We start from the raw sequence: 576716 nt of genomic DNA, 5'->3' as shown, positions 1-576716 counted from the left end.
GGCACTCCATGAAGTTAGCATGTGGCACATTTAAAAGAAATCAGAGAAAATTATTTTTCACTCAGGGCACAATTAAGCTCTGGAATTTGTTGCCAGAGGATGTGGTTAGTGCAGTCAGTGTAGCTGGGTTTAAAAAAGGTTTTGATAAGGTCCTGGAGAAGTCCATAAACTGCTGTTAATCAAGTTGATTTAGGGAATAGCCACTGCTATTTCTGGCATCAGTAGCATGGGATCTATTTAATGTTTGGGATCCTGCCAGGTACTTGTAACCTGGATTGGCCACTGCTGGAATCAGAATGCTGGGCTTGATGGACCCTCAGTCTGATTCAATACAGCAACTTCTTATGTTCTTATGTTCATATGAGTAATTGGTAAAGTGGTTAATTTCACTTACGTGCACATGTAAAATTACTGACTTGCACATTAATTGGGTTTTGTGTAAATCCTACTTTAATTTTACATGTATATTTTTAGAATAGGTAGGAAAAATAAGCAGATTGAATGCACTGAAATACTCTCAAAACATTGAATGTATTTGTGCATAAGCATACATACGCATGTACGTTGCAGGGTAGAGCTATGCATATTTTACAATACACACATAAAGGTTATATGCAGTTTTAAAATACTATTGTAGATCTACACACGGCCATATACACATGTATAGGCTGCTACACGGAGTTGTTTGAAAGTTATCTTTTAAGGTTTGGTTTTGGAAAACAAAAATATTCAATGCATGTGTATAAATCTGGAAGGATTCCTGTGGTTTGCAAGCCAAAGCAATAAGATCCCAGATTTTAAAGAAATGAACATTCCTAAGAAGTTCTATTTCTTGAAGGAAATGTTTATACATTTGAGAATGCAAAATACTTCCACACAACTAATGAACCCCACCTGCCTTCCACCACTATATGCCTGTAAAACATTCCTTCTTCCAGTCTATCCTCATTCTCTTGCCCCTAGATTTCTAGTCCTCTCCTATCTCACGCTTCTCGTCTTTGCCTGCATTGCACAGTTTAAGTCTTAAAATGAGCTAATTCCAGCTGCGTATTTTCTTCTGTAACTGTATTCATTGTTGCACTACTTGCCCCTCGTTAAGAGATCCCTATGATATCACTACTGTCATAAAGAGCTTTCCATATATATAGGAGATAAGACTGACACCGCAGCATGGGCGAGGTGCAGGTGTGGCTGGGGTGCTACCAAAGGAGAGCTGTACCTATGCTGGGTTTTCAGTCTGACTGATCCCAGGAGCCTGGAGTTCTGAGCCAGCGCTGAAAATTATGAAAGACCTTCAAGCATAGGCACAGCAATGGATGGAGGTTAGAGAAAGAAGACAGCCTGTCTGCCGGCCTTAAAGCAAACACCTTCCTTGTAAAAGGGCCAACAGCAGAATCCGTTCACAGGGCCTCCAGCATGGATGCTCTATAGTACTGAATGCAGTACTGGTGTGGACTCTGCTCCCTATTAGTTCAGGAGGATAGTTTTGACAGTAAACCCATGCACGGTGTTTTATCCTGCTAAGCAAAGAGACTGCCAGAAAAAGGCAGAGAATGATTTTTCGTATTATTAATAAAAAAAGTTGCACATACAGGCCAAGAAAGGGAGAATGAGAGAGTTAAAGATGCACGAGACCACTGGCGTCTCTTACAGGAGAAGAAAGGAAGAAAAAAAAAGGTGCAGATGGAGTACTGATGGCGCGGCAGCAAATTCTCCGCCATCCATGGCATCGAAAGCTATAGTTGAGCTCTGCAGAGTAACAGAAAAATACAAATTAGGTCTTAAAAAAGAAGGAAGCAGAACTAAAGAGTACTTCAAGCGGTCAAGATCAATGGCGCATGGAAGACAGAAAGAGTGACAATAAACTGGTAACCTCCAAAAAAAAAAAAAATAAAGGGACCCCGATGAATCTCGAAACCCCAAGCGAATTTTAGAACCCAAAACTTGGACCAGAGTTTTGCGCTGTGTGCAAAAAGTATATTTCTTCTCCTCCCCCCCAATATGACAACCAAAGGAACAGTTCCGCCATCTCTCTTCCTTTTTTTTTCTGGCTGCTGAATTGTAAAAAGTCTGCCAGTCTGTACTGAGCTCCCTCCACCTCCGACCTCCCCCCCCCCCCCCTCCATTAAACCTGCTTTCTCCAGTAGAAGAACAAAAAATATTCATTGCCACCTTATCAGACATGCATGCAAAAACTAATTAACATGGGGAGACACGCAAGCAGCCGTACAGCTCCCAGTGCCCCTGCACGCACACACACACACACACACACACACGCACACACACGCACACACACGCACACACACACACACACACACACAAGACAGCCCTTGTCAAGGGGTTACGTTCAATAGGGCTTTGTCGCTAATTTAGGCATCTGTCTGAGTCTGGCCTGGTCCTCCTGGCTGGGCCATTTTTTTTTCCCACCCCCTACGACAATGCTGGGAACATGCCCGGAGACACCCCCCCCCCCCCTTCAAATCACCCCTTAACAACGCTGTCATTGTGTGTGAGCACTGACAAAATGAACGAGGAAAAGGGGTGGGGAGAGGTGAATAAAAATGTAAACCCAAGAACGTGTTTACCAACAGACTCTCCCCCCCCCCCCCCCTGCAGCTGCCCCCATCTCTGGAAGCAGCAGGCAGAGGGAAGAAGGGGTGGGGGGCAGAAGGGGGCAGCCTGGTTAAGTGCCTGAGGGTGGAAAACCAACATTTACTTACACCTCGTCTTGTGGGCGAATGTCACCGCTTATAAAACGCACCATTGTTTCTTGTTACAGCGACTTTCCTGTGCGTGTTGTGTGACAGACAATAGCTCAAGAAGTGGACATTAAACTGCCCCCCTCCCCGTGTGTTTCCACTCACACAGCAGCATGGCTGCTCCGGGCCTTTTCCTTGCCTCTATGGGTGTTTTTTTTTTGGGAGGGGGGGGGTTCTCCTCTTGTTTTCTAACTACTGAATTACAGGCTGGGCAATTAGCAGAACGTTTTAAAAGATTTTCTGCCAGGAAAAAATGTAAACGGGCCTTCTAGCTGAGGCCGGGCTGCAGCCCTGGCCCGCGTGCGCCTGTCGGGAGCAGGGAGAAGAAAAGGACAAACCGTAACCAGTGCCCCGTCCTAAGTGCATTTATCTCTCCTAGGGTCCTTAGAGCACTATAGCAGAGGAGTTTGCTGACTGGAAGGGGAAACGCTATACCGAGCAGGTACCTCAGCTGAACCTGACTGGTGAGTTTCACATCCGTGAGCGAGTTTGGGCCTAGCGGGGGCCCCCAACTCCAGATCTGCGTGTCTGTCGGCCCGCGGGGACCCATGGAAACAGTTTGCTCGGGTTCTTTTTTCCCCCCCATTTCTTCTCCGTAAAGCCGAGATGCAGGTCGCATGCAGAGTTTGGTTTGGGGGCCTCGTTATTAAGGCGTTATCCACCCCCCACCCCCATTTTTCTGCCTATGGGAAAGAAGCTTGGTAACTTAGGCCCCCAGCTCGGTCCAGATTTATTGCCCACATGCAATGCGTGACAAGGGTTTAAAGGCAGCGGCTGTTCTGAAATTACACCACAAATGTTCATCTCATTTTATGAACCGTCTCTTAAAAAAAATAAAAAACTGGTAATATTGGGTTATTGTATTTGTTAATAGTTTTTAATGTGAGCGGCTACCATTAGCCCAGTTTAGAAACGATTTCTGTTCATTGGCAAAGTTCTACTCCTTTCTGCAATCGGGGGGAGGGAGCGGTCGCCAGTTCCTCACGCAGAATACTTAGAAGTCTGTATTTTAGGGTCTCAAAGAAGCTGAGAAGTGTCCTGGCGACGGTGCTGCCTGAGATTCACAGAACGAGGCCTTGCACTAGGTTCTGCAGCACACTTAATGGCCTGTGGTATCAATAACGGTTTTAGAAGGGGCTCAGCGAGGGATTTCTCTCATGTCACCCTTAATGTGCAATGAAAAACTTGCACCTAATCTAACCCTAAGCTAATTAGTCTCCTGCTTTAGATCTAGCAAGGATGGTAAAAGCAAGCAATGAGCTGCGCTGCATACATGTATACGGCAGAGCACCGTTTATCTGTCCGTATCGGGCAGGACCAAGGCCATTCTAGACGATGGATTTTTCCAGATAATGGAATTTCCCAATAAATGGCAGTTTTCTGATAACATTGTTTTTGAGAATGGGCGCTTTTCTGACCAACGGATCATATGAAGGCAACCACATTTTGGCTGCTAGAAGATTTTCCAGATAATGCAAATAAGGGAACAGATGAAGCCAAGCAGTTGTCAGATAATTAAAGTTTTTTTCTGGGTAACGGGAATGGCGTGGAGGCCATGAAGTCTGATATGCATAGTGAGAGTCTCCAATGAAACGTCATCTTCAGGTGCCTAAAATTGAACACCTAGCACCTACATCCAGGCCCAACACTGCCAGGAGCCAGAGGGCCGAAGTCAGAGCAGCTGTCACCGGGGCTCAGGAGGGAGAGCTGGCGGGGGGGGAGGGAGGCAGAAAAGGTGCCATCAGGGCCTTGAAGGCAGAGAAGCCAAAGAAGACCAGAAAAGGTGTTGTCTGGTCCCCTTGGAAGAGGAGATAAAACAGGCTAAAAGGAGCCAATGGGCGTCAGCAACTTCTGAGGGTTGGCAGGTGGGAAAGGAGCAGCCGCCACTGGAGTTGCATCATACTACTGGCCACCAAAGAAAACAAGCAAAAAAGAAAAACAAACTCAAAAAAATAAGCAAAAAAAACCCCAAAAAAATAAGCAAAAAAAAAAAAAAAAAAGGATAAAATACGCTACATTACAATAAATAGCCCTTGCTCCTAAAGCTTTTTCCAGACATTTTCCACTCCTGTATTACATATATATCCGTGTAGTGGGCACAGAATTTAGTGATGCAGATGTGTATATATTCAATTTTACTGATTAGACACAGTTTCTATTCTAAATGTGGGATTTTATATGGGGAGGACAATTCCCACCCAGATCTTGCTGCATGAAAATGGATTAACGTGGCTAGTTGGGGGCCAAAGTGGTGGTCCCTGGGGTGGGAAGAGGAAAGCATGCAATGGAGTTTTCACTCCGAATGCGCTTTAACCTGCACCTGCTCTAAAATCCAGGGTCAGAATAAAGCCTGCAGTCCCCACTGGCACCAACATTTCCTGGGAAAACTTGGCAGTGCATTTCCCTTTCGAAAATGAGCTGACGGCTCCTTGTGCACCTGCCAGCTGCTCGTGGGGTATGAAAATAAGGAAAATGCACAGACATATCCATATCTATCTATATCTATATATATATATATATAAACACAGCCAGGCAATAAATACAAACCCTTCCCGAAACCAGGGGCCTCATCCCGAGAAGTCAGAGTCATTCACAACTCATCCCAGACATTTGCGATTCATTTGAACTTATACTTGAAGGATTCAAGGATTAACTTTTTCAAATATTTCAAATACAAGTATCTTAAAACACTTCTAATGAAGCAGATTTGCAAATATTTGCCTAAGACTGAACCAAGCTGAGAAATTCCAGATTGAAAAAAAAAAATAATCATCATCATCATGCTTTGAACCACTGAAAAGTTAAAACTGACTATATGAGTGAATCTGAGTTAAATATTTGCAGAGCTGACCCTGGATTCAGAGAAAGTTGGAAGAAGTTCACCCATCACTAAAAATAAAACACACAGATAGATTGATAGATATAGATACGAATATAATAGGCAGTGATAAAGAAGCTGCATAATCAAATAATTGCAAAACGTTTAAGGGCAGGAAAGAACTGAAGGATTTAACAAAGCAGACAGATGAGCGGATAGCTTGACACAGAGCTACAGACAGATCCAGCACTGCATTCAAAGCAAACGCCGATTAAGATCAGTCTGACTAACCGCTGTGATTATTTTAGAACTGCAGCATATCAAGATGAATAAATAATAATAATAAGACGCTTCCTCTTTCTCCTGAACGAATGGCAGAATTTCCAGGAATCAGAAAAGCTGCAGGTCTCCTGCAGCCCCTTTCGTATCTTCAGATTCATGCCTTCAGATTCTTGTCATCAATCTGATTGAAAATCCAGTGCAAACCAATTAGATCCAGATCAGAAATACGTGTCACTTCACCGGCAAGATTCTGAGCAAGCCCGCTCCGAGGAGGCAATTTTGCTGCAAGCACGCATTACAGGATGTTCCAGGGTTTTTTTATTAACCACCTTCTAGCCAGACAGCTGCGCAGGCAGGCAGGCCCAGGCAGAGACAATGCACTGGGCAGGCTGGCATTAGCCTAATTGCACATGCTTTCTACAGGCAAAGCTGCACCATCTTTTCAGAGGGGAGGTCTTTGCAGGATGATTTAATTATTATTATTATTTCCAGTGTCGTCGGAAAGGAAAGAGGGTACATTTCCTGGCTACCGCTGCTACTTGATCAGCCTCAGATGACACATGGTTAAATTCATGTTTCCTTCAGTGTGTCACCGGCGTGCCTCAGATTAACAACAATTTGTAGGATCAAGAAGGTGGCATTAAAAAAAAAAAAAAAAAAGCTTTTGTTTTTGTTAGCGAGGAATGGCCAAAGCTGCTGACTTTCATATTTGGAAAATGTGTGAGGTCACAGGTCAGCTGGTGGAGAGCTGTTCCGGCTGGGTTCTTGCTTGGATAGAGGCTGGCTGACCTCTCTCTCCACCTGGCCCCCTCACCGGCCCTTTGCAACCTGGACACGGCTGGAAACACCTCCAGGCCAGGAGAAAGGCATTGTTGGCTTCTCCCCTATCCCCCATGGAGTAGTGGGGACATTGCTCATGATCCAATTGGCAATAACACTTCATGTAGCCTCCATGGTGTATGACCTGGCCGCACACCTCTGTATGTCAGCTTCCAAGGGGCGGGGGAACAATGGTTATTATCCTCATTACTGTTAAGTAAAGGACAGGAGAGCCTACGCTAGATTTTCAATACAGTGCCCAACTGCAAAGTTATTTTTCAGCCCCCACAAAATGAGCTATTTTCAAACCCAAGGCACCTGCTTAAACTGAATCTGAAAATCACCTTGTGATACGTTCAGGCAGTGCCAAATGAGTTGTAAAGTTGGGCGCTTTATTAGCAGCACGCTGACTCTGCAACTACCTTTGGAAAATGTAAAAAAAATGTAAAGTGAATCTAATGCACACCCCTAGTGCACTTCTTACCACTGCCAGGTCTGTGTGTGTGTTATGAATGTATGCTCATGCCTTTAGGACTCTGAAAATCCACTTACCTGTATAAGGTTGATTTATGCAAATGTATTCTAATTTACCTCCATAAAAGGCAACTAAGTCTTCCAAAACTTACCTTTAAACGTCCAGAGCTGGGATTTGAACTCACATCCCACAAGTTTTTCTCACATGTCATGGTAGGTTCTAATCACTAGACCACCACCCCCCTCCCTAGTACATAGAAAAGGCAATATGGAACAAACTGAGCTATAGGAAGTCTTATTCATGGTATATGCCATCATCTTCATACTCATAAAAATGAAATTTCCTATTTAGGTTGTTTCATTGTGTGTGTCTCTCTTTCAATTTAATTGGAAAATCTATACCTACTGCACCATAGCATTCATTTCAGTCAAATAAAAACTGATTTGTTAAAAATAGCTAGAGTCCTGGAATTTTCTCATTAAATGATTTTGTGAAATCTTAAACTGCATTTTTTCTTAAGCTTTTTTTTTTTTTTTTTTTTAACGCTACAAATTGTCATTCCAATAAAGTTTGCTGATTCTGAATCTGAGAGTGAGGGAGAAAGGAAGAGGCAGAGAGAGAGAGAAGGTAGGGAGATGCAGAGGAAGAAGGAGAGAGAGAGAGAAGGTAGGGAGACGCAGAGGAAGAAGGAGAGAGAGAGAGAGAGAGAGAGAGAAGGTAGGGAGATGCAGAGGCAGAGGAAGAAGGAGAGAGATGGCTTGTGGAAATCAAAAACTCGTGCCTCCTAGACAACTGAGCATTTCAGAGTCTTATATGCAGGTGCTCAGGAAGCAGAGGGAGCTTGGGGAATGAGTCTACGTCATGATCCCCTTCGGAATGGGATTTTTTTTTTTCCAAGGGGGGTGGGATGCGTGTGGCTGAGCATCAGAAAAGGGAAGAGGAGAAGAAATAAAATAAAATATTTCTATCTTAGTCCCCCCCCCCACACACACACACACTCCCCCTGCAAAAGAAGATACAACCACAAGAACCTAAGACTGAAGGACTGGGTCCAACAAGCCCAGTAATGGACGGTGGGTGCTTCCTAATGTGAAAATATGCCGTGTTCACATTTCTCAGCTCACAGAAGGATGGGGGCATTTTATCATCATAGTTCTGGTGTTTCATATTTGTGCCCAGCCTGGGGGAGGAAGGAGAATTTGTGAGCGAAGGCCAAAAATAGAACAGCAGCAGATGTGGGTTATTTTGTCCTGAAAACTGCCAGGCGCTTCCCTCTGAGCTCAGTAACGAGTGAGAAGCACGGAGGGGGGAATGAGAATAAAAAAAGACACAGAGACATAAAGGGAGAAAAGACATTTTGTAAGCAAAGAGAAGATCACTTGCTTTTGTTTGTTTGCTGATATCTGACCTATAATGTTTATATTTTCTTCCCTGATTTCTCTCTCTCTCTCTCTCTCTTTTTTATTTCTATGTTAATTTATAAGAGTTACCTACTGCATGTGTTTGCCCCATCTGTCCTTCAGACAAAACCATCTCCTCCCCTCTACAGGCCCAGCTATGCAAACATCCAGTTCCCATGCAACTGCAAAGTTCTGGGAGACAGACAGCCCAGCGCTGCCGCCCAGCCCCACAGCTCTAGAAAGAAGGGAGGGAGAGAAGCCCCCCTAGAGCTAGGGATGGAGTGGGGGGGGGGGAGAGGTAGAAAGCACAACTATCATTGCTTATCAATGACAGAAAAATATCGTGCTAGAAAGAGAGAATTTCCCGTCTCTCCAGAAGCTAACCAGGCCTTTTAATTAGCAAGGCGTCCCGAGTCGCACACAGATTCTAGGCCGGTTTAGTCTAAATAAGATCCAGAAAACTGAATTTTCAGTCATTAAAACAAGACATAACCTCCCCCCTCCCCCCAAAACTGCCCATCAATTCATGGGAAAGGGCCGGATCTGATTTTAAAACACAATGCATGTTTGCAGCTGAATTTTATTTCATGTGCACAGATCTCAAAAAACCCCCAAAAAGTTTTACAATCCAGATTTGCCCGGGTGACTTGGTCTGTCTGAAAGTTAACCCCCCCCCCCCCTGTCTGTGTGGGGTTCCACAGCGTGGGGAGAAGGTGTTTAGGTCAGGGGAATAAAACTGCATATTCATTTGCATTTTTTAAAAGTGCATGTGCTTTTTTAGCCCACCCCCACACCCCCACGACTGCTTTTAGAGCACATATTTTGTAACTTTTTATAAAGAAACTACCCATGCAGCTTCTTTTTTCAAATTAGCCACAAAGTGGAAATAGCAGAAGGACCTGCTTGCTTTGCCACTTTCAAGGTTTTTTTTTAAAAAATTGTTCCCTTTAATTACAGCTGAGGAGAGGGGGGGGAGGGGTGCTCAGGATGATTCAGCTGGACTTGGCCTCCCTCACCCAAAGATCAGGAGCAGGGCAGCCCAGAGCCCCCAAAAAACGTGGCCCCCAAAGCAAAACATGCCGATTCACCCCTCTCTAAGGGTAGCCCGGCCTATAACCCTTGAAGCCATGGGTTAGAGACGAAACAAGGAGCTGCTTCGTTCATCGTCTGCTCTCCCAATCTCCAGCATCTGCCCCTCTCTTTCCCAGTTCTCCATCCCATCACACCCAGCCAGGAGGAAAAGCAGCAAATGAACCCGTCTCCTTTGCACGCTCCTGGGAAGCCTGTGCGGATCTACTGCAGTATGACGGACGCTATAGTCCCTGAGCTAAAGACCAGGCAGAGGCTGCTAAATCTCACCGTTTGTTTACAGCATTTCAGTCCGAAGGGAGGGAAGCTGAACCAGAACACCGATGCCCCAATTCTTTCTACCTTTTGTTCTTTTATGGCAAATATTAAGAAAATGCATCACAGCAATGCTATCTCACTCTTACTATCAGGCCACCATTTGAATTTTACAAAAGAAAAGGCAGTCCCCTACCAGAGTGAAGCCAGAGGAAAAGAAATCCCAAACCTGAACATAAATTGGCCTGATTTTTATTTATTTATTTATTTATGATATTTCAAAATATAGCTACAGATAAATCTCAACATAGAAACATAGGCCCAAGATAAAAAAAAATATATATATAACAGCAAGGGGGAAAAAAACCCCCCAGTATTGAAGAAACATTTCACATGACCTTAAAGGCTTCCCTAGTCCTCATCCCATAGAGGGGGGGCCCTTAAATCAGAGATGATAGGTTACACTAACGCTACCTAAGCAAGATTGGGCCTGGATATAGACAAAGGACCAGTATACACCAGTAGCACATTTTGTATTTCCTTGAGGCCGGTTAGTTCTACTCCAATGGACCTGATTTACTAAGCTCCCATAAACAGACTAGGAAAAAGCCTTGGTAAATCAGTCCAATATGTGCTTTCCAATTTCCAAATTCCTATTGGCGCATCACATTGCTGAGGCTAACTTTGAGCTAACATTTATAATATTTGCAAAACTGTAAGGCATCTGTCTGTGGGGGTGGCAGAACAGGCCTAAGCAATGCTTAAGGCAGGGGCGGTCCTCTCGGCTAAAAATTAGTTGTCTTCGTACATAAGCCTGTCTCGTAACCATGGTTCCCAACCTTGCATCTTGAAGATCAGCTGACTGGTGTGTTCCACTAACCCTGAGAAATCCTTGCTTTATCATTCCTGAACAGAGGAGGTTCTGAAACCTGCAACCAACAGAAAGGGAAAAATAATAAAAAAAAAAAAAAGAGATCTGTACGTGCCAGGGCCCGCCTGCTCCGAGGGAAAATCTCCAAAAACTTCCGAGCTTTATCGGCTGCCTCGCTAGACCCCCCATTGTTGGTCTATCAGTTTACATGCCACCGATATAAATAAAGGAACTACGGAATCACACAGCTCTGCACAGACGCCAAAGGTGCCACAGAAATGACAGAAAGGAGGAGAGGAAAAAACAAAACATGGCCCTGCTCATACAAAAGGAGCATAAAAGCACAGCCAGGAAAGCAAACAAGCGAGAGGCGAGGGAGGGAGCGCCACAGGGCAAGGGAGAGCCATGCCAAGGGCCAGGTGCCAGCTTGCAAAACAGTCAGGAGAATTTGTACGCAGGGGTCCCGTGTGAAGGCTCCCATGCTGTGGAACAAGAAGCCTTCCCCTGGCGCTCTCAGACTGCCTGCTGGATCCAAGGGCATCGGCTTTTCTGCACGGCTCCTGTGAGCCAACTCGTTCTCGAGGGCAACACCCCAAAGCAGCAGAAGTGAGAGAGGCAGAAAAAAACGAGAGAGAAAAAAGGCAGTCCTCCCCGCATTTTATGCTTTTGGCATAAGGGACAAAGACCCTCGCCCTGCCTAACACAACAATATCTGCAGCTCCTCATTCCTGCTGACCAGTGCTCCAGGTGACCTTTAAATGTTTCAGTAGTGCGGTTTATGCCCGCTGCTTCAATGCCTAATCCTTGGCAGAGCACGGGGTATGTGTGGCACCGCTGTTCCCCTGACGTGTAAGGAGGATGCATGAGATGTTTTACCCTGCCCTGAGTGCAGAATATCCACTGCACCAAAGCTGCGAGTTATATTCTGATGTGCAAGGGATTTAAAACATGATAACAGTACCTGTGGACATCTGAAGGTCCATTTTAGTGAAAGAAGACAAACATTAGAATATCCTGAAATGTATTCTTCATTACATCCCTCTGGAGGAAACAGGCCAGGGATGGCCAACTCCGGTCCTCAAGAGCCACAGGCAGGCCTGCTTTTCAGGATATCCACAGTGAATAAGCATGAGACATATTTGCATACAATGAAGGCAGTGCATGCAAATCTGTCTCATACGTGTTCATTGTGGATATCCCGAAAAGCAGGCCTGTCTGTGGCTCTTGAGGACCGGAGTTGGCCAACCGTGAAACAGACGATGTCCCAGTATTCCTCCTTTCATCTTTTAATTCCATCTCAGCTGGACCCAGTGTTGGAACACTGGCACCCGGAGCCTTTATTGACAACTACTCTGAGATTCTTCCCCTGCGTTAATAGTTCCTATTCTAGTCATTGCAGGAACGGTCCTAAGGCTGGGAGCCATGCACCACCAGTTCTCCTTCCCAAGCCCTGCATCATGGGCTCTAAATTCGCCCACCAGGTGTCACCCTTGCTAATGAGCATGACTCCCACGAGGGGCTGTGAATCGTACTGTCTCTACAGCACCCTCCAGTCCCAGCCAATCCTGGATGCGGAAGACCCAATCTAGGAATCATACACCAGGGGGCTTCCGCATGGCAACGCACAATTCTTTGCCTTTTAGCCACCCGCTCAAATCCCCACCGACAATTTCTGATTACCGCAAAGCGGTGACACTTCTGGCCTCACTTTCTCTGTGTTTTTGGTGGAAGTACTAAGAATTTGCTTGGATTGAGGAACTTCTGCTGCCTCTGTTGCATCAGATGTCACACTTCCTCTTGGGCAACAGATTGAAAGGGCGAATTTCCAAGCCATTAAGGATTACAAGTGCCAGTTGACGGTCTGAAGATTTCCCTCCCTCCATCTTCCTAAAATCACTTGCGGGACTCCATAGCTCGTGTGCTGCTAGCTGCATTTTTGGGGAGGCATTCCCAGGGGCGTTGTTTTGGGAAGGACTGGTAAATACATGCACGCGGTTTGTTTTTCCAAATCTGTGCACGTTATTTTCCATGGAAAAATGCAGCTGCACAAAAAGCCAGTGAAAAAGTCTGCAGGTAAAAAGTGCCTTGGATTTTGCACATAAGTGCACAGTTTGGAACTTGGACCCCTGGAAAATTCAGTAGTGACCCAGTAATTCTTAATAGGGATTCACCTATTATAGCATCTTTTCCTCTACTGAGGTACTCAAAATGAAACTGAAGATCAGGAAATGTTAATCGGACTAGCAGATTTGCTTTAACAGGGGTAACATTTTAGGGCATACATTCCTGACCTATGAGGTAAGCTGAGAGCTTGAACGCGAGCATGCCACATAATTACACAGAGAATATTCACCATCATTTCTGAGCTAAGAATACATAAGGTGTGAATATGCAATTTTCAAATGCATACTGACACTCTGTGCATGTTACCATGGTGCAGAACGTGTCTAATTGATTCTCTGCCCCCATTTGTGACTGTGGGAAGGTGGAAGCCTGCTTCTGTGTTTTGCATCTCAGATTTTCCAACCAAACTGAAATGGTGAAAAAATGGCCTCCGTTCACAACTGAAACAATGAGTTGCAGAAAGCAAACTAAAGCTCGTTAGTTTTCTCTGCAACGCTTTGCAGGAGGAGGGTACGAATCCTTCCGTTTCTCTGCAAGTTGACAATGAGGCAACATAACTGCAGAATTTTCAATGTGAAATCAGTATCAGATTCCTGGGAGAGGGTTTGTTTTTGGGTTTTTTTTTGCAAGTCAGTAATAAATTAACAATAATTCCCCAACAACCCATCCCCCCATAAAATTTAAAAACACAATAAAATAAAGGACATTGCCTTTGATATAATACTCCTGAATTTCCAGCTTCCCTGCTGAAGTACCCAGAAAAACCTGACATGTGGGAGTGCGGTGGCCTCATAGTCTGAAGTAGGCATGAGATGGCACTAATGCATCTCACCATGCTGCTGTGTTGGATTCTCAATGGACTTCGCCTTTCTGAGCACCAGGTTCTAGAACTTGCTCCAATAAGCTCAGTTTTAGAGTAAATGAAAACATCTGGGTATTGTATTCAGTCGCCTTGTGTTTCTCCTTTGTACCCACTGAGAATATTTGAAGCTGAGACATTGTCCATCTTAAAATCTCTACAAGAAAGTCTTAATTGGATCTGATGGACTATTTCAGAACTGGGTCAGACCAAGGGTCCATCAAGCCCAGTATCCTGTCTCCAACTGGATCCCAAGGGTTAGAGAGATTCCAAGCTGCTTATCCCAAGAATAAGCAGTGGATTTCTGCAACTTCACCTTAATAATTGTTAATGGACCTTTTCCTCCATGAATTTGTCCAAACCTTTTTTAAATGCAGCTACACTAACAGCTTTCACCACATCCTCTGGCAACAAATTCCAGAGCTTAACTGTGCATTGAGTAAAAAAATATTTTCTTTTATTAGTTTTAAATGTATTACAATAATTTCATTGTGTGTTCTCTTGTCTTTGTACTTTTCGAAAGAGTAAACAATCTGATTATTATTTACTCGTTCCATTCCACTCATTATTTTATAGGCCTCTATCATATCTCCCCTCAGCTGTCTCTTCTCCAAGCTGAAGACTCCTAACTTCTTTAGCCTTTCTTCATAGGGAAATTGTTCCATCCCCTTTATTATCTGGGTCGTCCCTCTCTGTACCTTTTCTAATTCTGCTGTACCTTTCTTGAGATGAGGTGACCAGAACTGAACACAATACCCAAGATGAGATCGCACCATGGAGCGATATTTATTTATTTATTTAATAAACATTTTTATACCGATGTTTGGAACTGGTGCCAGCATTCCAGCCGTTTACAATAAAAACTGATAAATAGTATCTATAAACTAGGTGAACATAAAAATAGTAAATACAGAGACATTATGATATTCTCTGTTTTATTCTCCATCCCTTTCCTAATAATCCCTGGCTTTCTATTTGCTTTCTTGGCTGCTGCTGCCCACTGAGCAGAAGATTTCAACGAATTTTCAACGATGACACCTAGACCCTTTTCCTGAGTGGTAATTCTTAATGTGGAACCTTGCATTTTGTAGCTATATTTTGGGTTACTCTTCCCTAAGTGCATCACTTTGCAATTGTCTACATTAAATTTAATTTGCCATTTGTATGTCCAGTCTCTCAGTTTTGCAAGGTCTTCTTGCAATTTCTCACAATCCTCTTGTGATTTGACAACTTTGAATAATTTTGTGTCATCTGCAAATTTGATCACCTTACTTGTTGTTCCCATTTCCAGGTCATTTATAAATATATTAAAAAGCATCAGTCCCAGAACAGATTCCTGGGGCACTCCAGTATTCACCTTTTTCCATTGTGAAAATTTACCATTTAGCCCTACTCTTTGTTTTCTATCTTTTAATCAGTTGGCAATCCACAATAGGAGACAGCTCCCCATCCCATGACTTTTTAATTTCCTAAGAAGTCTCTCATGAGAGATTTTGTCAAATGCTTTCTGGAAATCCAGATACTCTATATCAACTGGCTCACCTTTATCCACATGTTTATTTACACCCTCAAAAAAATGTAGCAGATTGGTGAGGCAAGACTTCCCTTGGCTAAATCCCTGTTGGCTTTGCCCCATTAAACTATGCTTATCTATATGTTCAGCAAATTCATTCTTTATGATAGTTTCTACCATTTTGCCTGGGTAGAGATGTCAGACTCACTGGTCTGTAATTTCCTGGATCACTCCTTGATCCCTTTTTAAAAATTGGCTTTACATTGGCAACTCTCCAGTCTTCAGGTACCATAGATGATGTTATTGATAGTTTACAAATTTCCAGTAGCAGGTCCACAATTTTATTTCTTAGTTCTTTCAGCACTCTGGGATGTATACCATCTGGTCCAGGTGATTTGCTACTCTTTAGTTTTTCAATTTGCCCTAGTACATCTTCTGGGTTCACTGAAATTTGTTTCAGTTCCTCTGACTCATCACCTTTGAATATCATTTCTGGCATGGGTATCTCTCTTACATCTTCCTCAGTGAATACTGAAGCAAAGAATTAATTGAGTCTCTCTGCTATGCCTTTGTCATCCCTAAGTGCTCCTTTTACCCCTTGATCATTTAATGGTCCAACTGACTCCCTCTCAAGTTTTTTACCTTGAATGTACCTGAATAAGATTTTACTATGAGTTTTTGTTTCCAAGGCAAGCTTCTTTTCAAATTTTCTCTTTGCCGTCCTTATCTATGCTTTGCATCCGTGCTTATGCTGTTTCCTATTTTCTTCATTTGGATCCCTTTTCCATTTCTTGAAAGATGTTCTTTTAGATATTATAGCCTCTCTCATCTAATTTTTTAACCATGCCGGTAGTTGTTTAGCCTTCTTTCCACCTTTTCTAATGCGTGGAATACATCTGTTCTGGGCTTCCAAAGTGGTATTTTTAAACAACATCCATGTCTGAGCTAAACGCTTAACCTTTGCAGTTGCTTCTTTCAGTTTTTTCCTAACCATCTTCCTCATTTTATCATAGTGATCTTTCTGAAAGTTAAATGCTGTCAGAGTAGATTTCTTTTTTGTGCTTCCTCTAGTTATTAAGTCAAACTTTATAATGTTGTAATCACTATTGCCCAGTGGTTGCAGCACTGTTACCTCTCACACCATATCCTGTGTTCCACTAAGGACTGGGTCTAAAATAGTCTCCCCTCTTGTTGGTTCTTGTACCAGCTGCTCCATGAAGCAGTCACTTATTTCATCTAGGAACTTTACTTCTCCAGAATGTCCCGATATAACATTCACCCAGTCAATACTGGGGTATTTGAAATCACCCATTATTACTGAGCTGCTGATTTTGTTAGCTTCCCTAATTTCTTTTAGCATTTCATTGTCTGTTAGTTCATTCTGGCCAGGTGGATGGTAATACACCTCCATTGCTATTTTGTTCCCCCTTTTCACCTGGAATTTCTATCCATAAAGATTCGACATTGCATTTTGTTTCCTGCAGAACTTTTATCCTGTTTGACTCAATGCTCTCTTTAACATATAGTGCCACCGCTCCACCAATTTGATCCATCCTATCATTTTGACGTCATTGGTGGAAGGAGGATAACCAGTGTCCCATTGGTTATCCTCCTTCCACCAGGTCTCTGAGATGCCAGTTATATCTACCTCTTCATCCAGTGCTATACACCATAACTCTCCCATGTTAGTTTTTAGACTTCTAGCTTTCGTATATAGACATTTTAAAGTATGTTTCCTGTTTGTATTAACAACCTGCTCATCAGTTGACGGGGTAATTTGGAATCTTTCTGCACTTTACTTAGGCTCCTGGTCCCTTTGGCATTTATTGCAAGCTCTCTACTGGGATGCCTTATTATCCCTGTTCTCTTAGTGTCCTTCAAAGATACATCATTCCGAACCATGCGCTCCTGAGTGACGGCTTTCCCCATCATCTAGTTTAAAAGCTGTGCTATCTCCTTTTTAAAGGTTATTGCCAGCAGCCTGGTTCCACTCTGGTTACGGTGGAGCCCATCCTTTTGGAAAAGCCCCCCCTTCACCAAAATGAAGCCCTGTTCCTAACAAATCCAAAACCCTCTTCCCTGCACCATCCTCTCATCCACGCATTGAGATTTTGGAGCTCTGCCTGCCTCTGGGATGGGGAGCATTTCCTGCCTCTGCACGTGGAACGGGGAGCATTTCTGAGAATGCTACCTTGGAGGTTCTGCATTTCAGCTTTCTACCTCCTTCCAGAACCTCCCTCCTGCACTTTCCTATGTCATTGGTACTCAGATGTACCAAGACAGCTGGCTCCTCCCCAGCACTATCTAAAATCCTACCTATGTGATGTGTGAGGTCTGCCACCTTTGCACCAGGCAGGCAAGTGACCAAGCGATCCCCATGTCCATCAGCCACCCAGCTATCAACCTTCCTAATAATCAAATCACCAGCTATAACTGCTGTCCTAACCCTTCCCTCCTGGGCACGTGCCCCTGGAGACATATCCTCCATGCGAGAGGATACTACACCATCTTGAGTGCAGGTCCCGGCTACGGAACTGCTTCCTGCCTCATCAAGATGATGCTCTCCTTCCAGGTGACCTTTCTCCTCCAAAGCAGCACAGGGACTACCAGATTGAAAGTGAGACTTCTCTACTATGTCCCTGAATGTCTCCTCTATATATCTTTAGCTTCTCCGGGTCTGCCACTAGCCTCCAGAGATTGGACATTTAGCGCACACATATGACCTTATTGACTGGACTGTCAGGCTTTTCTTTGCATAGCTCTCCAGTCTTTACCCCTTGCTGTGGGGGTGGAGGTTCAGTGTGAGCTGGGAATTCTTACCTCTTTTTGGTTTGGGTACAGATTTAAAGGTTTAGGCTGGAGAGACAGTACAAATGGGGGTTTATTTTATTTTATTTCAAAATGAAGCATGTTGTCATTATTTTTATGTCTAATGTATGTTTGATGTGAGTAAGATGTAATATGAATATGGATATATATTGCAATGCACCCAGAACAGCAAACATTGAATGTTGTGGAATATAAAAGTTTGTTTGTTTTTTTAAATAGACCAATAAAATTTCATCTGAACATCCATAATACTCCCTATTTGGAAAATTGTGCAGAGCGCATAAATCACAAGGATGATTTAAATGTGGATAGTCACGTTTTCTCTTTTCATCCACGATCTGTCATCAAAGTTGGTGAGCATCTTAAGAAGTTTCATCTTTCATCTGAGAAAATGTAGGCTCCTGATCAAATTTTGGCTTCAGAATTTTTACCATTGGTTATAAACTTTGACTGTGACTCATAAGTCAAGCCTCAGCCACCTTGAGTGCTTCTTGTGTAAGCATGTCAGTAATATATCAGCTATGTTCCTCGGAATTCTTAATCTGACAAATCTGACAACCGAGGGTCAGTTCTGCTAAGTGAATGCCTTTCTTACAAATGTACTTTTTAATAGTAATTAGTGACATAGGAATGCACTAAAATGTTAGCAAACCTCTAAAAAAGACAAAATTATTGGTGCATTTGAAGTGATATGGTCATCTTGCCTTTGAATTTGAAAAGGATAAATAATGAAGGAACATATTATTATATTTAAAAAAAAAAATCTAAAAAGCTCTATGAGCATGAAGCAACTGACATAATTTAATGTGACTACCATAAAAAGAAATCCAAAAGGGAAGGACAGAAATATTCAATACTCAAGTCTCAATCTTTCCCAGCTCTAGCTTGTGTTTTCTTCAAAATCCTTTACTCCAGTTGCATAAGGTTAGTGAGGATCATCCAAATGGGCAAAGACTTCACCACTGCCTTCCGACCAGCCTTAGTTATAATCACCGGTCTAAGGGCTGCCTTATAGCACTTATATCAAACTGGGGCCATGTGATATTATTTTATGCTTTTTTTTACTTATGCAATTAAATTTATCATGATGGTACTTATCCCATTTAATTCTTGTCTCCTAGGACTTGTTTGAAGTCTACAGTAAAACCTATGCTGAATATGCCCATATATGATGGTCCTTACTAACATTACTAATATTAGGATAATTTTAGTAGGGTGTATGGATACGTGTGTGTACTAGATACCGCTTATACCTGTGTACATTTTTATGTTTTAGATTCCATATTGTAGTAAGCATTTGATTTAAACAATGTGGATTATTAATAAATAAAATCTAAATATTTTTACATATAATTGTGGCACCTTTTGTGATATTTTGATTAATGACATTGGTGCCGAATTCTGTTACCTTCGATGAAATACTACCTTACTAACTAACATTAGGCATCTGGAGTTAAAAGATTTGAAGAAACTACAAGTCAGAGTTTGGAAAGATTAGAATAGCTTAATGTGACATCTATGTTCCAAATCAAAGCAAAGGTGGCTGGTCCATGTAGCATTCAATCCAGTGTCCACGACTCTTTCAATAAACGGATGCTTCAAACACCACATGCCACGGCTTACACCAAGTTATACCACAAAATTAAAACAGCACCCTCTTTCTTCATCTGTCAGAGGCAGGCCCAAGCAGTTTTAGAGGAACTGGCTTCAAGCCTGATCCCGAGAGAATTGAATAGGGATTGCTGCTAGCAGCAGTAGTAAATATTTTGCATTTTCATGTGATAGCATAACATGATGCAGACTGTGAGGACATGTTTTGTTTTGTTTTTTTCATTTACTGTGGACATGGATTAAAATGTCACACTCGGCCCTGGACTTTGACTTGGGATGTTGCAATTCCACAGCAGTTTATCCATTTGCTACAGTTGTGCTCTTGCCATAACACAGCTCATACTAAAATCACAACCATTTTGCCAAACCCGCTGAATGTTTGGTGGACTGAGGTGGTCTTATGCGGATGAGTTTGATATTCTGAGTCAAATTGGAATGAATGTGAACAGATAAATATAACTGTAGCCATGTCACCCTGTTAAGGAGTCATACAGTTTACAAGGTGAAAGCATCTGGCACATGAATGTAGACAGCCAACCAACTCAAAGAGAATCCCAGATCCAGGAGCTCGTGAGCAGAGTTTCTTGGCAGATTTAGGAATGGCAACATTTATTTTGTGAAACAGATCCCTAATACCTCTCCCAGGATGTCACCTTCTTTGCAAACACTAGTAAACCCAGCTATCAGAATAGAAAGAGAGGGAATTCCTGGGGTTAGAAATGCTTCTTGCCAAGATTCGTTTCTTACATTTGACTATTTCTGTTGCAAGCCACCATTGAATTTCGGGTGGAGACTTTTTTTTTTTTTTCTTTCTGCTTGGTGTGCTGGCAAAGTTGCTAAAGCAAACACAGATGAAGACTTTCTGCTCTACCCTGTCACCAACAGAAATAATCAAAGCTAACCTGCTGTTGGTTCAAAGAAAGGCAGACATGAACACATCTGCACCCACCGGTACATGCCAGTGCATAACCGCAGAGCCAAATCATGTCACAGCTACCCCACCGCACACTGCAGATGTCCAAAAAACCAGCGCACTGAGACACACAAGCATGAACACAAACCCCCAAAAAAAAAAAAAACACAACCCAATGACCATGTTTTACGAGCACATGCAGATATCTTTAATCTATAGGAGACAGCCACAACATCGTCAGGGACCTGATTATCCCGAGACTTCAATTGCTAGAGCTGCCAGGAACGGTAAATTGGATGGCACGTTATTAAGGGGAAAGTTTAAGGCTTTATTTTTATCTTTATTCAATATAAAGAGACCGCAGCATCTCTTACAATGGCAGATGACTTCATTCATGGCAGACCTAAACTGCTTTAAATAAATGTAATTATTCAATGGCCTATCAGTCTGACTGAATTCATTAATAGTGGAGAACACAGCTGTATTCATGTTTATGAGCACAGAATACCTGGTAAACACATATTCACGGCATAAAATGCACTCTCTTTTCCAACAAGACGCTGAGTAGGTTTCCTATTAGGATTTCCATTTCAAAGGCTACGCTGTGTAATAAAAGAACATTTGAGACTGGTAAACAGAAAAGGCAGTATTTTAGCAGATTTTTGGTGAGGATTCAGGTTTATTAAACTATAGTCTATATTTTTTTATTAGCTCTTTATTTAAATGGACTGCCTCATATCTCTGCATATATTGTGGTTTGTTCCAGAAATACATTATTTTAATAGTTTGGTTTTTTTTTTTAATGGTATCCTTATAAGCAGATCTTTATATATCAAATGCACTGAATTTTCCTGGCTTGGCTTTGTTTTTTTAAATACTTCAGCTAAATTTTAAGCTCTTTCCTTCTCTCATGTGTACAGATGCCACTTTGTGAACACCTCACAGCCTGCCTCTTCTGACAACCAGACCCCCAACTGGAAGACCTTCTTAGCAGCAGAGTTGCCATCACACAACATTGCTCCCTTCCCTTTATTCATAAACAGTGCCTGCTTCCTCTTCTCTCCGAGCTGGAAGGCATGAGACTGGGGCACAACTGAGCATGCTCGGGGCATTCTATTCACGTCAGTAGCACAGAGAAAGCTAAGGAGGGTGAGAAAGGGGTCAAAAGCTGGATGATGAGCAAAAGCAAGCATGCACACGCACACACTCCAGTGATCACATCCAAGAGTTCTAAATCTCATGGCAAAGTCATCTTTATCCCTTTCTGTTCTTTAAAATATGGAATCTTTCTTTTCAGCAAAATCCTTGGTGTTAACCAATCTATCTTGAAAGTCTTTTCTATTATTACTTTTTCTATTATTATGTCAGTGTTTGAAACTTACCAGAGGGAAGACTTCATATGAATGACCTGTCTAATCATTAGCTTAAGCAGGCATGATCACTTTGGACTTGGTTCCACCCCACCGCTGTAAAGGAGTGTATAGAAGACAATCTCACAAAACCGTAAGGGACCAGCTCCAGGTGTCTGGCCTGGTCCACCTTAAGACATACCCCAGCAGAGAAACCTGGTCCCAGAGCATTTCCCTTAGAAGTGTGATAACTACCCAGACCCAGGAAGGAATCGAGTGCCCCAGGAGAGGAGACAGGATATGCTAAGACTACCTACCTCAGGATATGCCAAGACCACCTACCTCAGGATATACCAAGACTACCTACCTCAGGATATGCCAAGAGCACCTACCTCAGGATATGCCAAGACTACCAACGTCAGGATATGCTAAAACTACCTACCTCAGGATATGCCAAGAGCACCTACCTCAGGATATGCCAAGTCTACCTACCTCAGGATATGCCAAGAGCACCTACCTCAGGATATGCCAAGTCTACCTACCTCAGGATATGCCAAGAGCACCTACCTCAGGATATGCTAAGACCACCTACCTCAGGATATGCTAAGACTACCTACCTCAGGATATGCCGAGAGCACCTACCTCAGGATATACCAAGACTACCTACCTCAGGATATGCCAAGAGCACCTACCTCAGGATATGCCAAGACTACCTACGTCAGGATATGCTAAAACTACCTACCTCAGGATATGCCAAAAGCACCTACCTCAGGATATGCCAAGTCTACCTACCTCAGGATATGCCAAGAGCACCTACCTCAGGATATGCTAAGACCACCTACCTCAGGATATGCTAAGACTACCTACCTCAGGATATGCTAAGATTACCTAACCTCTGATTTTGCTGTTTGCTTTGACAGACTGCTGAGGTAAGCAAGCCTGTTTTGCTTGTTTTCCTTTGTGTATATAATAAAAATTTTGTGGAGGGACAGCCAGAATCCAGCCACTTTGTCCTCTAGCAAGTTACCAATCCATAGGGAGCACTCCCAAGGCATCACATCCCCATAGTCTGTCATTCACTCCAGAATATTTTTTTTCTCATACCCAGTATGTTCGGCAATCTCTGCCATATTTCCCCAGTCATGCTCAGATGGTCAGGAACTCTTACCACTCTCAGAACCAGAAGGTTGCCTCCTTCAAGGAACACCCTCAGTGCCACTGGTTGTTCAGTACAGGCCATTATTGTAGCAGTAGCCATCTTACCTCTCTCACTGGGCCCAAGCTTACCACTTCCTCAGCACCAGAAAATAATTTTATTGCCTTCCTAACTTATAAGTCATAAGATTTGCCATATTGGGTCAGACCAAGGGTCCATCAGTCCCAATATCCTGTTTGCAACAGTGGTCAATCCAGGTCACAAGTACCTGGCAGGATCTCAAAAGTAGATTCCATACTGCTTATGCCAGGGATATGCAGTGGATTTTCCCAAGTCCACCTTAATAATGGTTTATGGACATTTCTTCCAGGAACTTAGCCAAACCTTTTTTAAACCCAGCTACACTAACAGCTTTCGCCATAGCCTCTGGCAGTGAATTCCAAATTTTAATTATGTGCTGAACAAAAAAAAAATATTTTCTCCTATTTGTCTTAAATGTGTCACCTAGTAACTTCATTATATGTCCTGTAGTCTTTGTTCTTCTTGAAAGAGTAAACAACTGATTTGCGTTTACCTGTCCCAATCCACTCATTATTTTATAGACTTCTATCATATCTCCCTTCAGCTATCTCTTCTCCAAGCTGAAGAGATCTAACCACTTTAGCCTTTCCTCATAGGAGAATCATACCATCCCCTTCATCATCTTGGTTGCCCTTCTCTGTACCTTTTCTAATTCTGTTATATCTTTTTTGAGATGTGGTGACCAGAACTGCACACAATACTCATGATGAGGTCGCACCTTGGAGCAATACAGAGGCATTGTGATATTCTCTGTTTTATCCTCAACTCCTTTCCTAATAATCCCTAGCATTCTAGTTGCCTTCATGGCCACCACCACCACATAGAGAATTTCAACATATTATCCACTTCTTTGAATCCGATGACCCACATGGAACTCCCAAAAGTGGGGTGTCAGATAAAATCAATAATACTTGCAATGGACAGGCTCCTTGCTATGGGGAACTTTATTTTTTGGGGAGTGGCAGTGCGCGCCCCCCCCCCCCCCTGCTCCTTTGAGCTTCCAGTTCAGTTGGATCTGGTACTGTGAGCCTTCATTTGCAGCTCTCTGAGAATTTTTTCTTCTATCTTCTATCACCTTTCATTCAGCCCAATCATCACAGCGACAGACCTTGGCTAGAGGGCTCCTTACAGTACCCTGCAACCATGAGTCCTAAATCCAGGCACTAGGTGTCCCAGTTGCATAGTGATTGGGACTCCCCTCTCCGCCCCCCCCCCCCCTCCCCCATCACTACCACCACAGGAGCTACGAATGCTGTGTTCACAGTATCCCCAGCCCAGGGAGCTGAAGACCTGACCTGGGGACTGAACCAAGGTCTCCTTCACGGCAGTGAACAGCACGGGGTCCAAAAACGCTTAGTATAGTATTACTATCTTGAAGTCGGCGACGCATTAACATTGAGCTTCTTTATACTTTTAATTGATGCACGAATAATAAATAGATGGACCTCATGGAATTCTCTAAAAAGATAAGCGCTCCAGAAAGGAGGCTGATGGTGCAACCACTATCATGTAAATACTGAGCAAGTGCTGGAATTAGGGGCTTGATATGAAGCTGCAAGAGGGTAGACTAGAACCAAAGTCTGAAAATATTTTTTTTCGAAGAAAGGGTGATGGATACATCAGTTGCCCTCCCAGTGGAGGTGATGGAGAAAAAAAAAAAACCAGTACAGGAATGGGGCTGTGCGGAGCAGGGCAGACATGCCCCCACCTCCCTGGTCACTGCTTTTGATAATGGGACACACTCTTATCCACTGCATGGCAACCTTAATGTCCCATAGTTCTCCCTACCTACCATCGTGGACATCAAAACAAGGCATAGCAAGGTGAAAAATGAACGGGCAGACGAAGAGAAGTGCGAGAGACAAAAGAAGCAGCTACTGATGAGCAGAGAGAAAAGCCCGCACCTCTGAAAGCTGAAAACGGTGGGAAACCTCTTATTTTGTAAGCATAGTTGTTGGCTTTTCAGTTTATTCTGGTCCTATTGATACCCCAGGCCATGCTCCATCCATTCATCCTTTATTACAGTTGGAAAATCAAAATGAGAGAAAGAAGCAGAGTTATAGGACTTCACCAGGCCTGATAACTCTTGATCTCTGGGAGAACGTGGAAACTCTCTGAGAAAGAAATCAGGTTTGTTTTTTTTAATGTCTTTTTTTTTTTTTGGCCATTTTCAGATTTATGTTTAGAGGGCAGAATTTAAGAATGTACCACTGGATGGTGTATTTACATTTACAATATATTATACTGCACTAGAAATAAGAAGCAAAATCATTCCTTGTTGAGAAAAATTAAGACTTGTAAAAAGAACACGGAAACAGTCATGGATAAAAGTGAAGAAAAAAAATAGTTTGTTGACCGATACAAAGAGTAGTGTTATTTCTTCCCATGGGCCTGAGGTCCTAAGGCCTTTTCCCATTTGGTAAATCAGAATACATGGCTTGCATTTGTGTTTTTACAGGGGTGAGGATGTTAACATGTCGCATTTAACAGTGGTTTCAGGTTTGGCTGATATTACTTTTTGACTGAGAGTGGGAAAAGTAATTTAGTTAAAAGCATGTAACGCATCTCTTATCTTTCTGTACCTGGATCCAGTTTTAATAATATGTCTTTTAGATTTCCCCAAGCAAGTCTTTTGAAATCATTGAAATATTGTGTATTAAATGTCTTTTTTTCTGTCTGAAAAGCATGGTAAGATTTCTTTCTTTTTTTTTTCCACCAACGATAGCTTAATGGCCTCATAAAAAAAAAAAAAAAACCACCTTAATTTTGAAGGTTATAATTAAAAGAAGACCCATGTGATACTTGAACTCTCCTGGGTACCCAAAAAAATGCATTTTTACTTCTGATTAAAAAGGCACCAGAAAGAAAAGATTGAGCAAGGCAATATATCTTTAAATGTCTGAGGGTCTTATTGCCAAATCCCTCATGAATTGTATTTCTGTACTATGTCATTAAGGATTTTTGCATGCAGCAGAATTGGCAAAATGCAAATAAGCATTCCGCACAAGTTGAACGAGCGCAACGAAGGGAGCAAAAAAAAAAATACAACAGAAAAGGCGACTTCGAAAGTATGTTAATTCAATTAATATCAAGAGCAGATTTTCCACATGAGAAAGGAGGTGGCAGACATAACTGGGTCATGCCAGCTTCATTTATTGTTCTGCTTTCATTGCTAATTAGCAAGATAAGAAGATGAACGTGATGGTGTGTGTGGGGGGGGGGGGGGAGGGGAGGGCTGCGGTATGGCAAAGATTAGGCAGCACTACAACTTACCTCATGCCAATGCGGCCATCTTAAAAGCATCACTCGATTCTATCAAAATGGCTTCCCAGCACACAGCAGCCGACAACTGCAAAACGGAATCTGGCAGGGTGCAGGATGTGGCAGACTTTGTCTTCATTCACCGCATGGCTCTAGCTCGCGCTGGCTTTTTTTCTCCTGCCCCTCTTGTTCATTGGGAGCACCACATGGCATCAAGGATCATAGTGAAGAGGGGGTGGCATAGCTGGAGAGCAGCCCCTCTACTCTCGTCTTTGTGTTCTGCTTTTCTGGTATTCTCTGCAGAATGTCACACGCTCTGTGCAGGAGACAATCAGGCAGAGCCATTACTTGCTGTGTACTGTACACGAGCACAATGCCATGGTTACACAAAACAGATAATCTTGGTTAACTGATTCATTACTGCGTTACACTGGCAGCCAGTGCCATCAATTTTTTAGGTTCTCTAGAACAAAGAGAACTCTTTCTAAAGGAGGCATTTCTACAACGGAAACATTTGAAGCAAATTGTTTGAAACAAAGGTGCCTGGAATATTTCTGTCTCTGCTAAAGTGATAAATCAGAACTTGCAGAAACTATTAATTCCTATGTCTCTCTCTCTCTCTTGCGCACTATATCCTATTGAAAGCACTACTCTAAAAATATCTACACCTAGTTTTGTATTACAAGTAGGAAGGTTTAGGTTTAGGTTTAAATCTCAGCCTAAAGTAGGAGCAAAATAAATTGCCAGAGATTGCAGGTCAGTTTGCTTGATCACTTTTGAAGCAATATAATCCCTTGGCCAATGATTTAATCTCCTACGATTCTGCAAGGGGAAAACATTCCACAAAACATGGCACACAAGCAAAAACCATGTGCAAAGTGCACTGTGTATCTTTCCCTCAATTCAGCACTCTTAGGCAGAATTCCAGACTGCTTTCTTTGTAGAAGGTTTTGCAAAACAAAGAAGACATCCTGATTTTTGGGCTTTTTTTTTTTTGCACTTTTTTAAAATTCTGCTTTTGCTCACAATGTATAGCTTCCCGTTAGACCATACATTACATTCTGCTTAAAACTATAAACCAAATCTCAAGATCTATCTCCTGTGCAAAGAGAGAAATTGTAAATATTTACACATATATCCACAATGCAATTTAGCACAGTTAAAATAAGGATACAGCAAACAAGTCAAGGTCATAAAGAGATTTCTAACATCCCATTTGTACAAAAGGAGGGGTGCTATTTAAGGCTGCTTTGTTTCTAATGTTAATCAGAATATTTATATCTAGGTGTAATATAAATCTATATGCAGAAACATATATATCTGTTAAATTTAAATTTTAAAATTAACTAGGTTTAAGAAGGGTAGATGCCATAATAAAGAAAAGATGATTGACCTTGGAATCCCCCACTGCACTACTAGTCAGTAAATCATTGAAATATTGGCTTTTGCCAATGTGACAAGTTCCTCTCCTCAAATGTCTGCCACTATCCAGCATTTACCAAAAGCACTGTAAATATATTTTCTCTAAAAGGCAGGGATTTTCACAGTGTCTCTTCTCCAAAAAAAAAAGAAGCAAATAAAAGTTTACAAATATGTTTGGTGCAGGCAAGTGGGAAGAGCTGAGCAGGTAGAGAAAGCGAGATATGCACTCTATTTGTCTATCAGTCCGTGTAAGTCTTCCAAAAAAAGAACTAAACAAGAAAGAAGCACAGACATGGTACATCTGTTTTCTAATGCACATGATTAAAGCAGATTTTCACATTGACTCTTGCAAACAGAACATTTTGGGAAAGCCATCTGGCCCATGACAATGCCTTTCTCAGAAATGTACTTGAGATGATTTCCGAGAAAGGCACTGTTCTTGGTCTGGGCATAAAAAGAGCACAAAATGTTTGCGTGTTTGGGAAAAAGAAACATTTACTTGGAGTCTGTCTTGCAGAATAGCGTCATTTTAGCAGACATGATATGTAAGATAACATAATAAAGAGCTGACACCCAAGAAATCTGTCCTCATTGGCCTGTAAAGTCTTGACTAGCAGAATGAAGTAAAGGGACGCCAAGAATCAACAAGACAATACTGTTGAGACTCAAAGTAGATAATGTACTTATAATCACCCCATGTGATATACTTCTTATCCATTCCAACAATGTGTTTGATAATCAGATGCTTTTGTTTGCTAGATGAGCAGTGTTTGCAGTCAGCACTGTGCAGATCTGATAGCACTATAGGTATGATAAGTATCAACTGCTTCTTCTTTCTTTGGCCTTTCCAGAGTTCCCTGGACAGCAATTCACTTACAAGTACAATGAGCTCCTATCCCAGCAAACTTGCATTCCAGGTGGCAGATAAAGGGACTTGCCCAAAGTTATAGCAAGTGGCAGTAACAAAAGCAGGATTTGAACCCAGGCCTTCGGACTTCCAGTCCAATATTCTTAACCAGCTCTCCCCCAAATAATTTCTATATGGCTGAGTGGAAGAGAATCACTCAAGTCAAACTTAGGCCTGGATTCATCATTCATCGCAGAATGATGACTCCAGCAAAACCGGGGTAACGTTGGTAACGTTATCGCCGGCAGTGAAGACACCGCCGACTCCAATGTACATGCTATTGCACGCGAAAAGGGCCGTATCGGGTGCGATAAGCCTTTAGAAAATAAAATGTAATGCAAAGGCCTAACGGGGTTAACTAAAGCATTTGAGTGAAGATGAGAAACGCTTGAAACAAAGTTTCATACAAACACTTTTTTATCTGTTAAGAACAACAGATTTATATTGATATTTTCAATCATATAGTCATCTAAATATCTGACTATATCTATATCTATCACTAGAGAGATAGGCAGATGCAAATATATGCAAGAATGATTACTGATGAATTCACAAATAAACTTAGCATTTTCACAAACTAGCACTGAAGGAGGCTGACTAAAAGAGAAAGTATTTAGAGAAATTGATATTAATTTTATAAAGCACAGTTCATATTTATTCAAGCACCTTATGCCATTTTCACTCACTCATGATGTCATGAAAATGCTTCTATATGGCACAAGCAGAAAGATTTCATTTTTTTCGGTCATAGCACAGGGAAACCCTGCAGATCAACGTAGAGAGTCATTGTACATCAATAATTCTAAAAACATAATGGAATACAGGATGACTATCGTAACTGAGAAACAAAGCTTAATAAAATGCTGCAAGCCTATTGAAAGACAGATCTGCTACCTGTTCTTATCTAAATAAGAATTGTGTGAAACCTTTCCTTTTTACTGGCATCCCAGAAAAAGGTGCCTCTTCTCCTGGTGAAAATCTAAGTACCGGGTAATTCTGCCAACACTGTATGTTGTTTTCCATGTTTGGTTTATTGGCCATCTATCTATTTATCAATTTTTATTATTATTATTATTTCTTTATCTATTTAGGCCTACTGGGAAAAAACCTAGAGCAGATTAATCAAGATAAAAACACAGACCTAGACCCTAACCAGTTATGGTATCTGTCTGTCTGCGCATATCCATCTGAGTATTCAGATTAATGTTTGATTGTTATTATTAGTATTATTAATTATTAGCAGAATTAAATCATGCAAGGGAAACTATTTATGAATGCCCAATATTTATCAGTGAGTGTCAATATACTAAACAGTTTTCTTGCAAACAAACTGGGAGAAATCCTCAGCTGCCTTTAGGATTAATAAGAGATAACTGGTTACAATTCACAATCCATGCATAAATCTTTGTCACACAACATTTACTAGTTGTTATTTATTGTCACACAACATTTACTAGTTTGTTACTTTGTTGTTTTTTTCCCCTTGCTTAAGTTATCCAAGTTCATTTCCTCCTTGTTTCATTGTAAGACAATTATTTGTTACTGTCTATTTTTATGGTTGAAATGTAAACCATAGTGATAAGTAACTCTGTTATTTGAACTTCAGTATAGAAAAGTTATAAATAAATAAATAAATAACATACTACATAAAATGTGCTGCCCGAGTCTTCCTTCAGAATCAAGCCTCAGCCCCCTGGCCACTGGAGTACTGGGATGAGTTTGTTCAATTTGACTTTCCAGGGGCTTTTTACTGAGGGACCAGCTCAGACTGAAATCTCTGGCTATGTATTGGAGAGTGCGTCATAAAATTTTGGATGAGCAAAATTCTTTGGCTGGGTTCAAGGACTTTTACTCATGTGAAGCAGATCTGGGCAGACCACGATGTCTTCCTACCTGTCTCGAACCTGAAAGACTGTAGACACCAAACTGAACAAAGTTCCTGTTGGTCTAGTCTAGGTTTGGTTTAAGTTTTCTCAGTTGATGTTTTGTTTTTTTTTCCAAAGAAGCAGTGTAATTGCAAAGAAAGAAAAAGAGGGTGGCAGCAACGATTTTTGAGCTGTAGCTCACACACTGCCGCATGCCTGCTGTAAGGCTCCAGCCTCCACTTCAAGGTCATTCCACGGACTATTCAGTCTTTTTCCGTGCACTGTAAACAGGGCATTCTAACCCTTAAATGCTGAGCAGGTTCTTTTTTTTAATTTCATCCACGAATGCCATCTAGTTCTCATTGATAAGTTTCTATTCACTGGTTTATGCTTAACACCTGCCATCTCCAGAGAGTTAAAAAAAAATTGTATTAAAGAAATAGCCCATATCAATGGAAAGGTGAGCTGGGAGGTATGGTGAATACCTGTCCTATACTTTCTGCACATCACTGAAGGCTTCAGTTGAAAAAAGGCACAAAATTGCCATTGAAGAATACTTCACTAAGGATTTGCTAAATTAATAAAGCACTTTTCGTGTTTTGATTAGAATTGCATGACATGGAAAACTTTAATGGAGCAGATGTGATGGAAATTCCAACAGCAGTATACCAGGTGTTGTTCTCCAAGCCCTGCACCTGCACCTACAACCAACTCAACAGCAGTTACTACCCCCAGGGCTATCACTGATGGGGGAGGAGGTGCAAAATGAGGCGATTGCCCTTGGGGGCCGGTGCATTGGGGACCCCCGCACCACTGCAGTAGCTCAACCCCCAGTGCAACATCAATTCTCCTACCCCTTCTTTTTGCTGTGACCCCCATCCAAATTAAATGTTACCTCTGCTGTCCTTGCTCGCTCCCCTCTGAGGCAGCCCGGATAGGGCCAAAATACCTGATTGTCATTGCCCCCCCCCGGCCTCCTGAAAAATTGGAGAGACACAGCTAACCCTCCTTGGTGGCCCAATCATCTGGAGAGAGGGCTGACGATCCTGATCTTCCAACCCCCTCCACTTGTTGCTGGATCTTCTCCCTCCCATGCAGCTCGGTGATCTGACCTGCACCGGAAGGACAGGAGACCACGGCAGCAGGAGCAGAATAGAAACTCAGCCCTGGCCAGCCCTCTCTCCAGCTGACCAAGCTGCTGAGGAGGGTGGGAGAGAGAGATGACACCAGGAGGTTGGAGAAGCAGCCATCTAGCTGACAAATTAGGGACTGGGGGAAGGGAGATAGTGGGAACTGAGGTATGAGGTTGGGCCGTCAAAAGGTGGAGGCTGAAGGATGGTGGGAGAATGAAGACTGAGGGATGAGATTGTAGGAGAGAGCTGGGCTGGAGGGATGGGAATAATGGAGACAGGGATGAGGTTGTAGGAAAGAGAGATTGGGGACTTGGGAAAACAAGATTAAGGGATGGGGATAGTGGTGGAGAAGAGGAAGGCACAGATGGCGGTAGGTGAGATGGATGAAAAAAAAGACATGGTTGTCATTTAAAAAGGGTAATGTGGCCCTATGCTTGCTGATTTGCCTAGGTGTCTCATGCTTCTTGGGTCAGTCCTGACCACCCCTTGCCTCACCTCTTTATAATATCCCTGTGATTCTGCTCTACTATAGCACTAACAGGCCAGAATTTCCCAACTATGTCCTTGGGGCACTTCTAACCAGTTTGGTTTTCAGGATAGCCTCAATGTGCATTAGATAGATTTGTATACACTGGATATCCTATATATATATATATATATATATATATATATATATATAAAGTTATTAGCTATGTTTCCAGAACAGGGTTGGGAACCACTGCAGTAGGCCACATATCATACAGCAGGGATTTTTAGGGCACCCCTAATGAATATGTATGAGATATATTTATTATAACACTATATTTATTATATTATTTATTATATCACTGTTATTGTTCAAAATGTAAACCGAATTGATCAGTAATTCTGTTATTGGAAAGTCGGTATAGAAAAGTTCTAAATAAATAAATAAATAAATATTTGCATGCACACAGTCTCAGTTGGATGCAAATCTATTTGTGCTCATTCATTAGGATTAGTTGGAAAAACTGACTGGTCTGGGGCCCTTGATGAACTGAGTTGTCCACCCTGGTTGTACAGCATTATGGAACGTCTTGGGTTGCAGGTTGCTCTGTCCCCGTGCACCACCATTCAACAGCACCCCTATGTAACCCATGCAGAATTTGTATCCTATTTTGGGGATTCAATGCTTTCCTGTTTTTATCGTGCATTTTCTTTTCTACCATATACTTATAAGGTCTTCAAAAATCATTTCAAAGCTGAAATCTTCCAAAATGACTTGAAATGATTCAAAAATTCAGCAGTTAATGAAAGCAGTATTTCAGGTTCATCCCTAAACCCTCCCAAATTATTTTTGTGCGCATTTCTCTGGTATCCATTTCAAAATTAGCCATGCACAAAATCCTCAATTTGAATGCAGAAGAGTATTTAAAATTTCAAAAAGCTTTGTAAAACCAAAAGGCATGAAAGGGCTGAAAAGGTCTAATACATTTGTTCATACATGTGAGGATAAGTCATTCAAACTCATTCAAGGCTTTAGCTTTAGTGAGTTATGACTCTACCCTTCAATAGCAGAATAAATGCTAAATAGCACTACCTGACTGCAATCTTCTATGTTTTCCAGACAGATAGGTAGATAAATCTCCCATTGTTCTTAATAAATCCTTGTGTGTGAATAATGCACAGCATGGAACTTTTTTTTTTTTTTTGCAATAATTCAGAAATAATGAGGGGGTAATTAAAACATTAGCGAGAGAAGCTTGTGCAGAACAGTTGGTTGTGATGGACACGCGGCTCTGACTGTGTGGGCTAGTAAGGGCTCTTGCATCTTGTATCTGGTAAGCGGAACTTTTTTTTTCACGACTACATTTTTTTTTTTTAGTGGGGTTGATTCTCCTAAAGGATAACAAAAGAAAAAAACCCAAAAGAAAAGCACCTTAAAGACATGTGCAGGATGCTGAAGATGAGAGTAGCCGGATGAGGGCCAGTGCAAAAGCAACTGAGGTGAAATTCAGCCTTCTACCACAATACCCCCATAGACAATTAAATGAATGATCTAGGCCAACCCATCTGCCTCCAAACCATAAACCCACACACACACACTGAGATTTGTATAATTAAATTCAACAATCATGATGAAACCCCCCCAACCCTGCTCACAACAATCCTGCAAAAAGACATAACTGCAGTAAACGAAAAATGCAAACTTTTCTCAAAGTATGTTAATGGGTTAATACTTGCAGAATGCAAATTGGTTGCCTGTCACATTTTTTTACTCCCACTGTGAAAAATCTAAAAATGAAAGCGTTCTCGACAATAGAGAAGATTGGCGGTGGTTGTTGAAGACCATAGGTGATACCGGCTTGCTCATGCTTCATCTTATGAGTCTTTGTGAGAACATTGGTGCATTGATTTGTTTATACACTTGTCTCTGATTTGCTCAATAGACATAACTGGACAGAAGAAGATCAATTTTTAAAAGCCATTTGCATGGGTAAATGCCAAGTCACCCAGGTAAATGGTTTATGTTTGAAAACTGCCTGCCTTAAAAGTTCCTAAAAGTTCACAAGGTTTAAAGGGATAATATGCTCATAGTTTCTCTTTGAGAACTGGTACAAAGCCCAAAGATAAAAGTATCCATATACTGTGCACCAAAATTTACAGCTTTGAAAATGGCATCCACTCTTTTAAATATACAACTTTATAATTTGTTTCAGAAATTAGATTAGTGTCTGATGAGTGTGTCATATGTGATTTTGGGGGGGTAGACTGCAAAAGAAAAATGAGAAATACATACAATTTCTAAATTAAAAGAAATGCATGCTGCATTAGGTGAAGGTAGTCTCCGAAATGATTGTCTGTCCTGGTTAGCTGGCCTCAGCTAGGATGTTTCCTCTTCTTAATCTAAGACAAACTGTGGATTGCCTGTCATTGTCTATATGGCACACTTGTACAGTGGTATAAATCACAGTCAAAATCTTAGCCATTAGATCCGCTGCCAATTATAATCATAGTTCCCCTGCTACTCACCATACAAAAACATTTATAAGTCTCTTGTCAGCTCAGTAACAGTGAGACATATTTCCTTCATTACCAAGCATGATGTAAAGTAACAAAAATCCTTGCAAAAAAAGTCACTCAGAACCTATATTAGAAAATCTGACATACTAAAACAGCACTAACTCCCAGAACTTAAATAGCAACAACCCTACCTATGAAAAGGCAGGATTCAGATCCACTGTCTCAGGTACCCACTTTAAAGGTAGATTTTAAAAGGAGAGAGAGAGATTAAAAACACATGTTTATAAGACTCAGTCTGATACTCTACATATGGACCATTGTAAGGGGGCACTTTGATTCGGGGTGAGTTTTCGGGAGGTGGGTTGGGGTTAGGGGGGTGTTACAGACACATTCAGAGGTATCCATTGTAAAATGTACCTCATTAAAGAATTTTTTTACTTGATTTGTACAACTCCTTTTCATCACTTATAAGGTCAAAAATTCTTTAATGAGGTAAATTTTACAATGGATACCTCTGAATGTGTCTGTAACACCCCACTAACCCCAACCCATCTCCCGAAAACTCACCCCGAATCAAAGTGCCCCTTATGATGGTCCATATACAGAGTATCAGAGTAAGCCCTATTAATATATGTTCTCCCTCTCTCTCATGTGTGTACATGTATGTTTGGAGAATATTTAAAATAACTTGTATTTTGTTTATGGGCATGTGCACAGCCTTTTTAAAATCTATCTTTCTTATTGTACCTGAATTCTAAAAAAAAGCTATATGCTGCCTTAAGCATTGTTTGGAAAGGCAGGCTAAAAATTGAAATTTATTCTTGTTAGTACACCTCCTGTTGAGAAAAAGAAAAACCTGGACTATGCAGAACATAAACTTTAGCAGATTCTCTGCTGATTACACCCACATAGTGTACAAAAACATTTGAATTTGAATTTCTTAAAATTTATTGTCCGCACTCATCACAGGAAAGTGCAAGGCAGATTACAAAATGTAACATTCATAAAATAAATAAACATAGTTTGAACATAAGAAAATAGTAATACAAAAATTCACAAATACTAAAGGCCTGCAACAAATCCTCACTCCAGCCATAATCGGACAATGAATGAAGAGGCTTCACTCAGTCTTACCCACCAAAAACAGACCTTAAGTAGACATCTCCTAGTTGAATGCTTGCTTAAACAAGTTTCCAAAGCCTTTTTGAAGGAAGTGCAGCATCACTTGTTCAAATCTGGAGCAGTAAGGAGCTCCTAAGAAGTGGTCCCACAACAGAAAAGGCTCACTCTCTTGTGATGTCCAGATGTACAAGCTTCATGGAGGAGACTTCCAAAGGCTCTTCCACTCATATCTTAAAGAGAGTGAGAGTGTGTAAACACTCAAGAGGGTATTAATCCAACAATCGGAATCTCCACAGGTGATTCTGTGCAACAAGGACAATAATTTGTACTGAATTCTCCATTTAATGGGCAGCCAATGCAGCAAGCATAACACCGGAGACATATGATCTCCCATTGGAGTACCTGTTAAAATATGTGCCATGGGCTTCTGTATCAGTTGTAAAGAGCACAAGACGTTTTGCTGGAAGTCCGATGTAAAGTGTATTACGATAATCCAATCTTGGTAATATTAAAGCCCGTAAAACAGTTCCAAAACCATGTCGCTCCAGAAGTGGCTGCAGCCTCCTGAATACACACAGCTTAAAGAAGGCAGACCTAACAACAGCTTTGACAAGTTTGAGTCAATGGTGATGCTTAGATTTCATACTTGTTGGCTGCGGTTATTAAAATCAAGTGAAGACAGGATGTTAGCAGAAATTTACTGAGAACAATGATTTTGGTTTTGGCTATGTTCAACATTAATTTATTATGAACAAATTGTAGGCATAAAGCAACCAATTTGAAAGTCTCAGGCCGTGAGAATGAGTACTGGACAAAAAACTGTATACCATCGGCATAAACTCTATAGTTTATGATGAGGCAAGCAAAGATCTTACATATTGCAGCAAGGTAAATATTAAAAAGGGGTGCTGACAGGGCGAAGTTATGGCGCTCCACTGGCCACAGCATTCCAGTTAGACCTGAAATTCCCAAGTTTAATTTGTTGGGTACTGTTGGACAAAAAAGAGCTGAATTAATCAAAAATAGTACCAGATATACCTACCAAGTGTCAGAAGGATACCATGATCAAGAGCGTCGAAAGTAGAGGCAGTATCCAAAAGGGCCAAAACAAACTGGACACCACTGTCAAAACCTCCAATGCTGGTTTCAAAACTAAACAAAAGTAAGGTATCTGTGCTGTGTGGTTTTCTGAACCCTATCTGAAAATGATCGATAAAAGCATATTTTTCAATATAATCTGTTATTTGACTAACTCCCTGCTTCAGTTATTTTAGTTAGGCACAGAAGACTGGATATTGGCCTATAGTCAGATAACACCAAAGGATCAGCAATTGATTTTTTTAAGTAGAGGTTAGACAGAGGCTAGTTTAAGCGCATTAGGAAAAGTGCTAAATAATAAAGATAAATTCATGATGTCAGCGATCGATTCACTGATATCTTCTCTCAAAAACTTGATAAGTGCAGAGGGACATCAAGATAAGTTCATTTTAGCCAGAATATGGACGATTTCCATTTTAGATGTCAATTCAAACAAATCCCATACAAAATCAGATTGAATATAAGCTACAGAAGATGAAATATTACCTGCAGTGATCTGTTGATGAATTTCTGTGATTTTGATGTGAAAAAGACTGCAAATTCATTGCAGTGAGTAGGAGAAACTGTTGCATAGGAGGTAGATCCTTGGGCTTAGGTGGGGTTGACACAACCCATAGGCGAGGGCCTACGGGTCCCCACCATCAGCAGGCGGAGTGGGCTGAAGCTGGAGGCCACTGGAGCTTCACCTATACCAGCCCACGTTCTTCTTGGGTTGAGCCTTCAGGTGCCGGGGCTGGCAGGACTTAGGCGGGCCTCAAGGTTAAGTACAGGTAGTAGATGGTTCAGCCCAGAGACAGCAGCCAGCAGATGGGGTGATCCTATCCTGGACGGGATATGGAACAGGAACTCAAGCACCACGGAACAAGAAGGAACTAAAGGTGCCTGAGCAAAGGGAGGCCGAAGCCTTAATAGTCCGTGTCCAGAGGATAGGGACAGAGGCGTCACTGTCAAGCTTGAATGGAAGCTGGCGGCACTTGGAAGGTTTAGCAAGCAATGTGGAACTCTGGATTCAAGAGTGCATATGAATGTCAGTATATAAAAATCTAATAATAAAATAAGAAAGTCTGAGGCAAAGTCATTCGTAGCAATGGTCAAGGCACGGAGAAGGCCGGCATGGTCATACATAGCAGTGGTCAAGGCATGGAGAAGGCAAGCGTGGTCGGACGTAGTAATGGTCAGGCTCGGAGAAGGCAGGCAAGGTCAGGCATAGCGATGGTCAGAATCAGAAAGTAAATCAGCTCACAGACGAGACGAACACGGAACAGGAACCAGGAACTTGGAGAAACAGGAACATGAAGCAAGGCTCATGGAGAAGCAATGAGTACGAGGAAACCTGGAATAGGAGACCAAGGAGACCTGTTGCAAAAGCAACGCTTCAGTGCGAGGCCTGAGCATTTAAGCACTGAGGGAACTGACGTCAGCATCTGGGTCTGTGGCCAGGTTCCCACCGCAGGCCCTTTAAAGGTTTCACAGGTATGCGCGCTCGCCTAGGGAGGGGCGCGGTGCCGCCGGCGGCATCTCTCCGCGAACCCCGCGGAAAGGCCCGAAGATGGAGGCATCCTGGCTGGAGGTCCCGGGAAGTGGAGCAGGGCCGGAGGTGCTGGCGGAAGTCCGAGGTCGGGACTGGTGGCCCACCACTGCAAGCGATGAGGAGCTGGAGCCTGAACCTTGTGTAGAGAGATGAGAGGGCCGCACCGCGGGGCTGCCATGGGCGGCGAGCGTAACAGAAACATCACTGACAGAAGCTGAACTGATTTAGATGTCAGAGATTTTACCATTTGAAATAGCTCAGTTCAATTATTACCTACAGATTGAATTTTAAATGAATAATATTGCCTTTTGATCGAGCTAAGATAGTAATCTTAGCTCGATAAGATAGTAATCTTAGCTCGATAAGCTGCAACTTCCGATAATAAACCACTTTCTAAGATTCGATGGAGATCTCCTCCATTTTTGCTCACAGAGTTGCAGTTGTTGCTTCATAATTCTTAAAGCAGCTGTGAACCAAGGAGAAGATTTACGGCACCTAGGTTGAAGTCTTTCTAGGTGCAATGGTATCTAATATACCTAGAACAGTATAATTTCATGATTTGACTGTCTGTTGTGTTCGGCAGACCGCTGCCTTACCTCCCCAGCCAGGCCCTTCTCGCTGCCTCTAGATGCGATGAAATGCCACCAACACTCCATGTGGCAGGATGACACTTTCCAAAGCAACAACATGCTGCAGACTCACCATACAGCAGGACTCCACCGACTTCACCAGCCGCATTTCACCTTAGGCATGTGTATGCCCGACACCATGAGATTTAAAGTGCCTGCAGCGGGAAAAGCCCCGTGGCGCCTCCTGATGACCTCACATGCTCACATGCCCTATAAAAGGCCCTCTTTGTCTCTCCCTCTCTGCCTCAGCAACTTCCTAGTAATGCGTGGTGTTTCCCCGAGTTCCAGTCTTCAGTCTTCCTCCAGCTTGTCCTCAGTCCTCATCCAGTTTGTCTTCTGTCTTCATTCCAGCCTGTCCTATGCTCACTGCCCACTTGTTCTTGTCCTTGCCTCCTCGTCCTGCCTATCCATCCCTTTTCTCTTCCCTCGGGTGGATACCTAATTTCAACCTCAGCTTGGACCCCGGATATGCCTGACTGCTGCCTGCCTCTAACCATTGCCTGGACCATTGATATGCCAGTCTGCAGCCTGCCTCTGACCATTGCCTGGACCCCAGATACACCTGACCGCTAACTGCCTCTGACCATTGCTTGGAACACGTATAGCCTGACTGCTGCCTGCCTATGACCCTAGCTACTACAGACCTTCCACCATCAGCAGAGACCCCCACCTAAGTCCTGCCGGCCCGGCACTCAAAGGCTTAACCCAAGGGGAACATGGGCAGATATAAGTGAAGGCTCCGACTAGTCTCTCCTTTACCTGGGTTCACCTGCCACGTTTGGTGACTTGATGGAAGGATCATCTCCCTTTTTGCATCTTGGTTTGAACCAATAGAGCAAGTAATGTTAAGTAAAGAATGATCAGGCTGTTGTATCTCTGCACCCTTGGACCGGGTGAGATTGGCTCTACCTGCAGGGAGGAGCCCTGCAGGTTCTCACCACCAGCAGATGGACCCAGGCAAAGCAGAGACCAGACTGGAGCTTCACCTTTACCAGCCCACATTTTCCTTTGGTTGAGCCTTTGGGTGCCGGGTCCGGCAGGACTTAAGTGATGGTCTCCGTTGAAGACGGGGGATGTGGTCCAAGGCTTGGATAGGGTCGTAAGCAGACAACAGTCAGGTATCTCTAGACTCCAGGCAAAAGTCAAGGCAGGCAGCGATCAGGCATATGGAGGGTCCCGACAAGGGTCAAACCAGGTATCCGTCTGACAGAGAGAAAGAGGGATGCATAGGGCTGAGGCAGCCTGGGCAGATGAAGGTAGGAACAAGCTGGGCAGAAGCAACATGCACTACAATGTAGCTGGACCTGTTGTCAAGGCAGTGAGAGAGAGAGGAAGAGAGGGTCCTTTATAGGGCTAAGCTTGTGATGTCATCAGGAGGCACCACGGGGCTTTTCCAACCTTGGGCCCTTTAAGTCTGCCAGAGTTCAGCACACATGCACCTATGGAAACATCAGAGGGCTGGAGGAGTGGCAGGATCCAGCCGCGCATCAGCGACATCCTGACATTCTTCCAGGAGGCTGATATTGGGGTGAGTGAGCCAGCTCGCAGGGCCACTTGCAAGCCAGAAAATGTAACCAGATAAAGGAATATTCTGATATTTGATTTGATACAAGTCTTGGGGGGAAAAAAGCTAACACTCATGAAAGCCATATCAAGAGTGGGCCCAAACTTGTACATGAGACAATTGACTTGTTGTTCCAAAGCTAACCCAGCAAAGAAGATTCTGCTGCTGATGGCAATGGATCTTGGTTGACATGAATATTAAAATCACCTAAAACAATGCTATGAACCAAGATCACCTTTAGCGATAACAGTACTGGCCGGCTGTCGACTGGCGCGCGTAACTTCTTCAACAAAGGTAAGGGGGGTTCTAGGTAGGGCTGGAGGGGGCGGGTTAGGTAGGGGAAGGGAGGGGAAGGTGCGGGGAGGTGGAAAGAAAATTCCCTCGGAGGGAACAGAGGCAGGCTGCGCGGCTCGGCGCATGCACCCCCTTGCGCACGCCGACCCTGGATTTTATAACATGCGTGCAGCTGCGGGCGCATGTTATAAAATCGGGCGTAGATTTGTTCGCGCCGGGTTGCGTGAACAAATCTGCACCCGCGTGCAGGTTTTAAAATCTGCCCCAATGTCTGGCTCACAGGCAAGAGATCCGAGCAACAGCGGGCAGGTAGAAGTCCTCAGTGCAAGTGATATAAAGACAATGGATAAAGCAAAGCAGACCAGCTGGTAATGAATTCTCTGTGTCATCATGGACCACTAATGGCCCTGCCCTCATAATGTCACAAGGAGGGGGCCTCCGATCTCATGGCTGTGGGCTGGAAGTGGCTGGAGCACAGGGGAGAGATCCAAGCAGCAGCAGGCAGGTAGAAGTCCTCAGTGCAGGGCTTCTACCTGCCTTCTCTCTCCAAATGGATTATAAGTGACCACAATCATAAATAGAAATATGCAGGCAAAAACTGAATTCTTGTCCACTCCAAGGTCACCCCCTTCCATTCCTGTTCCCTGAAGAATAGGAAGGAATGGGGAAACAACAGGAAGGGATGGGCTGGAATAGGGAGTAGAGTGGCTCTTCTTTGCCTTGCTCTGTCTACTCTAGACTCCCCCCCCCCCCCTTCCCGTCCTGTTCTCTACACACTGCAAGGGAGGGGAGGGAGTAAAGCAGGAAACAAAGAGCTACTATTTGATGCCTGAGATTCAGGGCACTGGCCAATACAGTCACAGAGAGAGCTCACTATGCTTATGCATAGGGAAGACCCTGATGCATCCCAAAACTGCTGTGCTCTAGGGAATCATTTAGATCTGCGTAATGGTAAAGTCATTCCTGAGCCAGACTCAGGCTTATTTAGTTATGTGCAGTAAAGCTAGCCCTAAAGAATTGTATGTGTGAGCTAAAAATTTAGCATGCATGCTAAATTCCACTTAACAGCCTATGAACTAAAACTTTTGCTCATGCCCACAAAACTATTGTCTTCAACATGAACAATAAGTGTTCAAACTAACATATAAAGAGTAGCTTGCATGTGATGGATCACAAAATCTCCTGTGTCCTAAGTAAAAAGCTGGTCGGCATGGGGGGGGATTACCACTGAAAAAACAAGATCCTATACACCAACCTCAATGCCCCAAACCAACCTCCTCCCCAAGCGTGAAGGATCAAGGAACCCTCCCAAAATGAAGGACCCCACCTATGAAGGCAGGCCCCTTTCAAGAAGACCCAAGCCCCCATGAAGGCAAGAATCCCCAAGAAGCCCTGACCACTCCATAAAGGCAGCCTCCTCAATTAGAAGTTTTAACTCCCTAGCCTCCCTCCCACCCTGTGCTACTATTCAGGAGGATCCAGAATCCCAATCTTCATTGGCAGAAGAGATGTGAGAGCTCTCCTCCTGACACATCTACTGACGCCAAATGATACCATCTAATGGAAATTCACCATTACCCTATCCTAGTGATGAAGCACCACTAGGCAGCATCATTCAGAGGTCTAGAGTGGGTTCAGGAGGAGGGCTTTTATGTCTATCCTGCTGGTGAAGATCAAGACTCTGGACCTTCCAGAATATTCATTCCAGAGGGGTGGGACAGGAGTAGGTGCTTCTAATTAGGAGAGGGTCTGCCTTCAGGGAGACATCAGGACTTCTTTGTGAATCTTTGAAGGTGGTCTTTGATGTGAAAACTCAGGGTCTTGATGTGGATAGCAGTCGACCTCCAGAGGTGGAGGGCCAATGCTGATAGGTCAATTGGGTGGGATAAAATCCCCAATATTAACAGGCTGTTTCACGTCAGGCTGGTTAGCATAGGGAATTTCAATAAGCAGCATGCATGCAAAAAAATGCAATGTCTCTCTAAGACGGGTGTTAATTTTAGGCTTTATGGATACTCATGAAATAGTGTGTGGTGGACAGCATACCACACTATTTTGTGCATGCTTTCTAAAACCTAATTTGCATGTGATGCTGTTAAATTAACATGCAGTTACATGCTAATTTTATCATATGCTCACTAACATTTTGGAAGAGTGATTTAGTATGTGCGCTGAACTGTTTGGGTATAGCATGCTATTTTCTGTGCATGCTAAATGGCCTTAATGATCTCCCCCACTTCTTTCCTCTACCCTTCCCCCTGGCCTCTGCCACTCTCTCCTCCTTTTCTGCAGTCACAGTGGAGGAAAACATCCCATCTTCTCTCCTCCTCCAAACTCACTACTTGTTCCACTGACCCCATTCCCACCCAGTTCCTCAACTCTATCTCCACCGCAGTCATCCCTTCCATCTGTCATATTCTCGGTCCATCACATTAAACTATTACTGTTCCTGCTGCCTTAAAACATGCTGGGATCACACCACTCCTCAAAAGCTCCTCACTGGACCCTACCTGCCCTGCTGGCTGTTATCCTATTTCCCTCCTCCCTTTTGCTTCCAAACTGCTTGAACGTGCTGTTCACTGCTGCTGTCTTGACTTTATTTCATGTCAAGTCATTCTTGATCCATTCCAGTCTAGTTTTTGTCCTCTACGTTCCCTTGTCAAAATCTTCAGTGACCTTTCTATAGCTAAAATCAAAAGTCTTTGCTCAGTCCTTATCCTCCATGACCTTTCCGCTGCTTTTGGACACTGTTGATTGCCACCTACTTCTTGATTCTCTTTCCTCACTTGGATTTCATGACTCTGTCCTGTATTAGTTCTCGTCTTACCTATTCCATCACACTTATAGTGTTTCTTCTGATGGATAGTCATCTACTGCCATCCCTCTATCAATTGGTGTGCCTTGGGGTTCTGTCCTGGGCCCTCTTCTCTTCTCTCTGGATACTTTTCCTTGGTGCTCTGATATCCTCATGGCTTTCAAAACCATCTTTATGCTGATGATTCCCAGATTTACCAGAAACTTCATCAGGAATCCAGTCCCAGATCTCAATCTGTTTGTCTAACATTGCTGCCCGGACGTACCACCATCACCTTAAATTCAACATGGCCAAAACAGAGCTCCTTACTTTCCCCCCAAGCCCACCTCCCCTCTTCCTCCTTTCTCTATTTGTGTGGATAACACGGTCATCCTCCCAGTCCCCTCAGCCTATAACCTAGGAGTCACCTTTGACTCCTCTCTCTCCTTCTTTACACATATCCAAAACACTATTAAAATGTGCCTTTTCTTTCTCTATAACATCATCAAAATCTGTTCCTTTCTGCTGAACACACTACCAGAACCCTTATCACCTCCCGCTTAGACTACTACAGCCTGCTCCTCACAGATCTCACAGTGAACCATCTCTTTCCACTATAGTCTATCCAAACTTCAGCTGCGTGACTTATTTCACCAAAGCCACTGCACCCACATAACCCCTCTTCTCAAGTCACTACATTGGCTTCTTATCCATTCCTGCATACAGTTCAAGCACTTCTTACTCACCTACAAAAGCCTTCACTCTGCAGCACCTCACTTCCTCTCCTCTCTTATGTCTCTCTGCACCCCTCCTCATGCACTCCGCTCATCAGGCAAGTCACTCCTATCTGTGCCCTTCTCCTCTATCGCTAATTTCTGACTCCGAGCTCTCCACCTGGCTGCACTATATGCTTGGAATATACTTCCTGAGCTGGTGCATCATGCTCCCTCTATTTCCTTATCTAAATCACATCTAAAACCCCACCTTTTTCAGGCTGTTTTAAATCTTAACCCCCTGAATGTCACAGCCTCATTAATTTTTAACCATTTTCTTAAAATTCCCCAAGTCTCTTCTGCCCTGTATGGTTTGTCTTAATTAGATTGTAAGCTCTACTGATCAGGGACTGCCTCTTAAATGTTTTTGGTACAGCACTGTGTACATTGAGTAGCATTATAAAAGTGCTAAGTAGTGGTGGTTTCAGTAGTGCATGAGCCTCTAAATGTTTTAAGATGCATTTCTTATTATAATCGAAACTACAGTAACACTCATGTAACCCAAATTGAATGAATTAAAAAAAAATTCATGTAACCCAGGCTATGCTAAATATACATTAGTTGTCACATATACCTGGACACTTGGGTATAGCTAGTGCTAATAAGTCTCGGCTGCCAATATTCAATTGCACACAAGATTACAATGGCACACATTTGGACCCTGAATTCAGAAAAATTTCTCACATTCTCTTCCTGTAACCAAACTGTTTTGAAGACAGGGCTCTTTGTATTTTAGTGAAATACGAATAATGAGGATGGGGAAAGGCTGACAGTGTGGTAGATTGGTGGGAGCACAGAGCTGCAAGCCTGGTGTCCCCAGTTCCATTCTCAGTCACGTGACCTACATGTAAGAGCTCTGTTTTGGCCATGTTGAACTTAAGGTGATGGTGGGATATTCAGGCAGCAATGTCAACCTCCTGTACTCAAACTCTTGGGTGCTGAGACATTGGATTATGAAATATCTCAGATGGTACAAAAATCTACAGTATCCTCAAACAGTTCTTGACCTCACATCATGCGATCAACATTTTAAACTGTGATAATATAATGAGCTGTTTCCTTATAAATTTGATTTCAGATCCTTCAAAAAGTTAAGAAATAATATAATGGATTTTCTGTAATGACACATCTAAGATATCCTAAGTGACACAAACTAGATTAATAGTTTCTGGCCTTTTTTCGACAACTAATCCTTGGTATTTAATACAAACAGGTTATAGTGCCAAACTGGAAAAAAAACAAAAACAATGGTGAACTGTAGTACAAGCACAGAGAAATGAAAATCTAGCCTGCATTGAGTGTAACTGACTTACCTGTCCTTGGTGTGTCACCATCTCTTCCAGCTTTAGCCCATTCCCTTTCTGCCTTGCCTAACAAGAAAAAGAATGAATGGTCATTTATAAGTACGTGATCACATGCCCAATCATGATGGTACGTCCTCCCAGGCTCACTCATTAAAGTGAGATAACTGACTAAAATAGAAAATATTTCAGGTTTCTGACCAAACTGGATGCTGGGTGGACAAACCCAGAAAATACAACTCTCACTGGCATGGTATAAAAATGCTTTCAGAAAAAGTAAATGTAATGGTGTCTATGCCAATATATCCAGCATGCTGTATATATCATTTCCTTTATAGTAGGCAGATCATGCATCACTGTCTTGCACGCATGCTCTTTGTGCTACTTTCAAGAGCAATCAATGAATGAATGCTGTTATTCATATATTATGCCTAATGAAGGAGAAGAAGAGAAAACCGTAAAGGCAGACTCACAGTCGGAGCACTGTTTCTTTGATTTTTTTCTATGGTTAGCTCATCCTTGTGTGCTCCAGAATTGTTTTCCTTCTGGTTGCTTATTCCAGCCTAATGGGGAATGTGAAAAACCATCATTAGGGAGAAAAATAATTTAGGTGGTTAATCAGCATCCAATGGTGGGAAAGAAGAATGAATGCAGAGCTGTTAGTTGGAGTTTAGCGAACACAGCAACAAAGCCACTATTCATTATATCCAAGGCTGTGATTTTCATTGAATTAGACACAAAGAGCAGAGGAATTTCATTTTTCTATAAGAATTATTATATTTATCTAACACTAGATAACCTTTGACATGAATGAGAGGGTAGTGTATCTAGACAAATGAACCATGGCACAGAAAACTATAGTATGGTCAAGGACGGGATGTAAGATTGACTTGACAAGAGCTATGGGCTTTTAACAAGGGAGTCTTGGCAGTTTTGAAATAGAGTCAACATGAACCACTACCAAAGAACATGGGTCAAAAAAAAATCAATGACTTCAAACTGGATGCCAAAGACTCGGTAGTAGTATATCAGCCAATGCATTAATATTTAATTATGCACTCCAGGTTTTACACTTCCTTAGCATGGTTTAATATGTCTCCATCACTGTTTTAAGGGTTTCTGGTGACTGCATGGAGATCTCTTTCATAGCTGCTGGCTTTTACCAGGTGTCAGAGGGGCATGCACTTCACCAGTTATCAGACTGAATATATTTCAAAGGGCTTACACTGACTTCCACTGCTACCAGTGCTGCTTAATTATGAAAGTTCATATCTATAATCTGATATTGGACTATACATATTCTAGCTTAGGTTGTTCTACCTATTTGTTCATGAAACATTCCCTGACAATTACAGACCCAAAATAAAATAGCAAATACACCTAATGTTACCAAACCTCATAAAAGTGTATGGAAACTGTATTAACTTGTTTGTCCATTGAAAAAACTGGAATAAACTGACAAGCAAAGAGAAAAATATGAGTTGATGTAAATAAACTGAAGATAAGCAAAGAACATGAGAGTGGTGCATATAGTTAAATGAACATGTCCGAATGCAATATTATCTGGAGGATACCTGGGTAAAAGCAGGAAGCAAGCATTAATTATCACTGAGGGCACTGCTGTTCATTAATAGCTTGTCAATGTTTCAATGATGGTGCTGTTTAAAGTGAGAAATGAGTCAGCTTTGCTTATCCCTTAACTCATTAACAGAATGCAAGGTGTTAATACAGCAGCATAACTGGACTGCCCATGGATACTTTTTTGCTATTACTGTACATGCCAGGCTAATTTTTATAGGAGAAGGTAGGGTGCCATATTTCAAATGACAGCTCTTATGACCTGCAGGTACAAACCAATCAGAAACAGCCCCAGCAAACAGATATTTCACTTCCTTCAGTGTTAGAGATCTCGACTCTGTACTAGCTTCCTCCCATCAGTGTCATTGATTGTGGATTTTGTTGCTTGCAAAAAAAAAAAAGCAGGCAACATCATAATTTGGTGCACTGGCAATATTTAAAAACAAAAGTATGGGGTACATAAAAATGTGATGAAGAATAGCACGCTTTGCTTTGACCCTTGACAACCTTGCCTGCTAGCATCATAGGTCTCTTGCCATTGAGAACTATAGTGTAAGTGTACCATGGTATTGGTGATAGACTATAAAGGTCTGAAGAAATACAAGTATGTTATTGCATGTAAAACCCATAGCACATTCTTTCTGGGCCTGATTTAGTAAGGATTTTTTTTTTTCCCATTCTGTGTCTATAGGGCAGACAAACTTAGTAAATCAGGCCCATAGTACTCACTGAAATAGGTCCACATATATTGGCAATATGCAGAAATAGACACAAAAAGGAGTTAAAATAGTACAAGTTAGAAGCTTGTGAGCAGTAGCATCAAACATCAAGGCTGAAACTCGAACAAAACTACTTATCACTATACTGTAGATGTGTCAATAACTGCCAAAAGAAAACTGTCCTCTACTTCCAAACCAGATAATAGGCAAACATGCTAAAAACGTCAAGAAACCTTAATGTTTGGTGAAAATAAGTCCAAACGACTGAAACACATCTAAGAATAAATTATGTACCTTTAAGAAAAGAAAGTTGGCTAGAAGGACACAATTCATTAATTTCTGTAAAAAATATATTATTTTTTGTGCAGTCAATTTATAAAATGCAAAAAAAAAAAAAAAATAGAATGGCAGTATACCACAGACACACCTTTATATAAATTCTTATGTTTGACAGAATATTCTAAACAAGTGAAGGACAGACAAAAATAATAGAATAATTTACAATATGTGTTGTCAAACGTTTATCTAAAATACAGACAAGGGTTTAGCCAAAGTAAACTAAGCCTATAGAAAACTAATAGTAGAAAGTCATTAACTTCCCTTTCTCCCATATCTTACAGTTCATGTTAGAAAGAATTCACCCTTACATATGTTCATTCAGACCCTCAGTATGCTGAAACCTTTGCTGTGCATAGAAATCTCTCAGATGATTGCTCTGAGGGCTGAGGACTCTTAACCAATCTGTTCTAAATATTCAACCTCCTCTTCTACAGCTGAAAAAAATCAAACACTACTAATGCTCATTATAAAAAAAAAAAAAAGAGCATAGGGAACTTTGGGGGGAAAAAATATGAAGCTGGTAATATATACTGGTGTCAGGTCATTTATGTATATATCTGGGGATGCGCTTTATGGGCGTGCCTGGATGTCCCTTGGTCTGCAACCCTGAAGGAACATTGATATATACTCTACCTAAAAACAGGTGAACTTCCATTTCGGCCTGGGTTTCACCTTGCAAATCACCTTTTTGCATTGCTCTCTGGTTTGGTTTTTTTTCCAAGAGCTAGATCTGGCGTGGGAAAGTTTAATTTGGGCTTTTCACAAATCCAATATCCCCTTGAACCAAAACCAATTAGCCTGGACCAAGGTCCTGGCATTGAAGAACTATAGTCGTCTTTTCAAACCCGCAGACTGAATTGCTGTAAGAAGCCTGGAAGTGAATGGGCATATCCCACTTCAGGCTCTTCTTAAGTCAGGACAGGGCTGGGGGAGGAAAAAGGTCTCTGTAGGAACAGCAGCTTTTGAATCTAATAGACCGCTGACCCTAGACTTTGCTCAGTCTGTTTTGTTTTTTTTTGGTTGTGGCTAGGAAGAGACACCTAACAGTACCAGGGTCCACAAAATAGAACATAAATCGATATCATCTACAAATTTTTCTTTAAGGAATAATTGGGGTTTTTTTTTATGAGGTTGCATTTTTTAAATTAGATTTCTTTTATCATAAAGGACACTGGCACAGTGCAAAGTGGATCCATGTTTAGAAAAAATAAATCTTAATGAGAAGTAATATTATGAGGGGCTAAACCACTGGGAAGTATTCAGTTTGCTCCATATATTGTTTGCAGAAGCTCAGGGTGATGAAGGGAAACTACCTCATTCCTCACCCCCACTGATTCCCTTGGAACTCTTGCCACACACCAGTGGCCAGGATTCATGGGTGTGTATCTGACATAGGATTTGGGGGGGGGGGGGGGGGGGGTTGGTGGTTTTTAAAATTAAGCACGCGTTGATACAGCAGCAGGATCCCATTTCAGAAATGATGGAGAGTGAACTCGGAAAAAATGGACATCATTTCTTGAATGGGAGAGGAAGAACCTTGCTAAATTCCATTCCAGGCAATGCACCAATGATCTAGACTCTTTCTCCTTCTCTGCCTTTCTCTCCATTTTAAGGAAAGCCTAAGTGAGGCTCACGAGCGCTTGTTGTATGCCTTGAGCTGGGGGTGTTTGGGATATTTAATGAATCAGAGCCATCAGCATAGCTCCAAATTGGTAAGCTTCATTGAAAAACACTATACAGAAAACACCACTATGACAATATCCTGAAAGAAAAATAAATGCATGGCTTCCGCACTGGAATCTGGCATAACATTCAATAATGCATATTAATTATCTCTGAAGAAATGTTTATTAATTGCACATTTAAGCAGAGTTTAACAGTAAGAATGATTAATTCCTTAGTTTCTAAGAGTTTGTGCACAGTTGAGCACCCCTGGTGAGTACCGTTTCTGGAAAATCCATATTGTTAATTCCAGCACTGCGTGTGGGACCCACCAGCTCATGGGATTAGTGCTGCAATTTTGGATTAGTAATGCTTTCTAAATGGTAGTCTAATTCTACGCATTCATGCTCCTAAGCATTCTAGTTCACATGGGCTATACCTGGGAGCCTGCTCAGGGTATTAGAGTGTCTTCTTTAGTTTTTCCAATGACTTACAATTATGATCATTAAACATAGTTATGCCAAGGTTTTCTTTACACTGCATACTCACAGGCTGAGCCCTGACACTGTTACAGAGCTGACTTTTTAAGAATGTTATGTCCAGATGCCGTGTAAGAAATTAGTTCTGACCTAGCTAATAAGTATGAATAGCAAATTGCTGACCAGTTTGTAAGGCCCTGTGCAAAAGCTACAATAACTCCTAGCTATGCTGTTCTTTTGTCTAGTTAAGGTCCTCCCTTACATTTTCAATATGTTACTAAACTCACACCAACACCCTTCTTTCAGGGAATGTGGCAAACAAAGAGTACACACAGCACAAAAAAAATATCTAATTGCCTTCGGTTGGTTGGCTTAAATGAGCACTGCCTGGGAAAGAAAAAAGAGTAAGAACAGTGCTTGACTCAAGATTGAAATAATTAATATTCAAGACATGGATTTGAAGTTTAATAGAGGATTTCCAGTGTGGTCTGAGTTAGGAACAAGAGGATATGCTATGATTTACAGTAAATGTCCTCCCTGTGAACTGCCCAGGTAAATCCCAGTAGGGAGATCTCTATAGTCCCTGTGCATTGGATGGTGATGAAATAGATCAGAGGGAGGGGACAAAGACAGGTAGACAAAGGGAGAGAGAGACAAAAAAAAGAGAAATTACAAAGAGGTTTGTGAAAGGAAAGAAACCCTGAAATACTGATAATAATGGAAGGTTGATGGGTGCCAACCTCCCCCTACAAACACACACTCAGGTCAAGAAATACTGTTAACACTGTTACAACAAAATGCTAAAAAAAATATGCCAGAAAGAAAAAGGCCCATATCTACTGCAGTTGTCAGGCTAGTGATCCCACAAAAAAAAAAGTCACCTGGTAACACGCTTGCAATTCAATCAATCCTTCAAGGATGCAGAGAACAAAAGCATGGGCAATGAAAATCTTGGAATTGTAAGAACTAGTAGTTTTTTCAGCAATCATTTGAAAAAGATTAGAAAACAATCTCTCTCTTTCCATATATATGCCTGTAATGCACACAATTCCCATGACACATTACATCACAGAAGTTTGAAATGCATTCCATTTGTGTTTCAAACACATTTGAATAAATGCATTTTGAACTCAAAATGGAATGTATTTTAAATCAATTTCAATGAAAATGAAATAAACCATGTACTATGTACAATACCTAAGTAAAACCAAGTAGTAAATTTAGTACACAAACTTGGCATACTGAATATGTAAAACATATAAAAGGCTTCTCTATTGTAGAAAGTAGAAAATGATCAAAGTATGAAATTTAAACGGTTTCCTATAGGTTTTACTCAAAAATTACATAGAAATGTGGAAAATAGACTACTGGCTAAAAGCAGAAGAGCACACACTGGCAGGCCTATGTCTTACTGTTCATGGATGCATTGCATTTCCTGCTCCTAAGCTAAATTTGTGAAGTAGATGAGTGTACTTCGGTTAACCACCCTCTTCTGTCTGAAACCCTGTGTGATTTCTCTGAATTTTTCTCATAACGTCAGCAGTTATTTTTTTTTCCAGTTGCATATTAATCAAGCCAGCAAGCAAATCCATGCACATATGACATATTGAAAACACATTTGTATTTTGTAGCAATACCAATCTTGGGTATTCAATCTGATCAAAACGGAGAAAGGCCCCAAACACACAAATATGACTGAAGAGAAGGAGGCAGAGATTTCTAATGCAAATCCCAAGCAGCGAGGAACCCCTTCATCAAAGGCAGCTCACATAGGTACAGAAATCCTTTAACGGAAATCCCAAATTTCCCTTCCCATGAAGATAACGTCCCCGCAATAAACATCACTTCTTCAAGAAAATGCAAGGCAGCTGAACGACTGCCAAAAAAAAAATATATGACTGCCTTCTTCATTCATTTTTAATGTTGTTTTTGGTTTTTGTTTTTTTAATAAAGGATTTTATTTTATTCTACCTTTTTTGCATTCAAGCGAAAACGCGAGAAACTGTGGAGGCCATGCTTTTTAATTGCTTACAAATATTTGGGATTCTCGTCAGTCCAATCAGGCAAAGCACTCTCTTTGCTCTTAAATTGGTTGCTAAAATGTGCCAGAACAAAATAAGCAGAGTGCACGGTACTTTGTGTTGCCATGGGAACTGAATGCAGATTTTCCAATTGCTTTTTTTTTTTTTTTTTGCCAGACATTGTAATACATATTACTTCCCAACTTCTAGGATTTGCAGTAGTGGTAAAGAATCCTTTATGAATGTTAACCATTCAGGCAACTTTAGAGAGAGAGAGAGAGACAGGAAAAAAAAGTTCCAATAGTTAAAGAAAATACTTAGCATGCAGAAGGTTTCAATGTTGGGTTCTGCCCTATGGAATCCAGCCCCCACCCCCCCCAGCCCTATTGAGAAGACTCCCTTCATTTCTGCTCCATTTCCCTCTTCACAGAGTCACCCCCCCGCCCCCGTCTCAACCAAATACAATGGCAGCTGCCAAAGCCCATGAAAAGTGATCAAATTATCAAGAACTTGACCTCTCGGAGGGGCAAAGCATTGGGAGGCCTGAATCCAGCCAAACAGATATATATGTAAAAAAAAAAAAAAAAAAAATCCAAATGCTAATGTGTTTCAAGGTTTGGCTCACAGAATAATTCGATAAAGGTTGCATTGTTGAAATGAGTTTAGGCTGGGCCTCCGTTCCCCTTTTAGACTGTCGTACAGGGAACTGATTTACATCCTAAGAGTTAAGGAGAGAACTCAAAAGCTATCCGTAACAGATTGTTCCAAATAAACTGATTTATATGGCAGTAAAGCATCTCGTTCAAGCAGGTTTAGAAAGGTAGAAAGGAGGCGTTTCCAGGGGTGGTCGTGGGTAGATGGGGGTAACATTCTCTCAGTTGTCGACACCTTTATCTAGCGACCGTAATTTAGCTTTTTCTACTTAAAAGATGCAAAAATAAAACATTTACAACAACGTCTGACAGAAAAAAAAACAAACAAAAACCCAAGGAGCAACACTTTGAAAAGGAAGACTGTGCTCTTGGAAGACTGTTAAATATCTAAAAATTACCTTCAGCCGGAAGTCGACGCGCAGAGTCCCATCTTCCCGTCCTAATGCCTTCTTCTCCACGCTGCCAGTGCTTGCTCCTGGTCCACTCTCTCCTCCTTCCTCCGAAGTCCTGGAAGTCATTGCTACTTTCGGTTATCTAGCTTTATGATGGCTTATTTACACTCATACAGCTAGATAACCAAAGATAGAAACAGACTCCCTGTTTGGCCTCTCTCTTAACGACTGCAGGAGAGAGAGAGAGGGGGTGGGGTGGAGAGAAAGAGCCACAAGGGGGATTTTCCATCTGCCACCAAAAAAAAAAAAAATAGCAATAACAGCAACAGAAAAAAAAGATAAAAAAATAACTGAAATAAAAAGATATTCATTAAAAAGTAAAGCAGCCTGAGTTCCTGGGCAGGCCCATTACTGACACTCTTGTGTTTAATTGGGGATGAGACACCCTAGCTAGGAAGTTGTTGGTTTGCATGCAGGTCATGCACTGACTTCCTCAGATGCTGGGAAAGGAGCGAGCTCTGGCTCGCGGACCCAACTTCTCCTGCTTTCTAATGTTAATTAGGCCTCTGGGCTGTGACGTCGGCGGGAAACGATCCAATGGGAGCGCTGGCATTCAAAAACCACAGCTCTTTCCCGCTTTTTTTTTTTCTCTACCAGACTGTTTGAATTGTAGATATTTATTGAACTTTTATATAAAAGTTTAAAAAAAACCTAGAACTATAATAAGATGCAGCTTCTTAACATTTTATGACACAGGGGTGGCTTCGCAAAAAGAGAGCAATCTATTAGGACAAAGCAAGTACAATCTTGCATCAGCCTGAGAAGAAAGGGAGAGAAAGTTTTACATTCAGCGGACGCTTTCAGTGCTCTCTCAGTGCCGGGCTTTGTCACACTTGTACATTTTTCCTGTTCCTGCATACGTATTCTGTTATCACTAAAGTCATCAGACTAATAATAATGTACTTTCTTTAGAGCTGTAATAGACAATGGCTCGAAGTGCTAGGAAAAAAAAAAAAATATATATAAAATATGATCCTTCGCTTGCCTTCTTTTCCTTTTTCAAAAAAAAATTACAAGTACACATACTGCTCTCTATCAAAGTTGCAAAGGTTAAGAAATCAGGCACAATCTCCTTTCACCCAGCATTATCAGACTGGAAGGAAAAATAGAAGCAGATTTTTGTTCAAAAAGTGACAAGCCTTGCTCTGTCACATTCAGCTCAGCTTTAAACTAATTGCAGTTAATTGTGCTCCCACATATGGATTGTTAAACTCGATCGTCTTGAATATTGCAAAATGTAAGTAGCATTAAGAGCATGAGCTGAAAGACATTTGTTTTAAAAGTGAACACCTTTCTTTCCTCAGTTCGAATATTCCTGTGTGGATATTCCTATGTTTTATTGATGTATTTATTTTAAAACGTATAAACCTCTTACCGGGAAATACACTATTAAATATGTGCATTATAATACACACATTTTACAGACTTACACAATATTATGATTGCTTTGATATCGGTTATATTAAAAAAAAATCGATCAATCCTGCAGTGTTCAGGTAAATGCAGTCTTTGTATACAGCATTGCTACAGTGAATAGCTTTCCACCACAATAAAGGTAAAAGCATTGCTAAGCAAGTGACTGTCAGTTTCGGATTGGTATGCGATTTTCCTTCTAAATCTGCTCAATCAAGCTAAAGGATGAATTGTATCATCCCACATTCAGAAACAACCACTAGAGCGGTATATAAAAAGAATCCTTGTGGCAAGGGATGAAATAATCCAGTTTATTGTGAGCCCAGAAAACGCATGATTCCTCGCCCTAGCTTTTGCCCATCATAGGTATCATCCACTCCTATCCATCTGATTTTCATAGCAAATCTTTCTTTCTGAAAGATTCACAGAGAGCATACATTGTTAATGTTTATAATTCCGATAAGGAAAACTTGTCTGTAAATTGTGAAATGTCTGCTTAATTTTTTTTTTCTGTGTCTGATGTTTTGGCCGAAGACTGAACCGAAGTACACTAATGAAGGACTCAGACAGTTTTTCAAACAGGTTCTTCAGATATTCACTTGCCTTGTTTGAAAGCTGGTGGTAAATATTTTGAGATCAAGTGCTGAATGTTCAATTCGACACAGCCACGTCTAGAAGAACTTTCGCTATATGCGTGGTCATGTACACGTTTTAATTACCCCGTTTGAGAATTTGTCTACTCAGATCTAATCTCCAAGCAAGGGGTGATTTGTGAAATCATCACTAGATTTGTGGCTATTTAATGTGGTGCCTCTGAAATCAAAGAAGCAGTCGATTCTTATATTTACCCTGTCTAGTTTCCCTGCAAGCTAAAGGGAATCTTCTATTAATCTGAAATATACCATTCCCAAGTCATATATTTTTGGAAGGAATGGAAAATGCTGGTTCCAGTAATTTATAGAAAAGATAAAACTGCATGGACTTACCTTTCTACATTTTTATTACGTTTAGCATTACCAATATAAATAATATTAACCAAGAAGTGTGCTGTGTGCTGCTGCCAAATTGTTAAACTGTGTTTTTATCTTTTTTTTTTTTTCCTCTCTGTAAAATATTGAGGGCATTTCTTTTCTTCCAGCACATGTAGTTTTAGCCTTGTTTTATTAGTTCTTTAATCATTCTGACAGCAACCTTTCCTATCTTATTTCCAGATGAAAGACAAACTCTTATTCTTGAGTGCTAGAGCATGTATCTCAACTTACATTTGTGACTCAGTAATGATGCATGGTACATATACAACATGTTTGCAGAGAGAGTGGAGGGCAGAGGGAGGGAGGGAGTGAGAGTGACTGCATACCTGAGTGAGTGATATATCCATTGAGTTCAATTTAAGAAGCAGACACACAAAATGGCTTCTTCAGATATTATCCAATAAGAATAAAGAAACAAGCCCAGCCAATAAAAATGAGAAGGATTGCTTTAATGTCTCCTGGACATAACAAGCACTTATCTTACTTTTTACAGGTTTCAATTTTTCTTGAAATCTTAAAGCCATTAATCTGAGTTACTCTAGCTGAGAAAGCGACCAGCAACATGAATTGATTCTATACGACTGACTGTATATTTAAAAACCAGAAAACAAAATAGTCGTTTTAAAAGACGAAGAAATCCAGTAGATCCAAAGAATGATCCCAAGTAAGGTGCAACATGAAAAAGTGATGCTACTGTTTTTTCTCCCCTTATAATAGAAAAAAAAGCGTATTCGAATCTCAGTTTTTCTGTGTATCTATGTCTACACTTATTTATACAATTGACTGGTATTATATAATATATTTCTACGAGAACATTTATTATTTCATATGCTTAATATATTACCTCCTCTCTTTCCACACATACACACCTATGGATAATCTACTTATATATGAATACAGTCCTCTAATTGGTAAATAAATGCAGTGTGTGTGTGTGTGTGTGTGTGTGTGTGTTGTGTGTGTGTGTGTGTATGTGTTACTTGTCCATTGAACATACTATTATTATAATGCCATCTTATTTTGACATAAGATTTTTACAATACCAATATAAATGTCTCCCTAGTATTACCTAAACCTATCATCCAGACGTGGACTCAGATTATAGTTCCGAAATATAACAATGAAATAACATCTTGCCTAGCAAAGAAAAAACAACAAGTGACAGAGCCTCTCTCCGGGAAGCTCAAACTGTTAAAGACAACTCGGTTTCAACGTGAAATAATTTTTGGTATGGATGTTCCATCTTTAATCCACAAACCTGACTCATAGAAGGATATTATCTCTTCTTTCCTAGAGCCATTAAATTACAGAATTTACAAAGTTCATGAAAATGTTTTTTAAAAAAGTATCACATACTCTTTTGAAAATGCATTTCATCCTACGGCGACTCTTGGGCATAGATCAAACAAGGTGTTGGGCGTGCTCCCAATGGCACTGACCATGGTGCTGTAGGCTTGTGGCGCTGCTGCTTTCAGGGATTTCGGTACAGCAAGCTGCCAGTGAATAGTATATAATTAGATAGCTTTACTGAAAATAGTACAAGAGCCTAAAAATTCTATTTATCTCGCCAGAGATTTAATATTTAATTGCTCTCACTTTATTCTATTAATAGATCAAACACCCAAGATGTTATCGTTTGATTTCTCTTTACCGAATTTAAGGTTGCAAATGAAGGTAAATGCTCATCTTATTCTCTCACAAGATCCGAATGCTTTATTTCAATGTTCCTGACATGTAAATTGTTGTTGCCTGTTTATACTCATAGTTCCCTGACCCATCCTACCTATCGTCACCTTTCCCGCAGTAAATTATAACCTAAGATGCAACACGAGGATTAAACCTAAAACTAAGAATATATCTATTAGTTTCATTGATTCCAGTGGCTTAATTCAGTATTTGGCTTTGTAATGTGTAACCAAAATGCATATGACATTTGAATCCTGTGTCTAGTTGGAATTCAGTGAGTATAGATTAGATAGATATACCGATTAAACACCGCCTATTGGGATCTGAGCGTAGGTGTGGGTGGGTGTATACATACATCTATATCTATATATAGATATATATTTACATACATATACAGAGAGAGGGAACGCGAAAAAGAGAGTGAGAGAGATAGTGTACCTTAGTTCTATTTTTTTCTCCATCTCTTTAACTAAATCTGATATCAATAATAACCACAAAATAAACATGACTGATATTTGTGCAAGATCTAGAACACATAGCTGCGCATTGTATGTAGAAATGGAACTGAAAATTGTAAAGACTTGCACACTTAAAGGTATAGAATGACTACTATATATATTCTTCATGATATCTAAATATTTATAACCCCCCCCCCCCCCCAATTCATTTAAGTGAAAGGGCCTGTTTCATGCATAGTTTAATATCAGTCTGCTTAGGATAAAAATCCTTAGTATACTGGGCCCTGCATTGTATATATATATATAAACACACACATATTCACCTAAATAAATACAGAGTCTATTTAAAAAATATATTTTATATACTATATAATTATCATACACTAATAGCAATTAAATAAACCACAAACGTCAGCATCTTTATTGCACCCTACTTTGGAAAAAAAAATATTTCTTTTCCTCAGTCAGCAGCAGTAAATTCATTTGAAATGTCCAGTTCGCATGACCGTGTTCCAGTCAGTCAGAATACGGAATCTAAAGTTTACAGCCTTTAATTCCTAATATAATAATCAAGCTATTATTGAATTATTTAATTTGATCACCCTCTAAAGAGCCCCTGCCATTTCCCTTCTCTGCGTACTGGACGTCTGACGTCACTTCTTTAATTAGGAGAAGTTATTTTTAGTTAACCTGGAGTAACCCCACGCAGTCTGAAGTATAGCTCGTGTTAATTGCTTGCTCTCTCTCTCTCTCTCTCTCTCTCTCTCACTCTCACTCTCACTCTCTCTCTCTCTCTTTTTATCACCAATCCTATTTTTAACATTAAAGCTGCAGCTCCCAATAGGCATTTAGGAAAAAACATTTCATTGTTAGTAAATTACAGCTACATAATCCTAAAACAAATAGTTGAAAACCAAAAGCAATCATGAAAGCCGGACTGCAATTCTCACTGTCTGCGAGCAGGCCTGATAGAACCTTCCCAAATTCTGGTTTCCTCTTTTAGCAAAGCTTACCGATAGAATTAAAAAATAAAACATGGGCAGAACTATACATGATTTCAAATTAGCAATCTTAAACTTTGTTATTCAAGCCTCTGCTATAACACATCTTCGTCTATAACACCACCCCCCCCACACACACACACACACACCACACACTCACACTCACACACACACACACACATAATAAGACCCTGCAAACCTAGCAAGAGAAGAAGCACAGTTGCAAGCGCAGAAGATAACCAGTTCACCAAAGAAGCGACTGCATTCAACGAGTTCCCCACTTAACTAACTACCATCACTTGTGTTCAGTCCTCCAAATATGAGCCGTCCGAGATGTACCACCAAATATCAGGCTACTGACGACGCCAAAACGTACGGCACGCAAATATAATAGGTCTGCTCTGGGCCTTATTTCACAGGTTTACATTTTGCGTCTATAAAAATTCCCTGCAAACAGAACCTTGGTCGATGCTGTACTTAATATCTTGTTCCATCGTCTAGCACTCGCGTCAAAAAATCGCTGTCCTATTTTAGTTTTAAATAAGTATTAAAATTCAAAACCATCCATTATTATTTGTCGAAATTCTGGCCCTGCATCGAAACAATCACAGTTAAGCAGTGTGTTATCAAGGGAGATAACCCGTGTTTTTACTCTTAAACCCTCAAAAGTTATTTGGGAGGAAGGGTCCCAAATACGATGTAGTGGTGCAGAATGGAATCCAGTTGACATTTTCATGAGTTAAGGGTGATGGAATTACACTGAGTTGCAGACCAGGAATGAGTTTTGTAGCTATCTAAATTGCAAAGCACTATAAATATGTATCACCAGTAATTCGCATATATATTTTTAATGTAAATACCTTACTGCCAAAAGTCATCTTTTCTATGAACGCTATATTAAATTCTGCTCTTAATGAAAAACAATGAATATCAGTCTACTTTTTAAATCAAGGTACAGCTGGGTCCCTACAAGTCACATGATATAACCCATAAAGATGCTTTCTAATTCAGTGGTCACTACTAACTCCCTTAAGATTAGCTGAGGAGCAGTTTTGTCCTAGTGGCTCAAATATTAACACAGAACAATAGATATTTACGGTAACCTTTTTTTTTTTTTAATATAAACATCTTGAGACTATTAATCCGTTATAAGCCTATAACATAAACTGTTATCTGTTCTCTTACAATATTTAACTCACAGCGTCACAACAGACACGTTTTGTGTGTGTGTGAGTGAGTGTATGTATATATATATATATATATATCTATATATATATATATATATATATATAAATAATCATAGAGCTTACTATGTTTTTGAAATGCAAACACGACCTGTAAAATGCCTCTAGAGTAGCAGTAAATTTATTCCTGAGGCTATTCGGCCCTTGGCTCAACACATTGTCTTCACCCCCCTTAGCTCTCAGTTTTAGCCATGGAATTGAAGCTTGAACAGAGCTAAGGAAGAATAGAGCCATCATTGACCATGGCCTTGTCAAACTACAAGGGTCAACGGGTCAAAGCTTTAGACAGCACATTCTTCAGCCCCAAAATATATCTCCCCCCAAAGGGCTTCCTTGCAACCTTGATCAACCATGTAACAAAAAGTGCAAGCACAGGACGAGAAAAACCAAAACACTCACACAGCCGCCTTTCCAAGTTTGTCCATGGCCTAAATAAAACGTCACCAAAAAGGCAATCTCATTAGTCTTTGCCCTACTGTTTATTTTTAGATTCATCTCGCTCTCGCTCTCTCTCGCTCTCTCTGTTCTTCTCCTTTTATTTCTCTACATATCTCTTTCTTTCCCCCACACATGTGCATATAGATCCTTTCTTCTTCCAGGTCGTGTGAAGAACGGCACCGTTCATATCTGCTAAGGTCTGTGGCAGGAACTAAAAAGATGCAAGCCTTGGAAAGGAGTCAAGCACTTACAGTCAAAGGAAGCGTGAATTTCAACAGCAGCAGCAGCAGCCAGCGATGGATAAAAAGGAAACCAGAACGAGGAAGGCAGCACCGATTCCTTGGAAAATAAAATAAAATAAAATAAAGGGAGGGAGGGGGCGGTGGAAATCTCCAGCCATGCAATGGTCTTCCGCGCTTTCCCCCTCCCCCCCCTCCTCTGGAAAATCTCTGCTGATCTCTTCTCGCTGCGGGTTGGAGCGAGCTCCTCGCGTCCTCCCCAGCCTCCCCGGGCTGCAAGCTCTGCCTCCGAGCAGCCTTCCTCGGCCGGCAGCCCGAGCCCGCAGTGACGTCAGCGAGCGGCCGCCTACCCACGCCGAGCGCTGCAGCGGGGAGGGGGAGGGGGAGGAGGAGGAGGAGCGCCAGGGAGCTGGAGGGGGAGAGAGAGGCTCCACCAACAGCAAGCGCAGCCTCCAGATCCTTTAGTCTTTAATTAACACTCTGAAGGCATCTCAATTAAACCCTCGCGATTCTTAATCTGATAGGCTGTTAAAAATACCTTGAAAATTGTTCAGTGCTGCAGTGAGTTTACGCGGTGGTGGGGGGGGGGGGGGGCCCCACCACCGCCAGACTAAAAATGCTTTTTTTTTTTTTATTGTTACGATAAATGCTATTAACCCGTCGTTTTCTATTCTCGTTTCCCAATGTAAGCCTCAGATACACTAGCGAAAACCTGAAATCCCATTTCTACTGGCAATTGTGTGTTCACTTATAACCTTTTTGTTTCAGTCTGAATTAGCAATCAGTTACTTAAATGTGAATATGGAAGATAATTGTATTGTTTGGATATTGCATTCCACTTTAACACCACTACTGTTAATTTTGCTGGCTTACTACATCTATATGGTATGCTGACAAAGTATATCTCTATCTCTAGATAGATAGATAGATAGATAGATAGATAGATAGAGGGAAATATATATATATGTAGATTTAATTTTAAGAGAAAAGGGGATAGGGAAAGAATAGCTTTCTAAAATATTGTGCTGCCAGACACAATGAGTATCTATATCTTTGTTTATCTACAGACTGAAGCAAATTATAGCTCTCTGTTTTCAGTATGCATTTGATTCAAGAAATATGAAAAAGTATTCGGATCATAGCAGCTTCAGTGATATTTGCTAGTGATATTGTCCTTCAAAGCTTGTTCTCGTAGGATATTCATTGCAATGTTCATTTAGCGTACAGCATGATTTCACTGCATAAATCTGTTTCTTTCCTTGGAATCATTTTAAATACCCTGATCTCTTTCACCTTAGAAGCCGCTGTCCAAATGCTGAAAATTAACTCAGATTAACAAACTACAAAGACTTAATACTATCCTGTTAGCTAAGCAATGGCCCTATAGTACCTTGGAATTATCCTATTATATTATTATTCTATAGAATCTTTCCGAATAAAGGAAAGATCTGCGGGGGTTCAGGACTGTAGAATTCATAGTATTTGGAAACTTTCTTTGATTAAATTTTTTAAAAAATCCCTTTTTAAAGTGGGTAGAAAGATTGAACTGATGCTGGGTGTCAGGGCGGAGAGCCGAGGTTCTCAGCCGCCTTTCAGGCTCAGCAGCAGGGCTGGAGCAGCAGGGGAGGTACCCGCCGGTTGAACTTGTCAGCGGGGTCTATCATCTATCAAAATGCAGACGGACAGACAGCAGGCCAAGTTCATGAGCAATCCTATTAACCCCTTCAGTCCCCTTCCCTCGTGCAACGCCATAGCAGTCAGCTAATTAGAGAAAGCCAGGCTGCCACTAACATACATAGATTGAGCCTTAAAATAGTCAGATGTCCAGACTTTTTTTTTCTCTCTCGCTTTAATTTTTCCCATTTTCTCGCCTTTTTTGTCTTCCTTGGCGTTTTTACCCTTTCTTCTCTCTGCATTTTGTCTTGTCATTTTTTTTTCTTTTCTGTCCATTTTTCTTTAGGGTTTTTTTTTTTTTTTTACCTAGTCACTTAGTTTCCTCACTTATTCTAATTATGTCACAATTTTATTATTTATTTCAGTATTATTCATGTAATGGTTTTGTTTGATACATATTTCTATAAATTACTCCTGAAATAATTTTAAAAAATCTTTTAAATTCACTCAAACGTCTTTCTTGTTTCTCCATCTTTTCTTATTTTGAATTATATGTGTATTTGCATTTAAAAAGGGAAGGTAAACGCAGAAAAGCTATACATTAAATGATCCCTATAAGTTTCTTTTCCCACCAAGAGCTTCAGAATTATTTCAAAGGAAGTTTCATCAGTGAAATCGTCAAAATATGATAGTAAACACCATATGAGAAGGGTGGGAGCAAAGAAACAGCAGCCTTCCAACAATTTCAAAAAAACTTTCTTAAAATGACGACAATCCTTTGCTTATTCCACAATGAAATATCTAGGTTTCTGTGTTATTACATATTACACATAAATTGCAATACTTAAATTATGAGGTTCCCCCTTCAAAGTTTATTTGTCTTAATAATTAATTCACAAGAGCCTAACTTTGCTGTAAGCCTAGAGATCTTTTCATTATAAAATCCCCGCGTTTCCTATTGAATTATATCTGCTCCATTGCCGCTGAAATAAAGACGCCAGTCCAACTTTTAGCCTGAGCATTTTCTCACCAGCCCAAAGAAAAGTGCTCCCTTTTCTCTTCTGGTTTTTTTTTTTTTTTAATATAATTCAAGCACCCAGGCAGTGGACGTGTCCTGCAATTTAACTACTTCCAAATTCTTTGTTCGGTTCACACTAGGGCTCCATTGTCCTCCTATGGAGAGAGCTTATTGCCAATCCAAGCTTAAATGAACTGAGAGAAACCGCGCCAAGTCCCAGAGCTGAGCAAGATTTATTTCACAACCAAAGATAGTTTCAAGGAGGAAAAATGCAGAATACGGCATAAAAACCATCGTGTGCTCTGCTTACGTTTTTTCTTACAAAAAAAAGAAAAAAACATTTTCAGAGTACAATACAAAATATAATACAAGGAAAGAAGCTTCATGACATCACCACAGTCTTTCCAAAGGCTAGGATCTGCTTATGAATAACCTTAGCTCTATTTGCATGTTAAACACAGTTTTGTCCAAACAACAGTCCAAGACTGTTTTCCCTTTTTTTTTTTTTTTTTTTTTGTGGCCACACAACACCCTCGCATAATATAGACTGCGGCTACAAAAGAACAAATAGGAAATAGAATTAGTTCATGTTATGTGGGAGTGCACTATTTTTTTCACGACTTAACTAAGGATTTTTTTTTTTTTTTTTTTTGCCAGTCAAACAAGTGTACAGCCTCTCACACACACTGCACCAGAATTTCCAGGGGGAAAAAAAAAAAAAAGAAAGAATAATTAAAACAGCCCTCAAAGAAAAGGAACAGACCCTTTGTTTTTCTTCCCCAGGAAAATAATTTCTAAAGTGATGAAGACTTACCTTTGCCATACATAGATCTTGTCCAGCCTGGTTCCCAGATAACTAAGCCCCACAAGGGACGTCTGAATTTTTTTTTTCCTCTATTTCTATCCCCCATTTTGCCTGCCTCACTCTCTCTCTGATGGATGGAAGGCTTTTCTGAAGCTCTCGGGCTCTCTCCCGATCAGAAAAAGACTGCTTTTCAAAATGAAGAAAGATGCAAACTGCAAGGAGATGTCATTTCAGGAGGAGAAGCCTATAAGATGTGCCACTTGGGGCAAAGGCTGCCCACGTAGGATCATACGTCACCTATAAAAATCCTTTTACAGCCCTTCCAGTTTCTGCTCCTAAAAAAAATCTGGGCCAACTCTCTCCCCCTTCGGATCCTTATACACCCTGTCATAGGAAGCTGAAACTCAGAGGTGGGAAACAAAAAAAAAAAAACAAAAAACCAAAAAACAAAACAATAAACGTAATCCTTGAGGAAAAGAAAGCCCAGGCGTGTCCACCTGTGGTTAAAGTTGTATAGGAGCTCTCACACTCCAGAACCAGCGTTTGAAACGTATGTAAACTGTCTAGAGAAGAACTTTTCACTTCAGAAAAATAGCGAATACATTAGACGTTCTAGATGGCTTTTTTTTTGTTTGTTTGTTTGTTTGTTTTAATTATTATTATTTTTTTTTTCTTCGGCTTCTTCTCCATGGCTGGGTGTGGGTTTTGAGTTTTAAAGTTTTGTTTCTGAAATGTGTCATACTTGTTTAGAGCTCTATTGACTGAGGGGAGAGACTTATAAAAAAAAAAAAAAAATTCGAATTCTCCTGGAGCGGCCAAATTGATGTCCTAACTGAAATGATCTGATATAATTAGACATCTATCTGCAGGGAGTTGTCTTAGGATCTTGATCTCTGCAATGGAGAGGAACATTTCAGCATTATCAGTGTGACTATTGCCACTATGTTTGTTTGAATCATTTTGCGCTGTATATATGTGGCTGTTTCTACAGACAAGAGGCTTACAATGGCTCATGGAGGTACCGACTTTTAGAGACACTTTCCAACCTAGACTGTAGTCGTGTTTCCAAAAGCTTCCCGTCACGTAGAGGGAATTATGGACGAGAAAAAAAAAATCTCTTTTTAACTTCTAGAAATATTCGTTCCGTTGAATGTGTTTTGAAAATGTTAACTTCTAGGAATTGCACTTCGATCCAGAATTCCGAGAACGCACCTCGTATAAAACAGGTTACCAGCTCTAGGATGTTTCCCATTTTCTGCTTGTCTGGTTTGCTTTCGGCAAAGAGCTCTGCGCTTTCTCTGCGAGGCGAGCTCGCCCCCGGATTGCGCTTCGTTTTGCCGGATTTTGGAGACTGCTGCGCCGGGCTCGCTTCCCCGCCGTGGGAGAAGACGCTCCGAATTTCAGAGACTCAGGGCGAGTTCCGCTTCGTTTATTCTACTCCAAGAGAAACTCTGCTCTCTGCCTTCAGCTGCTTCCTCGGGTTAACTAGCTGAGCGAATTTAGAAAACTTCTCTCTCTTTTTTTTTTTTTTTTTTTTTTGTGCTGAGAGGTAATCTTTGCCCCAAGAAGACGTGGATTCCTGCCTTACGCGTCCCTGTTTAGAAAATATTCGCCTTTCTTTTTGTTCTTTTGTGATGTTTTTAAACATTATACACGGTAGAGAGAGATAATTCTTGCCCATTTGTTTTTAAGATTGCTGTAAAAAGAAAACCTGAGAGATTTCCAGAATTATTTGTGATGTCAACAGACACATTTTTTGTTAGCTGTTCCATCTCTCTGGCTTTCTCTCCGGAGATAAACAGACTGACAGATTATGTATAAGCAATCGATATATATGCATAATTTTATGCCTGTAAATACATTGCTCTATTCCTCATTTTGTATTGTGAGATGAGTATAAATAGGCCATGGTATCTAATACGACAGGACATATACTTCTAATTCTCATCCGTTCTTATCATAGCTAAATAGACTTTGTGGAAGACAATTTGGTCGCTTGCATTGTATGTTTCATTTTTAGTGGGTCATATTGTGACAAAGAGATCATTCTGGAAAAAAAATATATTCCAATGGAGTTTTAAAATCAAATTTTAAATAGCTTTCTTGCAGTAGTATTTCAGATTTAAAAAAATACGTTTCAGCGCAGAACTAAAACCCTTTTGGACTGCTCCACATATGTTTTATGAAGAGAAAATGGTGAAAAATCTTTTAGTGTTTAAAGAAATGAAGAAGGGGTTTAATTAAAAAAAAAAACTTAACGATTGAACAATTCATAATTTTGCATACCATGTAGAGCTAAACTCAATAGCTTTGGTCACATATATCTGTATATATTTATATGTATGTGTAGATAGATATATCTATCTACATATATATATGTAGATATTTATATACACACACATATAGTGATGTCTGTATTGATCTGAAGATACCACAGCGAAACAGATACCAGGAATTTTATACTGAGAAATAGCTCGATCTAGACATATCATTGTGCATTCTGACGTCCTTATGGATAGTGTAGGAATTCACAGGAGACCCCACAGGTCAGAGGGTGATCCTTTTATGATCCACCAAGTGCAAAGGGCAAAGAAATAAAAGGAGGCTGAATAGAGAAGTCCTTGACCCCTGACCTCAGGGCTTTGTTATTTCGCTCTGAAGAGGTGAGTTAACAGTGATGGTCCACTTTTTCCCAATAAACCAGGGCACGAAAGGTTAAGCAAAGCGCTTGTGCCCCATTGTCAGTGCTGTTTATTGCAATCATGTTAAAAGTAACATGCTTGTTTACTTCATCCAAAGGATTTTTTTGGAGGGGCCATGTTTTACATTTGCTTGACAGACTGTCTTGCTCCGAGCAGAACTGATTCACTCTCCATCAATCGTCTTCTTTCGATTTTTTTGGTTATTTTGAATGTATTTCATTTAGCTACATAATAATTCTTTCATTTCGTCCCAAAATAAGGTTATTCATAGGGATAACTTTCAATCCTTCTTCAATTCTGATGCAAGAATTTCTAGAGTGGCAATTACAATATTTTCATTTCTTTCTTTTTCTAAACTGTTCGTGCTCAATTTTGTTTGGTTTTTAGTACATAGAAATCAAAATTAGGGGTAAAGAAACTATTATCCTCGGACAAAATTTCAGCTAATCAATTATTCCAATCATTCTGCTATTGACAGGGTATAATGAGTGTAATCCTTATTAACTACAACTCTGCCATACAGATTTGTGCCACAGACTTTCAAATGCTGAATTTTAATTGCAAAATTATTTGGTTATAAACTGATTTATTTCTCTACCACAGCACTTATACAAATGAGGATGACTAAAACCTAAAGTTGAGGAAGGTAGTGCAAAGAAATTCTGCTTGTAATATTTCACAGTCCCCAAACATTTCTATACATGATTCAATGTTCTAGAAAATCCAGACCAAACAAAAAGAAAGCATTATTAAAAAGAAAACATAGGTCAACAATTTTAAGAGATTTTAAAACTACTGCAGAAAATCTGGATTTATAAAGTTAAGATTAGATTTGTGGTGTATCAATTAAAAATATAATTTTGATTTTTTTTCTTTAATATCTTTATCAAATATCTTTATACCTTTATTTTTTATAAATGCATGCTTAATATATCAATTTGGCATATATTTTATTTATTCACCGTTTTTTTTGTATTATTTTTCTTCCAAAGTATAATGCTCATGTTCTACTAGCATTTTTAAATTTTCTACTGTCTCTGATAAAATAATGATTATACAAATTTGTTATTCTGTTTGTCAAAGGTTCTCTACTTGCAATAGAAGTAAAGTAGATCTTAGAATAATTTGGGCAAAAAGAAAATAATTTTTGTGGGAAGATAATTGGAACCGTTTGCTGTGAGATTGGACAGTTAAATGTATTCTATCAAACAGCGACCCCTGGTGACCGATCTTCAACGCTAAATTACGCAGCAAAATGTCAAAACAGAATGAATGAATTTTAGTTCGTTTTATCTACATCGCTAGATATTTTCGTACATAAAAATCCTACATCATGATCTGGTGGACTATTAAAATCAAGGGATATGTTATCATATTCTAAAATTTGATATCAGTACTGTCACTATTTCAAAATTATTGCATTTGTATGATATTTGATGTGTGTTCTTTTCTGATTAGATTTTAAAACAACGTGAAATCAATTGTTTTCTTTCAAGTATCCCATGAAATAAGCTTAAAATTAAAAATTACCTTCCTAGTCTGACTCCTACCTTGCTGTAATCTGTTTATTTGGTGCCCAGTGAGCTGGATGGAGCTTTGGGGAATTTTTTTTTCAATATAAAAATGAAAGATCTTACTGCCAGTGCCACTGTATGTTCAAACTGCAAATTCTGTTGTTAATTTTTATTAAATTCATTTTGCCTTTCAAAGTAAAAATTTGACATAGGATGTAATGAATCCATTCTTAAACTAAAAAGTAAAATATCCCAATTAAAATAATGGACTAGGGGGACAGCATGCTTGAAAAAAAAATATTGTTTTAGATTGAAGGGAAACAAATATTGTGATGTAGGGAAAGATGGGCAGCCTAGATGGACCATTTGGGTCTTTATCTGCAGTCATTTACTATGTTATTATTTTCAAAATACAAGGTCAAATCTACAAAGAGCCATAAAGTACAGTGTAAAAATTATATATTTTGAAATCATGCAATTATTTCTAAGATTAAGTAAAATGCAACAAACTGTTATTGGACATATAACTTCATATATAAAGTACTTGCCAGTGTCAGTATGCTAATTACTTTTCAGTTTAGTCTACTGCATCTCAACAATCAGTGAATAAGTGTATTGTTTAATGGATAATTTATTGGAGATCTAGGTATACAATTCTAATTGCATACAAAACTGAAGGAATCTTGGTATATTCTGGCAAGAAAATGATAGATTGCCTGATATCTGATCTGAAGATATTCCTGGACTATATTTCAGAATACATTAGCTTTTTTCAGATATTTCATTGTAAGAAATAGTACACAGATAAAGTAAAAAAAAGAGCATGGTGTTTTAGAAACATACATTTTACACGCCATAAAAAGAGTGGTACAATAAAAATATATACCTTTCGGGTCAAATAAATAAGTACAAATGTGCAATAAATCCTATAAATGTCTTTTATATAATCCTGGATTTAAAAATAAAATTAACCTTTATTAAAATAAAATAAAAAGTTTCCCATTATTTCCTCAAAATGGAATAATGCTTAGTTTCTTGTAGTAAGGTAAGTAATAGAAATGATAACGTAAATAAGTTCTGTGTGACCTCAATTTACGTGTGTGTGTGTGTGTGTGTGCGTGTCTACACAATACCCACGACTTCAAGTGGTTTGACCACGAAGAAGCTTTCCCTTCTTATCATTTTCTTGTTAAAAGGAAAACTTACAGAATGTAAAATAAAGTTTAACCAAAAGTGGATTCAATGCAATAAAGGTACCAGCCCGTAGAAATGACTGGGAAAGAGCAGGGATCTCTGAGGATGTGGCATTTTACCAGAATATGTGCTCAAATCTGTCTCTTGAAGGTACAGATACAATAATGCCAATGATCATTCTTATACTCTTGCACGTATGAGAATGTTTAGTAGTGTACAATTAAATCGCTTATGAAATTATGCAAGGCAGACAGATCGATAGATAAAGAGAGAAACTGCACCATTATTTTCTTGTGATCTAGTTATGGGAAGGCTTAGCAGCACGATACCTATTGACCGTCCCTATTTTCCAGCTCTGTACTTTCCCCCAAATCAGGCAAGGCTTGTTTTCTTTTATGATAGAAGAAATGTGTATCACCAACTCCATTCAATCACAAGGCATTGCCAGGAAGTATTTTTTTCGGGCTCCAATAAAATAATTCTAACCCTTACGGTGGGTCTCGGTGGAGAGCAAGAAACAACTTTAGCTCTCCCAGGAACTGGATACATTAAAAGCTACTGATTATTTTGCATAGTGGCATCATTTTCTTTCTAACAATGAATTAGTGGAAATAACATTGGAAATGTATGTTTGTGGCTAGACAAGATGAATCATACCATGCGTGCATGCACGAATAAGAGTTGGAAAGGGGCAAGATTCCTAGAAAGATGTGGCTGACAATAAAACGAGATTGGGTAACGCCATCCAAATTCCTTGGAACAGTGAAAATGGCCACAGGGCACTTTGGCGCGTGCCATCTGGAACACTCTTTTTTTGCAAGAAGTGGTGCAGAGGTGGGAGGAGGGAGGGTGAGCGTTGTAAACCTGTCCCTTTAGCACTCCTCCACAAAAGGCATGCCCCAGGTACTAATACCACCATCCTCTGCAAGGAATGGAAAGAGAGAGAAAGAGAGAGAGAGAGAGAGAGTTTAGGGAGCAGTTTGCAGAATGAAGAACGCATTTGCTATGTTTAACTGATTTTTGGAACGAGGGCCTCTTTTTTTTTCTTCCTATAGGAGTGCCTATCTATACTTACAGTTTGCAACAAAAGGCAAGGCTTTTAAGCTTGTTCTCATTCATTGCACAAGCCGTGCTTATAAAAAAGGCATTTAGGTACACAAAAGACGTTGAATTTGGTGAATCCCATTCAGAATCCGTTTAGAGAGAGAGAGAAAAAAAAATCCCAAGGTTTAACAAAAGCAGCCTTCTGGAAGTTAAATGTGCTCATCTGGGAAGTTAAGTATACTCACATTACCCAGCTTATTGTCTTAGACTGGCATAATATGAAAGGTGGGAAACAAAACCATTTATTTATTCCAGCTCGCTCATTCTTTTGGGGAGACGGAGCACCTCTCTAGTCTTCCTGACTTACCTTAATAGGAGCTGTTCCAACGATACATACCATTAGATTATTTCGTCTTTTTTATTTTTTTTTACCTTTTTTGCAAACACCAAATAATTTCAGGCCCATTTAAAAAAAAATGTCAGCGATAAGAATGCTGCCTTTCATCATCCAGAGGCATCTAGAATGCATTGCACTTTGACGCACCTGTTAACAAGAAGTGACTGGAAGATCATTCGCACGTCTGTTCTTGCCGAATTGGGCATTAACAAAGTCACTTGTGAATTCTCACCCTATACATTAGTAATGACTGCAGAAGAAGTCAAGATGCTGCGTCTGTATCTGGTAAAAGAAAAACTGCTTGGAAGGACTGATCCAAGGAGCAATCTCTCCCCTCCCCTCTCCAAACCAAGTGACGTTTTGAGAATAAGGATGCTCTTAATCTAGTAGAAAGCCTAATTTTGACTTAAAAGTTCAAAAAGAAAATGATTGTAAGAGATTCATACAAATACCTGAAGTGGCTGAAAGGCAATATATATATATATATAAACAATTCTAAATAAATAAATAAATAAAAATGCTGGGAAATATTTGAAATAGTAAACATGCAAGATGGCCATGAAGATTTTAGTATCTGGAAGTCCATCGCTAAACGCTGACTGAAAAAAGGGAGAGGTACAGAAGTCAGATAAGAGCTAAGTAGTCACTTAGATGAACACAGATTGCAAGTATCTAACACATTTGCTGTGCCTCAGCGATTTATTATTATTATTATTTTTAAATTTGTGATATGATTGAGAAGCTGAGGTTCAGTTATGATTCCCGGCAATTTAATTTTTTTTCTTTAACATTGTCTCTTTTTTTAAATGGGAAATGAATAGAACCTGACTGTGTTGTGCTTCTTGAGACAATCCAGGGTAAGTAGTTTAGGGACTTCTAGGCTAGTCCTGCCGCCCGGAGTTGGCAATCACTAATCTGCCCGCTCTTTCTTTGGCAATACGTCTCGGTTGTTGAGGTTTTATGGATAAGGGCTATGATAAACGTCATTATTTAATCAGATGCAAACTTAAATGAAAGTGACAGTATACAGATAGATAGCTATAGATATTTAGATATAGACTGATACACGTGTCTGTGAGAGAGAGAGGCAGAAATGTATTATTGATGTTTCAATAAGTTCTATTTATTCTTGTATTTTTGCATCAGAATGCGTTACATAAGTTTTGCAACTGAAATATTTTAAACCTCCCAAGATGTCTTTGAAAGTAACCTTATTTTTCTGAACGTTGTTACCCGGTGAAATTTTGGAATTATAATGACTTTCATGCCTAAGGAAAAGAACATTAAAACAAAACAAAGCAATTATGTTGGACAAAAAAAAAAATGTTGGATAATTTCTTTCCTATTCAATTCTAGCAAAATTTATACCACGTCCACTATTACATCTGAAATGAACGCATGTACACAAAGAAACATAAGCATGACTGTAGTATATAATGCATTTTTTCAATATACATAGGTAGCTTTGAGCAAACTTAACTAAAAACAGCCTTGGTCTCCGAGGGCATTTGCTGCCTACCTCCCCCCGCGCAAAAACCAAAATGGAAATAGGAGACAGGGCGTGAAACTCACAGTGCAATGGAATCAAGCAGCCATCGTGGAAAGATTCGGGAGTCCGAAATAATCCCGGCTAGTGTCCTGCAACTTTGGCTTTATTTTCAGAAATAAGTAGGCACCAGCGAGAAAAGAGTTCAAGTTCTTAAAGGGCGTTAACCCCTGACTGGCAGGCGCCCACTTGAGAAGGTGCTTTCTGAACTCCAGCCTTTCCGAGTTCCTAGTCATTTGCAGTTTCCAGATTCGTTGCTGGATATTTTCTCTTTCTGATCAAACAACATTGCCAAGTTCATCGACTCGTCTTCCTTTCAAAGTCCTGCCGAGGTCTTCTTGACCGCGCGCAATTTTTCTAACATGATGACAAGATAGCGCTGACTTGTCTTCTTTATTTTCGGCAGTACCAAGCAACTGATTCGGTCTACAGGTCCCGCTCAAAAACTTATTTCTAACGTTTCAGCAGAATTATTCGTATTCCTCTTTTTTTGGCGGGAGGGCTTGGGGATATATCTGGTGGTTTGTTTTTTTTTAATCTTTTCCACCTTTCGGATTTCAGGGCAAATACATCATATTGAAACAGTCAATCAATAACAGGAAAGCGCAAACCATTTTAACAAGTTCATTTCAACTTTTTCTATGGATTTACTAGTATGTTAAATACAATGTGGCTTTATCATAACTTTAAAAAAAATCCTTATAAACACAACCGCAAACATTTATATGTTTGGTAGCCATTAAGCCATAACTTAATATTTATTTATTTTACAAACAATGATGCTACCCACAAATTTCAGAATGTACACATGGAATTTATATTGTATTTCTCCTTCTAAATTTTCATTGCTGATGACAATTTGCATTCCTAAGACATCATTTGCTGCAATTTTCAATAAATAGCGCTAGTCACACTAAGGCGACTAGTATTTGCCGCATATTTTTAGATAAAATGTGACCCAGATGCAATCTACAGTGGAGGAGCCGGTGAGACAGCATAAGTGTGTGAGGGATTGAGGGTTGGGGTGAGTGTTTGATGATCCTTTGAAAGACTAAAGTCACCCCAACACCTGATAGCTGAAACTACCCAATCTTAATGTACTTATCCCTCATCTTACTGATAAAATGTTCCAGGTCTTGATTTCGATATATTCTTTAGATAATGGCATATTTCTGATGGTGAAGTCACACACGGGAGGCGGATTTGGCTATTCCAAACGAATGAGAATTTTTAAGAAAAAAATGTGTTCTTTTTTCTCTCATTAAAAGGGCTATATGAAGGTTTTGCTAAGAAGTGGTCACCTTTGGCACCAGACAATTCTGGAGGAGAGCTGGAGTGCCTCTACTTGCACAGTCAGTTATGCAAACTTACAATGTCAAATAAGTCTTTTTTTTTATCTACAGCGTGTGAGAACAGCATTAAAGGATGAGGTAGGTTCTGCAGTATTAATAAATCGTTGTGTGTGATATTTCCATCGATAGAAACCAGTGTAGATGCATTGATCTGCACTTCCTAATTGAACCAGGACGTAATTGCTCATCTTCTTTGAGAATGGACGAGATTGCTGCTAAACAAGGCTTCTTGTTAGCTGTCTCTGTATCCTTGCAAGCCGGACCCTCCCAGGCAGTTCATAAACTTTCTCTCTTTAGTAAGATGCTTTATCATCATGTTTTATAGCTGTTTCTCTATGGAAAGGATCCCTGTTTTATTTTACACACACACACACACACACACACACACACACACACACACTCTAGATAGATAGATAGATAGATAGATAGATACGGAGAGGTCAGTATTCAGATGGATAACTCACAAGTTATCAATTTAACTCCAAGTTATCCTTTTAAATGTTTAATTTTGAATATTGATTTCATAGTAAAAAAAAAAATGGCAATAAAAATAAGGCACATTGATGTGTTCAATATCTAGAGTTTGAAGAGTATATATCTATTGCAGAAAGGTTTGGCACCTTAACCTTCATGCACCTCAGCAGGCTCCAGGCATCCTCACACATGCCAGCTTTTAAAGAGCTTCAGACCTGAGCCAGAAAGCTGGCACTTCGAAAATGCATGTGATCTAACATAAAATATCAATATGCAGAAAACTACAGGACTATATGCACTGAGCGACGTAAAGTGCATTATGACAATGCTATAACTAATATATGAAGGCTATTCAAATAGAAATTATATATCACAAATGACTTTCCTAGCCCTCTAGTTAATGTGTTTTAGATGTTGTGCTAACTTACAATATGAATGTTGCTTTTGTAAACCGTTGTGATCTTCTTTTGGAATGACGGTATATAAAATGCATAAATAATAAATAAATATTTCAACTGAAAACCTTGTTTTTATTATTATTATTATTGCTAGCATTTTGAAAACTGAAAACACCTCTACTGACTTCCTTTCAATAACCCCTTTCTCACACAAATCGCTTCCAATCCAGTATTACAGATTACCTCAGACCCACAATAAGCCAAAGAAAATTCACTTTAAAAAAAAACCTGCAGAAAAAAAAACAAAAAAACAATTTAACAATATCTCCAAGCACCTGACAAAACTTAGACTGGAAATTCTGGCCTATCAAAAATGTTTAAATGAATTTAATGGAATAATGTGATATTATGTGCTAATAACTCGGTCAATATGGTTGTAACACTATATATGAAATGTCTGTATTGATTAATCCAAACATTAAAAAAAAATGACTCTGGCTATGTTTATAAAATGCAGCTTTAAAATCTTCAAATCCCTGTATGGTTGTCCGGATGAAGTCGAGGTAAGCAGAGCTCTTGGGAACAGCCTTTGGTGTTATACATACATTCACACTCCAGAAGGAGAACCCCCATGGAATCATATACGCACGCCAGGGTTCCAAGAGGCTGAAGGTTCAGCTCCTCCTTCATTCTGAGAAACCCATACGTAACTCTAATGATACAAAATCTGACACATTCATTATTCCATTAATAAAACATAGAGTGAGAGAATTTGATTGCAGATAAGGATTGCAAGGAAGGATTACATTATTATTATAAAAAAAAACAACCCCAAACCCTCACATATATATAATTCAGCAGAGTCCTCTGTCAGTACTGTAACTGAAATGGTAGGGTCCACCGTCAGGTAATGTTAGATATCACTCAGGATGCCACAAGTTCTAAAGTGAAATCCTGGCTTACAGTTAATGTTGGGATGGGAGGTGAACTACAGCTGAGATCAGACTGGAGCTGAGTATTCCTTCGAGGGGTGTGCACAGGAAAAAAAATGTGTTTTCTGTCATTATGCCATTTCATTTCGGATTTATGTGGTACATATCATTTTATTTTCCCATCTACATCATTTTTTTCATTCATTTCATTATTAACACAAGTTATTATTATTTTTTTTACAATACATATGGTTTACTTGATTTTGCATATGGCATGTGCGGAAACACTTTAGCTCATGCTGAAATAACAAACAAAAAGAATATTTCACTAGATTTGGACAAGAAAGGACATGAAACAATATAACAAATATCACTGATGTTTTCATATAGTTTTCAAATAAAAGTACATTTAATTAATTAATTTATTTAAATTTCATAATATACTGCATTTAAAAGGATTTATCCAAGTTGAGTACAATAAAAATGAACATAATAAAAGTAAGATACACAGAAATTACATTTAAGAAATTACATTTAAAAAAAAACTAAACAACTAACAAACATAGGGGGTCATTTATCAAAATGCGATAAGGCATTTTTGCATGTGTTAAGGGCTTATCGCATACGAAAAGCCCCGTTAACGCATGCGATCGCACCATATCGTATGGTGCGATGCAAATCGTTATCATGGCCCATAGGTAGGTATTTGTATCCCTATGGTAGGCCCACCTAGTAACTCGAGGTGGGGATTAGATAAGAGTGTAGGGGGTTAGGGGCCACTTTGACATTCTACATGACACCTACGAACAGAACAGTGGTCTCTTGTGAAGATTTGATGGCCTTCGGAGTGAGGAAACTCACTCCAAGATGAGATTGGTGCAATGTTCTCTCCACCTAGCTTGATGGAATCTCTACCTGGGTAACAACAAGCTAGGTGGAGAGAACATTGCACCAATCTCATCTTGGAGTGAGTTTCCTCACTCTGTAGGTCATCAAATCTTCACAAGAGACCACTGTTCTGTTCGTACGTCTCACGTTGCCAGTCGGGTTTTCAGGATATCCACAATGAATATACATGAGAGAAAATTTGCATACACTGCCTCCATAACATGCAAATTTTCTCTCATGCATATTCATTGTGGATATCCTGAAAACCCGACTGGCTGGGGGGGTCCCCAGGACAGGGTTGAGAACCACTGCCCTACACTAATACTTAAACCTCACCTTGAGTTACTAGGTGAGCCTCCCATAACAGTGTGGCTGTTTCGTGGCACATGATAAATCCTCCCTACTTTACATTTACTCCACCCCCTGAATACGAAATTGCAAATCGCGTTAAGCGTGGTTTGCGGAATTATCACACATGGTAACTCCTTGGAAAATGAGGCCCATAGAGAGAAAGCTATGTCACTAAGCAAAATTGGAATATTGGACATTATAGGAGGTAAAGAATGTACCCACAAAGCTTCTGATTTGACTGGATTAACTCATAATTTATCAGCAGAAAACCAGCTGGCCACCTGATCTAAACAATTATTCATGTCAGCAAAATAATAACTCATTTTAGAGATTAAAAAGGCTGTAATCTGAATATCCTTAGCATAAACTGAAAGTCTAAATCCACAATTCTGGATTAAAGTGGCTAATGGAGACAGGAAGATATTAAAAAAAAAAAAAGAGGAGTCAAGATGGCGTCCTAGGCCACACTGGAAGAGAGGGATGTGGGTGCCAAGAGATGTATTTCCCATTCAATTTGAAAAAAAAATGGTCAGACAGATAAGAACTAAACCAACTCAGTGCTCTATCAGCAAACCCAGTCTCCTTGAGATGGTCAAGGAGCAGGTTATGATTGATAGTGTCAAAAGCTGCACTCATATCCAAGAAAATAATGAGCATTTCCTTCTTCCCAGCCGCATGAAGCCTGATATCATTTGTAAGAGCAAGCAAAGCTGATTCAGTACTGTGACCTTTTTGAAAACCTGACTGAGAAGGATGCAAATTGTAGTTTTGTTGACATAGTCACGCAGTTGGTCTGCTGCCACTTTTTCTATGACTATGGACAAGATAGGCAAATTTGAAATCGGTCTATAGTTGCCCAAAATTACAGGGTTCAAAGATTCTTTCTTCAGAAGTGAATGGACTCTAGCAATTTTAATTGCTTAGTGAAAATACCAGAAGACTGAGACGAGTCTATAATAATTGATATGGGCTTAGCCAAGCCAAAGGAAGAATTTTTCAGGAACCTTGAGAGCACAGGGTCTAGCTGAGATGTAATAAGGTGAAGCAATTTTAATAATAATTCAGAACCAGCTATAGAGATCAAGTTAAAAAGAAGTAAGTTTACTACCTATCTGGGTTCCCGACGCCTGGGCCTCAACCCAGATGCAGGCCCGATGCTGAGGCTTGAAGGCCTGGTCCCGATGCCTGGGTCTCGGCCTAGGCTGGAACCCATACCCAAGCCCGATGCTGTGGCCTGGCCCGGAGGCCAGGTCCCGATGCCATGGTCTCGACCCAGACCCAGGCCCAATGCTGCGGCTTAGCACAGAGGCCAGGACCTGACACCACAACCTTGACTCAGACCCAGGCTCGACATTGCGGCCCATCCCAGAGGCCAGGTTCCAATGCCTGGGCATTCACTCAGGCCCAGGCCCAGGTCCAGGCCCGACACTGTGACCAAGCCTGGAGGCCGGGTCTCGACACCTGGGCCTCAGCCTAGAGTCAGGCCCTGGCCTCAGAGCAGTTCCGATATGTGCGACGTCCTCTTCTTTTCTTCTTTAACTGATGTCAGATGCATTGGAGCTGCTCTGAGGCCTGGGCTCCAGGGAAAGCCCTGGCATCAGGCCTGTGTCTAGGCCCAGGCTCCAGAGTGGAGCCTGGGCCCGGAATCCAGCCTAGGCTGAGGCTTACACAAGGCTGAGGCTTTGGCCTTGCCAGCAGGTCCCCACTGGACTGGGTAAGTGGAGGCTGGGAGGGGATCCTGGCCCCGACATTTTTCCAGGTGGGTGAGAGCCTTGAGAGGCCCTGTTTTTGTTTTTTTTTTTACCTTTTGGGGTTTTTTTTTTTCCTTTTTAATGTTTGTTTCATTATTTTCACTTGAATGAAATGAATCAAACATTCCACGAACCAAAATTCATGGTAAAAAAAACCTCACGAAAATGAACCGCAAAACAAAAAACACATTTCCCCCCCCTGTATACCCCAAATCAACATGAACATTAAAACCACCCAGCATAATTAAGTTTTGATGTACAAAAATGTCTGCAATAAGTTCCATTGTTTCAGTTAAAGAAACAAAAGTAGGATCAGGAGGGTTGTAAATTAACAAGAATATCTGACCCCAAGATTAGTTTGAAACAGAAGGAAGTCAGTATATCTAGAAGAACTCATTTCTAATTCATAGGCCAATACAGTAAACCGCGCCGGAGAGCCGGCGAGCGCCCGCTCTCCCGATGCACGCCCAGGCCACTCTCCTGGGTGCGCAATTCACTAAGGAAAGGTATGCAAATTAGGGCCCGCGGTAAAAAGGAGGCGCTAGGGACACTCGCTCATCCCTAGTGCCTCTTTTTGGACAGAAGCGGCGGCTGTCAGAGGTTTTGACAGCCGACGCTTAATTTTACCGGCGTCGGTTGTCGAACCCGCTGACAGCCACGGGTTCGGAAAATGGACGCCGGCAAAATTGAGCGTCCATCTTCCAAGCTGCGGGCAGATTTATTTTTTTTTTTTTTAAGATTTTTAATTTTTTTTTATTTTTGGGGCCTCCGACTTAATATCGCTATGATATTAAGTAGGAGGGTGTACAGAAAAGCAGTTTTTTTCTGCTTTTCTGTACATTTTCCCAGTGCCGGCCGAAATTAACGCCTGCTATGGGCAGGCGTTAATTTCTGAGAGTAAAATGTGCGGCTTGGCTGCACATTTTACTTTCTGTATCGCGCGGGACTAACTAATAGGCTCATCAACAGGCATTTGCATGTTGCGGGCGCTATTAGTTTCGGGGGGGGGGGGGTGTTTGGCCACGCGTTTTCGACGCGGGCTAATGGTGCGCTCGGCCAAGGGCAACATACTGAATCGGCCCGTCAGTAATTTACAGCGCTTTTGAATAAATTACAGCTATCCCACCCCAGAAAGATTACTTCTACATTTATCTTGAGAAAAACAGAAAAGATCACCCTTCTTTAACCAGGTTTCAGTGAGAAACAATATCTGAAAATGAGGGGCAAAAATGAAATCTCTAATTAGTGCTACGAGATTGAACGTTAAGTAAACCACACCTGCTGGAGCGAGAAGGGGAGAATGAAGAGGATGAATAGGGTGGGCTGTTGACTAAAGAAATAGAAACGAGATTAGAGTAGCAAGATTGATGAGAGTGATGAAGGTATTCAGGTCACTATATCGGCCAAAGGAATTGACAGAGATACTACCAGTGAAGCAAAGCTGAAAAGTAAACCAACCAAAAAAAGCCACAAGGCAAGCCATAATCAGAAGACAAAGATCATAATCAGGCAATGAAACAAAGGAGCTGATCAAACCTTAAGCAAAGAAAAGGACTTCCAAAGGCGCGTGCTAAGGGGCAGCTCGAGCCTCTTATGCTCATGCTCCTTCGGCGTGCGATCCACCGCTGGCGACACAACGTCGGAGCAGTGCCCGAACTTAAAGGAAGATCCGGCCAGGAAGTGATATCAGGTCCAACAGGGGTTGGAAGTCTCATCCCCTACAAGAAAGAATGGCAGATCAAGCAGGCAAGTAGATAAGCTGTAAGGTAGCAGATGGGTGTGCTGGGAATAAAAATCAGATGCCACCAGGAGACGAAGGCTCTGCAGTCACCCTCTGGGTAACCTGAGAACCTAACTGGCTGCGCGGCCAAATCGATAGGTTTGGGAAATGCCGCTATGGAATGTAATTTATAAAAGATTTTCTCTCATTTTGAGCATTTCCCCCAATCGGCAGTTTCTACTCTGCTGTGCATCCCAAAACTTTAAATATGGAAATAAATGTATACAAAATACAGGGGTGGCCAACTCCGGGCCTCAAGAGCCAAAAGCACGCCAGGTTTTCAGGATATCCACAATAAATATGCATGGGATACATTTGCATACAATGGAGGCAGTGAATTTTATCCTAACTTAAAAGTTCTAAAAGAGCGAGGTGCCTGCTGATAAACCTCAAAATAAGACCCTTTCAGGCTTGTCCTGCCAGAGCAAACCCTGTGCTGCTGCTCAATTGGCATTCTCCCTGTCACCACTGAAGGTGGAGAAGGGGTCTGAGAGCCAGAAACTGAACTGGCTTGGATAACCCACCGGATCCCACTACTGAAACCCTCACCCAGGAGCTTTTCTAGACAGAAAATTATCGGCGCCTGAGATAAGGTTTTGAATCCGTGAATTCATTTCACATTACGTATTGTTTGTTTCTAGTTGACTTTTCTTTACCACCTTTAATGTGAATTTGAGTCAGAGGGACCCAGACTGCAGGTTAATTTAAAATAAACGTAAAAATCAATCAATTACATTTTTGAAAGGCATCAGGGATCCAAACCGCCTATGCCTAAGCACTACAATTACAGCGATGGCTTATCCTTGGGTTTATCACATCACCAGGAGGCTCATTTACAAATTCACCTGCAAAAGCAGCCCAGCAGATCACGACTTTGTGCTGGAGTGCACCTGAGCACTAGATTTAGCACCTGCCACATCCACCGGGGAGGCACTAGCTAATAATATGCGGCGTTATTGAGGCGCTAATTACGAAGCGCTGGGTTTCGATACCAATGAAGTTTTAATGCCGGCATCGGCCTTTGCCTGCCGATTAGAGATTGTCCCCTGAGTATGTAAAAAAACATAGAAATTCTACAGAACAATCCCAAGTAGTCACTTATATAAGGCAAACCTAAAGTCTTTGAAAGAAATATATATATATATATATTTTTTTTTTTAAGTGGAAGAAATTTTTCGAACCAATTTTGCCCCTGCTTTTCAGGAGCAGTAAATGTGGAATGCAAAGAGGGCTAGGCCCAGGTCATTTTGGAGACAAAATGGCTCCATGGGAGCCTACTTGCTAGGTCCACCTTGATGTTAATCTTAAAATCACAGTGCCCCAGTATACTGCGGTGCTCTTGCGAGCGGTCCGCTAAACCTGGCACCCTCAGTATTAGCAGCCAGTCCCTTAACAGTGGTGCCAACCCTGTTGTGAATGAGTCCAACATGTTCCTTATCACCGGAAAGCTACAGATCTCCTGTTTTCAGCGTTTCCACTTACCTGTTTCCCAGTGGCATTTGGTCAGCATAAGAAAAGTCTGCCCTCACTCATTAAACTCTCTCTCTCTACAGTCTGATTCAGTAAAGAAAGGTAAAGACATTTCTATAGTGCTACCTGTTATACGCAGCGCTGTAAGGTTACATACTGTACTGATCATCTGTTTTTATTGGTGTGATGTTGGCCTGTTCATGAGCCTTATACCTGCTGTTACAAGTCTTTGTCTTTAATAAAACATTTCATTTACAAAAGAGACAGTCCCTGCTCCCTGGAGTTCACAATCTACCTGAGACACACAGACGGGATATATAATTTTCTTTCAATCACGTCAGGAAAACACATTTAACATAAGAAGGATAATAAGATCAGGAAGAGTCAGAGGCTTTGGATTTACAAAGCCAGGTTTTAGTTGACGCTTGAATATGTCCAGGGAACGAGAAGAGCTACCGGTTTAGGGAAGGCTAGGCATGTAGCGCAAGACAGAACGTACGGAGTCTGGAAAGGGGCGGCCTGCCGGACTCCACCTGACGTCTGCACGCATAATCCGAGATTGCAAGGGGTAGGTGGGAATGAAGATCTCTGCTGAGGAGGAAAAAGAATACCTTGTCGTCCCCCCCAACAAAAATTGACTATGCCTACTTAATTTAATATCTCACCAGCCAATCCTGCTTGTTTCCTGAGAAATCACTGGGAAAAAAAAAAAAGGAAATTAGTCATAGGAGGCAGACTAGGCCAACAGATCTGAATCAGACCCTTAATGATTCACGTGCTATCTACAGATCAAACCACCATTGTTCCAAACTCTCTGCAGTTTTCTCATTACTAAGCCAGACTCGTCTTCCTCCACACCTGAAATTTGAGTCCACTTGAGAGCTGCCCCAAATCTAAGGGAGTGAATGGGAGTGAGAACAAATCTGAGCTGACGTGGGCCTTCACCCGTGACCAGCAAAGGTTTTGGCCTTCACCATCCTTGGGCAAGCATCAGAGTGATAGACCTCAGTAGGTGGTGCAGACTGTGGCTTCTTTGGAACCTTGTAATGGGTATCCACGTGCCCTAAATTCCACCTAATGGCGGTGCTTTTGCAAAATGGCTCCCTCCTTCTCCTAGGGGCTATCATCATTGTCTCCACAATACTCCCAGCCTCTGCTAGCCCAGGAATTAGGTGCTGGCTCTGGTATATAAACCTAGGTTTCCTGGCCAAGGGTTGGCCCCCAACGTTTCACTTTCTTTTTAAACATGGACGTTTTAGGGGATGAGGCAGGACCACAGGCATGTCCTGAGTCAGAAATGCAATATTTCCCCTCAGTTCAGTTTGTTCTTGACGCTCCCTTATTTGTGAAGAGGCCAACCCATGTACAGCGTCCAAGTAGACATCAAGCTTTGCATGGTTTACCTTCTGATTTATGAGGAATATATTCCTAAGACATCCTGTGAAAAGTAAAAACAAACCATTAAGAACAATATTCAAGTAAAGATTGTTTTTCATTGATGGCTGTGTTTCTTTAGAAAGAGGCTACAGGGAACATGCTGCAGCTGTTGCTTCTAGTAAATTCTCATTGTCATTCTACAGTGAAGCTAATACAACACAATACAATTTATATTTACAGTGCATACCACCCTCCTTCAAATAAGAACTCAGCATATAATCAAAATGCAACAAAATGATAAAATATCAAAATAGTACAAAATATCAAGGAATAATCAAGGAATACAACCCCTCCCCCCCCCCCCCGACACATCCACCAACCCCAATCCCCTCTCTCACTAAGGGCACTGGTAAAACAATAGAAATTACAGTCCCCCGATCACTCCCAAAGGGGCCACCAGCTTTGGTACGTCCCTTCGGGGGTGCCTGCGGAGGGCCACTACTTGCTGTCAGGTCCCGAGGGCTGCAGGTAAACACCGGGAGCAAGGCCTGCAGCGGCTGGAGCAAGAGCCAGCAACACTCTCAAGCAGCAGAGAGGGCTAGGGTGAATTTCTCCCCCTCCCACAGGTCCTGCGGACAACATCTCAGCAGTCTTCTCGCATGACATGTAAGTGAATGATGAGCATGGGAAAAACCTTCATCATCATCAACATCACCATTTATTTTGGTCATGCTCTTCCATCAAAGGAGCCCAAAGTCTGTTAGAGCAGATCAAACATACACTGAGATAAAGTACAATAAATAGGGCTTTTGGAAATTACTACAATATATGCCATTGAATTCTCCTTAGGATTTACTCACGTAAAATGGCTTTTGAAAATTGCTACGACATCATGTTATATTTATGCTCATAGCTCCTTTGAAAATTACCCCCTAAGATAACAAACAACAAAACATCTCATATAATACACCTCTGACAGCTGGTCCTAGCAAATAATCAGGACCACCCATCAGGCCACAAATAAGGAGTCGGGAAACAAAAAAACAGGTTCAAAGAGCCACATTTTTAAGACTCCTAGGGGTGGACAAATCCGTCACTGGACAAATGTTACGTGGAAGGGAGTCCCAAAGACTTGGAGGTCACCCCACAAAATATACTCTGCTCTGGCACTAACAATTCACATTTCCTTAGGTGATGGAACAGCCAAGCAGGCTTATAGCACTGAGTGCAAGGAACAGGGTGGCATGTGAGGCTTCAGGTTACCACTGAAAGGGGAGCATAGTGTGAGAGGTTTGAGGACCAAGGCAGCAAGGAGAAGATTTTAAATTTGCTCGATAACACACTGGGAGCTGGAGGAGATACTTTAAAATAGGTGTGATTCTGTCGAACTTTGTCAGGCCCATCAGCAATCTAGCCATGGCATTTGGTATAACTTGAAGATGCAGGGAGAGTTTTCCATGTATTCCAGAAACGTGACTCGTCCACGTATAAAATCAATGCACATTTTATATACTATATTGTGTCGTATTTCATTTGATCCCATATCCTTCTTATATGCACAGAATAGAGGACCGTATGCTGTTTAGATTATGGGATCATCGGTGCACCACAAACGTCTATGACACACTCAGCTACAATGAATGAAAAACCCCTCTGTAGGTAATTGGGCACTGTGCACATGAACAGCAGAGGATGTGTCAGCTGTGCAGTACTTGAACTCAGACAAGCAGTAAAATCCTGTCAAGTACTGCAGTTCGACTTCTGGTAGTTTTGCAAGAAATGATAAATCCTCCTCCAGAATGGCTACCTATGACCTTTACATTCATTCCAGGACTCACTTTAACTACCGCTGAAAGCGCTTGAAGATCAAGGCATAATGTGAGCTGTAACTCCCAGAGAATGGGGTATCAGATTTGTCATTCTGGAGAACGCTCATACACTGAAATTAAATTCTTGCTCTAGACTGTATCGTTCTCAATATTTTTTTTTATTGAGGCCATGAAGTCAGCCATCGAAGGCCTTCACGTATTTCAATATCAGCCCTCACTTTTCCAATATTTGTCTCTTTCTCCTTCTCTTCCACACCATTTCAGTCTTATCCGTCTCTCCCAGCTCATCTCTACCTCACTGGTCACCATCTCCGTTATCCTTTCCCCACTTTCACTATTATGGTTATGACAATTGAATCATCTTAAATATTTGGGTTTATAATTGAAAGCTTGTTCTCTGTCAATATCATCTGTTTTTCTAAACACATTAAAGCTGTATATATGAAGTTTTGTATAAATTACCATTTTCCTTTGTCTTATATTTTTTCTTAATACATAAGACCAGGATTTAAAAAGCTTCACTGAAAACCGATAAAACATTGCTGATTCCTATGGGCATTCACAGGATCCTACAGAAAACACCATGGCTGCACATGGTGCTGGCCATGACCGCCTGTGGACAGACCACCGTATATAGAAATCTGCAACTTTCAAATGTGTCCTACACAAATTAATATTATTTCAGGCATAGATTTAAAAGCACATGTGTGAATTTCACTGCTGGAGCCACAGCAATGTGTTTGAAATATGCAGACCTAAATCTATGCGGATATTCTTTAGCTCAGGAATCAAAATGGAATGGCTGAGTACTTGGAGGGATTCAGTAGCACTTTCTTTTATGTGCAAACCCGCAATACCACTTATGAATTGGAAGCAAAGAAATGCAGCCTCTGCCCAGTGACGGCACTTGGAAGTGGACTAAACTTACTTAGGTCAATGTCTTCAGTCGGTCCTGGCATGAGATTCTTTCCTTTAGCTCCCAGTTGGGATCAGGTGTCAGCTACCAGCACACACTCCACGTCCTGTTCTAGACCAGAATACTATTTGTTCTGGGGTGAGGAGGGGTGGGAGGAGGTAGGACGGCATTGGCTAAGCGGCTCTGCTTCTTTGGGCATCTAGCTCAGTTGGAAATGGCCTCTACTGGGGTTGCGAATCTTCATTCGCTAAGACATTTTCATCCAAACTGGTTGACTCATCCCTTGTTCAATATTCTTCATTTGTCATCAATGGGATACAGGCATTCTTCAACAGATGAGCTTGCAAACAAATATGAACAAAAATTAACCCAAGCTTTTTGCTGCCATAGGCAAACTTGAGCATAGTTTACCTCTTCTTCCATTTCTCCCTTTCCATGTCTGTTGCTTAATAAGAAAGGTCTAATTGCCTTCTTTGGGTCATTGTGATGCTACAAGTCGGGGGGGGGGGAGGGGGGGCAGGTAGTTTCCAAGAAACTTTAAAGACGTAAGGCTTTAAAAAGAAATGATCTTTTTCTTGAGATCCTGAACATTCTCCCTTCTAGGCCTTCCTCTTGCAGCCTGTGAAGATACTTCCAGAAGTTCTGTTTTTAGTGGCCCCACCTGCAGCCAGCCAGAAAAAGGACAGAGTTTCACCTTTCCTTCCTCTTCTCATGTGTAAGGTCAGTCTACCCTATCCCACTGACCCTATCCCCATCCCTGGGAACTTTTGAGTTGTCCCGCTGTGATTGCTGTTAATTAGCAAAAAGGGAAGGGGCAGTATAATGCATGATCAGCTTTCGCTCTTCCCCTCCTCCCCTGGCTAATTCACACTCTTTCTCTCCCCCCCCCCCCCCTTCCACTATTTTCCCTCTCTCCTGGGATGACCCCCAGCATTCTTCCCCTTCCTCTCTCCCTGGCCCTTGCACTCTCTTTATTCCCACCCCCTTATAAGTCACAGCTCTCTGACTTGTGCACTCTGACTCTAGCCTCACCTGAGTCCCAAGGGAATGGAACGGGTCTCCTACGAGAGGCTACACAGGCTAGGGCTTTTCACCTTGCAAAAGAGACAGATGAAAGGGGACATGATAGAAGTTTATAAAATCACGAGTGGAGTGAAATGGATAAATAAATGATGGTTTTTTATCCTTTCAAAACATACTAAGCCAAGAGGGCGCGCCATGAAACCAGCACCCGGTAGATTTACTCAGTGAACAATCAAACTGTGGAATCTGTTGCCAGAGGATGTGATCAAGGCGACTAGCATAGCGGGGTTTGAAAAGGGGTTTTGACAAGTTCCTAGAGGAAAAGTCCATAATGCATTATTAGCCAAGTAGACTAAGGAAAGCCATTGCTATCCCTGGAAGCGAGTGATAGGAGACTGATCTACTTTACGGGATCTGCTGGGTACTTGTGACCTAGACTGGCCACTATTGGAGACAGGACGCTGGTCTGACCCAGCATGGCATTTCTTATGGAATCACAGCTGCAGACTGACCCATGTCTGTTGCAGCCCCCTCTCGTTTCTCCCACGTGCTGCCTGCAGTGTGTGCTCCAGGCTCACACCTCTTCTCCTGTTCCTTGCAGGGGTTCTGAGGAAAGGGAAAGGGTAAGCTTGATGGAGAAACTGCAAAGCGGGAAAACAATTACTCTGCTCTCTTATCCAGCCCTCCTCCCCTCCTATCTCCCGCAGGCTTTGGTAAAATGCTGACCAGGGAGCACCTAAGGTCAGACAGAATGAGCCAGAATCCATGAACCCAATATGTGGAAATCTGAGTGGGCGAGGGGGGAGAACTGCAGCTGTGGGGAAAAAAGGAAGGATAGTGAAGCAATAAATTATGGAGCAAGAAGTTTCCCAAAAGCTGGCTTGTTTGTGAGCATGAGAAAAAGGACAGATGTTGGGTGGGGGGGAGGAGGAAGTATGTTTGCAAGCCTTTTCTGACTTGTCTGGAAAATTACAAGGGGACAGACATCGCTTGATGGAAGGGCCAAAAAAGGTCAGACAGTACTATATTGCTAGATGGAATTGTGTATTTAAGAAGGAGCTTGGCAAATGTTCTTTGAAAGAGTTTGGAGAGCAGTCAGACACTGCCCTCTGTGTGCTGCTCTCTTTCCTTCCACCAATACCTTGTAAACCAAAGATACATTTTCCTTGCAATAAAGATGTCATTCTTGGCCATATTTGGTTCTCCTGTGTATTGGTATTGGGGGCAAAACACACAGCTTCCTGAAGGGGAGGAGCTGGAGCAGTAAACAGAGACTCAGTTTTCTAGTCTTTTCCAGAGACCTGGCAATTGATATAAATTCCCAGAGTTTCTGGGTGAAATCCAAAACATTCCCAGGTACGTTCTCCCCCTTTTCTCAATGTCTTTCCTTTGTATTCCTTTCCATTTGTACTCTGCTGCATATTTTTCTGAATTTTGGACAGCTGGCCACTAGAGGGAGCTAGACAAAGCATTGGAAACCATAGAGGAATGATGTCACTCATGGGCAGAGCTTGCAAGAAGATGCACTTTTAAGGGAATCTAGCCTGGGATGCCAGGTGGCGGTAATTAGGCATTTGAAAGCAGAAAGGCAGACAGCTGACAGAGAAGGAGTCAGAGGGAAGATTATTACATTTGATGTTTTTAGCTCTCTAGACCTGGTTTGAGCATGAAAGACATGGAAAGGAAGACTAAAAGTTACACAAACAGGAAGAAATGGATTGGAATGCCATCAGGAAGGCAAATCTCAGGCTCTGGACCATTTAGTCCTAGAGCAAATAAATGTTGATTTAAGAAACCTGGGCAGTCAACTGAAGGATTTTAGCTGTTTGCTAGTCCATAGAAGCAAGGCTTTCTTTCTCATTGTATGGAGGTATGCTGGCTGGTGTTTAACCCCTCACGGGCATTCCTGGATTGCCTTGATGGTTTAGGCCACAGAACTGAGCTGCAACCTGTAAGTAGTGGACTGCTGAGAGAAAATAAAGAGAAAAACTGTGCCTTTGTTTCATGTTTCATCTCCGGAAAAGGGAGAAAAGTCAGATCCTCAACTCTGAAGAGCTTAGTAAGAGGAGTATTAGCTCACTCCCTTTTTCCCTCAGTTATACTTAAACAAACTTTAATAACAAAAATAAAATAATCAAAAAGGGGTATGCTGGATGTTAGCAATAGAAAGTGGAACTGAATGGAAATGTATGTTTCGGGTGAACACATTTTCGATGGCCGGGGAAGGCCACAGGGGCTGTTGACTGGAACCAGCTCGTTTTTCCCACCAGCAAGAGGAGACCATGCTCAAACATTCCATAACACTGGATGGTCACCTTCTCTGCCTGTACAGTAATGAAAGAACTGTAAGTCTGATGTACGGATTTAAAATATGTGTGCCACGAAGAAGCAGTGTCCAGTAATGAAGAAGCAGAAAGAGAAAACGAAGGCAATGGAAACAGACTTCCATCTGCCTTTCTTACCCCCATCTTTTCTATCGGATGGAAGGACCAACGGCCTTAAATGGGTTGGGTTTGCAGGATCTCCCTAGTGAATGTGCAGAAGATAGATTTGTATGCATACTATCTCAGCTGCATGCATATCGACTCATCTGTACTCATTAGGGATATCCTGAAATGCGGAGCCTCGAGGACCGTACCACTGACCTGATGGTGGTGCTGGGGGGTCTTCAAAGAGCCCATGGCCAGAACATGTTTATGCTGATCCAGTCTCACAATCTGCAGAGATTTCTCAGAGTCAGTCCAGTCACTAGAGATCTCTGGGCTGTACTTCCATCCTTCACGCCCGTTTACTGGTGCCACGCACCAAAGTGAAATACATTCTGTTCCACTCCAAAGCTAACTTCTCTTTACTGGTTGCTGCTTATAAAGTGCTTTTGAGATCCTCTCTGTAAAGAAATATTTCCTTAGATTTACTCCTCCATTTACCCTTTTTCACCCTTATCCCATGACTCCTCCTTCCAGTTGAAAGAGATCTGTCTCTTGTGCATTTAATCCTTGGAGATATTTAAATGTCTCTATCGTATCTCCCCTAGCCTTCCTTTTTTCCAGGGTATACAGTACATGTTTAGATCTTTAAGTCTGTCCCCATATGCTTTATGATGAAAGCCACTGACCATTTTAGTAGCCACCCTCTAAACCAATTCAATCTGGTTTATAATCTTTTTGAAGGTGTGGTCTCCAGAATTGCACACAGTAAGCCAAACAAGCTTTCACCAGAGAGCTTTGAAGTAACTGCTGGGGCAAGACTTCCACCTAGTGGATTCCGGGGGAATTAATTTTGACATGGATGACATTTATAACACGGATGAATATGACTGTGTGTATACTTCAGCCATCCTTGAAAGTGATCGTGATATGTCAGAACATTTGTAACCTCAGATCCGCTCAGTCTGAAAAAGTTATGTTTCGTTGCTCTGATGTCACACTGACGAACTGCTATTATTCTGTGACTTTTTGAAAGAGGATGGAGATGAGCGTAAAAGTCAATAAAGCAGGTTGAAAGAAAAAGAGCGGGATTTTTAAAGCCGGAAACACTTCATCTAGGAGCTGTCATTCGTGCTCAGCAAGAGACATGGCGGGGAAGGACATGCTGAAATCTGAGCTGCAAATAGACAGAGAACATCCCATTTTCAGGGTTCTGGTGGAATTTCAACCCACTCCGCCTTCAATTTTGTGAACAGCGATATATTTACCTGCATTTTCTTTCTGCATATGGACGGATAGATAAATCTAGCTGGGATTGAGGAGCAATGGAAGTCAGAGGAGAGATAGAAGACCAGATGAGCAGGATGTTGTTGTTAGGGAACGGGATAGGGGCTGGAGACCCTGGAATCCCCTAAGGCTTGGCTCTCAAGAGTGAGGTGGATTGGGTTGGGGGGGGGGGGTGGTAGCCTCTAGATTCCCTATTGCTTGAGTGCTGGGGTAAGTGGAGGGCTAGAGTCTCATCTTACTTTGGAGGCTGGTGGTGGGGGAGAGAATCTGGGAGACCTTTTAGGGGCAGATACCCCGAGGACAGGACCTTCCCCCCACTAATAAACATTGACAACATTTAATGCCACCTTGGAACAGGGGCTAGATTTAGCAGGCCTAGACAGTCTCAGTAAATGTAGTGAACCTTAGTGAATAGGGTGGTAATAGCAAATGAGCTCAATAGCCCCCTTGCCTTAAGGTCTGTTGAGAAGAAGCCGTTAAGTACGCCATCTATTAGAGAGGTTCATTTCCATACTACCTGGCAGGGGGCATTTTCTGTTATGGAGCTCCATTTCATTACAGACCTTGTTTTTGGAAGTAGCTCAATGCCTCTTCTTCTAATCATGTATTTTGTGATTAGTCATTTGGAGATCCATATTCAGACATAGAGCGGATAGCAAAGTTAGCCGGATAAACTTACCCGGCTAACTTTGAAGTATATTCATTAGTGCCGTCGCGCTATTGAATTTTGGCAACTATTTTAAAGTTTAAAGTGTGTGTGCGGCGCGTCTCTGAGAGAGCGCGAGAGTATGTCTCAAGGGTCTGAGAGTGTCTCAGAAAGTGTGTGCGAGACTAAGAGAATGCAAGTATGTGTGTGTGTGTGTGTGTGTGTGTGTGTGAGTTTCTAGAGAGCAAAAGAGTGAGTGTGAGCCTACCCCCTTCTTTCCTCAGCAATGTTAGGTTCACCAGATATGCTGATGCCACCGCACAACAACATGGTTTTAGCTATATTTTACCCAATCTGGAGACTTTTCACAGTGGATCTAGCGACTTTCTTCAAGTAGGAGTTGGAAGCACTGCATAGGCGTCAGAACGGGATGGGGCACCCAGGTCCTAGCCCGTCCAGCTTTATCTCAGGGGTAGGCCATCCCTGCCCGCAGGCAGAAAGAAGACCCTAGCAGTTTTCTGGCAGGTCTGGGAATGAATAATTGTAATCTATGGTTTATGCCGGCAGTGTAGGTAAGAAAGAACGACATTAACTGTAAAGGATATGCACTGCGTTAAGAAATTGGCAATGGGGGCGGCACTGGGGGCGCTCTGCTGTCCCTATTATTATGAATTACAAATTAATTTGAATTTGTATTGCCGGGGAGGGGCTGTATATCCTGGGTTAGACCGTGTCAGACTGTGCCGTCTCCCTGTCTCCTCTACCGTGCTATTTGTGTACAGGGCAAAAGCTGCATCCTAGCAACCAGAAATGGTTTGTACAGACAGCAGAAAAGCCACGCACACGCTACAAACTGCAGTCGCCCGGATCCGTAACTTGGTGTAAGTAGCATTAGTTTGCTCATTCTTTTCAGTATTGTGTTCATAGGGATTACAGAATGAATAGAAGCAAGCATTTTTTTCTAATGTTTCTGGTAAAGAGAATTAAGCATCGATACCCAAACACAGGGGCGAGAGAAGAGGGTGCCAGCACACGGCTTACTAGTGGGTAGGGGTTTTCTTCTTCTTGCACAACAGTATCTTCAAAACTGTTATGCCTTGGCACCGTATTTCCCACGTGTCCACCTGGTTCATCCAGATGTGTTCAGGTGTGGTCACTTATGTGCAGAAGAGGGAGAGGCTATGCGCCATGCACGACGAGGGGCTTCTGTCGAGTTTGCAGACGGTTGGTTTGGTTCACATACAGATATGCGTTGGGCTGAGTAATTTGAGCTTTGAGTATGGTTTTGACGGTTTGCATCTGCCTATTATGCATCTACTATTGTGGTAGAGTCACGGGTTTTGAACAGTTTCTGGGATCCACGTATGGGGTTGGTGTGTAATTTGGCTGGGTCATGGGTGGGTTTTACATATACGTGTTGTTCAGCGTTCTTTGGCAGATTCATAAGCAGCTTGAGTTGATGGTATTGATGGCTCGAGTCTATGTTTTGCTTCTTTAGCAGGTGACTTTTGCGCACATTACTAACTGTCTTCGTGGTTTTCAAACTGTCCTTGGCCCCCTTAAACCAGTCTGTTTTTTTAGGGTATTTCTAATAAATATGCCGGGTCTAATAACCAGGTTAATGTATACAGCTATGTATCTCATGCATATTTATTAGAAATATTATGACAAGCAGGCTTGCTTGTGGGAGGAGGAGAGATTTGAGAACTATCGGTCTAATGCAGTGCTTCCCAACCTGGTCCCCCAAAACCTGTCCAGCTAGTTGAGTTTTCGGGATAGCCACGATGAATATGCATGAGATATATCTGCATACAGTGGAGGCAGTGCACATCCTTGACGGACTCCCAAAGAATGGAATGATAATTACTGGTTTAAAAGCAGGCTAGGATTCAGGAGACATAGGTTTAAAACATGAGAAAGTCATTTTACAGCAATGTACTAAAGAGTTTGTACCATTCTCTGGAACAAATACTTAGTAAATCTGATCTTCTTTCTAGGACTAGCTTGCCAGGTATACATTTTTGTGTTAATCTGGATTTTTCAATGAACAAATAATAATAATCATAAAATGATGTGAAGAGGATTTTCATTTCAATTTTCTTATTTTTGTTTCAGGATTTTTTTTGGGGGGGGGGGATTTGATTCATTTAAGGTTTGATTCGTTTGCCAAACCAAAATAAGCAATGAATTAAAAATTAAAAAAAAACCTAACAGAACCCAGTGGCCACTCCCACCCACCCTTTTACCCCCTTCCATAATGGCTTAAAGAGGAGGAGTGATTCCCAGTCACTCCTGCCCTGCTGTGCCCTCACTAAAAGTGGTGCCAGCTTTATGACCTTTTCTAGAAAGGACCGGGCAGGGCGGGGGCCACGGAGGCTCATTTCAACCCTTTTCAGCCTCGATGCCCCTACTATAAAATAAATAAAGGGAGCAGGGCTGGCAGGGAAGCGACAGAGGGAGGCAGGGGTCACATTCTCAAAATATTTCTCAACAAATCGTGCCCGCCGTTCATGAGCTATTTGCCAAACCCAAAAAAAACCAAAACATTTTTCAGATTTGTCTGACAAGGTAGGACTTTGGTTTGCTTGAAACAAACCAAACAGCAAATGACTATTGTTGCTTCAGGTTTTCAATTTGCTTCAAACAAATGCCCATCCTTTCTGGTTTATCTGTGAAGTACTGGGCGGTCCAGGTCAGAGAGGTTTATGAGCATCAAGCATGTCAAGTATTGGGTCCTAGCTTAAAGTTTGCTTATTTTGACAGTGAAAGAGAATGCTGAAAGCGTCCCTGCAGCGTAAGCCTCCTGCTGTGTCTCTTCCACGCAGACCACCTACTGGCTACAGTCACCAGGATGAAGGTAATAAAGTAATCTCAACAAAGTCCAGAAACCAACTAGTGAGTGTGACCAGCTATTACTTTAAATTTTGCATGTGCCAACACTGGGAGCTGCAATGTCCTGTGCTAAAAGTGTGGCCAGTCTCCATGTGGCCAGGATGATGTGGCCAGTCTCCATGACTGACCACATCATCCTAGGCCTCGACAAAGGACAAGCCTTCCTTCTGATCCTACTGGACCTTTCGTCAGCTTTTGACACTGTTAATCACTCCTTTCTCATCAACCAACTAATAGCTATAGGTATCTCAGGCACTGCCCTCTCGTGGTTTAGAACCTTCCTCAGCAACAGAGGATACAAGGTTATGATTCATAACAAAGAATCCTCTCTGTACCCCGCGTCAGTAGGAGTCCCTCAGGGCTCATCCCTATCTCCTACCTTATTTAACATATACCTGTTACCCTTATGCCAACTTCTCACTGACCTCAATCTCAAACATTTTCTCTACGCTGATGATATCCAGGTCCTGCTCCCCATCAAGGAGTCCCTCGTGAAAACACTGTCTCATTGGGAAGCATGCCTCCAAAATATCAAACAGCTTCTCACAAGCCTCAACCTGGTACTAAATTCATCCAAAACGGAACTACTACTCATCACACCAGAGAACAGCTCCTTCACCCCCAATCAGCCAGACATACCAAAAACTACACAAGTGAGAGACCTAGGAGTTCTAATTGACAATCGCTTGAACCTGAAAGCTACAATCAACAAAACCACCAAAGATTGCTTTTATAAACTCCAAGTGCTGAAAAGAATAAGACCTCTGTTCCACACTCAGGACTTTAGAACGATTCTACAATCAATCATCTTCGCAAAGCTGGACTATTGTAACACCATCTTGCTTGGTCTCCCCTCTTCTCACACCAAACCACTACAAATGGTTCAAAATGCCTCTGCCCGTATACTCACTAACACCAGGAGAAGAGACCACATAACCCCTATCCTAATGGGCCTCCACTGGCTACCCATCCACTTCAGAATAATCTACAAGGCCATTCTCACCATATACAAAAACATCTATCAACTAGCCCCAATTGACCTTCATTTCCCCTTCCGATTACACACCTCAACAAGACCGACAAGAGATGCTTACAAAGGATCACTTCAAGTACCCCCAGCCAAAACTACCAGACACATTACGCTAAGAGATCGGGCCTTCTCCACAGCCAGTCCTACCTTATGGAACTCCATCCCCCCTGATCTTAGAATGGAACCTAGCCTCTCAACCTTCAAGAAAAGACTCAAGACCTGGCTGTTCATGCAGGCCTTTCCTAACTCCAATATTAATTAACTCCCAACAACCAACACACCTCACTTTGAATATCACTACTAGCCACCTCTTAAAATGTAATTATATGTAATTAGCTGGTTCTTCTTTTCCTTTTTTTTTTCCTTATTACTCCAAGTTCTATTTTCCTTGTTACATGTAACTGCTGCTTTTCCGCACTATTGTTCAAATTTAAGTTTATTTTGCACACCTGTTTTATGTGAACCAGCATGATGGGACTATTGTCTTGAATGTTGGTATATAAAAAACTTAAATAAATAAATAAAAAATAAATAAATATATATATATATATATATATTTATTGTCATGTGTGAATGGTAACTGGCAAAAGCCACCTGAGGGCAGATGAGAATATGGGTATCTAGCTCCAGGGACCAATAGAAACAGAATAGGGATGACGTGTGGCATCTCCTGACTTACATTAAAAAAAACTAGTATTTCACCTTCTCTGAATTTCTCTAATAATCTGCATGGGGATATATCCCTCAGCATTTCCCAGTCTTACATCAATTAGAGGAACCTTCTGTAGAGCTGGCTGGGCATTTCTGTCGGTTGAACAGCAGGACAATTCCAGCAATGGAATGTGCAAGAGGTGTTAGTGGCTTTTTAGATTGATAGGAGGTTCAGTCCCCCAAAGGGTGGGCCAGTGGTCTAGAGTTATAGACACCTAGAACCCCCGAGGGGGGGGGGGGAATCATTGACGAGGGAGCTGGAGAGAGGCAGCTTGCTCTTTGGGCTCCAGGGCCCCTGATAGAGCATCGTTTGCTTTCTCATCTGATTGGAGGAGAATTCCAAGAGGAGTTCAGCCAAAGGATCTCTGGAGGATTTATCTTCCTAAGTTCCATGGGAGAAAGAGACTAGTCTAGACGACTGAAGGAGGCCTAGCCAGTCAGAGCGTGGGCCGCATAACTGGGCAGGTGCCCTGGAGCCAGCTTTGAGAGGGGAGGGGGAGCAATAGAATAGTAAAGGCATTTCAGAGTTGCTTAAGAGAGAGGAAGGGCAACAGGATAACCAGTCAGGAAAGGTAGCAGCAGAGCGCCTAAGAGGAGTTTAAAAGGGAACGAGGGAGGGATGGGAGCCCAAAGAGTGAGCAAGCAACCCTCCCACTACTGCACAGCTCATTAGGGCCAATAAGGTTTGAAAGTAGAGGTTCAGGACGTTTGTCACAGGCCCTCACCAACATAAAAGGTAGATTCCACAGTACAGGTGGCTCTGGCGCCGGTGAAGAAGGGGCACCTGGTTCCAGTGGTGTCATTGGCCATTCTGAAATGGATACCATGCTGTACTGAGAAGAAATCTACTCTTGCTGCATAAACTGCTGACCGTTCCTACGGCTAGACACAGCCTTGCAAAATTCTGTGGCCTTGACAAACTTTTGGGTAGCCAGGTGGCCTCCAGCGCACATCATCGGCCATATGAAACCTGTGAGAACCCGCCAGCTAGGACCAGACAGCTTGTGAATCCCACGAGCTCGGTGCCCAACGGATTGTGGTATATCCAATCCAACTGTGGTATATCCAATCAAGATATCAATTTCTGCATCCTACGGGCTCGGTGCCCAACGGATTGTGGTATATCCAATCCAACTGTGGTATATCCAATCAAGATATCAATTTCTGCATCCTACGGCCTCGGTGCCCAACGGATTGTGGTATATCCAATCCAACTGTGGTATATCCAATCAAGATATCAATTTCTGCCTCCTATGCATTTGCATGAAGGACAGAGAAGCTCAGAAGGAAGGAAGCTGAAGAGAAAGAGCAAGGCTTTATCCCTTTTATGTCTCGCCGCATGCTGAATTATCCGTGCACTCTGCATGCGCCTCTGCAGGTGAAATTGAGGTACATTCCTGCCTCCGGTTTGCCACCGTTTACAGAGCCTTCTGTAAGTGCTCCAGGATTGCCACCTTGGGACAGTGGTAGTGTGACAACCCTGTCACTTGTTAGCCAGGGTAGAGTTGGCTGCCACTTCGTGCTGGATGGGACACAGACCAGACCCTTGAGAGGGATGAACGGGATTGCAGCAAAGAGTGAGGGAGCATGAGACTGTCCAGACATTTTCAGTACTCCTAATGTATATAAGTTTGGGTAATTGCTTCTTTTATGCTGGGTATTTAGCTTCCAAATATATTTGTGACCTGCAAGTTGAGATTAAGCAGACATAGAGGATTTCTAAGCATTCTAACAAAAGGGATTTACTATGCTAAACCACAAGATTGAAATAGTATCTACCATATCTAACCACTGAATGCCTTAGTTGCTAAAATAAATTCCTATGATGTAACTCAAAAGTGTAAAATTTCTGGACCCTCATTAACTGGACTCAAATCTTATCTGATATCTAAACACTCAGATTACTTACAGTGTTATATCACCTAAAGATCTCCTGGGATTTACAGATTATCCTGTAGATGGACATCTCCAGAGAGGAAAGGAAATGCAAAATAAGAATGGTGGTGGAATAAATGTGAGGAAAGTGTCCTCTTGCAAGTTGATGGTCAACCAAGAAAGCCCGGAAGAGAGTAGAACCTGACCCTTTCCTCGGGCACCCGTGATAAGGGGGCTCCCCCCTTCCCTTTCCCCCTGCACTTATCTCTAGTTCCTGCTGTGGGGCTGAGGTGACGGTGACGCTACCTGTTATGTCATCACCCAAAATAAGTGAGGAAGGGCAGAGGCATGATCAGGGCTGGATTTCCCATTAGGGGGCGTAGTTACCTGACCTGGGCCCACCTGCTGTCTGGAAGGCACTGTGTGCACGTTTTCTGGGGTGGGCACAAGGAGAGAGAGAGAGAGAGAGAGCTGCCATTGCTCACAGCATATGTTTGTAGGGCGTTCATGCACCTTCCAATGCAGCTTTGAAAGGGGATCTTCCCTTACCTGCGCCTGGACGTACGAGATATAAATCTGACCCTGGGTATGATAGCACGTGCTTATTCAGGTGCTAAGGACTACGCATGTTGGAAACAGATATAGAGAGCAGCAGTGGCGGATTAAAATCCTCTAGGGCCCCTAGGCACCAACATTTTTTTTGGGGGGGGGGGGGGGGGGCAAAATCTGTCCTCATAGTTTCCTTGCGGCGAAGCACAAAACCTCAATGTGGGGCCTCTGAGCCCTAGCATAATGACAGCACCTTGCACAGGCTTCCTAAGCGCTCAGGTGCTGCGCTCAGACTTAGAGGCACCGTGCTAAACCTATTGGTTTTACCTTCAGCAATACTGACAGTCAGCCTACAGGAATAGGGGACCCCTAACCTCGGGGGCCCCAAGGGACATGCCTACTGGGCCTATTGGGTAATCTGGCACCGGAGAGCAGGAGCAAACAGATATACCCTTAGCTGGCGTGCCCATGGCTGCCTCCTAACGACTTGGAGGGCGCCAGCATTTACGTTCTAGAGAAACGTTAATGCTCCACATTATTCTCGAAGCCTTGCACATCGTTTTGTAAGTGATGAACACCAAGAATGAGTCTTTAAATCTTATATACTTATATTATAGTCTTTAAATCTTATACTTATATCCCCTTGTTATAATGTATTTCCTTCGCTTTTGTTATTATGTGAACCGGCATGATGTGCCTTTCTAATGCCGGTATTTAAAAGTTACTAAATAAATACATAAATAAATTAAATGCACTGAATTTGGTGAAATGGAAGAAGGTCCGCAGCACGCCCGCCTCCTGTAGCCTATCCCTTTGGCATATTTTTCAATGCGTTTCTTTCTGTCTGCAGAACCCTTTCCCGCTTCAGAGGACTTGAGGAACCTGGGCGAGCTGAGGACTGAAATGGAGGTCTTAGAAAAGGAACTAGAGCAAGGTTACAGAGAGGAGGCCCTAACCCTCAACAGAGCGCTGGCAAACTTAACCAAGGAATATCTGATCAGGTAAACCTGCTGAAACCGCTTGTCAGACGATGCAGACGTGAACTAGGCCTAGGCCGAGCAGGGATCGTGCCAGAAGGACAGTTTTCTTGAAGAGAAACAATATTCAAGATTCACAGCAAGGACCTGGAGAGAAAAAAAAAATCCAGTCGCTACTGCCTTACACCTAAGGACAGAGCGTTGAATGTGTGCGATGGGCTATGTCGGCCTTTCCCCCCATCTTCACCCCACTGTACCCCACATGCTATTGCTGGCTTACTGTGAAAATCCTGCCCGTCCCCTTAGATAACCCGGGGAATATATAGGGGAATGTGGCGAAACCCGTCGGCTGCAGCCCTCTGGGGCTTTTACTATGCCGCCCCAATGGCAGAAGAAGGCCGAAAGCAGCCTTGTGCTTAAATCCTGGCGAGGCAGATATTCAGTTGCCCGAGTAACTTTGCCCAAATGCTCAATAGCACTGTCCAGATAGGTCGGCCTCTGATTGCCCCTGGCTAAAGTTGCCCTCATAAACCCATCCAGATAATTTTCTGACCGGACCCACCCTCACCCCCAGCTATCACTGAATTTCAGCGCTCCCTGGCTAACGTTTAGCCACGCCCCAGCCATGCTTCCATCACTGCCTTTTTTTTTTTTTTATCCACCTAAATTTTGTCCGGGTAATAAAGTTACTCTGAAAAAAAATCTAGCAGGGAAGCTGGGAGAAATTTTCAATTCTCCTTTTTTTTTTTTTTGAACGCCTGATGTAACTCCCAAAATGTATCCGGACAAAGCATCAACCTCCCGATTTATTGCAAGATGCGCCTTTCTCATCAGGGCTAGTAATCCCGTGCCCCGAGAGAGCCAAAATGCTGCAGCCCTGCTCGGCTGGGAATCCTTGTGCTGGTGGCCTCGCTCCTCTGGCTGTTCAGGAGGGCGCGGAGCAGATCAGGTCTTTAGGCAGGAGGCTGGATACTAGCTCGCCCTTTCAGGCTTTTTCAGCAAAAAGACCTCTTCTTATGCCTTCTCTAAATCAGATAAGGTCTCTCTGAAGCTATTCCAAATCTTCCTTTGTTTCTGAGAGTCCTCTCCAGAGAACATTATTTTGTCAATGTCACTTTTTCTGTTAACTGAGGGATTTACTTATTTAGCTTCTCTTGTATTCCGCAGTTTCTACAATGTATTCACTGCGGATAACAACAAACATTCAGAATCATAAATCTGTGAGCTATATACAGTAGATATGTGTGTATATACATTTCCGCAGTTTCTACAATGTATTCATTGTGGATAACAACAAACATTCAGAATCACAAATCTGTGAGCTATATACAGTAGATATGTGTGTATATACATTTCCGCAGTTTCTACAATGTATTCATTGTGGATAACAACAAACATTCAGAATCACAAATCTGTGAGCTATATACAGTAGATATAGCAGTAGATATAGTAGATATGTATATATATGTGCCTGTGTGTATGTACAATACTATAGCAGGCCTCTTGCCTCTTTCCTAGGCAGTCCCCTACTAATTTCTGCCTCCCCTGACTCCCTTAGGAAACGACTCCCATTCTGAGGAATGCGAGGGCCGTCCGAAGCGTTAGCCACTGCACTGCTATCAGCAAGGGGGTGACTGTTGGGAGATATCCTAAAGTCCCTCTCCTGCCAAACCCCTAGGGTGATGCTAGGGGTAAGAGGCACTGGAGTACATGTGGTCGGACTGAAAACCAGAACTGCCGTCGCCCGCTCTTGTATGCTCTCTGATGCCGTTTCGCTGCCCCGCAGGTCCCAAGGCATGGAGCATGAGCTGAGATGTGCCACCCGGGAGCTGGAGCTGGCAGAGCGGCAACACCGGGAAGCCTGCAAGGCCCGGGCCCGGCTCCTTCAGCAGAACTGGCAGCTCCTCAAAGCCCTGCAGCACCTCCGCCAGTCCCTGGCACGGCGGGACAGGTGTCAGCCCGACAGCACGAGGACGAGCCGCAGCAGGACTCCTCCGCAGATCACCAGCTGGAAGCTAGTGCACTTTCCACACTTCTAGCAGCGGAAGTTTTAATTGCCTCACATTTTAATCAGAGAGAAACTTCCGTACTATTCTAAGCTTCGTGGTGCATTTCAAGTGATTTCTCTATTATTCTGGGAATAGCACTTTTTTTTTTTTTGTGGCAGGAGGCGTGCCCTGATATAGGATACTCTTGGAATCATGCTGAATATTCAGCCTGGTGTTATTTTAAGGGCAGCACACGTAAGCAAATTTAACCGATTTAAAATGTCACATGAAGCGGCAGCATCCAGTTTTAGCATTTCATGGTGCCAACATCTAACGTTAAACTTCTGCCTCTCCCACCCAGCAAAGGACAAGCCAGTGAGGAGATGCAAGGCCCACACGGCTAACATTTTAGTTTGAAGTCGTGTTCTTTGTTCTCTTATTTAACTTTCATTAAAATCTGCCCACCGTGGCTGGCTGGAGAGGGACCTCTAGTCAGTACCTGAGCTGGACAAAAGCAAGAGCGGGTACTGACAGTTAGAGAGGGAATCCCTGCTGCCTCTAGGATTTCCAAAGAGCCTTTTTCCAGTCAGGCATGGGGGTGGGATTACAGTGAACAAAACTTGCCCTGGGCACATGAGGGCGGTATAGTGCTCGTTTCTGTTGCTTCCCATATCTCACCATTTTATGGAAGATTGTGAGGTTTACATACATACATGCAGGTTAGGGATTAGAGGATAAGAACGAAAAAAAACAAAACCCTCACATCCTATTTGGTCAGCATTTTATCTTTATTTGAAATGTTTGTACCATAGCCCATGGCCTTTGCACCCAGGATGAACAAATTCACATGTAAACTACTATATCCCCCCCAGCACCCAAATTTAAGTCCTGGGAATTATGTAACCACAGAGATAATGACCAATAAAGCGAGCTGGAGATTCTGGGCCGGATTTACTAAGGCTTTTCTCCCATTCTGTGCCTACAGGAAAAAAAAAGCTTAGTAAAACTGTGAGAAATGTCCTTAGCACCCATCCTGCTTCATGACTGCGGGGCCCCTTCGCTGATAATGCGCTGAAAGGCAATGCACCTCTGTGAACAGGGGAGTAGGTATTTAGTAATATACCGTAGGTCGGGAAATTCAGCATCATAGCACCGTCCTGCACGTTTGTAAAATATAAAGAGTCTTTCCCATTTAGAACGAGAACTCATTCAAAGATTCTAGAGATCCCCTTGTCTCACCTCCTGCAGACCTGCCCCACCTCTGCCTCATCCTACGCTCCTCCACCCATTCTCCCCCAAAGCTCTCTCACCTCTCCCCCAATTTTCCTTCCATTCCACGAAGCCCCTGCTTTTTTTTTTTTCATTTTTTGTCTCTTCCCCCTTCATTATTCCTTTTTTTTTTTTCCATGCCAGAAATGCCAAAAGGTGAAGCTCAGGTCCTCACTGGAGTGAGGGGGCTTGGGGAATGGGACATGAGTAGGGAAGGACATTCAGTCCACCTGGTTCCTCCCACCCCCATCCTATTCCCCCCGCACTCCCTGCCCCCCCCCCCCCCATTTCGTGCCTTGCCTCCATCATGGGAGAGCGCGCTGACAGACCCGCATGATGCCCTCCCTTCTGCTCTAGTTGCAACCCTTGGGGGGGGGGGGTCCTTCTTTGCCCTTCATTTTTTGACAAAGGATGCTCCAAAGCATCTCTCAGAGCTCTTTGGCGCATCCACTCCTTTACGAGCTCCGCGTTCTGTTGATTCACAGTTTTGGAGCAGCTCATTTGCAGGCAACCCGAAAGCGAGCCTCGTCAGTTGTTGGAGCTTCGTTGCGGAAGACCATTCCTGAGGAAGTAAAGCAATCGCAAGCTTTCAAAGCATTCAGGGAAAAGATAAAAAGCGTTTTTGTTCTGTGAGGCTTTTTTATGTAATGCAATGTATTGTTTTAACTTTATTTTACTTTTATGTTTTTTTTTTAACTTGAGTTGTAATTTGCCTGGCATAACATTGTTTAGGTGAAACATAAATATTTTAATAAACACAAGCCTCACTCCCTGGTCATGTCTTAATTTTAAGATACTCAGCTGTTCTCTGTCGGCCAATACTTTACTCTGGTGAATTTCAGCAGGACAATTAGAACAACTCCCAGGGCCGGCGTAAGCATTAGGCGGGGTAGGCGGTGGCCTAGGGCGCCAGAAGTGGGCAGGGCGGCACTTTTGGAAGGACGGTGACATGAGAAGTAGGTGCGGGTGGGATGCGTAGCTGGAGGGCATTTTCAGTTTTGGGGTAATATAGTTCTTTGAGGAGCTGGGGTCATTTGTGATGAGAGAGAGAGAGATCAGACGATAGGGTGGCTGAACACCACCAGCACTGACGCCTCCCCTATGCTTTCTTCAAACAGAGCCATTGAAAGTGCTCAGGGAATCCAACCTTTCTTTCCTGCAAACATTTCACGGACACCCATCACCTCTCTTTCACTTCTACCTATGGTTTAATGCCCTATGAAAAACGGATTCATGCAACATATAAAATGCACGCCAGAACCCTTTGTAATGTATAAAACTTAATATTAAATAAAGAATGGTTTCTGCTGTAAACTGTGCCCTTCTTTTCCCCATGACCCTTTGTGATAAATTGCAGGAAGACCTTGTGAGATTGGAAAATTGGGCATCCAAATGGCAGATGAAATTTAATGTGGATAAGTGCAAGGTGATGCATATAGGGAAAAATAACCCATGCTATAATTACACAATGTTGGGTTCCATATTAGGTGCTACAACCCAAGAAAGAGATCTAGGCGTCATAGGGATAACACATTGAAATCGTCGGTTCAGTGTGCTGCGGCAGTCAAAAAAGCAAACAGAATGTTGGGAATTATTAGAAAGGGAATGGTGAATAAAACGGAAAATGTCATAATGCCTCTGTATCGCTCCATGGTGAGACCGCACCTTGAATACTGTGTACAATTCTGGTCGCCGCATCTCAAAAAAGATATAATTGTGATGGAGAAGGTACAGAGAAGGGCTACCAAAATGATAAAGGGGATGAAACAACTCCCCTATGAGGAAAGACTAAAGAGGTTAGGACTTTTCAGCTTGGAGAAGAGACGACTGAGGGGGGATATGATAGAGGTGTTTAAAATCATGAGAGGTCTAGAACGGGTAGATGTGAATCAGTTATTTACTCTTTCGGATAGTAGAAAGACTAGGGGGCACTCCATGAAGTTAGCATGGGGCACATTTAAAACTAATCGGAGAAAGTTCTTTTTTACTCAACGCACAATTAAACTCTGGAATTTGTTGCCAGAGGATGTGGTTAGTGCAGTTAGTATAGCTGTGTTTAAAAAAGGATTGGATAAGTTCTTGGAGGAGAAGTCCATTACCTGCTATTAAGTTGACTTAGAGAATAGCCACTGCCATTAGCAATGGTAACATGGAATAGACTTAGTTTTTGGGTACTTGCCAGGTTCTTATGACCTGGATTGGCCACTGTTGGAAACAGGATGCTGGTCTGACCCAGTATGGCATTTTCTTATGTTCTTATGTGATGAGGGGGCAGATAGGGAAGGTGATGATGATTGCCAGCAGGGTGGGGATAGAAGGAAGAGAAGAGAGTGGTGAAATTTGGCAACCTTTACCAAAGACCTTAGGTTGAGAAAAGCAGTTTTAAAGATATATATTTTGCCTACATGTTCAGTAAATCATTTTAAAAAATCAGAAGTATAACAACATAATCACATTTATTTCTGTTGATTTTTAATCATTTTAAATGTCTTGAAGCCATAAGAAAAAAGCGCGACCGCGGCAGGACTCGAACCTGCAATCTTCTGATCCGAAGTCAGACGCCTTATCCATTAGGCCACGCGGCCAGTTAGAAAGTTTCGGGTGGGCATTCTCTTAAGTGCTGCAGGGCGACGAACGTCACTTGCTCCGAGGGAGTATCCGAGCACCGCACCGAAGCCCCCTGCGCGTGGCGAGGAGGCCCCCGTTTCGCGTGAGGGGCCCGGAGCGCTACCGCACGGTGCCCCGGGACTACGGCTCGCTTTTTTTTTTTTTTTTTCTCCCGGCGCTGGATGAGCTGCAGGAGCACGCGTGAAATGGGAGGAGAAGGAAATGGGCGGGGCTCCGGAGCTGCCGGTCGCCCCGCTCCGCCTTCGCGCTTAATTTAGGCCCCGGCTTTCCTAGGCCTCCACCGGGTCCTTAACCCCTGCGAGAAGCCGTTCTACGGGCGTCGTTTCCCAGCAATGTCAGCGAGGGGCGGGTAGAAACGGACGGGGGTCGTTTGGCCTCCCGCACCCTGGATTTCAATGACCAAGTGATTTTGTAATTATTTCTAGTTGTTGATGTTGTGCATCTCTGTTTTATAAGGTCATTTGTTGGGTGCTCCTGGGTGTAGGGACGGCTGCTCTCATCCTTTCTTGCCATGCGTTAGTAGCTCTGCTTGCTAGGGATCCTTTTCCCTTTTAGTTTGGAAGCACCAGCCAGGAATGGATTGATGATTGTCAAAGAAACTTGTAAAAGATGCTTTTAAGTACTTTGACCGACCCAAAAGAAATGTTTTTAGAAAGCCCTTTGGGAACGATCAAGATACACGGAAGGCTCAGTAGAACACAGGAAGTTTACGGACCTTTCACTGCTTGCTGTGGCCCACTTTCTCCATGCATTCATAAAGCTCCTCCAGGGGACACTAACTCGTAGCAGATTTAAAACAAATATAAGGAAGTTTGGGGTTTGTTTGTTTTTTTTTATTATTATTGCAAAATAAGCTGTGGAATTTGTTGCTGGAAGATGTGGTCAAGGCTAGTAGTATAGTTGGGTTTGGGCAAGTTTCTGGAGAACAGATGCATTAACACCTATTAGCTGGACAGCAGGGCCTTAAGGAGGGGTGATCAGGAGGAGCAGCTGTAGTCCCTTGAGGGGGTGGAAAAATGACTGAAATGCAAGCAGCAGATGAACAGTCAGGAAAGGACGGGTGCTGGCTCGCCTCTTATCGAGTTTGGATGGGAGAGAGAGGTGGGGATCAAGTTTGGCAAAAGAGGAGGCACAAATACATTTGCCAGCTGTGGGTTTTATAATTCTAGTTTTGGCTTTTGCCAAGTAGACCTGAGGATCACCACCTCTTCTGGGAGTGAGCCACGGATAATTTAGTTGTGTTAAAATTGATAATTCATATTATTTAGTTATGTTATATTTGCATTCTGACTCATACTTGTAAACATTTCTAATAAGTGCAATGTATTATATCTCAGGAATTGCTAAATAAATGAAGCTTGATGACTGCTTTTAATGCTGGTGGAATCTGTCCGAAATGAGCCGCCTGCTCTGGAAGAAGTCGCTGGCCCCTGTGCTACCAGCATGGAAACTGGGGGCACTGAGGAGTGCCATGGGGTCCTCTGTCAGCCAAACGCCAGAGGAAGAGGCAGAAGCTAGCAGCAGCCAACGGCGCGTGAACCCACTGAACATCCAGATGCTGTCCAGGGGGCTTCATGAGCAGATATTCCGGGGTGAACAGGTGCAGTATTTTGAAGAAAGCATTCAGAAGAGCATAGACCACCTGAAAAGACATGATCTGTGGGGCAAAGAAACCTCCACCGTCCCCGACGTCGAACTGCAGCTGCCAAAGATGTACGGGAGCAACATCGATGAGCACTTCCGGGTTCTGGCTCAGAAACAGAGCTTCCCTTACTTGAAGGCGGCCAATGAGCTGCTGCAGTGTGAACTGCCCCCCGTGCCCAAGGAATGGGCCATGGAAGCTGGATGGACCAAGTACGGGCCAGGTGAAGACAAGGAGGCTGTGAATTTCCCAGATGAACAGGCTTTGGTGTTTGATGTGGAAGTTTGTATGGCTGAAGGTCACTGTCCAACCCTGGCAGTGGCTGTTTCCCCAAATAACTGGTAAGGGCTTTTTTTTTTTTTTTTTAAATGTGATGTTGTGCATTTGGGGGTCCCAGTTGAGGTCAAACACATTCTTGCTGCTTCCCAGACCCCCAAGACATTTCCCACTGCTGCAGCCGGCTCTGCTGTGCTATTTCTGCTCAGCAGCAGGGGGTGGGAAAAAGAGCTGGTGTTTCCTGTGGTCTGCTGTGCCATTCTACTTCCTGATTTCAGGTGGTTTTTTTTTCCCCCATACTTATCTGTTTCATCAACCACCAAGTTCAGGGCTCTTGTTGGTAACTGTTTGATTCAAATTTCCTGCCATCCCCTGTCATTGATGTAGAGAGTAATGTTGGAGTTGCATCAAAGGTGAGCATAAGGCTTAATGGTTAAGGGTAGTAACCACCACATCAAGCAGGTTACCCCGGTGCTTGGTTACCCAGACTGCACAGATCAATGCCTTGTTGGATGTTGTCTGAATGTAAATCCTCTTTTCCACATTTCCCCCTGCCGTTGAAGCAGAGAGCAACGCTGTATATGCATTCAAAGTGATGTATCAAGCTTAATTGGTTTAAGGTAGTAAGCGCCTTAATAAGCAAGCTACCCTTGCACTTGTTTACCCAGATTGTGAAGTTCTGTCCTTGTTGGTTGTTGTGGAAAAGAGGATTTGCATTCAGACATTTCCCCCTGCCGTTGAAGCAGAGAGCAACGCTGTATATGCATTCAAAGTGATGTATCAGGCTTAATTGATTTAAGGTAGTAACTACCATAATTAGCAACCTACCCCCGTGCTTGTTTACTCAGATTGTGAAGTTCAGTCCTTGTTGGTTGTTATCTGAATACAAATCCTCTTTTCCACATTTCCCCTTGCCATTGAAGCATAGAGCAATGTTGGAGTTGCATTAACTGTTGCGAAGGCTTATTGAGTAAGAGTAGTATCATCAGGTACTAGTCTCCACTTCAGTAATCCACCCCCAGTGTTTATCCTATGCCCCTTTGAAATCCTTCACAGTTTTAGTCTTCACCACTTCCTCCGGAAGGGCATTCCAGACATCCACCACCCTTTCCGTGAAGAAATACTTCCTTACATTGGTTCTGAGTTGTTCCCTTACTGCCCGGCTCCGCTGGCTGCTTCCTCCCCTTAGCTGAGCAGGGGTTCTTCAGCCTCGATCCCTCCACTCTCCAGCTGTTAAAAATCAATTCACTGGTGGCAAGTGTATTCTCAGAAGCCTAAATATATTTACATTTTCCTTTTATTCATAGCTGTTGAGCACTGTATCTGGTTATTCCCAGATAAAATATGCATTGCTGCACTTCGTCGATTATTGAAGGCAATAGAGAATGAGATGTTGGTTGAAAATGAAATTACGTACAGTGAGGATTTTCCTTCAGGTATTCGTGGTGCAGTAAGCGGATGGTAGAGGATCGCTACACCTGGTCCAGCCAGCTGACCTTGTCTGACCTTATTCCCTTGGAAACCGCCACAACCTCCAGCTGCCTCAGCAAACGGAACTGGACAGAGAGGCTGGTAGTGGGGCACAATGTCAGCTTTGATAGGGCACACATTAAAGAGCAATATCTGATCACGGTAAGTCCTCCACGGGGGGAGAGAAGAATATCGGTGCTGCTGCTGATACAAGTATTAGTGATCTGGGCACCAGCCCCTGTTGTGCTATGCTTGTCACCTTATTCCAGTTTAGAGCTTTTGCTATTGTGTCTGACCCGCTGGTGTTCCTTCTCGTTCCTTACCTACTTACCATGGGGGGGGGTCTTGAAACCACATTTTCCTTGATAAGAAATTTAGCCTTTCGTGGGGGATTGTGAAAAGCATTAGCAGAGTCCGGGAGATACGTTTCCTTATTTGCATTTGAAATATAAATGCAGTCGTTCAAGCAAACAGTCCAGACCTTTGCTTGTTGTAGCCTTGACTCTCTCTCTGTGCATTGCAGGGCTCCCGGATGCGCTTCCTGGACACTATGAGTATGCACATGGCTATCTCTGGCCTGACTGGGTTTCAGCGCAGCCTCTGGATGGCCAGTAAACATGGAAAGAGGAAAGGGCTGCAGGAGGTGAAGGAGCATATCAAGAAAACCAGCAACAAGGCCAAAGGGCTACCAGTGAGTATTGAAGGCGAGGCTGTGGGTGCTGGTGTTTGAACAATGAAGCATGACTTGGAAGACACGATCATGGATTCTGGACCAGTTCATTGGTTTACAGTAGAGTCCTTATACCAGGCCTGTCATAGTAATATACAGTAATGGCAGAAAAGGTCAGATGGCCCATCCAGTCTGCCCAGCAAGCTTCTTATGGTAGTATCTGCCACTTTGTGCAGGATACCCCCAAGTTTTATGATAAAAATAGTAATATTTACAATCAGTCAAAACCAAGCAACTGTCAAACCCATAACAAATTACTGCTGGCAACATTTTTACTGTGTGAGGAGCCTTCTTGATGATTCAGACAATGTTGCTTGACGTTCTTTACTTTGGGACTTGGCCATAGAAGTAGTCCTGTTCTTTTTCTCTTATATCGGAGTGTTAGTATCCCAGACTGTAAAAGTCAGGACCCATGTTGGTTGTTGTCTGTATCCAGTTCCCCTCCCCCCCTGCCCCGCCATCAAAGCAGGGAGTGATGTTGTATTTGCATCAAAAGCATCAAGGCTATTGATTGAGGATGGTAATCCTCATGCACTCTGTTAAGAGTAGTAACTGCTGCTCTGTGCAGATTACTACCATGCACCTCTCGTTATCATTTCCAGCCTTTAGGGATCCGCAGTGTTTATTTCATGCCCCTTTGAATTCATTGATTGTTTTCTTTACCACCTCTTCCAGAAAGGCATTCCAAATGTCCACCATGCTCTCTGTGAAAAAATATTTCCTGGTTCTGAGTCATCTCCACTGGAGTCTCGTTTTGTGACTCCTAGTTCTATTGTTTATTTTCAGACGGAAAAGGTTTGAAGTTTGTGCATCATTAAAACCTTTCAGATTTCTGAAGGTCTGTTTCCCTGTACGTACCCGGATCAGTCCAGATTCCTGGGTTTTGCCTCCCCTCCAGCAGATGGAGACAGAGAAGTTTTAACGGACTCCGTCCTATACCCTTGAGGTGCCACCTAGAGCCTCTTTTAACCAGCAGGTGATCATAGCTCTAGCTGCCTTATGTCCTCTTTTAGGGCCACTCCACAATACAAAAAGATGATCCAACATCCGGAAACTGTTGGTAACCTCCAAATAGTGCAACAGAACCCGTCGAACATCAAGCTTTCTTAGGTCCCGAGATTGGGGATCAGACTGGTCTAAATTAGGGAAAGACGGAAGTTCAACCGATTGATTCAAATGAAAAGAGGATACCACCTTCGGAAGAAAGGAAGGCACCATCTGCAAGGAAACTCCCGTATCCATAATTCTCAAAAAAGGCTCCCTGCATGATAGCACCTGAAGCTCTGAAACTCTGCGCACCGAGGAAATAGCCACGAGGAAACCTACCTTCAACGTCAGATCTTTTAATGTCATTCTCTTCAGGGGTTCAAAAGGCACCGCACACAAATCTTTAAGCCACAGGTTTAAGTTCCATGAGGGACAAGGATCTCTGATCGGTGGACGTAAATGCTTTGCTCCCCAGAGAAAATGAGTAACATCCTGATGCACGGGCAAGGCTACCCCATGGACTTTACCATGGAAACAACTGAGAGCCGCTACTTGTACCCTGAGAGAGCTGCAGGATAAACCTTTTGGCTAATACCACCTGTAAGAATGATAAAATATCCGACACCAGGGCCCGAGTTGGTTCCTCCTTATTCGTGACGCACCATGATTCAAAGACTCCCCACACCTTGACGTAGGCTAGGGAGGTAGAGGTTTTCTGAGACCGCAAAAGGGTAGTCACCACTGCGTCTGAATAACATGAGACATTTTCTCTCAAAAGTCAGGTTGCTAGACAAAAGCGATCTGCCTCTTCCAAACAAACAGGACCCTGATGTAGAAGTCGTGGAAGCCCTTGAAATCTCAGGGGCCCATCCACCACTAGACTGACGAGATCCGCAAACCACGGACGTCTTGGCCATTCTGGAGCCATTAGGATTACCTCTGCCAGGTGCGACTATTCGGCGCAGCACCCTGCCGATGAGGGGCCAAGGTGAAAACACATACAGCAGTACCGTTGTCGGCCAGGGAAGAACCAGGGCGTCCACGCCTTCTGTTCCTGGTTCTCTGCGTTGACTGAAGAAGCAAGGCCTTGGCATTGCGAAAGGTCGCCATCAGGTCCATACTTGGCCAGGACCACTTGACGCATATGCGGTGAAAGGCTTCCATGGATAGCTCCCACTCCCCGGGATCTAGCCTGTGTCAACTGAGGAAATTGGCCTGAACATTGTCGACTCCCGCAATGTGAGAGGCAGCAATCCTGGCTAGATGCTGTGCCACCCAATGCATCAATTGTTGAGCCTTGAGTGCTACCGGTTCGCTCTTGGTTTCTCCCTGGCGATTGATATAAGCCACTGCTGTCACATTGCCAGACAGAACCCTGACCGACTTGCCCCGCAAGAGTGGTAAAAAAAAAAGCCTGCAATGCTAAGCGAACCGCCCTAGTCTCCAGACAGTTGATCGACCATTGGGATTCCTCCACTGACCACAGACTTTGCACTGATTTGTCCTGACAAACTGCTTCCCAGCCCAAGAGACTGGCATCCGTGGTCACCACCGTCCAAACGGGAAATTCTAGAGGGACACTGCAGCTTAAGTTGTCCAAGAGGAGCCACCAATCGAGACTGGAATGAGCACATTCTGTAAGAGGAAGATGAAACTACTCTGACACTGGGTTCCAAAGGGACAGCAATGCTGATTGTAGAGGTCTCATATGAGCACATGCCCATGGGACCAATTCCAGAGTTGGTCGTCGAACCAAGGACCTGAAGATAGTCCCAAACTCTGGGAGGCTGTTTGGACTTCAAATCTTGCACTTGTCCCTGTAGTTTGGTAATGCGATCCCCCGTCAGAAAAACTCTCCCCTGGCTCATGTCAAACAGGGCTTCCAGGAATTCCAAGGACTGGGAGGGAATCAGATGGCTTTTGGCTAGGTTGATCACCCAAACTAGTGACCTAGTGATTGCAGCAGCTGAATAACCCGGTGAATCGCTGCATGGCAGAGAGCTTCCGACTTCGCTCGGATCAGCCAATCGTCCAGATACGGATGAATCGAGTCCTTCCAGAGCTGCGCTGCTACCACGATCTTGACTTTGGTAAAGGTCCTGGGCACCATGGCAAGACCGAATGGCAGAGCCCGAAACTGAAAATGCTCTCCCTGGATCGAAAATCTCAGGAACTTCTGGTGGTCGGGCTGAATACCGATGTGTAAATACGCTTTGGTGAGATCCAGAGACACTTGGAATTCCCCCTTGTGCACCGAAGTAATGACTGATCTCAGGGTCCCCATGCGAAACCAAGGTACTCGAAGGCATCTGTTGACTCTTCAAGTCGAGAATGGGTCAAAAGGTGCCCTCTTTCTTTGGCATCAATAAGTAAATGGAATAGTGTCCCTTTCGCCGTTCGGTGGGAGGCACTTGAATGATGGCTCCGAGCTGGATGAGGCGTTGTAATGTATCCTGCACCGCCCGACGCTTTTCCACGTACGAGCATGGGGAGACGAAAAAGCGGTCTCGCAGGCACCGAAGAAAATGTAAACCGTAGCTGTACTTTATCACACTGAGGACCCACTGGTCCGACGTCAGTTTGGTCCACTCCTCGAAAAATTGCGAAAGTCTGCCTCCCACAATTGGTACCGAGGAAGGGACCGGTCTCATTTCATTGTGAGGACTTAGGCACTCCTGCAGACTGGCTTGACCCAGGTCTGCTGAAGCGACAGCCTCTAAAGGACTGCGACCAGGACTGTTGCCGGCTGGAAGACTGTTTAGCCGAGGAGCCTGACGACCTAGAAGAATGAAATCTCTGATTCCCCCGGAAGCGGGACCGAGGAGTAAAAGAAACTCTCATCTTAGGTCTATCCTCTGGCAGCCGATGGACCTTGTTCTCCCCTAAGGAGTGGATTAGATCCTCCAAGTCCTTTCTGAATAGCAGCTTGCCTTTAAACGGTAGAGATCCCACCTGAGCTTTGGAGGAGACATCAGCAGACCAGTTTCTCAGCCAGAGCAATCTGCGGGCCGAGACAGCTGACACCATAGAACGGACAGATGTACAAAGAAGGTCATACAGGGGATCCGCACTGTAGGCTACAGCGGCTTCCAAACGTCGTCCTTGAGCGGCCTCCTCCTCCTCCGAGAGAGACGATACACTCTGTAATCGTTGGACCCATCGAAGGCTCACTTGCAAAGAGAAGCTGCTGCTCACGGCAGCCCAGACTCCCAGCGCAGAGACCTCAAATATCTTCTTGAGCTGAACCTCTAACTTGCGATCTTGGAGATCTCGAAGCGCCGTCGCTCCAGTCACTGGGATGGTGGTCTTTTTTTATTACGACCGACACCACCAATTCCACTTTGGGGACTTGAAGAAGGTCCAGGACCTCTTCTGGTAACGGATACAGCTTATCTATCGCTTTGCTGACCTTCAAACCCAAATCTGGGGTGTCCCATTCACGAAAGAGCAGGTCAGTGACTGAGAGATGAAAATGGAAGGATCTAGTTGGCCCCCGAAAGCCCACCATAATAGGATCAATATTCCCCATCTAGGAATCTTCCTATGGAGTCTCATTACCCAACTCTTCCAGAATTGCCGGATGAGCAGCTCCAATCCAACCCTCTTGAATAGACGGACTACCTTAGGGTCATCCCCCTCCATTGCCTGTGGCATTACGTTGTCAGGACTGTCACCCGGATCCGCCCCCCTCGGGGGCTTGTCCCCCAAATCATGATCCTCTGGTTCAGAATCCACGGAGGAATCGTTCTGCCGGCGGTACGAAGGGGGAGCTACAGTCTCAGCCTGTCCACTTTATCAGGGTGTCTAGGCTGCTTAGCAGGAGGGCCCGGCGTCGCTGGCAGGGACGCGGAACTTTTCTTTGCCGCTTTGCGGGCCTTAAACGCCTTATGCAATAACATTATGAAGTCTGAGGGAAAAGGAGGATGAAGAGGAATCCGATGCCCCCTCAGGGCTGTCCTCAGCCGCATCAAGGGAAAAATCAGATGGGCTGCCGCCCCCCCCCCCCCCCCCCCCCGCGGGGACAGACGGACACAGCGATAATGGAGGGGGGACTTCCCCTCCCCTCCCGCAACATGCTCAGCCACGCGAAAAGTAGCCAAAATGGCCTCCGTTCCAGCGCTGTGCTGTGGCCGGCCGAGTCTCCCCGGCTTGACTTACTTTTCTTATTTTCGGCGGCTCCGGAGGTTCCCTCCCCCCGGGGAGGCAGGTGGAGCAAAGGCCTTCTCTGGAGACGCGTGCGCGCACGTCTCCACATGCTCTACAGGCCGTACCTCGCGGCATTGAAGCAGCTGCCCGCGGCAGCACAAAACGGCAACGGAGGAAAACGAAAGCCGAATGTGGCTCACCCTAGCAATAGCAATCCAGAGAAAAATACCAACGGAGAGCACAGCCCAGACAGAAGCTCTGCTTTCAAAGTAAATTAAAGCTCTTTTTTTTTTTTTTTACAACCTGTCAGCATCGGGTCCGGTGCCTCCTGGGGTGAGTGATCCGGGCTCCCCGGTAGCACCCCAAAGTGCTAGGGGAAGGAGTGGCAAACAGGGTCCTCGACCCCGCACCCCCCTCCAATTGCCTCAGATACCAGGGGGGATGGTCCTCTCAGAACCTGCCAAGCCCCTGGGAGGCTGCCTTGAACGCGAAGAAATCTTACTAAGTTCTGTCTATACTTTTTTTTAATTTTTTTTTTAAACTATGCCCACAGATCACACTGTGATACTGGCAGACTGTAGGTGGCACCTCTGGGTATAGGATAGAGTCCACCAAAACTTCTCTGTCTCCATCTGCTGCAGGGGAGGCAAAACCCAGGAGTCTGGACTGATCCGGGTACGTACAGGGAGCATCTGCGGAAAGAGCCCTATGGGAACCCAAAAGCTCATGTACAAATCCCAGATGTTTATGAAAGAGCCTTCCGAGTATCCTGGAACCTTCTCAATATAAGTTCCAGCTTTCTCAATTAGAAGGGCCTTGCCACCTTCTTTTCTCCATGGTAGCTCTTAGCAAGAGAAAAAAAACCTTGCATTTATCAAGCACTCGGGCTGCATCCTCTCCAGATTAAACCTTTCTGAGGGTTGTAAGAGGAGCTCAGGTATCAATATGTCTTAATTGTGCAAGTTAAATTATTTAAGTATGCGACTAGGAAAACAAAATGAGCAGTGTGGTAGGATGAGAGATGGTTTCAGCTCCCTTTTTTCCTTGGCATATGTCCCTGAAGCGTAAGGGAAAACTACATCTCACGCTTTATAGAAGAAACTAACTATAACCTCTGGCCCCGATACACTAGAGGGGTGCTGGTATTGTAATATCCTGCACACCTTTAATATTTGAGGCTGTATCTTTCTCCTGCCGCAGAGTGATTCAGTTTGAGAGCAGAGTTCATACTGCATGTTTCTCTGGCTGCAGATCGCTGCCTGGGATTGGGTGAACATCAGCAGCATTAATAATCTGGCAGACGTGCACAACCTCTATGTAGGGGGACCCCCTCTGGACAAAGAGGCCCGGGAGCTGTTTGTGAAGGGGAGCATGGCAGAGATCCGGAAGGAATTTCAGGTAAGAAATGGAAGGCATGAAGCTTTAAAACAAGGTCCCCTCTGCGATTGTTTTGGAGTCCGGACTCGGGCCTCTGGGGCTAGAGAAGGCTTGGGAGTATTGTAGAGGAAGTGCTCCCAGGCTCCAGAGTGAAAAGGGACAGGGATTTGAAAGATTTTCAAGGCATTTGCCATGGCTGCTTGCCCCTCCTCAATAATATGGGATGGGGGGGGGGTGAGGGAGGAGGGTGGCAGGAGTACATGTTTGAATGCATTTCTTCATTCTCTGTCTCTCATCCTATCCTTTTCACAAGTCAGTGACTAAGGTGTGCTGCAGAGGTCCCAGCTTTATAAGAATCTTGACGGGAGCTGGGATGGGAACACATCTGCTCTGGCCCCTGGAACTGGACTGGGATCACCATCTGCATAGGTAGGGACCTTTTGTTTGCCTAGGAATTTCAATGTTATAACAAAAAGAAATATCAATGGAAAAATGTACTTTTCCACTGACTTTTCTCCTGTTGGTTATAACTAAATCATTTTCCCACTGATTTTGTGGTGTTATAACATCGAAATTCCCAGGGAAAATTAAAATAATAACATGAAAATGAAGGTGGGATCAGATCAGTCCAGACGCCTGGGTTTTGCCTCCCTGCCAGCAAGTGGAGACAGAGAAAGTTTTCACTGACACTGTCCTTAACCCGGTGTGCCACATGCAGTCCCTTCTGTATTCATCTATCTCTAGCAGATGGTAGAGGTGAAAAACCTCCAGTCTGGAGTGGATTGAAAAAAAAAGATGCAAGAAGATAAAAGTTGGAAGACTCCTCCCGGAAGGTTGTCAGGTCCTGGTGGGCCCATCCTTCCTGGTCAAGGCGACCAATTGTAGCTCATGCCGAAATATCCTAGGGGTTTAGGGCAGCTGTGGTCCAGTTCCCTCCTTACCCTGTGGATCAAGCAGCCAGGAAAGTATTCTTTTTTTTTTTTTTTTTTAATTCTTTGACGGGGACAGTAAAGCTTGTTCCTGTTCGTACCCTGGATCAGTCCAGACAAGTGGGTTTATGCATCCCTACCAGCAGAGGGAGGCAGAGAACATAACCGAGAGAGCCACCTGCAGTCCCTCAGTATTTCTCGGTCTCCAGCAGATGGTAGAGGTGCAAACCTGCAGTCTGATAGCAGTTTGAAAAAATAAACAAATAACTAAGATTAGTTTAGTACTGAAAATAGAAGATTGAAGACAGAGCTCCCAGAGGTGTTAGGTTTCTTCATGGGCCATCCCTTTGGTTGGGCAGGGCGAGCGGGAGGGGTTGGAAATCCCTGGCCAGACTCCACTCTTGATTCCAGGGGGACGGAAAGCTTAGGGTTCCTTTTCCCTCGCTTCCCCTGAGGTCCTCTCACCCAGGCCGGCCGGCTGCAGTACCCTGGAGCACCAGACACAGGAGATTATTGCTTTTGTTTGTGTGACTCGAGAGGCTGTTTGTTTCTTTAATGGCTGAACTTTAAGACAAAAAAAAATCAAAAGCAGTGAGGCCTGTTTATTTTTCTCCGTCGGAGCGCCTGAGGAGTCTGTCGGGGTGAGGAGGAAACCGTGCGACTGGGGCTGTATCTCAGCACCTGGAGCTGGGACAGTGGTGGCAGCTTTATTTTTCTCCTCCTTGGGGTTATTTTTAGCCGTGGGCTTTGTCGCGCTTGATGCCATCTCCCGCTGAGCGCGAGAGAGCCTGTCGGGCCTGCAGGGGGAGGTGCTCTCGCCTCAACGTGGCCCTTCTCTGCCCTGCCTGTGTCTCTGGAGGCGAGGGAGCCTCGGCAAAGGGGAGGCCCGGGGGGGGGGGGGGGGGGTGAAAGAGACGGCAGCCATCTTACCTCCACATGGCAGGACTCCTGCCATGGTTGAAGAAGGCAGGGACTCCCCTCCCCCGCTTTCTCCAGTGCATCAGGGGCCTGGAGGAGGGGGAGTTGCGCCAGCAGACACAGGGGAGGACCCAGCGTTTTTTCTGAGGATTTTGTTTCCTTAATGCATGAGGCCTATCTCGCCAAGCAGGAGCTGGCAGCTAAGTGGCCCGTCTTTTGGATGCCCCGAGGCAAGGCTAAGATGTCTCGGGTTGAGGCGCCTCTGGGGGGGGGAGAGAGAGTGTCCACTGCTCGTACGGTTGCTTCATATATAGAGCAGAGTTGTTGGAGGTTTCCAGTGCTGATTGCTTATGTTAATGGAAAACTCATTTCCTAAATTTGTTTTTTGAACAACTTCATAACTTCATCTCCTGCTTGTTGGGGGAAGGGAGTTTGCTTAGAAGTTTATTGTTGTTGTCATCGTGGCTTGGGTACAGGTCAATACTGAGGAACTGCAGGTGGTACACCAGGTTATGTACAGTGTCGGTGAAACTTTCTCTGTCTCCATCTGCTGGCAGGGAGGCAAAACCCAGGAGTCTGGATTGATCTGTGGCTCTACAGGAACGAAAATTTAGCAGGTAAGAACCAATTTTCCTATGGCCTACAGGTGAAAGGCTCATTTCTCTGAGCCATCCCTGTCCATGTGCACACTCTCCACTCTCCACCTGTGCAGCCCTCTCATGCTCCTCCTCCAGACTCCACTCCACCCCGTTGCAGCTCTATCACTCTCCTCCATCTCCGCTTTTCCCCACATCTCCCTGAGCCCTTTTATGCTCCTCTTTGCGCCACCTTCCACTTTGACAGTATGTTTTATGCTGTGTTCTCTCTCTTGCTCGTTACTTAGATCTTCTCGCTGATGTTTTTATTAACTTGCAGAATCTAATGACTTACTGTGCCTTGGATGTCCGGGCAACACATGAGGTGTTTCAGGAGCAACTTCCACTCTTCATGGAGAGGTGAGAGCCAAAATGACCTACCCGCTACTTAGTCTATGGAGGAAATTTTCCAAAAAATTAACTAAACATAAAATTTGGTTTTCCACACATAAATGGACTTTTAAAAATTGCTGTTTTTATGTGCCTAACTCCTTTGAAATTTCAATGAATTTTTGAAATGTTTATATGTGTAAATAGACTTTTGAAAATCGCTTACGGTATATGCCGCTTTTACGCTTATAATAAGAGGATTCTGGTGAGAACTTGGTGTAAATTCTTTAGCTTCCGGGGAATAAGCACTTATAGGCTGATGCAATAAGCTGAGCGTTTAAAAAAAAAAACCAAAAAACTCCACGCTGCTTTCCAGTGCCCATTTTTAACGCTCGGGTTAAAATTTTTTTTTTAACTCCCGACGCATTTGCATAACATTAGCTTACTGCGTCGGGAGTTTAAAAAAAAAAAAAAAAAAGAGCAAAACCTGTAAAATGTGCATTCAGTCAACTCAGAAATGTAAGGGGAGGCATCCTGGCAGCACCTTCTCCGAAGCCAGTCTGATTACAGGTCAAGGATAACGGGAGTAGGGCCTAGGACCCAAAACACCCTTCATTTGCTCTGGATAAGGGGGCGCGCTGGGTAGGATTCAGGAGAAGTCCTTGCATGCGAGTTCAAGCTCCCTTTCCAGCAGCGACCCCCTTTGTGTAACCTGGAGCCAGAGGAGTCCAGTCAAGCGCGTGATTTGATCTGACTTTTTCCCAATCAATAAATAACATCTTTCATTATTTAGTATTGAGCTTTGAGGGTGGTGGTGGTGGAATATACTTATGAAATATAAGCTACAAACTGTCGGTGGGTTGCTTGGCGTTTACTAAATCCTCCTCCTCTTTTTTTTTTTTTTTCCTTCTCCCTAGATGCCCCCACCCTGTGACATTTGCCGGCATGCTGGAAATGGGGGTGTCTTACCTGCCTGTCAATCAGAACTGGGAACGGTACCTGGACGAGGCACAGAGCACCTACGAAGAGCTGCAGAAGGAGATGCAGAAATCACTCATGAACCTAGCAAGCGATGCTTGCCAGCTGCTCTCAGAGGACAGGTACAGCGTCACCTGGGAAGTACTGCACTCACTGCACGGAAGGCTGGGGGGGTTTGCAAGCACCTGAGCTACACGCATGAGGCTTTTCGTTGGCTGCCTACGAAGCAGTTAAAACTCCAAAACAAATAAGGCTCCCTTTTCAGCCATGCACCTAATTGTAATGTTTATGCATGGAATTTCAAACAACCTGATTTTTCCAAGGCCAAGATCCGCACATAAATTGAGTTTCCAGGTCAGGTTGTGCTCTATCTATACGTGTGAAACTTTACCAGTCGCCGAATGGAACATAGCATTGTGCAGACAAATGGCATAAATTTTGGAAATTAGGGCGAGGCACGTAAATCCATAGCACGTGCTCAAAACGCTCCCGTCTCTTGTATTCCTTTTCTACCTGCTGCCCAGTTTATGCCTGCTCTGAGCCGATGTGCAGCTAGTTAGACTGAAATCCATTACAGACGTAAATGCTTTATTTTATGCACTTAAATAATTTTATTATCTGATTTGCATATGAATCGAAATATAACTCTCCCTGAGCTATGTGGGTAGGGCGAGCAATCAGATTCAAACAAGCAAAGACATCGTAACTAAGCTTTTCAGAATTTCTCCTGTACAGTGTAATCCTGTCTAGAAAGTCTCTCCACCTGGCAGACTTTCCCCAAAGACCTGTTTTGTTTTTTTTATTCCTTTCATAGCATTCTTAATGGTGCCAACGCCCGGCGGTAACCGATGAAACTTCTGTTCCCTGTACGTACCAGGATCAGTCCAGGACACCTGGGTTGTGACTCCGCACCAGTAGATGGAGACAGAGCAAAACTTGTGGGCGGAGCATATATGCCCCTGTGCCAGTCACAGCCCCTCAGTCTTACTCTGTCTCCAGTAGGTGGTGCAGGTGCGGTCACAGCCTCTTCCCGCCCTGGGTTCTTTTTTTAGTCAGTCAGGGTGGTTGTTGATTTTTTCTTAGTGCTGGTTAGTTTTATTTTAGTCTGGAAAGTTTGAAGGAATCCGGTCCGTCCTGCCTCCCAGGGGGGTTTGAAGGTTCTGAGGGGACTATCCCCCCCTGGTTGAGGCCGCTGCCAGGGCTGAGGGCCCGGCTGAACTAGTGGCAGCGTCGGGGGTGACACCGGGGAGCCCGGTTCACTCACCCCCGCTGGAGTAGGACCTCAGGACCGAGGACAACGGCAAGTACAAAAAAAAAAAAAAAAAAAAAAAAAAAAAGTGTGTTTATTTTATTTCTGTCGGCTCTCCGTTTTCTTTGCGCTCCGTCTCAGGGGTTTCTCGGGGGGAGCGGCTGGACGGGGGGACCGAATCTAATTTTTTTCTTCAGTTTTATTTTCTGTGTTCTTGCCGCGTTTGTGCGAGATGCCGCGGGGGTCGGTCGGCCGGTCATGCGGCTCGGCGCGTGCGCGGTTTTCTATGGACTGCATCTGTTCTTCCTGTGTCTCGGGCGGAGAGGGACCGTCCGGGACGAGTCGGGGGTGCCGTTCCCGCTCAGCTCGATCGCCGCCGCGTGTTGCTGCAGTTTCTGAGAGGCCTGCTGACCCCTTCCCGAGTAGCGCAGGAGTGGCGGCCATTTTAGGACAGCCCGCGAAATCGCGCGGGAGGCCGCCGGGCCTAGCGCCATGTCTCCCGCGTTTTCTCCACAGAGAAGGGCATCGAGAAGGGGCGCCCCGGGACTGTGGAGGTCCAGAAGGGGGCTGAGTTCCCTGTGCAGGCCAGTGCGGGTGAAGTTTTCTTCGGACTCTGGGTCCTCATTTTCCTCTGACTTTGCCCTGTTGCTGCGCAAAGCTCTTAAGCCTAAGAGACGCAGGCGCAGGGCGGAGAAAATTTTTTCCTGCGGAAGTGGCAGGCAAACCTAAGAAGAGGAAAACAAGGAGGCCCCAGGCTTTTCCCCAGTCGCCGAGAGGAGTCCCTCAGGGGACGGACACAGAGTCCTCCTCGCAGGAGGAGGTGGATTCGACCGAGGAGCCCCCGGGGGGGGGCCAAAGGAACAGCAGGGGATGGTTCCGCCCAGCCCGGAGCGGGCGAAGGAACACAAGCCGTCAACGGGGATGCCCCGAAAGTGTTCGGCTGTTCCGGGGAGAGGAGCTGTCCCCTCTTATCCCGGCCATCCTTCAGGATCTGGGGGTGGAGCCCCTACCAGTAATTTCCCAGCCAGGAACCAACATGGACCCAGTGTTCTTAAGTCTCACTGACCCAGCAGTGGCCTTCCCATTCCATTTTTTCGTCATTGGATATCCTGTTTTCGCGAATGGGATTCACTGGAGTTAGGTCTGAAGGTCAGCAAGGCCAGGGATAAGCTCTACCCGCTGCCGGAGGACGTCCTGGAGCTCCTACGGCTCCCCAAGGTGGACGCGGCGGTGTCAGCATTGACGAAGCGGTCGACGATCCCGGTCGCGGGAGCCACGGCTCTCAGAGACATTCAGGATAGGAAGCTGGAGGTACAGCTTACGAAGATTTTGAGGTGTCAGCCTTGGGGGTCCGTACTCCCGTCTGTAGCAACTTCGCCATGAGGGTTAGTCCACGCTGGGCCCAGGTCCTCCAAGCAAATGCAGATCTGGCAGTGGAGGAAGCCACGCAGGCAGACCGGCTGGAGGCGGCGATAGCCTATGGAGCAGTTGCCCTCCACGATCTCCTTCGTACATCTGCTAGGTCGCACGCCGCCTTCTTTGGCTTCGCAATTGGGCGGCGAATGGATCCTTCAAGGCTCACCTCGGAGCGCTGCCGTTCTAGAGGCAGTTTGGCAAGGAGTTCGATGATTTAATGATGTCCCTGGGGGAGAACAGGGTTTTTAAACTGCCTAAGGACATGCCCAGAACTCGGTCTTTTTTTTTTTCCTTAGCAGGGCGCGTTTTCGGGGAAACGGAAGATCGCACCCCAGGGGTTTACTGGGCCTTCCTACCGGTCCTCGTCTTCCCGGTCGCAGTGGCAGCAGTCCTTTTGTGGGAAGAGATTCGGTAGACAAGGGGGTGCCCTGTCGGGCTCGGGGCCCAAGGCTTCCCTTTGAAATACAGTTGGTTCATCCCTCGCATCAACCTCAGGCCATCGTCCCAAACGTAGAGGCGCGGTTGACGTTGTTCTTCAAGGAATGGGCCAAAATAACGTCGGATCGGTGAGTCCTCAGCGTCATATGACACGGCTACGGTCCGGCAGACATATTTCTGATGTCACCCTGCCAGTGCCCAAAGAAAGGGACGGCAGTGCAAGAAACCCTACGACGCCTGGAAAGCTTGGGAGCAATCTCCTCCGTCCCTTCCGATCAGCGAGGCAAGGGCCGTTACTCCATTTGCTTCATCGTGCCAAAGGAGGACGGCACGTCAAGGCCAGTTTTGGATCTGGAGGGGGTAAACAGATGTCTTCGCATCTCACACTTCACAATGGAAACAATCCGGTCTGTGATTGCCTCGGTGCTTCAGGCGATTTTCTGGCCTCTCTGGATCTCACGGAAGCGTACTTCCACGTGGGCATCCTGCATTCTGAGCAGATATTATTAATTCCGAGCTCTCCTTTTCGGCCTCGCAACAGCTCCTCGCATGTTCACGAAGGTGATGGGGGTAGTGGCGGTTCGGCTTTGACGAGCGGGGTTTCCTGGTGCACCCCGCCCTGGACGATTGGCTGATCCGGGTCAAGTCCGAGGATCGATGTCGTCAGGCGGTCGCCAGAGTCCTCCATTTTTTTTGCAGTCCCTGGGCTTGGTCGTCAACTTCAACATGAGTCAGCGAGTCTTCACCCAGTCCTTGGAGTACCTGGGAGCCCTGTTCGACACAAAACAGGGCAAAGTGGTCCGGTCCGGAGTCCGTGTGCGCAGGCGGCAGTGTCAAGTGAGACGGTTCCTATCTCTTCGACTGCCGCTGTTTTGCGATTCTCTGCCTGTTCTGGGCTCTCTGGCATCAACGATCGAGGTGGTTCCCTGGGCTTTTTGTGCTTCTACGACCATTACAATCAGCCTTACTTTTCCCGATGGCAGCTGGTATCTGAAGAGTTCCACCTACCGCTTCCACTCACGGCCCAGGCCAGGTCCAGTCTTCACTGGTGGTTGGATCCGGACCACCTGATTTGTGGAGGGTCCCTCCTGGTTCCCAACTGGACGGTGGTAACCCCGGTGGTCTTACGCTCAATCACAATGGTCCGTCACCAGGCTACAGTCCAGAGCGGCTCGCCTGGCGCTACTGTCTTTTTCTGCCGCTGATGCGGGGAAAGGCGGACCGAGTGTTGTTGGACAAAGCGACATCCATGGCCTACATCAATCGCCAAGGCGGGACACAGAGTCTACTGCTGGCGGAAGAGGCGCAACTCTTGGTATCCTGGGCGGTACAACATCTCAGCGACATTGCAGCGTCTCGCATTGCCGGGGTCGACAAAGTCCAGGCACGTTTGCTCAGCCGTCATCATCTGGACCCCGGAGCGTGGGAGCTGGCGGACGAGGCGTTTCTCCTCATATGCGACGCGTGGGGAGTGCCTCAAATGGATCTGATGGCCACATGGCACAACGCGAAGTCTCCGCGATTTTACAGTCGGCGTCAGGAGAGGAGAGCTGAGGGAGTCGACGCGTTATTGCTCCCCTGGCCGACGGAGGTGTTGCTCTACGTGTTTTTCCCCCATGGCCGATGTTAGGCAAGGTCCTTCGGCGCATGGAGTTGCACCCGTCCAACGTATTCATGGTGGCGCCGGAGTGGCCGCGGCGGCCGTGGTTCGCGGTCCTCATTCAGTTATCAGTGGATGCTCCACTCCGCCTTCGGGGGTTGGCGGGGCTCCTCCGCCAAGGCCCCGTCTGTTTGGAGGATGCGGATCACTTTTGTCTCGCGACATGGCTTTTGAGAGAAATCGGTTGTAGAAAACCGGTTCCTCGGGTCCACGCTGTGGAGGTCCAGAAAGCAGTCTACGTCCTTGGTTTTGTCCGAGTCTGACCCTTCTTCCGCTTCCATCCCCGAGATCCTGGCGTTTCTTCCGGCTGGTCTTGCCACAGGACTTGCGTGCAGTTCCCTCCGAGTCCAGGTTGCGGCCCTTGCTTGCGAGGTAAGGTTCATGGATCCTCCCTCGCCCTGCATCCGGATATCTCCCGTTTTTCTTCGGGGGGCGAAACATCTCCGTCCTCCATTCCGTCATCCGTGCCCGTCTTGGAATCGGACTTGGGTTTTCTCCTCCCTCTGCCGCTGCGCGGCACCGTTTGAGCCCTTGAAGCGGTCGACTCTTATCGATCTCACGTTGAAGACTGTATTCCTTGTCGCCATTTCTTCGGCACGGCGGGTTTCGAAGTTGCAGGCGTTGGCCTGTAGGGAGCCATTCTTGCGCACTTCCGACTCGGGAGTCTCCTTGCGCACAGTCCTTTCTTTTTTTTGCCAAATGTGGGGTCGGCGTTTCATTTAAATCAGTCAATTGAGCTTCCCGAGTTCCCGGTAGGCGATTCCTCGGACCCGAAAGTGAAGGACTTATGGAAGCAGGATGTGCGGAGGTCCCTCCTTCGCTATCTGGAGGGTACCAATCCTTTTCGAGTGACAGATCATCTTTGTTCTGTTCGCCGGTCCCAAGAGAGGGGCCGCAGCTTCCCGGGCGCCGATCGCCCGTTGCCTCAAGGAGGCCATTGGCTCAGCATACTTAGTGCAGGGAAAGCCTGTTCCCGTGGGTCTCAGGGCTCACTCGTCACGATCCCACACTGCGTCTTGGGCGGAATCGTCTCTGGTTTCGCCTCAGGAGATTTGCAGGACAGCTACTTGGAAGTCGTTACATACCTTCATTCAACATTACCGGTTGGATGTTCAGGCTGCCGAGGCCGGAGGGTTTGGAGAGAGGGTACTCCGAGCGGGACTCTCTGCTTCCCACCCTCTGTAAGTTAGCTCTGGTACATCCCAGGTGTCCTGGACTGATCCTGGTACGTACAGGGAAAGGAAAATTAGTTTCTTACCTGATAATTTTCGTTCCTGTAGTACCAAGGATCAGTCCAGGATCCCGCCCGCAGTGCTACGCTAAAGTAACGGAGAGTCCGCTCATCGTTGGTTTTAGTAAGCTGCCCCTTGTTTCTTTGCTCTCTCGGTTGGGGAGTCTGGTTCTTGTAGGGGTGTTGGAATTTCCGTTTCATTGGCAAGTTTGTGTAGGTAGCTATGGTTGCCTTATGGATTTTCTACTTTGACATTACGTATGACTGAGGGGCTGTGACTGGCACAGGGGCATATATGCTCCGCCCACAAGTTTTGCTCTGTCTCCATCTACTGGTGCGGAGTCACAACCCAGGTGTCCTGGACTGATCCTTGGTACTACAGGAACGAAAATTATCAGGTAAGAAACTAATTTTCCTTTATAGTGAAAAATCATTAGGTTACATGCTCAATTCTTTTTTCCTTATAGAAATTTTTTTTTTTAAACTTTTTTATTAAATACATTTATGCAGCGCTATGTCGTGCGTAATAGGAACTGGTGGTGTGTCACAGATTGGAAAGCGAATAGAAAGTAGAGGTGAAGAGAAATAATCTCCACAAAGGAAAAAAAAAAAGACTTTCTCCATTGTAAAGATCAAAAGAGAGGTCGGGCGTGGATTCCTTCTGTATTATCGTTCTGCGTTTTCAAGTTGACTCTTCTAGGGAACAAGTTAAGAGTGCTCCTTCATGCAAAGGACCAGAGGCTCAGGTCTTCTGCTTCTCAGGCTGAGGAGGAAAGGGAAGTCCCGTTCCTTGTACAACGGCGACACCTAGTGGCCAGACTTAGGGCCCACAATTGCAGGGTTCGTTTGATAAGTTGTGAATAAAGGCTCCTGGGGCTTGACTTCTTAAGAAGTGAGGCACATTGGCCTGGGTCAAAGAAAGTAGAAACTGATTCTTATGTTTAATTCTATTCTTCGGGAGATCTAAGAAAAAACTTGGCACATGTTTCATTCTGACAATAAATGCAAAGGAATATAATTTGCAATTACACCAGAAAGGAAAGCAAAAGTCATAACTCAGCGTCTAGATACACAGTGAATAGTCTTCCTGAACTGGTGCGTCATGCTCCCGCTCTCGCCCTGTTTAAATCCCATCTAAAGCCCCACCTTCTTGAAACTGCTTTTAAATCTTAGGCCTGATTGTCGCCTTTAAGTCTGGTTAACTAACTTTCTTTTCTTTTTAACTATTCTCTTGCTTTAGGAAATACCCCAAGTCTCTTGTCCTGTATGTTTGTCTTATTAGATTGTAAGCTCTATTGAGCAGGGACTGTGTTTCTGTGTGTTTGTACAGCGCTGCGTATGTCGTGTAGCGCTATAGAAAGGTTAATTAGTAGTAGGTGTACATTATTTATTCTCTTCTTGTATTTTCTATGTTTCTGACCTGGATTAGCAAGGAAGCTTTTCTCTGACATTGAAATTTGTGAAATACCAAAAAATAGCATTTCTCTCTGAGCCAAATGTTTGAGGTGCAGAATGAGAAAAAAACCCAAAAACGTTTTAATCCATCTGGCCCTAGAAGAGTGCCATGAAGCAAAGCTGCCCGGTACCTTGAGTCCCAGGCACTGCTGCCGCCAAGCAAATGAAATGTTAATCAAGAGCTTGCTGAAAAGAGGAAGAGGATCTCGATGTTTTGGCTAGCCAAACGTGCCTGCAGCGACACTCTTACGTAATAAGAGACATCGGCAGTAGCACCCGTTAGAAGCGCCGGTGACTTTAACGTGAGGGTGCGTGCTTTGTATTAAACGCAGATTCCTTTTTAACTTAAAGAATTTGTGGGGGAGAAGCGTTCTCCCACGGTGGAAGACGTCCGCTGTTCCCTCGAGCGTCGCCGCGTTGCAGTGAGATGAGGCAGGGGGGGCTTGTCAGCCGGGGCAAGGAATTTCATTAGCTGAGCGCCTCTGGCTCTCTCTGAGAGATCTAATTTTACACTGTAATGAATTCACAAGGCGGCAAAAGGTCCTCATCCCTGTACGAGCACGACCATCTTGTTTTAGGAAGTGGGGCTCGCACGCAAGTTTGGGAAATCGCAGCTGAAGGTGGAGGTGAAGAAAGGCAGAAAGGTTTGGGAGTTTTGACACGTTGTGATGTTTTTCTTTCCTGCCCACGTACTCCATCCACCCTTTTTTTTTTCTTCACTGATTATTTAAGAGAGGTCTTCACACGATAACTTTTTTTTTTGCCTTCTGCTGATATCAGCTCATCTGGCTCCGAGGCTTCTCACCTAGCTTCCTGCCATCTAGCACTTGCAGGTTACTTAATGCAGAACCTTCCGGATGTTTCTTTGTTGATTTTTGCAGTCCCATTAAACTACTCTTTGGCCTGTCAGAATTTGTGCAAAGAGCTATTTTTGATTTCCTGCCTCCTCAGATGCTGTGACTGCTGCTAGCGGCTCTCACAGGTGGTTTGAAGAGCTAGGATCTGAGCTTGAGACCCCTCTTACCTTGTGAGGGGCCCGGTGAGGGTCTCTTCCCTATTGAAAAGCATCAGACAACACTAACGTTTTGGCCGGTCAGAGCAGAAACGTTTCCCATGGTTGTATGTGGGGTTTGTTTGTTTTTTTGTTTGTCTTGTTTCTTTTAGCTGTAAGTGGTGAACTTACCTGCGGAAGACGTTCCACCCAGAGTTCTTGAAGACCGAGAACACTAACCACTGGACTAAAGTGGACCATAGGCCATAGTGCCAATTAATAACCCCCCTCCCCCCATCCTTTTCTGCATTTTCTACATGCAGACTATGCAGGGCGCTGGGGCCTGTCTCGGTCTGACCAGCAGATTGAAACTTGTGCATCAAACAACCCTGCAAATGCACCGAAACCTGGCTGTCTAATAGCCCTTCTGGGGGTCAGAATTAGCATAATGAAGCTTGAAATGGATTTCTGCACTGGTCTCGATAACACACGTTCTGCTTCCAGGCGCTTCATTTGCTAGCGGAGTGAAAGCGGAACGATGGCCTAATGAAAGTAATTTGCCTCTTAGTATACAGAGCAATTCGAGCTACTTACCCTCACAGAAAAACACCTGTTCCTTCGGGAGCAGGAATGAATTGGGAGAACGCCCTGTCCGTGGCAATATTTACATGATGAATGTGTAACCACGCATTTCGAGCTGCTTCAAAGGTACATACAAAAGTTTGTTGTATTCGACGAAAGCTCCAACCTTCGGTCCTCTGATACGGGACCATGTTTCGCCAGGGCTGCATCGGGACGGACAATACAGGAAAAAAAAATCCCTTATCTGCGTAAACAAAGAGATGTGAGTTACAAACAAGGAAGCAGCAGCCTCTGCTGTGGTGAGTGTAAGAGGATTGCTTTCTCTTCCTTTGATTGGCTCCTTACCTGTTTACAGCATCTGTCCCGCGTGGTCCAGACCCTGCCATCTCACTGGGCTGTTCAAGTCATGTTCAAGCCCATCTGCTTTCAAAAAACAAACCTTAGAACATGGCTATTTAGACAAGCCTTCCCGGACACTTAATCTTCCCTCACTTGCATCCTCTCTTTCTCATGTAAACTTTTTCCATGCGGACACCTTTGTCCAGTTCATTACCTCTGCTGTTTTATCCAGTTTTCATCTCATCTGTTTTGAGATGATTTGCTTTGAGTTATCATGTAAGGATAAGTTATGTTAGGTCCCGTTCTACTGTTAATTTACTACCTCTGTTCTATGTATCGCCCTGTGCGAACATTTTAGTTACATTGTAAACCGTTGTGATTTGTATATTTTACAGGAACATCGGTATAGAAAAGCTATAAATAAATGTTACCTGTTTTCGTTGGTCAGTTTCCGGGCGCGCTTTTCAAGCTTTAAAACCCCCATTCCCTGTACGTACCTGGATCAGTCCCGACTCCTGGGTTTTGCCTCCCCACCAGCAGATGGAGACAGAGAAGTTTTGACTGACTCTGCCCTATACCCTCAGGTGCCACCTACAGTCTGTCAGTATTTCTCTGTCTCCAGCAGATGGTGGATTAACGTTTCTTTTTTTTTTTGCCTGCTTGTTGCTTTGCCACGATTTATTTAATATGTGAAAACTTCTGTCCCTTCTTGGATTTTATGTAGATTTTTATGTAGATGTGTAATAAAAGAAATCCTTGCCTTCCTGTTAACTGTGCTCCGCGAAATTGGTATGACCTTTTTCACATGGCTAACTTCTTAACGTAGAGGCTGCTGCTTCCTTGTTTGTAATTCACGTTTCTGCAGCTAAAAGCAAAACATGGTCCTGGGCGGGGGACTGTATGTTTTTTTTGAAGAAAATTTTGTCTGATTTGGAGCTTCCATTGAATAAAACAAACTTTTATATGAACCTTTTTAAACAGCTCGAATCATGTGGTTACCCATTTATCACGTACATTGCTGCAAGTGTAACGTCTGCTGGAAACCACGCTGTATTTTGGGTACCTGACTATATTAAATCACGGATAATATTCCAAGTATAAGAATATGCAAAATCGCAATTTGAATCAAAATTGTTAGTATTAAATTGTATAGCAGATTGACAGTAGTTCTCTGGCCCATGCTCCCACATTTTAAGGGACATGGATTACATGAGAGAGCTCAGAAAGCTTCCTCGGTGGAATTTGGTGTAACAGATGACCTCTCCGTACAGGCAGGTCACCATTTTGGTTTTCTTTCAGGTATAAAGAGGACCCGTGGTTGTGGGATCTGGAGTGGGACCTCCAAGAATTTAAGCAGAAAAAGAAGCTGAAAAAGAAACAAAACGAGAGCAGAGGAGATCTTAAGGCTGCAGGAAAGCCCCCAGTGCTGGAACTGCAAGAAGGTCAAATAACTTGCATGCAAGCATCTGAATCGTGCCGTGGCCGAGAGAGCAGTGGCGTTTGTAAATCTGAAAGACCTTTAGAGGACCTTTTCATAAAGTGTCCACATTGGGCCTTTTAGCTGCGGGCTTTTCAATGAGAAAGCTTGTGCGCACGTTGGCCTCGCAGCTTGCTGCAGGTACAGAGTCCTTAGCGCTCACTTGTGCGGGTAGATTTTTGGGGAAAAGCAAATAGGAAGGCTTAAGAATGCCATCTATGCTCCCCCCCCCCCCCCCCCCCCCACCACCGATCTAAATGAGCTTCTGGAAATGCCTCATTGCAATGAGCCTGAAAGCACCTGCATCGCAGAACACCATGCAGGCTTTTGGCCGCATTAAAGTGGGAAATCATTTTAGCAGCTGTCCCTGAAGTCCACCTGAAGAGGGTATTTTAGAGTGTGAGCAGCTGTTTTGGTACCGAATCTTTTGCATGCTAACCTGTGCAATGTTGTTGCCGCTGAGGATTAAGCTTAGATTTTCTTTTTCTAATGATAGCTAACTGGTAATGTTTTTCCTCGCAAAAACCTTGTCGTCCATGTATAATCAAGGTGCAAGGAAGACCTGCTGGAAAATAAAAGATGGAATTGGACTTGTACTGGGGGCATTTCAGCTGATGACTTGAAAAACCGCATTCCTTTCCTTCTCTTGTTACTTGAATTAGATCCCGGACCGCCGAGTGAAGAAGAGGAGGCAAAAATTCCCGCTAGTAAGATTGTCCTGGAGAAACTGAAGGAGACAACCCTAAGCTTACTACCCAAGAGACAGCAGCATTTGCCAGGGCACCCGGGGTAAGCCGCTGTTACGCTAGGGAAGAAAGGACTGCACATTTTGACCATGTATTTTAAACCAAATGTGAGTAGAAATTATAATTTGCTTTTCCACACAATCCACGTGCAGTCTAAGAAACACAAAATTGCAAAATGTGAAACTGGGTCGTATTTTCTTATTGAAGTTTTGTACCATGAGGTACCTCATACAAACAGCTTAAAACTGATGGGGTGTTTGTTCTAAGAATACTACGTTTGGGGTCCTCAACCAGAGGGATGGCCCTCGAAGGAACCTAACACCTCTGGGAGCACAAGTCTTCACTTCTTTCTTCTTCTCTTTTCCTATTTTCTTTCTCTCTTTTTTTCTTTTTTTTTAAACTAAGTTCAGACAGTAGGTTTGCACCTCTACCATCTGCTGGAGACGGAGAAATACTGAGGGGCTGCAGGTGGCTCTCTTGGTTAAGTAGCAGTGCCTGAAAAGTTGTTTTTTTTTTATTCTCTGCCTCCATCTGCTGATAGGGATGCAAACCCCCCACCCCCCCCCTCTTGTATGAACCGGAAACTGTTTTGGGGCCTAACGTAGGTAAGAAAATGCAGATGCAGGAAAAAGTAAACCCCTTGGGCGATTAATTTTTTTTTTTTTTTTTTATTTTGTTGCACGATCCCTTAGTGTTTGATTAAATTTTCAGATGTTCCTTTTTATTTTCTTTTAACCCTAAACAGATAAGACAACTTACTTGATAATCAGATTGTTGCTAGCCTCTGTCAAAGATGGAAACATGGGCTGAATGGGCCTTTGGCCTGATGCAGTAGTAAGGCAAGTCTTATGTTCTCCTGCCTGTGGTAGGAAAAACTGATTTAATCTGAAGGCCTTGGCTTCAGGTTATTCGAAATAGGATTAGTTATAAAGCCAGGGCGTTTTATTTCATGGAGAGGCAAAAATAGTAATGCTTGCTTTAAGGAATAAGAGCGGCAGAGCGATTACTCTGAACGCGTGCTAGAAAAACCATCCTGCTGACGTGGGGAGCACGTGTGCCTTCACACCCAGGAGGGACTTGGCATCCGTCTTCTTGAAATTGCAGTTCTTTTTATGAATACTCAACAGTGGTACCACTTTTTTAATTTATATTTTTCAAAATCTACAATATAAGAGAGCTCTTCCGCCCCCCACCAACTTGGAATAGTCACAGAAAAAGTTAAGGGACCATCCGGGCAAGTTTTTGGAGGTACAGGCTCCATTCTTGAACTATGATGATTTGTAGAATAAAATTCCTTTTCGAGTTCTCTCTTTCTGAAGTTACTTTAGGGAGTGGATATGGCCAATGGTTTCCCTGTTTTTGTTTTATACCGTAGTACCTGATGCTGGCTCTTCTGTTTTTTGTATTGTTTGAATCTGGCTTTGAGGGTGGCGGGAAGCAAAGTGGGTTTCTGGGGGTTTTTTTTTCCTCTTTTGGGGATATACCGTAGTGCGTCTTCGAGTGGCTGGTAATGGGGTCTGAGACAATGGATCACTTGGAGAAAACAAGGACAATGCAGGATGGCAGTCCTCGCACATGGGCGACATCATCAGATGATGATGAACTTTGACTGAGCCTCATCGAGCATGCTCACGCATGTAATATACTACACATCCTCCCAGGGTCCCCTCAGTGTCTTCTTTTCTGCAGAGCCTTGCGTTTCGTGAGCAGGTGAGCCTCACAATTTTTCAAAAATTTGGCACAGATTTAAAGTGCTTTTTTCTTAGCGATAACCTTTTTGCCTTCCTTGAGCAGTCGATGTGAGGTCTGCGTGACATCCTGAAACAGGTGCAAGAGGTTGCCGAGCAACTGCCTCAGCAGCAGCCCAACACCCTCCAGTCGCTGGTGCATAAGGGTCTGGAGTGCGGAAAACACGGGGTCCGTTCGACTTATGGTGTTTATGAAATAACACTGAGAGTCTCTGCAGCGAGAATCAGCACCCACAGGCTTGTATGGCTGCAGTCCTCGGATCTCAGACCGGAGGTGTAGGAGTGACTGTGATGTGCCTTGTACAGGAGAGAATCACTTCAGAGATAAAGGGAAGGATGCAGTGGCCCATATCCGGGACCACCATGTGACACTCCAGCAGCTCTTCGCTGACATTCAGGACCCTCCCTCCTTAGCTAGGAGGCCGTCTAGGTTTGGGCTTAGGAAGTCCTTCTTCCACCCGAAGTGGTACTACCCACTACCACCTCGCTCCTGTCAGCCATCCCAGACAACAGAGGGCCCAGAAGTCCCAGCCAGTGCCTCAGTAAACTCCGGGGACGGGGTTTTGACTGGATTGCAGGGAACATAGCCAAGTTGCCTGTACCTTAAGCGATGGACCTGCCTTCGGGGGAAGGCTTCAGTTCTTTGTGACCCGGTAGCCCAGTGTAACCACGGAACCAGTGGGTTCTATCCATTGTATGTGAGGGGTACAAATTGAACCTATTGGGTACCCTGGCAAATTGCCCCCCAAGCTCATTCTGAGGCCCTGTACTAGTAGAGGAGCTCTCTTCCCTCTTAACGGCCAGAATAGTCGAATCCATGCCACCAAATGCAAAGAGAGCGGGGATTTTACTCCTGGTACTTCCTGATACCAAAGAAAACAGGGGGATTCTGTCCCATCCTGAACCTAAGGGCCTTGAACAAATTCGTCAAAAGAGAAAAGTTCAAAATGGTTTCCTTGCAAAAAAAAAAATGGGAATTGGGGGGAGGGTGCAAGTTTAACAGTTGTGGGGAAAACTCTGCATTGTTGCAAGTCAAGGCTTGTTGCCCCATAATAGAGTAGAGATCGGTTTTAATTGAGCTGGAGCAGGAAGGAAGCAGGAAGAATCTCTCAGGCATCAAAAAATATTGCCTCATTCCCCCATACCATTCTGTAAAATAAACCATGCTTTTGTATATGGTGTGTGCCCAGTCTAAAACGACGCTGGGTCCCTGTCCCTCTCTTGATATCTTAATGGGATGGAAGGCCCAGAGGATAGCCAGGAGGAACAAAGGAATGCAAAATTTGAAAGGGAAACGTATTTAAAATGTGTATTCACATTTACTATGTTACAGTATTTAGTCAATGTCAGATTCAGCCCAGGGCATTTTATTTTTTTTTTTTATCTGGTTGAGCTGAACTGCTGTTTAAGCGTTGGATGAAAGACCCTGCTGTTGATATCCATGCAAACTTCATGCCCTGATCTGCAGGTGGTACCGCAAACTGTGCCCTAAGCTTGAAGACCCTGCCTGGGTGCCTGGCCCAAGCCTGATCAGTCTCCAGATGAGAGTGACTCCAAAACTGATGAGGCTGACGTGGGATGGCTTCCCGCTCTACTACTCTGAAAAGCATGGCTGGGGCTACCTCGTGCCAGGGAAGAGAGTCAACTCGCCCACAGATACCCAGGATGCAGAGTTGCCATCCTGCCCCTACAGGTAAAAGGCTCTTGATAGTCTTTTTTTTTTTTTTTATATTTCTCAGTCATTTCGTACATTTCGTAGGCCTTCATTCCTACCCGGTCTGGCACTCCGTTTCTCAAAGAAAAAATAAATGGACTCTGAGACATTCAGGTTAAATCACCGTCCTTAAGTTTTTAACTTGTACACTCTATGGTAAAATTTCTTTTACCGGCCTATCTTCTTTCCAGCTTGTTGCAAGCTTCCAAGTTCTCTCCCCCTGTTGATTGTAACTTTGACTTATTCCTACTTATTGTTATCTTTCGTTTACGTGAATTTGTTACTCTAGTTTTTTTCCCTTTTTTTCCCTTTGTTAAATTGTAAACCGATCCGATATGGTAATTTACTACGAAGGTCGGTATAAAAAACTGTTAAATAAATAAAATAAATCTGCAGTAGAAAACATCAGTATACAATAAGTAACATGTACAATAGTACGAGATCAACAAGCCACACGTGTAGTGGCAGTAATTAGGATGATAGGTGCAAACAGGACCAACTACTACATATTTCATATCTTCAGGCCAAATACGAACTAACTATTGCGGTAATGTAATTGCATAATATCGATTAATATACGTCCCATACAGCTCTATGTTTAAACTGTTCATTGTTCAGAGCATACCGCAGCCATTCAGTATTGGTGAGCCTGTGCCCACCAGTATGCTACACACGGGTTGTGTTTCCGATTTTCTTCTGTTCTTGAGCCTGTTGTGGCTTTTATCATTTGGTTTGCATACAAATCTTGCGCTCTTTTTTCATTTGATGCGCCGCCTCTGATTTTCCTTGGCTGACAACAGAGACCCAGGGTGTGCTCAGTCATAAATATATCCGTTCATTCACCGTGTTTGTTTCTCTGCTTCCAGGGTTATTGAGAGCATGTACGGGGAGTATTGTAAGCGAAAGGGGAAGGAGCAGCCGGCCCCGCTGGACCCAGCCCTCCAGGAGGAGTTCATGCTTACGGATGACAGCAGCGTATGGCAGAAGGTAAGGCACCTGTTTCTGTGCATCCTGGGGCAGGAGGTCCAAAACCCACCACACTAGCAAAAGTGTAAAGCTGAGAAGGGGGATTCTTCACTGGCGCACTTGGGGTAACGTTTTCTAGAAATGCACAAAGTAGTACAATCGGACCGTGAGAAAGATGTAAAAAAAAAAAAAAAATGATAAAGAGGATGGAACGGCTCCTGAATGAAGAAAGGCTAAACAGGTTAGGACTCTTCAGCTTGCAAAAGAGACACAAGAGAAGGAATATTTAAGTTTATAAAATGAGGGGGATGGAACACACAAAGAGGAGAGGGATTTTACCCTTTGAAATATCACTTCATGAAACTACCAGCCGGCAGACGTAAAACAAAGGATAGAAAGTACTTTCTCACTCTGTGCACAATCAAGCAGAGGACATGGTCAAGGCAACTAGCAAAGCTGGGTTTAAAAGAGGCTTGGACAAGTTCATAAACAATTAACCAGGTAGACTAGGGAAGACCATCACTTCTTCCTGAGAATAAGCAACAGAGAGCGATTCACTTTTTGGGATCGGCCGAGGACTTGTGATCCCGCCTGGCCAGGAGATGGGAAGCTGGGCACATCTTATGTTTCATGTCCCAAAACACCTCTGGGTATTATTCCTAAGAAGAGTTTTAGAGAAGTCGTGGGTGAAAGGACTACTTGGAAATTGCTCCGCCTGTCTGCAGGTGAATGTGTGCCTGGTGTCGTACGACGTGCATACTTTTATCTGCATTATTTTTGTGGAGGCGTTCCTGGGTCGGGATTAGGCCAGGGAAACAGGGCGAGATTAAGACCTCCTGAGGCCCCACAGTGTCCCCATAACAATCCAACACTTGAAATGATTTTATTTCTTTGTGTTTTAGAGGCCCATCGTAGTCGGAGGTCCTAAGCTGTAGTTTAGGTAACTTGCCCCTAAATCCAGAATTGCGGGGAAGGCTACAGCGCCTGTAGCTTTGCAATTTCAAAACTACGCATGGCGGTTTTTCTGGAGAAATACCCATATAAAAATTAGGTGCAGATTTCTTTGGGCATTTTTCGAAGGGGAAAGTATGCACCTAATTCCTCTTTTGAGAAATGGTATAAAATCCTCAGGGAGAAGTTCTTGTGGACTTTACACCTGCCTGCATAGTTTTGAAAATTGTCTTCTTTATGAACAAACCCGTGTTGTGAGTATTAGGGGCTGTAGGCCCAATGGACACTGTGTTGTGTCATGCTGGTTTCATCCTAGGCTACAGAGTTTAGAATTACATTTTAATTCAATATGGATTTTTAATCTGCCTTTCTAAATGGCATTCAAGGCAGTTTATAGCATCATTAGTATTCAGGCATATTAAGTCCTTGCCCTGAAGAGCTTGCAATCTAAGTGGGCACCTGAGGCATTGAGAGAGAAAGTGTTTTGCCCAAGCTCTTGGGGAACATCCCATTCACAGTATTATCTGAGGCCTTCAGGGGTGGCCAACTTCGGTCCTTACGAGCCACAGACATTTCTAGTTCTCTGGTTATTCACCATGAATATGCATGAGGTATATTTGCATGCATGCTACATCTATTTGATAGCAAAGTCTAAAGTTTGGTCAGTGAACACCAAAATCAGTTTTTTCTGATCATTCATGTTCTCCTAGGACTCTGGAGGGATGTAAAGTGTAGAGAAAATATTGCTTATTCATGCAGCTTTTGAATGGTCTCTTATGAATAGCTTGTTCCTTCACAGCCCTGCGTTACATCAAGGCTTCCCCAGCCTGACCCCAGGACCCCCCAAGCTAGTTGAGTTTCAAGATTTCCACCATGAATGCACACGAGACCAATCAGCATGCACTGGAGACCCATAAACATGTAAGTGTGTCTCATGCATATTCATGGTGAATATCCTGAAAACAGGATAAGTTGGGGAAGCTTTGCATGACGGATAGGCAAAGAAGCAAACTGCAGTCTGGATGCATAAATAAACAATTACTTTCACTTTGCTACCAGGTGGAGGAGCTGAGCCGACTGGAAACGGAGCCCGGGCCTGAGGCGGCTGCCAGCGGAGCAGTAAGGAAAAGAAACGGGATGGCCTTGCCGGAGGTAGCGTTTATATTCTCATTAATTGAGTGGTTGTTAAAAGCAGCACAGAGACTACGCTGGAAAGTGGAAGTGGGTCTTCACATTTTGTTAGAGTGCGGGACCTGTGCTCCTACAGCATCACACATTGCCACTGTGCAGAAAGAGTCTTGAGGTTCTGTTTACAGACGAGGACTAGAACCCCAGCTGGTATACCCTCTCCGTAAATAACCCCCCTTGTTCTGTCTTGCCTGTATTCCCTTTCTCCGAGGTCAAGCAGGATTGAAAACTCTTCACCCAGTGGGGCATCTGATGGAGCCTGGTGCAGAGAGCTTACCCACCAGCTTCTAAAAACCTTTGGCGTGCTCGATTGAGTGGGTGCAGCGTGACCTGCGTTGTGCGGGTCCACCTCATGGTCACGGTCTTGAAATCCTGATTTCCCCAGCTGGAAGGAGCTGCACGATGGCCTATGGGTGCTCAGTGTCTGGGTGGGATCGATGCACTCCCTGAGGCCCTTGATGCTGTGGGGCTGTAAATCTGGTGGTCCAGAATCACTCCCCTTCCCGAGGCTGCTGAGGCAGCTTTAGGCTTAGGGCAGCTGGTGTGTGAGTGCCTCTTCTCTTTACATCAGGCTGATCCTCCTGCAGTGCTGGACAGCTCTGCTTTCCATTGCTTTTAGCCAGTTTTTTGGTGTTTAGTTAAATTCTTTTTTTTTTTTTTTTAATTCTTTATTTTCCAAATTTTTTGAACTTATACCAACTCTTGTACAGTAAAGCTGATGTTTACAATTATACAGAAAAAATACAAAGAAAACATGAGGGAAAACTAACCATCAGCCAATAATTATGCAAACATCAAAAATTATAAGAATAATTAGGAGGCGGAGCTATAAGCGCAAATATTTAAGGCAAAATAATTATTAAAGTAAGTCATGTACACCAAGTAATGCCACTACCAAAATTCACTAACAAGCCGAGGAACGGGCATCTATGAAAGCCCTAAGTTGTACAGGCTCGGAGAAATTATAACACCAGAATGCTTCACACAGGCATTTACATGGATATTCAAGAGTGAAAGTGGCCCCCAACTGAAGAACTGACGGGCGCACATTAAGAAAATCCCTACGTCTGGTTTGTGTCCTTTTAACCACATCCGGATATATCCAAATTGGATAACCATATACATTACTTTGCCTATTCCTAAAGAATAATTTCAGAGCACAGTTACGGTCAGATAGAAAGGCAAAGGATATTAGTAAAGGTTTCCTTTGAATTATCTCAGTGTCCACAGTAATTTCTAATATGCTTGATAGATCCATTGAAGGTAACTGGGTCCCAGCCATTTCCAGTCCTTCTTCGGTTTGTGTCCGCTGTTGCAGATAGAAGGCCTTGGTAATTACGGGTAAAGCAGTCTCTGGAATTTTGAGGACTTGTTTCAGGTAATTTCGAAATAGCTCCATAGGGGAGAGCATAGCAACAACAGGAAAATTCAGGACCCTTAAGTTATGGGCCCTGAGAGCATGTTCAACATTCTCTAGTCTTCTGTTCTCTAGTCTTCTGTTGGTAATATTGTCCGATTATTATCAACTTTTGCTGAACATTTTCAACCAAAGATACTTTTTTACCCAACTCTTCTAACCTTTTCCATAATTAGAAATGAGGTTATTATTCACAATAGCTTGGTTCCTAGTTTCTATTGTTACTGCAGACAAATTATTAATGGACATTTCAATTGACTTTAAAATTGCCCATATCCCCTCTTAATGTTATTTTCTCCGGGGTAGATATAGTAAAACCCGCAGTTAAGGCTTTCATGTGGCCGTCTCCCGCTTCCTCCTCAACGCTCACAATCCTTCCTTTACCTTCTGGTGCTGATAACTTCTCCTTCCTCCTAGCTCCCAGCGAGGACTCCGGTCAAAGTTGCCATTACACTTTCCGGGCTTAATCCAACTGCTCCTCCCAGCCCACGGGTCTCTCGTCGGTTCTCCTCCCGGTCTGCAATGTCTCCTTCGCTCAGATCTAACACCAAAGGACTCCTCAGTGCTTCTGGGGTTCCAGAAGGTGACGCAATGTTTCCCGGGTGAGTTGGTCTTCTCGGCTCTCCGGGGCTTAAGGTGGTATCACAGGTCAGGGGAGGCTGCGCGCGCTCCAGCATTGCACTCCCAGCGACCAAGCAGTCCGGCGAAGATGTAATGGCTCCCAGAAGGAACCCTTCAATTCGAGGCTGTCGGGGGGGTCTAGGGAAGGCGATTCTTCTTTTGCCTCTCTTAAGTCTCCCCTTTCTCTTAGTATGGGGCATTTTTTTTTTGTAGGAAAAAGGTAAAAGCCTCTCTCTTCAGGCGTTCACTCCGGTCTCACTTGGCGGCCGTCTTGCCTCCCAACTTTTTTTTTTTTTTTAATTAACAGCAAAGGAACAAACAACTGAGGTAAGCCACGGCTCTCTGCTCAGTAGAGGCGGCAGTAAGGAGTGAAGGGCTTTTGTAGCCTCTCCGTTCCTTTTTTCAGAATCAGCGCGGGGGTTTCCTGCTGCAATGTTATGGTGCACAGCGCCAGTGTCCCTGGCGCTTTGCACCGTCCATCTCTACCTGCCTGGGTGGCAGGTAGAGAAGGACGGTCGGAAGGACCGGTGCAGGTGAAATGGTCGCAGTGGCATACAGGCTCTCCCGCGGCTTCTCTACTCGTGTGCCGGGGTTCTGAGCAGGTCGAGGCCGCCTCCTCCGTTGGCACGGGAATGGTGGCCATTTTGGATTACCATGTGGCACTGCCTGTACAGACAGAGGAGGGAGGGAATTTCCTCTGAGGCTTTCCCCAATCTGTGTGAGCTCCGGGGTGGAACAAGGCAGGGTAGATGAGGACTTTGCCTCAGAGCTACCGGTGTCTGGCCTCTCACAACAGGTTCCTGCTACTCCCAGGCCTTTTTTCAGCCAATTTTGTTTTGCCCCTCCATGAAGCGTATTTAGCTCAGCAGTCAGGGCTGAGACCTCAACCCCCTCCTCCTGTGGGTCCGAGCTTGGGCCCTAGGCCAGGGCAGGCCTGGAAGCAGAGGCCTTCTGGGGTTCAGCGCTTGCTGGGTCCTACTCCGGTGAGGATTCGGATGAATCTGTCACTTCGAAGGGTGCTCCCGGAGATACAGGGGGTTTTGTTAGCGCAGGACCAGGGGGATCCGGATGTGGTCGGCTCAGTTCCGGGGGATGAACCGGAAAAAGCCCCAGATTCTGAGGTGGATGACCCCAAGGTGGTCCGATTGTTCTGGAGGGAGACGTTAGGGCCTTTGATTCCTCAGGCTGTAGAGGAGCTTGGGCTGAAGGTTCCCCAGGAAGGCTAGGACATGGAAGGAGCTGACCCGGTTCTGGATGGGCTTAAGAGGTCCTACAAGGGCTTTCCCCTACCATAAGATGATGAAGAAAACTGGTGGATCGGGAGTGGGGAGCTCCCGACGCCAGCTTGAGAGTGGGGAGAGCGATGGCGAAACTTTATCCTTTGCCTGAACAGACATTGGAGCTATTTGCCTTCCCAAAGGTGGATGCTGCAGTGTCAGCGGTCATGAAAAAAACGACTATCCCGGTCGCGGGTCTGCGGCGTTGAAGATGTGCAGAATCGAAAGCTGGAAACTCACATCAAGAGGATTTTTGAGGTGTCCAGCCCTGAGCTTGTGGGCGGCCATTTGCTCCAGTTTCAGGCAAACAGCTTGTCTGCATTGGGTGCAGCAGCTTCAGGATGGGGAGACGCGGTCGAGTGTTGAAGCTTAGAGGCAGCGGTGGCCTGTATGACTTGGTGAGCACTTGGTCTCACGTTATGGGTTCTGCAATATCAGCCAGGAGGTTGTTATGGCTGCGTAACTGGTCGGCAGATGTGTCATCTAAGTCCTGATTGGGGTCTCTCTGCCTTTTAAAGGACTTTTTTTTTTTTTTTCGGTGAGGACTTGGAGCAATTGATGAAGGATCTGAGTGAGAATAAGGTGCATAAGTTGCTGGAAGATGAGCCTAAGGGCAGACTGTTCTTTCAGTCTCGGTCACGTTTCCGGGACGTTCGGAGATCTCGCCCTGAGAGAGGAGCTCCAGCTTCGCAGATGCAGTTCACTCCTCAAGGTCAGTCCTGGGGGCAGTCCTTTTAAAGGTGGTCATAGGCCATTCAGAGCTTCCACGGGAGTTTGGCTACAGGGCTTAAATCCTCACAATGAGGCGAGGTGGTCCACTCCACCGTACCCTTATAGGGAGTCGTCTAGCACGATTTTATGGGGAGTGGGCCAAGATCACTCAGGATCCTCAGCATAATAATGGAGCGATATAGAGACATTATGACATTTTCCGTTTTTATTCATCATTCCTTTTCTAATAATTCCCAACATTCTGTTTGCGTTTTTGACTGCTGCAGCTCACTGAACCGACGATTTCAATGTGTTATCCACTATGACACCTAGATCTCTTTCTTGGGTTGTAGCACCTAATATGGAACCCAACATTGTGTAATTATAGCATGGGTTATTTTTCCCTATATGCATCACCTTGCACTTATCCACATTAAATTTCATCTGCCATTTGGATGCCCAATTTTCCAGTCTCTCAAGGTCCTCCTGCAATTTATAACAATCTGCTTGTGATTTAACTACTCTGAACAATTTTGTATCATCTGCAAATTTGATTACCTCACTCGTCGTATTTCTTTCCAGATCATTTATAAATATATTAAGACCCGCCCCCCCTCATTATTAGAACCCTTTGCACTGTAGGCTGGCTTTCTGTATTGGCCCTCAATGACATTAGTGAGTGGATGGAGACAGAGCATCCTCAGTTTAACTCAGGCAGGGAAAGGGAGTGATCAATTCAATGATAAACGTGTCCTATGGGACAATTTGGGGAAAATTTCTGTAGATTTTACTGTTTAATTGTAATTACAGGTTGAAGGCATTCAGATGGAACAAGAGATGGCTGATCATGAGAGTTTGCCCACGTATCACCATGGTAATGGTCCTTACGGTGATGTTGCTGTTCCTGGTTGTTGGTTTTTTCGGCTGCCGCACAAAGTGAGTTTGTCACAAATAGTGTTTGTTCCCTGTACGTACCCGGATCAGTCCAGACTCCTGGGTTTTGCCCCTCCTCTAGCAGATGGAGACACAGAAGTTTTCAAAACAAGACTCCACCTTATATAGGATGGTGCCACCTACAGTCCGGCAGTATTTCTCTGGCTCCAGCAGATGGTGGAGGTGCAAGGCCTACAGTCTGTGCTGATTGCTCATTGCAGTTAGAGTAGTGAGTTCTGTGAGTTTTACATAGTGAGTTTGTCACAAATAATGTTTGTTTTGCAGTCTGAGCCCATTTCACGTCTCTCTCTCATATTTTACAGAACTTGCAGATGTTTCTGTGTCCCTACTCTATTAGGGACTGGATATTCCAGTCGAGAATCCCCTTTTGTTAGGGTTGGCTAAGTCATGTATTGTATGGCCTATCTATCCTTACTGTCTAATAGTTATTTGTTTAAAATTGAAACACATTGTTTTCAGAATTATAAAAGACTATAAAAAAGACCATAGCGTTTGCTTAATGTAATTGTATGACAACAGGAAATGAATATGGACCAGCAGTAATGTTTAGTCCAGTGTGACTTTCTTAGCTGTACCTGGTTCCTTCATGCAAACCAAAGTATTGGTAAAACTGAGGTGCAGCTTTTCTGATTTAAAATGATACAATCTTCAGATTTAGATGGTTCACATAATTTCAAATTGCTGTGCTTTTTAACTTGATCTGGCTCTATTGCTTTCCCATTGAACACCCATAACTTGTAACCACTCACTGTCCTTCTTGCTATTACAAAGGTCCAAGGACTACATTTTTTAATTAGGTCTATATTTTTGGGTAACTTAGCAGCTTCCTTTTGGGTTTTCAGCTCAATCAAAACCAGTCTGTACTGCAAATGCAGTACTATGAGTCTTAATTTCCAATTAGAGTATTTCCTGTTCATCCCCTGATCAGTCCAGACTCCTGGGTTTTGCCTCCCTGCCAGCAGATGGAGACAGTGAAGAAAAGCTTTACTGACATTGATACTTAACCTAGTGTACCACATGCAGTTCCTCAGTATTTCTCCATCTCCAGCAGATGTAAAACCTGCAGGCTGGAGTATTTAAAAAAAAAAAAAAAAGTATAGGAGCAGTCCTCCCAGGGGGTTGATAGGGCCTGGAGGAGCCATCCCCGCTGGTTGAGAGAGACGAGTAGGGAATTGGGTGACCCTTGAGAAGGCTTGTCCCTGGTCACTGGGGGTAGTTTCAGAAAGCTGGTAGTCCAGTTCCCTCTATTCCCTCAAAGAGCCCTTTGGATCCAGCAAACCGCTCTACAGCATACAGGAAAGTACTTTCTTTTTTCTTTGGTCTGGGCATTAAAGTTTAGAAAAAAAAAAAAGAAAACATAGGTCACAGAGCGGTGGCGTCTAAACTGCAGTGATCTGGGCTCCAGCTGCCCCTGTAAGTGATCAGGGATCCCACGGAAAGCAGGGAGGTATCTGGCAGAAACTGAGGGTCCCAGCATTGAGCAGACCACCGCGGCGAGTGACAGGCAGGTGACACATGTGGAATATGGTGCTGGCAAAGGATCCCGTTGAGCTGCCACTCGTATGGGGAACCACATGCGTGGCTGACCAAGACAGGATTGTGTGCCCACTGCGTCTCCGGGGGAGAGGGCAGTTTTAGTGGGATGGGCTCTAGGTCAACAGAAAAGAGGACAACGAGAGCATTGGGGGCTGCCGCTGATGCTTTCCCTGTAAGTGCGGGCATGGTGGCCATCTTGGCTTCACTGGCAGCGGCAAAAGAGGCTCCTGAGGAGGCAGGGGATTCCCCTCCTCCCTTATCTCCAACCATGCAAAGTCCTGCGGTGGTGCAGGAAGCCTCTGACGACGAGCAGGCCATGCTAGAGGAGAATTCGGAGGATTCTCTCTTCTTTTCTTCTGAGTTTGTGCTGCTAATGCTTCTCCATAGGACACATCTGGTTAGAAAGGCAGCAGGGGAGAAGCGCCCTCTCCCCCAGGGTCGGCCACAAGTTTGCCCGTTGCCTGCAAAAAGGCACAAGGTAGTTGAGAAGAAGGGGTCTGTGAGCATCCAGAGAGTATTCGGCTTGGCTTGGCAGCCCCATGGAGGAGGCTGAAGACTGAGGACAAGGATGGTCTGGCAGAGGAGTCTCCAGGATTAGAGTCCGCTTAAGATAAGTCCAATCTGGAAGAGGTGCTGGTGGCCAAAGGGGATGACCCTAAGGTGGTCCAGCTGTTTCACAGGAATGAATTGTGGCTCTTAATTTCACATGTGCTTAAGGAGCTAGGCATCAAACTTCTAAAGCAAGAGTCTGACCATGAGTCATGGACAGGTTGAGAGGTCTGGCAAAGGCTTTTCCCTTCCACAAGTCGGTAAAGAAATTGATGGTCAGTGAGTGGGACACTCTTGAGCCCGGTCTAAAGGTCAAAAGGGCAATGGCTAAGTTGTATCCATTACCAGAAGAGACGCTTGAGCTTTTGATGCTTCCAAAGGTAGACGCTTCGATCTTGGCAGTGACCAAGAAAACTACCATTCCAGTGGCAGGGTCTGGTTAGCCTCACCTCGGTGGTGGGAAAATTAATGGAGTCTCTGTAGAAGGAAAGAATAGTGAACTGTCTACAGTCAGGAGGATTTCTGGACCTAAGGCAGCATGGATTCACCAGGGGAAGGTCCTGTCAGACAAATCTGATTTTTTTGATTGGTTGACTAAAGAATTGGATCAAGGAAGAGCTCTTGATACGATCTACTTGAATTTCAGCAAAGCTTTTGATATGGTCCCACATAGGAGACTTGTGAATAAAATGAGAAGCTTGGGAGTGAGCGCCCAAGTGGTGGCGTGGATTGCAAACTGGTTGACAGATAGAAGACGGTATGTGATGGTAAATGGAACCTGCTCTGAAGAGAGAGCGGTGTTAAGCGGAGTGCCACAAGGATCAGTGTTGGGACCGGTCCTTTTCAATATCTTTGTGAGCAATATTGTGGAAGGGATAGAAGGTAAAGTTTGTCTTTTTGCGGATGATACTAAGATCTGGAACAGAGTGGACATAGCGGAAGGAGTAGAGAGAATGAGATGTGATTTAAGGAAGCTTGAACAGTAGTCGAAGATATGGCAGCTGGGATTCAGTGCCAAGAAGTGCAGAGTCTTGCATTTGAGGCGTGGTAATTCAAAGGAGATTTATGTGATGGGGTGAAGGGCTGTTGTTCACGGAGCAAGCGAGAGACCTTGGAGTGATAGTGAAACAATGTGACAAGGCAATAGCTAAAGCCAGAAGAATGCTGGGCTCCATAGAGAGAGGAATAACCAGTAAGAAAATGGAAGTGATAATCCCCTTGTACAGGTCCTTGGTGAGGCCTCACTTGGAGTACTGTGTTCAGTTCTGGAGACCGTAACTCAAAAGGGATAGAGATGGGATGGAGGTGGTCCAGAGAAGGGTGACAAAAATGGTGGGGAGGGCTCCATCAAATGACTTATGAGGAGAGATTGAAGGACCTAGATATGTACACCCTGGAAGAGTGGAGGTGCACGGGAACTATGATTCAGACTTTCAGATACCTAAAAGATTTTAATGATGCACAATCGACAAACCACCTCCGTTGGAAAGAAATCAGTAGAACCTAGGGGTCATGAAATGAAACTCCAGGGAGGGCGACTCAGAACCATTAGGAAATATTTCTTCATGGATGCCTGGAATGCCCTTCAGAAGAAACAAATTTGGGTCTCCTGCTGTACACTGGCACTGAACCATCAGCCTGGTCTCTTTTTCTTTATTAAAAAATTGCTAATAGAGAATTTAAAGCTTGATCTTTGGTTATACCATGATTCAGGTCTACAGGATGGCTAACTTTATTCATTCATAGAAGTTGAGATCGAGGATAGGTCACTGGCTATGATCCAAATGCTGAAAGTTTCCTCTTTCGCTGTCAATGTACATCATGCAAATATAGCCAGTGCTGGCTTGGTGTTTCAGAGAAGGGTGCAATGGCACCAGTCCAGGCTGGCAGAAACAGAGGAACTCGGCGTGGATTAGAGCTCATCTAATGGGAACATTTGAAATAATTATGTATTATTTATATATTGACATTTTGATATTTCACTTTTTCCATGAATGGCCTCAAAGTGGATTACAACAAATTTAAAGTAGGTTACAATAGTATTAGATCCATAAACAATATTGGTTAAGCATCCGTATATTACATGTAGGCTGGTCTCATTTTACGTTCATGTTCCTGAATTTCATTCACTTCTACACACAAATTTAGGAGACCCAGATTTAAGCATAGGCAATATAGGAAATGTCCTCTGACACCAATATCCCCATACCTGGTAATTCAGTTTACTGCTCCAGGCCTTCCCCTTCAGGCAGGAACAGGACTGAAGGAGCTGGAGAAGGAAGCAGATCAATTGTTTTCTGCTTTGCGGTATTTGCTCCAACTTCATCCCCCCCTCCCTTCCTGTTCTCACAGGGAGGGAGGGGGGGTGAGGCTGGAGCAGACACTGCAGGCAGCATGGGAGGGGAAGGGGCTGAACTTGCCTGGCCAGCTGATTCAGATTGCACACTTAAGCCTTGTTGTGGTTGATTTTGTTCATAGGATGGTAATGACAACAACGTGGGAAGCCCCTTTGCAAAGGATTTCCTGTCTAAGATGGAGGATGGAACGCTGCAGGCCAGCACTGGAGGCACCGATGCAACCCGGGCGCTCGAAATTAATAAAATGATCTCATTTTGGAGAAATGCTCACAAAAGAATCAGGTTATTAAGCACGATAACAAATAGGATAAGTGGTAGTGAGTCAGTCCAAATGGTGACGCACAGGTTCTATCTCTTGTGTTTTTTTTCCCCTGTTGTTGCAGTTCTCAGAAGGTGGTGTGGCTGAAGAAAGGGGAACTCCCTCGATCAGTCACCAGGTATAGTAATTTCCACAACACAGGAAATCCATGGGTGGAACTGACATTCTATTATGGCAGATTTGGAGGCAAAGTGATGGCTTAATCCTGATGTAACTGCCGGTGTCAGGGAGAACGTAGCAAGAGCTGGGAAGGCACAGGTATCTTTTTGATGTCAAAGTTGCCTTATTGCAGGGGTGTCCATATCCAGTCAAGAGCCATAAATGGATATGTTTTGCAGGATATCCAAGTGAATATGCATGAGCTAGTTTTGCATGCACTGGCTCTGTTGCGTGGCAATATACCTCGTGCATATTTATTGGAGACATCCTGAAAAACAGACCTGTTTGTGGTGCTGAAGGCCTGGAGTTGGCCACCCTCACTTTATTGTTATTGTTGGGTTGGTTTTTTGTTTTTTTTTGTTTTGTTTTTTAAATATATACTTCTGTTCGTACCCCGGACCAGTCCAGACAAGTGGGTTTATGCATCCCTACCAGCACATGGAGGCAGAGGACAAAACTTTGAGGCACTGCTACATAACCGAGAGAGCCACCTGCAGTCCCTCGGTATTTCTCTGTCCCCAGCAGATGGTAGAGGTGCAAACCTGCAGTCTGGACTTTATAAAAAAAAAAGAAAGCAAGAAAAAAAAAACCATATAGCAGTTTCTTAACTTCTTGGAAAAAGAGAAAAAAGAAGCGGCTCCCCGAGGTGTTAAGTTCCTTTGTGGACCATCCCTAGGGTAGAGCAGAGCGAGTGGGGCATTAGTAATCCCTGGTCTACCTCGGCCCTCATCTTCCAGAGGGAGGGAAAGCCAGGGGTCCTGGTTCCCTCACTCCCTCTGAGGCCCTCAGCTAGCAGCCAGGAGCAACCAGAAGCAGGGAAGTTTTCTTTTTGGTTATACTTTTCCCTTTGTTGGTTGCTGCTCCTTTAAATAGTTTTAAAAAAAAAAAAAAGAGAAGGCTCAGGCAGCTTTGCTTCTGCCAATGAGGGTGAGAGGTATTTTCACCGACTTGGCGGCAGCACCGGGGGTCCGGGATAGTGCCAGGAGGAGTGGTGATGGAACGCGCGGCTATCGGACTATTTTGGGCGCCGGCTGCAGCAGCAGCATAGCACCTTCCGCTCAGCGGGGAAAAGTGTGCAGGGCCGGTACTTGGAAGCAATCGCGCCTCAATAAGAGCGGAAAGGTCATCAGCAGGAGGCACACTTAACAAGTGCTGCACCCCCGGGGAGAGGGGGTTGGAGAGGACGGAGGCCATGTTGACTGTGCAGGGAGCTGCTCTCCCTGCCCCCCCCCCCCCCTGTCATATTTTTGGCATCAACCACAGTGACAGCATATAGTGCCTTCCGCTCAGCACAGGAATGTGGCAGGGCCTGTGGTTTGAGGCATTTGCGCCTCAATAAAGTCTTGTGCTGGGTTGTTTGTGCATCCGGGGCAGAAGAACCTCCGTGGGAAGCACGGTTATCAAGCACTGCACCTGGGCATCTGGTTCCATTCTGGAGGCCTCGGAGGGGTGGAAGGGGTGGTGGATATTTTGAATGCATGTGAAGCAGCAGTTTGGGAGTTAGATTCTCCCCTCGTTCCAGTCCCTAGTGAAGTTTCACGCTGGGGAGGACTTGAGGGAACCAGAGGGACTCGGTGGGCAAGGGGTCCATTGAGTCTGAGGAGTTTTCCTCAAATTTTGCCCTTTTGCTCCATAGAGGTTTTAGGGCATGGAAGGAACCATGAAATAAATGAGCGGCCTTGCAGGGGTCCCATCACTCGGCTAAGATGCCAGACGTGGACATGTCCACATGTTCTCGGGGGTTCCTTGGACTCCTTGAGCTGGGATGCCCATTTTGCTTCGTTTTTGGAGACTTTGGCCTCCAGGGGGACCCATGAGAGAGGCCACAAGATCATCCGGGCATTGTTTCCTGCAGGAGTACCAGTTTGGGATGGTCCTGATGCGGATGAGATCCCTAATAAAGAGCTACTTCTTAATGTTCCTTTTGTTCTAGAGTAACTGGGACTGGAGTCACGCGTGAGAACTCAAACAAAGAAGCCTGTTCTGGAGCGCTCAAAGAAATGGAAGAAACTCATTGCCTTTGAGTGAGCCTCTCCTGAGTCCGGTCTGATGGTGGCTAGGGCCATGGTGAGCCGGTTCCCCTGGCAGAAGAGTCTTTGGAACTCTGGAAGTTTTCCGAAGGTGGATGCGGCAGTACCGACAGTGACCAAGAGCACAACCATTCTGGTGACGAGAGTTGATGGCGCTATAGGGCGTCCAGGATCGGAAGTTGGAGGTACTTTTGAGGAGACTATTTGAGGTCTCGGCCTTGTGTCTTCAGGCTGCAATATGTTCTAGCCAAAAGTGCAGGCAACTAAGTTTGAAGCAGGTGTGCCCTGTGGGGCAGATATATCCTGTATGTTTTGGTGCAGCCATCAGCCTAACTATGGCGGCTCAGAAGCACCTGCGGATTTGTGGTTTTGACTGCAGCTTGGTAATCTCTCCTTCGAGGACAACTTGGCGGATGTGTGGTCTAAGTCGCATCTGGGTAATCTTCCTTTAAGGGGAAGCAGCTGTTTGGTGTAGATCTGGAGCAGCTGTTGAAAACCTTGAAGGATTCCAAGGGGAATAGATTGCCAGAGGACTAGGAGACTGTCAAGCAGACTTTTCTGCTGTGGGTCCAGATTAGAGATGTGTGGTGTTTTTAGGTCTGGCAGGTTGGCTTCGGGTGGGCAGCAGTCCTTTCGAGGTTTCCAATTTCGGGTCCTTCCCTTGGGTTGGCAACAGCGCCACACACGTTCACAAAGGTGATGGTGATAGTGGCGGCGGCTCTCAGGAAGGAAGGTATCCTGGTATACCCGTACCTGGATGATTGGCTAGAACAGGCGAAGTCAGAAGTAGAGTGTTGGCATTCAGTCCAGTGGGCCCTGCAACTCCTGGATTTGTTGGACTGGGTGATGAGTCTAGCAAAGAGTCATTTGAAGTCGGCCCAGTCGTTGGAATATCTGAGGGCCCGCTCAGATACCTGGTTAGAGATGGTGTTTGTCTACGGAGAGGGTAGTCAAGTTGCAGAGTCAGACACTTCGACTGCTGCAACTGTCTGTTCCCAGGGTCTGGGATTATTTGCAGGTCCTGGGTTCAATGGCTTTTACACTGGAATTGGTTCCATGGGCCTTTGCTCACATGCGTCCTCTACAAAGGGCTCTTTTTATCCTGTTGGAATCCGCTTTCGGAGGAATTTTAGCTTCCTTTGCATTGCCGGAGGAGGCCAGGTCCAGTCTTTCATGGTGGCTGTCTTGGCACAGTCTGGTGAAAGGAAGGGATATGGAAGTGCCTGACTGGTGGTGGTGACCATGGATGCCAGCCTCTCTGGTTTGGGAGCAATTTGTCATGGAAAATCGGCCCAGGTTAGTGTTAGTCAGAGGTGGCAACCTAGTCCATCAATCGGCTGGAAACCAGGGCAGTATGCGAAGCCTGGTTGTGTTTCTCCCACTCTTTCAGGCCAAGTCGGTGCGAGTATTCTTGGACAATGCGACAACAGTGGCATACATCGAGTATCAGGGCGGAACAAAGAGTCATCTAGTAGCGCTGGTGGCGCAAGAACTGGTTGTTTATGCGGAGAAACATCTGGTAAGAATAGCTGCTTTCCTTGTGGCTGGAGTGGGCAACGTGCAGGCGGACTTCCTCAGCAGACAGCGTCTGGATCCGGGGGAGTGGAAGTTGTCGGCACAGGCCTTTGCCTTGAATAAGGCCAGGTTGGGCAGACCAGAGGTGGACCTCATGGCAACTCCAGGAAATGTGAAGGCACATCGGTTTTTCAGTCTAAGAGGGAGGTCAGATCGGAGAGCATCATTCAGCCATGGCCGACACATCTGCTGCTGTACATGTTTCCACCATGGCCTCTCATAGGTTGAGTGCTGCGTTGCTTTGATCTTCACTCAGGCAGGGTAATTCTGGTGGCACCCGAGTGGCCGTGCTCGCTGTGGTTTGTGGACCTTTTTCATCTAGTGGTGGATGGTCCTGTTCGCTGGACCCTCTGTCAGGGCTGTTGCGGCAGGGATCCGTATTTTCAGACCGGGAGGATCGCTTCTGTCTAGCGGCTTTTGAGAGGCTATGGCTCTGCTTGAAGGGTTAATAGGAGTCAGTGATTGCAATTTTGCTTCAGGCAAGGAGGTCTTCCTCATCATTGGCATGTCAGAGTATGGAAAGTGTTCGAATCATGGTATATGCAGAACAAGGTGCAACCTTTTGAAGGTGGCCACAGATTCTGGCCTGTTTGCAAAGCGGCTTGGCTAAGAGGTTGACCTATAATTCCCTTCGGGTGCAAGTGGCAGCCTTAGAATCTCTTCAAGATAGGATGCAGAGAAGACTTTTAGCATCTCAACCATTTGTGGTTCGTTTCCTCAAGGGGCAAAACATCTGCGTTCTCCGGTCCAGAAGATTTGTCCCACATGGAATCTTAATATGGTTCTCCAGGTGCTGTGTGGTCCCCCTTTGAACCAGTTAAGAAGACTTCTTTAAAGGACTTAACTCTGGCTGTTTTCCTCTTGGCTATCTATTCAGCTAGGAGGATATCTGAGCTGCAAGCATGGTCATGTAGGGACCCTTTCCTGTGCTTTTCGGAGGAGTGGGTTTTCTTTACATATGGTTCCTTTCTTTTTGGCCTAAGGTGGTTTCCTTCTTTCACCTTAACCAGATGATTGAGCTACCAGCCTTTCTGAATTTGTCACCAGTTGCTCCTATGACGAGGGAGCTTCACTTATTGGAGGTGCGGCAAATTATTTTGCAATATCTTAAGGTGACATAGCTTTCCATCTATTTGTCCTTCAGTTGAGCTAAGAAGGGAAATAAGGCTTTCAAGGTACTATTGCACAATGGTTAAAAGAGACAATAGCCTCTGCTTATATCTGTAAGGGCCGGTCTGTGCCGGAGGGGTTGAGAGCACATTCTACTAGGATGCAGGCAGCCTCTTGGGCAGAGTGTCAACTGCTTTCTCCACAGGAGATTTGTCATGCGGCGATGTGGTCTTCTCTTCACACTTTTACCAAACATTACCACTTTGATGTGCGGGTGCCGGAGGAGGCATCTTTTGGGGAAAGTGTGTTGCACGCAGGTCTTTCGGGTTCCTGCCCAGAGTAGAGGGGCTTGGGTACATCTCACGTTTCTGGACTGATCCGGGGTATGAACAGGAAAGGAAAATTGGTTCTTACCTGCTAATTTTCGTTCCTGAAGTATCACAGATCAGTCCAGAGACCCATCCCCATCTTTCGAAAGACTTCTGAATGTTGCTGAGGTGGTATATGATATACTCAGATTAATGAAGAGTGTACATAGTTTGGTATATGCCTTGTGTTAAGTTAAGGAGGCCTATTTTTTCAGGGGGCTCCAGCTTTTGTCTCTGTTCGTCCAAGTTTTATTGGGGTTTGTTAAGGTAGGCATCTTGCCTTGGGTACAGTTCAATACTGAGGCACTGCAGGTGGCACTCTTGGTTATGTAGCAGTACCTGAAAAGTTTTGTTCTCTACCTCCATCTACTGGTAGGGAAGCATAAATCCACTTGTCTGGACTGATCCATGGTACTTCGGGAATGAAAATTTAGCACGTAAGAACCAATTTTCCTTTTAAACTACTGGAAAATGCAGTATCTTTGGAAAAAATAATAGGGATAGTGTATCATTACTTAAAAGCGGTAGTGATGTTCAGGTCAAATGAAGAGTAATGAAGGAATGCCACAGATCCAATAGAATCTATGACATGATAGCAGGAAGTAAACTGGGCAGACTAGAGGAAACACATGAAGCACTCTATTTTTTGCTGTTACCTGTAGTTAAATCCATGCTGAACGGTAAATCAACTGAACAGGTCCAGATGGAATTAGTCCTTAGCCTCTTTCTTGCATAGCTAAATTGAAGAACACTCCTATCTTTACAGAGCAAGCATGGGCAGGGAATAACTTGAGGAGACGGTTGGTACTGATGTTTGCACTTTTTTTCCAGGCACTCCGACTACGATGAAGAGAATAAATATGGTGCCATTTTGCCACAGGTGATCACTGCTGGGACGATCACTCGACGAGCTGTAGAGCCCACCTGGCTAACCGCCAGCAATGCTAGAGTATGAGACTTCTTTTAGCCTATTTTATAGAAAAAGAGGAATTCCCTGTACGTACCTGGATCAGTCCAGACACCTGGTCTGGTGGTATCCCTCTGTTTCTGTATTGCCTTATTTCTGTAACAAAGCTTTAGAGAGGAACATTTTTAAGACACACAACGCTAGTGCTCAAAAGCATTAAATAGGCCTGTTTTCAGGAAGATATCATAAATATTTATCAGGTATATTTACATACAGGATCTGTGAATCAGGTTAATTTGCATAGCTTGGTTACCTAGAAAACCAGATACGTGCAGCCCTCGAGAGGCAGGATTGAATACCAGTTTTATTATTATTGCAATTTAAGTAAGTGACTTGAGATTTGGAATGGGAATAGGTTGCATTATTCAATATTTATACTAGTGTTACATTCCAGATAGTATAATCACACTAACCTTTTCTATTGCTATGAGGCTGCACAGTCGTAGGCAGGTAGGATTGTGAGTTTATGATGTTTCTTCCTTTGCCATTCAGAATTATATTGTATAGATTAAAGAATAAATGTGTCAGTGCTTCTGTAGAGTAAGGTGCACGAAGAATATCTGCTGTTAAGTCTTCTGCATTTTACAGTAAACCCTCAGCGCTGAATGGCAAAACAAATACTGATGCGGCTACGTGAACTGTGTAAAACTTCCTGTTTTCAACAGCCAGACCGAGTGGGAAGTGAGTTGAAAGCCATGGTCCAGGTGCCACCTGGGTACCACCTTGTTGGCGCAGATGTGGATTCTCAGGAGCTCTGGATAGCAGCAGTTCTTGGGGAAGCTCACTTTGCTGGCTTGCATGGTAAGAGATGAATTGCTGTTTTTTATTTAGTTAGGCGTTTTATATACCGTCGTTCCAAAAGAAGACCACAACGGTTTACGTTGTTATGGTTCTTATTCAAGGTCATCAATCATATGCTTTATGTTAATGTTCATTCTTCGAATTCAGCACCATAGAGAATACATATTCTAGTTCCTAATTACACATCATCATGGCTTTCACAGTAGTTCTTATCTAATTCTAGTTCGTTAATTCATTCTAGGTCTACATAGCAATGAAAATAGATTCTAATCTAACTGGTAATCCCTTTATGTCATTTATTATATAATGATTGTTCAACTAGCATTGCCTCTTGTGGTGCTAGAATCTGTGGTGGACTAAGAATGTTGCTGGTAATCCTAATTTCTTGACTGTATTCCTCCCCTCTGAATAGGCTGCACTGCTTTTGGCTGGATGACTCTTCAGGGTAAAAAGAGCAACGCCACTGATCTGCACAGCAGGACCGCCTCGACCGTGGGCATCAGCCGAGAACACGCCAAAGTGTTCAACTATGGGCGCATCTACGGGGCGGGCCAGCCCTTCGCAGAGCGGCTCCTGATGCAGTTCAACCATCGCCTTACACAGCAGCAGGCTGGGGAGAAAGCAAGGCAGATGTACGCCGTCACCAAGGGGATCCGGCGGTGGGTACTGACCCTTGAGACTTGCTTTTTCGCCGAGGAGATTCAGAATGATTTGCTAACTGGCCACAGAGTTAAGATGTCTTGATGGTTTTCAGATATTGTCTGTCGGAGGAAGGCGAGTGGCTGGCAGAGGAGCTGGGGATAACTCTGGACAGAGCAGAAGATGGCACAGTTTCCTTACAAGACGTGCGAAAGATACAGAGGGAGGCCGCAAAAAAGTGAGAGCTTCGTGCACCTGATTGCAATGTACCTTTTTTCTTGCTTTTGTCTGATCTTTCAATCAGCCAGTGCAGATATATTAATGACATTGTTGTAGCCCTTTTAGTAAGTACTTTCTCTTTTGGTTCTCTTACTAAAACTCATCAAGGAAGATTGACATGGGGGAGTGCTGTATGAATGTATTACATGTGTATGGGAAAGCAGCATAATCCTTCATGAGGTTTCAAACGTGGTTACGACCACCTGCATCCATTTTCCGAAACACAGTTTATATTATATGGCAAATGGGTGGGAAAACGCTCTTAAAAATAGCAGAGCCAGTGGCGCGCTTGACTTGAGATTCAGGTGAGACGTGGACGACTTCTCTGCACCTGTGGCTGAAGCCAGACCTCCCCCCCCCCCCCTCTCTACTGCAGATCCAGAAAGGGGAGGTGGAATGTGGTGGGGCAGCGAGTGTGGGCAGGAGGAACAGAGTCCGAAATGTTCAACAAGCTGGAAAGGATCGCCATGTCGCCTTCTCCGAAGACCCCTGTTCTTGAGTGCTGCATCAGCAGAGCATTGGAGCCAGCAGCTGTGAAAGGCGAGGTAGGACCAGACTGGCTTGTTGTGGATCTTTAGGGGAGCTGTTACAGGAGCAAATTCTTTTATTATAAGCTCTACTTTCCTGGTAGAATCTGTTATTCCCTGACCAAACTGAACCTTTTTCTTTTCTCAGGGCAGGGCTAGGGTTAAAGGCTAAAAAGGCCGAGGCCTGCGTGCAGTTTTTTCATTACTACCATGGCCCAGAACATTTAGGATGCTGAAGTGAAATCATTTTGGAGTAGTGTTTCCCCAGCGCTATAAAAATGCACTAAATACCACCCACTGGTAAAAGGAGAAAGAAGGGATCATTAGTACACATTTATTTTGATGTTTGCCCCTTTATTCATAGTTACTAGCAATTTCAATAGGTTCCATTTGAAAAAGAGGAGGCTTAAAACTTCTGGTGGCTTTTGTGATTATTTATGGGGACGTTTCCAGATTGGCTCTCATTGATGCAAAGTTCAGGGGTACTTTTACCTCCTGGGCTTTGACTGAATTTTCCCTTTGAAAATTGTCTAAGGACAAGGCACCTTTGAAAACAACATAAATAGGTTTGAAAGTGTAACCTGTGTCTTGTTTTCCTCCCCAGAGCTAAACATGCCCCCCAGGCCTGCCTGCTTTCTACCTGTGTATTTTAGGCAAGTAAGGGCCAGCCAATTCTCAGACAGCCAACTGACCCAGCTACATTGATTCTGAAAACGGCCCTCCCCACCTTGACCAGCAACGTCCAGTAATCAGGCCAGCTCTCGCACGAGTTGTGGGCTCTGCCGCAGCAGTACCCTCCCCTAGAAGTCATGGTTTTAGCTGCAGAAGGCTTCCAAAGGCCCATCTGCTGCTCCCTCATTCTGAGGTAGAACATAACTGGACCTAGAGTCCCGCAGGAACAAAGAGGGAAGAACTGCAGCACTTTAACTTTCTGCCAAAGGTCTCCCTTTCCTCCTTATTTTATTCAGTTCATAACAAGCAGGGTGAACTGGGTGGTGCAGAGCTCGGCCGTGGACTATCTGCACTTGCTGCTGGTCTCCATGAAGTGGCTGCTTGAAGAATTTGACATCGACGGCCGATTCTGCATCAGCATCCATGACGAGGTGCGCTACCTTGTGCGGAGCGAGGATCGATACCGGGCAGCGCTGGCCCTGCAGCTAACCAACCTCTTCACACGGTGAGCAATGCAGCCATGCACTTGTACGGTTTGTCTGCAGCCTGTCTGTCCTGGGGTTACATAAAATTGCTACCAAAGGGAATCTTGGGATTACTGGAAATCTGGTTTTCTTACTGTAAGAACAAAACTTCATTGGTCAGATTACTTCAAGGCAGCAAGAGCTAGGCCTATTGCTGACCATATAAATACACTTATACATTCAAGAAGTTTATGAATTTTTTTGTTTTGCAGACTGTTTAATGCTCCCTGTTTGGCCAATAATTTTGTGCCTGCAGGTGGGGCTCTACACAAAAACTGCATCACCTATCACAGTGAGGTCTTCTTGTACATTTCAGGTGTATGTTTGCCTACAAACTGGGGATAATAGACCTGCCTCAGTCCGTGGCCTTTTTCAGTACTGTTGACATTGATCAATGCCTGAGGAAAGAAGTAACAATGGATTGCAGAACACCATCAAATCCAACAGACATGGAAAGACGATACGGAATCCCACATGGTAAGTGTGGTGTAGAAAGCAAAGCTACAGACCCTAATTTAAAAAAAAAAAAAATTAAGTCATTAGAAAATATTTAATTAGCACCTTTTGCTAAAATATTATCTAGATCATAAGCCTTTTCCCTGTTATCCTATAGCTAAACTAAAATAGGAAAATTGGTTCTTACCTGCTAATTTTTGTTCCTGAAATACTACAGATCAGTCCAGATGAGTAGGTTTTTCGTCCCTACCAGCAGATGGAGGCACAGAACAAAAGCTTCATTGACACTGCTACACAAGTGTGCCACCTGTATCCAAGCCAAGATGAGATTACATCAAACTAACTTATAAGCCCTTAACCTGGAGCCCTTACATCAGTAATGGGTAATGAACTCCCGAACTACAACCGATAATACAAATTCTCCACTATTTACACACAGACGAGAGATCAGCCTTTCCAGATAGCACAGGGCTCTGGACGGATCTGTGGTATTCCAGGAACAAAAGTTAGCACGTAAGAACCAATTTTCCTTTGCTGTTCATACCCCAGACCAGTCCAGACGGGTGCGATGAACCCAAGCTCCCCTAAACTAGGCAGGAAAGCAAAAGACCAGCTCGTCGCACACTTTCTGCAAACCGCACCTCTTCTGGAGCCCAAATATCCAGTTTGCAGTGCCTGGTGAAAGTGGGTGGTGAAGGCCATGTCACCACCCAACAGATCTCTTACAGAGAAACCAACTACCACTCCACCCAGGAGGTCGCCTGCACATGCAATCCCTCAGTAATCTGGCATCCTTTACAGACGTACGCTGCTACAATCTCTTCCTTCAGCCACTGCGCAATGATCACCCTGGAAGCTTTACATCTTTTCTTTGTTTCACCAAAGAGAACTAAGGTGTTCAGACACTAGCACATCCCTAGCACCTCCTTTTTGACAGGAGCGGCGGCTGTCAGCGGGTTTGACAGCTGATGCTCAATTTTTCCAGCGTCTGTTCTCAAACCCGCTGACAGCCACGGGTTCGGAAAACGGATTCCGGCATAATTGAGCGTCCGTCTTCCAACCCGCGGGCCGATTTTTAATTTTTTTTTTAACTTTTGGGGCCTCTGACTTAATATCATATCGCTATGATATTAAGTCGTAGGGTGTACAGTTTTTACTGCTTTTCTGTGCACTTATCCCGGTGCCCGGAGAAATTAACGCCTACCTTTGGGTAGGTGCTAATTTCTGAAAGTAAAATGTGCGGCTTGGCTGCACATTTTACTTTCTGTATCGCGCGGGAATAACTAATAGGGCCATCAACATGCATTTGCATATTGCGGGGGCTATTAGTTTCGGGGGGGGGGGGGGTTTGGAGGCACATTTGACGCGCTATTACCCCTTACTGAATAAGGGGTAAAGCTAGCACATCGAAAACGCGCGTCCAAACTTGGGCTAACAGTGCGCACCACCGCAGCGCACTGTACTGTATCGGCCTGTAAGTCATCCTGCTACACCAGTCCAGCTGTTTTAAGTTCTCTCTCCCTAGTAGCAGATGAAGACAGAGACGATACCTTTTTCTGTGTCATGGTCCCTGGTAGTTACCAGGGTGCAGTATTTTCTGACTCCAGCAGATGGCAGGCCATACTTGTCTAAAGCTTTACACCCAGCTCGTGAAGGACTTGAGGAGTTAGGTCTCCTAACTTCTCCTTCCAGAACAAATGCATACCCTTTGGGTATTCACCCTCGGAAACTGGAATATCATCCATATCAGCTCCTTGGACGTCATCCCCGGAGCCAGGGTCTACAGGCACCTCCTGCCCAAGAGGGGCTCCAGACCCCACAGGGGAATCAGAGACCTCCGAATCCTCTCCTTCCGGGACCCCCGGGATGCCTCTGGCAGCCCCCCCGAGGCGCCCAGGAACCCTGCAGCTGCACCTCTGAATGACCGCTAGAACTCCAAGGGGGGCAAGGGCGCCTGCTGCCTGGCCAGATAAGCCTCATACATCAATAAAAAAAAAAAAACCAAACAGCTGCCAAGCTAAGGAGCAGGAATTGCCCTCTTTTTTTTTTTTAATATATAGTTTAAGAAGCTAGCATCCCTGAAAAAAAACACAGGGCAGCCCCAGCTTTAAATGGGAACCATTCCCCGAGCCTGCAGCCTTGTGAAGGGGGAGGGCTCTGGACCACCAGATTTACACCCCACGGGCGCATGGACCGAGCCTACAAAAAGGGTCACCAACCCTTTGTTCGTCCACCTCTACCAGACAGGTGCAGCAGGATTCATGGACAGGAAATTGTCAGGGAAGACTAAATTTATCCTTAACATACTGCTAACCCATGCCATTGTCTTTGAAAGAACACAACGGCTTTCTCCCTGTTGTACGCCAGTGATAAAGAGATTTCCAGACAGAATGGTTTCCCTCAAGCTAGGATCCTAGTCTACGGAACTGACCCTCTCTTCTCTTGGCTAATAGCACTGAACTATATAACCACCTTCTTACAAAGCATATTTTTGGTAGCTCAGATTGTAGTGCTCTGCTCTGCAACTTCTGTTAAGCTCTGGGTCAGCCAGGACGACCAGGGCTCAGTCACGCCATGGAGGGGACAAGCTGAAGCCTAGGGCTGTAGTTCTCAACCCGGCCAATTGTGTTTCCAGGATTTGTATGCAAAGTCACTGAAAATCCTGAAACAGCAACTGGCTGGGTATGGCCTAAGGAAGATGGTAATTGCTTCGATAGGGATAACACCTACTAGAATAAGCATAATGCCAATTCAATGACCTCAGAGAATACCCTCCAACCCCTGGCTGGCAAAAGAAGTGGCACAAGCCTGGGCAGAAAATGAGGGGGAAATCCCTTCCTTATCATCTGTATCAGACCAGTGATTTTTGAGCTTTTTTTTTTTCTCTATTTCAGCCTGCTACCCCAGTCCAAACATGGCTTATATCCCCCCTACCAGCAGTTGGAGGCAGAGCTTTGTCCATAACTTCACCTCAGAGAAACCTCCGTATTCTTTACCTCCGGCAGATGCTAGGACGACTGGTGGGGCAGCAGGATGTTTTTCTTCTGGACTGCCTCCTGCCAGAGGGATTCAGCCAGTGGATATTTTGGGGCCAGACTACTGGGCTTCCCAGGATAGCAATCCCTCTTGAGGCTCCCAGTCCCTGGGTGTGGAGGAGGTCCTATCTAGGGGAATATGGGTGTAGAGGTGATCCTTTCAATCAAGAGCAGCAAAAATGAATGGAGGTTATCACAATACAGAATTTATTTGCACCCAACTTCTTGATTCTGAGTGTCCTTTGAAGACAGACATTTTGCAATAAAGTGGTTGATTTGGTGCTACCATTTTCAGCTTAGTAATCATATTATAATTGCCACAATACTGCCTTTGTGCAAAAAGGCACTACCAGAAAAATATAACCTTGCTAATCATGTTTTCAGTTTTTAAACTATCTAAAAAAAACTTGGTTTGAATATAATGAAAAGTGCTGTAACATTTTCTCTAAGCATAATATAACAAAGAATTATGCAAAACTGAGGGCACATGTCTGAAGAAAGCAGTTATTACTCTGGAATGTCTTTCAAGCTCTGCTCCATCAATGGAGCAGGCACATGAAGAGATACTGTTTAGAAACCAGCAGAAAAGTATATTTGATTAGAGGAGAAAGTTGCTACTTTCTGTTCAGTAGCAGCCTTCAGGGTTGTTTCCTCTTAAAATGCAAGCTTGGGCAGGCAATTTCACCTATTATTAGGGATGTGCATTTCTCTGTCCATTCGTTTCGCCACTAAGCGCATTTGTAATGGATGGATGCTAGGCACACAAAACGAATGGTATGCACGTAAGTCTATGGGCACCTACACAAGTGCACACCATTTATTTTGTGTTGTCATTCGTTAGATGGACGAATGAATGCACATCCCTATTTATAAGCAAATGTGAACCTAGCCCCTTTATGCACGATGGAAGGTAAAGACTGTTCACCACAACATCTGTATCAAAAAAGCAGTCTCGCTAATTGTGAAAATTGTAGCCATAAAGACCCTAGCGAGTAATATCTAGCAATAATAAACATCTTCTCTTTGCCCTGTTAAACATATCTGTAATGTTCACCTTGCACCTTTTTGCTCTTTTCTAGGTGAAGCGCTGGATATATATCAGATTATCACAATTACAAAGGGTTTATTGGCGAAAAGAAAGTGAGGACAAAATCTGCATCTCAAGAAGCCATTGCTGCTCCCAGGACTTTCTTTACTCCCATGGAGTACTGATAGCCTAACAAGGCTGGATAGCTGCCTAGCGTCCACTCCTTGCCTTTGGTTCTCTCTTTCCTAAAAGGGACAAAGTTTCCAGAGCTAACAGCAGGTGCCCTCATTTAGTGCTTTGGTTTTTACAGAGTTACTGGGCAGAGGCTAACCTAGGGACCCTGGCTGTAAGGTTACAAGATCATGGCAAATTGTGTTGGTCTGCACCTATATTACTGCAACACCAAAAAAAAGAAACCTGACACCTTTCTAAGGTTGGTCTTTACCCCACCCCCCCCCCCCCCCCCATTGTACAGGTTTGTTTTTCCATCCCCTCCAGGGCGAGAATCTTTGAGGATGTAGGTCACCTGTGTATAATTTATAGTGCAATTACATATTGGAAAAAATAAGCAAATAAACTCAAGTTTAAAAAATGCAGCCATATCTTCATTTTTTTCTTCTTTTTCGTTTTGGTTCCTGGTTTTCATCAGGTTTAGTAGGTGCAGTCATCTGTGTGAAAAGAGATTTCACAGTAAAATAAATATTTATACCAAAAGATAGAACAGCTGTGGTACAAACCTCCAACCCTATGTAGTATAGAAACCTTGGATGAGATCCAGATTTTAGATTAGGGTTGGAGTTCCCACAGCTAAATTTAACAGAAGGGAACGGCGTTTTACTTTTGTGAGGCACAACATAAAATCAATGCAAAACTTATGCAAATCAGATCATTACCTGTATTCACATAAATTTCATGCAGAAAATTGCACAGAAAGGTAATTGCCGAAGTTGAACCAGTAACACGTGCAAAAATTTGCACATTACCAGCTCATTCTCACAAACCCACTTGCAAGGTAGCACATTGGCTCTCAAGTTTGCTGAAGAGTCATTAGTGCCAGATTGGAAGATAGTTTGGCATGCCTGCACTGGGGAATGCCATACAATAAAGTCTCGAGTTTGTAGAGCACCAACACTCTTAACATTCCTTGATCACACAAAAATAAAATAAACTGTAAAAAAAAAAATAACTAAATAAAATTTCCCATCAATGAATCTGTTAAAACCTATCATCAAACAGTACTGAAGACAACCTAAGTTAGCTATTCTGACAAATCCAGACCAGTCTGGACTTGTGGCCTAGGGCCCGATGTACGTAGACACCAAATAGGGAAACCCCCTTTATTGCATCTAGCCAGCCCTATGTCAGCTTGGTGCTTTATTGCTGTAGGCTAGGCACCCAAGGAATGGGTTGGGTGGTCCTGACCTGACTGTTCTCTGGCTCATTCTCTGTATTTTCATCCTCTGGCTCCTGTTCCTGCAAAGCAGCATTGAGCGTGGCCGCGTTGATCCTGAAATCCCGCGACGTGCTCAGCTTCATGTACTGCATCAAGTTCACCTACAGCAGTCAGCAAATCAAAATTAATCAAATCAGGTTCCCTGCTAAACTTCAGTGGAAGCTTAACCTGAATAAATAGTGGATAATCTATCCATTTAACAGACGAGACCTCCTTTAATCTCTTGTAAATTTAATTTTGGAGAGCTAGTCTTGACAGTGGTTAGCAATCCGGCAGTTTATAAAAGGATAAAATCAATACAGAAACAGGAATGATTTGAATGCTGTCCAATACCATTCTCTTAATACATGTCAAAGAATGGATCCTCACGGATAGGTAGGTTGGTGAGGCAACTGCTGTTATTTAATTCTTTGTACTGGTTTTGTTTTAATTTTTTATAAATTACATTGTTAAATAAAAATTGTAGGGCAAGAAGTGCAGAAATGAAAATTCTTACAACCAAAAATAATAAAAAAAAAAACTTAAAATTGAACAAGCATTTACGTATAATTGGGATAAACCCTAAATTAAGACAAGGGAGTGTACTGATGTTTATAGTTTGGGGATGAATAAAGACACACCTCACTATTTATTTAAGCCCCCTGATTTGTAAGATTTCCGACTTGTATGCTATGCCAGTAACAGAGCCAATGAAAGGGTTCAAATCCTTAGGTCACAAGCAGGAATGGCTGCTGAACAGGTGCCTGATGTAGGATGACCTTTACCGACTGGGCATGACGTTCTCATTTACTCTCCCACTATAACTAAGTATTGGCTGGGGCAGTTATACTTTTCCTGCAATAACTGAAGGCTTGCACAAAACATTTTCCCAGGAACACTAAAAAGAAGTAGTGCTAGGGAGTTTTGACCTCCCAATGAGACTTGTGCAAGGGGTAGATTGGCCTTTTTTTTTTTTTTTTTGCTTGTTTGAAGTTCAGATATTGGACTTTTTTCCCCCCTAATGATTTCTTCTTACCGGTGGCTTTACATCTAAACCAAGTAGGTTTTCTGAAAATTTGTAATCCATAAAAAAAAAAAACTTTCAAAACTATTGTTTAGGAATAAAAATGAATAAGCCACCAAAAAATCTCTCTCTCCCTTTTAATTCTGAAATCAGCTCTTTCCAAAGGCTGTCATCACTGGCAGGTTAGGTTAGGTCAGGTCCTTCTACATAGCCTATACCATAAACTCTTATTGAAATCTAGGTTTTATCATTTCTTCTTCGTCTATAGTTGCTGACGTGTGCTAAGTCCCATCCCTTCCTGGCGTGGTGTTTTCATGGCAAAAGAAAAACCTGAAAATTTGCCACAATATGGAAAAATCCAGGTTCTTCAACTATTTGGCCAAGATTTAAATCTCAATGAAATGCTTTCACACCAGCAAACCCTTTTTAACATTCATGCAGCCACGCTAGCATTTCCATGCTGTAGAACATTGTGCAAAAAAAAAAGGGACCACAGCTGCAAGGTAGAAGCCGTGTGCCAAAAAAAAGCACTACAGGAGCATGGCAGTCAAAAAATTAAGAATGACTGGATCCAAAGGCCAGGAAAGCGAATCTCTGAAAAACCAGGACTGCTGGCGTGAAACAGCAGATGCGACTGCTCAAACATTTAGGGTGAGACTTTTAGCCTTCAGATCCCGTCATGGATTTAGACCCCTGACCGGATTTTCCAGAACAGAAAGCCCAGGGGAGTTCCCAACAACGGGAGGATGTGCACAAGATAGGCAGGAGAACACATGGGGTTACCTTGGATTTCTTAGAAAGCTGGATTAAGAATTTTTCGTACTGCTCAATAGCAAAAATGAGGTTGGGAATCGGCTTGGTCTCGCGAAGTACTTTAGCCTGCAAAAGCAAAGTAGAAGTAGGGTGCAAGAGCTCAGAAATTGTGTGCTCAGCTTGTACATTTACTGTAGAATTGATGTATGAATGACCATTGGCTTGCTTAGTTACTAGACAGAGAGGTAGCAGTAAATGCAATAGATTATACTTGATGACGGTGGTAATTCTAGAGCTAAAACGTTGTTACAAGGTTGGATGGTGGTACATTAACTTACAAAATCAGCGAGAGCTCGCTTTAGCTAGACTTCTCTTGGGGCTCAGCGGGCCTGATTTGAGACATCCCAGGCTGTCATCCAGTACTGTTCTACTACTCCTCCGAAAATGAACATAACTCCTCTAACTTCGAAGAGGTAAACATTTATTTATTTATTTAAAAACTTTTATATACCGGTATTAGTATGCATACATCATACCGGTTTACAATGTAACTTTAAAGGTAGAAATTACAATGAACAGGGAGGGCGAACAAGGAGGAGTATACAAAGAGCAGGAGGTGGAGGAATGGGCTTCCCAAAATGCCTGGGAATTCTGGTTGATGGTACAAGCCAATGGTCCTTACCACTGTATGGAAAGATTTACCGTGGCAATCACTGCAGTCTCTTCCTTCTTTTTCTTTTTCTCTCCTGCAAAGCTCAAATCTTCATTCTGGATGTTCTAAAGGAAGCACAACACAACACCACCTCTTTAACCAGGGAGCATACTCGTGTCATTTGAAGCCATTGTTAGTGGGTCCCCTATGACAGTGGCATTATAAAAACCCTTTTCAGGGCTGTGCAATAACCAGTTCAGGCCGTGTCATTTGCATGCATATTTACAGAGGTAATGCAAGAGGTATGTCCACTGAAATTATCACTGGACCCTAGATTCCCAGTCTTTGAGAGGGGGATGGAAGAGCTGAACAGGATGACAAAGGTGGCCTCTGCAAAATACATTGTTGGTCTTGGTCCTGGTCCAGTTCCTTAGGTCATAGCAAAAGTACTCACATTAGGATCCTAGGCAGATTCTTACAAATACATGAATTCTACTGCACACCTTGTCACCAATTTGTGACAAAGGCATAGGAGGAGCAGGAAGGGGGTTCCAAATAAAGGCACAGGGGTTCATATAGTATCAGAGACTACTGAACCAAGGCTTATAACAACTGTTTTTGCAAATCACAAATCAGGCAATCTGCCAGGCTTAATGGAATGTTCTTTACTGTTCGAGACAAGGAAGCCATGCTTAACATCTGTTAGAATTGAACTCGAAAGGCCAAGCCATGTTAAAGGATGTACATTAGCACTGGAAGAAATTCGGTTCAATAGCAAGTTGTTTCAACTGATAGATTTTATAACTAAAGCATTGTCAAACTTCATAAAGATCATAACCACACTATTACACCTAGGGAAGACAATTTTCAAAGCCATTTCTATGGGTAAATAGTGATTTACACGGGTAAGTCTACCATCTGAAAACTGCCCTCAATCTGGCTACAAGGAGTTAGAGGAGGCATTCCAGGAACAGTTTTGGATGGGATTGAAAAATAACACAAGTAGCAAGTCTACACTAGTTAGATGCTGTAGGGAATCGACCCATACAAGAAACAGATACAAAAGTCCACAGGTACTTTGTACCCATGGCAAGTGACATGGCAGAATTATAGGTGTAATATCTCTTTAGTACCTGGCACAAAATCTGCAGATAAGAGCACCTGTGGAGTTTGACCCAAAGTGAATAGTCTGAAAATTGCCCCAAGAGGTATATGTTTTGCAAAGAGCTCTTCTAAACCAGATAGTCTAGAAATGTCATGCACGTAAAGGCTAAATTACTACTTACCTGATAATTTCCTTTCTTCTTGGACAGGCAGGCCAGTCCACACAAGTAGGTTATACACACCAACCAGCAGATAGAGACTGAGGTCAAAAGACTCCCTGATGTCACTCTCATAGAGCGCAGCAGAGACATCAGCCTGCCAGTATTCCAACTGTGGACAACTGAATAACACTCAAACTTTAACTTTTCCTCCCCCACCACAAACCATTATTTTTTTTTTTACTTTGAGTGAGGAAAAGCACTGAACTCAGAAGAGAAGGAAATGTAATAAACATAATAAGTAAAGAAGGCACACACTTACCAGATAACCTAGACAACCTAGAAATCCACATCGGCCTTTGAATTCTGTCTCTGAGAATGTCCCTGAGCAGGACAAAGAAAATACCGTACAGTGTAGGCGGCCCAGGGTGGGAGAGTGGACTGGCCTGCCTAGCCTAGAGGAAAGGAAATTATCAGGTAAGTAGTAATTTCACCTTCCTTTGCATTCAGGAAGGCCAGTCCACACAAGTGGGATGTACCAAAGCGATTTCCTTCTCGAGTGGGAGACTGCCTGCATTCCTCGCACACTGCTCTGGCAAAAGATGTCTTCCTGAACCCCAACATCCAAACAATAATGCTTGGAAAAGGTATGCAATGAAGACCACTTCATTGCTCTACAGATCTCCAACAAAAAAACCAACTGTAGTTCTGCCCAAGACACAGCCTGTGCTCTTGGAGAATGAGTTCTAATCTGTCTCAGTGACGGCCGACTCGGATCCAAATAGGCCATCTGTGCTCTGGAAGAATGAGCCCTAATTTGCCTGGGCAAAGGCTTCTCTTAATCCATGAAGGCCACCGTTATAACCTCCTTAATCCAACGTGCTACTGTTGGTATATGAAGCCGCATCTCCCTTCTTCACACCACCATGAATGATAAAAAGGCTATCTGTAACCTTTAAGATACCACAATAGTTGCTGCTTCACATCCAAGGAACCTAAGAAGCGAAACTCTTGCTCATCCAGAGTCCTATCCAAAGACAGTAACGAAATGGACTGAATCAAGTGAAAGTCTGAAACAACCTTCAGCAAGAAGGAAGGTCCAGTCCTAATCTGTACTCTGTCCAGGGTAATCACTAAGGAAGGCTCTTGACAAGAAAGTGCCTGTAATTCTGAAATCACCCTCCTCAAACATATAGCGACAAGGAACATTGTCTTCATCGTTAGCAAGCACAAGGGAAGTTTCCGAAGAAGATGGAAAGTGAAACCTGTCATAAAGGTCAAAACCAGATTAAGAAGCCAAAGCGGCACTGGTATTCGCAATGACGATACAAGGAGAGAGGTCTACTCTGAACTCGCACCCTATAACAAGCCAAAGCTACCATCTGCACCTTTAGCTTACTAAGGGTCAACCCCTTAACAAAACCTTCCTGTAAAACTCCAAGATTAAGAGAATTGTCGCCCTTGAGGGGCACTTCCGCTCCCAGGTTCAATTCTCAAAAATTTCTCCAGATTTGTACATAAGCCAATAAAGTAGAAAATGTTTTAGCTTATAACAAGGTGCTCATCACCACCAAGGAATAGCCACACTTCAACAGCTTTGCCTTCTCAAGGGCCAAAACGTAAGACAAAACTGATCTGGATTTTCGTGAAGAATCGGCCCCTGATGCAGCAGGTCCTTTTGCCTTGGCAATCGCAATGGTTTATCTACTATAAGATGCTGAAGATCCACATACCAAGGCCTTCGTGGCCAATCCTGGCCACCAGAAGAACCAAGCCCGGAAGCCAGGCCATCTTCTGCAGCAACCTGCCAAATGTGGGACACGGGAAACACGTACAGTTACTCATCCTGCAACCACATCTAAACTAGATCAGTCAGAGCGTTTCAGAGTCCCACCTGTGACTGTAAATCTGATGCACCTTCGCATTCCCACAGCTCGCCATCAGAGCTAAGAAGGCCGACCCACCGAGAGACGATGAGCTGAAAGGCCCCATGCGCCTAGTTCCCATTCTCCCAGGTCCAAGGCGGGAGAGCTGAAATAATCTGTCTGAACACTGTCTACCCCTGTGATGTGAGAAGCCAACCATGCCTGAAGATACTGTTCTGCCCATGGCAGCAGGTTTTCCTATTTCCAGAGCAACCTCTTGACTTCGGGTTCTCCCTCGATGATTTATGTAGACCATGGCTGTAGCGCTGTCTGACATTACTCTCACTGCTCTTCCACTCATAAGAACATAAGATATGCCATACTGGGTCAGACCAAGGGTCCATTAAGCCCAGTATCTTGTTTCTAACAGTGGCCAATCCAAATCACAAGTACCTGGCAAGTACCTAAACATTAGATAAATCACAAGCTACTATTGCTTATTAATTACCATAATAGCAGTTTATGGATTTTTCCTCTAGGAACTTATTCAAACCTTTTTTAAACCCAATTCCACTAACTGCTGTAACCACATCCTTTGGCAATGAATTCCAGAGCTTAACTATGCACTGAGTGAAAAATTAATTTTCTTCGATTTGTTTTAAATGAGCTACTTGCTAACTTCATGGAGTGCCCCTTGGTCCTTCTATTACCTGAGAGAGTAAATAACCAATTTACATTAATTTGTTAAAGTCCTTTCATGATTTTGTAGACTTCTATCATATCCCCCCTCAGGCGTCTCTTCTCCAAACTAAACTGAACAGCCTTATCTCTTCAGCCTTTCCTCATAGGGCAGCCATTCCATGCCCCTTATCATTTTGGTCGCCCTTCTCTGCATTTTCTCCAGTGCAGATATATCCTTTTTGAGGTGCGGTGACCAGAACGGCACACAGTATTCAAGGTGCAGTCTCGCAATGGAGCGATACAAAGGTACTATGACATGCTCCATTTTATTTGCCTTTCCCTTCCTAATAATTCCTAACATTCTGTTTGCTTTTTTGACCACCACAGCCCACTGAGCCAATGATTTCAATATATTATCCACTATGATGCCGAGATCTCTTTCCTGGGTGGTAGCTCCTAAGATAGAACCTAACATTGTGTATCTACAGCAAGGGTTATTTTTCCCTATATGCATCACTTTGCACTTGTCCATGTTAAATTTCATCTGCCATTTTGAAACCCAACCTTCCAGTCTCACAAGGTCCTTCTGGAATTCATCACAATCCGCTTGAGATTTAACTACTCTGCATAATTTAGTTTCATCCGCAAATTTGATCACCTCACTCATCTTACCCTTTCCAGATCATTTAAAAATATATTAAAAAGCAATGGTCCAAGTACAGATCCCTGATGCGCTCCATTGTTTACCTTTTTCCAGCGTGAAAACTGACCATTTAATCCTAGTCTCTGTTTCCTGTCTTTTAACCAACTTGCAATCCATAAAAGGACATAGTCTCCTATCCCATGACTTTTTAGTTTTCTTAGAAGCCTCTCATGCGGGACTTTATCAAACGCTTCTGAAAATCCAAATACACCACATCTACTGGTTCACCTTTGTCCACATGTTTATTAACCCCTTCAAAAAATGTAGATTTGTGAGGCAAGACTTCCCTTGGGTAAATCCATGTTGGCTGTGTCCCATTAAACCATGTCTATCTAAATGTTTTGTGATTTTATTCTTTATAACAGTTTCCACGAGTTTTCCCAGCACTGAAGTCAGGTTCACCAGTCCATAATTTCCCGGATCACTCCTGGATCCCCTTTTAACTATAGGGTATATTTAAACTTCAAGAATGCCAACCTAATCGCACGAGCCTCCAACCGACTGGTGGACCAGCCCATATCCTCGGAGGACCATCGCCCCTATGCCAACAGTTTCCAGCAGTCAGCTTCCTACCCCTGGAGACTCCTAGCCATAGTGATCACTATCCAGTCGGGAATCTCCAAGTCTGCGCCCCCTTGGAGAGAGAATCATTTTGCATCCACCAGAGCAATTTCTGCTTCACCTACGATGGAAGAGACAGCCATATCATGTACTCCTGAGACTGAGGAGTCCACTGTAACAGCAATGTCCTCTGACATGGACGCATATATGCCCTTGCCCATGGAACAACTTCCGACACTGCTGCCATGGATCCCACTGTCTGCAGGTAAGCCCATCCCATCGGACGGTTTGTCACCGTTAGGGCTTATATTTTCCCCCACCGCTTCTGGTTATGTTGCTGCAAGAGAAACAACTTGCCTTGTGCAGCATGGAAATTATCTACGCTCCATTATAGGCCAAGCTCCAGTCAAAGCCGCCATGTGAAAAAGAGTTGAAAAGTTTGTAGACAGAACTGAGAAGGTGGCGAATGAACACTTTCCACCTTCAAAAGAAGTTATGGATAATAAAAACCATTTCCTGCCAACTGCAGGAAAAAAAACTTCAGATTTTGATTACAGTCACTAGGATAGTAACCCACACAGTGCCGGTGCATAGAAACATGGGCAGGAAATATGGTGCTTCGGAAGAATTCTCTAGCAAGAATGTCAAGGAGCCCTATTCAGGGTGGATCCAACCACAACTCAACCCTATTTGAGATTTAGCCTTGTATCTGTTAGGATACTAGGGATAGGCGTTTCCACGTCATCATCAACAACAGTCCCGAATGTCGTAGACCGTGCCACTGGCTCTGGCAGGAGGAAGCAAAAAGACTGGTGTGGAAGAGACTCTGATGCTAACAGGTGCATGTTCAAAGGAGTTACATAGGTAAATGTAAGACCCTATCGTAGCAATCGCCAAAAAACATATACTCGCATTACGTGCCTTTGACACAGGTAAAAACTATGGACAATTCAATAGCACATCTTGTGGTAATTCTTAAAAAAGCCACTTAATGCAGGTAAAGTGTACACATTCATGTAAATGCCTTTGAAAATCAAGCCCTAAACCTTAATTCCCAACCTATTCCACAAACCTTGAATATGACAGGTGTTCTGGTGCGATGTCAGGAGAATCTGGACCTGGGTCAGGTGATGTAGCCGTTGAACCCTGTCAGGAACGAAAGGGTTTTCTAACCTGGGACTCCGATGATGGCAAAGGCGAACTGGGGGGGATCTCCCAGTTGCCTTAGAGGGAAACCACCTCTGAACAGTTTTACTCTGCTGCGACTGAGCGAGAAGATCAAGACCCCCCTATCAAGGGTTCTGAGAAAGTGCTCACCACGATGGGTAATAATGGGACTCCAGTCAAAGGAGTGCCTGTAGCAACACTGGAAAATAACTGGGTTATTTTTTCTGCCTCTTTGAATACCCAGGAAGAAATGTATATATTTTCCATCTGCAGTCTGTTCGACTGACTGATGTGCTCTCTGACTCATGCAGGGTTTTTTGGGTTGTTTTTTTTATAATGAGGGAGATAGCAGTTCTAATTAGGAGCTCCCAGCTATCAGTTTAGAATGAATGAATGAAGGCTGTAGTAATTGAAAAGTGAAGATAAGCCCTTCAGCAGTTGGCCTAGAGTGGTCTGCTTACACCTGGAGAAAGTGTCCAGTACATTGAGTGCCTCAAGTATTACTGTGTGTCGAGCGCATCTTCACTCTGCCGTGCATCAAGGGCATCCTTTGATGAGCAATGTGTTGAGGGCATCCCTCGATGTGCTCTGTGCATTCAGCAGTGTACTGTGTGTTGAGCACATCCATTGGCACACTGTGCGATGCCGACTTATATTTCACCAACTGGGTTTTGGCTCAATGCAGGACAATTGTGACCCTCAAATCCATGGCTTTCGTTTAGACCTACAGGTGAGTCAATGAGGATCTCATTTCTCGGCGAGGCAGATGACGCTGCACTGCGGGAGGACGGATCCATTGCCGCTTCTGAGAAACTTTTGCAATTTCACGCCCTGGAGTGAAGGGAACATGAGCAGGTCTACAAACATATCCAGAGCAAACAGGGATGTCAAACTGTGAGGGACTTCATCATACCACAGATGTGTTTTTCAGCCATGTCAAGGAGGCATTTTCTCTTTTTTTTTCTGTAGTACTAACAAGTGTTGTAATGTGTGCTGAAGGACAGCAAGGCAACTAAAATGAAGAAAAAAAACAATTTTAAAGAAATCTGGAAAAAACATACAGAGAGACAGAGAACACGTCCAGGCTGTGCACGGACAAAAAACAGACTGAGGCAACTCTCGAGGCAACGGTCGTGCGGGAACTCCCGCACAAGCTCAGTAGAACTCAAAATTCTACTAGCTTGGAAAGACAAGACCATTTGGTGCTGCTGGATGATATCACGACAATCATGTCTAATTCACCCCTGCTTATCAATGGAAAATTTCAGTTACGCACAACAAAAGGAAGAAAAAGAGATTTGGTAAAATATGTTTATGAAATTGTTTTCTGCAATAAAGAAATTGTTCATATTCCTACCTGGACATAAGTGATAAAAGCATAACACTGTGGGGTCAGATGTGAGCCTGAAAGTTTGACCTGTAGAGAATGAAGGCTGTTAGTAATATCCACAAAATATAAGACTGTGGTTCACTATAACTTTTTAGGACTCATTTAAAATCTGCTCACCAGTTTTTCCAGCCTGGTAGGAATATGACCCAAATGACTGGAGTAAACCTGTAAATACTAGAAAGCGACAATGGACACTTTATACATTTTTGTTCATGGTTTTTGTATTATCATCTTTGCATTTTATCATGATATAGTTTATTACATCTGCCTTGAGTACATTGTGTAAAATTGGAATATAAACTGAAAAAAAACTCAACTAAACATAGAAAATGACAGCAGATAAAGACCACTTGGTTCCCCCCCCCAGTCTGCCCATTTGTACCTATCAACTGTGCTGTAATGTATCTTCTATCTCCGCCTGCATTAAATTCCCTTTGTCTCTCTCCCATGCGGGCTTGAATTCTGCCGTACATTTCATGCCTATAACCTCCGTTGGAAAGTCTGTTCCAGGTGCCCCGTACTCTCTTCTCAGTAAAAAAGTATTTTGTGGCTCCTCCTCTCCAAACCATACTATGACTCCCTTGTCCTTGACCTTTTCATTCTATGGGACATGCTTCTTTCTGGACCTTTCTGGAAGCCTGCCAGGTAGTGAAGAGTCTAGACAGTACATTTTTATTTATATCATTTCAAATTTACAAAATATAAACAAGTTATAGGCCATACAAAAAAAAATACAAAATACCCTTAAGGAAACAAAAAATAATCTAGCCTCTATCCACCATTAGTCCTCAATCTGATATGGGGGAAGAAACAAGTAAAATAGGAGAAATACAATAAAAATGTTATGAAAAGGGAACCTAGGCATGATACGTCCCAGAATATAAATTAAACCAGCGCACAGTAGTCTTCCCAGGCTAAGACAAAGATCCAATAAGCATTTTAGCATTCACGAAAAACCTTAACTGATCAGGGCAAAACATACATAATTTCTCTCTCACTAATTTACTAACTGCACCAAGAATAGAAGTCTCCTGCCACACTGACAAAAGTAACTTCCTTTTCTCCAATGCAACCTTCACCAAGTCTGGAAAAATCCAACTACCACATCAGAATTATGGAAATAAAGGCACCTAATCATGTTTAAATCCTGTCTGAACACAAGAGAGACCAAGAGGACAGCTCTGTTCTGCTCTTCTGAGTTAGACCACTCTTTAAGTCCAAACTGGCCATTGTAAGTTGGGCCCCCTCCTGTTCTTCCTCAGAGTTTCCTTTATGTTTCCCAGCTGGAAGGATGTAGATTTTATTTACCGGGGAGGTGTCCTCAGAGGAAGATGGAGAATTTCTATATTTTAAAAAAAAAAATCTCGAGGTGCCATTCCTAAGACCTTGGGGAAAAATTTAACAAATGGAGGTACAAATGTCTAATATGATTTTTCAGAAATTCCATTTTCCAATGTAGGATATTCTTATCTTGAATTAAAGCCATCTTTACATATCTAACATCTCTTTCCAACACTTCAATCTTTCAAAGCTGTTCTTTGGAAAAGAACTAATGATTGTGAGTCAGAATTTCCATGTTTTGTGACAGGGAACATATATCTAAGGAACACTTCATTAACGATGCATCAAATCTCACCAGAAGCCCCATAAAGCATCCAAGCGAAGATTGAAACTCAGTAGGTGTTGATTTTGTTAGGATCCAGGGCAACTGCTCCTTCTGTATCTCAATGGGACCCTTTTGCAATCCACCCCTCATGCATGTGCAGCCTAGGAAAGAAGGTAGGTAATATAATAGCTTGATTGATATGAAAAGCCTTTGGGATGAACTTTGGGAGAAAGTCTGGGTGAGCATGGAGAGCCACCTTGTGGAAGAACTGCATGTACGAAGGATAGTAGACAAGAGCTTGGAGTTTGCTGACTCTTCTAACTGACGTCACTGCAACGAGGAATACCACCTTCCATGTCAAGTATTTTAGAGAAGCCGACTCCAGTGGTTTAAAAGAAGGCTTTAGTTGGGAAAGGACCACGTTCTGGTTGCACGGAACAGGTGGCTTTTATTTTGGGGATCTGATACGTCTTAGGTCTTTCACGAAGAGATTATCAGCAGATGAGTAGAGATCAGTTTGCTATCTACTTGAGTATGGTAAGCCCTTATAGCACTGAGGTGCATATAGACAAGCTGGCAAGGCCTGAACAAGTATTTCAACAGATGGTTAGGCTCAGGAAAATGAGCCTAAAGCATTTTTTGACACCATTTGGAGTGCATGTGCCATTTGAAAGCATAATCCCTTCTAGTGGAAGGTTTCCTAGAGGAGACAATTTCTGTAGATAAGTGAAGATCCTCGATCACTGAGTGCTCAATCTCTAAGCTATGAGGTTGAGGCCTGAAACATTTGGATGGTACAAATCCCATCTTTTTGTGGCAGCAGTGCAGGGTCTGTTCCCAGATGTATGGAAGAACTTTACGAGAAACCTTTATGAGATATGCATACCAGATCTATCTGGACCACGCAAGGGCTACTAGAATTAGACAAACTAACTGCACTGTTATGGGAATAAGCAGTAATAGTGGAAAAGTGTGCATGCTTATTCCCAGAACAGTGCTTTGTGCCCCGTTGAGGAAGAAAGCATCTTGTACCAACCTATGATCGCTTGGTAGAACTGAGAAAAACGATTTAGTTTTGTATTCTGCTCTAAAGCGAACAGCTGAAGAGTTCAGCTTATGGAGCCACTGATTGCTGTAGAGACCACTCGTGGCTGAAACACTGCTGAGTCGATCCGCCAGTGTGTTGGAGATGCCCATCAGATAAGTGGCCTGAACAGCAGCTCAATTTGTCTCTACCTAATGCTAGATATTTAGGGCCTCTTGACAGAAAGACCATGATCCTCCTTGTTTGTTGATGTAAGAGCTGGCTATCTGTTTGAATCAGGATGCTCTTTCTCTGAAGAAGATGAGCAAAGACTGTTATTTCAAATCCAATTGCTCTCAACTCTAGAAGATTGATCTGATAGTTGCTCTCTTGAAAAGTTCAGAAGCCTCGTGTTCGAAGAGTTCCAGTATGTGCTCCCTACCCTTTTGTGGAAGCATATGCTGCAAAAACTACTTCAAGAGGAGTGAATAAAGAGGGGCTCCTTCTTTGAGAACTTGTGGGTGTAATTTCACTGCAATTCTCATTTCATAGTCGTGATCTGCACTGGAGACGACAGGTTGAGTTAGTTTTATCCCAGTGGGAACGTAGACCCCAATAGAGGTAGGAAATGTGAAGACAGGTCAGTGGAACCACATGGATGGCCACTGCCATATGTCCAAGAACCACTAGGAGGCGCCTTGCAGTCAAGTGAGGAGAAGAAAGTAGGTTGCAGAGGACTGAAATCATGGTGTTCACTCGGTCAGGAGGCAGGAATGCTCTTTCCTTGCTTACTTTCATTGCAAGCTGCAATGACTTTGAAATTCTTTAATTGGCTCCATGGTTGATTATTCAAAGTTTACCAGAAACCCTAACAATTGTAGCAGAGCTATGGCTGAGCTCAGAGAATGTAGTACTTCATCCCTTGAGTTGGCCATGATGAACCAATCATCCAGGTATGGGAATACTTGCATTCCCTGGTGACAGAGATGAGCTGCCATACAGTGAAGACCCTTGGGGCTAATAAGAGGCTAAACGAGAGTAGTTTGTACTGGTAGTGAGATGGTTAGGCTCAGAGGCAGCACCAATGCAAAGAGTGGATGCATATGTAAGCATATGCATCCTTCACACCCAAAGCACATATCCATTCATCCTTCTGTTTATAAGGTAGGATCGTGCTGAAGAAGTTGATTTTGAATTTTTCTCAGAGTAGATGTTTTTTCAGGTTTTTCAGGTCAAGAATGGGCTGCAGTCCCCCTGTTTTCTTGGATAAAGTAGTATCAGAAATAGAACTCCAGGGCAAGTTAAACATGGTGGAACTGGTTCTATCGCTCGTTGTTGAAGAAGCAAAAAGACTTTGAGTCGAAGTTACAATAAATGAGATGGATCCAGACGGAGTGCCGAACAACACAGGAGGGATAGAGGTTGGGAGAAATGAAACCAGTATCCATACTGCACAATTTGATGAACCCAAGAGACCTTGGAGATCTGACCCCATTCCTCCATGAAATGTTGCATTCTTCTCCCTACTGAGAAGTCAGAAATGAATTGTTCGGAGGAATCAAAGACTAGGCTCTGATTTAGGTTAGGCCTGTTGTGTAGGTTTCTATTGTCATTCTCTTGATAATGGCTGCTATCGCTGGGTCGGAAGGGGCTGTAGACAGTATTGTTGAAAACACCAGTAAGGCCCTCCTTTGGAAGTATGGTCACTTGTATGGCTAGAAGTGACATCTTGCTGTGGATAGCTGTTAAGGAGCTTTTGAGAGCATAGGTGAAAACCATGAATTTCCAACCTGGTGGGTAAATGCCAATACATTTTTGCTTGCAGACAGAGAAAGTCTAACCTGCATCCATCCTCATCTGCAATACAGTGCATGCATGGCAAGAGGGTTCTCTCCTCTCCCAAGGATAAGATAAGGCAACAGTAAGCCAATCTATGTGATAGTCAAGCAGCCTCTAATTCTAGATGTGGAACAGAGCATGAGAACTGTACACATTCATGACTTCACAGAGCTTCAAAAGCTAACAGTCCTCCCTCCCCTGTGATGCTGGGGAATACTCACATATTTAATGAGAGATGTAAGAATATTGTACATCTTCGCCAGCTCCTTCAGCAGAGTGTCTATGCAACTGCCAGCAGGGAGGGCGGTTTGCACCAGCTCATGGCAGGCAGTCAGCAAGGTCCCCAGCTGCAAAATTATCGCCTTTTCAACTGGCTCTCTCTGGTTGACTGCCTGAGAGGAGTCTTCTACAAAGAGATTGGATCAATAAAAACAACAACATATATGCGATGTTGGTTAGCAGTATCAATCTGTCTGCAAGAAAGGAACGCCCTGTTTTATTAATACATGTCTACGCGCTTAGAAATATTCCTATCGTTTGCTTGACTGTTCTGCAATGTCAGATTCTCAAGTTTTATCCTGAACATTGTCAAACCTTTTAATAACGAAAACGGTTCTACTGAACAGAAACCAAAATCACTCCATTACTGGACACCTTTACGGGTGAGAATTAGTGTTTCTTTTCAACATGGGGCAAACTCCTCTTTCAGTTACGATGCTTAAGTCCCAAGAGGAGGGGGAAAAAAAGACCAAGAAAAATTTGTAACAATAAAGTCTCCTTCTACAAATAAAAACTACCGCAGACCATAAAGGATACGACACTAATCCCAGCTTATATTTGAACCCCTTCTCACAGACTTCAGGGAAAACAACAGATTACAAAGGTAGCAGGAGAAGCTCTTGATGAGGGAGGGGCAGCAGAGGTCATCGGCTTCTTCTTACCTGGGGTCTTCTCGCATCCCAAGAGGCCCTTCAGTTTAGCAATCAGCCAGTCCACCTCGTCCAAGATTTTTGTTATCTGACATAAAACCATGAGCTGAAAAATCAGATGCCGAAGAGGGTCAGCTTAGGCCCAAAGGATTAAAAGCACACAAGGCAAACAAGACCCAGCGAGCAAAAATAATCCAATCTCACACACTCGTAAATCAACCCTTTGGTTAATATCACTGAGAATTTTAAGCACACTGCACGAGTTCTCTAAAGCTTGTAGTCCGTGGATTTAAATTTACCCTAGGAAAAAGCAGAAGCAAACGTAAAATACAAGACAAAGAACTGCTAGCGAGGTGTACTTATTCCTCAGTTTATTCTGAAGGCATTAGCCAGTCCCAGCCAAGCTCATTCTCGCTCGGGGTCAGCAGAGTAAGTTGCTTGACTGTGGTGGAAATTATTATTATTAAAATGTCTTACTTTGTAACCAGGCTATTTCTAGCATTCAGATACTCACACAGACTGTAGGTGCCGCTGTCTTGGGGGTTACAATTGCAAAATGGGATTGCTTCTCCACTTCTATATCCTGTGGATAAATGTTAAATCATTCAGTCAAAATCAGCATAGTAAAAATATTTTCTACTAAGTGCAGCCTGGGATTGTCAGGAAAGCATTTTTTTTTAATAAAATGTGTTTTTCAACTGCTTATGAGGTTTTTGGACAGCTGATCTCTTTCAATTTTAGCTCAGCCTACAAATGAAAAAAGAGTTAGCATGTGAGCACATTATCCAGCAGACACTAACAGCAACATTTTTAGAAGCTCTGTCTGACAGGTAAGTGCAAAAGATTTTTAAAAATAAGGCTGTGCGCACTTAAATATACAAGGGAGTCGATTTTCAAAGGATTTATATGCCTAACCTAGAGAGAGCTAAACTCACAAATCGGCCCCTTTGAAAAGGGGCTACGTCTCGTTGCAGCCTCTTGTCACAGATGCTCTTGGGGGTAATGGACATTCATGATGAGAGCCTGCAATAAGGAGTATTTTTAGTGAGGAAGTCAGCAGCCTTTGAAGAGCTTCTGAAACCCCAAGACCAGGCTGTGTCAGGAGCCAGGATTCTCAAGGAGAACCTTGGATGGCAATCTATGTATAACTTCACAGATAACGTCTGGGGTTGACACGCGTTATTTCAGGGACCGAGCAAATGATTTACTGAGCATTAGAAAACTTTCAAAAATGCAGGGGAAAAAAAGAAAGGTATTGATGGAGCCAGGACAATAATTGTGACGTAAGCGTGCAACATGCTTGATACCATCATGAGTAGACATGCCCCCTTCTCTTAGCTAATTTTGTATGTTGAACCCTTGAGAACTTATTTTCAAAAGAAATTGGTTGTTAATCCACCTTGTTTCATGTTTCAACATGTAAAGGGTCTTGTTCCAAACACTAAAGTAAAAATGCAGAGGACTGCGACTGTGACAACTCACCTGGTCAATGTCTCCCAGGTGCCCATGAATGTCCTGAGAGAGCTCCCGTAGCACGCTAACCGGACTCTTGAACAGTGTATGGAGACTGAAAAGCAGGTTCAATAAACCTTTACAGAACTGGGTGTCCTCTGCAGAGAGAGAAGCAACACAAAGCCTGCAGGTCAACAGGTCAAGTCTTAAGATGTAGACATTTTTACCTATTCATTTTCTTTCCATAAATCCTGCTACTCCAGTCCAGATGAATCCATACAGATGGGTTATGTCCCCCTACCAGCAGAAGGAAGCAGAGCACACAGATTTCCTCTGTGACATTATTGCCACTGCACAGAGGAGGTACAGCACAAGGAGAAACCAGTATAACAGAGCACTGAATCGGACTAATCATTCCGATGAACAACAAAAAACTTCAAATGCCCGGAGAGAAAATCCTCTGAAATGTTAAGGCCTGTCCAGACTGTGGAAGAAAGGCAAAATAACAGGAGACAGAAGGACAGACAAATGCAAAAACTGAAAGGCTACCTACTTTCAGAAATACATACAGTCAGCCATGCCAGAATTCTGCATAAGAGGCCCAACTTCCCAAGATTCTCCTGGACTGGTGTAGCAGGATTCATGGAAAGAGAATTAACAGGTAAAAATTTCTCCTTCCATTTTATCCTTCTACACCAGTCAAGATGAATCCATACAGGAAGGAAGTACCAAAGCCCCATTAACTAAAGAGGGAGGAAGTATGGGCCGCTTAGCCTCAAACACAGAATCCTCCTTAGCAAGCACATCCAATTGGTAATGCTTCACGAAAGAATGCAAAGATAACCAAGTAGCTACCTTGCAGATGTCCACTGGCCCCACCACCACCACCTTCACCCAAGAAGGCTGAGTTCTAGTAGAATGAGCACGAATGAGATCAGGCACTGGCCTACCTTTGAGCCAATACACCAAAGAGATAGCATCCTTGATCCATCTTACTATAGAGCAGCCTTAGATGCCAGCTCGCCTTTACACAGTCCACCAGATAATATGAAAAGCCTATCTGTGTAACAGAAAGAGTTAGTGGCCTCCAAATACTTAAATAGTACCTGCCAAACATCTAGGGATCTCATAGATCTAATAGTGCCCTGGCACTCATCCTTCGTGAAGGCCAGAAGAGAAACAGACTAATTAACATGGAAAACTAACATCACCTTCGATAACAAGGAAGGTACAGGCCAAAAAGATACAGAATTGAGTGTTATGATCAAAAAAGATTCCCTACAAGTCAAAGCCTGCAACTCTGAAATATGGCAGGTTGAGCAGATCGCTACTAGGAATACCGCTTTCAAGGTAGGACTTTGAGACAAAATTGCCTGCACGTCTCAAACAGAGGTGCAACCAACGCTTTAAGAACCAGACTGATGTCCCACTGAGGAACCAAAGGCCTAAAGGGAGGCCACAGCAACTTCACTACCCAAAGACACGAGGAAACATCCAGGAGAGCTGCTACCAGAATTCCACAATCTAGGAAATACCCGCAGGCTGAACTTTCAGAGAATTTAAGGCCATATCTGAAGAAAGGACAAAAGATAAGGGATATCCGACCACAAAGGGGAAATTGACCAATCTTGACAGAATGCCTCAAAGATGCATCAGATTAGACTATAAGCTAATGACGTTGAAGTCTTATGGCCTCTTATGGGCCTTTAACAGAGTAGAAATCAATGAAGCTGAATACCAGTAGTCTCTTTTCTGCAAGCACAACCACTCAAGAGCCAAGCTGTAAGATAAAATGGAGAAGGATCTTACATCACAACTAGACACTACACTAGAAGGCCCTGCGTGCTTGGGAAATGCAGGGGACAGTCTATCTGAAGACTCAAGGTCAATTTGGCGCTATCAGAACAATTCAGCTGCTTTCCAACTCAGTCCTGAAGAGAAGTCTTCCGATTAATGGCCAAGGAGGAAAAACATAAAGAAGTCCCCCTTTCTGGCCATGGCTGTATCAGCGCATCTATGCTCATGGCATTGCATTCCCTGTGATGGCTGAATAAATTGCTGGTATTCTTGCGAGTTTCCATTAAATCCATATATGGCAATCACCACTTGTGTACAATTAACTGAAAAGCCTCTAGACTCAGCTCCCATTCGGCTGGATTTAGTAGGCCTGCTCTATAATCGGCTTGCACATTCTCCTGACCCACAATGTGAACCATTGACAAGTTCTGTAGATTCCATTCTGCCCAAGGGAAGAGTAGCTTGGTCTCCTCTGAGACCCTTAGACTTTTGGTGCCATCCTGTCTGTTAGCATACACATCTGCTTCCCCTGCAGTAGTGGGAGAAAGTGAGGTAGAGCCAGTTGAATTACTCTGGTCTCCAGTCTGTTGATAGATCAAGTTGCTTCCTCTGAAAACCAGAGTCCTTGGCCACCTGATCCAGGCAATGTGTTTAGCAACCTGAAAGACTCATATTCATCACGATAGCATCCAGGAGGGAGACATTAGAATGATTCCCCAGCAAGAGATTCTGAGAGTCTGTTCGCAAGCCCATCCTTCATTGACCTGGGCATCAGAATGTGAATCTCATAGTCTTATAAGTTAGGCAACCAACTGTACAGGAGAGATAACTGAGGAGATCTCATGTGAGCCATAGCCCAGAAAACCAAATCCAAAAGTGGCCACCATAGGTCCAAGCAGCTGAAAATAATCCCAAGCTCTTGAAGCTTCCTGAGCCACAAACCTCAACACCTGATCGATCAACTTGTCCACTCTGTCTGAAGTAAGGCACACCTGACCTAACTCTGCCTCGAAGTGCACCCCAGGTATTCTAAAGCTTGAGCAGGAAGACGACTGCTCTTGGCAAAACTGATCACCCAGCCCAAGCTTTCTGAAAATAGGACCCTTTGTTGGTCACGGTCTCCTCTGGAGCATGTTCTGAACGTGGTTCAGACAAGGAGACCTTCCCCACGGTTCTAGGAGCCACAGTCGCTGCATCCTCTGCCTTGGCACATTCCCTGTGCACATATGCCGTACAGAGAGGCCCCGAAACCGAAGAGGATCTCTTAGAGCTGCATGCTCCACAGCGATAGTTTTTCCCATAGCTGCACAGTAGGCCTTCACTCTGAAGCGCTCCACCATTTGATTACCACGAATCTCTCTTCATCCCCACAGGCACTTACTCTGTTGGCCTTCACCCAACCCCCCCTGCACTCAACTACCTTGTTTAAAAAAAAAACAAAAACCCGATAAGAATTATACCTAAGGTTGCAGAGGAGACTTCTAAGGCACATTAAGAGCTTGGGTCGATTCTTTGTACAGTGTCTGAAATACAGCACCAACAGACTCTTTCTAGATCCTCTTTCTTATTTTATCTCTAGGAGAACCTCCCCACCACTTCTATGGCTTAACCAAGTTCCCTCTGAAACTGGGCACTTCCATTTAGTGATTCGCTCTCCTGGTTGGACCAGGGACCTGCCCATAGTGCATCCTTCCCACTCAAATCCTGCTGCATCACCACTGAGTCCTAGGATACTGGTTTCTCCTTGTGCTGCACCACCTCTATTTAATGGTAATAATGTCAGAGAGGATATCTGGTGCTCTGCCTCCATCTGCTGGTAAGGGGATGGATTTATCTGGACAGGTGTAGCAGGATGAAATGGAAAACAGAGTTACATTTCTATGAAACTCCACTTCCTGCTGGTGACAGACTGAAGTCTGTCCATAAAAACCATGGCCTTGCTGCAGCCGTTGGAAATTTTCAAGGTCTCACTGCAAGGCCATGTCGAATTTGAGTACTGAAGACTACTGGCTGCCATTTGGCCAGTTTTTATGAAATCATCTGGGCAAATTAGAAATTCCTTGTCCTAATTAGTAATTTTTGAACAGTACATGTTGATGTTGGTCATATCATAAGCTGTCTTGGCTATGTTCCACTGTACATGCAAATGGCATTGGGGCCCAAATTTCACCGTTTCAAGCTATCAGGCTTATTATTTGCTGCTAACCCTGCTATTCTGTTAGAGAAATATCAGCTACAAAGTAGCAACTGATAACTTAGATATCCTTTGGAAAATCAGTTTTTACCGCTAAAAATCAGATTAAATTATCTCAATAGATAATGGCTTAAATATTGGCTGTTCCTGTTTCCTTAATCCACATGTCACTGAAAAAATAGATTCGAAAGTTGAGATTAAATCTGGATTCTTGAAGACTGGAAGCCTTCTTCTACCCAGTGATGATTCTCCTCTCCTCCCCTTAACATTTAGCGGGTCAATTACAGCAGAAACCCTGGGCTCAAACTATTTAACAAATAAGCCAGAAATGTAATTCATATCCAGACCCTAAGTCTCCTGGAGCCCTCTGTTATCTGTTTGGGGAACGAACTAGAAAAGCTATAAATCACGCTCACCAATCTCGCTCTCCTTACAAATCTTCATGGTCCAGGTCAGCATCTGCACAAACTAGACAAGAAGCAGAGACTGCCTTTATCTCAGACATGTGCAAACAATGGCAGCAAAAGCTCAGAGTTAAAAGAAAATTCAGAGATCAGTATTTTGAATGCGTGCTCCCTCGGAGGACAATTTTCAAAAAGCCAACTGCCCCGATAAAAAATGGCACAACTGAAAATCGGAAATGGAAAAAGTATGCATGCTCTTCTAAGCCCCCTGCCCTCAGGTCCCACCTGCATAAACATCAGCTATAACCGTCTGTGGCTGCTGTTAATGCACATGCTTGACACTTGCTATTTTGCAAAGAGAAACAGTGGTAATTTGTCTCGAAAATCTGCGTAAAGTCCACAAGTTCAAAGCACAAGAGTGGTTCACACTTCCATGGGCTGCTTGAAAATTGCATATTTATTTTAAAAGTCTTCCCTCACAATCTCCTGGGAGGATAATCCAAAAAAATTTATAATCTCTCTCTCTTTTTTTTTTTTCTTCAGACTGCAGGGATTGCACCTCTGTCCATCTGCTGGAGACAGAGAAATACCGAGGGTCTGGAAGGGAGGCATAAACCCAGCAGTCTGCACTGATCCGGGAATGAACAGGAACAGCCTCTGGTTGTCAAATGTTTCAACCACAGCATAAAAATACCAGAAATGCACCTGCACAGTCCCCCTCCGATCAGGTGACACCCCAACAAAAGACGAGGTAAGGACGGAAGTGAACTGGCAGCCATGGGGGGCTAACGCAGGTCAGGAGTCGGTCAGCAGACAGACCTTCCTGCACCTCCCCGATTCAAAATTCACCCTCAGTAAGGGAAGGTTTTGCTTTCCGGTCACCTAATCTCCCCCCAGTGCTTATGAACATTTCCCAAAGGCAAGATGGATGTAGAACTGGGAGAGCAAAGGGTAAAGTCTTCCCTTGAACAAACTGAACTGAGTGATTTTTACTCTTTTTCCCATTAACTCTTGATTTGTTTCTACATGGTAGCTCTTCTCTCAGAGCCACCTATCCAGTCCACAAGAAACCTTGCCGTATACCTGCTCCGATGATGCTTCCAACATCCTGGACAAGGTAGACAGGATATTTACTAGCAAAAGGGCTTCTCTGCTGCTGAAGTTGTCTTCCCCACCGCTGAGCTGGTTTCCAAGAGACCGCTGAGGACGAGAGACAGAACAGAGCTCATTTAAAAAAAAAAATGAATTGCGCTACAAGAAGCCCAAGCTGGGACCATCAGCAGACGCAGCCCCAGAAACGACAAATGCTGGAAGCCCAACGGAGGGACGGCATGGAATTTGGTGAGGATCCCAGGGCTAACGTCCTGCCACCTGGGAAAAAAGTGCCGTGAAGCCCATTCAGATCCACACAGCAGAGGGCGCCCTCGATTTAACGTTTCTCGCAAGAGGAAAGGAAAACTATTCCCCACAGTGCATCGGAATTATTTGGTTGCTGAAATTGTCATCAATGCAAAGAGATTGAGTAAACTTTATTCTAGAAATGGGAAAAGCTGGTTGGAAACCAGGGTCCTAATGTTCTCTTTTTTTGCTGATTTTAAGGTACGTGGTTCCTTCAAATTTACCTGAAACTGTCTAATTTGGAAGGCTGCTTTCTCAGTAATATTTATATTTCCTCCTCCTTCCTCCTCTTCCTCAGCAAAATCTAGGGAAGAAAATATTCCATGAATCGCCCCAGATAGCCAATGTCAGATTCCTGGTTGCACATCTTTGTGCTACAGGCAACTGGTCAAATGATTTGCAGATTACGATTTTGTAAGCACTTATTACAATCTTGCACCAACGTTGAGTTAAGTGATCAACCAACGGAGCGACCAGGCTGAAGACTCCAGTTCAACTCCAGATTCCTTGGTCAACCAGGAATGGGAGTTCGGAGTCCTTGTATAAAGCAGGGGAGAAAGGGAGAGGTGGAGAAAACCTAGTGACACCTCAGTAACAGAGAAGCACTAGGCAAACTACAAAGGGTCTCCCGCCCTCTCTCCTGCCGGAGTGACCATGGGAAGAAGAAACCCCTCAGGGCTGTGACTGATGGGGCTGCACGGAGTGGTTGCCACAGGTCTTCCCCTGCTGAAAGGCCACCAACTTCTGCAAGCCACGGTAAGAAAGCCAAGCAGACGACAGGGCAGCAGGGTGCGAGACGGAGTCAGGTCTGGAAAAATAGAGGACAACTTTCAAAGTCATTTACGCAAGAGAAAGCAGGCACATACTCTCTGGTAAAAAACAAAAAAAAAACTACCCGCAGGCTTTGTCCCGTAGTGGAGAGTCTAAAACCTGCCTCCATAACTGGAATGGCGCGAGTCTGGGAAAGAAAGTTAGCAGGGGATGTGGATGTTGTTCCCATCGTTAGATAAAGGGATAATACTAAACCACTTCCTCGTGATAACCATAAGTTTCTATCAACCTTGGACCCAAGAGTTTGTCTACAAATCAAGCCGTCCGCCCCAGGTACGTTCTTTGCTTTAAGCCATTCTTGATTGTCCCCGAAGGAAATTACCTACCCAAAGAAGCAAGAAACTGGGGGGTCTTTGCTTGGTATCGCTGCTGAACAGTGTTAAATATGCGGAGCAGTCCCTCCAGGCACAGCAGGGAAATGCTTTTCCCTTTCTCTTTCTTGCCCGTCTCCTCGACTGCAGTGGGAATGGAAGTGTATCGCCAGAGCAGGACCCTAGGGGAAAGAGCAAAACGGGAGAGTGCGTGAAAGAGAATTTGGATGGAGCAGTGGAGCTCGTCGCCCTCGTCCACTTGGGCTTCAGACCCCCTCAACAGTGCTGAAAGACCAAAAAAAGCACGCCGGGGATAAGTCATAAAACCTGGGGCTCAAGCCACCGCTGGGTCTGGTGATCCACTCCTTGCAGTGGAATCCTTGGGTCCTTAATTTCCTGCCCTAACAGGTTAACCCCGGAGGAAGGCAGCGGCACAGGGTCCTTTACCTGGTGATCTCACAGAGGTACCGAAACATCTTCTCTGCGTTCTGTCCATCCGGTCCGTCGGCCTGGCCCGTTTCATCCAACTGCTGGACCTTCTGCAGCGCCACGCTAACAGCGTAGCGCATGAACTCATTGCTGGCCCGCAGGACAGCCAGGCTCTCCTCGTGGGATCTGGCGCTGTCCCTGAAAAAGGGCAGGAAACAGCACATGCTCAGGTACCGATGGGACAGGCGGGGAATGCTCCCAGCGTCACACGGCAGGCCTGCATTACAAAGGTCCTGCTCTTTTCATACTGGGCAAACTCTTAAGCAAAAAGCAACAGGAACGCTGCAACCCTTTCTAAGAACTGACAAGGCCTCTCCCTTCTGACCCAGCATATATAGGAATTTGTTATTTGCCTTTCTTGGACCAAAGAACAAGCCGGAGTAGTTCACAACCGTTAAATACAATGACACAATAATCAGAATACAGTTATAGCAATTAAATAAGAGGAAAGAATCCTAATCTAATACCGGCTACAAATGTTCGAAGAATGCAGGATATACATTTTAAAAACTAAAATGCAGCTCCTACGTTAAAATAATTCTATAACCCTAACTCAGCTCTACCCCACTCTCACTAGGGATGGATTAAGCTATGAATCCCACAATTCAAATCGATCATCATCAATCTCAGAGCAATACAAAATCAAACCCACCCAGAGCCTTGTAGTAATTTAGGTCAGCTAAAGGCAGAAAGAAAATACAAGCAATTTGCTTGATCATCAGTCAACCACAAGACATAAATTAAATAAATAAAGGCCTAAAGGGACAGAAGCTGATCCGAGCAATGGCATAAGTCAAGCGCTGACGAAGAGAATCAGGCAGCCTGGGGGGGCCAGACAGATCCTATCTTCCATCGTGTTTCTCAAGCCAGCGGGAGTTGGAGGATAGCCACCATGACTATGCATGAGACATATTTGCATGCAACGGTCTCTCATGCATATTCATTGTGAATATCCTGAAAACCCGACTGGCTAGGGGGTCCCCTCCAGGCCCGACTTGAGAAAACATGGGGCTACTCTGTGAAGTTAACTGTTCTTGGCATCATCTCTGAGCAACTTCAGCTCCCTCTGCCTTCTCCTGCACGAGTACATCTTACTGGACCACGGGGTGAAATGTTCAGTACCACTTCGCCAACCCTCACCGTTAACAAGCCCCCACATGCGTTGGTCACAGACGGCTCCAGAGGGGAAGGATTAGAACAGTAACCCACTGAACATTACTAGAGAGCACCTATTACCTTTGTCACACGTGCTGATAGGTGCTGGGGGTGCAGAAGCTGCACTAAAGGGTTTTACTAAAATAGGGATCTGATTCATTGAATTTTCTTTCCTACACTGCTAAATAAAAAAAACCCCACGAAAAAGGTAGGTAAAGATAACTTCCACCAGCTGCTCTAAAGTGTTACACAGGTCTGCACCGGCAGAATTAAAAACCCGGCTACCAAGTCTTTCGCTTTCTCATCAAACACTACTGAGAAATGGGGCACCCCGTTACCTGAACAGCGCCGTGAGGAGCGTGGAGACGAAGGCCACAGAAAGCAGACTTCGGGAAGCTTTATTCGCGCCAGCCGATTTGCCCTTTCCCGCTTTCTCTTTCAGGATGTCCGACAGCTTGCAGTAACACTTGAACAGGCCCAAGAGTTCCTCAAACTTGTTCTTGCTGTCAGAAAATGAGAAGCGGCAAAATGAGAACGTCAACCTCTTGTACGAGGAGGGTTTGGGACTCTGAGACAGGCCACCCACCGTAGGGTCTGGCCGTAAAGCAGCGCATGGGGACGACGGGCTCCAGCGTGCCCCGCACAAAAAACATGTAAAGGCTGGGATGGAAGTCAGGCCGTGGGCATTATAAGGAGCTCACAAGCTGGAGGCCGTTTTTGCTCCTCTAGAAATTATACTGGTCCTACCCTGCAATGATCTGCTATCCAAGCTTCTCATGCTATATAGTGAACCCGCTTCTAAAAATATGAAACCGGCCCACTAGTTTCTGGATTCTGTGTACCCCAAAGGCCTGTACAACCTCATGCCACTTAATCACTGCTGTGAGAACATGAAATTCAGTCTGACACCTTAATAAACTTAATTACCTATTACCACTGTTTGCTGTTCTATTTATACTTGTTATTTATATTTGTTTTATATTGTTATTTATATTTGCTGTTCTATTTATACTTGTTATCTATATTTGTTATTTGATGACTTGTTTTAATGTAACGCCATAACCGCGATTGTTCTGTTTCAATGGAAACAGACATGATTTGATATTTTCCTCAAGAATGTCGGTATATAAAAATTCTAAATAAATAAATACATAAATAAATAAATAAATAATTCTGCGTTTCTGAGGTACATTAAGTTTCAATAAATAAATAATCCGGCTGGGCATAATTCCCTTCATTTTCCTACCTGTAGTCTCCCACGCTGAAGTTATACTCCATCAGAACCTCACAAACACCCATGACCAAGGTAGCAAAAATGTTATTCTTCACTCCAACACCAGAGGTGGAAGAGAAATCTGCAGACTTATCCTAAAAGGAAAAAGTAATACAGAATGATTGCCAAAATGCCACTCCCCCCCGATTAGAAACCTTCAAAACAAAGGTTTTTTTAAAGTTTCTTGAAAAAAAAAAAAGTAATAAAAGATTTTTAGATAGAAAAACTGGACTAAAGGGTACATGATTCGAATTCACTGCATCAGAGTTTACTTTCTAATTTGGCGCACAAGCAGCATAGGATGCCCATTTTCTTAAATATTTAACCCCAGCCAAGTGGTTCACTTTATTTCGGTTTATATTCCTCTGCTTTGAGTATTACTGCTCCATTACCAGTTCAAAATCCTCCAGCTCACTCTTGATCATTCTCCGGGTGATGGACTGCAGCATCTCGTCCAAGTCTTGCTGGGAGCCCATCTCATCTTCCTCATCCTCCTCGTTCTCGTTCTGCTGCCCAATGCTGTTTCTCCACCACGCCAGGCACAGCTGGATGCAGCAAAGCAGATGAGCCTGCAGCAGATAGGAAACAAAAAGCCGCCAATGGGGCATTTAAGGGCCACGGTCAGGGCTGGCTTTGGAGGTTCCCCTGACCGCAAGGCAAGGTCACAGGGTGCCTGGCACTGCTGGGGCCCCACTCTTTCATTTCTGCCCTGGATCCCGGCGTGGCTAAGAGCAGCCCTGAATACAGCTGGGCAGGGTTTCCAGGCCCCTATTAAACCGTTCTGTGCTCTGTAAGTGACGTAAGAGAACTGGGACAGGAAGCAAAGCCGTACCTGGTACCGGACCGAGAGAACCCATCAGTTCTGACGAGTTTATACAGCCGGCAGCGGAGGATTAAGCCATAGCACAGCAGATGGCAACAACTGGGCCAACTCCCCCGGTGCGCACCAAATTGCTGGGCCCAGCTTCAGTTTCCCAGTCATATCACTCGAACGACAACAGATCTGCTGAGTCCAGGCTTTGCTAAATTGATTTCAACTGAAAAAGCCATTTTTTGAAATAAACCGAAATAACTTACACCAGTTTACAGGATTCAAAGTAGAATTCTTCAGTGCTTAGGGGAAAGGTCGGGTATCTAGGAGTGGAATAATTAGCAGATAACAGACACCAGCCCAAATTCCTCGGAGCCAAGGGGAAAACTCCTTAGGGCTTTTTTTTTTTAAACTTTATTTCCCCCCCTTCCCCCTCATTGATCTGCCATGCTGGGTCAGATCAATGAGCCCAGCATCCTGCCTCCGATAGTGATCTGGACTTCTAGGAGGAAATAGCAACTCCTAAAGAACACAGCCAGGTCTCGTTACCCACCCCCAAGGACAAGCGCTGGCTTTCCTCGAGTCTGGTTGGCTAATTTTATTGTTTATGGCCTTTTCTTTAAAAGGGCTTGCACACACTCCTTTTAAACTCCGCTTTCCATTAGTACAGTTACTCTAGTCCAGCCAACGTGGGTGGGTTGTCTCCCCCACCAAGAGAACTCTGATTTCTCAGCGAGACGGCATCGCCACCAGTTAGGGGGGTGCAGCTCTGAAGAAACCAGCAAACCACTCGCAAAGCTCAAAGATGACGACAGTTAAAAATTCTTTAAAAACCTAAAGGACAAAGGAGGAGAAGAAAATCCTCTTTAGTTCCCTCCGGAACAGAGTAGGAACAAAAACCATTCAAATGAGGGAGGACAGGAGGGAGACCACAACTGTACACAAACCAGGAAGCAACTCAAGCGCCGGCCGACTCGGACTCCTGCTTAAGAGGCTTTGCTTCCCGGGTGGGTCCTGGAGTGGTGGAAAGGAAAGCTTGTCCTGCTACACACGGATGGGAAACATAAAACCCCCAAGAATCCGAGTGGGAAGAAGCGAGAGCTGCCCGGAGGATTCCAGCCCCACAGCTCGGGTCCTCCTGAGACCACCCTGCAAATGTCCACAGAGAAGACTGCACGCACCTCGGTGCAAGGTGAAGACTGCACCCTCGGAGAGTGCGCTTGGAAGAACTCCAGGGGCCTTCTACACAGATCACATGGGCTTCCTTCATCATCTCACTAACACCCCCCATCATGACCTACACCCCACACCTACCCCTCAATCTAATTAAGGAATTACAAACCTCTCACTTAACTTCCTGCTTTTAAAACATGTTACTTAGTACAAGTCACACTTACCACCTCACCCCAATGACTTTTGTTTTCACGTCTATACAACTTTGTATAAAACCATTATACATATCAATTTATTGCTTGAATCCCTTGTACATATCTTATCCCCATGTGTCTGTCCTCACCCTCCCCCCGCCCCCCCCCTTTGTCATGACTACCCCTACCCCTCCCTCCCTAAGTTATTTAGTTTCTTGCTCTGTTTCTGCATTAGTTTCTTGCTCTGTTACTGCATTTATGTTACATACTGTTATTTGTAAAGGCTTCTGCCTATATATCTTATGGTTGTAAGTTACTTGTAAACCGGCACGATGTGCAAACGGCTGTCGGTATATAAAATTAAATAAATAAAAATAAAAAATAAATCCGGCGTGCCAGAGGGACCTTAGATGCTGATAGGCTTGCTTCCCTGGCATCCAGGAACTGGGCACATCCCTTACCAGTTCTATAAAAAAGGACTGCCCCTTGTCCTCCGGAAGTTGCTGGGACTTTGGTGACAATCTGGAGCAATTGATGAAGAATCTAGGAGATCCAAACAGCAGCTTACTCTTGAACCACAAATACCCAAACATGACTTGGACCAGGAATCCGCTGCCCAGTTGCAAAGCCAAAGAAGCCTTCGGACTACTACCGAGAGGGCCACTGAATAGGAAGAATTGCAGAACAGATCACAGAGGGCGTCTGCCAGAAAGGTGGAGGCTGATTCCATATGAGCCATCTCTTTGCTCTCCGGAAGCTGCTGGATCAAGTGCAGAAGAGCTTGCACTACCAGGGCCGAATATACTGAAATTTTGAAATTCCACAGCCGCAGAAAGGAATAAAATGTTTTAAAGGGAGCTGCATCTTCCTATACTGAGGATCCTTCAAAGCAGGCAACTGAAAATAAAAAATTGCTGAACCATGGCCTGAGGCAGAGGATATAGCTTCTGTAAAAGCTTCATTCCCCTAAGAGCAAACTCTGACGACTCCCACTCGGTCAACATCATCTCCTCCATCGCCGGGGACAGTGATGGAGGTGGAGGAGGCACGACGCCACCTTGTCAGTAACACTCCCAACTTCATCTCTGTGGAAGGGCCCAATAACAGAATCCTCCTCTGGACCAGAAGAAACCTCACCGTCCTCCAGGGAGTCAGAACTGGTTGCATCCACCTCCAATCCTACCGGGACCTCTCCCCGTGCCAGCACAGCCACCTCCTGACCCCCCCAGCTCGCTTAAGGGGGACCTCCAATGACAGTGACTGAGGAGCGGCTTCCAAGGGCTTGAGGACATCTCTGGGACTTCTCTAGGTCTCTTAATTGCACGAAATGCCCTGAATTCCTCAGCCCTGAAGCAAGACTTGGTTCCACAGTTGGGGGAAGCTCAGGACTCCCCCCCCCCAATGATAAGGCCAACTCTGTAGGAAGATGGCTGAGACATGTGAGGACTGCAGAGAAAATAGCCACCCCCAGAAATCTCTGGCACGTGCCTAGTCTCCACCAAAGAAGAGACGGTTATCGACTGCTGTTGCAGCCACTTGTGAAGTCTCCCCTGGAATTTCGCCAATGTGCAAGCAAAGGGACTTTCTCTGCGGCCACGTGCCTGGCTCCACAGGTGCCACATATGCAGTTGGACTTCTCCATCCCCTCCCCCCCCTGGAACCCAAGCTGGCTGACCCGCTGCTATGCTCCCAGCCCCCCGAGTGCACGTTGTCTCCCTCCAGACCCCACAGAGCTGACTCAAACAACTGCCGCACCAGGGTGGGGGTGTGGGCGGCAGAGGACCTTCCCCTCAGGTGACTCCAAATATTAAAGGGATACTATCCAAATTCTTTCGATAAAGGAAACCCCCGAGCTCTACCAGGTCCTCTGTGGGACTGAGAGCAGACTACGAGGGCTCACTCATCTGGTCAGAACCAGAGGCCTGGCGGAGCCAGATCCACCAACGAACTGCCGCACCACCAGTAACCACCATCTGCTGGTTTCTTCAGAGCTCACCACTCCTACCGGTAAGTAGTGGCGCTAATGTCACGCTGAAAACAGTGTCCTCTTCCTCCATCTGCTGGTAGAGGGAAACAACCCATCTGTATTGACTGGACTGGTATGGCAGGTGAAATGCTACCTATTACTTTTCTTTCCAGGAATCCTGCTACACCAGTCCAATCTACACCAGTGGGTTTGGTCCCCTGCCAGCAGATGGAGGTGGGGCACACTTTTTTTTTTTTGTCCATGACATCATCACCACGCAGCTCAGAGGAAACCCAATATTCATAGGACAAAGCCCCGCAGCTACCTCATTCTATAAGTTCAAAAAAATAAATAAATAAACCCCAAACAAGTTTGAGCAGAAAATCCTCTTAAACCTCAGCACCCGTCCAGAAACTGTAAATTAGAAGTTTGTAGAACAATTAGGACAGGAGGGAGACAACACTTCCAAAATAACAAAGACCTGAAGTATGTACAGGAGAAAACGGACTTCACTGCAAGGCCCAGCGTCCTGGGAGAGTCCTGGACTGGTGCAGCAGGATCCATAGACATCTCACCTTCCATTTCATTCTGCTTACACTAGTTCAGTCCACAGCAGCGGGAAAGGTAGGGAAGGAGGAAGTAAAGGCCGCCCTGAGAACTCCAGCCCCAGAGGCTGCATCCTCCTTAGCCAAAACATTGCACTGAAGCTCTTACCAGTGGCTCTTGCAAATAGATCCTGTCTCCCTGCGCTGTGATACAGCCCTCCAGTTTCACTGGCGGTAACAGGTCTGCTTCCGGTTCATAGTATCGCTTTAGCTGTGCAAGGGAAAGCAAATGTAAGAATGAGAAAATATATCGAAGAATGCAACCTGCCCGCCCAAACATAAAGTTAATACAGATTATCGCATCGCTTAAGCAGGCGTCTAGAAGAAGGTAGGGAAAGGGAAGATATCTAGCCGGCTTCAGTAAGGTACCAGAAGCAACAAAAAGGTCAAGGAGAAGAGGTCGTCATCATATGAAGCGGCAGGGAAGGAAACCCAAGGAATCTGAGAAGATGGGATCTGTGGCACAGACTTCCAGTCAAGCTTAATTCAAGCCCCTCCAAGACCTGCTTTACCTGTGAGAGCAGGGTCTGCATGATGGAACTGGCCAGCTGAGAGTTCCTGCGCAGCACATCATAAAAGCCCTTTTGGAGGAGGAGAAGGGACTACGTTAACTACTCATTCACACACAAAAAGCTTCCATTTAATCAAGGCGATGAAACTAACCCTGCTGCACGTTCCCCACTGCTGCATCTAAAGCATAACCCGCTCTCTTCTGATGGCACTTAGAAAACATTTGCTTTGCTGTTCAATCTTGGCGCGCACTTTCCTGAAAAAACAGGCCTTATTTTTGTATGTCACTTAGCAGGACTGCAAGCGCTGGCACCAGATGAACCAGCATCTCCGGTCGCATCGCGCTCCAGGACTGGCACAGAGAAGCAAAGACAAGGCCATGTTCAGTCACTGGCCAGGTAGCAAAGTCAGCCGGATGAGCTAAACCTTGGAGGTGTATTCAATAGTGCAGCTGCCAGCTAACTTTATCTGGCTAACTTTAGGGCAGCTTCTTCAGCCCGATCAGATTTAGCTGGCTAAGTTATCCAGGGATTTTAGGGTTTTCGATTACAATGTTAGTTCTCGTCTAACCAGATAAACAGCAAAGATTAATTTTGCCGTGCAGGAGCAATTCTGGAAGAGCCTGCATTGCCGCAAACTACACAGGTACTTTCACCGCACACTGGGTCATTTTCAAAAGGAAAACTGTGTGGGTGGTTTCCCCTTTAAAAATTACCAGCGTACTTTGCACCTGCTGATTGCGCGGGTGGCAGAAGGGGGAGGGTAAATAAAACGTTCACTTTTGAAAATGCCAAGCACATGCACTGTTTTATCCCCCTCCCCACCCTGAACACGTTCGGAGGAACACGTACACGTCGTGGCTAACGTTCCCTCTCGTCGTCTGTAGGCTGTGCGTGCAACGCAGTGTACAAATCTGGGCGCAGTGCTCTTTGAAACGCCACTCCCATTTTCCTGTAAATGTGTGCCCGCACAGCTTATAGGAACGCTGATCCCTCTGATCCCTCTCTCTCTCTACTGCCAGCATCCAGCTGGGTGGAGAGCAGAGACGTTAGCCGGTTAAACTTATCTGCCTAACTTATACCAGATATTCAGCAGTGCAAATGTGGTTCTGAATATACCCGGCGATCGGGAAGTTAGCCAGTTCAATGTATCTGGATAATTTGGGGACCACTCTTCAGCTGCCCTAAAAGTTACCGGGTAACTCAACTCCACCCCCAGGATGCCTCCGGGTTATCCGACTACTGACTTAGCCGAATAACCCGGAGGCATTCACCAAACAGGAATTTTTAAGTCCCATCCTTAGCCAGACAAATGAAGTGAATGTTGGCCTCTATATACTCCCGAGGTGTTAACATACTTTGTAAAGGTTCACAAGTAGGAGCACCAAGGAGAGACAACAGGGCCTGCATTAGGTGACTTGAATGGCACAGGGCTAATTCAGGGGAAGACAGACCAAGTGAGAAATGCTACCCACTAACGGGGAATCCAGACTCCAGGCGTGGATTCAGGAAAGGGGAAACCGTAGGATCTCAAGCCTCTATCTGAACAAAGTTACATCAGACAGGAGACTGAAACAGGGATCAAATCCGCACAAGTTGAAACTTGTGAGCAGAAGAGAACTATTAAGACAGGTATTGCTGTCTTAGTTTTTGTTTTTGGTGGGGGGGGGGCTAAGCTGTCAAATAATTTTGCACACATGACAAGAAACACATCTGTATACATTAAGCAGAGATTATGTTCTCACTGTACTTTAGATGGTGACTGTGAATTAGGAAAAAAAAAAATGCACAGAAGCTGCGCGCCTTGTGAAATTAAAGAGAGGGTGACTTCACGAGACCCCCAGGTAAAAAGTGTTCCTTGCTCTTTTGTGCTATTTTGCACCATTCATGCACCACAGCCTCAAGCCGTTTCTTCAGAGAGGCCGACATCCCCCCTAACCGCACCTCATAAAGCATGAGCCGGACGTCTGCCTGCTGAGTCAGGCAGCGCCGCAGACTGCTCAGGATCTCAAGACAGAAGGCTTCGTTGGCTGCGGCGTTATAGCGCAGATGAATGTCCGCCTGGACCTGAGCAAGAAAGGAAAGAAGCCAAGTCACAAAGGGAGATGAGCAAGTCCTCAGGGGGCGAATAAGCCACTGAGAAATCACGGTGGGGGGGAGGGAGCAGGGGGCTTTAATTCTTTTAAGCCCGTGCAGGCATTCAGATGGACGTCAAAAGGAAAATCTTTTTTTTTTTTTTTAAACCATGATGAAATGATTGAGCAGCTTTACAAGGTATAAAAGCAGGGGGTTCCCAAATCTGTCCTGATGACCCCCCACAGGCAGTCGGATTTTCAGGCTATACCCAATGGACATCCAGGGAGATACCGTGTGCACGCACCGGAGACTCAGTAGATGCAAATACACCTCATGCATATTCATTGCGGACATCCTGAAAATCCAACCCATTGTGAGGTTAATAGGCGGGTTTGAGAAGGCCTGGTATATTCATTCAATCCACTACCCTCAGAAAGGCTGCAAAGTAGTTTACAAAACAAATACAATGAAATCATGAAGCATATAAAGCATACAGTGAAAATTAGCAGTGGTGTAAAAAGGTCTTACCGTAGTAAAAACTGTTTCTCCAAGATGACCTGCTAGCTCCAGGATAGGCATCTCTAGTCCCGGGGTGCCATAAACAGATCTGGTTTTCAGGATATCCACAACGCATATGCCCGAGGTATATATGCATGCACTGTGGATATCCTGAAATCCAGGACCAGAGCTGTGCTAGCTTAATGAGACGCATGCAGCTGGCCATTAGTGGGATCAAATGGAAACTCAGGATCTGCCCATTCCTGGCGCGGGCTTCCTACCGAGTTAAGCTGCTTTTCTCACTGGGGCAGAATGCAAACTCTTTACCCCACGGAATATACAGAAGTATCTGTCTTTGTTCTTCTCCTAGGCCACCGAAACCTATCTGAGTCACTTCCGTCCAAACCAAGGATGTGGGTCTGACAGAGGCAATGGAAACAAGAAGGCAAAATGAAGCTTTGCCAAGCTGCGATTACCTCTATTTGCAATTCCACTACCCTTGACCGATTTTAAATAGATTGCAACCAAGAACAGTTGTACTTACCTGACTGGCACCGATAGCCTGGCTGCACTGAGACGAGGACAAACTCCCCAGAACTTTAAAATTCTTCAGCAGAAGTAAAAACCCGGCAACTGCCGATTTCCGAGCATCTACCTGGCTATAAAAAGCAAGACGAGAGGGAGGAGAAACAGGTCAGCAGTGATTGCACCACTTATCATCTACTTTGTGGGCAATCTGCTGCAATTGGAAGCATCCCCAATGGAGGCAGCGCTGGAAAATACCCTGCAAAACGAATCTAGACATATCCAGCTGGAACCTGTATTGCGGGGGCGGGAGAGAGAAGAGCTCAAAATTTAGTTAAGTTAGCATCGTAATCTCTTTCTATACAAAGCGACAGAGAGCCCAAGGCAGCTTCAGGATAAAAAGAACAGGACAGGGAAAAAGGGAACGCAGGTAAGGACGTATCCGAGACTGGAACACGTCGGCAAAGCGGAGTTTTGAGAGTAAAGGCAGAACCAGAAATCTTTAAGAAGAGCCACCGTAGCTTCATGCAATTTTACACGAGATCAAGCTCAGGTTTATGTAACTTTGTTCTAACAGTCCACCGTGAATTCAGAATCCCTCGTCCAAAAAGCAGCCCAGATAACCTTCCAGTCAGTCGCTTGTCAGATGATACCTGCGACACTTGATAACGTCCTGCTGCCATGACTATCACACAGTGGACTGGCTTTCTAAATGTGATCAAATATTGCAAGAGCTTGGAAAAGAAATGTACTTCCACCATATATTTTTAACCATGTTAAAGGCATCAGCCTTCTTTGGGACCTACCTGGAGAACATTGATTTTCGGAGAACAAGGATAAGCGCATCCCTCATAGACATACTGATCTTAAGCAGGGGCTGGAAGAGAAAGTCCAAAACAAAAGGCTGGAACAATTCATTTTTTAATAAACCATGCTTTGCTTTGTACACCAGTGAACTGTTTTTTTTCTAAATTTTTGCACGAGGCTCAGAAGCGGAATTCCAGTCCTCTGACACCTCCTGAAGACAAGTTGAGTGACAGGTCTTCCCAAAACGGGACAATCTACCCGAGCCACACAGCGCAGAGGAAACAGTTTTAGATATCACCATATAGTACTGAACCTACGAGGCTGGAAAGGTTAGGAAGGCAGAAGTGAAAAATTGGAGGTCTGGGAATTGATGATTGCAGTGCCCTGTCTTCCAAACAGACAGGGCCTTGATGAAGAAGAGCCAGAAAATCCCAAAACCGCAGAGGTTCCACTATGGCCAGATTGAGCAGATCTTAATCTTTTTTTTTTTTCTTTTTATAACCCTAGGTAATCAGAACAGACTCTACCATCTGCTGGAGACAGAGAAATATTGATGGACTGTGGGTGGCTCCTGGGGATATAGAGCAGAGTTTTGTTAAAACTTCTCTGTCTCCATCTGCTGGAGGGGAGGCAAAACCCAGGAGTCTGGACTGATCCGGATATGTACAGGGAATTGATGATTGCAGTGCCCTGTGAGTAACCCTCAACGGGCAACAGAGAATGAATGAGAGCAGCCTTGAAAAAGGCAACAAATCACCCTCCCGCACAGGACAGAGGCAGAGAGTTTCCATTAAAGAGCATCAGGGTACGACACGTGAGGAATCCGAGAGCAGCTAGGGCCTCTCCCAACAGGGGAAAAAAGCAAACTTAAGAGCTGCAGAAAACCAACCGCCGCAGGCCAGCAATACTGGACATAGCTCCTACCTGAATAGCCTTCAGCAGTCCTTGCACGGTGTTCAGAGGTAAAAAAGACAAGTGGTCAAATGCTTCAGTGACCTTAGAGGAGGAATAGTGAAGAACAAGGGGAGCCGAGACCACAATCTCCGACAGCAGATCTGCAAAACACAATTTGTCAAGGTCTCTCTCCTCTCTCTCACTGCAGCAGGAACTCATTACCCCCAAACCTTCAACGTTTTACAGCAGTACCCACTGCCCAATAGTGCTCCAGAGGCTACGTTTACACTAACTCTCCACCAGAATAAGGGATGCAGAGCTGAACGCTAGAAGGGGAAGGAGGACGTCATCCCTGGCGTCAGGACTCCTCTCTTACTTCCAATTTGTTAGAAAATGAAATGATCCTTTGGCATTAAAAACCCCACATCAAACTAAAGGGGTCATGGATGCAATACTTACTTGGGCTTTTACACAGTACCCTAAGGCAGAATGCTTTAGAACAAATTACACCCAGGGACAGCAAGTTCCTGCTCCAAAGAGCTTATGGAATAAATGGGCATGCAAGGTTGGTGACTTGCTCAAGGTCCCAAGAAGTGGAGGAGGCAGGATCTGAACTCGGGTCTCCTACTTGCCGACCCCGCTATTCAACTGAACAGAACCCCCTCCTTTCCCCAGCCTGGATTTAGGCACTAGCCAACTGCCTCGAGCGCCAAAAGGGCTGCCGCCGTGGCACTTCATCCACCCATGAACCTCCAGCCCTGCCTAAGGGCAACAGACTCTTAAATTACAGCCCTGTTTCCGCCCACCTCCGGTCAGTGCCAGGTCAGAAGGGCTGACCCCTGGGAGGGTGCGGGGTCCAGAATGAAATCTTCCCCAGCGGGGCCCTCTGCGCCAGGCGAGAAGAGCAGTGGGGAGGGGAGGAAGAGGCTTTAGCTCTCTTCACACCGTCCACCACCGCCCCTTTCTGCCTCTGCCATCGCAGGCTGCAACTCCTGGCCCATCGGCAGGTAGACTCGGGAAGCCCTAATTCCCCCCACAGGGACAGCCCTTTACGGGACTGCTTTCTTCTGGTCGCTGGTCTTGCATCGCCACCATTTTGAACAGAGCGCTCTTTCCCTGTCCAGTTTCCCACCTCCTCCTCCTCCTCATATTACGCTGTAACCTCTTTTATTTGGCTTCAGCCAAGACCCTGGAAGAGAACGATCTCTTCATACCAGGGGAGCTCCTCGGCTGAGCCACAAGGAAGAAAAAACGAGCCATTCCCCCCCCCCCCCCCCCCCCCAGACATTCAAAGGAGCAGCGGCACTCGCCGAGCACCTCCTTATTACCTATGAAATGGCTGATGGGACCCGCGGCCTTTGTGAGAAGCCTGTTTAAGACCTGCTCCAGAATCTCACTTCTCAGGGGCTCATGGACCTGAAAGGTGGAGAGAGAATAAAAAGGTCATCCTCAGTCACTGACTGTTCATTAAGAGCCCCATTTTCAGAGCCAGTTATGGGGATAAATGGCTCGTCTCTTCCCAGGTGAACCCTCAATCTTCCAAATCAGGCGGGAGCTCCACGGCGCAAGTACCTTTAGCCGCATCCGGGAGATGTGGGTATTGGGCGAATGCTGATGCTTTAGGAGGTCCGGAGTAATCAGTAGAGCTAGAAAGGGCCTGAGGAATAAAGCTCTTCGGGAGAAGGATACTCAGGAACTGAGAAAGAAAGTCACCATCCACAGAGGCAGCGAATAAACCCCACATTTGGTCACAGGAGGCAATGACACTCATAGTTTTGCATTTTGCTTGGCTGGAAAATGTACCCCCAGGGAAAGGCGGCCGCAAATCTCTACTGGGACTTCCTCCCCCTTGGGCAATTTTCAAAGGGAAAGTATATTGCAGGTAGGCGTGCCCGCGGACTCCGCCCCTGCCCGCCCAGCCTCGAAAATTGCCCCCATATCCTGTCAAAAGCTTGTTCTGCGGGGAAATCTGATTTAAACTGTCACAAGGAATGCATCACGATGTCCCAATTTTGGCAAACTTGTTTCCTACGAGAGAAGCAAATAGCCAAGAATAACCTGCACCCAATGCTCGGCATCGCCATCGCGCGTCCATCCTACCAACGAACGTCAAGACAGGCCTTTGCATGCTGAGAATCGTGAAGGGGTGGGCAGCTTCCCCAAGGAACGACACGGGACCAAGCGAGGCATCGTGCGCTCTTTGCCACCAGCACAGTTCATGGCCTGGTCCCGGCCAAGACAGCCCCCACTTCTGGACGTTTGCTTCCTACCCAGGGGCGGATTGACCTATAGGGGGGATCGGGCATCCCCCGGTGGGCCGATCGCTCCAGTCACGTGGTCTGCCGTGTGCGGCCGTGACAGAGCCACGCTCGGCAGACCACGTGACGTGTTCTGGGCGGCGAATACCCGGGCCGGTCCGACATCGTGAGTCCGCCGCTGTTCCTACCCTAGTGGAAGTGAGGTGAGAGTCGCACCCCGTTGCCCTACCTTAAACGTTTCTAGCAGGATCCGAGCTCCCAGTCTGCACGCTTGCTGAGATGGTGTTCTGGAAGTGCTCACACTAGCGTCTGCCACTTTGCCGCCAAAGGCCGTTTTCGGACCAAACGAATCCATCAATATAAAACCAAGTTCCACCAGCCCCTCCGTAACATGATCCCAGCCAAAAACACTGCAGAAAGCAAAAAGGAAAAAAAACAACACAACGGTCCTTTTTATCTGAGAGCCATGTTTTTCCTTTGGATTCTTTATAATAAAATGTAAGGAAAGGAAAACCCTAACTAAAAAATGCTGTGGTATTGCACAAAATCCAACCTATTCAGTTCATCTGACTGCGGCCGTGCATCAGAGCTCAAATGGAATTGCTCGCCCACAGGTATTAATCTTCTTTCAGATGGGGTTGATAAATCAGGTCTGGAAGGCCTGCTGCTACCAATATGGCAACTAAATAACGTTTCAATTTGTAAATTGTCTTAAAACGAGTTTAATCGGGGCAGTTTCAGCTGCCTCTTTCACCTACAGTAACAAAACCAAACATGGCTTCTAAAATATTACACCACAAGTGTGTCCGGCCACCCCAAAACAAAAATAGCACGCCCAGATAACAGTACGATGGAAAGCACACATTAGAAACGGGCATGGAGAAAATGATTTCCCTCGCCTATAGCTTCTCAGACTGGAGGGGAGGGGCGATGGCTTCAGCCCTGCTGGTTACCTGTTCTTCACGGTCTCCAGAATCATCGTAGAAAGGGAGCACGGCTGAGGAACCAAATCCTGAAGGAACTTCGAGCTCTGCTGGAACTGGAGATCCTTAATACCTTTCACTATCATTGCTTTCAGGAAGTCAAACACCTGGGGTTGAAAGCCACAAACACTGGACTAGAAACGCTCCCGATGTGTTTTCAGGGCAGATACCTTCAAATAGGGGTCCCTGCGCTCCCCTCCCCACCAATGAGTACTCAGAGCAGCACAAGACTTCCAAGCAACCTACGGGAGGAGGCAGACACTAAGCTGGTCCAGACAGACAGACAGAGCTCAGGGAAATAAGAACATAAGAACATGCCATACTGGGTCAGACCAAGGGTCCATCAAGCCCAGCATCCTGTTTCCAACAGTGGCCAATCCAGACTACAAGTACCTGGCAAGTACCCAAACATTAAATAGATCTCAATCTACTATTGCTTATTAATTACTGTAATAGCAGTTTATGGATTTTTCCTCTTAGGAATTTCTCCAAACATTTTTTAAACCCAGTTACATTAACTGCTGTAACCACATCCTCTGGCAATGAATTCCAGAGCTTAACTATGCACTGAGTGAAAAAGAATTTTGATTTGTTTTAAATGAGCTACTTGCTAACTTCATGATCTGGCACAGAGTGCTTACATCTGAATTAATAACCCATATTCAGTCATAAAGATGGCCATTTTCAAAGACATTTGTCCAGGCAAATAGCAATTTATTCAGCCTCTTTCCCTGCTCAGACTGGCTATAAAGTACATGCAAAGTTTCCAAGTGTTTCTTCTGGAGCGTTTATGCCCGCTGTTTTGCTCCCTGGACCTACTTAGCAATTTCGAGAAGCGCACATGCCATTTTACCTCCCTCCCCATGCAAACAGCAGGTGCAAAGCACGGAAGTGCTTCCAGCGGGCGTACAAATTAACAATCAAAGGGAAGCTGCCTTTGGAAATTAGCTACAAAGTACCTGCAGCAAAATGCACTTTGAAGCTATGCAGGCTTCTCCAAACGTTTCCAGAAAACAGCGATACGAATCCACGCGCGGCTCCAGGTCAGCTCCACGCATGGTGTGGCGTCCGCATTCTGGAAATGCGCTTAACAGAGACACCAGCAGCTGGGGAAAGCCAATGCCCAAGGGTCACAGTGACCAGGCAGCAAGCAAAAGAGCAAGGAACAGGCTGCTCTAAAGCTGGACTGCGTCTCTCTGTGCAGGCGCTGACGAGCCCATCCTGGCTCGTTCTCTGGGCTTGTAATGTCCGTCCGTTACCACCAAGCTTCTTTGCTGCTATGTTTCTGATTTTTTTTTTCCTGTACTTCGTCTAGAACCTGGCGCCAGGTTCTAATAAGCAAAATACATAAATAAATAGGCTTAAAGAAGAGCCCTTCTGTCTACCATCAAACCGTAGTTAATTTATCCCCCTCCCCCCTACACCAAATCAAGCAGAGAAAAGCAGTACGACAAGGGCAAACCTGATCGCCTGAAAGCGAGAAGTACCTGATCCTCAAAGCGGTGAATCCTTGCCACCGAGAGCAGAAGGGCGACACTGAAAGGACACAGTATCTTGCTAGCGTCGTTCTGTTGCCCCAGCTAGAAAAATCAAATCATTCAATCAGTGGGAAGCCAGTCCACAGAGGGAGAACTATAGTGCTGTACACCCTTTGCACGTGAAAATGACATTAAGGATGTTTTCTGCTTAATGTGGGATTCAGGCCCGGCAGCATGTTAGATTCCCATCGTGGAGGGGGGACGGGATCGCACTTCTTGGCGTGCCACAAACCTCCAGTTTCAATTTTGGTTTTTTTTTTCTCTTGCGAATCGATTAGCGCAAGCATAATGAAGCTTCCATCAAGGTCTGGGTGCTGCTCACGGGAATCCTTCGAAAAAGCGTGAAGGGGGATGCGCCGTATCTGCTGTACCTTGAGGTATTTAATTAGCTCCCGGCCGAGATCTTGATCCAGTTTAATGGCAAAGATGAGGTGCAGAATGGCAGTTCCCTCCACGTGCCGGAGCTGATCTTGGGGTACGGCAGCCGCTTCCAGCTCCACTGACCTAAGTTATTCATGGAAAGCCACAAGTCACAATTCTCTTAGAGACATTCCTTAAACAGACATAGATTAAATCAATACCGGCCAAAAAAAACCATCTCAGCTTTTAATACATACTGTAGATGAACCTAGATAGTGAGAATTACAGCCAATATAATATACTTAAACATAATCTCAGGAAGGTTAAACTCTTCTTGCAGCAAAACTATAACTAAATCACAAACATCAGAGATCTAGAGGGTCGGCAGATCATTTGAATTGCAGCTTGAAAACTCCCTGGACCAAAAGGATCGCAGGCAAATATCACAAAATAAAAAAATACATAAAATAAAAATAAAGCAGAGAGCATCCCGTCCTTACTCCGTATCCTGTCCTTTGTGCTGCTGATCCAGCTTGTTGAAAAACGCAATGATGCCTTCCAGTATATTCCTTTTGCAGCCCTGGAAAGAGAGAAGAAACATGCACAGGCACGGGAGGGGAGGACGGTGGGCATCAGGGGGCTTGAGTCATGCATGAAATGAATTGTGCCTTCTCAAGCCCCATCAAATCTACGGCCAACTGCTAGCTCAGTAATCAAAGAGCCTAACTCCCCACAGGTAGCATAAAACCATCTAGACCGGATGATTCCGTGTGAATATAAGTCCCATTAAAGATCGCACCTGCACAATATTTTTTGGGTCCAGTAGTTTCCTCCTGCAATCGGAAGCAGCTCCCGTTCAGCTGCGGCACCTTAAGCCTTCATTTGCAACCTCGCAGGTTCCCCGCCACCCCTGCCATTTATAGCCGTCTCCCGATTCCCTTCGTCCAGTCACTGCTGTGACAGTCCTACGCTGAGGGGGGGGTCACGAACCAGGGCTCCTTCTGGAACCCTGCAATCATGGACCCCAAATCTGGCCGTTAGGTGTCACGGTGCACGATGACTGGGACTCCTGCCCCCCCCCCCCCCCAGGGATTGTTAACACTGCTTCCGCAGCATCCCCAGCCCAGGAAGCGGTCCTCAGGTCATTCACATGGCAGTGCACAGCCCTTCCAGTAGCCATCAGGCCAATCCCACACAAGATTTTCACTCCATCCAAGAGAGTGAGAGCAGGGATGGGAGAAAAACCAGGACCACCTCTGCCTGTCCCTAATGAACATATCATACGGTAGGAATTCTGATTTTAGGTTTTAACCGATAAACACCAGAATAATACCACGTGGCCTAGTACTCTCTCAGCCCTCCCCGTGCCCTCCCTGCATCCTCCTCCTCAGCTGTACAAATATAAGCATTCGATTCAGCCAGAAGAGATACCCAGCAATAGCCCTTGGGCCGCAAAAGCACCGATAAACGACGATTTTTTTTTGTTTGTACTCCGAAAGAGCAATGGAAAATAAACAGTTACATTTACAATTCATAACCCAACTATAAATAATTGTTATTTCCTTCCAAAAGTAAAAAATGAAAATGATAGATCAGAAATGTTTCAAGGGGATTTAACAAATTTCCTGGAGGATTCCTCAGCCAATGTAATTGACTGGGGAACTTTATTGGTTAATTTTTACAACATTTCTGATATAAATTCAACCATGAAAAAATATTTTAATAGATACCCAACAAATTTTCTTGGAAAACAAATAAAAATCTTTCCGGATCTGGCAATCTCAACCCAACAACGGCGTAAAGCCTTTCTAGTTCACCGCCAAGAAGTTCTTTCTAGGGGTTTCTCATTTGCATTACGTTTCCCTTGCAAATGTATAATAAAGAGACAGGAAGATATATATTTATTTTTCACCCCAGACCAGTTAAATAATTTCTTAGAACCATCGAGAGTACCTTCATCAACCCCAGTGTTAACTTAGTATGGAAAGATATATAGGAATGCTAGATATTTTTGAATATAATTTTTGCCTTATAATACTCTCCCAGTATCTGATGAAACTAAAACCCTCCTCCATGTTGATTGATAATTAAAATAGTATCAGTTCTATGTTAGTATTGGATATATATTGCTTAAATTGGAAAGTTTCAAACTATACTATTGTATTTCATATGCAATAAGTGATTTATTGTATTATTTTGAAAATTGAGAAATAAAGAATTATAAAATACAATTCATAACCCCCCATAATCAGAAGCCCTAAATTATTGGTGTCCAAGCGAGAGGTCTCGATTTCATACAGACCGTTCTCTTACCTTCGCAGACAGCAGCAGCAGCTGGTACACCAGCGGCGGGGTTTCCTGCAGGTCCAGCTTGCAGAACATTCGCACTACTTTTTCCACAACAAACTGCAGTTCTTCTGCGCTTAGAGGAACGTCTCTGTAGAACCAAATGCGCAGAACATCTCGTTCAGTTTTATGTGGGCTGGGTCTGGCTTCGTTTCAAATCTCCATCCTTAACCAGGCCCTTTTCAGATCTGTCGCCAGACCCAAAGGAAAGTACTTGCCCGATACAAGGAAGAAATGAACTTTTACCTGAACATTGACGTGAGGTAAATCACACAACGTGAATCCCACCTACAGAAGGAAAAATAACAGCAGAACGAATGAGGCCCTTACCCTGAAATACACTAATTATAGCAGCAATCACTCAGCAGATTTTATTCACTCAGAAAAGGCTCCAGGTATAGATTTCTAAGGAGATCCCAAAAGGTGAAATTACTGATAATTTCCATTCCTCTGCACTCATCCACATCGGTGGCTTATGCACTCCTACCAGCAGATGGAGACAGAGTAAACTGACTCGCTGACATCACAGACAAAGTCCTGCCCCGACATGAGCCTGCCAGTACCTATAGAAAAGCAAACTGTGGACAACTGATTATACCTGACATATTACTCAGTCAATGACTCGTTATCTCCACCTAACTCGGAAGCACTGAGCTCAGGTAAAATATTAATTACAACTGATTACAAAGGCTGGTTCTCACTTACCAGTCCTTCAGACCACTCAGAACAGGGAACAATCTGCATCATCCCTAAAGGAGAGGATGAACTGAAAACAAAACCACAAGTAGGCAACCCAGGGCAGGATTGTGGATTGGTCTGCCTTCCTTAGAGGAAAGGAAATTATCAGGTAAGAAGTAATTTCACCTTCCTCTGCACTCAGGCAAACCAATCTACACTGGTGGGATGTATAAAAGCTACCCCCAAAACGGGTGGGATGCTGCCTGCGATCCAGTCAACACCACCCTTGCAAAGGGTCTTGATCCTTACAGTTTAATTAATTTAATTTTAATTAAAAATGTATAAGTCACAGAATCCAATGGTCTAGGCCAAATGTTTGGAGAAAGTACGGAAGAAGGAGCACATTGCTGTCTGAGAAATCACAAAATGAGACCACAGGCGAGTCTCCACCCCCAAGACCACCTGCACTCTAGTGAAATACGGCCCAACTTGCTCAGGCTATGGTACCTCTGCACCTATGTAGACTGCTACGATAACCTCTTTAACCCAACAGGCCACTGCAGCCCACAACGCCGGTTCTCCATGTCTATCTCCACCAAGGTGTCCGAACAGTCATTCGCCAGTGGCAGGCAACCCTCAGGTACCGCAACAATGTCGCTTCATAACTAAGGCACATCATCTCTTGGTAGGGAGCCTCCCAACCTAGGGGACTCACCTCAGTTATGAGCACCTACCATTCCGGGGTCTCTCAGGCAACCTCCACCACAGCAACTTCACACTCACTTCATCGGCCAGGTGAGCCTCACTGCCTACACCTATGACTGCAGAGTCCACAGCACCAGCAGAGTCTGCTAAAGCAGATGCATATGTGCCCTCCCGCAAGGTACCACATTCAAAGTTGTTGCCATCCACCCCGAGACTTAGGAATAACTCCACACCAAGCTCAAGCATTGAACCAGAGTCTCCAACTGTCAGATATGTTGCTCTGGCAGATCCTGCCTCATGCCGTTTCAAATCTCACTCCGAGGTGATCCAAGTTTGTATCGGCTGTAGACTGAATCCAACCCTGGGTCCATGGGGCTGACCAAAGCATTCTCCTCACTCCCCTAGAGAACTGAGGGTGGAGGAGAAAGGGATGGGACTGTCACTGACTAGCACATCACCTCCTGTGCTCCCCTCCGCCAAGTCTCATTTGGCCGAGAGGACACCTAAACAGAAGCAAAGTCCTTGCAGGACAATTCTCCTTGAGCCACCAGGCAATGCCGGTCTGGGTGAAGAGAGAGCAACAGCTGCTATGCCCATATTAGAAAGCCTCAGCATGGGAGGCCTCTCAGTCTCTCTAACCCCTGGCACCATTATCCTTCTCAAAGGAGCTGCCTCCTGTTCTGCAGCCTCCTGTGCACTGCTAAAACACCGCTAATGACTCTAGGGTGCGCGGTCATGGCCGTGCAACTACACACAAATCCGCGGTCTTACACACATACCTGTGCGGGTGTTATGTGCAAGAAACAAGAGAGGGATATTGGGGTAATAGTGTCTGGAGATCGGAGGATGGCAAAGCAATGTAATAAGACGATAGCTAAAGCCAGAAGGATGCTGGGCTGCAGAGAGAGCGGAATAACCAGAAAGAAAAAGGAGGTGATAATGCCCTTGTACAGGTCCTTGGTGAGGCCTCACTTGGAGTGCTGTGTTCAGTTCTAGATTCCATATCTCAAAAGGGACAAAATCAGGATGGACGTGGTCAAGAAAAGAGTGACCAAAATGGTGTGTGGTCTCTATAAGAAGACCTAAGAGGAGAGGCTGAAGGATCTGAATATGTACACCTTAGAAGAGAGGGGGTGCAGGGGGAGATATGATACAGACCTTCAGAAACGTTTTAAGGATGCACATTCGACAAACCTTTTCCATTGGAAAGAAATCAGTAGAACTAGGGGGTCACGAAATGAAACTTTAAGGAGAATGACTCAGAACTAATATCAGGAAATATTTCTTCACGGAGTCGGTAATGGATGCTGGAAAGCCCTTCCGGAGGAGGAGGTGAAGATGAAAACGGTGGAAAAATTCAAAGGGGCTTGCGATAAACACGGTGGATCCCTAAAGGCTAGAGGATGGAAAAGAAGAAAAGAGCGCATGGGGGTAACTTGCTGGTGTGGTAGTTACTACCCTTAACCAATAAGCCTTCATACTCTTGATGCAACTTCATCATGGCTCTCTGCTTCAACAGCAGAGAAAAAGGGGAATTGGATTCAAACAGCAATCAATGAGGGACCCGACTTTTAAAGTATGGGGAAACAAATAAGTACAGGGGTAACTTGCGCTCTCTCTCCCTCTCTCCCCCCCTCCCCCCAGTGGTGAAATGAGCACTTTGCAGGTAGGAAAATGCAATTCTGTAGGTATTTCTGCATTAACGCACTTTGCGAAGTGCTAATGTAGCGCACATTGCGATAATTAGGCTATTACCATAAAACACTCCCCATGTCCTATCGCATGTGATATTTACAGCAGACTGATAAATCTAGCTGTCAGTTTGTACCCGAGATAATGGAGGGTAAAGTGACTTGCCCAGGGTCACAAGGAGCGACAGCGGGACTCGAACATTCTGTCCCTCCTCTCTCCTTCCTGGTTCCCCATCTGCTCTCCTCTCATTTCTTCTGGCCCATCCACTCTCTGCTACTAGTCCTCTCCCTATCATCCATTTTCTTCTCCTCTCCTGCCCCCACTTCCATTCATTATCCTCTCCCACCCAATCATTTTCTTTGGGCTAAGGATCCTTAGGAGGGTCATTTCTGCTTTCAGAGGAAAAAATTGTCTGACCAACCAAGTAAGGAAGCTTTTTGTCCTTTAAAGGGACACTGACCTGCTTGAACAAAGGCTGTTGATGAGCTGTTTCTTAAATTCTTCGCCAGACAGTTCACCTAAGACAAAACCCAAATAAAGCACATTTAAAAAGACATCCGAGGAATGGAATAAAACCAAACACATTACCCTGTTCTCTCTGCAGACCTTAGCAGCATCTCGGATTACCTTTCCCATAGGCCAGGGTATCCTTGGAAGAGAGAGCAGTAAGAATGGTGGGAAACAGCTCCAGTGATTTGCCATTGGCCAGAGTCCCGCCTTTAATGCCATCAACGAAAAGATTAGCCAGCTCAATCAAAGCAGCTCCTGGCAACTGGTGAACCTAGGAGGAAAAAAGCATTAAGAACATAAGAAAATGCCATACTGGGTCAGACCAAGGGTCCATCAAGCCCAGCATCCTGTTTCCAATCCAGGCCAACAGTGGCCAATCCAGGCCATAAGAACCTGGCAAGTGCCCCACTGCCGGCATATACTGGGAAGAGGGATCCAGGTTGCCCATGCTGTGGCCACAATTTCTTGCATCGATATTTTTTTTTTCGGTTTGACATGAGCTGCTGCTGCAGGTCAGGGCAGATCAGTTGGGTCTGCACTGAATGTTTGCTTGAGTATTATCCTGGCAGCTGTTTGGATGTCCCATTTCCACTCCCTGACGTTCAAGCACCAGATTCCTCAAGACCTCGACCTCCTTCCTGGGAGACCAGGAAAGGGAGAGATGCCAACAGGGCAGACTGCCAGTTTAGTCACTACGCAGACATGCTGAGCAACTAAAACTGAAATACCTGAAGACCATCCCCTGCCATGGGGCACGGACTTCTCGAGAATAAAGAACTCAATTCATCTCTTGCGTGAGTTTGTTTTTTTTACCTCGCTCTCCGGGCCTACCTCAAGCATCAGCAGTCCAATGATCTCAGAGGCCACATCAGGTTTCAGGTCACCCGACTCAACCAACTGGACAGTGCGTCTATAAATAAGGAGTCTCCTACGAACACCAACATCTTCCGAACAAGAGGAACCTGTTAAAAAAAAAAAGACATATTTTACATAAAAAAAAAAACAAAACAAAACAGAGTTCCTGCACTCAGTCATAAATTGGTTGCCCATTTCTGGGTGTGTGTGACAGTCACGCTAGCAAAATAGGAATGGAGTCCTCTCAGTATCACAATGTACCTCACCCTCTTCAGGGAGAGATTCTGCAGATGAAATACCAGGGGTTTGCCACGTTCTCCCCTTGAATGAAGATGCTTTAAATGGAAGATTAGGACATTTCACTGCAAACTGCCCTTTTACTGGCCAACAAAAATAAGTGGAACAGCAGCGGGAATAAGAAAAGCGTACTAACTTTTTTTTTTTTAACACGAGATTAAGAAATGCAAATTAATGAAAGAACAAATAGTGTTAAGGTGTCTAAAATGTTTGCTTCTTACCCATCCTCCCGCCGCCACGATACTCACAATCTCTTAAGGGGTTCCGTTTAACAACCAGGGTTTTGCTCCGTCAAGCCACTGCTGGTTACCAGTAAAGGAGTTCACCCGAAACAGGCATTCTCCAAAAGACAGCAGATCCCAGTCACACGGGAATCAAGCAGCAGGAAGTTCCGGAGCTTTCTGGAAGAGACCTGAAGTTTATTCTGCCCCTGCTGCAGCAGCCGGGGTTTCTTCTAGGTTCCCATTTAGCCAAAGGGTGAGAACAGCTCTCAAGGGAAGGAGGTAAGGTTTGTATGACCGATGAACACCGTGTGACGCAAGTGGGGCTCGCTATCTAAAGGTCACCTTCAACAAAAAAGGGGAAAACATCAAGCCCTGCCAACTAGCAGGAATATTCTTTTTCTGATTATTCTATTTGGTTTTTTTTTTCATTTTTGTTCTTAAACAGGAAAGGCCATCTGAAACCATAGCATGGGCCCTAGGAGAGAAAGAGGAACCCTGTCCCTCAGAAAGGTAATGGAGGTCATCCCAAACCATATATCCTGATGGGACATGGTGTCCAAAGCACAATGTGATGTGAACGTGTGGCCGGAACACGTCACTGCCTTGCAAATCTCAAAGGAGGAAAAACTCAGATTGGTAACCAATGTTGCCCCTTGACGTGCCGTCTAAGAGCTATCCTGCCCAGACATAACAAAAGGAGACGCAATCTGCCACCCAACTGGAAATGATGTCTTATCATCACGTTGCCGGGTCTATTGGAGTCAAAAGAAATAAACAGCTCAGTGGACTTTTTATGGGCTCGCAGCTGCTCCAGATAGTTATCTAGCGGTCCTAGGTATGGAGAGCTGTTTCACCCTTATGAACATGTGGCCTAGGGAAAAGACTGATGAGAAGATTGATTAAGGTGAAAGTCCGACACTAACTGAGGCACAACTTGGGATGCATATGGAGCACCATCCTAGTATAATAAAATCTGGTGTATGGTGAATAAGTCACCAGGGCCTGGAGCTCACTAACTCTGTGGACTGATGTGACAGCCACCATAAACATGAACTTCTAGGTCAGATACCTGAACTCAGTAGAGGGGCTTTCATCAGATGGGTTAGAAACAAGATGTCCCATGATACAGCAGGAGGCATGATAGAAGACCAACTAAAGCAAGCCTCACACATATCTGACTAAAAGCTGTCCAGCAATGGCGAGAGATGAATTATTGTCAGCACTGAAACACTCACTCAATGCCAGAGATGCATCAGCTGGTGGGCAGGTCAACAAATCCATTGGAAGTCAAGGGATTCACAGCCAACAGTGCCTCTAGCAAACATTTGAAAATTTCTCTGTCTCAACTCTGCATCAAATAGGGCAGAAGACAACAGGGAAGGCCTCATAAGACAATGGTTCTTAACCCTCTCCTAGAGACACATCCAACATGTCTGATTTTTAGGATATTCATAATGAATATGAATGAGATACATTTGCATATACTGGGTCTCCAATGTATGCCAATATATCTCATGCATATTCATCGTGGCTATCTTGGAAAACAAAGTTGGTAGATGTACCTCTGGGACAAAGTTGAGAATCAACGTCATAGAAGATTGCACATCCCTGATGACCCTAGCAAAGGACAATTCAAAAGGTATCAGGACGACCCCCAAGGACACCGGCACAGAGCAGCCTCAGCATGGGAGGCCAAGTTAACCTCCAGGCATGCCCACTTCGGATCATGTGGAACCTCTGACACATCTGACTCTCCCAACCACACATCATGAAGCTGCACCGACACGTCGGAGCCTCTGCTTGAAGCGCAGTTCTTACTGCCGTTGGCTCTCAGCACAAGCCTTTGGAGCCCTTGCTAAGATTCGGATAGGGAAATCAAGATTTGACTCTCAAGATGTATCCTTGGAGCATGGTCGCTGACCCAAGCCATGTGGTTAAGTCTTTGAGGCCAGTTTCTCACATTCCCTGTGAGTTTCCTACCCTTCATCCTTGCAAACTTTACATGCAACGGAAAATGCTTCCTTCTGGTACTTCTGCTGGATGTCTGAATGTCTGTACCATCCCTACCCTGTCCTTTCTTTCCTCTGTACTGTACGGCTTTAGCATCCCGCAGCTTCTCTGTGTGTTTTTTTTTATCTGACAGCCCAGCTGAACGTATTTTAGCGTCGGTTCTTTTCCTCCTGGCGTCAGTCAGAAATTCTATTCTTTTACCCTCTTATTTCTTTAGTCAGGCTTTCGGCCCTTTAACACTTTTTTTTTTTTTCATTTTCTCTTTTGACGTTTTGCCAAATCAATTCCCCGCTCTCCCTGATTTTTCGGCAGGGAACAGGTCATCAGGCAAGTCTCTGATTAGTTTTTCTCTCGCAGGTGTCTCTTCTCTAAAGAAAGTAGATTTGTACACTGTACTCCCTACCTAGCCTACTTCTCTTTCAACTCTCAGTGCTCCAAATGATACCCAATCTTCACGGGTGTCTACTGTGCTGTTTGTACCTGTGATGGTGTATCTAGAACTGCCCCCCCCCCCAAGCCTTCCCCACCCCCGACCCCTCACCCCCCCTATTATACTGTCTCTCTGTCTCAAATGTGATAAAAAAAACTTTTTCGTCCGGTACTGCAAATTGCGATAATAGTGCAGATTGTGATTGCAATTTGTGGTAAAATAACGATGCGTTGAAGTAAATGGAAAAGTTGCCTGGCCATGCCCCCTCTTTCTAACACAGGTGTTAGGCTTGCTATAAATAAAGCAAAATGACAAATCTAGGCCTGAGTGAGCCAAGTGGTCCTTCTCTGCCGACATCCTTCTGTGTCGGCTTGGTCCACCCCACACACGAACAGAAAAAGACTTCTAGATCTTTTCCAGAAAGCTCTTGGATTTCGTCCCGCTCGGCACCACATACACTGTCACGGGACCCACCTGTGTCATATGATGAACCTGCTTGCCTTCAGAAATTACTTAAGATTTCATTTTTTGCAGGTCCCTCCTCTCTTGGTACTTTCCTGGCACTCCAAATTAAACCCTTCAAAAAGCTTCCCGGCATAAGAAAAGAAAAAGGCATTCACTAAATAACCATGTTCTGCTGTGAAATGCAGCACTTCACAGACGGGTATAGTGCATGGGCGGAGAGTCTAGAGCGCACTGTGGTGCACGGGCACCACCAACTTGGGAAGCTATCACGTCTTCCCTGGCTCTCCCCCCAGAACAACAGTGCTGTTCACCACCACCACTACTGCTCCCTCTAAGCTTCACATGTGCGCTAGTGCATAACTTTTTCCTGCAGGCCCGCAGTTTGCCCCCCCCCCCCCCTCCCAGGGCAGGAAGCCTGGCTGGGCCATGGTGGACCCCAACCCACCACAGCCTGAAGCGAAGAAGAGACCAGCGAGGCCCATTCCGCCACAGCCTGAAGCAAAGAGAAGGCCGGCAGGGCCATGGCAGAGCCCATTTCGTCACTGCCCAAAACGAAGAGGCCGGCGGGGCTGTGGCAGACCCCTATTCCGCCACGGCCCGAAGTGAAGAGGAGGTCTTGTGTGTATTTCTGTATGAGAGCTTGTGTGTCTGTGTAAGAGCCTACGGGTATGTGTATATGTCCGAGACAGCCTTTGTGCATGTGTCTGTGTGAGATCTTGTGGGCATGTATGTGTGTTTGTCTGTGAGAGAGCCTGTGGGTAAATGTATATGTCTGTATGAGTCCCTGCATATGTGAGAGCCTGCGTGCAAGTCTGTGTGACAGCTTGTGTCTGTACGAGAGCCTGTGTGTGTGAGAGGAAATGTGTGTCTGTATTTAGAGACTGTGTGTGTATATTGTGTATCTGTGAGAACATGTGTGTGTGTGCGAGCGCCTGCCTGTGAGAGCCTATGGGTATGTGTATATGTCCCAAGACAGCCTTTGTGCATGTGTGTGTGTCTGTGTGAGATCTTGTGGGCATGTATATGCGTTTGTCTGCGAGAGAGCCTGTGGGTAAATGTATATGTCTGCCTGTGTGCAAGTCTGTGTGACAGCCTGTGTGTCTGTACGAGAGCCTGTGTGTGTCTGTATTTAGAGACTGTATGTGTATATTGTGTGTCTGTAAGAACATGTGTGTGTGTGTGAGCGCCTGCCTGTGAGAGCCTATAAGTCACAAATACACATACACACACACACGTGCATTGGCATGTACATGTCTGAAAGAATGAATGCATTAGTATGTGTGTGAGTGAGGGCGGGAAGAGAATACACGATAATCTCAGGGTAACCAGAAATCAAAACATCCCAGATATGGAAAGCAGGAGATTTTTTTTTAATCCTTATTAGTTTTAATTATTGGGTGTAATGTGATGTTTCTATGATTTTTAAATATATTTTTTAAAAAGTATTAGAACATTATTTAATTACTGGATATTTTGAAATATTTTATTGGTATTTGGGAAATATTAGAACAAATGTATGCATGTTTTTTTTTAATTGGTTGTTAGCTGTTTTGCCATTTAATCTTTTTATTAGCATGGTTTTAATGTGAATGAAGTTTTATCTCTCTTGATTTTATTGCTTGATGTTTTGAGAGTAATGCTGTTGTTTCTGGTTTCCCACTGTTGCACTGCATAATACAGTCGGTCTTGTGGTTTCCAGTTCAGTTTTGGTTGGCACGTTTCTATTTATACTGTATGGCCTTTCTATTCTGTATTAAGAGAGGGTCTGTCTGTATTTTACAGGCCCTCTTCTTGTGTAACTAATTCTTGCTGTGAGAATAATGTCACTTATCACTGGCTTTTATGGCATTATGGTTATCTCGTCCTCATTTCTATTCTAAACAGAAGTTTGCTGTTAATTAATTTCACTTGCACACAGAAAGCAGTTTTGAATGTTCTTGCAGAAAATATGTTTACATTCACATATTTTATTGTAACTGCTGTTAGTAGGTTAGGTGATTATTTTAAGGGATTAGCTAATGTTCCCTCTAAGGATTGGGTTGCTGTGAGCATACATTTGATGGGCTTTTTGCATCAGAGAAAGTAGGGCTCACAGGGCTGTTGCAGGAGGATGTAGTGTGTTCTAGGGCACCCGGCAGCAGCAGTCATCCTAGGCCTGGTTTAGTGGATGCCCTTTATATGCTTAGGGCTGCGGCTCACATCAATTCGACAATGGAAATAAGGCACCAGAAAAGATTCAAACGAACCTGAACAATCACAACACAACACAAGGAGGCCACGGAGATTTTGTCGTTTACCTCTGAATATGCCCCGTAGAAGTGCCCCCGTCTCCTTCCCCTTTATCGCCTGCTTCGTAATAGCATCTGCAAGCTAGAAGTAAAGAATTCAATAGTACGGTTACCTCTGACCTTGCAAGGCTATCCAAAACCATGAAAGAGCCCCAGAATTTAAAATCTGTCATTTTACAACTACTAAATGGATGCATTCAGATTTACCAAACAGCCACTGCTGGTTATCTGTTTTGTGGGAAACATGGGACCTTTATTTCCAAACCTGACGCATGACAAGACTTTAAGAGGGCTTATTCCGCATCCAGACAGGAAGAATGTCCGGCAGGTACCAAGTCCTCTAATTAAGGTTGGAAAAAGGCAACTATAACATTATGGACTAGAAGTACAGTACTAAGCATCCTGTCCACAGACACAAAATGGAAAAAGAAACTCAGAGTCTGAGATAAGCTAGAGGAGATTTTTAAAAGCTCAGGCAAGCAATGAAATAAACTGGCAAACAAGGATAGTCTTCCGGCTCCAGTCTTGTGCTTACACGATGGATAGGCAGGACAAAAATTGTTAAATAAAAAAATTCACATTATTTGGTATTGATGTTAAATGGGAATCAGAAGGAAGAAAAAAATCATCGACATAAAATATCAGCTACAGTTCTGTAACCCTGGTATTATGATTCACACTGACGAATCAAAAAGGATCATAAAAATATATTTTAATAGCAACAGACTACCTTAGGGATCATAGGCAAAGAGCTCCGAACCTGGAGAAACAGATTCATATAACATAGGAAAGGATGGTAGAAAAAGACCAAATTAGCCACTTTGGGTAGATGAGCTCACAAATTCCCATATTCAACCCGATCCCATGTCGTTCTCCTGACCTACTGTCCAGTATATCAGTCCAAAGCACTTCTGCTCCCTCCACCACCTCCACTGATTCTTACCAGACCAACACTAAATTTATTTTATTTATTTTATTTTTTATTTATTAACTTTTATTTACCGACATTCGTGAAGCACATCATGCCGGTTTACAATGAACTCAGGTGGGAGATACAGTAAAACAAAACAATATAATATCACTAACGAAAACAAAAACAAAACAAAACAAAAACAAAATAAACAATAATGATGATAAATCATTCCCCCAGCCGTGTAACTTTGATAGAGTCCCTTAACCTTGCTGTCCTGAAGCACAGGATGTAAGCTCTTTTGGTTGGGGGCATTGTATCTATGTGATTTCACTCATACAGTGCTCTTGTACTGCTGGCATTCTATAAATATTAATATTAAATAATAATAATGCAAATAGCCAAAACAGCAAATGTTGATGTAAACATTAGTTTTTCACTTATATCACCCAGGGCTGACTGGCAAGGTACATGCCACAGCTGGAAGGAAAGAAAGCCTAACAGCACAGGAAACACCAGCTTTGGCACTTAGTGTGAAAAATAATCTGTGCAGATTTGGAGACATCATTTTCAAGGGTCAAAGCATACAATATTAAAACTAACAGTAAGGGAGCTGACGTCTTTCATCGTTGCAGCTTTTTGGTCCAATAAAAGAAGAGAAGCCCTGCATAGGAGCCTCAGGTCAAGACACAGAACTAAGAAGCTAGTTAAAGAAACAATTTCATCCTTAACCCAAGCACGTGCTCAGCCACGCACCTCACTTTCTTTTAGACTCTGTAGAAAGTTCTGCAATCCTGCTGTATTTTCCTCTGCTGCTAGAGACAAAATCTTCTGATCCATTGAGGCTTATATGAATGGATTCTGAAAGACAAGACAGAGAATTCAGTAGCTGGCATGGAGAGGCAGGCTAATCCTGATTTCACACGCACAGAAACACAGAATACGACAGCTCGTAAGGATTCCCGAGGCTTCTCCGTTAATCACCCTTCTCGTCTGAATGAATTCTATTTACCACTACCCTCCCTTGCTTCTAATCCAGTCCACCAAGCTGGGGTCCACTCACCAGCTGCTCAGTTCATTTCTGAACATCATACATGGAACAGCGTCAAAAGCTTTCATGAACTCCATGGCATCTAGCACTCACCCCTGATCTTGTTCTCAGGTCACATAATCACAGAGATTTATTATGTTTCTCCAACGGGATCTCTCTCTAGTAAAAAAAACTATGCTACCTTCACGATCTTTTCCTTCAGTACTCCATTAACTTATCCACCATCGTGATGAGGCTAAGCGGAATATAACTTCCTGTTTCTTCTCCATTACTAATCTTATGAAAAGGGACAACATCTGCCTTTCACTATTCTCATGGAATCACTCATGTATCCAAAGATCAACTGAGAACAATTCCATGAGTAGACCCGCCAGGATCTGCTCTGGGCTCCCTCAATATCCTCAGATGTATCCCATCTGGCCACACAGCTCTGCCCATGTTTAATGTTGCTAGTTCTATACCAACACTACTCCGTAAATGATGGTGTGGCCAAGGGTTTGCATCCCACTTCTCTCACCTCTGCTCCTTGTGACCCTGGGTAAGTCACTTCATCCTCCACTGCCTCAGGTACAACTGAGATTGTCAGTCCTCTTGGGCAGGAAATAACTTGTCTTGAGCATGGATTGGGAAAAGGCTAGTAATTACATCTAAAATCCAGATCCCACTACCATGTGTTCCCCTTTCAACTCTGGGGTTCTTCTCCAATCCCTTCCTCGGTGAACACTGAACAAAAGTATGGTTAACATTTCTGCTTTTATCTGGTCGTCCTCCACATATTTTTCCTTTTCTCCTCTCTTACAATTCCACCTCTGCTCTTCCTTTCCTTCACTAACCTACCTGAAAAAAAATGTTGTCACTTCACTTTACTGCTGTTACTGTCTTTTCTTCCGTTCACACCTTTACTAGCTTGACTACCTTCTCTACTTTTCTCAGCTCTTTCACAGATTATTCCCTGTGCTCCTCTTCCTGAAATCCCTGGTATCTTCTGAATGCTAATCTAATTGCCCTTATTTTTTCGGCCATCTCCTTAGAAACCCAGTCTGGTCTCTTTTCCCTCTAACAATCCTTTAAATTTGCTAACAAAGATTTGCAGCTCGTCCTATGTATTCTTTAGGTTAGCCCTGTTCTTTTAGTGTACAAAGATTTTCCCACCCTGCCGGTGCATTCTTGAAATCCAGGGACCTGGCATTTGTGTGTTTCCTCTCTACCTTGGCGCTTATATAAAATCATACCATCCTGTGATCGCTGGAGCTCAGGTGACCGGGACATTTCCTATAGATAGGTATCAGGGCTCCATGTCACTGCCTCACGTCTTCTGTTAAGGGAGGCGATACTGGACCTGGTATTTGTACTTCTACTCTTGGATTAGTTGATACAGTATCCAGTTGTGTATTAATCAATATGGATTTTCTCCCTTCTTTTCCCATGCCTTCTGCTAAAGGCTGTACCATATTTTCTGGTGTATAAGTTGCACCCTCCATAAACATCAATTTTGCAGAAAAAGTCAGTAGATAGGTCAGACAGTTGTCCTCCGCCGGGCTCGCAGATTTGGCATATTCGGGAAGCGAGTCTGCCGAATGTCGTGCGAGCACCATACATGAATGCACCGAGTCTAGTCTTTGATTGGCGGGGCATGGACACGCTGGTGGGAGAGAAACCTTGGTCGGCGGGGTATGGACACGCTGGTGAGACAGAGAAACTTCGGCTGGTGGGGTACGAACTTGCCAGTGAGGAAGAGAGAGAATAAAAACTGTATATAAATGGCAGTCATGCCAAGTAAATTTGGGAAGAAAAGCTGCAACTTATACATCAGAAAATACGGTAAATGGTCGCTCTGTGCTGAAATGTTACAGCTAACGTTGATAAAGGTAAACCCTTTTCTTCATTTCCATCCTCTAGCCACTACCCATCCTCTGTGTTTATCCCATGCCCTTTTGAACTCTACGACCATTCTCAGTTCCACCACCTTTTGAAGGGCATTCCATGCATCCACTCCCCTTTCCGTGAAGAAATATTGTCTGACCTCATTCCATTTCTCTTTCTAATTTGCAGCCACTTCTTCTTCCATCCGTATCAGCTCATCCCATCTCTCATCCTTCCTCCATCTATCTCATCAAGTCGCTCCCTTCCCTCACTCAATTTCAGCTCTCCTCACGTCCCTCCCCAACTCAAACCCTGCCTGCAGGAGAAGAGCCGCACTCCATATCTGCGTCTGTTCTCCTCTATCACACAGCACCGGCAGAGGGATGGGACCGGGCTGGGGGTGAGGGAACGAGGACGGAGCTGTGTGTGTAGAAAGGAATGAGCGGAAAGGGAAGAAGGGTATCAGATCACCCGGGATCGAGCTGAAGGGGAAAACGGGAGGGGAAGGGTGCCAGGCTGAAGTTGGGAGGAAAGAAGGAGAGAGGAGAGGATCAGACCTAGAATCGAGCGGAGGGGTAAGGAGATCCAGGATGAAGTTGGAGAGACGGGAGCAGACCTAGGGCTCCGGATCGAACTGGGGGGGGCGGGGGGAGGCCAAAGCCCCCGGGCGCCAGACTGCAGGGGTGAGCTGAAAACACAAAAGTAATTGTGACAGTTGGACAACTCCCGCTCTGAATTCCTTCACTCACCCGCCACAATCCGAAAACAGGAGGAGGAGAAGGGGTCCATGCAGCCGCTCAGGTGCTTCCGCCTTCCTCCTCTGCTGGCACCTGATTGGCGCATTTAGGACCACGTGATTCAAAGCGCGCCGCTGGGACCCAATAGGGGAGAGGGGAGGAGGTGCCTGAGCAGCCGCACAGCCCCGTTCCCCTCCTCCTGTGTTCGGATTTTGGCGGCTGAGCGTTTGACTCGGAGATCGTCGTGAGTGGGGCGTGAATACACCAGGGAACACCGCGGGGAAGGCGTGAACGGACTGGGGATCGATCTGGGGAGGGAGGGAGTAAATGAGCTGGGCAATGTCATAGTGGGGGCCATTGACGTCTCTTTTAATCTCTAGTCCAATTGACCCTACATGTGGGGCCTGAGCCTGCCATTATGCACGTTTGTGTGACCATGTGGGAGAGAAAGAGGTGTGCGTGTATGTGATTGCAAGTACTATATGTACCGAATTATCCCCTTTTTTTTCTCTTTCCCCCTCCATAGCTTCTATTTGTAGTGTTCCCAGTTTCCCCCTGTTCAAAATCAGTTTAATTGTAAAGCCTGTTACTGCATTCCTGTTTTATGGAAACCAATGTGATGTTATTAACGAACGTTGGTATATAAAAACCGTCAAAAGTGAGAGAGAGAGCATGTGTGTGCGATTGTATGTGGAAGAGAGAGCATGTACGATTTCATTTGGGAAAGAGCAAAGTTGTGTGAGAGAGGAGAAAGTTTGTGTGTACAAGAGAGAGGGGATTTGTGTGTATGTGCATGATACTTTGTATGGATGAGAGGGAGCATGTGTCTGTGTGTATATGAGAGAAAGTGCATGTAAGAGTCAGTGCATATGAGAGAGGTAGGGTGCGTGTGTGATTGTATGTGGAAGGGAGAAAGAAAGCATGTGCGATTTCTTTTGGAAGAGAGAGTGAGAGAGGGGACTCGCACCTCAGCACTGCTCAGCTTATTTATGCCATGGATCTCTTAACCTAACTTCATACACTGTAGGCTACTCAGAAATTACTCAGAAGTTGTATTCCATGCTTTGTGAACTGCTTTGGGTTTGCTATTTCTAAGGAAAGTAGTGTACAAATAAAACATAACTGGTTATATTGTCATAACTGTGGAGATTTAATGCTAAAAACAACCCTGCATGCCAGATGTTTTGAACAGCAGGATGGGTATTTTTTTATAGTTTTGGGGGGTTTTATTATTGTTATTTGCACTCAGCAGCTTCCAATCAGGCCGATTCAATAAAATGTGTGGGTCATCAACATGCATTTGCATGTGATGAGCACTATTAGTTTTGGGGGGAGGGATTGGCCGTGCTTTTTCCACGCGCTATTACCCCTTACAGTATAAGGGGTAATAATAGCGCGGCCAAACGGGGGCTAAATAGTGCGCTTGGCCCCGTGCACCGTTCTGTATCGGCCTGATAGTAATTGCAATTCTGAAAGCAATCTACAGTGGGAACTTATTGAAATGTCTTAAGGATTGTAAAATAATGAAACTAAAGAGGCAATTAAGATTCATAGGGCCCTGTTCGTAAGTGCAGCTTTATGTCAGGAATAAGCAGGGAAGTCAGTACCAGAGCAGTTCTGGATCTTCACAGGAATCAATGCGGTGCTCATTAAACAATCTGCATGGGGTGACAGTGTAGGGAGGAGTTAATAAACATGTGGATAAAGGTGAACCAGTAGATGTAGTATACTTGGATTTTCAGAAGGCATTTGACAAAGTTCCTCATGAGAGGCTTCTAGGAAAAGTAAAAAGTCATGGGATAGGTGGTGATGTCCTTTCGTGGATTGTAAACTGGCTAAAAGACAGGAAACAGAGTAGGATTAAATGGACAATTTTCTCAGTGGAAGGGAGTGGGCAGTGGACTGCCTCAGGGATCTGTATTGGGACCTTACTTTTCAATATATTTATAAATGATCTGGAAAGAAATACGACGAGTGAGATAATCAAATTTGCAGATGATACAAAATTGTTCAGAGTAGTTAAATCACAAGCAGATTGTGATAAATTGCAGGAAGACCTTGTAAGACTGGAAAATTGGGCATCAAAATGGCAGATGAAATTTAATGTGGATAAGTGCAAGGTGATGCATATAGGGAAAAATAACCCATGCTATAGTTACACAATGTTAGGTTCCATATTAGGTGCTACAACCCAAGAAAGATCTAGGCGTCATAGGGATAACACATTGAAATCGTCAGCTCAGTGTGCTGCGGCAGTCAAAAAAGCAAACAATGTTGGGAATTATTAGAAAGGGAATGGTGAATAAAACAGAAAATGTCATAATGCCTCTGTATCGCTCCATGGTGAGAGCGTACCTTGAATACTGTGTACAATTCTGGTCGCCGCATCTCAAAAAAGATATAATTGCGATGGAGAAGGTACAGAGAAGGGCTACCAAAATGATAAGGGGAATGGAACAACTCCCCTATGAGGAAAGACTAAAGAGGTTAGGACTTTTCAGCTTGGAGAAGAGATGGCTGAGGGGGGATATGATAGAGGTGTTTAAAATCATGAGAGGTCTAGAACAGGTAGATGTGAATCGGTTATTTACTCTTTCGGATAATAGAAAGTCTAGGGGGCAATCCATGAAGTTAGCATGTGGCACATTTAAAACTAATCGGAGAAAGTTCTTTTTTACTCAACGCACAATTAAACTCTGGAATTTGTTGCCAGAGGATGTGGTTAGTGCAGTTAGTATAGCTATGTTTAAAAAAGGATTGGATAAGTTCTTGGAGGAGAAGTCCATTACCTGCTATTAAGTTCACTTAGGGCCTGATTTTAAAAAGCATTTACTCGAGTAAAACAGGGTTTTACTCGAGTAAATGCACTTTACTTGAGTAAGTGGGCTTTTGAAAATTGCTATTATATATGCCATTGAATTGTCCATAGGATTTACTTGTGTAAGTGCACTTTACTCCAGTAAATGGCTTTTGAAAATTGTTACAATAGTAGTTACATTTACATGTGTAACTCCTTTTGAAAATTACCCCCGAAGAGAATAGCCACTGCCATTAGCAATGGTAACATGGAATAGGCTTAGTTTTTGGGTACTTGCCAGGTTCTTATGGCCTGGATTGGCCACTGTTGGAAACAGGATACTGGGCTTGATGGACCTTTGGTCTGACCCAGTATGGCATGTTCTTATGTTCTTAACATGTTCCTTAACACTGTAATAGGAAAAAGTACAAACAATGAAAGAAGAACACATTTCCAGTAATATTATGCCTTTGTATTATAAAGAGAGAGGTTTATGCTTACTCCTGTACAAGGGGGTAAACAAAAGTCATTCAAGTCAGCAAATCTTAAGAGTCATCTTGCCTTAGTACATTCACATAAAAACTGGCTTGATGTTTTAACAACTATAAGAAATAGCGCTTTGACTCTTGTTGTCGTGTGATGCTTTCATTGTGCTCCTTTTGACTGCATTATTATAACAGGCATTGCCATAAAAACCTGGCAGCAGGGGGCTATTGGCCTCAGATGATGCGGTTATAAAACTTGCACTGTGCACTTATTTTTAGTAAGACTTGCTGTATTTTTAAATGAGCACATTAAATTGTTTATTGAAATCACAGTTGTACCTTAAACCCATCTGGTTTTTTTTTTAATTTAAATTGCAAAAATGACATTTCAGAAAATTGGGCAGTACAATAGAAATTGGCCTTATACTTGGGAGATGGCAAGAACAGGGGCCAGCAGATTAAAAAAGAAATGTCTGACTGATTGTATGGTTTGTGGAAACGTGGGCACCACAATGAAGTCTATTCTTAAGAACATACTAATAATAGGCAAGCCCTAATAATGCTTGAGTGCATTCTGTCGTCTTTTAATTTGGGCTCCTATCAGGACCAGATTTGGGCATAGGCAACATAGGTGACTGCTTAGATTGTGACATTTTGAAAGCACCAAATCTCCAGACCGAAGAGGAACCTGCTTCCACTTGCTTTAGGGCTGGGTGCTGGCAGAGCTTCAAAGGAGTGCCAACATCTTAAATCTGGCCCATTTTATACCTGAAAAGAATAGAAATTCCTTTTCCCCTCTTTTGTCTTTCCACCTGCCACTGATACCTCACAGCAAATCCTCCCTCACTCGCAGCCTTTATTACTCAGGAATGGGAGGACCTGGTGGGGTGCATTAAGGGTGGAGAAGACAGACCAGGAAACAGCAGAGGCCCTGGTTATTTCTCTCCTATGAGCTAATGCCTGCCAATTTAGAGTACTATTACTACTCATCACTTCCATAGTACTACTTGACATACGCAGCGCTGTACAAAACATAAGGGAAACAGTCTCTGCTCGGTAAAGCTTACAGTTTAATCAAGACAAACATTCAGGGCAAAAGGGACTTGAGGATTTTAATTTGGTAAGACAGTTATTAAAAATTAAGCTGTAAGTGGGAAAATCAGGGGTTAAGATTTAAAAGCAGCTTTGTAAAGGTGGGTTTGTAAATGGGATTTAAATAAGGCAAGAGAGAGCAATGCACATCAGGAAGTGTATTCCAAGCATATGGTGCAGCCAGGTGGAAAGCACAGAGTTGGAAATTGGTGGTAAAGGAGAAGGGCATAGATAGGCGCGACTTGCCTGATGGGTGGAGTGCACGGGGAAGGGTGTAGAGAGAGATAAGAAAGGAGAGGTAGTGAGGATCTACAGATTAAAGGTTCTTGTAGGTAAGTAGAAGAGCTTGAACCGGATATGGGAACAGATAGGAAGCTAATGTAGTGACTTGAGACGAGGGGTTAAATGGGTGTAGTGACTTTGGTGAAAGATAAGTCACAAAGCTGAATTTTGGATGGATTGTATTGAAGAGAGATGGCTCACTGAGAGACCTGTGAGGAGCAGGTTGCAATAATCTAAGCGGGAAGTGATGAGAGTGGATAAGGGTTCTGGTAGTGTGGTCAGCAAGGAAGGGGTGGATTTTGGTGATGTTATAAAGAAAGAAACAGCACATTCTAGCTGTGTTTTCTATATGTGTAGAGAAGGAGAAAGAGGAGTCAAAGATAACAGGGTGAGGGAACTGGAAGAATAATGGTGTTCTCCACAAAAATATAGAAAGTGTTGTAGACGACATGACCATGAGCCCCTTTTGTCACGGTGCAATTGGCGCAAACTCGTGGACTGGGTCTAAGGCTTGAGCCAACGGTGGACAAGTGAATCTTAGCACAGACCAGACTATGGCAGAGTCCAGCAGTCTATATATAGCGAACGCTGGGGCTGAAGACTTGACGAAGGTGAGGCTGAAGCTGAAGACTTGAGAAGGCAAAAACTGAGAGTGACAACTTGGTACGGACTGAAAACTGAAGCGGACCTGAAGACTGGAACAGAATGAAGAATGAAGTGAGGCAGAAGAAAGAAGCAGAGCTGAAGACTGGAACAGGCTGAAGACTGAAGTGGAGCTGAAGATTGGAACAGGTAGACGGTTTGAATAAGACTGGATACTGAAATCAGGCCAAGACAGAAACCAGGAGACCTTGCTGAGGCGAAGCTGAACCATTTGAGGAGCCCTTTTATAGGGTAAGTAGCAATGACATCATCCAAGGGTGCCATGGGCTTTTCCCGCCATGGGCCCTTTAAAAGGAGCTGTGTTGCATGCGCGCCTAGGAAGCAGAAGAGGAATAGCGGTGTCTGCAGCGCATTGGTGGCATTTCCCTGCCTCCGGGCGCAGCAGCATTGGGCTGGCGCTGGGATGAGTGAAGCTGCTTGCGCAGCTCTCCTGTGAGCTGTAAGCATAACGGTACCCTCTCCTCAGGCCTCTTCTCTTCATCTTCTGAGGAGACAAAGGTACTTCTTTACCAACTAGGGGCTTGGGGGTCCAGATACAGGATCCAGAAATTCTTTGATTTCGAGACTGGACTGAAGAACCATTCAAGGCTAAAGGCTTGGATGAAGAAAAGATTGAAGACTTGGACAAAGACAAGACTGAAGACTTAGACAAGAACTGAGAATGGTTCTGATTGACGGACAAAGATTCTTTGGCAGGATGATAATACAGTTCAGAATTCACGTAGGAACAGGACGTACACTGGAGCGGCAAAGCTGGCACTTCAGGCGAGGGAGTATCCTGCCCAGAGAGGATACAATGTTCCCGGCAGGACAGACCCCATTGGTCAGTCTGTAGGATGCTCCAGTCAATGGTCGGTTGATATAGTCTAAGCCAAGTCAGTCCAAGTACAAGGGGGCTGGATACTTTGGATAACACGTAGAACTGAAGGTTCTCTTGGTGAAGCCCAGTCTGCATCGTAATGGTCCTGGAGGCTTGGTCACACGATTGGGTAAAAGTTCTCCATAGATGGATGAAATGACACAAGGGGTGCTTAAGCTGGTAGTAGGGCAACCTCATTGGCGAAACAGGGATTCTTGAATAAAGTTGCCCCCAGCTCTGGAGTCTAATAAGGCTTCAGTCTGAACTGAATTTTTTCCATAGGTGAGACATGCCAGTATCATTAATTGTCAAGATGGAGAAGGATGGTGAATTGCTACCCTCCCAGCAAGGTTTCCTTTTTCTGACTTTTTCGGTCTCCTAGGACACCGACTGATGAAATGGTCTTATGCAGCACAGTAGAGACAGAGATTGTGTGAGCTTCGCCTTTGTTTCTCATTGAGTGAGAGTCAGGTATTATCCGATTGCATGGGTTCTTTGATGGCAACAACCCTCAGCGGTTCTGAGATGGACTGTGAGAGATTCAGAGGCCTAGGAGCCACAGAAGTTCACTGGGAGGTTTTTTCAAGGGCTTGTTCATGGAATCTCAGGTCTATGCAAATAGCCAGGGCAATAAGTGCATCAAGGGACAGAGGAAGGTCCCGAGCTGCTAATTCATCTTTTATTCTCTCAGATAATCCTTACCAGAAAATGGTGGTTTGACTATCTTCGCCCCAACCAAGTTCGGAGGCTAGAGTATGAAATTCAACTGCATACTCACCAACTGAGCGGGTGCCTTGGTGGATACAAAAAAGTTCCGTGGCGGCAGACGAAACACACCCAGGCTGGTCAAAGATCAGGCAAAACTGTTAAGTAAAGTTATCCAAATTCCTGAGAAGTAAATCATCTTGTTCCCACAAGGGAGAAGCCCAGGCGAGAGCAGGACCATCCAGTAAGGAGGATATATATAATCTTAGCACGGTCAGAAAAAAAACGAGCCAGGTGTAATTCAAAATGCATCTTGCACGTGTTGAGGAATCCTCTGCACCCTTTAGATCGCCAATATTCTTTGGAGGTGGCAGAAGTTGAATCATGGATTCCTTGGTTCGGATGGCTGCCAGTGCGGGATTTGCCGGAGTGGGAACTGAGACAGGAGCCGGACATTGGAGATGTATCATATCGAAGCGCAGAGACAGGGTCTGTAGAGAGTCCTTTACTTAATCAAGTTGCTGCTGAGCCTGTTGCATGAACTGGTGCAGGAAACCAATCAATTCCGGTTTTTTGCTCCTGCATCTGGGTGATCAAAGCAGCAAAGGCCCTTCATGGGGATGCATTCACCAAGCTCATGGTCTCAGCAACCTGTTGTGGACATTGTGAGCCACTTTTGCCATGATGCAACTTCGTGGGCTGTGCCCTATGGCTTGCACTGACAGCGGGTGAGCAAGTCTTAGCATGGGCCAGACTAAGACAGTCTATATCTAGCTAAAGCTGGGGAGGTGAGGCTATATCTAGCCAAAGCTTGATAGAGGTGAGGCTGAAGCTGAAGATCTGAGCAGGTAAAAGCTGAAGCTGTCGACTTGGCATGGACTGAAGAAAGAAGCAGAGCTGAAGACTGGAACAGGTAGACAGGTTGAGCAAGACTGTATGCTGGAACCAAGACGAGAGAGGAACCGGGAGACTATGCTGAGGCGAAGCTGAAGCGTTTGAAGAGCCATTTTATAGGGCAAGCGGCAATGACATCATCTGAGTGAACCACGGGCTTTTCCTTCTATGGGCCCTTTAAAGGAACTGTTATACATGCGCCTAGGAAGCAGAAGAGGAATGGCTGCCATGCATCGGCAGTGTTTCCCTACCAAGGGAAGCGGCAGCATCTGTCTGGCAACGTCGGGGTGAGTGAAGCTGCTCACAGGGCTCTCCCATGAGCGGTGAGCATAACAGAAAGGAAGAAGAAGGGAGATAGGTTGGGGGGGGGAATAAGAGCTTTCTTGGCCATATTGAGTTTAAGGTGGTGGTGGTGGGACATCCAGGCAGTAATGTCAGACAAGCAGGTGGAGATCTGGGATTGGATTACTGATGAAATTTCTGGTGTAGAGAGAAAAGAAGAAGGGCAATCTCTTCCACTGTGATTTCAAAAAAGGAAGAGAGAGTGGCCAGGTGAAGCATTCAGGAATGAAGTGGTGGGCTGGGAGGTAGAAGTGATGTGGTTGAGAACTCAAGACTAATTTTATAAATCTTGTCATGGAAGTAGTCAGCCATAGTCTGGGCAGAGTTAAGTGGAGAAGGGAGGGGAATGAGGTTTAAGGAGAGAATTGAACGTGGCAAAGAGAGTTTGTCATATGAACATAATAATCTTACTTGGCAAATGCAATGGCAGAGTGCAAGGAGATCAGCATGAATCTGAAATGGCAGAAGTCAACATGGGCATGGGCTTTTAGCCAGAGGCATTCTGCAGAGCAGGTACAGGAACGTAGGAGGCAAATTCTAGGGGTGAACCCTGTCTAGAGTTTGCTGCGCTTTATAGGTCAGGTAAGGGGAGGGTCAGTGGATAGTATTGTGTTGTAAGAAGAAACTGCTTCATCAGCTGATTCAGACAATGTAGTGGAGGAAAGAAGAGATGAAACAGTAGTGGAGGGGATACAAGAGTTGACAGCTTGGAGATTCCTAAAGGTGGTGACTGGACGAAGCCGTGGGGAAGGGTGGCTTAGTGTGAAAGTTATCAGATGATGGTCTGTGAGATAAAGAACTGAGGTGGATAAGTCTGAGAGAGCAGCTGGAGGAAAGGACTAGCTCAAGGCAGTGGCCATGCTTGTGAGTAGGTGTGGTAGAGCAGAGTTGGAGATCAAATGAGTTGATTGTGGAAAGGAATTTTGAGACATAAGCGTCAAAGGAGTCATCATCATGGAGGTTAAAGTCATCAAGAATAAGAGAAGGGGAAGATGAGTCAAGGAAGAAAAATAGCCAGGAATCAAAGATGGTGAGAAAGCAGGAGAGGGAATTATCAAGGGGTGAATAAATGTCAGCTACCCAGAGGGGTAGTAGGATGAATAGGCAGATGGAAAGGGCCTCAAAGGAAGAAAAAGAGTGGGACTGAAGTGGAAGGGATTGAAACCTACAGGAGGGAGAGATCAGCAGGCCAACACCACCACCGTGGCCTACTGAGCAAGGTGTATAGAAGAAAAGGTAACCTCCATGACAAAGATCAGCACCTGAAGCGGAGTCCTCGGGAGAAAGTTAGGTCTCAGTCAAGGCAAGGGGATGAAGAGTATGAGAGAAAGAGGTAATGAATATAGGGATGTGCATTCATTTGAATGAGAATCGGTAAAATGCAATGAATGAGACCATTTTTGTTGCATTCATGGATCCCTGAAACAAATGCAGGGTGCCACAAATTAAACACACATTTTAGTTTCATTTGTTTGCGTTTCCCATTCACGTCTATGGCCATTGATAAGTGCTGCAGTGAGACAAGTTAGTATAGCAGCCAAGAAATTCTTGAAGGGCTGATGCAATAAGATGCACATTGAAAACAGATGCTCTTATTAAACACCTGTTTTCCTAATGCGCATGCAGGCACATCCTCTGGGCGCCTAATGCAGTATTTAAATGAGGGGCTGCGTAAAAAAGGATGTGCTAGGGGAGAATTGTGCGTCCATAGTGCTCAAATGCATCGGGCACGTAGAATTGCAATGGGCACTCGATACGAGCATCTGCCTTTATCCCGCTTCTTCTGGCCAATTTTGCTGAGGTTGCTGAAGATGCCCAAGCTAAGTACCCTTTGCTATGTGTGTCTAGACTGTGCATCCAGAAGATTTTTTTTGTTAATTAAGACAATATACATTTATTTTTCAACACCTCAAGCAGTAAATTTAAGAGTGACAATGATACTAAGAAGGAGGAACGACAGAGGACCATATGTTTTTTTTTAATTTCTCATGAGCTCTTGACTCGCGGATTGACTTTATGTCACCTCTGGGGCTGGAGTTAAATTTGCCATGATAAAAAGGGTGAATTGGGCGCCCTGCAATTTTCTGCCTTGGGGTAATAGCTAATAGCCTCATCTACATGGAATTCACACGTGATGGGCACTGTCAGCTATGCTTTTGTTTGGGCGCGTGTTTTGGACACACTAATCTCCTTACTGCATTGGGTACTAGTCTAGTGCATCCAGCTGTGTATAAACCTGAGTGCTAGGCTGGGCGCACTTTATTGTATCGGCCCCTGAGAGAGATAGTAGCCAGAACACAGCCAAGGCAGGAAAAGAGAGCAAGTAGACAGATTAGAGGACCAGTCGAAGTGAGGTTGCCCTGCTGCTGACGATACACCCTGGAGATCCTGTTGACACTGTTTTTTATGCTATAGCCCTTATGCTACACCTTGGGAGTCATGCTGCCACTCTGCCTTGCCGTCATACCCCAGACTCTACACCTTGGGGGTCTTGCTGCCACTCTGCCTTGCCGTCATAGCCCAGACTCTACACCTTGGGGGTCTTTCTGCCACTCTGCCTTGCCGTCATAGCCCAGACTCTACACCTTGGGGGTCTTTCTGCCACTCTGCCTTGCCGTCATACCCCAGACTCTACACCTTGGGGGTCTTTCTGCCACTCTGCCTTGCCGTCATACCCCAGACTCTACACCTTGGGGGTCTTTCTGCCACTCTACCTTGCCGTCATAGCCCAGACTCTACACCTTGGGAGTCATGCCGCCACTCTGCCTTGCCGTCATAGCCCAGACTCTACACCTTGGGGGTCTTTCTGCCACTCTGCCTTGCCATCATACCCCAGACTCTACACCTTGGGAGTCATGCCGCCACTCTGCCTTGCCGTCATACCCCAGACTCTACACCTTGGGGGGTTTTCTGCTACTCTCCCTTGCCGTCATACCCCAGACTCTACACCTTGGGGGTCTTTCTGCCACTCTGCCTTGCCGTCATACCCCAGACTCTACACCTTGGGGGGTTTTCTGCTACTCTGCCTTGCCGTCATACCCCAGACTCTACACCTTGGGGGGTTTTCTGCCACTCTGCCTTGCCGTCATACCCCAGACTCTACACCTTGGGGGTCTTTCTGCCACTATGCCTTGCCGTCATACCCCAGTCTCTACACCTTGGGGGTCTTTCTGCCACTCTGCCTTGCTGTCATACCCCAGTCTCTACACCTTGGGGGTCTTTCTGCCACTCTGCCTTGCCATCATACCCCAGACTCTAAACCTCGGGGGTCTTGCTTCTAGTACTTAGTCTACACTTGGGGGTCTTTCTGCCACTCTGCCTTGCCGTCATACCCTAGACTCTACACCTTGGGAGTCATGCCGCCAATCTGCCTTGCCGTCATACCCCAGACTCTACACCTTGGGGGTCTTTCTGCCACTCTGCCTTGCCATCATACCCCAGACTCTACACCTCGGGGGTCTTGCTTCTAGTACTTAGTCTACACTTGGGGGTCTTTCTGCCACTCTGCCTTGCCGTCATACCCCAGACTCTACACCTTGGGGGTCTTTCTGCCACTCTGCCTTGCCGTCATACCCCAGACTCTACACCTTGGGGGTCTTTCTGCCACTCTGCCTTCATACCCCAGACTCTACACCTTGGGGGTCTTTCTGCCACTCTGCCTTGCCGTCATACCCCAGACTCTACACCTTGGGGGTCTTTCTGCCACTCTGCCTTGCCATCATAGCCCAGACTCTACACCTTAGGAGTCATGCCGCCACTCTGCCTTGCCGTCAAAACCCAGACTCTACACCTTGGGAGTCATGCCGCCATTCTGCATTGCCGTCATAGCCCAGACTCTACACCTTGGGGGTCTTTCTGCCACTCTGCCTTGCCGTCATACCCCAGACTCTACACCTTGGGAGTCATGCCACCATTCTGCCTTGCCGTCATAGCCCAGACTCTACACCTTGGGAGTCATGCCGCCACTCTGCCTTGCCGTCATACCCCAGACTCTACACCTTGGGGGTCTTTCTGCCACTCTGCCTTGCCGTCAAAACCCAGACTCTACACCTTGGGAGTCATGCCACCATTCTGCCTTGCCGTCATAGCCCAGACTCTACACCTTGGGAGTCATGCCGCCACTCTGCCTTGCCGTCATACCCCAGACTCTACACCTTGGGGGGTTTTCTGCTACTCTGCCTTGCCGTCATACCCCAGACTCTACACCTTGGGGGTCTTTCTGCCACTCTGCCTTGCCGTCATACCCCAGACTCTACACCTTGGGGGTCTTTCTGCCACTCTGCCTTGCCGTCATACCCCAGACTCTACACCTTGGGGGTCTTTCTGCCACTCTGCCTTGCCGTCAAAACCCAGACTCTACACCTTGGGAGTCATGCCACCATTCTGCCTTGCCGTCATAGCCCAGACTCTACACCTTGGGAGTCATGCCGCCACTCTGCCTTGCCGTCATACCCCAGACTCTACACCTTGGGGGTCTTTCTGCCACTCTGCCTTGCCGTCAAAACCCAGACTCTACACCTTGGGAGTCATGCCACCATTCTGCCTTGCCGTCATAGCCCAGACTCTACACCTTGGGAGTCATGCCGCCACTCTGCCTTGCCGTCATACCCCAGACTCTACACCTTGGGGGGTTTTCTGCTACTCTGCCTTGCCGTCATACCCCAGACTCTACACCTTGGGGGTCTTTCTGCCCCTCTGCCTTCATACCCCAGACTCTACAGCTTAGGAGTCATGCCGCCACTCTGCCTTGCCGTCATACCCCAGACTCTACACCTTGGGGGTCTTTCTGTCACTCTGCCTTGCCATCATAGCCCAGACTCTACACCTTAGGAGTCATGCCGCCACTCTGCCTTGCCGTCAAAACCCAGACTCTACACCTTGGGAGTCATGCCGCCATTCTGCATTGCCGTCATAGCCCAGACTCTACACCTTGGGGGTCTTTCTGCCACTCTGCCTTGCCGTCATAGCCCAGACTCTACACCTTGGGGGTCTTTCTGCCACTCTGCCTTGCCGTCATAGCCCAGACTCTACACCTTGGGGGTCATGCTGCCACTCTGCCTTGCCGTCATACCCCAGTCTCTACACCTTGGGGGTCTTTCTGCCACTCTGCCTTGCCGTCATACCCCAGACTCTACACCTTGGGAGTCATGCCGCCACTCTGCCTTGCCGTCATACCCCAGACTCTACACCTTGGGGGTCTTTCTGCCACTCTGCCTTGCCGTCATAGCCCAGACTCTACACCTTGGGGGTCTTTCTGCCACTCTGCCTTGTTGTCATACCCCAGACTCTACACCTTGGGGGTCTTTCTGCCACTCTGCCTTGCCATCATACCCCAGACTCTACACCTTGGGGGTCTTTCTGCCACTCTGCCTTGTTGTCATACCCCAGACTCTACACCTTGGGGGGTTTTCTGCTACTCTGCCTTGCCGTCATACCCCAGACTCTACACCTTGGGGGTCTTTCTGCCACTCTGCCTTGCCGTCATACCCCAGACTCTACACCTTGGGGGTCTTTCTGCCACTCTGCCTTGCCGTCATACCCCAGACTCTACACCTTAGGAGTCATGCCGCCACTCTGCCTTGCCGTCAAAACCCTGACTCTACACCTTGGGAGCCATGCCGCCATTCTGCCTTGCCGTCATAGCCCAGACTCTACACCTTGGGGGTCTTTCTGCCACTCTGCCTTGCCGTCATACCCCAGACTCTACACCTTGGGGGTCTTTCTGCCACTCTGCCTTGCCGTCATAGCCCAGACTCTACACCTTGGGAGTCATGCCGCCACTCTGCCTTGCCGTCAAAACCCAGACTCTACACCTTGGGAGTCATGCCACCATTCTGCCTTGCCGTCATAGCCCAGACTCTACACCTTGGGGGTCTTTCTGCCACTCTGCCTTGCCGTCATAGCCCAGACTCTACACCTTGGGGGTCTTTCTGCCACTCTGCCTTGCCGTCATACCCCAGACTCTACACCTTGGGGGTCTTTCTGCCACTCTGCCTTGCCGTCAAAACCCAGACTCTACTCCTTGGGAGTCATGCCACCATTCTGCCTTGCCGTCATAGCCCAGACTCTACACCTTGGGAGTCATGCCGCCACTCTGCCTTGCCGTCATACCCCAGACTCTACACCTTGGGGGTCTTTCTGCCACTCTGCCTTGCCGTCAAAACCCAGACTCTACACCTTGGGAGTCATGCCACCATTCTGCCTTGCCGTCCTAGCCCAGACTCTACACCTTGGGAGTCATGCCGCCACTCTGCCTTGCCGTCATACCCCAGACTCTACACCTTGGGGGGTTTTCTGCTACTCTGCCTTGCCGTCATACCCCAGACTCTACACCTTGGGGGTCTTTCTGCCCCTCTGCCTTCATACCCCAGACTCTACACCTTGGGAGTCATGCCGCCACTCTGCCTTGCCGTCATAGCCCAGACTCTACACCTTGGGGGTCTTTCTGTCACTCTGCCTTGCCGTCATACCCCAGACTCTACACCTTGGGAGTCATGCCGCCACTCTGCCTTGCCGTCATAGCCCAGACTCTACACCTTGGGAGTCATGCCGCCACTCTGCCTTGCCGTCATACCCCAGACTCTACACCTTGGGAGTCATGCCGCCACTCTGCCTTGCCGTCATACCCCAGACTCTACACCTTGGGAGTCATGCCGCCACTCTGCCTTGCCGTCATACCCCAGACTCTACACCTTGGGAGTCATGCCGCCACTCTGCCTTGCCGTCATACCCCAGACTCTACACCTTGGGAGTCATGCCGCCACTCTGCCTTGCCGTCATACCCCAGACTCTACACCTTGGGGGTCTTTCTGCCACTCTGCCTTGCCGTCATAGCCCAGACTCTACACCTTGGGGGTCTTTCTGCCACTCTGCCTTGTTGTCATACCCCAGACTCTACACCTTGGGGGTCTTTCTGCCACTCTGCCTTGCCGTCATACCCCAGACTCTACACCTTGGGGGTCTTTCTGCCACTCTGCCTTGTTGTCATACCCCAGACTCTACACCTTGGGGGGTTTTCTGCTACTCTGCCTTGCCGTCATACCCCAGACTCTACACCTTGGGGGTCTTTCTGCCACTCTGCCTTGCCGTCATACCCCAGACTCTACACCTTGGGGGTCTTTCTGCCACTCTGCCTTGCCGTCATACCCCAGACTCTACACCTTGGGGGTCTTTCTGCCACTCTGCCTTGCCGTCATAGCCCAGACTCTACACCTTGGGGGTCTTTCTGCCACTCTGCCTTGCCGTCATAGCCCAGACTCTACACCTTGGGGGTCTTTCTGCCACTCTGCCTTGCCGTCATACCCCAGACTCTACACCTTGGGGGTCTTTCTGCCACTCTGCCTTGCCGTCATAGCCCAGACTCTACACCTTGGGGGTCTTTCTGCCACTCTGCCTTGCCGTCATACCCCAGACTCTACACCTTGGGGGTCTTTCTGCCGCTCTGCCTTACCGTCATACCCCAGACTCTACACCTTAGGAGTCATGCCGCCACTCTGCCTTGCCGTCAAAACCCTGACTCTACACCTTGGGAGCCATGCCGCCATTCTGCCTTGCCGTCATAGCCCAGACTCTACACCTTGGGGGTCTTTCTGCCACTCTGCCTTGCCGTCATACCCCAGACTCTACACCTTGGGAGTCATGCCGCCACTCTGCCTTGCCGTCATACCCCAGACTCTACACCTTGGGGGGTTTTCTGCCACGCTGCCTTGCCGTCATACCCCAGACTCTACACCTTGGGGGTCTTTCTGCCACTATGCCTTGCCGACATACCCCAGACTCTACACCTTGGGGGTCTTTCTGCCACTCTGCCTTGCTGTCATACCCCAGACTCTACACCTTGGGAGTCATGCCGCCACTCTGCCTTGCCGTCATACCCCAGACTCTACACCTTGGGGGGTTTTCTGCCACTCTGCCTTGCCGTCATACCCCAGACTCTACACCTTGGGGGTCTTTCTGCCACTATGCCTTGCCGACATACCCCAGACTCTACACCTTGGGGGTTTTTCTGCCACTTTGCCTTGCTGTCATACCCCAGACTCTACACCTTGGGGGTCTTGCTGCCACTCTGCCTTGCTGTCATACCCCAGACTCTACACCTTGGGGGTTTTTCTGCCACTCTGCCTTGCCGTCATACCCCAGACTCTACACCTTGGGGGTCTTGCTGCCACTCTGCCTTGCTGTCATACCCCAGTCTCTACACCTTGGGGGTCTTTCTGCCACTCTACCTTGCCGTCATACCCCAGACTCTACACCTTGGGGGTCTTTCTGCCACTCTGCCTTGCCGTCATACCCCAGTCTCTACACCTTGGGGGTCTTTCTGCCACTCTGCCTTGCCCTCATACCCCAGACTCTACACCTCGGGTTCTTCATGCCGCTTTTTGCACTTTGTCATTGCCTGGGATGTTTTCCTACACCTGTGTTCTCCTTTCGGTGTTTCTTTAGGATGTTTGTCATCCTTGGTGCCACTTTGCCCCTTTTGTGCTGCCTTTGGAGGTTCATGCCACTGTTATTGGTGCCCTCTTTTGAAGCCTTGGGGTGTTCTTGACGCTTCTGCTGCTGCTGCTTTCCTCCTCCAATGGTGCCCTGGAGAACTACTGCCACTGCTGGTACCTTTTGCTTCTTTTTGGTGCCATAGACTATTCATGCCACATTTGGCGCAGTTTTGCTTCTGATGTTGTCTATCCACAAGTTTCATTAGAATTGATTAGAAAATCTCAATTTTGAAGCTTAAAATAGGCTGCATTGCTTCCCCTATTGCCTTTAATGGAAAATAAATTAAAAAACAATTTTCTTTGAAACTAATGAAACAACTTAAAGTGACCTACAAAATGAATGAACAAACTGAAATGAACATTTTGCCTCTGCATATCACTAATAGGGAAGATAGGAGACAATGGGTGTTTTGCTAATGCTGAATAGTGTGGTTTGGGTTTGAGAGGTTTTAGATGTTTGGTGCATGTTTATGTTTTTACTTGTTGTAAACTGCCTTGATCTGCTTTGTAAGTTTGGTATGTTCGGTATATAAATATGAAATTAAATTAAAGCTTGTTGGAAATAGAACATGCATTTCACAGGGAGCATGAGGAAGGAAGAGAAAGGGGAAGGGGAATAGGGATCAGATTTGAGGGGTAGTGGGTGATATGTACAGATGGGATGAAAGTTGCCTTGGAGGACCAGGATTGGGATTGATATCCCCTATTGAGAGGAAGAGGAGGCGCAGGGGAATATTTGGAAGAAAGTTAGAGGTGTGACAACAGCGAGGAGAATGAGATGCCGTCAGGGAGAGTGGAGATGGCTGGATGAGCGGAAGAAAACTTTGAAACTCAAGGGCAGTGGAGAGTGCAGATGAAGTAAAAAATGTAGGGAATAAGGAAGGTGGATTAGATGTTAGTAGTGGTTTACAACAATGAATATGATTGGGAAGAATAAGCAACAGGAAGAGAAAATGTATTTATTTTATTTAGAACTTTTATATACCGATATCACTGGGAACATCTTTGTAACTAAAGGCTGGAAAGTACAAAAAACAGTGGAGGGGGAAGGGGGTTGAACGAGAGAGACAAAAGGCCGGAAGGGTGCAGGAACTTAAATATAACAATAAATATAACAGTAAATACATCTAACAATGTATGTGCTAACATAGCATGAAAACAAATTTACAGAGAATGTACAAATTGGAGGGAGGGTCAGGTACAAAGATTCGATAGCGGTGAGGGGGGACGTGCCCGGAGGGCCGGGTGGAAAGGAGCAAGGGGCCTGGGGGCGCAGCAGCAGCGGAGGTTGGAGTCTGGTCTGGGAAGGCCTGTCTAAAGAGCCATGTCTTTAGTTTCTTCTTGAACTTATGGGAGCATGGTTCGAGCCGGAGGGTAGTGGGGAGAGCGTTCCAGTGCTTGGGACCAGCAATGGAGATAGCGCGCTCCCGAGTGCTGGATAGGTGGGCCTTTTTAAGGGAGGGTATTTGGAGGGTTCCTACTTTGTTTGCCCTGGTGGGCCGGTTGGAATGAGTGGGGCAGAAGGGTTCATCTAGCCAATTGGAATTGTGGCTGTGGATCGATTTGTGGATGATGGTGAGTGTTTTGAATAGGATATGTGAGGGGATGGGGAGCCAGTGAAGGTCTTTGAGTATGGGTGTGATGTGGGCGCTTTTTCTAGTGTTTGTGATGACCCTGGCTATTGCATTTTGGAACATTTGTAAAGGTTTTATAGTAGAGTAGGGGAGTCCAAGCAGGAGGGAGTTGCAGTAGTCGAACATGGATGAGAGGGTGGTTTGGATGACTGTCCTGAAATCATGTTGGTGGAGTAAAGGTCGGAGTTTTTTTTAAGACATTGAGTTTAAAGAAGCCCGCTTTAAGCGTTGAGTTGATATGTTTTTTTAAGCTTAGGAGCTGGTCCAGGAAGACCCCTAGGTCTTTTACACTTGTCTGTGTAGAGATGGAGCTGAAGGCTGGGTCTTTGGAGGTGGTCTTTAGTTTAGGTGTTTGTTGTTGAGAAATGAGGATCATTTCCGTTTTGGAGGTGTTTAGTGCCAGGTGGAGGTTGGTGAGCAAGTTATTTATGGAAGAAAGGCATTTATCCCAATGTTTGAGAGCTTCAGATAGCGAGTAATGGATGGGGATGATGGTCTGTACATCATCAGCATATAGGTAGAAGTTAAGGCCCAGGTCAGTGAGTAGCTGGCAGAGAGGTGTGAGATATATGTTGAATAAAGTGGAGGAGAGTGAAGAACCTTGTGGTACTCCTTGGGACAGAGGGTAGGGAGCGGATTCAGCGTTACCTATTTTGACGGCGAACTTTCTGTTGGATAGATAAGATTTAAACCAAAGGAGGGCAAGGCCAGAAATGCCTATTTCAGATAGCCGGGAGAGGAGGAGGTTGTGGATAATGGTGTCAAAGGCTGCTGAGATGTTGAGTAATGCCAGTAGGAAGCAATTACCCTGATCCATGCCTCTGATGAGGTGATCAGATAGGGTGAGGAGAAGGGTTTCAGTGTTGACGTGCTTACGAAATCCAAATTGGGAAGGGTGCAGAATTTTGTTGTCTTCAAGGTAATCGGTAAGTTGGGAATTAACGACTCTTTCCATAATTTTGGAGATGAATGGAAGATTTGAGATGGGACGGAAGTTTGGGTCTTTAGGGTCTAGGGATGGTTTTTAAGGAGAGGTTTGACCATGGCTTGCTTGAGAAGGTCAGGGACAGAGCCTGAGGAGAGGGAGGTGTTAATGATGTTAGCCAGGGGTTTGGCGATAGTGTTTGGATGTAGAAGAACCATAAGAAATAAAGAGAGCTGCAACCTTCTCAGTATCTGGCTAGTTGCTCAAGAAATACAGGGTGGAAGCAGTTCAGGCCCAAGGTGGGTTAAGATGTCTTTCAGATTTGAACGTCAATGTAGCTAGGAGAAGTAGGCAGATAGGTTACAACTGCCCCAGTACTGGACCGGCTGTCCACGGAGGGTGGGGGTGGGTTATAGCAGCTTCAACAATCAACCACGGAAGCAGCTAGGAAAAACCACACAAATGCCTTATCTCCCCAGTACCTGGCTAAATGCTCAAGGAAGGCAGGATGGGAGCAGCTCAGGCCTGAGGTGAGTTGTGGTGACTTTCCGAGGCAGCTGGGAGAAGTATGCAGATGAGCTGCGGCCTCCCCCTTTACAAGGCCTGCTGCTATTCAGTACATAGCGATCTCACAAAAACTCCCCAAAATGACTTGGCACTCGCAGACCACAATCTGCAAATTGTGATTAGTATCTCAAAATCCCAAGGAATCATGCAGCATTATAGAGTTCATCCCTAATAAAAGGAATTGGATTCAGACGATAACTGAGATCCCTGACTTCTACGGTCTGAGGAACTGATGCGCAGACATAAGGGAAAAAGCACAGGACTGCTTCTACGGCCAAGTCCATAAGCAAAGCACGTCAAGCATCACTGTCTGTATTATCAAGAAAGCTCATCACCCAGTAAAAAATGTTCCTAGCTGCAGTTTTTACGGGTTATCATAAGGCTTGGGCGAGCCTGCACGGAGCGGCAGTTACTACCATGGGAAGCTCACTGGGCTGACTGGATCCACCGTTTTGTCCTTTTCTGCCGTCATTTCTATGTTTAATCTTTAATCACTGGTGTCAGTGGTGTGAATTAAAGTTGCCAAGAATTAAGAGATTTATTTCTAGGAATAAGGGCTATCTCTCTCTCTCTCTGTTCCTTAAATATAGTCTAAAGGAATAAAGCCTTAACATCAAAGTAGTTAAATATAGTCAGCAGAAGTGAATGTTTACAGCTACAACTAGTTTTTAAATATGGCCATCAGAATGAAAAGGATGTCTCTCCCTACAGTTTTAAAGTAATATCTGATTTATCCACGTGTTTTTCTTACAGGCACACTATGCTAGGAATCGTATTCCAGCTCTCTTCATATCCTGTCATCTCCTCCTGTTTATTGTCAAAATCATTTCCTTTGCTGTCTGTGGTGGGGATTTCTTACAATCCCTTTCCTACTGGTGCAAAATATGCACAAGGAGACAACGTGCAGCTCGTGGCACCGAACTTCCCGAATCTGCCTAGCACGAGGCGATGGGGGGAGTGTACAAGGAGTTGGGGTTGGATCCCACAGCTAACTAACCAATAGCATCTGCTTTGGTGAGAAGCAAAACAAAAACATAATACATCTTGTCTTCATTAGGAATCTACTAACATTTTATAAACTTAGCAAATACTTTTCACTATTGCTTAAACGCAAACTTTAAAACTCATAACTTAACAGACTCGTGTTTTATTTTTTTATGGGAGATGTCTCGCGCGTAATCACAACATCGGAACCCTTTTTTTTTTTCCTGATTGCTCTCACCAGTCCCACCCCTCTAGAACCAGTGCAAATGGTACGATCCACGGCAATAGGCTGCCCTGGCGGAGCTGCGAGACGCTCCTTGCAAGCCCGAGCGCCGCCAGGAGAGTTCGCGGGAAGCTAGAATGGTTTTAAAAATTCCCCTCCGCCGAGCGATCAGCCTCACCCCCGAGCACCATCCTGCCGCGGCACCCGCGGAGGTGACGGCGCCCGCTGCCCTGAAGATGGAGGTCAACGTGCTGGTGGTGGGGGCGGACGGCGTGGGGAAATCAGGTGAGGGGGAGCCGGCGCGCGGCAGCCTTGGGGGCTCGCGGCTGTAGGCGAACGCTGGGCGTTTTACCGCGAAGGCGCGTGCGTGCACGCGCCAGGGCCAGGGCTCCTGCCTGGAACCAGCCTTGCGCTGAAAGATGAAATGGTGCGGGCTGGGCTGGGGGCAAGATCACTGTTTTAACTTGGAGAGCTGCTGGCACAGACTCTCAGACACGGGCTCACCTGAGGCAGGCGCGACCAGCCAAGTAAATCATTTCTCTGGGATGTCTGCAGTGAAAAGTCAAATCTTCTTGCGCTGGCATGGTTGTGATGGTCGTGTGAGGTGAAAGCAGACTGGCCAGGCTAGCTTCCTCTAATGTTCCTGAAACCAGAAGTTTAACTCTTCCTTTCTTTTCCAGCTTTAACTGTCCGCTTTTTAACCAGAAGATTCATTGGCGAGTACGGAGATTTGGGTAAGCACTGCAGCCTATTTCTTTATTTGATTTTTTTTATAGTCCCCTTTTCAGCACTTCCCGGCGGATTACATTTAGGTACTGTCAGTATTTCCCGATCCCCCAAAGGGCTTACAATCTGAGTTTGGACCTGAGGCAATGAGGGTGAATGACTGAGTTTACGTTCTTATGAAACTGATTTTTAAAAGTTGTTATATTTTTATTTTAGGCAATAGCATCTTCTGATAATACTAACATTTATTATATCAAATGGGGCGGGGGGTGGGGGGTAATGGAAGCAAAAACAGTAACAGAATTCAAGAAAGTGTGGGCTAAACAGAGGGTCCCATTCCCTAGCAGCGAAGAAGGGGGGAGGGGAGCCAGAGACCAACTGGGGTCAATGGCATTGCATCAGGAATGAGACTGGGCAGACTGCATGGGTCCATAGCTGCCCTCATCCTCTCTCTCAGTATGAGCAGGATAAGCGAGAGTTAATCAGAAGCAGCCGCTAGCAGCACAGATGTGCTGACTCTCCTGGCAGAAATAGCAGCTAGAAAGAAAATTGCCTTTCATCTGTAAACATGCTCTGATACTGTACACTGCCCAGATACAAGTGCTTCTGGGACTTGCCCACTGCCGGTGCATCTGCACAAATCCACAATCAGTACAGAGAGCACAGAGTGCGCACACTAGACTTGGTGCTGACCACACGTAACAGTATTAATGGGGAAAAGATGTGGCTAAGATGCCTGCGTTCACGGGGAATCTCGGGGAGGCTGCTCCTGCCAGCACGGACGACCAGCAGCATTTGGGGCCTGGAACTCACATGACATTTTTACCATCTTGATATACTTTTGGGGGTTTTTTTTCCCTCCAGTACAAAAAAAAAGATATAAACTATACATTACCTAGATATGGCAGGAGCAGGAGAGGTTGAATGCAGCCTGCTAGAAGCCCACGCTCCCCTAACTTCCCGTGGCTAGAGAAAAACACCGCAGGTGGATGCGGGGGCACCTGGAACAGCTGCTCTGCGTGCGCCGTGCTACAGAGTGTGCGGCAGTGGGGTGCTATGTACAGAAATAGTCCTCGCTGCCGCGAGTTCCTCCTTCGGCACAATCAGCAGAGCACATGTGTGGGAGGCCTGAGGATCAGCGGCAGCTCCTACCGGGTTCAGCCGTTCTGAGAGCACAGACTGACGGTGACGCACAGCCATAGCACCCAGGCTTCAAACAGGATCACGTTCAGGCTCTAAGCCCTCTTCCGAGCTTTAATGAAGTAGAATGTTTGCTGAAAGAAATGTCATAAAGAGAAACGGTGATCCAGGACTAGGAGCCAGGAACTGCTGAGCTCAGCTCTCTGATCGCACCCCTGCGCAATGTCTTGGGTTACTGAATGATAAGAAGCATGTGATTTGTTATCTGTTGTAGTGCATTCTCTCCTGTAAATACAAAGAGCCAAATTCAGAATTAATGTTTATTCTTAATACTGGTCCCAGGACTAGAACAGCAGGGCCCTAGGTGCCTGCGGTAAAGTTGGCTGAGTGCTTCTGGCCAGAACCTGTGGAGAGACAGCAGTGCTGCAGGACACTAGTTAAAAGGGGTAACCTATTTAAAAGGTGGTGTATTGTGGGTTCAGATCCCCCTTCCAGCTGGGCCGGGGTGCGCCCTGGAGATGGCGTGCATAAGCCTGTGGTGGTCCTTGCCCTAGGAGCATCACTAAGGGTGCTCCTCAGAGGAGGCATCTCCCAGCCCTGGGGAGGTGCCCGTGCCACTCGGGCATGCTGTCTGCAGAGGAGGAGCAGCAGAGAGTTCAGGAGAGGAAAGGATAAAAGAAACCCACATTTGTTTCATGGTGTTTTTTTTGTCTTTAACACAGAATCCATATACAGTCACAATGTTACTGTGGATGGAAAAGATGTTGTGTTCAACATCTGGGATTTTCCATATTCACAGGTTAGTTTGGAATATGTTTCATCTTTGCACATTATGAAGAATCTCGCTGAGAAATGGGAAGCACAGACCATGACTGGAGGCAGATATTTCTTAAAAGAAACAGGGAAACCATATCTGCCAAGGAGTTTTACTCCTGTGTGGGACCACTCGCGTCCAATCTCCTACTAAGAATTTAATAAAGTTACAATGTTAAATAAGACTATATTGATGTTATAATGTAAAACAGGAAGCCCCTACTTCTTGAATACAGTTACAATGTAAACCGATGTGATATTCCATATTGAACACCGGGATATAAAAACTAATAAATAAAAATCTCGGCTGCGCTGAAGGGCGAGGAACGAGGGATCATGCACAGCAAAGCGGGCTCATTCTTCAGGGCCGGTGGACCCGCCCGCAACAGACTCCGAGCCTGGTGGCAGGAGAGCGAGGCTTTACACAATCCTGCCCTTAATAACCTTCACTCCAGAGGTGAATTCATTCCTGGCCTTTCTGCAGAGTAAGACTTGTACTGCTTTAAAAGATAATTTTTCAAAACCACGTGCCTGTATCTAGGTAAGCTGGCCTGGCTGCGACTTGCCCCTCCTTTATCTATCTGGCTGCCCGTGCGCATCCTTTCAGGAGTGCCGGGGGAGGGCATGTTTAGGGCAAGGGAGTGAGAAGCTGGGTGTACATGCCATTTTCCAAAGTATTTGTGGGTTGTTTTAGCCCCTGCTCGGCCGCCCGCATAAATAGTAAGTACAAAGTACGTGGGCATTTTAACATGTAGACTTTATGCCAATTTTCAAAGGGAAAACTACCTGGGAACTCTCATGGATTTCACCTGAAGACTCTGGGAATTTCTGTCAATTGCTGGGTCCTCCAGAGAAACACTGGAGAGCTCAGGAGCTTCTCTGTTTCCTGCTCCAGCCTTTCCCCCTTCAGAAAGCCTGCATGGGGCTGGAGAAGGGAGCAGAGCAATGGCAGTGTCTGCTCCTTCACCCTCAGTAAGCCCGCAGGGAGCAGGAGAGAGAGGGTGAGCCTGGAGCACACTCTGCAGGCAGTATTTGGGGAGAAACTGGAGAAGGGCTGCAGCAGACACAGGTTAGTCTGCAGGCTTCTAGGTGGCAAACTGTCACACACACACCTTATCTCTGTTACCCTGAAGACAGAAAGGCCTAAGATTGCTCCTGAACCGAGTGCACATCAAGCCCCTTAAACCTGCCCTAGACTGGGAGTGGTCAGTGGGGGGATGGAGACTGAGGCATGGAAATTCTTTAGCTTTACAGGCAGGTTCGTACATTGCATTACTACCATGCCAGCAGCTGGTCTCAGAAGTAGATTCTGCAGATGAGTGTATTTTTTTATAGTTTAGGAATAGGGTGCCTTTCTTCGAGGTGCAGATATTTTAACTTCCTCATCCTGCTTCATTTCCCAGGATCATTCTGATGAGAACTTCACAGAGGAAGAAAAGCGAATACAGTGGGCAGATGGCTTTGTCCTTGTCTACAGCATCTGCGACCGTGCGAGCTTCAGCATCGTCCACCAAAAGGTTCAAGTTATCAAGGCAGCCAAAGAGTACCTGGCAGACAAGGTGCCCATTGTGATCGTGGGCAACAAGCGAGACCTGCACCACCGGCGCACCGTGTCCAGCGAGGAGGGCAGGCTCCTGGCCCTGTCCGTGGACTGCGAGTTCTACGAGGTCTCGGCTGCAGAAGCCTATCACGGCGTCCTGCTGGTCTTCCACGGACTGCTGGACAGGATCAGGGAATCCAAGCTGGCGGCAAAGAAGGGCACGGGGATCCGCGGCATCGTCAAGAGCATGTCCGCGGTGTTTGCCAGGAGGAGGACGGACTCTCTCTAAGGCCGCTCTAAGGTCTGCCCCTGTTCTGAAGAAGAGCGGTCGTTAGCTTCCTCTCGGGGGGTTGTTTATGGACTGGGAAAAGCTTCCTCGACGTTCCCTACCCTGTCCTCCTCCAGTGCCACCACAGACGCCGTCTTAACGGCATTGTGAGATTTAGCTGTGCTCCTGAGGACTCCTCACGCTGAGCAGGAGCCTTGCTCATCTCGAGTGGTTTGCTGTGGTTTGCCGACTGGCAGTCGTGGTGGCTGGGAGGAGAAATATCTCCGCTCCTGCCAGGTAGCGCTGCTGGCCTAGAAAATACTTTGCTTGCTTTTCATTGTACACATTCTCCCTACTGCACCCCTCCCCCCCCAGAGTACAAATTTTGTGGCTCTGCATAGTATCTGCTCTTTTGGTTTGGGTGGAGCTGGTTCTTAATATTATTTGGTTGCTGTGAGACCGAAGTCTGCTGGGCCTAGCATGTGGCCGCCCTCACCGTGAACTTGTTTTTCCCATGAGAGAAAACAAAACAGCATTTCTCTAACACAGAAGCAGTTTCTCCACTAATTATAAGACACATGGCAAACACATAAGACACATGAAATAAAGAGTATTTACAGGCATTGCTATCACATTTGGCTTTCTTTCGGGCAGATGTAGCAAATAATTTTCCTATAGCCACAAATTGGGAAAAGCCCTTTTCAGTACATCTAGGCTTCTGTTCTGATGACCTTGTAAGCCGTCTTTAGGCAGAGATTGTAAAATAGGCAAAAAACGGGCAGTACATTTTGCATGAAAATGATCTGTGCCTACTAGCAGTTGACAGTAGTTAGTTTCATTTCCTATAGCAAATATTTGTGCTAGAAAAGGTTTATTATTTATTTGTACCTTCTTATATTCCAGTGAGGATCCCAAAGTTTATTTTATCATGACGTTTGCTGCATTTGGCCTTATTTTCTTCGTCCCTTGATTGTTTGTTTGTTTTTTTGGGGGGGTTTTGTTTGGTTTTTTTTTTGTTTGTTTTTTTGTCTTTTTGTTTTTTCCCTCTTTGAGTGAACTGTCACCTCCACACTATAGAGCTTCATTCGAATTTGACATTCTGGGGATCAGAACTCTTCTGAGGTAACATCTGACGTTTCAGAGATGCACTTTTTTTTTTTTTTTTTTTTACAGTATCCCTCTCTCCGGGCACAAGCAGGAAGGACATGTGCTCTGATAATCTGAAGCGAGGCAGGAAGGATCATCTTCTACCCTACCAGCTGAGCAATCCTCATGTTTATCCCATGCGGTGCTGTCCATAAGCTTTGCCTGGAAACTGTACCCCTTCCCTAAATGTATGGCAGCGTATACCCTTAGGAGGAGGAAATATAGCATTAAAAAGGTTATTAGATCCCTAATCTGGGGCTTGGCCCCCATCAATAGAACTAGTGGTGTCCTCCCCACCCCCTCCCACCAATGAGACATTGAGGGATCTCAGATCAGCTGAGCAGGAAAGTGGGAGGCAGCTGGATGTACAGTTTTCAAATGGTTTAGATGCCTGACTTTGGAGGTTAGGCTACTAAATTGGCCCTTTTGAGCATTTACTAGGGCCGAGTGCCCCTTTAGGCTCTGGTTTTGCTGGGCTTCTAAATTTAGGGACCTCAAAATTGGCTGCCGTCGGGGGAGGGGGAGGGAAGAAAGTTAGGAGCTCAGCACATTTTCAGCACCAGGAGCTGAAATCTAAGGGCCTGATTTTAAAAAGCATTTACTCGAGTAAAACAGGGTTTTACTCGAGTAAATGCACTTTACTTGAGTAAGTGGGCTTTTGAAAATTGCTATAATATATGCCACTGAATTGTCCATAGGATTTACTTGTGTAAGTGCACTTTACTCCAGTAAATGGCTTTTGAAAATTGCTACAATAGTAGTTACATTTACATGTGTAACTCCTTTTGAAAATTACCCCCTAAGCATACAAACAGCCTAAATCGAGGTGCATTTTCAGCTGAAAACTTAGGGAACTAATTTAGGTGCCTACCTTTTAAGTTCTCAGGTTTTTTTTTTATTATTTTTAATCAGCCTCCTTGCAGCCAGTACAAAGTGCAGGCAATGTGGAAGAAAAGCAGGTCTAATGAATTTATCGTCTCAGAAGGGCGCTTGCCATTACGTTCTAACATAACAAGAATTTCAACCCACCTGACTTTTAAGCTGTCTATTTTTTTGCTTTCTGCAGCTGCTCCAATGTCTCTGGATATTTAGGCGATTAACACTTCCCTGCAGCGAGAGGAAAAACCCCTCGCTGTCTTTTGAACGATGCCATAATGTCTGCCTTTTCTCTTTGCAAAAAAAAAAAATGAAACCTGCTTAACTGTTTGAGGTTTGCTTCTATTCAAAGGCCTTGCTTCAATCGAGGAACAACCCCCAAGGCTTCTTTTTGCCTGTGGTTTAGTCTGAGCTGGCACGTTCGCCTCACAGGAAGACTGAATTCCCTTTTCTGGTATTTTAAGAAAGAGTCGGGGAGCTCGAAGTGGTCTTAGGCAACGTAACAGGTGCAGGCGTTTACACAAACTTCAGGTTTGGAAAGGGAAACCTCTCTGTAAACCAGGGCCGTTGATGTCTGGCTGCTCCCCACGCTCTAAGCACTAAAGCCATAAGAGAAACCCAAGCAAACAATTGCATTTACTCCTTCCTCGGCTCCCTTTCCGTGGCTCTTTATGGGGGATGCTGGGTTGTACATTTTGCATGGATGTCTGTAAATAAATGTGTATTTATGTAAAAAAAAAAAAAAAAAAAAGGATATATTTGTGAAAATGTAATTTCTGGAAATGGATTTCAAACATCTGTGTGGAATAAAATCTTTTACGACTTGCTACTTTGTTCAGTGACAAACAGAAGTGGATGGAGTTTTGTATTTTCTGCCTTGGCATCTTCTGTTCTGATCCCCCCTTGGGTCCTTACCCCAGTTATGTGCGTGATGAAACTCTCATCCGGCTTCATTCCTTTCGTCTGGGTTTTGGTTTTGTAGTACATGATCGTAGATGACGTCCAGCTGGCCCATGCAGAGAGGGTTAAGTACTAAGCATTGCTCCAGAGTCACAAAAGGAAAAAAACTGCATGGGCACCAAAATCTATTTATTTAGATTCTGCTTTTTTGTCCCTTCAAAGCAATTATATTCAGGTACTGAAGGTATTTTCCCGTGCCCAGAGGACTCATGATTTATTAAAGTTTGCCCGCTGCTCCTCCACTCTTAGGTAACTGTTTTATATATCTGTATGTTATTATGTTATGTTGTCATGTAGAAGACGCCTGCTCTGGTCATTTTATTTTTTAATTGAAAATCAGTTGTCTTTGGTAGTTTCTGTGGTGTAGGTTATCATAGAGAAATCTCCCACTGTTGTTAAACAGGAGCTTTTGATGGCCCACAAATTCTATGGGGATTTTTTAACTGTTTATTATTATTGTTAATTATGGCCCTGGAACATGGCAGCCGTAAGGCAGGAAGCAGAATCACGACCAGAGCAGTAAGCGGGCTACATATGCCCATGACCCCAACAAGTCTGGGGAGCCCAGTGCATGTTCTGAATATTAGGGGGTGGGGAAAAAAAGTCTACGCTGCAGCAAATTCTCCCTTTAAGAGCAGAATGCTCTCATCAAGCCAGGACCATTGGTTTAGTAGAAACCTTTAGAAGAAATTAATTTAGTGAGGGTGAGTCATTACTGGATTATTCTGATTAACGGAGATGATAAACAGAATAATGCACCACTAAGAGGTCAGCACTATCCCAGCTGCCGCGAGGGCTGACAGCAGTGTTTACGTGTGCCTGCGCTAGCCAGCACTTAACAGCCATTGCCATACTCGGTCAGACCAAAGGTCCATCAAAGCCCAGTATCATGTTTCCAACAGTGGCCAAGCCAGGTCACGAGTACCTGGCAGGATCCCAAGGGGTAGATGGATTCCACTCTCTGAACAGGATGTTTAAATCTGCTTTATGTACACTGAAATGGAGGACCCCCCCCGGGTTTTCAGTCCTCTAAATCCCAATCTCCAGAGAAAAGTCGTCGCCAAGAAAGTACTAACGTGGTGGGTTTATTTGGTCTCCCCTTCTACTCTGCTCCACACAGCTCTGACTGATGAGCAGCCTCCAGCAAGTGGAATGGGGCAAAATGTTTAGAAACGTGCAAACTGCAGCTCCTGGACCTTTATGGGGCAGAAAAGAGCCAGCACTGGCTATGTCGGTAATAAGATCTGTCTGAGGCAGCATAAATGTTAAAATGACTTAGGCTTGAGATGTGGAATAATAATACATCCTCCCACACACTCCCCCTTGCTCTTTGCTTTGGAGGCGCAGGGAATGAAGCCAAAGGCTTTTATAATAAGTTCGCACGTCTCCAAGACGGCACAGACTGTCATTCCACCTAACGGAACGGACCTCTTGGCATTTTAGATTAACGCCAACAGACGTGAGCATCATCAGTTTCCAACTTAACTACACTTCAACCTCATCTGTTGCCTTTTTTGTTACTTGGCTGTTGATGGGAGGGGGAGCTTGAGAGGTTTAAGGGAACTAATGCTTCTTTGGAAGAGGAAAATGTACTCTCGTTCTTGTTTAATTAATATTCCGCTTTTCTCGACAAAAGTCATTGAAGGTGCAGCTCTAAAGCCGAGCTTGGCCAGCAGGGAATACTCGATCAGTTCCAATTCGGTCTCTGTTGACGGTCAAAAACCTTCCCTGATCCTTCTTCCCTCCAGTTTTTAATACAAAGCACTGACAGGCCTGTGTCTCTCCTTCACTGTAGTAGACTGAGGCCTAACTGAGAAAACACACAGAAACACTTCAACAGAGATGATGTAGTCCCTTCAGTTTTCACATGCAGCACCATGTCTGTCTGTAGGCATGCATCAGACACATGTCTAAGGGTGAATAGAGATAGCGAAAACAGGGTGGGTAGGGCTGTCCATCTGGCCTGGGCCAGAGTAAGGCAGGTATTGTTTCTTCCAGGGTCACCATTGCCTCCCTGCACTTTCCTCTTCCACTGTCCACCAGCTGATATTTGCTAAGAGGCTGCTCTGTAGGGTCTAGCATGCTCAGATCAGTTTCTTGATGCTAGCCCTGGCTGGTCTTGCTGGGGGGTGCTTGACATGGGCTGATAGTGACAAGGATGCCACATCACACCTTGCAGCCCAGGCAGGAAGCCAGGGATCCAGGGAAAAACTAGAGAAAGGGAGAATTTGTACTAGGTGTGCACCATGTGCCTTCCGAATTTGTTTTAGCTCACAGCCTCCTGCAGCCTCCCTCCGCCACTCTCCGTGGCAAAATGGACAGGACATGGTGGAGTACGCCTATGTGTTTCAGGACATCAGCTCCCATAAAATGTTATCCTTAATGGGATTCTAAATATCTTACAAAAAAAGTCAGAAGCAGTGAAGATAATGATTAAACAGAGTTAATATGGACTTATATTTCCTTTCCTACAATGTGCCAGGTATTTGAGCTAGAAAACTGAATGCAAGCCAGGTTTTAACAAAATTCCCTTCTCTTTAGCGAAACATCTGGACAGCTGTCGTGACTATCCAGAAAGACTGCACTGTATCTGATGTTGCCTTTGTGCTCTTGTAACATTTGATTTCGGTTTTCTTAATATTTATCTGAAATAAAACTAAACAAAATTTGATAGGACGAAAAGTTTATTAAGGAGTATAAGCATCATTATTCCAATCCAAACAACTGCAAAAGCATATAATAACAGGGCAGACAGGTCTGCAGCGAGGAGCAGCAGATGTTAGAAAGAAGCTGTCAGCGGGCGGTGTCTGGATTACTTAGGGGAGAAAAGAAAACATCTAACTTAATCGTTTGATTTTTTTTTTCTACTGCATTTTATGCAATAATGGGATGGGGAAGGTCAATGGTAGATTAAGACAATCTGGTGCCTCTAGATGCCAAAATCTTGGGAGGCCCCCATCCTGTTAAATAAGCTGGTCAACCTATGAGGACAGGGGACCTCCTACTATTGTGGGCTCTTAGGGATGTACCTACTGTACCTATTGGGTACATGGGCAGAGAGGAGGCTCTCCAGTCTCATCCAACAGTACAACTTCCTAATCATTTGATTGACTTCCTATATTATTTTGCAGTCAATCAACAATGGCCAACATCCTTTCCAATAAGCACACACAATCTGAATTTCCTAATCTTGCCATGACATCATATTCCTGTCAATGTTGGTTCTATAGGATTCAATTTCATAGCACTCCAACTTCAACCATTTCTGACAGGCCGAATAAACCTCTGAGCTTTTTTTTTTTTTTTTTTTTTAATTAAATATTCAAAATATAAGTTAAGAATAACTTGCTGCAGAAACAGAACATCATGTTAGAAATGTATTCAATAAGAAAAATTATGAAAATGAAAACAAGGCCAAGCATACGTCCCAAGACTTCACAAAGAAGAAAAAGGGGGATCCAAACAAAGAAAAGGTAAAAAAAAAAATCTAACAATGGGGATCAAAAGGCAGCAAAACACAGAGCTATCACTTAGGCGCACTAAGACTTTTTCGAGAGGAAAAATAAATTGTTGTGATTCTGCCCTCTGGGCAGCCTCTTACCTTCTCTCTGCCTGCCCCGTGGCCTCGAGGCCACAGTCCCCGGTCTTCCTTGCGGCTGGAGCAGCTCTTCAGTCTGCCCTCTGAGGCTTGAGAGCTGCCGACAATGATGGGCCTGTTCCTCGCCCGCCCTGCTCTTCGGTGTTAGCAGCAGCATGGCCGCTGGCCATGGTCCTGCACAACTTCCTGCTTCCTGTTCCTAAGGCGTGGGGTGTGTCTCTTCACAAGATTTAAAGGGCCCATGGCCGGATATGCCCTGGGCCCCACCTGATGACTGTTTCCTGTCTCAGCCCTATAAAAGGGCTTCTCCTGCACTTCTGCCTTGCCTTGGAGTTTCTTGCTCCTGGAAGTCTCATCTTCCAGCGCGCTGTTAGGTCTTCATTCTTTGTTGGAGCTCCATGTCTCATCTGCTTCCTGTATTTGTGGCTTCCTGATATTCCATGTCTTCATGTCCTGAGGTTCCTAGTCCAGGCTTCCTGATGTTCCACTTCCTGATGTTCCGAGGTTCCGCTTCTCCTTCGCTCGTTCTGAGTCCTCCTGACCCTCCAGCTCCTTTGGTTCTCCAGATGACATCTTGTTGGGGTAAATCCATCCTGTCTGTTCCTGTTTCCGTCACTGGAGTTTCGTCTCAGCTGGATTCCCTTCCTGCTCTTGTCCCGCTCTCCACGTGGTCCATGACCAGCCTCTTGGGTTGTGTAGAGCGTGCAGTGGGACAGAGTGGTCCGCGACCAGTCCCATGGGTGGACTGTGTAGGGCGCCCTGAGAGACAGTGCCAATGTCTGAACCTTCCCAGCTTCTTGTCTCATCCAAGAGTCTTCCAAGTTCCTCATCTCGAGTCTTCCAAGATCCTCATCCACTTCCAGAGTCTTCTTGTCTCGTCTTGAGTCTTCTGTGTCACAAGGCCTCCGTCTGCCCTCATCCCCAGTCCGGCCTGCTGCTTCTTGCCGATACCTAGCGGCAGGTCCGAAAGGGCTGGGAATGGTTGGAGGACTGTTCATATACCAACACAAAGTTGTTGGCTTCCAGAAGCATGCAGGTCCGGCAGAGGGTCAGACTTCGTCTTCGTCCATGCTGGGACATGCCTCGCCAACCCTCTGTGCTGTCTTGGATTCATCTGGGGTCGTGCCGAGGCCCAAGGGCACACATTCCCCTCAAGTTGGGATCACTCTCCTAGCGTTCCCTGACATAACAGAAATGCAATTGTGAAGGCTAAAAAAAAACAAAAAAACAACTTAGCATTCAACTGCAGCAAGGAAATCTAATAACAAAGCACCGAGAACCAAAGCCTCTTAGCACATATCAAGAAATGTTTTCCTAGGGGCCTGCATGGCCCTCGGGAGATCTGGGAAAAGTCAGAGCTTATGACCAGCTCTGCTCCCGAAGGAAAGCTTCATGACAGAATCTCTATCTTTAGAAAAAGCAAAAGGAACAAGAAGTGTTCATTCACGTGTCTCCTCTGCGTCTGTAAGACCTCTCCATAATGTCCATAACATTCAGACTGGCAGCTTGATCTTCATCATGGTCAGCTGCTAATTTTTGTCCTCCTGCAGCAGGAGACAGTAAAAATATAAAACATTACAAACAATAAGAAAAAGGAGGTGATAATGCCCTTATATAGGTCATTGGTGAGGCCTCACCTGGAGTACTGTGTTCAGTACTGGAGTCCTTATCTCAAAAAGGATAGAGACAGGATGGAGGTGGACCAGAGAAGGGTGACAAAAATGGTGGTGGGGGCTCCATTAAATGGTTGAAGGACCTAAATATGTATACCCTGGAGGAGAGGAGATGCAGGGGGGATATGATACAGACCTTCAGATACCTGAAATGTCTTAATGATGCACAAACAACAAACCTTCTCTGTTTGAAAGAAATCAGTAGAACTAGGGGTCATGAAATGAAACTCCAGGGAAGAAGACTCAGAACCAACATCAGAAAATATTTCTTCACAGAGAGGGTGGTGAACACCTGGAATGCCCTTCTGGAGGAGGTGGGGAAGACAAAAATGGTGAAAGATTTCAAAGGGGCATGGGATAAACACTGTGGATCCCTAAAGGGTAGAGGATGGATATGAAGAAAAGAGTGCATGGGGGTAACTTGTTGGTGTGGCAGTTACTACCCTTAACCAATAAGCCTTCGTACTGTTGATGCAACTCCATCATTGCTCTCTCTTCAACGGCAGGGAGGAAAGAGGAATTGGATTCAGACAACAACCAACAAAGACGTTGAACTGTACAGTCTGGGAAAACAAATAATCATGGGGGTAACTTGCTTGATGTGGCGGTTACTACCCTTAACCAAAAAGCCTGATATTTCACTTCTGATGCAACTCCAACATTGCTCTCTGCTTCAATGGCAGGGGGTGAAAGGAAACTGGACAGAAACCAACAAGAGCCCTGTCCTTGGTGGTCTGAGTAATTGATAAGTATGGGAAACTGATAACTTGCTAGGAGTATGGGAATTTGCTGGGCAGACTGGATGGGCCATTAGATCACTTCTGTTTCTATGTAAAAAGGAGGAAGTGCTTCTGGGAGTAGATGTAAAATTTTCAAACATTATTCCCTAAAAGTCCCAACTGGAGTATTTAGGACTAACTTTGGAAAATTCAAAGAATTTTCCAGATTCTCAATCTTCCTCAAGCCACAGAATTAATTTGTATCATCTTAGTCTATACAGTTGTAACACAGTCCATGCACTTCTCCAAACTGCCAACTCTTTCCAACTGTGCATTCAAAGATTCATTAGAATGTAATTTTTTATGTAGGTCCACAGTCAGAATAGGCAACGACATTGCGTTGTCTAATGATGCCACCATGTTCCACAGGGATTCCATAATAAAAACAGTAGGCTTATCAGGCAAAGATCTGTTCAGAAGACCAGTGAGCATGGGCGACAAAACATCCCCAGCAGGGGAACTCATCCCAACATTGCTCCCAGCTTCAGCCCAAGCCACCATTCTCTCTTGCTGCTCCTCCAAAACCCTCTCCCTGCAGAGGTTTCCAGCCCTGCGACTTCCCAGGGTACAGGAGAAAAGCATTCCTTCAGAAGTCACTCCTCTTGCTGCATCCCTTGGCATCATCACAATGTTTCCCCTCCTGAATCCCTGGGAAACGGAGCAGGAGGAATTGCTGCCTCACCCGGGTTCAACGTTGTTTCCAACTCCGACTGGAGAGAATGCTCATCCCTCTCCAGCCAAGGTAAACAGGCAACTGCCTGCACCAAAAAGCCTTCAATACCCTCCTGCTGAAGAGAGATCATTGCAGGAGAGACTGAAGGACCACCCAGACCTTCCCTTTCCTCTTGACCATTATGCAGGTAGCAGGGAAAAGGAACAGAAGGAAATAGTAAGCACTAAGCAGCAGCAGAGAGCGCTCAGCGCATCCTTCCCTCAGGACGCCATCTTGGATCCCATCAAACCTTTCAGCTCGTAATTCTACAACAGTGATACGCATTCAGTATGATGTGTCCCTGCCCCAGGGAGCTTACAATCCAAGGAGTTCCTGAGGCAATGGGAGATACAGCGACTTGCCCAAGGTCACAAGGAGCATCAAGTGGGAAAAGAAAGGATCTGAATTCTGGCTTCCCTAGTTCTCAGTAACCCCTAAACTAATATGCCCTGAGCAATACCAAACATTTATAAACACAGAAAGAACCGGCTCTGGTGAGTTACAATGGCAGGGAGGTTTCCTACAAAAACATTTTTTAATCATTTACCTTTAAAAATAATAATAATAAATAATAAAAAAGCAACCATGTATCATGGTGACAAAAACATATTAAATCATATTATCACTAGCAAACTGTAAATACCAGCCACATTGAAATAAGATTTTTACCTGCAGTCTTGAGGTCTGTGATGTCATCTATATAAATAAAAATGTAAAATAGTTTGTACAAAATTGCTAATCTCCGAAACTACTGCACTGATTTCTTTCCAATTTGGACACAACCTTGCATTCGCATACGGGAAGGTTCTTCTATACCTAGATTACATAGATGTCACACCTGTGACAGGTAAAAACATGTTTTTACATGTTTTGGGGGGAAAACAGCGCCATCTGTTGGACAGAGATGCAACACACTCTATCTACCTAGGTAAATGAGGCTGCTCTACTGCGCATGCACGGGTGGGAGCGCACGTCGGTCACAGCAGCAGCGGCGGACCGGCGGCGATATCGGGCATGGGAGTTTCGGGCAGCCGATCTACAAGAGCTGGGAGGAGCAGCAGCGGCAATATGGTACAGCTGATGTGCGCGCCAGGGAGGGATCCTCGGAGACCTCACGTCTTTGTGAGCGGGCCGCGCTGAAGCGCACAACAGGGAGAGGGAAGGGGGTGTGGATGAGCTGGGAGGGCATTGCAAGAGGGAGGGGATCAGAGTGAGGGAAGGAGATTGAGAGAGGGTGGAGAGTCACTGAGGGAAGGGTAGGGAGTAGGCGGGGGGAGGTGACAGTGAGGGGAGGGAGAATGAGGGGGGAGGTGAGTGTCAGGGGAGGGAGAATGAGGGGGGAGGTGAGTGTCAGGGGAGAGAGTTGGAGTGGGGACAGGGGAGGGAAGGGGGGGTGAGTGACCAAGGGGGAGAAGGATGAGTGACTGAGGTAAATGAGCAAGGGGAAGGGAGAGGGAGGGTAAAGAACCTGACTCTACCACTGCAACGCGTGGCCGGGTACCGCTAGTTTTCAATAAATTTAGCTAGCCATAGGGGAAAAAAAAGAAGTTAATCTCCCAGGCAAAAGTTAAAACAGAGCAGTGGTATGTGATGAGCTGGCAGGGGGGAGTGTTTTATCCTGTCCTTAATATGGCTACTAAATTTAAATTAAAAATAATTTTTGACGATTTTGGGAAGAATTACAAAGAAAAGAATTGGCAGGGCCACCATTTCAGACCAGATCCGGTTTCAGCTGGAGCCATTTCAAGGGCTTAGGGAGCCAAGACTTATTTAATACTAATAGTAACTTTTATTTATTGCCTGCTTTTCTCCCTCTGCTTTTAGCCTGCAGTAATAAATCAAAGACCTGTTTCCATTATAAGACCCTGGGCTCCCTCTCTGCTTTCAGTGTCTGCAGCCGGTGTGGGCATTCAGCTGCTGTGCAGAGACAGCCCTGTAATAAGGACCCTGCAGGATCCCCTGTAATAAGGACCCTGCAGGATCCCCTGTAATAAGGACACCGCAGGATCCGCTTTCTTCCTTTTTTTTCCCCTTAAGATGGACATCAAGCTTGTTTTTCACCTCCAGATAATCCACTGGATCCTCTTCCTACTCTGCCATACACAACTGGGTTACATTTTTTTTTTCACCAAATAACCAAATAAAGATCTAAACACCTCACCTTCCCCTTAATTCTTCTTTCCTTGAAATGTGAGTTCTGAATTTTTGCCGCCCGAATAAGAAAACCCAAGGTCAAGAAAAAAAGCAGAAGCACTGGAAGGGAACAAGCTTAATACATCAAAAGTGCACGTCCCAGATTGCACTTTCTTTATGGCTCACAAGTTTTACTTGCTGCTAAGGTAGCCACGGCTGAAGGTGTTTGATGTCATTAAAGAAGGTTGTGTGTATATCATGGGTTATGTCCCTTCGGAATGACCTGCAGGGGACCCAGAGCATGTGCGCCTTGCGAGGATAACGTTACACCGCCGGAGTCGGAAGGCACCGGTCAACAGGCCTCAGCCAAGAATGCCAGAGCTGCCAAGTTACCCATTTCCAGGAGGAAGATTTCGGGCCACCCAGCCTGCACCCACCACTGCCCAAAACCTAACAGCAGCTCAGGTCCGTCCCCCCAGGCCTGAAGAAAAAGCCAAAGGACTCCGAAATGGACCAGCGGATGGCGGCGCTCCCGCCACCCGCAGGTGCTACCAAAGATGGCACCGCAGGGCCAGTTCTGGCCCTTCTCCCCTGGGATCTGGAGTGTGAAGAGCTGGAGAGAGGCGGCAGTGCACAGCAAGAGGATGGAAAAGAAAAGCCACAGAATGGTGAGAGGGCAGTGGGGAGGAGCGACAGATCTGAGATGGGCTCGCACCGGTGAAGGGAAGGTTTGCCAAGCATTCTCCCCTCCCCCCATTTCCTCTTCACCCCCTCCCATTCATAACAGCAACCCGGTACCTTTTTTTTTTTTTTCTTTTTAGAAAATCACCCATAGTCTTGTCCTGCATTTACTTATTTTTTATTTACTGCTTTATATTTGTTTCCTGCGAAGCCAAAAGCAGCTCTGGGTGGTGCACAGCTCACTTATAAAATAAACAACAACAACAACAAATGTTATCATCAACATAGGACAAAATAACAGAGACCAAGGTGAAGTCTCACCTGGGTAAGGGGGAACAACCCTAACCCCCCCCCCCTCACCAATGATAAGGGACCCTCATCCTCTCCCCTTTGGGGATTTTGGTTTTCTCTTTAGTCATTATTCGTAACCGACCTGGTACAAAATGTTGGGAACATGGTCGTTTATAGGCTCTGTTAAACTGTCTTGTGTAATACAAGGGTTGGTAAGTGAGAACAGGGACGTTCACCGCTGTCTGCAACAAATGCGGCCTTGCACAGTTCTGAATGTCCGGCCTGGATGCAGCTCAGTGCAGATGAAGTTTACAAAAATATTCTGCAGGTGCAAATTAGCTGCCTGACAAAACTCTTAACGGGCCCAGCCTGTTCTGCTTTCAGTTAATAACAGTTCCACGGTTTTATCTGCAGAAGAAACGGGAGGAAGCTGCTTCCTCAAGCGACTCCCTGGACGAGGAGAATGCACACGGGGCTGAGGCTGTTGGCATTGATGCCGGGCTGTCGCAATGGGCCTTTGCCTCTGGACTTTTTCATATTGATACAGACTGAGCCTAACATATACAGCCTGGGAAACACAAACAGACAGAGGCACCTCTGCCCGGCACTTTGTCTGCGGTGGGTGAATTCCTCGAGCATTAAAGCACCAGGCACGGGCTTTTAGATTGTGTTGTTTCATTTAGAAAATCCCATCATTAAAATCTTTTTGGCAGGGAGAAATCGCCACCTTCTGGGTTCAACTGGCTGGAATCTAGACCTTTACCTACCTCCCCCATGTCCTTCTGATCTCTTATCTCCTTTCCGCCCATTTCTAACTCGGCAAAATGTAAACCTTCCTCTCCTGCTTCTCCAGACCTTGCACCATCACGAAGCAGAGCGCTCTCATCCTCTTTGTCCCCTCACCTTGGAGGCGCTTTAAAAAGACTCCATGTGAGTTCTTTCCCTTTGCCCCCCTCCTGGACCCCCTCCCCATCCCTTCTTCTGTCTAATCACCTTGTTTCTTCATTTATGCATTGGGGGGGGGGGGTATCAGCAAATTCCGTGCCTCCCTCCCCACCTAGGATCCTTGCCCAAGTTCTCCGAAGTCACCCCCTCCTACTGTCACTGTCCCTTCCTCCCAGACCTCTGCTCCACAAGGACCAAGCAAGCGCTCACAGGTTTCCTCCATGACATGCGCATTTTCTCTCATGCATATTCATTGGGGATATCCTGAAAACCCGACTGGCTGGGGGGCCCCCAGGACAGGGTTGGGGACCACTGATCACGCTGGCTAAACACTGAAAGTTAGATTTAAGCCACCACTTTCTGTGCTCAGACCTAGCCACTAGTATCAGTCGGCTAACTTCACGTTTCTGATCTGCCTCCTGCCTCCAGGACTGTCCAGAATGGAAGTGGCCAAGTCTAGCTGCCAAAGATTGGGGACGATGCAGAGAGGTGTGTTCTGCTGAATGCACCGTTCTGCCTGCACCTCAATGCACATTTTCTGTGTGCACGACTTACTGCTGAGGCAAGCTTTGTGCACAGAAAATCTGCATTGCAAAAATAGGAGTACTGCATGGCGCCCTCGCATGCAAACTGCATGCAAATGAGGGCATTCAGCAGAACTGCCCGATGCAGAGAGGTGCACTGGCCAAACACAGGGTTAGATTTTAAAACGTGCGCACGGGCACACATGTGTGCCCGCTACCCGAAGCGCATACATGTACGCCTGATTTTATAACATGCGCGTACAGGCGCGCGCATGTTATAAAATCGGGGTCGGTGCATGCAAGGGAGTGCACAATTGTGCATGTGCCGAGCCCGCACCAAGCCGCGCTGCTTTCCCCCATTCCCTACCCCCCACCCCACCTTCCCTCCCCCTACCTCCTTCCTTTCTTTCCTTTTATTATAAAACTTACTGCAGCCCTGGGGCTGAAGTAAGTTGCCGGCGCGCGATCCCTGCACAGCAGCAAATGGTCGCCGTGCCGGGAGCCCCTGACCCCGCCCTGCCCCAGACTCCCAGCTCCACCCACATCCCACCCCCGGACCGCCCCTTTAGTAAAGCCCCGGGACTTAGACGCGTCCTGGGGCTTTACACGCGTCACCGGGCCTTTATAAAATAGGCCCGGCGCGCGTAGGGCTTTTAAAAATCTGGCCCTTTCTTAGCACTGTAAAAGTAACCCTTGGTCAGAGATGGCATTAAGTTTCCAGCACTAAAACCCTTCCAAAAAGTAAAAAAAAAAAAAAAAATGAAATCAGGCTTACCTCCTCCACTTAGCCAGATAACCATGGACTTATGCGGATAACTGGCAGCAGAGGCCTGTCAGGGACACACCCACCCTTCCTGAGTTAAAATGTGTATTCTGCCTGTGCCAAATGCCCATTATGCAGTCTTCAGCGCTTTTTTAAACTCCCAGCGCATTTGCGTAGCATTAGCTTACTGCACGATGAGTTGCAAAACATTTGAATCTGGGCATTAAAAATGTGCGCTGTTTCTGAGGCCCCAGATTACTACATCAGCCCCACAGACAGCTCGATTACGCTGCTCAGCTTGGGGACGGTCCCCCCTCCCGTGGGATCCAGCTTCTAACGTATGGAATGAGGCAGCTAGGTCCTTTTACAAATGGGTCCCTAATGCCTTAAAACAATAGGTTTAGGTGAAGCAAGGCACACTGATTTAATTGTACTTTATTAATTCAATTTAATAAGGATTTATCACTTGCTCCATCTTACATTCTGGGCGAGTTAAAGACACCACACATAAAATACAAACACACAATAACTGAAAGAAGATGATGGGGCAGAGAGGAGACAAGAGGAAAGTACAGCTCGGGAGGAGACAAGGCGTGAGAAAAAGAGGAAGGGAAAAAGAGAATAAAGCAGAGCATTGGAGATGGAAATTGCAGAGGATATTTCTAATGACTAGGAGCATGAGGAGGTTTTGTGAGATTTATTTCTCCTGTTTTCTTGCAGGACTTCCTATGAAATGTCTTTTTTGTTTGTTCCATCCTGCCTCCCTAAAGCAGAAGATTTTAATCTCCTGGTTTGTCTCTCCAGCTTCAGGGAGGACCGGTGTCTGGGAGCCTAATCCACAGCACATACTGTGGACCTGCCAAGGGAAGGACCCTGCAGTGAAAGAAGCACACAAACTACTCCTAGCAAATTAGGAGGTGTATGCAGCACCCACAAGAGACTTACAGTCCAGTCAAGACAGACAAAGAGACACAACAGAGATGTGGGGAGCAGCCAGAATCAAATGTAAAGTCTCAAAGGTGGGATTTAATTGAGAACAGGCAATTATCCAATTGGATGAAGCTGCACGAAATCCAGTGTTTTCACCCTATGTAATTTGTATTAAAAAAAAACAAACAAACCAGGAAACAGGGTGGGTGAATGAGAGGCAAGGAGGGTGGTTCTGTACATCAGAACTTTGGCGGGCAGGAAAGATAGGCCCCGCGGGGTCCTTCACTGCAAAAAAAGAATCAAAACAAAACACAGAGCAGCAAGAAAATTGCACAAAAGTGAGAAAATTGCCAAATGTGTTATTTTTTTCTTGACACCTACAATTTTTATAGACCTGATTAAAGAAAAAGGCATGTGTGAAAGATGGTCCTTGTAAATTCAAGAAAGATTCTGCTGATCTAGTTCTTTTTTTCCTCTCTCAGGTATATATGTAATATATATATATATATAAAACACTTTCTCCATGTTTAAGCTTACATCATAGGACTCTAATAATTCCACATCTTACACGTTAATATAGAAGTCCCCTTTTGTTATTCCACACCAGCAAGAGTGGACTTTCATGGTGATGGGACATCTTTTAAAATCATTTATTTAAAATTTCTTATAAACCGCATCCCGATCCAACAAAGAAATGGCCAAAGCAACGTACAAACGAAACATACATAATCATAAGGCAAACAATAAAATAAATAAAACCACACCCTTGTCCTTAATAATTACATCAAATACATAAATTATTCCTATCAAGCCTCTTCAAGATAAAAAAAAAAAAGTTCACTCTACTTCCCCCAGCTGTTGTGGTTTGTGGACCCTTGAGCCGGCTAGAACTGATGAAGGCCCACAGTGGAAGTCGTAGCCGGGAGGCGGTTCAAGTCAGGAGACCTGCTGGATCTTCACCACTGAAAGCTCGAGGTCCCCCCAGGAGGAGCCCGTGAGGACCTGAGCCGCTTGGACCGAGCAGTACTGAAGAAGTCAGGCAACAGATGAGCAGGACAAGGAAGTAGGCAGGAGTCGGGGCAGGCGGCAGACAGCAGAGACTGAACAAACCAGGTCGAGGCAGGCAGCAAGCGGAAATCCAGAGGACAGGCCGAAGTCGGGAGCCAGGAGACGAGCCAAAGTAGGGTTTGATTCAATGAACAGTGTGCCTGTTCTCCCTGAATCATTGCTACACGCCGATTTTATCCTTCTCACTGCTAATTTTGACTTTATTGGTCCTTGAACTACCATTTATTATTAGACTTGCCATTAACTAGGGAATATGATCACCATTGGTTTATTGTATTTGTTTTTATTTTGTTGTTATTTTGTTATATATCATGTCCACTTTATTTCAATTTGTCTGTAAAGCCTGTTGCTGAATTATTGTTTATTGTAAACCGAGGTGATGTTTTTAACGTGCCGCGGTATATAAAAAATCACTAAATAAATAAAATAAATAAATAAATAGGGAGCCAGGAGACGTCAAGGAAGGGCTGGAGAGGAAACAAGACAGGAGCAGCTACTAGCACAACTCAAAGGAGCTAACCTCGTTGCAAGGCGAGGTGTGCAGGGAGCAGCTGGGTTTAAATACCCAGCTGCAGAGAGGCCACGTTGGGGGCCTGGTGGGGGCCAGGGAGCGCCGCGACTCGGCCGGCAGCCGAGCGGGTAAGGGACCTTCGTGGTCCACGTTTACAACACCAGCACTGAGGAGACTCCATACCAACATCAGAAGAAATCAGCCCCCTTAAAGTGAAGGTAAAAGGGATCTGAATTAGTAAGGACAGACCTGGAGGATTCCACATAGGAGTTCTGTTTTATTCAACGTAAGTTGTTTGGGTCGATTATTCCTGTATGGGCAGTTTTCACCAAGTCACAGCGGGGGCAGTCTAGATGGCAACATTAAAGCCGGCTAAATGGAAGCAAATTTTCAGCGACAGCTTAGCCAACTAGATCGCCCCACTGTACCCGCACACAGGAACTTAGCCCCCCCCCTTGCCACCTAAGCTCGTCCCCCTCTCCCCCAACACCAGCCCCTGGACAACCCAGAATCTGAGTAGCTAAATGACACTAGATGGCTATTTTTAGCCACTTGACAGGGAAATTCTTCAAAGACAATGATCCAGCCCTCTAGTAGGGATGTGCTTTGGTTGCCATATAATCTATTTATCTAGCCACACTTATATGCTGCAACTAAAATCATAACAACAACAGCATTCTGACCCCTCCCTTCCAGTACACAACTACCACCCTAAACGTCCCTTATCCCAGCTCTTATTTCATTTTATTTTGTAAATTAAGTGAAAGATAAATGAACCAACGTTTTGTTTGGTTTTCGTTTCATTAGCAACACCTCCTCCTCTGCTCGCCCGTCTATTAAAGATGTGCAAAAACTTGTTTGTTTTTTTTTTAAGTCCTCCCAGATCTGCTCAAATGCCCTCACCCTAGATCATCCCGCCAGCTTTTTCCTCCACCACAGGACACAAAGGGAGAAGTCACTCCTGCTCCACCAAGGCTGTATTCCAAAACGGTAAAGTGCGGCACCTGCACTGCAGAAGAGACTGGAGACCACGCGTCTTCCACCTTTGCACCATGGAGATGTAGTAAGACACTGGGGAGGGGAGGCAGGGAGCGAGGAGGGCTATTAAAAAAGATTTGCAGTGCATTTAGGTGACTGGGGGTGGGGGAGGGGAGCTGACAGCTTAAAAATAGAATACAGCTAAATACAATTTTAACACAACACAAGAAAGGAAATGGTCAACATGCATATCCCTACCATCTAACCACTCAGTTAGCTGTGGAGATCTATTTTGAAAATCAACTTCATAGTGAATCATATATATTTAATGAATTTATTTGGATTTATTCCCTGCTTTTTTTGAATGCACAAGTCACCCAAAGCAGTTTGCAGTACATTAGAATAGCAACAATGATTAATAGCACTGGCAGGCCCACACTATTAGGTTCATTATTACTACAATAGAACTGCATGGATCACAAGCCTTCTGCAGTAATGTGCAAGAACTAAGCATTGAAAACCTCTATCTATGCCATGCGGAAGGTCCCCAGTTTGATCATTTGCTCCTTGGGTCAGCTGGGGCTAGAGAAGATAGCAAAGAGAGTTCCAGTCATTGCCTAAGAGCGACACCTAGTGGCCAGATTCAGGGCCCATCATTGGAGGGTTTTGAAAAGCAACTGGCCCAGGACTGTTGCTGTAATGATCAGACTAGATATGTGTGGGTGGGTGGGTGACGGGGGCAGGGAATACTGTATATATTATAGGGGGGAAAATACCCGGGTAGTTGTGAAAGGAGGCTCATGACAGCCCTGGTTTCAAATGAGCTGGGAGTAGAAAGAAGCATGAGGAAAAAACTAAATCAATAAAAAAAACAAAAACCTCTCTAATGATTTGTAATTCTGCCATACAATGCGGAGCATACTTCCCACTTGGTTTCTCCCTAATTCCCAATAAATGCAGTTATGAATATATATACTTATTATATCATGCTGTAATGTACAAAGCACTGTGCAAGATCAATCAAAATGCATCTATCCTGAAGAAAGCTGAGCACCAGGAGGCCATTTAGCTCATCAGACTTCTCAGAGGTCTCCAGCTATGGAGGATACTTGAGTCAGTCCTTGCTTTTAAGCATCCGTGGCTTGAGATTCCTTTTCACACATAAAATACAGAACTACGAATCCCAGAATTCCTAGAGATTGGCGAGCTCTGTGATTGGACTAGAAGCACACTTATCAGAAGTGCAGAGTGCATATATATATACACACTAGCTAGGTCATATCACATCCTATTATTACATCCCTCACAATCTAATTTTCATATAACATGCCACCTTGGAAAAGGACGTGACCTGCTCTGTCTGACACCCCAGAGCAGAAGAGGATACAATCTGAAGGATTCAGTTCAGCTGCTCTTAAAAATCTATCCGGGATTTGGTGTGAGCTAAAAACAGAACGACCGAAGAGAAGAGAAGTGGAGAAAAGAGCTAAAACAAGACCCTGAGAAGATCTCCCCAGAGTGGGGTCTGGAATGCTAACACTGCAGAGCTCCCCCGGGCCCCCCTTCCTGGAGCTAAATGTCCTTTTCCTGCTTCTCCTGTGAGGAACGCACGGATACGAGGCGCCCAGTCCTTAGGACAGAGGAGCTGCCGTCAGAAGTGCACGTGTCCGGATAGGCGCTCTACGCTCTGTTCCCTCCGCTATTTGGCAGCTGTGGGAGGTATGCAAGGCACGCCGTCCCTTCCGCTTCACCCTCCTCGGACCTGACCCTCTCCCCCCCCTCCACAATGGCCACGCCGCTTGCCAGAAAAGACTTTAAAGGCCACCGAATTCCAGGGGAGCTTTTCACAAAACTCCCACGTGGGCCGAGAAAGAAAGAAAATTCCTTGGCAAGAGGTCGTGCTGGCTTTACCTGGAATGTGCTCACCAGCGTCTCTTGGGGCCATCTCAGTTTTACTCATTTCACAGGAATCTAAAGCTTCTGACCCCTGTTTCAGTTAGTTCCCCGTGCACAGCGCACGCTCTTCCCCACCTTCCCTCATGAAAAGAGTTCAGACAAATCCAATCTTACTGCTCTGGAGGAAGGATCTGGTAAGCAAAGCACGCATAGGCCCGATGGTGATCACTGGAAACTGGCATGAATTAAAAAAACAAACAAAAAAACCCCCCCTGCAAACTCAGTTTGATCCATGGATATAGAGATTCAGGATGAAAAGCCAATCTGTTGGGCAGATCACCAGAAATTCCAGCAGCAAATAAGGATGCCAGCTCATCCAGGTCAACCTGATCAGCTGATTCAGTACTGGTTTTGCCCCATTGCATGCAAGCAGATACATTTCTGATTCCCCTACAAAATAAGAGTTGGCCTATATTTCCCTGCATGCAATGGGGCAAAATCAGGACGATCAACCTGATCAGATGGACCTGGGTGAGGTGGCAACCCCATCAGTGAATCAGAATCATGGACCTGACTGAGCCCAGTTCTGAGTCACAGTGAGAGACTCTAGTAAGGACCCCCTTCTGACTCTCTTTCCCAGTCCATTGCATTTATACTTTTTTCCCCCATCTCTTAAGAACATAAGAAATTGCCATACTAGGTCAGACCAAGGGTTCATCAAGCCCAGCATCCTGTTTCCAACAGTGGACAATCCAAGCTACAAGTACCTGGCAAGTACCCAAACACTAAATAGATCCCATGCTACTAATGCCAGTAATAGCAGTGGCTATTCCCTTATAAATAGCAATTTATGGACTTCTCCAAGAACTTATCCAAACCTTTTTTAAACCCAAGTATACTAACTGCCTTGACCACATCCTCTGGCAATTAATTCCAGAGCTTAATTGTGCGTTGAGTGAAAAAGAAATTTCTCTGATTTGTTTTACATGTGCTACTTGCTAACTTCATGGAGTACCCCCTTATCTTTCTATTAACTGAAGGAGTAAATAACCGATTCACATTTACCTGTTCTAGCCCTCTCATATTTTATAGACCTCTATCAAATCTCTTGAATCTCTCACACCATATTTACCATCCTAACTTTCTGTGTGCCAATTTCCCTTGTGTTTTGCCTCAATAACCTTTCCAGTAAGCCTGGCCTCCTCCTGCTATTTTCACTTCTTCCACTTCTCTCTCTCTCTTTTTTTTTTTTTTTTCTTTTTTCAAACCGGCTAATTAATAAATGCAGCATTAATGCCAAAATACTTGTTCATAGTAAAAGGTTCATTTATTCCCTACTGGCAGGAAAACCCCGAGTGGAAAATTTGTAACTTTTTCTCTCTGCTGTGTTGGCACTTTTTTTTTTGAACTGATGATTAGGCAACCTTGGTTGTTGCAATCCCTCAGGGAGAGGCGGAATTCAGAAGGCGCTCGAGAGGGTGAAGGCGGCGGGGGTTGTCTCCTTGGACACAAAGATAATGGTCTGACAGGGCACTGCAATGCTGGTGGGGGGGGGGGGGGTAGCAGAAGGGAAGGAACCATAAAGCTGCCCTCTGAGTACAGAATAAGGGCCCTGCAAGCTGCACGTTCAGCTACAGAGATTTCCTTAAACCGTACGTTGGAGCGGATCCTAGAACGACGCAGAAATGGGCCCTTCATCTTCGATCATCATCATTTCTGAGAAACACTATAATATTCAGGGAAAGGGGGCCGAGAGGGATGCGGGAGGTTCACCGTGAAAGATATTCGCAGAACTGCTAAGCAATGAGCGATTACAAATTGCCTCTGTGAACATTCAGACTTCAGTCTCATGGTCATTAGCATGGGGGCTAGGCATGTGCCAGGTAAGGGATACCGGTACGTGAGCAGGACAGGCAAACGGTGTACCGGTGACTCGTAAGTTTGCCGTAGCAGTACACGCAGGGTTTCCCGCTGAGTTACGCCAAACCTTTAAAATGTGAGGAAATCGATTTCTCAGACTGTAACAGGGATAGAAACATAACCCCCGAAGGGCTGAATGAAAGCATTCACAGGTCAATCACAGCCTTGGAAAAAATTAAATTAAATAAGATGTGAAGGATAATTCATAATTGGTTTAGAACAATACATCTAGAAAAGCAAATCAAAAGAGAAAAATATTAACTACAATAACTAAGTCCCTCCACTTGCTTTGCTGTGCTGACAATCAGATGACTCTGGGTTTAGCTACCGACGGTTTGCCAAGAGGTCCTTCTGTCTCAGTTTTCTTCCTCGGATGTTGCTTTCGGAGGTTCCTGGGATACCCTTGTAATACACCGGATGCCTCAGTAGTCCATGAGGTTACACAGGGACGGTGACTTTTAAACTGGCACATGGGCGCACCCAGGGACGCGGCTATTTTAGAACATAAAATGCATGCACGTTGTAAAATAGCCCAACAGCATGCTCATGCGTGCTGAATTTTAAGTGGGCGCCAGACTGTACGTGCAAATCCTGCTTCTACCACGTAAATTGGGGGATTTTAAAAGGGGCATGCGCCAAAGCATTTTCCAGTTCACCCAGTGATAGCCTGCACAACCCCCAGTTAGCCCAGACCCTTTAAACCCCTCTGAAATGGCTGTTAATTTTTTTTACTTTCATCCATACAGAAGTAAAGTTATGTGACAGGGGCCCTCAGCGCACGCCGGATCAAGGAATTATTTACTCACAAAGTTCAGGTTAAAGTCATAGAATGCCCAGTTTATCACCTATGCCCCGCCCCTATCTGAGAAGCTCCCAGATGTCTGTGCAGCGGCATCCGGGCTGCTTTTAAAATCCGCTCAGAGCGCGTGAGCCTGACATATTCACCTATCCCCTAATTTTGGCACGCGCCAGGCTTTTAGAATTCACCGCGAGTGCTCACGCTATGCATTTCCCAGAATCTCTGGCCTAGGAGAGTCTGAACCTGTTAGATCTTGGAAGCTAAGCAGGCCTGGGCTTGTCATCTGGATAGAGGGCCACCAGGGAAGACTGAGTGCTATGGGGCTGCCCAAGACAATAGCAAACCACTCCGGTATTCTGCCAAGGAAAGATCACCTAACCTTCAACCTAACTGGGTTTAAAAAAGGTTTGGATAAGTTCCTAGAGCAGAAGCCCATAAACTGCTGTTAATCGATAAGGATCAGTAGCCTGGGATCTATTCATTTAATGTTTGGGTACTTGCCAGGATCTCATGGCCTGGATTGGCCACTGTTGGACACAGGATGCTGGGCTTGATGGACCCTCGGTCTGACCCAGTATGGCAGTTCTTATGAGGACTGCGCCTATGTCTGGGGACACTGGAGTTAGTACTGTACAGTATTGGAATGTGATCGAACCACATCTGATGTGGCAGATTTTATTTATTTGGGTTGTTTTTTTGTTTTTTTTAATAATTTCTGTTCCACCTATTACCAGGTCGTGTTCTAGGCAGATTCCAGGAATTTAAAACACAAAACGTCCATTCATCACATACATAACAATCACAGTGGTATCTTATAGAAAAGCTGATAGACCACTGATTTCAGAATACACTTCATTCTTGTCTTCTTAAAATAAACTTCTCTCGTCTCAGTATTTCAGATGGTGCCTACCACGGAAATATGAAGAAATGGGTAGAAGAAAAAGGGATAGGAAAAACACAAAAAAACCCACCAACCTTTTCATGTTTCTCATTAGGTTTTGAGAATAGCCGTGAACAAAATGCCTCGTTCTGTGAAGTTGAGGCTAAGGAGAACAGTTATGCAACTGCTAGAACAAGGGACAGGCTAACACAGATGATTCGGGGACAGCAGGGCTAAGGGCAGGGTTTAATGCTTCTCGCCATTCCTCTGTCTCTCTGTGATTCATTACGGTCTCAGTTTGTGGGGCCTTAGCGGCCTGCACAGCTTCCAAGGGCTCTTACATAAAGTCAGCACTGGATCGCCAAGCCATCTGGTCATCCCCTAACATCTGCTTAGGTCTAGTTTTTAAACCAAAGGGCCAGATTTTAATACCTATGCATGGGCGTAGATTTGTGCGCGCAACCCTGCACGCACAAATCTACGCCCGATTTTATAACACGCCCGTGCAGCCGCATGTTAAAATCTGTCCCAAAGCACATGGACAGTGCTCCAAGAGGAATAGAGAGCAGAGGGGAAAAAAAATAAATTGCCTATCTGCACAACAGAAATCCTGGCCCTAGGCTTTCTTTACATTTCTTACCAGGTTCTGCTTAGGGAGTATTTCACACGTTTTGTTCAGTCACAGCAAGGGGCCTTAGCTCCTTAAAGGATCCCTATAAAAACACCCAGTAAAAGGATTTTTTTCCTCTACCTGAATGCACAAACAGGGCATTTTCTCGTAAACACAGTAAAATCCTGACGGTGATAGGTGCGCTGGGCCTGGAACATCCTAGTGCATTTCTTCCCATTTCTGAAAGGCGGAAGGTTTAAAGTTGACAGGCCCAGCAGCTAGCATCGCATGTATAATTCAAACAACGCCCTAAAAGCCTCCCCATCACAAACAGATGACGGGCTAATAGCAAAAACGCAATCTGTACCAGCTTCTGACTTAGGGGGTGAAGGGGAAGGCACAGGAATTATATGAAAGATCAGATGCAGTCTCAGTGCCTCTAACATGAAGATCTAAGGTAGAAAGATTGGGTTACACTCAGGATCCGGTGTCTAAATCCCATGCTGGGGTGAGGCACTATCCTTGTAATGATTACACTATAAAAACCACAAACTTATTGTACCTACTGACAGATTGTTTGGGGGTCTCCAGTACATCCTTGTTTTGCCTTTTCAAATCAGAACCAGTGCTGAGATCTTGGTGCCATAAGCTTTCATTCACAACTATCTAGGAATTGTTTTCTCCCTATTTTAACAGTGGGCGCATTGTACCCATTGTCCTCAGGCTGGGAGGGATGCACCAGGGCTCACCTGGAACCCTGTATCACCAGGTGTCACCCTTACTGATGACCATGGCTTCCCTTCCTTTCTCCTCCAAACCATCCCCAGCCTGTTGACTCAGGGAAGGGAAGATGTCATTTGGGAATCGAACCCTGCATGGATGAGCATAGGTCTGCCACTGAGCAACTGGGCCAGCCCTGGCAGATTTTATTGAAGGTAACCCATAATATATATATATATATATATACACACATATATACACATATATACACATACACACACATACATACTTTTTCACTGGGATGAATGCCTTTATTTTGTGTCTTTATATTACTGGCGCTCTGCCTTTCACCTTTGTAAATCCTTTGCTTGTGCTTTTCCACACAAGTTGAATTTATTAGTCATTTGTAGTTTTAGAGCACCTTTAAGTGTTGTCAAGAATAAATAAATTAAAACAAGGTACTCATTGAAATATCAGGGTCAAGGGTCCTCACCACGCTGTCCTTGGTGCTGAGCAGAGATCTCCCCAGTTTGACCAACTTTACCCCAGCTAGAGACGGTCCTTCCCGGGGGCTAACTTGGAGAAGATGCTTTGGGGTGTCCCAGACAACTGAGGGGGTTCCCTTTAAGCTGGACACAGTGGAAACGGTAGACTGCATGCAGGTTTTGTAACGTGGTGCCAAGCCAACCTTGAGACTCTGTAGTCTGAAAGGCATACAAGAAAAATGACTGACCGCATAACACCACCTTTGAAAATTAATAATAGGATTAACATTCAAAAAAGTACTTACAAGAAAGTCACTCCTTATGTTTACGGTACAGTATTTCACATTTATTTATTTTTATTTTATTTAAGAGTTTTTATATACCGTCATTAAGTTATTCACCATCATAACGGTTTACAATAGGGCACCTATATTAATAAGTATGGGTCGTACATTACATAGGTTGTGCCATTAGTATTCGGTAACAAAAAAGGCGTTAATTTTGGGTGATTGAGTGTTTCATAGTGGGATGAGGTAATATTTGCTATAAAAAAAATGTCATGGTAATGTCTGAAAATCCTCATGATGCTTTCTCCGACCCCCCCCTGGAGACAGTCATGTTGATCAGTCACAAATTACCTCATATTTACTAGGTCTGACTGGTCTATATTAGCTGTGATATCGCAAATATATCACACTGCAGGAACCAATCAGAACCCATTCTATGTGAGGTCAGTAGTGACAGTGTTCCAAAAAAAAAAAACAACCCCAAAGCATGGCTGTTCCCAAGGGTTGAGGGAACTTGTTCTCAAGCTGCTTAAATCATTTCACCACTCATTTTTCATTGGGATAATGCGGTCCTACTCCGTGGTAGGCACCATCTGAAATATTGAGACGAGAGAAGTTTATTTTTAAGAAGACAAGAATGAAGTGTATTCTGAAATCAGTGGTCTATCAGCTTTTCTATAAGATACCACTGTGATTGTTATGTATGTGATGAATGGAAGTTTTGTGTTTTTAATTCCTGGAATCTGCCTAGAACACGACCTGGTAATAGGTGGAACAGAAATTATTAAAAAAAAAAAAAAAACCCAAATAAATAAAATCTGCCACATCAGATGTGGTTCGATCACATTCCAATACTGTACAGTACTAACTCCAGTGTCCCCGGACATAGGTGCAGTCCTCATAAGAACTGCCATACTGGGTCAGACCGAGGGTCCATCAAGCCCAGCATCCTGTGTCCAACAGTGGCCAATCCAGGCCACAAGAACCTGGCAAGTACCCAAACATTAAATGAATAGATCCCAAGCTACTAATCCTTATCGATTAACAGCAGTTTATGGGCTTCTGCTCTAGGAACTTATCCAAACCTTTTTTAAACCCAGTTACACTAACTGCCGTAACCACATCCCGCCAAATGACGGCTTTGTGAACTGACAGAAGTGTTTCCTTCTCAGTGGAAATTCCCAAAGGTGTCCTTTTGCTTCCCCTTCCCCCAGATGTTAGTACTGATGCAGCTTCATGTTACATACTAATTTATGGAACACACTGAACCCCTGTCAACATCTGTCAGCCTCCTCTTCCTCTTTCTTCTTCTCCTCCTCCTCCTTAGTCCTGACCCGCCAACACAAGAAACATTTCCATTCCAACTCTCTCAGGCATCTAATCTCTATTAAATACTCAAGGGACAATAGAGCTTTCCGCCGGTTTTCAGTCTAATTCTTAACACATTTGGATTCTAGGAATTAGCTTGATCATGAGGCTCTCCCATTTTGTTTTTATGGGGAAAAAAAAAATCTAGGAGGCCTGGCCTTACAGATTTTTAAATTCCTTTGGGGGATTGTTTCTAGGAGGCTGTAGTAAGAATCTCTAGTATTATAGACTTAAAATGAAACCTTAACTCCACAAAAGAATAGAGAAATTACAAAAAGAATATTCCTATTCTTCCAGATAGACCAGTCCTCACACTTGGGATTTACCCACTCCTCAGCTATCGGGAGACAGAGACCACACCTCCAGTCCGCCATGATTTCAACCCCTAACATAAAGGAAGAGTGGCTCCAGGTCCTCGCCAGTCATCTCTACTTCCTGCAGCTGTGGACAAGTTTGGACGGATTCTGGAGAAACTCCCAGAGCCAGGGTGCGCCTTGGCCTGGTTGAGTCCCTTTGCTGCTTGGGTATCAATCCTTTGAGGCTGATTTCCCCCATAGAGCAGCCTCCGAGAAAGGTTCCTGGCAGGTTGTGCCTTAGGACTGGGTCCAAGTAACCCTAGCAGAATGAGGATCCCTCCTAGCAGGGGTTTCCTACTTTGAGGAGTAAGGAACCAAGAAGTTTGGCCCCTTGTGGGTTAGCCATACAGGACTCCTCTGGGCTCTCTCCTCCCCTCTCTTTCTCGCTCACGTTCTCATCCCCTTCCTTTTCCCTCCAGTTCTTTGGTGACTGCACTCCAAAGGAGGAATAAAGCATTAAAAATAAAAACGAGGAGGAAGAGAACATGAGCAGGCAAGTGACAGTGGTAGTGGTTGGCACACAGGGCCTCCTGGAGGGGGTGAGTACAAGCAGAGAGGAGCAGGAGGCATAGTGCCATTTTTAGCGTGTTCTCACATCCGGAAGCAGCATGAAGTTGGCTTCAGGCCTGCTCAGCCCTCCTGTTCGAGAAAAATAAAAAAAGAGCATGCTCCAAGGCAACAGGTGCGCAGCCTGGGAGCAAAGAGAGTTTCTGCCCAACGTGCCATGGGGCACCAGGAGGTAGTTGAGGTAGGATCGGACCTGGCCTCTCTTCCTTGGGGAACAGGTGATTCTCTGCAGCAGGACCTGCGCCCTCCCTCCCATAGTCAAGGCAACTTGGGGCACCCAGCAAGTGTGCTGGAACAGAAGCCTTCAGGGCATCCACCTGGAGCCCACATGGGGGTTTTTCCTCAGAATTCGTGCATCTGATGCACCAGGCCTTCTGCACTATACAGAAGCAGGACATTATCTCCTCTTCAGGGTGGGGCAGAGAGAAAGGGCTGCCCACAGGGCACTTTTAAGGTCGTGACCCTCCTGTTCCGACACCTGGCCCTGACTCCCTTGAGGTGGTCTGGTCAGAGGATGACTTAGAGCATAGCGGGCTCCAAAGATCCCAAGAGGAAGGACAGTATTCCTCGGAGGAGGAAGAATCAGCAATAGTAAGACTTTTTTGCAAGGAGAAGCTATCAGCCCTTATTACCAATGTTTTGTTGGCCCTGATTTTATCAGGCACAAAGAGGGAAGATCTGGTGGAGGGGTGATCCCATTCTACAGGGAATAAGGAACCCTCTAAGAGCCTTCCCTTGACATGAAGCCTTAAAATGCATGGTGCTAATAGAATAGGAAACCCCTCAAGGAGGTCTGAAAGGGGACAGCATCCCTGCGAAAGATAAGAATAATCTACTATGAATCCCCAGAGTGGATGCACCGGTGTCAGCGGTAACCCATAAAACTACTATTCCAGTAAAGGGAAGAATGGCATTAAAAGATCCACAGGATAGGCTATCCTAAAGCAGCCTTCACGACTGGGACCATGGCAATCCAAGATCCATTGTGTGGAGGCTATGTAGTTTGAGTGGTTTTACATTGGTTACAGCAGCTACCCAAGATCGTGATTATGGCTTGCATGACTTTCATGGCTGATGCAATGTATGAGGAAAGACTAAAGAGGTTAGGACTTTTCAGCTTGGAGAAGAGACGGTTGAGGGGGGATATGATAGAGGTGTTTAAAATCATGAGAGGTCTAGAACGGGTAGATGTGAATTGGTTTTTTACTCTTTCGGATAGTAGAAAGACTAGGGGGCACTCCATGAAGTTAGCATGGGGCACATTTAAAACTAATCGGAGAAAGTTCTTTTTCACTCAACGCACAATTAAACTCTGGAATTTGTTGCCAGAAGATGTGGTTAGTGCAGTTAGTATAGCTGTGTTTAAAAAAGGATTGGATAAATTCTGCTATTAATTAAGTTGACTTAGATAATAACCACCGCTATTTCTAGCAACTTTAACATGGAATAGACTTAGTTTTTGGGTACTTGCCAGGTTCTTATGGCTTGGATTGGAAACAGGGTGCTGGGTTTGATGAACCCTTGGTCTGACCCAGTATGGCATGTTCTTATGATCTGATTAGGATGTCTGCCAGGGCTCCTTTGGCTGTGGAACTGGACAGCAGACTTGGCTTCCAAGTTGTGTCTCTGCAAACTTCTTTTTAAAGGAGGATTGCTGTTTGGAGAAGATATAAGAGATCTAGGGGACTCCAACCCTCAAAGCTCCCAGAGGACAGAACTCACACAGATGTGCGGGGTCTTAAACATCAGCATCTCCCGGACACGTGCAGGGGGAAGGCTGACAGCTGTTCCTCACCATATACATTGCAAGGTAAGGCCCATTCCTTTCAAGGGGCCAGAAAGAGAAAAGGCAATCTCCCTGCAGCAGCAGGATGTAGTCATCTTCCCCACTGATATTCAGCAAGTCTTTCCAACAGTAGTACTGGTAGGTGACTGTCTCTCAAGCTCCTATGCAGAATGGACTCAGATTACTATAGAATAGTGGGTGCTAGATATAATACAAAAGGGATACATACTGGAGTGCATTATACTGGTCCTAAATGCCTTTATGTTCTCCCTCTGTACCTTTTAACTCAAAAGGGAGGTGGTAAGAATTTCTGTTTTCACTAGATTTGGTAGAAGCCTATCTTCATATACCCATCAGGAATTTCCACCAAAACCTCCTATGCTTTTGTGTCCAACGGGAACACTTCCAGTTCTAGGGCTTTTGGTCCTGCAACCTCCCCAGGGACCTTTACCAAGGTCATGGTGGTAAGAACAGTGGTCCTTCGCAAACAGGGAATAATGATACATCCATACTTAGATGATCGGCTCATCAGGGTCAGCATCATTCACAGTGGTTCAGCTCCTAGAGAAGCTAGGTTGGGTGGTAAATTACGCTAAATGCAAACTGGAATCATCTCAGTCTCTGAAATTTGTGGATACCCTCTTCCATACAAAAAGAGAATGGTTATCCAAGCCCCCCAAGAGAGTTACCAAGATCATAGATTAGTGCGATTATTCCACTCCCAAAAGGTGTCCAGAATTTGGGACTCCCTTCAGCTGTTGGGACTGATGGCAGCCATACTACATTTGGTCCTGTAGGCCCAGGCACATAGGTGCCCATTACAACAATTCTTCTTGCCTCCCAGAATTACTATCGTTGCCTGCAAATCTTTCAGGTGGCAGAAAGAAGTCTGGGTTGCTGGGCAAGCCCCTCCAATTTATTGAAGGAGATGGACCTAGAGCCTCCCAATTGGATTATTTTAATCACCGATGCCAGCTTGTTCAGATGAGGAACATATTGTCAGTTGTCAGCTGGTTCATGTGCGCCGGACATAGAAAGAGACATTTTGATCAATAAACAGATTAGAAATGAAAATAAATAAATATATACTTCCAACAATAAAAGGGAAAGCAACCAGAGTCCTCTCAGACAATGCTACAACCGTATCATGTATGAATATAGGCCCAAGCTTGGCGAGGAAACAGAGATGCTTTTCAGGTGGGTTGAGAAAAACCTATTTCTTCTATCAGCATCACATATCACAGGAAAAGAACATGTCCAGGCATATTTTCTCAGCAGTAACAGGCCAAATGCAGGAGAATGGAAACTCAGTCAGTAAGCCTTCCAGATGATAATAGAGCACTGGGGTCCCACGCGCACAGAACTGATGGCAACCCGAATAAATGCCTAAATCATATTCTTCAGCCGGCGACTGGAAGCAGGATCCATCAGATTAGATGCCTTAATCAGACCTTGGCCAATTGACATACTCCTTTACATCTTCCCACCCTGGCTCCTCATAGGCAGGGTGATAAAGAGGATAGAGGGCCACCCCTCAGTGGTCATCCTGGTAGCCCCAGATTGGCCATTGAGACCGTGGTAAGTGGACCTAATCAGACGTCTAGCAGGAGCCCCACTACAACTTCCCAAGGAGCACAGTCTGATGTGGCTCAGCCTAATACCAATGGAAGAGCCATCTTCATTTTGTTTTCTGGCCTGGCCCTTGAGAGGGCATGCCTCAGAGGGAGAAGATATTCCTCAGCAGTTATGACGACCATGCTGAGAGTACGTTCAGTGCTCAATGCCATTAGCCTATATTCCAGATTGGCATATATTTGAAGGGTTCTGAAGGGAACATAAAGTCTCCCCATGGAAAATCAGACATTTCACAAATTCTAAATTTCTTGCATAAGGGCTTAGCCCTCATTTCCCTGAAGTTACAAGTGGCAGCCATATCCTGTTATAGGGACTACATTAGAGGCTGTCATGTAGCCATACATCCTGATGCAACAAGTTTTCTAAAGAGGGCAAAGTGTATACAGCTGGTCCTTAGAGCACTAGTAAAAACCAATAACGCAGTTGTTCCTTAAGGACTGAGCAGAAGACGGTCTTCTTGGTGGCAACTTGCTTCACTAGGCACATCTCAAAACTGCAGGTGCTCTCATGCACAGCCCCTTACTTAATAATTTCACCAAGTCGGTCACTTTTTGACCGGTACTGTCATTCCTTCCCAAGGTTATGTCACCCACCTGAATCAGGCAGTGTCTCTTCCAGCCTATAAAGGGAGCGAATGGAAGGATAACACTTCCTCGACACACGCTGCATCCTCTTAAGATACCTAAAAGGTGAACAATCCCTTCGGAAAGATGGACAGACTTTTCATTCTCTTTGGGAGAATGGCTTCTAAGGCCACATTAGTTGGGTGGATTAAAGAAACAATTTCTTCGGTCTGTGTACTTAGTTGTAGGCAAGCTCCGCTGGCACTCCATGCCCACTCCATGGGCATCATTGTGGGCAGAAGTATCTTTGGCCTCCCATCACTACTAGCTGTCCAGGAATCTTGTATGATCTCTACAAGAATAATCATTAGAACTGGGCAAAACCAAAGCACAGTACAACGTTGAAGGATCTTGTTCTAATTACTTTAGAAAAAAGGTCTCTTGAGGGTAGGAAAGAGACAGAAACGTGATGAGGTTTTCAGTTCCCTCAGTCAGTAAAGAAACCTCTAAGATTAGCCTTCGCTTTAAGTTAAGATTCGGGCCCTATGCATTATAGGACAAGTGCATAATTATTTACAATAATAAACTCTCACTGGTCCTCACAATTATTATGTAAGCATCATAGTTCCCACTGGAAGTCCATCATGAGTCAAAGGATTTATATCTACAGACCGTAGCCCATAAAAGTATTGCGCCTCTCTCTCTCTCTCTCTGTCTAGATCTTTAACTATAAGTGCACATGCTGAAAATCTAGCAATATTCACAGACATCCCAGTGAAGCAGGATGTTCAGAAAAATAATTCATGTCAGATTATCCGAGCAAATCGGACTGTAATTCTTGAAGACCCTACACAGGCTTGGCAGAGGCTCAGCCAAGTTTAGCACTAAAAGAGAACCGTGAGAGGCTGTGAGGCACAAGAATTGTGCCACAGACGTGCCATAGTGGGGGAGGGGAAGACCTGCTGCAAATAGAACCTGAAGAATCTGAATAAAATAAAAAATAAAAATACGAATGCACTGCAAATTGTTGCTGCATTGAGTGTGTCGCCTCCACCCCCTCTCCCGTCCCCTGCTTCCCTTCCACCCTTAAGATGAGGGCACCCCAAGGACCCTAAAAGCACAGCGGCTCACGTTCCCACACTGAGACCTCGAGCGTCACTACCACCCCTGCGACTGCAAGCGGCTGCTACTGCTGACGGTAATCTGCACAATAGGCAGAGCTTCAAAATGTTGTCAGACCAGCAGGGTGTAAAAGGGGGTGTGGAAAAGCTTGAGCTGGCCCAGCACCCAGTAAAGTGGCAAGAAAGTCCCACTAGGTGATGCCATCAAAACGCTGTGTATAAGGGAGGTCCATATTCAGAAACATTTAAACGGAAAACTCAGAAGTTATCCTGCTAAATGATTGTTTGGAAACTTAGCCAGCTATAATTTAGCTGGCTATCTTCTTAATTAGCTAAAATTTAGCCGCACAACTTAGGGGGATTCCGGGAATGTTTCGGGGAGGAGTTATGTTAGCTGGCTGAGTTAACTGCCTAAGTCCGATTTTCAGAGTTAGACGGATGACATAGCCAGTTCAGGCCAAAGAACTGTGTCCTAAAGTTAGTTGGCTAACTTTAAGATAGCCGGCTCTAATCAGTCGAGTTTAGCCAGCTAACTTTGCTGTCTGGGCAGTGACTGAATATAGACCTCATTATTATTATTATTCAGAATAAACAATTATGTAAAATTGTTTTAAAACATCATCACTCAGTGTAACAACTTTTAGACATTTGACTTCAAGCCAAACCAAGTAATAGCATCATAATGGCCAGCAAGTGATGTCACTACAAAAATACAGAGACTTTCTTGACGTTTCTTATATTTTTAGGATGCTTTTAGCATATTACTCTGAATTTTGCATGTTCTACTTTCTGTGCTATTTTTTTCTTTTGTTTGCTTGCCCCACGAACACACACATCTTCTGTCGATACTTTTCCATTTCTTTAAACTTCCATTTTTCTCCATAAATCCTTGAGTCCCAAGACCTTCTTAGAAAAATTATTCTCTAAAGCAGAGCCATTAATCAATGTTTTAAATTTAGAGCCGGTTAAAAATAGCATGATTTTCTGGAATCCACATATTTTGTTTGTTGAGCTGATCTGATCTTTCCAGGCGATTGCAAGGAACTTTCAGTCGGGAGGGCAGACAGGAGGCTAAGAGGATGCTTGTGAATTGGAATTTCAGAGTTCTTACTTAAAAATGCTTTTTTTTGTAAGGTGATTTGTCATCCTCCCTAGCTGCTCCCAAGAGGCAAGTGTAAACCCCATTCTCCAATAAGCAAACTTGAAAATGGCAAGGCCTGAAGTGCAGGTGTTGGGACACCGTCACTGTAGCAGATTTTGAGCATGCTGAGACCTGCCAGGTTTCCTGCATTGGGTGCGAGTCTCCCGCATCGGGAATCATCTCCTGCACCAGAGCGGGAATCTCCCACCCAGTGGAAGACAACTCGAGAAGCAAAGGATAGCAGCTCCAGGGACGTGACATCACGTCGCTGAGCTGGCCAGTAAAGACATGGCGCACTTCAAACGGCGGAGGAAGAGCACCAGGACCCTGTCGTGCAGCAGCAGCACTGCTGCTCTGTTTCAACTCTGTTTCTGCCTCAACGAGCAACTTCAAATCTTGCGAGTCACTGCCCAATAGGCTGCTGGGGAGTGGGAAAGCCGAGGAAGGGATAGGGAGATGGAAGAGATGCAGGGGGGGGGAGGGTGGCAAGCCGAGGGGGGAGCAGATGCTGGGGAGGTAAGCAACAAGGGAGTGGGAATGCTGGGGATCGCTGGGGATCAAGAGGCAGGGGCCAGATGGAGGGGGAAGACGTGTGGGGAGAGGCAAGCTTCAAGTGGTGGGTGGGATAGATAGGAAGTAGATAGTGGGGAAAAGGGGGAGAGGCAGGGGAAAGAGGAAATGACAGAGGAAGAGTTGCTGGGGTAAAGGGAGTTAGAGGCAGGAGGCAGGTACTGGGGAAGAAGGGCAAGGCAGGCAGGAGATGCTGAGTGGAAGGGGGAAGAGATAAAAACCAGGTTAGTGGAGGCAAGGGGTAAGAATGGGAAATGAGACATGGATGAGGGATGATTTTAAAGGGATGTGAGACAAAAGAATGAAAGGAAGAAGAGAGAAAATGAAGTGAAGGAAGAGGCCTGGGGAAAGGAAAGGGGCAAATGCTGTGGGAAAGAGGCAGAGAGAAGAAGAAAAGAGAAGGAGAGAAATGGAGGGCAGGTGGAGGGATAAGAGACATAGGAAAGGAATGGAAGTGTAGGAGAGAGATGTAGGAAAAGCTATGAAGTGAGCCGAGATGACAATGAAGGGAAGAGAGATGTGAGATGGAAGCTGAAAAGATGACTGGGAAGGGAGGGCAGAGGTTACTGGGGACTGAACCCAGGATAAAGAGGAAAGGGCAAAAGGACCCATGAGAGAGAGGGAGGGAGAGAGAGGACTAAGGACGGCAGGTGAGAATGACAGGATCCTGGATTTTGTGCGGGGAGAGGAATCCAAGGAGAAAATGGAGGAGAAAGGGAATGAGAATTGGAGGGAGCACAGAAGGGAGAAAGAAGATCAGGCAAGTAAAGAGAAAAATGCAGAAAAAGAACAAGTGTTAAGATAGACACTCAAAGAGACCAAGAATGAAGGGAGAAACCTGAAGCAGAAAAGAGAAAGGGAAAAGGACACCAGAAAGAATGAGGAGGGAGAGGGAACAGGAGAAAAGGGAGGACACACAGAGCTAAGAGAAAAGAAATCAAATGGCAGACCTACAGACTGAGAAAATGGTTTAATTTTGGCAAGGATTTCTCGACGTCTTGTCCTGTCCTACCTGATTGCTAATCTAAGGCAAGGGGCTACCAGAGTTAGAGAAAAGAGCTGTTCCCTGTCCTTCTCGCTCATCCCTGTCGTCGGTACCAGACTCGGGTATAGGCAGTTGCCGAGGGTGCCATATTCTTTGAAGGAGCTACATATCCAGGCCAAAGAGGATCCTGCTTCTCTTAGCTTGAAGACTCAGGCTCAACGGGGCACCGCTACGGCTCTATGCCGAGGGCTGCCAAAATTGGAAATCAGCATCGCTAAATCTGCTCCAAAATAAAGGGCCTTTTTGATGAGATGGCCTGGGAGCCACGTTTTCAGTATCCAAATTTTAACTTAAAGAGCAGAGAAGGGGAGTGATGTCTTTGTTGCTCGATTACAGTTGGACAAACTGAGGTACAAGCAGGCACAGTGACTTGGTCCGAGATCACAAGCGGCCGGCGGCAGAGTAGAGTTCAGGTCTGCTATTCCACAGGGTCAGTGAGGTGTAGGCCCAACAGGGAGACTGAGAGCCACATGCTTCAGGACGGGGTCCATCACTGGAGCGGGTTCATTTCCAGCTAGCATAGGAAAGAAGTTTATAGATTACACCCTCGAAGGATGTAATTAGAAATCCAGATGAGAATTCCCATTCAGCAGCAGTGGTTCTCTGATAGGCCTAAGAGGAATATCTTATTAGTTTTATATGTGCTGGGTGCTTGTGTATTCTTGTATTATGATAATTGTGTCAGAATTTTAATCTTATGCATGTGACTATGGAATCTGCTTGGAACAATATTATGGAGGTAGCGGAATATGAAAATGAATGAAATCCAGCCCTGTCTATGGTCACTGATGTAAATAAGGTTATTTTCTGGAGGAACCGGAGGTGGGGTGAGAGAACAGGGGCTGTGCATTCCTATGCTCCACACTAAAAATCCCCTCTTCCCCCTTGGCAGCTCTGCAAGCTTAGGACAGATACAGGAAGAAGGTTGAGAGGTTGGGTAGAAGATGGTGGGCGGAGTCAGGGTTGTTTGCATATGGGAATTTATATGTCCATTTACCTAAGCTATATGAATCTCAAGTGCATACACTAGATGGCCATTCTGGCCTTTAATAGCCATCACTTTTTTTTGGCACTTTAAATTGGATTTCATTTAGGTATTTCCTTATCCTAGAGGGCTTACAAGCCGTGTATACCCGAGGCAAGGGAGGGTGAAGTGACCTTGCCCAAGGTCACAAGGAGCAGCAGTGGGATGTGAACTCTGGTTTCCTGCTGCACAGCCCACGGCTCTAACACCTGGCTACTCCCTCACTTAATAGTCACACCTTGTATCTAATAATAATAATATAAACTGTAAAAGAATCTATAGACCCTTCCAAGCCATTCAACCAAAAAACCCTTTCCTGAAACATAAAATCAACAGAGAGAGCAAGGAAGGGCTGCTGAGTCATACAGCCACGCCCTGCTCTTATTTAAAGCCCTCTGAAAGGAGGAGGAGAGGGGAGCTGCCCACTCCTGCCACCTTTTCTCCTGTAGTGTTTAAATCCTGGCTGGGTCCTCTTACTTTGAAGCTCTGCAGTAATTATATTTTTATTTATTTTATTTATTTATTGGAAGAGTTTTATATACCGTCATTCGGAAACGTTAAAATAACGCCATCATAACGGTTTACAAAATAGGTTATAGGGAAATGGGGGGTTAACAATGGTTGTAAAGTACAAACTGTTATTAGGCTTAGGAATAACATAAGTAATGATTAAGTTCAGTTTATGAGTTCTTTCTTATTTAAGAAAAGCATAGATGTGATGAATTTCAATTAGTCATGAGGTTGTGTTGGAGGACGGTGATGTTTAGATGATCCTTTGGGTGGATTGGTATGCTTTGTTGAACAACCAAGTTTTTAATTCTTTTTTAAAGGTTTTTAGGTTTTCTTGAATTCTTAGCTTAGTCGGGAGGGAGTGCCATAGTTTTGGGCTGCCAAGGGAGATAGCTCTATTTTGGGTGGAGGTGAGTTGATTTGAATGCGTTGGTGGTGTTTTTAGGAGTCCTTTGTTTGCTGACCTCAGGTTTCTACTTGGGGTATGTAGGTGTATGTAGGGGCTTAATCAATTTTTTTGTTCTCCGTATATAATTTTATGTAAGATGGAAAGGACTTTGTATTCAATCCTGTATTTTATTGGTAGCCAATGGAGTGAAATAAGGGTTGGGGTGATGTGGTCATGCTTTTTGGCTCCTGTGAGGATTCTTGCAGCTGCATTCTGTAGGATCTGGAGAGGGCGAATGGTGTTTAGCAGTAAGTTGAGAAGTAGAGAGTTGCAGTAGTCTATATTGGAGAAAATTAGTAATTGTAGAACTGTTCTGAAGTCATTATTTGGGAGAAAAGGTTTTAGATGACGAAGTGTGAGTAGTTTATGAAAACCGTCTTTGATTTTTGTTGAAATATGATTTTGAATGAAAGATCTTTGTCTATAATTACTCCGAGGATGCGGGCATGGTTGATTGGAGATAATATTGTATTTTGGTCTATGAGATTGAGTGGCGGTGTTTGTAGAGAGTTGTTCTTTCTGTCAAGTAATATCAATTCAGTTTTGTCAAAGTTGAGGATGAGTTTGATGTTGGCTAGTATTTCCTTTATGCTGATTAGGTAATAGGCAGTTAATTTGTATGTTTCTTCAATTGAATTTTTTATTGGAATTAATATTTGAATATCATCAGCATAGATGAAGTGGGTTAGATTAAGATTTGCAAGGAAGTGGCATAGTGGGAGGAGATATATGTTAAAGAGCATTGCAGAAAGGGCGGATCCTTGGGGGACTCCAGTGTCTAAGTTGATTTTCTTTGATAGGGAATCATTAAGTAGTACTTGGTAGGATCTTTGTGACAAGTAGGAGGAGAACCATTGAAGGGTTGTTTTGTTAGCACCAATTTCAGATAGACGATTAATCAGTATAGAATGATTTACGGTATCAAATGCTGCTGATAGGTCGAGCAGGATTAGAAGGTAGCTTTGGCCTTTTTCGAATCCTTTGAGTACGAAATCATTCATAGCAAGTAGTAGTGTTTCTGTGTTAAGTTGCTTTCTGAAGCCAAATTGAGAAGGTAAGAGGATGCTATTATCATCTAGATGGTCAGTGAGTTGAGTATGGACAATTTTCTCAATGATTTTGGCAATGAATGGGAGGTTTGATATGGGTCTGTAGTTCATTGGATTTTCTGGATCTAGATTGTTTTTTTTTAGAATGGGTTTAATGATGGCCGATTTTAGGCATTCTGGGTATTTTCCTTCAGAGAGGGAAAGGTTTACAATTTTAGTTAGTGTTTTGGTAATTGATGGATTGAGATTTTTTATTGTTGTGATGGGAATGGCGTCAATGTGGTGTTTAGCTGGGTTCATTTTTTTGATGCATGTTTGGATTTCTAAGGAAGATGCTGTTTCAAAGTTGGACCAGGTTTTTGATTGAATGTTCAGTAATTTCTGGTTTTGAGATTCATTTTTTAGGTTGTTTTTTTTATAAGTAATTTGATTTTTTCATTAAAGAAGTTAGCGAAGTCATCGCAGTTTATCTTCGATGATTAAAGAGGTTGTTCATGTTGAGAGGATTTTGTTAAGCTTTTTAATATGTTGAAGAGCATCTTCGGGTTTTGTTGGTATTTGTTAATTATTTTGAAGTAGAAGTCTTTTTTTGTTTTATGGATGAGTTTTTTGTATTCGGCGAGTTGTGTTCTGTATACGTTTAGTAGTGTGGTGGTTTTGTTTTTTCTCCAGGATCTCTCTATTTTTCTGAGTTTCCTTTTTGCTGCTCTGATGTTTTTGTTGTACCAAGGATTCTGATTTTTTTGTTTCTTTTATAGTTTTTGTTATTATGGGGTTTATCTTGTCTGCTATTGTTTTCGTCATGTTGAACCATGAGGATGTTGCATTTTCTATGTTTGATAGATCAATGTTAGTTATTTCAGACTGCAGATTTGTTTGAAGGGTTTCTATGCAGAAAGGTGGATGATAGGAGAAGGATTTGGTTGTGTTTTTTCTTGTGGACTGTTTATGATGTGAGACTAGATTTGTGTGGATGATAGAATGGTCCGACCATGGAATTTTTGAAATCGTTGTTTGGTGATTAGACCAAAATTTGGTATTGATGAAGATTAGGTCTAGAGTATGACCTGCCTTGTGTGTAGATCCAGTGATAATTTGATTGAGAGACAGAGATGATAGTGCATCAATGATTGAGGAGCAGGCAGGTGATAGGGGGGTAGAGTCCATGTGTAGGTTGAAGTCACCTAGGATAATTATAGGTTTGATGATAGATAATTTGGCCAGGAAAAAGTTAATGAGTGGTGAGCAGTTTTTTTCGAGAGTATTGGGAGGGCAGTATACTAGGCAGATTTGTAAGTGTGGAGAATCAAATAGTGCAATTTCCAGTGGAGAGCAGTTGCTTGCTGGAATTAGATTTTTTTTTAGGTTTTTTTTGGAGATGAGTATTAGGCCTCCGCCTTTCTTTTTTTGTCTGGGTAAAGAAAAAGTTCTGTAAGAAGAACTGTTGATTTGGTTGATTATTACTGTGTCTGTGTTTTTTGCCCATGTTTCTGTGATGGCTATAAAGTCTGGTTTTTCATCTTGGAGAAGGTCATTGATGATTGGAATTTTTTTGATTATTGATTGAGCATTGAAGAGTAGGAAGGAAAGAGTTAGATAGTTACAGAGTGATATGTTGTTTTTGTGATTAATAGTTGTGTGTTGGACTTTAAGTTTTGTTTTAGATTTCATACCTTTTTCTTTCCAGTTGTTGATAGTGTTTGTTTTATCTCTGTTGTCCTTGCAGGATGATGAGGGTTGATGGATTGCCATTTTTCTTCGCGTTTAGGGAATATTTGGCGATTATTGGTGGCACTTCGTGTTGCACGAAGGGTTGCACAAAGGGGGGTGGGCCCCTTTGTCATGCTTCTCCCTCTGTTAAAGCCCTGGGTCTGGCTCTATGTGAAGGCCCTGCATATTTTACCAAAGTGCAAAGCCCAGAGCCTCGCTTATATTTAAACAACCCCAGGGTCATTCTTAGGTTAATAATAAGGGGTTATCCCCCCTCTGGGCCTGAATCCTGAATATCGAGACTGGACACTGATGTTGTAAAGCCGCGTTATCCGTGGGCTGCGAGACTGGGCTGAATGGACATTTCAGTTTCTTAAGGCTAAGAATCTGATTGACTTTATTTCTCCTGAATTTTTATTTTTCCAATAAATCCTGTCTAGCTGTTTATACCGCCTCCTATGTCTCTGGATCTCGTCAGGCCAGTGGACCTCTTACTTATACATACACACCATAAAGGGGATTGTTAAACTGACAAAAATGGAGGGTCTGCAGACCTTTAAAGTGGTAGATTAAAATGGTTAACACCCAGAAAAATAAGAGCAAACAAAAAATAATAAGGGATACAGCGCTGTTAGGGAGATGCATAATAAGGGATACAGAGCTGTTAGGGAGATGCATAATAAGGGATACAGTGCTGTTAGGGAGATGCATAATAAGGGATACAGTGCTGTTAGGGAGATGCATAATATGGGATACAGAGCTGTTAGGGAGATGAATGCACATTTTTACTCTGTAGAAAGCACTATTTTGCTGTAGATGCTTTTTAGAATAATATTTATGTTGAATTAAGAAAATGTATCTGTAAAGAAATGCAGATTAAGACCCTAAACCACCCAGAAATTGGGGTTTCTCCTAATGAATCTGATTCTTGGGCTAGAACTGGCAAAAGCTCATGCTGTCTACCTTTGGGAAACCAGTTCATTATGTGGCCTTCAAAACCAGAGGCAGCAGCAGAGGGGAGCGAGAGTTTCTTGGTGATGAAAAGGACGTAGGAGCTGCTGATACTGAATTCCCTCTTTGAAAGCCACTGGGACCCAGACAGAGAGATTCCACCCAACTGCACGTGCTGTGTGCAACAAAGTAAAATGACCTCATTGTGCGGGCAGATTTTCAAAGGGATACGCGCGTACCCCCTGAAAAGCTGCCCCAAGCTCCCCTTGTGTGTGCCGAGCCTATGTTGAATAGGCTCGGTGGTGCGTGCAATCCTCGGGACACATGTAAGTCCCGGGACTTTCCTGGGGGGGGCGTGTCGGGGCGTGTCGCGGCGGCGCGTCATCCGGGGCGGGGCCGCGGGCATGGTTCCGGCCCGGGGACGTTTCGGGGGCATGGCCGAGGCCTCTGAAACCGCTCCCGGGCCGGCGCGCGCGAGTTACACCTGCCTCAGGCAGGCGTAACTTTTCAAACAAAGGTGGGGGGGGTGGAAGGAAAGTTCCCTCTGAGGCCTCTCCGATTTCGGAGCGGCCTCGGAGGGAACGGAGGCAGGCTGCGCGGCCCCGCACGCACAGGCTGCCGATTTTGCGCAGCCTTGCGCCCGCCGACCCCGGATTTTAAAAGATACGTGTGGCTACGCGCGTATCTATTAAAATCCAGCGTACTTTTGTTTGCGCCGGTCTCGCGAACAAAAGTACGCGCGGGCGTAATTTTTCAAAATCTACCCCTGTGTTAGCAATAAACTAGGTACAGGTGAAAGGTCAGGGAAAAACCTCTGTGAGCCTAAAATCAGATAAGTCTGGAGATGATTATATCAATCATTGTAGTGATGTCACTGGATAGGGATGTTGCTAACATGCTAGCTTGTGATGACGTGTGATAACTTACAATAATGAGCAGATAATATGTTCATTTGTGATTTAACTCGTACATAATGTGTAAGGCAGAAAAAGATTTTGTCTTGCTCTGTGTCGTTTTGCTTTGCAATTATTTATTTATTTACCATTTTCCATCACAAGTTCCTGATACCAGACTGCTCGATATTCGGTGCCACTTAGCTGACTAAAGTTCAAACTTACCAGGCTAAGTGGTGCAGTTTCAATATTTAGACATGGCCAGTGGCGGCCACTTACCTGGCTAACTTAATTCAGCCAGATGGCTAGCCGGCTAAGTGAGGGAAGAGACGGGGCATTATCTGGTTTAGTTACCCGGATATGTGCATGACCTGTAGTTAGCCAGATAAATTTATCTAGCTAAATGTAAGATCGAGTATATTCAGCGGTCTGGCTGTGCCACTGAATATCTGAGCCAAACACTACCAACAAAACATATTAAAAAATTCAAGAAAGAAAAAAGGAAAACAAATTAAAATAAAACGGGGAAGAAAAAAGCTTTTTTTCAAAAGAAGATTTTAAAAGGAAATAGACAATTTAAGCTGAATAATAAAGCTTCATAATACTTCTTCATCATTCCTGCAGATGGCCTACGGATCTGATCACGAGACAACACTGGCAGAATCAATGAATTTACTCTTCAAGGTAACCCAACATGTTTCGTCTGTAAGGGCTTCATCAGGAGCGTCAATCAAATTGTCAGGAGATAAGTTAGCATTCAAACAGGATATATATCAATGTCCCCCACCAGCATCTTCACAACCAGGGAAAATCCAAGGCCCACTGCATTGGGACAGACGCTGCCACACCAAATAGCTCGCTGGCACGAAACAAATAAAACAGCCATCAGCAGCTTGTGGCCGGATAACTGCATTTTTGTGTTTAGAGGGATTAAAAGATTTTTCATTAAAAGGAATAAAGAATTTTTCACAAGTTTGGTCTGGGACTATTATTTTTTATTTGTTTTTCTACATAAATATTTCCTCACATTTATGTTTTGGGCAATTTGATGAATGTGAGGTTACGTTTGTTTCCGCCTTCTGTTTTGGCCTTAATTTTAGTGAGAACTGTGACAATGTGGCAGACTTACGGCACAGTGAGTTTTGATGAATAGACACCATATTGCAGGCTTGTCAGAAAAGGCGGGCGACCATCCAGGCTGCCAACACACCACCAGCCCTTCAGTCAGCCACAGGAGCGGCAGGCGTCTGCCAAAACTCCAGCATGGCCACTAGAGTGTGGCTGTGTCACTGGAGGGGCATCTGCCAGGTGTAAGGGCGCTGAGGGTTTAGAGCTCTTGGCCTTGGTGGTTTGGGACTAAACTGGGGCATAGTCCCAAAACATTGCTTCCCGGGTACTGTGGGTGGCGTTATGTCCAGTCAGGTAGTCACTGGCTACCGGGTAGATCTACCCTGTCTGTGCAGCTGTCTCTAAGTGCTAGCCAACAGGGAGTTATCTGCTGGTACAACGTCTTTTGTTCTAGAGGACTGGGTCTGAGAAGGATCTCCCTCCCTGGCTGCTTGGTAAGGGAATTCACATTTTTCCGGGCTACTTTGTTTGTTCTCTGCACATCAAGGAGCCTATGCCATGTTTGCGCTTTTTGTTTTCTTTTGTTAAACGCCACTGAAAAAAGCGTGACTGTTGTGTTGCATTTACATTAGACCCCGACGCCAGCCCTGTCCCCTCTCCAGTGACGGGCCCCACCTCTGGACCGTCCGATGATAAAGCTGCCATTTTGCACCCAAATAATCACCCTTGATACACACCCTTGATACACAGAAACAGAGAATATGATGGGGACCATCATGCCCATCCAGTCTGCACAGTTTCGTTCCTGGTGCTGTGTCGTAGAGTAGCCCACACTTGATTTGAGGCTTGACCTTCACTTTTGAAATTAAGAATCCTCTAAACAGACCCCAGCCTGCACGTGAGAATATGCAGGAGCAGAGGGTCTGTCCTCTCTACCACGGATTAGTTCCTGTTTTGTGGGGGAGGGAATTAAAAAACTTACATGTCTAATGAATTTTTATTTTAAACGAATGACTGGCAATGCCTGAAAAGCAAAAACCCCCAGCGTCCTGCCCAGACCACCACTCCCCAGTAGCTCTTGTGCTTTGTGTTGCTGCCATTGGACCTCAAGACTGTTGACGTTTGCCTTATCAGATTTCCCTTGGGTTTGTGGCAGCAGTGTTTGGCTCAGTGTACAGTGCCATCTGGGGGGGAAATTAAAAAATACAGCCACTGAATCCTAAAAAGCCAACTGCACACAGCCGCAGGGTCCCCGTGCTTAACAGGTCCCTTCGGTAAAGAGGTTCGGTCCTCTGAAAACAGGATGCAGACACAGCTGGCAGAGGAAAGTTACTGCCAAGGAGAGGAGTGTGGGGAGCGAAATCTGTTTCTGTCTTAGGGAGGGGGTAAGAAACGTTCAGTGCAGACCTTCATCCATTCGTTGAAATATTTAAAAAAAAACGTACACTAGTTAGCGGCTGGGGATTATTCCAGTTTTGACGTGGGGCTTTGTCAGCTACAATGGAACAGGCAAGAGGTCCCACGTTCTAATTCTGCTCTCCGCAGGTATCTAACTCGTCCCAGAGGTGGCTCAAAATGGCATGCAATGGGAATATTAAAACATGTTCTGAACCAGGGACGGTTCTCTAATGAGGCAGCCGCTTCAGGCGACAGAAGATTGAGGCGGCAAAAAAATTCCCCTCTCAAAACGCCCCTGTGGCGTCTGCCTCACCCTGCTGCCCCTGCCGACTGCCTCACACTCATGCTGCCAGGGGCGGTTTGGCCTATCAGGGCTACGGGTATGCCCCGGTGGGCTGATCACCCCAATCACATGATAGGTGTTGGTCACCATGGCCACATGCCTACAGAGTCGCGGTGACCAACAGCAGCCCTGTGACATTTTTCGGAGAGAGGGAGCTTTCCTTGGCAGCAGGTGCCTTTCATCCTCATGCCCAAGGGCGGATTGGCCTATCGAGGCTTTGGGGATGCCCTGGTGGGCTGGTCCAGCCAATCACGTGGTTAGTGTTGGTCACGGTGCCCGATGCTTGCAGGGCCGCTGCCACCAACACCGGATAGCGGGCGCGCGCTTGTCCCTTGGTGGGGGTCTCCTACGAGGCTTTGAAGTTTCCTATGGCAGCGGCAGCAGCGATGACTCCCGACGCTTCCCGCTGCTGTCTCTGACTGTCCGTCCCCGTCCCCACCTCCACCCTGGCAGGAAACAGTGCAGCTGCTTCCCTTCATGCCGCCGAAAAAAAAATGTAAATAAAAAAAAAAAGAGAGAAGAGAGAGAGAAGAGAGAGGAAGATAGAGAGAGATAGAAAGAGAGAGAGAGAGAGAGAGAGAGAGAGGAAAAAGAGAGAAGAGAAAAGAAATAGAGAGAGGAAGAAGATGAGATAAGAATAGAAGATAGAGAGAAGAGAGAGAGAAGAAGAGAGATAATATAATATATATATAGATATAAATATATATATATATAATATAGATATATATATATCTATATATATAATATAATATATAAAAAATTCTTCAGGGCTTAACAGACCTCTGGCTTTCCCACACCAAATAGCCATCCCCTCCCTCAAAAGCCCTCTCCTGGGCTCTGCCTGGATTTTCCTTGACCCTCAATGTAAGTAAAAATGTTCGTTTTACTTATTCACATTGCATTATCTACATAGTTACCCTGGAGATCCGAGATCCCCCCCGGGAGGAGCCCTTGAGGATCCGGACCGCTGGGACTTAGGCGGCAGCAGCGAGACCAAAGCGAAGAAGGAGCAGAAGTCGAGACAGGGACAGACACGGAATATCAGAGGTGAACCGGGATCAGGAACCAAGGAGACAAACCGAGAAGAATCCGGAAGATGAGCAGGATCAGGAACCCAGCAGAACCAGGATCAGAAACACAGCAACTGGTGCCTCCAAGGAGAGAACCTCGTTGCTAGGCAACCTCCTTAGCCAGACGCCAGGCGTAAATATCTTGCCGACGTCTGACATCATCAAGGAGGCAGCCGGAACTTCCTGCATTTGAATCTTTAAAACAGTCTCCCTCGCGCGAGAGAGGAAGGTAAGGACCCGGTCGCGAGTCTGGCGACCGGGACCACAACAAATACATCATAATTGGTTTATTATATTATCATTGTTGTTCAGTGTACTCATGGCTTTCTGAGGGCTAAGCCCACATCAAATGTATTTTACAATAGGCTTAATAACAAATGACTTTTTTTTTGCAGAGTTTTCTGGTTGGCACCAGTGCAGTGCATGTAAAAATTATATAAAAGTTGCTGTGATATTTTTACCTCGGCAGACTATGAATCTCTTTTATTATAAATGCACAGTTTTTAATTGTGTAGTGAGGGCTGGTGTGTAAAGTTTGCCTAGTGCGCCTGATATCTTTGCACCGACCTGGAGAGATCGTGCCACACACCAACCCCCCCCCCACACACACACACACACTATTCACCCGTATCCCACTTCTCCAGGGGGCAAATGCTGCGGAAATGTGGGAGGCAGATTGTAGGGTTCCTGGGAGTGTAGCAGGGTTGCCAGTTTCCAAGGAATATCATCAGCGTTGCAGCCTCTCTCAGTCACCATAAACACTTTCAGTTTTTTTTGTTTTTTTTAAATAAACGCCTTGGATTTTTTGAAAAACTCAACTCTTCGGCCAAGCTACAGCATTTTGTCTTTTCAGAAACCTCTGAACAATGAATGAATGAGAACAGGGGATGGGCGGCCCCTGCTTCCTCCCCCATCCCTTGTCCTGTCTCAGTCCTTACCCATGACTGCTTTTTCACAACCCCCACTTCTACTTCACTGCCAGGAGGCGTCTTTCACTCTGCCCGTCCCTTCCTTACCCATAAGGACTGGGGCTGGCGCCAACATTCAGACCTTTGTAAAACAGGGACGCGCACTCGTCCCTAAAAGCGCAATGAAATACTCCCTTCCATGTCATTGTACAACGAAACGAAAAAGAAAAAACTCAGTGAAATTTGGTTTTTCCCCTCTTTCACTTCAGAATGCGGCCACACCACTGCCAAGTGCCTCAGTGCCACCGAAATACAAACGTTAACACCTCCCCACCCTGACCCTCACCTTATCCTCCCATCCTTCTCTGATGCATGACCTTACCCCCCTCATAAGTCAAAACAGGGCAAGAGCAGCCTCCAGGTGCTCCGGCCCTGCCAGCACAGGTCTATATACCACAGAGTGGTGCCAACCTCAGGGCTGGTCAGCGCCACTTTGAAAATGGGACCCGGCAGGACAGGAGCCAATGGGAAGCGCTCCTGCCACACGTCAACTTATTCAACCCCACGGATGTGTAAAATTATGCATCCCGGGAGGGTGGGAGGATAGAAAAGAGCTGGCGTGAACAATAACTCTTCTATTTCAGCGGCGACTGAGGGGAAACCTGGCCCCTTCATTTCTTTTGTTTTGTTTTAATTACATGAAAAGAAACGAACCAGGCAGTTTGAAGGCAGTGGGAGAGCTCCGCTCAGGTTGGCAGGAAGGGAACAGGGACTCCTTGTTCAATTATGTAAGAGCGTTGAGGAGGCGCCGCACCTCCTGTTCAAAGCTTTTTACCAGCAAACTCCACTTGGTACACTGAGGGCAGGGAGAGGGGAAAAAAAAAATGAGTAGAACAGCGCCAAGAGCCAAAGCAGTGCAAGCTGGCAGCGCCAGATCCAGACACAGCACCGTACAGCCAGTTTTCCAAATTTCAATGCATTACTCGATTAATCGCATTTCTTAAAATGAAATCAAAGCGACGTGCACGATAGCCGCTGGCGATTTTGTAAAAGAAAAGGTCCCAGGTTGGGGCCCAGCGGCTGCCTCCGTCTCCCCCCCCCCCCCCCCCCCCCCCCCCCCCCGGTGCAGGAAAAGGAGGCAAGTTCCAAAGGGTCGCGGACTGGTGACCTGGCAGGAAAACCACCGGCGTGCGCATCACGTTCCAAGCGAGGCCGAAGTCCCAGCGCTGGCTCCATCCCCGTCCCGCTGCCATCATGGCCCGAGTGTGGGCACGTTTCTCTTCCTCCCCCCTGCCGCACGCTTTTGCCAATGGCAGAAAATATGTTGGAGCTCGACAATCGTAAGCAAAGCAGATGATGGAAGAAAAAAATGTTTCCTCCCGCTGCTGGAAAATGCACGAGTAGGATGACGACACGCGGTTAGGAGAGTGGAGGGACCGTTTACTCCTGCTGAGCCCGCGGCTGCCGCTGAAAGGGAGGGCTGGCACGCCAAGCCAGGGGGGCTGCCTCTTTCCTCGCTCCGGACCTATTACTGATTGCTTCCAATCATTCGGGACAGTTTCTAATGAGTCCAAGATGTACGCTTTTAAATGTCAAACCTGGAGTAAAAGCAGGAGAGCCCACGTTTAAAAAAAAAATATAATGAAAAAGTAGCTTGAAAACGAGTTCTTTCAAAAGCCAGGAAACGCTCGCAGCTGTCAGAAAAGGAAGATTATACTAACTTTGGGCACATCCTAAAGAACGGGACGTTTTGAAGTGATGTGATGATGAGGCAGCCTCATCTTCCTCACTGTAAGAGATACTTCAGGTGGCTCTTGGGTGACAAATGTCATTCTAATGGCATGCATAAAACAAAACGATAAATTTAGGTGCCGGCATCAATGCTGTCCTCCTTCCCCTGGATTCTGGTGTCTCCTGAGGAATGATCCTCTACCCCCCCCTTTTTTTTAAACTAAACCAGGGGCATCTGAGTGTCAATATTCAAAGCTGGCCATTTAAGTAACTTATCCGGCTAAGATACGATGTATATTCAGCAGCATGCCGAAGCCACTGAACATATGTGAATGTGTGTGCACTTCGCTGGATAAGTCTACTCGGCTAAGCTTAGACTTGCTCTATGGGGCACCTAAAACTAGACGTACACTTATGCACCAAACTCTGAATATTGGTAGATAGGCGGATAAGGTATATGTCTAACTCGCTCCGCCCCCAATCTGCCCAATGCACATCCACTTTTTTTGTGTATACATTTTAGCCACATAAGGGACTTGTACGGCCTAGCGGCACTCACTGCACATGGGTGCATATTCAGCAGCCGCTACTTAGCTGCAGAAGTCCCGCTTATCTGGCTAAATAGCGCTGAACGCGCTTGGAATATTGGGCCCCTGCTAGCTGTGGTTTTAGCTGCTTAAAAAGCACTTTAAATATCAGCAGGGAAGCCTCAGCCTTTGTGTGAAGCCTGTGATTAAGGCATCCTTGTAGATGCTGGAAGTTATCTGCAAAAGGAAACCAAGGGCTGGGAGGATGAAAACTGTCAGGTAGATGCAGCCATTCCAGTTTCAGTGGTGCACCCTTCTTCCTGTTATTGTTTATAAGGGTGAAATTGAGTCTTCTCTCTGCAGTGCATCGGAAGACTGGGAGCTCCATTCACAGTCCTCCTGATACCGGGCAGCCCCTGCAAATTCTGTAATATATCTTAAGTCTCACAAAAGATTTTTGGAAGCTTAACAGTCATACTGTGGAAATGACAGCCTCATCCCCTAAGAGCAGCCTGAAGGCTCTTTTTAGGTTTCCTTGTGTGGTTACACTGGGATCTTTAGCCAGCAGTCTACGGGAGAGACTGCTTTTAGAGAATATTCAGTGAAGGAAGTACGTGGGCTTCTTGTTCATTCCCTCTCTGATTGGGAATAGAGAATTTGCATCTATTTGCATAGATAGAAATTAGGGGTAAATGGACCTGCAACCCGACATGAAATTACCGTATACTGTTTTACATCGTTAGTCGGAGGTGTACTTTATAATTGCTTGGATAAGCGTGGATATTATGTAGACATTACACAGAACAAATTATTTGAGTCACCCTCACTAAATATGGTGTACAATAAAGTCAACACTGCCAGCACTACTTCTTAGAAAGAAAACTGAAGATGTTTGACCTATTAGGACTTAATTTTTTGATGACAGAAAGTTAATCAAGACTGCAGTTTCACAAAATGAAAAAGCTAATAGAGTGAAATCCATATGAAAACAGCAATCAGGTACCCAGGGGTGGATGTGTGGAGTCGTGATTCTTGGTTTCATTTCTCACACTACCGAAGCATGAAGATATTACAAAATAATATATGCCAGGAGTCCCCAAACTACGGGCTGCCGTGAGGTATGGGTTTTTGTTTTTTGGCATGATTGGATCCAGCCTGCAGAAGTTTTTGTTTGTTAATGCACAGTGGTGACAAAGGCTGGTGGGGTTGACTCAGGCCCTGCCAGTGGGAGAAGAGGCAGCCAGACAGTGCTACTTGAAGGACACTGCTGGGGGAAGGAAGGAGGGGAGGGAATGAGAGGGGAAAGGGAGGGCAGAATTGATCCAAATGAAAAGGGAATTTACAGTAAGACAGAAATCACCATCTGATGCCGTTAAATGATGGACCTTGCCCCAAAAGTGCACAATCTGAAAACCGTCCTCTTTATGAGAGGCACCTCAGTCCTGTGCTCTTAAGCTAAGATGAAGGTGCAAGTGCGTATCGTAGCTCTTGAAATACCGTGCAAGTGGTCAGTGGGACTGCTGTCACTGTCAGGACTTGACTGTTAACAGACTGATGCAATTAAAGTCCACAAATATGAATACAGAGGTTTGTAAGCAACTCAGTGAGAGGAGGGGTGTTTATTCCTCTTGTCCCTTGCAGGATACCTAGATCCCACCTTCATACACCCCTTACTACCATTTAGAATTCATTTCTTTGGCACAAGGACATAAGAAAGCACTGTTGCCTGTTTTTATATATTTTGAAGCCTGTAGGCGATGTTCCCTCTTCCAACTCCATGGGCAGCACTTCTGCAGTATTTTCTGCCTCTAACATCTCAGTTCCCAGGAGGATAATTGGAAAGAAGCCTTGCTGTGTTTTAAATCTTTATGGCTAGAATTTGACAGACTGGCATAATTTTCTATGCTTGTGTCCAGTCAGATGGTTGATGATGGGCAATATCAGGAGGAATGGCAGGCAGAGCAGAGATGAAAAAACTGTTTTCTTTTTTTTTTGGTTTGGGATTTTTGTAATTTTTCCATTATGAACAACGCTGCTAGACATTATACCCCAAACTCCCAAATTCCTAAATGCATTTACCTGGGGGAACTAAGACGTGCACTCCTATTTCTAACGGGGAGGCAGCCTGGCTTAGATGAGTAGACAGAAATGCACAGAGGGAGAAAGTAGGAAAGAATAATGGAAACCGGCTGTGGCAGTTCCTCTTCTCCTTTTTCTGGGGGCTCTACCTTGGTTACGTCTTGTTTTAGAAGCAGATTCCAAACTAGGCTCAGGATAGAACTCAATGTTCACTATAATCATAGGTTGCAATCTTTCTTGAACAGATTCTAAATATCCCCCTCGGTGTAGTTCTTTTCTGATGAGGACAAAAGTCCTCCAGAGCCATGCAATATCTTTTGCTAGTCGTGTACACCACTGTTCTTCATATAAGGCCTGGGAGCCAGTGGCAGCTCCCATTGACCCTAAATGTAGTTCCCTGAATCTTTCTCCAATACACACTCCCCCCTCCCCACCTTTGCTGGAGGCTTGCTGATAGCTGTTCTGTTTTCTACCTGCACCACACAGCTCTCAGCGAGTTGGCGCTGCACCGTGCCTGAACTCCCATGCTATTGTAATGGCTCCTTGACCGTTTTCCTTGTGGGGCATTCCTGGGTGTGGGACCAGCCTGGAGGGAGCTCCCTTTGGGCAGATTCTGTTGGCCATTGTATTCCTGGGGCCTCCACCGAGGAAGGTGTTAGTAGGTGGGATTTCTCTCTTCACCCCAGGAAAACAAATGGGACTTGCAGTATGTACAAATATATTTAAGTTTATTAGGCTATATGATTATATACATTTCTACAGGACTAATAAATTGCTAACAGGATATCAAACTGCCCACTTACCTACTTGTGCTTATTAGTCTCAGACTATACAACTATATGCATTTCTATAAGACAGCAAGAACATTTAACATTTAGCTATTTGGGGTGTTGGTCCCCACAGAATACCAGCATATAGAATAGGAGGGACTTCTTGTATTCCCACTTAATTAAGTACCATTATCCTCTCCCTTTTATCTACGTGAAAAGAAGCAACTGGGCCGGTGGGCATGGTTGGTCTTGGGGAGGATCTATTGCTGCCATTGCTGCTGGGGTTCACTCCCTCCTGGGGATCTGACTCTGGCTTTGATATCACACTGGGGTCTGCACCCTCCTGGGGAACACATTTCCAGGGCCTCTTGTCCTGCTGGGGGATTAAACATTACCACCCAATCTGCTACTGGGGTCTCTGCCCTCCTGGGTGGGAGAGGGGCCCTAATATTACCTCAGCACAGTCACTATCTTTAGCCTTTTCTTCTTCAGTGGGAGAATTTGCATAACTTCTTCATTTTTTAATGGTTCAGGTCCTTAGTAATTGTGGCTCTTAGCGATTCTAGTTCAGCTAAGCTCATGGGCAAGAATTTGCTGTTATCTAGCTTTGAGAGACCTCATCTTTTCAGCCAAAAGGCCAAGACACAGACAGCAGGATGAGGATAGAAGCTCTTCTATCCTAGCTGAAAACCAGGTACCCAAGGCTTCTGGCAACTCTTGTCACACAGGGTGAGAATCTGCTTGGTTGATAGGACTGTTTTTCAGTACATTTCTTTCACAAATCCCTCTTTCAGGTCAGAATTCTGCAATTTAAGACTTTTTTCACTCAAAGTTCTACAAAACTTAGGACTTTGCCATTATTTGTTTTTGAAGTGATATTTCACTGTATTATAACAGGAGTCTGTGAGATGCAAGTCCTTTACCTGAATTGCTGATTTATGCAAGTCATTTAAGTATCTTTACAGTAAGGGGTCTGGCAACCATTTCAATCCTTCACTGACCTCCAGACTGGTGGCTCCTGCTACATTGCTCCTTTTTATTTCTGCTTTTCATTTAAACTGGGAAGGGGGGGGGGGTTCCACTCTTCTCATGAGACTGGGAGGACAGGGCAGAAGTTTGGACACTGTGCAGCTCAAACTCACTCACAGCCATTCAGTGTTAGAAGAAAAGGGCTGGAGGCAGCACTGGCAGCAAGATTTTGGAGAGGATGGCGGGTGGGGGGGAGAGAGCTGACTTGACGAGGATTGGGGTAGGGATAGGATGTTGGAGGCTAACAGTATGAGAGGTGAGTGTGTGTTCAGACTGGTGGCTCAGGTGGGATTGGCCGGGGAGGGGGCAAGAGAATGTGGAAAGGAGGGGAGCAGAAATATAGTATTATGTTGAGGGAGATGGGCTGGCAAGGAGCAGACTGCTCCATTGCCACTATAATGCTGGGTCTACACCCTCCACCTCCCAATCTGCTTCTAGGGTCCACTTCTTTCTGAGAACCCAATACCACCTCTGTACAGGCAACCTCCTGGTGCTTTCTCTCTAAGAAGGAAGAGTTTCTGTTATAATGGTTATAAATCAGCTAGACGCATAGCTCACCCATTACACAGTAATTCCAGCTGGGCTAAGTCCACAGCATACTTATTACCTTTCACCACGTTAGAGGAAATCCCTTCCCTTCACCACAAGACTGAGATTCATGGAAAAAACCCTAGTACAAACTCTCAATTTCTGTTCTCTCCTACGAAGCAGATGCCCAAGGCTTTTGACCTCACTTGTTGTTCAGGGGGAGGATCTGTCTATTTGGTATTTTCAATACATTTCCATCACAAATTCCTCTTTTAGGCAAAGTTCTACAGTTTAGGACTTTGTCACTATTTGTCAGTGCAGTGATATTTGACTGTAATTCAGCAGTAAGCAGCAGGGGTTCTCATATGCAAATCCTGAACCTGAAATTCTGACTCCTATCTCTACACTGGGAATTTGATCACCTTCACCCTAGGAGTCCAATAGCCTTTTCAGCAGCCTTGCTGTCACTGTTCGAGGCTGGCCACTCCTATTACACTGCCTCTTCCTACTGCAGTTAAGTTCAGTGGCAGCAGGTTCTCCTCCCAACCTGGGGCTGGAGCTCGTAAGCAATATCTGAAATCCAGGCAAACAAAAATGTTCCCAGCTGTGGCGCAAGTCACCTATTGCCCAATAACAGATCAAAGTCTGCCAGTTTTATCTGTTTGGAGTTTGGCCTCCGCTTAGTTTGGGGATCTGATTGCTACTGTTAGTAATGGCTGAATGCCAGAGAGATTAAAGGTCAGCAGATGTCCATTGCTTACTTTGTGGGCATCAGCAATACATTAGTCACTCAGTGTGCCCGTCAGTGCATTGGAAATTATTTCCATTTGAGTTATATTTTATTTGAGGTGGAAGGGCCAGAAGGCTGCAATGACTTTCTGTTTCACTGTAGTGCTCATCGCAATACATGTTTGAAAAACAGAGGCATTCCAAGCTCATTTGGCAACCTAAAGGAGGACTGGATTGTAATAGTGGAAAATTTGCCTGACTAAACAGTTCAAGAGAGTTGACTTGCTGATCTGTTATAGGCTTCTCATACTAATTCTTTCCTCATTGCAATACTGGCTTTCAGTCAAAACCTCAGAATTACATTTAGGCATGGGTAACAATCAATTGCCTAGAGCATAAGTATCAGGGCCAAGGAGGAGATGCATATATAACAGACTCAAAAACAGAACAAAGCTTGAAAAACTGAGCAAATCGATTCTTAAATATAAATGTTTATCATCCCCTTGCTGCATTCAAATGGACTGGCACAGCAGCCACACTACTTCATCCTCCTGTCATGGTTCAGAACTGTGTATCTAATAGAATATTCCAGACATATCTTGAACCTTGCACAGAGTTCACGTTAGACCCCTTGCCCTGCTCTCATCCTGGTGAATCTATTTTGAGATGTAGGAGCAAAGGAAACTTATGGTTAGCCAGGAAAACAGAAGTGACAAGCCATACTCATTGATCCCTTTGGGTGGCAAAAGGCAGGAACTTAGCTATGCAAAAGGACCCCGGTGCAGACCCCGACGGATGATTTATTTCTGACAAGACAGAAGTGGGAATTCCAAAGGAGGAGGCAGATGCTGACGGAGTTGATGTAAGGGATTGGAGAAATAAAATATATGCAGGCCAACACAAGATGTGGCATTTATAGTTTTATTTATTTATAAACGTTATATACCGACTGTCGTTGGGAACATCTAATCGGTTTTCATGAAAACGAAATGCAGCGAACAGGCTTTACATAAAACAAAGAACATGAAAGGATAAAATTTCAGGTTAACGGTTCACGGTGAAATTTTCGATCACGGCACAAAGGGAAAAAGGGGAAACTGGAAAATATATGATAAAAATATAAGCAAAAGGGAATTAAGGATGGAAGTAAAATGAGTAATGAGACATAGGAAAAATCTGTATCCCGGCATTGTACAGCAAAGATTTATTACACACAGTGATAGAGTAAAAGGAGGTACAGAAAGCCTGAGAAAAGGAGACACTTGGGGAGGAAGATTTAGTCAGACTCTAAAAGTGGCTCTTTTCCAGAATTATAATCCGCACAAAAAGGCTAAAGGTCAGTCGGGCTAAACATTGGTAAGTTATAGTAACTACCTGTACAGCACCAACAGACACGGAAGTAGCAGAGCAGCAAATCTGCATCTGGAATGAATACAAGGACTGAGCTATAATAGTGAGGATGAAGGGTTGCTTTTTCCCCAAAATAATAGAATTGTGCATGTGTGTAAAATAAACTCTTGGCAGTTTGTAAGAATGAAATGAAGCAGGGGGATTATTTCTTTATTTAAGAGCCCGAGAGGAAGGAAAAGGAAGCATCAGTTCAGATAACCTTTTTTTTTATTTACATTATTCGGCAGGTGGGAGACAAGCAGGGAAGAGACTGGCAATGTAGCACAGCTGGGGAAAAGGTAATTTTCAGATTGGGGGCCAGTGGGAGGGAGGAATCATTGGATTTTTAGTACTAACTGGCTAATTGTGGCCAGGGATCCCAGTCGCATAAAATCAAACAAATTGGATTGAGGAGAATATTCAGCTGAAGATCCAGTTAGGTAGGTTTAGATTAATATTTTCCTAAAGATAAGTCACTAAAACCAGCCAGTTATCTTATCTGCTCATCAGGTTCCTCATTGCTTTCAGTGAAATCAGAGGTCATGCCAAAAGAATCTAGGGCTAAAGTGAATGATCCCCCGTCTGCCCACTCCCTACTGTCCCCCCAAAGAAAAAAATATCTTCAAACACACTAGCAAATATCTAATTTCCCGTGTTCATAAGTAGAAAATACATTCATTCCTGTTACAGTAAGCATTCAGAAAATTTAAGGAAAAGGAATACTGAGAATAAAAGGATTGAAAATGTTTTAGTTACAGTAATGGGTACATATGTAAAGCTGAGAATGTCTGCACTTTGCTTAAGCTAGAGCTTTGTTATAATAGATACAGTAACGCCACTGCTGGCAGGGAAACTCTTTAAAGAGTCAATGTTATTGATAAAACCTCATTTTTCTTCACTTATTATGCTACCCATTTCTAGTTTAGAGACACAAACCAGGAAGGACACAGCTGAAGCAGCCACCATGCACCCGGCTGACAGCCTGAGCACCTGCTCCAGTCACGTAAATCGAAGCATATCAAAGAGACCAGTGCAGGCTCCCCACTTTGTTTTCCTTTTATTATATTTTGCCATCCTAAGAAGTGACACATGGTCACCATCAACTTAAGAAACAAAGTGAAACCTCTCTCTCGCCCAACCCATCTCCTCCAAGGGCAAAACTACAGCCTATTTTTACTTATACCACAGTCCTAGTGGCTTTCCTCTACCCAAAGGAGAAGACACGCATGGCGTATTTAACACTAGATTCTTATCTGCAGGCTTCCGCAGCGCCCCGCCAGCCTTTCCAGTTGGCTCAGAACGCTGCTGTATGGGTTAGTTTGGGCTTACAATGGAAGGGTAGAGTTACTCCGGGGTTGAAAGACCTGACTTGGCTTCCAGTCATTCAGTGTAAAATAATTGTTTTATTAGCACTTTATTCAAATTCATTTTGTTTGAGGAATAAGGTTGCTTGGTATGTTGCTTCTTGCTCTCAGTCTTTACCAGTTGTTGCAGCTATTTGGACGTAAAAATTAAGTGCCACAAGAGAAAAAGTCTGGATGTATGGAACTTTGCTCCTGAAGAGGTTCACAGTCAGACAGCTTACTTGGTATTCTGGATGAGATTGAAAGCTACTCTTTTTATTAGCTAATTTTAACTATTTTACTGTTGTATATATCACTCTGCATATAAATTGTACTCTGCAATGGAGATGTTTTAGAACTATGGGATACAAATAAAGTTAGATTTTTAGTGAAACTATTAGCAAGAGAGTAAAATATTTTATGTAAACAAATCAGTATAAATCTCTCACTTCAATGGGTCCTTTCAGCCAATTAAAAGCTCAAGAAATGAAGATATCCATCTATTAAAATACAAAGAGGAACATCTGATCTACAAAACTCGATTTCTGGGCTAGCCCACTAGTAATACTGTGCACTGTCATGCAGAAGGACCTGGGTTTAACTGCTGGGTCAAGTCTTCCAGTTTTTGGCTTGGCTGGGGTTACAGCAGAGTGTTCACACCTCTGTGGTGAAAGTCATAGTCGTTGCTCAACAGCGACATCTGGCACATATATTCAGGGTCCTGCGTACTCCCTAGCCAAGGACAATTGATGTATGGACTAGACTACAACAAATTGGGAAGGAATACAAAATAAAGGAAAAATCCCTGAGTAGTTGAGCATGTGGCTCATGGTTCCAGATCCCAGGCCTGGTTCCAACTGAGCTGCTAGATCAAAAAGAAATCTGAGTTCTTACGCATGGTATCACCTTCTATAAGGATAGAAGTATGGCAGCCTAGTAGAGTCAAATCAACAACGTTGATTTCTTTCCTTTAACTGTAAATCGCTCAATACAGCAAGAATATGCCCTCAGAAGGCATACATGATCTTGGTAGTAAACGTAAGTTTCAGAATTTAGGTGCTCTCATTTAGTTGCTGGCCTTATAGAATAGTTACTTCAGTACTGCCCAGCTCCCTGACAAGCAGCCAGATTTGTTTCCATTTGGTGAACCAAACTTTGAACGACAGATGAAATGCTATCATATGCTAATTTTATCCTTTGCATGATCTGCAGTGCTATGGTTAAGCTCACTACAGCTGGGTGCAAAATGTCCCTCTAACCTTTTTTGACCTGTAAACAAACCGAACAGAAATGCAATACTAGAAAAATAGCAGCCCATTTCTTAATATTTAATACTATTGAAAAAAACCTGCATAGAATCTGGGGGTTTTCACAGTGGTGGGGTTGATCAGATCATGAATAGAATCACAAATCCTGATAAGTTCCCCGATAGGACTATAGGTTTTGAAGGTTTTGAAAGCAATCACTTAATAGAACTTATTGTTAATCTGGACCTTGGGAGTTAAGTATCTAGAACCCGAACTCCCAAATCACACAGGACATACCTGCACAGCTTAAACCAAATATTTTGGGATGCTTGGTCATGTCCCATCTATGGCAAGATCAACCTAAAGGTGAAGTCATATATGTTCGTTAGGTAGCAAGGAGGCGTCTACAATATGGAAGAGACAATATAGTTAGACAATATTTTTCCTATGGCATCCTAAGCATTCTTGGCTACATCCAACTGCCAATCTTAAAATTTACCCTTTCAACTTGAGAATATAAAGAGAGGACAACAGCAACTCTACTACTAAAAACTTCAGCATGTAAATTAGGATTAAAACATACACACCCCTGCAAGATCCTCCATCCTGGACACCAAATATAAAACAACTTTTCAAAAGCTCTAGTTGGGTCATTTCAATGACATCAGTAGTAGTATGACCCCCAACTAGAAAAATTATGACATTAACTAGGTCAATGCAAATTCATTTCATACAAGGGATAGGATCCAAATATTTCAACAATTTCTGACAATGGTTAATTTTCAGTAAGTCTTTACTTGTGCATTTTAATATGAAATTACACAAGTGTCTTCAAAACATCCAAGAGATGCCAGATATCAGTCTGAATCTAATTCCTATGGTATGTGTAATTAAGGGAGCATTTAAACTAAAACTGATAATATCCCATTTGTGTGAATATTAAACAACTAAACAGCCATTAAGGAAAAAAAAAACATTTTATTAACAGAATATCCCACAGAAGATATTTAGTAAAAATATATCATGTTGAGTAATGACTAAGTAGTAAGCAGTTACTTAAGTTGGCTTAGGGAACAGCACTGACTGTGGTTACATCTGTATCCAGGGTAGCACCAATAAACTGATAATGTGCTGCTATTCAAGAAAAATGCCTCAATGACAGATGTTCATTGAGGGATACGCTTAAAGGAAGTGTTAAGAGTGAAGTAGGACAGAGAGAATTCTTAGAAAATTCAACTGGCAGTACTAGGCATATTTCTCAGTAGAAGCAGCTTTGATTTTTTTTTCTCATCTATGCCTGAAAATACTCTTCTGATATTGGGACTGATGCTTGTGCTATGTTTTGGTTTTTTACTTTTTCCAAATCTGTAATTTTCTAAGAGCTTGAGATTCATGTTCTGTTTCACCCCCCCCCCCCCCCCCCCCCCCCCCCATAATGATTCTTCCTAGGCATGATAAGAATAAGAAGAGACGGTCTATACCACATTACAGTTTTAGCTTGAGGACAAACTTTCTAAAGAGATTTCCAAAGAGAGATGGTTTGTTCTACCTGTAAATGCATATAATTAGTTACACACCGTGTGTGTGATTTTAAGTTTGTCAGTTTGGAATGAAGTTATCTGAAAGCTCAAACACTACTTGCTGTAATTTTAAAGCTAAATTGTGGTTTCTATTAAAAACTCTGTACCACACGCAAGAAAAAAAATGTTTTTTTGATAGGGTACTACCTTCGCCCTACTCGAGTAAACTTTAATAGTTTTTAAAGTTTTACTACTATGCTCTTTACTTGTCATCATTTCTGGATTTCCTTTCTGAGAATTGCTAATTACTAAAATTTTTATATGCATTAGAACTTGCTCTATTTCCTTTAGGTTCTACAATTCAAAATTTATATTGCTGCAAAATCAAATCCTGCAGCTACTGCTATCACTGAATGAGAAACAATGTTATTAAAGAAATGTTTCCTCTGCCATTACACTTTTAAACATCTGCCAAAGATGTGGAAATACAGAAAATATTGCATGATAAACAGAAAACAGATCCTCCTCTGCCCAAGTATCATAGCAGTTCATTGACCCTTACACTGGTCTCCTCAGGGCTAGAAGTCACTTTTTGAAAAACAAAAATTCTGAAACTTTTATAGCAGGTCAAATCTGCTCAGTTTTCTATAACAACATCTCCCAGTTACTGCACATAGAAAATGGTTTGCTCGGGTTAAGATGTGATTTTTCTGCTTAGAAAATCATCAGAATAGGCTTCAATGAGAACAAAACCTGTGCTGAGCAAGTTGGGAAGGCAAAAAGGTGATTTCCTTTCGTAAACTATACAAAAAAAGATCTGGAAGTCAGATAGTACGAACACACGTGAATCCAAAACCTCTAATTTTCTCAGCACGACTTCTATTTACAGAGATGCTTTAAAGGGTATCTCAGATTTTACTTCAGTTGTAACTGAGGAATTGCCACTGTAAGAATGCCTACAAGGGAAGAGAGAAGACCACAAAGGCCGATTAATCCAGGGTTGGTCTTGTAGATACCCAGCTTGTCCAAGGGGCTAAACAGATCACAAAGGTTTTTTATTGTGTCCAACAAGAGTGAAGGGTGGTTCTTCAGGCTGCAGTAAAGCAGGAGCAGAGAAGAATCAAATGTAACCATTGTGATGGTTGGATCCTGTTCTTGGTTGTTATGATTGTAGAGTGCCTCAGTCTTCTTATCCTGGGCATTCTTTTCTATCCTTTGCAATATTTCAAACAAATCTCTAGCCAGGTTCATCAAAAGTGAATAAAAATAGTATCTGGTTGCCCAACGGATCCATTTTTCCTTATTGATATCAGAAACTAGACCAGTGCTCCTTGCCCACAGGATAGTGTCACAGATAAAATAAAGGACTCTGTTCACATTGGAAATGGTCAGGCAAAAGCGGGGAATGAGGCTTGGAAGCTGGAGAGTTCTCTTCGCTGCTTCAACCGCATGCACCATGTTGCCAAGTCTCAACACTGCAAAATAACAAAATAATTGCTATTTTCTTTGCAATAATATAAATAAAAAATGTGTGATATATATCACACACATATATATTTTTTTTTAACTGGTTGATTGGGAAAAGTCAGATTAAGAAAAATGCTTTGTTTTCAACTGGATCCATAAGGAAAGGGAGATTATAGCAACTCGCCCAAAGCCTCTCCCACACACTGTCAGTGGCAGAGGGCTCATGCCCCTACAAATACTCTCAAAAGCAGAGTCCAGTGCTCTGACCACAAGAAAGTTGATTTTGTGACACACTACAGAGTAGAACAGTCAGATAAACCCAACTCCTAATACCCTTTTCATGATCATCATTTCATGGTTCCCTTAAAATGACCTGCTTTTATGAGAGTTATGGGGCTGGCTGTAAGAGAAAGCAAAACTTTTTATCTTTACCAGAGATTAAACTCAACTGCAGCACAAGCTTTCCTGTACTACCCTACAAACAAAAAGACCTACTGTGGTATCAAGAAAGCCACAGAGTATTTGATGGTTGATTAAAAACCATAAAACTGTTCTAAAAAAAATTTAGAAGTAAGGATTTGCTAATAAGGATTGTCGGGCAGGAAGCGTCGTACTTACATTTGCGCCCAGAACTCATATTAGACTCCAAAGTTTTGAGCTTCATTAGCACTCTCTCTTTGCCAGTCTTACTTTGTAATAAATACCTAAGCAACATGCATGTATACTGAGTAGCTCTGAAATGGAAAAATGAGGATAATGGTGTAAATAGGAAACAAAAAAAGAATGAAATGCATGAAAAATCATTTTCTCCTAAAATAATTCGGGGTTTTTTTTAGATCTCTGCTGGCAAAGTGTAAATAAATGGTGCCCAATGTGTTTATTCTGTTTAGCTTAACACCGATAGCATGGGAACATGCTGGAAGTCAGCAGATAAGGACCAGTTGGCTCATCCAGCCTATCCTCATCATCCTTCACTGGCCTTACCACTGCCCTCGGTGCTCTACAAGTTTAACTGCCTTTTGGTCTTTGAGGTGTGTAACCAAGTTCTGATGTTGCCCTTATAATGCAACCTCTTACTTCTCCTTGGGAGCTCGATGCAGCTGGACTGCACCCTTCTCCTGCTTACCCGCACCCTTCAATTTCTTGACCCTACTTTTCCTCCTCCACCAGGGGGGGGGGGGTGGATACTGCAGCATCTCTAGAGGGTGCAGGCTGCCATTACAAACATGGTTTCAGCTTCCTTGATCACGATCCCACATACCTGAACAACATAGATCCACACATATGTAAAGATTGTATTCTATTATAAAATAAAATATATACATCTGAGCAAAGGATCTACACCACATAGGCTATGTGGGCTTCAGCCAAACATCTTTCAATTATTCTTATCTTGGGACAGTAAATAGGAGAGGTAATGATTTTTAAGGGATTATTTTTGGCAAGCAGCTGGCAACTTATCTGTGGGAGCACATTTTCAACCTAGAAGCCACTGTGCTGCTGCACTTGCTAGTTTAGTACTGATATGTTTGCTAGAGTTATAAACTGAGTTGCTTTATATTGTTACTATATCCTAATCTGTGTAGCATTGCCAGTTAAAAAAAAAAGTTTCAAAAACCGAAGGCTATGCTGCCAGCAGCTCACAGCCCAAGCTGGGTTTTCAGCATTGCCAAAAAATAATCTCTGAAAATCCTTAGCCCTAACTTCATTTTATTCATAAGCATAAAACTCTTTTCTTCTCTCTCTTTCTCCACTTCAGCTTTATTTGCATTACAAGGCCTCAGGGACTATACTAGTTCCAAGAGCTTGTATCTTAAAATATTTTTATTTATTAACCTTATAAATATATCGTTTGGCTCTGCTGCCTTATAAAACTAATTACTAAAAAATCTAATATTTAACAGAGTTGTTTTTCTCTTAAAGCATGAAACTTAAGCTACAACTATGGATTCTGAGAGAATAAAATAGTCAGTACTGTAAGAAGCCGTTTATTATAAAAGTACAAATTAATATTGCAAAAGTGTGTAGTAGACTAGAGGCCCTTTTAGGAAATATTACTGTTCAGCAGTTCATAGAAGAAGAATTAAAAATTTTGCATATGAACACATCACCTAGAATTATTTATAGCTAGAATTGCACGTGCACTCAATATCTTGGAAAGGTTTTTAAATTTAAAACAAGTGGATACGTGAACATTCCATCATGCCTAGTTCTGTACAAAAATTTGCATATGATTATTACCAACCAATGGCAGGACAGCTTTCAAAATGCTCAATGACATCACTATGTACTTTGTCTGAACTACCTGAAATTTCAGCTGAACTGGCTTATAAGAAAGAAAAAGGAAAAGGGTTCTAAGAATCAGGGTGTCAACGGCAATTGGAAAGCATGAGCTGAGGCTCACTGCGAATTCTATCTATGGCAAAAATTTGGATGAAACAGGGCAACTGGTTCAAAAGACATTGGTGTGGGTCACAAAGACAGACAAGATGACCTTTTCAAGCTAGTTTCCCTGTGGGAAATGAGAGTAAAATGCAACACATTTTGGCTAGATACCTTTGGTTAATGTGGTTTTCAGTGCAAGCAATGTTAGCCATCTTAGTAAAATTAAATTCTGATGATCTGCATTAGACATGAAAATAAAATAATGCTCATATTTCTTTTTGGTCTCTTCTGGTCTAAGACCCAAAGGTAGGGTCTGAGCCATGAGCTGAGGGCACTCCCTTTTTGGCTGAAACTGAGAACCTGCCACCTGACCCCTACTGGGGACAAAATCATTTTACAACTAGATTTGGTTAATTTTTTTGGAAAGGATGAGGAATAGAACTTATTGCAAATAAATAAATAAATTTGGCTAGCCAATAAAGTTGTGAAGGGCAGCCAGCAGGATCTTTAAACTGGCAATGCAATTGCTGGCATTTTGTTGACTGCCAGCCCAGGCCCAGATTTAGGCACAGGCAACATAAGCGACTGCCCAAGATGACGACAAGTATCTAGGGCAAAGAGAAGCCTGCTTCCACTTGCTTCAGGGCTGCCACAGTTTTAAAGAGGCAGCACTATGGCACTCTGCCTGTGGGCACCAAAATCTTAAATCCATCCCATGCCAGCCTCTACAGCAGCAAAGCCTCCATCTTTCTCAGTCAAAAATCCATCCTTCCCTTGCAGATACTGATCCTAAAATATTGATAGCACTGCCTGGCTTCTGTACGGGAGGACGTGGCGTAGGAGTGGAATGCACACTGATCCAGTCTGCAGCCCATGCTGTACAGTTTATTACTACTGCTGATGGGCCTTGGACTGTTCCCTCCCCCCCGATCCAAAAGAAACTGTCCATAAGAAACGAGACCAGGGAAGAAGGGGACTGGCTGGTCAACCATTTAAAAAAAAAAAAAAAAAAAAAAAAAAGGTTTAAAGATGGTAACCCTACTTACAACCATTGCCAAAGCAGAAGAGTTAAACCCTCTCTTGGAATCCCCCCCCCCCCCCCCAAAAAAAAACCAAAACAAACCCCCATATGTTAGATCATCTCTTATTGGCCTTTTGGTTGAGATTAAGAATGCAAATAACCGAGGAGTAACATGCTGTCATAAGAAAAAATGGAGAACGGAAGAAACACACTCCCATTTTGAAAACCAACCAAACACCCATTAAAACAGAAATAACTAATCATTTCTTATTGGTTAAACATTTATAGTGGATAACTGTTAAATGTACATAATGTTTTCAACAACCTTCATGCAAGAACATTGTCTCAAATACACGGTTTGCCGTATTTGAAATGAAAGAAAAATGTTCATGCTGTAATGCTAGCATTGTTTTCCATGCATTGCATTAAATTAGGCCAAATTTTTATACAATTTTCATTAAAAAAAGAAAAAACAGTTTACTCATTGCTGTTAGCATCTAAGAGTTCTCTTTTTCATTTCTTCAATTTGTTTTCAAAGCGCCCCCTCCCTGTCCCCATTTCATTTCAGCATCACCGCATCTGCCATTCATCGCAACTACAATTTTCCCCTTCCAATGATTTTTTTTTTTTTTAATTTTTTATCTGCACTGCTGCTGTAGGTAGAAGTTAGTTTACCGGCACCCTTCCTTCATACAGAATTACATCACCTTATTTTCCCTTGAGCGGGCGAGCGACCCCCGAGCAACTCACCTGAAGAGCCGGTCCCGTCCCTGGCTCTTGTTCGTGAATCTCACGAAGGCGTCCATGGTATGGGCCGGCGGTGCCGCTTCTCTCTGTTTATTCTAAAGAAAGTACAGCTGCAATAGGTAACTTGACACTTTATTAGGGAAAGACAGAGGCAAAGGGATAGGGACAAGGAACAGAACAAAACACGAGGAAACAGAGTCCTTTGCATTCTGTGGGGTAGATTTTATAAATTTATGCGAGCACGTACTTTTGTTCGCGCACCAGGCGTGAACAAAAGTACGCTGGATTTTATAAGATACGCGCATACCTTATAAAATCCAGGATCAGCGCGCGCTGCCTGTTCCCTCCAAGGCCGCTCCGAAATCGGAGCGGCCTCGGAGAGAACTTTCCTCCCGCTTCCCCTCACTTTCCCCTCCCTTCCCCACCCCCCTGGCTCTAACTAAACCCCCCCCTACCTTTGTTGGCAGATTTACGCCTGCGGAAAGCAGGCAGGCATAAATCTGCACATGCCAGTGGGCTGCTGGCGCGCCATCACCCGACCCGGGGGCTGGTCCTCGCGGCACGCCCCCCGCCACGCCCCTCCATGCAAGCCCTGGGATTTACGTGCGCCGCCGAGCCTATGCAAAATAGGCTCAGTGTGCGCAGGGGGGTTTGGGGTAGGTTTTCGGGGGGTACGAGCATACCCCTTTGAAAATCTACCCCTGTGTCTAACACTGGTATACAGGAATACAGCACTAAGAGGTGTCAGAAAGACAGGGCATACCCCCTCCAAACAAAAGAATGCCAAGAATTCCAAGGGGAGGGGTGAACACACACGCAGCCGCTCTGCCAGGCACACAGGGGAGGGGCAACCTACTCCAGTCCCCAGAAAACACTGTGAGACTCAAGAAAACTGAGGGAGGGGAACGCTCCAAGTCAAAACTGCAATTCCCAGCAGGGAACATACGGACCGCCCACAGCCCGACACAAAGAAATTCTTAAGCATGAAATGTAATAATGCTGGAGCTCATAAAGTGCCAGCCAAAAGAGAAACAAATGAAACTAATCAGAAATACATTCAAACACACAATAAAGAGAAAGGGACAGAAAAGACACAAGTAAAAAAAAAAAGGTGCTTAAAACTAATCTTATAAAAAAAAACTACACTGGAAAAAAAACCAAAGATAAGAACAAGAAAGAAACAAGGGACCCCCTCATGCTGGAGCACAAACAGCTGTGGTAGCCAGAAACACTCTGCCTGTCTTTACTTCTGTATCTACGGCGTCCTCTGATTTTTCTTAGTGCAGGGACTCCTCTGGGGTAATACAGGAACGGGCTTAAGCTAAACACCGTCAGGAAAAGGAGGGACACTGACAACAGGGAAAGGGGAGATAACTGATAAGACACAAGCAGCTCTCTAAACATACCTGATTTATAACAAACCAGAGGCAAACTAAATGCCCTTCTGGCTTGTGCAAAGCGAGAACACAGTTCAACAAACATGTTGAATTAACCCTTACAGCATGTGACTGACCTCCCAAGATTTCAGACCAGAAATAAGACACCATAACAGTTTACCAATGGGTAAATTCAGAAAAATTTAACAATGTCTCCCTTATGACAAGGAGATTTATGTTTTAACTTACCTAGACAAATTATCACACCAAGGTGAACTCCTGGTGCCTCAACTCCGTTGCAGCGAACGGAAACTGTTGGGCAGTAAGCGATACAGCTGCTTAAACAAAAAAAAACAGTGAAAGCCAACTTCTGTCAGCTGACCTTCAAGAATGGCCTTCCTCCCCTTCGAGGTAACCATCTGAAGAATTAACAATTATTCGCGAAATGAAGTCCCAGCCGGGCTGCCATCCGCTGCTAGGCAGGACGATGCCCCTGGGACATTGCAATCCAGAGAGCTGGCGAACACGTCCGGCCCGGTACAGGCCCAGCTTGAAATGCCCCCGCCCCCCCCCCAAATGTATTGTCTGGTCTGAGCAGGCAGGAGAGTCAAATCAGAGCTGCAGACAAAAAACCCATTAAACCATCCTCTCCCTGCTACCAAATGTTTATTCTACAGAAAGCACAGCTGCAATAGGTAACTTGAGACTTTCTTAGGGAAAGACAAAGGGATAGGGACGAGGAAACAAGAGTCCTTTGCATTCTGTGTCTAACACTGGAATACAGCACTAAGAGGTGTCAGACAGACAGGGCACACCTACATCTCCCTGGGCGCCGGCGAAAGGCAGTTAAGCGGCCGCGGAGCGAGCCCGGAGCCGGCGACCAAAGTGGGGCCGACAGGTGTCTGGGTTACCTTTAAAGCGGCCCCCGGGGAAACACAATTCCGACCAGCGCAAGGGCCTCGGTCGCACAAGCGCACGTCTCGGGTTCAGTGAAACCCCACAGAACTGAGCCAAGAAGGCTCCAGCGAGGAACCCTGCTGTTAAAATGGGAGCGAAGCGCGAGAAGGACCTGACCCAGCGGCGAAAAATCCTAGCTAAGCACACGTTAGGATTTCCGCCCCCCCTCCCCCCTTTCTGCTCTGGTGACTCGGGAGAGGTCCTTTGCTTTCCGAGTCTAGTTTCCGCCCGGACCCTCGGGTGCGCCTTCCGGTGACGGTTACCATGGCGACGCAAGAACTGGAGGCTACAGGCAGGAGCGCGGGCGCCTCGAGACGGAAGGAGCAGAAAAGCAGAGGCTGAGTGGGGCAGCCGGGAGGTTGGTAGAGGCGTCTGGCACCCCCTTCTCGGCCGCGGGAGGGGGAGACGGGGGCGTGGAACAGAGGAATCCTGCTTGGGAATTCCACCTCGTGCATAAATTGCCGGGTCTCCTCGGAAGCACCGGAGGAAAGCTCCGGGCAGGGATTCGCAGGGCTCGTGCCGTGGATCTCAGGCAGCAGAAAACGACCACAACCCTGCCAGGCAGCATGCAAGGAACCGGAGGGGAGGGGGTGAAAAGCCCACAACTGTTATCGCAGCAGCTGTTCACACATAAGAGACAGTCCTTGCTCATAGAGCCAATGCACAAAGCAGGAGACCCTACTTTTCCAGTAGCAGCCCCTCCATCTTCTCCAAAAGGTGGCATGAAGGAAGGGGCTAGAGCAAGTGACCGCTCTGAGGGGGTCAGCTCCAACCCCTCCTCTCCTTTCTCCCCCCAGGGGCTGCCTGCTACTAGCAGGGACAGGAGGAGGAGGAGGGAGCTCGCTGGAGAAGAAACAGCCCCAGGCCTCAGCAGTGGTCCCTGCGAGTGATCGGTGGGGAGGGAGAGGAGGTGAATGCTGTTCAGGCTGGGAAGAAAGGGCAGGTGGGAATCTCTAAATGAGTGAATGTGCCCATTTGTGCCAATGGAAGAACTAACATATTTCATAGTCGAAGGTTACTCAGGGCTGGTGCGACCATTAGGTGGGACTAGGCAATCGTCTAGGGTGGCATCAGTGGATGGGGTGCCACCAGGGTATGCGAGGGTGCCATTTTCAAAATTGAAATGAGGGCTGATAACAGTTGGGGGGGGGAGGGGAAGAACAGGGGCAATGTTTCATTCGTCTGCCTAGAGTGCTACAGACCCTTGCACCAGCCCTGAGGTTACTAGCGTAGAGATGAGAAGTCATGTTAGTTTCCTCTACAGCAGTGAATCAAACATTTTCTGTTTACTGGAGAACATTCCAGACATTAACTTTCGAGCTGGAAGTTGGAGAGTGACTTTTTCTCCTAAAATTAACATTAAAATCTTGGACAACACTGGTCATGGATGTCTGTTGTCATTTGCAAGTCAAGAAATTGTGGTGGGTGGATAAGAGAAGGGTGCTGTAGCATGTTATACTAATGTCTTACATCAAGGGATTTGATTATTTATTGCCTGTAATCTAATTTTGTTTTGAAATAAACAGTGTGGCTCTTGCTGTGCTTGTCTTTTATCACTGTCACTGTCAAAGTTTCAGCATCCAGTCACCAATCAGGAATATAGGCTTAATTTTTCATCTGACTGTAATACTTTGTATGTGGTATATGTGATTTTGTCCCTGTCCATTGCTCTATGTTGGCAAGACTATCCCTGCAATTCACACTCAAATTTTGGAACTCTGTAGCTGTTTATGTCACCAATGGGAGGAAGCACTTCTTGTTTCACAATGGATTCAAGCACATCATACAATACACGATGTATGCTTTTTTGTCATTGATAAAATTATTCCTCATAACAGAGGCGGTGACACGGTGAATGCAGTGGATTTTCCAAACTATGATCCACGCACCCTGCTGGCCTGAACCAGGAAATCGAGTGGTCTCAGTTTTATTAATTAATGCACCTGTAGTTCTGAATCTCATACATGTGAGGATCACATGACTTGATGTTTATGTATATGACTTGTATCCTTGATAGGTTTTTCTGTATTTTCCCGTGAGTGGTTTATCTCTCTGTTTGAGGGTTAGGACTGGTTTGACACATTGTAAAGAGAACAGTGCTGTATTTCTTATTTATGATTTTTGAAACCTGGTCTGAATAAGGAATCCAGTGTTACTATTTTATTTCCTATGCTCAATCCTCTGCTTCTTTTCCAGTGTTCATATGTACAGTAAATATTTGATTCTTCTACCTTTTCTTGTATAAGTAGAAATAGTTAAAGTGGTATTTGAAGTCAATATCTCTGTTGTGCAAGCTCTATTTTTGTGGACATCATGCTGTTTGAAATATATTCTTACATGACATCTGCAAGTATGTATGAAGATTACGCTGTTCTAGATACATGATCTATTCTCTTAATTCTCTTTCATGATTGGTTTAATTTTCTATTTTTCTGATTGGTGATGTGGGGTCATGTGACTAGTTTGGCGCGCAAACGGAAGCATTGCTTCTGTTTGCTTTGAAGCCATACACAGTGATATATACTGATACTGTATGTTGACAAAAACAGGTATATTTAGTTATTGTCTTATTTTCCTGGTGCATGCAGAGATTAATTGTTGAAAGGAATTCTTGTTTCTTACACAATTTTATGTTTCCTTGATTTTAGTGATTTGTCCCTCCCGATTTAGCATGTCCGTGAAACATGTACGAGTTGGGGGACTCAGCTACTTCAACTACATTTGTAATAATTGATGATCTAAAAGTCTAAATAAACCATATCTGCCACTATACATGATTGTTATTCACAACATTCACTTTTGATTGATTCTTAATCATGACTGCTGCACTATTCATTACTTTCTGATTGATATATACGTGGTGCAGTCTTCTCCACTGGACCTTTTGAAATAAACATTTACAGAAAGAACTACCTTTTTGAGCAAAACTTGGCAAAGAATTGCATGGGTAATAACAAACTGGCATGGGTACTTTGTACCTGTAGACTGCTGCACTTGTCTTTTAGTGGGTAACACTGTGATGGAAAAGAACACGTGTAGATTGAAAGTTTGATCTACACATGATATTTTCTAAATCCACCCAAAATGCCTCCCCTTTAATCCGGCTAGTAGCAGTTTTCAGACAGCCAGTTTACCTGGCTGACTGGCTTTGAAAACTGCCTTCTTGGGGACCAAGTGAAATTTTGTTTTCTGGCATGTCTTCTGCTTAAAGGGATCTATTTATATATTTATATATTTTATATATTTATATATATATTTATATATATATATTTATTCATTTGATTACCTATGTACCGTTTCATAGTCTTATTTTTTCACTTGCTATTCTAATGTATCAATAGGCTGAAATGTAAATATTGTGCTGTTCAATTTCTCCCCTTCCATCCCAAGTTTATTTTCCTTGTTTTTTTGTAACTTTCCCTCTCCCTTTTTCTGATTCACTGTATTTAAAGTTCAAGGTTCTTATTGAAAATATTGTTTTTTACGTTACGTTATGCTTTACACTCCTTGTTATTTGTAAACCGGGTTGATGTGATGCCTATCATGAAACTCGGTATAACAAAAACAATAAATAAAATAAATAAATAAATCTAAGCACCAGAAAAAGCAGAATCAGATAATCTGATTTTCCAGTGTCTAATTCCCTTTTGTGTAGGAGATATGCTCTCTACTATTAAGGCATGTTTGAATCAGTCCCAAAATAATCCTACTTCTGGGAAAGCAGTAAAAGAAATGCACAATTTGTGCTATAGCTTACATAATAAACTCGAATGTAATTAGACCTCTGAACTCAAAATTATGATAAAGTTTATTCTAAAAGAAAGTATGCAGCTGAGTCATAGGGACTAATGTATTAAGGCTTTTCTCCTATTCTGTGTGTTTAGGGGAAAAAAAGCTTAGTTAGTCAGGTGCATAGTATGAAAGAGGTACAGCAATTTGCCATAGTAAAATAAAATTTAAAAAAATGAGCACCATAAGCAGAGAGACAATTGTCAAGTTAGTGGAATGGTCAGAAAAAAACACCAGATTTCTGTCAGAGAAAGTCCATCTGAAGTAGTTAAACATCTACACAAAATTAAATCTAAAACATGAATATTTTCCTAAGATAGTAAGCTAACTTCTTTAATTATTTTCTTAGATACTTGTTTCCTCGTTTCCAATGCTGCCTTTTGGAAGCTTCTGATTTGATTTGAAGTACGGTTGCCTGTAGAAGAATTATCAAACAGCAGGATGCCTGTGTACATCAGAAAGGGAGCAATGCACATCCCATCCCCTTCCGAGAAGGACTGGTCTAAAATGGAAGAGGAAGATTACTATCTCAAGGATCCAGACCAAGCCCTTGATTGCCTGCCGCAGCCTTATAGGATGATTGGGAAAATAGTAAACCGGATTTTTGACCAGTCCTGGGAGAAAATTCAGGCAAGGGAAGAGTGCCGAGAGGCAGAGAGACTCAAGAGGAAAGCCACCGCTTACCAGCCAACTGATGAAATTAAGGTGCAGAACTTTCTGTAAAGAATAATTATACAGAGGGTGATTTTCAAAGCCCTTTTAGTGGGTAAAACAGTGCTTTACCCATGGAAATAACCTGTTATAGAATTGCCCACCTGATAAACAGGAAAATGTACAAGCATAAGCCCTGTATGCACACAAGTTTTCCTGGACTGAGCGGACCAGGAGGCAGCATTGGGAAGGGGTTTGGACTCGCATGTGCCTCAGGTTTACTGAGAGGCTTCTATGCATATCACAGCAGGTGCTGGTGAATTTGGTGGGATAATTTTCAGAGCAGACTTAATGCTCATAAATTCGCTTTGAAAATTGGCGTAACTTGTGCATCCGTTTGCTGTCAATCTCATAACAGCCCTCTTAGGGCTCAATTCACCCAAAGCTAGGACTTTGACAAATTTCCAGCAGAAATCTATTTCCCAGATTTGACAAATACAAAAAAAAAACCACCCCACATAATGTACCTTAAGAATATGGTTCAGAGACCCCATCTCTCCTGGGAAAACCAAATAATCCTTCTCTATGCAAGTTCTTAGGGCAGACTCAGAATTGCATAGTTCATCAGCTTCATTACAGTGTACAAAACCGTTGCAATCCTTTTTTTTTCTAAACTCTTGCTATGGTATCAGCTTGAACTAAGGCCAAGAAGTTAGAAGTACCGGTGCTTGTTCCTACTTTAATCACCTCACTGTCTCATGGTCAGAACCACTTATCTAGCACAACTCCATAGGAATCGATAAGGAAAAAGAAAAATAAATATTAAAAATATGATTAGTAAAACACATTTTTATAATGGTATGACAGGGAGTATCTTCTAGAGGAAAGGGAAGGCTCAAATTTATGTAAAAAGGAAACATTCCCACTTCATCCTCATTGTAGATTTTGCCTGCCCGTAACTCCCTTATGAGCAGTACTGCACATCTACATTCCACAGCTATGGAGCTTCATTACCTTCATAGGGCAATAGGCACTACTAGCCCCACACAACACTGAGCAACCTTCTACAGGAAATGTAGGGGGACAAGGCAACACATGACCATTTAGGACCAAACAAGCATATCCTTACATAAGTTGTTTAGGAAGGACATGATATCCTATCTCTCTTTCACACATGCTCACACACACCCACACCTCTGATGGTATTTCCAATGAAAAGGTGCTGTTAATAACTAGAGCTTATGCATTCAGTCTGAAAGTCAGACATAGGAAGAGTAATTTTCAAAGATATTTCCGCAGGTAAAACTTGTTTATGGCCTTTTACACAATTGCCTGCATACTGCCAGTTCACATGCAAGTTTGCCCAGGCTAAGCAGACGCATTCCCAGATTTTCAGATCTCTGCAAGTAACTTGTGTACATTACACCTGCTTCCATGCCAATGCAAAGCATGCGGATACAAGCGAATCCGTGTTACATTTTTAAAGGGAAATTCTGTGAGGAGTTTCCCTTTGAAAATAAGCTTGCAGTCATAAAATTTGTCCTCTTACTGTTTTTTAATTGAATGTAACATTTGAATATAAAAGTGGAGATAATATGTTGTAATCATGTTTATTTCTGTTTCTCACCAGTTTTATGGAAGAGCCAATTGCATAACAACATGTGGAGCTGAAAGTTTAATCTTTGTTGGGCTTACCAGTGGATTAGCAGTCTTCAGTATGTCCAGTTTCACAAGGATTTGTGGTTGGGAAGCAGGAGAGGTAGAAATATCTACCCTCTCTGCCTGCCACGTGACGAATCAGACATATCTCATTGGCACAGTGGATAACATGGGTATTGTCTGCTTATACTGCTTGTATATTCAATGATAAAAGCTGGATGACTAAAAGTGAAGTGGGTCTTCTTCTACTGTATTCTACCAGCTTCTTACAACTTGGTGAACTATACAAAGATGCTTGACGATAATCATTATAGTTACAAGTCCAGTTTCTGCAGAAAGTTTCTTACTAAGCATTACCTGACTTGAGTAGATGCTTCTTACATGCACATATGCTAATTTTTATGTGCGCAACTCTTTGAAAATTCACCCCATAACGTTCAAGTTGTATTGTTTTGTACTTTGTGTACTTCTGGCATGTCACAAAGCTAATACTTTATTTTCCTTAACATCAATGTTTAATTTGGAGAGGGTACTTCCAATCAACTCAAGACAGGGAAGTTTTTTTTACATCTGTTAGTTTGCTTTATGATATTAACATTTTCTTCTTAATTTTTAAGGTTCTCTTTAGTTTTCTGGTTTGGGAGCTTGGAAAGTTAGCGTAGCATTGGTTGATGCATGAGTGAAACGTGTAACTAAATTATAATTGTTGAAAAAAAAATCGTTGTACCTCTGAAAGCAGTGATGACTCAGGTGCTTTCTCATTACATTTAACCAAGATCTCCTGTCAGGACTCAGCTCCTGCCATGGTCTGACAAGCAGGGCTTCTTGATTTTAAAGCAGCAGTACTAGCAAATAACTATCATGTTGATTTGTGCTGCTTTATCTTCATCTCCTCAACTTACTTTAGGAGATTTTGAGAGTGGAGATGTAGAAGAATGGTAGTTTTTCTACTGCAGTTGTTTTAAGGGCCCCTAGTTTGTTCCCTAAAAGTAATTATTGGATGACCATTTTCTTATTAACTTTTCAAGCATCAGTATTAGGAAAATGTTTTCAGATAGTTCCATTGGCAGTTAAAACAATTGCAGTTGTTAGATTACCCCTTTTTGTTCAGATTTGTATTTCATATAGTAAGCCCAGTTTTAGGGGTCAATGCCCTGAAGTGCTTTCTTTATTGATTTATATTCCACTTTTCAGCACTTCAAAGCAGATTACATTCAGGTACTGTAGGTTATACAGTATAACACTTAATGCACATTTGCTAGCTTGCATTAACCTTAATGTAAACCTATGTTAATAAGGCAGCGAGATACTAATTTTTACATAGGTAACTTTAAAAATTCACCCCACTATTTCTAAATCAGGCAAACAAACTGCGCTATTGGCTTTTTGCTCACTTTTTTCCAGTCATTAAGGGGCAAATTGTACAAAAGTGTATTAATGTCAACTTAACATTTGTTAGTGCAGTGTTTAGTGTGTACATTAATGGCCATATGTAATGAGATGTGCATTAATGTGTACTAATGTGTAACTAATATTTTTGCATTAATGTATACGCATTAAATTTCGCGTGGTTTAACATGCATTGTTTTTTGCTGCGCTAATAGGTAATGAGCGCCGGGTAGCGCGCACATATGTACGCCTGCGCGCAACCTTTTTAAAATCTACCCCACAATGTTTACAAAAAAAAACCCAAACCTCATTGCACAAATTAGGTGAGTGTGGTTAGTTTAGATGGAATAATTTTCAAAGGGAAAGTACTCATGTAAAGTATGCAGGTAATTAGCTTCAATTTTATGTGGGCTATTACAAAATTAGCTCCCATAGACAGTTCCTTTCAGACTGGGCCGCTGTTCTGCTAGGATGCCGCTGACATTGAGGCTCCATTCTTCCCACTGACATTGCGGGCCTTAAAGAGGCAGCCACAGTAGGAGGCAGACGGCCAGCCGTAGTGTGACCTGCTAGAGCTGCCTGAGGGAGGAATCTTTTTTCCATTTGCCTTCCCCAGAGAAGAAAGAGGCCCCCATCCCTGGAGCCTCCACCCCCCTACCCTAATGAGATTATCTGAGGGGGGTCCTCCCTTTGGGAGCAGAAAAAGAAAGGAAAGGGGGGGTATAATTTCTGCTCGGTTAGATGGATTGGCAGTATTTTGGGTTTTAGGTTAGCAGTGAAGGTGGTTAGTTTTGGGCTTTGGATTTTTATTTATTATTCTGTGGGTTGTTGAGTGGGATTGCAAGTTTATTTAATTTCTTATGTTTATGTGCCTCTTTGGATGTTTCACCATTATATTTTGTAATGCATCTTATCCATACTAGTGATGAGATGGTTTGCTGTTCCTGGGCTGTTTTTACAGATGTCTTCCTGCCTTTTGTTCCCTCTTTGAGAGTGGGTGTTGTGGTCAGCAGTATTTAAGGATTTTATTTACAGTTCTTTTAATGTATAGTATTATTTTATAGTGTTATGATTATGTACTATTTTTTTTTTGCTGTACTTTGTTTCTAAACTGTAAATTACTTTGGGTTCCCTTTTTTAGGGACGGAGGGCATATCAAGGCCTAAAATAATTGAAAGTTCGCAGGTACTTTTTTTCTTGTGGCCTTTGCACCAATTTTGGAAGGGAAACATTCCCTTTGAAAGTTGCCTGAGAAAAAGTAAGCGCGCAGCTTTGAATCTGCTTAATGTGTGGGTATTATCTTTGAATAAATTTACACATGCATGTCTTAAATTTCAAACATATGCTTGTAAGAGCAAATGTTTGTCCATCCCAGCCTCTGGAATGCCTCCCCTTACTGCGGATGCTTATTCTGAATCCTTTGACCTCCCTTTTCTCCCCTTCCCTATCGCGCACACTTTCAAATTCTTGTAGCGCTCATGGGCTGTTTTATTTTTTGTTTCAGGAGTTGCTCGCCTCTTTTATTTCACTTGTGACCACATCTCCCTGGTAAAAGTGATCAATGACTTGGTATGCCCTTTTCTCTCTCTTTGTGGTGCATTAGCAGCTATTGGGTTAAGGAGGGAGAAAAAATATTTAATAATTTTTCCCAATATTTCCCACAGGCTAGGAGATAGGCCTTTCTTTCCCTGAGTGTCTTTTACTTGTAAATGTATCGTAAAATTTCATAATGAATGCTTTATATTTTTTGTCCCTGAACAATTAAGGGTTTATTTAGATGCCAAAAAGTTGCCTGTGAGCACCGAGCTATCCGGTAGTACGCACTTACATTAATGGTAGTGCTGTGTAAAGCCTGTTTCCTGTTTTCAGCTTTAACGTTCTTTCTCCTATATATATATATTGCCCCATTCTCTGCTAGCTTTATGTACCAAGGAGAGGTTTTCATTTATAGTTTATATTTTCGTTGCCTATATGCTTTTTGAGCCTGTCATATGAATCAGCCTCTTGTTTCATTTTTACAAGTATTTTTGTCTTGTATTAATCGGAAAACTTATAAACAACATGATAAAAACATATTTAATATTTAATGTAGGTGAGTAGTGGGGAGGGAGGCAGCCAATCATTGGGTTTTACAAGCAGGACCGGGGGGGCTGGAGTCCAGCATTGTCCTCAAGTTTTAAAAGAAGGTTTGGAGAGAGGACGGGTGGGGGTAGTATCCTGCTTTGGTGGGAGGGGAGAGGATTGTCCACCCTTTGTTGGGGTAATGACAGCACTACTTAGTTGGAGGTTGTTTAAAGATGTCCGGTTAAGTGGTATGTTATCCAGCCATACAATGCCGGATGACTTTAGGCCGGCTCAGAAACAGGTCTAAAGTTATCCGACTAACCTAGCTGGATATACCTGATATTCGGCTAGGTTGGCCGGATAACTTTACCCCCTGCCTGGAATGCCCCTGGAATATAGCCATGTAAGCCATTTAGACGGATAACTATTACGTTATCGGTCTAAATGGCTTTTGAATGTGGACCTCTGTTTCAGAAACACTGGAAGTGTTTATAGGATTTCACATCCATAATACAATAACAGATCTGTTCTTCAGTCACATGTCGTCCACACTAAGCTATGTTTACACAGTTGGTTCCACGTTTGTGCTGTTTGAATTATGCATATTTCAGTTTAGTGAGCATATTTTCCATATCTCAATGGACTGAACCACCAGCTGCATTGCATTTTATTTCATTTACATTCTCCAAAACTAGTATATGGTGGTATATGCAATCCAGCTAACCCTGTTGAGCAGTTGCTAAATTGTTATATGGTCTCTATTTTTATATAGTTTTAATTCAGTTTGTTGGATCATAAAGTAATCTAAAACAAATGTCCCTTAGCATTCTATTATTTAAATATTCTGGGCATGTGCAGCTTCAGAAATACATATGTTTTTTGTAAAATGCAAGAAAATAATCCATTGTATTTCTTCATCAATGTATATCCTATAATGCATGACTTAGGCCTGGATTCTCTAAGGTCGCAGACTTTAGAGAATCCGGTGGTAATGGGGGGCGGGGGGGTGAAGCGGGGGGCAGTCCTGCGATAGCCGGCAGCGATCGCACCTCCGCGGTGCGATCGCTGCCCGCTTTCGTGCTGAATAACTCACCATAAAAGGTGTAGTTATTCGGCGCGAAACTGGCGGTGATAAGGAGTCTTACCTTTCGCCGCCAGCGATGTGTTCGCAGCGTCGGCCCCGGTGCCGCCCCGACTCCTCTTCTTCCGAGCTAGCTATCGCATGCGAAACATCTCTTTTTGCGTGCGATAGCATTAGAGAATGACCCCTTCAGTTTTGGATCAGAAAGATAACTATCTGACTAGACGACTCCAATCCAGTTAAAGGAAATAGGCTTTCTTTGGAGTTTATTCACAAAAATCATAATAAAAAAGAACAAAGGGTCCTGCTTTGTTTTATATTGGGATGTTTATAATCTGAAATCTAGACCCTCTCTTGTATGATCCCTTCCTGGTACCAAATTTATCTAATGTCTCATCCAATTAAAGCATTACTTTTCTTTACAGGAAGATATAAGCAAGCGAACCATTTGCATGAATTTGGGGATCTGCCAAGGGGGAGAATATGCTGGGATCCTTCTGCAAGGCAAGTCATGCTGCTAGATTCTTAAGATTTCTAACCTGATAAATTCCTGATTTTTTCCAACATATATTTTTATATTTTTTTTTATGTTAACAATATTACTCTTACTTTTGTAATGTATGTCTTCATGGTTTTTATGCTGGTGTTATCCATAACTAAATCAAATGAGTACTGGGAAAGGCTTTAAGGAAAGAGAATATGTAGGGTAGAAGGACACAGTGTGGATGCTCCCTTCTAGGGTTATTGGAGACATGGGGTAGAATCATCAATGTTTTTGTCCCATGCAAAATTTGCTCCATTTTGCCCCATCATTTTCCCCATTTAAAACACTAGAATATTTGTACTGATAAATCCGGAGCAGTTGTTTTGCCCTAGACAACACTGGAGCAAAACTTTGCTAAACAAGATTTTTGTTTTCCATGTGTAAGTGTAACTCTCCGGAAGGGTTATAGCATGAGGATGAGAAATAAGCTTGTCAAGCAGTGACTGGAAGGGACAAACATCACATACATCCAAAGAACATTTGCAGTCTTTATATCACGTTTAAAGAAAAAAGTAGGGTGGGTCTTTTGCTCAAAATATTACATTTAAAATTTCGGCAAGAGTCCTAGAGCACATTTTGCAGACTGTTTCTTTCCTTTTTGCTTGTACAATATTTTTCTCCTGTCATTTTTTCCCCTTTTCAGAACTTACAGGAAATTGGCAAATCTTTTTCTCCAGTGATTTATTTCAAAGCAGTGCAAGTAAAAGGCCTGACTTTTTGCACATTTATTTTGCTCTGCTTTTGCCTAGAACAGAAATTTCTATGTATCTACAAATGAATGAATTTTCATTATGTTTTTGTTTTTTTTTTAAATTTTCACCGTTTGTTTTGTTTTATAGCTTAGAACTTATAAATTGGGGCACTGCCGGGCTGACTCTTACCTGACCCTTACGCAGGTACTACATTGATAAATATAAAGTAGGAATACAGCACAAATAATTGAAGTAAAAAAGGGGGCTTTCTGAAGAAAAAAATAAAAAATATTGTAAATGAGCTGGAAGCCCAAAGGAGCAAGAAGAAACTGCCAGACCAAAAATAAAGAAATAAAAGCATGCTAAAGAACAGGGCTTAGCAACAGTCGAGAAACTATTTTCAACACATGCTCGTGCTGCTCCCAAGATCATAGGTTCAAAACTAATGAACAACTGCCCCTGATATAATAATTGATATTATACTGAAATCGTCAGCTCAGTGTGCTGCAATGGTCAAAAAAGGAATTATTAGGAAGGGAATGGCAAATAAAACAGAGGATGTCATAATGCCTCTATATCGCTCCGCGGTGAGACCGCACCTTGAATACTGTGCACAATTCCAGTCACAACATCTCAAAAATAGATATAGTTGCACTGGAGAAAGTACAGAGAAGGGCGACCAAAATGATAAAGGGAATGGAGCGGCTCCCCTATGAGGAAAGACTAAAGAGATTAGACTGTTCAGCTTGGAGAAGAGACGACTGAGGGAAGATATGATAGAGGCCTATAAAATCATGAAAGGACTTGAATGGGTAAATGTGAAACAGTGTTATATATTTAATGTTTTAAGTATTTCCATTTAGCTCTGTAGGTAAAATTCAAGGTAAATTTGGTAGGGCAGTTTTCTCAGTTCCCAGTTGTTCACAGGAGCCTGGTTTTTCAATGCAGGCAGTGGAGAAACTTGGCTGGACGTTTACCGGTTGCCCAAAGATACCTGGCTGAAAGAAGTGGAACACTCGTATGTGGCAAAAACAGTAAGGCAGAAGCCAGACATCTTAAATATGATATCCCATATTTTCAAGCAAAAAAAAATCTTGTATTTTCTGACAATTTGCCACATTTTCAAACGCCCTCTGAAATCACGTTTGCGGGGAGATTTTTTCTTTGTGCTTTGGATATGCCTGTGGGGTCTACATTCAGAGCACTCTCACCATACAACATAGAGTGAAATGATGTCAAAGTCAACAAGCTTGCAACTTATTAATGATATTACTGGGCAATGATAATGGTTAAAACACTTGTCCAGTGATATTTCAAAAATAAATTTTATATGTAAATTACTGGAGAATAACACATTGCCAAGACCAAGTAATCAGTAAGAAAAAAGAAAGGAAGACTTACTATAGGCCTATAGTTCTTTCAGCTGCTCAGGGCACACAATTTCACTAGTGCACTGGACAATATTGCATTATTATACAAGTCTGCATGGCTTACTATGATGCAGGGAGATAAGCTTCCATTTTTTGTCACTTGCCCAGTGAATAAGGCAATTCTAAGATCTTTTTCCATACTTACTGATTATTGAAACTAATATCATAAGTACCACTACTCCTTTACCCAAATTCAGATTGGTGTTTGGATCCAGTTTATACATAAACTCTGAATTTAATGGAGTATTACTTATATCATCTTTATTATTTATAATGTACATTTATTTTTTTTTTATAAAACAGAGGGAGCCCAACTTTCAAAACTATTTGCAATGCAGCATTTGTGTGTGTAAGTGGATGCGGATGCATGGAGATTAATGCTAATATTTAATAAACTCCATAGTTTATAAAATACCGCTTATTTCTGCTCGAAAGTATAAGCATATGTTTCAGTATGCGTATATATTTCCAGTGTAAGAAAATGCATACTTTCTTTACCTATTTTCTAAATATACATATGAATATTTTACATGTGAAATAAACATCCAAAATTAAACATGGAGGCATGTATTTTATAAAGCAGGCACATACATTGTTTTGAAAATAATTTGCGGATGCTTGGAATCACCAGATCACCCCATTCCTGTTTGTACCTCGGCTCAGTCCAGACAAGTGGGTTTATGCATCCCTACCAGCAGATGGAGGCAGAAAACTTTCTAGAGACATAAAGTTCCTGGATGTAATAAATTACTGCTTCATGGAGCAATTGATTCAGGAAACAACAAGAGAGGGAGCTATTTTAGATTTAATTCTTAGTGGAACGCAGGATTTGGTGAGAGAGGTAACGGTGGTGGGGCCACTTGGCAACAGTGATCATAACATGATCAAATTTAAACTAATAACTGGAAGGGGGACAATAAGTAAATCTGCAGCTCTAACACTAAATTTTCAAAAGGGAAACTTTGATAAAATGAGGAAAATAGTTAGAAAAAAACTGAAAGGTGCAACTACAAAGGTTAAAAGTGTTCAACGGGCATGGACATTGTTTAAAAATACAATCCTAGAGGTGCAGTCCAGATGTATTCCACGCATTAAGAAAGGTGGAAGGAAGGCAAAACGATTACCGCCATGGTTAAAAGGTGAGGTGAAAGAGGCTATTTTAGCCGAAAAAAATCCTTCAAAAATTGGAAGAAGGATCCATTTGAAGAAAATAAGATAAAACATAAGCATTGTGAAGTTAAGTGTAAAACATTGATAAGACAGGCGAAGAGAGAATTTGAAATGAAGTTGGCCATAGAGGCAAAAACTCATAATAAAAACTTTAAAAAAATATATCCGAAGCAAAAAACCTGTGAGGGAGTCGGTTGGACCATTAGATGACCGAGGGGTTAAAGGGGCTCTTAGGGAAGATAAGGTCATTGCAGAAAGACTAAATGAATTCTTTGCGTCCTTGTTTACTAATGAGGATATTGGGGCGATACCAGTTCCGGAGATGGTTTTCAAGGGTGATGAGTCAGACGAACTAAACCAAATCACTGTGAACCTGGAAGATGTAGTAGGCCAGATTGACAAACTAAAGAGTAGCAAATCACCTGGACCAGATGGTATGCATCCTAGGGTACTAAAGGAACTCAAAATTGAAATTTCTGATCTATTAGTTAAAATTTGTAACCTATCATTAAAATCAAAAAGGGCTCCAGGGGTGATCCGGGTAACTATAGACCAGTGAGCCTGACTTCAGTGCCGGGAAAAATACCATGTCTTTCTATATGCTGTACATTTTGATCTTTAGAAGATCAAAATCGTACAGCATATAGAAAGACATGGTTTAATGGAACACAGTCAACATGGATTTACCCAAGGGAAGTCTTGCCTAACAAATCTGCTTCATTTTTTTTGAAGGGGTTAATAAACATGTGGATAAAGGTGAACCAGTAGATGTAGTGTATTTGGATTTTCAGAAGGCATTTGACAAAGTCCTTCATGAGAGGCTTCTAAGAAAAGTAAAAAGCCATGGGATAGGAGGCGAAGGCCTTTCATGGATTACAAATTGGTTAAAAGACAGGAATCAGAGAAGAGGATTAAATGGTCAGTTTTCTCAGTGAAAAAGGGTAAACAGTGGAGTGCCTCAGGGATCTGTACTTGGACCAATGTTTTTCAATATATATATAAATGATCTGGAAAGGAATAAAACGAGTGAGGTTATCTAATTTGCGGATGATACAAAATTATTCAGAGTAGTTAAATCACAAGCGGATTGTGATACATTACAGGAGGACCTTGCAAGACTGGAAGATTGGGCATCCAAATGGCAGATGAAATTTAATGTGGACAAGTGCAAGGTGTTGCAAATAGAGAAAAATGACTCTTGCTGTATTTACACAATGTTAGGGTCCATATTAGGAGCTACCACCCAGGAAAAAGATCTAGGCATCATAGTGGATAATACTTTAAAATTGTCGGCTCAGTGTGTTGCAGCAGTCAAAAAATCAAATAGTATGTTAGGAATTATTAGGAAGGGAATAGTTAATAAAACAGAAAATGTCATAATGCCTCGGTATCACTCCATGGTGAGACCGCATCTTGAATACTGTGTACAATTCTGGTTGCCGCATCTCAAAAAAGATATAGTTGCGATGGAGAAGGTACAGAGAAGGGCAACCAAAATGATAAAGGGGATGGAACAGCTCCCCTATGAGGAAAGGCTGAAGAGGTTAGGGCTGTTCAGCTTGGAGAAGAGACAGCAGAGGGGGGAAATGAGGTCTTTAAGATCATGAGAGGTCTTGTACGAGTAGATGTGAATCGGTTATTTACACTTTCGAATAATAGAAGTACTAGGGGGCATTCCATGAAGTTAGCAAGTAGCACATTTAAGACTAATCGGAGAAAATTCTTTTTCACTCAATGCACAATAAAGCTCTGGAATTTGTTGCCAGAGGATGTGGTTAGTGCAGTTAGTGTAGCTGGGTTAAAAAAAGGTTTGAATAAGTTCTTGGAGGAGAAGTCCATTAATGGCTATTAATCAATTATACTTAGGGAATAGCCACTGCTATTAATTGCATCAGTATTCACTAACCAACCTCTTTCCCTTTTCAACAATTCACCAACTCGAGCGTACAAGGGAATCCTTGTGCGGTGGTAATCTTGTACGGAGGTATTTGATGAGGATAACCGATTTGCAGTTATCCTTTCTGTTACCTCCGTCTATTTTTCTTTTTATTAAGGTCAAAAATATTTTTTAAGTGCTCTTTCGTGTATTTTTTCTTAAAATCCCTTCTCCCCTGCTGCTTTTCCGTCCCACTGCTAGTCTTTCGTCATACTTATCAAGGTCATCGCCTTTGTTGATTTCTCATGGGTACGGAGCTGCTTGTCCGACACGACTTTAGAATGCTGTGAACCCCACATAGGACACGGCACACTCTCCCACAGTCCCTGAAGCAGGCACCCGTGCCGAAACATGGCCCGTGTCGGACAAGCAGCTCCGTACCCATGAGAAATCAACAAAGGCGATGACCTTGATAAGTATGACGAAAGACTAGCAGTGGGACGGAAAAGCAGCAGGGGAGAAGGGATTTTAAGAAAAAATACACGAAAGAGCACTTAAAAAATATTTTTGACCTTAATAAAAAGAATAATAGACGGAGGTAACAGAAAGGATAACTGCAAATCGGTTATCCTCATCAAATACCTCCGTACAAGATTACCACCGCACAAGGATTCCCTTGTACGCTCGAGTTGGTGAATTAATTGCATCAGTGGCATGGGATCTTCTTGGTGTTTAGGTAATTGCCAGGTTCTTATGGCCTGGATTGACCACTGTTGGAAACAGGATGCTGGGCTCGATGGACCCTTGGTCTGACCCAGCATGGCAATTTCTTATGTTCTTATGAAAATTCACTCCATAGATTTTTATACTGTATATCAGACAGACATTGAAAAGAATGGTGCAGAAGGCAAGATTCTTGCTGGCCCCATTATTGTGAGATAACGCATTGTCCATGGTGCAATTGACTTTGCATGCAGATCATTCATTCTTAATTACTTTGTTTAAACTCATCTTATCCTGAAACTGTATGAGCATTGTCCAATACAGTTTCTCAGCTTTCTCCTGGAGGCATACCTAGCTAGTTGTGTTTTCAGGATATCCTTAATGAATATGAATGAGATACATTTGCATACATTGGACACTTGGTGTATGCAGATCTGTCTTGTGCATATTCATTTTGGTAATCCTGAAAACACACCAGGATAAGTATGCCTCCAGGAGAGGATTGGGAAACTCTGGTCTAATAACAAGTGGGCTGAATAATGTTTATCAATATATTGAGTCTCGCACATTTCAATGGGATTTATTTATAGTTATTAAATGGAACATGGGGGCCAGTCAGATGGCTCATGGGCTGCAAATGAAACTGATTTTGAGAATAATCAAAATTTATACATTGATTGTATTCTTAGTTATTAAAAAGGAACTGTGGACAGATTTTTCCAGTACATATCCATAGTGAATATCCTGAAAAGCAGAACTTTTTTGGCCCTTAAGGGCTGTATCTAGCTGTGACCCATTGTAGAGTTTCACTTTATAAATACCGATTTCGGCTTGAAATTTGGATGAGCTTACAAAATCATTAACAGTGATATTTAAACACAACCAAGTGGGTGAATTTGAAGTCAACAGAACTCTCCCTGATTTGAGAGTAATGTGCTGCTTTGTTGTAGAGCAATGCAGATAACCAGAGCAGGAGAAGTCATATGGAGAAATGGACATACGTTCTTGGAAAGTGTATTATATCTCATATACGAGGCCAGTATAGCATCTGTCCTATTTTCCAGAATGAATTAAGGTTCTACAGACTGAAAGAAGTTTCTTTGTTTCCATTTTCACAGCAAAAAGTGTCTGAGCTAAACTGCGATGAAAAGTCAGAAACGGTAAACGATGCTGCAAAACATAATTGTGTGCAAATTAATTTAAGCTTCAAATCATCCTGGTAAATGCTGGAATGTACAGTATTATCCTCGCCCAATGTTTATTTATTTTTTTAATGAAAAGGTTTACTAGGTAACCTGCATGAAATGGATAGCATTGTAATGTGTATGTGTGTTGAGACAGTAAGCAGCCAGTTAAAGTTAGCTTATCATCATGAGTCAGCTTGAATTGTGGTCTCATTGCAAGCATTCTGTACTGGACTTCTGATTCCAAAAATTGTAATCTGTATATATGTTTGCTTAATTAGAACTGGGTATGTTAGAGTTGTTAATAGCATCATTCATGTTCAATTACACTTCCAAGGTCCATGCCGAGAATAATTTATTTATTTAAAATAGCTTATAATCCGCTCATCCTACATGTTTGTTCAGTGCGGAGAACAAAATACAACATTCATAATGTATAAAACCACATAATGACCACACAAACAGACAGATATATAAAATAATTACATAAGAGTGGAGGAGTAGCCTAGTGGTTAGAGCAGCGGGCTGCAAACCAGGGAAACCAGGATTCAAAAATCACTGCTACTGCTTTTATGGCCTTGGATAAATCATTTTACCCTCCATTGTCTCAGGCACAAACTTAGGGCCTTACACAAAATGGGAGAAAACCATTTGTAAATGAGTTCCTTAGATTTTGAGTCCTCTGGGGACAGAGAAATAAATCCCTTCAGTACCTGCTTTGAAGTGTCTGAAAAGTGGAATATAAATAAATAAATATCTTAACACCCTTTTTAAAAATGTGCAAGAGGAAATCAAGGGCTAGGATACAAAGCATCTGTTCAATATTAAAGATGTGGATATTCGGCTGCTGAGCTGGAAAGTTAGCCAGGTAGCTTTACCTGGGTGTTCAGCATAAAAACCCCAGATAAGTGTTCTATTGACTTTACCTGGATCCTGTGTGTCTGGGTAACTTTAGGACAGTTATTGTTCCAACAAGATGTACCTGATATAATGCTCAGTGGTGGCACTTGCTGGCTGAAATGTAACCACACCTCCGCCCCTGCCCTCCGAATGCCTCCGTCGCTGCTGCTTTTTAATCCTGCTGAAATTTTGTGCGGATAATGAGTTGCCTGCACAAAATTTAGCTGGTTAACGAGGGGAAATATTCAAATCTCTGGTTTGCCTGGGAGGAGGCTCTATTTCCATCTTACAATATACTTTTGGTGATAATAGGTGGTTTCTGTGGAAACTAAACTGACTCCACCAGCTTTGATCATGAAAATCAAGCCACCCAGGCCTCTTGCAGGTAGGTAGACATCTTCTAATCTAGCTGGGACTATCTTGTTTCTCTGGTATTTTGATTTGGGGATAAACTAAAACCGTTCGTGAAAATCAAAATAAAACTGCTGACCAGATCATATATGTGTATGAGTTATCAGTCTTCTAATAATGAGGAGGTCCGTATTCAAAGCCTAGCCAGCTAGGCAAGTAAGGTGGATAAATTTACCTGACTAACTTCCATTGGATATTCAGCAGCATGGCTATGCTGCTGAATATCCCTGTATTTGCCGCTGCTTAGCCGGATGAGTTATTATTCAATGTTCTATGTAAAAAAAACCCAGGTCTAACCTCCCAGACCAGGGCAACCTTTTCGTTACTTGTAAACCGGATTGATTTGTATTGCATACAGGAATTCCGGTATATAAAAATTAAAAATAAATAAATAAATCCCACTAAGTTTAGACCTGCTATTGAGCAGGTCTGAATTATCTGGTTAACATATAAGTCTGAATGTCAGCACTTATCCAGCTAAGTTAGCCAGATAAGTAGCTCGCCCCATTCCTCACCCCTACGTTATCCAGCTAACTACTTTGTCAGATAAGTGACTTATCTGGCTAAGTGATGACTGCCGGGGGGGGGGGGCAGGGCTAGAGTCACTCGCCAGGGTGCCGGCACGTGCAATTTACTCCTGCTCGGAAGCAGGAGCAAAAGGTTAAATAAGAAATTTGGGGGTATTTAGGATAGGGGAAGGGAGATTAGGCTAGGGGGTTGGGAAGTTTCCTCCCAGTCCGCTCCTTAATTGGAGCAGACTGGGAGGGAACTGGGGAAGGCCCCGATGCGTCACCGTGCGTAATTGCATTACTCTACCCCCCCTTGCGCGCACTGACCTGAAATTTTATAACATGCGCACGTCAGTGCACGCATGTTATAAAACCGCGCATCCATGTGTGCGTGCGCATGTAACGTTTGAAAATCTACCCCTTATTTTCCTTCCCTGACCTAAACACTCTTCTGGGAAAGTCTCCTCCAAAAACGGCTAAAGGTATGGGTGCACTTGTAGCCAGTTCATGCCTGTAAAATGGCTTTGAAATCTGTCCTTTCCATGCATATTTTAAGGCCTGGTTTATATAAACATCAGAAGGGTGGGTTTGAGAAATCTGTTATGAATGGCAAGAGAAATTCAGCAATGACAAATCGAGTGTTAACAAATCATCCATTCCAGGAAGTCATTTTAAAAGTGCCTCCGAGGCCCTTCAGAAGACCGAAGAGTCCAGTGTCATTGGTTCAGGACTCAATCATGTGATCAGTGCGCAGCAGTGGGACCAGCAGGAAGCAATATTTTGTAATCTGTTCAGAAAATATCTTGAGGTGAAGAGTCCTGATGGTACAGAGGAAAAAAAGTCCAAGTAAGACCCAGAACTTGTGATTAATACTATTATTTATGAAAGATTTGGGGGAATTCAACCCTTCTGCATCAATTATTGGGAAGGCTCTTTCAAAGCCATACTAATTTTACCCAGGTGAATTGGCTTGGCAGAGAATTGCTCTGCCCAGAGCTGCTACAGCATGTGTTGTTTTAGCCTTGGGATAAAGAGGTGTTCCCATGGCTGTGTTTACATCAGCAAGAGGATAACAACACGCGTGCATTCGATCTTTAAGTGGCCGTGCACTGTTTTGTTACCTCGTGCCAATCGCACAAGTAGCAGGCATAAAGATGCTTTTAAGGCATGGACTTTGCATTTGCTCATTTTCAAAGAAAAAACAACGCGGGTGCTTTGTCTTTGAAAATTTTCATAAAATCTGCTAAAACAAATATAAGCCCCCTTGTAATTTGCAACTATGGGGGGGATATTTAAAAATTGTCTTCATAATATGGGAAGAGAACCCATGGAGAATGACAGAATGGAAACTATTTTGCTTTATTGCTAATGTTAACTGGTAGAAGCTGAACAGGTTGCACAGTGCCTCTCTGTCCCCAGTACTTTCCATCCGGATCCTATTAATGAACACTTTCTGCAGCACAGGACACCCGGGTATGAATCGTCAGTCTCATGGGAATGGTGTGCTTCTGGCCTTGGGGTTCTAGGGAGGAGCAGCTATGCTGTAAAAAAAAAAAATAGAGAAATTGAAGGATTCAACCAGCTGGGGGGATCTTGAGTAGCTGGCAAAAGTGGGATGGGGAGAAAATGTGAAGACAGGGTTAAAAAAAGGAAAAATAGAGCTGAAACAATAATGAGAAAAATCTGCTAGAAACTTAGAGGTTGATATTCAAAGGGTTTGTGTGGGTAGCTGCTCTGTAGTAACTATATTTTGTCTGGATAATTCTTTACGTGAACAGAATTCAGTTGAGTAAAACATATGGTGATGAATGTTTTCCAATGGCAAGGCTGACCTTGATTCGCTGAGCACTGATATTCAATGTTCCCTGTATATACCCAGATCAGTCCATATTCTTGGTTTTTGTTCCCCTTCCAGCAGATGGAGACAGATATGGTTTTATTGAAACTGCTAAATAACATAGTGTGCCATCTGCAGTCCTTCAGTATTTTTCTGTGTCCAGCAGATGGCAGATAGTGCAAAACCTGTAATCTGAGTAAAAAGAGAAAACAGAAGATTTAGAAGATCTTGAAGGGAGCCTCCCGGGGACTTGTAAAATCCTGATGGAGCTATCCTCCCTGCCCGAGGCGGATGAGTAGGGAGGTTGGAGACCCTGCTTTAACTCGCTATAGTTACCGTGTGGCTGACATCTTGGTGGTCCAGATCCCTCAGCTCACACAAGGCAGTACTGTGACCCATTGGCGATCCTATCCACTCCACCAAGGAAGAACAGTCCAGATGTATTCCACACATTAAGAAAGGTGGAAGGAAGGCAAAATGATTACCAGTATGGTTAAAAGGTGAGGTGAAAGAGGCTATTTTAGCCAAAAGATCTTCATTCAAAATTGGAAGAAGGCTCCAACAGAAGAAAAAGGATAAAGCATAAACATTGGCAAGTTAAATGTAAGACTTTGATAAGACTGGCTAAGAGAGAATTTGAAAAGAAGTTGGCTGTAGAGGCAAAAACTCACAGTAAAAACTTTAAAAAATATATCCGAAGCAGAAAGCCTGCAAAGGAGTCAGTTGGACCGTTAGATGATCAAGGGGTTAAAGGGGCACATAGAGAAGATAAGGCCATCGCAGAAAGATTAAATTATTTTTTTGCTTCTGTATTTACTGAAGAGGATGTTGGCAAGATATCCGTTCTGGAGAAGGTTTTCATGGGTAATGATTCAGATGGACTGAACCAAATCACGGTGAACCTAAAAGATGTAGTAGGCCTGATTGACAAATTGAAGTGTAGTAAATCTCCTGGACTGGATGGTATACACCCCAGGGTTCTGAAGGAACTAAAAAATGAAATTTCAGATCTATTAGTAAAAATTTGTAACCTATCATTAAAATTATCCATTGTACCTGAAGACTGGAGGGTGGCTAATGTAACCCCAATATTTAAAAAGGGCTCCAGGGGCGATCCAGGAAACTACAGACCATTTAGCCTGACTTCAGTGCCAGGAAAAATAGTGGAAAGTTCTAAAGATCAAAATCACGGAACATATAGAAAGACATGGTTTAGTGGAACAAAGTCAGCATGGCTTTACCCAGGGCAAGTCTTGCCTCACAAATCTGCTTCACTTTTTTGAAGGAGTTAATAAACATGTGGATAAAGGTGAACCGGTAGATATAGTATACTTGGATTTTCAGAAGGTGTTTGACAAAGTTCCTCATGAGAGGCTTCTAGGAAAAGTAAAAAGTCATGGGATAGGTGGCGATGTCCTTTCGTGGATTGCAAACTGGTTAAAAGACAGGAAACAGAGAGTAGGATTAAAATAGTTTTCTCACTGGAGGGGGGTGGGCAGTGGAGTGCCTCAGGGTTCTGTACTGGGACCCATGCTTTTCAATATATTTATAAATGATCTGGAAAGGACTACGACGAGTGAAGTAATCAGATTTGCAGATGATAAAGAATTACTCAGAATAGTTAAATCACAAGCAGATTGTGATAAATTGCAGGAGGACCTTGTGAGACTGGAAGATTGGGCATCCAAATGGGAGATGAAATTTAATGTGGATAAGTGCAAGGTGATGCATATAGGGAAAAATAACCCATCCTGTAGTTATACAATGTTAAGATCCATATTAGGTGCTACTACCCAGGAAAGAGATCTAGGCATCATAGTGGATAATACAGTGAAATCATCAGCTCAGTGCGCTGCAGCAGTCAAAAAAGCAAATAGAATGTTAGGAATTATTAGGAAGGGAATGGTGAATAAAATGGAAAATGTCATAATGCCTCTATATCGCTGCATGGTGAGACCACACCTTGAATACTGTGTACAATTCTGGTCGCTACATCTAAAAAACAAATAGTTGCGATAGAGAAAGTACAGAGAAGGGTGACCAAAATGATAAAGGGGATAAAACAGCTCCCCTATGAGGAAAGACTAAAGAGGGTAGGGCTGTTCAGCTTGGGGAAGAGACGGCTGAGGGGGGATATGATAGAGGTGTTTAAAATCGTGAGAGGTCTAGAACGAGTAGATATGAATCGGTTATTTACTCTTTCGGATAATAAAAGGACTAGGGGGCATTCCATGAAGTTAGCAAGTAGCACATTTAAAACTAATTGGAGAAAGTTATTTTTCTCTCAACGCACAATTAAACTCTGGAATTTGTTGCCAGAGGATGTGGTTAGTGCAGTTAGTGTCGCTGGGTTTAAAAAAGGTTTGGATAAGTTCTTGGAGGAGAAATCCATTACCTGCTATTAATCAAGTTGACTTAGAAAATAGCCACTGCTATTACTAGCATCATTAGCATGGGATATACTTAGTTTTTGGGTTCCTGCCAGGTATTTGTAGCCTGGATTGGCCACTGTTGGAAACAGGATGCTGGGCTTGATGGACTCTTGGTCTGATCCAGTATGGCAATTTCTTATGTTCTTATCCGTAACTGGATGATTGCCTCATCAGGGCAAAGTCAGAGGATCTCTGTCTGCAGTCTGTGCAGAAAGTCCTGGACCATTTGCATTTGCTAGGCTGGGTGGTGAATATTCTAAAGAACCAGCTCGTTCTCTCTGTCCCTGGAATATTTAGGGGCGTGGTTAGACACGAGGGAGGGGAGAATTTTCCTCACAGAGGTCAGGATGCAGAAACATCAGGAACAGATTTGTCACCTGCTGGGGATTTAGACACCCAGGGTTTGGGACTGTTTGTAGGTCCTGGGTTCCCTGGCTTCAACCTTGGAGTTGGTCTGCGACCTTTTCAGAGGTTTCTTCTCTCCTGATGGAATCCTTTGTCAGGAGAATTTCATATTCCTCTTCCGCTAGAGGGGGAAGGCAGAAAGTCTCTCCTGGTGGCTACTTTGGGCCAAACTGGAACAGGGAGTGCCGCTGGAAGTTCCGGATTGGGTGATGGTCACTACTGATGCCAGTCTCTCAGAGTCAGGATTAGGTGGTGCAGGGCCAGTGGTCTAAGAAAGAAGCTTCTTGTTCTATCAGTCATTTAGAGACAAGAACAGTGCAATTTGCGATACATGCCTTTTTTTTAACGATTATAAGGTCGTTCGGTGAGAGTTCTGATGGAAAATGCGACAATTGTGGCTTATATCAACCACTAGGGTGGAATCAGGAGTCTGGCAGTGGCTCAGGAGGTGCAAGACTTGTCCTTTGGGCAAGAACAGTATTTAGAGAGGATAGCGGCGTCGCACATTGCCTGGATGGACAATGTATGGGCGGACTTTCTGAGTCACAGGACATTGGACCCAGGAGAGTGTGAGCTGTTGAAGGCAGTGATGTCTCTAACTTGCGAGAGGTGGGGATTATCTCATATGGAACTGTTTGTGATCAGAAGAAACGTGAAAGTGCCGCGGTTCTTCAGCCAAAGAAGAGAGCACGGTGAGGAGGGCATCGATGCTCTGGTTCTGTTGTGGCCTCTCAACATGCGGTTATATGTCTTCCCTCCATGGCCTCTGATGGGGAAGGTGATACGGTGGATAGAGAAGCATCTGGGAGATGTGATTCTAGTGGCTCCAGCATGGCTGTGCCATCCTTGGTTCGCGGATCTCGTCAACATGGCCATAGAGGTTCAGTCATCTAGAGAATCTTCTCCAACAGGGCCCCATATTTTCAGAACAGGCGGCTTGCTTCTTGTCTCGTGGCCTGGCTTTTGAGAGGAGGTGACTAAGATGGCGTGGTTATCCTGAAGCGGTTATTACTGCCTTGCTGCAGGCCAGGTGGACTTCCATGACTTTGACTTATGTGTGGGTCTGGAAGGTCCTCGAGTCCTGGTGTATGGGTCAAGATGTGCAGGCATTGCAAGCTACAGTGGCGCATATTTTGACCTTCCTGCAGGAGGGTTTAGTAAAAGGTTTGACTTTTAATTCTCTGAGAGTGCAAGTAGTGGCCTTCGGCTGTCTCCGTGGTAAAGTACAAGAGTATTCTCTGTCCACACTTCTGGATGTTGTACGTTTTTTTTGTGGGGAAAAGAACTTGTGGCTGCTGGTGAGGAAGCCGCGTCCATCTTGGAATCTGAATTTGGTGCTTATGGCGTTATGTGGAGCTCTGTTTGAGCCTCTGAGAAGAGCGACTTTGAAGGACTTAACATTTAAGGTGGTATTTCCCGTGGCCATTTGTTCAGCGAGGAGGATTTCGTAGCTACAGGCGTTATCCTGCAGGGATCCATTTTTGCAAATTCGGAGGCAGGGGAGTCGTTACGCACAGTGCCCTCCTTTCTGCATAGGTAGGGTCGGGGTTCCACATTAATCAGACTGTGGAACTTCTGACCTTTCCGTATCTGGATTCCTCAGCCCCTCATGCAAGGTCAGTAATGAATTTTGCACATCGGATCACGTTTTCATTCTCTGGAATGGTCCAAGGAAGGGGCGTCAAGCTTGGCTCAAGTAGGCGATTGGTTCAGCATATATTTCTAGGGTTCGGTTAGTGCTTGAAGGTTTGAGGGCTTATTCAATGTGTTTGTAGGCAGCCTCTTGGGCTCAGGCCCAGCAAGTGTTACTGCAGGAGATCTTCAGGACAGCAATTTGGAAGTCGCTGCACACTTTCACCAGACACTATTAGTTGGATGTCGGGGCTCCAACTGTGGCCGGTTTTGGTGAGTATATTCTGCAAGTGGGACTCTCCAGGTCCCATCCAGTTTAGTGGGCTTAGGTATATCCCAGGAGTCTGGACTGATCTGGGTTCATACAGGGAAAGGAAAATTTGGTTCTTACCTGCTAATTTTCTTTCCTGTAGTACCACAGATCAGTCCAGACACCCGCCTATGGTATGAGGGGAGAGTCAGCTACTCATTTCATGGTTATGTCGGAGCTATTGCAGAGTTAGCAGGTCACAATGCTGTTTTCACTTTACTTGAGTTTCTTTCATTACATGTTAAAATTTTGCCACCCTCCTTTTCATGGGGATTTGGATGGGCTGTTAAAATTAGTTGTTTGATTTTGGCATCTTGGCTTGGATACAGTTCCATACTGAGGGACTGCAGGTGGCACACCATGTTATATGGCAGGTTCAGTAAAACTTTTATCTGTCTCCATCTGCTGGCAGGAGTGCAAAACCCAGGAGTCTGCACTGATCTGTGGTACTACAGGAATGAAAATTAGCAGGTAAGAATCAATTTTCCTTTAGCTGGGCAAGTCTGGTCAGTAAAAAGCTGTCCTAAAATTCTGCAGATACCTTTAGCTGAGTATATTCAGTGGAACGCATATCCTGATATGTTCTGCTAAATGTCTGGATAAAATTACCCAGATAAATTTTTTGAGCACCAGCCCACAGAATGTCAACCTCTTAAATCCTGTGCAAAATAAATAATGTACACTATTGTATCATGCAAGAAAATGATCTCCGATACTTCTGTCCTCCTTATATTTTGTTTTGTATTTATCATTCTGTCACACAGCGATGCAGTGTTTTACTTTCTCTTTCCTGGCAAAATTTTGCAGATGGGAAGTGACAGCAAATCTCAGACAGGTAAATAGAACCCAAGATCCTTCTCTTACTGTATATCAGAATGGTAAATGCCAATTTGTGGTATAAGTTATGCAAGATGTTTGAAATTTACCCTCTATGTAAAGATATTTGCAATGGAATAGATGAATTCTCCAGAAAAGAAACAGGAGATTTACAGTGGTGACATACACAAGGCTGAAATGCTGTTATAAAACACCGCACAATGTAATAAAACCCCCTGAAAGAAGTAAAGTGGCAGAACATTCTAATAGAACTAATAGGCACTGAACTCTTGGACAGTAACTTTAAAACAAGTGCGTGGGTGCTCGTACATACGGATATATGTGCACGAGCGCACATATGCTGGAATTATAAATTACGCATGCATCTATGTGCATATGATTTAAAATATGCCTACCACGCGTATGTGTGCTCCTAATTTTAAGTGGTTACTCAAGCAAACGTATTTGCGAATCCTCCTTGTGACTTTGTCAGCTTTAACCTGCGCAGGGAAGTGAATTTTAAAATATGCTCGTTCCCTATACGTACCCAGATCAGTCCAGACAGTGGGTTGAGCCTCCTGTCCAGCAGAGGGAGACAGATGTCGACGGATTTTAGACAAGCATATCTTGGCCTTGAATGGACAATTACGTAAAGCCCGGATACGCTTAGCAGAATTTGAGAGTAATGAGGCGAGGGTTGCCTATCGCTCATTGCAATCGGCTCTTAACTCCCTCATACACCAATGAACAAAAAAAAGCCACCTTTACTATCAATACCATCTTTACCAATACAGCAGTAAAACGGGACGGCTGATGGCCAATTTAATTCGATCCACCAGGAGAAATAGATTTATCCCAGCATTGAGAACATCACATAATACAGTAGTCAGAGACACCCCATCCATTTTAAAAGGGTTTCGTGAGTTTTATTCCAACTTATATACATCTGAGGGAGGGAATGAGGTGGCGGGAGCACGATTCCTTACAGATCTATATCTTCTTTGTTTGTCTCACGCACATCGGGAAGCACTTAACCAACCTATCACGGAATCAGAGGTCCGTTTGGCAATAGGTCAACAAAAGCAATTTAAGGCACTGGGACCCGATGGTTATACAGCTGAGTTTTTTAAACACCTGGTAGACCTGATTTCGGGGCCCCTGGCAGCGAGATTCTCCGAATTGATAACTCGAGGTTCCTTCCCCCCCCCCCCCCCCCCATGAAAACTTGGCCTTAATTACACTAATCCTTAAGATGGGCAAGGACCCTCTTCTACCCAGGTCTTATTGCCCGATATCATTACTAAATTTAGATTATAAGTTATTGGCTAAAATATTGGCTGACCGTCTAGCGACTATTTTGCCCACTCTCGTAGGCGACCATCAGGTGGGATTTGACCAGCAACGGTACGCCCTGGCCAACATACGCCGGGTGCTGACGGCCATGACAATGTACGTACAGATGGATACCCCTTACTTGGTTATCAGTTTTGATGCTGAAAAGCAGTCAACTGGGTGGAGTGGCAGTATTTGTTCCATACCCTGGAACAAATGGGGTTTGACGTTTTTTTCCTTCGGGCGGTGAAATTATTGTACAGTGACTCTTGGGCAGCCATCCTTGTGAACAGGGCGCAGTCTGAATCCTTTGGGGTGACCAGGGGCACACGGCAGGGCTGCCCATTATCGCCCCTATTGTTTATTTTGCAATTAGAACCCCTCATGTTGGCCATACATCACTGCCGGGAAATTCAGGGAGTATTTAAGGGAGTGGCATTTGCGGATGACTTGTTAGTTTTTATTACGAACCCTCTGACATCCCTGCCTAATTTATTGCATTTAATGACGACCTTTGGTGAGTTTTCCGGTCTTAGGTTAAATGAGTCTAAATCCTCTGTACTAGCATACCCGCCTACCCTGCAGTCTAATTGGCCAGATAATTTTCCATTAACATGAGCAACAGATCCTCTATGCTACCTAGGGGTGTTTCTACCATCAAATCCGGACCTCGTGTATCAGGCTAATATCCCCCGCTTATTACAAACTACCATAGACAACCTGACTAATTAGAGTAACCTACCCATCTCTTTGATTGGCCGGATAAATTTATTCAAAATGACCATCTTACCCAAATGGCTTTTTATGTACTTCAAAACTTACCAGTCCTTCTAAGGAAGGGAGATCTTAACAGACTTGATAGTGTGCTTAGGCGTTTTATTTGGAAGGGGGGGAAATCCCGTATACCTCTCACCCGGTTGAAGGCAGGATGGGGACGGGGAAGCCTGGGAGTCCATGATCTGGCCGCCTATAATTTGGCCTGTAACTCATGCATTGCTAGGGACTGGCTAACGGACAATCCAGTTTATACCACGTTATATTCTGATGAAGCCTTAATGGCCCCGATGACTCCCATCTATGTACACCTGATCCAGTGCATCTCCCATCTTTTCTCAAGCGTACTGCTCTTGTGAGGCCACGTCAGACTTGGAAGAAGGTGACGAGACTCTTACAGATACCCACCCTATGTGCCTACTTTCTCCAAGTGTCGGGGAATACAGAGTTTACCCCGGGCACACGTTCCTCTAGCTTTAAGGTTTGGGCATCCCGTGGTATCACCCTCTTGGGTCACTTGCTCACGCAAGATGGGACGATAATTATTTTTAAAGAGTTCCAGGCAGTGTACGGACTGGGGGTTACGCGCACTTTCCCATACCTACAAATTGGACATTATATCCGGGCCATCTTGGACACCTATAAAGCTCCCTCGGTGTTCCAAACTCTAGATCAGATGTTTCGTTTTGAGAAGTCTAAAGCTCCATCCCTGTTGAATTACTATCAATATATAAGGAAACGCTCTGAAGGAGACATGTACTCCACCTTAGAATCCCGTTGGAATAGAGATTGGGACTTTATTGTCACTCAAAATATTTTAAAGGTTTGTTTCCGGCGCATAACCAGGACCTCAGTCAATATTTATTATATAGAATTGCAATTTAAATTTCTCAGCCAAGCATATGTGTCACCTCAAGTAGCCTTTCATTTAACTATAGCCCAGTTGGCGGGTTGCACCCGTTGTGGACACCTGATGGGCACCCTGTCCCACGTATTTTGGTCCTGCCCTCCCATATTGTGCTTTTGGCGCTGCGTGGCGGACTACCTGGCAGACTTATTGGATGTCGCTTTCCCCATGACACCGTAATGGCTGCTGTTTGGGTGAATATCCCCCATTCGGATTCGAGATCCTGGTTCGCGCATGTTTTTGCATAAAGCTTGTCTTGTAGGCAAAAAGATAATTCTCTCAGTTTGGCGCTCCTCTGAGGTCCATTAAAAGTGTAGACCTAATATTAACACAGCGATGTATCCAATACACTTCACAAAGTGTCATTTTATATAAAGGATCGTCCTTAAGAGGCTGACTACTGAACCATAAATGAGATGTAAAATCACAAACCTAAAAACACCAAGGTCCTCCATAGGAGGTACCAGAGTTAGAAAAATAAATATTCTTCTTTATTTGCAAACAGAAACACAAAACTCTCAGTGGAGAGTCTGCTGCACTGTGCCAAAGATGAATTGGATATTTATTGTTTTTATATAATTTATTAAACATGTATTACCCGTTTGTTTTCTGTGTACCACTCTTGTTGTTTTCCTATTTATTTGTGTGGCTCACCCCTTCTCTTTTTTAGTTTCCTGATTTAAGGTTTTTTATGCACAATTTTACTTTATAATGGTGCTGTAGCACAAAAAACTTTTCTCACAAAACAAATTCAGACTGAAAAGTTGATGAATATCGTGGTCTTCTTGTCCTGTTTTATAGGTACGCCTAATGCTATTAGTGTGCACTGGAGCGATAGGCACCTTCTTTACTGGTACTTCCTGGTCAGGCCCCATAAGGAGAAGTCAGGTACAGTAATCCCTGGAAGGGATGTGTTTACATGATGTGTTAAGGTTTTTAAACATCAGCTCTTTGAGTCTTCTCATTGTTTAGTGATTTCTCCTTGAGGTGGTTTTACTATGCACCATGTACAAATTCAAAGTTGTATGTTATCAGCTGTTTACAAATAGATCCATTTTTTCTCAAATCTCAACCATGACAGACTGGCAACATCTAAGAAAAGACATTTGCAGTGCCAAACATATAAGCATTAAGCAATGAGCGTGCACACTGAGTGTTACGTTTTCAAGGGTATGTGCATCTGCTAGATGTTAAATAGGATACATATTAGAAATCTTAAGAAATGTGTACACACCAGTGTAGCCTAAAGCAGTGTTAATGCTTGTTGAACATGCATTAATGTGCTTTAGCCTTAACACAGTTGTGCATTAGTTCACGTTAACATGGACTATTGTGATACAAATATTAATGAGCTGTGTCACTTTCAAATACTTGCAAATCAGGGCACTGTTATTAAGACAGGGTCGTGTTCAGCAGTGTGATATTGTTTTAACCCTCTGGTTGCATAAAAACTCAAACCTCTGTCAGGTGTCAGTAGGATTTTGCAATGCCAGATGTGAACCATGATACCCCTGCATCACAACTCTGAACTGCCAAAGAAGGCCCCTCATACCGATCCTCCCCACTACTCCCTGGACTACCACAGAAGGTCTCTCCAGGCTGATGTGCCACCCTTTCCTCCTCACCCCCATACCACCACAGAAAGCCATGCCAAGCTGCCCAAACCTCTTCTGTGGCACTTCTCCCCTCCCTGTGCTGGGAACTTCCCGCCTGCCCCATTCACAGCTTGGCAGCTTACCCCATCCTCAGCTTCAGTGTGCAAAATGGCTCTAGCAGACCTCACCCAGCATTATCTACCACAAACACTGAGTTTATCACCTGTTAGCACATTAGACATTTAACATAGTGTTTTGTGAGAGATAACATATACATTAAAACTGGCCTCTAACATCTGGTTTTAACTTGACTTAGTTCAATGGCTTCAATGATTAAATACAGTTGAGGGGATAGTCTTGGCTTTTCTCATGATCGAAGTTTCTAGAACACCAATTCCGTTTTTTACTAAAATCAGTGCAAGTCAGACACAGTCAATAAAAAATGATTTCAGTCTCCCAGTATTCAAGCACTAGGGTTTCAAGATTTCACAGTACCTGGAAGAAAGGGGTTAATTGTTTGTTCAACACAAAAAGATCACCATTTCACATAAGGCTAAATATCAGGCAAAAGAAAATATTAACCCCCAGCACCACCCTAACTGCTGAAATTACAAGCAACTGCATGGAAGTCTTGGAGCAGGAAAGAGATTACCATCTGAAAGGGGAGTAGTTATGAATACAGATTTGTATAGTGATGGCTGTCCAGTTTATCTACCCATCTTTCTGATTGGTCAGTTCTGTACAGGTGAGCTCGGTTAAAAGGTTCAGATCCTTTGTTTTTCTTAGAGTCTGAACCAAAGCCCGATGCAGTCTGGCCCTGTGCAGCTCCAGTCGTCTGCTCAGCTGCCACCTCCTGCACTTCCTACCTGGCTCTGGGTTTTGAAGATGGGGCTATTACAATATGGGATATAAAGCATTCAGGTGAGTTCTCATATTCATTTATTTTGTTCTGTAGATAGAAGCCTAACAGCTTCCATAGACTTCTCCTGCCTGTGGGGCCTGCAGTGCCACTTGGCATGTTGACCTTGGGTTGTGCCAGGCTCCAGCAGATCAGAGGCTTACTAAGCAACCAAACCACTTTTCTTCCCAATACCTTAGCTCGCATTTCTTGGGGATTTTCAGCTCTGAAGCAAGAGTTGATGGAAAGGGTTCTCCGATTTTTCAGTCTAAGACAGTCTATTTAAATATACATATAAAACTTTGGTACAACAGGAGCTTTAATGACTTGTTGCCTTTTCCATACTGCCGTCCCATGTCAGTATGCTTTGCCTTTTCAGGATTCCCCCTAGCTTTGGTTATGCTCCCAGAAGGCTGTCACATGCAAGACATCTACTTCCTGGAGTTCTCAGACATCAGTAGAAACCAAATGCAGTTTCCCAGCATGCCTACTAAGCCAAGAGTACGGATCCTGGCCTGGTGCACTAGTGGTTCACTTTATCTGATTACGGCAGCAGGGGGCAAAGAGACCACCGTGACACTGCTGCGAGACAGGTGAGTGTCATACATGGCAAAGTAATCTCCTGTAGGTGTTGGTACAGTTGTGAACATTGTTTTAATCATTTGATTCTGTCAGAATGTAGCACTTTACAAACACATCACTTTTTAGGAAGTTAAAATGCAGATGTTCATTAAAACAAAAAAAAAAAAATTCAAAATTAAGCATAAATCATCAACATTACGGTAGCTGAACATTTTTCTACCAGTAACTACAACTTAGCATTTTTTATTTCCATCGGTATGTACTTTCAGAGCAGAAATAAATGGTATTTTATAAACCGCCACACAGTTGAAAGTTGGGCTCCCTGTGCCCACACGATGCCACCAAAATGTAAAAATTGTTAATGTTCTACCAAATTGGGGAGCCCAGACTAAGAATGGTGTTCATGGATTTTATGAACGTATGTTGCTTGCAGCACAGCACCACTTGTAGAGAGGACATTTCAGAGCCATTTCTTTGGATAAATCAATGCTTTGACCTGCAGGAAAAAAGCTTTGTTTAAACTGCCGTCCCTGCGTGTGGTTAAACTTGCGTACATAATCTCTCTGCATGCGTAGCACTGCCCGCACAGGGGGGAAGGAGTGGAGGGAGGTTTGCAACTACACGCATGCTTGTGGAAATCCAAAAGCAGAAATAAATTCTTGGGAAACCACCCATGCACATTAGCTGGTGTAAATGTGTGCAGGTCATTTTCCAGGGATAGTTTTCTAAGGGAAATGATATACATGCTTTTTCTTTGCAAATCTTTGCAAAGCCCACAGGTAAAAAGTACCATGAACTGCCCCCAATGTGGGCAGTTGTAAAAATACCCCATAACATGGTGCGGGTTAAAGTGCATGATATTCTGTAACAGAAGGTCGTAATACACATTAACAAATTCAAATCAACCTTATGACCACCTTCCAACCAAAGCAAAGCCTGAGAGTTTGCTATTTTCTGTTTGTTCTGAGCATCAGTAAACAACATGTGATCCTTCTTTGTAACCTGCTATTGCAAATACCAATGAGACTGTCCAGAAACACCAGATGCGGTTCTGTACTTTTAAGCAAGCAACCCATCCTAAGGCATCAGTCCGCTAATACCCCCATGTGCAGTAGAGACACATGCAGGCCACAGTAAAGCGCAGAACCTTAGCGTATCAAGCACAGAGATAAAATATCTTGCTTGCTGATCACCAGTTTCTTCAGTAATTTACTTTTAAAGTTTGCATGCTAAAAATCAGTCATTTATATTGCCATTTTATATAATATTGTGTATTGCTTGCCTCAGTGTGTGGAAGAACATGTAATTTTAATTTTCTGAACTTTTTTTTTAATAAAGCCCTAAGACTGCAGATGACCTTATCAGTGCAGTTCTACCTATTCCTACCTTACCCAGTGCTGTGAGTATTGCATGTCTTCTCTTGGGCTCTTTTAGGGTAAGAGTTGAAGCAGCACTGGTAGTAAACAAATAATAAGCATTTGTATTCTGAACAGCAGTATCTTTATGGGGTTTTTTTATTTGGTGGAGGGTGCGTAAAAAGCCAGGAGGTTACTCTACCTCTCATGTACTTTATGATTACAGTGGAATCTAGCAGGATCAGGGCTGGTGCAACTCGCTGTGCAAGCCATGCATTTGCATAGGGCGGCAGCTCCTAGGGGGTGGCAGTCTGGGTCACTCACAGCCAAAATGGAGTGGAGGCCGCGGGGCTGCCTGTTGCACTCCAGCCCACTGGTGGCTGAGGAAAGAAAAGGCTGGCAGGCCACCCGTGGCTCAGGAGCAGATAAAGGAGGCTTGTCACCTCAAATGTAGTTATCAGATTGGGTAGGGGGTAACCCAAACACCTGTCAGCAGCAGCAACATTTAACCGATGTCATCTTTATTTTATTTATTTATTTATTTAAACAGTTTTCTATACCGTTGCACGGACATAGTCCATCTCGACGGTTTACATTCACTTTATCATCAAATGAAATAGAAAAAAGAAATAAAATAATATCTTCTGCCCTGCCCCACGACAATAGGAGATGGCTTCATTTAAATGCTGCTCCTGCTGCCTGCTCACGGGGAGAGGTGGGATCCTGACCACAATAAGCTGCACCAGGGAGCAGGAGGAGGAAGAGCTTGAGGAGGGAAAAATGGAGAAAGCATAGGATGGGGTAAGAAGAGGGAAATAAAGAACCTCCAGAGAGGGGGAAAAGAGGTAATGAGGAATGAAGGTGAGAAGAGGGAAAAAGCCGAGACAGAGAGGAGAAGATAGGGAACAACTGAGGTAGTGTGAAAAGTGGGGGGAGTATCTAGAAGGAGGGACGAGACCCTGGAGGGAGAGAAGGGGATGAGAAATGGGAGAAAGAACTAGATAGTGAGGGAAGGGGATGAGAAGGGAAGGGAGAAGCCGAGGTAATGAGGCTGCAGGCCGTCCAGTAGACCCAAGCAGAGAAGAGGCTGTGAGTTGCCGGGGACCCCATCTTACCAGAAGCCGATGGGGAGTGGAAGCCACCTTGTTATCCCAACCCGATGAAGCCCAAAGTGTAGAGATGGGCCCAAGGCTGCCAGGGGAATAAGTGGAAGGAAAGAAGGTGAAGCCTCTGTGTGAGAGAGAGCATGTGTGTGTGTGGGAGTGTGTCTGTGTGTGAGAGAGCATGTGTGTGTGTGGGAGTGTGTGTCTGTGTGAGAGAGAGCATGTATGCACGCATGTGGGAGAGAGGGACTGTGTGCATCTCAGAGAGGACGCATGAATGTATGAGTATGTACGCGGCTCTCTTCAAATCAAGATCAGTGTTTTCCTGCCGTTTGATATACAATTTAGAGAGAGGGTGCTTCAATGTAGCACAAAAGCTATTTGGATAACTTTAAAATTGACACTTTTATCTGTATTATAGAACCAAAATGAAAAATGAAACCAAGATATTATATTAAAAACGGTCTATAAATTAAGGCACAGCCAAAGTTAAGGCAGATGCCTAATTCGTAAATACCGAGCATTTAGATGTAGCCAGTAAGATATTTGCACCCATCTTTTGTTTCTGTTTATATTCATTTAAAGGGGTGTCCACGATGAGGCAGTTTTGTTTTTTGTAGAATATACTGCGCCCACATCAATAACAAGTGCATTATCAATGCTCACATCTTTGGCAAAGTAGATTAAAATCAGGACACTTTGTAAAAAAAAAAATAGTAAAGGTTTGTCCACAGAGATATAATTGTGGCAAAAGAAGGTGGAATCCGGTGCTTTGTAAATCTAGACGGCTAAAAACCTCTGATCCTCTCCCAGCACAGGCCTTTCTAGAAGTCCGTTCTGAGCTTTTTAACTCTTGAATGAATGTTTGGTATTTCGGTCTTATTTTAGGTTCTTCTCATTTCGCGTGAGGGTAGCGTGGAGCTCTTCGACACTGCAGAGCGAGAGGTGGTTTGCCGGTTTGTTGTCCCTGTCACGCACAAGGTAGCATTGCCCTGGCAGCCTGTATTTGCTTTGGACCCAGTGGACCTTTGTCTGTTCCTCAGAGGTAATAGAAACTTTGAAGATTTGTATATCTTTTTACTGGGTCAACAGAAGATGTCTTTATCTCTGGACATGATTGTGAGTCGGCTTCCACATCCGGAGAAGGCAGATTTTTACATTCTTATGCGGTCCATATTAAGTGAGTGAATTAAGTGGGTAACTTAACTTGGATATTCGGCAGAACACAACAAGATATGCGTTCTGCTGAAATACCCAGAAACAGCCAAAGCTATCCAGATAACTTTGGGACAGTGCCCTTGCACAGCCAGACTTATCCTCCTAACTCTATCTGGATAGTGCTGAATGTCACCCCCATCTTATGCCATTACCCTTTCATTTGTAACAGAGGACAGTAGTCAACAAATGCCTGTCTGTCAGTACTAGTTCCCTGTACGTACCCGGATCAGTCCAGACTCCCGGGTTTTGCCTCCCTTCCAGCAGATGGAGACAGAGAAGTTTTCCAAAACCCAACCTGTTTGCAGTGCGTGTGGTGGAGGACAGCGATTGTGGCAGGTGTGAAAGAAAATTCATGAACAAGTCCATAAAATATGGGATTACTAATGTTAAACAGTTTTGATTTATCAGTCCAATTGCATGGAATTTTGTGCAAAAATAGGATACATAGGAGGTTGTGATGTCTTTTTTTTATTCAACCAACAAAAATATTTTATAATGTAGATAGTAAATGTTACTGTACAGTAATTTTCAGGTCCCCTATAATCCCCTTATTCAGCAGTAGTGACAGAGAAGGCAGATTTTGTACTCTGAGAACAATATTTTGTTCAATATCATTTTCTCTTATATGAGGGAGGATAAGAGCCAGCAGGGACGTTTGAAAGCAGGCAGGGAAGAGATGAGCATTTAGCATAGGAAAGAAATCACAAGTCCATATTTTATTTGAAAAATGTATGTATTGCATCTCATGTGCATTTGTGCTTTGTTGTCCTGTATGCTTGTAAAAGTGCTTTTAGTGTTGATACAGAGAAGTCAGACAGTTTTGTGGGTCTAATACTGCATACCTGTAGTGGATCATCCTTGCACAAAGTGTTTGCTTAATCTGCCACCCAACCCAAATAGATTCTGGAGTATTTTTTGCATTTGACGAGGTGTGCGACATTGGTTGAGTAGATGTGAAACTGTAAATGATTTATGTAATTGTTCAGTCTTATTTTCTGGGCTTTCTATATAAGTGCGGCTGTGTTACTTGCTACGGCTGGATTTAGTGGCAAGGGCTGAGGAAAGGCATCCCAAAAACACCCCCAATGCAAAAAAAAAAAGGTGTCTGTTGGATAAAAGCCAAAATAATACCATTTCCCTAGTACTCTCTCACCTTTCCTTTTGCCTGCCTTGGACCCTCCACTCTGTTTTTGTGCCTTTTCTGTACCGACTCTGGCGTTGCACAAATATATTTAATTCAACCAGAAAAGGACCCCAGTAGTAGTACTTGTGAATGAGAACATGTCAGGGTTTTTTCTTTTTTTTAACTCTGCTCAATTTCTAATTAGTTGGAAAATAAACACCGAAATTTACAATTTATAATCATCTAAAAATGGAAACCTTAGTTAAACTTTTGGAGTGCCACTGGAAAATGAAGTTGCTTCTTTGTCATTTGACCACAAGAGGGCTGACTTGAGTCATGAAGGAAGCATTATTCAGAGGCTCTTATTTAATAAAAAAAAATGTTTTCCCATAGGTCCAGTGAGATCTAACAGGCTTTTGATTCATTTTAAAGTATCTGCGTAAATGTGTGCGTGCACATGTACACCTGCGGCCACACGGGCATAAATATATGTGTGCACGCTACTCTGCATACGCCTGCTAATTTTCAAAGCAGATGTATGTGTGTAAGGCCACTTTGAAAATTAGGCCTGGAGTTCACATGTTCTTCTTGCATGCAAATCTCAGCCCTCCCTACGTGGGCTTTTATACAATTACCCTCAATGGGAGTTACAATAAGGAAATAAAGAAAACTTTAATTCCCTGTACGTACCCGGATCAGTCCAGGACAGCTGGGTTTTGCCTCCCCACCAGCAGATAGAAACAGAAGAAGACTTTGCGGACTCTGTCCTATACGTGATCAAATTTCAACTCCAATTAAATGACCATTTAATTGATACCATGGCATTTTTATTCAGACACAACAGATGTTAGGTATATAACATTTAGGATAAATATTGGTAAACTTTCGTGCTTTTAACAGAAAACCATCCAAAGCATAAAATGACTTGGTTTTACCTTCTTCTCCCTGTGGCAGGTGACGAGAGGCTGCCTGGTAAGCAGGCTGTGCATGCCAGCGATGTTCCTTCTGCTGTCTTCTGTTTCAGTTTTGAAGGCTTAGCATTCATGGAAAAATTCAGAACGAGGCAAGAGTCTGTGCAAACCCCCTTCAGGTTCCTCCCGTGGGACAAGAGATGTGAGCTTTTCTTGCAGAACAGGTGAGAGTGTAGCATTAAAAGAAAAGACAGGAACATTGCTCTGCGGTTCCGTTAATTCACCACAAGAGGTCTCCCTTTCCACATAATGAAACCACATAAGAGCACTCTGCATATGACAAAAACAAAGCAAAAAGTTGAAACAAAAGATTTTTCTTACATTTTTGAACACTTCGGTTTACAAATCACTAGTTGAAGGTTGTAGAATCATTATGGAGCAATTCTACGTGGATTTTCTCTTGGGGTGAACTTTCAAAGCCCAGCGTGTGCCAAAAGCAAGAGATAACGCGAGGGTGTCTGGCCAGCGCGCGCCGAGCGGATTTTAAAAACCCACCCGTGTAGGCGAGTTATCTCCCGGTTCATGCACAAGTTTGGGAGCCCAAAATAAGGGGCGGACATGGTCTGGGCGGGGCAAGGGCAGGGCATGGGTGTTCTGGGACTTCAATGTGGAATGTGTGCGTAAGTATTTACTGCACAAGTGCACCGGGGTCATCCGCCACGTGACTCTACTACTGCTATGGATAGCGTGTAAGTAATAACATTAAAAAAAATCTAGTCTGGTCAGTGGGGTTTTAAGGTTTGTGGCTAACAGGAGGCATGGGAGGCTATAAAACTAGGGAGGTTGGGACATCCTATCTCTTAACTGGGCGAACTGGGAACAAACTGGGAAAACTCCCTATGTTGTCGGCGCGTGTCCCCACTTGCACAGTAGAGGTGGCATTTGTGCGCGCAGGCACGCGTCTATATAAAATTGTGCATACAACCTATTTTTATACCATGCGTGCATGATAGAGGTCTTTAAGATCATGAGAGGTCTTGAACGAGTAGATGTGACTCGGTTATTTTCACTTTCGAATAATAGAAGGACTAGGGGGCATTCCTTGAAGTTAGCAAGTAGCACATTTAAGACTAATCGGAGAAAATTCTTTTTCACTCAACGCACAATAAAGTTCTGGAATTTGTTGCCAGAGGAGGTGGTTAGTGCAGTTAGTGTAGCTGGGTTTAAAAAAGGTTTGGATAAGTTCTTGGAGGAGAAGTCCATTAATGGCTATTAATCAATTTTACTTAGGGAATAGCCACTGCTATTAATTGCATCAGTAGCATGGGATCTTCTTAGTGTTTGGGTAATTGCCAGGTTCTTATGGCCTGGTTTTGGCCTCTGTTGGAAACAGGATGCTGGGCTTGATGAACCCTTGGTCTGACCCAGCATGGCAATTTCTTATGTTCTTATATGCACGTATGTTATAAAATGGCCACGTCCTTTGGCACGAGCTGGCATAAGTACGTACACGTGCGCCCGCACACCACTATCAAAATTACCATCCCTGTGTGCTAGGTGCCAACTCTGCCTCCATCGCATTCCCACCAGCAGGTTACAAAAGGAAACATATATGATGGTCGGGGTATGACAGAACAGAGAGGGGAAAATGGAGACTTGGGCCAACTTATGTGTTCTCGGTTCTGAATTAAATATTGAGATTAAGATTACATTCCCCCAAATGAGAGGAACTCTCTGATCAAGGGCTAATTCCACTAATAGGGACCAGACTTTTCTTAGTAAAAGGAAATGTATCGGGCTTATGCCCTTTCATCGTATCACTTGAACTTTCTTGTGTCAATTTCCCAGGATGTTAAGGCTGTATTGTCCTAAACTTTGAACAATTTAAAATAACTAATCATAGTTTATATTTAACAACTGCAAAAAGGTAAACTACCACTAAGAATATACAGGTGTGCAATCTCCTATCGTTTACCTTGTGATGCGAGATCAGAGACGGACAGACGTGATCTCCCCACAAGGCGTTCTTACTGTGCTTTTCACAAGAACAGCTAAAAAGGGGATCATTTTAGTACGAGTGATTCCTACAGTTCCCTCTCCCCCTTTTTCACAGAGGAGGAGAGGGGGCTGTGAATGCTACCTCTGCAGCATTCCCCAGGCTCAGCTGACGTGGGGATTAGAAAACTCGACTTGGTGCTCAAACCAGAGACATTTTGCTTGTTATTAAGCCACTGAGCTGGCCCTTTCATTAGACTTCTATTTAACAAAAACATAAGACAGAGTTCCAATTCCCTGGTCAGTGTTTTTCATGTCAGGCATTTAGAAACAGAAATTAGAGAGTCATCCAGTACTCTTACCTGTAGCCATCTCAACATTTTTTTTAAGGCATGATCTATTATGTTGCCAGAATGGTCAATAAAATTCAGCCTTACATAAATGCTGGTATTATATTTACCTGCTGGATGGTTCTCGTGTGGCGTAGAAGAGAGATGTACTGGATGCATAATCCTGATGAGAGCAGCAGACAGTGGAATTCTAAATCTTTTTTTTTCCCCCCCAAATAGGTATGAAAATCAGATGGAGAGGTGTAAACAGCTGCCTGACTGCTGGAAACAGCTTCAGAAGCATGCTGAGAAGAAAGAAAGACACAGGAAATAAAGGGAGCAGAGGCCCTTCTGGCAGCCTGCATCAGGAGGCGATATTTTGTTGTGTAACAAACTAGCTTTCTTTAACTGTGGCGTTCCAAGAAGTATCGGGATATATAGTTGCTGGATTTTCATCCCTGACAGGCTAATCTAGTCCTGGATTTTACCATATTGCTTCTAAGGTTTTTAATTCTGACTTATCTAAGAAAGCATAGAAACATGATGGCAGAAAATAAAAATGGCCTATCTAGTCTGCCCATTCACCCAACTAATTCAGCTTTACAATTTCATCCTCCCTCAGAGATCCCCTGTGTTTATCCCATGCTTTCTTGAATTCAGATACTGTGTTTGTCTCCACCACCTCCTGTGGGAGGCCGTTCCATGCATCCGCCACCCTCTCTGGAAGCAAAAATGTCCTAAGATTTGTCTGGAGTCTACTACGTTTCACCCTCATCCTCTGACTCCCCTTCTTTTAGAGCTTCCTTTCCTTTAAAAGAGGCCTGCCTTGTGTGCTTAGAAACCTTGGAGGTATTTAAATGTCTCTACCATATCTTCCCTAGCTCGAATAGAGTATTATATGCATGCAGTCGTGTGAAGCCTGTTTAGTTGAAAATGTAACCAACTGGCATCTCTCTATCAGGGAAGCTTAACACATTAGGTTAAACCCTTAAAAAAAAAAACCAGAATGGGGCAGTCCTCAAATAGGCAGACTAGCTGGTCTTTATGGTCTTTATCTGCCATCATATTTTAGGTTTCTGTATTCTTATCAAGAGGGAAGAGCAATTTATCATTCTCAGACTTGGCATGTCTGATATATGAGAAGGATAGTAGAAAACAGCAGGACCATGGAAAGCATCTTTCACCAGGATGGATTGGTGAAACAATTATTAGTGTGCTGGCAGAAAACAAACATGCAACATCCATGTATAGACACACAGGCAGAGAAGGATTTGGGGGTTATCTGCATTTATATTGCCCGCTGTGCAGAAACAAAGAACCCTATGTACTAAGGCATTTTTTCTGTAGACACAAAACGGGAGCAAGCTTTAGGGAGCGGTTTTCTGGTAGCTCGCCTGGTTTCATACTGCGCTGTTACTTCATAACACACGGGCTTTAGGCAAATTTTCAAAAAGAAGCTACCTGCCTAGCTTGTCTCTGAAAATGAGCAAGAGCCAAGCACAAATTCCAAAAGCTTCCACTTACGTTGCACCTGTTATTTGCGCGGGTGGTAGAGGAGAAGAGTGCCTGCATTTAAAAACAGAGGAGTACATTTCAAACCTACGCACAGGCGTACGTGTGCGCGCGCTACCTGGCGCGCACACCTATGCCTGATTTTATAACATGCGTGCGCATATTATAAAATCGGGGGTCGGCACGCGCAAGGGGGTGCACACTAGTGCATCTTGCACATGCCGACGCCCACAGCCTTCCCCGTTCCCTCCCCCCTAAACTCACCTTCCCAGCCCTTCCCCCTAACCTTTCCCCCCAGCCCTATTCTAACCCCCCTCCCCCGACCTCTGTCTTACCTTTTGTGAGCGCCGGCAGCCTGCCGGCACGCAATCCTCCGACACAGCGGCAAATGGGTGCTGTGCCAGAGGCCTCTGGCCCCGCCCCCGGACCGCCCCTTTTGTAAAGCCCCAGGACTTAGACGTGTCCCGGGGCTTTACTCGCGCCGCCAGGCCTTTATAAAATAGGCCCGGCGCGCGTAGGGCTTTTAAAATCCGGCCCAGAGTGTATGTGAGCTGTTTTGTCTTCCCAGACCTACAGACGCCCACAAGAAGGCCTCACTTTACTGCGTTTAAATGGATGCCTGCTCTGGAAGCCCTGCGTACAATTAGCCACAGTGGGGAAGGTTTATTTTTCAGTCAAATCGTTTTATCTTGGTAAGTGCCTTTGAAAATTCCCTTCTTAGTAGGGAGGTCCCTAATGGAATTGCTGTCAAAGGGCACATTCTGCGCTGGTTCCCCATCGGTGCCTGTGTAAAGTTTAAGATTCCGACCCTAATGTTTAGGGTCATGAGTGGGGGAACGGACCATTGCTTTTGAAAAACAAACAAGTGGTTCATTCCTCACGGTCAGTTTAGATAGAGCCAAGTGGCCTTGCTTATGTTCCATCATTTTGGGAAGATTAAAGAACCTGTGTGAGAGCTAGGACAGCCTTCTCTGCTGCAGAATAGAGCTCCCTTTCTTTTAGAAAGAAGATGATGACCTAGAGTTTTCCAACTTGATAATCCTTCTGAGAGGTCTGGCTTCTTCCTCATATCGAGGTTCTGTACAGTGGGATTGTTTCTGGTTTACTAAGCGTCACTAGAGGCTGCATTGTTGCAGCATTTTATATGGAAATGTGGGTGCTTGCCGTTGGGGACTTGCAGTTTAAACAAGGGGCTGTTCCTTGCGTTAGGTCATTTTAGTGTTGGCTTTAGGATGTAGGCTTTTATGTTGTTTGATTGCTAGGAGAGCAATTTTCAGACTGGCTGCACAAGAACAAAAAACCTGCAGGTACTTTTTTTTACCCTCTGATTTTACACCATTTTTTGTCTTTTGAAAATTGCTTAAGAAAAAGTAGCTGCAGAACTCTTACCCCTGCTGTTGTGCGGGTGCTTTTCCGGGTAAATTTAGGCAGGTATGTTTGAAAATAGAAACATACCCTGCCCCTGGGAATGCCTCCCCTCGCTGTGGAGAAGGTTCCACATGTCGTGGCACTTCGCATGTCACGTTACCGCAGATAGAGTAGGCACTTTTTAAAGATCCTTTTCTGCCCAAAATAGCTTTGAAAGTTGCCCTCTATATGTGGTGGTCATTTTTTAATTATTCACTGCTATGGGCGGTCTTTGAGCATTTAAATAAATGAACAATCAGTTGATTAAATTCTACATTAAAATGTATACATGCAAATATCTTTTTCCTTTATTTCCAATTCATTTGGAAATAACATAAGTATGATTTAGAATTAGAAATGTATTGTTGGGGTAGTTTCCAGGGCTTTGCCATGCCTGTTAGCTCCTCAGGATCACCTGCTTCCCTGTCAATGAGAATGGGAATGTGATGGCTTTAAAGGTCTATATCTTTCATATTGCTTGGAAGTAGACTATATAAACATTCCTGTCTCCCAAATGATCTTAATTATACCATTAAGAGATCCCATGAAAACACAAAACTATTAAAATGCAGCAAAATATTCCTTGGCAGGAAAAGATCATATTCCCAGCTAATCCTTTTGCTGGCCCTTTGTAACAAATGGGCAAACACAAGAGACTACATTTAAAGCAGAGTCAAGGAGAATTACTACTGCTACTAAATACTACCGCTAAAACTGTGCCTCCTTAATATTTTTATAGTGCTACTAGGCTTATGCAGTGCTGCACAAATACATAGATGAGACAGCTCCTGCTCCATGTAACTTACAATCTAGTTGAGACACACAGACAATTGCACTATTATAAAAAAATGTTTAACGTGAGAAAGCAGCGATTAGCAAGAATCAGAGGTTTTAGGTTTAAAAGCATTCTCAAAGAGCAGGATCTTTAAGCAGAGCTTGAATGGCTGGAGATGGAGCCGAAAAGCTATTTCTGGCACATGGTGTCATCAGGCAGAAAGAGTGGAATTAGCAGCAGAGGAGAAGAACACACATAGGAGAAACTTGCCTGACAAACAGAAGCCTCCCATCTCCTCATGGGGGAGATGAGAAAGGAGACATAGCGTGGAGCTGCAGAGGGCGTGCACTTGGAGCGCAGTCCAAGCAGAAGGTGACAAGAGTGGATAAGGATTTTGCTAGTGTGTTCTAAAGGGATCTATTTATTTATTTAGACATTTTATATGCCGTCATTCCAAATAAAGTTCACAACGGTTTACAAAAGTAACATTCTACTACTACTACTACCACTAAACTTTTTCTATAGCGTTACACGACAAACGCAGCGCTGTATAAACATACAAAAAGACAGTTCCTGCTCAATAGAGCTTACAATCTAATAAGACAAACATACAGGGCAAGAGACTTGGGGTATTTCATAAAGCAAGACAATGGTTAAAAAGAAAAATGTAGTAACAATACTAAAGGCAATCGGGCATAAGATTTAAAAGCGGTTTCCAAAAGGTGGGTCTTTAGATGGGATTTAAACACGGCAAGAGAAGGGATCATGAGGCACCAGTTCAGGAAGACTTTTCCAAGCACACGGCGCAGTCAAGGGGAAAGAAAATGTATATACAGACATATACGGAAAGAAATGACGCGTCCTAGCAATATTTAGGATGTGCACAGATGAGAGAGTTGAGTCAAAAACTACCCCTAAGTTTCAAGCTGAGGGGACAGAGAGGAAGGGTATGGTGGTGTTAATGAGATAGGAAGATATGGAGGAAATATAAAAAGTTCAGGTTAGCTACCTTAAGGGGGGTGATGGTTGGACATCCAGATAGCTAAATTAATTTCCCAGTACATAGGAGGCAGTTGAGTATGAAAACATTTCCCTCTGTCGGTGTTTGTTGAAAATGAAAGGCAGAGTTCCAGTTAGGGATACCAACTGCCCTATTGCTAATTCCTGCTCCCTCTTAATTCCCCAGTAACTTTCCCTTCCGTTCAGCCTCCACTCACTGCCAAATTCGTGCTGGCGGAGAATAGGAGGCGCACCGGTGTGACAGTGCCACAGCTCCCAGCTCTCCTAATGGAGATCAGAGTGTGCTGGATAGCTTAAAATGTGTTGTTTTTCCTTCCACTCTGATTTTAGCAGTAATATCAGAATTTCATGTTAAGTTCTTCTTTCTGATTTCTGCTATGGCTGTTGTCAGTTCACGGTTATTTATCTCTCTTTCTATATTCCCTTAAGAGAATCCTACCAACTACGTTTCTATTGCTTCCTTTTGGATCTTATTCCTAGGACTCGTTTCTTTCCCCCCCCCCCCCCCCCCCCCCCCCATATGTATTTCTTGTAGCTTTAAATGGCGTTTGGCAATCAAAAACAGTCCTCTTCTACGGTGGTGGTGTTTTTAAAACTTTCTCCTAGTGACCTCCCCTAAATAATGAGGGGGGGCTGCTGCACAGGAACTGCCGCTGGATGGGCTGCTGGTTGCTCCTTAGGCAGTTGTCTAATCTGCCTGTGGAGAAATCCAGCCCAAGATCTCCTAAGGCCTAGATGCGCCTGAGGTTTATTCCGTTGTATGCCCATAGGCAAAGACAAGACAAGGCGTTATCAATGCTTATGTATGCATATCTGGTAACATCTAGTGTTGTCCAGATCAATAGATCAAACAAGAACTCTAAAATAATGGTGTACTAATAGCTGTACTACTGGGCTTTGTTTCATTTCACCATCAGCTCGTATTGCCATGTATGAGCTATCTTTCTGTGTAATGATATACAGCAAGGAAGCAATTCATTTCAAAGATTTCCCTTTGGGGGTATGGATCTGTATAAATGAAAGGTCTAAACCCTCTTTAGAAGCTAATGATGTATTTCCCGCTTTTCCTCTTTCATTCTCTGGAGGAGCTGGATGTGCTTTGCTGCCACTGTCAGAAGTGCTTAGTTCACCCTTGAGCTCACGAAGCTGATATTTGGAATCATTCCAGAAATCCAAGTCTGACCTCTGCGCTCTGCCGTCCCTAAGGGAATCAGGCTGAGAGTTCACCTTTTCTTCCTTATTAAGTGAGGCCCCTTATTAAGTGAGGCCCCTTATTAAGTGAGGCCCCTTATTAAGTGAGGCCCCTTACTTCTGTCTCAGACTGCATTTAAAGACATTCAGCAGTTTGCAACAGATAGGCAGGGTGACAAAGCCTTTCTGCCTTAGATGCAAATAGACAGCAAGACACCTGCACGTTCCTGCTCTGGTCTACCTGATCAGAGATGGGGGCGGGTAGTGCCATTGGAGCGCCCTTTTGAAACTGCCCTAAAGCAACCAAGAGCAGGCTTCTCTTTGGCCTGGGCATTTGGAAGTGTAGGCAGTTGCCTGTGCCTTAATCCAGGCCTGCTCTCATCCACCCCTGCAGCAGCTCCCTCCATCCTGGCCCTGCTATATACTCCCCCCCCCCCCCCCCCCCCCGCAGCAGTTCCTTCCCTACACGCTTCATGTCTAGAGAGGACGCACGTTAGGGTAGGGGGGGAAGAAACTACCGTGGTGACTGTTTGGTTAAGGTGGTCTGATTTTTGATGGGCGACTCTGGAACATTTGTTCTCTGGATACGAGTAATGAATGAGCAGGTCATTTCCAGGACGGAGGAAGGTGGACTGTCCTCAGGCAAATATACAGTAATGTACTCAGAAAATATACCAAAAAGCACATTCTTTAAGCTTTTTCAGAACATATTTAGAACTGAATACAAAAATCTAAAGCTGGGTCCTGCATATAAGAGAACTGTAGACTATCAAATATAATTAATAAATACAAATTAATTATGCACAGGAAAAAGCCAAATCAGCCAATAAAATCCAGCTGTTCCCACCATGGTAATTTTATGCAGGAAATATGTCCAGGTCAGAGACTTTGAACTGAGTCCCAGCATATTTTCCACAGTTTACTTAATATTTTGTCTTGGATAATAAAATGGTTTCCAACCTGTTGGGTCTCTGGCTTGATTTCCTGGCTCAGCATCTCTGTCTCATTTCTCATTCTCTGTATGCATTCCCTTTTTTTGTTGTCTGTCCCTTCCTGATGGGCTGATTTTTTCCTTTGTCTCAGTTCAGTCTCTTTCTTTCAGCAGTGGATATTTTAACGCTTTCATTCTCTTAACTCCTTTTTCCTATTTCTCCTGTTCTTTTTCCTCTTGGCTCCTCTTCCTCTTCTTTCTGCTTGATCTCCATTCTCCCCTTTTTCCTGCACTGAGGAAATCGGCCTCAGAGGACTTACTTCCATGTCAAAGATGCAATCCTCAGTTAATGACAAGGGCCTGATTCACTAAACTTTTTCCCATAAACCCAGAATGTGAGAAAAGCCTTTGTGAAGCAGGTCCTAAGTCTCAGCTCTGCAGAACCCAACCTAGGAAAAAAACAAGGCCAGGGGTAGGCAACCTTTTTGAAGTGGTGTGCCAAGATTTAAATCGGGGGTAGGTAACTCTGGTCCTCAAATGCCAGAAGCCGGTCGGCACCCTGATCCTCTAGATTCCTTTCCCACATCTTTTGAATATTAAAATTAATTGGCATTAATTTTCAGTTAAAATATTCAAATTAGTGGAAGGGGGGGGAGAAAGAAAGAAAGCTGATGCACATTCTGCACCCCTTCTCCCCCTCCCCCCCCCCCCCCCCCCCCCCCCACCACCAAAATCAACAGCAATCTTAAGGTGACCACAGCACAAATGTTCCCAGGAATTGCCTACCAGAGTTCTATTAATTTTAACTTTAATGATTTCCTAACTCTGGTGAGAAATATAGTCCACCTTCTCAAATCATCACCAGGTGTATTTCCACAAAGGTGGTGTTTGCTCCCAAGCATTTGCTCCTAATGTGAGGTAGAATTTGTAGCACGTAATTACCGAACATAGTCTGTACAGTCATTCAAAATTATTTGTACTCAACAATATCCTTACGCCTCTCTCCCACATATTTGGTCTAGAAGGCAATTTGAGCATCACAGCAGGTACTAACTACATAAAGTTGCTTTTATAAATCTCTTGCTGGTTTTCATCTATCACAGCCTACTCAGTGTTAGACAAGCATATACAGTAAGTGGTGTCCTCTTGGGTGAAGGGCTCCTGCATACTCAGTCGTTTCAAATCATGGCCCCCATAGGCCATCACTGGAAAACTCGAGGATTTCCGGATCTTTCCCATAGGAGCAAAGTTCTGGGTTGAGTTGGAACAGCTTTTTCCATATGAAGTCTATTTACAATTTGAATGTCAAGCTTGTGCAAGACTTGGATCATTTCAAGGCACATGGCTGCCTCTTGATGGCATCAGGAGAGATCTCACAAAGCCCTCTCCTGATCCTGCTCGCCCTCTCTCCATCTGCACTGTCTTTCACCACATACAGACATGAAGGAATTATTTCCAGTAATAACACAACCATTTTAAAAAAGATGAATTTTAGTTCTTAGACAAAATTTGGCAGGTTACACATTAAAGAGGAAAGACTCAAGATGCACATATCAGTAAATTACATAATCAGTGAAGGAGACGGTGGGGTTACTCCCTGAGGACCTTTTCTCCATATTCTTCATTTTTGTTTTCATGAAAGTCGAAAGCTGACTAAGGTCAACTTTTTTTTTTTTTTTTTTTTTGCCATATTTTATCAAATAGTTCCATGGCTATTTCAGGACAAATTCAGCACCCAGCTGAACTGTACCCTGGCACAAATGTCAGAACTATTGAGGGCAATTTTCAAAGCCATTTCTGTGGACAAGATAGTGTTTTCCATGCAGAAATGGCCTTTTACAGAACTGCACAAACATCACAAAGGAGCGAATACTGCTCTCCAAATGTAGTAAAGTCAAGTCACCAAGGAGATGCAGGAATATAAAGTCAGTCCCAAACTTCAAAATTTTTCAAATGCACAAATATTTTATTCATCAAATCGGCAACTCCATTGCTCAAAAGACACAAGAATATGGGGGGACCCTGTGTTGAAAAATTCTTGTGTCTTTTGAGCAAAGGAGTTGCCGATTTGATGAATAAAATATTTGTGCATTTGAAAAATTTTGAAGTTTGGGACTGACTTTATATTCCTGCATCTCCTTGATGACTTGACTTTTACAGAACTGCCCATCTGACATGTGGATAAACTTAGACATATGTCCTTGACTGAGCAGAGGTGAGTTTGGGAAAAGGTTTGCACGTTCAAAAGTGTGCACATAATGATGTAGATTTGCTGGGATAATTGTCAAAGTGATCTTATGTTCTTTTTGCTTTGAAAATTGGTGCAAAGTATTCACCTATTTGATTTCAGATTTATGCGGGCTGTTACAAACTTACTTCCTTTACGTTTAACTTGCACAGCATGTGAAACACTGAAGAAGATAATATATCTCTTGGTCCAAGAATAGTGAGTCCTTGTTATGAAGAAACAAGTTATCAGTCCAATTTTTGGCTCGAGAACGAAAGGCAACAAGTAATGTTGCTTTCTCTAACACTTTATCTTCCGTCTATTTCAAGCCTTGTGATAAGTCTATTATCCTCTTTGGATTTTCATCAGAGGAGGCCTGCTTCTTATTTGAGGATCTCTTCCTTGGCGTTCATAAGTAAACTGTAGAGGTAAGGAGAATGCTGTTTCTGAGTACCTGGAGAACTTCCATTAAGTAGCAGTAGCTGCTAAGGCATTTTCCAGTTGATAAAATGATCTTTAATGAGAGCATTATTCACATTTTACAGGACAGACACCGGCCCCTCCAGCCTGAAATGGTTTTTTTTAATAGTCCTCAGAATTTTTAGCCTGGGCAGAAATTTTGGACTCAATTGTTTGAAAAGAGGTAGAGATATTTTGAATTCTCAGAGATAAGGTCAGCTCCAGGTTTAAAATGGCTTTCTAAATTCCCTCAAGAGTAATCATTTGACAAGTCTCTAGAACACATCTCTCACCCATACACAATCCTCCAGAGCAGGGGTCAGGAACCTTTTTGGCTGAGAGAGCCATGAACGCCACATATTTTAAAATGTAATTCCGTGAGAGCCATACTAACTACAACCCCCCACCCTCTTGACTCCCCCAAGACCTACCAAATTAATTTACTACAACCTCCTACTCTCCTGATGCCCCCAAGACCTGCCAAATTAATTTACTACAACCCCCCATCCTCCTAACCCCCTCCCCCCCCAAGACCTGTCAAAAGTCCCTGGTGATCCAGTGGGGGTCCAGGGCTCGCAGACAAATCTTTAATAAAGAAGAAAAATCTAACAAAATCCCCCACCCTCCTGACGCCCTTCAAAACCTCCAAAATTAATTTACTACAACCCCCACCCTCCTGACCCCCCCCCCCCCCCCCAAGACCTGCCAAAAGTCCCTGGTGATCCAGCGGGGGTCCAGGGCTCGCAGACAAATCTTTAATAAAAAATCTAACAAAATCCCCCACCCTCCTGACACCCTTCAAGACCTCCAAAATTAATTTACTACAACCCCACCCTCCTGACCCCCCCCCCCAAGACCTGCCAAAAGTCCCTGGTGATCCAGCGGGGGTCCAGGGCTCGCAGACAAATCTTTAATAAAAAATCTAACAAAACCCCCCACCCTCCTGACGCCCCCCCAAGACCTCCAAAATTAATTTACTACAACCCCCACCCTCCTGACCGCCCCAAGACCTGCCAAAAGTTCCTGGTGGTCCAGCGGGGGTCCGGGAGCGATCTCCTGGACTTGGACTGTCGGCTGCCAGTAGTCAAAATGGCGCCGACGGCCCTTTGCCCTCACTATGTCACTGGGGTGGACCAATGGCGACGTTAGCCCCTGTGACATAGTAAGGGCAAAGGGCCGTCGACGCCATTTTGCTTACTGGCAGCCGACGGCCCTTTGCCCTTACTATGTCACAGGGGCTACCGCCGCCATTGGTCCACCCCAGTGATATAGTGAGGGCAAAGGGCCGTCGGCACCATTTTGACTACTGGCAGCCGACAGCCCAAGTCCAGGAGATCGCTCCCGGACCACTCCTGGACCCCCGCTGGACCACCAGGGACTTTTGGCAGGTCTTAGGGGGGGGGAACAGGAGGGTGGGGGTTGTAGTAAATTAATTTTGGAGGTCTTGAAGGGTGTCAGGAGGGTGGGGGATTTTGTTAGATTTTTACTTTTTTTATTAAAGATTTGTCTGCGAGCCAGATGCAGCCATCAAAAGAGCCATATCTGGCTCCCGAGCCATAGGTTCCTGACCCCTGCTCCAGAGGGTCTCCAGTGGCAGTAATCGAGCTCTAATCCCGCTCCAACGGCACTTCTGTTGGCTCAGTATCCATCTAGTGCAATATGGAAAGACCCAAAGACCAATCCCAGCAAGTTTGGAGCTGCTGCTGTGTGTTTTTCACATTTTCATTTCATCTCACTACCCAACTTCAAAAAAGGCATTAAGACCTGGCTCTTCAGACAGGCCTACCCCGAACCCAACCCCTCGTAGCCAACCCCCCTGAAACCCCCCTAGCCACAGTACCGCCCACCACCCACCCACCCTACTCCCCCCCCCCCCCCCCTCTTTACACCTTACCGCACCCCTCCTACCTTACAACCTGTACAACCTGCATATTTAAAAGATAAAATTAATTATCATTCTTCACCTGCCATATCTGTTGTAAATAAGTAGATACATATGTTTCTCATAATTTGCCACAACTACCGTAAATAAGCCTTCATATATAAACTCCATACATTCCATTTTTTTCCTTCATTATCCGCTGTAACTTTGTGACAATGTTCATCCCTCATTTATTGCCTCTCATGTAAATAATGTTACGTTCCTTTTATTTTCTCAGCTGCTATCTTCTTCCTCCTTTTACTTTCCCCCCCTCTCTCCCCCCCCCCCCCTTTTTCTCGAACCTGCTCCATCTCCCACTCCCTGTTTTTTGTAATTTCCTCCTTTCGCAAGTTTATTGTAAACCGGCGTGATGTGCTCGCACGAACACCGGTATATTAAAAACTGTTAAATAAATAAATAAATAAAATAAATCTCATTATTTAATTTATTGTTCTTATATCCCATCATCTCTGTGATGCCACCACTCCCACAGGGATGGGCAGCGAGGGATCCTCTAGTGGGGACATCAAGGGGACCTTGGACAAAAGAGATTGTGACTGAATACAGAACAATGGCATATAAACAAAATATAGAAATACTCCAACCCTCCAGCAGGCAAATGTCTGGGAAGTGCATACTTCTGAGCTGAGAGATCTCTCTGCTGGGAGAGAGACTGCAGCACAGTTCCTATGCAGCTGGCTCAGCCCAGATCCTATTGCCAAAAAATGATGAATTAATGGATAGGAGCCGAAACATGGAGAAAACCCTCAAAGGGGTAAGTTAAAGGCTTTGTCCTTCATTTTTCCATTCAGAAAGAAATAGATGCAGCATAATACTCGATGCCTCAATGTTGAGGCAAAACACCGAGTCGCCATATTGCAAAATGTTCCCTTGATAAAGGACTAGCAGGTCCGAAACACGGCTCTGTGTCGGGAGACTGGAGGGAGATTACAAGTGAAACGTTAAAATATAGCATGGCGAACAGTTGGATCATCTAGAATGATATGAGTGGTATGGAACCACTGAGTTATGAGAGTTAAGTGATTCATATATGGACTTTTAAAATAATTTTTGCATATAAAAAAATTCAAAAAAATTGAGGTGGATATATCACTACTAGTCACCAGTGACTGATGATTATATATAAGGCAAAGTCTACAGTATTAAGTTACATTGATAATGCCTAGTATGATGGTCACTTTTTCATCATCTGAACATTTCGTTGGTAATTTCAGCATCAAGTTTGAGAATTTGGATAGAGGTTGGCACCACAATAAGATATTATTTCACCTACCCATCCACTTTACAGATTGCTGGGACTCTCTAGTTTTAGTATAGGGTACAAATTTAAAGCCATTGTATAAATATAATGTATCCAGCTTCTGAGAGCCTCCATATTGTATAATCTCAGATCTGGAAGAGCCACTCCTCCCCTTTCTCCTTCCAAGGACAACCTAGCCTAACTTATCCTTAAATCTTTTCATTTCAAATTAAACTTACTTCAGATTTGAAGAAGTCAATATCTCTTCGGTTTTTTTTTTTTAATCCACAAAGGGACCATCTGAAGTGGATACAAGACATTGGAAGTAGGATCCTTTTTCCAAGAGCACATCTACCCATCAGTAAAGTAGGCAAATCCTTTCAACTATGTAGGGTTGTACTCAATGTCTCTAGTACAGCAGTAATGTTCAACCTGTAAACCATGTAAATATCATTCTCATATTCCCAGACATTTTAAAACTTCTGGTGCCCATTTAAGTGGGCATGCAACCACCCATCTGCTTGTTAATGAAGCATCCAAGGGAAGCACTTCTAATTTATCAAAATTAACCTGGCGACCAGAGAATGAGCCAAAAATTGAGTCAACGTAATTATTTCTGGATTGCCTGGTTAGCATTTTCAATGCCTTTGCTTATTCTAATTCGGGCATTGCATATCAGATTTTGGAATAGCATCAATTACAAATTCAAAGTAAAGTTGTCTCCCATGTGGCTGTAGCTCAATAATTAATTAACTAAGAGGAGAGAAAAAAAAGACGTTCTGGAGTGGCATTCAAAATCCTTTTTAATATGAACCTCAATGGCAGTATTTCACTAATTTAGCTTTTGATATCGGGGTTTGATGGCAGGCCCTACTGAAATTGCCAACATATTGAACAAATATATTTCATGATTCTCAACACAATGATTCCAACACATTGAAGTATTGATTATTCAGCTACATATTTATCCTGTATATTTGCTTATAAGTCCCTTGTCAATATCATTTATGACTCAGGATCTGACCACCCAAAATTAGTCGATGCCTGAAGCATGCTGTTTATTTTAGCACCAACCTCAAAATGTAATTTATTATCCTATAGGTGCTAATTTTGACTTGGCATGCTTTCCCTCTTATGACAAGGCTGCAGTGGGATTCATTCGTGAAGTTCTGTGGGTATAACAGCCTTGTGATGCCAACAAATCTCCATTATACTAGTTGTCATGTTCACTCTGCACTTGAATTAAAAAATGTTTTTTTTTAAATAGAAAATTTGTTAGTACAAATAGGCTTTTAGGAGTTTTCACTAATTTCCCCTCCAGTCTTTACCCCAGGAAATTGTAAACTAGGACATTCTTGTGTGACATGCCATAGTGTGATGGCATAGATTGTATTTTCAGAATGAACTTTTTCTTCAGGTATCTTTGATTTTCATTGAATACAGGTCTCCCCTAGAATAGTTCTATCACTAAGCCGATGGGTTGACACCACCTCATGTATATTCGTTATGGATATCTGAAAAATCTGATTAGCTCTGTGGGGGGGCAGGAGGTGGTTATTTTATTACTATCACAATGGATTTTCAACTCTACTTACTTATAGCTCCCAAACACATCTGGTTTTTAGGTTATCTGCAATGAATATGCATGAGATATATTTGCATATATTTGGCCTAAAGTATAAGGCTAATTTACATGTTTTGGTTATCCTGAAAATTAGGTTGACAAAGACTGCAGTTGAAAACCACTTTGTTAGTGTAAGATTAAGTAACAGAATAATAACAATTCTAGCACCTTGTATTATGCCCCAAAGCTCGGTAAAAATGAATGCCAAGCTGCCATGACAGTAAACTACACCCAAGCAGTGAAAAGTTTCTAGAACTTTACAGGAGGAAAATTGCACCAAAAAATAGTTAAAACTGTTTAAGATCATAACTAAACCATCTACTAAATATCAGGTCATGACCAAACTAATACATTTATTGTTCTGTTCAAAACTGACAAGATAGTGGCCAATTTAGCAACCAAATGAATAATGAAACAACCGTTCATTGCATGAGATGAAGAGTTTTCTTCGGAATTCCGATGTGAACATTTTCCTGATTTCCTGGATACAAAACAAATTGAGTCAATTCAAACTTCTTCTCTAGTTTCTGATAATTCTCCGGGGGCAATAGTTCTTTATAATGGGCCAATTTGTGTTCATTCCATGGACTTATCAATTGGAAAATTCAGGAACTGGTTAGAGCTTTGAACCCAACAAACTGATCGTTAGATATCTGTTCCTCATGGCTGCTTAAAAAAAGTGCCTTGGAAGGACTGGTTGATCCTGTAAAAGGATGGGAAATGCCTTTTTAAATGAAAGATCTCTGCCACCCAGCCGTAAAACATTTGTGTTATGTTCATTTCTGAAAAAGCCTTCTTTGGATAAGGAAGAATTTAGTAATTTTAGGCAAATATCAAACCTCTCTTTTCTTGGTAAAATCACAGACTATAATGTGACCTTCTAGTCCCAGTTGTATAGTCTGTGTACTAATGACTTTATTCTTCAGCTTATTTGTTGCATATTTATTGCCTAAAAGGATTTTTATGATTGTCTATTCATCAAGGGCCAGGTTTTAATATTTACATGCGGGCGTAGATTTGGGCGTGCAACCCGGTGCGCACAAATCTACGCCCAATTTTATAACATGCGCCCACCGAGCCCTAGGGGAACCCCGATGGCTTTCCCTGTTTCCTTCCAAGCCCCCCCTCCCCCCAGCCCTACCTAAACATCCCCCCCCCCCAACCTTTAATTCATAAGTTGTGTCTGCCTCTGGGCAGGCGTAGGTTGCACGTGCCGGCATGCGATCCTCCGGCACGGCTGCTGTGCCAGAGGCCTCAGTCCCGCCCCCCACCCCGCTCCCTTCACAAAGCCCCAGGACATACGCGCGTCCCGGGGCTTGCACACATTGCCGGGCCTATGCAAAAAGTGTAGGGCTTTTAAAATCTGCCCCTAAATATTGCTATATAAAGTTGATTGTTTATATACTTGTATTAAATTACTTATATACTGTATGTTTATTATTTGCTGTATTCCAACCTGAGCTAGCTTTTGGAAAGGCCAATTAGCAATTAAAATAAATAAATACACAGGTCAATCAAACCTTTGAGCTGAGCAGGGTGGAAAAGCATCAAATTGTCCAATAAATACACTTGACATCTTTCAATTGGGATCCTTCTTTATCTTTTGTGTCATGGACAGAAAGCTTTGTGAGTAAAAATAGACAAGTAGGGGGCACATACTGCTCCAAGGACAGTGTGTCCTGGAGTTATAGTAAAAACAGCTGCTTCCATGTGACTAGCTCTGAGTGATGTGTGGCAGGTTTGACATCCTACTTTTTAAAGGTGCCTATCAATATCATTTAAATTGAATGTAGCACAGGCATCTGAATACATATTTTAGGGACCCATACATTCCCAAATTTCAGATGGCCCAGAGGTCCATTTTCGGTGGACCCTGGACCATGAAGTGTGCTACCAAGATTAGAAACTGTTTTGCAGGATGAGTTGAAAAAAAAATCTGAAATATCCTGACAGCAGTCAATTTTTAGATCTTCCCTCAGTCATTAACCAAAGATTTAATTTGTTGAACTTTGGGGAGGATGGAGCTTTGTAGACTATTGAGGCTGAATTATGCAAGGTTCTAATGGTAGTGTCCAAGATGAACTTTGGACAAGTCCTGTTCCCTGCTCCTTTAGCCCAGTGGCTCTCACCACAGTCCTCCGGGCACTCCTGGCCAATCAGACACTTCCTCCATTAAATGCAGATCTATCTCATGCATACTCATTACAGATATCCTGAAATCCTGATTGGACTGGGGTGAGAAGCACTGCTTTCACCTGTTGACCCCCAAACATGCAGCTTAAACTTTGCCACTTTATGGTTCATAAGCATGGCTCATTGGAGAGGACCAGATAAATTAGAAACACTGGAAATAGGAGCAACATCCCTAACCCGCTCCACTGAAAGTTTTCCAGGCATCTACCACCCTCTCACTGAACAGTGGTTTAATCCTAATCCTGTTGAGCCTCCTCCTTCCCATGAGTATCATATGATGACCCTTTGACCATTAGCTTTTCCTGCTGCAGAAGTCCTTGCCTTGCATTCCTAAGATAATATATCATGGCCTATCAGAAATCCCATTGTTTACCAGAATAGCTGTGCCAATCTCCCAGAACTGATCTGTGAAGCATGACCTACAATCCAGAATTCACAATTGTGATTTATGAATGAATAAGGTGTATTTGCAAAAATCCCACATGAATCAAGGATGACGAGTGGTAAAGTTCCTAAAAAATATTGGATTTCCCTTCCCTTTACCAAAAAATTCTCATGTTTGTTTGTTTGTTCAGCACTAATGCCAGAGGGAGCTAAATTAAAAAAAAAAAATAGCAAAGTTGATTTAAGAACATAAAAGGTGCCCTGGTGGCTCAGATCAATGGTTTATTGAGCCCAGCATCCTGTTTCTAACAGTGGCCATTCCAGATCTCTAAGAAGTGGTGTGGGGAGCAGCCTAGTGCTGCAAGCCAGGGTTCAAATGCCACTGCCACTCCTTGTGACCTTGGGCAAGTCACTTCACCTTCCATTGCTTCAGGTACAAACTTTTATTGTGAGCCCTCTGTGGACAGGGAAATACCTACAGTCCCTGAATGTAAGCTGTTCTGAAGAACAGAATATAAATGTACAGCAAATAAATGTATGATTTAAAAATAAAAGTACCTGGCAGATCCCAAATCTGGCATGAAAGTTTGCCTGGGACCTAAATGGGCTTGGTGCTGGTGCCATCTCCTCTGGGCTGGCAGAACCAAAGAATGGCTTAAAAAAAAACTTGGAGTAACACATATCAAAAGGTGAAGCCTGAGGAAACAGGCTGGGATTTTTAAGTCTTTTATTCTTTGTATCGCCCGCAGTTTGGTACATAAGAGACTGCCTTTTTATTTTCCCAGACCACGGAACACAGGGAATAAATCGGGATCTCCTAAACCCATTGTCTCATCAAGGTTTTAGTACCCTTGAAGGTTTTCTTCTTAAACCAGCCTCTGCCTCTCTGTATTATATTCACATTGCTGAAGTCTAATGAGCAATGTTTACTGGTGCTCTGGGGGTGCCTCTCTCCCTGTGAATGTCCTGCTGCAGGAGGGGGTTCCACGTTATCCCACACGTTTATCACACAGTGGAGGCAGAGGCTATGGAATGACCAACCCTAGAACAAACCTTAATGCTTCACTCGGAAGGTGACAATCTCAGCGCAATTGTACCACTGCTGTCTTTCCCACCATCTTCTCAGGCCTCCTTTTGTAGAGCTAAGAGAAACAGATTTGCATTCATTTGCATTCCTGATCTCGCACCCTTAAATATTTTATTCCTTTTAAGTCTTTGATTATAGCAGAATGCAAGTACCAGAGAACTTCAAATAATAAATTAACTATCTGAAGCAAAGAATCGTAGGCTGGTAGTGGGCCAGAGGAATAATGTGACCTGTTTTATGAAAAAAAAAAAAGGAAAGGAAATACAGAATGCCCTGATCATGATTGCAAGTCACGATGAACAGGTTAATGTATTTCATAAAAATAAATGACCTTGCAAAGGAGTACATTTGGTGTTTTATTTCTCAAACAGAACATCACCAGGATTAAGGATTAGGATACATAGATTGTCATTGACCTTAACATAGAAAGGAAAATATCTTGGCAACCCAGATCTTTTTTGGGGCTTGTTATTTAAACTGTAAAGCGTGTTTAAAAGATCGATCATGCCCGCCCGGTTTGCCATTGCTGCTACCTTTGCATCATCTCTCCTGTCCTCCTCAGCTTTGGGGACCACTCTGTCTCCTGCAGGATCTGTCAGCATCCCTCCTCTGTCTCAGTAGCAACGAAGAGGTAGAGTTCAAAAGCCTCGCATGTGCAAATACGGCCACGTTCACGCAAACGTGGGCTGCCTGGGAGCTCAGGGCGTGCCCAGAAAAAGGAGGTAGGGTTTTCCAGCACGCCTAGGTTACACATGCCACTGTGTTACAGCTCCTATGGGGGGGAGTGAGAGAGCCTTATACTCTATAGATGGACCATTGTAAGGAGCCACTTTGATTCGGGGTGAGTTTTCGGGAGGTGGGTTGGGAGGAGTGCTGTTGCAGACACATTCAGAGGTATTCCTTGTAAAATTGACATCACTAAAGAATTTTAGACCTTATACGTGATGAAAAGCAATTGATTTGTTCAAGGCAGCTGGCAGAGATTGCAGTGTACAAATCAATCAACTCCTCTTGTTAGAATTTTAATCACGTATAAGGTCTAAAATTCTTTAGTGATGTCAATTTTGCAAGGAATACCTCTGCATGTGCCTGCAACAACACTCCTCCCAACCCCAACCCACCTCCCGAACACTTACCCCAACACAAAGAGCCTCCTTTCAATGGTCCATATATACAGTATCAGACTGAGCCTTATAACGAGGCTCTCTCTCAGCATACGTGAAGAGCATTTTATAACCTACATGCGTATTTTATAAAATAGTGCTTATCTTTGCGCGCGGCGAGATGCACGTGTTTATGGGCCCGCCTGCGGCCCTTTTAAAACCTACCCGTAAGCTTTTCCCTGCAAAACTCACTACTGGGCAGCCACAGCTCTCTTCCTACTTGAGGGGCAGATTGGATTGTATACCAACTTCTAACTGTCGGGATCTGAACCACATCAGTCCCAGGTAGCCGGACGGGACAAGCAGCAGAGGGAGAGTAAAAATGCTGCATTTTCTGTCTTTGCCGCTGCCGTCCTGCACCTCCTCCGCCTCCTGTTGCGTGCAGGGACAGAGAGGCAGCCACGGGGTCAGGGAGCTCGGTGCCTGTGTATTGAGAACAGGAGGGAGGCTGTAGGAAGGGGAAGAGGGAGCGGTGGGCATGGAGAGCTGAGGAAGTGGGAGAAAAACAAGAAAGGAGGATATGGGAAAGAAAAGAAGATGGATGGATGGGAATAGAAAAGAAAATAAGAGAGGGGAGGTAGAGGGAAGGTGTTGGGAGAGAGTAAGTAAAGATGATGTGGAAGGCTTAAGGGCAGGAGACAATGGGGATAAACGAGGAGGCGGAAGGTGAGAACTTTTGGAGAAAGAGATGGGAGAGACAGAGGTAGCGACAGTTGGAGAAGAGGAATGGAGGGAAGTGTGAGGTTACAAAATATGGTGATGTGAGGAGAGGAGAGGGACAGGAGAAAAGACTAAGATGGAAAGAAAACCTGGAAAATAAATGCGAAGGCAGGCGAGAGAAAAATTCTCGGAAAAAAACAAATTGTGGAATAGAAGATGTTTGGATATTCTATGTACTGTTTGTGTGTAATTTCTTCTAATTTGTGTGGGTAGAATTGACCCATGGCAGCGATGAGCTTTATTTTCTGCATTAATATAGCACAGTGTTGGGGGTGGGGCTCCTGGACCTCCCCGTTTCCCTGACATCAGCAATGCAGACTTGGGCTGTCCCTGACTGCCTGTGCTCTCTCAGTATTGGGGGGGGGAGGGGAGATGCTGTGCTACCACTTAGATAATCTCCAGCCTGCAGTGCGCGGTCCCCCTTTTTTTTTTTTAATCAAGGCGCTCTTGCCAGCTCTGCTTTTCTTAGCGGGACACGTTTTGCTACTATAAAATAATTTAGCATCACTGAATCCAGCTCTGCTTGTCAAGCGACTTTTGGAACTGGTCATTTACACAAAGGAGGTAATTTTCAAAGGAGTTGCACATGTAAACGTAACATACTGTCGTAGCAATTTTCAAAAGCCATTTGCTCAATTCACTATTGCCGGCCTGCCGGGACCAACATCTGGAACAAAATGCCCACCGACCTGCATCTCGAACCCTGCCATAAGAAGTTTAAGCAAAACCTCAAAACAAGGCTGTTCGAACAAGCTTACACTCAATGATCCTTTCCTCTACTGAAATACCGATTAATATTCCTGTTCTCACTGAATCATTCCTACACGCCGATTTTATGCTTCTCACTGCTAATTTTGACTTTTTTGGTGTCTGAACTTCCATTTATTATTAGACTTGCCATTAACTAAGGATCATGATTACCATTGGTTTATTGTATTTGCCTTTATTTTGTTGGTATTTTTTTATATATATCATGTCTATGTTATTTCAATTTCTCTGTAAAGCCTGTTGCTGAATTATTGTTTATTGTAAACCGAGGTGATGTTTTTAACGTGCCGCGGTATATAAAAAAATCACTAACTAACTAACTAACTAACTAACTAAATAAATGGGCACTTAAGTGAGTAAATCCTATGGACAATTCAATGGCATGTATTGTAGCAATTTTCAAAAGCTCACTTGCTTGAGTAAAGTGCATCTACACATGGAAAACCCAATTTTAAGCGTGTAAATGCGTTTTAAAATCAGGCCCTAAATGGGGCAGAGTTCTACAGCTAGGGCTTTAGATTCATACATTAGTAAAACCTAAACCTAGGCGTTATGTCCATGATTTTCTTCATTACAAAGTTCTCATTCTGACTTGTGAAGATGGAGGGACGACTGTGGTTTCAGTAACCCAGGAGCAGGGAAGGTAGTTCTAGAGACAAGCAGTAGAAAATCATTACTTCCCACCATGGCTATTTCAAGTTGGATTTATCTGCTGTAAGCTACGAATAAGTAAAAAATGAATTATATTTGAATGGAACTAACAGTGTTAACTTTACCTACTGAGACCCCATCAGATGTTACAGTAACCACATCTATAACAACCACCTACATTGCACGCACGTTTTCTTAACGGGCGAATTTTCAAAGGGCCGTGCATAAAAATCGGGACCTATGCGTGTGGCTGGGCCCTGTGCACACCATGTGCATAAGTCTCACTACGCGCACAAGTGCAGGGCTCTGAAAAAGGAGTGGGCCAGGGGGGCGTGGTCTGGGAGGGGAGGGGCGGGCCGAGACAGAGGCCGGCCTGGACAGGAGCCATTAGCTGGCCGGCGCACGTAACTTGTTTCTGCTCTGGAGGAGCAGTAAGTAATAAAATAAAAAATGTAGGGAAAGATAGGTTAGATTTAGGGGGAGAAGAGGAGAGGGGAAGAGGGAACTGGGGAAGGCCTGATTGCATTGCTGCATGTATTTTATGATAATTTGCCCCCCGTGTGTGCCTCCTGCCCATGCATGCACATATTTTAAAATCCGGTGTGCACAGCGGCGGACTCACGATGTCGGACCGGCCCGGGTATTCGCCGCCCAGGACACGTCACGTGGTCTGCCGAGCTCGGCTCTGTCACGGCCGCGCCTGGCAGACCACGTGACTGGAGCGATCGGCCCACCGGGGGATGCCCGACCCCCCCCCCCCCCCCCGATAGGCCAATCCACCCCTGGGTGTGCATGCGTGCGCAGCCATCCAATTTTATAACGTGTGTGCGCGCTGTTTTGAAAATCTACCCCTAAGCGAAGAGCTATGGCCCCTTGTGTTCTTGTTTATTTCAGAAAAATATCTATCAGATTTTGAGAAGGGGCAGCTTTCCGCATCAGAAACCTGAGAAAAGCAGGATGGGGTTAGGGGCATGAAGTGCACATACATCTGAATGGGTTCCATTATCACCGGCTTTCATAATGCATATGTTTGTGAGATAAAAGCCTGTTGCATTTGTCATTGCACAAGGAACAGATGGCGAAGGCTTAGTCAGAATGCATACATCAATTAAAACGACCTGGGCTGGCAAGAGATTGTTTATTACAACAGGAGCTTTCTCAATTGCATTAATGACTTGGCTGCACTGAAGAAAGATTAGGGCACATTCACAGGGCCAGGGATTTCGTTACAACAGGGATCCCTCATATAAAAAAAGGTTACACCCTGTTTCCACTTTTACAAAATGGCTGCTGGCAGCACAGGTACTGAAAGTGGCCCAGTGAGGATTTCCATCACGGTTTGTAAATCCTTTGCACAATTGCAATCCAGGAAAAGAAAAGAACTGAATGAGGAGTGAATTGGAAAGCATGCAGCGGTATTCTGGAAGTCAGGCACGAGCTCAGGACTACAAGGATAGTGTCAGGAGACAGATCTGCTAGTTTGTGCAGGTGTTCAGTGTGGGGCCTGCTATTCTTTTACTCTGTTTTCCCTTGAAACACCCGATGAGGCATTTCACCTCCCTTAATTCCAAAGTCAACCAGGTGAAAATGCTCCTCTACCCCCGCTCCCACGCGTATGTAGCACTAAGGTATAGTGCTCCCCCATGTGTGCTCAGAAGAAAGCCCTTATTCCTGCAGAAGTTATCATTTTATGTCAACGTCTTCTCCTTCGGGAGGTTTATACCATAACATTATGCTGCTCTATACCTGCAGGGGACCTTTTACTTTAGATGAATTTTTACTCGCCAAGCTGAAATATAAGGCGGGCAAAATGAGTAGAGCGGGTTTATTGTCTATTGCGACGCAGCTGCTATTCATAATATGGGATAAAAAATGTCAAAGTCTCTCAAATGATCAGTGACCACCATTTCCACCCTGTGTATTGTTGCCGTATAATAAACGCCTCCCATTGGGTGAATGCCCAGATTGGAGGCGAGGTTTATGATCGTATGACCGTATTGCCTGAGCATTGTATCACTTAATGCCTACCTGCCTTTTCTTGGGATGGTAAACTGTCCTGGGACGGAGATCAAGGCGGCCAGTATTAAATTAGACAGGAAGAACTGAACGTGCGTGCACATCTTTGGGAATGACGTGATACGTACAAAGGCAGAAGGGCGGTGGTGGTAATTTGGAAAAGATGAAAGTGGCGTTTTCTGCGCTGGTACTGGATCTTATTGCCCTTATTAGTGCTAAAATATGCATCTCCCAAATTTTCCAAAGTAAAGAAATATAAGCTTCAGTCTGTGTTCAGAAGCGCCATAAGACTTATTCTGTCAGTTGTGAACTGAGATGAAAATAGGGAGAGCTTTTCACGCCGAGCTCTTAGCCACAGCTTGTGTCATGCAAAGCCTTTATATATTCAAATGTCAGGGTAACCTTCAACTGTGAAATAAAAATTCATTTATAAATACATGAAAACGGGGGGCCTCTGCAGGTGGCACAGACGTAGTGGTGATGTTAATGTCGAGGGCAAGGCTACCAGGTCGCTCCATTCTCCTGACTTTGCTGCACTTCTTAGGGAAATTAGAGCTGCCAGTCTGGTGCATGCAAGGGGGCAAAACCGGCACCGGCTCGGTCTGCTGGGGACGATCTGGCTCTAAGTGGAAACTCCTGGAGATGGGGTTTGCAAGCCTGCAATACTACTTTGGTTTCATGAATTTGCAAATCCATGCAGTAGTACTGCGTGCACATAGCAGATATCCCCCATTTAACAGGCACGGTTTGCATTCCTAATTCTAGACTTCACTGGCGGGTGACTATTCAATGGGGGCAGCTAGTAACTGCCAAGCGGCTTTTCAATAACACATATTGTATGACCTGCAGTTTAGAAATGCTGCCCCCAAAAGCACTCAGTCCCTGCAGCCAAGCAAGCAGAGGATTGCAGTACCATGGAGCTAACTCCCAGGGCTCTGAACAAAGCTCTCTCTCTACCACCAATGCTGAGCCATGCACCCCACCGACCCTCCCTCCCCCCACCACCACCTTCCTGGGTGCTTCTCACTGGTTTGAACTACATAGCAAGCTGCGGCTCTGTAATATCTTCCTTTCTTCAAATCCCACGTTTTAATTTTTTTGCAAGGCTTTTAAGTGGTTCTTGCCATGAGACTGGCAGGCTGGGCAGAGAACGGCCCCAGTTTCTACAGAGAGATTTTTGCATCCATCGTTCTCCTTCTGCTGGAAACTGTTTTTAGAACTAGGGGTGTACAGCTTCTGGTGCCTCCGGATCTACAACAAGAGGGTTATCACAGGTTAAAATTAAATCTTGAAAAGTCAGAGTGTGATGGAATTCCTAGGCCTCTTAAAGACTTAGTTTGCTGAGTAGGTGTAGCTCTGGATTCTGGTCTGTCTGTGGTGCTTCAGAGCGGGTCAGTTTCTCTGAACACACTACATCTGCATTACTTCTCATGTCAACTATTGTAACATCCTGTTCCTCGAGCTCCCTGGGAAGGTCGTGAACAAACTCCAACTAGCCCCCAATGCAGTTGCCCGGTTATTAGTGGCCACCAAGGGGAGAGATTACGTTACAGCAGTTCTTCGGGCTCTTCATTGGCTGCCAGTGGCCTATCATGCACACTCACAGTACAAATTGCTGACATTGTTTTTTTAAAATCTTCAGGACTCAGGCCTGGGCTACTTGTGTGAAATCCTGAATTCTCATGTCCCCTCCTGTGCTCTAAAAATTGAGTGCAAGGCCCTACTTCAGGCGCTTCCTCCTAATTAAGTCAGATTGTAAGATATATGGGAGTAGGCCTTTTCGTATGCAGTTCCATTTCATGGGAATAAAAGGTGCAAAGAGAGATTCACTCCATTCCTGGGGATTTCGATCATTGCATTGCCGTCTCACATGGATGTGTTTGTACTTGAGGTTGATGTTCAACGTTATTTACAATATTTGTTGGGTTGGCAGCTGTGATCCAAATTTGCTTTCCATTATTTATTGTGTATTCGGTAGCTGTGATCTGAATCTCCCCAAATCACTTTATATAGATGGTTTACTGTAGTTATTGTGTGTTATTTATTGCTGCTATGATGATTTGATGTGTTGAGTACTTTAGATGTGATACAGACAGTTAAATGACCGAAAGGTGTTAATGCACAAGAAGCAAGCCTTTGAATGGAAAAGAAATTGTAAAAACAGGGGTCATGATGTGAGGTCCAAGGGGTAGCCTCAGAAGCAATGTAGTAAAGTATTTTTTTAGAAAATATACGAGTCAACGGTGTTTTTGTAATAATACAACTAAACAGGAAGACATTAAAAAATTAGAACCTCTAAGAAAGTTAGAAAAGACCTTCATGCTAAGAACTACCGGCTCTATGAGCCTTCATTGCTTTATGATTAATCATTGGTCCCAAATTCAAAGTTCAGGGTATATTTTTCTGGAATTTCTTTTGCAAATAAAATAGAGAAACCACTTCTCTTTGTGTTTCTATTTCTTCTTGCTTTTCATAAATATTTCAGAAGGGTATCTGGTGTAACAGTTCCCGTTAAGCCCTAAAGTATTTTTTCACCAAGAGGGTGGTGGAAACAAGAACAGTGAAGGAATTTACAGAGGGTCCCTGGAGAAAGAGGATGGCAATGAAGCACTGGGTCACCTGCACAGGTTGGCGCTTCCGCCCGTAAGAGCAGTGGCAGGATTTCCTTGTGCTTACAGGAATTCATGGAGGTAGCCTGCACTGAGAGGCGCTTACAACTCTAAACAGCATTGGGCAAAGTGGATGGACCAGTTTGCTCCTTATCTACTGACATTTACTGTGTTACTTGGGGTTGTCATTTGTGTTTTGCTTTGATTGTACTCACTTATTGCTGCTATGATAATGTCTTGTGATTTATGTTCTGATCATATTCACTATGTTATTTTTGGCTGCTGCAATGATTGATGGAACATAGTTAATGATGGTCGACTCAGACCAAAAATGGCCCATCTAGTCTGCCTAGCAAGTTACTTAGATTTGTTTGCTGTCATCTGTTTTGTTCATTTTTATATCTGCATCGTATAGTTTTATTTAAATGTATCTATTGTAATGATTTCATAGTCTCTATTTTTCTGTTATTTTGCCTCGGGCACCTGTTGAGAAAATGCTTAAGAAATCTAAATGAATGAAGTGAATGAATAAATAAAGAAAAGGTTTATAACATAAGTAAGGGATCCCTTTCTCTTTGTTTCCAAAGACAAATGAGACCCTTTAGACAAGCAGAACGTAAAAATGGTCTATAAATAGTCATCTTTTTCTTGCTCTCAATCTCCTCCTGTTCCATGCTTAAATATAGGAAGAGCAAGTTTTCCCTTTTCCAGGATTTGCCATTTCAAATTATATCTAGAAAAGATAAACTAATATTACGGATCTCTTTAATGTGTGCCTTCTACTGTACCAAATATGGCAAAATCGTCATATTATTTCACTACCTTGCACTGCCCTTCATGTGTGCAGGACAGTGCTAGTGGAAACCGCTAATCCTGGGTCCCGACTGTTGTACACGGGCAGAAAGAACTGAGAGGTCTTCAGGATCCATTAATTCAACTTCTTGTTTCCCTATGGGTTTTCTATAGCAACAAAACAAACCCTGACCTTTTAAACAGCAGAATGCATAGGAAAATGGATTAGGGGCTCTCTTGAAATATGACTCATTTGAAATGTGCTTTCTGAAGCCAATTTTCAGTCTCCCCAGGGTGTTTGCAGGCCTGGAGTACTTGGTACCCACCAACCTGCAAGTCAGCTTTCAAAGGGAAGCTCCCTGTGGGGTTTCCCTTTAAAAATCCCTTCCCCAGATAGGTACATAGTGCCCACAGTGTTTGCAGATGCAAACTCTCCTGCCAGAAGGCTAATTTGGGGAGTTTAAAAAAAATAAACTTCCCTGTGCATACATTGCTGGGATGACCCTGCTGTTCCTCAGGCCCCTCCCTTTTCCCATGCCTACTCTATGGCTAAACAGCTGTTTACCTAGGGAGAATTTCTTTTAAAAAGGAGAATTCTTTTGCTTTTGAATGTCATATTTTGGCAGATGATATTCTAGCGGGTGGCTCCGGTGGGGGAGGATCAGACTATAGCTGTTGTTAACATCGGTGCCAGTTGAGCAGATCTGGTGGAACGGTTTGACTTAAGTTCAAACTGAACCCAACATAAAACAGAACGTCATTGGATTAGCTGAAGAATTAGACACTTACTGTCTGCACCAAGGCTTGGGAGGCCTCTCACTTGTCCCAGTGGAAGAAGGCAGGAGTTTAGGAGCAGGGTTAGCAGTGGAGCGCAGTCGAGGGGGGCCTTCCAGGGATGCAGTGAATCCCCCCCGGTGCTACTGCTGCCGATTGACCCGCTGCGGGCCGGCGCGGAGCCGGAGCGTAGCCTGTGCGCTCAGTCAGGCCCTGCAGCTCCCTGGCCCCCTTCTCCGCAGGCCTCCTGTAGTCAGAGAAACCCGTGCCGGGGGGGCAGGGAGCTGCAGGGCCTGCCCACTGGATTTCTTTCCTATTACTGCTGCTACTTCAGCCTCTGAAGACTGGAGCAGCCATTAAAGGAGAGGGGGGAGAAACTGGTCAAGGGACTGATGCTGCTGTTGGGGAAACGAAGCCAGGGCGGGGGAGGGGAGGGGAGGGTGGTAAGGCCGTGGTGTTTGGAGGGAGAGGGGAGGTGTGAAACCAGGGAAGAGAAGTTGGTTCTGTCAGAGGGGATGGGGGAGAGGGAAGGGAAGGTGGTTATGCAAGCGGGATGGAGGGTATAAGCAGGGTCGGGGAGGAAGGGGGTGGGGGAGGGGAGATGTGATTGTGCCAGTAGGGTGAGGAGATCATTATTTCCGGAGCTATGGGGGGAAGAGGGAAGTGATTATGCCAGGGTGATGTGCGTGGAGAGGGAAAGGAAAATGACAGTGGGATTCAAAACAGGACTGGATCAGTTTCTGAAGGAAAAGTCCATAAACGGTTATTGTCCAGGGCGCTTCTATCTGAGAGTGAGATACAAGAAACAGATCAACTACTGGGGATCTGCCGGCCACTTGTGACCCGGGCTGGCCACCGATGGACACGGGATGCTGGACCTGGTGGAGAAGGTGAGCACTGAGCCACTCATTGCACGGCTGGGGACATAAATTCTGTGATGGGGACAGGATGAACCTGAAGGACCCAGAGAGGATCCCACTCAAACGGTCCAAGTATCGTATGCCAAATGGAAAAATAGAGTTTACTGAATAAAAGCCAAATAGTCACAATCCAGAAGATGACAAAAATCAAAACAGGAAAAAGAGTTTCTTAATTTCCCCAAACTCATATTTATTTAACATTTTTTTATGTTATATATGTTGTATATATATGTAACATATGTTATGTTGACACAGTTCCTTAAGCTGCTTAAGAACGGTTCAAACAACAGTGGGATCCCATGGTCTTCTCCCCTGTATTTCTTCAGATCCGAAAGGGACGTCTCAGAATCCCCTCATCCTCTCGCGCTCCCTGGAGGCAGGCTGGTAAAAAGCAGACTTCTCCCCGAGTTCTGGGCTGGAAACCTCTTTCTTTCAGCCTTTCACTAATTGCAGAGGAGAACACCGAGAGACCCCAGAACAAAGCTTGGCCCCTTTCCTCTTCCTCCTGGGACCCTTCAAGATCTCTCTCTCTCTCTGTGGCTCCCCAGGACTCTGGCGTCCCCTCTTAAACATGACCCACCTTTTAGGGGGTCGGACGTCCTTTTCACTCCTAAGTGGCATTGCTCCCTTAGGGGGTAATTTTCAAAAGGAATGACACTGTAAATGCACTTCACGCATGGAAGTGGGCTTTTGAAAATTGCTGTGATATTATGTTGCGTTTACATGCGTAACCCCTTTGAAAATCCACCTCCTTAAAACCTCCCATTATTAGAAAGTTCCCAGTATGAAGGGATGGTGGGGGCCAGGAAATGAAATGTATTTAAAGGCCAGAATTGTCACAAATGTAAATCTTCTACTGCTACTCACTACATACTGAAGCGGTTGTGAGTGACAGAATTTGGGAGAAAAATGTGGATATTTTAATCCTCAGCCGAGGTTCTTTCTGCTAAGGGAAAAGTAAGGACTGTGTAGTCTGTTAGTAGATTACAGACCTTCACCTGTTTAAATTTCAAGAAACAGAGACACAAAATCAGGTAAACAATGTTTTTTCAATAAATATATATTAATTAATTGCGGATGTTATTTTATTTTAGAGGGGTAGCAAACATTTTGCTAAAAATCATACACACATATGATAGATGTATATATAGGACTTCCATGCAGCTGTCAATCTTGCTTCACGTTGGAGGATCGCAAAATTCAAGTTTCACTCTCTATCTGATACCTGGGCGTTACCTTATATTCCAATTTGTTGACGAAGTTACAGGTCAAGGCTTCTTTCTTTAAGCTAAGGATGCTGCAGAGCTTAAAACCTTTGTTTACTGCTCAGGACTTTGGATCTGGCTTGCAAGCCCCTTGACCTTTCTGGAATGAACTGCTGTAATTCTTTAGTCGTTGACCTTCCTGCCAACGTGCAGAACTCTGCTGCTAGGATATTAACGGGTGCACCCACTCGCGAGCACATCGCTCCCATTCTTAAATCTCTATATTGGTTGCCCATCGTATGGCGCATCAAAGATAAGATTATAATGCAGGTGCACAAGCTACTTGACAACATTTTTGTCCCCCCATGGATCAATATCATTTTTATGGTGTTCTGTGCTGGCTCGCAAGCCTCACTCTGCAGACTCCCAGCTCCTAGAGATTCCTTCTTTTTGCACAGTGCACCTGGTCAAGGCACGGGATCAGGTCTTCACTGTGGAATTTACTTCCCGCGCATATTAGGATTATGGAGTGTGCATCTATTTCTAAAAAGGCAGTACAAACTCTCTTTTCAATGCAGGCCTTTGGGATAGAGCCTGTCGTTTAGCCTTATGAATTGGAGTTTATACAATGGCCTGTCATCTCTTGCCTGTCAGCCTCCAGTGTTGCCGTTTGCTGGCTCTGCATTAACACCACAAGCTTGGTTTTCGTTTTTATTTTTTTTGCTGTTCTTAGTCTTCTGTTTCTGTGTTTAATTATATATGTATCTAATGTACTCTGCCTTGACCTGCTGGACATGAGTGGAATAAATATCTGTAAATGCATCCCCCTTTTGTAATTAGAACCTTCAAAGTTTACGCAAGTGAAAAAATGTAGCCTGAAACGTTCGATCTTAATTGCTCCTGTTAAAAAGTCCATGTACGCGAGTATAAGGGCCGAACACGAGCAACTCTTATTTTAAAGCCGGGAAAATACACGTGCATATGCACGTGCGCAACGGAATGCTTGGAGAAAGGGGCGGGTTTGGGATGGGAGCAACACTTACATGCGTATATCCGGATTTTAAATCTGGCGACCACAGCGTCGGGCTGTCACCCACGCGTATTTACTTCTGCTCTTTTTCAGGTGTAAATCAGAATAAAACTCGTTATATCAAAAATCTGCCTGGGTGAGGGGGTCTGGGTAAACGCGGGGGGGGGGGGGGGAGTGCAGGCTGAAGAACCAGAGGGGTCTTGAGAACTTTGAGAGACTGGGAAAACTGGTGGACTAAGTGGTCAAACAGGTTATTTCCTTCACTCGCACCTGTCTAAAAAATGTGCTCGCTTGCACGTGTAAAAACCAAGTCCTAAGGAAAGACACATGAATAACATTTTCCTCACGTAACCGCTTAAAATTAGGAGCACACATATTTTAAATACTACGTGTGCACTTGCGCAGATGATTTAAAATTGCAGCGTATAAGGGCAGGCATGCACACTCATTTTAAAGCTACAATCCCCGTGAATAAGATAGAAACACTAGGGTGTCTTAGGCCTTTTTTTTTTTTTTTTTATTTATTCATTCATTCATTCATTCATTCTTTTATTTATTTATTTATAGATTCTTTTATATATTTATAGATTCTTTTATATATATCTTTTGATCTGACGCACTTTCATGCAATATTTATCCTCAGTGAAATGCATAAACTCCCAAAGTATGTTATGAGATTCTGTACCGCACACACATTTAGACAAGTAAGGACAAGAGCAGGGAGCCAGCTGATGCAGAGAGCGGTCTCCCACTAGCACCGCAATGAAGTAAAACAAAGGAATGACCGGCAAACAAAATTACTGCACCAAAACTATGTGCCCTGCAATAGGAAGAAATGTCTTTTCTGAGGAGTGTAAAGAAAACATGAAAGCAAAGCTTGAGTAGTACCACAAATCACAGCAGAAGACCATTCAAAGCAGATGAGTATTTCTTGTGACTGGGCATCAGTCTCAAGCCATCTCAGGACAACGGTTAAAACAATCCAAGACAATCAAGAACCAGGTCCTCTGGTCAGCTGACGCCCCTGTTCCTCTTACTGGTCCTGGAAGAAATACTTTCTGAATTCTGTCAACCTGCTGAAAAGGTCTTGTTGTTGATCATATTCAGAGTCTGGACTTCCAAAGGGCTAACATGGAATGGATCGACAGATGACGCCGGTTTTTGCTGTATAAAAACCGAGGGCCCAAAACTGAAAGCGCACTCAGGACTCGATAGCCAGATAAGTAGGACTTAGCTGGCTATCTAGTGGGCCACTACTTAAGTGGCCAGCTTTCAATTTTGGGCTCTGGACGGTTAATTAACTTAGCTGGATATGACTTATCTGGCTAAGTTACAAGGGATATTTAGCGGCATGGCATTCAGCTAAGGATGCCGCAGAGCTTAAAACCTTTGTTTACTGCTCAAGACTTTGGATGGGGCTTGCAAAAGGCTATGCCACCGGATATCTGCGCTCAAGCCACTACTTAGCCAGATAAGTTATATACGCCTAAGCTAAACCTGCTCGTTGGCAGGTACATTTTAGCCAGCTAAGGCTAAATATCACTACTTAGCCGGATAAATTAACAAGCGAACAATGATTTTTTAGGTCCAGGCAGGTTGCGTTAAATATTTGGGATTTTCATGATCATATATAATCATATTAAACATTTTTCGTTTTTCACAGATTGCTGGAAAAGATAGTTTTAGTGTCTATAATACAATGGCTCAAACGCCATGATAACATGCAATGGAGATTCAAAGATAAGTGATTTATTACAAGATAATGCGTCATTTGTTGCATCAGCTAATAATACATAGCCCCTGAAGAAGCCCTAGTTGGGTTAAACAGAGACCTTTTTAGGGGTAATTTTGTGACATGCGATATCAATTTTATGCGGTTTTTCCAGTTTATGTCCTACATGAGCCTCTACATTGTTTGGCACTTGGGAGGGTTTTTTGCTCGCCATGATTAAAACATCTATAATAGTTTCTTGCAGTTATTACCCGTGCAGTGATATGAGCTAGCTTTTACACGCCTTTGAAGGTTTGCTTGGTTGGATATATTAAGACACAATTTATTGAAATATTTACATGCACAGACTTTGTAATGGGAAAAGTTATTTTGTGGAGGTGTCCTTTTTTTTTTTGACATATTTTGTACATTTCCAACAACCATCATCAGCATGAATAAAATACAACAAGAGACTCATAAATTATATATTTTCCAAAAATAAATGAAACAGGAACGCCCCCTCCCTCACAAAACCTCAGTGAAACATGTTCCTTCAGTGTCAGAGCCATGTTTCCTATTACCAGGGAGAAGGAAGAGTGGAAAGGTGTCCTTGGAGCTCCTTCAGTAATAACACTGGAAGAAATACAAAGGCTTGTCCTTACATTGAAGAATGTATTCACGTTTAACAGTCACGACCTTTTCATTTGTATTCAAGATGTTAGGTCTCTAATCGGGCATTATCTTTGGAGGGGAACACTGCAAAGCGTTTTCAGACTGAGGATCAGGTGGGCTCCCTTCAGTCTACTAATTCTGTTATTGTAAAGGGTAACCTTAATCTTAAAATTAGAAAATTCAACAACAGCTAAACATCTGTAGCTTAGCAGGTTTCCTGATGAGTGCAACACATATCAGCTCTGGGTCTCTTTAAATGGTCTTTGATGGCGGTCCTTTTGGTACCTAAGCAATCTATTCCTCTTATGGGAAAGGCGTTTTATTTCCTAATGTTTAAACGGGATCCTTAACCTAAGAGCAAGTTTCCACAGTAACTGCAGAAGAAGGGGTTCTGGACTTGAGTTTTGCAATCTGGGGAAGAAAATGTTTTGGGAGAGACCATGCTGCTGGGGACTGTCATACTTGAGTCTGTCAGGAGTTAAGGGCCAGAGGCTCTTATTTTGTTATTAGGATTGTTCCATTTTGAGACAAAAAAAGTGCATTTTTCCCAGCGCCTCTCATGCTGCGCAAACTTGACATAAAATGTTTAATCAGATCATTTTGTCCACTGGGGATCCTTTTTTTTTTTTTTTTTAAGATGTCTGTGCAAATGTTGCAGGAGGTTCAGAGAGAATAATAATATATTTTTTCATCCAGATCAATTGTTGGTTTTTCTGAAGAACAGAAGTGCAAAATGTGATTGGAAGTCCCTTGGGTCAGCATCCCCTATGGTTTTTTTCCCCATTAGCAATGATGGGGTAAAAAGTTTAATGTAATTTTGGTTTGGTTTCTATGTCCACCTGTACTTTGGTAGATTCTCTTTTATCTTTGAGATGATGATCTTCTCTTTATTTACTTTTGAGATTTTATTCCCCTCACATTTTTATATATTGGGGTCTTTTTTTGATAGAAGACGATACTAATTCAATATAGTAACATAGCAATGATGGCAGAAAAGGACCAGATGGCCCATCTAGTCTGCCCAGCAAGCTTCTTATGGTAGTATCTGCCTCTCCGTGCAGGATTCCCCCAAGCCTCACGATAAGCATAGTAATAGCTACAATCAATCAAAACCAAGCAACTATCAAACTCAAATTACTGCTGGGAACATGTCTACTGGGCAAGGAGCCTTCCTGACAATTCAGACAATGCTGCTTGACGTTCTTTGCTTTGGGACTTGGCCGTAGAAGCTGTCCTGTGCTTTTTTCCTTATGTCTGCATTTCAGTACCCCAAACCGTAAAAGTCAGGGCCCATGTTGTTTGTATCTAGTTCCCTCCCCCCCCCCCCCCCCCCAAAGCAGAAAGCGATGTTACATTTGCATCAAAAGCATCAACGATTGAGAGTAGTAATCCCCATGCCTTCTGTTAAGGGTAATGACTGCCGCTCCGTGCAGGTTACCCCCATGCACCATCTTCTTCATTTCCGTCCTCTAGCCAGTAGGGATCCACAGTGTTTATCCCATGCACCTTTGAATTCGTTGACTGTTTTCTTCTTCACCATCTCCTCCAGAAGGGCGTTCCAGGCATCTACTGCCCTTTCTGTGAAGAAATATTTCCTGATGTTGGTTCTGAGTCGTCCCCCTTAGAGTTTCATTGCGTGACCCCTAGCTCTACTGTTTCCTTTCCAATGGAAAAGGTTCAAAGTTTGTGCATCATTAAAACCTTTCCGGTATCTGAAACTAAGGTATTTAGTTTCCTTCTTTTATTCTCATTTACTACATTATCTTTCCTATAAGTCAAGAATTTATTTTGTAATATTGGTTTAAAATGAAACACAGATAATTTTCTGTAAAAAGTTGACTAAATTAAATTAAATGCAAAAGAGGGCATTTAAAATATTCATGGAACAGGTGTCTTTTCAATGCAAGGTTTTGGTTACTAAGCCTGGCTGGCAGATATAGAAGGGGGCTTGCAGAAGGAATATATGTTAATTACCTGTATATGTATGAATTCTTCCAGCTGACTTGTAATAAAAGGATAAGGTGCAACATATCCTCTGTGATTTAAGTTATGAGAGATGTGGGAGTTAATCCACACAGGTTGGGAGAGCTTCCTGTCCATTATTCAGCAGGCATAGAGAGAGACAAGCCCCAGGACAATGCATGAGGAATGAATACAGCTGCCAAACTTTTGAGACATGAGTTTTGGGGAATAGGGTTCCCTGACCTTTCATATTTAAACCAGATTGGATCGAGAACTCATGTCTCTACTAGCTGAGAGATCAGTCACAAATGGAGCACTCCTTTCGTTTCTATAGGAACAAATTAATTTATCTTTATATTCAGTAGACCCATATGATTTAATAGTAGGGTAACTTCAATTAACTTTTAGAGTTATGTAGTGCACTACATCACAAGAAAGAGAAGAAATGATATGATGGGTAACTGAATTACAAGGAAGTAATTCCATCAATGGTTTCTGGTGACATCATGCGCCATGATGCCCAAGCTGTTTGTCAATGTCGTCGTGACCTTGGAATGGAATTAGTCTTCTTTTTTACTGTAATCAACTTTTTCATTTGATATATCAACATGACTGCTGTTGAGACATCTTCCAGCTTTTCTGAGCAGGATTTATCAGTGTTCCCACTAGTTTACTTCTGTTTATACTCCACCTCAGGTTTTAGGGATATTACCACCAAGATGCCAAGGGTTAAAGGTTTAGACTTCACGCGAAACACAAACAGACTAAGGAAGCACGGGAGTAACTGCACCGACTGCAAGCTGCATGTGTTAATAACTCTGCAGCGAAGTAGGAGTACACTGGAACAGGAAAGGGGTTGGGCAAGAAGGAACAGATTCAAACAAAGCAGACTGGAAATGGGAGATCAGGAACAAGGAACTGTCCTATGTCCCATTTAAGCAAGAACCGAACTGTCCTATGTCCTGTTTAAGCAAGAAACGGACACACAATCATTGTGTTCTTCAAACATGGAAAAAGATAAGACACCCATAGGCAGATCTCCTCTTCTCTTTTTCTATTTCTTCCCATTTCTGCTCCTTCCAAGTTCCTCTCCATCGGAATCCCTGTAATAGACCGGACATTCTTACTGATGCAGGACCAAAAGCCTGGGACAAGAGGGTAAGAACATAAGATATGCCAAGGGGCCATCAAGCCCAGTATCCTGTTTCCAACAGTGGCCAATCCAAGTCACAAGTACCTGGCAAGTACCCAAACATTAGATAAGTCACAAGCTACTATTCCTTATTAATTACTGTAATAGCAGTTTGTGGATTAAGGAGATAATTTTAAAAAGGTTATGCATGTAAATGTAAAAACTATTGTAGCAATTTAAAAAAAGCCAATTACCTGTGTTAAGAGCATTTCATGTGGGTAAAACCTATTGACTATAGCATTCAATGGCATCTATTGTAGCAATTTTCAAAAGTCCACTTACACGTAAAATCCAGCTTTATGCATGTCAATCCTTTTAAAAATTACTCCCAAAGGGTACAAAAATATTAGTTAAATGTCCTCTACATCTGTACTGTCCCCTGTAGTTATCTCAGAGGGAACTGCCAATAGCTTTGACAGGGTACAGGATTTATGTTAAAAAGAAACGCCCGGTCCCTGGGATACACCTGTTTTCCTCAGGTCTAACTAAAGTGCCTGTCTTGTTGGTTTCTTTTACACTAATCCGGGATCTAGAATGTGTGCGGAGTTTGCATCACTAATGCAAGGGTTAAAATCTCTATAGACCACCCACAGCCTTGGACTGGGACTGTCGCTGTAACCAGTCAGGAACTGGGTCGCTAGGAACCCAGAGGAGGAGGACAACAGAAGTGTTTGAAAAGCCATGGGAGAGCACGACAGAGGAGAGAGCAGGGGGGAAAAACAACAGAGAAGGAGGCTTCACTTTCTCAAGAGTATTTTTCGGAGGACTCGTGCTGGTGATCTCTGTTTTACTCTACAACGGAGTCAGGTTGAAACTCCTAGGCTGAAAAATGAAATGCTGTTGGCAAATTTGCAGTTATGAAAGGAAACCAGGAGTTTGGGGCAGAGCCGTAGCCGGGCAATTTGGTGCCTATGGCCAAGTGAAAAACTGCGCCCTCGCTCATTACACACAGCACGTGACACCACAAGTTGGGAGACTGTGTTCAGTGTTTGTACAGCAATGCCCATGGCCAGTGCAAGGGTATTAGATGCCCTAGGAAAGCTTTACAGCCTTGTGCCACCCACCCCATCACACCCTCCTCACACAAAATTAAAAATTATGAGTTTATAATAACAGATTTTACATGCAAAAGTACATTCAAAGCACAGTCTTCTGAAGTAAAAATATCTCTTACAATATGAATATTATATTTACAGGCACTGCTGAGGTGCCAACCAGAAAACCCTGCAAAAAAGCAAGAGATACTTGGAACCTATATGGTATTAGACCTACTGTAATGCGTCTTGGGCATAGGCATGACCCTCAGAGAGTCTCAAGAAAACAGAATTTCTATATCAAAACAGCACTAACTGCCAGCACTCAAACAGCAACAACTCTACCTATGAAAGTTAATACTATAAATATTACACCAGGCCTAAAATAGTAATAAACTCCCTATTAGGAAGACAGAACAAGCCAAGCTGCTGTAGATCCCTACATAGAAACTACACAATAATGGAATAACTCACTTCAGTCACACATGCAAACCACAGATAGACCCTCAAATACAGAATAAAGAGACCATACGTATAAATAGAAATGTACAGACCCTCAGTGCCTTTCTCTCCCCAACCCCCACACCTTCCAGATTTGAGAAGATAAATTTAACCATCTAGTGAAACTAGGTGGCTAAATTTAAATTACTTCGCTCTATACATTTTCAAAGCCTTTGGTCTAACTGGATAAATCCATAGCCAGCTCGATCCCTTTGAAAACGAACTCCTAACTGATTGCCTGATTGCTGCTCGCACTTTCTATAGATGACGTTGGAATATTTTCCTGTAAAGGGATCTCAGAGCTTGCCCATGAAGTAAGACTATAAGAGCCGCCACAAAACAAATCCTACACATGGAGGAAGACATCTATAATAGAATAAGAAAGGAATTTAGGAAAAGCAGATGCCTGGTTCGCTTCTTGGATTGCCAGCAAACTGCTGGATAGAGGGACAGAAGAAGGGGACAACACGGGAAGCAACCAAAGGCATCCATTTGATAAAATGAATGAGAAAATGATGCACCATGAGGAAGCCCAGTGAGGAAATCAGCTGCGTTTTTCAGGGGATTCGGATTTTACTTATTCCTTTTCTCTGGAACTACTTCTTAGGGAAACCCAGATCCCTCTTTCAGGAGAAATGGTCCCTATGGTTGAGCTCTGCTGGAGGAATCTCCCAGCTGGTAGACGGGTCCCCAAGAATCAAGTCCTCTAAGAATAGTTTTGAATACTTCGTCCTCTGTTTTGGCTTCTATAGGATCTGTTGTTCTTAAACTGGTGCACGAAGGATTGTAAATTTCCTCCCTGTCCTATGGACTAACATCCCCACCATCAATCTGCTGTGCACCCAGCCACTCTATTAATGAGCCCCGGATTATTCCAGCAGCTTCCTATGGGGGATGTGCTGGCAAAGGGGATTACAAGACGCTTTTGCACAGCCTTTCTGCTGGGTTTCTAAATCAGAATAAAGTCAGCGGCAGCAAATGCATTTCTTTGTAACAACTGGAATCATGTCCTTGGTAAAGTAAAGGAAAATATCTTCTTTCATGGTACAGGCTGTGTTTCTATAGCAATGAGATAAAAATCGGTGCTTGAAACTGAAATCAGACTAAAGCACTCAGAAAGAGAGATTTTAGTTCTCAGGAAATGCAGGGAAACATCTCAAAATAGCAATTTCATATTTATCACATATGCCCCTCAATCATGCAAGACCCCACATAAAGAAAGCGTTTTAGACTATCAAAATCTGTAAGTGGAAGGTTTTATTCCCCCCAGTGTAAGATAGCAAGTGAGATCGCTTTACACGATGTGAGCTAGATAACAATCCACACTCGTTCTGAATTTCTGAGGCTGGCTTTTGGAGAAATAATACGATTTAAGATTTCATGTAATAGTTTTGGCCATCAAACTGTTTGAATCCCAAATGTGGCCTCTGCAGTGCACATCCTGTGAGCTAAGCTAGAGTTGGTATCCTAAGTATCCCCAGTAAGTGGGGAGAGACAGGGTGGTATAGTGAGGCCATCGGATCACAGTGTAAAAGAGGCCCTGAATCCTAGGAATATAAAACTCGTTCAGGGAACCTGGCAACTTGTGGCCCACAGGATGTGCCAACAGTCCCAAGCCGTATAACTCATCTTTTGAAATCCATTTTTAGCGTAAGGGTGTATTTTTTCAGCTTAATGCTCTGCCAAAATATGCACGCTCTCTTTTCCCCAGCTTCTACCTCCAGCCATTTCAGGTTCAACGTGCAAGAACCAAACCATTGCGTGTTCACAGAGCTCCCTTTCTCTTTATTGATTTCCTATATCACCTTAATTTGAAGATGCCCAGAATGGATTTATTCTACCAGCAACTGTGCCTTACTGTTTAGCTACATGTAGAGTTTATCTCACAAAGCTTAACAGCTCAAAACAGACTTTATAATTTTCTGTTTGAGAAAAAAAAAGGCAACTAAATTATTAAAAAAGCCAAATTCTCAGTGTAAAAATCTAGTAATCTACCACAAGCAGCAAGAATAAGGTTTTTAACTAGGTTGAAAGGTTTGTTACTTAATCTACGATGGCCTAATATAAAAATGTTCAAATAGAAGCACAATCCCTGTGGAGTTTCTCATTCATAAATTCAGGCCACAGAAAAAAAAACCGCACAAGAAAGAAGCACTCAGTGGAAAAGCCAAAGGCTGAAATGCAAAGCTTTTATATATAAAGTCAAACACAAAAAAAAGTCAGTTTTCACATGGTTTAACAGCTAAATCTGAGTATTAGCCAATTAACATTTTCTCCTGCTGAGCAGCTAAATTCAAATTCACAAGGTGGCCAAATTTAGCCAAGCAAAAATGGGGCAGCTCAAGAAGGAAAATCAGAACTACAAATCCATGCGCTGAACGGGTCAAAACTAGGACTGGTTGATATGAAGGAAGGTGGCAATCCTACTGTTTGCTCTGGCTCCTTTCCCATTCCCGTGACTGCATCTTATCAGAGATAAACCCAGTAAGCAGAAAAAGCTGCGGGGAGGGCCTACATTTAAAAGACAGACATAAGATAGGCTCAGGCCTTAATAATCGATTTTATTCACAATGCTATGTTGTCCTTTTTTGCTATGACATTTTCCCGGCTGCATAAGATCTTAACTGGAATTACATCCCTGAAGAATCAATATTTTTTGAAACTCCTTGTTGCTCCCAGCTGTTCTGTCCAATGAGCAGATGACCCTTTCTAACCTGTCCACCAAGGCACAGAGCAGATCCAAGATCCTTTCCAAATGTGGATGGACAACACAGCACAGTAAACACTGCAGGCCGAAACAGTATGTTCATGCTAAAAAAAAAAAAGCACATCTGTTTTCTGCGCCTGCTCTTCCAATGCACGCACAGCCCCCTCTCCTGGGCACGCGAATCAGCATTCGAATGAGGGGTTGCGCCGAAAGGAGGCGCAAGGGACAATTGCGCCCCCCTAGTGCCTCCTTGGCCCAGGAGATGTGCCTGTCAGCGGGTTAGGAAAACGGACCCTCAATTTTATAAGAACCGGGATTTGTTTTATGCTATCTGGGGTGAATGACTAATTAGCCTCATCAACATGTGATGAGCGCTATTAGTTTCAGGAGGGGGAGTTTGGACGTACTAAACCTCTTAGGGGTGGATTTTAAAAGGCGCGCGAATAGCCTACTTTTGTTTGCGCTCCAGGCGCAAACAAAAGTACGCTGGATTTTAGTGGATACGCGCGGAGCCGCGCGTATCCACTAAAATCCTGGATCGGCGCGCGCAAGGCTATGAATTTTGTATAGCCGGCGCGCGCCGAGCCGCGCAGCCTACCCCGTTCCCTCCAAGGCCGCTCCGAAATCGGAGCGGCCTCGGAGGGAACTTTCCTTTGCCCTCCCCTCACCTTCCCCTCCCTTCCCCTACCTAACCCACCCGCCCGGCCCTGTCTAAAACCCCCCCTTACCTTTGTCGGGGGATTTACGCCTCCCTCCGGGAGGCGTAAATCCCCGCGCGCCAGCGGGCCTCCTGCGCGCCGGGCCGCGACCTGGGGGCGGGTACGGAGGGCGCGGCCACGCCCCCGGGCCGTAGCCACGCCCCCGTACCCGCCCCCAAAACGCTGCCGACACGCCCCCGAAACGCCGTGACGACCGGGCCCGTCCCCCGACACGCCCCCGACACGCCCCCCTCCGAGAACCCCGGGACTTACGCGAGTCCCGGGGCTCTGCGCGCGCCGGGAGGCCAATGTAAAATAGGCTTCCCGGCACGCAGGGCCCTGCTCGCGTAAATCCGCCCGGTTTTGGGCGGATTTACGCGAGCAGGGCTCTGAAAATCCGCCCCTTATTGTATAAGGGGTTGTGGACGTGCGTCCAAAACACACGTCCAACCCGGGTTAAACAGTGCGCTCAGCTGAGCACACTTTACTGTTTCGGCCTGTAGGCCTTCAGCATTGATAGATAAGAAGGAACGGCGAAATAGAAAAAAGAATTAAGAGCATCCTTAAAGCAGACTGAGCATAAACAAAGTCATCCTTATTACTTACCAGCAGGGAAAAAACACTATTTCATGACTGGGAAATGGTGATGACAGTCACGGTAACTTTCTGAGGTGGAGGGCCTGCAGATAAATCAACTAAGAAATAAATGTATGTTTCTTTTTGAAGCTGAGTTGAGATGGCACCAGAAGTATCAATAGACTGCTGATACAGCTGCACTGGATCATTCTCTGTTATTGGACCAATCTTATGGAACGCACTACCAGACTCTTTAAGATCCATATCCAACGCCAAACACTTCAAAAAATCCCTAAAAACACATTTATTTCAATCCGCTTTCCATATATCACACACTAAATAACATAACTACTTCTCCATCACACAGGGCACAACATTATTATGTATTGATTTATTTTTATGTAAACTATTCATTGTTTTTGGATTTATTTTTATTGTATATTTTTGTAATTTTGAGCTTTTATAATTTGATAATTTTTATGTTTCTTTTAAATTTAAATCTTTATTTACATTTGTTTTTTTATTTAGTTATGTAAACCGTTTTGATTAAACACTGTTTGTAAAGACGGTATACAAACACTTTTAAATAAATAAATAAATAAATAAATAAATACTAATGGCTCACAGACACCCAGAACTCACTCTTACCAGTACCAGAGAATAACTGGCCTGAACAATACTATTGCTGTTGAAAATTTTGAGCTGCACAACCTACTTTCCCTGCTGGCTGCAAATGAGCTCGCTGAGTGCCCGCGGACCTGCAAGCTAGGCACGGGGATTGAAAATTGCCCCATGGATGTTCAATCACAAGGCAAAGCCAGCGGGCAAAGAGTGCCAGCATGGATGCATCAGGCTTCCAGGAAGAGAAGACAAGGTCAACCAATACCAATCTGCAGCAAGGCTCGGAAGTAATCGTCTGCAGAGGAAATCGTCCTAGGCAAGAAAATGGTACCGATGTCACAAATGACTGTTGGCTGCCTTTCCCTTCGGTCCTGGGGCTGCTAATTCTGGGTTTTGATTCCTGGAAGGACATAAGGCGCACCCTCAGTTTTTGGTTTAAGAAGAGACATCATGACCTAGATACAGCTGAATAAACCAAGTCCCAGGAAGGGCAGAGGTCCCTTGGATTTTGTCTTTAATTTTCTCAGGTGCATTGTGCAAACATTGAACTATGAAAAGTTGGTGGTATTAAATCCTAGCTGACAGCAGAGTGAAATGGAATATCTTCCTGGCAAACGAGTAACAATTGTTGTTCTTTGCCTGGAAGGATTCGGGCATGGTTTTCATTTATTTATTTATTTGCTTTCTTTACTGCAGCCTGTGTTAAGATTGTTTTAGGGGAGTTATTTTTAGATTCCCCCGGAAGACATTGTTTGCAAAAGTTAGTTATGGATCAAAGCAATCCCCAATAATTGATAAATGTGGATCAATATGTGTACATTGCACATAGCTTGTTTGTTTTTCTTGCTAGACTGCATGGAACGAATGAGCTAAAAGATAAGAACCAGGATACGCTGGTTCTTTGTTGTTCTAAGAGAGAGGCCGGATGAAGGCCTGTGTTTAAATCTTTTGGGAACCAGGCACTGCCTGACGGGCGGTACCAGTTTCTTTAACTGACCATAGTTTAACAGCTCCAGGTGGCTAATGTCAGACCTATGGGTGCAAATCGAAACATCTTAACTTGCAGAGCCTGGAACAAAGCCGGGAAAATGATAATATAAGGAACCACAGTGGCAGTGTTTTCTTTGAATAAGCCACGGACAGAGAGCGAACAGTTGGTTTGTGGACTTCCCGATTTTCTTGACGTTGCTATTTCATAGACAGGAGGGCCTATGAGGAAAGTAATTCCCCTATAAACTCTTTTGCTTTATTCTGTGTTATTGCAATAACTGTCTTGATTAATCTATGTAATGCCTATGGTGATGCTGTGTGCTTATTGCCGATATTTACTTTGCTGCTTATATAATTTTCTACCAATTATTCATTATTTATTTATTTTATTTATTTAGAGGTTTTTACATACCGCAGTACGTAAAATATACATCACCGCGGTTTACAATTAACAATAAATTAGCAACAATGCTTTACAAATAACAGAATTAATAAATATTAATTACATATAACAGGATTAACAGCAAACAGGCTGTATTATATTTATTAAACTAAGTTTTGCTTTCACAAGATTGTGTGCGAGTGTTCTATGATATAATATATAATCCATTCAGCCCACCTTTTACACAGCCTTTACCACCACTGACTGACTGATGCAGTATTGGTGTTATGTGGTCGATTGCTTTGGCCCTTACCAAGATTGTAGTATATTCTGAAGAAACTGGAGGTGCCTCAGACTGTCTTATGAACTGCAGCTGGTGATTAACATATGTATCACAGTAGCAAGATTGTGTTTATCATGGTAGTTGCACCATATGAATCTGATGCAGATGAATAAAGGAAGTCCTTACCACTTAGAGATACGAGTTTCCATCATGATTTTCTGATCAAGTTGAAACCCTAGGCTTCATACTGACTCCTTAGGTAACACGGGGGTACCTGCCAGAGAAAGTAAAGATCAAAAGGGATGATCTTGATAACTGAGCTAGAGGAGTTCCAATTTAGTGGGGTTTAAATTGAGTTTGTGGTTGCTAAGCCATTGGGCTACTGCTGTAAAACAAACATTGAGCTTGCCAATGGATGAGGTTTGGCCTGATCCCATTTATACGCACAGTTGGATGTTATTAGCAAATAAATGGCATTCAATGTTGAAGGATTGAATGAGGTCATGGATTGGGTAAATGTAAATGTAGAAAAGGATCGGGGAGAGGACTGAGTCCTGGGGCACGCCACAGATGAAATCTCTGGGATTGGATGGGCTATTTAAAGGGAGCCTCTAGGGCAAGTGGGAACAGGGTTCTACTCCAAATACTCCCTGATTCTGAAGAATCAGGGGATCATTGCCCTATTCTAGATCTCAGGGCCCTGAACAAGATCTTAAACAGAGAGAAATTCAAGATGGTCATTCTGCCTATGATCCTTTCCTTCCTGGAGAAGGGAGACTAGCTGTGCTCTTTGGATCTGAAAGATTCATATAATAATATCCCTGTTCACCCCAAGCACAGAAAATCCCTGCATTTTTCAGTTGGAGTTTATCATTTCCAATAAAGAGTCCTCCCATTTGGCTTTCCTGTGGCTCCAAGACCCTAAAAGCAATGGTGGTCTATCTCAGAAAACAGGGAATATTATTTTTTCCCTACCTGGTCAGTTGCCTCATCACTTCATGCATCAACCAAGGAAGCTTGATATATAACAGTTTCTCTTCTAGAAATTCAAGGGATTATTATAAATGATGAAAAAACACATATCACCAACTCGCCAGTTACAATTTATAGGAACCATAATGGACACTTTAAAAACTGAGGTTACTGCCTTGCAAGCAGATAGACAACACCCAGGTGGCCAGCAAGTGAATGGTGCCAACAAGAGTTCTTCTAAGCATGCTGGGGCACATGGCCTCAACAGTCCTGGCCTGAGTCCACATGAGACAGAAGGCCATTTGCCCTCCCTTCTAGCCACATGGAAAATGGCTTTGAAAAATGCCCTCATTAGCTTTCAAAGCCACCACAACAGGACGCTATGAAATTCCATACATCATATCAGTCAGTAGAAACCTTCAGCTAGGATTAACCTTACATTTACAACCATTGTAAACAGAGGGCTGTGGCTGTTGTGAAGCCCCAACGATATCATCAAAAGGCTTTGGCTTATTCGGGCAGTAATAAGATGTAAGCCTCTGAGTATCAACGCCGCCGCTGCAGTTTCTTTGTTTCGAGCTGCAAGGTTGCAATCTGTAATACCTGTTAGTCTTATTGATTGTCAGATTGTGAAGGGAGCATTAATTCCAATTTTCTATATCGAGGTCAGGCACCATCTTATTCTATCACAGCTTCATCAGTCGAGTCCTTGGAAAATTCTGAAAGCTGTTTTTTAATTTTTTTCCAAAAAACTTTGCTTGCTAATGATAACATGCAGCACTGCTCATGGTCATAACTCCTATCACAACCATTTGCTTGCACAGTCTACAGCAGAGATATGAAAAGAGCATTTTAAACAGTGTAAGTGAGAGCTGCTTCCAGGCACCTGGAAGCAGCAGATGTCATCCTGAGGGACTATGCAGGGAAGGGTAATTACTACTATACTTTCTAAGGTTGTGTCAACCAGGTTGCATATATTATACCGTCTTGGAATAAATGTTCCACTTTGAAACAAATGTCAGACCAGTGGTGAGAAAGGTAGAAGGAAAAAGGTGTATGTTGTAAAATTCAGGTTTGCCTTCATGAATTCTCAGTTTCCTGCAGCTCAGTGGCTCTCAGCTGTGGTCTGGACTCAATAGCTCTACAAGTGGCTCACAAAATAAAGCAGCATTGGTGGTCACCCAAGATCAAACATCATAGTGCTGGACAGCAAAAAAGCAATATATAGGGATCAGGATTCAAATCCTGCTGCTGCTCCTTGTGTCCTTGGGCAAGTCATTTCACTCTCCATTGCCTCAGGCACAAACTTAAATCTAGATTCATCATTTTGCTATAAATTTCAGGAGAATAGTGCCCGCAATAAAAAAGGGGTGTGGTTAGTGTAATTTATGGAGAGAGAGAGATATGGAGAGGCTCTTTATAAGGCTCTCATATAAGTAAACTATTTATACCACTGTAAGAGGGGCAACTAGTAACTGGGGGTGAGGTTTTGGTGGTGGCCTAGGTTTTGGGGGACAGTTTTCATGCACAGTCAGAGGTACAAACAGCACAGTACACATTAGTGAAGATTTCATATGATTTGGCGTGAGGAAAGGGACACAAAGATGAGATTTTTACAATGTACTCTTGCCCTAGCTTGATAGCATATGCATCTGGACACTTTCAAGCCAATACAATAACCTGGGTGTTGAAATTCAGCGCACAGTTTTAAAACACAGGTTAATTTTTTGGTAAACTTCCAATGCATTAAGCTAAAGTTATGCTAATGCATGGGAAATTAAAATGTGCATACACTGAGTTAAAATGTGTAGTCGGCACAGACTGCATGCACATTTTAACTCGGGAGGGGCTGAACAGAGAGAGCATATAGGAGCAATATATATTGTTGTGCTTCTAGTAGGCTATCTGGCCACAGTTAGACTTAAAAAATAAACGCACTGTCAAGCCTCTACCGCTTGTCTTCATAGGCGGGGGGGGAAGAGTCTCGATGGTGGATCCAGCGTTAGAAACTTTACTCCCCTCTCTGACCAAGGGTAAAGTATGTAGCATTAAGAAAATATGCGCTCAGCCAGGACGCCTCTCTGCTATAGGAGGCAATGCTGAAAGCCCTCATTTGCATGGAATTTCCATGCGAGGGCGCTGAGCGCACAATTTTAAATGCACATTTTGTGCAGGTAGAACTCTTTCCCGCTTGCTGAGTAAGGTTTACCTGCACAAAATATGTTTAAGTGTGGATTAAAACCCTGTGTTCAACTGAACATACTTTATTGCATTGCCACTGAGGTGCCCTGCTAAGAGACTATGGGTTACATTTAATAATAACCAAAGGTAGGGCAAAAAAAATGCAAAAAGCCTGCAGGTCAGGTTTCTTGCACAGTTTAGAAATAGCGCATATTTTGCCCAAGGATTTTTATTTCCTGCAACTTCTGGAAGGGGAAAATATTCTTACAAAATACATGGGTATAAACGAATCGCTAGTACAGAGCTCTCTGATTGGTGGGACTGGAGATTGGTGGGTGGAGCCACGCCAGATAGAGGTAGTCACGGGCTAGCAAGTAGAGCCACCTTGTCTGCACGCCTGCTGGTACAACTGGTGTCTGGCTGTAGAGGAGAGGGGCTGAGCTGGATTCTCCTCCCACCCGGTAACGGAATCCGCATTGCGGGGCTACCTGTAAGTCAGGAAACCCTTGTTACGTTTTGAACGCCTGTTGCTTTACATTAAACCTTACGGAAAAGTCTGGCTGTTGTTGCAGGATATTTGAAGCAGACACAGACACTACCCTCTCTCACCCCCCACTTTCTTACAGTCTCCTCTCACTCTCTTCCTCTCCCTTCCCTTGTTTTTTTTTTTTTACTCCCCTCACCTGGCAGTTCTTTCTGCTACCAGTAGGGGGACGGGGCCCCCGCTAGCACTCTGGCCTGTCCTGTGCTGCTGCACGGGTCTCTCTCTCTCTCGTGCTGGCGGGAGGATGGGAGCCCCCACGGCTCCTCCAGCCTCCTCTTCGCCATTGCGGGTCCAACTGCCGATGCTTCTGCTGCTCGCCTCCCTCCTGCTGCCAGTGGGTGTTGGAGGAAGGGAGCGGGAGGAACAACGCCCTGGCTCCAAGGCTGCCCTTGCCTCTTGAAATGCAATCAAGGAACGGCCACCAGAGAGTGAGCCTTTGCAGATGACAGCTGTGGAGCTGCCGTGTTCAGATCTGGCATAATTGAGCCCCATGAGTTGTTCTTGGCCCGTGGTCCATAGTTTGCCCATTATTACTGTAATCTTAGTGCAGAATCACCTGCTGAGCTGACAAGCAAGCCCAGTGATGTACAAATGATACATATTCAAAGTGGGAAACGCTGTGCAAGTGAGCTTGCCAGAAAGCTACTGTAATTGTACCTTGTGAAGAGGAAAATATAAGGGAGGCTGCTGGATGGATTTTCTCATCCATTTGGGATTTTAAACCGCTCTGGTAACCTCAGCACTACTAACCGCATTTATTGTAGGTTGTCATGTCTTCTGCTTCTTTGCAGAGTTCAGAAAATGCCTGCTACAGGCTCAGGCACCTGTGCTACGCCCACCTGTAGATCATCCAGCGACCGGGAGGATTTCAGTGGCACCATCCAATGAAGGGCTGAACAGGCTGTTTGAAAGCCATAAGTTTATTTTATTTCACAGTAGTGGAAATCAAAGCCAGTGGCTGTGCGCACATGGCCATTTGTGTCCACGCAGCAGCACAGTTCAATTAAAATTCAGAACAGGTGTGACGGAAAACAGAATTTCTCTCCCCGTAATGTTCATTCTTCTAGCTCCCTGCCAACCTCCCTGCCATGCCCTTTGCCGCCTCCACTCCTTTTCCTATTCTGTGATGGGAGGTTAAAAACCCCACCTCTTCAGGGGTCTGATGCTATTTTTTGCAAATCCCGCAATTATTCTACCATTGGCCCAAGGTACCCTGATTTAGTCATTTGGAAAGGGAGCCATCTGCAGCTTTGTGTCGCTGAGAACTATCGCCTTCGCTTTAGGGAAGAATGCCATACATAGTTATTTTTTGATACACAGTAGATCTTTTTCGGCTTTGATAGCCAAAGGAGAGCTGCGCTATTGCTATAAAAGGAACTTTTGTACTTTTCCTCCAAAGCAAGTAGACAGCCTTGAAGTGTAGCACATGTTCCTTCGCTTGCTAACACTTTAATATTGGATTGAGATGAGCTAATATTAATCTCTTCCTTTTATAAGGTGATTAAGTGTCTAGGGAGGTGCAAACACCAATGACATTAGTTCTTTCGTTTTCTCATTTTTGAAATGAAACATCACAAAAAACAATACGTTGTTTCATTTCTGAATTTTAATGCATGCTAAAATGACTTATAGCACATGCTAAATAGTTTTCTGCGCTGAATGACTCTAGTATGTGCTAAAATGCAAAAAAACAAATTGAAACAAAAAAATAGTAAAAGAAAAATAAAACACTATTTTCTCATGTATGTAAACATTTTGAGGCCAATATTCAAAAACCTAGAAAATGGATGATCTATCGGGCTAAAGTTAGCCGGATAACTTATCTGGATATTCAGTAGGCTACAAAAGGGAAACTGGCAGCTTTTCCTCTAGTCTATATCCCAAGTTTCTTGCTGAGAATTTCAAAGGACCTTTTCCCAAAAACAAAGCGAAAGCCAGGAGCAAACATGATGGCATGCGGCCTCTGGCAAGGGCAACTCAAAATCCATAGCTACAAAATGGTGCCTTGGGCTTTTATAGGTCAGGGTGTGAAAATGAAATTCTCCCATGTAGGGGAGCTAGAACCCAACTAAACCTACTCTTCTCCCTACCCTCTTAGTTAATTGGTGTGCTCCTTGTAGTAGAGGCTCGGAAGAGCACTCTGCAGTTAGGGTGGCATGGCCTCCTGCTCTGGCATCTCGCTCAACAGCTTGCAGAAGAGGCGAGGCGCGCTGCTACTGGCTGGAGGAGGGACATGAAGAAGAGAGAGAACAAGCGGTGACTTCGGTGTAACATTTCTTCAAGGGAGAGCTTGCACGGAGCGGCAGTTACCACTCTAAACACCTTGTTGGGTAGACTGGGGACCTTTATGTGCTGTCATGTACATTGCTACTGTGGGCCTCATGCACTGAGCATTTTGCCCATGGACACAGACTGGGGGAAGAGCCTTAATAAATCTGGCCCTGCGTTAAGAAAGCGGAATGCAAAGCAAGGTGGAAAAATAAATGCGCTTTTGTGGTGGAATAATAGAGCATAAAACGGTGCCAGCTTTCAGTGTTAAGTTGTAAAGGAACTTCTGGTGGTTAATTGCCCAGTGCTGCACAATAGGATCACTACCAGCTCGTGCCAGAAATGCCTGTGAAAGCTTGAAGCTCTTGGTGCTATTTGAGGAAGAAGAAACTTGGCGAGGACTGGACATCCTAGTTGCTGCTGGTAGAAGAGCGGCCAGGACAGCTGCAGATTGAGTGTGTGAGATCCTTCCTGTTAAAGAATTATGAGAGCGAGAGAGATGCTAAGGACCTATGGATTTATGGATGTATTGACATTTGATATTCTGCTTTTTACCACGCAGGTAAAGATCACTATAAATTTAAAGTAGGATGTAATAGTATTAGATCATTACAAAATATTGGTTGAGGATCTACATATTTAAAATCAGATTCATAGTTGGATTCTTGAGCGGTTGCTGGACAGGAAGGTCTCTGTTGGGAATGCTTGGCTGAAAAGCCCTGCTATAGCTTTCTTCCTGAAGGTGAGGTAGCTGGGCTCCCAAGCATAGGGAGAATGGAAGTATGGTCCAGATCTGTGCTAAAGGCCCAAAGTCTGGTTCCGGACAGTTTAGCAGAGGCCAGAGGCGGGGTGGGAAGTAGAGCCCAGTTGGGAAGATCTGCAAAGCAGCCAGAAGGATGATCCTTGACGCGGCAGGGAGGCCCTCTCCTCCTTTTGCCACTCCCTCCCAATCATAAACATACCTTCATCAACTCCAAGTCTTTCCTCCACCCTCTGACCTTTGTGGTTTGGGCCAGATGCACTAACCATTTGTCCCATAGACACAAAAGGCGTGATTTCATCAACATATTTTTTCCATAGGCACAGAAAGGGGGGAAAAGCCTTGGTGAATCAGCAGGGGTGGCTCTATAATGAGGCAGGGTGAGGCAGCCGCTTCGGGCGGCAAAAAATGCCCTCCAAAACGCTCAGTGACTGCCTTCCCCTGCCTCCTGAAACGCATTTAGCTAAACGTCGGCAGGGTTACAACCCCCTGCTGGCAGACGAAATAGGAGAAGACCCTGTGTGCTGCCAGCAGCAGGAGGAAGACCTCTCATCACGAGATCAGCATAAAGGAAGTGCTAGCCCCATGATTTTTGAATGCCGTGGGACCAGCACAGGAGAAGGAGCAGCAGCTGAACGGGCTCCCTTCTGCTCCGATTGCGTCATGCACGGGCCTCTTCTTGTCTTTGCCGCTGGTGAGATAGGGTCCACCGGCGGCTCTCTTCTTTTTTTTTTGATCTGCCCCCGCCTCCACACCTGTGAGCACCAGGCCTGGGCAGGATGAAGAGAAAAGGGTTCGTGGCCAAGGGTGGAGCACAGCCTGCCAGCGGCAGGAGGAAAGAAGAGGCCTAGCAGTGGCAGAAGAAAATAAGAGGCCCCCGTCTGCCTGCTGAGCTCATCCCTCTCACCGCCACAACAGAAAGGGGAGTCTGAGCCTGATGGACAGCAAGAGTGGGTGTGTATGTGGTAGAGCATGGGTTTGCGTGAGAGCATCTGTTATATGTATGTATGAGAAAGCATCTATGTGTGTATGAGAGCATGTGCCTGTGTGAGAGCATCAATGTGTATGGGTGAAAGCAAGTGTATGTATATGTATGAGAGAGCATCTGTATATGTGAGAGCATCTGCGTGTGTGTGAGAGAGCGCATCTATATGTGTGTGTGTGAGAGTACCTGCATGCACACAGGAGCTTTAGACAGTTCTCAGCAGTTTTAGCAAATATACTGATCTTGGCTTTTTCATTAGCATCAGCATTTTGTAATATTCCATCTTGGTTCACAGAAGTTAGCATAAGTTAGCATGAGTGGCTGTTTTTCTGGTCTATATCTAGAGTTGTATCTGAAACCTTGCTCCCATGCAATCCACAATATAGTAGAACCAAAACTGACTGCTGCATAAGGAGCATGTTTTGCCTCTCCTGACCGATCTTCACTAGTTACAATCATTTGGCATGTTAAATTTAAAGTTTTCATATTGGCCTTTAAAGTCATGCATGAGTGGCCCTCCTTACTTGATGGAACATTAGTTCAGTGTCATCCTACCCATTCCTTGTGTTCCCAAGAAGAAAACATTTGGAAGTGACCCAGTCAAAAGCTGTCAATCTAACCATGTTGTGGAATCATTATTTTACATATGCAAATGCCAACATATGGGATTAACTTCTCCAAGTGTTGTATCTAACAACTGATTTGGTGACATTTAGGAAAGATATTGGAAACTTGTCTTTTTGTTGCAGATTAGGATAGGGGACATCTAGGAGGAGCAATGAGTTTGCTGTTATATTAATTTTTACTGTGGCCAGAGTATGTTTGTACTGTTTACTGCTTGCTATGCTGATCTGTACTATGTTTTTCTGTACGCAGTGTTTCATGACTTTATAATGATTTACTGTGGACATTACTGTAAGGATGGGATAAATAATGAATGAAATAACTAAATACAAACCCTTGATTTATTCAGCTCTGCTAAATGTGATGTATTCCTACCACTTAGACTTGTAAGCAGAAGTATAACATATGGACCAAATCATCTTACCAGTTACCATCTCTATTTATATGATGCACTTTCCCCTTACATGGACAGTTTAACTTTATTATGACTATTCTCATGTCATTGTGTGCCGCGATCCAGGGCTGATCTATTCTCTGTGTGGACAGCTGAAATCTCTCTTCCTTCTGATAACAAGTCAGTGTAGTGAGTATGAAGCAGAGGTAGGGATCACCTTGAACTCTTGCAATGGGTACACCTCTACACAACAGCCAGTGATGGTGATTGCTTCCTCCTGCAGTAATAACCAGATGACACTGGTAATTAATGTCTACTATATGTACTCACACCGGGCTGAACAACCAGACCAGGTATCCCAGATCACAACCCTTATAGTGGGTAGAAAAATTGGTGATTATTTTGTCATAGATTACACAACACACTTATCAATATAGAAGTTTTACTTATAAGTCTGAGAATAAGCAATAAAAGCATACAAGATTAGAGTTTGCATTTAAGAATATATACACAAAAATACTTCCCCTCACAGTTCCTAATGTGAGTCTGATATATCTTTGGAGATATGGAAACACAGCGCTGGGAAATAGCTCATCAGGCACTTCATTAACCATTGTTAATGTCCAAAAGCTATTCTGAGCTGTTCTTTCTCTGATTTCAGTTAGCTTGAATAGGTCTTTATATGTTGATTCTTTTGACCTTTGTCCTAGTTTCAGATTTTCTTTGGGCCACTCCCATGTGTTCGAGATCCCAACTGTCTGTTCTTATCACATCAGCAAGCAGTTAGGTGTGGCCAAGTCACTACTGTCCTGTTTTCCTCTGATAGCTGCACAGTTAGCCTCCTGAGTAACTGCTCTTTAATATATTTGATCTCATGACTTGTTTTTTGTTACAAGCAGGCTAAGAAAAATAGCATATTTATTCCTAGAATTTATAGCCTTATATCAAATAATTACACTAATAATATCAGTGATTCTCTGCTTCATTACTTTCTATCGCAGTGATTCTCTGCTTCATTACTTTCTATCGCAGTACAATATTCTTTTTCATGTAAGCTAACTAGCTGCTTAAAATACTTTTCCACAACCCTATGGAGTTTTCAGGAGTTCCATAATGAATATGTATGAGATATATTTGCATACAGTCGAAGCAGTGCATCCAGATCTATCTCATTGCATATGTGTTGTGGAAATCCTTAAAAAAAACCCAAAACAAAACAAAAAAAAACTGGGCTGCGGCCCTTGAGGACCAAATATGGGAACCCTGAGTGAGACTGAGATGAACAAGGCTTGCTGGCATGCTGACTGCACATCAGGCAGAAACCAGCATTAATCATCAGGTCAGCCTAATTTGAGGTGCTCTTCCCACAGGGACTAACAGCTTTCCTTTTCCAGTGTACCTGCAGGATTGGCACAAGCTAGCAGGATGCAATTAAGCCACCTTAATTACATCAGTTCTTTCACCTGGGTTCCAAAAACAAATGCAGAGTGCCCCTGAAAATAAGTAAGGTATGTACTAGAAAGCTAGCAAATGAATTCACCTCCACCTCTCACAATCCAGACCTATTATTTAAAGAGACGGAGGTGTTTTCTGAAAAAGATCCAAGTTTAGCAGATATTGGTATGCTAAAGGGAGGAAGGCAAGCTCTGATGGCTGTGACTCAGATTTAAAACTACAGCTCATATCTGAAGTGCTCAGATGCACTTGATTACTCAAAATTTTGACCTTTTCAAATTGTTATTAAATATTATCAGAACAGCATACAGCATTTTTACATTTTATTTATTTTTATCTGTCTGTAACAATATTGCCTTTTTTTTATTAGCCTATACTATGTAATCTTTGGGAGACGCATTGTATATGGAAACAATTCTGCTTTGTGTACAGTACATATTATTTTTTTCTCGCGTGTCTCAGACATTTTTTCTCAAAATCCAAGCGTTAAAGAAAAATTCGAACTCTCAACAGAGTCACAATATTTTGTTTCTAGAATTTTCAGTTCAAGATTATCCCAGAAAGGTGTTGTCATCTGACTGGTGCTTGAGAGAGATTGATAATGTGAGGTTGTTTCGGAAAAACCTTAAGACCCTTTCATTTAAAGAAGCATTCATATAAATGTAATGAGGAATGCATTTTAGTTATTGTATTTTATTGTTTTATTTGTATGTATTATGTTTACATTGTGTTTGGTTTTATTTAATTTTATTTACTGTACTTCACTTAGCACAATTTTGATATAGGCAAAACAAATACTTGAATAAACAAATAAATTGAAGGCATCTGTGATTTTGATCTCTATCCAGTTCCCAAGAGAACAGAGGCCCACTTGCCCCAAGACCTTTGTCCTTCTCTATCCTCCTCCACTATCAGAATAAACATTAGCTAACACCCTACTGGGCAGAGAAGCTAGACTTAGCATGGCAACATAATGGTCTGCTCAATTGGGAGGCTATCCTTCTAGAAGAGACTTGATGTACATTGGAAGGGCAGAATGTCGCCAACCTAACTGTAGTGTGAGAGAGTCTCAATTGCATAAGTCTTCATAGCTCTTGACTCGATAATTGGTGGAAGCCACTTTTCGGGCAGTAACAGCCATGAGTCGTTGAGGATACAGTAAGCATATACCAACTTTGCACGGCGGGATGGTGCGGTTTTCACCTGTTCCTCTTGGCAGAAGAGCTCAAGCTTTTTCAAGTTGGCTGGGGATCATCTGTGGACTGCGGTCTTCACGTCCTGCCACAGGGTTTTCTTTGGATTCAGGTCTGGGTTTGGAAGGGGCCACTCCAGGACCTTCGCTTTCTTCCTGCTGAGCCACTCCATGCTTAGGGTGAAATGTGAATCTTCTCCCCAGTCCCTGTGCAACACCTGAAATTGCACCCCTCCCATCTTTCTGCCCCTCCCCTCACAAAAGCAATGCCAGGGGTCTCACAGGCCCAGCATAACTCCCTGCCTCTCACAAGAATGACAGAGGCTTGATGGTCCCAATAAAGTCAGAATCCTCTACTTCCTGTCCCCTTTGCAATACTCCCACCCTCTAGCATCCCCCTCTCTCCCCCAATCTCTGCCCTGCAGCAAACACCTTTGTCTCGCTCCCTCCCTCCCAGCAGGCTGATCCTCACAGAAAGAAAGATTTCCCAGGATCCTCCTCCTATCTAAAGCCCAAATCTGAATCTTTTTCTTGTGGTAGCTTCCTTCCTGCTTCAGTAGCAGCTGCTGCCCTGAGCTGTATTCTGTCTCTCTCTCATACATACACACACACACTCCTGCAGGCAGGCTTCCTATCTCTCTCTCACTCAGGCAGGCTGTTCCATGGCCGCCTCTCCTCATTTTGACCACTGGTGGGTTGGGCTGCGCCGGCAGGTCGTGGCCTCTCTTCATTTTCAGCTGCCGACATGGTGGGCACCACCCATGCTAATGCACAGATCTGTGTAGAAAGTACAGGACGCACACCCCAAAAGTTAGCCCTGGTGGCAGACTGGAACGGGTTTTCCTCCTGCATCTGCCTACGTTTTGCCTCATCCAGCTGTCACAAGCTTCCCTGTACCCTCTACTGCAAAGCCTCCCCACTACAGACTGATATCACCACCGAGTTTTATGCAGGGATGTTGTTAGCAGGGTGCTGTGCTGTGTTTGCTTTACACCTCTTATATCGCCTAGCATTCAGACCGAAAGGTTCCACTATGGCCTCATCAGACCACAAAACCTCCCACGTGATTGCAGTGTCCCCCCAAGTGTGTGTTTGTAAGGGCTATGTGGCACATCAAATGGCTTTTTCTTCAGCCGCGGCTTCCTTGTTTCCACCTTCCCATTCAGGCCACGTTGGTGGAGTAATCTTGAAATAGTTGAACACTTAGCAATTTTCCCCAGCCTCAGCCAGAGACCTCTGTACTTCTATTAAAGTAATCGTAGGCCTCGCTGTGAACTCTCGCAGCAGTTTCCTTAACCCATGACTACTGACTTTGGAGGGATGGCCTGAACGTGGCAGTGTCAGTCTAATGATGGACCAGATATTCAAACACATTGATGTTTTCCCCCTAATAGGCACCTTTCAAAAAAAGTTATCCTGGAGCTCTTTTCGGCAGCTCCTTGTTCAGCATGTTTTGACCTTTACTTCAGATTCAGTTCATACAACAGAAACAGCTTCATTCTTCATCCAGGAGGTTTTTAATCAGCTCAGCTACTGTGATTGGACGCAGGCGGTCTCCATTTAACTTACTATGGATCTTATTTATGTATTTACTAGCCGTTAAGCCCGTAACAATGGGCTACATTAAAATGTTTGTTTTTGGTCCATTTCCTTCTCCCTCCCCCCTCATTCTCCACCCCTCCCCATCATTCTCTCCTCCCCCCTAGTCTCCCCCCTCCCCTCAGTCACTCCCTCAGTCACTCTCTCCTCTCTCCCCCTCAGTCACTCCCTCCTCCTCTTAGTCACTCCCCCTCTCTCAGCTCATTCACAACCCCTTTGGATGGCACAAACTGAAGATCTCCGGGGGAGGTCCCTCCCTCCCTCGCGCGTGCTGCCGCCGCTGCTCCTCGTCACCGCTGCTCCTCGCCACCACTACCACTCCTCGCCGCCACTACTGCTCTCCGTGCCATTTTTGTTACAGGCAAGCTCTGACCGACGTGCTCGCTCGCGCATGTGCGGTAGAGCTGCTCTCTACTGCGCATTTGCGGCACGTCGGTCAAGCTTCATTTATCTAGTAGATTGCCTTGTTAAGGCAATTTGTTGAACCAGTGCTAATCTGGATTTGCTATGACAAAGAGTGTGACGTCTTATGCAATCAAGACCTTTTTCATTTTTTGATGGTATTCTTAATTACTTTTGGACTATTTCTATAATTGTTCTTTCACAATGAAAGTATAGAGTATGCTGTGTAGATCAATGTCCAAGAATTCAAGGCACTGTCAGGCCGATGCAGTAATCTGCACATTAAAACAGTGTGCACGGGTTTTCAGCACATATTTGTAATGCCCAGGTCTTTTTTTTTTTGTTTAACTCCAGATGCAGTAAGGTAATGTTATGCGAATGCATCAGGAGTTTAAAAAAAAAAAAATCACATTCTTTGGTAAAATGTGTGCTTGGCACACACTGAATGCACACATTTTAACTCGGGAAAGTTTGGGGAGGAGGCATTCCTGCCAGGACACAGTCACTTACCTGGATAAGTACAGACTTATCCGGCTATCTGGTGCGATTCACCACTAGTTAGTTGGATAAATACTTATCCTGTTAACCAGCAGCAAACCGCATCAGATAACTGCATAAATCTGTACTTATCTGAATAAGTGGTGACGTTCGGGACTTTTTTCCATCATTTTAACTCCAGCTCTCACCCAGGAGTTAAGAAAGGCGTGCTGGCCAGCTGTAGTCTCTCTGCATCGGGGAGCGTTGCTTAATGCTCTTATGTGCAAGGGATATCCATGCGAGGGTGCTACGTAGTACTCCCATTTTGCAACGCACGTTTTCTGCGTGTAAAACTCCTTGCTGTGTCGGCAGTTAGGTTTGGCAAACAGAGAATGAGCGTTCAGGTGCAGGCAGAAAGGTGCATTGGACTGAACGCACCTTTCTGCACCGGCCTGTCTTGAATAATGCCGCAGAAGTTACAGCTCAATCCCCATGGAAGTCGCTGAGCCTGATAATTGTATTCAGTAGCAGATTGCAAGAGCGGGGAAACCCAGCAGCGGTACATAAAAAAAAAAAAACAAAAAACCCGCCTCCTACAAATCTGGCTTCAGTGAGTGCTGCGGCAATTTACCGATCAGGGCCCCCAGGTAAGGCAATCCGAGCACAGGTGGAGGAGCCAGAAGGAGGGCTGAACAACGCCATGCCATCTTCACACCCACCCTTCATGTCCTCTGCATGGCAAGGCTCCTCCCCGTGCCCGTCCTATCCCTCTCACGGCCACCGGGAAACAGTTTCTGTCTCCTACTGCCGAGAACGGAGCCCGCTGTGAGCAGGGGGCATTCCAAAGCAGCATCAGGACCCGGCGTTAGACTTTACCCCAGGCCAAGCTCCAATCTGTCGGGCTTCCATCTCCTCCTCACTGGCCTGCTTCCCTCACCACCTCCAGCTTTCTGACTTACCTCGTCCTTTCCTTCAGTCTCTCTCCAGTCATCCCCCCCCATGCTGATGTGCTGTCTCTAACCATCCCCACTTCTTTCTCCCAGCATTTCTGTTCCCTAGCACCCTCACCCCCGTCCAAGCTCTCCCATCCCCAACTCTTTACCCCTACCTTCTTACCCTCTTCCACATCTTTGTCGTGCATCCTCCTCATCTTCAGTCTTACGCCTGCCTCTGATGCCCCTTGTCCTTCACAGTCCTCAGTCACTCTCTCATTCTCCCATTGGTCACTCCTTCCCCAGCCCATCCAGTCCCCCATCTTACCCCTGCTCTAGGCCTCCTACATCCCCCTCTTGTCTTTCATCTCCTTCCTATAACCTCACTTCCAGTCACCTCCTCCCCAGTCCTCCTCCACCTTCCTCTGCCTCTTATCCCTTCACAGATCCCAGCTCTTTCCCTGTCACCTACATCACCCCCTTTTTCACCCATTCCTCAGCTGCTCCCTCCATTTCCATCCCTTCACTCCCTCCAGAGCCTCCAATCTCTCTCCACTGCTCTCTCACCCCCTCTCTAGCGGTCCATATTTTAAACTCTTCTTTTAACCTTCCCCTAAATCCTGCGGTACCAGCTTTACCCTCCCGATCCCTGAGTCGACACACTCAGCCTTTTCCCAAACAATCTCTCATTCTGAGTCCCCATCCAATCCTTCAATTCCTGCTCTCCTCCTACCCAGTCCCTATACCCCTACTCTCACTCCCTTTCCCCACTCTCCCCCTTGGAGCTTCAAGCTCCCTCCTCCTGCAGACTGGGACTCCCTCATCTATGTCTCCCCGCCACTCCCTCAACTTCCACTGCCACTCCCTCTGAGCCTGGCCAGGCTGGAAGGAGAACAGCACTAGCACCGTGGCACTTCTAACTGTTCCTACTGCTAGCAGCGCCATTCCCTCAGGGAGTGCGGGAGATAAAACTGGGGTTAGATTGGGGGTGGGAGAGAGTGCTGGGTTCAGGCTGAGGAGAATGCTGGTCTGTGGAAGGGCGAGGAAAGCACTGGGGTCAGAGGGTTGAGGGGGTGAGTACTGGGGTCAGGGAAGAGAGGGGAGGGGGGGATGAAGAGTACTGGAGAAGCTGACAGAGAGCATGCGAGTGTCAGGAAGGGGAGGTAGGAAAGGGCAGTGGTCTGGCCAACAAGAGTCGGAAAAGAGAGAGAAAGCGTGTTTGAGTTAGTGTGTGTGACAGAGAGAGAGTGTGTGTGGGGGTGTGCGTGTGAATGAAAGTTCCCCTCCCACGCCTCCACAGCTCTTGTTCTGCTGAGTTAAGATGATGATATATACGTGTCTGCCCCTGTTAACCTCAGGACCTCCCAAAAAAAATCAGTCCTGACCTGCCACTGGCAGAGAACGTGCAAGTCTTGGCTTTTAGTAGCCAACATATTTGTTTTCACTCTTTGTATTTGTCATTGGGATCATTGGCATGACAGGCCCAGAAAACTGATTGAATAGAGTCCAAACTTAAATTGAGCTCGTATATCCTATTAGCACTGCTTGTGAGCGTGGGCAAGTCATTTCACTCTCCACTGCTTCAGGGCCTTATTTACTAAGCACTCTTCCCACAGACACAAAGTGGAAAAAAATAATTTAGCAAATAGACCCCTTAGATTGTAAGCCCTATGAGGAAATATCAGCACTAACTGCATGCAACTCGCCTTGCACTACTAATGAAAAGACGTGAGCTAAATCCAAATAAAAAATAAACTCATATATATTCCGGATAATTGTAAAGCAGTTAGGGGAATGCCCACTTTTTGACTGGCCGCTGAATAGTCTGCCCAGTAATGATTTTGCAGCATAACAGTACAGGGAGTAAATCTAAACACAGTAGAATGAATTAAATAAAACCCCGGAAGAACCGTTTTATAATTGCACGTTACGTGCAGAGCGCACCGCAGAATATCAATGTCTCCCAAGTGGCTGGAGCTCCTCATCCACCGACACCACGCGCCCTCGTGTGCCTTTTGGTTCTAAGACCTCGGGGAGAATCCCTGCTTGCAGGCCTGGCTGCAGCACCGGTTCCGCTCGGTGCCACTATCCCGGGCGGTACCAGACTACAGGCCTGATCCCAGCTCTGCAACACGAAGGGCCGAGATCCTGCCCATGCCCCACAGCCATGCACACACCCCCATCAGTTACTTTGCTTTGCCCTGTCCACTCTACAGCTCCTCCCTTCCCAAGGGGAACCACCGGTGCCAGCCGAAGCAAAGCCGGGCAGAGTTTCCCAGTCAGCGAGTCTCTGCTGTTGTTCGGAGCCCTCGCAGCACGGCACAAATCTTTTTTTTTTTTTTTGGTGCCCCTGCTGTAAATTGAAATCTCATCACCGCTGTCTTTTTCTGCCCCCTTATTTACAAGAGCATGATGGCTGTCGTGTGCGTGAGCATCCTGTCACAAAGCAAGACTTTTCCTATGTTTCTGGCAGGTGTTAGTCGCACATGGGGGAGAGGGAAAAACTGCTTTCATCCAACATTGTGACTTTTCTGCGACCTAATCTGCACATATGTTGTTACTATATTTATTTTTTTTCATCTTACCATAAATAGTTCATCCTGAGTTCTTTGCAAAACATATTCTTCTTCTTATTCCATATGTTAGGTTTTCAATACAAGCCTGACACAGGGAAGGATAACTGGGAGGAAATAAACCAATCAGATGCATCCGATGCAGAGCTCCTTAGATTGTAAGCTCTCTCAGGTAGGGACATATTTATTGAATTATGTATTTACTTTTAAAGTTTATTACCCGCACACCCTCTGATAGCGTTCGTGGTGAAGTACAGATCAAATAGGCATAATAAAAGGGATGAAAGATAAAACAATGAATAACAGCACAAAAGCAATGAATAATATCAACTAAAGAAAAGCCTTATCACATGTACTGCAATAGGACATGGATACTAAGTAGTTACTCGCTGATTAAGTCGCTATGATTCTGGCTCACGTGCCTGTTTTTGTCAGAAATGTTTTTAAAGCTTTGTTGAACTTATGGATCGCAGGTGACCAGGTTCTGTGTTCCAGTACAATGGGCCTGCAAGGGAAAAAGCCCGATCCCTGTGTCTCCTCTAGGTGGACCAGTCAGAGAGCAAGCAAGCAAGCTCTGCACCTACTCTACCTGAATGTGCGGCTCACCTTGAGCTGGGAAAGGCAATTACATCTCAAATCCAAATCCAAACGCTGGATTCATTCTGTGCCTTGAAGTAAAGCCTGTGACAGGTGCACTGCAGCGGAGGAGATGGTGAGAGATCCTCCCCCTCACAGTGGCCTGAGATTTAGGGCACTGTCAGAAAGATCCTGGAGCCCAGGAGAAAGGAGAGAGGATTTTCAGGAAAAGATAAATGGAAACAAACAAAAAAAAAAAAAAAAACAAACCAAAAAAACCCTCATTTATTCAGGCTGTCACGGTTTCAAACATATCGATGGAAAATGTATTACAGCAATTTTATAAGATGGCAACGCAGTGTGTGCACTTTTTAATGTTAGCATTTGCTTGTTCTGTGCAAATCAATGTTTTGTTACCCAGCTGGAATCATTCAAAGAACAGTTTAAATATGCACATCAAGTGGCTAGAGCTCTGGCACTCAGCCCTTCCATGCAGCTCTTTTACATCAAAGAATTTTTAAGATAGCACGGGAATAAAATGGTGCAGGTATTAAAAGCTGAGGGTTTAAGTGCTGAGAACCATTGTATATGACTTTACTAGAGTCCATTCCATTCTCTGCAACGTGGCTTCCCGAGGGATGAAGGTTGTGTTGTGCAGTCCAGACGATTTCTGAGAAGGCCTTCTGACTTGCCCACAGCCTGCATTGGTTTTAGGTTGCAGACTGATCCCTAATCAATGTTATTCAGGCAAAAAAAAAAAAGTGACACATGAGCAAGACGTCATTAGCTGAATGTGATCACAGGTTCATCACTCGGTCATTTTTAGAGACTGATAAGGCAAAAGAGAAGAAGAGGATACATTTACATATTCTGCTGCTGGAGATTGTCTCCTAGTATACGAGAACAAGGATGACATTAGAGGTATGTGCCAGAATCCATAGGCTTAAAGCATTCCATTAAACACAACTCCAGGTCAGACCGCAATATATATACAATGTCCTGCCTCATTCCTACTGTTTGGAATGAGATGCTACAGTCCAGCTTGGTAGAATGGGACCCTAAAAGCCTAGCCTGGCCTAGATGTGAAGCACAAGGCCTACATACTGAAGTCAACACAAGCTAGAGCAGTGGTAGGTAAACCATCCTGCATGGGAATGCAATGAGTGGCAGGCCAATGCGGGCCAAGAGATCACTGGCACAGCACGAAGGTGTGAGTGTGTGGGAGGGGAGGATATGGGAATCTGGAGAAGAAATAGAGAGACTGGTGGGAGTAGGGGCGAGAAGGACAATGAAAATGGTGGGACAGGGAGAAGGAGAAAAAGCGACTGGTGAGAGTGTAGGGAAGGGCAAGTTGACAATAAGGACACAAATTGAACTGTGCATCTTTTTCAGATAAAAGAAAATAGTACTGGAGGGGCGCAAACTATTTTTCTGTTTAAAATTGGAAAAGAAATTTGAAAAATAGTATTGGGCACAGTCAGCCTTGTTACATCTCTGTAAAACAGATTTTCGGTTAAATTGACAAGCAGAGGTGGGTGCTCCCCTCCCCCCCCCCAAATCAAATGTACGAATGGAAGGGGAGTCTGACCCGAAAGGTTTGCTCACCACCGACCTAGCAGATTCCCTCTGCGTCCCCTCAAACTATACCCTTGCTTTTCTGTCTGGACATGGCAAGAATTCTTGGCCAACAACAGATAATTAATTAGATCAGAGCAAAGAAATGGGCAATGCCCTTTACTTTTGAATCTCTCCTTTCAATAATCTATAGTAAACATTCTGAGAACAAATCTATTTACACTACAGAGGGGCCGCCATCCCCAACTTAATTCTTCTATTTTTCTTTGTTGCTTGCAGATTTCAAATCAGATATGTTATTTATTTATTTAAACTTCTTTCATGAATTGCGGGTCCCAACTCTCTCGCCATTTTCAAGGGTTTCATAGTTTTTATCTTCCATTATCTACTGTTACTAATTGACCCTTCCAGTCTGCTCGGTATATCCCAGCAGTCAGCCAAGCAAGCTTGACCAGAAAGACAACATTGCTCCTTATCCTTTCGCAGCTGCCCATCCCTTACGTGTAACCATGCGGCCTGCCCTTCCAGCAACCGCATGTCCACTTCTCTCGTGCTTTAAAACCTGGCAGAAGATTGATGGGAATCCATACAAGTTAACCTAGAGACAGATGCATATTCTCTGCATAATGAAAAAAAAAACCAACCCACATGAGAATTGGAATATGGAGAAGAGAGAGAGCTAATAAATAAAATAATCAGGGCCTTGTTCAATAAAGATTTTTTTCCATAGGCATAAAAGGGGAAAAGTCATTTGAATAAGACTCTTGGGGTAGATTGTAAACCCACTGGGGAGAAGGGAAAGGCCTAAGTATCTGAATGTAATCTGCTGAAAAGTGGAATATAAATCAAAATAAATAAAATAGCCAGAGAGTGGAAATAGACTTGAGTCATCACAGCCACACATACCACATCCTGGTAAGAAGGCGACCATATAGACTAGATTAGATCCTTACCAGAAGGGATAGGTTAAGCCAGTCCTGATGTTTGCCATTGTGTGCATGAATAGGTGGATCTGAGCTCCCCAAGAAAAGCCAAATTTCATCTCCAGATGTACAATGGGGTAAGAATGTAGCCTGGTCCCTTTGACGTTAGCTCTCAATCATGGCAACCTTTCGTTGGCTTGTGCTCACAATTTCTCTGAATTCCCTGCAGGGTCCCAGGAAGGAAAATATACCCCGGCAAACTCACTGTGCTAAGGAAATACTAAAAGTACATTTCTAAATGAGAATAACTTTGTAAGAGTTTGGTGGTGTTTACTGTGTTCTGAAAATCTGGACATAGGACTGAGTGCAAAATCTTTCATGTAAAATATGGTAAAAGAGTTTGGGAAAAGGCAAAAACTCATTAGTATGATGTATAGAAAAGATGGGAAACGTAGGAATTTTGGCAAATTTTCATTAAAAATGTGAAATTGGTTATTTATAAGAGGATACTATGAGTTTGGGGCAAAGTTTAAAACAAACTAGTGCATATTTTGCTAATGTAGGGGACTCAAGATCCCTACCAAAGGTGATGCTTTATGCCTAAAAAGTGTTTAAAGTTCATTTACAACATCCGTGCTTGTGGAAGCAGGGGGATATAAGGTGAAGCTCTAGGGGGGGTTGATCTGGAGAAAAAAGTGTTTGGAAAAGGTTCTCCAACGTCTCACGTTTTGCCAGTGCACAGGCCATTTGGTCTCTCCACACAGACATAGCGGGGCCCATTCCTGTGCTTTCCACTACTTTTGAGAGTGGAAGAGGTTCCCCTTTTTCTCACAAGGACATCGTTTTGCCTGACCGAGAATCTTTTGTGTGCACTAGAAATCCACAGCTGTTAGCTGTATTCTAATGTTGTAAAGGAGAAATCTGTGAGCGCAAGCTTTGGAAGGCGTCCACCCCAAAGCCTTGGCTGCGTGAGGTGGGGAGGTGCCTGTTGCACCTCATACAGGTTCAAGACAGCATCCGTAATAGGAAAAGAGGAGCCCACACTGATTCTGAGAAAAGTCTTGGAGGCAGAGGAGCAGCTGGAATTTGCATGGCTGTCCTGGATCAGGCGTTTTTACTGGATTGTGTATTTTTGAGGGAACATAATTCCGGAAGAAGAATTTTGATATTTCTTGCCACCATACATTTTTGCTTCAGTAAACTTTTCCTTATTGACTGAAACAACGAAATACGTGTGTGCAGAGCATTTTTTGAGTGGCTGTGAGACTGGTTCTTTTGGTCCTAGGAGCATGTTTCTCCTCTCTATCTGAAGAAACACCAGGACTGCACTAAGTTTGCCTGACCTCATCAGTGCCTGAAAGGGTGTCCCCCCACCTCTTCCAAGGGAAGACCCTAAAAAAGGAGTTACACTAACTGTTTGCAAGGTATAAACATTTCAGTTTTCATACCTTTTCCTTTTGGCGGACATATTGTTCACACATCTCTGATTGTATTATGCATTGTGCAACAGGCACCTCTTCTGCAATAAATCTAATCTTTTCTCTCCTACCCTAAGATCTGGTTGAATATAACAAGAGATTCATAGCTTTAGAATCAAGAAGGCAGTGTAATTGTGGGATTGATATGGGATTCAGAAGCAGGCATAGCCAAGTGCCTTATTAATGACAGTGTCTCCAGTAGCAACTGTAGTCAAGTGGGTTGCCAGTTTGACACTCATTAATGTCATTACTAACCATCTAGACCTCTACTCTCTTAGTTCTCAGAAGCAGTAATGACCAGGTAAACCAATAATAATATTGTCCCAAGGATCAGCAGTAGCCAGATGGGCTTCTAGTTTTATGATCTTCAGAGGCAGCTGTTGTATGGTCAATTTGTCCTATGTGTTGGATCATTTTCGGTGACGTTAACTGCAGGCATCTCTTGTATCAGAACTGTTGTCCTCTTCATGCGAAAAGAGGACATGGAGCAACGGAATGATCCCGTCACAGATGAGGTAGTATCAGGATCGGCTATCATTTTGGTTCTACCACAATAACGTTGGAGACCCTTGCGGAAATGGATAGTGAAAAGACCATAGGTGATGGGGTCCAAGCAGGCATTGACGAGACCGAAGATGAAAAGAATGTGAGTTAATGACTGAGAGACCTTTTCCTCCATTGTCTCTGGGTAGAACCAATACCATAATCCCAGCAGATAGTAGGGCGTCCAGCAGATGATGAAGGAGCTAACAATCACGAGGCTCATCTTCAAAGTCCTCATCCGTGCCTTTGGAATGTTGTTCTTAGAGCGACGAAGATACACCTCTTTGGAAGAAACTGAAACACAAGCAGTGGAGAAGAAATTGTATAATTATAAGGGCCAAGATCTTTATGAAATATAACTGCGTTTCCCAAACTTTTCAAACCTAAGGCGCTGTTGTGCGGAGCACCAGCCTGCCAGAAGAAGAGCTAGGGAAGCACAGAAAGCCCTGGCATTTTCTGTTCCTATTTTAAAACAAAGGAAGTGGACGCATGAATCAATCATGATGAACCAGCTCTCTCTACATACAAGTACAGGAGAAAGGAGAGATCAATGTGGTGTGGGTCGCAGGCGACTGCCACAAAAGGCTGCCAGAGCTCCTTCACTGCCGCTGCTCTGAGCACTCAAAGTAAGTCTTAACCAGTGCTCAGTGCACAACCTCCCCACCTCACGCAGCCAAGGCGCTAGGTCAGAGGCTGGAGGTAGCTCAGGATGGGCAAGATAAGGAAGTGCTGAGTGCAATGTGTGCCAGGAAAAGCAGGGCCTGGCTATCCTTGCCCTGTGTGCTGCCCGTTAATTACCACACTCTGGGGCTCAGGCTGTAACTAGGAAGAAGAGGCATGCATGGTTACAAATGTTTCGGTAAGGAGATGAGCCAGCACTGGTGTTTCGTGCTGCTGCAGTGCTGAAAGGAGAGCTCAGAGGCTTTGCCTGGATCTGAGCAGGAGACAGTGGTGACTTTTCCATGGCACACCTGATCAGGTCTCAAGGCATACCAGGGGGCCATGGCACTCTGCTTGGGAAACACCGAAATATAATATAAAAATAAACAGGAGCGTGAAAAAAAGGGCCGGCTCAATTAAGCACTTTTTTCCATCAATAAATTGCTAGAAGCACTACCTTGTTAACTCATCATTGCTTGGCCAAAACAGCACCCAGCCAATTTTAGCTTAGAAAATCCACCTTGATAATCATTTCCAACATGTGTCACTTGAACCTAAAGCATCTCCTAGAACAACTTTCTTTTTCTTTTATGCTTTTTTCCCCTTTATCTTTTTTTGCTCTTTCTACACAGAACTTTACTTAATGGTTTCGTTTACTGAACAATACAAACTTCTTTGGGAAGTTATTAGTTATTTGTGTATCCTTACAATGACATGTGGTGTATATCAGAAACAATGGGGCCATATTCAAAAGCTAATTTAGACAAATAATGGGAAATTTATCCGTCTAAATGGCTTAGCCGCATTTTTAAAACGCTTACCCAGCTAAATTCTAGCTGGAGAAGTTGGGGGCATATCTCATATCTGACTAACTGTGACTTATCCTGGTATATTCAGCGCCACTGAGTATCCCGGTTAAGTTAGCTGATTATGAGTAGCCGGCTAACTTACCTAGCCGCTTAGCGGCTGAATATTTACCCCAATATGTACTGTATGTTCTGAATTTGTTTCTTTTTGAAATGGTAATAAAAGAGATTTAAATATAATACAAACTTCTATATTGCACATATGAGCAGCCACCCTTCAAATCCAAAGACTACAAACTTAAAAAAAACCTTTTTAATTCGTTTTCAAAAAATATGCTTCCTAATTGTTGATAATATTCATTGCAAAAACATCTGCTTATTCTCCAAGCTGGCCACAGTTTTGCCAATGCCGGCTTTATAACTGAGATGCTGCCCTGTTAAATTCTATGAGCAACCAGCAATAACATCTTTAAATATGGAGGTTAATTTTTAATCCACAGCATCTTTAAATCTATTTAAAAAAAAATAAAATGAGGGTCAAAATGTTTATTTAAAAATGTCTTCACAAATTACCCAAGCTGGAGCAAACAGAGCATACTCATCTGAAATATTACTTGACAGCACTGATGTTATCAGAGATTCAAGGCATTTAGAGGCCAATATGATAAAAAAAAAAAAAAAAGGAAAATGGAGAACTTCTTTGACTGAAGTTATAAGGGATACTGAGTGTCCCGCTGAATAGGAACCTCTATATTTACTCCTCAGAGTTTACAGCAAATTTCTGTTCTAGATGTTTTAATTTAAAAAAAAACCCATAGGGGGTCATTTACTAAACTGTGGTATGGGATTTGTGCAGTATTCTGTACCGCAGTTTAGTAAACCCCGCCGTATTTTCCCTGGTGGTAAAATGCCATTGCAGCTTAGCTGCCTGAAAAAATAACGCATGTTATAGTTTGGGGGCCACCATCGTGTTAAAGGGCCCGAGCTGCAGGAGCGATTATATCATGAGGCAGCAAAATTTGGGAAGCGGCAAAAAAAAAAAAAAAAATGCCCCTCCAAAGTATTCCTGCGACAGCCATCTCCGTTTGCCACAGATATGATGCCCGCAGCCCGAACAGCAGCATGGCCGCGGGCATCAACTCCTTGCTAATACAAGGAAGAACAAAATAAGATCTTGTAAGAGATGCTTTGGGCATGAGTGGTGCAAGTTCCAAATGTACACGGCAGGGGATTTTCTAAGCTCTTGTTGTCTGAGAGGTTTTTTTTTTGGCCACCATTCCGGTGAGTTTACAAGCCAGCGCTTCCACCAGCTGAATGATGCAAAGAGGTGCTTAAGTGAGCTTAGCCTTGCTTCTAATATTTATACTCTATACAAGGCTTCTGTTTGCTTTTGTTTTAGGTGTTGGCACTTTCCATGTCAGAGTCTTCTCTAGACAAGGATGGGTTTGTAGGAAAGAACTTCTGTAGTATCGGTGATCAGGTTGTCTCTGCTTCTGACACTATAGATTTGCACTGCTGCTCCCTCTAATAGAGTCAGGGGCTGATTAAAATAAGTACTGTGGACTTGATGTAATGATTGCTAGCAGAGCATTCCTCCAGAACGCAGAGAGGGCTTCTGCTGTGTAAGGAAGGGGTAAAATCAAGAATGGTCCCTAAGGTCAACTGATCCAAGGTCAAGTCATTGTTTGCCTTTTCTGAGATTTTCAGATTGAATCTGCCTATAATTTAATAGATAACACTTCAATGTATTTGGTACAAACAAAAAAGAAGAGGATGCTGATGCAGAACAAAATGCTGAACGATTTCTTTGCAGAGCAGGAAATGATGTAGGGGAAACTTTCACAGAGGGGATTCAAAACCAATTTGCAAATAAAATGCAGCTGAGAGAACTTGCAGGTGCCATTTCGTGCACGCGTTGCCGGCTGGAATTGGTTCTGGAAGCATGGCATACAGGGCGAAATGTAATGTGCACCAGTAATGTGCCGAGCATGAGTTTATGACTGGTGAGATGGCTGCCTGAAATTTCAATTTGAACCTTCCTAGCTGGAGGTGTTAAAGATCTCCTGCTGCCACTGCAGGGCTGCTTAACTTATCCCGTGCTGATTCAGCACATCTAAAAGCAGCAGCGGTGGAAGAGAGAGCGAGGAAGATGCAAGGATGTGCTGATAGGGACAAAGTCACCCACTATTAGGAGCAAGAGGACAGAAATAGAAATAATAAGTTCAGGCAGCAGTACCATGGGCTGACAGTGTTATATTCAACGGGACTGACCTAGAGAAAGCATGTGATTGATGATTGGCCAGATTACGTCAGACAGAGGAAGATTGTCCCCAGTAGTCTAATTAAAACTGACCCTCTGTCTTCGTGTCTGAATAAAGGGCTTGAAGATAACTTTTGCTAATATTTCCTGCTGTTTGCAAGCTGAGACTGTTTGGATGTGCGGAAACTACCTTGTTTTGAACTTAAAAAAAAAGAAACACCCTGAAGCTCTATGGATCAGCTGTGGGCCAATCGCAGTATCCATGCCTTGTTTATCAATAGATGGGGCTCAGATAGTGTTTTCTGATGTTGCTAGGGATTTGGGGGGTTTTACTAGTCTCTCGCCCGATGGTGCAACCACATTTAAAAACAGCTTTAAAAGCCTTTTTTTTAAGTTGACTGTTCTGGCGTTGTTATGCTTTCTTCCAAGATATGGCCTTCTGTCAGTAGTTCAAGTCTTTGGCCTTGCCTGCATTCATTATTATAATTCTCTCTCTATTGGTCTCTGAAAATGTCATTGGAAAGTCAGAACGCCGCAGCACGGCTCATGGTGGACTGCTCCCTTAAGGATCACGGATTCCTAATTTTACGAGACTTGCACTGGCGGCGTGCAGCGCAGAGAGTGGATTTCTAAAGTACTTCCTCTGGTTTATAAAGCTGTAAAAGGTCAGAAACCTTCTCGCCTGGCTAATCGGCTTCCTGAGCATTTGTCCTCTCGGTCCTTGTGCTCTACCGAAAAATGCCTCCTCCATCTACCTTCTGGGAAGGATGCTCATTTGCAGGAAACTGGACCCTGTGCTTTCAGAGTCATGGGCCTTGCCCTATGAAACTCTTTACCTGTGGAACTACAGCTCTTGATGACTATATTTTATTTTTTTTTTTCGTAAAAGGTTGAAAACATATTTGTACCAACAGGCTTATAAAACAAATTCTTGAGTATGGCCTATGATGGTAGAGTATTTAGATGCTGAGAACTGTACCTATTGTTACTTGTTGGTCCTGTATGTTTTGTTTCACTGTTCATATGATCACGTACTCCACCTAGCATGGTAATCCAAAACAGGCGAAACATAAGAAACGTTAATAAAAAAAAAAAAAAATTAAATATGTTATGCTGCATTTCAGCACAACCAATTGTTATGGTTGGTTAGTCTGTAGATTGTGCAGTACACTAACAGACAAAAAACAATAGCTTTTGTATTAAAAAAACAAAACAAAACAGCTTCTCTGTAGTTTTGGCCTTGTTCTGGGTCAGTGTTGTGTACGCCTAGCTATTCTCTAACCCCCTTGGTGGGATTAATCCAAAAAACGGCTCACAAAGAGCAGGCCCCTGGCAGGGCGTAGCAGAATCATCATTGATAGGAAAAATAACTTTAACTTATTTTTACCCCCTCCCATCAAAGCTTTGGCAAGTTTAAAATGCAGCTGTTTTTCCATGTTCTCTAACACTCATCTGCTGCTTCTGTTTTCCCTACTTGAAATTTGTTAAGGTGTTGAATTGGCCTATTTTGATTTTGCTAATATTGTAAAATTTACAGAATGGACAAAGCCAATGATTTGTTGTTGACATTTAGAATAAGAGAAGAAACGAGCACCTGAATAGAATCTGTTTTTTAGGGGTTTTTTGTTTTGGGTTTTTTTTTTTTTTTTTTTTGCAAGATCCCTAGGATTTAGGGTTGCCAATCAGTTTTGTTGCATCTGGTATTTCAGACCTACAAGTCTTTAGGTGCAGTGAGCAACACCAAGGAGCCAGTTAATAACCCAATAAAGGTAATAGCAACAGCATTTCTATAGCCTGAAAAGCATAGGGAAATCCCCTGTGACTCTCACCGGCCTTGCGCCGGCTCTATTTGTACATATAGGACACTCACTTGTTCCTCTCGCCATGCGCCTAGAGATCTCCACCAGGATTCTGGAGTAACAGAAGATCATGATGAGCAGTGGCAGGAGGAACAGGCAGACGAAGCTCACCATGTTGTAACCAGTCTCCTGCCAGCGTTCCCGGAAGTTACCTCTGGTGGTGCACTGTGTGAAGTTCTCAGGTGCAGTGATGGTGACTGTATGAAACAGGAATAACTGTAAACAAAGAATTAAAACAAGAATTAAATGCTGACACATTTCCGTCATAGCTATTATTTCCTGCAGTACGTTCTTTAGGTACTAAGCTGTAGTAGGGACTTCAGGTCTTTCCTGTTATGAGTTAATAAGTTAGTAGAGATCAGAAAATCAGTCCTCTGGCAGTGGTTTGTAGGGTAAGCTAAGCATTCTGTTCCAGGGACTCTCAGATCTGTCCTTGGGACTTGCCCAGACATTCGGATTTTCAGCATATCCACAAAGAATATGCATGAGAAGTACTATTTGTACAGAAGTGCGCACAATTATCTCTTTCATTTTCATTGTGGATATACTGAAAACCAGACTGGCCGGGCAGGTCCTGAGGACGCCGACTGAGGAACCCTCTTCTATTCCACATGAAGCAGAACCATGAAGAACTCAGTAAAGTCTTTAACAGAAATTAAATGTAGTCAAGACAGCTGGAATCAGCTGTCAGACCTGCATATTCCAGTGCAGTCTGTTGCTTTACAGGCTTGCTTGGCTGTCGTTTTCGAAGCTTGCCATTAGAGGTTTAGTTTTTGGCTGTTTCTTGTTTGTTCTTTTGTGTGCATATTGTACAACAACATATTTTTAAGCTGTGTCACTGAGTTTTATGCTCTTCAAATCCACACTTGAATTTTGCTTTGTTCACTTTCCACACTAAGGTCAAAATTTTCAAAGAATTATGTGAGATTGCAAGCATAAAAGTGGCATATTTGAGTGAAGTCGCATATAGGCGTATATACATTATTTTATAAACCTCGAGAGTCCACGTATACATGCAGCATTGCGCGTAAATGTGAACAAGGGAAAAATAAAGAACGGTCTATGGTCATTTCAGGTTGGGGTTCAGAAGTACATGCTTAAGTTTCATTTTGTAAGCAATGCTACTGCAAACATTACCAAACTTGTCCGCAACCTTTTTTTACCCCAATTGAAATCACACTTGTCTTTTGTCTGCAGATTTTGAGGGGGAGGTCTGGATGACTTAGTGGAGGTATTGTTGAACTGGTGATTCCGAGTACATGTGCAAGTATTTACTTACGGAGGCAGAGTATGTACACACTTTAAAACAAACCTGTCTCTACATTTAATTCTGGGTTATTTCATGCAAACTGTTACATTTACTACACGTGTAAAATATACGCCCGTATTTTTTGTAAGTGGTTAGAGAAAGTATGCGTTTCCTTGCATTACAAACATACAGGCACAGTGATACAAATATGCATCTGGGGCAGAAATCCACGGTATTTTATTAACCATGCAGCTTCTGTCACACAGCTTTTAAAATATTAGCATAAATCTCTGCGTGCCCATGTAGGCGTGCACATGGTGTACTGCGCACAGATTTGAAAGTTGGTCTCCCTGAGGGTAATTTTCAAACAAGTCTGCATGCCGGTAAAGTCCATGGGCACTGAATGTTTTCAAAGCAAACTTGCGCTGTGAAGCCACTCAGGGCAACTGGCCAAACGGGCACGCACACTCGCTCACGTGAAGTGATGCCTCCTTTCCGAGAGTGCAACTTACACATGTACACTTAATGCACGTATTTCTTAAAATCAAAACTCATGTGCCTAAGTGCCATCTCTGCCCTAACTCTGCCCTCCGAAATGCCTCTCTTGTTTCACATGAAAGTAAGCACGTAACCGGGTTACACACGCACAGCCCAGGCTGTTTTACTGCAAATATTTACATGCAAGAAACCAGGTTGCACGCATGTAAATGGCTTTCAAAATTACCCCAAAGTGACTGAAGGCAGAAAGTTGATAATTTTGGCTTCTACCCTTAAATACACTAATTTGTTCCATTTGGTGACAAAGCACATCACCAGCCTACCAGAAAGAATGTTCTTCTATTTACCTTTACCTGCAATCCATATGCTAAGTGGGTATAATCCTGAAATCTTTTAAAGCTCATGCTTTAATAAGAGATGAATTATGCATCGCTTTCATAGATTACATAATTTGAGTCAATTACATAGTTGCACGTTTCTAGTTCACAAAACTCAGCTCTAGAGGTGGGGGTCGCAGTTTCTCATCTTCCATATCACCCCTGAGTTTCTCAACCTGTAAAACTGCCAAAAGAGCCACCCAATATGTTATGATTAAGATATTGAAAAAGCATAAGCACCTGGGGTACAGACAGTATGGCGCTCGCTGTCCAGGCCACAATCAGCATGATCTTATTTTTCTTCTTTGCCTCACTAATAGCCAGGGGATTTAGGATGGCAGACTGCCGATCAATGCTGATCACTACAGTGACAAATGCACATGAGTACATGGCTAGCAACTTCAGAAACATAAGGATCCTGCAAGCCAGGTCTCCCCCTTGCCACTGTACCGTGATATTCCATATGGCGTCCAGTGGCATGACCACAAACGTCACCAACAAATCAGCAGCCGTCAGGTTAAGGATCAGGATCCTGACATGAGACCTCTTTCGGCGGCTGGTACGGGCGGCTGCCCATAGCACAGCCAAGTTGCAGAAAGCCGAGACGGCAAAGATGGAGAACGTGATAATCACGCGGGCTTTAGCAGCAGATGAGAAAGTGGGCAGCTGGAAGTTGTCTTGACTCGCATTCTGCCAGGAATGCTCCAGGACATGGGTCCCGTTAGACACAAGGAGACCATCACTGTAAATTCTTTCAAGTTCCTTGCTAGCATTCATTGCTGAGCCGTGTAGGGAGCACCAGGATCTATCGCAGGAGATTCAGTGTTTAAAGGACTGCAGATGTTTTTCATGGCCGTCGCTCCCAGCCATCTCCTAATTTGTAACTTTAAAATAGAAAGAAAGCATGACAAAATTATTTCTATTGTACTAAAATGAAAAAAATAATAATAATCCTGTACAGGTTCCCGCACATATATGTCAAGACAAATATTTCCATTCCTGGTCTGTAACAATCTCTTGCCAACAGTGTAATTTCACCAACTCCTCTGGGATGTTTCTGTGCTCAGTAGGTGGCTTCTCTTTTCCTGCTGATCTGATTCCCCAGAATCCTCAGGAGGCAGCACCTCCTATCCGTATTCCTCCTCACCATGGACATTAACTCTTAGGTAACAAAAAAAATAGTGAACAAAAAAAGAAACAAAGGTAGAAAAAGGAAAGTATTTTTTATGTTTTTTACTTTATCATTTGATGATAGTAGAATGGGAGTGCTATGCCAGCTGAACAAAAACATATTTAAAAGAAAATCCAAAATATATGGGTAGAGAAGATGGACTTTCTCAGACCATCAAATATTTAAGATTGTCTTAACACAATAAAAGGGCTGTCCCTTCTGTTCTCCTGGCTTTCTTTTGACCTGTTTTAATTAATGATGTCAGTAATAAAATCCAAGCCTTAACCATATGTGTGTTCTGAGGAGGTGACTGACTGCAGCGGTATCACATCCCAACGGTAGAGCTCCAACAGCCAACATGTCTCCGAAAGCGAAAGATGGTGGACTTTTGAGAAACAGAGAAAGCGGACTGACTGACCTTTGCTAGTGCCTTGTAATGTAAACAGAAATTTCCAGTGGAAAGAAATCTGTAGCCTCTGCTTACGGTGCATTGCTGTTACAGTATATGTAATCCGCTTTCTCTGTTTCTTAACATTTGGGAAGCCCTGATATTTAGCTACACTCATGGTCCCAATTAAACATTTTACTGCTATGTCTTTATATTCACATTTTTAACCCTTTCCATTTTAGTCACAAATTGCCTCATGGCCTCCAGATCCTATTGGTCCGTATACTGATTATGATGTAAAAAATATTACACACATCACATCAACCAATCAGATCTGATTCCATGCAACGTGATTTGAACATTGTTGCTCCCAGGGGACTATGGAGAATTTACATAGGAGCAGCAATCAACGTGTTCCATCACACAGCATAAACCTTAATTTATTATATTAAGTAATTATGCTGGGTTTACTTTTCTAAGTAAAGGATAGAAAATATGATTAGGGCTTTGACTGGTCATTAAATTAATCTGTGCTGTCAATATTTCCTTTTAGTGTAGCAAGAATATTAAATGTAGCAAGATGGGATCTGGCTTTTCCCAATGCATCTGAGTGTGACTTTCAATTAGGTTCCAAAAAACACACAAAATAACCAACTGACAATGAAAAGAAGAAAGATTAATATAATACATCTGAAAAATAATAAAAAAGATTTGATAAATTCTTTCCTTCCTTCATCCTTTTTATCACCCCGTCCAAGGAGCTTCTTGCATTATCCAAGACTAGATTGGAAATATAAGAACATAAGAAATTGCCATGCTGGGTCAGACCAAGGGTCCATCAAGCCCAGCATCCTGTTTCCAACTCTGGCCAATCCAGGCCATAAGAACCTGGCAACTACCCAAACACTAAGAAGATCCTATGCTACTATTGCTTATTAATTACTGTACTAGCAGTTTGTGGATTTAACCTCTAGAAACTTATCCAAACCTTGTTTAAACCCAGTAACACTAACCACTGAAACCACATCCTCTGGCAGTGAATTCCAGAGGAATTCCTTCTCTGTTTTCCATGGGAAAGTTTGAATATATCTAGAAAGAGACAGACTAAACATTCCACCCGTGTCCCATTTTTTTCTTTTCTTTTCTTTTCTTTCAAGGATACATTTAGAGTTGAACTTAAAGCTGGGCATGCTCCAGAATCAGGAGAGACGCGCGTATGTAGGATGGGCCCGTATGCACCAGATTTTAAAAGCCGCCTACATGCACATGCATCTCCCAGTATGCGACTCTCTCAATCTGATTCAAAAAGGGGCGTGGTGTGGGTGTGATGTGGGCGGTGCCTGAGCATTCCAGGGCGGGGCCAAGAGATGTGTAAACAAATAGTTACGCGCCTGGGCACGCGCCCTGGTCCAGTGCCGCATAATTTTACTTCTGCTGGGGAGGAGGTGTAACTTAAAAAATAAAACAGGCATTTTCATGATGGGTTTTAAGGGTCTGGGGTAACTGGGGGTCTGCAGGCTATTAAACAAGGAGGTTTTGGAGGACCTGGCTCTACACTGGGTGAACTGGTGGATGAACTGAGGAAACTGGTCATGGCGTGGATGTGTGCTGGTTATAACATTTTCCCACTTACACAGCTCGGCCCTGGATGTGCGAGGCTGTGCGCGCCCAGTTGCAAAATAAGATGTGCAGATACACGCGCCTATGCTATTTTATAACATACACGTGTATTTTATAAAAGAGCTGTGTCCCTGGTCGTGGGCTGACGCACATGCGTAAATGTGAACTGCATGCCCCTTTGAAAGTTACCGTTCCTGGGATCAATATACTAAGGTGAATTAATGCGAATAGTAGCATGCAGACTTTATCCACAGGATGTTATCACAAAATCTTATCCACACTTAGTTAAGCTCTTTGAATGCATGCATCTACAGAGCAATTAACATGTATACTTTTTGGCTAATAGATAGTGAGCAATTTGGCATAGTTTTGCAGTTCAATACCTTAGTACCATCGTTTTTGAATTAAAACTCTTACTAATTTACCCCTGTTAAAAGCACCGTTAACGCAGGTAAATGAGACTGCACATTTTAACTGTGCTTTTAATTAATTTGCTATTCCATCTTTTCCCAAGATGATCTTAAGGCAGATTACAATCAAAGTGAAACTGAACTACAGTTTCAGAGGTATTAATCACTATCAAAATAAAATTGCAATTACAGTTACAGTAGCTTTACAATTTCCAATCAGAATAAAAACATTTGAACATTAAGGTAGGGCAGTTGTGGAAATGAAGTTCAGAAATGAGGTAGATTGCAATGTAACAACCTAGAACTGCTGCCAAAGAGTTAAAAGAGGTGTGAGGCAGGTTCTGGAAGTCAGAGAGGAGAGAAGGTAGAATTGTTCTCACCTGATCATTCTCTTTCTTTGAGTCCGCTAGACCAGTTCCTCACCCCTGGGATTTGCCCCCTTCACAGCAGCTGGAGACAGAGGCCACGCCCCTTCCTCCCGCGACCCAATGGTGCACTCCAGTACATTGGCCCTCCCCCTGGTGACTTTTTATACTCTGAAACCCATGTCTTCTGAGAGTCCCTACAACTCCCTCCTCCAGGGTTACAGTGCGGGCACTACTTCCGGGCACATTCTACCAGAACTTTGAGCTCTTGTCTTTTGCAGATCCAAGCATCAGTATTTAGTAAGGATTGTGAATTCCCACATTCTGTAATTAGTAATTGAACATCTGGCAGTAGCATCTCCAGACAGAACTATTTGGGGGGGACACCATTTTCACAATCACGTCCACTCAGGCAGCTTAGCCCCTTGGCTATAAAAGGCACAGTAAGAGAAGGCACCCAGACGCTTCTATGCAATTAAAAAAAACCTCAGCCGGTTTCAACCAAACCAGTAAAGCTACCATTAACATTACTTGATGGCATCATTTAACCAATTCTTCTGGCTGGAGATGGGCGTTTAGGGATGTCCACTGCACAGATATTTATTTTCTCTTGGGATTTTTGTTTTGTTTATTTAAAATGAAAAACAAATGAAATAAAAAAAGGAAAATTAATTGAAAGGAAAAAAAAAACCCCTTCCATAACCCTCTGATTTCTCTCTCCCCCCTCCACCTGAACTCTCTTACCATAGTTTTCCCAACTCCTGGGAAGGATTTTTGTTGTTGTTGTTGGCAGTAGCATTTTAAACTAAAACAAATTACATTTTCTTTTGTTTCTCTTTTGTTTCATTTTAAAAATGAATGCACATCCCTCGTGGGAGTGTAGTCTGGAGCCTACACAGGAAGGGACAGAACCTCAATATAAAACTGGCTGGACCTAGGATGTTTAGCCTTACAACTTGCCATACAAAAAAAAGTATTCAAATTCTGGCATCACCTCACTCCCAGCTGCACAAACCCCTTCCGCTGCCAGACACTTGTGAAGTAACACAAAACCCTGCAAAAAACGGCAGTCAGAACCTATGGAGCAAGTCCGCCATACCACAACAGCACAAACTCCCCGGACCCACTGAGCAGCAGCCCTTACCTGTGAAAAAGCAGCCCCGCAAATGTTACTACTGGTCCTAGAACATCAATTCCTCTTGGGAAAATAGAATGAGCCAGACTGTTCCAGATCCCTCTCCAGACATTACATGCTAGCAGAATCCCTCACCTTGGTCACACCTGCAGAACACAGACTGACCCTTAGCTAATGCAAAATAATGGAGCACAAACTAGAAATAAACATGCAGGCAAAAAAAATGAAATGGAATCTCCAAGAAACCGGACTGTATGCAATGCAATACCAGAGAAAGAGAAACAGAGGAATTTTCTTCCAGTACTGAGCAAAATACAAAGATATAAGAAATGCATATTTCTTAAGCTGACATATTCCACTCTAAAAACTGAAAGTTTTTTCTTCTCTACCATTGTTTGGCATTTCATTTTTTTCAGTTGTATTGGTTCTGGTCTCTTGTTTTGGTCTTCTCCTAAGTCTTTTCTAAGGTCTCCTTTCAACTTTCCATTTCTTCTTCCCTTCCTTCTCTACATCCTTATCAGACATTGATCTTTCCCTTTCATCTTTTTTCCCTGCCTCTCATGCTCAAACGTGTTCACTGCTCTTCTTCCATCACTATCCCTTCTGTTCTCAATCTCCTCCTTTACACCTCTTACTTAACTATCAGCTTTCTATCTCCCACTCTCACCTCCTCCCAGGCCCTCCCATTCCCTTTCTGCCTCACTCCTTCCCCAGCCTCCTAGTCCCCCTCCCATTCCCCCATTTCTACCCTCTGTACTTGCTCGCTACTCTCATCTACCTTTCTCTGATTCTCATCCCCTTAAGAGCTCCAACTCCTTCCCTGTCACTTATTTATTCCCGCCCTGGCCTTCAGCCTGTTCTTCTTCTGCCTCTTATCGCCTACCCAGCTTCCTATTTCAGCACCTCCCCAGCCACATTGCCACCCTCTCTTAGCCCTTCACAGACCTATCCCTTTCCACTGTTTATTATCCCCTCTTCAGTCCTCCAGGTTATTCACACCATTACTAAACCCCTCCCCACCCTTCATCCCCCTTTTCTTCCTTCCCCCATTTCACATCTTACTCACACTCCCAACCCATCTAACCCAACTCCACTCATATCGACCCAATTGCAGAATCCCCATTGTCTCTTCCAAGTCCCTGCTCATTTTCTAAGACTCTGCTCTCCCTATTCTACCTCCACTCTGTCTCACAGTCCCTTTTCTCTGCCTCCCTGTCCCCAATCCCCGAGTGTCGTCCCCCCCCCCCCCAGTCCCCCTCTGCTCTCTCCCCAGTTCTCAAGTCCCTTTTCTTCTCCTGCTCTCCGACCTAGTTCCCAAGTTTCATTCTTTCCCTGCTCTCCCCATCCACACTCTTCCCTTGTTGTCTCCCCCCAATCCTCATTCTTCCACTGTTCTCCCCCCCCCCCGCCTCACCACTCTCCCCTGAACTCCTCCTCCTCCCCCACATCCCCAGGCCTTTCTCCCTCTGCCCTGATGACCCGGCACGTCTAAGCCTATTGGGCTGCTGCCTCCTTCCTTATGTGGTTGCATGGTTGAACCACAAGTCGACGCTACCTATGGAGGCCCATGTGCTTGGAGCTTCAGATGTTTGAACCACATGGGGTTCCGTAGACACAGAGCTCCACAGTTCAAACAGCAGCTGTCCCAACCGTGTGGGCCATGAGGCGCCCTAGCCCAAAGAAGCAGCTCAACCAGCTTAGACCTGCTGGCCAAAGTTGGGATAGCAAATTATTTATTTTTTTGGGAGGGGACAGGCAGGTGCCCTTGCTATCCCATAGTGAGACTCCTCTGTTTCTTTTCAAGTCTTATAAACTGGCCAAACTGAGGGTGAAATAACACCCATTTCTTAGATAAATTGTGATTAAAAAGTAAAAGTTTTAGAATGTAGGTCTAAGCTGAAGCAATATATGTTAAAAAAAAAATACAAAAAGAACTGGCGCCAGGTGATGTCAGATGCTCACACCAACCACCCAATGTACTGTGCAATGGAAAAAGGCCAAGGCTGAAGCACACCAGTGATGAATCATTCAGTTTTACTCTTTGACCCAATTCTCTCAGTCAGTGGCGATTTTCGAAAAGAAAAAGCAAAGGTGTCAGGTCAGGGGCCAGCAGCAGCCTCCTCCTTCCACTCTGGCTGCAGTAGGGGAAAAGGAGACAGGTTGCAGGCCAATTACCTGGCAGAAAACCACCATCCTACCTTTAATTAATTACTTGCTGATAGGCAAAAACGTCTGTCAGTGAAAATAGGAACATTATTGTTTTTTTTTTTCCATTGCAAATATAATTAGTTCTGCAAGCGGATTAACTGGGCAGCTTTTGTATTTTAAATGACTGGCTTCCTCACATTCAAAAGGCAGAGTGCAAGAGCATTAATTATAAAGCGATTAGAGCCATGCGTCTGTTTCAGCCTGCCCTAGGTCGACACCACGATGTGGCCTGTGCAGATGCCGTACGGGTAGCGCCACGTTCCACAGCTTTGCACCTGTACGACGCGTGCAAGCAGCGAAACACAACCTGCAGTGAGAATGCACGCGCACGCCCACGCCCCACAATGGGGACCGTCGCTATTTCACACTGCCACGCGCACCGGGCTGCACTCTCACCTCCAGCTCCTTTGCAGAAGTTGGGCATCGCTCAAAGCAAACTGATAAGCAGCACTGGCTGGGCTTTCCTTTGGATTGGCGCAGTCAGAGATATTTAAAACTCAGAATCTCCGAGGCTTTCTTTTTTTTACATCCCAGAAAGCCCCCGTCGTTTACTTCAATTATCCGTGTGCCCCCCCCGTTGACATTCTACGCACCTAAGCCCAGCGGACACAGAGAAAGCAGTTCCTTGCCGTCCTGTAGTTTCAATACTGTAATTTCAGAAGTCCTTAAGAAAGCAAACTTGCAAAAAAGAAAAAAAAATTGCTCTCATTTTTATCTGGAAAGCAGTTTATAAATGCTTGTAAAAAGAAATACTTGTGGTCTTCTAGCCCCTTCCAGCCTGCCTCTCAGCACTTCAGCATTCAGATTCATCCCCTCTCCCCCCAAAATCAGCTTTTTAATCGAAGCACTGAAAGTGTTCTGCTATGCAGTACTTACTATACCTGTGTCGCTTCTTGCTTCTTCTTTTTTTTTTTTATCTTGAGCCCTGGCTGCTGGCTTGCTTGCTCTATCCAAGCTGTGGAAAGGCAGCATCTGCAGCTCCCTTGGCGTCTGAGAGTGAATGAATCACAGGTCTGAATGAGCGCCTGCATTCATGCCCAGAGAGCTGGGAAGTGGATGAGTACTGATGTCATTCCCCAGGCTTTACCTGCACTTCTGCTAGGTGTGCGTGCAGAGCTCCAGCAGCAAGCAAGAGAGAGAGGCTTCTCATCATGATTACAACTTCAGTTCTTAGGGGGTGAATTTTCAAAACCTTATGCATGTCAATATCGGCGTGTGTGCGCGCAACGTCTACACACAGATTCTGTATTTTATAAAAGTCGAAAATAGGAGTGCATTTTCACTTTCACGCATGCATGTACCTCCATAAAATAAAGGTGCGGTTGTGGGGACATCATTTATGCCTGTAAGTTTGCTATTTTAAAAAGACACTTATGCACAATGCGATGCCAACTTACTGGTGTAATTTTGCTAATTATCTGGCGTAAGTGATGATAAATGTGTTTACTGTGTAGCACTGACTGGGTAGGAGGTCTGGGTGAACTGGGGAGAGTTCAGGCTGAGGAACCAGGAGGGTTTCGATGACTTGGAAACGGACTGGGCAAACTGGTGGACTAATTGGTAAAACTGGTAATTTCCTTGATGCACGCATCGACTTGACTTTATTATGGATTTCTTAATGCATGCATAACTTCACGCAAGTAAGTGCTACTGTATTTTCCCATGTAAATTATACCTGAAAATATGTTTCAAATAGATAGGAAAAGTACGCATTGATATATTTGCTTTCAGTGCATTGCATGTATTTGTGCATAAGCCTACATACACACACATGTTGCAGCACACATTTTATTCAATATGCACTTTTCATATGCACAGATTATAAAATACTAGCGTAGATCTGCTCTTGGCCATATAGGCGCACATATGCCACAGAGCATTTGTTTGAAAGCTATCCTCTTAGCTTTCAGATATTCATATACATTTAGAATTCGAGGCCCAATAATCTATGGTTTTTTCCTCATAGACACAGAGTAGGGGAAAAGCCCTGGTAAATGAGATCTTAACCCGCCCTTAGTGGAAAGACAGCCGAAGCAGTGTGATTCATATAAAGCACCACAATTCCACAAATGCAAGGGAGCTATTCAAGCAAATGCAATTTTCAGAGACATTTATCTTAATAATTTCTGTTTAATAGTAATGGGTGACTAGAAACTGCACACAAACCTATTTTTGTTAAATGTTATACATATGCATGACAAATCTGATCTACAGCCATGAGGAATTCAGGTGCTGCAATTACTGGATACAACCGTAATCAGCAAAGTGAGGAGGGGGCAGGGCAGGAGTAAATTCCCTCCAGCAATCAGGCTGAGCAACAGGTTCCCTAAATCTCTCCTCGGCTTCAACAGCCACAGCTCTGCGATATGCATTTATTAGATATCAGGTTATCGTATCACTCGTCTTTCCTCATGAGTAAAGGGAGCACCAGTGTTTCAACAGAAGAAAGCTAGTTTTCTATAGTTTGAGCAATCAAGCCCAACAATACAAATAATGGGGACGGTAACTTTTATACGGCTAGGATTCGCCCTAAAGCAATGTACACACTTTCACATAAAATTACAAAACACAAAATTCAATCACAATACAGTTAATACAAAATCATAAAACACACATGATTTCAGCAGCTGCTGTCACTAACTGAGCATTCTCCTTCCTCACCTATCAATCTCCTGGGACATCAGCCATGTTTTCAGACCTTTTTGGATTGTGTGCAGATCGCGTTCCTCTCTTAGCACGAGAGGACGCTCATTCCAGCATTTTGCTGATCCTGTAAACGCGCAACCTTGAAAGCCATCGCCAGTGGGAGTAATGGTTGACATCTATGGCTTACTCGCAGGCTCCAAGAGCTGGACACGCCCATTTCAGACTTCCTCTCAGATGCAGGAGGCATAACCCTTTCAGCACCCTAAAAGCCCAACCCAGACATTTAAATTTACAGTGCTTAGTTATAGATAGCCAATATAGCTCTCTAAGTAACACGAAATACATCGCGAACTGCCCATAATAACACAGGTAGCCATATTCTGTATTCTCTGCAATTTTCTAGTCAATTTCCCTGGCAATCCCAGGTACAACACATTGCAGTAATCCATTTGAGAGAAAGCTAATGCATAATAAACATTCTTTAAAATAAAAAGTCCCAGAAAGACTTCAATTGTCTGACTTCAATCTCAAATAGGCATTTCTAGCATCCTGGGAAATCTGACTTTCCAGCAAAAAAGAGAGTCTAAAATCACCCCCCAAAGATTTCACTTCCTCTTTTGGCACCAGCAAATTACCCCCCTCAATAAGGAAATTCAAAGAACCCTCCGTTCTAATTTGTAACAGTTACATTTTGCAAGCATTAAAAACAAGACCATTATTTCTCAGCCCCTCTCTCACTAAACAAGGATTAGCCCCTTCAAAAAGCTTCCACCCTATTCCTTCCCAAAAAAAAAAATGGACATGAATCCCTAGGAACGAGAGAGGTTCCTAACGGGGCCAGACAAAATATTATAGCGCTAGAAGTTGGATTCTTCAAGGGTGGTGCACACACGCTGCAAATCACGATTAGGGAATGGTGAGATGGAAATTGAGAACAGAATGGGATTTCGTCCTCCTGTGAGAAGCCCAAAAGGATAGAACTCAGGCCTTGTCATCATGGAACTGGTTTTAAAGATGGGAGATGGAGATTTTTCCAGTGTAAAAATCACTGCAGGGGAATCAATGAAAACACTTCAGGATTCTCCATCCAGGATTTTTACATTCTCAGATAGGGAACTCAATTGTCTTTGCCTCCATTTCCCACCGATAGTGACGTGACAGAAGCTGTCCTAATAGGGAAGCATAGCAAGTAAGTGGATATTGTCAGGAGTGAATAGGACATGTATTTTATCCTGCCATTCACACCATTGATGTACATCCTCCAGCGCTATGTCACTCATGAATACTGGAGCTAGTTCATTACAATTTTTTATCCTTTGATCTAAACTCCTCAAATGCCACTTGTAATAACTAATTTACTGAACATATTGCAGATACATTATTGAAAAATTGTTAGACATTCTGACTCTTCCTGTAGAGTCTGGGGGATGTGTTGTAGCTGTTCAACAGAATTTTGCAGGGGAAAAAAGATTTTCTCCGGGGAAAAGGTCTCCAGGAATTAATTTTTTTTTCCAGACAGAGTGAAATGTCTCTCAAGGGGAAAATGTCATCCAAAGTCTGCAAATTACATCCTAAGAAAGTAAATCCACCCAGGGATGCATCACTGGTGCACCTTTGCAGTACATGTTAGATATATAACAGAAGACAAACAAAAATGCAAATTTAACCGCTCTCTCCGAGGAGAGCTTGACGCAAACAAAATATAAATGCTAGTCCAGAATAAACAGCAAGACCTTCATTTGCTGAGGAATTATCCTGAAAGCTCACTTGCTACTCATTGACAGGTAGATTTTAAAAGGAGAGAGAGAGACTGACTCTTTATAAGGCTCAGCCTGACTCTACATATGGATCCTTGTAAGGGGGCACTTTGATTCGGGGTGAGCTCTCAGGAGGTGGGTTGGGGTTAGGGCTTGTTGTTTCAGACCTTCTAAGTGATGAGAATTCTAACAAGAGGAGCTGATTCGTACACTGCAGTCTCTGCCAGCTGCCTTGAACAAATCAATTGCTTTTCATCACCCATATGGTCTAAAATGCTTTAGTGATGTCAATTTTACAAGGAATACCTCTGAATGTGTCTGCAACAACCCACCTCCCGAAAACTCACCCCGAATCAAGTGGCCCCTTACAATGGTCCATCTATAGAGTATCAGATTGACCCTTATAAAGTCTGCCTCTCTTACTGAGGAGCTGTAGCAAACTGGCACATGGCTGAGGAAAATTAGAGATTACCACCCTTCCCAGCTATTTCAAATTCACATAGCTTCCTCTCGGCCACTTACATACAGATGCAGCCATTTTTGTACACACACAAGGCTTTTAAAATCTACCTCTAAGTCTCTTTAAGTTCTTGCATTATTATGTGGGCACTACGTGCTTCTAAGTAGGGGGTGTCTTACTAATATATGAATGTCTAAGAGCCAATGCATTCTGTCAAGATGCATCCTATACATGTACAAATTGCCAAGAAACTGTGCTGTTTGTCAAGTTAAATAAAAAAAAAAAATGCTTTCTCTTGATCCCGCCACACAAGGAAATCCCACCTAGTTTTGCATTTCGCAATCCAGGGTGGTTACTGCACAGTAATCGCATATGCGAAGGAACAGCAAAAAATGATGGAGTTTCTGTTCCACAGCTCTCTTTTTACTTCCTTCTCCTTAGCTACTGTTGTTCATTTTAGTCCAATGTCATTGTCTTATCAGTGACCTTCCATGCACAGAGCATGTACTTTAGTTCAAATTGCAGTTATTTGAGTCTCCCTGCGAGCATTTAGTTAATGACCTCTATAGCTTTGACTTGCTTCTAATTCAATGGCCTCCTGTCTCTTTCTGTGCAGACCCCAATAAAGTCTACCAAGATTTTGAGAAAAAAAAGACACGTTTTTGTGTTGTGGAATTATTAATATCAACACATACAGAACACAGAAATGTTATTGTGACACAATTGACTGATTTGCTGAATATTGCAGTGAAAATTCAGCCAAGATAGAATATGGTCCGAATGCCTAAAGCTTCTCCGTGTTTGTGTCTATTCATTGGGGCGGGCTCATCTCTTCTTCTACGCAACCAGAAAAAATACATTTTTATTCTATTTGATATGCACTTTGAGGGTAACTTTCATTCTGGTGGGTGGGTGCATGTGTGCACATCTGCTGGCGCACGTATATGTGCGCATGTTATAAAATTGGTAGGATGCACAGCACTTTATATGGCTGCTCGCAAATGCTGCATCTACCGCATAAGTGGGGGGATTTTGTAAGATCTGCACACCAACGCCAATACCCATTTCCCCAGTCCATTCCCAGTTCATCCAGTTAAAGGATAGGACTTGCTTACCCCCCAGCTAACTAGCCTTTCTTTTTACCCTACCTGCCCTGACCCTTGAAACCCTGCTGAGTAGCCTAGTTTTGTTTTGTTTTTTTCTACTTATACCTCCTCCATAGCAGAAGTAAAGTTACGCAGTAGGGGACCCTGGCGCGCATTTGTGCACGTAAGTACTTGCGTGCACGTTGTTACTTACAGATCCGAACCGCCCAGACTCCGCCCACACCCCGCCCATTTTTCTGTCTTTTGGTTTTGTGCGCGTACTCGGCCGCTTTATAAAATCCGCGCCGCGCACACTGACTGGAGACACGAGCGTTTCCCCCGGCTTTGGCCCACGTAGACCTTTAAAAATCTACCAGTTTGTGCTCAGCAAGATGTACCTAAGAACCCCATCGTGTGCCCCACGTTGCTAGGAGAACTCACCTGTATTTCATTTTAATATCACAACGGTGTATTTCTTGTGCGGATGATTCATTGGTATGTAGTCAAGCTAGAGAGAAATCTCTTTTTTTTTTTTTCATTTTGAATGACACATTACTGACTCGGGCTGGACAGTGGCTGGTATTGTTTTTATGTTTTAAACCTTTTTATGAAACAACAATGAAATCTGACGAGACGTCTGGAAAAGGTTCATCAGTTGTTCCAATGCAAGTCATAATAACATAAGCAAAATATTTACCTTTTCCCCCTTAACAAATAAGCACAGAACCCTCATCCAGTCCCGTATTTGATGGCTCTTCCTCATCGTTGGAGTTTAGAAACCTCAGGGAAAGCCCTCTCTTCTAGGCAAGAAGTTGAGTTTTATCAGTCTGGAAGGGCTCGATGGTCCTTCTTTTGGGCATTGGCACAATCAGCTTCATCCTTTGATGGAAATGGAAAAATCTTACTAGCTCCTCTTTTATGCGTATTTGCCATACATATAGTCCATGTACTAGATGTTGGGTTCTCCATTTTTCAGCTACTATAGTTTTTAAATGCCTGAAGTTGTCATTGAGAACGCAGGGTCCTCTGAAAGAAAACTCCACGGGGGAAGAATAGCAGTAGCACTTAAGGTACTTTCTATGTTCAGTTCTATTCAATAGTAGGAAATAACAGTGGCTTTGTAGAAGGGTTGAGTGAGAGTTTGATTAGGACCTGCCAGTGAGCAGGGCAGTCTATTGCGGACGGAGCAGAGAGTTACTTTATTTGCAATGCTGCTCTTCTTCTAGGGAAAGGATTCCTATTTGATCTTCATTCCACTCCGTCCTCCTTTTATTCATTCGGAACAGCAACCGTTCTTGCTATCTTTTGACATTTGTCATTTAATTAAGCACTCCCTGTGGAGAAGGCTGCCACTCAGGGCCTTGTTTTTGAAACAAGGCATCAGTAAAATATCGAGCCACCAAATATGTTATTTTGCTTTCTGCTTCAACCTTTTCCAGCCTCTCTATTTGCAAACCCTTCCCATAATACGCGGAGCACAGCTGCATGCAACAAATGACTGAATGATTCAACTATTCTTCCGCTAGCAATCTTTCAGCATAAAACAAGTATCTGTTCCACTTATAGTGTTGAGCAGTGACTCTGTCATACAAACTTGTGTACATGCAGAAAACTTCCTTCGGGAGAACATCACAGCCAAATTCAGTTTTTAACAACAAATGAGCTAATAAACTGTCCTTGGACAAAGAGAAACAAGGGGCATGCTGGGGAAAATGAGAGTAAGGTAACGAGGAGAGATGGACAGAAAATCAGTGGATGGGGAAAGAGAGAGTTCTAGTAGCCATATTGGACTAAATCTCTCTAGAGCAGTCTTATGCTTGGTTCAATAAATATTATTCCATCCTTCAGGACAGAAATGTGGAAAGAGCATGACTGGAAGAGAATAAAAAGAAGGGGAACAAAACGGAAAGGAGCAGGGCCAGTGCTTCCATTGGGGAGGCAAAATCCCACCAGCACGAGGCCCAGAGAGGGAAAGCCAGAACTGCTAGAGAAGGGAGCGCGGTGCTGCAGCTGTTGGCAGTGGTAAAGCTGGGGGTGAGAGGTGCATGCGTGAAGGTTCAACTAGGGCGCCAAATTCTCTTGCTCCAGCCTCGGAAAGGAAGAAGACTTTGTCAGATGACTTAGTGGCGGCACCGTGCATATCAGTTCCTCAGGCAGAAACAACACAGTAAATGATGGCAGATACAGCTCAAAATGGCCCGTCCAGTCTGCCCAGTAGCAACTGGTCCACGTTGGGTAGGTGTGCATATAAATTCCCACGTGGAACCCAACAGCCTCTCCCCCCAGTGTATCTTCTAGGGCTGTGACTGCCGCTGCATGCAGATCACCCCATGCCTTCTAGGAAACGCAATGCAGCCATATCACTGCCGGTTTGGGCGGTAACTGTCGCCCCCTGCAGGTTATCCCAGTGCCTGCAGGGATCCCCTGTGTTTATCCCTCACTTCCTGGAGGGGAAGAAGGATCCAGCAAGGGCCTGTTGGTCAGACTCAAGCTGGGTTCAGTAGGGCGCTGAAGTCTCTGACCCATGGCTGAGAATCTGTTGCTGCAGTGGCTGGATCAGCGAGGAGTTTGCAGGCTGCAAGGCAGGCTAATCGTGCTGTAACTTATTACAGCAGTTTATATTCCACCTATTTTCCAGAGCATCTGTTCTAGGTGGATTACAGCTCTCATTATTTCATATGTAACAAAAAGGAAAAAAAAGTACCCAAAGTGGTGTCTGTGTGTGTGGTGGTGGTTGTTTTTTGTTTTTTTTTAATTGCTGCCATGGCCAAGGAGGACATCTGAGGAGCAAGCATTATGTATCTTACGTTGGCAATCCATGGAAAATTGTCATGCCAATAAAGTTATGTCAATCTGTGTCTTGGAGCTGGGCAATGATGCTAGACAGCAGAGAAGCTGGTGAGGGAATCCTGGGTGGAGGGAGAGACGGTTGACGGAAGATGGTTGGGGATGGAAGGATACAGAAGCTCACTGAGGAAGCTCCTGAGAAACTTTGTTAAAACTGAGGCAAGCATTCACATACTTGAATGATAACCAGTGACTGTGACCCGAGCGTGCAGTGCATGCTGGGAACCTTTGCTTTGTGATTGTAAGGAAGTGGAAGATAGGCTGACGTAGAGGTTTTGACGGAAATTCATTGATAGGAACCACGGGATGCAGAGTAGAACTGCTCCAGTCAGGTTCAGGAGGGGGAGAGAGATGCTCCGAAAATCCCTGGAAAATTGACACGAGCTACTGCCTTGTTGAGGGAATATTTAAGAAAAGAACTGAGTTGTATATGAAGAAGTGAGATGTTTACATTCTGCTGCTTTTCTAAACCCATTCTTATCTGATAGTTGTGTGGAATAGTTTTGAGAACGTACAAAAAGAAAGAAATAGAATAAAATATTTTCTGGAGATTAGAAAAACTTGAGTGAGAAATTAGAAGGCAAAGAAAGGTATATGGAAAAGGGAAAAAAAACCCCTTACCTTTAATATCTTTTGAGTGCACAAAATTCATCAAATTCGTCTATGTGTAATTATTATAGAAAACAAGGTCTTATTAAAAAAAAATCACAATTTTTTAAATTTAATTATAATTTCAGAAAGGTACCAACTTTTCTCTCCTGCCTCTGGAGATCCATATTGCATAGTTAATCATCACTATACAGATAAGTGGTATTCTCCTTTGTATTCCCCGCAGAAGGATTGATGGAGGTGATATTAACAATCACTTACATCTGGCATGGTGTAGGGCAGGGGTGGCCAACTCCAGTCCTCAAGAACTACAAACAGGCCTGGTTTCAGGACATCCATAATGAATGTACATGAGCTTGATTTGCATACAATGGAGGCAGTGCATACAAATCTATCTCATGCATATTCGTTGTGGATATCCTGTAACACAGGCCTGTTCCTGGAGAACCAGAATTGATCATCCTTGGTATAGGGGAAACTCTCCAATTCCTACTCTGCTGGGGAGTTACACAAACTTAGGCCTAGATTTATCATTCTGCTATAAAATTTGCAAAAAATAGTGCCTGTGATACAAAAAAAAAAGGGGGTGGGGTTAGGGTAATTTACCTGATTCTGCATTGCATAGCTATTTTACTGCAAGGTGTGTTAAATTTATTTCGGGTTGGAAGAGAGACTCTTTATAAGGTTCTCATATAAGTAAACTTTTTATATCACTGTAAGAGGGGCAAGTAGTACAGTGGGGTGAGGCTTTAGTTGTGGGCAAGGTTTTTTGGGGGGGGTGCAGTTTTACATGTACAGTCAGAGGTATGAACAGCACAGTAGACATCAGTGAAGATTGTATGTGATTTGGAGTGAGGAAAGGGACACGAAGATGAGATTTGTACAATCGATAGCAGCTAGGTCGAGAGTACATTGTGCAAATCTCATCTTTTTATACCTTTCCTCACTCCAAATCACATCAAATCTTTACTGATGGTAACTGTGCTGTTCGTACCTCTGACTGTGCATGTAAATCTGCCCCCCAAAACCTAGCACATCACCAAAACCTCACCCGAGTTCAGAATGCCCCCTCTTACAGTGGTATAAAAAGTTGACTAATATGTGAACCTCCCCAGAGGCGATCTCTCTCTCTCTCTCTCTCCCCCCTATCGCAGATCCTAGTTCAGCCATAACACCAGGAAAAAAGGTGTAGTTGTTTCCAGCATTAAATCATCATTTACTCTGCCCAAAAATCCCCCTCTTTACTAAATTTGCATGTGCATCTGCAATGCGCTATTTATCGCATGCGTTATGGCATTATCTTGGGCATTAGAGCCCTAACGCGATTTGAAAAATGACCCCCTTACAATGCTTGTAATCTGAATTGATATGCAGTTTTCTCAAGTGGAAAGATTACACAGAGGAGAAGAGGACTTGAGGTTAGAACATGAAAATCAGAGTCAGGAAAAGCAGTAGAATGTGATCTTACTATTGTCTTTCTGTGAATCTAAAAAAAGCATAGCATATGATGGCAGATAAGAAACATAAGGCCCATGTAGTTTGCCAAATTTAATTCTTATTGCATTGCATTTGCCTTGTGCCTAAATTGATCTCCATCTTCACCTTCACTCTGTTCGCAGTCAAGGAGCCTCTATGCTTATCCCACACTCTCTTGAATTCTGTTATTGTTTTTGTCGGCAGCAGCTCGCTTGGGAGGCCACTCCATCATCCTTTTCATGAAAAAACATTTTCTGCTGTTACTCCTAAGTCTATCGCCTATGACCTTCATATCACGACCCCCTGTTCTAGAATTTCCGTTCCATTAAATCCTTCTTATATCTTATCTAAGCCATGAGATACCTGAATATCTCTTATTATATAAACCTCTTTGAATGACTTACTTTATCTCACTAAGTCAAAATCTAATCTCCACCTCCCCCTGCATTTCTTCAGATTGTAGTGAATCAAGTGAAAATGAATTTGTTGGTCTCTTGCATCTGCCCAGATGACTCCTCCTTCCCTTATTTGTCTCACTCATGCTGTGCTGTAGATGAGTTTTCTTTGGCATGCCTTCAAAACACTCAACAATATCTAATGATCTTTAAAACAAATTCTAGAGTTTACAAATATGGTATCTCATATTGTTTTCAAGGCTTTTTTTTTTTTCAGAATGTTTGTCTTTAATAAAGCAGCATCTACTCTTTTTTTTTTTTTTTATTTTGGCACTTATACGATGATCTAACCAGGATGCTGTACAATAAATGTCATGTAGACAAATACATCCCTTCCCTGGAGAATTTACAATCAAATCAATATCTGAAGCAATAGGAGATAATACGACTTGCCCAGCATCATGAGCAGTGGGAGATCAGGATTTTAGCTCTGGTCTACCACTGCTCTAACCACTAAGCCATTCCCTTCCTCAATATATGCATCATCTTCAGGTATCAGGTCTTGGTATTCCCAGTAATAGCAGGTCCTGTGGGATACCACAGAGAAGAGAGACTTGGTAGGACAGACTGGCTGACACAACTTTCCTCCTTATGCATGTTTCTATTGTAACTCGCTTTGGTCTATATTTAGAGATAGGAAGGAATAAATTAGTAAACTGTAACTCCATTCTTTTCTCTTTGCATGCATTGTGTATCACTTTACCCCGCTGGACCATAGCACCACTCTCAAAGGTGCAAAGGATCATAAAAGTTTTGACATGCTATTCATGTTGGTTTTTGTGATGTTAAAAAAGTCATCAATCAATAAAAAAAAAAAGACAAAGATAGAATGGAAGCAGAGAGGCCCATGGGAGTGTAATCATGCTGATAAAAAAAATGTACGACAGACCAAACTCTAACTTGCTAGAAGCCCTATAAACACTGAACATTTTCCACCAATAACAGGAGTGGCTTAATTAAGTTACTTAAAGATTATACTGATTGGGAGAACATGGAAAAAAAAGGAAACTCAAATGTATAAGAGCATAAGTAATATTCTAATCATCAAAGTAATTTCTGTGATGAATTTAAGTGCCTCTGAGGCTCATAAACTTAAATGACTTTTCTTAAAATGAAAGACAAGAGCAAATGAGAATCAAGAGTAGTCATGGGTTCTTAAATCTCTCATAGCTCTAACATTACATTAATATTTTGCATGTATGAGTACTCATTAAAAGCAGTGCCCTGCAGTTCTTCCCAATTACAGTGTGAAAATCAGACAGTCGTTATGGATTGTATGCACTGAGTAAAAGCATTAATAGTATAGTACTTGTCACGTAGAGATACGCCAACCAGTTATACGTCTCTAAATGCCATGGGAGATGTCTTGTTAGGTCATAGATAGATGTTTGCATAGTCTGCCTTGATCGCTAATGTTACACTAGCGGAGGAAGATTATTCTTTGTTGAGGTTTAGGTTCTGTTCACTTGTTAATAAAGATGGCCAGACCTTCACCAGTATGGTTAGAGTTAACATTCAGCAGAAGCGTTACTCCATTGGCTGTGGCTAAATATCCATACCGAGGTAACCAGTTAAAATTAGTGTGTTAACTTTATTGTTCAGTGACTCTCTGAATACCTACCCCTTGGTTAACCCTTCATGTTTGCATTCAAGGTGCTATACAGCATTATAAATGACTGTGATACAGGCAGATGAAAACAATTCTGTCTTTAAGACAATGCATCCCTTTACTTTGTCAAATAAGCCAAGAGAAAGGAACCTTGTGAAGTTTTAGGTACAGGGTTCTATTATAGCTGCATTTTATACAAACTCCGCGTAACAATCTGCAACGCATGAAAGCCAGAATGTGTAGACTTTCATGATCAAGACCAGGAATCTATGTGTGGAATAAGCAGCTCCCTCTTAGCAGTAGCCAAACAGGGGGTACTATCCTCCCTCTACCTCTGACATCCAAAGACAAATATTTACAAATGGTGTGAAGATGTTTAGGCACCCCTGTGTGTTTCAATGAATCCCTTAAGTGAACAGAAGCTGACACAACCTCTACATGGCACTGTTGTCTTACTGAAATAGCCAACCTCTTTTCAGCTTCAGTTTTTTCACTAACGGGACATTAGTTTATCTCTCTATGCCCTTCTCCTCTACTACCAATTCCTGACTCCATGCTTTCTACTTGGCTGTGCTGTATTCTTGGTATAGTCTTCCTGAGCTGGTGTGTCTTGCTCTCTCTCCTGCCTTAATCAAATCCAGTCTAAAAACGTACCTTTTTGAGGCTACTTTTCAATCTTTATTCCTGATTATCCCACACTTAGCCTTAATGAATTTAAACATTTTCATAATTAAATTCCCAAAGTGCCCTGTGTTTGTCTTGATTGGATTGTAAGTTCTACTGAGAAGCGGCTGTCTCTTATGTGATTTTGTACAGCAAGTGGTGCTATAGAACTGACATGCTCGGGAACCCTCCAGATTTGGCCCGGCGACGCCGGAATTTTGAACGAATTGCCGGGTCTCTGAGACAACACTCGGAAAACTCCGGGTGTCCTGCTGCTGAAGAGGATCAATGGGTGGAAGAGCCTGGGCCATGCATGGCAAGGAGGATGACTAGAAGCAATGGCCCCTCCGTGGCTGGAAGAGGATGACGAGGAGCATCTGCCTTTGTGTGGCAGGAAGCAGAAGAGCAGGAGAGTTGGGCCCCGTACCGCAGGAGGAGATGTAGGAAGAGCAGCAGCGTTAGGCCCACACGTGCAGAGGAGACTGGTAAAGGGCATGAAAGCAGCCCTGCCTCCTTTAGCCTTGAAACCTGAGCCACACTTTGCACAGTAACCGCCTCCCTCTGTGATGATTCAAGAAATGAATTTGCGCCTTCCTCCTTGCTCTGCCTCCCGGATCTCTGCAGGGAAGGGTAGGAGGAGGAGAAGACATCTCAGCCTGAGAAGTTCCCACTCCCCAGCATGGCGATTGCTCCCTGCTGGGATAGGAGCACTGCCCAGGCTCTCCCCCCTCCACCCCCACCCCCCCCGCAGGTAAGCCACAGTCTGGGCCCCTGTCCAGAGTCTCTGCCGGCCACCTTCCCCCTCCATCTTCTCTGTTGTCTTTGCGCTTGCTCTGGCTGGGGGAGGGTTCACTGTTGCCACCGAGATTTGTTTTTCATTTTATTTCATCCCACATGGCAAATGCATAAGACAGCACAGGGAAAATGAAACAAGCAGTGTTGGGACTGATGCTGCAGAAGAAGGAAGAGTAACATTAGTCCCACGGGCCTGGGGAAAAAGGAAGCTGCTGAGGTTAATGAAGATTCAGGTTAGGAGAAAGGAATGAGTGTGCATGTGTGTATGAGAGTGTATCTATGTGGGGGCATGAGAATAAGCATGTATATGTGTGTGTAAGAGAGTAAATTTGTGCACATGCTCTCCCCCCCCATTACCCCATGACAATCTCAGGATGACTGGAAATCAGAAGTTCCCAGGTATGAGAATTGATAAGTAGTCGATTTTTCTTGGTCATCTAGATCTTGACTTTAACTGTTCCGAGTAACTTCCTGTGACACAACACATGAGTGATCAAGGCTTTTCTCAGTGCTTTTTACTTATAGGGCTTCAAATCTTCAACATTTCAGATAGCCTTTCATAACCCAAACCTTTAACACTCTTACTTTCCAGGATCTGCTTCACCCTCTACTTACAGTTACTGTCTTCATTTCAGGTTCCTGGGTCTCTCTCCTGCTCCCCTCTGAGTCTTCATTATATCCTTCTCTGGGAGCCACCCAGTACCCATAATGCTCTGTCTTAGTGGACCAGGACCAGACAGCTGGGACCAGTCCTTTACAGGGATCTGATCACTTTTCATGTTTGCGCTTTCATAATTCCATTTCTTAACAATGTTTCTGACAGTTGAAATTGCTAGCTGGAAACATTTGGAGTTTTTTTTAATGTTCTTCCCCTGCTTTGTTAGAGTGAATTATCTTCATTTCAAATACTCAGACAGCTGTTTTGAGGAGCTGTAGAAAATAGAACAACAATCACAACTTGAAATATTAAATGGGTCAGAGTATTTGTTCAACAGTGAACTTATCTTCATCTGAATAACTGAAGGCCTAATGAGTCAATAAACCTTTTTGGGCCTTATTAACAACTTAAAAAAAAAAGGAGTAATGAATGATCCAACAGTTCCAAAATGTTTTCAAAGCATCACAAATCCCGATATCGATGTTTTGAAACTGATCTTCATCAGGAGACCTGCACCAAGGACTTATACTTTGAAAACATTTTGGAACTGTTAGATCTTTGAGGCATGAAAGCAACATGGGAAATTTTGCAGAAGTTAAGTAATGTGTTTGTTGTCTGACAAGGGCATCAGATTCAGAATTGAGCTTTTGCACTAGTGTGAAGTGAATTTTTTTCAAAAGTGACATTTTCCAATAAGTGATACTTTTTCAGAAGTTTTTCAAATGTTTTTTTTGTATGTTTAATTATTTCACTTTTTAAAAGCACACAATTACAAAAGACTGGCAGATGATGGCATGAGGTGGACTCTTTCAGTTAAGAATTTCATGGTGAAGCTCCAGGTTTGATGCCTTTATATATATTCAACAAATGTTTTACAAAAAAAATATTTTTTTTGGGTTTATGGTTAAACTTAATTAGTTTTGGCACTGTCGGCTTTTTGATCTTGATACATTGATATTATGCAGTATGGGTTCCCCTTTATTCTTATTCTTTGTACCATGTAGATAGAGGTTGGGTTAGCTCTCTTCACTTAGAGATTCACCATACAGTTTGAGTAGGGTGCCTACATTCTTGCACAAAAGTACATATATACGTATAGATATAGATATATATGTATAATGTGAATTCTGTTACTGTTCTTGTCTTCACTACCTCTTCCAGAGGAAATCCCAGTCATCCACCTGCATTTCTGTGAAAAAAAATCTCCTGAAGTCGTTTTTGAGCCTACTCGTTTAAAGCCCCATATCATGACCCCTAATTCTACATTTGGTACATGATGGCAGAAAAAAACAATCGGCCCATCCAGTCTGCCCAGTTATTCTGTCCAAGGTGGTAAGGATACAGCTCAGCTGCAAGCCACAGAGTGTGACTGAGTGCTTGCTTACTTATTTATATTTCTATACCGCCATTACCATGGCCCTCAGCGGCTCACAATAGAACATACATAGTCAATGGTTAAAACAATAATTAAACAAATGAAAACGAATGAAGAACAAGATCAAACCGTCTTTTGACCTTCTATCACGCTTAAGGTAGCACTCTGCATTTTGACACCTTGAGTGTGAGAAAAAATGAACTTTCATAGGTTGAAATGAGAGAGATCAGTGCCCTTAAATGGCATAAAAACCAAAGGCTTCCAAAATTCAAACCCTTACTCAAATGCTAGCCTTATCCAGGTCAATAGTTTTGTCTTCCTCATTTGTAACTCCAGTTAGCATGGGGGATTTTCAGAGGGAGCGTGCATGTTTAAGGGCATAACACCTGTCCTGGGGCCACTGTTAGAGGACACAAGCAAAATAGCAGGTGGCGGACGGCATACCATGCCTTTTCATGTCTCATTTACAGGCAGGTGCACACTGTTCTTAGCAGGCTCCTGCTAGTGTGTGTGTGTGTGTGTGTGGTCGCAGTTTAGTGGGTGTGCTAAGCAGTTAGTACATAAGGCTGTTAATATACACTATATCCAAGATGGCGGTAGTGTTTGGATGCATTCCACAGACAGTTTACATATACCTGGCACTAGTAGTAAAACTGAGGGACATTAACACTTCCTTTTGCTTTGGTAGGTTTAACTTTTTTTTTTTTTTTTTTGGAACACCACAGTTGGGGTTTCTTCTTTCTGAGAAATTGGATAAGAAATTGATTATCCTTTCTATAAAAAGCTATGGGAAAGATAACTGATAACATCCTCAGTATACAGCTGATCTGAGGAGCACATTTATTGAATTCAATTAGCCCCACCATGTCAAGTACAATGGAGAGCGTTTTAATGAGGTGTCCTTAATTAATTCAAATATTGTGTCAACTTTGTGTTGGACACTATCATCTAAAATCTGTGCATGCTGCTAAAATCAGTCTTACCTGTATTTAAATGAGACATCATATGCTAATTAGGCATGAAATGGAATGGTATGCTGTCTCCACATGCTATTCTCATTGTGGCCTAAAATTTAATGGCTGCATCAGAGAACGCTACCTCTGAAAATCTCCCATGATAACTGCCCAACAAGGGAATCATTCTGACCCTCCCAGTGCTGCCTTGACCCCTCCCTCCAAGACAGCCCTGATTTTCTTGTAGCTGCCCTAACCACTCCAAGACAGGCTTAACCCGCCTGATGCTGATCTGACCTCAGAATCAGAACCATCTCAAGGCAATCTCTCCTTAGGCTGAATCCTCCCCTCTCTCACCCCCCTGGAATGAATGCTTGATGTTCCAGAGGTTACAATCTTCACCAAAAGAAGGGAATATTAGAGCCCTCCCTCCAGCATCAATCAGTCTGCTGAATGATGCCGCTATGGGCGCTTCACCACTATCACATGAGACGAAGGGGCTGGTTAAAATCTCCACCAAGGATTATTGGAATATCAACTCCTTATGAGACACGATGTGCAATTTCTTAGAAAAATTCTGGCAAATTAGATGGCAGACACTATGATAACCACCCACAAATATATAAGCTTGGAACTAATTATATATCAGAAAGAAACCATGTGTATGCGCCCGTACACATGCGCGGATCGGCACTCGAGCGAAGAAACACGGAATTTTAAACCGTGCGTGTGTTAAGTTTATAAATATGCTACCTGCGCGCAAGTATGCTCCTAATTTTAAGAGGTTACTTGAGCAAAGCTAGCCCACGGGTCTTCCATAGGACTTTGTCGGCTTCTACCCGCGTTTGTAAGCAGATTTTAAAACACACTCGCGCAAGGGACGTTCCTGGTTTTCTGAGCGGCCCACCAATTTGTCCAGTTAATATCGAGCCTTCCAGACCCCTCTGGTTCTTCAACTTGCACGCTCCCCCCAGTTGACCCGGACCCCTCATCCTGTCATGTAAAGTCCTAAAGCTGACTTTGCTCCTCAACAGGAGCAGCGGTAAAGTTACGCGGAGTCTATCCCTCCGCGTGCTGTGTCTTCCGGTTTTAAAAGACGGAATCGCGCGCGTATTAGCCTCGCCCAGGAACGCCCATGCCCTTTTCTCTCCCCTTATTTTTCATGTGTGCACGAGTACATATGTGCATAATCTGCATCTTTTTAAAATCTGCGTTGCTCGTGTGGGGCCCACATATGTGTGTGTGTGTGGGCATTTTTTGCACGAGCAACGCTTTTAAAATCGACCTCTACATGAGGACTTTGGAGCATGTAAATCAATAGAGATGACATGAGTCTGATTCAGGTTTACAGCTACCACCACCTAATCCACCTTGCAAATCGGGTCCTTGTCAAATGAGCAAATAATTAACCAATTTATTGTAAAGAGTAGTCACTTTCTTTATTTTACCGAAACCTAAGGAAAAACACAAATCCTGACCCAGTCTTTGTAGCTCGAGTACTTCTTGCTGCAATCTGATAACTGGTGTATTATTTGTCTTAAAATAGTTCAATACTTTCTTTTCAGTTTTATGTGAGGGTTCATCCCTTTAATATTTAAAGAAATAAACTTTTTTTGTAACCTACATTAAAACAAGTCAAAACGATAAGTAGCAGGTACATATAGCAGAGAGCAAAGAGAGGGTCCAGAAGTTGCAGAGCAAATCGTGCTAAAATTCATAGAGTAGGGTACAGCACAGGGATGCACATCCCCGAATGAACACACGGTAAACAAAGCAGCCAAGTGGTCTGCTTTTCTCGGGGGTCATGTGGCCAAGAGGAGAGGGCCAAACCATGTGAGGCAATGCTGGTAGCAAGAATCATTCTCATGCACATCTGCTTTATGGCTTACAGAGTGGTTACAAGTGCTGCCATGAAACCGGCATCATGCATTTAAAGCTTTTTCAGCTCCCAGATGAACAAAGTGTTCAAAAACATACATTTTGTTGGTAGGCATTCACCAGCAGAATGTTTATCTATTTCTAGATATATATATATATATATATTTATATACCATTCAGCCGCAGGTCTGCAAAATGTCAAACCCCCGCACAGCAGAAACAGCTGCTTCTCCCACTTAAACTGAAATCCCTAAAGAGCCTACAGTGCTCATGGTTAAGAACAGCAAACCTTGCCAAATCAGTGCTGCTCCTGCCTTTATTAGCGAAAATAATTCTGAACTATGAAAACAGCCATAGTTTGCTTGAGTGCATTGATACTATACATTAAGTCTGAATTCTCACTCTGATAAGATACTCAGCTAGGTGTCACTTTATTAGCAGCATGCTGACCCAAAGGTTGGTCAATCATTTCAGTGATGTTACGGTAAGTGATCCTCATTCTGGAAGCTGCAACAGGCTCCAAGAGCTTTAAGCTGATTCTGCATGACCAAAATATGCTTCCCTTTAAGTGTTGCCTGCTATAAAGATCTTCCACATTACTGATGCACGTGTGCAGGCTTTAATGACCATGCTTACCCATAATAAGAAAATTCTTAATCTGAACTGCCAAACACTCCCTCCTCTCTCTGCTATCCATAATACCTCAACAATTACTCTCTCTGGCAACTCCTTGTAATTCATATATGTGGCCCTTAAAATACTTTACCATTCTACAAATAGATTTCAATCTTCTACTCACCATACTACACTTGTTGGAAAATACCTATTTATAATTACCTTTTATATAACTTCCCATGTTAGGCTTGCCTCAATTGTATTATATGTTTTCTATCTTACATGTTTTGTTCTATGGTCATTAGATTGTAAAGCTTGTTGCTGAATTATTGTTTATTGTAAACCGAGGTGATGTTCATTACGTGCCGCGGTATATGAAAAATTTCTAAATAAATAAATAAAATGCTTAGTGCACAGGCGTACCTTAGTTCCTTTAAGATAGATGGATCCTATATACCTTTGTTGGATATGCAGGAGGAAGAGGTCTGTGCATCAAAACCTTTTGTGATATTTATTTTAAGTAAAATTACTATACATTTTTCTATAAATGTGATTGGTCATAAATTCTCTGAGTTTTTGGGAAGTGTTACTCCTCTGACTGTGATTGTTGGCATCCTCAAGCTCCCACTTAGGGAGCAGGCTACAAGTTCTCAGAAGCCAAGTGCTGGCACGTTGGTGGTGGCCAGGTACTCTCCAGCAAGGTGATAAGGAGAAAACAAGGTGCAGACACCACTTAGAGCCAGCAGGCTGTTACGCCCCAGAAATCATCTGGTGGTGGCCGGATGCTGTCCAGCAAGGCCACTGGGATCTAAGAAGCCAGAAGTTGGTCAACAGCCTCACTAGTATAGTAGTTGTTCAGATTATTACAAAATTTGGAGGTAAAACATGGGAAGGACTACCAGGTGTGGGATTAGATATGGGATCTTGTGTGCTCATCTACTCATAACATAGTAATTTAGTAATGATAGCAGAAGAGGACCAAATGGTCCATCCAGTCTGCCCAGCAAGCTTCTTATGGTAGTATCTGCTGTTCAGTGCAGGTTACCCTCATGTTTCTCTTAAGAGTAGCAACTGTCGCTCCGTGCAGTTATCCCCTAGCCTTATGATAACCCATAAAAAATGTATTACTAGCAACATTTTTACTGGGTGATGAGCCTTCTTGAAAATTCAGACAGTGCTGCTTGACGTGCTTTGCTTATGGATTTGGCCTTAGAAGCAGTTCTGTGCTTTTTCCCTTATGTCTGCGTTATCAATACCCCAGCCCATAACTCAGGGCCCGTATTGATTGTAGTCTGAATCCAATTCCTCTTCCACCCACCCCCACCCTCCCACTGCCGTCAAAGCAGAGAGTGATGGAGTTGCTACAAAAGCATCAAGGATTATTGGTTAAGGGTAGTAATCCCTTGTCTTCTATTGAGGATAGTAATTGCTGCCCCATGCAGTTTATCCCCATGCTTATTTCCCCAGACCATAAAAGTCTGGACTCTCGTTCGTTGTTGTCTGAATCCAACTTCCCTTTCACCCCTGCCATTGAAACGGAAAGCAATGTTGCAGTTGTATCAAAAGCATCCAGGATTATTGGTTAAGGGTGGTAACTGCCACACCAGCAAGTTACCCCCATGCGCTCTTTTCCTCATTTCCATCCTCTAGCCTTTAGGGATCCACAGTGTTTATCTCCTACTACTTTGAATTCTTTGACTGCTTTTGTCTTCATCACCTCCTCCGGAAGGGCATTCCAGGCATCCACCACCCTCTCCGTGAAGAAATATTTATGTTGGTTCTTTACTATTATGATGGTAGCCAGTGGAAAATATTAAACTGACTTGAATAAGTGGTCAAGCTTCTACAACTAGCAACATGGATATACCCTTAACAGTATGGACAGAAATAACCGGGCAGGCTCAATGGGCCACTTGTTGTTTTACTTTTTTTTGTCCATCACATACTGTGTTAGATTATGTTACTAGTTAGTACTCCATTAAAGGTTGACAGTCAAGTCCTCTGATCCTCCACTGTGAATTCCAAGTTCTTGCATTTGCAGCTGGAAAATCGAAAGTTAAGAATTCAGAGAAAAGATATCTGTTTAGATTTTCTGGGTTGTCACTTGATTTAATATTAACAAAGACTTTAGCACTTTCAACTCATTCACAAACGAAAACAGAGAGGACTCCAGCCCCTCTTGAAAGGAACTGCATCTCTGGGGGAAGAGGGTCTGTCTTTGCATATTTCACTCCCAAACTGGCAGTGTAACCAGCTTCCAGCTTATTGACTTTGCGTTGGCCATGCTGCTCTCTTCTCCTGTAGGCTGTAAAGTGTAAGGATTATTTTATTGCCATGAAAAATAAAGTTGTCTGCAGAACCAGTCTTCGATGTGGACATCCTCATGCGTGCCTCCTTTGTTGTAAACCGCTATGATTACATTAGAATACTGGTATATAAATCGAAATAAATAAATAAGCAGATTTTATCTGTTCCTGTTTATGGCTGACAGGGATGTTTGACTACTACCTGCCACATGCAGGGCCAAGTTTAAGATTTTGGTGCCCATAGGCAGCGTGCCATGGTGGTACCCTTTTGAAGCTCTGCCGGCACCTGTCCCTAAAGCAGGGCGAAGCAGATTCCCCATTGGCCTGGATATTTGGTGCCTTCAAAATTTGGCGCCATGGGCAATTGCCTGTCATGATTACTGGAATCGGGGTACACCAGCCCAGGAGCTGTGCAGGATTGCAAGGCAGGACACTGGACTGAACAAGGATCGGTCTGTCTAGCCAGCCCTCTCCCCCACGGGTGGAGCCCTTGGGTTCTGGGGGCCAGTTGGTCTTTGCTGTGGCAGTACATCATGGAGAGTCCTGGGCAAACTAGAACAAGGTAGATCAAGGCTGGACAAGGCAAAGCTTGGATGGGCTGGATGAAGCAACACTTGGACTGTGGACAGAGACAGGCTGGAGCAGGGTTGGGCTGGATACTGGAGCTGGACATAGAACAAGGACTGGAGCTGAGTACAGACAGAGTCGAGTCAAGGTACTGAGCATGGACTGGGAAAGACATAGGCAAGGAAAGATACTGGACAAGAATAGGATCTAGATACAGTCAGGGACAAGACAAGGTACTGACAAGACAGGGAGTAAATACCAGAGACTGGGCTGGGCAGGGCAAGACCAAACAGATCTAGGACTGGACAAATCAGACTAGGACACGACTGGACAAGGACTAGCAAGAAGCCCGAAGGCAGCAAGGCTGGAGGCCCGTAGACCACTAGCCTATAGGCACAAAGACCGCTAGGCATAGAGAGGCCTGAATAGGCCACAGGGCAAGATACAAGAGTACAGCAGGCCTGGAGGCCACAAGGCAAGGTAAGGCCTAAATATGCCACAAGGCAATGAGCAAGGAACAAGAAGGCTGGAGGCCACAAGGCAAGATACAAGAGTAGAGTGGCCAGGTCAAAGAGCCAAGGGTGACTCCGTGAAGAGACAAGATAGTTCTGGCAAGGCTGAGTTACAAAGGATTGAGACTTAGATGTGGTGAGAACAGTGAGGAGGAGCTTAGCAAGGCTGGTGGTGAGGCTCGCTGAGGATCCCTGGTGGAGCAGAGGCTGCAGAACAGGCTGAGTCAGGTGGTCAGTGAGGGAATGGCTCAGATAGCTCGAAGCAGAGCTCATCGGAGACCTCTGCAGGTGGGGAGGTGTCATAGTAGGCAGGACTAGAGCATGGTGAGGCTGCATGGCAGACGAAACTGTGGCATTGCCTATGTTTAAAACCAGGCCTGACCACATGTCATTGTTAAAGCACCACACGACATATGCAGCCCTGCACTATATGAAAGACAGTCCCTTCTCCAAGGAGCTTGAATGAGTATGAGACTTAATTGTGGCTAATAGTTTCAAGAAAGGAGGAAATGTAACTTCTTGTTTCCATGGCACATTACCGCTGACTGGAAAACCAGCATTTTTATGTGTGTATATGAAGGGAAATTACAGACGGTTTGTGAACAAACCCATCCTCCTCCTCCCACCCGTTGAAAGACCTGGCTATAATTCATATCCTGCAGTTTTGGATTGGAAGAATAATTAAATCAAAATTTAAGCTTTAAAACCGCTCCTGGCACAATCGTTCTGTTTTCTGTGGGAGATCCAGTGGAAACGTTGCACACAATTCCAGCCAACAAACTGTTGCTTCTTGTTTTGAAAAGAAAAAAACTTTTTTCTTTTCTATTCATTTTTAGTTTATCGTAATTGCTCATTGCACTTCAACTTACCATCTGTGCCATTCTAGGTCAAATTACAGGCTTTCTTTCCTGTCACAGTGCAGGGAAGTTTTAGCGTACATTTGGCATAATTGCTAAAAGATATGCAAGAGGAAAGAACTGCTTTTTTTTTTTTTTTGCCCCTGTTAGGGTTAAAAAAGCAGTTGTTGCTTTGAATGACAAATGAAGCCAATTACATTTTACTTGTGTTTCCAGGTGAGCCTTGGCACCTGTGACTGGAATAAGGCTGGAGACCCGTTTATTAAAAGCACAGCACACGTTTTGTGCCAAATGTCAGGATTCTGCCTGGGACAGGCCCGAAAGCACCAGGGAAAATGAGCTTCAGCGAGAGAAGCAAGGAAATGGCAAGAAATCACAGCGTTTTTACCCCAGCCAAGGAGTAGTGGGTACAGAGCCATTCCACCTAATTAGCGCACCACTGCTAATTGTACTAAAAGATTCTTTATTATGCTGAGCAAACCTTTGCCTGCAATGTAGTGCCAGCAGGGGAACCCTGGTACATGTTATAGATTTCCTCTTGAGAGACCTATGGACCGTTATGAATAGAGCTACGTGTACGTCATCTGATCTTTTGGTCTTAAGGAACTTGTGAAAGACAGAGACGAACACCTTCCTCTCAGAAATACTGCTGGAGGGGAGGTGTGCGCTCAGAGACGGAAATCCCAAGGAAATGACCTGCAGAATGTCACTGTGAACATGGAAATGATCTGAGCCAGGCTTATGAATCTTAGACCTAATCTGCAGCAAATCACCTCTTCCAGATTGGTTCTAGACCAGGATGCTCCAGAACATCTGGATTGAAGAGGGTTTGAAGTTCTAAAACCTCATACCCCTTCCTTAGCCTTCTCCCACTTTGCACACAGGTTCATGATGAGGGCCTTACCATTTTCTTCCCAGCTTTCATTAGCTAAAGTTAACAGCTGCGAAATAAACCTTTTCTACTGAGGAGGAAGTCGTGTGGCTACCATGTTCGTGTGGTTAGGTAGAGAAAAGGTCAAGGAACGCATTGGATGTGATACCATTTTCTTGGACTAAGATTAATACATTTGCGACTGACTTTCGAGAGTTGTGCTCCCTTCAGCAGGTCAGTGGAAAACTAACTTAGTCCAACAGAAGGGTTTCACCTATAATTCATTTGTTAGCCTTTACTTTTACCTACCAAGGAGGAGGAAAGATGAACGGGATGAGAGGAAAGCATGTGTTCTGCTGCTGCTGCTGCTTTAGGCCTTAGATTAGCAGCAGATAAACAAGAAGAATTGAAGTATTTGTTTGCAGAGTTCATAATTGTCAAACTCTGGTAATTATGAAGAGAGCAGAGACTGGGTCTTATGAATAGAGCTACTGCCAGGTTTGGGAATACTTTTAATGTCATTAAGGAAAAACATGCTGAGCTATTGTTTGATGCTGGCATTTGCATATTTATTATGGTTTCGCTGTGGCATACCAACATCATTTTGTAACAGAAAGTCAGTAATGCATTTTCCCCCGATTCAGCGGCCCTTTACATGCTTAGCACAGTGTGCCTTGCAAACACAAGACAAACATCACCCGTGCTGCCTGGGGATCTTTGGGCCATCCTAAGAGCAAAGACATGACTGGAAAGTTTATGCTGCCTCGGTTGCATTCAGATCTGTAAATCCGGAATCCACTTATTTCCAACAGGAATCTGAAATTCACTCTAGCCCTATGAAACTTTGAGGCCCAGGAATCAATAATCATGAATTCCAGAACTGCTTAACCTTCATTAATTCTGAGTTTTACAGTTTGGATCATGATTCATGGATTGTATTTAGCAATTTTTAGGAGTTAGCCCCTTACTTGCTTTTGACAATTAAAAGCCTGTATGGAAGGGGAAAAAAAATGGCTAGCCTCCCCTTCGTCCTCTGAAAAAGCTACATTTGTCTCTCAAAAAAGTCTCATGTACATTAGTATCAATGCTGCTTGTGCACTGCTAAATGCAAGCTAGCATTCTGCATGCCATCGCTATCTTTTGAGGATAGTGAAAAACAAAATGTGAGTCCTTCCCATTTCAAGCACCCTGGCACTACCAGCCAGGTTCATGCGAATGTCACCGCCAGCTGACCAGCGTACAGTCTCATTATGCATTACTGCTCTTCTCTAACCATGATGAATAGCGTAGTAAAACCAAAATAGTCCATCCCCTCTGCCGCTCTGTGCAGATTACCCTACATGCAGAAACGTTACACCAAAAGTTAGCACAGGTCATCTCGGTTCTTCGTTTCCATCTTCCAGCCACTAGGGGTCCTCTAGCTTTATCCCACATCCTTTTCAATTCGGTTACTGTTCTTATCTTCACCACCATATCCGGGATGGCAGGCCAGGCACCCAGCACCATTTCTGTGAAAAACCACTTACTGATGCAGGTTCTGAGCCTACCCTCTCGAAGCCTCATGTCACGAATATCCCTAGTTCTACAGCTATGGCATAAATAAACAATTGACCCATCCAGTCTGCCCATTATCCTGTCATCACTGCTAAGGATATAGCCCAGGAACCAGCCCCAGAGGGAGAAGGATTGCTCATAAGATGTCTTTCCTTATCCAGGACACTAGTTTTTACTTCCTCCTTGGTACTCTGCCGTCTGGGGTAGATGAGCATTCAAGATCCCCACTTATAGTTCCTTGCAAGACAAATCTTTCCCCTGTACAATCACAAGGCTCTGTACTGATCTAAATAGCCAGTAATACTAGTCTGGCTGTTGTCCGAACATGCAGAGTTCTAGGTTGCCCGCATAGCCTGCCAGCTGTGCCTGGCTATGTGAGCACCTGCATTCATGCCAGGACGTCTGGTTATTACAGCTCTTGCAGGCCGCCAGACAAACCCGGCCACGTGGTTGTGCTTCCACCACAACTTCTGCTAGTACTACTACTACTACTGCTGTTACTATTATTACTACTTAACGCTTCTATAGCACTACTTGACATGCACAGCACTGTGGAAAAAAAAACACCTGAGAGACAATCCCTGCTCAATGGAGCTTACAAGCTAATCAAGACAAACATCCAGGGCAAAAGAAACTTTGGGAATTTCCTGTATTAGCAAAATGGTTAAAAATGAATGAGGCTGTAAGCAGGACAATCGGGGGTTAAGATTTAAAAGCAGCCTCCAAAAGGCGAGGCTTTTAGACAGGATTTGAATACGGAAAAAGAGGGTGCATGACCCACCAGATCAGGAAGACTGTTCCAAGCACACGGCGCTGCCAGGTGGAAAGCGCAGAGTCGGGAATTGGCGTTAGAAGAGAGAGGCACAGATAGGAGCGACTTGTCTGATGAGCGAGATAAGAGTTGGTGAGGCACTGCAGAGTGCAGGCTCTTGGAGATAAGAGGAGCTTGAACTGTATCTGGAAACGAATAGGGAGCCAATGTAGTAATTTGAAAAGAGGGGCTATATTGGTTTAGCGTCTTCGGTGACAGATAAGTTGCGCAGCTGACGTTTGAATGGATCATAGTGGCAATGGTAAGGTTGGTAATGGTAATTTTTATTTTTGCAATACCGATTTTCACACATCAAAACAGTGGAGAGAGCGAGAGCTCACTGGGAGAAAGCTGCAATTGTCTAAGTGGGAGGTGATGAGAAAGGGATAAATGTGTTCAGAAAGGAAGGGACAGATTTTGGTGATGTTATAGAGAAAGAAGTGGCACATTTTAGGAGTGTTTTGGATATGTGTCAAGGAGGAGAAGAATCGAAGGTGACTCCAAGGTCATTAGAGTACCCCATGGATTGGTACTGGGATCTGTGCTGTTGAACATATTCTTAAACAATCTGGAAAAGGGAATGACAAGTGAAGTGATCAGATTTGCAGATGATAAAAAAAATTATTCAAAGCTGTTAAATTTGTAGCAGATTGTGAGGAAATGTAGAAGGACTTTGAGACTTGGAGACTGGGCATCTGAATGGCAGATGAAATTTAATGAGGACAAGTGCCAAGTGATGTACATAAGCAAAAAGAATCCCAACCTCAGGTTCACAATGCTAAATTTTGTGCTGAAAGTCATCACCCAGGTTAAGGAACTCGAGTTCTTGTGGGCATGCAATAGTGAAAATTCTCAGCTCAGTGTTCAGATGAATGTTAGGGATTGCCTGGAAAAGCATAGAGAATAATATGGAGAATATCATAATGCCTCTGTATTGATCCATGGTGCGATCCTATCTTGAGAACGGTGTGCAGTTCTGGTGGCCTCTTTTCAGAAAAGACCTAGCAGAACTAGAAAAGGTACAGAGAAGGGTGACAAAAATGATAGAAGGGAATGGAAAAGCTCCCTTACGAAGAAAGGCTAAATAGGCTAGGATGCCAGCTTGGGATATGATAGAAGTTTATAAAATCATGGGTGGGGTGGAACAGGTAAATACTAGAAGATGGTTATTTACCCTTTCAAATAATACTAAAACAAGGGGACACCCCGTTGAACTAACAGGTAGCAGATTTAAAACAAAAACCGTAGGAACTACTTTTTTACTCAGCGCGCAAACAAGCTGTTGACTCTGTAGCCAGCGGATTGGTCCAGATATCTGGCATAGTGGGATTTAAAAGAGGTTCAGACAAATTCCTGGAACAAAAGTCCATAAACGATCCTTAGCCAGGTAGACTTTAGAAAGCCATCGCTTATCCCTGGGAGGGAGCAGTAAGAAATAGATCCTATTTTTTAAGAACTGCCTGCCAGGTACTTGCTACCCAGAATGGCCATTGTCAGAAACAGGGTGCTGGCCTCAATGGACTATGGTCTGATCACGCATGGCATAACTTATGTTTTTATGTTCTTATTGCTGTTTAATCTGTAATACTGCTTGTGTAACATCTATAATCCTTGTCTAGGTAGCATTCCTCAAACCTCCGTGTGGAAACCTCATTGGGATTTAATAGAGCTGGGGAAGGATTCACTCGCACTGTTTCAGAAGGAGGGGTAGGGTAGTCTACGTAATTTGCCTACCCATGGTCATGTCTGTGGATAAGTAGAGCACTTAGATATCCAATATTGTCAAAGCAACATCATTTGTAACTATTACATTGGTGTAAAAAAGAGAAAAAAATGAAGGTATGCCACAATGAATTTATTTTTGGACTGACAATAATTATACTGATAGTTTTCTACAGGGATCAAACATTGTCATTGTAATTATACAGCTTGACTGTACAATTTCTCCTAGGCTGGCAAATTTGTCACTTCTGTCACAATCAAGTGTACTCTTTCTGGCGAGATCTGAAATGATGGAGGGGGTGGTCTCTGTACAGCCAAGCTTGTTTCTGAATTTGATTTCTCACTAATATTCATTTATTTTGCTTTTGCTAGGTTGTTACCAACCAGAAATTCTATTCAACAAACAATTGCAGGTTATTTTGTGTTGGGCCAGTTGTGACTCTCTGGTTCCATCTAGTGGTCAGCATCATGAACTACATCTTTTAAGGTATGAAAGTAATAACCTCCTTGAAAAATTCAGATTTCAGTCCTGTGTAAAAGATATCACAGCCCACAGAGAACCCAGGGAAGGGCCATTATAAATTGTAATGTTTTTAAAAAATTCCAAGTTTAAGAAAATTACAAAAATAAATAAAGGGGTCATTTATTCTTAAATATTAAGACTCTTGTTTCCTTTTTACCTCTCATTGACTCTGCATCATAGTTTATATTTGGTCATATTGGGCCCAGTTTTCAAACAACCCATGTCATTGAACTTTTAACATGTCTACTTGCAAAGTGGAGCTACCTGTGGAGTTTCTGTTTGAAAATTAGCAATGGCAAGGCGGGTAACTTTCAAAGGCGTACATAACTCCTGAAGTTACACCTGTAGCGTATGAACTGAGCAGTGAGAGCTGCACAGTTTATAAAATACTGCGCGTCTCCGTCCCAAAAGAGCATGTACACCTTTCAGTACCACACATTTTTTTAATGCAGGTATCCGCATAGTTTATACACCTATTATATGAAGTGTATGCATATATATATATATGTACACGTTGAATAATTGTACCATCTGCATGTAATAACCCTCCAATTTATGCTTGCAGGCTGGTATTTTATAAAGTTGGCTGATGTATGCACATATCTTGCTTAGGAAAATACTTACTTGTGCATGTATTTCCAAGCACCGGTTCGCTGAGACCTCCACCAGTTAACCCAGACCTTCACCACTTGCTCCAGACCCCCTCCCCCTGCTCAAAATTTGCAAAGAGGCAGGAGCAAAACCCCCCCCTCCCCTACCTGCTCCTGCTCCTGTCGTTGCCATTTTGGAAAATGGTGTCCGCTGAACACATGCGCTTCTTTGCCTTGCCTATGCAAAGCCTTTTTCGTGCACTCATTTTCTCACAATTCAGCATTTCACGAGCTGCTTGGCATGATTTTGCATCACGGTAGCTCAATGTTGAATTTAAATAACCTTTCACGCGTAGCGGACCACGTGCAAAAGTTTATTATAAAGGATATATTTGGGAAGCCAATTCTGTCTTGAGTACATCGGGCTCCTTGGATTAGCTTGCTAGAAAAGATTATCAGTATTTCCCTGTTCATGCATCCCTCCCTCCCTTGTTAGGCCAACAATAAAAAAGTACTCCTGAATACAAAGAAATTGATTTTCATTTCAAATAAGGCAGAAACCTCTTTTAGAACATTTAAAAATATATAGGAATAAATTAACTTATTTACATATACATCATTTTTTTTAGAACATTTTCTTCCGATACAATGGCATCTTTCTCATCGCCCGCATATTCCTGTACTTTTCATCTCTGTCCACGTTCTCGATCTTTCTTCATTATATAGAAAATTAGACCCAGCATTTTGAATCATGAATGAAGTCTGTTAGCAGAGCGTGGAAAGAGTCCCAAGTTCCGACGAGGTCTGCAGAGCCGTCCACTGCTCCGGGTCTGACTGACTTGTCCGGTCTTCAAATAAATCCTGGGGAAACAAAACAGCATTGTTTTGAAACAAAACTTCCCGCTGCGAATATTAGTCCTGGTACTTGACAATAGCCTCTCCTTTTCTGTGACTATGGCCCTAAGGATAAGGATCCAGCACTTCTCACACAGACACAAAAATGGGATAAACCCTTTTGTAAATCAGGCCCATGTAGTTTCCCGTATAGGTGAGGAATTGCATGATGATAGCATTACCCGATGATTCTTGTGGATAACATACACTTACCCAGTTGATGTTTATACTCTCCACATTTTTTATTTTACTTGTAACATATCTACTAAATCATACTACAGGAAACTAATATGGATCAAGATTTCATGTTGCATTGAAATTAAGTTGTTGTTTTTTCTGTGTTAGTCCACTTAGATACAGAAAAATAAAGATCAATAAATAATTTCTAGATGATTCCTTCTTGTTGGACCAACTTAATATATTTGTGATGAGCTTTTCAGAGCTAAGCTCCCTTCAATTTCATTAGCTCAGTTGAAAGCTTTCACATATTTATTGTTAATCCAACAAGAAGGCATCGCCTACATCTTGTTTGTTGACCTTGGATTTCTTTGTTCCCTGGGAAAAGATTAGTAATTGCATCAGACACTTTAGAGGCAGCATCATATTCAAAAGTATGGGCAACCGTCAACAAACATTCAGCATAAACCTGTAGTGTCCAACTAAGGGGCTCAGTCACTAAGATGCGGTATTATTCTCTTAGGGGAAAAACACCACAGGAGTCACAAAGCCCCTTTGTGAATCAGGCAATATTTTTCTCCCCAAGGGTCTTTGCAGAGCCACTGTCCCTCTCCCGCAGTAGAAATATCTGGAGCCCAGGACCCTCACCCTAGCCCACCCGCCGGACCCCCGTTACTCACAAAGCCCAGTGTGGGCCTGGAGTGCTCCCTAGGCTGTGGGCCTAGTGGTGAGGGTTTTTCAAAATGGTGCCATCCAGCCTTCGCCCCTACCACAAGAATAAGCAGTTCTACAGTTTGTGTTCGATACTGCTTCCCATTTTTACTAATTTAAATTGATTTCAGGACAGGGTAGAAATTGGCATGGTTGGGAAACATAAGTTAATATGTAGGGGTGTTATGTTACTTCAGGGGGTGGAGGGTTGGGTTACTCCCTGTCGTTATTTTAGCTTTATTTCATTTAATGTGGGCTATTTGCAGCCAGGGTGCACTAGAAATGAACCAAAGTTGAATTGAAACAAAATCCCCTTGCTTTTTCCTTTTTGTTTTGCTTTCAAAGGAAAACAGTTAACTTTCATTCGAGTTTTCATGTCCTTTGAAAACGAAAGCACATTCCTAGTAATCTGTTGCCTCCAGATAATCGACCAAATGTTCTCTGGTCTCAGAATAAAGCTCTTCCTGATGTCCGTGGAATCACAACTGTAGGGCATCAGATCCCTGTGGGAGAGGCCCTCTAGCTCGTGGCATCTTTTATAAGGATTAGGATGGCTTATTCTCTCACACAGAAGAAAGGTACACAGGACATATCGTTGCTGCTTGGGCCTCAGAACAGGAATGTTAGGAAGTAATATTAATGGACTGTAGGGAGGTGCATTCATTTAGTTTGGTCAATTTACAGGGCGACATTTTGTATGTGTGGTCACATTTTTATTTAGCCACGTTAAAAACCATTTTAACCAGTTAAGTACCCACTTACATAGTTAAAATGAAATGCAACTGCGAAAAGTAAAAAACTGAAATAAAATAAAATGGGAAAGCACGATGAAAGGATTCAGTAAATACAAAACAAGGGGAAGAAAGCTGTTTCTGTACACACTCCTAATGGATTGCAGAGACCAAGTACTCTAAACCCGGTGAAGTCCAGGAGCTTTATGGTAACGCTCCTTATTTATCGTGCTTTTTGCCACGCAGGACAGTAAAATTGTTCTTTATTGATTACTGGCTTCCATATCTAGTCCTGTTTCATGTTTTAAGCTGACAAAGTATAACAGATGTATTTTATCAGCTTAATCCATTTCTTTGCTTTGCTACTACTGCTTAATAGAGTTAAGTCAAGCTTTTCCCATAGCTTTTGGAGGGAGATGAAATGCGCACGGAGGCCAAATGACAAGTGACATTCGGTAAACAATTCGCACTTTGGAAACGGGGATTTTTGTTCCTCTGTGCAAGAAACAGACCTGCGCTTTCAAGTTCAAGAATAAAATGTAAAGCAATTATACGTATGAAAGACAGGGGCACAGGTAGGTGTCTGTGTTCAGGGGCACATTTTCAGCAAATTTGTCATAAGGTGGGCTCGGCAGAGTGCCCGGTTTTACCTGCAGTCGTGTGCACATGTTTTGTGCGCAAACTTTACCGCTGATGCAGTGAGGACGAGCTGTGCGTGTTGGTTAGCGTCCTCACATGGAAGTTTGATGCTAATGAAGCATTAGCGATTACCTCCTAATGCAGAGAGGTGCGGAGGCTTGGCTCGGGTGGTTTTTTGGTTTTTTTTTTACTGCTCAAAATGTAACTCCTGCTCAGAGATGGAGTAAAGTTCCTGGTGTCACTGTTAGTCTATGAGGCTGAACCTGGTGGTGTGGGGGGGTCCAGTACTTGGGATTTACATGCAGGAACCGTGATTCATGCAAACAAAATGTTTTCTGCCTATATTTTCAGGTTTGCCTGCTTTTTCAAACTCCCAGTGTGTTTGCGTCCCATTAGCTTAGTGCGCTGGGCGCTAACATTTTTTTTTAGCTCACGCATTCAGAAACAGTGCCCTGAATGTCAGTGCACAGTCTTAACACACAGCTTGTAACATTGCCCCCACCTCAGCTGACAAGCGCAGGAAATCATCACTAACCAGCTAAGCTCACTCGCCTTGTCATCCCCTCTACCCCTGTTGCCCTCCCCCCGCTGCCTGACCTAATCATGCTTCCAAGGCCAGAGCCTTTCTGATACCCCCAATGTAAAAAGGATGCGCTGAACTTCAGTCCATAGTTTTCTATTCTCATTTGCTAAAAAAAGGACTTCTCTCCCGATGCAGTAAGTTAATGGTATGCTAATGCAGAGGAAGGCAGCTGCGGTCGCCCCACCTGCCACAAGCAGGTTGGGCTGTCAGGATATCCACAATGAATATGCATGAGATAGATCTGCATGCACTGCCTTCATGGTATGCCAAGCTCTCTTATGCATATTCAGAGCAGATATCCTGAAAACCCGACCATTTGTGGTACTCGCGGACTGGGAGTTGCCTCCCCTCCCCCTTGTGTTTTGGGGTTTTTTTTAAAGGACTCCTGATGTATTAGCACAAATAACCTGGAAATGCGCGCAGAAGTAACAGCTTAGCACGCACAAAACATGGCTCATGCGCTGAACACACAATTTGCACATTCATATAAGACATGATTTATACCCACAAATCCGAGTACGGGATCCCCTGTACCACGAACTGCAGGTTCAGACTCAAACACTAAACTCTCGGCTCCGAAACCTGTATTCCACCTCTAACCAGGGCTTCAGTTTCTAGCATTAAGAAAACCTGAGTCAATCCTACGCGCGCCGCTCTGACTAGAGAGCAATAGGCAGCGCCTTGATTAACTTGGGATTTTGCAGGGAGGAACACTACTTGGCGCTCCCAGTTTTACTCGGGAATGTGTGCACATTTTTTTGTGCACAAAACTTCTTCTTAAATCAGAAGTAAAATTGTATAACTGCCCAGCCAAGCGCAGCTGATTATCAATCAGGGCCAGAATGAGGAAATCTAGCTTCCTAGTTAGTAGGATTGGGGGGAGTCTGTGAGATGTTTATCCTGCGGGATCTGGCTGGAGTTAGCCAGCTCCATCCTGCTGAAAATCTGTTCTGTTTACTTTAGTTTTATTACTGAGCATGAAGTGAAAAATGATGGTTACTCTCTCGTCAGACTTTGCGTCCCTGCCAGCAGTGCTGAACCTAAGTCTGCTGGCAGTTTGGTGTCTGCAAGCTTGCACACAAGCATTTCTGCCTGAAAACCACTCCGAGACTTCATTTCTTTGTGACACTTGATTAGTTTTGCATCTCCATGTCATGTGTAAAACGTTTTGCATATCATTAAAAAGCATATTAATGTGCAACATTGACATCTCATTTTATATTCTACGTCTCCGTGTAGCACAGAACCCTGTTTGTTTCATTTTTATTTAAATGTGAACACACCTAATCCGTGTATTCATTGGTACCCCCGATACTACCAACAGGCCCCTCTAAGACTTTCCAATCGTAGTTAAGTTCCTTTAAAGGATGATTCACTTCTCTGTGGCTAAAGCAGAGTGAAAATGCACTTTTACAACTTCTCTTGCTTGTTTCCCCCTCGTTCCTACTTTGGATCTCATTGGGCAGTGATCAGATTGAAACCCATTTTAACTTTCTGTGCCTGGATTTGAAAAAAGAAGTCGTTCTGACTGATACACCCCTAACTGGGTCCTCACGACTTGCAAGCCCCTGCAGCAGACAGCCATGGGAATCACCGGCCCAGGGTTTTGGTTGTGCATTGTTTTCAGAAAGACGCTTATCATTGAAGTAATGCCGTAGAAACATGGACCATAAATAAAGTGTGAAGCGCCTAAGGCGTCAGTAATTAACCCAACAGTGTAGATTCTGCAGCAACATAAATAAGCGTAACATGAGCATATCACTGGTGTACCTGAAAAAATCCCAGGTCTATAGAGACCGGCGAAGGCAAGGGAGATTCTTCTTCTGGGACCAGCTTTAAAGCTGCTGAGTCTGCTCCCTGTTTTTGCAGGCTGGAGGAAGCTGGAAGCAGGAGTTCGGCACCGCACTGGCCTGGATGGAATCTGACCTCGCAGCAGGAAGGAGATGCCAGCTGAGGGTCAGCAGCTGGGGCCTGCCCTCCAGGCCGCAGTGGGAACGCTCTTAGATGGCTAAACACACAAGAATAATAAGGGGAAGCCTGGAAGGGTTCTGAGCTCTGGAATGAGCTTAACGAACTTTCCAGCCGGGCTGGAGAGCTTGGGCAGAGTCTGTGCATTTTGTCCTGAGAGCAACCCAGACCCTCTGGACACAGGTCGCACATTCGGATCTCGGCCTCCCTTCTCTGGGTCAAGGTTTCCTCGCGGAGTCCCAGCAGGTCCGACAGGTGGGAGATGTAGCGAATGGTCAGCCTCAGGGTTTCAATCTTCGTGAGGTTCTGACCTGCTGGCACCACTGAGGGAGGAAGGTAGCTCCTCAGGTTGTGGAGAGCTTTGGATAGGTCTCTCATCCTCAGCTTTTCCCTCTCGCTGGCACTCTGCCTCTGGCTGCAGGCCATTCTGCTCCTGCCTCTCTTGCCCTGTTGGACTGAAGACGGTTTAGCTCTGCTTCTCGGAGCTGCTGCCTGGGTCTGATCTCCAAAGACACTGTAGTAAGTCCCGGGAGAGGTTGGGTAGAGAGGATATGGAGGAGAGAGGCCATAGGAGTCAGTGGAAGATGCTGGGGAGAGGCTGCTGTATCCATCAGAATCCGAAAACCTCCACTGCTGCATCAGGGCAGGGTCTGGAGGCAGGAGGTAGGCTGGCGAGCTGTGCATGCTTCCAGGACCTCGTGCTTCTCTGGCAGTGTCTGTGCAGCCCGGCAGCTCCCGGCTTTATCCTTTGTACGGAGAGGTGTGAAGTGGCACCTTGGCAGCCACCATCAGCACATCAAAGTCTCGGAGGAGAGAACATGGGGAAGCAGGGGGTCTCTGGGAAAAAAGTTCCCTGGACCAAGAGGTGTGCAGTTTCACTCTTAAAGAAATGAACTCAAAAGTCAGCGTGAAGGCTGTGATGGGAATACAGGAGAGACGGATGGATAAACACACAATTGTTTAGTAAGGCAGAAGGATGCCTAAATAATGTCTAATTTTCTATCTTCCATATCTAATTCTGTACATTGTTATCCTTTCACCATCGCAGGCTGAAGTCCTGGACTTGAGGATTGCACAGAGCACCAGGTAACATCTGCATCTTCAATAGGACCGATCCCATTTTGATGGCTAGGAATCCCCTTCCTCTATATCCTTCAATAAAAGGTGCTTTATTTGTTTCAGACTCCTGAATGCCCTTAGAACATGAGGGTTTAAAACAAATGTTAATCATTTTACAAAGAGAAGTGTTCTCTCCCATTCTGTATCTGTTCTGTGGGAGAAGTCCTTGATGAATCAAGTCACTTGTCACCTCTCATAGCATCTCTTGAGTTTTTATGTTGGCTTTTATATTTTGATGATGACAATTCCTCTAGTGAAGCTGACTGATACTGATACTGAAATAGTCCAACTTTCTGGTTGACTTGAATCCCACAGACATGACAGGAGTGGGAAAAGTAGTACAATACTGCTATTTCCTGAGCTATACAGTGTATGATCGCCGACATCACTAGGAAATGCAAGGGCCGGTATATCAAAAGGAGAAACTATTTCTAATTTAGTCGCATAGCTGAGTTGTTGTTTTCTATAACTTGCATGATTATAGTCTGAGGCGGTGGCAGTTTTCTGTTAATCGTGTTTTGCCACTTACGATAAAGCATTTATTTTCCACATTAATTGATGCGGCTCAGGGACCATCTAGTTTTTTAGGCTTTTTTCCCTTCATATCATTACTATTTTTGTATCTTTATGAAGTGCTTTCTACAACGACCTAGCACAATAAAATGTAGTGCAACACTGTGATACATATAAAATGTAGTGCAACACTCTGTGATACAAATTAAATGTAGTGCAACACTCTGTGATACAAATAAAATGTAGTACAAATAAAATGTAGTGCAACACTGTGATACAAATAAAATGTAGTGCAACACTGTGATACAACTTAAATGTAGTGCAACACTCTGTGATACAAATAAAATGTAGTGCAACACTGTGATACTAGTAAAAAAAAAAAAACCCAAACAGGAATCAAAAGGAAGAAAAATCATGCAGGATTAGGTACCAGAAAGGAAAAAGCTCACAAAGCTGATGATTATCGGTAATTTCTTGAACGAACTTGGGTTTGTAACTGAATAATGTCAGGAGACAAGCAAGCCCAGAAAACCAATGCGCTTTCGGAGAAATAGTGAGTTTGGAGAGAGAAGGAGGAGCAGTGGCAAGAAGAAGCATAACAGGAGACCAAGGAGAAATCAAGAAAGCAGACATTAAAATGAGTCTGAGCAGAGCTGGTGCAAATGTAGAAAGACGAGGAATATAAACCTGATAGGAGCTTGCCATACCGTGCAAGGAGAAGAGCGTTGACTTGTTTGGAAACAGACCAGGGAGGAGCATGGACAGGGATTCATCTGACAGAGGAAAAGTGGCGTGGAATAGACAGAGATGGCAGGTTTTGAGGTTTGAAAGGGATCAGAATGAAATCGCACACCAAGTTCTGGTGCACAGCAAGGGGGAGGAGGAAAGGGGGAGAAGAAAGCAGCCGAGCGGTGGAAAGGTTAAGTCTGATGAAGGGAAAACCGGTTCCGAACGTATTTCAAGGACAGGATCCTGCTCGGGGAGGCTGCAGGAATGCATTAGCGAGGCAATGGGTGGCCTGGTGCTTAGCACAATGCGCTGAGAAGCTGCAAAGCCATTCCCCTCATCCTAGATTCCCACTTAGATTGCAAACTCTTTGGAGAAAGAACTTATTATTCCCGAATACAAATAATGCTGCACTCTGCCTTGAGTGTTGTTCGGAAAAGTAAAAGTCCAGACTAATTCCATGAACGATACTGAGCTGCTTGAGGCGGTTTGGGCAGAACAGAAGTTTCCAGCTGATGGAAGCTGCTGACAGCTTCCGGGATGTTACCAATAATTCCAGTATCCCGCAAACATCCAGCTCCTATTAAACTCTTCAGTTTGTAGAAGAGACGGCTGAGGGGAGATGTGATAGAGGCCTATAAATTCATGAGTGAAGTGAATGAGTAAACGTGAATTGTTTTTTTACTCTTTTAAAAAGTACAAAGTCGAGGGGGACACACAATGAAGTTACCGGATAATACGTTTAAAACTAATAAGAGAAATTATTTGTTTTTTACTCAGTGCATAATTAAGCTCTAGAATTCATTGCCAGAGGATGTGGTGAAAGCTGTTAGTGTAGCTGCATTTAAAAACGGTTTGGATAAGTTCCTGGAGGGGAAAGTCCATTAACCATTATTAAGGTGGAGGTGCAGAAATCCTCTGTTTATTCCTGGGATAAGCAGCTTGGAGTCTCTCTTCCCCTGGGGATCCTGCCAGGTACTTGTGACCTGGATTGGCCACTGTTGGAGACAGGATACTGGGCCTGATGGACCTTTGGCATATCTTATGTTCTTAAGCCCCTTACAAGAAAACCGTCAGGTTGTTTTGGGAGACTGTGCCAGCTGTTTTCTGCCTGCCCCATGCTGTTTACCGCTCCAGTCTGAGCATTAACATATGAAGTGTGCCAAAAGGCAGCTGGACCCTTCTTACTATGATAGCCAGGAGGGCAGTGTCCATATCTTCGTGGTTAATACCTGACATTTAAAGAGATGCAGCTCATGTGGGAGAAAGCTTCGTCTGAGTGGGAGCTGCTTTTCTTGCAGGATGATAAAACTTTGAAAGACAACACTCGGGAATCCAGAGCTGTATCTGCCAGAGGATGCTCATGGTGGCACTTTTTGGAAATTAAAAAAAAAAAAAAAAGATGAGTGTTAGGGAGCCAGCACTAAATGTACTGGTGTGACAGCCCTAACAATCCCTATCTCAGGAGCTCAGGCAGACAGAGCCCACTTACCTCCGTCCCTCTAAATGGGATTCCCACAGGAGACGAGGGGGAGGCGAGACCTCAGGGAATGACAGAGGGGGGAGAGCTCACACTGAGAAGCCAGTCTTATTTTAAGCTGGCTGCATCTCAAAGGGTTGGGGCCCTTGGATGACAGGAATTATAATTATTAGCAGCTCATTTCAAAGATAACCGAGTCTGTGTGCCTCTCTCCTCTCCTTCCTTCCTCCTCCCTCTCCTTTCTCTGTAGGATGTCAGGGACTGTTTACTGGCAGCTTGGTGTAAATTTGTATCAGCACATACGCTCTAAGAAGGCAGGTCTCCAGCCATTGAACTTGTCTGCAATACACAAGCTTATTCATGCGAGGCACATGGGCAGCGTTTGCAATGTGCATTTCCTTTTTGTGATGCGGAATACCCGGCCCGGTACCCGAAGAGGATGCAAGTCTGCTTTTTGCCAAATTCGGCAGCAAGCCAAAAAAGCATCTTGCAATAGAAATCCACATGGAGGCCGGATTCATCCCCTGCTTAGCTAACTTCGAGAAATGTGACCCCCGGCTACCCTCAGGCACTCGCCGATTTTTGCCAGCCGCTGCAGCCCTCTATCACGCGGCATCGCGCGATGCCGCCTCAAACACCGCTGACCACGTCACGCCAATTTTGCATCTCCCACACTGGCTCCCCGTTGGGAGGAGGGGTAAAATTTGAAACACTTTTTTTTTTGTGTTTGTTTTGCCTTCACTTGTATGAATCAACCGGCCCCTGGAATATCTTTCCCAACTTCTGTTCTCCTGCATCGCCATGAGGGAACTCCCATTCTCCCTTCCTCTGAGATTTCGCACATTTCGCTCTTCTACCCCTAAAATGTGGAAGAAGCTACCTCTCGCATTCTGCCTGGGAACTTGTTGTCACCTCCACCTGCCGGGAAAATGGCAGTGTTTGGCCAGGCCAGGCCTGCCCTTAAAAACCACAGCAGCGACTTCACCCAGCGGCCGTTTCTCTGAGCAGAAATCCCACAAGATTCACCCACTCTATCCTTAACTTACTTCTTTACTAAATATGTGCAATTTATACCCAATTCACCCGCTTCCTTACTCCGACCTAATTGCTACTTACTCAGATTTGTAGACATCTATTGCTTTATGGACTCAGTGGTTTGTTCCTTCATGTAATCTGCCTTGGATCTACCTTTAGGAAAAGGTGGAGTATCGCATGCTTTTAACTAAATAAATAATCGCATTCAGGCAGACTTCCAAGCGACCTGCTTTTTGGCATTTCCCGGTTGGGAGTCGCATGATCTCCCCAGCGCAGGAATATTCAGAGTGATCTGGGCGTTAAGATGTCGCCCTCCGAATTAAAAAAAAACAAATAGAAGAGGGGAAGCCGAAGGGTGGAACAGGGCCTGGTGTGTGTGGTCTGCAAGCCCCTCTCCCGGTCTCAGAATATGCGCTCGGCTTCACCCCGCTTCACCCCCTTCATATTCTGCTTTTGGGAGGACCTTCTCTCCCCCACCCCCTCCCCTTTTCACCTACCGATCAGGCCCCCCGACTGCCGACGTCACCACGGAGGAAGGGCTGAGGCTGCCCCCCGCGCGCTCTTCTGTCAGCCACAGACGCAGAACAGGAGAAGTCCCCCAGGCTGGAGTGCACAGGGAGAGGGCCCCTCACCCCCCGAAGGTGCTCACTTCCTTCTGGATGCTGGGCAGAGGAGGGGGGGGGGGGCAGCCAGCAGGTAAGAGGATAAGAGGGGGCCATCCAGGTGTCTTCCTTTTTTCCCCTTCCTGGAAGGGGAAGGGGACTCATTTGGGGAAATGACTTGGAAAAGGGGGGGGGGGGGTACCTGAGCCTGAGAGCACACGCAAAGGAATGAATTAGCGAAGCATGAGGTGGACGCTGAGGGGCCAATGGCGTCCGAGACACGGCCGTCGCCCGGCATGGTGGCCTGGAGGGCGACGGACGTGGTGGGGTGCGGGCTGGTCCTGGATGGTCGGGCCGAGGGCAGAGGAGGAGTGAGGGGGCTCGCTGGGCACTCGTGACCTGGATTGGCCACCGTTGGAGGCAGGATGCTGGGCTTCACGGACCCTGGGTCTGACCCAGCATGGCAACCTCTTAATAGGTGGAGGGACAGAGGCTTGCTCGGGCCTATATTGCCACATGTAAATACGTAATAGAGCTGTGGCCCTGTTATTCCCATAAGCAAAGTCTGCTGGTGGTTGGCTGTGTGGGTGACGGGAGGGGCGAAAGGGGGTTGCTCGCGGCTGCCTAAGCCATCGAGCCCGTATGCAATCGGCCGGATTTTTGTTTTCTCAATTTCTGTTCACGACTCAGACACCCAAGTCACAGCCAGAAGCTTTCAACATGAAAGATCACCTCTGCTGCCCCTCCACAAATCATCACAAGTGTGGCAAATGTATTTTTGATTAGAGAAAGAAAAGTAAGGCCTACAGGAAAAGCCATCATCTGGGGGAGCAGTTTGGGTCTAATAATCTCTGTTACTACCCTTCTCCTGCACGATCCTTCTCGCCGCTCGTGCTTGCGCGTCACCACGGTCCAATCAAATCTTTGCCAAAAAGTTTTGTTTTATCAAGTGTCTTCACCCTATAACCGCCTTAGCTTCAGTTTTAAAAACACGTGGAGAATTCAAGCAATTCCCCTCTGGTTTCCTCACCTTTCTTATCTTAATCGCTGCCTGGCATGAAGGGCGATTGCATCTCACCTCGCTCCTCTTGTTTGCACAAGTGCCTGACTCTCCCCCTTGGAGCTGAAGTGTCAGCTTGGGAACCTCTGAAGTGACGCCGGAGCCACTGCTGTAGTGGGAATGTGCTTTTCCATGGATGGCTCGGGCCCCCCAGGACCACTGAGCTGGGAGCTTGGTAAAAGCCCCCCCCCCCCCCCCCGTGTGCCACAGATCTACATAAACATAATCCCTGCAAGGGGCTCAACACTGTGCTGCGCAATTCAAAACACGGGAATGAGTTTTCTGCACAGAAAAAGGCCCCAACCCTTTGGGAGCAGTAGAGTATCATGAATGTTTCTGGGACTTCTGTTAATCTTCAATGAGCTTTTCAAGGAAAACTCTGAGTGATTGGGCAGGTAGCGAGCATTGCTTATATGTCACCATCTCGTTCTTCCCATGCTATGCATTTAATCTGGACTCCTCCTGCATTCCCATCTTCTACCTTTCGTCCCACGACTCAGCACAGGTCTGGAGTGTCCGGAGCATTGCACCAACTTCAAGAGGCAATCCCCCTATTTCTTACTGTGTCTAAACTGTTAACTCTGTTGCTGTATCTCAAAGGATTTCCCAGTCCCTTCTTTAGGTAGGTTGATTGGTTCAGATTTGAAGCAGAAATAAATTCCCTGATTAGCTGAATTCTCTCTGTTGGAACTGCCAGTAGCCAGGGGTTAACTTCCCGCCGTTGTACCGTTCTTTTCAACTTCAAAACGAGAAACATCTTCAGACCTTGAGAAGCCTTCAGTTTTAATTTCAGACAATAGTGATGCTTTCATTTGAAAATTAAAATTAGTAACAGTAAAAAACTCATGCACATGTACTGTAAACACAGTTTATGACTCGGCTGCACATTTGCATCGTTCAGTTGATATATGCTACAGCAGTTGCATGCTCCCATCTTATGGCACTCACAATATATCATGCATTTTAGAGCTGTGCTGTTGGGGTAACTTTACTTGTAATGCTGGGCTCTGTTTGGTTGTGTCTGTCTAAGGGAAAAAGTACTTGAGGATCCAACCCAGACAGAAATCTGCCCATGATTCTTTTATGTGTCCTGAACTCCACAAATTGGAATAAACCCTTTAATCAATTCAAGGTGCACAAAGTAGATCACGTGGCCGATGATTTCTAACGGGATTGGTCAAATAGTGCGTAGAAGCGCATTAGTTAAAGGTGTGATTCGTAAGCCTCAGATTCAGCTTGCAGAGGGCAGAAACACAGGTTTCAAGGCCGTCCTGGTGGGAAGTTTGTTTCATTTTTCAAATTAAATATTTCAGCACTCACCACCAGCTTAGAAACAGACTATAATAAAACCAAAATCTTACAACATGTAAAAACAGTTAATATGACAATGTTGTAATGCATTAAACATAACAAATCATAACAGAAATGTAAAAATGCATCCTGCCCCCGCATACACTAATTTCTATCTGGCTTCTGATCCTCGAACCTCCTCGTCATGAGGAGGGTGAAGCCAGTGTGCAGAGAGAAGTAAAACACCTAAGGGCCTCGAAAACACTGTCTTTTCTCCCCCTGTGAGGTCATGGTGCCTTGGTGATCCATGGCCTCTCCCTGTGCCCCCTGTGCCAAAGAGCTGACTGGGACGGGGTCTACAGTAAGAATGAATAATTGTGGTCGAATCAGTATGTTCTAAAGACAGGCAAAGCTGGCATATTCATCTCAATTGACAAAAGCATGACCTTACCACGGCTGAAATCTGGGGAATCGTGGACAGGTGGGTATCCAATTTGATCAAAAGACTGATAGTGGTTACAACATTCTTTACTTCCAAGGAAATACTTGGGGTCTGCAGGAATACAGTCAATCACTAAAAACATACTTATTTCAGAAAGCATACAGTTTATTCATAAATTCCCAAAGTTAATATCCATTTACTTTTTCTTTACAATCATTTTTCTGCCAGATACATTGTTTCTTTGAGCTATAATACCGTCTCAATTTAGTTTTTGTTTAATTTTACAGGGCATGACTGTCTTTTTTTAGTCTTGTATTGTTATTTTATGATTTTTCTTTTCTTTTATTTAATTTATTATTATGTATGTTTGTTGTAAACCGTTTTGATTCATTCTTTTTGAATTGTAAAGGCGGTATATAAACATTTTTAAATAAATAAATAAAATAAATAAATAAATTGAGAACATTTTCTAGACAGTCCTAATTTCTCTAAATTGAACCGATGACAGAAAAGCCATCCTGCACCATGAGTCCAAGTATGAATTTAAGTTTCCTATATCAGCTATTCTCCAGCTATTCGTTACATAGGTGATAAGCTGAATATTGCCTCCAAACATATAGGGTCTGATTTTAAAAAGCATTTGCATGCGTAAAACTGGGTTTTACGCATGCAAATGCACTTTACTCGAGTAAGTGAGCTTTTGAAAATTGCTACAATATATGCCATTGAATCGTCCATAGGATTTATTCGCATAAGTGCACTTTACGTGAGTAAATGGCTTTTGAAAATTGCTACAATAGTAGTTACATTTATGCACGTAACTCCTTTGAAAATTACCCCCATAGAATTTAATTCCAAATTCCTCAATTCCTTTGGCCAGTGGTGCCAAGTACATTCCACACCCTACACACCTGGGGACAAACCAAAAAAAACATATTGCAATCTCACTCTGCTTTCTCAAAAAAAAAAAAAAATAGTTCATACACAGTCCTGAGATTCTCAATATGTTTCTTTACTTCCAAACTTGAAGCAGAGGATCACAAACTCAGTCTGTTTGTACTCCATCCAAAAGTAATAGACAGGAAATCGTCCACAGGTCTTTAATCTTCTGGAAACAGGACAGCATCCAACTGGGGTCTGTAGAATGGAAGGACTAGCAGGGGTAAGCTTGAGCGAGGCCTGAAAGCTGCATGCCATTGGTATAAAGATGATAGCAAATGTTCATGAAAGCAGAATCCCCCGAGACGAGCACAGAGACGAGAGAATGTGAGCTTGCTATTAAGGCTTGTGAGACAGTGATCACGAGAGGATGGGCGGAAGAGAAGTTATTGAAATCCTGGAACAATGACAGGAGCAGAAAAAGTGGGACCGGGCCAACATGGAGTCACTCCGTCCCAAAGATTAAGGCGACACTGACCACCGATATCAGAAGCAGAAGAAGAGTTTAGCCCACAGCTGAGAGAAGCCAAGGGTTTGATCTGCAAGATAAAAAGTTTTTATGTGAACCCCATCCAGACGGCTGTTATCTTGCGTAATTGCAGAGAAGGCTCCCTGAAGCTTTGAGAAGTGTTTGATAAGATCCGATAAAGCAACTGAACATAAATCATGTCATCTTTATGAATTTCATTTTATATTTTTAGCTAAACTTTCAATGACAAGAATGGTGGTGTCCTCGCAAAGTGCAAGGTATTCCTTGGGGTCATGTTTATCAGATATAAAAAGAATCCTAGTCAGATCAAACCTGATCTCCAAGTGAAAGTGAAATAAAAGAAACAATTCCTTTGCGGGGTTCAATGCATGCACAGAAGTGCGCCAGCATGCAAACAATGGTCAATCCTAATCTAATTTCCAGTGGGGAATTTCTGCCGGGTCGTGCCGGGTCACCAACCCAAAATCTTTTGGAACTCGGAGCCCGCTGCCGAACCCGACCTGCTACCTTTTTTTTATTTATTTAAAATATTCATAGCCCGCTACGCCATGGGTTCGAAGCGGGTTACAGAAGCCCAAACGGTAAAACAAACATCGTATCATTCAAATTTTGAAAATAATCACTTAACTTTTCATTCGAAATCTTCCCAAACAGAACAATTTCCAACTCCCCGCCTTAAGGGCGTAGAAGCTTTTGAAAATTGTCAAAGGTACAAAAGACCCGGGGACTCTGCAGCGGTTTATTAATCGCTGTAAAAGTTCAGTGGGATAATAAACGCACTTAGATTTCCAAATGCAATCCACGTAGGTCATTTTCCTCCCCATGACCTAAATAGGCCTCAGGGCGCGCCGCCCTGCGCTGTGGAAGGCCGAGCGCACTTTGAGCCGGTTTGACAGTTCTCGGCCAGGCCTATTTACGCAGCCAATGACCCTCTCCATTGCTATTGATTAATGAAATTTAGCTAATGAAAGGCAATGAGTTTGCTTTACCATTTTATTGCTTGGCTTTAAGTGTTTCGCATGAATGCGGCGGTGTATACGTTTTAATAAAGAAATGTACGAAATCACAGAAAGCTTGGAAAAGGTTGCTTCATGAACTGAAACACTGACTGGGGTGTATGATCTGCGACAGCTCACGCTATTTGTCATTTTAGCACACAAATGCCATTTGCAAAGTTTTGCTCTTTGCAACAAATAGTTTTGTGGATAGTTTTCCACGTGTAATATTGACAATGTTACAGTAAATAACCTGCTGTGATGCCAAATCATGCAAAGCAGCACATTGACTATTAGTACGATCTCAGGGTGACTGGAAATCAAAAGTTCCCAAAGTGGAGGATTTGTTTTATCCTTATATTTAATTTTTGGATGTGATATCTGCTGTTTTGAAATATTTTGGGATTTTTTTGTTCAGGTATGTCCTATTGATTATTTATGGGTTTTTTTATTAGAACTCACCTCAATCATTGGAGAGGCAGGTGATAAATGCTTTTAAGTAAAATAAATAACATTTTTTTTTTAATGTGTAAATTTTTAATAGTTGGATGTTATTCTATTCATCAGTGTATTCATTTATTGTTTTATTAATATGGTTTTAATTTTATAATTGATGTTTTATACTTGTTTTTATTTTTATGAGGAACGGTATTACTTTTATTAGGAAAGGTGAGGTTTCAGTTTTTGCATTGTTGCACCACATACAGCTTCTGGCTTGTTGCGGTTTCCAATGCAGTTTTTGTCTGTATGTTTCTATTTTTTAAAATTTGATTTATATTCAGCCTTTTAGCCATGACCAAGCAGATTAAATTCTAGTACTGTACTATCTCCCTGCACCCAGAGGGGTCATAATCTAACCCAAAGGTTTATCAAAATGCTATATTTATAGCAGAAATAGTGCCTGTGATAAAAAAAGGGGCGTGGTTAGGATAATTTTCCTGCTCCCGCATCACATAGGTAATTTCCGCAAGGTGCAATAAATTTATCGCAGCAGTGCTCATTTTTGCTACACCAAAGAGAGAGAGAGACTCAGGGTGGGATTTAGGGGGGTAGGTTTGGGGGGGGGTTACATATACAGTCAGAGGTTTGAACAGCAAAGTTGACATCACTGAAGATTTTCTGTCATTTGGAGCTATGAAAGGTACAAGAGGAGAAAATGTGTACCTTGTACTCTCTACCTAGTTTGATGCACTCTCTACCCATCCCACTACCTACTCCCTACCCGAGTTAAAAGTGCCCCCTCTTACAGTGGTATAATAGTAAAATTACATATTGGCCTCTACAGAGGCTTGCTCTATCTCTCTCCCTCCCTCTCCCCCCCCCCCCCCCCAAAATGCCATGTGCAATAAAAACATTTTTGGTTGGTAATGCACAGCTAATATGAGCACAACACACAGAAAAAAGGTGTAGTTAAAACCCACATTGCTGTGCGTCTCTCTATTGCATTTGACGTTAGGAGCCGCTCATTACCATTAACTCCACCCAAACTCCTTCCGCCTGCATAACTAATATGACATTTGCATATTAGCACGCACTGCGAGTATTTAACGCTAGCGTCAAGGCCCTAACGCAAAATGGTAAATGGGCCTGTGAGTTTGCAACTAAGGCAATAGAGGATGAAGTGACTTGGTCATAGTGAGATTTGAACCCTGGCTTCCCTGCGGCTATTCCTCCACGTTGTGCTCTCTTTGATTACGTTCTGTCCCTGTTCTGCTTGTGTTAATGATGGGAGGTATTCTGGGTGGGGCCTTAGAGCAGATTAGCTTGCTCTATTTTTCTAGCAGGAGGGGGGTACTGTAGTACCTGGTGTAATATTTGCAGTGTTGCTTTTTTAAAGGTTGAGCTGTTACTGTTTGAGTGCTGGCAGGTAATGCTGTTTTATGTATGGAAGGTTTGCTACACTGTAACTGTAATTCAGATTACTCATGGCTTTCTGAGGGCCAAGCACATATCCAACATGTGTTACAATAGCCTTAATAGCCATACCTGGGAATGTTTGATTTTCTGTCACCCTGAGATCATCGCAGGGCAGCAGGGGGAGGGGGAAGGGACCTGGAAGCAGCATGTGAACAAACTTTCTATCTCAGACACTAGCACAGTCACATGTTCACTCACACTCTCACACACACACACACGCTTCTTTCTCACACATACGCATGCACTCACTCATCCCTTTTCTACATACACACACATGCACACTCATTCATTTCTCTCCCTCTTCCAAACACATTCTTGCACTCTCACACTCACATGCACACTCTCACACACACATGCACACTCACTCTTCTTCCTCTTCCACACACATACATAAACTCACACACATGCATACGCACTCTTCTCCCTCTTCCTCACATGCACTCTCATACACATACATGCATACTCCTTCTCTCTTCTCACCTCGATCCTGATTTAGCCAGAGGAGCCATCTCTCTCCTCAGGCTTATGAAACAAACGTGCCACTTCCTCCTCTTCTGCAGCATCAGGCCCGCGCTGCCTTTATTTCATTTCTTGTACATGGCCCAACGCTGCTGCTGCTCTTCCTGCGTCTGCAGTTTCTTTTTCCAAGTCCGACGCGGGTTAAATAGGCACTAATCCCCCTATTCCATTAGGGGGTGGATCGGCGCCTATTTAACCCGCGTGGGAGTGCGGGTTATGCACTGCGCTCGGCTGAACGCACTGTATTGCATCGGCCCCTACGCGCTGTATGGAGACTAACAGGCGAATGGCTCCAGCCTGCTCTGTCCATAACCCTGCCTCCCATGAAGCACAGTCATTTCACACCTCGCTCTGGGTGCCAGTGTCCCTCCTGCCTTTCCACGCCGCGCCCATTTTCTTTGCCAGGTCTCAAGTGTCAGTTTGGAAACCTGCGCTGCAACCCCCCCCCCCCTTAAGGACAGTTAAAAAACACAGCAGGGCAGAGCACAGTAAATATGGAGGGGGGGGGGGGGTGTGTCACGTAAACTGGTATTATTCTTGAAGCCATATTTGTATCGGCATGGAAAATGCATCTAAACCGAATTGTGTTGCCAAGAAGGGCGAGAAATCCTTTAGTGCTACACATGAAAGGGTTTAAAAGGATGGAGATGGAGCTAAGTTGACAAAATACTGCATGCACACACAGGGCTTGCAGAACACAGTTTTACTCGCAGTTGTGTGCGCATTTTTTTTTGTTGTTGCAAAAACTTTACTCTTGACGCAGCAGGTTTTGTGCACGAGAAATGGGTGCATTGAAGTGTATGCACTATGCATTGTTCTTGCAAGCAAAGGAACATATGCGCTATTACCCCTCAATGCAGAGAGGTGCGCTGGCTTAACTCAGGTTTTCTTAGGGCTGGAAATTTTGCTCCTGGTCAGAAGTGGAGGAATGGTTCCGGTGCTGGGGTCCATCTATGGGCAGAGGCAGGACTTGTTGCTATTTTATGCACAGAATACATGTTTTTTTTTTGTTTTTTTTTTTGCAGACAGACTGTGTTTTCTGCACATAAAATATTTATGAGCATAAATCATATTTTTCTCTGCACTAAGCCTTTTCTTTCAGCACATTTTCTGGTTTGTGCACATTTTTTTTTTTTAACTCCCGATGCGTTAGCATACCATTAGCTTACTGCACTGGGAGTTAAAAAAAAAAAATTAGCTTGTACATTGGGAAACTGTGCGCTGAATTTCAGGACACAGCTTTAACGCTCAGCTAATTAAGTCGGCCCCATAGACTGCTGTGTATTTATCCGGCAGTGATAGAAATGGCATTAGCGGTAAGATTTGCCTGTTAATTGCTAGTGATTACATGCTAATTAAACCTTTAAAATGCAGATCCAAGAGTTCAGAGCTGCCTACGGCTCTTCTTGATGACTTGAGGGATGATTCTCAAGGCGATAGCCCAGACATTGCCCCTGAACAGGCTGGTGTCTGGTCAGCTCCCAGGGTCTCATTTAAGATTTTGGCACCCATACGAAAGATCATGATGCCAGCACCCAATGACGCTGGGCCTGTACGCGCCCCTCAAGGAAGCAGAAGCAGGCTCCCCTTTGGCCTGAATATTTGGTGCCTTCAAAATGTGGTGTTCTGGGTCTCTTTTTACCTGTGCACAAATCCGGGCCTGGACAGATAAAAAAAAAAAAAAAAAAAGTTAAAACAGAAATGGTAATTTAGAAGTTTTTAGCAACTTAAAATGCCACCCAAACCCAGCTGGTGTGGAAATCCCTTTGTGCTTAGCAGTAGCATAAGCTAGTCCTGGATATTATAACTGTTTCTGGGGGGCAAAGGTTTCTCTGCTGATTGAGGTAGAGTGGTCTCCTGTGCTCAGTTAGACTTCATTACGGCCACTCTGAGCCTTACACCTTGACCCTGATTCTCTCCAGCTTCTCATTTGCAGGCGCTCCTGCTGTTTTCAACTCAAATCGCCACCAGATGTTTGTCTGTGTTTCGTGGCTTTATTAGACTGCAAGCTTCACGACCCAGGGACCGGCTGCCACGTCTGAGTGCACCTGGCAGGGCGACGTGAATACCAAGAATAGCATTAAGAGGAAGATCGTGTGGATCAGGCAATCCGATTCATCCTCTAGTGCTCAGTGCTGCCTGATGACATTTTCTTTAACACTGTGTGCAAGCAAATTGCCTTGGCAGGATTTTTTTTTTGTTTTTTTGCGCTTATCTTGCCTGTTCGTCTGAAACTTAAATTTGGCCTTAACCGTAGCATTTCCTTTCTTTTGACACTGACCGCGGCGTTAGGGCTTCTTAACGCCATTACGGGCCGATACAGTACAGTGCACTCCGGAGTGCACTGTTAACCCTCTATTGGACGCACGTTTTCGATGCGCTAGCGTTACCCCTTATTCAGTAAAGGGGCCGAAAACGTGCGTCCAACCCCCCGAACCTAATAGCGCCCTCAACATGCAAATGCATGTTGCGGGCGCTATTAGGTATTCCCGTGCGATTCAGAAAACAAAATGTGCAGCCAAGCCGCACATTTTACTTTCAGAAATTAGCGCCTACCCAAAGGTCGGCGCTAATTTCTTCGGGCACCGGGAAAGTGCACAGAAAAGCAGTAAAAACTGCTTTTCTGTGCACCCTCCGACTTAATATCATGGCGATATTAAGTCAGAGGTCCCGAAACTTTCCAAAAGTAAAAAAAAAAAAAAAAATTTGAAGTCGGCCCGCGGCTGTAGGGTCAAAAACCGGACGCTCAATTTTGTCGGCGTCCGGTTTCCGAGTCTGTGGCTGTCAGCGGGCTCGAGAACCTACGCCGGCAAAATTGAGTGTCGGCTGTCAAACCCGCTGACAGCCGCCGCTCCGGTCCAAAAGGAGGCGCTAGGGACGCGCTTGTGTCCCTAGCGCCTCCTTTTGCCTGTTTTTACCGTCGGGCCTAATTTGAATAGTGAATCGCGCGCACAGGAGAGTGGCCTGTGCGCGCGCCGGGAGAGCGGGAGTTCGCCTGCTCTCCCGCGGACTTTACTGTATCGGCCCGTATGTAGGGAACAAGGAAAGGGGGGAGCTTCAGAGCGCGTGTGCGCAGTGCAACGAGGTCGCGCTGTGCGTTCATCTCATCCTGCCCTCGCATTTTGTTCAGACGAGTAGCGCTTATAACATATGTGATTTCTTTTGCTATAAAATAGAATTAAAAGTCTCTAAGCTGTCAAGAAGGAGCCAGGCTGTTGCTTCGATGATTTTTTTTTTTTTTTTAGGGTCTCAGCAATTTTCTCCTCTTCCTTTGGATTTCCAGGTCAATGGGAACCAGGGCTGGGATATGGCACCGCGGCCCTTCATTGGCAGCTACCTGAGGATTGTTTTCCCCCCTGTTTTCCATTTCCTGCCTACTCGTTTTGCCCAGTCAGTGCGACCACAATCCTCAGCCGGGGGGGTGGGAGGCGTGCACAAGAGGATCCTTCTGGAACCCCGCAGTTGTGACCCCCTAAGTCCTGCCAGGGATCCCTTCTCCCAAGGGACTGTGAACTCTGCAGCGTCCCTCAGCCCTGACTCATCCAGGGAATGAAAGAAAGCCCTTCCATGGGGCAGCGCATGGCGTGTGCCCCCGAGCCACTGGGCTAGTTCTCCTCCAGCATGATTCTGGGTCCCCCTAAGAGTAATATCCCTAGAACAGGAACTGCACTACTGCTGGCATTTTCCAGCCCTACAGTCACCCTCTTTGGTGAGCCTGAAATGGGGCAATCCTAGAGGGGAATAGAGACCCCCTAATGAGAAATTCCTACCGGAGAGCTCCTTTCCTCCAAGGGAAAGCAATCTTAGCTTTGAGGGCGGGACAAGGAGAGAGCCTCCATTGTTAACAGAGGCGTTCACTAAAGAACCTGCAGAGGATTTTTTTTTAATTATGATTTTTAAGCAGCAGTAGCAGCAGCTGAAGGACAGTGACAGCCCGCCCCCCTGCTTCCAGTGTACCCCATCCGATGCAGTCAGCGAGAAGGAGAAGAGCCTTGTCCTAAGGGATTATTCTGGGAGGCGCTGAGACTCTCCGCAGTCTCCCGGGAATATTGCAGGTAAATAATAACAAGGCAACCCTTGGAGGAGCAAATTCAAGTGAATACATCCCGAGAGGTGGAATGGATAAGAAATAACATTGTCTCTGGCAAAATGCACATTATGTGAGATTATTTCATTTGATGAAGTGTATTTGAAGTACAGGGTTTTTCTTTTTCCCTTTGGAACAACATTTCTGGGTGAAGTAGGGACATTGGTGAGGAGGGTTCCTGACAGGGACACTGATAGGATTTTAAAGATGGCCTTTCCCCTGGCCTCTCCTTCTGATAAAGGACATATGGAGAGGAGCCACTCGCATGTTACACAAAAATAACAATGTATTTTAATAAAAACAAAGCTAGGATGATTATTTCAGTTAGACATTTCTTACTGAATGCAAAGATACATAAACAGGGATAATTATACAGAGGTAACAAAGACCCATATAGACATTTAATTATACTTTTTTTTTTTCATTAAAAAAGGAAAATTAGATAGAATCAACATATTAGACTTTAATATACACCCGAGCGCTACTGAACACTATGACGTCTTATGGCATCTTCCCTTCCAGGATGGGGAAGCTTCTCCCGGCCTGCACGCCAGGATCGCCGATGACCAACGCTGGACTGCGGTGCTTCAGAGCCGACAGAGGAGGAATCGCCTGGGGATCCGGAGAGGCAGAGGCTGCCATCTGCAAAACACAATGGCAGCAAAAAGTCACAGCAGCCAGGAAGCACAGAGGCGAATACAGCGCTGCAATAACCATGGCAACCCGGCAGCCTTCCTGCATTGGGAAGGATGAAGGAGGCCTTTGCTGTCTCACTGGGTACCAGGGAAGAGGAGCCATAATAGCGAGCAGATTCCCCCTGCTGCGTTTCATGAGTCTCCTCCTTCAGAAGTGCGTGCATGTTTTAAGCAGAAAGCTCTGACTTGAATATGACTTTTTTTTTTTTCTTAACGCCTGCATGTCCTTGATGTACTTCCTGACAGGAGCAGAAATTCACTCCTGTTTGTCAGATGTATTAACTGCTCTTATGCTAGGAATAGTGCACTGTAGTATATATGATGATATGTTTTACTGGAAATTACCAGACCACATTGCAGAGTAGTTATTAAGTAATCACCTCTTTCTAGTGGCTGGTACACAAGAAAATAGTATAGCGCTGGAGATTCGATAGATAGATACAATGAAACACATCTGTATATGTGATTTTTAACTAGGACTCATAATTTTGTTTACTTAAGTGCCATAAAAATGTTACACATTTTTTAAAACATAACTAGCTTTTAATTAAGTTTTTATTCTTTAAATTGTAATTTTAGATGTTTTGCAACGATGAGACGTGCTAGTTTTCAGATGAAGTAGTCCAGGGGTACCCAAACCTGTTCTGGGGACCTCACAGCCAGTCAGGTCTTCAGGATCTTCCAAATGAATGTGCATGAGATACATTTGCATACTATAGAGACTCGGTATATGCAGATTTGCCTCATGCATATTCATTGTGGGGACCCTGAAAAACCTGAGTGGCTGTGTGGTTCCCTGGACAGGTTTGGGAAGCCCAGCGGGAATTGTGGGGGATCACCATGAAGCAGAGTCAGTTAATGGCTGGAAAAATGCAGGAATTCCCTCATACTTGGCCCTTGTAGCTGAGGAGTCCAATTCAGTGAATACTGGATTATTTATTCTGCACTGACCCGATAAAGGGAGCACAGCTCCATCATATGCGTCAGGGGTGGCCAACTCCACAAACAAGCCTGGCTTTCAGGATATCCCCAATGAATATGTATGAGAGATTTACATGTGCTGTTCTCACACATTCATTGGGGACATCCTGAAAGCCAGGCTTGTTTGTGGCTCTTGAGGGTCAGAATTAGCCACTCCTGACATGTGTATTAAAGCTGGGCCAGTAAATAGACAGGAACTTTATTTCTATGTATCCAAGTGGATTAACACAGTAGCCATGCTACTTGATTGGATTATCTATTGCAGGGGTGCTCAAACCCGTCCTACGGGACACCCCCCAAGTCGGGTTTTCAAGATATCCCTAATGAATATGCATGAGATTTATTTGCATGCATGCAAATATTTCTCATGCATATTGATTTCTGCCTCGCGCTGACAACCCCCTCCCAGTCACAACCCCGACTACCTCTTGCGAGCAGCGGCAAAGAGGCGTGAGGATTTGGCCCCTAATGGTCGGCGGCCTCGCATACGGGCCGAGACAGTAAAAATGCGGGAGAGCGCCTGCTCTCCCGGCGCGCGCACAGGCCACGCTCCTGTGCGCGCGATTCAGTATTTTAATTTATTAAAATTAGGCCCGGCGGTAAAAAGAGGCGCTAGGGACACTAGCGCGTCCCTAGCGCCTCTTTTTTGACGGAAGCGGCGGCTGTCAGTGGGTTTGACAGCCGACGCTCAATTTTGCCGGCGTCGGTTCTCGAGCCTGCTGGCAGCCACGGGTACGGAAACCGGACGCCGGCAAAATTGAGCGTCCGGTTTTTGACCCGCCAGCCGTGGGCCCATTTTAAATGTTTTTTTTTTATTTTTAACTTTTTTTAAACTTTCGGGACCTCCGACTTAATATCGCCATGATATTAAGTCGGAGGGTGCACAGAAAAACAGTTTTTACTGCTTTTCTGTGCACTTTCCCGGTGCCGGCAGAACTTAACGCCAGCCTTTGGGTAGGCGCTAATTTCTGAAAGTAAAATGTGCGGCTTGGCTGCACATTTTGCTTTCTGAATCGCGCGGGAATACCTAATAGGGCCATCAACATGCATTTGCATGTTGCGGGCGCTATTAGATTCAGGGGGGGTTAGATGCTCGTTTTGGATGCGCTATTACCCCTTACTGAATAAGGGTAAAGTTAGCGCGTCGAAAACACACGTCCAAACGCAGGATAACAGTACACTCCACCGGAGCGCACTGTACTGTATCGGCCTGTTAGTGCTTCCACCGGCCCTGCTCTTGTCTCTTTCCCAATAAAATAAGATAAAACTGAAGTTCTAAGGCACTGGGACAGTAACCTGCCATTCACTCCCTTTAGTTAGCCTGGGAGTTCACACTACATGGTGGCCAGCGGTTGACTTCTGTCATGAAGGCTATCACGTCTCCTCTCCAAGTCATGTCATCAAGATATCCTGGAGATTAGAAGGACTGATGCAATGTTAGGGTGCAGTCAGTCCATCCTAACTTTCCCTTCCACTGTTTCAGGCTAATTAATAAACTAAGGAGAAGGTCCTAGTGTATTCAGAGCGGCTGAATCCCCCTCTTCCTTCGTTAGCCTTGTCTGTTGTGACTCACGAGGCTCAGCAGGGAGACGGTCCTGTCACAATTAAATGTGGGCGTTGCAGAAATGTTTTTGATTTCGAATGTTGCAGAAAGAACATATGTGTCTGCTTTCCATGTTCCTGCTGCTGACGGTTGTTTTCCGCTCAGATGATGTATTGCCATGTTTGTCTTTATGGTTTTACTCATTCAGATGTTTAGTCAAGGTCACATAAACTTTGAAAGCAGCAGAGTTTACAATTCTTAATTGCTGTTCAAGATGTGTATATATATATATATATATATATATATATAATCGAATGTAGTAGGAAAAGCTTTTTCTATATTTTCTAAAGGTAATACTACATATGTTTTAATTACGTCACTGCAGTCACACTCAGTGTTTCTGTAACCATTTTTCAATATGCAATTTTTTATATATTTAAAAAAGATTATGCAATTATACAAATCATAATTTAATAAGAATTATTTTCCAGGCAGGCATCCTGAGAATCTATCACAGGCCGATACAGTACAGTGCGCTGCGGTGGAGCGCACTGTTAACCCGCATTTGGACGCGCGTTTTCAACACGCTAGCTTTACCCCTTATTCAGTAAGGGGTAATAGCACATTGAAAACGTGTGTCCAATATCCCTCCCCCCCCGAGACTAATAGCGCCCCCAACATGCAAATGCATGTTGATGGCCCCATTAGTTATTCCAGCGCGATACAGAAAGTAAAATGTGCAGCCAAGCCGCAGATTTTACTTTCAGAAATTAGCGCCTACCCAAAGGTAGTCGTTAATTTCTCTCGGCACTGGGAAAGTGTACAGAAAAGCAGTAAAAACCTGCGGCTCGCAGGTTGAAAACCGGATGCTCACTTTTGCCGGCGTCCGGTTTCAGAACAGTGGCTGTCAGCGGGTTTGAGAACCGACGCCGGCAAAATTGAGCGTCGGCTGTCAAACCCGCTGACCGCTGCCGCTCCTGTCCAAAAAAAGGCACTAGGGACGCGCTAGTGTCCCTAGCGCCTCTTTTTACCGCGGGCCCTAATTTGAATAATTTGTTTTTCTGAATCGCGCGCACAGGAGAGCGGGCGTTTGCCCGTTTTCCCGCTATTTTTACTGTATCGGCCTGTCAGTTTGGAGGCTCTGATAAGCATGCAGTATCTTTATGGGTTCTCAGCTGTACTCTAACAGCAGCAGTGTAGGTTTAGGGAATGAGGATTAGCTGCCCTGCGTCTGAGCTTGGATAGATGAATTTGTTCTTGCATGCGCAGCAGTGGCCTAAAGAAAGATTTCAGGGGGCGTCATCTTATCATGGCTCGCCCTAAATTAGGCAGCAAAAATACACGCAAGTTACACCAATCTTCAAAGCAGACGTACGCGCATAATTATCCCACCAGATTTATGCCCACGCAATTCCACCCGTTATTATGTGCATGGAAAGATTTACAAGGAAATTTCACGCGCATGCTTTTGAAAATCCAAATGTGTACATGTAAGTCCAACCCCCCCTCCCCAGCTCCACCCCCAAGAACAGCACCACCTTACGTGCCCACCAACAGTGCACGTGCAAGCTTAGCCGTGCATGGGGGTGGGCAGCGTGGCAAAAGGTCATGCTTGGGGGGTGAAACACTGAGCATCAGACAGGTTTGGGTTAAGAGATTCGGTTAAGTGAGTACCTGGTAGTGGTAAAAATGTGAGAGCCAGGATTGGGGGTCCTTCGTCTCGCCTTCCTGCTGTACTGAGGGAACCCTGGTTCCAGGGCAGCGAGGCGACAGCTGCCATGTGTCTGTCATTATTGCTCGGAGACGGACTTCAGAATCTCTCATGTCAGAGCTGCAAGGCGAGGGCAGCCAGGACTCCGGCTCCGAAACTGGCACTTTCGGTTGTGCTGGAGCATTTCTTTCTTCAGCCCTGGCAGGAGATGCCTTGTGTAGGGCCGCACCTTGCTGGACTAGCTTTTGTAGGCAGGGCACTTCTCTCCTGGATTGGCAGCAGGCGAGGCCATCTGGGCATAGGTTATATAGCCTGACCTCCTTCTCTCTCCTTTTGGCCAGGGCATCGTCACTGAGTCCCAGCAGGTTTGACAGGTGGGAGATGTAGCGGATGGTCAAGCGCAGGGTTTCAATCTTCGTCAGGTTCTGCCCTACTGGCACTATAGAGGGGGGTAAATACCTTCTCAGGTTGTGAAGAGCTTTGGATAGGTTTCTCATCCTCAGTTTCTCCCTTTCACTGGCGCTCTGTCTCTGGGTGTCTGCCATCCTGCATCGTGCTTTCCCGGAGCCATGAAAGGGGTCCCCTGCCCGCATGGCGGTCAGGCCATACACCTGCTTTCGCAAATAATTGGGCAAGGCGTCCCTGGAAGATGCCAGCAGTGCGCAGGAAGGGGAAACATCGTAAGACTCTGGAGAGGAAGCCGAAGAGAGCGAGTCAGCGCCACTCCATTCGGATAGGTGGGCATAGTCAGGGGTCACCGTGCAGTCCCAGGGCTGGAGCTGTGCTGGAGAGCTGTCCATGTTTCTCTGACGCTGTGGCAGAGCTAATGCAGAGCAACCGAGCAGCCCCCCTGACTTTATCCGGAGAGGGAAGGTGTGAAATGGAGCCTTCCCAGGCTCGCCAACGTGTCAAACCCCACAGAGAACTGAATCTGCCTAGAGCAGGGGGTCTCTGGGAAACTGGCCCCCATTTGCAAACGTGTGAATTTTGACTCTTTCATTAGTTTAATTGAAGCTACACTGATCTCTTAAAGTGTGCTGGGAACAATTATTGGATCATATATATATATAATAACGGCTAAAAGTGTCTTACTGTACTTTTGTTAAGTGGCATAATCCAATACTAAACTAGAATTTCTCTCTGTTCTTCTCATTTTAAGATTGCTTTCTGTAATATATATGTTATATTTGTATAATTCCTGTGGGATCCCTCCCTTCGTTCATATAATATCCACAGTAGGGGACAATCTTTGTATAGATGACACCATAGAAACATAGAAATGACGGCAGAAAAGGACCAAATGGTCCATCCAGTCTGCCCAGCGAGCTTATGGTAGCAGCAGCCGCGCCATACAGGTTCTCCCCCATAAAGACATCATCACAAAAATACAGGACGCCAACAGGTAACGGAAAAGGATGATGACAGCTAGGGGATGGCGAGCTCTAGGGTGGAAGATGGTCAGCAGAAGAGGTCCTGGGTGCTGGGAGGGGAGAGAGGGGCTTAAAGTCAAATGAAGGGTGTTGGAGGGAATGGCAGTAGTGCTCACTGGGCCACTTACTTTTCACCCACCATCCACTACTGATCCCCTAATAAAAGTAGCAGTATTGATCAGGATGGGCAATCCCAGCGATAAAGTGATTGCACACTTTAACTTTATTGACATTTATAAATCACCTCCAAATGAATTACTAAAGGTGATTTGCAAGCATACGTCATCCTCAGAAACAAAAACCTCCAATCCTGTAGCAGCACCAACCAAGCACTTCCCTGGTATCGCCTTGCAGCTGTTTCATAAAAGACGGCACAGTCCTTCTACCTTTAAATCCAGGTTTTCTTAAGTTCATTTGCACCTTGAATATTATTGTGCTGGAGGGAAGTAGTTTGTTTCATGAATAGGGGTTTTTTTTGTTTGTAAAATATGTCTCCTAGGAGTATCTGACAGCGCTGCAGTGCATACATCTGATAGCGCTATACAAATGATTAATACTGTAATACTAGTACTAGTACTAAGATCTTTACTAGCAAATTTATAGAGGAGCATTTAGGCAATGGTTTTCCCTAGATGGAGAGAGAGTGAAGATGAAAAAGAGAAGTGGAGCTCAAAAATAGCAATAATTCAAGACTGTCTGGAGGGTGAACTTGTGAAACATTGAATGCTTCCAGGACAAGAGTCCAATGGGAGATGGCAGATGACTCGCCCTAGCTGTTTCCTACCTTTAGGTATAATGATTGCATTCATTAAAAAGTTAAGAATAACACTGATTAATAACAACCTAATTCTGCACTGGGTGAGGCAGGATCTTGCTTCTGGTTTGTGTGTGTGTATGACTGAAGCGTAGATGTGTCCATGGTATATTATGCAGCATCAGGCAGCACATTCTCTTTATAAAACTTATAGACCATTGTTACCAGCCAAAAATTGTAATCCAAGCCAAGTCCAATAATTTCAATGCATTTTCTCAGTTTTGGTTAGAACATTGAGTACAATGATTATTTTAAAATGTTTTGCTATAGCTGCATGATATTTGGAGTGAGGGAAGAGCACATAACAGGTAAGAGGAGGGCGGTCTAGGGCTGTGCACTGCCATGTGGAGGGACCTTGGTTTCACTCCCGAGTCAGCTCTTCTCCTCCCCAATCCAGGGGTGGAGATGCTGCAGAGGGAGTCCCAGTCATTGCACCCTGGTGACACCTGCTGGCAGGATTTTGGGCCCATTGATTGCAGAGTTCTAGAAAGAGGCTCGTGTGTGTGTGGAAGCCCCCCCCCCCCCCCCCGGCTGAAGACTGTCGCTGTAATGAATTGGCTCAGTGAGTTGAGAGGGGCAGGAAAAAGCCTGGGTATTTGCATATGAAGGCTCATAAGCTCCATAGCCCAACACAGGCACTGGTCTGATTGAGCTGAAAGCCCAAAGGAACAAGAGAAAATAGTGGGGCCCAGAAAATAGTGAGATTCTGATAGAAAAGCTCCTGGGTCCACTTCAGGAAATACAGGAATCCCCTCCCCCCCCCCTCCCACCATGTAACAGTATTCAGTATAATATTGTCTTTATATAAAATCTGAATCCAGAGCGTTTGCATAGCTCATGGGATTTAATGGACAGAATGTGAGTGCATAGATTGGTTTTTATACGTGTTACACTGTTTATACAGGCTCTTGGACAGAATGTGAGTGCATAGATTGGTTTTTCTACGTGTTACACTGTTTATACAGGCTCTTGGACAGAATGTGAGTGCATAGATTGGTTTTTCTACGTGATACACTGTTTATACAGGCTCTTGGACAGAATGTGAGTGCATAGATTGGTTTTTCTACGTGATACACTGTTTATACAGGCTCTTGGACAGAATGTGAGTGCATAGATTGGTTTTTCTACGTGATACACTGTTTATACAGGCTCTTGGACAGAATGTGAGTGCATAGATTGGTTTTTCTACGTGATACACTGTTTATACAGGCTCTTGGACAGAATGTGAGTGCATAGATTGGTTTTTATACGTGTTACACTGTTTATACAGGCTCTTGGACAGAATGTGAGTGCATAGATTGGTTTTTCTACGTGATACACTGTTTATACAGGCTCTTGGACAGAATGTGAGTGCATAGATTGGTTTTTCTACGTGATACACTGTTTATACAGGCTCTTGGACAGAATGTGAGTGCATAGATTGGTTTTTATACGTGTTACACTGTTTATACAGGCTCTTGGACAGAATGTGAGTGCATAGATTGGTTTTTATACGTGTTACACTGTTTATACAGGCTCTTGGACAGAATGTGAGTGCATAGATTGGTTTTTCTACGTGATACACTGTTTATACAGGCTCTTGGACAGAATGTGAGTGCATAGATTGGTTTTTCTACGTGATACACTGTTTATACAGGCTCTTGGACCTGAAAGATTCCATTAGCTCTGTGACCAGGAATAATTAATTAATAAAGGGAAGGTAATGGGTGTCCCGGCTGAAGTAGACAGTGGCTCACTATCTGTGCAGAGCCGGTGGTCCAGGGGAAAAACTAGGGGCTGGGACCCTCTCCTCATCTCTCCAAGCCCAGCTCATTTACTCCCCAGAGGCTCTCCCCCTAGAACCCTTATCCTCCTATCCTTCCTTCCCCAATGCCTAATCTTTGAGCCTCAAGCTCCCAGCTCCAGCCATTGAACTCGGGCGTGGACAATCTAGAACTGAATTCAGGCACATTCCTGAGAAGCTCTGCAACCTTTCCCGAGGGAGACTTAGCTGCCCCCACCCGCCAAAGAAGATGCAATATTTCATAAATAAAAATCAGTAGTTTCATAAGTCAGTTTTTTTGTACACAAAGTCCTCGACTTAAGACATTTCGAGCTACAACGATTCAATTACGGCGTTTCTACACTGACACCCCTTATCCAACGTACAACACTTGTTTCAAACTTCGACACCCAAGCGTCTCCCAACAAGCACCCACTGATTTGCTGATGAGGCCTGGCAAGAAGACGCCGGTAAGAAGAGTACCGGGGATGTCTTCTCCTAAAGACAGCGTCAGTGCAATGTCCTGTAGTTACGCCCTTGGCACTTTCCTCTTCAGACAAAAAAGAGCAATGATGTAAAATGTGTCTATGCTTTTTACATTGCTAAATATTACTAAATTCCAGGTTTATTATTGGTTAAAATAGGGTACTGGGCTGGAACCAGTCCCCCATGTATAAGATTGTTCTTATGGAAGAATTGACTTTGACACACATGCTACCTGAAATCCAGGACTTCAGTACTTCAATGATGTGCCTCCTCCCAGAGAACATTTCTGAATTCAGCACTGAAATTTTCACTAATTAGTATGCCCCTACCATGAGCCTTCTCACCCGTGATCAAAAGAATATGGGCATACTTAGGCTTTTTATAATCTAGCATACAGTGAAGTAGGGATAGGACCACAACTGGGAAAAGCTGAGGCTTTGGGTGTATCTACCTGACTCCTATCATCTATTTACCGGAAACCTGCAGCTCTAATACTGATGATCCAAAGCTTAGATATTTCACTTCTTTGTTCATTCTTTGCAGCAGGAATTCTTCAACAGCAGGATTTTTTTGACAAAAATCAGAAAAGTTACATTTATTAAGTCTGATGTCAAGCATAATGATTGTTGAAATTCAGAACTCTGTAGAGTTGCCAATGACTCTCAGAGGAGCCTGCAATCTACTCATGCTGATTGTTAATATCCATTGCGTTTTGAATGGATGGTTAATGATGAACCAGTTATTATAATGTGGCATAAAGACATGCATACTTCTAGTTTAACTCTTCATCTGTTGAGTGGAAGCTCACCCCTCGTTGAACTCTTCCCCTGGTAGGCTTTCTGAACAGACCCAGATGGACTGGCATCGGGGGTTCAGCTGGTGTCCATTCAGTGTCAGAGATGTTTTTCTCATTTCAGCAGAGAGAGACTGAGCTCAAGGCAAACCTGACCCTTGTAATAGTTTCACACCTCGCTTCAGGGCTGTGTTTGGACAAGTGCCACCACCCACCATGTCGAAGGTGTGAACCTGGGAAGTCAAGAGAGCACAGTTGCAACAGAACAGTTTTGTTATGAAATGAGGAGGATTTGGCATTTATGTAGGCATCATATAAGAGGGCAATTTTCAAAGCCATTGAGATGGGTAAATCGACCTGGCTGAAAATTGCCCTGCTACAACTACGTCTGGACTTCCATAGCAGGCATGCTTTTAACTGGGGTAAAAAGAGGTGTTATCAGGGTGGGGGATGAGGAACACCGTGCATGTACCATTTTCGTTATGTGCACTATTTTATTCCCAATTAGCCGCCCATACCAATAGTAGTTGAAAAGTAAGTGTGTGCTTTGTATATGTATACGTTATGCCATGCATCATGGGCTGCTAGCCGCTGGCTGTGATGGCCTTCACCGGTTGGTTGAGCACATTCATCTGATATCAGGGTTGATATATCTAATATTACATTGTAGGACACAATTGAACATGTATTTGATATAGCATAAGCCAGGATCGCAGCTTGTTGGAGAGACAAAAGGCAAGTAGAGGGCCAGTGTCCCTGACTTTTGACAGGGAACCCAAGCCTGCAGCCTCTAGGGGCTGTAAGTTATGGAGTTTACAGTGATGAAATTAAAATGTGAATTAAGGAAAAGATATAGCCATCTATCCATCTGCTAGCCAAGGACAACATAGAAACAAAAGGTGTGGGCTGATTTAGATGGCCGTACCAGCCCTTATTCTGAGCCTGGCTGGAAACAGGATGGCCTAGGAAGAGCGAGGGGAGCAGGTGAAAATGGTAAACTGGTTTGGGTATTTGTTGTCATGTATTGCTTTACAGAATATGTTGAAATCCTCAGCTCAGTTTATGGCAGCACTCGAAAAGCAAATAGAATGTTAGGAATGATCCGAAAAGGAATGGAAAATAAGCATAGAAACATGTCAGAAAAAAGACCATACAGCCTATCTAGTTTGGTCATCTATACCAACTGCTCAGCCTATAATGCCTATCACTTCCTTCAAGGATCCCCTGTACTTATCCCATACGTTCTTGTCTCCACCACCTCCATTGGGAGCCTGTTCCATGCATCCATCACCTTTTCTGTAAAGAAATACTTCCTACCGTCTTTCACCTCATGCATGATCCCTCGTTCCAAAGCCTCCTTTCCATTGAAAGAGGCCTCTCGCCTGTGCATCGGTACCTTGCATGTATTTACATTTCTCTATCATATAACCCCTATCTCACCCTTATATTTCTACTTCAGTTTTTGTCTGCATGTTTCTATTTATACTGTATGGTCACTTTATTCTGTATTTGGTGAGGGTCTGTCCATGTGGCCGAAGTTCTGATAATATGTGGTTTCTTTGTAGGGATCAATAGCAGTTTGGTTTGTTCTATTTTCCAGTAGGAGGTGTATTGGTGTTCCCTTTTCATAGGTAGGGTTGTTCACATTTAATGCTGTTTTGGTATGGGAGGATTAATAAAAAGTTTAGAAACAGTCAATCTGTGAGAAAAACGAATTCTTTGGTCTTCAGATCGCAAAGCATTCTTAATCTGTCATGGTAGGAACCCACCGCCCCAATACCAAAACGCTGGCTGGCCCCAGCTAAAGGTCAGTGAAGTGTTTGGACGTTCCTGCCATGACTTCCCTTTCATTTGGAGGTTCTCAAGGTTGCACTTTAGAAAAGAGACCAGGAGCCGAAGGAGGCAGAAAGCAGCAGAGGAAAGAGCTGGGGCACTTGTGGAAACAGGACTAAGAGAGAACAAGGTGTGAAATGCTCACTCCTGGTGAAGGATATGAAGCTGTGTGTCAGTAAAGCAAAAACCCCATTAAATCAAATGTGTCAAACTGAACTTAAGTCACCAAGCCTCACAGATCAGAGGTGAGCAGGAAAGCGGCAGAGAAGAGACAGAGAGAAAGAAAATGAATTCTAAATATTATTTCATGTACAATCACACCCGAGTCTGTCCTGGCCCCTCTCCCACGGCTTTGTCACGCAGCTTCAGAAAATCTTGCATCGATGCCTGGATATGCCAGCTCACATTAATACATTTTTAAGTCTGAGCGTTCTACTGATGGGTAGGAATTGTGAAGAACCCCTGGAAGTGACAGCTCCAATGTGTGGATTTGTATTGTTGTGTGTGACTGGGTGAGCCTGCGTCACTGTCTTGCCACTGGATGTGCGTCAGAGTTCAGGAGCTATCGGAAGATGCACCATGCAACTGATGAAGTAAGCATGCGTGTGCATGTGTGAATGAGGACGCTATCGGTGTGGGTGGGTGTGCTTATACATGGAAGGGGGTATAGCTCTCTCTATAGATATACACACACAGTCACACTCACACACACTTCTCAGCTGAAAGTCCCCGTGGACGTTGTGCTTGAGTATCAAGCATTTATGCGGGTAAGAGTAGGCGGTTACACTTACGTGGTGTTAAACAGGGGCGTCATGCATACTGCACAAGTACATTTAAAAAAAATGAAATGTCCACACACAGTTTCCGAACATGTTTCTCTGGAAGGCTACTCTCTCCCCGCTCCCACCCTCCTCTCTCTCGGGACGTCTCCTTTTAAGGCCGGCAAAAGCACGCGTGTGAAAGTGGGGGATTGTGCGGATTCACCTGCCTCCTTATTGTGCGAGCGCAGATCCTGACTAAGCTTTGAAAGTCCCCCCCCCCCCCTAATCTCTCTGAGCATGGAGATTCAGGGGGTGCCTGTTTTGCGCGCTTTCTTTATTTTTTTTAGCATTTATATTTTATGCTTTGGCGCGTCAAAGCAGATTACATTCAGGTGCTGTAGGTATTTCTCTGTTCCTGGAGGGCTCCCAATCAGAAGGGGGAAAGCGACATGCCCGAGGTCACAAGGAGCAGCGGTGGGATTATGAACCCCTGCTCTCCCTGGCCCATAGCCCGCTGGGCTAATTGCCAGGCTACTCCCTCCACACTATTTCTGTTTCGTAGGCGGAAATGCTGGAGCTTTAGGAGAAAAATTCCCCAGCCTCTTTTTCCTGGAGGAAGGCACTTATTTTCCTCTGGAAACTTTCACACACATCCTATCTGGTCTGGGAACCCCATCCCACACTCCCTCTCAGTCTCCTGCTAAAACGTAACTGCACTTAACACCCTCCGTGCCCATCTTTTAATGAAAAGAGATCCCAAACAACAACAGCCGAGTGCCAAAGGATGTCACCGTTTTGTTTTGTTTTTAAGCAATTGTGTGGGAAATGAGAAAAAAAAACAAAACCCCTGTATACACACAGACCTGTGTTTTCACTTTTCTTCTTATTTTCCCTGGAAATTTATCGGCGTTTATTGCAAAAAGAAGAAACGCAGGAGAAAATCAATGGCAAAAAAAATAAAAATACCGCATCATTTTTTTCTGGGTAAATATAATTTCCCTTCTTGTTCCAATAAATGAAGATACATTCCTGGCAGAAATAAAAGAAAAACTGAAAAAAGAAGGCCCCCTGTGTGTACAGTGAGAGCTCCGGGACCTACTGCACTGCAGAAGTGGGCAAGCAGCCCCCACGTTACTGATGTCACAGGCAGACACATTTTTAGAAGTCGTCTGCTTCAGCGGTAAAATGTGCCCTTTATTATTCATGCAGATGTGCTGAATTCAAATACAACAATTAAACCAGATGATCGGCTACTGTTCCTATGATATTTAGGATTTGTAATCATAAATTGTAAACTTAGGTCCTTTCATGTATTTATGGTTGCATAATATTTCACCTGTCCTGTTTATGTAACACTTTAAAAATGAAATCAGCAAAAGGATTGCAGAAATAACATTTTCTGATATGAAACAAAAGGCCAAAAACTATTTTGTGTATATATATATATATAAATCGTTTAGTCCTTATGCAGTGGCTGCTCGGCTCTTCTTGGCTTGCCTCTTGTAGCCATTAAATGGAACATCTCTTGGCACTGTCCAGCAATAGTCTGCAAGCATTGATGGGCTCCATTGGCCCTGGTACCATTTTTCCATCGCTGTAATGTCCTGGTGAGATCGCTGGACGTGCTCAATCGCTCACTGCTCCACAGTTTGGTGGGGGAAAATCCAGATGAGTGTGCAAAAAAATGTTTCTTTAGTGTTGTTGCAGTCAAAGGCTTTTGTATGCCTTGAAGAGGTTTCCCACCAACTCCTTGTCGTTATCTGCCTTGTTCTTTCCGAGAAAATTTGTTATTACCAACTGGAAGGCTTTCCGAACCGTCTCTTCCTTGCTACGCATACCCAGTCACAGATTTATTCATGGATTCAGTCAAAGCTGTATATTTGTCATTCCTGGTTTAATGTGAGATCCTTTCCCTTCTTAGCTCCCTTGTCCTCTGTGATTCCCAAGTCAAAGGTCATATATACTGTCCTAGTGCCATCTCTTGAAAACTAAAGCCAATGAACTATTTAAGCATCATTTTCATTCTCAGTGACCCAGATTTAGTAAAGCTTGACTACATTCATTTCAGAAGTACTTTGGCTGTAGACCAGTGTTTCCTTTGTCATAGTAATGCAAAACGAGAATAAATAAGCAGCCGCCAATTAAATATCTCCTATCCCCTGTCGTCAACTAGGAGGCTACGAGTCGCTCCACCTTCTCATGACTCAGGCCAGCCAGTTTACTCAGTAATAATGATGATACATTTCCCTCTCCCTTTTGGAAGCTATCATGTAGTTCAGACACTAGAAACAGGCCGTTAATCCACCCTAGAAGTGCTGCATAAATAAGATGTTTCCAAAGTGCTATGTTTGTACTTTTGGATCTTGTTTCCATAAAAAAGGTTCTCTATAAACTCACATTAATATTATTAAACCATACATTAAAGGGTTCCAGTGGATCACAAATCATGAGATTGTTGTATGTCATTTTAACACATTGCGTGACAGAGGATCTTACCCCAATACCTTATTTATTTAGATTCAGCTCCCACCCTTTCATTGGCAGGTCAAGGTGAGTTACCTTCAGGCACAGCTGATATTTCCCTGTCCCCAGAGGGCACAAAAGCTAAGGATCCATTTTCTGAGCATTTGTACAGAATGGAAGAAAAACCTTAGTAACTCAGGCCCTCCGTTTCTACCTGAGAAGTTGCCATGCTGGGTCAGACCAAGGGTCCATCAAGCCCAGCATCCTGTTTCCAACAGTGGCCAAACCAGGCCACAAGAACCTGGCAATTACCCAAACACTAAGAAGATCCCATGCTACTGATGCCAGTAATAGCAGTGGCCATTCCCTAAAACAACTTGATTAACAGCCGTTAGTGGACTTCTCCTCCAAGAACTTGTCCAAACCTTTTCCAAACCCAGCTACACTGACTTCCCCAGGGTCACAAGGCGTATCAGCAGGATGTAAACCCTGGCTTCCTTGCTCCCAGCTTTTACCAAATGTCTAGTGAGACAGGTCCTCTCTTTTACAGCAGGGATTGTGTTTACCTATCTTTGTCCTGGCTGGGTTAATGTTGAGACTGCTCCAGGATGGGATAAAAGGTGGGGAGGCAGGGAGAGGCCTACCCACCCCTTGGTGCAGGGGCAGCACCTCAGCTTGCTTTCCATGTGACATTTTTACAGATGCTAGGAGCTCTCTCTGCTTGACTGAGCTCTCTGGGGGTCTCTTCATTTTCCTGTTAACACTGAGGCGGGTGGGTAAACATCATCGCAGGTGGCAGAAGCCGCGAAAGAATGTGCCACAGTGGGAGGGCAGCTAATGAGGGGGAAAGCTGGTCTGGGCGAGATTCCAGCTCTCTCTTTCCTTATTCCCAGGGCACCCATCGCGCCAAGAATGGTTTAGGACGGAGGAGGACAGGGAAACTGAAAGATAGGGAAACAGATCTAGAAGAGAAGCAAGCAAGAGGTGACTCAGTGTATGAAGGTTTGCATCAGTCTGACCAGGCATCGCCGCAGACTGACGTGTGTGAGGGGTAGCTCGAAGCTGCAGGCAAGTGAAATGTCTCTGCTTGCAAACGTTCACCAGCTGGGTCATTATACGTTTCCTTACATTTAATGATAAAATCAGGCTTTCAGTTTACTGGCAGCCCAAATGCTCCTGCCATAACCGGATGTGCATGGTTACTTCTACGCCTCCTATCTCTATTTACGTTACTAGATATACGCAGCCTGCATGGCTCCAGGAATACTATCAGCCATGGCAGCAGTGTTTCACAAATCCACTGGTCAAGTGCAAGTGACTTAATGTGCACAAGCTATCCATGCACTCTGATTATTTTTCACCTTTTGCAAATCGATGCCGCTGTAGATCCCCTACGTCCCTGAGAGCTCTCCGCTTTGATGGTGGCGAGGTGGGGAGGGGGTATTGGATTCTGACGATAGCCAATGGTCTGGAGTACTGGTACGCAGACGTTAGGGATACAGCTCAGGACTGCTGCGTCGACCAAATCCAAAAGCAAAGCACGTTCAAGCAGCATTGTCTGATTTATCAAGAAGGCTGCTCACCCCCTAAAAATGTTGCTAGCAGTCATTTTGTTATGGGTTTGACAGTTGCTTGGTTTTGATTGTAAATATTACTACCCTTAGCATAAGACATGGGGGTAACCTGCACAGAGCGGCAGTTACTACCCTTAACAGAAACATGGGGGTAACCTGCACAGAGCGGCAGTTACTACCCTTAACAGAAACATGGGGGTTACCTGCACAGAGCGGCAGTTACTACCCTTAACATAAGACTTGGGGGGTAACCTGCACAGAGCAGCAGTTACTACCCTTAACAGAAACATGGGGGTAACCTGCACAGAGCGGCAGTTACTACCCTTAACAGAAACATGGGGGTTACCTGCACAGAGCGGCAGTTACTACCCTTAACAGAAACATGGGGGTAACCTGCACAGAGCGGCAGTTATTATCCTTAACAGAAACATGGGGGTAACCTGCACAGAGCGGCAGTTACTGCCCTTAACAGAAACATGGGGGTAACCTGCACAGAGCGGCAGTTACTGCCCTTAACAGAAACATGGGGGTAACCTGCACAGAGCGGCAGTTACTGCCCTTAACAGAAACATGGGGGTTACCTGCACGGAGCGGCAGTTACCTCACTTAACAGAAAGCATGGGGGTAACCTGCATGGAGTGGCAGTTACTACCCTTAACAGAAACACGGGGGTTACCTGCACGGAGCGGCAGTTACTACCCTTAACAGAAACATGGGGGTAACCTGCATGGAGCGGCAGTTACTACCCTTAACAGAAACACGGGGGTTACCTGCACGGAGCGGCAGTTACTACCCTTAACAGAAACATGCGGGTAAACTGCAAGGAGCGGCAGTTACTTCACTTAACAGAAACATGGGGGTAACCTGCATGGAGTGGCAGTTACTACCATAGGAAACTTGCTGGGCAGACTGGATGGATCGTTTGGTCCTTTTCTGCAATCAGTACTCTGTTACTATGTATGTTATCATGTAAGCAGTCATGTTTGGAAGAACTTCAGAAATTATAAGCCATATATTTGTATTTGATTGATCCATATTTGCTAGCTATAGTGTTTCAAATGAAATCACCTTTACTCCCATTACTCATGGCTTTCTTCCAAACCTGGGTGCTCCCTGAGGATCAGTTTAGAGAATTTCAAAATCTACGACTAATAGTACTCTCTTAAAATCAATACAGCAATATTATAAAAAAAAAAAAGTAGATTATTCAGTTGGTGATTTAATCAAGCAAAATCATTAAGATCCTCTTCAGACCCTTAATAATTAATGTCATCCTTGAGATGCTAGAAAAAAAGTCAGCACCTGAGTGAAAAATCGTGAAGAAAGAAAGATCACTTAGTAAATTTCAAAACACACAATGAACGGCGTTCCTGAAGTGTTATATACAAAAACGGCTGTGAAAGATAATCTGTGAAAAATCTTTAAAAGAAAGGTACTGGGGGGGATTTGCTCATAGTCAATGACCGTCTGTCTGTTAGACAGCACTGGAGTTCCTCATCGCATCCCCATCCTAGCAACCCAATTATTTATTTGTTACATTTTAAATAGAACGCAATTAAAATGATGATTCTGTGTTGAGGGTGCATTTCTTTATGTCTAATGTCTTCTAACGTATGTCTTTTTTTTATATACATTTGACGTATTCTATATACAATGGAGAACAAAAACCCCACAGTCAAACATGGTGAAGCGTTGCAGAATAAAACATAGCAAACCTGACACTGGCCCTGTTTCAGCAGTTCTTCCTCAGGAGAAGGTGTATCTTCCTAAAAATCTGCATTGCAATGTGACTCCTTGCTTGTTTCTCCACTGCAGAGGCTGGGTGTGAAATCTCCAAAACAATCAACTTCTTCCGCTGAAAACCCAGGCCTAGGTTCATCAAGTTGCTATGTTTTTTGTGGGAATATGGTGCGCTAGCGACTGCGATAAAAAAAAAAGAAAAAGGGGACGTTCCGCATCGAGTCCGTAAAAATCATAAGCCGCGATAATTGCATCGTGGAATGCAGCGTCGCGGTGTGCGACGCGTCCAGACCAGGAGATATGCGTACAAGACGAGCTGGTACGCACAGAACAGGTTTTCAAAACCAGCAGAGTACGCATGTATCTCCCACTATGCGCACATGTGACAAGTATCGAGAAGGGGGTGGAGCCTGTTTGTGTGTGTGTGGGGGGGGGGGGGGGGAGGCCAATAGATGCGCGCCTATATACCTAGGTGCACAGGCACATGGTGGGGTCCCTTGCCTCCTAATTTTACTAGTGCTGTGGATGGCGTGCAAGTCATAAAAGAAAAAAATCTAGGCCAGTCAGTGGGCTACCACGGGTTGGGGCTAACGGGGGGAAAGGAAGACAAACTACGGGGATTTGGAAGTCCTATCCCTAAACTACGGGGATTTGGAACAAACTGGTGAGACTGGCAAGGGCATCAGCACGTGGTGTCCCTTTGAGTGTAAGGTTTTCATTAACCAAAGTTTCCAAATACACAGACCTGCAGAGTGCGTGGTCTTTTGTGCACTCCAAAGGCAAATCAGAAAAACTATAAAACATTTGCTATTTTCACCTGCTTCGTTCCTCTCAGCTAACCTCCCCTTGCAGCCCAGAACAAATCCACACGATCTCCTATCCCATCCTTAACATCCGCCCACATACGTGATGGAAGCGGAATTTGTGTGCACCTACATATCAAATAGGGCACACATGTACGCGCTTTCAGCCTTTCTGATACCATGTGTACATAAACGCGCCTATGCATATATGCGTGCATGGTATCAGGCTTCCATCGTGTGCGCGCAAATCCTGCTTCCATCACATAAATGGGCCACTTGTGCACTAGTATCCCACAACTAGTACACTTCCCTCTACCATAGAAGATTTAGGAAGACAGGGCAGGTAAGGAAAAGATATTTTTAGGCCCGGCAGGGCTGTGTAGGTGTGTGTGAGAAAAGCCCTCATTTTATCGCTCGTGATAATAGCCGCCATAATATTTATTTATTTAAGACTTTTTTTTTATACCAATAACCGTTTGCACATCGTATCGGTTTACATAGAACTGAGAGATTAAATAATGTAGGATAAACATTTACATGGAACTGTTTGTAACATAAGATAATGAGGTACAAAACTATCAACGAGATATTAGTAAGTAATACTATAACAGAGATAAATATATATAAATAATTAGAAAAGGAAGAAAGATATACAATTCCCTTATGAGTAGTAGCCACGACCCGTGAAAACGGTGGCTATCTCGCAATAAAAGCTTTTTTTTCCTTTCTACCGCTAAACAAAATATATTATTTTGGATGTTAAATCCCGCATTGGCGTGCGTTAAATGTTCGCGACATGCGGCAGGAGCCCCTCACTGCCTAAAAAGCTACCTTTTGCATACTGATTATAATATTTGCATACAAACGAACAGCGGGATAAAGATTGCGCGTTTATTGTGCATTAGACCCCCTTTCATCGCGCAATGAGGCCCTGACGTGATTTGATGAATGACCCTGTCTGTTTGGCATCTAATGTCACTATTGGGTTGGTTGGAAGAGGATGCGATGATGAAATTCAGGATTGTCTAACGGATAGACAGTCGTTGACTATGAGCAAATCGCCTCCACTACCCTTAATGTTTTAAGAGTTTTCATAGATAGCCTTTCACAGAAGCTTTTGTATATAACACTCTGGGAAAGCCGTTCACCGTGTGCTTGGAAATCTACTCTTCACGTTTTAACATTTCTGGAAGAGTCCCTTAATGAGCCCTTCCCGCAGTTAAGCTTGTCGGAATATCAGGGCAGAATCTAAGGCAGGCACTGCGCGGCCTCATGGAAAGTCTGAACATTTAACAGACCACACCTTGATACTACTGTCAATCGCTGACAACTCGGAGAGAGAGATTTCTGAAGTGCGCGGCTGTAAGAGCTGCACAGCTTTCATTAAATAAAACTACAAGGAATACAGTAAGTTTTGGACAAATGAGAAAGGAGACCAGGGAGTAAGATCAAAAAAGGAAGTTAGAGACCGACTTGTACTGCTGCTTTAATACAAAGTGGGTCTTGTTAAATGTCGCCTATCCAATTGAAATATCACTCACAAAGAAGCCAGGAGTAACAGACGCCAGGCGAGGAATTTTCCCTATGAACGAGTTGGTCACACAATTTTCAGTTACTGGAGTTTCCCGCCAGCATCATATTGAGACCAAATGAGCGTGTTAATATTCTGAAATGGTCCACTCTTGAATAACCATTTGCTGTTTAAAAAAAAAAAAAATTACAAGATAAAAATAAAATGTCCAATTATAACTTCATTTTTTTTTTTTACGATTCCCATGCAAAAATCTAAGAGGTAATGCTTAGCTTCACTTTCAGCCTGGGTTGATTCTGCCTCGCTATAAGTGAAGCTAAGCATTGCCTCTTAGATTTTTTTGCATGGAAATTATGATGCCTGGATTGGCCACTGTTGGAAACAGGATGCTGGGCTTGATGGACCCTTGGTCTGACCCAGTATGGCATTTTCTTATGTTCTTAAGTTGTATCTGGCCATTTGTTGTTAAGCACGATTTTTTTGCCCTTGAAGAGAATTAATAAAAATGGCAAATGCTTATATCAGTATCGGATCCTGTGACGGTCTCGATATGATGCCAGCGTGAACCTCCAGTCATTGAGGTGTCTGTGAGAAGATTTAAAAGTTGTCATCCACTTGTTCATAAGACATAAGTAAAGTTTTCTCTTAACCATATCCAGGGATCCCGAAGCTTGGGCGTGTGCGCGACCAAGGAGCCCGGTAAAACACGAGGAAAGCCCACCGGCCCAGGCCCCATGTCCTTAAATTGAATGGCAGGAGGATATAAGAGACCTCTTTTCTTACAGCACAGTCAGCACTATATGACACTTGTGCTCCTAGGCTGTCCCAGGGCTGCTGTTTTAAATCTCTCTCATTGTTGAAAGGGCTGACAATCAGATAGAGACAGAGTTAGTCAGACCAGCAGTCATTTCCACCAATGTGTTAAAAGCTAATTGGACTATTCACATGATGAGCTGAATGCACGAGAGGTCTAGGTGCTGGGCGACTGTGTGATGGATCCAAGCCCGATTTTCTAGTCCTCCTGTGAATTAGCCTATCCCTATTTGCTAGGTCAACAAACACTGCACTACTGCAAGTGAAGACCTGCAGGGGCCAATACCTCTTACTGTATAAGAGGGATGCTTTGGGTGCACCGCACAAGATGACTACACGAGATAAGCTGTTCTGCCACCTATAATACTGCAGCGCTCTCCAGAGATACCAGCACTATCTCTGTGACTCCTCGGCTGCTTTCAGTGACACCATGGCTGCATGCAGGAGGCCAGGAAACTCAAATCATCCATCCACTTTCATTCCTACCCCTTCCCCCTCCCAAAAAAAAAAAAGACATTTCTTATGGAGGTTGGAAGCAGATGCCACAATACTTCAAAATTAGTCCATTTGATTTCACTCCCTGCTCTGTTCACACTGGAGAACTACTCCAGGATTAATGCAGATTCATTTGTTTTGTTTTTTTTGGTTTTTTTTTTATATTCAGGGCTGTTCAAAAAGGCAGGCAAGATGGGTGGCTGCCTGGGTTGCCAGGCCAAAGAGTGCCAAGCTGCTGCTGCTGCCACCATTAATGTCATTACAGTGGCGGATTCTACAACCTCCAGATCCTACGCAAACTTAAACCACTCCTTTACCCACAAGACTTCCGAACAGTCCTACAAGCCCTTCTGTTCTCCAAACTCGATTACTGCAACTCCCTACTCCTAGGTCTCCCAGCATCATACCTCAAACCCCTCCAACTCCTTCAAAATGCCGCCGCCAGAGCTCTCACCAACAGCAGAAGATCGGAGCATATAACACCTGTACTCAAACAGCTACACTGGCTGCCCATTCATCAAAGAATCCAATACAAAGCTTTAACCGTTGTACATAAAATTCTCCAAAACCACAATTCCAACTGGCTAAATCCACCCCTTTACCTCCACACTCCACCAAGGAGCCTTCGCTCATCAAACACCGGACTCCTACAAACACCGTCACCAAAAGAAACACACAAGTTATCAACAAGCGAACGAACCCTATCAATTGCTGGACCCACCTTGTGGAACAAGCTCCCCACAGAACTCAGGACAGACCCATCACCCCAGTCTTTCAAGAAAAAGCTTAAAATCTAGCTATTTCATAAAGCCTTCGCAGCAACAACATGACCGAACTCCCACACCAGGACAAACCCCTACAGCCCAGTCAACAATCAGCCCCCCATTAACCGAAATACACTCTTAATATTCTGTTAACCTCTCACTAACCATTGTAAGATTATAATTTCTGAGCCTGACCACTGTAAAATAGAAGTCCTTCCGCCTGTGCTTTAATTGTAAGACGTAAATCCTACGCCTGACTACTGTATGATAAGAGCTCCTACACTTTGACCTTGTTAATGTTCCTCTCCCTTGTTAACCATTTCCATGTTACAAATGTTCAATGTATTAGACAAAGGAAATGCCCGGTTTCCTGCTCTCTTTTGTTGAATGTAAATCGATGTGATATGTAAAATCAAACACCGGTATAGACAAATAAATAAACTCAATGCAGGAGTTTGCCCCGAAACTGTATTCACATGCATTTAATCCAATATTAGCAATAGCAATCCAAGAGTGACACTATTTGCCTGGGTGGAACTTGCTGTCCAGTTTCCTTGCAGAATGAATGCAAGACGTTCAGAGCCGAGAATGATTGTGCAGTGACCGCCATGCCGAGATGTGCAAAACCAGAAATTAGGAACTCAAGGTCCTTCTGTGGCTGAAGCTTCCCCATAACCCCATACAACTTCTCACTGGTAGGAGGAAAGCATAGATATAGCAGGAATAACAATTTTAAAACAAGAGGCCATGACTTTAAAATAAAGACCCACTAAGGGAATCAAAAACCAAAATTGCTAAGAATGCTCATTCATAACTCCCAAAAGGTGTCAGCAGGCCAGTCAGTGTGCCCTGCGATGCACGGGCCACCCGGTCAGTTCATTCATCCCCCTTTGGACGAGAGTATGTCAACTTTTCAGTTTTAAGGAGGCATATTAAAAATATTTTTTTTGTATATTTAAGACAACCCACATGCCAGTGTTGCGCAAACGATGTGTTTATTCAAGAGCTATAGTGCATAAAACATTGCTATGATTTCATACAAACAGACCGCTGTCATTCATCATCAGGAGAAAGCATCTCAAATCATCTTATTCCAACTTTTGTAAAACAAAGTAAGAAATGGATTAGAGCAAAAGATCTAGGAGACCTAGGAATAAGAGCAAACAGCAAACTGGTATGATACTGAATAAGTGAGCTTGCAGTGAGAGCAGCTGAGGCAAGACTTTGATTCTGCAGGAATGTGCACTAACCACCCACCAACTCTGCTCTATGTAAACCCAGGGATTCTGCACTGCTTTCTCACTGACCCGATGGATTAAGTCAGTCCAATAGAAAAGGGAGCGCCTGCATCTTGTGTGAGGACCCTTAATCCCACATTTACAACCCAAATGCTGGTTTCTAGCAAACTCCTGGGCTTCTCCCCAGGCCGGTTTTAAGGGTGGTGGTCGGTGGAAAATGCTTTCCCACAGGAACTGCCTCAGAACATTTTTATTTCCAGGGCTCCCATGTCCACACCTCAGCACTGGGAAGGGGGAGAATTCGGCATTTGTGTAAACAAGACTGGGAGAAAGGTGTGAAATGGCCTAGGCCCAGAGAGGTAGGGATTTCACTGATAGGATGAAGAAATAAAGCAAGAGAAAGAGCGAGTTTGCTAATAACTGCATTCTAAACTGGCTGCATCTGGGATCCCGTGCAGGCCTGATCTTATGTAGCGGCACAGTATCAGATACACACAATTAAAGGGCGAGTTTGCTAATAACTGCATTCTAAACTGGTTGCATCTGGGATCCCGTGCAGGCCTGATCTTACGTAGCGGCACAGTATCAGATGCACACAATTAAAGGGCGAGTTTGCTAATAAGTGCATTCTAAACTGGTTGCATCTGGGATCCCGTGCAGGCCTGATCTTACGTAGGGGCACAGTATCAGATACACACAATTAAAGGGCGAGTTTGCTAATAACTGCATTCTAAACTGGTTGCATCTGGGATCCCGTGCATGCCTGATCTTACGTAGGGGCACAGTATCAGATACACACAATTAAAGGGCGAGTTTGCTAATAAGTGCATTCTAAACTGGTTGCATTTGGGATCCCGTGCAGGCGTGATCTAACGTAGGGGCACAGTATCAGATACACACAATTAAAGGGCGAGTTTGCTAATAACTGCATTCTAAACTGGCTGCATCTGGGATCCCGTGCAGGCCTGATCTTAACTGCTGAGCCAAAAAACATTAGTTTATTAAAGGAAAAAAAAAAAAAGAACATGATGTGATAGTGGCCACTTATAGAGTCCTCACTTAGGTGTAGCCTCTTTGACTACACTCTGCTGTGACTGTAGTTCAGGACTGGCCAGCAATACTGGATATGGAACTTCAATCCTCATTTCCCGCAGGGCAACGTTACAGGACTTGTACTGCATGTGTTGGGGACTCAGACGCAGAGTGCAGGAAGAGGAGTTACTACCCCCAGACCATTCTGCCAATGAATGTAAGGTACTGCAAGGGTCTCGGCAGATACAATCAAGGCATGAATCTACCCTCAGTTACACCCGGTGCTGTGCATACATTGGACATGGAGTGAAACGCAGACGTACAGATATGCGCTCCATCACAGTGTCACACACAAGCATATGCACACCCAGACCTGCTGTCTGTTACACACAGATATGCGCAGCATCACCGTGTCACACATAAGCATATGCACACCCAGACCTGCTGTCTGTTACACACCGATATGCACACATTTAGGGACAGATGGACTAAAGGATTCTTCCCATGTTGTATTTCTGCTTTAGTACACAGGCCCCTTAGTTATGCGTGCAGTTTTATACATATAAAACTCATACTCCCTGGGAACAAAATGCAGAGTTAATCTGTGCATCTTGTTGCTGCAAGATGTTGTAGAGACAAATATATAAGCAGGTTAAAAAAGGGAGAAGACAAACGTATGGAAGACAAGTCATTCACAAGAGCCTATTTTACATAACTGAGATTTGGTCCTGGCTTCAGGGCATCTCTGAAGCATGAATGCTAGAAACCGGACTGGTGCAGGAGGTGATGGAGAACGCTGCACATTCCCTGCTTTATATATCCTTCCTCTAAGCACCCGCTGCTCGCCACTATTAGAAGCAGGGTGCTGGGGTGGAGGGACCTTTATAGTCTCATCCAACTTGGCAATTATTATGGGGTAGATATTCAAAACGCAGCACTCTAACAACCAAACAACCTGCAAATCCTGTGCTAAACATCAAATAGGAACAGTGTAACTACAAATAAAGGCCACAGTTCACAACCCACTCAGTTAGAGGTTAGTAGTGCAAGCGATTGACTTCACAATGGTCAAGCTAATGGGTGTCAGCGAGCCGGGTGTGCGTGTGAGAGATTTCCTTTAATCGGAGGTTCCCCAGACTTTTCAAATCATTCACCCTCGGCCCAACTGGGGTGCAGACAAATAAGAAAACTATTTTTTAAGTCAAACTTTAAAATTGCAGATAAAAACATCTATAGGCAAAAGCATAAGAGAACCAAACCCCGACGTCAGCTGGCATTTGGGATCCCCTGCACTGACCCCCATTACCTTGCCCACTCTGAAGTCAATCGCTTGCACTATTAACTTCTAATTGAGTGGGTTGTGAACTGTCGCCTTTATTTGTAGTTACACTGCTCCTATTTTTAGCAAATATTTGGTGACTTATCCAGCTAAATTCTAGTCAGCTCTTTACCCGGCTAGAATTGGCAGTAGGCATTCTGGGGAGGAGAGGAGTTAGCCAGTGAACCTAACAGGGTAACTGTGGCTGCACTGCAGGCAGGTCTAAAGTGAGACAGATATACCTATCCCCCGCAGAATATCCCGGTTAAGTTAGCCGGATAGGCGTAGCCAGCTAATTTAATCGAGCCTCTCAGCAGCTGAATATGGACCGCTATGGTTTTATTTGGCATTTCCTCCCATGGATTCGTATGTTGCTGGTCTCCTGCAGTTTTATCTTCTGAGAACCCATCTAGTCAATCAATGTGAGAGACAGTAAGCCAGCCGATCTCCCGCAAAGCCCCTGACACACCTTCAAGCAGGTTTCCAAAAGCCCGTGGAGGGCATCTACACACCCAGATGTGCAATCACACATACACACAGTGAGAGACATGTATGTGCAACTCCTGGCGAAGCCACAAGCTCAGATACTCGGCATAGATCCATGCAGATGTGCTCACTCACATGCATTCCTTCAGATGTGCAATCACACATACACACAGTGAGAGACATGTATGTGCAACTCCTGGCGAAGCCACAAGCTCAGATACTCGGCATAGATCCATGCAGATGTGCTCACTCACATGCATTCCTTCAGATGTGCAATCACACATACACACAGTGAGAGACATGTATGTGCAACTCCTGGCGAAGCCACAAGCTCAGATACTCGGCATAGATCCATGCAGATGTGCTCACTCGCATGCATTCCTTCAGATGTGCAGTCACACATACACACAGTGAGAGACATGTATGTGCACTCCTGGCAAAGCCACAAGCTCAGATACTCGGCATAGATCCATGCAGATGTGCTCACTCACATGCATTCCTTCAGATGTGCAATCACACATACACACAGTGAGAGACATGTATGGGCAACTCCTGGCAAAGCCACAAGCTCAGATACTCGGCATAGATCCATGCAGATGCGCTCACTCACATGCATTCCTTCAGATGTGCACTCACACATACACACAGTGAGAGACCTGTATGTGCAACTCCTGGCGAAGTCACAAGCTCAGATACTCGGTATCGATCCATGCAGATGTGCTCACTCACATGCATTCCTTCAGATGTGCAATCACACATACACACAGTGAGAGACCTGTATGTGCAACTCCTGGCAAAGCCACAAGCTCAGATACTCGGCATAGATCCATGCAGATGTGCTCACTCACATGCATTCCTTCAGATGTGCAATCACACATACACACAGTGAGAGACCTGTATGTGCAACTCCTGGCGAAGCCACAAGCTCAGATACTCGGCATAGATCCATGCAGATGTGCTCACTCACATACATTCCTTCAGATGTGCAATCACACATACACACAGTGAGAGACATGTATGTGCAACTCCTGGCAAAGCCACAAGCTCAGATACTCGGTATAGATCCATGCAGATGTGCTCACTCACATACATTCCTTCAGATGTGCAATCACACATACACACAGTGAGAGACATGTATGTGCAACTCCTGGCGAAGCCACAAGCTCAGATACTCGGCATAGATCCATGCAGATGCGCTCACTCACATGCATTCCTTCAGATGTGCAGTCACACATACACACAGTGAGAGACATGTATGTGCACTCCTGGCAAAGCCACAAGCTCAGATACTCGGCATAGATCCATGCAGATGCGCTCACTCACATGCATTCCTTCAGATGTGCAGTCACACATACACACAGTGAGAGACATGTATGTGCACTCCTGGCAAAGCCACAAGCTCAGATACTCGGCATAGATCCATGCAGATGTGCTCACTCACATGCATTTCTTCAGATGCAGTCACCCAGTCCCAGAAACAAGGTTGCATCCCATTAAGAGTCACAGACTGGTAAGTTTCTCACAATCTGGAATAAAACCCCAAGTGAAAAGGGAACTCTCTGTAACTGTCTAAGAGGAATCCAAACTGAAAGGAGAGAGAGTGGATTGAGTAGAGGTTCAGTGCTGGCTCCCCTTGAATGTGACCTTCCAGACTGGGCCCTCGAAGAAGCAGGAAGTTTTCCCTTCTAATCCCTGCCTGAAAGGAGGAGGGTGTCAGTGGCGATTTACACTGAGCTGTAAGGCCACAAGCAGCCGTAAATCTGTGAGATGAGCTGCTGATACCTTCAGTTTGCTTTATGAAAAAGATTAGAACCTTTGAAATGCAAGGAGCTTCCTCGGTTCCAACACCTTCACCTCTTCCCACCTCATGCAGGCCCTGCCACCTCCCCTCCCCTCCCATTTAGAGGGATGGAGCTAAGTGGATTCTGTCAGGGGGGATGGGATCTGTCAGTTCAATATTTTTCCCCTCAGCACCATACAGCTAATAGACTTAGTTTTTGGGTACTAATAGACTTAGTTTTTGGGTACTTGCCAAGTTCTTATGGCCTGAATTGGCCACTGTTGGAAACAGGATGCTGGGCTTGATGGACCCTTGGTCTGACCCAGTATGGCATTTTCTTATGTTCTTATCCCAGGTTCCAGGGAATCACAGGCATCGTCACTGTGTGAGCAGGGCAGGCAGCTGAAAGATTCTCAAGGAAGGGAGCAGGTACTTATTTTGCAAAGTCCAAAAATCAGATCTTCCTGCTGGAAACACGCTCCGCGAACCGCCTTTCCGGATCTCCCGATCTCCAGTTTGCTAGCAAGGCCTGCCTCTCAGAGGTTGTGAGAATTCCACATTGCTTCACCACCAGGGGAGGGGGGAATGCAGCGGCAGATTTGCAGGAGGAAAATATCCCTCCTGGCTGCATTTGCAATAGATTGTGAATGAGCAATGTGGGAAAAGGCACAGCCACTGTAAACAACCCTGCAGTCCGCACGAAAAGAGAGAATCATGGCTGTGGTGGACGAAAAGAAAGGCTAAAACCTGGCTGGGTTGGTAGAAGGGAGGGAAACTTGACCGGACTTAATGAGGAGACAGATATGGGACTGCAAGGTAATTGGGCTGAGAGAGAGGATCGTGGTGTTGTTGGGTGCTGTGATGGCTAGGGGTACCCATCCTGGAAGGATGGCCCTGGAGTCTCCAGGAATTACAGGTCAATTCCAGGACTTGGCAGTGAGCAACCCTGCTTAAACTCTGAGGAAATACTCAGGGTTGACTCAGATTTATCCTATTTTCAGCTCTTGATAGTTTCCTCTATTCCAGGAGACTATAGCTCAGCAGCAGTATTGGTATTTATTATCCATTTTTCCCAACTAAAATGTGCTCAGAGCGAGTTAACAGCCAGTGTTTGCAGTGTCAGGGTTTAAGGAGAAAGATAACACGAGAAAAGGCCCTCGATTATAGGAGACACAACGTTTGTAAGGTAAATACAATAACATTTATTTAGTTTTTTTTTAACCTGATGAATACATTTAATGAACATATACTGTAATATTGTCTTTTAAATAACTGAATGGAATTAACAGCTCCAGCCATTTCAACGGTGAAGTAAATTCCCTGTTCAGTTCCCTTCCTTCTATAATCTCCTCTCCTTGTGCAGTCATCACCTCTCTTCACCAGGACATCTGATCCCAAACACTGCTGTCTCACCTCCTTCTCCTCCTAACTGGAGAGGTTAATCCCAACCATGGCCCTTCAAGCTGACCCTTCCCCATCTCTACAGACATCAACCCGCAACGCCTCCGACCTTATCCCTATTCCTCTCCCCTTCTGTTCTCAGGCTAAGTTTCCATTGCCGTCTACAGATGTTTCACCAAATGCCTGGAACGACCTTCCTGAACTGGTGCCTCTCGCTCCTTCTGATCCCCACTAACAACGCACCTTTTATTTTGGCTTTGCTAACCTGCCCCTCCCCGATCATTCTCTTGCCATCTAATTCCACGGCTGTCACAGTTCATGCGTGTGCTGGCCAGATGGTGGGTTCCCCAGGGTGGAGGAGTGTCCCCTGTGTGTGATGTTGCTGTGGTGAAGTTTAGCTCCAGGAATGGAGATAGTGGTAGTAGCAGCCATTGTGTTCCCTAAACTCCAGCTGTTTTGCTGTATTTTTCCCTTTCCTAAAAGTTCCTCTCACAGACTCTACCACGATATCCATTACAGATTTCACTGCAACCTAGCCACCTGTTAATGGAAAGGAGAAGAGCGAGCAAGAGAGTAAATGCTGGTCTAACATCTTCTCTGCACTACAGGAGCCATGTTTGCATGCAACTCATCTACCTGCATCCCCTCCCTGGGCCCTACACCTATTTCTCTGACTGTTCTCTCCTCTACACTTCAGGGGGCAAAGATCCCTGATCCACTAAAGCTGCCCCTGTCCTCAGTGTCCATCTGTCAAATAGATTGCAAGCTCCACAAAGCAGAAGGCACCTTCACACATTTGCCACAGCTTTCTGCTGCCCTAACGTTGGGCCTTTAATTCTACCGGATCCAGTTTGATTTATTTACAGCCAGAAATCAAACCCGAGCTGAAGCTGCACGGTGCCAAAGAGAGCTTGGTATGCTGCTCCCTGCTAGTGCTGTGCACCCACAGGACAAAATACAACAACAGAGAGAAATTATTGTGAACACGGAAAGTTCAGAGGGAGGTTTAATTGTTTGTCTCCACCTTGTGGTGACATTGAGTACTGCACTTGTAAATTGCTGGCGCACACATTTTGGAGAGCGCCATGGTTTGCAGCTTATAAATCTATTAACGTTACGATTATACAATAAAAACAACTGTGGGGTAAAAATAAATAATGGGGAAGGTTGCATTTGGAGTGTTTCTAGACGGGCACATTCTTGTGGAAATATTTGCCACTGCCCTAAGTTCACCGAAACAACTTGATGCGGTTATGGGGCTTTTCCCACCAAAGGACAATAGTTTCATCCCGCACCATGTGGTGCCCATAATCCTGCACTGCTGGGTGGTTTTGGCAACAGGCACAACCACTGGAGCAGGGGTAGAAGGATAACGGATAAGTTAAGGATGGTGTTTCATTTTACAAATCTCCCTCCCCAACCAAAAAAAACCCCCCACAGACAGACATAATTATATTCTTTATTGCATCTTGAGGGTTATTACATAATTTAAATTTAGTATGGAATGACATCCCCCAGGCTTTCCTTACCAAGTTTTCTTTCTGATATAGGCAATATATATATATATATATATAATTTACACATCCATGTACTTTCTAAGGTGCTAGGGGTTTTATGCCTAAGAAACGTAATGGAAAAATGGACTTTTGTCCCTTCAGTGCTGAGCTTTACAAAGTTATCGGTTCCCATTCTGGTCCAAGCTCAGCTCTATCAGCAGCTCTGCACGCACGTCAGCAAAACCCGGCTGGCTCGTTACAAGAAGTCAAAATCATGCGCCAAGCAGCACGTCAACTGGCCTTCAATCATGTAGGGCTGAACTTCTGCCTCGGCGTTATCTCTCACTAATATATAATGCTAGGCCTCCCCAGAAGGACTGAATACTTTTCTATTAAAAAGGTGAGGGGTTTTTCCCCATAATTTGGGACTCAGCCTGTATCAAAGAATCCTCCATGACGGTGCTTCAAGTCAGCATAAAGCCTGTCAGGGACCCCAGCAACAGATCCCTGGTTGGTTAAACTCCTGTTCCCTCTGCTCCTTAAGATCCTGCTGTGATGAAATCTAATTGATCGACAGGGTTAGGTGTGATGAGCCTGGGTGCGTGTGTGACTGAACTTGTGAGAGAGAGCTTTGAGTGTGTGTGTGTGTGTGTGTGTGTGTGTGTGTGTGACTGAGCATGTGAAAGAAAGGTATGAGCTTGTGAGAGAGAGCGTGTGTGTGTGTGTGTGTGACTGAACTTGTGAGAGAGAGCTTTAAGTGTGTGTGTATGTGTGTGTGTGTATGTGTGTGTGTGTGTGTGTGTGACTGAACTTGTGAGAGAGAGCTTTGAGTGTGTGTGTGTGTGTGTGACTGAGCATGTGAAAGAAAGGTATGAGCTTGTGAGAGAGAGCCTGGGTGTGTGTGTGTGTGTGTGACTGAACTTGTGAGAGACAGCATATGAGCGTGTGTGAATGACTGAGCCTCTGACAGAGAATATGAGCCTGTATGTGTATATGATTTATCATGTGACAGATTGAACGAGTATATGACTGAACATGAGAGAGAGAGCGAACAAGCATCTGTGTGTGTGTGTGTGTGTATACAGTTGAGCATGTGTGAAAGCAAGCATGGAGAAATGCAACAATCTCCCTTGCTCACCCTGCTAATCCATGACAATCTCAGGTCATCTGGAAATGAAAATTTCCCAGGTATAGACAGCAGGGTTTTATTTTTATCCTTATTAGTTTTAATTATTGGGTGATAGTTGATGTATCAGCTGTTTTGAAATCTTATTGACTTTTGGAAATGGATAGAGATACGAGTTTTTAATTATTGGATGTTCTATCCATCAGATGTTTTGAAATATTTAACATTTTTATTAGCATGGTTTTACTATTTATGATTTATGTTTCTTGGTGTTATTGTTTGATGTTTTATGAGGAATGGTGGTATTTCTGTTTTTCTACAGTTGCACTGCATACAGTCTGGCTTGTTGTGTTTCCAGTTCAGTTTTTGCCTGCACATTTCTATTTACACTTTACAGTCTCTCTGTTAGGAATTTGGTGAGGGTCTATCTGTGTTCGGTATGTGTGGACAACAAGGTGAGGTGCTCTGCTACCTTGTAGTTTTTGTGTGGGGATCTATAACAGCCTGGTTTGTTCTGTTTTCTTAATAGGAGGTGTTTTGGTGTTTAGGGCCTGGTGTAATATTTGCAATGTTACCTTTTCATAGGTAGGACTGAATGCTGGCAGTTAGTGCTGTTTTGGTATGGGATGCTTAGTATATTGTAATTGTAATTCCAGTTACTTGTGGCTTACTGAGGGCCAAGCCTACACCTAATATGGCCCTAATACCATACGGGTTCCAAGTGCCTTTTATCTTTTACTTGTTTTGCAGGATTTTCTAGTTAACGCTACAGCAATTCATGTGAATAAAATATTGATGTTGTAAGTGATATTTTTAGCTCAGAATGAGCTAATTTCATGAGAAATCTGAATAATCTTTAATTGTGGCTGGGAGGGGGGTGACATTTGGTGGTTGGATTGGGGGCCCATGTCTGCAGGGTTCTGCTGGCAGCCCTGGCGCTCGGCCCCAGCCGCAGTGACTGGATTAAAGAAAGCTGATGGGGGAAAAAAGATCCCCCAGGAGCTGTGAACGAAGGGCTCCGGTGTCCGGATCTCGCTACTGATTCTGATTGAGTTGGAAGCCCGAAGGAAACTGCTGAGAGAAAATAAAACTCAAAACCCAGCTCGTGTGCTGTGCTCAGGAATAAGTCGCACTTTTTCCTCTCGGCCACAGATGCCACAGAGCCTGGCTACGGCTCTGCGTGGTGCGGTTGTTTGAAAGGTTTTTTTTCCTCCCGTGCCATAAAATCGGGAACAGCTTCCACTTCTTCGGGCGACTGATTCTCTGCACTCTGAACTCCCTACTTCAAAAAGTCACCGTCTGGCTTTTTTTTTTGGCTGTGGCACGTGGGATCCAAGTTCACATTCCCCGGTCCATGAGGGCTGATGAAGCCTGGGCACCCTGCGGAAACGGTGCCCTCAGGCCCCGGGGAGGGGAAAAGACATCATCATTTCTCAGCCTTCAGCTTAGTTTGATCCTAACCAAGTCTTTGCACATTCCGGCATTCTAGGTCTCGCCTACTGTTTTTCTCAAAGTCATTGGAAAGCATTTTGAGATACATTTGTAGGAAGGATTCGAGGCAAAATTCAATCGTGCTGTTTTATATTGTAGAGACGGGCCAGAAAATCATGATTCAAGGCCATCACCCAAAATACCTGGGTCTGCCCCTGACATGGGTATTTTCTATCAAGTGGATTAAGTGGATCTCAGCCAAGAGGAAACAGTAAGGATCCAATAAAATTGGGATATAAATACATTGCCAAAAGCTTATTATCATCACATTTCTCTTGCATTGTCTTGTAGTCTTATCTGGGTTGGATGGCTTTGGGGTGCCAGGCACTCGGAAGAATGTTCCCAGTTGTTGAGGCAATAATTCTTTTTTTGACTAAACCTAGTTGTTCCTTCTACGAGTGCATAGTGTTTACCTTTTTAGCATTGTGCACCCACGGGGAATATTTGAACCTGGTCAGCCTTACGGCTCAGTCGCAGTGAAGTGAGGCTTCGGATAGCGCAACGAGGCGACGTGCCGGGCGTGACAAGGCGGGTGGGAGTGGATGGGGAGGGGCTGCTCTGAGGGATGGGTGGGTGCGGGCAAGGCCAAGGAGGCGTTAAAAAAAAAGGGGTGGAATGATGCTAAATGGTGGGTGAAGACAGAAAGATTCTGCACCTTTGCCTGGATCCCGGAGATGAGGGGGGAATTCAGATTTGCGTGTGAGGGCCCGGGAGCGAGAGGAGCTGCTGCACTGTCCCTTCCCTCATTCCTTAACGGGAGCGCTTGGCATGGGGACGCTGGAAAACGTTTTAACAGCTCGTGACATCCGAACTCCAGGCCTCTGCCTCAAACCACTTCTGGACGGCGTCCTTGTTCTCCTGAACCCATTTTATATTGGCTTTGGTCTTCTCCAGCGCCTGCTCCAGTGCCCGGGAACCTGAACCAAATCCAATTTGTTCGTTGTCCTTCTTAAACTGCTCCAGCTACAGAAGATGGGAAATAAAAAAAAAGAGGGAAGGAAGAGAAGGATAAAAATAAGATGAGAGCACCCGGGTAAATCACCCTTTATTTAATTCCTCTCCTTGTGTCCTTTCACAGTCTGGGAGGAGCTGAGCTAAAGAGCCCGTCCTGCTCCCACCAAGGTCGCGTGCGCTTCCTAAGACATTAAGGGCTCCCTATTCCTGTCTAGGACATATTCCTGTCTAGGACACAGTCAGACAAACACTTCCAGCTAAAACCGTAGCCTGATGAGCAGGGGAGGTGGTGTTTCTCGGGTGCCGATATTCGGCATTATCCAGCTGTCCTAGAGCAGAGCTGAAATGATCTGGGTGCATAACTTGCTCTTTTTATACTGAGTATTGGGAGGTGGATTGTTGTACTGAATATCAGAGGAGGGATCGGGAGAGAGGATTGTAGTTTGAGGGAGGGCTTTTTGGGGGTATTTTGGAATTAAGTGTTGAGAGGGAGGGAAAGGGGATCGAGACCTGGGAGGAGATGGATTTTATAATGGGAGGCCTTCTGAGTCCTGAACGGGCAAATTTAGATTTCCTATTGCAGCAGCTAGATATGGCCGGCAAGTTAGGAAGTTAGTACTGAAAATCACTGCTAGTTTCCTAACTTTCTCCCCTACCTCCAATCTAATCCCTCCTCTAGATCCACATGCAATTTAGCTTCCTAAAAGTTTCCATCTATTGAAACTTAGGGAAAAATATATTTAGCCCCTCAACCTGGCACATTTTCAAAGGCTTTGATTTAGCTGACCAAGCCCTTGTTTAATTGTCTAGATCCATGAGTTTACTGCCAAATTCCTTGGCAATGACATGCAAGACTCAATAGGATTTGTCGCCTAAAATCGTCCTGATTATAGCGAAGCTTATTCAGGGTATCTTGTGAATTGATGGCTGTGCTTCCCCAGGGAGTTACGGGAAAGTCCTCATTTGATCCAGCCCCTTTCAAACTTTGCAAAATATACAAACTCCACTGCAGTGCCCCATTATTAAGTAAACTTAATGCTACTGTTTGTTTTGTTTGTTACTTACAATAACGTCTTCCATGAGAAAGGCCTTACCTGCTTCAGTTCGTATGGTGAGGAAAATCTCCGCGTCACTCCGGTAATCAGGTTAGAGAAGGAGAAGGAACCTCCACCGAATCTGAAGGGACAGGGGCAGAATGAAGATGCTAAGAGTCTGAATTATACTGCGGCTCATCTGATTGACGAACATGTGGGGAATCTTGGCAGTTTTAGAATTCACTGGGACTTTGTACAACCCCTGATCACAGATGGGCATAGGGTACTTCTCTCAAAGCGCTTGACATATTTAAACTCTAAGAAGGCAGTCTTAAAATGGCTTATTTAGCTGCAGGCAGACTTTTGCTGGAAAACAGGGTGAGTAAATTTGAAAATCCAATCTACACGTGTTGCTTTCCAACCCCACCGTGAAGACTGCCCAAGGAACCCCTCCTGTCGATCTGGCTACCCCGCACGCTCTTTTAGCAGGATTGAATGAGGATAATTTATAGACAGCCAGTTTACCCAGATAAATGGCTTTGACATTTGTCCTCTATTTATTTATTTATTTATGAACTTTTATTTACCGACGTTCGTAAAACACATCACGCCAGTTTACAATGAACTGAAAAGGACGGAAAATTACGAGGAAAGGGGGCCAGGCTAGAAAAGGAGGAGGCGGGGAAGGGAACGAGAGAGACTAAGAGGGAAAAATAAAGGAACACAGAAAGGAAAAACAATTGAAACCAGATTAAGTGGTTATAAAACTGCGATTATCATATAGCAATATAGAGGACAGAGAATTCAAACTATGAGAAACAATTGAAGGCTATATACAATGAAGGCTGTGTACAATTGAGGGCTGAGTACAAGTAATACTTACGGAATTACAAGGCAGTTATACAATGATACAAAATTAAGATGTAAGTTAATAAGATGTAAGAGTAAGAGGCGAAACAGTGGGGGGTGAGGGGCCGGGCTACTTAAAGGGGGGTGTAAAGGGAGGAGGAAGTGCAAGTTCATCTGCCCAGGAGATGAACTTGCACTTGCAATCTCCAATGCTGTCACAAACCTTGACTGCTCCAACCCTGAAGCTGCCATCACCTCCTGGTTCAACATTACCCTTGAAATTGCTGACAAGCTATGCCCCATGTCCAGACGAGAAATACGACCATCCACAAAAAAACATCAACTATGGTACTCAGCAGAGCTAAGAGTCTTAAAAAACAATCTTAGGCAGCGCGAGAGAATCTGGCGTAAAGCTCCCTCACCCCAACTTGCCTCAAGCTATAAAACTGCCCTCCACTACTACAGAACAACCACGCTCAAAAACAAGCGAGACTTCTACTCTACCAAGATCCACCAATACATGTACAATCCGAAAGCCCTCTTCACTTATGTATCTGACCTCACCAAGCCCTCCCAACCCCCAATCCCTGACAACGAAGCCCCCACTAGGAGTGAAGAAATCGCCCAACACTTCCTCACAAAAATCTCTAACATCCTCCTCAGATTCCAACACCCTTCCCCATTAACCCCTCCCCCTTCCCCCCCCGCAGCCCACCCCTGCCAACAGTACCCTTCACACCCTTGACCTGACTTCTACCAAAGACGTGGAATCCATCCTCAGAAAACTTAGACCGGCAACCCATCCCTCAGACACCATACCCACAAAAACCCTCCTCTCAATCCCAAACTCCATTGCCAAACCCACTGTTGACATTATCAACTCCTCTCTCTCCTCAGGCTCCGTCCCAGATGTCCTCAAACAAGCGATAGTAAAACCCCTCCTTAAAAAACCCTCACTAGACCCCAAAGACCCTTCCAACTTCCGTCCGATCTCAAACCTGCCCTTCATTTCCAAAATTATGGAAAAGATCGTTAATATCCAACTCACTGAATACCTTGACAATAACAATATTCTGCATCCTGCCCAATTCGGTTTCCGCAAATCCCTTAATACTGAAACACTCCTACTCTCACTCACAGACCACATACTCAGAGGCATGGATCAGGGCAACTGCTATCTCCTTGCTCTTCTTGACATCTCAGCTGCCTTTGACACCATCAATCACAATTACCTCATCAACCGCTTGGCCGAAATAGGTATCTCTGGCCTAGCCCTGCTCTGGTTCAAATCCTACTTATCCAACAGAAAGTTTGCCGTCAAAATAGGAAATGTCAAATCTGCTCTCTACCCCTTATCCCAAGGTGTCCCCCAAGGCTCCTCCCTCTCCTCTACCTTATTCAATATCTACCTCACACCCCTCTGTCAGTTCCTCACAGACCTTGGCCTCAAATTCTACCTCTACGCAGACGATGTGCAAATCCTTATCCCCATCCACAACTCACTTTCTGATGCCCTTGCATTTTGGAACACCACCCTTGCCTCTATAAATGACTTTCTCTCGAACAGCCACCTTGCCTTAAACTCCTCCAAAACGGAACTGCTACTACTCTCTCAACACCAACCCCCCAAACCCCTGATTTCCAATGACCCAGCATTCAGTGCCACATCATCCCAATCCTTTGTTAAGGACCTTGGAGTAATTTTAGACCAACAACTTAATCTAAAGAAACAGATCAACTCCATCCTCAAAGAAGGTTTTTTCAAGCTCAATGTTATAAAGAAACTTAAACCCCTCCTCCACTATCATGACTTTCGCACTGTTATCCAATCTACTCTCTCCTCTAAACTAGATTACTGCAACGCCCTCCTCCTCGGACTACCCGCTTCCACCACGAAACCCCTACAAATGTTCCAAAATGCCATCGCCAGGATTATTGCTAACTCACGGAAATCAGACCACATCACTCCCATACTCAAAGACCTCCACTGGCTCCCCATAACATCCCGCATCCTCTTTAAAACCTTAACCATAATACACAAATCCATCTACTCCTACAACTCTAACTGGCTAGATGAACTCTTTTGCCCTGTACGCTCCGACCAACCCATGCGCTCTGTCAACAAAGGTACCCTAACAGTACCTCCCATCAAAAAAGCCCACCTCTCCTCCACAAGGGACCGCGCTCTCTCCATTGCAGGCCCGAAGCAATGGAACTCCCTCCCGACTACACTCAGACTTGAGCCATGCTACTCCAAATTCAGAAAAAAACTAAAGACATGGCTCTTCCGACAGGCCTTCCCAGAATAATCTGCCTCCACTTGCCTACTCCTCTCATTCCCCTCGAACAATCCTCACACAAATGACTCTCAAATTGCACACTATTGACAGCTTTCTGTAATAGCTTTCTGTAAATATTGTATATAGCCCTTTGTAATTAACTTCCCTATTTACCTCTCAAAGTTGATGTTCCCTTTCATCTTACTGCACTATGTATTTACTCCCTCCCTTTTCCCCTCCCTGTTAATTGTATTTCTATCTTTCAGTTACAATGTAAACCGGTATGATGTTTGCATACTAATACCGGTATATAAAAGCATTAAATAAATAAATAAATAAATAAATAAGGGAGATTAGGTAGAGCAGGCAGGTAGAAGGACTAGGTTTGGTTTGCATCAGGGTATGCCTGCTTAAAGAGCCAGGTCTTGACTCCTTTTTGACAGAAATGAAAGAAAACAAGGATTCCGATACTGCTGACCTATTGCTAACCTGCTCTATTTTCTTTTTAGACCCTCCCTTACTGTGCATTAATATCATGCATTCTTTACTCCTTCTGAAGAATAAAGATCACAGTAACCTTTGGGACCAGGTTTAGTGCTGCTGCATGAATTGGCTGACAAAGAGTCAATATCCTTGTTGACAGCTCTGCACTTGATGGATTTCATTTCTAGAAGAAGAAAAGACAATCTATAGCTGTGCTAAAGTCTATCTCCTCCAGATCAGAAGAATGTGACTCGGAGTCGGGGACACACTTCTGTTTTTATTTGTCCATGTCGCTTTTTTTTTTTTTTTTTTTTTTTTTAATGTAGTACTGAGCAGCATTCAGTCATGAAACAGGGTACTCACTGTGTAAAAAGTTCCTTCCAGTTAGCGCAAACAAAATCCCAGGCTAAGGTCTGTCCTATGACATTACTGGCAATGGAAGTGATGGTGGAAGTAGCGTCTTGCCTCCGGATTTTATTGGGATCCAAGGCATATTTGAGATACCTGCGGGAAGAAAATTGCAATGAATAGAATTTATTATTAGAACAGAAATGGGTGAATCGATTACGGACTGATGTGACTCACCAATCACAGCTGGAGAGTTAACAATAGGACCATTTTCAAAAGGTATAGAGAAGGGCAACCAAAATGATAAAGGGGATAGAACAGCTCACATATGAGGAAATTCTGAAGAAGTTAGGGCTGTTCAGCTTGGAGAAAAGACGACTGGGGGGGAATATGATAGAGGTCTAAAAATCATGAGTGGAGTCAAACAGGTAAATGCAAATTGGTTGCTTACACTTTCAAAAAATAAAAAGACTATGGGCACTCAATGAAGTTATTAAGTAGCACATTTAAAACAAATCAGAAAAAAAATATTTTTCCACTCAATGTACATTTAAGTTCTGGAATTCATTGTCAATCAATGCCATAAAGGCAGTTAGCATAGCTAAGTTTAGAAAAGGTTTGGACAAATTCATGTAGGAAAAATCCATAAACCATTATTAACCAGGTAATAGAAACATAGAAATGACGGCAGAAGAAGACCAAACGGCCCATCCAGTCTGCCCAGCAAGCTTCGCACTTTTTTTTTTTCTCATACATATCTGTTACTCTTGGCTCTTAGTAACCCTTTGGTTCTATTTCCCTTCCACCCCCACCATTAATGTAAAGAGCAGTGTTGGAGCTACATCTTAAGTGAAATATCTAGCTTAATTAGTTAGGGGTAGTAACCGCCGCAATAAGCAAGATACACCCATGCTTATTTATTTACCCAGACTATGTGATTCGGTCATTGTTGGTTGTTGTCTGTATATAGATCCACTTTTCTTCATCCCCCCTGCCGTTGAAGCAGAGAGCTATGCTGGATATGCACGAAGTATCAGACTTTCTCCTCTGCCATTGAAGCAGAGAGCTATGCTGGATATGCACGAAGTATCAGACTTTCTCCCCTGCCGTTGAAGCAGAGAGCTATGCTGGATATGCACGAAGTATCAGACTTTCTCCCCTGCCGTTGAAGCAGAGAGCTATGCTGGATATGCACGAAGTATCAGTCTTTCTCCCATGCCGTTGAAGCAGAGAGCTATGCTGGTTATGCATTGAAAGTGAAGTATCAGGCTTATTTGGTTTGGGGTAGTAACCGTCGTAACAAGCAAGCTACTCCCAGCTTTTTGTGAATGCAAATCTTTTTCCACATTTCCTCTTGCCGTTGAAGCTTAGAGCAATGTTGGAGTCACAGTAACCATGTGTATGTTTATTGAATAAGGGTATTATCTCCAGGTTGTAGCTGTCATTCTCGCAAGCCACCCTCTCTTCATTCACATCCTCTAGACTTCATGGATCCACAGTGTTTATCCCACGCCCCTTTGAAGTCCTTCACAGTTCTGATCTTCACCACTTCCTCCGGAAGGGCGTTCCAGGCATCCACCACCCTCTCCGTGAGTCAGACCAAAACTGCAATATCGATACTTTTACCCGCACTGCAAATGGGCAGGGCCGGGGCGGGAGAGGGAAGAGCCAGCAGGCAAAGCACTGGCATGGAACTGGCACCTGCAAAGTTTGTGGTCTGCTGGTCCCCGAGATTTCAAAGGCAAACTCTGCAACGCGTTCCCCTTTGAAAATGTACTTGCATGCCCCCCTCCCATCCTAATAAGAATCATGTGTCAAACAGGTTCTCCAACGAAGGAACCCAACTTCAGAGATGCCAAGTGTGGTCCATCCTCAAGAGTGAGACTGAAGGCCAAGAAGTGAGATTGTTCAGGTGACCTGTCTGGAAAGATTTGAGGATTGTATTGCTTTGCAAGTGAAAGAGGTAACAAAAATTATTTCCTTGGTTTTTATTTAAATTGTGATTTTTTTTAATCCCATATGAAAAAAAAAGGATAAGAAACAAGCAAAGCGAAACTTGTCATTCAGTACACAGACCTCTTAGAGAATGTCAAATTAATATTTATATCAATTTATATGGTAATATTATTTGCTTTTGTTTGTACACTGTTTTGTAGCCTCTGTGGGAGAGGTGGTCGATAAGTTTGGGAATAAAAAAATAAATGATGGAATCCGTGCCCTTGGAACTGATCTCTCAGGGCAGCTCCCACCTCTGGGAGAACAAGTCCATGGACGCACTCACAGCTGGCTCAGCACGGCAGAGACGACCCGACGGGCGCACTCTCTACAGTCAGAGCCTCTCATCTGCCACGGGGGTCTCCTGGAGGCTCCTACGCGCGAGAGCAGGCACTCCCCCCTGTGTGCGAGCACGAGACAACCTCCGACTGCGCTAGTCTCATGCGCTATAGCCGAGAGATTTGGCAAGTCTGGTGGGTGGCTGGCAAACCGTTCTGTTTAAAATAATGGCTCAGGCCTTAGCTCTTCTGTCCTGCAAGGAAAAAACCTGTCACCTGTTCCAGCGCCCGACCTCGAGCTCCCGACATCTGCCTGCCCCTTCCAGGCTCCTTTCCCCATCTGTCACAGAACAGGAGGGGCACAGGTGCACCGTGGGCACCTGTCAGAAGCTCAGCTCCAGGTTGCACACCAGCACCTACCACGCAACTTGCTGGGTGGCCGCATTCAGCCACGGCAGGAACCAGGGCCACGTGGCAGGAGAATGATACCATTCAGGCCTTCCAGAGGCGGCTCATCCCCTCACAGCCTCTAGCACATCCACGGACGAGGCTGCGAGTGTACCTCACTATTACTAACCCCTTTTCGGAAGACAAATCTGGTCCAGTCTGAGGGAACTGGGCATGCCCCTGCAGAGAATGTGAGTGAGAGCGTGAACAAGAGCTGGAGAGCAAGAAAGCTGAAGCTGGCACAGGAGCCAACGTTTGATAACTATACTAATTATTATTTTTTTTTTTTTATATATTCCACTCTTCAGCACTTCAAAGCAGATTATATTCAGGTATTGTAGCTGTTTACACCTCCCTGGGTACGGTGAAGGAGTTTAATCAGTATTAGGGACAGCTAGCAATGTTTCGTGACATGGCGCCTGGTTTTCAGCAACCCAGCTCTCTGACAGAGCTTCTAACTGGTCTGAAAGGGAAGCGTCACAGCAATCTGCACACTTCCAGATGGAGGGATCTTGTCGAGGAGGACAGAGAAAGGAAGAGGGTCCCTTTTCTGACATGCACAGGTGTCTCCATGAGGCGCCGGAGAGAGTCGACGTCCTGGAGGAACGCAGAGGGGCAGTTGGAGCGCTGGTCTGCTCTCCGGAGAAGGTTTTCCAACTTCTCTTTCTTTCTAGTGGGCAGGGCACTTGTCTTTCCACACAGGCCTAGTGGGTCTGTGATCTCTACTGCTTGGTGGGAGTGGGAGAGTTTCCTCCGTGTTGTTTCTTACAAAGGGGGGAAAGCAGAAAGCTCACGATCTCTAGTGGTGCGCAAAAACAATCCAGAGCCGGCAGCTGTGCTCTATATTTTTGTGCAAGAGAAGTTAGTGAGGACCCTGCGTGTGCGGCCTTTGCAAGGTTTATCCGTCTCGGGCAGCGGGGAGTGGGCCTGCAGCACTTGCAGGTAGGCAGGAGAAATCTGTACCAACTGGAGCGGAGCCTCATTTATTTTCAAGGCAAGGCAGGGAAGCTGGGACCTATATTACTGCTCTCTTTTGTGTCTTTTTCTTGCTTGGATTGTGTATGCTTTGGAGAACATAAAACCTGGAAGCCGCTTCATTTTCCTACACGGTTCCTCATTTTTCAGTAAACTTTCAAGCTTTCTGATTGGTTCTGACTGAGCTGGAAGCGCAAAGGAGCAGGAGGAAATGTGATCACCAAATATATATCTAGAAAGAGAGAGAGAGGATTTCCCTGATAGGAATCAGCAGTTGGCAAATTCCGGAAGCGTAGCAGGAGACAGGCCTGTCTACTTGACTGAACTTTTCTCTCTTTTTTTTTTGCTGGTGTGGTCCGAGTGCCTACAAACCGACCTGCTTGAGCCAAGGAGCTGTGCGCCCTCCATTGGAGAATCGTTATCCCTAATCTGCAGTCACTTTTTCCACAGTGCCCCAAAATGGCTCCCTTGTCTACACAGGACCTTATGCAAAAAGGGGGTTGTACGTGCAAATTCCAGCCTATGATACAATATCAGCCCGTGAGGCTCAGGGAACCTGGCGTGATTCAGCAGAAGCTCCAGAGAGTTATTGCAGTGCATCTTGCCTCCCTGCCTCCTCACCTGTTCAAGATCCAGGGCTGGGTGCTACAGGCCAAGGCTGATCGAAGCTTATCCGCCTCTGCTGCCACGGTGGCATTCTGGAACATTTCCCAGGCAAAGTCCCACTCCTTTTCCCCACCTGTTGCTATGGCGCTGCAGTAAATGGAGGACCTCAGATTGGGGTGAATGCTAAGGGAAGGAAGAAGTTCATTGTCAGTTATTCTTAAACTCAAGGACCAACGCTTGACATGTGAAGAAGCACGAGTGTAAGGACTGACGAGAGCCCTTGGTGCTTCCACGTAATTGACGCAGCCTCGTGGGCAAACCCACAAGGCCTACAATTAGCAGCTGACAAACGGACTTGGTAGCAGGCCAGGCTGGAGCTTCACCTATACCAGCCACCTCCCCCTTGGGTTCTTGCAGTCTGCAGGATTTAGGTAGCGCCCTACAAGAGAAAACACGTCAAGAGTCCAAGACACACCAGGGTCAAGGCAGGCAGCTAGCAGGAATGGTCAGGTCCAAGCAAGTGGTCAGATGCAGGCAGCAGGCTAGAATACACAAAGTCCAGACCAAGGGTCAGGGCAGGCAGCAGATACCAGAGACACCATCCAAGCTAGAGTCAGTACCAGGGAGTGAAGCTAAAGGGATCAGGGAGACAGAGGGCCAGACAGAGGAGACAAGACCTAGGGTGGAAACAAGGTCAAGGACAAGGAACAGGACACAGGGAAGACAAAGGCAAAGCAAGGCACAGATAGCAGCCCACACTGGAGAACAAGGACACCAGGAAACCTGTTGCTGAGGTGCTAGCTGGTTGCAAAGGACTTCCTTATATACTGATAGGGGATGTGATGTCATCAGCCAGCACCATAGGAAGTACCGGCTAGGGGACCTATAAAAGGAAGTCCAACTTACAGGAAGTTCTACCCTGGGTCCTGGGAACACTGCGCTACTGGAGGCTATGCCAGAGTCACTTCGGATCAGAAGTGAGGGGTGTAACAAGTTTGACATTTTGACACCATTAATCTAAAGTCAGTAGTAGCTGCCCTGCAGAAGGCCCTCCTTTATACCAACCTATGACACTGTGAAATAGTTTTCCTATTATATTCATAGGAGAAAACTCTCTAAATGACCTTTACTCATCACCACATTATTTATATATTTCAGTGGTATCATCTTCATTGACATTAAGATTTGTCCCCTACACATGCAATAATTTCACCATGGTTTACCTCAAAAAACACAAAATTCCAGAGCCGGCCTGAAGGATGAGTGGCAGTGCCACTCAGAGGACCTGCATTTGGTCTTTTGCTTCCCGGGCTGGCCGGGGCTAAGGATGATGCAGAAGGGGCAGCGTTCACAGTCCCCGGGGGGGGGGGGGGGGGGGGGGGGAGATGGAGCCTTAATCACTGTGCAACAGCGCCATCTGGTGGCCAGACCTAGAAGCCACGTCAGCTGGGTTCTGGAGAGAGCTGCAGTTTGCCACCTGCAATGGCGGAGCTGACTCTGGGGCCAGGTGTGGCTGGAACATGAAATAGGGGGAAAAAGCTTGGAGGCTGGTTGTGATTGAGCTGGAAGCCCAAAGGTGCAAAAGGAAACTGCCAGGCCCAAAAAAAAATGTATGAATATAATTCCACCGATGGATGAGAAAATCTGTAGGAGACGTGGGGAGACAAACTTGACTCCCTGACTGAACTTCTTTCTCCTGGCACTTCCTTTCGTCTGGGAAATCTCTGGAAGTCCTGTGCACTCTTTTCCTACACCCTACCCCTGTGCCATCTAACGTACGTCAAACATGCTGGAAAAGGTCACTAATTATTCTTAGCAATGGGCCTGGATGATGCTTTCAAATTTTGACTCGGAAAGAGAACTTTTCATTTCAGTGAGGCTTGTATTTGTTTTGGGAAAATGCATCCCTTAAAACATGCAGCTGCATCTAGTCATAATGAGTTATTTCAGAAGCATTTATTTCGATTCATTCCATGATAAGCCTCAATTCTGCAATTAAAAAAAAACATAAGACCAAGCTGCTTTTGTGCTCTGGACTGTGGTGTTGCTGAAGTTAATTGAGAAATGAAGGCATGTGCGTGCCTGACAAGAATGTGGATTGTGATTAATATCCAAATAAATATCTGACTGGATTAACACAAATTCTACTGAAGAGATACAAGAAACATTTTTGGACTGAATTCAGCAATTTCATTACATTTTTCATGCAGTTATTAAACTAGGAAACATTTTAACCCAAAGAAATTGACAAAACAGACTCTCTTTTGATTTCAAGAAAACTATCTACTGAATTTCGCAGATCCCATGAATTGTCCACTATTCCCATGTTTCAGAACTCCAGGAACACGTTTCTAACATTAACCAAGCGACTTGTACATTCATAACAGAAACTCACATGTTATTGCCAGCATTGTTCATCCAGTTTTCAAATAACCGAGAAGCCAATGTCCGACAGGGTGAGAAATCATTAGAGCAAGCTGTACTGATGGCATTCACTTCATTATATCTAGGCAAAGAAATAGTACAAACTCTAGTTAATCATCTATCTATCAACCTATCACAATAAATATCTACTCTAAGTTCAAGTTTTGGTTTATTTGAGAATAAAGTAAAAAGTCTACTCTAAAAAAAAACATTTGTCCCTCTTCTCATTTTTCTTGATTTTTTTTTTTTTTTTAAGTTTCAAACAGGCTTTATTGTAATAAAGAAAGAAAGACAATATAATAAGGAGTTGAACGCACTGGCGGTAATATTCAGTCACTGGCCAGATTGCAGCTGCACTAATGAATATACCCAGCTATCATAAAGTTAATCAGATAAGTTTATCTGGCTATCTTTAGGATTACTCTAGGACACAACCAGAGTTAGCTGGATAAGCTGTCTGAGTTAGCCAGGTTATCTTCACACAGGAAGGCCTCTGAAGCACCCCTATACAATCCAGCTACATTTCAGACAAGTTATCTGGCTAAACCTCAGCCGGAGAAGTGGGAGAAATGTTGGAAAGTGCCATTTCTCTGGATAACTTGTGAATTATTTGGATAAATGCTACCGAATATTGACCCCACCATGCTGAAATCCTGTTGGGTCAACAGTGAATGCCCAAGGAAAGCCTAAGAGCAACTACGGGAGAAAATATTCCATGTTGTAGCCTACGAGAAAGAGACAATAAAAGAGGATAATAAAGAATCGTCAAATAAATGGAAAACAGGTCTGGTTGGAGAATGAGATATGCTCAGCCCTGATGCCTGATCCATTCTAGCATCAAACTTACAGTAGGTCATCATCCAGCAGACGCATGCAAGTGGTGGCGAGTCAGAACATGGCCAACACAGAGAAAAAAACGACACAGCCTACAATAAGACACCCCACCTCCAGCCTTTCATCTCTATATGCTCTCGTCATGTCTTCCATAGTGCCCACAAGGGTACTAATTTTGCTCCAATATTTCAATAGGGGATTTATCCCAAGGACTGTAGAGCTAGGTCAAGGCAGGAGCCTAAGTGGCTGATAAGAGGGAGCTCTCTATTTTACACTATTGCTTGCTGTCTTTCTTTCTGTGCAGTGCCACCATATTAGTCCCATCTTCTTAGAGGCACTGCAGTTATTGTTGCTCTTAATGGAGGGAGGAAATCAGCCGGGCGCTCCTGCCCACAGCTGCGTGCTGAAAGGACGTGGATCCTTCTTTCTCCTCTCAGCAGCGACCTTGGGCTTCAGTTTTTATTTTATTTTTTCCTTGGAATTTCTCAGCCTTTATTGTCACAAACAAAACTGGGAGAAAGTCAGTGGGAAAACCAAACAAACAAGGAGCCATCTTTCTCCCCCCACCCCCTCCCCTCCACTGATTTTCCCCCATTTTTGTTCATTATAATAATAAACATCCCAGGGAAAATAAAATAAAAACTGAAAACAGAGGTCCCTAAAGTAAAGGATAAGTAATGCTGATTTCCTTTTTAACCTGCCAGTCAACTATTGCTCACAGACCCCTTCAATTATCCTGCTAACTGAGCCTGGTGGGGCCTGTTCTGCAGAGCCAGCGAGACGATTTCTACAAGGCACTGAAACAAGGCTCATTTTATGCTGGAAACTTACTGCTCCATCAGGGTTTCAGGGCGATAGCTCCAGTTTCCTGTCAGACTTTCAAAATGCTTGAACAAGGGACAGACTTGTTTCTGAATGTACCTCTGTTGAAAGGAGAAAAATTAAAAAAAAACAACCCATGGCTTTACGACGTGTTATAAAACATTTTTTTATTATACTGAAATAATGACTAAAAATCTAACGAGTCTCATTTTACAGAGGGGAAGGAAGAAAGGAGGAAAACGATTCAGAGAAAGCAAAGGCCGGCCCGGTGACCGAGCGGCAGTGCCACCTGCTGCCGTGTGAAGGACCTTCAGGTCTCCCACCGCCCGGTTTGGCTGAAGCTGGTAAAGCTGCGGAGGCTTTTAGAATTCACCTTTAAATTTCTCGCTTTAAAGGTAGCGCATTAACGCCGACATTAATGCAGAAAACTATAATGATACATCCCTGAGGAGTCGGTACATTTCTCATGTTAATGGGTCTGCATTAATATTTGCATGTTTTAGTGCTCGTTATTTAATTACGTGTTCATAGACAATGAGCTGATTTGCATAATTATTTAGCTCATCTGTTTTGCATAGCTAAATAACAGGTTAAAAGTGTCGTTAAGGTCTGTAATTGACGTAATGCGTGTTAGCAGCTCTTTTAACATGCGTTATTTAACTATTGTGAGCATTAGAACATCGGACTCTCTGTATTTTTTGGATGCGCCTGGCTCTCTTGATCTTTAGTTTACAGCTTATTCCTTTCCCAGCTCCCTCTGTTTGATTTTTTCACCTTTTCTATGGGGCCGATGTAGTAAGGTGTGCTGAAGCTGTGGTGGGTTTGCGCGCACGTTTTCCCGCGTAAAGCCGTATACGGGGATGTAATAAGTGTTTTGTGCGCAGGAAAAGAGCGCATACAAACGTGCTTACTGACCTGCGTTTTTTTTCTGCGCGAGTGCATGCTAATGGCATGCAAAGGAGGCGATTACCTAGTCATAGGCAATGCAGGGAGCCATGGTAATGCTAGTGCAGCTTTTTTAACAAGGGTTTTTTTTACTGCCACAGTCAGGGGCATGAGTTAAGTGACATTGCCTATCGTGGAGCTCAAGTGGCAAGATTCATTAGGCACCTTTCTGGGTGACCGATTGTCCAGATTCGCGGCCAGAAGGGCACCTATCTTGGCACCCGAGCAACCAGATTCATGATTAGCTAGGCCCTTTTCTGGGTGCCCGATCGTCCAGATATGTAGCCAGCTGAGCACCTAATCTCACTGCCATGCCAGTGTGAATTATCACTTGTGAAAATATTTGCCATTTTTTTGCAACACAGAGTTATTTAAAATATTAAAAATACATTCCAGGGTCATGCTTTCACAGAATAAGGAGACCCATTCGCTCACTTGCTTTTATGCACGGATTATCGGCGTAACTTTTCAGCACGGATGCGGCCGCTTATTACATAGGGCCTTACTGCGCTTAGGTACGCATGTTTCTTCATGATTGCGTGGATTTCTGCTCGCAAATCATTTGCATAATTTTTTTTTTACATCCCGCTGAAGCGCCAGCTTTGGCTGCTCGTGGAAATCAAAACCCGTGCTCATAACTAGCGCCCGTTTTGCCACAGATCTTATTACACTGGCCCCTATGAGTGTGCAGTCTGTTTTATGGTTAGGGTTTACAGTATTCAGATCGGTTTCTTGCAGAATTTCTCTGGATTTCCTTTGCTTAGGGGCTGGAATTTCTCCACTAGGAGGTCTTCATCTCTCCAATTTTCTGTTCAGATTCAGTAAGCATAGACCACCAGGAGCCTGGTCCAATACCCATTCTTGAGATTATCAGCAGGGTTTGGAAATGTGGAAATAACCGAAGCGAAAAAATGCCAGAAAATGTGAAAGCTTATGAATTGCAGAATTTTCAGTTTTATTGTCCCTATGCTTTCTCGATGTCCCTGGAAATAAGCAGCGAGACGGGATGAATGGGTCGTACCTTTACCCTAATATATCAAGAAAGCATGGCAGTGTTACTCCTGGATGCACTAAGCCGCAATATTTTATCACAGGAGGGTCCCACTCTCGCGGGGGGGGGGGGGGGGGGGGAGGGGGTGGCAGCACGATAGTGGGGCCTCTGTGGCTGCGAGGCACATTCTTGGGTCTGGCGGCCAAACGCAGCGAGACACAAGAACACGGCAGGTGGACCTTTAAAGCATTGACGGTCCCAACTTCCTGGGCCTGCCATCACCTTAAAAGGCCACTGCCCCCCCCCACCCAAAATCACGGCAAATGAGGAGGTTGAGCAGGGGTCAGTGCTGACCTCCATCTCAACCCAGGGCTGCCAGTTCAGGCTGCCCCGACCCCCAAAATGTAAAAAATTTTAAAAGACCTGCGCGTCAATGGCTCAGACCCAATCCCGATCCCCCTGCCCCAAGTGACATTGATAGCCCCCCCCCCTCCGATTTAAAAGAGGAAAGGAACGGGGCCCCACCCCACCCCCAAAAGGAAAAAAAAAGAGAAGTCCGGCCCTCGCCCACTACCCCCTCCCCCAGCCCCCCCCCCATACCTAAAAGCAGATCCCTCATCGGGGCCAGATGTTCTCTCGGCGTCATTTTCCAAAATGTGACTGGGGTAAGGACCAGGTATGGGACCAGGTGGCGAAGGTGGAAACTTTGGGATTCACGTTAGACCAGACATTTAATGCATTTCAAACAGGCGTTATTTTATCGCGGCCGGCCATCTTCTTGGTCAGTCACATAAAATTGACTAGTAATGGCCTTCTTTGCATGCATTTGCATTATTCATGTATGCAAATCACATACAAAGAAGGCCATTGTATAGGAGAGATGTATATTATTGTGCATATAATGAGATATTGGAAGATACTCTATATGCTATATAACGTGCTCTAGAGCATTAACACGGCTTGATGCATTACACAGTTAGGTGTAGTAGTTTCTCTCTCCATTACAACATAAATCATATAGAATGAGACACCCTACCTTCATTGGTCCATAAACTTCACTGCGGTCAAACATCTGTCGGAAGTAGCTCAAGCTCCCCAAAGCAGCCTGCCACGGCATGTACTCTGTTTCGTTAATGAGAAATTTGGTTGTGTCCAATGCAGTTGTTGTAGTTAGACGCGTAGCCCTAAAATAAATATGATATACTATTTCATAAGAACATAAGATTTGACATACTGGGTCAGACCAAAGGTCCATCAAGTCCAGTTTCCTGTTTCCAACAGTGGCTAATCCAGGTCACAAGTACCAGGCAGGATCCCAAAAGGTTGATAGATTCCAAGCTGCTTATCCCAAGGATGAGCAGTGAATAGCCCCACATACACCTTAATAATGGTTTATGGACTTTCCTTCCAGGAACTTGTCTAAACTTTTGTTAAACCCAGGTAGATGAACATCTTTCACCACATATTCTGACAATGAATTCCAGAGTTTAGTTATGTGTTGAGTAAAAAAGTATTTTTTCCTATTTGTCTTAAATGTATCACCTGGTAATTTCATTACATGTCCCCTAGTCTTTGTACTTTTTGAAAGCATAAACAGCAGATTCGCATTTACCCATTCCAATCCACTCATTTTATAAACCTCTATCATATCTCCCTTCAGTCGTCTCTTCTCCAAGCTAAAGAGCCCTAACCTCTTTAGTCTTTCCTCATCGGGGAATCGTTCCATCCCCTTTTTCATTTTGGTCACCCTTCAGAGAGTTGCGTTTACGCACCAAGGAGCTACAATAAATGCAAGTGGATTTCTTGCCAAAAGGATCAGAACAAGAATATAAATTATAAATCGCAATGTTCCTTTTTATTGTTGTCCATAGGTCATGAGTACCTCTTAAATTGCCTGCTCCTGACAAAACTTCCTTAACACAATCACTCATTTTTCTGGAAGTCAGCTCTTCTGAAGTCCAGGATCCTCATTCCAGTATTGTTCGGTACTGGTCCAGTGTTTATATCAAACCGCTTTATATAGCGATCACTGGACCCTAAATTGTTTTTTTTTTTAATTTACACCTCCGTAGCAGAAGTAACGTTAAGTGGCATTGGACCTGAACATGCACCCAGGCACGTACGTATTTTCAGGGATATCTCTTGGTCTCACCACAGAGCACCCACATGCATCAGGAGATGCGCACACATGTAAGGGACTTTTAAAGTCCACTGGAGTCACGCATGTCCCACATGCACGCAAATCTCCCGATTGTGGTGCATGCTGGGCTTAAAATATCCCTGTAAATGTGTGGTTTTCTTTCAAGGGCTTAAATTTGTGTCTTTTGATCCTTTGCATCTCGGACAGTTCATTTTGGATAAGTGTAACAAGGCTCCATTAGCTGGTTTAGACTTGGAGGGTGGTACATCAATTAATTTGTTTAGTCCATTTTGCTTAGCTCATTTTTAATTTTTTTTTCTTCTTACTTTTTCTCTCTCTGATCTCCCTTGATGGGGACTTGTAATGGTTTGCCTATTGCTGTTATATCATGATGTATTGCATTTGTTTATTGTATCATTATTTCTTTTGCCTTATTTCATGTAAATGATTTGAAGTTGAATAAAGTAAAAAAAATAGCAGATGGATGCATATGTAGCCTCTACTTGTGTAACTAGAATTTTATAAAAGTAAAAAATCCACACATATTTTCACTTTCATGAGCACATATATATATATACGCATAAAAAGGCAGCTGTCTAGGAGCATTCTGGGGCGGAGCCATCATTTATGCTCTTAAATTGCTATTTTAAGAGATTTATGTGCATAGATTTGGCAACTTATCTAATTTTACTCCTGGTAATTATCTTGAATAATTGATATCAGACTTGTGTATTATTGGCTGGGTGGGAGGTCTGGGTGAACTGAAGGGAGACCCAGGAGGGTTTTGATGACTTGGAGAAGGACTGAGCAAACTGGTGAAGTAATTGGTAAACTGGTTAATTTCATGTATGCATGCATGTTTTAAAATTTGCCAACTTACGCAAATAGGCTCTACTTAATTTTTGCGCATAAAATATACATGCGTGCATTTTAAAAATAGGTAGGAAAAGTACGCACATTCAATGCACTGATATATACTGTTTCAATGCATTGCATGTATTCACGTGTGAGCATTCATATGTGCGAATGTGCTGGGGTAAAGATATGCATATTTTATAATTTACGGGTATATGCATCACGTGTAGTTTGAAAACTATCCTCTGTTTTTTATTTTTTGGAGCATTATAATAGAAAAGAAGCTTAAAACATTTTTAGGGGGGGGGGGGCCATGATTTTACTATAGTGAAAAAGAACAATATAAGAGTTATTATACTTTAGTAATTGTTAATTACACATATGAGTGCCCCTTATATTCAATAGTGTTGAAATATTTCAATAGACTGAAATGGAAAGAGCTTCATCAGATTATTTTTTCACAGTAATTTTATTTCTATATTATATATAAGTGAAAACAGGTTTGCTCCTGTACAGAATTCATTTTGCATTTAATAATTTATTTTCACTATGCAGCATAAGCGTGTAAGACAAATGGACTTTTAACTAGTAATGAGCATAAGCAAACTGGAAATCACATAGTGGCCACACACATTAAATTTCGGAACTCCCTACCAAAAGATCTGAGAACCCAACCCAATCTCAAAATGTTCAAAAGAGACCTAAAAACATTGCTGTTCTGCAAATTCTACACTGACCTTCATATTTCTGAACATCCTAACTCCCAATCGAACTTTCATCCAAAAACCTCAAAATAACTTCTCTCCAACCAGGACAAACAATCCCTCCTCCTCCCAATTAATGATACTTTCTGCACTTGAAATGTTTAACCTCTGTTTAATATGCACATTGTTATACTTTTGCACAATTGTTAAGAGAGTTACAATTTAAATTTTGTAACCCGTTATGATGGCTTTACCCAATGACGATATATAAAACTCAACAAATAAATAAATAAATAAACAAATAAACAAACAAAAATCCAGAAAAGTCTAATTTTTATACAATGGCTTGCACTTCCTCCTGGAAGCAGCTTGTGAGGTGGAGGGCATCACAAATTTGCCTTTGCACAACAGGGGGGCAATGAAGTCACCCGTCTAAGACCCTCCACAACATAGACAGGACCCAGGAACATGCAGGAAGACTGCCGTGTCACCTGCGGTAAGATAAGATACTGCGCTTTTACTGAGCTTCAGCAGGAATGTGTCTGAAGGAATGCAGAGGGACTGTGCAGGAGGAAATGCTGGTTCTGGGTCTTGAAGCAATGGAAGTCGAGATGGATCAAAAAAAAAATCCGGACTCTTTGTGAGTCACAGATCTCTTGGTGCTGCACTAAGCATTAGGACTTAGCATGAAGCCTGTCGTTGCCCGTCATTCCAGCTCAAAGATTATTTATTTAGCCACTTGTGATATTCCATCTTTTCCAATGCTGCTCTGAAGGCAGATTGCCATAGATTTAAATGAACAGAGGCATCTGAATAGCCTTTAATGAATCAGAATGCGCAAATTAGGGTAGCATTGGAATCCAGCGTGGGAGACCCATTTCTGAATAGTTTAAACCCAGATAGGTGTGAGCTCATTAAAATGCACATCACTGTCCAAGTTCGGGTCAGTTGTCGGACGTTTCAACTGGTTTTGCTGTTTGCAAGGCACACTAAGTTTTCAGAAGAAACACTTACCTTGCTAAGTTAAAGGCGTCATCGATTATCTGAACTCGATTAAGTACCGGAATGGCCTAGAAGACAGACAGACACACACACACACACAATTAGTATAAGACATGGACCTAATGAAAGATTTGGGAAACCAGAGCAAAGGGAAATTGTATAATTCATTTAGTTTGAATTTAGAGGGTCCATGCTATTAAAAGATCACTATTGAAATGCAGAACTTTATTCTTGTGCTCATGTTTTGTATTTATTTATTTTTAAAATGTGCATGCCGCGTCATCTAACGTTACTGATGAAAAGAACAGAAAGTTGCAGAATGCTTCAGACTGTTTGCAATCTGTTTGCTGCAGGCTGCTTGCAGATCTGATGAGCTTCCAATTTCTGCAGATCACATGCATTCTGCCATCGAGTCCATGACAAATATACATTTCAGAATTTTGCAAACTAGATTTTTCATGGGGGGAAAAAAAACCCATTTTTCCTATTTGCAAATTCACTTGAGTAAGAAAAATATAACTTTACATTTCCTTAGAATTATATGCCAGCCCTCTAACCAAAAGGCTAATAGTAGAGAAACTTGCTGTTAACTGCCTTTAAGGAATTAAAGAATATCAAGGCACTGCCCTGAACACCAAAGAAAAAAGAAAACAGGACAAAGAAGAAAGAGAGAGGATGACTTTCAAACAGCCACACGGGCGCACATGTACACGCGTGTGCCGGCTCGTTCCTAGGGACGCGGCCGTTTTACAACATACACGTGTATATGCGCACATGAAGGGAGATTTTCAAAGGGACGCACCAATGTTATAACATGCGCACGTCGCCGCACGCATGTTATAAAATGATACCCGCGCGTCCGATTTTGTATCAGCGCAAGGGTCGCCACTCGCGCATAGGGTGGGGAAATATTTGTAAAAGCCGCGCAGCGACACTGGTATGCCGACCCTTGTTCCCTCCCAGTCCACGCCAATATAGGAGGGAACTTCCCTATCCCCCTGCGTAGCCTTCCTCCCTTTTCCCCTCTCCTCCCCGACCCCTAAACCCACCCTAACTACCCTAGATCTTTTTGTTTAAGAACATATCCACTCGATGGAGCAGGAGTAAGTGCCGGCGCATGCTTCCCCGGGATAGCGCCATCCCAAATCATCACCAGAACAGTAAAGGTTGATGATCATCTACGAATCTTGAAGTTCTTAGGTATAAGTAACCCACAAATCTGGGAACGTACTGTGTGATTCGTTTGCAGCTGCCCAAGAAGCCTTTGCCAGTTCGCAGAGTCATAATTAACCCTGTAATATCCTTTCACATCAACATTGACCAGGAGCCAGTCAGATGTTTGAAAGATGTTGTCAGTCGCTATTGAAAACATGCAGAGAAAAAGAGAGAATGTTTTATTAGGAATTGAGCTCCTCTTTTACAGCCTACAGAACTGATCTTGAGAGAACGGTTATCAGAAGGAAATGTTCAACAATTTGTTTGAATTTAATAGTGAGCTATGTCTGGGACAGTGGCTTTATGTGAGACAAGCTGTGGGTGGTATTGCTGACAAATCTCCTGGACGGTACTGGCAGGTTATCTTGGGAATCATAATATTGCTATTTCCCTCAGATGGTGGGGTTTGACTAGTCTAGAATAATTCATCAGTGGAGGACCTATCATAGACCAGCATGGTGGTATTTGGAAAAACCATGAATGATGGTACCAGGGTGGCCCAGGAGCTATAGCAATAAGTTATCCAGTAATGGCAATACCCCTATTTTTCGAGATTGTAGTACTAATGTAATTCTAGAAAATCCCATAGATCATGGTGCAGTATAGGAATTGCTCATTGATGAATGTAGCATGACATTGGGTAAACATTGTTTTGTAAAGTATCTCTGAACTGCACAGCTATAAACGACGATAACACATATTTGTTTTCAATAAACAAGCAATAGATACCTGAACTATCTTGCAGCCAGTAATAATAACTAGGGTCTTGTATTCCGTTTTTCATCAATGAGATTGGTACAATCCACTTATAACTATAAATGTTAAAAAAAAAAATGTTATCATTACTGTAGTGTGAAATCAATCCCACTCAACATGATCATACATTCTCCTAACTCTCAATCAACACAATATTTTAGTGGTGTGGAACTGTCATTGCTTGCCAATGCATCATTAATTACCCTTGATGCACAATAACTACCCTTTCCATTACCTACTAGTCAGACATAAGTTGTTACAGGTGACAGCTGCTCAGATGCCCAGAGACAGGGCATAGAAAATGGTAAAAATGAAGCTGCTACTACAACAAATGAAGACCAAAGTGTTTTTTTATTTAACAATACAATTGTTTGAAGTGTAAGAGGCAAGTTAAGGGAGAAGCTGTTCTCAATAACTGGCCCCATTTTATGAAACCTATTACCGGCATGCAGTAAGATGTTCAAGAAGCAGTTGAAAACACATATCTGTTTCACCAGGCCTTTTATTAATGCTTTTCATGTTCCATCATCATGGCGTAAAAGTAAGCATACAATATAAAAAACATCATTTTCATATTTGCTTAAATTAGGAATAGCTCATGTCTGTTTCTGTTATTATTGTATTGTTTTTTATTTTTCAGTTGTTTATATTTGTTTTGGTAATTTATTGTTTTTAATTGTTTTATAATACTTTATGAATGTATAATTCTTGTACGCTGCCCAGAACATGGGATGGTGTGGCCTATACATTTCCAAATATGGAAATAAATAAAATGGTGATTCAAACTAGGGTATGATTCCTAATTTCTCGATTCTATAGGTGTCAGAAGTCATACCTATTAAACAACTTTTTAATAAAGGTCTAATTGAAAATGGAATACACTGTAGCATTGTAGCCAAGTCTATCTTTACAAGGAAAACAAATCATTTCGAAAAAGTTGTCTATTTTATCTGTAAGTTTGGGATAAGAGAGCCCGGGGAGCTTTCTGCCCCTCTACTGGCATCTATAAAGAAGCCTTGAAAAGTCTGCTGACAAAGCAGCAGGAGGAGAGAAACCCAGACTGATCCCAGAAAATTTCAGAAAAAGTAATTTTTCTTTAAAAATGCAGTTTTCAATATATTTATAGTTATCAACATAGGTATATTCATTCATTCCTCTTCGTGACTGCGATGGCACATAAGTTTTGCACAAGAGAGCACCATCGCTGCCAATGTACATATTAACGTATTGGACCATATACACCAAATAAATAAAGCGAGCATAGCGATTGCAGCCTATACTTACTTAAATGGTGATGGGCGCTCAGGCTTTGAGTTAGGATCAAGAAGGAAATGTTCCTGGGTGACACTGCCGTTGGCTGTATTCACTGTTACCACAGGGAAGCCCATTTGCAGGGTCCACGTGTCCATGATTTCCTTTATCGATTTGGGTAGATTGCTTGACGCATTCACTGCCTATGAGGGAGGAAGGCATTAGCAGGAGAGTTTGATTATTATGACATTCTCGTTCGCTGCTGGATGCTCCTTGCCTTTCCCTATGTTCCGCAGATAACAATCCTGATCCGCTCCCATCTACCTGCCTCAGAGGGTTTTCGGTTGCAGGGCCTATGCTTTACAATGCCTTAACATTAGAACCGTGGAAAATTGAGGATTATTCGCCTTTTCATAAAAAGCTTAAGGTTCTTTTTTTTTCTGATAGTTTTTTGTTAATTTTTAAATCTGAAATAGTTAATATATTGCTTTTGAGGTTTTGTTTTTTTTTTTGTGGCCTTGGGTTTGCTATCTTTTACAATGTGCGTTTAATTGTAAACTGCCTAGAATGGCTTTGTTACTATCAGCAGTATCTAAAAGATTTTAAATAAACAAATCCTGCCTTGGGAGATGCTTGATTTGTTGGCATGGATTTCTCCAGGGATCCCAAATACTGCTCCATGTTGGAATTCCATGATGGAACTTTCCGGTTATCAAAGAAGTGTCCAAGATAGGTGTGAGATAATAATAATAATAAAAAAAAGATTGCAAGCAGCACCTGCCTACAGTCAATGTTTTGCATTGTAGCCTGATTAAAACAGTTGACTATATTATGAACTATACTGTCCCCATACTCTAATGAGTGTCGCCAACAGCTGGTGATATGCCAGTCTGTAGCCACGTTCTATAAGAAGTACAGCTAAGTGTCTACAGTGTGTGCTGCACCACTGAGAAACAGAATGCAGGGGGTAGCTACAGCTCCCATTTAGCTTGGGTCACATGACAATAAGCCAAGTTTGGGTCACAGCATCATGCTGACGACGCTAAGGGCACAAGCAAGACAGAAAAAGTGCAAAAAGCCAGCAACATTTTGCAGAGTGCTTCTTTTTGGTCGAGGTTTTAATTTCCTGCAATTTCTGGAAAAGCAAACTAAAACTTAACAGAAAATATCATACAAAGGTTTGCCCAACAAGTTTTGTCCAGTCTATGTATCTGGCCAGAAATGATAAACGTTCAAACACGCAAATCCTGTCATCATTTTAATTAGCACTAGGTAGCTCCAGCCACCATGGTAAAAAGAATCAGATTTTTATTAAAACAATAAAATAAAATAATTGGATAGCTGGAGACCATTGGTATCTCCTTCCTGAGTGGCCCACATGTGCAGTCGCTGTTTCCTTTTCTAATGCACCCTGCAACCAAACTACAAAAGGGAGGACCTGAAGGATAGGCCCTCAGGTGCAGTACCTACGTTTTGCAGGTGTGTCCACAAGTCACTGTAAATGGTGTTCCCATACGAAAATGTAGTGAGGTAAGACTGTGAAATTAAAAGAAATAAAAAAAAAGGTTATTTCAAGATAAGCATGGTTCACCATTACAGTGTTGTTTTTAGCAGGTTTGCCATTTTCTGTTATTCCTTGCGACATTTTTCTTTCAATGATTTTCTGGCCTGGCAGTTCCCACTGCTCTATGTTGGGCTTCTGGCTCCAGCAGGCTACTGTGGTTTTTTTCCCTGTTGTGTTATCCGCCTTCCCCCTACCCTCCCTCACTTGGCTGTCACAGCAACGGGTACTTGCCTAAGAGGCACAGGCCCCTGTTCCCTTCAGTCTGGGGCACGTTAGCTATATACCAGGCGTCAGGACGCCCCTTCCTCACAGGGACCTCTGCAGTGTCCCCAGCCCCAGCCGACCAAAGGATCAGGGAGCCAAGTTCAGAATCCCAACCGATCTCCCATGCAGCCTGCAGAATGCTCACATTTTTATAGCAATATTTTCCTGCTTGCATGAAGGTAACAAGAAAGCTGATTTAGCTCATTACTTACTTACTTATTTATTTATTGTATTTCCAGCAGTTTCCTTCTGCTCCTGTGAGCTTCCAGATCAATCAGAACCAACCTCTACTGGGCTAGGGAATGGGTACCCAACCCAGCCTTTGGGAGACACCTAGATGGTCAGATTGTCAGGATATCCACAAGGAATATGCATGGCTTTGCCTCCATTACATGCAAACATATCTCATGCATATTCATTGCGGATATTCTGAAAACCCAACTGGCAGGGGGGCCCCCAGGACACATTTGGGTACCACTAGCCCAGTCAGTGCTGTGATTGCCATTAGCCAGGAGGCTACAGACTGCAGTTTCTACACAGCCCAATATGCTTGCACTCTAAGTTCAGCCAGTAGGTGTCACTGTTGAGCAATGGCTAAGACTCACTTACCCTTCCACGGGTGCTGTGAACGCTGCCTCTGCAGCATCCCCAGTGCTGGCCAACCCGGGAAATGGAAGACCTGGAATAGGGACCACACGCTGGTCCTCTGTATGGCAGTGCAAAGTGCAATCAGGGAACCATCCACTTGATTGGGAATTCATAATTTCAAGTTTGCATTAGTCGTTGTCTTTAATTCAACACAAGCCTAACTGATGATGGGATGCAGCGCTGCAGTCAGATGCAAGACAGTGTACCCCTCCTAATGAGCACCAGGAAATTCCCGCCCCCATCTCTGGGAGAGTTCTGCCTCTCTACTGATTATTGTAATGCACTTCTACTGGGTCTACCATACACCTCACTAAGACCATTACAGGTTTTGCAAAACTCAGCTGCAAGAGTTTTAACTGGCAAAAGTAAAAGAGATCACATCACTGAAACACTGGCTGAACTACACTGGCTTCCCATTGAACAAAGAATTCAATACAAAACACTGTGCACCATACATAAGTTAATACATAACGAAAACGCAGAATGGTTAAATACAGCCCTTCGAGTACACATCCCTAATAGAACCCTAAGGTCAGCAAACAAAGCACTCCTGCCTATTCCATCAGTCAAAACAGCATGACTAACACAAGTAAGAGAGAGGGTGCTATCATTGGTAGGACCCATACTATGGAACACCATGCCCTTGGAGTTAAGATTACAAAGATACAGCAAAACCTTTAGAAAAAGGTTAAAAACCTGGCTCTTTAAACAAGCTTTTCAGAAAGAGAAAGGAGAATAGAAACCAGGGACAGGCAAAGCACGAGCAATTAAAACACCCACACACACTGCTGTACTCACTAAGTGTGTAGTTTTTTAATAGAGAGCGCACCATCACTAAAGGACAAGATACAATTATAAAGTTAGTTCTGTACTCAAAACCGAGATAGAGAGACTTGGACATGATTCATTACATTTAACAATTAACATTGATCACAAACTATGTTACCGAACCTTATGGCACCTATGTAAACGGACAAATTCTATTATCATTACTTTTATGTGCCTTAATGTAAACTGTTGTGACGGTCCCCACCAAACGACGGTATAGAAAAGTTTTAAAATAAATATGGCACGGAGCCTTGCCCATTCTGCTTAGGGCAGACAGAGAAAGGAACAAAACCTGAACCAGGTAACTTTCAAAGATTAAAAAACCCCTATTGCCTTGAAAGAGTATATAAAACTTTATGGTATAATACAGGGTAGGCAACGCCAGTCCTTGCGGGTTGCACACCGGTCGAGTTTTCAAGATATCCACACTGCATATGTATGAGATACAACTGCATGCACCACCTCCACTGCATACAGATAGAGCTATGTATATGCACAATTTCCAAACCCAGGCAAGGGGGTCTGTGTGAAATGTGCCCTCCTCTCTCCGGCTAAATGTGTGCACAGGGTCTCATAGCACACAAGCTTTTAATTGGGTTAAAAAGGAAGCTTTCCTGGGTGTTTGTTTAGCTTGGAGGAAAACAGTGTGTGTGCGTGAAACAGGGCGTGTACGTGAAACAGTGCGTGTACACAAAACAGCATGTTTACACAAAACAGGATATGTAGATGAAACAGTGCGTGTACACAAAACAGTGCGTGTACACAAAACAGCATGCTTACACAAAACAGGGTATGTAGATGAAACAGCGTGTGTACGTGAAACAGTGCGTGTACACAAAACAGCATGTTTACACAAAACAGGGTATGTAGATGAAACAGCTTGTGTACGTGAAACAGTGCGTGTACGTGAAACAGTGCGTGTACACAAAACAGGGTATGTAGATGAAACAGTGCGTGTACACAAAACAGTGCGTGTACACAAAACAGCATGTTTACACAAAACAGGGTATGTAGATGAAACAGCGTGTGTACGTGAAACAGTGCGTGTACACAAAACAGTGCGTGTACACAAAACAGCATGTTTACACAAAACAGGGTATGTAGATGAAACAGCGTGTGTACGTGAAACAGTGCGTGTACACAAAACAGTGCGTGTACACAAAACAGGGTATGTAGATGAAACAGGGTGTGTACATGAAACAGCGTGTGCATGTGACCTTTTCAAATACACCCGGTGCAATTTTGCCCCCTCACTCAGTCACCTGTAGAAATAGAAGATGGAAAATACTTGAATGCATCCCACGTTGCAAGGTAAAACCCTTTAGCATGACTTTCAGTGCCTAGACTCCTCTATCGGACACTGATGGGATTGATGTGGTCCTTGTTCCCTCTTCTCTCAGCCCTTTGGAAGCTGCCACATACTGTATATGAGGCATTAAAACTGGAAGCTCGACTTTCCACTCCATATGTATCTTTCTGAAGCTCAAAATTATAAAGTACTTTATAATTTTTATAATTATAATTTTTATAATTATAAAGTACTTTATAATTGTAAACCCGCTAACTCCACAAAACCTTTACAGATGTTGCAAAATGCCACAGCGAGGATTCTAACCAAAACAAACAAAAGAGACTATATAACACCCATCTTAAAGAACCTACATTGGCTACCCATCAAATTCAGAATTCATTTCAAAGCCCTCTCCTCAATCCACAAAGCAATACATAACATCACCCCACTCAAACTCATGATCCCACTTCAACCTCGTACCTCCGCCAGACCGGTGAGACAAGCATATAGAGACAATCTACAGGCCCCCACCAATCAAGACAGCATTAAGTAAAAGAGCTTTCTCCACTGCCGGTCCTAAACTTTGGAACTCTCTTCCATCAGACCTCAGACTAGTACAATGCCCAACCACATTTAAAAAAAGACTCAAGACCTGGTTGTTCAACCAAGCATTCTCATAACTTCAGTATCTTATTTGTATTTCAGCCAATGATCCCTTCCAAAGATAACCCCCCCAAGAGAACGTTCTATCTATTTATCTCTATGCAGTCAAATCTCAAAAAACCTTGTCCTACACTTAACATCTGGTCTTAACTCCAGCCTACATTAGGCGTCTTATCTATTTTATTTTATGTTGTTTATTCCCCAGTTATTTGTATCCTAGTTTTGAATCACCCTGTTTCTTGTAAGACAACTTTTTGTCATGGTTATTGTTTGAATGTAAACAGACTTGATTAGTAATTCTGTTACTGGAAAATCGGTATATAAAAGTGCTAAATAAATAAAATAAATAAATAAATACTTTGGGATGCTGTTTGAATATAAGGCACTCTATACATCTCAAATAGTATTCCTACATACAATATTATGGCATCATATAACTGCAGGGGGGGGGGGGGGAGGGGGAAGGGGATCATTTTCGGTCTCAGGTGTAGTGTTGCCAGTGGACTGCTGGAAGGTTCTGCATTACATATGGGAGGCACTTACGTTTAATCCTTTTTTAAATGCATCCTCTGTCATGAATTCGGACAGCATTCGGATAACCGAAGCCCCCTATAAAAAAAAAAGAAAAAAGAATAAAGAAAACTAGTTAACGAGTTGAGCGTGATCTCCGCAAGCGAGAGCAGGTGGGGGGAGTGCAGCCCAGGATAAATCAACCTTTGTGGGACACTCAGTAAGCGTAACACAATTCTGCTACTGTGACAACGTCATGCTTTTATAATTTGGGGAGGGGGGTTGGGGAGAATGATGCACAGGTTCTACAAGGGTTAGCCTGCTCCAGTAGGAAAACTGAAATAAAGATAATATACTTAATCCTTCATTCATAAAGCATTACGGTGCCTCTCTATTGGCAAAGGTCACGTTGTGAAAGTGAGGTTCTTGGCTTCTGTATGTGTTACAGTCGTGGGATGATAATCACTTGGGCTTTGCTTCAAGTCTAGTTGACTCCCCCTCTCCCCCCTTCAGATGATGAGTTCAGGGGGAGGCCCCCTCTCATGACAAGAACCATGGGGGGGGGGGGGGAGGGGAGAAACCAGAGCAGCCGCTGTGATCAGTCGATCTGAGCAACGTGGGTGGGGGTGGACCGAGCTGCACAGGCGCTCCCCTCGCCACCCGGGTGTCCCAGTGCGGCTGCACCCGCTGCTTCTCCCCCCTCTCCCCAGTGCCTCCGCCATCGCCTTGCTCCATTACTTCAGAGCATACGATTCTTGCTTTTACCAATGTAACCTTGTTTTTCTCCACTCTCAACTGGCGTTCGTGGAAAATGTGTCGTTAAATCAGCTTCTCCGTATAGACACTCGTCGAAAACCTGGCCTGGTCAGTACTGCTGGAGTTTCCATTCGCTTTCCTTCAGGCCCATGCAATACCCTGTGCTCAGGCTGGCGCACAGGTTAACCCGTGCTTTGGACTCGCGTCAATAACCCCTAATGCAATAAGGGGGATCAGCGCATCCAAAACGCGCGACATAGCAGCGCGTAGCTAATCGAGCTCATCGCATGTAAAAGCCACGTTGATGAGGCCATTAGCTAGTCCCCCCCCTTATGTAAAAAATAACCGTGTGCCTAATGCACATGTTTTATCCCTCAAAAATGAATGCCAGCCCCAGAGCTGGCATTGAGACTTGAGGAGACCCAAAAGTTTAAAAGAAAAGCGGAAAGCACTGATTTTCTGTAGTAGTTCTTCTGACTTGATATTGTAGCGATATTATGTCGGTGGAACCACAGAAAGCAGCAACGCGAAAAATAAAATTAAAAACTAAAAAATATGCCTTGACGGCAGTCAGGTTAGGAAAAGGGACGCTCAATTAACGAGCATCCATTTCCCTTACCCGTGGCTGTGCTTGCAAAATTGAGCGTCCGTTTCCCTAACCTGCGCACAGCCACTTCTCTTGGGTGCCCGATGCCGAGGAGGCACTAGGGATGCAGAGTTTCCCCTACAGCCTCCTCTTTAACACGGTGACTCATTAGCCTACTGCATCGCTCACCCGAGAGAGGTGGATGGGCGGGCGTTAGGAAGGCGAGCGCTCAGTCGTGAGTGCCCATTTTTCCCGCACGGGTATTGCATCGGCCTATTGTGTCCCATTTCCCTCCTCTCTAATGCAGAAGGATGAGTCGGACTATGAGTTGGAAGAGTCAAAGATTGGTGGCTAGAATTATGTCAAAGCTTGAAAAACCGTTTTGTTACAGCGCATATATTTTGTGTTATACTGTCATCTGGTGGTTATATTGTTTTTAGCCCGTACACTTCCTAGGATAACTGTAAGCTCTAACCCAGAGGTCATGAGAGCAGCATTATGGTAGATTTGCCCTCTGTGTTTTCTAGATCATGACTTGGAATGTAACATTTAACTCAATAGGTCATGAAAGGCAGCAGGGGATTCTGGGAAAGCCGTTTTTATAAAAACGTTCTGAGCTAAGCCTGCAGCACCAGTTATACATTTGTGGGTCTCCTTGAGGCTAAGAGAGCGTCACTTTTTTATACTGATATTATCAATAGACATATTCAAGCAGGGCTCATAACAGCTGGAACAGTTCAAAGATACTATGACAGGTATTCTTATCTCTCTTTCATCATACGGTAAGTTCTATATATATCCAATTGATTTTTTTTCCTAATAAGTGCTTTATGTTAGTTGTTTTCTAATAAGTGCCTTAGGTTAGATTACTTTCTGGGTGATATTCTTCTGTATTTCTGTAGTGCAAGCCCTGAAATCTCTCTATTTTTCTTGGTAGTCAGCTTGTCTGGAGCAGGGGCTGTTCAAACTCAATAGCAGATACACAGTCTGGTGAATTGCTGCGAGCAAGTGTTACCTGTTTAGTTTCCTCTCACCCTACTCTTCTACCCATCCACTCCTAGGTTTGTTTTTCCGATATTGTCTGCCTGAATACATAATTGAAAGCAAGATAATTTGGAAATTTGGTAATTCCTTAGGTGTTCTCCATCAAATCAATTGAGCAAAATGAGGACTATCCAACCTAACAATTGTGGAACCTTTATTTTGAAGCAAATCATTGGAAGCTTGGGACTTGTCCCATTTGTTCAGAACTCTCATCATGAAAAAGGAGGTGGCTCAAGTTAAAGCTGAATTAGCTGCAATGAAAGTATCAGAAACCACCAAGAAATCCTCACCCACTTTACAGTATTCAGGAATCGTTTCCTCATTACCACAGAAAAATCAAAAGCCCAGAAAAAAGGGGTTTACAGGGGGCTTAGGTAGGATAAGACCTGTGACCCAAAGACACCCATTCTTCACATGCGTGCATCCCACATGTCCACCCCCACTAACACAGAGCATACAGGAACCCAAGAACAAATGGATTACAATGGGCTCTGGTAGAGTAAGACCTGTGATGCGGAGACACACACTCTCTCAAGTGACACAAGTACAAAATGCCTTCTCTGTATTAGATAATGAAAAAGCTCTAGCAATGGAGATTGAAATGGTGTCTGAAAAGAAACAAAAAACCCAAACCACGAGGAAATTCCATAAGAAAAAGCTCATTGTGCCGGGTGACTCAGTCATCAGAGGCACTAATTTGGGAACTCTTTTCAAGGGAAATACTTCAGTTAAAAGCTTTCCAGGATCATCGGCCAGTAGAAATGTTGTTCAAATAGTCAAAGCGATCAAAGAAGAAAGCAAAGACTCCCTCAAATGACTTATGAGGAGAGGTTGAAGGACCTAAATATGTTTACCCTGGAAGAGAGGAGGTGCAGGGGAGATATGATACAGACCTGCAGATACCTGAAAGATTTTAATGATGCACAATCGTCAAGCCTTTTCTGTTGGAAAGAAATCAATAGGTCATGAAATGAAACCCCAGGGAGGATGACTCAGAACCAATGTCAGGAAATATTTCTTTATGGAGAGGGTGGTGGATGCCTGGAATGCTCTTCCAGAAGAAGTGGTGAAGACAAAAACAGTGAACGATTTCAAACGGGCATGGGATAAACACTGTGGATCCCTAAAGGCTAGAGGATGGATATGAAGAAAAGAGCACATGGGGGTAACTTGCTGGTGTGGCGGCTACTACCATTAACCAATAAGCCTTCGTACTGTTGATGCAACTCTATTATTGCTCTCTGCTTTTATGGCAGGGGGAAAAGAGGAAAAGGGGAATTAGATTTAGATAGCGACCAACAAGGACATTGGATTTTACGGTCTGGAGAAAACAAGCATGGGGTAACTTGCCGGTGTGGCAGTTACTACCCTTAACCAACATGCCTGATACTTTGGATGCAACTCCAACACTGCTCTCTGCATCAATGGCAAGAGGTAACGGGGAATTGGACTCAGACAGCAACCAACAAGGGCACTGACTTTGACGGTTTGGGAAACTAAGTAAGGGGGTGACTTGTATGGCGCAACAGATGTTACCATAAGCTTGCTGGGCAGACTGGATGGGCCATTTGATCCTTTTCTGCCATCATTTCTCTGTTTCTGTGGTTCTTTGGAAGATAAGAGTCAAGCCTGTCCTAGTATATAAAGTTGAATCAGAGTTTAGCTTCTGTAACATGTTCAGTGAAGAAAGAATAAAAATAGCTTCTGAATGTATTTGTCAATTAATTCCAGAAGTTTTGGGAGCTAAAGAAACAGTTACGTTTACTTAGCCAGAGAAGTAGAAAAGCAAAGCAAACCATTCCCATATTTGTCTTAATCTGAGCCCCCAAGTGCCAATATGGATATGAAAATCTAAAGAAATCACTGGTAGCCTACTTGTCATTACCTTTATTTTTAATGTAGGCAAGCAATACCAGAAAAGCAAAGTGATTGTTAATTATGCTGCATTCAGAATTCTTTGACTCAGGAGCTCTGATTTGGATTTCCTGAAGATCCATTTTGGAATTTTCACATCCAAAGTGAAAGTTTTCAGATTTTCTGCGGATTTGCCATGGAAACTTCAGTGGGGCTTTCCCCAAATCCTCCATCAGATTTTAGCCAGGTTGAAATTCACCCTGTTCAGATTCAGCTTTGGAATTTCTTCTCACCTCGCTCTACTTTGTCAACAGTTTCTGGTCACAGCAACTGCAAAATTTCAGATAATTTGTCCAAGGCAGAAATGTAAGTGGGTCTAGACTCAGTAGAACAGTCGTGTTGTATTGCAAAGCTTAGAAAAAGAGAGAGGGGTCAGAAAATGACAGCCAGGAAGGTCTCTGTTTGTAAAAGAGACTTTTATTAGTGTTGATACTTCAAGATTTTCAGCCCTTGGAAGACTGGTTGTTACGTTGGCTCCTAGGGCCTGGTTTTGGACCTCTGCCATTATTCAAGGAAGTATTTAATGAGGATAAACCTTTAAGAGGACAGAGTCCACAGATCAACCATTTGTTTTGGCATAGCAGGGACTGGAAGCTGCAGTGTTGAAGGGCTAACGCGTTGTTTTCAGAAGCAAAGTTAATGGCTTGTGGTTTGTAAAAGCATTAGTCTGTTCCAGTAAGAAACATGAATCTTACTTTCTTGTGATTCAGCCAATGGGAGCTCTCATTCCATAAAACAGAAGCAAAAGTTAGGAAAAAAAACAGAACAGAGCCGGGCTGGCTTTCTTCAAATCAGATCCTCCAAACCGACCTTTCAATCTAATTTTCTGTTAATTCTAAAACCCATAGGAAGAAAAAGATTGATTTGATCCCTTAGAGGAAAGACCATTAGGCTAAGCCTTCATAATATTTGACTAAATATAGTCCTGGAGCTGCAAGCACAACCCTAGTAGGGTTACCATAGAGCTCAGGTCTTGCCAAACCTGTCCTGGTGATCGTACAGCCTGCTGGGAGTTCAGGATATCCACAGTGAATATGCACAAGAACAATTTGCATATTCTGGGTCTCATTTATCTTTTGCATATTCACTGTGGAGTTCCTGACTACCCAACTGGCTGTGAGGTGGGGGCACCAGCAACGTTCCCTCTAAGCTGCGCAAGAAGCCCACCAAGCACGCTTCAGCTGTCCCACAGTTTAAACTTTATGGGATCTGCAGCTTCCACAGACTGAGCGTCCCTGTCTGGTTTAAAGCAGGGGACGGCTAGGGGGTTCCTGCTGGGAAGAAAGGTGTCGGCAGGTCTCCCGCACATCTTAGAGGGAACACTGGTCATCGGGGTGGGTTTGGAAACCGTACTGTAGGGGAAGGCTGAGCCAGGTCTGGTTCCAATTTCTCCAGACATAGGAAATGGATGTCCATGTAAGCAATGGGTGGAAAACCAGGACTGGCCCCGCTTGTCACTGCAGGGATAATCCTGATCAGGACATCTCAGGCGGTCTGAGCAGAGAGGGCACAGCTGGGCTCAGAGGGCAGCAAAGATGTGTTCCCCTGCCAAACTGGGCAAATATGTGACGATATGCGATGAGGTCCTATAGCGACTGTACAGGTACCAATTGAATGTGACTGTAAAGACATCTTACAGTTTCATCTTCACGGCAGGGGGGTAACATCTGATTCCACACAGAGTCCAGTAAAAAGAGGAAGAAGAGGGCGAGAAAAATGATTACCTTGCTGTAGGCAATAGAATCAAACTGCTCGCTGATCTTTGCTGGCGTGTCCACCTCCTCCTCCGTCGATGTGAGAGGGTGGGATGAAGATAATGCATCTGCCTCCATGACACGATAGACATCATTGAGCACGATCAAATCTTTCTGCACGGCAGAGAAAATGTACACAGTTATACAGAGAAGTAATAATGAGATGCATGCAGAGCCTCTAGGATGCTGCTGCAGGGAGACTGCAAAAAGTTCGTGTCGACCAATTTCTTTGTAGCATGAGTCTGGAACTTCCTTGTTATGGGGCGATGTTTGGATAACATAGCTTGTTGGGGAGGAAATCATAAAACTGAAGGTAAACCCACAAAGTTCAGAAGCTATCTGGTTAAAAGGTGCCCTATGGATGCTAAATTAGACCCTCAGATGTCAGGTACAAATATTCCTGTAGAAGAAATAGTTAAAGTACTGGGGATGTATTTGGATAGTTCTTTATCCATAACAGATCTCCAGTTTGAGTTTGTTTTTTTTATTCACTTCAATTGATTTGGAGGCTAAAGCTTTTTCTAGAGAAAGCTGATATTTCCACTTTGACCACTTCATTTTTATACTATCAGACATTGATTACTGTAATGCCCTATATTTGTTGGGTATTACAGAAGTTTTTATGAGGAGGGTGCAACTTTTACAAAACACAGCAGCTAGGGTTATCTTTCATGTATCAAAATGTTAGCATGCGACACCATTATTGTATGAACTTCACTGGTTGCTGGTACAATGCAGAATTGCATTTAAAGTAATTTGTTTTACTTACAGAGCAGTACGTAGAAGCCAAGTTACCTATCTACAGTATTTATCTAACCTATTGGTTCCCTATAGATCATCTAGGACTCTCCGATCATTGCAACTAGACTTGCTTACCCTTCCATCTCCTCGTGAGACAAGATTAGAAAGCATGAGGCAGACAACATTCCAATATCAGGCGCCATTAATGTGGAATAACCATTAATGTGGAATAACCTTCCTTTTGATTTATCTTAAATTTAGGAAGCTTCTGAAATCTATTGGGCACATTTTAGGAGATATGTTTTTAAATTTTGTGTATATTTTGTCTTGCTTTCAGATTTTTGATAGTTTGTCAATCTGTGTTTGATTGTTTTAAAATTATTGTATGGATATATTTTTTTATTGTGCATCGGTTTGATGTTGTTTTGAAAATCAGTATATTAAAATAAAATTGCCATTAGCATTAAAACAGGCCCTCTTCACTCCTCTAATTATCTATTCAGTTGGACTGATCTGATGGCTCCAAGGCATTGCTATCTAGAGGACCTAGATTAGATTGCTGGGCCAGGACTCTGCTCATTGGGCCAGGGAGGGTTAAGGGTGGAGGCAGTGCTCACAGCCCCTAGGGGGAATGGAGTCTCAATGGCCCCACCTAGTGGCCAGACCCGGGCTCCACATTAACCAGTTTCTAAAGGGAACGTCAGCTTGTGGTCCCTGGCCAGAGACAGCTGCTGCAATGGCTGAGCTGAGTTGGGACGGGGATATAAAATTGAGGGGAGGGAATCTACAGTCAGAGGCAAATGAAGGCTCATGACACTGTAGCCAAGAAAAGGGTTACTTCTGATTGAGTGAGAAGCACAAAAAAAAAAGAGCAGGAAGAAACTGCCAAGCCAAAAAAAAGAATCTATTCAGCTTCTGGAAGGAGCGAAAGCCTGGAGTCTGATCAAATGAACGTTCCAGAAACTGTAATAAAAACATAAAAAATGTAACACAAGTAAATTACAGGAAAAAGAGAAAAATGGAAGGAAATGGGAAACTTCAGAGAATCACAGCGAGGCATAAGAACTGTAAAATTTGCAACTATATTCAACTCTATTGGTATCTACTACTTTTAATTTACCAAAAGTAATAATTTAGACCAAGCCAACTTTCTCTTTATGCCTACTTGGGGATACTCTACCTTTAACTTTTTATGTTTTCTTATCTCCGATGAAAACATTTCAGGCTTACATGGCACTTTTTTGTATATTTTCCTGAAGGCGTGCTAGAAAACTTTCTTCCCTGCTTCCATTATGCCCTATTTTCTTAATTATAAATGTAATGCAATGGCAGGAAGCTCCATTATTCCTTCATATTACCGTAAGTTTAATGTTCTTGTCACTGGCCGGCTTTTCATCCCCACCCCTCCCGACCTCCTTCCCCTTCACCACCTGACACACTCCTACTCGCTCACTCATACCCATCCTACTGCGGAGAACGGGGAGGGGTGGTAGATTTTTAGTTTGCCAGGGCTGCGGCACAATGTAAGACAACATTCGTATCCTCAACTGGAACATACAATATTTGGGTTTTTTTAAACGAACTGAAGGATTCATCTACTTTCCTACCCTTCTTTTGTTTTATTTTAATATTGTACAATGCTTTATTGATAATATAAACTCTTCTCCACTGCCAGCTTTTCTTTCGAAAAGTTTCCACAACTTTTAAAAATATGAAATACGGCTCTTGGAATATCTGCTAGCAGGGTGTGTTCGAGAGAAGACGGACGGAGGCGTGGTGCCCCCACAAGCTTTTCTCACAACTTACGATGTTCCATTTCTCCTCAACCGCGTGAGCTCCCAGGTATTCCACGTACGAGGCAAAGCCTTCGTTCAGCCAGAGGTCATTCCACCACTTCAGAGTCACAAGGTTTCCAAACCACTGGGCAGAAAGAAGAAACAGGTTGGAAAGAGTTACGCATTGCGTGGCTTGGAGGCGCAGTTGGCGTTCAGTTGGTTTATGAAATGGACCAATCTGAACCAAACTCGGGATTTCCCTCCCCCTCTCCCCCAACATTTAGTAGGAAAGCACCATACCGATTTTCAACATCATCGGGTGTCATTTTGACACTGGAGCACGCATATGGATGGATAGACACACAGACACACAAGGGGACCGACCATTGGTGCTCTTGCCTCAACAATGAGACCTTAAGAAGAGTCCCCTGCAGTGCAGAATCCGCCATGCGCAAATAACAGAATGCTCTGCGTTCATGCCATGAGTGATGGCACATGAAATATCTTGTACAACACTACGTACACACTTGGCGCTATATAAGTATTCTTGTTATGGTTAAAAACAAAAGAAGAAAAGCATAATGGAAAATAAAATAAACTACTGGAAAAAGCCCAGAGCCTATGGAAAAGAGTTGTGCTGGTTGTCTTGCTCAGTACCTGATGTGCCAGCTCATGGGCTATCACGGTAAGCACTCTCTCTTTATTGCCAATGGATGATTCTTTTTCATCATACAACAGGGCCGTCTCCCTGTAAGTGACCAGCCCCCAGTTCTCCATGGCGCCTGCATTAAAATCAGGCAGGGCTATTTGATCTGAAGAAACACAGCCCTCGTTAACATATTTCTGACACAGTGTTGTATATTCTACAATATTTACTAAGTGGTCTATGGTATGTTTTCAAAGCTTTGTGACTGTTGCTGCTGTAAATCAAGGCCTGGCGTCAGAGGGTGACAGAAGCCATATGTCTTGTGCAGGGGAAACCTTCAAGGTGCACCCAAAGCACCAGGTCTCAGAGACCACTGTGATAGCAGCAGCCACCTTCCCTCCTTCCCAGGGTGGGGCTGAGTGCACAACCTCTGCCTGTCCCCGATGGATGGGGAATCTGAACCAGGAGTGCACAGCACTACAGCCTCAACTACTTGGTCGGCCCTGAAGTGATGTCTGATTTAGGTTCTGTAAAATACAATGGAGGTAGAATGCCATCAGGAATTTTTTCTTTTTTTTTTTTTTTTACAGTTGTAACTAGAAAAAATGTTATGCGTGAGACCAAGAGCGTTCTGACAGTTCCACACCCACTAAAGCTCTCTGTGGGGCCAATGTCTGTTTTCCAACCCCAGCGCCTCAGGATTTAAACCTGCAGCTTTTGAATTCCAAACCCCAGAGACTCTACGATTGAGCTAAAGGCGTCACCCTGCTAACCAAGCAAATAGGAGAACCTTGTCTACGTTAACCTGTTTGTTCATTTCCTTCCCTTTATCACAGGCAGCTTTCACCGGTATATATCCGGCCTTGTATGTAAAATAAGAACTATACCCCCAGAATGTCCATTAGCCGGCTTTCACCAGAGAGTCTCTTACCTGACTTCGGCAGAGGATAGGGGACATCGTAATACGTCGCAAAATAATCTAGAATTTTTCCTGTTACATTTTTGGCATATGTTCCTTGGCCTTCCTCGATGGCTTTCTTACGGGCCCAGATTTGGATCTAAAAGCAAAGAACATGGGACAATCTCTAATGCGCTGTTCTTATAACTTTCATGGGCCATCTCCATGGGAACTTACAAAATCGCAGCTCACCTCTGTTGTGTTGCTAGAACCCTTCTCACTGACAAAGTCAGAGACTATGAACGCCAGGAGGTAGGTGGACATCTTGGGAGTTTCCGCAAATGTAGTTCTAACCCATGGTTCTCCGCCTATGTCTTCATTAGTGGAGCCTAAAACATGAACATTTCTTTCAGCATAAATATATTCTGAATTTGTGATACTACATTCCTGGCCTGGGTCCGACGGCTCAGTTGCACTGCTATGTGGAGGGACCTGTGTTTGATGTCTAGCTCAGTGTTGTGATTGGTTCTTGAATGAGCTGGAAAATACCGGGTAAAACTGAAATCCTGCACACTTTTATCCCTGTTAGAGTTTTGTTCTATTGTGTTCTCTATTCACCTTCAGGCTGACTTTAAATCACAATGAAAATCCTTTTACTCTCACTGCTCCACTTCCTACACCAGCACGCCGCTCTCTCTTTACAGTTGACATCTCTCTTTCACATACTGTAGGTTTCATGAACAATGTGAAAAGTACCGGTACGTCATTGCACCTGAGGTTCACAATTTAGATGCGTATGGTCTGTGATAATTTAGTGCTTGAATGATCTACAATCATTTTGGACAGGTGAATAAATGAGTATCTAGAACTTTCTAGACTGAGTGAGACTTAGGTAGCACTGTCTCTAATGGGGGTTCGTGTTTGAACAGGGGGAGGACAATTTACTGGGGTAAAGTGGGCCAGATTGAAAGCCTCCACCCTCTGCCAGCCTGAAAGTATTGAGTGAGTTTCTATAGCCTTCTCCCAGAGGCCTGCCCAGGTCGGGGGAGGAAAATAGCGCATAGAGGTGGCGCTCTTCTCACCTGCTCACAAAAGGAGTGGCCAATTTACACTAATTCTCTAAGAAAATACCCATGTGCTTTCTGTTTGACAATTATCATTGAGCATGTGTGCTAAAAGTGCTTGCAAGCACGCGGATAATTCCCTAAATTTCTCCCGCAATGCTTTGTTCCCTCTTTAGTGGCAATATAGCACCAGCTGGGATTATCAGTGCTCCCTGATAGGCTCACCAGAGGGGGTCAGGGGACAGCTAGGACCATTGAAACCTGAAGAAATCACAAAGCAGAACTTTTTTATTTTAAGCTTACATTTTACTGCACACAGTATAGACCTTTTTTTTTTTTTTTTTTTTTTAAAGGAGGTTTAATTCTCTTGCTTTGGTTGTAGCATTATCACCTCCTCCAATGGTGTCAGGTGGTAGGGCAATAACCTCCCATAGTGTTCTTAATCTCAGCCAAATGGTCAAGCAAAGACCATCCTTGGCTAATGGCTTAGACCCTTACCAAAAAGCAGTTCGATGCAGAATGCTCCATTTTAACACGGCACACCCAGAGGGCACCACTAGGCCGAGCCAATTCTCTGGTCACTGCTCTGTTAAAGGATTCCTTTTGAGGGGATCCTTCACATAAATTAGGCAGACTGAACGGGCCATATTCTCTTCTAAAGATTTAGCGGTATTTTAAGAAGAGCATTTTTTTTCTTTTATTCCAATGTGCTTTTATCCTGAACAAAAACATTTGTTTTTTGAGTTTCAAACAGGCTTTATTGTAATAAACAGGCTTTATTTATTTTAGTTTATTTTCAAAACTATCATACCCATCATTATTTATCACTATAATATGATATTGATATCAAAAGTTTTTCCTTATCTTGTAACTATCTCTATACCATGTTCAAGTTGTACGTTGTTTTATAGTTATATGTAAAGCCCGTTGTCTTATAGTTATAGTTATATGTAAAGCCCCTTCCTTTTGGGCATCTCACTGTTTTATGTAAACCGGAGTGATTTGTATCTGATACAAGAACCTCGGTATATAAAAATAAAAAATAAATAAATAAATAAATAAATAATAATGAAACACAATACAATAACAGGTTAAACAGGAATGAAAACATCCCACCCAAAATATGAATTACTTTGTTCAGCAAAGAAAGGCAGAATATACATAACATTATAATATCACAATCCCTCACCACTATGAAGGCTTCTCTGCATAACATTGTATACAGTGGAAACAGATCCTACTTCTTTAGCAGCAAGTTTCAACAATGAATCCCAAATTATAGGCACATTGTAGTATGCATCACGCACAAGGTATGTAATTAATTCTATAGGAAAAAAACAGTCCAACATACTTAGATCCACCCTTCAAAAGAAGGTTAACTGGCAACTTCCAAAATGTATATACAGTACACCTCATTGCAACAATCAGATGTATCTCTAAAGGGATGTCCCCAATGAGAAGAATGAATACCTGGTAATGGAAGACCTAGTAATATTATTCCCGGATCAAATGGTATTCGTATCCCCCTTGCCTCTCGAATCCATGATAGAACTTCCTTCCAAAATACCGAGATCAAGAGGCAAGTCCACCCCATATGAAAAAAAGATCCACTTCCCCACAGTTCCTCCAGCACCTGTCTGAGTCATTCAATTTTATTCTGTGCAACTGCATTGGCGTTAAATACCAATGATAAAAAAGTCTGTAGCCATTCTCCTTAGCAACTAGCAAGCATCCATCCAGAGTTCCCCCGACTGACTCTCCATACTATGTGCTCCCATTCCTTCTTATCAATCTTCCTCCCTAAATCTTTGATTCAAAGATCCTTATATCTCGCTATTGGGTCAGCTTCTTTATGCAGAATCTGATAAATTTTGGAGATCAATCCTCTATTAATTACCTTTCCCAAGGAGAAAACTCTCAAAGGGTAAGATCTTTCTACTGAATGCAGATGCAAATTGAACTGCATTCAAAATTCCCCAAAGTTGTAAATACCTAACTTTTGGGACAACAATCCCCCCAAATTTAGCATTAGGTTCTTGGAGAACAAAACCATTTTTAATAAATAAATATATGAAAAAAATAAAAAAAAGTGATAGCTTACTTATGTTTGGCATATTTGACAGTGCCACATATTTTTTTTCATACAGCAGAGTGATATTGAAGGTGGCTTTCATAGCTGGCTCATCGAAACACGGGAATGCCTTCCTTGCATCAGCTGCCTGCATCTGTGTAGTGGCAACGACCCTGAAATCAAATGAGAAATCATGTTAATTCAGGCCATTCATGGGCATTCTAGCTGAGCCCAATCTGATATTTTTAGTTACTGCAGTTAAATTCTGGGTCTGTGCAGATCTACCAATTTTGTATGCATGATTTGCACTTATAATAAAAGGTTAGTATTTTCTCCTAGTGAATGAATACGTCTTTTTGAATGAGATGTCATTAGCTTGTGCCAAATATTTAGAGCAACTGTGAGGAAATCTTGAAGGGTTCATCTTTACTTTCTACTATACTGAATAGAAAAATAAAAGAAAAAATGACTTTTGTGCAGTAAAAATTGATTTTTATTTTTGTAGGTTGTGATGCCATTTATTGGGCCAATGACAAAATAATCCCTAGATGCTGTAGCAAGTTAGCTTTGGGATCAACATAGCGCCCTTCTTAGGATGTGAGACAAACCGTGACTCCGAGATCAAGTTCCCATGGAAATGAAAAAAGACACTGATGAATGACGAGCTGGGACTTTGGCCACAGATTTTAAAGAATTACTTTTTATTGAAAATAAGACATTTTTCAGAGAACAACTGACCATGCAACAAGGTAAAACCATTCCATGGGGAGCTAGTAGTCCATTTGGGAAAAGAAATGTGTTGTGTCATCCAGTGATCATCACAGATTGATCCATATTGGAAAATGCTCCTATACTTTCACTTTTTGCTGAGTCAGGCTCTTCCTCCTCATTTACCAATGGAATTAGTGGATGACAAAAGAAGTGCGAGTTAAGGCCACAGGAAGCAAAGAACCCAAAGACCAGAGCAGACCAGAGGTAACTGGCACTGCGACAGTGATCATGCTTTTATTTTTTATTATTTGCAGAAAATAAGGATGTTTAGATGTGAAAAGTTTAGATTATACGGGAAGTGAAACCTCGTGTCAAGTGGAGGGCCACTGAGCATGAAGAGGCTGATATTCAGCACTACTTAGCAGGTTAAATTTGGACTTAGCCAGATAAGTGGCTCTATTTTAATATTCCGGCACGCCAGAGGCTACTTATCTGGCTAAAGAGTTAGCCAGTTACAAGGACTTTCCGGGGCAGAGCCACTTACCCAGCTACCTTAGCCAGATAACTGCCAATATCCAGCAGTTTGTCTGGCTTGAGTCTTCCAGACAAGTACAGAAAGCTGTTTGACTGTCCTGGAAAAACTTATCCAGCTGTACTTGTTCACTTGAATATTGGCTTCCAAGAATCAAGCACAGACGAATCAAAGCTCCCTGAAACCCAGGCATCATCACCAGCTTTTACACGATCCAGTTCATTGCATGAATGGGCCCCTGGAAGGTAGTCAGTATGGAAGCTTAAAACTCATTGAAAGGAAACCATCAAGTAGCGATGATCTCTTTATAAGGCTGACAAGGCTTTGAGATTACTGAGGATATTTCTTCTGGTGATGAAATAATTTAAACTGTCACCAGTTTAACTATTTACAAGCTTTTCCTCTACCTGTTTCCCACTGCAGTGCTCCTGATGTTAACATGTGCAGAAAATGTTTTAATTTAATTGCATCTAGTTTTGTTTAAATGAACAAAGTACAAAGTGCAATGATTGTATGGGTTGTTTTTTTTCCTATTTACCATTAAAAAGGACAAGATCCAGATCACATAACATTTACCTTATATTATGAATACTTGTTACCGATAAATATTATGGCACATTGTTAGTAAGAATTTCACCAAATATATATTTACGTGCCTCATTGTAAACCGTTGTGATGGTGCTTTACTAAACGACGGTATAGAAAAGATTTTAAATAAATAAATAAATAAATAAATAAATAAATAAAGCAAGCATAAGAAATTAGGGGGCCAATGGAATAAGCCCTGCATTAAGACTGGGTGCTGAAATTCAGCACACAGTTTATTAATGTAGACGATGTAGTAAGCAAATAGTACGCTAATGCATCTGGAATTAAAACCATGCACAAACACAAAAAGAATGCAATGTCATTTTTTCCTAAACTACAACAAAATGAATGCACTCCTGCCCTGCACTGAATAACCCCCATCACCCAAACACTCAAACTTTTATAAAGTTCCCTGTTTCCGGTGTTGCTCCTCATTCCCCCGCCCCCTCAGACCGCCTAAGCTTTCCTGATTCAGTCTCTGTTTCCTCGCCTGGGGTCAGCTGGCACAGAGCAGGGTAGGAGAGACTGGGGATCACTTCTGTCCTTTGAATTGGGTAAGCAGCATAGGGTGGAGTTCATGGGAGGTGAGGGAATGAGAGGCAACCTCAGGGTGGCAAGTTTAATCAGTGGCAGGGGGAGGGGTAGGAGGAACACGTTAAGCTCGCGTAGTGCACACTATTAGCAAACTGCACACACTAGATGCATTTACTGCATGCTATTTGCAAATAGTGTACACTAAAATCAGGAGATGGGGGGTACTTGCCAGGTTCTTATGGCCTGGATTGGCCACTGTTGGAAACAGGATGCTGGGCTTGATGGACCCTTGGTCTGACCCAGTATGGCATTTTCTTATGTTCTTATGGATTTTAAAACCAAACAAATAAATTAAAGAAAAAGAGCACAAACATAACAAAACAAAAATATTGCAGAAGAAGAGGGAAAATGGCCTGTACCACTAGCAAAGCCCATCCCACCAGCAGCTGAAGTGGAGGAGAGATGTCCACAACAGCCACGACAGTGGGCAAGAGAGACAGAAGGGGAATGGATAGTGGAAGATCAGCAGCCGTGGATCAAGCTTCAGTGGCAAAAGATAAATAGTGGGCTTGGGGGGGGGGGGGCCATGAAGAAAGGGGCAGGGAATCATGTTGGGTAGGCAGGTATCTTTGTGTTTCTATTATAGGCAGTGAGCACAGAAGAGGTAAGTGTTCATTGACTGCAACAGAAGCAAAACAAAATGACGGAGACGAAAGAAATTTAGAAAACGAAATAAAATGGTTTTCTCTGCACACTCCTAATAATAATAAAATATTTTTCCAGTATATCAAAAGTAAGAGACCAGCAAGGAAGACACTCGGTCCACTGGATGGATCAAGAGATTAAGAGATTATCAAAGATGATAAGACCATCACATCTGAACCGAATCATTTCTTTGCATCATCTTGGAGGATGTCAGGGTAATTCCCCAAACCAGAGGCCTTCCTTAAGCCTCTGAGGTGCTGTGGATTGGGAAGAAGCGATAAAAAGTAAAGATACGCTTTCACTGGAAATTAGACAGAAAATGTTCACAATATTTTCTTTTGTTTCATTTTGCTTTAAAAAATGAAAAACAAAAATACAAACAAAATTACATTTATTTTCATTTCATTTTTTTAAAGCACTCCTAACAGACCCTACCCGTATAGCCACTGGCCTGCCCTACCAATCCTTAGGTTTCTCAGACTCCCCAGATGCTCCTGCCCTGCTGGTGCTGGTCAACCCGAGGCCGGCATCATTATGCGGAATTTCCTCACAATTGCCTCAGCCGGCACCATTTTGTTGTACGGCAATAATAACGACGGTGGTCTCGAGTCAGCTGGCATCAGTTTGTACAATCACATTTGCGGGTCAGGAATGCTGACCATGAAGATTCTTCAGAGCCTACGCATAGGGTGAGAGATTGGAAGGCTGAGGACTGTGGGGACGTTCAGGAGGGGGTGGGATTTTGGGGGGTTTTTTGTGGTGGCTTTGCGCATGCAAGGGTAGGCAGCCAGACCCAATGTCTATTGTCGTGTGTGTTCGTCAATTTTTCCAATTTTGCTGTAATTAGGGCCTTGTACTATTGCCATGTTTGTAATCTCAGACTTCGACTCTGAAAGTTAACTTTAAAGTGGCCTCAACTTAGGCTTAACCACAATTTTTTGGGTTTCCGAGGGTGCATTAGGGTCTGACATGTTGTTGAGTGTGTTTCTAATCCTTTTGCATTTCAGAATTTACAGTGTTTGTCTGCAGAAGTAAAGATTTCCTTTATTTATGGAAGAATAAATAACCTTGGGTATAAATAAAAAGAAATTAGTCATTTTCTAGCTGATAACTTGGCTGCTGTGTAAAAAGGAGGGTCTTTTTTTGTTTTTTTCAAATTTATGAATGATTCGCCACAAAATACGTAAACCAAAGACCTTCTCTACATCTGTAGGCTTTTAAATTGCATTTGACAGCTCAGACTGAAAATGCCGCTCCACAGATCAAACCCACCTGATCTATTACTAGTTCTGATATAAACTGCATAAGTGATGTAACCTTCAACCCTGATAGAAACCAGACTATGTAACTTACTTAGTTACTTCTGTGTAATGTCTAAGCCTATCCTCATCGTAATCTGCTTCGGAAAGGCAAAGTAGAAACCTCAGATTAAAATGAAATAAATTCTATGTTGGTAAGGTGAAAGCTGGCAGGGTACTAAGAAACTACTGTGACTGATGCCTATTCTACTTACAAATTATTACTGATTTCATTGTCCGTGCTTTATTTTGCACAGCGGTAAATGTTTTGCACAGGTTCCCACAGCCTGGAAGATCTGTTTTACAGAATCAAAAACAAGATCCTCCAGTTCTTCATCTTTCGCCACATGGGCGGCTCCAACACCAAACATGAGCCGATCAGGCCCTAAAGAAGAGGGAGGTGGGGGGTAAAAGTAATAAACAAAATACTAACGCTAGCGATGATTTAACTAGTGCGATGTAAGAAAGAGGCCGGGTCTGAATAAACCTAGAACTAGCACTGCGCGTGCCTTATTCAAATATCTCTTAATGAGCTCTCTACACGCTCCACAGATAGCAGCATAATGTGGCGGCAGCAGATTATAAATCTGCTAAATAAAATGCCTAGAGGGGTGCTGTACTATAGCCAAAACCATCGAAGAAGGGGGTGCTGCGCTGGAGCCACTGCCGCCAGAGGTTAAGTTGGGGGAGGAGAGGATGAATAACTAAAGGTTTGCCCAGAGCACCAAATATGCTTGCACCAGTCCTGATCTCTAGTAAGACACGTGCAAGACTAGAAACGTCTCGGGGGGGGGTTTTGTTTTTTTTAACACTGTCATCTTACCTTGTTTCACTGCCCTCCTTGTACTCGCTCCTGTAAAACCCAGCCAGGTCATCCGCCAGCTCCCCGGAGAATTCACTCGAAATCGTGTATTTTTTGCCCGCCTCCAGGTTGCCGCGCAGTTGGGCCACCAAATACTGGGTTGGAACCTCAAGCCAGGATTTCTCTATGGCGGGCGGGCTGGAACCATCCACTCCTCCCAGGGAAATGGGATGACCGTCCTTCTCGGTATAGTTCAGTTTGTTGCTGTGAATCAGGATGAGGTTTGTTGAGTTCACACATTTGATGGTGACGGTGCTGTTGCCGTTGAAAATGTAGAGGCCTTGTGAGTTCTTCGTCAGATTGGGCTGCAGCTCTACATCATAATGTTCAGGGATCAGGGAGCCTGGGAGCCTGTATTTATGCCACAATTCATTTGGCTGTGGTGTGGTCATTGCAGGTGCAGATGCAGGAGCAGTTGCAGGTGCAGATGCAGGAGCAGTTGCAGGTGCAGTTGCAGATGTTGTCACAGCAGGAGGAATATAATTATCATTTTTACTCTTTTCCTGATCATACACAACTGCTAAAGCTATAATAGTGGCCACTGCTGCCACAGAGAATAAGATGCCCACAATGGCCACAACCTTACTGATGTAGAAACCCTTTGCCATTTTCAGCGGCAAACGGCAACTGCGGAAAAAAAAAAAAAAGAACAGAGAGCTATGCTCTCCTTTTATACGCTGCAAGCCACTACTGGAGGGTCAGACTGTTAATCAGTAAAAGATTAACTGGAGGGGAGCAGTGCAAAGGTCTTCATTCAGCTGACTCTTCCAGGCAGTTTTCCAGTATCTGTTACACATTTTCAAAAATTGTTCTCGTAGAAGAAGTTAATTAAAGCATTATGGGTGCCTTTCCTTTTAATAAATAGACAATTTTTTTGTCATCCCTTACGTCGGTGTTTCTCAAGCCTGTTTTGAAGTA

At 43.9% G+C, this 576716-nt stretch overlaps 8 protein-coding genes and 1 non-coding gene across 21 annotated transcripts; 3 read left to right on the top strand and 6 right to left on the bottom strand.

Annotated features, from left to right (window-relative positions):
* The first annotated feature begins 92839 nt into the window (after positions 1–92839).
* On the top strand, positions 92840–163020 carry POLG (DNA polymerase gamma, catalytic subunit). 5 transcript variants are annotated; one of them, XM_029574666.1, is made up of 25 exons: positions 92840–92907; positions 94790–94883; positions 99934–100084; positions 107283–107928; positions 109300–109495; positions 109857–110024; positions 116448–116594; positions 119336–119415; positions 120303–120485; positions 131024–131166; positions 131864–131990; positions 135164–135388; positions 136276–136396; positions 138386–138478; positions 143351–143476; positions 148058–148218; positions 148320–148373; positions 154329–154446; positions 155130–155265; positions 155678–155924; positions 156020–156142; positions 156560–156728; positions 157679–157887; positions 158223–158383; positions 162477–163020. In XM_029574666.1, the coding sequence occupies exons 4-25, from the start codon at positions 107342–107344 to the stop codon at positions 162539–162541; spliced, it is 3639 nt and encodes a 1212-aa protein (XP_029430526.1). In that variant the 5' UTR covers positions 92840–92907; positions 94790–94883; positions 99934–100084; positions 107283–107341; the 3' UTR covers positions 162542–163020. The 5 variants fall into 5 exon arrangements, with proteins under 5 accessions (XP_029430526.1, XP_029430530.1, XP_029430527.1 ...); XM_029574667.1 differs by lacking the exons at positions 92840–92907; positions 94790–94883; positions 99934–100084 and adding an exon at positions 106041–106348; XM_029574665.1 differs by lacking the exons at positions 92840–92907; positions 94790–94883; positions 99934–100084 and adding an exon at positions 106041–106356.
* TRNAR-UCG lies at positions 105830–105902 on the bottom strand. Its single transcript has one exon. It is a non-coding gene; the product is annotated as a tRNA-Arg (tRNA).
* Positions 161584–314587, bottom strand: FANCI (FA complementation group I). 2 transcript variants are annotated; one of them, XM_029574663.1, is made up of 38 exons: positions 314510–314587; positions 219980–220084; positions 218323–218395; positions 212576–212706; positions 211862–212015; positions 211695–211752; positions 208406–208447; positions 208127–208250; positions 206314–206393; positions 205825–205957; positions 205403–205495; positions 203886–204022; positions 203162–203342; positions 202003–202090; positions 200705–200835; positions 199780–199850; positions 198993–199107; positions 197819–197941; positions 195878–195946; positions 195475–195576; positions 191009–191185; positions 190590–190711; positions 189682–189846; positions 188147–188326; positions 187715–187881; positions 186782–186861; positions 186243–186359; positions 185172–185223; positions 180795–180922; positions 179827–179895; positions 179325–179418; positions 178605–178789; positions 174032–174088; positions 173882–173941; positions 166336–166410; positions 165664–165759; positions 163847–163978; positions 161584–163092 (listed from the first exon to the last, which is right to left on the bottom strand). In XM_029574663.1, exons 2-38 carry the CDS (start codon positions 220061–220063, stop codon positions 163030–163032), a joined length of 4008 nt encoding a protein of 1335 aa, XP_029430523.1. In that variant the 5' UTR covers positions 220064–220084; positions 314510–314587; the 3' UTR covers positions 161584–163029. The 2 variants fall into 2 exon arrangements, with proteins under 2 accessions (XP_029430523.1, XP_029430522.1); XM_029574662.1 differs by lacking the exon at positions 314510–314587 and adding an exon at positions 222887–222963.
* LOC115074816 (ras-related and estrogen-regulated growth inhibitor-like protein) lies at positions 243918–251154 on the top strand. Its single transcript, XM_029574680.1, has 4 exons — positions 243918–244103; positions 244499–244552; positions 246407–246483; positions 247901–251154. The coding sequence occupies exons 1-4, from the start codon at positions 243956–243958 to the stop codon at positions 248324–248326; spliced, it is 705 nt and encodes a 234-aa protein (XP_029430540.1). The 5' UTR covers positions 243918–243955; the 3' UTR covers positions 248327–251154.
* On the bottom strand, positions 308780–316942 carry PEX11A (peroxisomal biogenesis factor 11 alpha). Of its 7 annotated transcripts, none has more exons than XM_029574674.1 (5): positions 316794–316942; positions 316132–316217; positions 314510–314601; positions 310972–311087; positions 308780–310361 (listed from the first exon to the last, which is right to left on the bottom strand). In XM_029574674.1, exons 3-5 carry the CDS (start codon positions 314563–314565, stop codon positions 309802–309804), a joined length of 732 nt encoding a protein of 243 aa, XP_029430534.1. In that variant the 5' UTR covers positions 314566–314601; positions 316132–316217; positions 316794–316942; the 3' UTR covers positions 308780–309801. The 7 variants fall into 7 exon arrangements, with proteins under 7 accessions (XP_029430534.1, XP_029430533.1, XP_029430538.1 ...); XM_029574673.1 differs by lacking the exon at positions 316794–316942 and adding an exon at positions 316702–316778; XM_029574678.1 differs by lacking the exon at positions 316132–316217.
* A 74-nt stretch (positions 316943–317016) lies between these two features.
* On the top strand, positions 317017–359520 carry WDR93 (WD repeat domain 93). 2 transcript variants are annotated; one of them, XM_029574672.1, is made up of 17 exons: positions 317017–317197; positions 320978–321333; positions 322910–322994; positions 325832–325896; positions 327898–327976; positions 329657–329742; positions 335026–335067; positions 336304–336376; positions 337574–337757; positions 344292–344362; positions 348158–348244; positions 349738–349872; positions 350229–350442; positions 351770–351830; positions 353778–353934; positions 356185–356365; positions 358706–359520. In XM_029574672.1, the coding sequence occupies exons 2-17, from the start codon at positions 321070–321072 to the stop codon at positions 358797–358799; spliced, it is 1878 nt and encodes a 625-aa protein (XP_029430532.1). In that variant the 5' UTR covers positions 317017–317197; positions 320978–321069; the 3' UTR covers positions 358800–359520. The 2 variants fall into 2 exon arrangements, with proteins under 2 accessions (XP_029430532.1, XP_029430531.1); XM_029574671.1 differs by having other exon boundaries at positions 322910–323111.
* A 65212-nt stretch (positions 359521–424732) lies between these two features.
* On the bottom strand, positions 424733–433373 carry LOC115074746 (gonadotropin-releasing hormone II receptor-like). The gene is made up of 3 exons (XM_029574509.1): positions 432837–433373; positions 430484–430688; positions 424733–425181 (listed from the first exon to the last, which is right to left on the bottom strand). Exons 1-3 carry the CDS (start codon positions 433371–433373, stop codon positions 424733–424735), a joined length of 1191 nt encoding a protein of 396 aa, XP_029430369.1.
* A 42207-nt stretch (positions 433374–475580) lies between these two features.
* LOC115074745 (mesoderm posterior protein 1-like) lies at positions 475581–476474 on the bottom strand. The gene has a single exon (XM_029574508.1). It carries the CDS (start codon positions 476472–476474, stop codon positions 475581–475583), a length of 894 nt encoding a protein of 297 aa, XP_029430368.1.
* Positions 476475–527146: 50672 nt separating this feature from the next.
* LOC115074789 (aminopeptidase N-like) lies at positions 527147–576434 on the bottom strand. Its single transcript, XM_029574612.1, has 20 exons — positions 575760–576434; positions 570599–570741; positions 567686–567822; positions 567467–567593; positions 566547–566701; positions 565921–566034; positions 563344–563487; positions 557353–557418; positions 553022–553087; positions 551585–551754; positions 550274–550356; positions 549561–549688; positions 548342–548397; positions 544665–544812; positions 541702–541793; positions 540008–540118; positions 537628–537795; positions 533327–533467; positions 529413–529494; positions 527147–528327 (listed from the first exon to the last, which is right to left on the bottom strand). The coding sequence occupies exons 1-20, from the start codon at positions 576404–576406 to the stop codon at positions 528154–528156; spliced, it is 2952 nt and encodes a 983-aa protein (XP_029430472.1). The 5' UTR covers positions 576407–576434; the 3' UTR covers positions 527147–528153.
* Between the last annotated feature and the right edge of the window lie 282 nt (positions 576435–576716).

Source organism: Rhinatrema bivittatum, chromosome 13 (genome assembly GCF_901001135.1).
Source record: "Rhinatrema bivittatum chromosome 13, aRhiBiv1.1, whole genome shotgun sequence".
Classification (NCBI taxonomy): domain Eukaryota; kingdom Metazoa; phylum Chordata; class Amphibia; order Gymnophiona; family Rhinatrematidae; genus Rhinatrema; species Rhinatrema bivittatum.
The sequence above is the reverse complement of the archived record's forward strand: the minus strand, read 5'-3'. Positions and strand labels throughout refer to the sequence as shown.

Excerpts from the sequence above, each read along its gene's own strand:
- POLG (XM_029574666.1), top strand. The coding sequence starts at position 107,342 with ATGAGCCGCCTGCTCTGGAAGAAGTCGCTGGCCCCTGTGCTACCAGCA. Across the intron at positions 148,219-148,319 it reads AATGCTCACAAAAGAATCAG|TTCTCAGAAGGTGGTGTGGC; the intron begins GTTATTAAGCAC and ends CTGTTGTTGCAG. Across the intron at positions 157,888-158,222 it reads CTAACCAACCTCTTCACACG|GTGTATGTTTGCCTACAAAC; the intron begins GTGAGCAATGCA and ends TGTACATTTCAG.
- FANCI (XM_029574663.1), bottom strand. The coding sequence starts at position 220,063 with ATGGATCAGAAGATTTTGTCTCTAGCAGCAGAGGAAAATACAGCAGGA. Across the intron at positions 206,394-208,126 it reads TGCTGCTGCTGTCTGCGAAG|GGCTGCAAAAGGAATATACT; the intron begins GTAAGAGAACGG and ends CTCTCTTTCCAG. Across the intron at positions 202,091-203,161 it reads TCCTGCTAGAAACGTTTAAG|GTCCATGAGCCCCTGAGAAG; the intron begins GTAGGGCAACGG and ends TCCACCTTTCAG.
- LOC115074816 (XM_029574680.1), top strand. The coding sequence starts at position 243,956 with ATGGTTTTAAAAATTCCCCTCCGCCGAGCGATCAGCCTCACCCCCGAG. Across the intron at positions 244,553-246,406 it reads TGGCGAGTACGGAGATTTGG|AATCCATATACAGTCACAAT; the intron begins GTAAGCACTGCA and ends TCTTTAACACAG. Across the intron at positions 246,484-247,900 it reads GGGATTTTCCATATTCACAG|GATCATTCTGATGAGAACTT; the intron begins GTTAGTTTGGAA and ends TTCATTTCCCAG.
- PEX11A (XM_029574674.1), bottom strand. The coding sequence starts at position 314,565 with ATGGACGCCTTCGTGAGATTCACGAACAAGAGCCAGGGACGGGACCGG. Across the intron at positions 311,088-314,509 it reads GGACGGGACCGGCTCTTCAG|AGCTACTCAGTATACATGCA; the intron begins GTGAGTTGCTCG and ends TTTCCATTTCAG. Across the intron at positions 310,362-310,971 it reads TATGAGTTCTGGGCGCAAAT|TGTTGAGACTTGGCAACATG; the intron begins GTAAGTACGACG and ends GTTATTTTGCAG.
- WDR93 (XM_029574671.1), top strand. The coding sequence starts at position 321,070 with ATGCCTGTGTACATCAGAAAGGGAGCAATGCACATCCCATCCCCTTCC. Across the intron at positions 323,112-325,831 it reads TGGCACAGTGGATAACATGG|GAGTTGCTCGCCTCTTTTAT; the intron begins GTATTGTCTGCT and ends TTTTTGTTTCAG. Across the intron at positions 337,758-344,291 it reads ACAGAGGAAAAAAAGTCCAA|CGATGCAGTGTTTTACTTTC; the intron begins GTAAGACCCAGA and ends TCTGTCACACAG.
- LOC115074746 (XM_029574509.1), bottom strand. The coding sequence starts at position 433,373 with ATGAATGCTAGCAAGGAACTTGAAAGAATTTACAGTGATGGTCTCCTT. Across the intron at positions 430,689-432,836 it reads CCATACTGTCTGTACCCCAG|TTATTCCTGTTTCATACAGT; the intron begins GTGCTTATGCTT and ends CTTTGTTTACAG. Across the intron at positions 425,182-430,483 it reads GCGCATGGCGAGAGGAACAA|TTTCTTCCAAAGAGGTGTAT; the intron begins GTGAGTGTCCTA and ends CTTGTGTTTCAG.
- LOC115074745 (XM_029574508.1), bottom strand. The coding sequence starts at position 476,474 with ATGCACAGCTCGCCAGCCTACCTCCTGCCTCCAGACCCTGCCCTGATG.
- LOC115074789 (XM_029574612.1), bottom strand. The coding sequence starts at position 576,406 with ATGGCAAAGGGTTTCTACATCAGTAAGGTTGTGGCCATTGTGGGCATC. Across the intron at positions 557,419-563,343 it reads ATTCTATTGCCTACAGCAAG|GGGGCTTCGGTTATCCGAAT; the intron begins GTAATCATTTTT and ends TTTTTTTTATAG. Across the intron at positions 528,328-529,412 it reads CACCATACGAACTGAAGCAG|CTGGAGCAGTTTAAGAAGGA; the intron begins GTAAGGCCTTTC and ends CATCTTCTGTAG.